Genomic DNA, 473,310 nt, shown 5'->3' on the forward strand with positions numbered 1-473,310 from the left:
TTTGAGCGCCGTTCGGAATAAATTTAGTCAAAATCACACACAGAAACACACACACAACACACAAATACTAGTACTCAATACATATCGCGATTGACCAGTTATATAGCTGCTTGAACTACACACACAAGGACGTAATTATGTAAATACAGGTCACAGTTCGACTTGCGTAGCAAACGTTACAATGTGTCAAGTGATTTGAAGGCGTCTTTGTTCCAAAACAGAGAAGCAATAGGCGTTGTGTTTTGAATCGTCATTAAAACCTAAATTTATTACGAATAAAAACTTAAGTTTATACATACAATGTACGATCATTGTTACTCCAGCGTTCGGCTGGCAAGCGGACGATGTTTCTGAAGCCAGCCATAGCAGGAGTGAGCGAGCGAACAAAAGCGAGCGAGCGAGCGAACGAGCGAACAAAAGCGAGCGAACAAAAGCGAACGCGAGCGAGCGGAAAAAAAGCGGTCGGTTTCCGGTCGGAAAGCAGCGAGCGGTCGGAAATTAAGCGATAAGCGGTCGGAAAAAAAGCGATAAAAGCGGGAGGTTGGGCGGAATGAGTACTGTATGTACATACAACATACCATTTGCTCATTTTGGGTGTCCACTTGTTGTCGCATGAAAGTACACTGAGCCTCTCGAAGTGCTTTCTCATTCTCTAATTCAGTTATCTTTCTCTCTAGGATGGTTGTCTTTAAATCTCTTTCTTCATCCTTCAATGATTGGTTCTTCATCATCATCATTAAATGTAGTTGTAATGCTGTTGGATCAGCCTCATGCTGTTCCACTAGCCTTCTTACACCCTATAGTAAATCAAACACACAAGTGTCTATTTATATCTGAATAAAATAAGTTAAAAAGTGACAAAACATCCATGTTAGTATTCAAAACTAAAAGTTGGTTGATACATGTAAGTTCATGTTATGGCAATATAATATGAGGTTATCATCAGAATATATACCACAGGACTTTAATGTCAATGTCAAATAATTTATTACAAGAATACCACAAAAAAGGCACTCAGGTGGTATTGTTGCATTGATCTCTGCTAATCCAGGAAACCCTCAAATATTTTCCAGAATTTGAACATATATTCATAGCATTAATACATAAATCTTTGTTCAGAGACCAAATTAAAAATCAAAGAAAGCTTAGAAAGAACTCCCGTGTGCTGAGGGAATAGGGATCATGATGTAATATTCGGGAATATTTGAAAATGATAAACAAATTATGAATAATCTATTAAATAAGGAGCCACCAGTAGTCATCTACACACATAGACATTGTATACCTACGATAAGCCTAGTGAGTACTTAAAAATATGCATAAAAAGTCTACACAAAATTGAAACATTAAAAAGAAAACTGAAATAATTCATAAAACATTGGGGAAAATGAAATGCAACGAAAATAGTAAACAAATAAATGCCCAAAATAAACTTATAGGGCATTTAAAAATATTTTAGATATTTAGTTAACACGGAAAACGTAAAGTAGCAAGAACAACTATGTAAATTTCTGACAAACAATCACAATCTAAATATCTAAAATTCAAACCACTATCTTAATATCAATATGTGTGTCAATAAATATTATATTTATTTATTTTCAGTTACGTATATTAATAAGGAAGGCATCACAATCTTTTCGATTGGTTCGTATATCCCGAAAATTGACATGGTAAAATTACAACCATTGTACAGCTCAGTACCATAACAAATATTAATAATTTACGGCAGACGTATTTCTCGGTACATAAAATTCAAAGTAATCCCCAACGCGTCTTATTTGTTACTGCGTATAAATTGACACTATCTGGGGCACAACGCACGCGATGAGTACCAACCCAAAATACACACAGGACATTTTAAGTGGCTCAAAACAAAACCTATTCGCTAATTTTCGTTTCGAAAACATCTACAACGGCTTAAAACCCTGCAGCCCGTCCCGCATGTTTTTTTGTTACCAGGCAGGAGACGCCGGTCAGCGTGGCGTTGCCCCAGTGGTTTCCACTGTAGTCAGGTCAATATATGGAAAATACCCCCTCAACCCCCAAAAAATTGCTACAAAAGGTTTCTCAACTGATTCTGGTAGGTTTCAGTGTACTTTTTAACATACTAAAAGTTTACCAAAGTAGGATGGCGTCCAAGATGGCCGCCGAAACATCTGAAAGATCATAACTCTGTAACTATCAACTCAAATTTGATGATCTCAGTGTCTATATCTAGGTTTTTGGGGATATAGAACACATTAAGATCATACAAAATGATGTTGGCTGATTATGTACCGGTAACACACAAATCCAGTATAGCATCAAAAATGGCTGCCAACACCTCCAAATGACTGCAAGTTCATAACTATTGACACAAATGTGATAATCTTGATGTCCATCCCCAGGTTTTTTGGGGCAAGGAACACATTAAGAGAACTTTGGATATCACTGAGCTATTGAATCATTATGAAATTTAATTCATGACCTTCAGCTGTCCACTATCACCTATTGCACAAATACCTTTGTCCATGGAATAAGTTTCAGAGTTTTCAGTTTTGAGTATCATCCTCTTCCCCAGTATCAACGTCTTGAGTGTTGTTTGGGTTGTAACAGTTTTCAGTTTGGCAAGAGCCACACACAGCAGTGCAGGGGAGTCCATACCGTCTGCAGCTGCATCGAGAAGATTTGCATCCCACCAAACAGTTGCAATGGATAATTTTCAAGAGTTTGTCAGACGCAGCATTTTTTGGGGTCATAATTGGAATTAACTGATCATTTTCCTGTTTCCATCCCAATTGATCACAACATTATCACTATTGACGGCAAAGGGACATTTCATGGAATGGGTGTCATTGCTTCTATCACCCCTAGAAAAAGGACGAACCATATCATTCAACGAAGACAGATCTCAGGACTGAAAACTTAAAACAATCTTGGAGTACAGGTTTGCAAGGCATGCTTGTCATGAGGTAGTTTTCCAGGACCTGCCGAGATTTCTTGACTCTGACAAGAGGATCGATATTCTGTGGGAAGTTTTCCTCGGCTTCAAAGAGGCAACACCGAATTGGCTAGGGATGATGCATATCTTGCATCAGGGGAGCTAGCACCCTGGGCAGTTCTCAGTCAAATTCTTGCCTATGATCAATATGTACTCTGAAGACAAATCATGTATTGTGTCTACATTAGCCTTTGTTTGCAACCTTGCCATGAAGCACAACCTTCTCACCATTGTAACATTTGACCAGCCCTTGTTTTGGAAGGCTGCCAAAATCATCGTTGATGTGCCACAAAGTAGTCACCTGAATGGCATTGTACTGATGTTGGGGTGTTTCCATACACTTATGAACTTGCTGGGGGCCATAGGAACTCTCATGGAAGGAACTGGTCTCAAAAACATACACAAGACTGTCTTGGAGAAAATGCAGTTGTGCACATGATGACTGGGAAAGCTGTCCAGAGGGCTTTGTGGGGCCATCTTCTTTTTGACAAGTGCCTACATAACCAGCTTATAACGGAAATAGTCAAAGACGATCCCGAGATTCAGACATTGCTGGATCAAGCTGAGGAATTGTACTCCTCCCTTCTTAGCGGAGAGACAACGCTAGGAGATGCTGCTTGTTCTGAGGTTTTGATTCAACTCAAGACAGTAATGGAGAAGAAGAAATCTGAACTTCCTCAGACCTCAAAGTTCAGCCAGTTGTGACTAATTTATCAGCGCATGGTTGACATGGCAAGAATGTTGATCAAGGCAAATCGTACTGCCCTTCTGTTCCAGCGTTTCCTTGCGGTGTCAAGGTCAGGAGATCTTTCCCTTGAATAGTTTTGACATATGAACTAAGCCCCTAACCTCCAGCCCTCTTTGAGGCCAGGAACATTTTTCGAAGAGCAGACATTTTGCGACCATGCTGCGGACTTATCAAGTGAAGCTGTGATGAACTCTATTCCTGAAACAGATTGGTACGTGCTTGAGGTGGTTCTTTGCTCCACCGTTTACCTTGGAAGAAAGACGATACAATAGCCAAGTATTATGCAGACTTCACTGTGAGACATTACGGACTAGCGACAGTGGTGTTCGATGGCTATGGTGAAGGTCCTTCCATAAAAGACAATACACATCAAAGACAAGGAAAAAATCTGCACTCACTGCAGGCAAAAAGGAGGCAAAAACAAGGGAGACATGATTGCACTCATCAGCACAGCACTAACTGAAAGGGGATGCCATGTCATTTAGTCACCAGGAGATGCAGACGTTGATATCGTTAAGGCAACTGTTGAACAATCCCGTCATTGCACCACAACATTGGTCGGTGAGGATACAGATTCGCTGATCTTGCTCCTTCATTACTTCAGAACAGACAATAAGATCATCTTCTTCCGTTCTGATGCTAATAAGCAGTCAAAAGAACACAAAGTGTATAACATTAACCTGTTGAAAGAAACTTTAGGAGATGATGTGTGCAATGAGTTGCTCTTTGTACATGCCTACTCAGGCTGTGTTTGAACTTCAAGGATTTTCGGCATCGGAAAAAAAGTCAGCCTACCGGATATTTGTGAAATCTGATCCTGTCATGAAGTCCTGTGCTAGTGCATTCATCCTTCAAAACAAATCTCAGGAGGACATATCAGATCTTGGCAAAGACATGATGGTTAATCTCTTTGGTGGCAAGTATAATGATACGCTATCATCACTGCGCCATACCATTTTCACCAAGAAAGTGGCAACTGCTGAATCATTTGTCACTCTTGAACGGCTTCCCCCAACATTACCTGCAACAAGATTCCATAGCCATTGTGTGTACTTTCAAATTATGGTATGGATGGGGGATGGCAAATGAAATGAATCCAATCGAATGGGGATGGAAACAGGAAAATGATCAGTTAATTCCAATTATGACAAACTCTTGAAAATTATCCATTGCAACTGTTTGGTGGGATGCAAATCCTCTAGATGCAGCTGCAGACGCTATGGACTCCCCTGCACAGCTGTATGTGGCTCTTGCCAAACTGAAAACTGTGACAACCCAAACAACACTCAAGATGTTGGTACCGAGGAAGAGAATGACACACGAAACTGAAAACTCTGAAACTTATTCCATGGACAAAGGTGTTTGTGCAATAGGTGATAGTGGACAACTGAAGGTCATGAATTACATTTCATAATGATTCAATAGCTCAGTGATATCCAAAGTTCTCTTAATGTGTTCCTTGCCCCCAAAAACCTGGGGATAGACATCAAGATTATCACATTTGTGTCAATAGTTATGGACTTGCGGTCATTTGGAGGTGTTGGCAGCTATTTTTGATACCATACTGGATTTCTGTTACATTATAGGCCAACATCATTTTTTATGGTCTTAATGTGTTCTTTGCCCCCGAAAACCTAGATATAGACACCAAGATCATGAAATTTGAGTTGTTAGTTACAGAGTTATAATCATTAAGAAGTTTCGTCGGCCATCTTGGACGCCATCTTGAAAAAAACACATTTCCGGGGGTCCTACTTTGGTAAACTTTCAGTATGTTAAAAAGTACACTAACACGTACTAGAATCAGTTGAAAAACTTTTTGTAGCAATTGTTTGGGGGTTACACTTTATTTTAACCTAACTACTGTGCATTCAGTAGTTAATGCCGACATCACGATCTATACATTCCACAGGAAGCATGGTATTCAGCTTAACCATATTTTCTTTTTTGCTCCATGGCTTAATAGGAACAGTAACTCGAGCAATAAATGTGCCTTCCGATTTGAGGGATATCGTGCCGTGTAATATTCAATGAAAAAAATAGTGAAACACGAGGCCCACGCTGGGGGCCCACATAAGTTGTTGCAATAGTGTAAATATAACAAAGCCAGACACCGATTGTTTCCTTTGCTAGGTAAAATCAATGTACAGAATAACCGGATGAAACAACTAAAGTAAACTAGGATATATTAGAGCCAATGAATTCGTAATTTCCGACGAAAAGGGCCGGAGAAAAAATACCCCTCATAACAAATCATCGTCATAACAAATCACCGTGTTGAGGGGGCGGTGAACAATGAGACACCGATTGTCAAATTGTTTTGGTAATCATCGCATGTCGATTCATGTCATTTGTACAGGGTACTCTGACACAGAAATAAGGTAAACCAGCTTACTTAGTGCTAATGATTTTGTGATTTCCCACACGAAGAACGTTCTCAGAAATAATCCGACATGCTGATCAGCCCACCAACAATCGGCACCAAAATTAATCACTGCTGTCACGGTAAATTCGGTATGTTTTACAAGTTTTTTTTCTCCAAATCCCAACATATATTTACACATGTAGGCAAATTTTGTCAGCTCTGTGTGATATTTTTACTGGGAATGTGCCCCATTTTACGTACAAGAAGCCCTTACACAACGCAGTAGTCATCAACACACATAGACATCCTATACCTACTAATCGACTTGATAGCTTCCTAATTTGGGGAAGGTGGGGGTGAAAGTGCACCATGCAAGTTTCCAAATGTGTAAAGAAAAATAAAGGAAAGAAGTACAGTACAATGTTGGTAAGCAATACAAAGGAAATATCTCCTTACGGCAGCGACTTGATACAACTACATTGATGATGGAGGTCACCATATTTGTTCTCGCGTTCAGTAATACGGTGATAAATCAGGATTCACAAGTACAACGAATTTACACAATATTTTACCATGAAATCAAACCTACCAACCATTTTCATATCTTCAACACTGCCATGGTTTTGGCGATGATGAATCTCACATTCATTATTTTCTTGACTGGACTCACACAGGGTTCAATGTTCCGTGGCTTGAATGTAATTGTACACCACACGTGAATGTAAGCTAGTTTGTACAGTAATTCGTTTCACAGTCATTGAGGTTATACATTTGTTCAATTACTTATTTATTTATTTACTTATACGATAATAAAAAATCATACATGTAATTTCTTAGACCTTTTCATAATGTAAACTGATACATTTCATCTCCCGAGCGCTTGCTTTGATTTTGTACAACACACTGGAAATAACAAAATGGCTGACACCATCATACATTGCTGGTCATAAAAAATAGAATACGCATGCGCATCATTATGCAAATTAGTCCACTCACCGATTCCTATTAGTTGTATTCATGCAATTGGGCATAAAAAAAATAATAAAAAAATACATAAAAAATGCTAAATTTTAATTAAAATGTAAAATACAACAATCATCATTAGTAACATTCTTACCAAGTTACATAAAAATCGTTTTAATGCTTCTTGAGATATAACTGTAATAGCTTAAAATTCACACATTATTATGCAGATGAGCTCATTAATATGCATGGATGTCAACCAAAAACTAATCAAATCTGCACATTGCCCCAGACAAGCTACATACCAAGTTTTATTGAAATCAGAACATTGGTTCTTGAGATATCGATGGAACAGACACACACACACACACACACACACACACACACAGACACACCCACACACACACACACGCACACACACAGACAGACACACTAACTGCAAAGACTCCCTTGTTGTGCTTCGCACATGGGATTCAATTAGCACCCTGCATTTCTTTCTATAAAACAATTTAATATTCTCAAGTCAAATTTATTTGATTTCATTATTATATATGTCAACCGTATGAGTTGGTGATGCATAAAAAACAAGCCGGTAGGCTGGCTTGCAATTCACTAAAAAAAAAAACATGTTTTCATCTGTTTCCATGGTAGGACATGAATGTGAAGCTAAAGTTGGTTTATAACTAAGACTGGTAATAGAAATTTGCAGACAGCATTCAGTCTTCAGAAGTTCATTCACTTTATTACTTGCTGTTATAATTTCTGACCGTAAGTTGCTATTGTATTTTCTAGATTCTTTAATTGAAAGCAGCGTTTACAGTTCATTCAAAGTTCAAAGTTGCGTTGGGACTTATGTTGATACAGTGTAACAATGTTGGCTATTACAAGACTGGTAGGAGGTAATACATTTGTTTGAAAGTATTCAAAAATCAGTTTTTTGGCTGTTGCCATGGCAATGATGGATCAGGAATTTTTTTGCCTATATTACCACCTAACCAGAGTGTTGGTATGACCTGTCTGCCAAGTATGAACAAAATTGTCCCAGCCAAAAAAAAATCACAGCGGAGTTAAAATTGCAGTTATCGGTGAAAAGTTACCCCAACTTTGAGGTCAAATTGCTTGGTTATGAAAAAAGATATCAAAAATAGTAACTATGTGATGTGCCCACATTCAAGCTGAGTAAAATGAGCTACCGGTATGTCCAACATTTTTAGTCCTAGATTTGTAGAAGGAGATACATATGGCACGAGGCTATTCTAAAATCAGTTTTTTGGTATTTTTCAGATTTTACCACCTAAGAGTTAAGGTGTGAGGTGCCTGCCAAGTTTGAGTGAAATCACAGAAGAATTAATACGTGAAGACACAGAAAGTCACATACACACACAGACACACACACAAAAGTGATTTTAATAGCAATAATAACGCCAATAATCTAACCTCCATAAAAAGACCAACTGTCTATAAAGACCACCTTCCCTTGGTGAAGTTACTGTACAAAGGTTGTGGTGGTGTACTCATATGATTTTCTTACCTTGTAAGTACATCCAATTTCAGAAAACTGACAATGACATGGTGCAAGTGGACAGTGTGCAATATGATCATCAAGCTGCAATAAAAACCAATATGAATTGCATGAATGTTTACAACGTCTGAAGGACATTCAAGTAAATTACCTCCCAATAGATTTCTTTGTACAATTGGGAATCAAAGAAAGCTTAGAAAGAACTCCTGTGTGCTGAGAGTATTGGAGACACATTAAAAATTAATTAAAAATTACTTGAACTTGAGATGTTGATGGAAACGCAGAAAACTAATTATGCAAATAAGGTAACTAATATGAACAGATTTAAGTGTAAAACTAATAAGGTCTGCACAATGTACCAAGTTTCATTGAAATGTGATTAGAACCAAAAAAATATTAATTTTAACCCAAAATTAATCAGGCTGTCTATTGTCCTAGAGCATTTATTCAAATGTGATGATCAATACTTGAGTTATCAGTATTAATTATGTTAATTAGGTGATTAAGAAGCATAAATATTTACCAAAAACTAATATGGTGTATAGTCCGAGGTTCATTGAAATGTGATGGGTACTCTTTAAAAGTTTCATTAAAATCCAATGAGTGGTTTTTAGACATCAGTGTAACAGCCATAGAACAGCAAAAAATTAACTAATTATGCAAATTAGGTAATTAACAGGCACAATTATTCATCCCAAAATTAATCAGGTCTCTGTATAGTCCTAGAATATCTATGTCGCAAGTCTCATTGAAATGTGATGATTAGTACTTGAGATATCAGGTGAAAAGCTGAAAATTAACTAATTATGCTAATAAGGTGATTAATATGCACAAATATTTACCCAAAAACTAATTAGGTCTCTGCACAGTCCTCAAGTAACTATGTACCAAGTTTCATTGAAACGTAATCATTACTACTCGAAATATCAAAAGCTGAAAATTAGGTAATTAATATGTACTGATATTACCCTAAAAACTATCAGGTCTGTGCAGTCTCATATGACATCTATGTACAAAGTTTTATTGAAATGTTATGATTAGTACTTGAGATATCAGTGGAAAAGCCGAAAATTGATTAATCATTACCGGTATGTAAATTAGGTAATTAATAATATTAACAGATTTTTACCCAAAACTAATCAAATCTGCGCATTAGTTCAGAGAATCCATGTGCCAAGTTTCATTGAAATCCAATGAGTGGTTCTTCAAAAATCAGTGGAAGTCATAGAACAGCTTAAAATCAGTTGATTATCATGCAAATTAGGTAATTAATATTCATAGATTTTTACCCAAAACTAATCAAATCTGCGTATTGGTTCAGAGCATCCATGTGCTAAGTTTCATCAAAATCCAATGAGTGGTTCTTCAAATACATGTATCAGTGGAACAGTCATGAAACAGCTAAAAATCAGTTAATTATCATTCAAATTAGGTAATTAATATTTATAGATTTTTACCCAAAACTACTCAAATCTGTGCACTAGTTCAGAGCATCCATGTGCCAAGTTTCATCAAAATCCAATGAGTGGTTCTTCAGATATCAGTGGAACAGTCTTGGAACAGCTAAAAATCAGCTAATTATCATGCAAATTAGGTAATTAATATTCATAGATTTTTACCAAAACCTAATCAACTCTGCGCATTATCCCAGAGCATCTATGTACCAAGTTTCACCAAAATTTGATTAGTGGTTCTTGAGATAACGGTGGAACAAAAAAGTGCCATACATACATACATACATACAGACATACATACAGACATACAGACAGACAGACAGACAGACAGACAGACAGACAGACAGACAGACAGACAGACAGACAGACAGACAGACAGACAGACAGACAGACAGACAGACAGACAGACAGACAGACAGACAGACATACAGACATACAGACAGACAGGGTAACTGCAAAGACTCCCTTTTGTGCTTCGCACACGGGAGTCAAAAATGTGAACTGCGACAATTCAAGTTGAATATGTTTTAATGATTTTTGTATATGGATTGTGAATATGTTTTAAGACTGGTATTACACAGTGGAAATAAACGTCATAGACTTCACATGAACGGGAACATAATTATCTCTTGATATTTTCACTCAGCTCGAGTACAGTATCAATCTGAGTCCATGCGTATATGTATTAAATGATATACATGTACAGTTTGGATGTGATTGGTCAAGACATGTCATATGGCTCAGAAACTGCATTTGCTAAAACAAAATGGCCACCAGTCAGCTTTTTATAATCAAATCAAGAAAAGAAATGACATTCATCGAGGAACAGACATATTCAATGGACATACCAAGTTTGAATTAACAAGTCATGACAGGAGAGTCCTTATTGTTTCTAATGAAATAGTATATTTGAGTGCACATGTACATCTTTGTACACTGTACATTTTATGATACATTCATGTATATCTCCCAAAATATGCAGTACATTAAAGGGAACCTCAATCCAAACAACATAATGACCCCTAAAGAAAAAGCTCCACAAATGTAGGAGAATGCAATTTACACTTTTTTTTTATCAGTTTTCATTCTCTAGATATTCAACTTTTCATCGTTATTATGTAGTCAGCCATCTTGATTCTCAAGCAAAGGATTATGGGTAATAGAATCTGTTGTCAGAAATTGAGAAAATTATTTCATCTATAACATGAGAAATACTGATGCGAATTAGTTCAAATTTTCGTTGTGCATATTACTCATGTATATAATTATAGTAATGGAAATTGGAATTTTACAAATACACATAAAGTGAAGATATTGTTAAAAACGTTAAAAAAACAAAAATCAATATTTTAGTTGTGAAATATAGAATGTCACTTTTTTGTCCCCTTTTTGTGCTCAACATGTGATATATCACCTATATAACCTACTCACGTTGGTAAATTGTATACAATATAGGGAAATTTTAGCATTTGGTAGAAAAACATAAAAATAAATATTTTCAGTTCTGTTTCCATGACAACTATTTTATAAGCATGGATGGCACCAGTACATGTATGTTACCAATTTCTAAACTTTCAGCCAATTTAAAGTTCAACTTGTGAAGTTATAGATGAAATCATTTTCTCAATTTTTGACAACAGATTCTATGATGTCATACTTTACCCATAATCCTTTGCTTGAAAATCAAGATGGCTGACTACGTAATACTGATGAAAAGTGGAATATCTAGAGAATGAAAAGTGATACAACAAAACTGTAAATTGCATTCTCCTACATTTGTGGAGCTTTTTCTTTAAGAGTCATTATGTCGTTTGGATTGAGGTTCCCTTTAAGATAAATCTATCATTACTAAGAACATCAACACAAAATACCTGGTAACCAGGGAGAAACGGAAGCTGAATAACATGATACTGCACAATTACTATCATAAATTGAGTTATTTCAATAAAAAATATCTATGATGTCATATGTATATACCTAGTAATTAATTTTCCCATGTCTGTTAACAGGGGCATAACCTGAGCCCTACCTTGTTCAACCTATTTCGTAATGACCTGTCTGATATATTTAATTTGAACACATGTGATCCTCCTTGCTAAGCTTTCTTCTCTATGCAGATGACATTGTTATACAGAAACAAAGACTGATCTTCGAAAATGCTTACCTAATCTGTCATCTTAAACAAGAAAATGGAAGTTTTCTGTAAACACAGAAAAAACTAAAATCATGGTGTTTAATAAATCAAATACTGTGAACTATTGGATAATGATATTTTCTTTTTTTGAAGGTAGTGAAATACGTGCAGTAAAAACATTTAATTATCTGGATGTTGAAATTAGTGCTAATGGGAAATTAAAAGAATGAAAAACCTAAAAATAAAAGCACTTAGAGCACTTTTCTCATTAAAACAAAAGGTTGAATATAACCATGAATCTGATATTGATTTATCACTATCATTGTTTGACAAACTGATCAGACCAATTCTTGTGTATGGAAGTGATGTGTGGGGTGATGAGAGCTCTTCCAAGTCACCAATAGAAGACGTTCACATCAACTATTGCATGTTTCTTCTCGGCGTATCAAAACACACTCCATTAATGGGTATCTATAGTGAACTTGGAAGATATCTTATAGATATATTTGTTAAGAAATTCGTCCAAAACATTGCTCAAGGAAGCATTTATGATTGATGAAAAATTAAACTGTTATAATTGTATGTGCATCATGCTTATTTTATCTTTGTAGTTTATAGTTTTCGTTATTTTTTTTTTCATTGTTGTTATTATCAATAGTTTATGTAGTTTTCAGTTATTTTACCTTTGTAACCATTTCCACCCCCTCTAAGAAGTGTGTAAGTGTTAATAAATTTATAATACAATGTAAAGAGAGAAAAGAAGAGGTTGTTATGTTTTTAGGTATGACAGCTATCTTGGATATTTGTATTCACAGTACATATATGATTTGTTTACACCAATGGTAACTGCCTACCTGGTTTCTAGGAACAACATTATCAGTAATAGCACAGTTATATGGACAGGCAGTGGGTATACTTTGACAGCTATATAACATATGATCCTACACACAACCAGAAATTAGTTTTAAATTGTAACAGTGCAACAGTTTATGCTATTTAGTGATCAGAAGCAAAGGAGATAAGATTGGCAAGATTGCAGTTCATGCATTTGTGTATAAGTGTCAATTCACAGCCACCACAGCTAAAATTAACAAGCCATGCATGGCACAGTCCCCGTTAGTTATCAAATTTAAGATATATAGTTTTGTTTATAGTAATATAGCTGGAAATATAACCATGTTAGGAATATGATTTTTCAACATTAAAATGATCGTCATTAAAATGATTGTATCTGATCGTCAAACAAGTACTTGTTCATATTGAGAGATATTGTTCTGGAACAGCATTCAAAATCATCCATTTTGAATACATGTATATATATAACATGATGTATTACGAATATATAAAATTTAAATATAATAAGTCAAAGCATTTAAGAGATATGGCTCTAGAAGCCCAATCATTAAAACAAAATGGCCGCCAGTCAGCCATTTTTAATCAAATCTGAAAAATAAAATGACAAGCATCAGGAACCCGTAATGTCTAATATATGTACCAAGTTTGAACGAAATCCACCCATAAATGATTGATATTTGATGATTTTTTAGCACAAAAATGACCACCATTCGGCCATTTTGAATAGGATAGTCAAACCAATATATCTGTTTATCTATGACATGATGTATAATGAATATTTCAAATTTGAAAATATTATCAGTCAAAACAAGTCCGAGATATGGGTCTAGAAGCCCATTCATTAAAACAAAATGGCCGCCAGACAGCCATTTTGAATCTGATCTGAAAAATAAATGATGTGCATCAGACCTGTAATGTCTAATATATGTACCTAGTTTGAACGAAATCCATCCATAAATGCCAGAAATGCTTGATATTTGATGATTGTTTAGCACAAAAATGGATACCATTTGGCCATTTTGAATAGGATGGTCAAACCAATATATCTGTCTATCTATGACATGATGTATAATGAATATTTAAAAATTAATAATCAGTAAAAGCAAGTCAGAGATATGGCACGAGAACCACATTCAGAATACAAAATAGCCGCCAGTCGGCCATTTTGAACTTATCTGAAAAACAAAATTATTTGCATCAAGGACCTATAATGTCTAATGTATATACCAAGTTTGAACAAAACTCATCTGTAAACAGCCGAGAAATGCTTGATTTTGATGATTTTTAGCACAAAAATGGCTGCCATTCGGCCATCTTGAATCAGATCGTGAAACAAATTGAGGGGCATATGTATAATATCATGTATGATGTATGTGTGAAGTTTGATTGTGATTGGTCCAGGCATTTCTAAGATACGGACGGACATAGACGCACGCACGGACACACGAAGGTCAAAACATAAGTCCCCATTTTCGGACTGCGTCCGAACGGGGACTAAAAACAATCAAAAATGCTTAGAATGCCATAAAACACTAGGGCATTCGAATCTGGACTATACAGCCACATGTAACATGACATATGATTATAATAATGTATGCTAGATCTTTAAAATCAGACTTTTTTTGACCATGTTACATTTTTTAAATATTAAAGTTTTATAATGTAATTATCGGTAATAACAATGTTTGGAAAAAATTTTATTGAAATAATCCAGCAGCTCACCTGTAAATTATTGAAAGTGAACATATCACCACAGTGTTGACAGCTCATTTTTCTCATGGAACAGTTTTCTTGTAAATGTTTTTCTAAATCTTTCCTTTGTAGACACGTGTTACATCCAACGTTTGTACAGGCCACTTCACTCTGAATACAGGAGTCTCTCCAGTGGTTATCAAGGTCTTTTAACAAACCTTCCCATGTGCATCGACATACTACAACTTGTTGTTGTAATTCCCTTGTCACAAACATGTCACAAAATATTTTGTCTCTTATCAATACGTATCCACAATCAGGAAGGGGACATTGGAAGTTGTCCACATCACTGAAAAAACAAGCAAAAGTAAAAATATTCAGTGAATTGAACCCAAATACATGTATATCTACTGGAATAGATGACTGGATGAGTTGGACTGGCAGGCATGGCAGATTCCTGTCTTTATCTGTTTAATGCCAAAGTTTGATACAGTTTAGTAAATGATTGTAAATCTGTTTTCCTTTTGCATTGCAAGCTAGTTAATGGCGGTGAAGTTTTACTCTTAGCATGTCCAGTAAAACACCGTTGATATTTTTACATATGATAAGAGGACACCTAAGTTCACCTCTACTGCAATATATTTACATTTACATAACATATTCAGATTTTATAAATTTCAAATGACAGCTTGAAAACAACTTGACCAATCACAACCTGTTAACAGATGCATGGCAGTAAATTGATTGAACCTGCAAATGTCCATGGGAAGTAGACTTTACCAAATGGATTATATTGCCAATTGAATTTAAATTAAAAGGAAAGATCTTAATTCCAGCACAAATCTTTCATAAATATCCATAAAATACAATACTGATAATGAAAGATAAATTACACAACTTCATAACTGTGTTCCTGATTTGTGTGATTTGTTGGCAACAACACTTACCAGTAGTTTAAATATGTATAAAACAATATGTAGAGAATTACATGTAGAGAGATAACAGTGAAATACATAAAGATTTCTCTTTTAGCACTGTTGGAGAACAGTTACCATGACAACAGAGACATGTTTAGCATCAAATACAACTCTTACAAACTACAATATCAACTTCAGATTTGACCTTTGACCACCCAATTTAATATTTATATACTAAAAAAACAGTAAAAAAGGTCAGATATCACAGACATCATCAGACCACAAAAATAGGACTATGAAAACATGCTAATAGTTTATAGTCATGTGATAACAATGTGAAAGCTAGTTTACCAGCATGTTAATAGTTGGTACAATGGTATTGACTGGTCAGTTGTTATGCTTGGCTGATTGTTTGTATTTTCATGTGTATTGCCTTTGTAATCATTGCCATTATTATTAATTATATGACACATCTACCAACCTTAGTTTGCTTTCAATACAGGTGTGACAAAATCGATGTCCACATATTGACTGTCTTGGTTCTCGTAATGCCAAATCACAAATAACACACAGGAAATCTTCTCTTAAAGGTTCTTTAAAAGTGATGTCATATCCCATACTTTTGGAATCTTATAAAACACACCAAATCTTGTTCAATCTGAGATATAAGTGACAAGGTGATTAGTTCATAAAAATGTTAAATGTTAACTTTCTGAAATTCTAATCTAGAGAATTGTTTTGAGATGATCAAATCAGTCACCTGTTTACTTTAATAGCTGCGGTTTCGTAGCTCTTTAGTGCGACCTACAATCAAATCTTGCCCTAACAGTTTCATTTGGATGTGTTCATTTGGAAATGAGTGGAATTGAAAATTTTAATTCCGATCATGTTCTTACTTTTATTTATTTATTTGTTGCTACCCTTTTACATCAGGAAAAAAGAAACAGACATTTAAAACCTGAAGGAGATACAAAAAATAAAACTTTTAAAACTTAAAAAAAATGAATCTACATAATCTTTTCTATAATCCATGGCATCAATAAGAAATCTTTTCACAACTCTACCAATTTCTTAACATATCTCATAACTGTAATGTTGGGTGCTATTACCTAAAAGGAAATATAATAATTTTAGGAGAAGACGAAGTTCATTTTATTACAGACTGTAGCTATTACACCGATGAATTTACCAAGGAAATCCCCACCTTCCAGTCTGAAAACAATATGAACAAGTTTATTATCCTTATTAATACTAACCATCCTAAACTAATTAGACATGTGACACAGTATCTGAAAGTGTGTTTTGAAAAACACAAACTACATGAATTTTCTACTATTTAATCTTATGTTATTTTAACGTTCTGTTTTTTACTTACCTTTTTACTTTACCTTTTATTACTTTCAGCCAAAATTGAATTTGTAATTTCATTACAGTGTAATAAAACTGATTATTAATAATGCTTTACCCTTTTGTAATATCTTCGTAAAGATTTGTTTCACCATTTTTACATAGGATATACTAATATTTTTCATCATATTATCCCTATGTACTTTGTAGGTTTCACACTCTAAGTGTTCTAGAGTTTCATCACCTTTCTTGCAGCATGAACATGAACAATCACTATTGACATTTGCTCACTTTCTTTTCTCATACGCAAGATCTAGAGTGTATGACCTTGCTTTGAATTTAAGCTGGGCACCTTTATAATTTTCAACTGATTTTAAATATTTTTCACAATGCTTGATCTCAGTTTTAAATTTCATGTAGTGGATCAGACTTGATTTGTTTGCCATGATCAGACTGTCACTTGGCAATTGATCGCTAATTTTATTATGAATATTTTTCATCCTTAAAACAATCACTGAAAAAATCAATGCGTGATGACAATACGTCGGTCATTTACAGAGTAAAATTTAGTGGAGCTTGTGTTGCCTGTCCTCTTCCCTTGGGTTGGGTTTTTCTGTCTCAAAATGATGCCCCTGGTGTGTGAATGGTAGGGCTTGTTCTGGAGATATTTGCACTGTGCCCCACCCCGACTACGGTAGGCGGGGTCGGGGTTTCGACTACCGGAAGTGCATTGCAGCAAGTGACTAGATAAAATGGTTATCTGCCCCATCAACAAAATTGAAGAATTCGAATTCACAAAATGGATAATAATTTGTCAAATATTGTTTAACGCAATCATAACAATAGCTGTGGAATCATAGTCCTATGTTGCCGACCGCATTATTTACGTGACTGACTCTGGCCGGCCCATAAACATACAACAAAATTAAAAAGAAGACGTCCAAATGAAATTGTTATGGCGAAATTCGATTGTAGGTCGCATCAAAGAGCTACGGAACCCCCTGGGACGGAACCGCAGCGATCATAACAAGAGATTGTAAACATCCTGAATAGGTTAATCATTAATCTACGACTCACCTTACATCAATCTTCGCTTAAACTAACCCCACAACGTTGCAACCTCATAAACTGTACGATTTATAACTGATACAGACACCCGGTACAAACAATTCGTTGTGAAATTTTCTCACTTAATTTCTTCGTACGTATGTAGCTAAAATATCACGCCGGTCATACGTGATAGATTAACAACGTTTCGGGAGTTTCCCAGATTTTCACCAGAGGGGAATCCCAAAACACATTTTTTTGCATTTTCTGAAGCCTGTTTACAACAAGCGCCACCAACAATATGCAATTACACAACTTTTGTTTTTATCTAATCTGTTAATAGGATGTATTTCGTATTTTTTGGCAAGTCGGTATACATGTTTTACATACTAACAACGCAACAAACCCACTCCTTTCAATTTTCGGCGATCCGCTGCTAGGATTGCCCTTATAATCACTTTTGTCGTTTTGTTGGCGATCCGCTCCGCTAGGATTGCCCTTATAATCACTTTTTGTCGTTTTGTGTGTGTGTGTGTCTGTGTGTGTACATTTCCAGTGTTCACTATTATTTCTTCTGTGATTTTTTTGGCTTGGCCGATTTCGTTCAAACTTGGCAGGTAGGTCACACCTTAACCCTAGTTATAAGGAAAAATCTGAAAATTTTTTTTGGCCCACCGTTGCCATAGCAACAGCCAAAAAACTGATTTTTGGATAGCTTCGCGCCAAATGTATCTCCTCCTACAAATTTGGGATAAAACACTTCAGACATAGCTCATTCTACTCAGCTTGAGTGTGGGCACAAAGTTACCATTTGAATTTTTGATATCTGTTTTCATTACCGAGAAATTTGACCCTAAAGTTGGGGTAACTTTTCACCAGCAACGGCTTTTAACTCCTCTCTGATTGTTTCGGCTCGGCCGGTTTTGTTCATACTTCACAGGTAGGTCGTGCCGTCACTAATTGGAAAACAATCCTGGCCCACCATTGCCATTGCAACATCCAAAAACTGATTTTTGAATACTTTCGCCCCAAATGTATTACCTCCTACCAGTTTTATCGGTGTCGCTGGGTGTATATGATAAAGGGAAGTTGTGCAACCAAATTTGCCGAGTTCGCAGTTTTTCGCCAATAAAAAAATAACTAAGGCAACAACTCACGGTTTTTCAGCATTTTTGTAATAAAGACAATATTCTCCATCAATAATCCGCCCAAAACAGGAACATTTCTACTAATTCTTGTGTTTTTTCGACGTTTTTCGAAAAACCTGCGATTAGGCTGTGAAAGTAGAACATTCCGGAGGGGGCGAAATGGAAGAGCCATATTTAATGTGTAAAAATAGAACGCGTATTTTGACCTCTATTCGGTTGTCTCCAAAGAGCCCAGCATCCATTGCCTGGCAATGCTCTTCCATTTCACCAGTTGCGTTTTTTTGGCTAAAATTTGGGCAGTACTGTCAGTCACGAAAATTGATGAATAAATTAATACACATAAAATATGAATCACGGGCTAATTCAATGGTCACCGAACACTCCCCTGTGGCAAGATAGTAGCATACTGTATATTTGACCCAGATTTGACAAGCATGGTACAGTTTTTTGTGCATGTCCGTAATAACGCGCACAAAGGATTGTGGGACAGAGTCCTTTATTTGCTGGCATTCTTGACTTTTGACTGCAGTTCTTTTTTATATTTTAGAGTAAATGCTTTTGATATGCTCTTAGGTTTCTTAATATCCGTCTGAAATTCTGGACTGTGGTCATATTTTTCGATTAGGAGTCGTATATTTAAATAACTCACCGTGACTAATGTTTTGCATTATGAAGTATATTTTTATGAAGGTCAACACACTGTACTTTAGGTAAATATTTACCATCTCGTTATTTCATTATTTCGCTTTCCAGCATTTACAGGAAACGCTTCATTCTAGAAAATGCTATCGCAAAACGGTTGGAAATAATAAATGTAACAGCAGAATACGTCCTAGCACAGTCACTGGACTAGGAGAGTGATTGTTGTCCTAGTAATAAACTAAGTGACTTCCAAAAACTGAATGGTGTTTGCGAACTTCGTATTAGTTATAAACCGACGTTAGCTTCACGTTTATGTCACACCATGGAAACAGCCAAAAACATGGTGCTTGTTTTTGAGCGGAGCGGATCGCCAACCAGCCTACCGGCTTGTGTGTGTGTGTGTCTGTGTTGTGTACATTTCCAGTGTTCCAGTGTTCACGTATTATTTCTTCTGTGATTTTTTTGGCTTGGCCGATTTCGTTCAAACTTGGCAGGTAGGTCACACCTTAACCCTAGTTATAAGGAAAAATCTGGAAATTTTTTTTGGCCCACCGTTGCCATAGCAACAGCCAAAAAACTGATTTTTGGATAGCTTCGCGCCAAATGTATCTCCTCCTACAAATTTGGGATAAAACACTTCAAACATAGCTCATTCTACTCAGCTTGAGTGTGGGCACAAAGTTACCATTTGAATTTTTGATATCTGTTTTCATTACCGAGAAATTTGACCCCAAAGTTGGGGTAACTTTTCACCAGCAACGGCTGGGCTGGTTTTGTTCATACTTCACAGGTAGGTCGTGCCGTCACTAATTGGAAAAAAATCCTGGCCCACCACTGCCATTGCAACATCCAATCAAAGAAAGCTTAGAAAGAACTCCCATGTGCTGAGAGTATTGGAGACACATTAAATATAATTCGAAATTATTTAGCTGAAAACTAATTATGCAAATCAGAAAATTAATATGACCAGATTTGAGTGTAAAACTAATGAGTTCTGCGCAATGTAACAGAAAATCTATGTCTCCAAGTTTAATTGAAATGTGATTAGAACCAAAAAATTATGAATTATTATGCTTATTAGGGAATTAATATGAACAGATTTTTACCCAAAACTAATTAGGTTTGTACATTGTCCTAGAGCATCTTTATACTAAGTTTCATTGAAATGGAATAATTAGTACCGTGAAAACTCCAAAATTTCGACCCCTCTAAAAATTCGATCGCCTATTTATTTGCCGGTTTCTGTGTTTTATTTACCTACAAATTTTCGACTCCACTAAAAATTGCCGACTCATTCTTATTCGAAAATTGTGACCAGTTTTAGTTTTCCCCCAAACGAAAAAAAAAACGATGTGAGCGTTCAAACGGGACCTTCCTCGAAGGCATGAATCCGGGTTTCTGATTGACTGAGAGATTTTTATTTTATTGGTAACGAAAATATATTCTAAATAAACGAAGTTTCAAATAAAAACGAACACAAAAATCTCGGCATGCTGCGTTTCTGAATTGTTGATTATTACTGTACTCAGTAGTGATTATAATAATGTACACAAAATAAATTTGTTGAATGGTTATGAAATACAAATAAAAGTCAACTTAGTTTCATCGTAAGCGAATGATTCCGGTCTCGTATAAACGTTTGATGCTGTAGGATATCCGCCATGTTCTCTTAGGTCAAATAGGTCAAATCGCTAATTAACCAATCAAAAAGCTGGATGATGCCAACGTGTTCAAATTACCATAGCTTATTTAAATATGTTAATGTTATTGAACGCAATGCGGAAGAAATTGGTGTTGTAGTACGATATTTTGGCTTGGATTTTGATGCGAAAACGGCATGATTTTTTTTAAATAAAAAAATTAGTTGTTTTTAAAAAATGACGCCAAAATACACCTTAAAAGTCCCATTTTATTTTCTTAAATCCCATTTTATTTTTTAATCCAAGGGCGAATTTACGGCAGAATTTGGTCCCTCAAATAAGGGACACGTGAGCTTTGATTCTAACCGGATACATTGCACTGGGTCGGGGAGATAGTTTGCTAAACTTCCATGCATCTTTTGTCCAATGGGTACCTGTACTTCGAACATTCGCAAGTTTTTCTAGGTAGTGCGAGACAGCTTTGTCTTTTGACCTATTAGTTTTGTGCTGACCTCTTCTCCGCGTCTTGATGTTTTGTTTTGCTTGTCATAATACTCACTGATTGATGACTTTGTTTAGATTTTGAGTTACAACTCGGCCACGACCTTTGCTTTTACCGTGAAACATGAGGAAGTTTACGTCAATTGACGGACATTGCATTTTTTAAAAACTAATGAAGCACACTGTCTATCATCCCCATTTTTTCATTTGCTGATTTCTATTCTGAAAAATTCGACCGTCCGAAAATGCACCTTAATTTTGACTATAAAAACACGTCACATATCGAACACCAATTATTTAAAACCGGTCGAAATTTTGGAGTTTTTACGGTACTTTAGATATCAGTGTGAAAGCTTAAAATTGGTTAATTATGCAAATTAGGTAATTAATATGTACAGATTTTAACCCACAATTATTCAGGTCTGTCTATTGTCCTACAGCATCCATGTACATTCATTGATATGTGATGTATAGTACCTGAGATATGTTGGCCCACCATTGCCATAGCAACAGCCCAAAAAACTTTTTGGTAGCTTAGCGCCAAATGTATCTCACCCTACAATTCTAGGATAAAAGAGCACGGACGTAGCTCATTCTACTCAGCTTGAGTGTGAGCAAAAATTTACCTCAAAGTTGGGGTAACTTTTCATCAGCAACGGCTTTTAACTCCTCTGTGATCCGTTTGGCTTGGCTGATTTTGTTCATACTTGACAGGTAGGTCGTACTGTCACTAATTGGAAAAAAATCCTGGCCCGACACTGCTATTACCTCCTACCAGTCTTGCAATAGCAGTGTTCAAATGACCATGCTTTTTATTTTGGCTACGTTGCGCACTAACAAGAGAACACCGCCGACATTGTCACACTGTATCAACGTAATCCCAACGCAACTTTGAATGAACTATAAATACTGCCTTGAATCTAGAAAATACTAACGCAAAACGTTTGGAAATAATAAATGTAACAGCAGAATACGTCCTAGTAATAAAGTAAAGTGACTTCTACCGGCCTGCTTTACGTACTAACAATGCAACAAACCAATTCCCTTCAATTTTATTAACCGTTATCAATTTCATAATCTAATTTAAAACAACATGTTTCTACATGCATTGGTCGACAGAATGTTTTCAAGTGATGCTATTGTGTCATACACACTTATAAAAAAAGAAGAGTTTGTTGCCGGGGGTGTAGCAACTTAAGTACCCCTGGTGAAGCAAAGGCATCATCTTTATAAATTGCATGCCCTTTTCTGAAGACGATAACCTTTTTACAAGCGCCACCAACAATAAACAATTATACAACTTTTTGTCCCACTCTGCACCAGTACTAAAGATGTTAGTTATGCATATTGAAGTCACATGACAATATGTAGTCATCTAAACCATAAGTCATAGCACATTGATCTCAACCAAAAAACTTTAAAATCTTTTGAATGGTACTTGAGAAACAAATGAAAATGTTTAAATTAATATAAACAATTTGCTAATTAATATTCAAATTAGGACATTAATATGCATGGTTTTTAAAAAAACATTCAGGTCTGTGCAATATCTTTCAGCACCTTTGTATCAAGATTCATTGAAATCCGTTAAATGGTTGTTAAGAAAAAGTCTTGTAAAATCTGTTGAATAGTAAGACTAGGTTTCTAACCACTAACGTAATTCACGCAAGTAGAACGTGTTTGGAATAGCCAGACAATCAGAATCTACCACGTTTGCATAATATGCAGATGACATTTGATAGAAAGAGAACCATCATCCACTTTGTTATATTTTTTGCTCACACTATTATTATTCAACTTTCGGCAATGTCATGGATGTCTTAGAAAGATTAGACTGCACAGGACTCTGTAGTGACTATTTTCAACATGCTTGCTGCCCAGACGGTTCACTGGATTCACAGAAATGGCGCATAGAGTAAGATTATACATGCAAGCACTGTGTTTCAGCTACCTGGTCTGCAAATTATACATGCAATCACTGTGTTTCAGCTACCTGATCTGCAAAAGTCAAGCTCATTAATACAACATGAATAACAACTCAAACTTTGCAAGGTCTACAAGTTATTGGCAATCACGCTCCATTTTTGCAAACACTGCACTCTTTTTGTTATGTAAGCTATTTTTCATTTTCGAAAAAAAAACATTGAGACTTTTAAGCAAGTCTAGGATGCATCCAATAATGGTTACCAAAATTTGCATACTCCTTGTGAAAACACTGGTTTCTTAGTAGTATTTTAGTAATAAACTACCGCGCGTGCGTGCGTGTACGTAAGTGTGTGATGACCAAGGTTCAGTCCCCCTATCCTGGTACATATTTGGTTCTCCAAGGAGGCGTGTCATTACCAATACACATCGCCTGCTTTGTTACATACCGATTACGATGAAGTCGTCAATTCATGTTACACGAATTGGTAAGATTGAAGATCTGGCATCACGAACTGATGTTCTGCAGTGCTTCAAAACACGGGTCAAGTTCAGAAATATCAAATGAATTTAGATACCATCTACTTACCCACACACTTGATGAATTTGAAGCACTTTTCTGCATCAACAACGCTGTCGTTACGGTTAATGGTCAGTCTTTGCAGTTCCCGGATTATTTGATATGAACAACCGATCGACACTGACTCCGTATCTTTTTCTGGAACATTTTATTAGTCCCCGTTCGGACGAAGTACGAAAACGGGGACTTATAATTCGGTCTCCGTCCGTGTGTCCGTCCGGAGTCATAACTCAGAATCCCTTGGACCGATTCCGTTCATTCTTTGCATGTGCCTAGTACTTTATGTGGGACATATGCACATGCAGTGGTTTAGCGATTCGATTCAAAATGGCCGACTGGCAGCCATCTTGTTTTTTTGAAAATGTTGTATTTTGGACATGCTTTGTCAGTTGTCATTCAAACTTGGTACATAGATTATACATGTTAGGATACATGTCCATGACGATTTATTTCGCAATTGGATCAAAGATGGTCGATTGGCAGGCATCTTTTTTTTTTTTTATGTGGTATCTTGGACGTGCTCTGTGAGTTTTCATTCAAATTTGGCACATGTACTTTTTCCGTGTTAGAATGCATGTCCATGACAATTTGTTTCAAAATACCATATTCATTCGTATTTGGCACATACATCATACATATCAGTGTGTTTCATAATCAGATCAAAGATGGCCGAATAACGGCCGTTTTTATTTTTGGCCATATTACTACTACATGGAACACGTTTTTTTGATGTAAATAAACAATCTGTTGTATACGCCACTTGGAACTAAAGTTTCAAGGACATGCTCGCGACAACCCCTCTGCTTTAATATGACGAGCACAAAGAGAACTTTCAAAAATTTAACGGGGACTGTGTCATTTTCAATGACTTGTATTATGATTAATAATGTACTGTTATTTCATGACTTTGTTTTTATATCGTCTATTTTTATATTGTATAATGCTTCAGAGTTTTAAATCGATCATTTGACATTGTAGAATATTGTAGTTTTATTGACTTCGAAAATCGCTGTTGCAAGTTTTCGTTGCTTGTTGGATTGTATACTGTGAACCAATTGTAAGTACGAGACTGTAATTTGGTTTTCTACTGAGAAATAAAATATAGAAACGTACGCGTGTGTGTGTACATACGTGCTTGCGTGTGTTTTACTTCTCATTGACCTCCCAAGTAACCTTTCCCTATTGCTGCAGTGCAGTGCCCCCACAGGCCGTACCTGGATTTACGGTAACACTGAATGATGAGACAGTAAAAAAATAAACACATCAATCACTTCTCAAAACTTTCCGTTTATTTTATCAGTTGCCAACAAGAATGTTGATACATTATAAGCCTCTTACTGAGTGATGTGAATGACAACCATCACAGATGATTCATTGTTGACATTGAGGTTTTTTTTAACTAATAATAAACTCATGTTTAAAGGTGCGCTGCGTCCTGTTCGATATGGGACTCATAGCGATGTATACAACGCGTGTAAAATACATTGTTTATTTAAATAAAATTTGAACATGCCCTGCGCGATGACCATTGTGCTTTAATTGACATAGGTACAAATGTATTCATTCGTTTTAAAAACCAAACAATGAATATCGGTTGAATATATACAGAAAGTAGATCATAATCAACAACTGGCATAGCATGTATAATACCAACAGTGCTATCGGTAATAAAAAAAACTAAAACCATTATATATACATGATACCAACATGTTTAGGGTTAAAACCTTTTTTTTTTTATTTTATACGTTTTTTGTTTTTTATATATTTATTTTTAACTCAAGTCAAAGAACATGAACTTGCACATGCAAATAACGATATAGTATATTGCATCTTTGGTGTTCTATGATGATTGTCTTTCACATATGTTCATCAATGAATGTCTAACTTTTTGCAAAAATTTATTGGAGAAACAATCGTAATACCTCTGTAAAATCAAAGAAAGCTTAGAAAGAACTCCCATGTGCTGAGAGTATTGGAGACACATTAAATATAATTTGAAATTACTTAGCTGAAAACTAATTATGCAAATCAGAAAATTAATATGACCAGATTTGAGTGTAAAACTAATGAGGTCTGCGCAATGTAACAGAAAATCTATGTCTCCAAGTTTAATTGAAATGTGATTAGAACCAAAAAACCAAAAATTTATGAATTATTATGCTTATTAGGGAATTAATATGAACATATTTTTACCCCAAACTAATTAGGTTTGTACATTGTCCTAGAGCATCTTTGTACTAAGTTTCATTGAAATGGAATAATTATTACCGTGAAAACTCCAAAATTTCGACCCCTCTAAAAATTCGAACGCCTATTTATTTGCCGGGTTTCGGTGTTTTATTTACCTCCAAATTTTCGACTCCACTAAAAATTGCCAACTCATTCTTATTCGAAAATTGCGACCAGTTTTAGTTTTCCCCCAAACGAAAAAAAAACGATGTGAGCGTTCAAACGGGACCTTCCTCGAAGGCATGAATCCGGGTTTCTGATTGACTGAGAGATTTTTATTTTATTGGTAACGAAAATATATTCTAAATAAACGAAGTTTCAAATAAAAACGAACACAAAAATCTCGGCATGCTGCGTTTCTGAATTGTTAATTGAATTATTAATGGCGTCGTACTGTCAACACGTGTGTGAGTGAGCTCTTCAAAATCAAATCGATACGGCGGTTGCAGGTTCATTACCTTTTTGAAATCAACGTAGATCAACCACTAAATATATAAAGAAAGCTTGGATTACGTTAATCATGACTAGAAGATCCGCACGGAACACCAGAACCAAAAGTTTTGCCTACGACTCCGACGAGTTGGATCAATTATGTGCCGACATAGAAATGGCCGATTCAAAACAAAGGAAATCAAAGAAAACACCGAAAGGAAAGAAAATGAAGTTCTATGCAGTGGTAATTGGACGGAAGACGGGGATCGTGACTACTTGGAAAGAATGTCATCGACTGACGAATGGTTATCCAGGCAACTGTTTTAAGGGCTACGATACATTAGAAGACGCAGAACAGTATATTCAAATGTACGGAACTGACACCGATGGCATAATTAATGGGAACAACAGCCCGGAAATCACGTCAAACGTAAGTTACGTAGAATCCGATAAAGACAATTCTATTACTATGATCAAGTCGCTATTGAATTCAAATAATAATAATGACTGTGGTTATGAAGACAACAAAAATCACACCAAAGACAACTACCAACAATCGACTACATGCGATAGATCAACAACAAGCCGCCATCTTGAAAAAACGGAAACAGTAAACAGGGCAACAAGTACTCCCATTTCTCATCGAAGAAATCTAGAAATGTCACAGTTTGAAATCATGATCGACAGTATTGAGGATAAACACATCACTTTATCAAATAGATTTGCCGAGTTGGAGCTTAATCTAAAGCAAAAATCAGCCGATTTTGAGAAATTCCAGAACGTTACAAAGGTTAAGGAAAACAAACTTGAGGCAGAGATAAGCACACTCAAGGTCAAAAACACAGCCATGGCGACAGAGATTAACGAACTTAAACAACAATTGCTTAATATTAGAGAAAAGTGGCGTGACGATTTGGTGAAAGCTCAAACTGGAATGGAAATAGAAGCAAAAAGTCGACAAGTTGCACTTTCTAAGGAATGGAAGCAGGAAATGGATAAGGTAAAATCAGATATTAAGAATATTCAACCATCAGATGTTAAGAATATTCAACCAGAGCCAATTGAAACTCAAAATCGGTATGCCTGCTTACAGGGTGCTAATGACGAAAACACTTCCTCTACTGACCTACAAGCTGAAATAAAACACTATGTCCCTACTACCTCAGAAGTAATTGTTATCAAGGACAAACAAAATGATGTGGCCAAGTTGAAACAACATACCCATCATAATTTAGAGGGTGTTGACATATTAATTATTGGAGATTCCATGACAAAACACATCAACCCTAATCAGATGTATAAATATAAAAAGGTGAAGAAAATTCGCACATCAACCATCTCTGAGGCATCCAGCTATATATCCAATGTCACAAACCAGGAGCAGATTAAAATGGTGATATTACATGTTGGAACTAATGATGTATCCGAGAAAACAAGTGCAGAGTCAGTTGGTCAACAAATGAACTGTTTAATTGACTGTGCCACTGGAAAGTTTAGTGGGCTGACAGCAGTGTCATGTATTCTACCACAGTTCAACGATAAAGCTAACATAAACACAGTGATAGATGATATAAACAGTACAACCAGACTTAAATGCAATAACACTATGAACTGTTTATTTGTGGAACATAGGAAGCTAAGCAGTGCTAAGGATATGTATTCCAGTGATGGAATCCATATTAACATTAAAGGCACCAGTCTACTAGTAGCTGACATCAAACGCACAGCTGCTCATGTCCAGAGAAATACTCACCCTCAATACCAGAAAACGAGAAATTCTGGTAGTCATGATCAACAACAGTATCACAAATATGACAAACACAAGTCTTATCAACCAAGATCAGATTGGAATAATAATTCCAGAAACCAAAACCATGATCAGTATCAGTATACCCAGGCTTACATACAACATCATGATGAACAATACAATCGTCCCATTCAGTACCATAGCAGACACAACAATCGTGAAAACTACTATGACCATAATAGCCATTACGACAGTGCATATTACTATGATCATTCCAAGAAACATCATTCACATCGACGATATGATAATGATCATCAAGATTCTCACTACAGTCCTGCAGCTACTGACCAATTTTACTATCACAGTGGAGGTTATGAAGATGACCATGTAAACAAGAGCTATCAACATACAGACAACAAATACATTCAACGATCAGAGAGGCAGACAAACAATAGAATTATAAACCATGACTACTACAACTACTAATATTTAACTTCAATATTCCAGCAGATCATCATCACAACATTAAGTAATTATCAATGTCATTATATTTTACTTTAAATTTTTTTATTACTTTTCATTTAAAAAACAAAAATTTGTGGCCTGCAACCCCGTATCGTGGAGAATAGAATAATGATGAAAACAACAACTGTCAACAGTATTAGGCAGACTAATCTTAATGTAGGTAGTTGGAACATTCACGGCCTTGGTGCTAAGTGTGTAGAATCTGATTTTACTTCTATTTTAAAGAAATTTGATATTTTGTGCTTACAAGAGACGTGGTTAGGTAGTCTAGGTAGTAATAGTAGTTCATTAGATGTATTAGATAGTTATAGTTATTTTAAAACAGACAGAAAATGCAAATCAGCTAGAAGTAGGAGGAACTCTGGGGGAGTGGCAATTTTGTTTAAATCAGGGTTGAGGGGAGGGCTGAGGGAAATAAAGTCTGAAATTAACGACTTCCTTTGGTGTAAATTGGACAAGGAATTTTTCTCATTAGAAAATGATATTTATTTGGGTTGTATATACATTCCACCCGAAAATTCGGTTTATCACTTAGATGTTGACTACTTTGGCATTTTAGAAAAAGAAATAACAGTTTTCTCCAATCAGGGCCAGGTAATTATAACAGGTGATTTCAATAGTCGCACTGGAAATCTAATTGATTACATTGCTTTTGGAGATAACATTCATGTACCCACTCCAAATAATTACACTTTAGAAAATTTTGAAAAAAGGCACACCCAAGATAAAACTAACAATAAGTTTGGCAAACAATTAGTCGATCTTTGTACTATAAATAATCTTTTAATAGCCAATGGTAGGAAGATAGGTGATTTAAATGGAAACTTTACCTGTCATAATCCGGTCGGTTCAAGTACAGTTGATTACTGCATTAGCACAAAGGATTTACACAGACATATTGATTATCTTAAAATTCATGATATTAATTACTTGTCAGATCATTGTCCTATTGGTTTCTCACTAACTGTAAATTACAATCACACCAAGAACACAAAGCTTGTGAATAAATTGAAACCGCACTGTAAAAAATTCATTTGGGACGTTGAGGCAAAGCAAAAGTACAAAATCATGTTACAAAATTCAAATTTTGAAACAATGTTCAAAAACTACCTTGCCAATGATTTCAAAGACAGTGATGTCAATGAACCAACAGATCAATTCAACAAAATATTAATTAATGCAGCAGATAATTGCCTTAAAAAAGTAACCAATAAAAGAACAATAAATAATAAAAACTATAAACAACCAAAACAACAACAATGGTTTGATAAGTCGTGTTCTACACTAAAAAGGGAATTAATTAGTACCTCTAAGTTGCTAACAAAACAACCAACCAACCCGTATATCAAACACCAATATTATACTCTTAAAAAGCATTATACAAAACTTATAAAATATAAAAAAAGAGAATATAAAAACATGTTGGTGTCCAAACTTGAACATATGGACAGTGCCAACCAAAATGAGTACTGGTCTGTGCTGAAAAGCCTACGTAATCAAAAGACCAAAAATCAAGACACAACAATATCCGGAAAAAATTGGATTGATCATTTTTCAAAACTCTATAATAAAACAAACATTAAAAATCATGAGTTACAAAATAATCTTATAGAAAAAGAAATGCGACAAATTCCCAACCAATATCTAAACTCAAATATCACATACAAAGAAATTCTTAGCGCTGTTAGCAAACTAAAAAACAATAAATCAGCTGCTGATGACAGCATTGCCAATGAAATGTTGAAAACCAAAAATAAGTTAATGATAAGATGTTTACAGAAACTTTTCAACTGTATTGTAGATAGTGGAAAATTTCCTGCAACCTGGAAATCTACGATTCTTGTTCCACTACACAAATCAGGCGACAAATTAAATCTTGGTAATTATAGAGCTATTGCATTAACAAGTTGTCTCTCAAAACTATTTACTGGCATAATGAATCAAAGATTGACCACATACTTGGAAGAAAATAATTTATTTACCGACATGCAGTTTGGCTTTAGGAAAGACAGGAGAACGACAGACGCAATTTTCCTGTTAAAAACAGCAGTTGAAAAAACAATTTATAATAAAAATAAAAGCAGCAGTTCTGGAAGACGGTTATACACATGTTTTGTTGACTTTAGAAAGGCTTTCGACAGCATCTGGAGGGATGCACTCTTTCTGAAGTTACAAAACAGTGGTATCACGGGGAACTTTTATGAAATAATAAAATCTATGTATAAGGATATTAAATATAAAATTAAATTGTCAGAGGGTATAACTGATGGATTTCAGTCTACCTGTGGAGTTAAGCAAGGCTGCAATTTATCACCAACTTTATTTAACATTTTTCTGAACGATCTGCCAGAATTATTTGGGGATCAAATTGATAAACCAGTTCTAATGGGCGAGAAACCTATAAATTGCATCCAATATGCAGATGACCTTGCACTTATTTCAGAAACGGAAGACGGCCTACAAAGCTGTCTGAACAAATTAAATGACTATTGTATAAATTGGAATTTAGAAGTAAACGTAAAGAAAACTAAAGTCATGGTATTTAATTGCAGCAACAGACTGATTAAAAACATGAATTTTAAAATCAACAACCAAGACATAACAGCTGTTAGCGAGTTTTGCTATTTAGGGGCAATATTTACTCCAAATGGGAAATTTAAAACAAACTTATCTATGTTAAAAAATAAATCATTGAAGGCTCTTTTCAGCATCAGACAAACAGTCTTAAACCACAAAATAATTTCACCAGCACTTAGTTTGAAAATTTTCGACCAATTAATTTCACCTATACTCATGTATGGTGCAGAAATCTGGGCCAATGAAATCACAACTGACAGTAACAGTTTAGAGCAAGTTTGCAGTCATTTTTACAGGTTTATCCTAGGAGTGAGTAAAATGACGCCAATTAGTGGTTTGAAAGCAGAACTTGGTAGGTTACCAGTAAAATTAAAAATTAATTTGGCTCAAATTAAATACTGCCATAGACTATATAGTCTGCCAGATAATCACATTTTAAAATTAGCCCTGGATGAAATGATAAAAATTAATTCAAACTGGGTAAGGACTATTAATGCTACACTGGGACATGATCTAATTAAAATAAAAAATGATCACAATATGGAAAATTGGAATCAAATACTAAAAAAAGTAAAACTCAGACTATCTGAGTTTTATATTCAAAGATGGAGAGAAAAACTAAATTTCAGTGAAACCAATGAAAATAGGGGAACAAAACTGAGAACATACAAACTATTCAAAGTAAGCTATAATATGGAAAATTATTTGCAAAACATTTCAAATTTCAGTCTCAGGAAAATGCTTTCAAAATTCCGTCTGAGTGACCACAACTTAGAAATAGAATTAGGTAGAAGAACAAAGCCCAAAATAGAATTAGAAAATAGACACTGTAATAAATGTAACACTAAAGCATTAGGAGATGAAAAACATTTCCTGCTATTTTGTACTGGCTATATAGAACAAAGAAAAAAACTGTTTGATGAGTGTTCAATAAATATTTACACAATGGATGTGAATTCCATATTTAAAAAGATTATGGAGAATAATATAGCTTTAGCAAAATACTTAAAGAGCACAATTTTTAAAACCACAGAAAGTAATTAATTTATTTTATTTTACTAACATTTTATTTTTTTATCTCTTATGTATTGTATGTATTTATGTTCCTTACCATACAAAAACCCTCTGAAGGTTTTTTAGTAGTGTAATAAAGTTATTATTATTATTACTGTACTCAGTAGTGATTATAATAATGTACACAAAATAAATTTGTTGAATGGTTATGAAATACAAATAAAAGTCAACTTAGTTTCATCGTAAGCGAATGATTCCGGTCTCGTATAAACGTTTGATGCTGTAGGATATCCGCCATGTTCTCTTAGGTCAAATAGGTCAAATCGCTAATTAACCAATCAAAAAGCTGGATGATGCCAACGTGTTCAAATTACCATAGCTTATTTAAATAGATTGATGTTGTAGTACGATATTTTGGCTTGGATTTTGATGCGAAAACGGCATGATTTTTTTTAAATAAAAAAATTAGTTGTTTTTAAAAAATAAACTGGTCATCTGAAGAATAATTTAACATTGTTCACAGTGATAACAGCTCATTCTCGAAAGGAAGCTTACCCGCTCACGCTAGTCACGATAAAAATCATACACGTGTACTCTTGAATAGACAAACGTCAATGACTACGGTAAAACTTAGACTCTATTTTAGCCGGCAGGATTGATTGAAATGTCCGAAAAATGACGCCAAAATACACCTTAAAAGTCCCATTTTATTTTCTTAAATCCCATTTTATTTTTTAATCCAAGGGCGAATTTACGGCAGAATTTGGTCCCTCAAATAACGGACACGTGAGCTTTGATTCTAACCGGATACATTGCACTGGGTCGGGGAGATAGTTTGCTAAACTTCCATGCATCTTTTGTCCAATGGGTACCTGTACTTCGAACATTCGCAAGTTTTTCTAGGTAGTGCGAGACAGCTTTGTCTTTTGACCTATTAGTTTTGTGCTGACCTCTTCTCCGCGTCTTGATGTTTTGTTTTGCTTGTCATAATACTCACTGATTGATGACTTTGTTTAGATTTTGAGTTACAACTCGGCCACGACCTTTGCTTTTACCGTGAAACATGAGGAAGTTTACGTCAATTGACGGACATTGCATTTTTTAAAAACTAATGAAGCACACTGTCTATCATCCCCATTTTTTCATTTGCTGATTTCTATTCTGAAAAATTCGACCGTCCGAAAATGCACCTTAATTTTGACTCTAAAAACACGTCACATATCTAACACCAATTATTTAAAACCGGTCGAAATTTTGGAGTTTTTACGGTACTTTAGATATCAGTGTGAAAGCTTAAAATTGGTTAATTATGCAAATTAGGTAATTAATATGTACAGATTTTAACCCACAATTATTCAGGTCTGTCTATTGTCCTACAGCATCCATGTACATTCATTGATATGTGATGTATAGTACCTGAGATATCAGTGTGAAAGTTGGTTAATTATGCAAATTAGGTGATTAATATGCACAAATATTTACCGGAAACTAATTGGGTCTGCATAATTCTAGATTCATTGAAATGTGATGATTAGTACTTTAGATATCAGTAGAAAAGCTGAAAATTAATTATGCAAATTAGGTAATTAATATGCACAATTATTTATCCTAAAACTAATCAGGTCTCTGCATAGTCCTAAAGGATCTATGTACCAAGTTTCATTGAAATGCGATGATTAGTACTTGAGATACCCGTGGAAAAGCTGAAAATTAACTAATTATGCAAATTAGGTGATTAATATGCACAAATATTTATCGAAAACAATCAATCTCTGCATAGTCCTTGAGTATGTAAGTACCAAGTTTCATTGAAATGTAATGCTAACTACTTATATCAAATGCTGAAAATTAATTAATTATGCAAATTAGGTAATTAATATGTACTGATATTACCATAAAAACTATCAGGTCTGTGCAGTGTCGTATGACATCTATGTACCAAGTTTCATTGAAATGTGATGATTAGTACTTGAGATATCAGTGGAAAAACCGAAAATTGACTAATCATTATGCAAATTAGGTAATTAGTATCCACGGATTATTACCAAAAACTAATCAAAACCTAGCATGAGTTCAGAGCATCTATGTACCAAGTTTCATCAAAATCCAATGAGTGGTTGTTTAGATATCAGTGGAACAGTCATGGAACCACTAAAAAATAGCTAATTATCATGCAAATTAGGTAATTAATATGCACGGATTTTTACCAAAAATTAATCAAATCTGCGCATATGTTCAGAGCATCTATGTACCAAGTTTCATCAAAATCCAATGAGTGGTTCTTTAGATATCAGTGGAACAGTCATAGAACAGCTAAAAATTAGCTAATTATCATGCAAATTAGGTAATTAACGAGCATGGATTTTTACCAAAACCTAATCAAATCTGCGCATTGGCCCAGAGCATCTATGCACCAAGTTTCATCAAAAACCGATGTATGGTTCTTGAGATAGCAGTGGAACAGTCGGACACACACACACACACATACACACACACATACACACACACACATACACACACACACACATACAGACACACTAACTGCAAAGACTCCCATTTTGTGCTTCGCACATGGGAGTCAAAAACCTTAAAGGATTGTCATGTGACATTGTCATGGATTTCAATACTCGACTAATGGTCTTGTAGAATACTCACAACATTCAAGTAATACGAGAGCATTCAATAACTGTTACTAAGGTGATAAATACAAATAATTCTAATAATGCTCGAGACAAATACATAGAACATTCCAAACTATTGGAATAATGCCCAATTTCTTTGATGTTTTAATGTGTTACTGACATATTTATATATTTTTGGTTAAAGTTGAACACATTATAAATCAGTAGGCATTACCTGACCAAATGTCCACCAGCTGACCACATCATGTAATATAGAAGTAAAATCAGAAGAGAAGATGTACATCGAGTAAAGATTTTCCTGACATGACTATGTAACATGCAAATCCTTAGCAATGTATATCACAAGGTTTGAAGTGGAATGATAAAACTAAAACCTTTCAGCAAATTATTTCCTTCAACAGGCCAAGATTAATCTGTAGATTGTGAACTTCTTGTTTTGTTTTCATTCAATAATTTGTCAAAAGTAAAATTTGTTTTCATTCAATAATTTGTCAAAAGTAAAATTTGTCTAACAGGAGATGATATTTAGGCAGCACAAAAACCCTGACTAGTAATAACTGTCAACATTTACAGAAATGTAGTATAAAATGTAGTCATTTTCTATTTAATGCAAGATGCATGTAATACATGAAAGGTGCACATCGAATTATTTGATTTTGAACCTGAATTTCTTTTTTTATAGTTTAATATCGAAATGCATATTCATTGAGGGAAATATGGATTTCAGACATCCTTACTTCATCAGAATTGACCATCATCAAATACCAAAAAAGTACTTTCACTTTTGTTGTACCCATGCAATGTTTTAACTGTGATACTGTGGTTCTTACATTTTTACATCTCGCAGTGATAGGAAAACGATGTATTTACAATGGTCAGAGTGAATGTACTGCTGGATCAAACATGTGATAAGTAAGTTTTACAGACAGAGGTATAGATACAAAACACAGGTTAGTAATAAGCATGATACAATATAAGGATCCTATAAAAACAGTTGTATTGGTGTTTAAATTTGTTTAAATGTTGAAAAAACTTATCATCAAGTGACAGTAAAATTGTGCATATGCATTTGCTTTGTAGCAATTTTTATGAAAGTTGCATTTAGATTGACATGTGATCGCTATATTGTATCATACTCATGGCTATACAAAACCCCATGCAATGTACCTTTGGTATAAAAAAAGATAGTAGTATATATCGAATAAAATATTCACAAAAGCTTACTGTACATACATTAGTAACCTGGCCTGGGAAATATACAATAATTACATTAAATGTCTTCAAGGAACAATATAAAATGCCAAAACAGTATGCAAGCATTGATTCAGTGCACTCAAATCAGTCTCTGACACAGTCTATTTGGATGTTTGATAAAACGTGCATATAGTTATTCAAATTATTTTGGCAGAATTGCTAATTTCCTTCACAAATTTCTCATACTGAATGTTCAATAGGGAGCACTAATATGGCATTTTTAATTTTTTTTTTTTAAATATTTTCTGTACCAGGCGAGTACTGACATATAGTGCATTTTGCATTTTGAGACTATATGACAAGGATGTGTGCAAATCTTCCTATCATAATCCTGCCATTAACTGGGCAGGTAGGGTTTGAACTCAGGTCTACCAGTCATGAGTCCCATGCAACAACTACTACCAGTGACTCGTCATTTGCTGAATTTTCACTTCATGTTTGTATATAAAAGATATTATAAATTCAATACTAAACTATGAACAATATAACCTATTTAAAAAAAATGTGTAATCCCTTGGATTGAGGTGTAAAATGTAACCTGTGACAAAAACTGATTCAGCACGCCACCAGTCATGGATTGGACAATGCTAAATAATAAACCTTTTGATTGACAGAATTGTCATGCCATGGCATCAAATATGCATACACAAATAACTATCACCATGTTCTCCAATATCAATTGGTTTTATTGGTTTGGGATATACAGTAAGCTTTTGTGAAAAATATATTGTGCAAAATTATACATTCATTGACGAACAATGGGAGGAGGGCACAGAAGATAGAACTCTGCGTTATGAATTGATTCAACATAGCGACAAAATATCTACCCTCCATGCCCCCCTCCCACACTCAGTAAGGTTATGGGCCATATAAATCGGATGTATCAACAACCACTTTGATGTATAATGTATCATTCTTGATGTAAGTTGGAGTTTCCAATACAGACTGAGAGACAAATAGTGGACAACCAGAAGCCACATTCATATCACCAGTGGGTTGCTTGAAGCTACTACTGGTTGGATCTGGTCTGAATGTATCTGAGAGATTACGACGACCTGTGGCTTGATCAAGAAGTACCAAGGTGACCTGAGTACATACAATTACAAACGGTTAATACAAAATATTTATTATTAAGTAATGTCCAAAGCTAAAATTAACAATAAATATAACACTGACACATAGATAGAGACAGTGATAAATGTAACACTGACACATGGATAGAGACAGTGATAAATGTAACACTGACAACCATTAATCATAACTTCATTGGATAAAACTTGAAGAAGGAATATTAGTTACCTGAGTGAAAAACAATACCGTTATTATTATTATTAATAATTTTGACTTTCTATACATAATGGCATTAATCAAACACAATGACATAATCAAAAATGCAACAAAGAAGCACAGATTCAACACAATGATGCCTTTGGTAATGCAGCTAAGTAGTATTGATTCAACACAATGATGCCATTGGTAATGCAGCGAAGTGGCATTGATTCAACACAATGATGTCATTGGTAATGCAGCAAAGTGGCATTGATTCAACACAATGATGCCATTGGTAATGCAGCGAAGTGGCATTGATTTAACACAATGATGTCATTGGTAATGCAGCGAAGTGGTATTCATTCAACACAATGATGTCATTGGTAATGCAGCTTAGTGGTATTGATTCAACATAATGATGTCATTGGTAATGCAGCAAAGTGGTATTGATTCAACACAATGATGTCATTCGTAATGCAGCAAAGTGGCACTGATTCAACACAATGATGCCATTGGTAATGCAGCAAAGTGGTATTGATTCAACAATGATGTCATTGGTAATGCAGCTTAGTGGTATTGATTCAACACAATGATGCCATTGGTAATGCAGCAAAGTGGCATTTATTCAACACAATGATGCCATTGGTAATGCAGCAAAGTGGTATTGATTCAACACAATGATGTCATTGGTAATGCAGAAAAGTGGCATTGATTCAACACAATGCCATTGGTAATGCAGCAAAGTGGTATTGATTCAACACAATGATGCCATTGGTAATGCAGCAAAGTGGTATTGATTCAACACAATGATGCCATTGGTAATGCAGCAAAGTGGTATTGATTCAACAATGATGTCATTGGTAATGCAGCTTAGTGGTATTGATTCAACACAATGATGCCATTGGTAATGCAGCAAAGTGGCATTTATTCAACACAATGATGCCATTGGTAATGCAGCAAAGTGGTATTGATTCAACACAATGATGTCATTGGTAATGCAGCAAAGTGGCATTGATTCAACACAATGATGCCATTGGTAATGCAGCAAAGTGGCATTGATTTAATACAATGATGCCATTGGTAATGCAGCAAAGTGGCATTGATTCAACACAATGATGCCATTGGTAATGCAGCAAAGTGGCATTGATTCAACACAATGATGCCATTGGTAATGCAGCAAAGTGGCGTTGATTCAACACAATGATGCCATTGGTATTACGTAATGCAGCAAAGTGGCATTGATTCAACACAATGATGCCATTGGTAATGCAGCAAAGTGGCGTTGATTCAACACAATGATGCCATTGGTAATGCAGCAAAGTGGTATTGATTCAACACAATGATGCCATTGGTAATGCAGCAAAGTGGTATTGATTCAACACAATGATGCCATTGGTAATGCAGCAAAGTGGTATTGATTCAACACAATGATGCCATTGGTAATGCAGCAAAGTGGCATTGATTTAATACAATGATGCCATTGGTAATGCAGCAAAGTGGCATTTATTCAACACAATGATGCCATTGGTAATGCAGCAAAGTGGTATTGATTCAACACAATGATGCCATTGGTAATGCAGCAAAGTGGCATTGATTTAATACAATGATGCCATTGGTAATGTAGCAAAGTGGCATTGATTCAACACAATGATGCCATTGGTAATGCAGCAAAGTGGCATTGATTTAATACAATGATGCCATTGGTAATGCAGCAAAGTGGCATTGATTCAACACAATGATGCCATTGGTAATGCAGCAAAGTGGCGTTGATTAAACACAATGATGCCATTGGTAATGCAGCAAAGTGGTATTGATTCAACACAATGATGCCATTGGTAATGCAGCAAAGTGGTATTGATTCAACACAATGATGCCATTGGTAATGCAGCAAAGTGGTATTGATTCAACACAATGATGCCATTGGTAATGCAGCAAAGTGGCATTGATTTAATACAATGATGCCATTGGTAATGTAGCAAAGTGGCATTGATTCAACACAATGATGCCATTGGTAATGCAGCAAAGTGGCATTGATTTAATACAATGATGCCATTGGTAATGCAGCAAAGTGGCATTGATTCGACACAATGATGCCATTGGTAATGCAGCAAAGTGGCATTGTTTCAACACAATGATGCCATTGGTAATGCAGCAAAGTGGTATTGATTCAACACAATGATGCCATTGGTAATGCAGCAAAGTGGTATTGATTCAACACAATGATGCCATTGGTAATGCAGCAAAGTGGCGTTGATTCAACACAATGATGCCATTGGTAATGCAGCAAAGTGGCATTGATTCAACACAATGATGCCATTGGTAATGCAGCAAAGTGGCGTTGATTCAACACAATGATGCCATTGGTAATGCAGCAAAGTGGTATTGATTCAACACAATGATGCCATTGGTAATGCAGCAAAGTGGTATTGATTCAACACAATGATGCCATTGGTAATGCAGCAAAGTGGTATTTATTCAACACAATGATGCCATTGGTAATGCAGCAAAGTGGCATTGATTTAATACAATGATGCCATTGGTAATGTAGCAAAGTGGCATTGATTCAACACAATGATGCCATTGGTAATGCAGCAAAGTGGCATTGATTTAATACAATGATGCCATTGGTAATGCAGCAAAGTGGCATTGATTCGACACAATGATGCCATTGGTAATGCAGCAAAGTGGCGTTGATTCAACACAATGATGCCATTGGTAATGCAGCAAAGTGGCATTGATTCAACACAATGATGCCATTGGTAATGCAGCAAAGTGGTATTGATTCAACACAATGATGCCATTGGTAATGCAGCAAAGTGGTATTGATTCAACACAATGCCATTGGTAATGCAGCAAAGTGGCATTGATTTAATACAATGATGCCATTGGTAATGCAGCAAAGTGGTATTGATTCAACACAATGATGCCATTGGTAATGCAGCAAAGTGGCGTTGATTCAACACAATGATGCCATTGGTAATGCAGCAAAGTGGTATTGATTCAACACAATGATGCCATTGGTAATGCAGCAAAGTGGCGTTGATTCAACACAATGATGCCATTGGTAATGCAGCAAAGTGGCATTGATTCAACACAATGATGCCATTGGTAATGCAGCAAAGTGGTGTTGATTCAACACAATGATGCCATTGGTAATGCAGCAAAGTGGTATTGATTCAACACAATGATGCCATTGGTAATGCAGCAAAGTGGTATTGATTCAACACAATGATGCCATTGGTAATGCAGCAAAGTGGTATTGATTCAACACAATGATGCCATTGGTAATGCAGCAAAGTGGCATTGATTTAATACAATGATGCCATTGGTAATGTAGCAAAGTGGCATTGATTCAACACAATGATGCCATTGGTAATGCAGCAAAGTGGCATTGATTTAATACAATGATGCCATTGGTAATGCAGCAAAGTGGCATTGATTCAACACAATGATGCCATTGGTAATGCAGCAAAGTGACATTGTTTCAACACAATGATGCCATTGGTAATGCAGCAAAGTGGTATTGATTCAACACAATGATGCCATTGGTAATGCAGCAAAGTGGTATTGATTCAACACAATGATGCCATTGGTAATGCAGCAAAGTGGCGTTGATTCAACACAATGATGCCATTGGTAATGCAGCAAAGTGGCATTGATTCAACACAATGATGCCATTGGTAATGCAGCAAAGTGGCGTTGATTCAACACAATGATGCCATTGGTAATGCAGCAAAGTGGTATTGATTCAACACAATGATGCCATTGGTAATGCAGCAAAGTGGTATTGATTCAACACAATGATGCCATTGGTAATGCAGCAAAGTGGTATTGATTCAACACAATGATGCCATTGGTAATGCAGCAAAGTGGCATTGATTTAATACAATGATGCCATTGGTAATGTAGCAAAGTGGCATTGATTCAACACAATGATGCCATTGGTAATGCAGCAAAGTGGCATTGATTTAATACAATGATGCCATTGGTAATGCAGCAAAGTGGCATTGATTCGACACAATGATGCCATTGGTAATGCAGCAAAGTGGCGTTGATTCAACACAATGATGCCATTGGTAATGCAGCAAAGTGGCATTGATTCAACACAATGATGCCATTGGTAATGCAGCAAAGTGGTATTGATTCAACACAATGATGCCATTGGTAATGTAGCAAAGTGGTATTGATTCAACACAATGATGCCATTGGTAATGCAGCAAAGTGGTATTGATTCAACACAATGATGCCATTGGTAATGCAGCAAAGTGGTATTTATTCAACACAATGATGCCATTGGTAATGCAGCAAAGTGGCATTGATTTAATACAATGATGCCATTGGTAATGTAGCAAAGTGGCATTGATTCAACACAATGATGCCATTGGTAATGCAGCAAAGTGGCATTGATTTAATACAATGATGCCATTGGTAATGCAGCAAAGTGGCATTGATTCGACACAATGATGCCATTGGTAATGCAGCAAAGTGGCGTTGATTCAACACAATGATGCCATTGGTAATGCAGCAAAGTGGCATTGATTCAACACAATGATGCCATTGGTAATGCAGCAAAGTGGTATTGATTCAACACAATGATGCCATTGGTAATGCAGCAAAGTGGTATTGATTCAACACAATGCCATTGGTAATGCAGCAAAGTGGCATTGATTTAATACAATGATGCCATTGGTAATGCAGCAAAGTGGTATTGATTCAACACAATGATGCCATTGGTAATGCAGCAAAGTGGCGTTGATTCAACACAATGATGCCATTGGTAATGTGCAGCAAAGTGGTATTGATTCAACACAATGATGCCATTGGTAATGCAGCAAAGTGGCGTTGATTCAACACAATGATGCCATTGGTAATGCAGCAAAGTGGCATTGATTCAACACAATGATGCCATTGGTAATGCAGCAAAGTGGCGTTGATTCAACACAATGATGCCATTGGTAATGCAGCAAAGTGGTATTGATTCAACACAATGATGCCATTGGTAATGCAGCAAAGTGGTATTGATTCAACACAATGATGCCATTGGTAATGCAGCAAAGTGGTATTGATTCAACACAATGATGCCATTGGTAATGCAGCAAAGTGGCATTGATTTAATACAATGATGCCATTGGTAATGTAGCAAAGTGGCATTGATTCAACACAATGATGCCATTGGTAATGCAGCAAAGTGGCATTGATTTAATACAATGATGCCATTGGTAATGCAGCAAAGTGGCATTGATTCAACACAATGATGCCATTGGTAATGCAGCAAAGTGGCATTGTTTCAACACAATGATGCCATTGGTAATGCAGCAAAGTGGTATTGATTCAACACAATGATGCCATTGGTAATGCAGCAAAGTGGTATTGATTCAACACAATGATGCCATTGGTAATGCAGCAAAGTGGCGTTGATTCAACACAATGATGCCATTGGTAATGCAGCAAAGTGGCATTGATTCAACACAATGATGCCATTGGTAATGCAGCAAAGTGGCGTTGATTCAACACAATGATGCCATTGGTAATGCAGCAAAGTGGTATTGATTCAACACAATGATGCCATTGGTAATGCAGCAAAGTGGTATTGATTCAACACAATGATGCCATTGGTAATGCAGCAAAGTGGTATTGATTCAACACAATGATGCCATTGGTAATGCAGCAAAGTGGCATTGATTTAATACAATGATGCCATTGGTAATGTAGCAAAGTGGCATTGATTCAACACAATGATGCCATTGGTAATGCAGCAAAGTGGCATTGATTTAATACAATGATGCCATTGGTAATGCAGCAAAGTGGCATTGATTCGACACAATGATGCCATTGGTAATGCAGCAAAGTGGCGTTGATTCAACACAATGATGCCATTGGTAATGCAGCAAAGTGGCATTGATTCAACACAATGATGCCATTGGTAATGCAGCAAAGTGGTATTGATTCAACACAATGATGCCATTGGTAATGCAGCAAAGTGGTATTGATTCAACACAATGCCATTGGTAATGCAGCAAAGTGGCATTGATTTAATACAATGATGCCATTGGTGATGCAGCAAAGTGGTATTGATTCAACATAATGATGCCATTGGTAATGCAGCAAAGTGGCATTGATTCAATACAATGATGCCATTGGTAATGCAGCAAAGTGGTATTGATTCAACACAATGATGCCATTGGTAATGCAGCAAAGTGGTATTGATTCAACACAATGATGCCATTGGTAATGCAGCAAAGTGGTATTGATTCAACACAATGATGCCATTGGTAATGCAGCAAAGTGGCATTGATTTAATACAATGATGCCATTGGTAATGTAGCAAAGTGGCGTTGATTCAACACAATGACACCGTCCGTAATGTATTTATATTAATTTAAATATGTCCATAATATCACCATTGCTGGAAATCCAAGTCAATCAGCAAATATCAAATTTCTGGGTACAATAAACTTACATAAACACATTGCCACATGTAATTTTAACTTGAGCTTGTCTTAAATATTTACTATGGATTGAAATAATGATCCTTGACTTGGCTTTGCATTGTACACAGAATTCGGAACTTATCTATCCAATAATATTACTAACTATGTACTAACCTTTTGTCTGAATGGCCACTGTAACAGGGAATCATAATCACCTTTCATGACAACAAAGAATAATGACATATGAGTACCTTTACCCATACCATCACCATTTAAATACACCCTGGCACACATCTTATAACCATATTTACTGGTATAGAATGGTTGACTGTAAAGTGATAACGTCATTCCAGACAATGCTTCACGTTTACGTCTTGCGAAGTCTTTGATCTTCCATATCAGAATCCCATCATAAGAAGCTGTCTCTAACACTTGGAAACGTAGATCCTGTTCTGCAAGTCTTACATCATGCATACCAAGCTGTGTACCTACTTGTACAAGCTGTTTACGTAACTCATCTGTAGATAAATAAATGACACTTAAAACAAATCTATGCCTGTTTTGTTATCTGTCTCAATTTACATTAGATGCAATTCCAACCAACGTCAAGTACTAGTATAATATTAAGATATTTATTAATTCAACGACCAATATAGACAAGCAGATTGTGTATAATGCAATTATTCTAAGAAATGAGTCATGCTTGAAATGTACTAAATGTAAAATGACCACAGTACATACCACTTATTTATTACTGTCTATAACTACTGCAGTCTTTGTTCCCATTTTTAAGAGAATATACTGTAAACCATTCAAATTTTCTCATTATACAGTTTGATAATTTTATGCCATTCATCAAAATTCAATTTTACGAGTCTGTCATTATTATTTTTACTGATACAATATTTGCCAATTGTTTTTATTTTCAATGCATGCCAATCCATACATTGCCACTCATGCACACAACATGCTATTAGGAGTACTGGTAACGTATGTTTCACCATAAATACAACACAAATAATTGTTACTAATTTTCTTTTAACCGTGAGTCTTACCGACGTCCTTAGAGTTTGCACCACCAGAAGATCTAACCATTGGTCTCCTTTCAATCTGGTCCATCCGGGTTGTTAACTCTGCACAACTCTCCTGAACAGCATGTACAAGTGTTCTGTTTTTCTCTACATCTGTCTTCAAAGCTTTCTCTTTCAAATCATGTTCCAGTTTTATTATCTTGTCATTCTGCATTGCAAGGGTTTTCTGAAATTACAATTAATTTGAAAGATGTGTCAACACGATGACTTTGTATAACAGTAATCTATTCAAAACATTGATCATGTTTAATTGTTTACGTCACAATTCACAGTAATTACACTGGCACATGTGTCAACAAGGTACGTATATGTGTGCTACCTATATAAGCTTTGTTATTTGGTTAGTGCCCAACATTTTATAAGTGATATTATAATGTTACCTTAAATTTACTAAAATGAAAGCACTATATGTGATGGAATTATTAACAAAGCTAAGAATGATTTACTGTATTTCAATCAAACCCTTTCAGGAATTTTTTTAATTGTTTTTTTTTTAATAGTTACTAAAGAGCACTAAAGAGCACAAAACAGCAGTTAAAACAGGGTGTCGTAGAAATATCAGGAAATATCAGAAAGTAGTTGCTGTCACTCAACATGTCAAAAGAAATGAAATGAAATGAAAAGAAATGCAGCAATTGAACAATTCTCACAAGCAGTCAGTCGTGTGTAAAAGCCAGCTCTGGACTTGCGCAGAACACTTGAAAATGTTGGAACACCATTTACAGTCTGCATTTCAGAAATACTCAAATTGTTACTGACATAAAATATAACACGAAATTGTTGTTATAGGCAACCCGCATTCAGATTAGCTTTGGAAAATAAAGCCCATAAATGCGAACAATACATCGTTGTACAAAGAGTTTTAAATAGAGGCAGCTTAACCGGAACAGAGCACGTAATCACGGACCAAATAGTTGGCTCTTGCATAAAAAAACTTTATTTGACGCTTTATGTAACAACTATCATTACTTAATGTGCTCACAATAACTCCTAGGAATAAACATGGAAGGCACTATTGGTACCTTTCCATGGTATAAATAATCCAACTTAGAACCATTTATATGCACATGAGGAATAAGTGTAATACTATTATGAGGAGTCAGTATATACATACACTTCATTTCATTTCATCAGTATCAGTAATAATATGTTTGATATATGAATACCATGTGCTCACCAATAACATCAGCAATATTCATATATCACTTTTTATTGGACTGTATTCACCTTGTAATTGAACAACCAATGAATTTAGCTGCCCTCCAAGGATGATACAACTGTGGTCAAGGAAAGGCAGAAAGATCCCAGCTGATGAACTCCTTCATGAACAAGAGTTTATCCATAACTAATTGTGTGTGGTTAAATTATATACTGCAAATCTCTTTAATTGCCTATTAATGATGACAAAAATCAGTACTATGGTAATACTTCCTACATGCAAGTCTTTGACTCTCTCGTCAAGTTTTATATTCTTCTTTTTGATTTCTTGTAACTCTTCCGATTGTTGTTTGAATTTGTTCTCGACAATACTTTTCTGGTTGTATAGTTCTGAATATTTCCTGTCAAGTTCTGCATGCTTCAACTCCAATACTTCATGAGACTTTAGAATCATTTGCATATGTTCTGAGGATGCTGTATTTAGATGATGTTGGATATCAGTCACATGTCCCTGTAATGCAGACAAATGGTAAAATATTTATTTACGGACACATGTATTCTGTAAAATCAAGCTTTTTTATTTATATATTAGGCCACACCGACTTAATTTTATGGATGGCTTGTCGTAAAACTCGTTTTGGACTACCTCAAAACATGCCAATTTTGTCGTAAATGATTTCAACATGGCGACCACGCCACCAAAATACGTGAGCATAAAAGTTCAGAGGAAAAACGGAGGGATTGTTGTAGACTGGTACGCAATTGATGTCGGCCAGGGAGATGTGACGTTTACACAGCTATACGAGGGATTGGTAGCAGAAAGCGAGTTTCGCCCAGACAACTTTAAGGACATATTGTCCAGAGTGGCTATCCAGCGTTTCTTCTGCAACGATGAGAAAAATGGGAGAGGAGTGGAGGCGTATGTTGGCCTAAAAGTTGGTCAGGCGACAAGTCAGTTCGGTTATTTTGTTAGCATTGAAGTCGACAAAACTGCAAAGAGAGCAGAGGAAGTTCCTCGGCCGAAGTACGCTTTTGAGGCGAAGACAATTTTCTTCTTATTTTTTTTTTCATTTTCTGATTCGAATAATTTGCTTAAGTAGTGATATGTACATGTGTACATTCTGCCTTGACTTGTACTGAAGATGGTGTTCATGCTGTACCTTGAATGCAGTGTTTCTGACTGAAGGTAATTCATCATGACTACATGTACTAGAGCTTGTCTGAAATGGTTATACCTGTGACGGTATTACAGTACGAGAGGTGTACATCAACATGTGCCTCCTACAAATAAAGACTTTTTTACACTCTGTTCTTTGGTTCAATTCGTAATACCAGCTCCGTAGTCCTGTGGTTTTAGCAGCATTGTTTTTATTTTGGCAGGATTTTTTTTTTATGCCCTCTCGCATTAGTTTTCGGGTCTCCAGAGGATGTCATCCATAAAATTAAATCAGTGTGGCCTTATTACCATAATGTATTCTTTAGTTCAAATGACTTTCTGTCATTTGTTTATTTTTAATTTTATCTGAAAACTTTAGGGATAAAGAACAGCTGTTCATGACAATGTCCATATCAAAACATGGCAGCCTTCTATGTAAAGATGTATTGTTGTTTCCAATAATTTGTTGTCACTCAGAAATCTAGCTTAACCAAGATTTCTAAGCCATGCATACAGGCATTCTTCATTTTGAAAACAATCCAAAAAACTAAAATAACGTGTATCAAGGTCCTATTGTGTTAAGTTTAAACTAAATCTGTTCACATATGACTGAGGTCTGGTTCCAGAATAGACATAATGTGTGAATTTGATGCATTTTTGGCATTAAAATGGCTGCCATTCAGTCATCTTGAATCAGATCATGTGCATATGTCAGATATAATGTCTGATGTATGTTCAAAGTTTGAACTTGAAGATGCATGGTGAATATACAAATGGATGCTTTTTCAGGTACATGTGTACTATAAATGTACTATTTCTTATATGACAATAATAATACAAGAAAGCCATCAAAGATTGCAGCTCCACACTACACAAAATGACAGGTGGTCAGCCATATTGCATAGATTCTCAACAAAAATCTGCAATGGGCATTTTAGTAAATGTACATCAAGCTGCAATAAAAAGACAACCTACCTTATAGCTGCAGCCATATTCATGGAAACTACATTCATTTTGCTGCAATGGGCATTCTGGTAAATGTACATCAAGCTGCAATAACAAGACAACCTACCTTATAGCTGCAGCCATATTCATGGCAACTACATTCACCTTGCTGCGACTGGCATTCTGGTAAACGTACATCAAGCTGCAATAACAAGACAACCTACCTTATAGCTACAGCCATATTCATGGAAACTACATTCACCTTGCTGCAACGGGCATTCTGGTAAATGTACATCAAGCTGCAACAACACGACAACCTACCTTATAGCTGCAGCCATATTCATGGAAACTACATTCACCTTGCTGCAACGGGCATTCTGGTAAATGTACATCAAGCTGCAATAACAAGACAACCTACCTTATAGCTACAGCCATATTCATGGAAACTACATTCACCTTGCTGCAATGGACATCTTGGTAAATGTACATCAAGCTGCAATAACAAGACAACCTACCTTATAGCTACAGCCATATTCATGGAAACTACATTCACCTTGCTGCAATGGGCATTCTGGTAAACGTACATCAAGCTGCAATAACAAGACAACCTACCTTATAGCTACAGCCATATTCATGGAAACTACATTCACCTTGCTGCAACGGGCATTCTGGTAAATGTACATCAAGCTGCAACAACACGACAACCTACCTTATAGCTGCAGCCATATTCATGGGAACTACATTCACCTTGCTGCAACGGGCATTCTGGTAAATGTACATCAAGCTGCAATAACAAGACAACCTACCTTATAGCTACAGCCATATTCATAGAAACTACATTCACCTTGCTGCAATGGACATCCTGGTAAATGTACATCAAGCTGCAATAACAAGACAACCTACCTTATAGCTGCAGCCATATTCATGGAAACTACATTCACCTTGCTGCAATGGACATTCTGGTAAATGTACATCAAGCTGCAATAACAAGACAACCTACCTTATAGCTGCAGCCATATTCATGGAAACTACATTCACCTTGCTGCAATGGACATTCTGGTAAATGTACATCAAGCTGCAATAACAAGACAACCTACCTTATAGCTGCAGCCATATTCATGGAAACTACATTCACCTTGCTGCAATGGGCGTTCTGGTAAATGTACATCAAGCTGCAATAACAAGACAACCTACCTTATAGCTGCAGCCATATTCATGGAAACTACATTCACCTTGCTGCAATGGGCGTTCTGGTATATGTACATCAAGCTGCAATAACAAGACAACCTACCTTATAGCTACAGCCATATTCATGGAAACTACATTCACCTTGCTGCAGCGGACATTCTGGTAAATGTACATCAAGCTGCAATAACAAGACAACTTACCTTATAGCTGCAGCCATATTCATGGAAACTACATTCACCTTGCTGCAATGGACATTCTGGTAAATGTACATCAAGCTGAAATAATAAGTTGAGATTTAGGGTATAAAGGGTGATGTACTGCTCGTTATTATTTCAGGGTGTCGTAATGTTGTGATATGGCACAAGGTATCTGCATTCTACAATATTAGAAAATGTGCATTTCAAATGTAAAATAAGTATACTGTATTTCCATAATTTAGTTCTAATAATCAAGTTATTATGAAGATACAGCAAAATATGCATTCAGAATGTACACGGTGCAACAACCTGTGCTAGGTATACAGCAATACCGCTGTACTGTCTTCGTGCATACTTTGCGGTATTCTCGTAATAACCTTATATTATTGTGTGTTAACAGGGCAACAAAGGGAATGTATAATAATAGGCAAGACAGTCAATTTTCAATGAAATTGACCATAACCATGATTTCTTGACATGAAAGAATCAAGATTCATACAAATGAGGGATAACAGTTACACATAATCTTGTATGTCTGTTTGTGAATTGTTTTATTGCATAACTGGGCTCTAAGTGATACCACAGCAGTTTTAATAATCTGCAATATATGGCGATGTACTGCGTATTATTGAGTGTGCAAATAATGTGAGTGAAATGGCTTTTTGGTAAAGCCCTATTATCTTACAATAACAGGCAATGTTCAAAATGTCAAAAATATTAGTATACATGTACATGGAACTGTATGATTGGGAGAACCATTCACAAACAACTAATTAAAAATGCAATCATAGGAAATTTCAAGATGAAAACAACATGAAGTAAAAGACAATAATCTGTTCAATCATTGGATGTTCTATGTATTTTGTCTGTTCAGACATTGACCTCGAACACTGCAATTTCAATAATTGGCAGCACAGTACATATGGTATTAGAAAAAGAAAATCTGAAACTCAATATTTTTGCAGAATTTCCATTTGGAATAAAATGTTTTGTTGTGAATGGTTATCAGAATATCAAATTATCAAAAATTAAAGTATGCACCTCTTAACAAAAATTAGAAAACTGCAAATATTTTTGCAAATTGAACGAGTTTATGAAATTATTTCGAAGGTTATGTTTATTAAAAGATGGCACAGACAAACAATAAATTATACCATGGGTGGTGGAGCTGATAAGTTTGTCATCAATGCTAGGCAACAGTAACACAATGAAATGAAACATACGGTATACATTGACTACAGAGATATAGTATATAAATCATGAAGATTATTGTTAGTTTACCTTCATTCTTGGGATATCTTTGACTCCACATCCATTGGGACAAGACACTGGAGCCTGTGGACATCTTCTAACGTGTTCCTATGTAGAACAACAATAAATAAATACAACAATTTAACTTAGGGTAGCCTGCTCCATTATAAGTGATTCTAACAGTATAAAAAACAAGCAGCCTGTCAGCTGAGATAGCTCCGCTATTAGCAATGCACATTTCAATTAAAGAACAGAAGATACCTGGTATCATTAAATCAAAGAAAGCTTAGAAAGAACTCCCATGTGCTGAGAGTATTGGAGACACATTAAATATAATTCGAAATTACTTAGCTGAAAACTAATTATGCAAATCAGAAAATTAATATGACCAGATTTGAGTGTAAAACTAATGAGGTCTGCGCAATGTAACAGAAAATCTATGTCTCCAAGTTTAATTGAAATGTTTAATTGATTTTTACCCCAAACTAATTAGGTTTGTACATTGTCCTAGAGCATCTTTGTACTAAGTTTCATTGAAATGGAATAATTAGTACCGTGAAAACTCCAAAATTTCGACCCCTCTAAAAATTCGATTGGCTATTTATTTGCCGGGTTTCGGTGTTTTATTTACCTCCAAATTTTCGACTCCACTAAAAATTGCCGACTCATTCTTATTCGAAAATTGCGACCAGTTTTAGTTTTCCCCCAAACGAAAAAAAAAACCGATGTGAGCGTTCAAACGGGACCTTCCTCGAAGGCATGAATCCGGGTTTCTGATTGACTGAGAGATTTTTATTTTATTTGTAACGAAAATCTATTCTAAATAAACGAAGTTTCAAATAAATACGAACACAAAAATCTCGGCATGCTGCGTTTCTGAATTGTTGATTATTACTGTACTCAGTAGTGATTATAATAATGTACACAAAATAAATTTGTTGAATGGTTATGAAATACAAATAAAAGTCAACTAAGTTTCATCGTAAGCGAATGATTCCGGTCTCGTATAAACGTTTGATGCTGTAGGATATCCGCCATGTTCTCTTAGGTCAAATAGGTCAAATCGCTAATTAACCAATCAAAAAGCTGGATGATGCCAACGTGTTCAAATTACCATAGCTTATTTAAATATGTTAATGTTATTGAACGCAATGCGAAGAGATTGATGTTGTAGTACGATATTTTGGCTTGGATTTTGATGCGAAAACGGCATGATTTTTTTTTAAATAAAATAATTAGTTGTTTTTAAAAAATAAACTGGTCATCTGAAGAATAATTTAACATTGTTCACAGTGATAACAGCTCATTCTCGAAAGGAAGCTTACCCGCTCACGCTAGTCACGATAAAAATCATACACGTGTACTCTTGAATAGACAGACGTCAATGACTACGGTAAAACTTAGACTCTATTTTAGCCGGCAGGATTGATTGAAATGTCCGAAAAATGACGCCAAAATACACCTTAAAAGTCCCATTTTATTTTCTTAAATTCCATTTTATTTTTTAATCCAAGGGCGAATTTACGGCAGAATTTGGTCCCTCAAATAAGGGACACGTGAGCTTTGATTCTAACCGGATACATTGCACTGGGTCGGGGAGATAGTTTGCTAAACTTCCATGTATCTTTTGTCCAATGGGTACCTGTACTTCGAACATTCGCAAGTTTTCCTAGGTAGTGCGAGACAGCTTTGTCTTTTGACCTATTAGTTTTGTGCTGACCTCTTCTGCGCGTCTTGATGTTTTGTTTTGCTTGTCATAATACTCACTGATTGATGACTTTGTTTAGATTTTGAGTTACAACTCGGCCACGACTCTAAAAACATGTCACATTTCTAACGCCAATTATTTAAAACCGGTCGAAATTTTGGAGTTTTTACGGTACTTTAGATATCAGTGTGAAAGCTTAAAATTGGTTAATTAATAACCCACAATTATTCAGGTCTGTCTATTGTCCTACAGCATCCATGTACATTCATTGATATGTGATGTATAGTACCTGAGATATCAGTGTGAAAGTTGGTTAATTATGCAAATTAGGTGATTAATATGCAAAAATATTTACCGGAAACTAATTGGGTCTGCATAATTCTAGATTCATTGAAATGTAAATGATTAGTACTTTAGATATCAGTAGAAAAGCTGAAAATTAATTATGCAAATTAGGTAATTAATATGCACAATTATTTACCCTAAAACTAATCAGGTCTCTGCATAGTCCTAAAGGATCTATGTACCAAGTTTCATTGAAATGCGATGATTAGTACTTGAGATACCCATGGAAAAGCTGAAAATTAACTAATTAAGCAAATTAGGTGATTAATATGCACAAATATTTATCGAAAACAATCAATCTCTGCATAGTCCTTGAGTATGTAAGTACCAAGTTTCATTGAAATGTAATGCTAACTACTTATATCAAATGCTGAAAATTAATTAATTATGCAAATTAGGTAATTAATATGTACTGATATTACCATAAAAACTATCAGGTCTGTGCAGTGTCGTATGACATCTATGTACCAAGTTTCATTTGAAATGTGATGATTAGTACTTGAGATATCAGTGGAAAAACCGAAAATTGACTAATCATTATGCAAATTAGGTAATTAGTATCCACGGATTATTACCAAAAACTAATCAAAACCTAGCATTAGTTCAGAGCATCTATGTACCAAGTTTCATCAAAATCCAATGAGTGGTTGTTTAGATATCAGTGGAACAGTCATGGAACCACTAAAAAATAGCTAATTATCATGTAAATTAGGTAATTAATATGCACGGATTTTTACCAAAAATTAATCAAATCTGCGCATATGTTCAGAGCATCTATGTACCAAGTTTCATCAAAATCCAATGAGTGGTTCTTTAGATATCAGTGGAACAGTCATAGAACAGCTAAAAATTAGCTAATTATCATGCAAATTAGGTAATTAACGAGCATGGATTTTTACCAAAACCTAATCAAATCTGCGCATTGGCCCAGAGCATCTATGCACCAAGTTTCATCAAAAACCGATGTATGGTTCTTGAGATAGCAGTGGAACAGTCGGACACACATACACACATACACACACACATACACACATACACACATACACACATACACACATACAGACACACTAACTGCAAAGACTCCCATTTTGTGCTTCGCACATGGGAGTCAAAAATGAACAATATGCATAGTATCAAAGCAATGGGACTATTTTCAACAAGAAGTCAAAAATATCATTTTACCAAAAATGACAAAAATATTCACCAAAATTAGAGAATTAAAGATATCATTACAAAATGAACAAATCTGAGATAGGTCCACATGTAGTACCTATATATGTAATATCAAAGCAATGGGACTTGCTGTTTTTAACAAGAAGTCGAAAATGTAACTTTTTACCAAAAATGACAAAAATATTCACCAAAATTAGAGAATTAAAGATATCATTACAAAATGAACAAATCTGAGAGAGGTCCACATGTAGTACTTATATATGTAATATCAAAGCAATTGGACTCGCGGTTTTTAACAAGAAGTCAAAAATATCACTTTTTACCAAAAATTACAAAAATATTCATCAAAATTAGCGAATTAAAGACATCATCATGAAATGAACAAATCTGAGAGAGGTCCACATATATTACCTATATATGTAACATCAAAGCAATTGGACTTGCGGTTTTTAACAAGAAGTCGAAAATATCACTTTTTACCAAAAATGACAAAAATATTCACCAAAATTAGAGAATTGAAGATATCAACATGAAATGAACAAACCTAAGAGAGGTCTACTCAAGGTACATATACACCAAGTATCAAAGCATTCAGGCAAGTAGTTTTCAAGAAGAAGTCGAAAAAGTAAAACATTGACACTCATGGATAACCACTGTCACAATTTCCTCGTATATAAATTAGTGGAATTTTTCTACAACAGCACAATAAAGTTCTGAGTGTTGATAATTCTAACCATCATGTCCCTGTACATTGAAACTCGGATTGAGATTAAGTACTAGTGGCATTCAAAGTTATGAAAATGTGTGTTTCAGGATCAAACCCATCACTGAACAAACGCAACTTTAGAAAGTTTTGCGACTCGAACAAGATCTTTGCTTGTCTGTTTTTGGTTGTGCTTTAAACTCTTAACCATTGTAATTTGACTAACTTTTATTTATTTTCTTTTGCAACTTTTAACCTCCTCAGATATTCATATTAATTGATTTGAAAAGTGAATTGATTAAGTATTATGCTTACTTCTAAATCTTCTCTTGAAAGTGATTGATTACAATATTCACATGTTACTGGGCTATAGAGACAGTCCGAGGCCAGATGGTCTGCCAAATGTCTTCTTTCTACTTTAGCATGACAACCTCTTTGTTTATGTATACAATCAATTTCTGCATAGCCACACTCTTGTATGTGTGAACTTAAGTCTCTCAGTTTAATGATTTTATTGCAACCGTTATCTCTATATTCACAGTAAATGTCTAAAGCCAGTATGTCTTTCCTCACTGCATGGTCTGGTACTATTTCATTCACATCAACTGTTTCTTGACAATCAACAACAGGACAAACTGGTTCTTCTGATTTCCTGTAAACATAAACAAATGACTCAGTAATGAATCAACTGAGTAATGACTCAGTAATCAATCAACTTAGTTAATGAGTCAGTAATCAATCGAGTAATGACTCAGTAATCAATCGATTGAGTAATGACTCAGTAATCAATCGACTGAGTAACGACTCAGTAATCAATCGACTGAGTTAATGACTCACTAATCAATCGACTAAGTAATGACTCAGTATTCAATTGACTGTGTTAAGGACTCAGTAATCAATCGACTGAGTTAACGACTCAGTAATCAATCGACTGAGTTAACGACTCAGTAATCAATCGACTGAGTTAATGACTCACTAATCAATCGACAAAGTAATGACTCAGTATTCAATTGACTGTGTTAAGGACTCAGTAATCAATCGACTGAGTTAATGAGTCAGTAATCAATCGAGTAATGACTCAGTAATCAATCGATCGAGTAATGACTCAGTAATCAATCGACTGAGTTATGACTCAGTAATCAATCGACTGAGTTATGACTCAGTAATCAATCGACTGAGTAATGACTCAGTAATCAATCGACTGAGTTATGACTCAGTAATCAATCGACTGAGTTATGACTCAGTAATCAATCAACTGTGTAATGACTCAGTAATCAGTTGACTGAGTAATGACTCAGTAATCAATCAACTGAGTTAATGACTCAGTAATCAATCGACTGAGTTAATCAGTCAGTAATCAATCGACTGAGTTATGACTCAGTAATCAATCGACTGAGTAATGACTCAGTAATCAATCGACTGAGTAATGACTCAGTAATCAATCGACTGAGTAATGACTCAGTAATCAATCGACTGAGTAATGACTCAGTAATCAATCGACTGAGTAATGACTCAGTAATCAATCGACTGAGTTATGACTCAGTAATCAATCGACTGAGTTATGACTCAGTAATCAATCAACTGAGTTAATGAGTCAGTAATCAATCAACTGAGTTATGACTCAGTAATCAATCAACTGAGTAATGACTCAGTAATCAATCGACTGAGTAATGACTCAGTAATCAATCGACTGAGTAATGACTCAGTAATCAATCGACTGAGTAATGACTCAGTAATCAATCGACTGAGTAATGACTCAGTAATCAATCGACTGAGCAATGACTCAGTAATCAATCAACTGAATTAATGAGTCAGTAATCAATCGAGTAATGACTCAGTAATCAATCGACTGAGTAATGACTCAGTAATCATTCGACTGAGTAATGACTCAGTAATCTATCGACTGAGTAATGACTCAGTAATCAATCGACTGAGTTAATGACTCAGTAATCAATCGACTGAGTTATGACTCAGTAATCAATCGACTGAGTAATGACTCAGTAATCAATCGACTGAGTAATGACTCAGTAATCAATCGACTGAGTAATGACTCAGTAATCAATCGACTGAGTAATGACTCAGTAATCAATCGACTGAGTAATGACTCAGTAATCAATCGATTGAGTAATGACTCAGTAATCAATCGACTGAGTAATGACTCAGTAATCAATTGACTGAGTAATGACTCAGTAATCAATCGACTGAGTAATGACTTAGTAATCAATCGACTGAGTAATGACTCAGTAATCAATCAACTGAGTTAATGACTCAGCTGATGAGCAGCAATATCCATCAAAATCTGACAAATTCCATAACTTTTGAATCTGGTTTAAATTTTAACAAAATATATAGAATACCTGGTAATTTCATTTGACTTACTGTAATATTTTCTCAACACAGTTTTTACAGAACCTGTCTCCACATTGTAGCTGTCTAGGTGATCTCAATACTTTATCACACACAGGACATATGTAATGTGTGGGTTTCTTGACAAATATACTGAGTTCATAACCATCATGCCCATTACACGATTCAGGCGGCAGTGATGATGTTGACTTTAATGAATTTGGCAAACCTTCCACAACAAAAGGAACAGCCATGAGAATTATAATGTAGTTACATATTTTGAGTTTCAATACCTGAAAAAAAAAAGAATATTGTTTTGTTTTTCTTTTCTATTTCTTTTACACAGTCATACATATTCTGTGTCAGTTTACAAAAATCTTTATTTAATTTTCAGCAAAATCATTGTCTTTCTCTCAAGGTACAAGTTAGTAATTGATCTAGGATTCAGATATTCTGTAAATATTATAAAGTATGCCAATATAACATCTTATATATCATCTGAAAGCTTAGATATAGGTAAATACGATAGTTCATATGCCACACCAATGTTTGTTTAAGGGATTACCTGACATTAAATTTTGCTATAGTGGCTAGGCTAGACGGTCATGTCTTGTTTTTTTTCTTGATCTTACTTTGTTTTTTAGCTATGAACAAAAAGCTACAAAGAAATATCTGCAGTCTATTCAAGAAATGACAATGAATGGATGGATGAATGAATGCACTTAAGGATCCAAAACATAAATCCGAACTTCGTCTACTGGGGACTAAAACAATACTAAGCTTAGAGTAAATATAAGGTATAGAAGACATAAAATAGAGAATATTTAAAATTTTCTAAAAATTTTAGATAATCATTTTAGATAAGCCAGCTGTTGGCTAATATAGCTCTGCTCTTAAAATGTACAATGTGAAAGCAATCTGTTAGTTACACAGTATACCGTACTAGAAATATCAAAACAAAAGAACGTCTTTTATTTTATTTGAATTCGATCTATACCACTATGCAAACAAAAGGTTTATTTTAGCTTGATTTTAACCCATAGTGATTAAAAAAGAGTTCAAAGTTTGAAGATGATCAGATAAAAAAATGTTGAGTCATTGTAAGCACACAAAAAAACGTTAAGTGACACTGTGCATATTAATTAGCTAATTCGCGTAATTAGTAAACTTTCAGCTTTACTACCAGTATCTAAAGTTCTAACCACCTCATTTCAATGAAACTTGGTATATAGATGCTTTAGGACAATGTACAAACCTGATTAGTTTTTTGATAAAATCTGTTCATACTGATTACCTGATTTGCTTAATAATTAAAAAAATTTTTACTTTTCGAACGATATCCCAGGTACTAATCATCACAATTTAATGAAACTTGGTACATAAATTCTTTAAGAAAATGCGACAAACTAAATAGTTTTGGGTTTAAATACATTAATAATGATTTGCATAATTTAATTTTTTTTATTAATTTTTCAATTAATCTTCACATTATAATAGGTGCCCAGCACAATGCAACGTTTTTAATTGAATTAACCAAATGTACATCTAAAATAACAATTAAGTACATATTTAACAATTTAAACTTTCTATGCCACTGCAAGAAATAGTGTTTGTAATAATAAAATATCTGTGAATGATTAATTTTAAGTGTTTTTGAATGAATTTGATGGGACCTATGTTCCACTAAAGACACTAGAATGAGCAGATGTATTGATTCTTGAATTTAAATAACTTATACCATTTTTAGACACGTACAACAAAGATCAATGTTTTACCAACTGTAATTTCACAAATAAACATAGAGGGTGTGGGGGGCATTGTTGGATTTTGTACCGGTAATTAGTTTTTGCATTATTATTATTAGAAATATTCAATTTTACCATTAATATTATTGTGTGGATTGAGCTGCCTTCTTGAACAATTCCAAAATTATTAGTTTGCCAACACGGAAACATTGAATTGTACTTCCTTGTACATTAAACTTATTTTGTTATTAAACAAGATATTTATTTCTACTTGTAGTCCATTAGATACTTGTCTCCATTCTGTGTGTATTTTTTGAGAGTAGACATGTTGTATCAATCTTTTTTATAGTTAAGTAACATAGCTTTAACATTCAGTGGGGATTACTTGTCCCAGGTATACACGATTCTAAAACATCTGTGGATTGTGTATGAATTTAAACATATTACAATCTGCTCTGTGGTAAATCATATACTATAAAATGTAAGCATTTGAATTTGTTGTGGTTAGTATTTTAACATTGATGTGATATGTAAAAATATATCATTATTGTGTATATTGATGGAATAACATATATTGTGTCCTACTGAAATCAGCAATAATCATATACATTAATGTTGACATGGAATAGAACTTCTTTACACATTTCCATAATATTAATTTTATATTAATATGCAATTTATATAATTGTATCTATTCATTTTTCTTAACTCTTACTGGTGGACATTCATTCATTCATACATAAAATTCAGCCTTATTTCATTGATGCACCGATTTGGCAACAGCCATTGTTGCCACGAAGCATAGCGATACAATCAGCATAGCCATTATTCACCTTGTCTTGTGTAAAACCAACATTAACAACAACCGACTCCAGTATCATGTAGAGCTTCGTTGTGGACGACGAAATCAATGTTGACATCGCATAATTATAACAATATTAGAATACTTATAAAGATGTTCATCATAGAGTGTTAAATGTCCAACTTCAAATAGAAAGAGTGGCCATAGATTTTATTAGCACCAAACTTTCACAATGTCGCAATTTTTTTCCCCATAAACAGCGAAAATTTAGGTAAATTTATAAATGAAAGATTGTATTGACCTCCAATCTCAGAAGTTTCAACTATTTATGTATTGGTTGGCTATTACGTGAATGATCACTGCTTATCATAGGTGTGAATTATCTGTGTACCCATATGTGGATATAGAAACAAAAGATAGTCTGATGTTGCCAGACAGGTAATAGAGAGACTGTTGATGTGATCTCAACCAACTGGTACATGGCCTCTTTCAATCTTCCAGGCAGAGTTCTATTTCTATGAATATATCTCTGCACCCACGTGATCTTATGCTCATTGTTTATTGGTCAATGGGTCACAGTGGCACTACTTTCAAAGAGGCCCAACAAAACATTGCCATGCAGGTGTTAAATTTTCAAACCCAACGAAACTGTATGCGTTGTTTGTAGATTCTGGCCGTTTTCAAAGTGAGAAACTAATTATTTTACTTTCCGTAGCACAAACGGTGTGGCAGTAGGATGATTTAGCTGTCAATATTAGGAAGTGCTTTCCTTTGTTTAAATTTATTCTCCTGACAATCAGCAGGACGGTCTGTTTGATGAATCGAGAACACCTTAGTAACCGTTATTCCACGATGAAATTATTTTCTTTTGTAAATTATAACCACTTTCCCTTTGACAATGCATTTACAGAATAATCACTATCAGCTACCGATAAAATATTAAAACTTGTTTACCAGTAGAAATAAATCAACACGAGAACCCTCTAAATAACAAAAATACACAAATAAATACGCGTAGTAAAAGTCTTGTGGTGTTTCACCACAAAATGATGGAATGTGGTGGCAGAGATACATTCGGTGTTCTAGCTGCAAGGATCTCCGGGAAGGAGAATGGGCCTCCTAATTATAGCGAGCACAGCAAGATCGAATCTTAATCTGAATCAGTTGCTAGAATATGAATATGCTGTTCAACATGAATCTGAATCTAACTTCCCCTTCGTATTTAAGGGAAATTCCCAAATTTATGGAGTTATGGCGCCACGAATACGATACAGTTTGAGCGCAAGAGGTTGGAAAATCACGTTCATTGAACCATGTTCGTTACATAAATTAAATTTTCGAGTTTTAAAATAGCGCATCACACGTAGACTGTGAGCTAAACTCAACGTAACCCGGACCACGTACTAACACCTAACAGAGCACAAACCTTGATCACAAATACTTACCTTGCGCCTTTTCAAATTACAGCTTGTATCCATACGCATCTCAAATATAATCCTTTGATTTTTTAAATATCTCCTTGCAAAATATGCCATTCATTCACTCTGGATATTTTATTAAATATTATACCAAAATTATCAAGTCTTGTATTTGTGTAGGAGCTTAAGAACAAACTAACAAGTTTGGAATAGCGGATGAATACATAAGAAAGCATGTAATGTGTTCTCTGCCATGGGGAAATCCCCATTCGTCTTCCCAGAGTTCCTTGCGGTTAGATTACCGAAAGTACTATATATAACTGAAATGTTGAAGGAAATAAATTTAATACATTGCAACAACACAAATACCAATAAATTGATTACAATGCTAACAAGCAATAACAGCCAAAAAATAACAAAACTAGCAAGGTACATCTATAACTGTTTAAGTGCCAGAGAAAATCATTTCAAAAAAACTACTAGCTGCCCCTAGATAAAAAAAAAAAAAATATTATTGTTTCTAGCCCTACGGGTCGAAACCCTATTGTAATTGCTTTGCTTATTATTATTTTTCCGCCGTTTTTTGTAACCACTGTGTGTTGCAAAATAATGCTGCGATTGATTTGCTATTTTGCATGCTGATAAAGGGCCATGAGTTGTGGTGCATATCCCAAAACCAGCTATGTAGGTCACATGACCTGGCCGCCATCTTCGGTAGAACACAAACCGGAAGTGCTCAATTGCACCACTTTCTGAGGGTCTAGGAACTTCCGTTTTTTTTGTGTGGCATCATTGGCTCATGTCTAGCAAATATCAGCAATAAAATCTTTAGCGGTCATGTGACATTGGCCGTCATATTGGATTTTGTGAAAATTGACAAAAAACTTTTAAAATCTTCTTCTTAAAAATGGCTCATTCATTCACCTATGGCCATAGCTTTCCAAAGTTACTGAAGCAGATTTTTGAAAAATAGCTTCCTTTGGCAGCCATCTTGGATTTAGTGAAAAGTGAAAGTACGCTATAACTCATGAACAATTTGCCAGATTGACACCAAAGTTGGCATACAACATCCCTTCGATAAGATGATTATGTGTACATGGAAATATTTCCCATAATTCAAGTGGTTTTGGCGGCCATCTTGAATTTATCAAAAAAAATGCAAAAAACCTCAAAAAATTATCTTCTTAAAAACTGCTTGCTTGTTTGACAATCAATTTAGCATATAGTATCTCTGTTGATAGCTCTACAAAGTTACTGAAGCAAATTCTTGAAAAATGGCTTCCTTTGGCAGCCATCTTGGATTTAGTAAAAAGTTAAATTACGCTATAACTTATGAACAATTTGCCAGATTTAAACAAAACTTGGCATACAACATCCGCTCAATAAGATGATTATGTGTTCATGAAAATATTTCCTATGATTCAAGTGGTTTTGGCGGCCATGTTGAATTTATCACAAAAATGCAAAAAACCTCAAAAAATTATCTTCTTAAAAATTGCTTGCTTGTTTGAGAAGCGGTTTAGAATATGGCACCTATGTTGATAGCTCTACAAAGTTTTTGAAACAGATTTTTGAAAAATGGCTTCTTTTAGCAGCCATATTGGATTTAGTAAAAAGTGAAAATACACTATAACTCATAAACAATTTGCCAGACATTAGACAGATGACTATAAATGGTTATGTCTGTTGATTCCAGTGTGGTTCATAATAGCAAAATGTTTGTTTATTTTAATATTGTATTCCTCTAGTTGTGTTAGTTTAGCTTCCAGTTGTCTGACTTTCTCTGGTGGAGTTGCAGTGGTGGTGCTGATATTTTGGAAATGTTCAAACTATTTAGGATATGGCATTTCTTTTGTTTTATTGCATTCTTTGGTTCTAATGTGAGCATTTATTTTTTTGCGATATACTTGTACATCTTTTTGTCAGCCTCTTCTATCCTGATTTTTTCTTTCTGTATCATATTTTGCCAGTGTTTGTAGTTCTCTAATCCGTGACACCTGGCGGCCATTCATTTTGCCTTGTGTGTATCAAATAGACAAGATGGAATTATGGCAAAACATGTTTCATTTTTGATATTTACACGTAGACTATGAAATATCCAAACCTGCTGAAAACTGAAAAAGTCTAATTGGTTAAACGATTGATTTGGAGTCATCTACATTGGGTGAACAGGTAGTAGAATGCCATTTAAGCCACACCACTAATATTACGGCGTTTTCTATTGGCTGGAAGTTGATATATGTCGACATGACTTGCACTGACACAGAACGAAACAGCACTTAGAACAGTAGGAAGCTCGCCCGTAATAGTCCCTGCCCTAACCATTGATTGAATGTAGTTGCTATCCAACTTCAGGGCGGAATCTAACGCCATGATTAGGGAATGCCGCGGCAAGTTAGCACGGAATACAGTGATACGCGCTGTACTCGTTACACTGGTTTTATAGATTGTCTTTTGTTGCTAATAAAATGAATACAATGTCACAACATTACGAATAAAACATTCTCGCGGTTACTAATTTAGTCTGCATAGGGATTGAACAATCTATTGAAGGTCGTATCAATATCCAACTAAAAAGAAAAATTATGTAAACACAGTACCGCTGTATTCAGGAGAATTATTCCGCATTACGTCCACGAAATAAATTTGTAGGTGAAGCATTTACTAGCAATAAACTGAAAAGGTCACACGCCTTCTACCCCAATACCCATTTTGAAATGTTGTTGCCCCACAATATTTTTTACTGCCACCGGATATGTCGGCCCATTTGCGTATACGTCGAAACTAGATCGGGTCCTACCAATACACATTGAATATTGAAATTTTGATTTCAATATATCAATTTTCAATTTAGATTTGTGCGCTATACACTCGACAATGTTGAATTCATCACATATTGTGATATGTTCATGGAGACATTTGTAAATAAATAATAAATGGTCGTATTATGTACCGCAGCTAATGTAATTTTTTATAACGTATTTTGTATTTTAATTCGACAAATGGGCATTTGAAAATATGGGTAAAATTCAATTTCCGTTGTCGTTGTCAATATTGAGAAATGATTTTTTGGCATAATCATATTAACTTTATGTGCCATGTATTTTATAAAATGAATGGCTGCCAGGTGTCACGGATTTTCATATGTAGGGGTAATTTAAAATGGAATAAAACATGGAGAAGTTGCGAAACCCCACTCAAAATGATCACTTCCCTTTACAGAAAATGTAAACCAAAAACTAGTTTTTTTCAAATATGAATAAAAAAAATCAACGGCTTCGACATCTAAAACATGATCAATGAGCGTGCACTTCGTGATTCATGACTTCAAAATTGATTTTGTGGTATATTTGAGATCGCATTGTGTGAACTTTCATGATAACTTGATAATGATAATTTAGGTCAATTTAAATAAATAATTTTCGAAATGGTTTTTAGTCAAATTTGTTTTTAAAAATATTTGTTATGTGTATATGTGTTTAAAATGAAAGGAATCATAAAATATATGATATATTGATAACATAGAATAACTAGGTTGACCATCGATCTCTATTTGTTTTGACAAATATGGGTCGAATAATCAATTGTTTTCAAACAATTAATGGTTATTTTCAACCATAATCAATATTATGGTAAACAAATATATTTATGCTTGACGGGCACTGACTCACCTAATATGTATGATGCATCAAAATGTGTATTAAAGAAGTGACACATCATGGTGATTTCGGACAAAATGGGTCTTTTGTGCCTAAAAGTAATTGTTTGGCCAATAAATATTTGCCCACATGTGGGAATTCTTATATATGTATATGTATATGTAACACTTAATGATTCTAATAACTAATTATTATGGCAAATGGAGTACAGGACATAACTAATAAATACACAATATTCTGTATTTCTAATATATTTATTAATGAAGACACTTGCGCCAAGCTTTAGCAAAAATAATTGTCCAAGATCAGTATACAATTTTAACCAACATATCATGCATAAATATTACCTAATACTTTGCATTTTCTTGTTAAATATAGATTCAAAATAAAACAACAAAACATGATTTATGATATATGTACACAGTTATATAACTGTATATCATGTCTATCTAAGTGGAGTTGACATCTTATATCAACAGCTCTGAAGACATTGTTCAACTATATCATCTTCAAGCTGAAAGAAACAACGAAAACAAAATTATTTGCTACTACCATTATAACCAGCAGCAGTGATTTGCGATATATCACCATCACTGTCACCATCACTTTCGGTTGCAGCAATACTGTTGTCATCTTCATTGTCATCCTGATCTTTATCTGGGATATCGTCTGGTTCAATGATCTGGGAAAGCATCTGATTGCAAGTAAACCAGAGAGGTAGAAAAAACGCCATTTACATCTTTCCATCCATGATCTGTGAGTTTGATGTTCTCCAGTGGATTCTGTAGATGTGCATGCTTCCAAAGATATAATTACACAGTGGCAATTTCCTAACCAGAACATCTTTGCAGTGTGGAAGCATACCAGCATCTATTTCCTTTATCTTCTCGAAAGAACTTTCTTGATTGTTTGGCCCCTTGACCATAGAATGAACATACATACTGCTCTATAAGAGTGATGTTTTCTCCAAGTATGCTTAGTCCTTGAAGATGAACATGATTCTTCACAGCTTTTTTCAATGGAGTAACTTTTCCCTTTCTGTCAGAGCATGGTAACCGGGCAATGATTTGCAAACTACTGGACCAATGTGGTTTGCCAGGGTTATAATATTTACATATCTTCTAGTATTATAACTTGAATGTCCAAGATCCATCCACATATTGGCATTCACTTGTCTGGCATGATATAGCAGGTTTACCATGATATCAGTGTCTGTAGCACAGACAACAACATTCTGTCTTGGTATTGCTCTGGACAGCATGCAGAGATGGAACACCAAGCGGGTATCAGCTACCACATGTGAGAATATGTATTCAGGTACTTCAATTTGATCAACACTTCTCAATGGGATGATTTACATTAAAGGCACTGCTCCTCATGTGCAACAACATAGGTACATATTTGTCGTCCTTGAAACACCTGATGAGAGCCGTTATAATCTGTTTAATGCATATCTGAAGACTTTGGGGCATAACTGATCTGCACCAGTGATGTTAAATGATCCTTCATTCTTTATGATTTTGACATAACTGTCGACGGTGTATCCTTTTTGTTGGGAAATGACTTAGCTGGGCCGAAAGTGGTAGCGGATCCTAGGGTTGTACGTCAGCCAGTTTCTGTGGTGAGTACTGAAACAGTTGCCGAATGTATTCCTGGTATTTTTCCTGCTTGTGCAGTCATTAGGGCTATGTCTCAGAAAACTGCTGGGCAAAGGAGTGTTGATAAAGATAAGTTAACAGAAAAATCTTGGTAAAGTATTAAATAATGCGCCAGACGAGGAGTATTTGGATTATAGTGAACGTATAGGTAAGGATAGCACTAATAAAGTTGAAGGGAATAAGCCAGATGTACCTCTTTCTAGGTCAAGATTGATCAGAGAACAATAGAATGACCCAGACACTTTAACTGTCAAGTGAAATTGACAGTGTCCCTACTGGATATTTTAAACAAAATGGTGTTCTTATGAGGAAGTGGCGGTCGCCAGTAGTGCCATCTTCAGAGGAATGGTCAGTAATAAATCAAATTGTAGTGCCGAAGGCATATAGATCTGAAATATTGAAGATAGCTCATGAGATTCCTATGGGTGGACATTTAGGTGTTACAAAAACTTTAAACAAGATTATTGGTCAGGTATTAAGCGTAGTGTCTCAGAGTTCTGTAGAAATTGTCATGATTGTCAGATAGTAGGTAAACCTAATCAGAAAGTTCCTGTAGCTCCATTAAAACCTATACCTGCTATTGGTGAGGCATTTAGTAAGGTCATAGTTGATTGACCAAAAACAAAGAGGGGAAATAAGTATCTGTTGACAGTTATGTGTACAGCAACGCGATTCCCGGAAGCTATCCCACTGCGTAATATAACTGCCTCAAGTGTGGCTAAAGCTCTTATTAATTTCTTCACTTTTGTGGGTTTGCCCAAAGAAATTCAGTCGGACCAAGGTTCAAATTTTACATCGGGATTGTTCCAGCAGGTGGTGTACGAGTTAGGGGCTCAGCAGATTATATCTAGTGTTTATCATCCCGAGTCCCAAGGGGTGTTAGAGAGGTTTCATGCAACTCTGAAGAGTATGATGAGAGTGTATTGTCTGGAGAATGAAAGAGATTGGGATGAAGGTGTAAATTTGTTATTATTTGCAGTTTAGAGACTCGGTTCAGGAGTCGTTAGGATTCAGTCCATTTGAATTGGTCTTTGGTCATGTGGTTAGGGGTCCGTTGAAGTTGTTAAAAGAAAAGTGGTTAGAAGAGGGGTCTAGATGGATGAATGTGCTTGATTATGTGGCTAAGTTTAGAAAGAGATTGAGTGAGGCGTGTGATGTGGCTCGTAAAAATCTAAAATCTGCTCAAGGCAAAATGAAATTATTGTATGATAGGAAGGCAATAGAGCGTTCATAAAATCCTGGTGATCAAGTGTTAGTATTATTACCAGTTATGGGTAGTACTTTGAGGGCTAGGTATCATGGTTCATATATAGTTCTTAAAAAGGTAAATGATGTCGATTATGTAGTACAAACTCCTAATCGGAGAAAATCAACCCAAGTATGTCACATTAATATGTTGAAGCGTTATTATAATAGAGATAAAGTTAAAGAATGTATTGCAGTAGAGTGTGAGATTGTTGGTGAAACTGAGGATGTAGAAATTGAGTGTAAAACGTTAGTTGATAAATTAGGGATTAAATTAAATAATTCAGAGATTTTAATGAATTTTGAGATGGAAATTAGTCACTTACCTTTTGAACAAAGAAATGATATTACTAAATTAATCACGCAATACAAATGCCTATTTTCAGATGTTCCTAGTAAAACCCATGTAATTATTCATGATGTTGATGTGGGAACTGCCTCTCCTGTCAAACAGCACCCATATCCCGTCAATCCCATGAAATTAGAAATCATTCGTAAAGAAATTAAATATATGCTTGAGAACAACATCATTGAGCCAAGCGATAGCTGTTGGTCCTCTCCTTGTGTGTTAGTTCCAAAACCCGATGGCTCAAGGAGGTTTTGTACAGATTTTAGAAAGGTGAACTCTCTTACCAAAACTGATTCGTATCACATACCCAGAGTGCATGACTGCATTGACAGGATTGGTAATGCCAGATATATTACAAAATGTGATCTGTTGAAGGGTTATTGGGGTGTCCCTTTAACTGACAGAGCAAAACAAATCTCTGCATTTGTAACTCCTGATAATTTGTACCAGTATAGAGTCTTGCCATATGGTATGAAGAATAGTGCGGCCACGTTCCAAAGAATGATGGACATTTGTTTGAGGGATTTGGAAAATGTGGAAACGTATATTGATGATATTGTAGTATTTAATGACTCGTGGCCGGCACACTTGGCGGGTCTTACCAAAATATTTGATCAGCTTCACAAGGCTAACTTAACTATTAATTTGTCATAAAGTGAGTTTGGGCTGGCCACTGTGACCTATCTTGGTCATGTTGTAGGTCAGGGCCAGGTTAAGCCTGTTGTTGCAAAAGTGCGTAGTATTGTTGAATACCCCATTCCCGGAAATAAACGGAGTCTAAGACGATTCTTAGGAATGGCGTGCTTTTATAGAAAGTTTTGTAAGAATTTTTCAGATGTTGCAGCTCCACTTATTGATTTACTTAAGAAAGACGTGGAATATAAATGGTCCGATGCATGTCAGCGATCTTTTGAGAAAGTGAAATCTCTGTTGTGTAGCGAACCAGTGCTAATGGCTCCCGACTTTGGAAGACCATTCAGTTTGTCGACCGACACCAGTGACATAGGTGCTGGTGTTGTCCTGATTCAAAATGACGACGAGGATATCCAACGTCCAATAGGATACTTTTCTAAGAAATTCAATAAACATCAACGAAATTATTCTACTGTGGGAAAAGAGACGTTAGCATTGGTTATGGCTGTACAACACGTTGATGTTTATATCTCTGCCTCTGTGAAACCTGTAATAGTTTTCACCGACCATAGTCCTTTAGTCTTTCTAAATAGAATGAAAAATAAAAATAGAAGATTACTTAATTGGAGTTTACAGCTACAAGAATATGATCTTGATGTAAGACACATCCGTGGCAAAGACAATGTATGTGCCGATGCGTTATCTAGAGCTTTGTAAATAATTAATAAAAAATAAAAAAATAATAAAAAATAAAAAAAATAGTATAAAATAAAAATTGTATATATATTTAAAAAAATTGATATAGATTGGACAAGTCTTTTGTGTACTAACTTCTGTAGGAAGGAGGTGTTACGTACCTGTAATTTTATGAGACTTGTAGAGATTGATTTCATAGTGTTTGTATTCAATTAATATGGCTTGTGGACAAAAGATTGAATGCTCGCTAGATGAGGGCATAGTGATTTCCAATTTTTGTGTTTTACCGATTGAGTATAGAAATATTTAAGTTAGAATATATTGTAATTTGGTTGAGCATATATATTGTGCAGGTTTTGAATAGCTGCTAAGTTAAGAGTTGGGAACTGCGTTACTATGACATATAAATTACCTCCAAGCTAGGGAGTAGATACGTCATGCAAGGGTCTGAACCATGATCGACGTGAGGGGTCCGATTTGACTACGTAAAATAGAGAATTGCAGAGCTTGAAAGGAGTTGCAGAGCACGAGACGAGCTGCAGTGTTATGAAAGGAGTCCTCGCACGTGGTTGCTGCCCTTGCTGTATGCCGGATCCGTTTTGCTGTTGAGATAACGTGGTTGTGCTCTTCTTTGTGGAGTCTTATGACTGGCTAACGAGTGAATTCAAGAATTCGGAATATACTTATTATTTGCTAATCAAAACTTCGTTTCTCGTCGAACTGTGAGTACAATACACCTCGTCAAGACCGCAGACTCTCGCCGAATTGTTAACTCAACGAACTGGCACTGATTTAGATACATGCTCATAGTTGAATATATTTTTGTAGTGATTATTAATGAAAACGTCCACCTGTCGTATTAAACTACTAGGTATTATTTGTAATGTTAATATTTATCAACCCTGGTATATGCTCACTGTTATTACTGTCACTACTGATTGGACTAGTACAATAAATCTAATTTTGTAGCATTTTATTGTGTCATTCTTCCATTACCGGAAGTGGGGGCTCGTACCATACGTTAGTTTCAGGGGCTTGGTTCTGTTTGACAACTAGACCTTGTCACATACAAAGTTAATTACACTTGCTTGTACACTACATAATATCTTCAGTACCAGCTCTGCTACCTTTCCAAGACTGAGAGACAGATCAGATGACAGTGACTGGACACAGCATCATAGAGAACTATGTCAACTGTTATTGGTTGTGCATGTACAATCATATGTTCGAGATGTTTGGAAAGTTTATACTTTGTTATTGTTACCTTCTTCAAGCCCAATCTTTCTGGTATAAGCAAGATAGACTGATCTGCCCAGCAAATCTCTTGTTGTCTTCAGCTCAATGACATTTTCATCTTTACATTGTATTTTGCTCTTTGTGGCAGAACTAGCAAGGTTTCTCACTTTTCTTCTTTGCAGTGGTCTTTCAAAATAAACATACTTAGCATGTCAGCTTTTACCTCATCTGGCATTTATTTATTTATTTATTTATCATCTGCCAAACAATAAAAATTGATGTTATCAGTCAAAGAGCTGGCAAACAGATTCATAGTTGTCTTAACCACGTTTCAAAATCTTTTTGAAATTTAATAACTTCCTTGTTTCATGACTGGGATTAACATGTTTCTTTATTGCTTGCTTTTTTCAAAGAGATGCTATAGTACTTCTTGTTGATCTAGTAATCGTCCAGCGTCTAGTTGCTCCTTGACTTTGATGAAAAACAGTGATCCCAGTTTGTTTGATGCTGCATCGGCATTGATTGTGCTCTCTAGTGCAGTGGACCACTGGTTGTCTTGCAAATGCATTAGTTGATAGCCTCTTTCAAGTTGTTGTATAATACCAGAATGGGCTATATGCATGTTCAAAAGTTTCAGATAGTATACAAACACATGTAATGTGCATAATTATGGCGCAGCAAAGAAATGTAAATAATTTTCCCTTCAGCTTTATGCTGAACAGATGCACTTCATTTTTTCGTACAACCCTACTTAACAACATGTAGACGTTAACCATAAACTATAATTTCTCCAAAACACCATGTTTACCAGCTCTGGTATCATCACAGAATCTTGCATAGATCATCATGAATCTTTTGTACTCATCTGTGTCCTCCATATCTTAGATATTTTCAGATGTTGATGATTATTGGAACGTCTTTAGAGCTTCAACCAACTGCCCGTAATTATCGTTTGCTTTAGCCAGAAGAACAAATCTAGATGTTTGCTCTGCATAGCAGTTACGAGGAGCACATGCACTCTTCTTGTCTGATTATGTTTTCCACATTGAAATGCATTCAGAAAACCCTTTGTGAAGGCACCACTTTCCATTAATATGTGGGCTGCACCCGACCCACCAATGATGTATCCTATTACTGACAAATGCAGAAACATAATATGGAATGCACCAAATCAGATAAATATATTGTCAAACTTAGGTCTCATAGTGTCCTGCAATTAGCAAGCTGGCTTGATTATTGCTAGATCATAGGTTGTTGCAATGTAATCTTTTTCACACCCTTTAATATAACATTCCTTTTCATAGTCTCATTCACAACATCATGCCTTGTAGGAGGGGCTCCGATGTTTGCAAATAACCCATTTTCTGAACAGGAAGATCATCATTGTGGAGTTCCAGCCAGACCACATTGGTACTCGTTTGTTTTACAAGATATTGTCCATGCAACATCTCTGGCAACACACGCATTGTAATTTACAGGCTTGTCCAATGTTTGTATACCAAAATTGAAATGTGATATCTTAATTTTTTTTAACTGGTTCAAGTTTCGAGACTTGTTTTGTATCTTCATAGCAGTAGGAGGAATGTCTGATGGTACTGGTGATGATGCTGCTGCTGCTAATGATGATGAGTTTATGAAGGAGGCTGTCATGGTTGCCACTGTTGTAGCTGGTGATGGTGGCAATACAACTGGAACTTCGTTCTGGATACAGATACCCTGTGTGTCATGATACATTGATTCATCATAGTTGTCCCATGCTGATATTGTACTTATTCCTTTACACGCTTTTAGGCCATCAGGAAGAATACGATTTGTCTCAATAATTTGAGCTGCAATATCGGTTGTGTATTCTTCTGCATTATGATATACTATACAGTGGCCAAAGCTATTAACAATTTCTTGTACCTTTCTAGAACCTGTGATACTTTTTGAACCCATGCCAAGTAGTATGTGTTTAGCTGGCTTGACTGTTTCACTAGTTGCTTGGAAAATATCTTCATCTCATGATGATTAACATCGTTCCATTCTCTGACTGGCTTTGTCTGTTGAGCCAGTGTACATAATCCCATAAAACTCCAGTAGTATAGATTTGTACACTGACAGCATATATTGCTTCTACTGTAATTGGACTTGGGAGTGAAAAGTGATATTTTAGACTTCTTGTTGAAAAACGCAAGTCTGATTGCTTTGATATTATATAGAGGCACTACAGGTGGATTTCTCTCAGATTTGTTCATTCCATGATATCTTCAAATCCGATTCAGTAATACTCTCCATATCATGGTCATAAAATCCACGTTGACCAAAACGGGAAAATGATCCATTTTGGTGTGACCCACATAGTGTTTTCCGACGGATTCAGCGGAATATATTGGGTACCATGACAATGCCTATTAAAACCCAATAAAGATGTATTATCTTTACCGCAGTACAGTACTGCAACATTTTTTGTGGGACATGTTACGTTCGGTGGTTGACTAACGAGAGGAAATCAACATTGTGATCCATATATGCAGACACCTTCAATGGACAATCGTATGGCAGAAAGAATATAAATTATCCAATGAAAAATGAGTTGATAGATCTGCAGATGACAGACCAGTGGCACCAGCATGCTTCCGTAGGCAGTATCTGTTGTGTCGTGTGAGATTTCGGATGTGGGAATAAAGGGATTTGTTGATGCTTGGCATGTACATTTGCGTGAATAACATGTTAAATAAAATTTTAATATCATAAAGATTGTATGACCATGATACATACATCGAACCCTCACAACTATTTACGGATCCCTGCGTTTAAGAATAGTTGCTATAGTAATATCATCAGCTGAAATTGAATTTGTTTCACGGGGACTAAAATGTGACGTTTTATGTAATAAAGAGTAGGTTATATAATTATCACAACTGTTTAGCATATATAATTGCACCAGTTTATTGATTTTAAATGTAACTATTCAATGTTATTTAAATATGAATAACTTTTTGCATTTTGACTAATGAAAATGATATTGTTCACGTCCATATCAAAAGTGCAAAGTACGCATTTGTTTTATGTACTTTGATTTTCTAGTACACGTAAATATGTTCATTGAAAATACTAGTATTGTTATTACCGTTTAATTGTTATACCACATGTGTTTAATTGATAAAAATAACCAAAGCTATTTGTATTTCCTCAGAGCTGTCTACATTTTTAATCATGGTCTGGATTTCTGTATTTTGTGTTTGCTTTCATCTACAATTATATAAATGACATGTAAATGCCTTTTCTCGTGGTGTAATACCACAAAGCGAGTACTAGAAAAGAAATATTTCAATTCCGACACTATTACTACTACATTCCGAAAACAAGAGTAAAAATACAGGGCATACTTTCCTCTCTCCTAGGTAGCTGTGATAACCTAGTCAAAACACCAAATTCTTTGTTGGTGTTCAGGATTATTAACACTGTTCAGGAGGCACTAACACTGGAAGTGTGGCTGAACGCTAATCTTGTATTGGTGATTACATCTGTGTGTGTGGTGAGCAAAATCCCCTCAACATTTAAAACAAGAAATGGAGAGCAGAATGTTTCTCATCATTTAGTTTCAGAGATCTTTTTTGAAATGGTACGCCAAATTTTGATTATTAAATGTGTATATATGTGGAGAAAAGCTGTCATTCTTGCATTTCTTTGTTTCAAATTGTGCTGACCACATATTTGTAAGGTTTTCTTGTAAATGTTGTCATGGTGGTTTCGAATGATCCGATTCAGGTACTAAAAGCGCCACCACCGGTGAAGTGCAAAGCGTTGTAACGGCTATCGGGAAAAGGCGGAGGCAACTGCGGAGGGGTACGTGATGTGACCTTTTTGTGGGTATGCGAAAAAAGTTGAGCATAAAGACGAGTAAAGCTGAAAATATAGGCAATAGAATGATCAGTTATAAATAGTGCCCGGTATCTAACAAGTGGAACAAGTATACCCCAATTTTAAATCGCCCCAGACGTATCACGTTTTTCTGTCGCCATGCCCATGAATAAAACTGCTATTTTACTTTTGGTTGTTTCTCATGACCCAGCCCGAGCCCCTAGGCGAGTGGGGGCCGTGTGACACAGCCAACAATGAACACAATAGAACAAGGTTGATTTTACAAACAATTTGGGTGAATAATTACCACCCAATAGATCGTTGATATAAATGCACCTTTTGATTTTATAAATAATAAAAACACAAACACATACTTTGTATGAACTACTCATTACACATAACTTTCAGATACATGAATATAATGCATAAACAAAAATGTTTATTCAGTCATGATTATTACTGAAAATCGTCGTCGCCGTCGTCAAACTACAAAGCTGGTGGTAGGGGTGGTGGGAAATGTGAATCGATGTTTTCAATGGCATCGGTTTCCTTCTGAGACACTGCTGTTGTGATTTCCTCATCTGCAATGGCTTTCAACCCGAGAAGTAGCTTAACATTTTTTGAAATCTGTACTCTTAATTTAGACACAACGCATTTTAAACATCCGATGACTTTGTTACAAAAGAATATGTTCTAGAATAAACAAAATGCCTGAAAATTCTCGGCTTAGAACTAGACAACTCTGGCATCTATAACCTGGTCTCTAATTTCAAACTTATACTTAAAGTTCTAGATATAGACCATTTGTTGCTTGAGGAAAAATTGCAAAACGCGAACAATGTAGTTAAAGATAAAATAATATCAGAAAAACTAAAAATAAAATATGAAATTTTTTTAAACAGATTCTAGACAATGATAACAAAGGGAAAAATCTCAAAATAAATTGCGCACTTACAGAGAACTGAAAACAGACTTTGGCTTTGAAAACTACTCACACGTAGCCAAAAATACTCATCACAGGTCATCAATGACAACATTTGGGATTAGTGCTCACAGACTACTAATAGAGACTGGGAGATATAACAACACAAGTATATGTGCAAGAAAATGTCTATTTTGTGAAAAGAACGCCATAGAGGACGAAGAAAATTGTCTGTAAACACGTGATTTTTACGCGGGAGAAAATAACAATTTCAGCTGTTATCACCCCCACATTTAGCAAAAAATAAAGAAAAACTAAAATATGTTTTAAATAATAAAGATGAAAAAATAATAATACAAATAGCAAAAATACACAACTGTTTCGAACAAAACAAGTAACACCTAGTTCCTATCGCACCCCGGGAGCAATACCAACTAGGTGTTATTGTCAACCCAGGTTTTATTGCCCACCCCCTTAAAATTTTAAATGCCATGAACATTCCGCCTGGGGGATTTCTATTATACTTGATTACTTTATATTAATTAATAGCTGCAAAAATGTTCATAGAAACGGGACATTCTAAAGAATGACAGCTAATATCTAAATTGTGATTGAAATTAGGTCAAAAATCAATCAGATTCCAGGAAATATTAGAAATACACTCGACCGCCATTAGCCACGGACCGTATAGGCTACATATTTGTCATTGTTATTTTTGTTTATTAATATTAAAGACTATTTGGTTTTGCTTGACGTTCTTTAGTTTTGATATCGTGTCTCTGTGTTAAACTATTTCATTTTATGACAACTTAATATTATTGACCACTAATTAAAATACTTGTAAACTATTCTATAGACTGAAATAATGTTTTAATATTTCAAAATCGAATATATATTGCTTATGGAGGGTTCTTGAAAATGGAGGCTGCGACTTTTTTTCGGCAGAAGCTACATGGAGGACTCTTTGAAAAATAATTAAATACCGTATCCAAAGTTTAAGGAAGACATAATTCCCTCACATATTCCTATCACTATATTCAACTATTTCATATATGCCTTCTCTTGTAATTTATACGGATTTGGAATGTCATATTTGAAAACATATGACAAATGTCGAAGTGTGAATCCGTTGTTCCTTCATAACTATAATCACACACAATTTCCCAATTCTTTATTTTAGACGTTACTTCCATTAAGTTATCACGATTGCTGTATTACCCGTTTGCCCAGTCTCTTCTACTGCAGAAACAGTATCTGCTCTTTCACGTTGTTCTACGCGTGTTGTCTTAAACACTGTAATAATAAATACATTATTAAAATTAAATATTTCAGACAGTGAAATTGATGACGTGTAAAAGTAATGACATCAACATTTAGGCTAGACTGACAATGTCCGGATTCCTGTTTCCATCAAGTTAATGATGAAACATAAATGAAAATACAAGACAACAAACAGGAGTCGCTACCTTCAAAGCTACCATTTTATTATTTTGTTCTGCTAAATACAGAATGAATACTGTCCATATTGGCAATTTATATAGACCACATGAATCATTATAGTGCAATATTTGTTTATAGTTTGTACTTAATACTGACTTGAACTCACCTTTGATGCAACATTTCCATTTTTTATATAGTACAACAGCAATAATGACAATAATTACAGCAATAATGCTGAGAGTAACCGGTAAAAAATGTTCTGACTCTAAAATAAATAAATAAATAAATAAATAAATAAATAAATAAATAAATAAATAAATAAATAAATAAATAAATAAATAAATAAATAAACGTCCCAACATAAATCGGAACGCAAAACCATAATTTAATGTCTAACCTGTTATTGTGGGATTATCTGTTGTCATCAAAACTGTCGTAATATCTGTTGTAGTAAACACTGAAAAGTAACATTAATAGTCAGTAACATTAAATAAAATAGGTGACGTGTGATAATGAGTTCAACCTAGTACACTGGAACGAGTATTTGAACTCACCACAATTGGAACATGCTGATGGTGGTTTTGTCAGTGTTAAACATTCAGAACAGGGTGAACAACTAAATCCATTGAAATAGAACCCTGGCTTGCAGTCTTCCATCTTCGTCAAACCAGTAATGTTTCCGGTTTTATTGTTCCCTCTTTTGAATTTTTTGGAGTTTCATCAATAATTTAACCAAATTCTGCAAAATGAATTAAATACAGCACATAATTTACATTTTGTCTCATGGAAAGTTAGATGGGATACAAGGATATAGGTAATTGTACTGGACAGAAGGGTGTTGTGAAGGGAATAACGCGAACCAAAAAACATCCACCCGACAAGACAAAATAACATTCATAGTGCGAATCGCACAACTATCTTTGCTAGGCTACATTCACATAATTATTTAAGTTATCCATACGTGATTTACAAAAAATGACCACATTTTGACGTGACTGGATCCAAAAACCGATATGTCATATCAATCATTGGCGTAGAATACCTGATGGGTCACATGGCGGTCTCTAAAACTATCAAGATAGTTATGACTAAAGGCTTCGTGAATGGGCAATATTCAGATATTGCACTGCCTCAGCGCTATGTATAATCTGTATGCAAACAATCGATTTCAAATACTGTCCCACAAGCCAGGGAGGGGTACTTAAATTAGAACTTGGCACGAATGCTTTAACACAAAAACGCGTATTAAACAGATGGTCACGTCTTGGCAGGTACTATGTAGTAACCGCTTCGTTTTTATATTCTGCCTTCAACAGCGTTAGTTGTTATATCACGTATGGAAGTCCGAGTATTGCAATATTCATTAAAAAATATTTATGTGCGAGAATTTAGATTTATACTAACAAATGACATATTTATATTCGTAAAATCTTCATTTGAAATCGTAAAATCTCCATTTGTATTTGTAAAATCACCATTTGCATTCTTGGAATTTACATCTCTATAAAAAACGTAAATTCGTAGACATGGGCAAGTAAAATGTATTCAGCTATTTTATTCGTCCGTAATTTGTAAGCGTATAAAGCATTTTCTACATTAAATGCCGTAATATCGTGTGCAATTTCAAATTTTTATTCGTAAACACAAATTATCAAGTATATTATAAAAATGTAAAATGTAATTACGAATTTGTTTTATTTGTAAAGTGTAAAAACCTATTTTTTACTGTAAATGGAACTTTCCATTTTATTTCCTGTAAAAACGTTTTTGATTTTCTGTAACCTGTACCAGCCATCCCCCTTCCTCCCTTCTTACTAGCCTAAACGCGTTATAATAATGCCAAATGGCGACTGTCCACAAAAATACAACCATCATTTTCTCGAAAATTAGACCGGTGACCTCCAACCCTTTTTAAAAAATCAATATCCTAATATTGCCCGGAAGTACAATATATTGCAAAATAAATAAATTCTGGGTATTTGCATTCATTCAACACACGCATCAATATGTTCGTACGTCCAGTAATTCTTGATCATTTCTTAACTGAGTCACCGTAATATAGATAGAGGGTCTGTGCCGTAAGTTTACAGCACACCCGGATCACGCGAACGCCTTCGTCAAGAGTAACGATCAATTTATAGGTTTGCATGATGACTGCAGGTTAGGTTCCGGTCTATATACGCTGAAGACTAAGACTTATTCGGATCCAAAATGACGCGAAACCACGGCTAAAACCTGGAAATTGGGAAACCAGGATGGAACAATTTCTCCGTAGGGATTATATTTTAAAACGAGTATTCTGAACATCAGCGATTCGGGGTTATATTTCAACTGGTGATAAATCTACATCGCATTACGTACCTGAATTAACAACGTCACGTTACAGTATTCAAAGGGTTGCAGTGTTGATGTCGATGATAGTGATATGTTCAGTATTAGTGACAAAGTTGTGGTCCATTCTCCCTCACTCTCTCTATATATATGAGCTACATAGTAGGGGATTACCCGCTATGACATTTTTTTTTAGATTTTTTTAGATCGTCATTGGGTATTCCCAATTCAGATAACCAACCCGTGATCAGCCTTTATTTGATAATCCACCAACCACAACCAAGGCACAGGCACGGTTGTTTACCACGTCCTCATATGCCCTACTAGGCTAGAATCAATCAATTGAATTACCATATGAATCTGTGACAATCGCGATCATCGCATAATGATCGAGAATAATCCCGTAACACACCCTTTACCTCCTCGTGGTTCACACCCGTACATGACTCATTGTGCTCAACACTCGGCTTTCAATTGACAAAGTGTGTAACATTTTATTTGTTGTGAGTAAACACATATATGTATGTATATTACCAGTTACAAGAAGCACTGTTCGACTACTATAACTATGGTATTCTTATCGAAGACCCAGTAAATTACTCTTGTTATCAGATATGGAATATTTAATGCTTGTATTGATCACCACACTGATTGTGAAGAACTCAAAATACGGATCGTAGTGATAGAGATACTTTTTATAGTGGTTTCAGATTAGATCCATATCCATCTTGTCCGAGCTACCAGCGACCACCGATTAGACTTTATAAGGAAGCACTGACACCGTGGAATATTTGGCTTAGAATCGTCGTTTCTAAAAGATTTTCGCTGTGTAAAAAAAACACGATAATACATCACATATTCTCACAGTTTTCACTGAATCTAATTGATACAGCATAGAACTTATGACACATTTTAAGCTACAAGGTTTAAGATATTCAATATTTATGCCAGCGTATTGGTGTTTATTTTTAAAACCGTACTGCTTTAACAGAAATGGACTATGTCACAATATTGGGATTTCTAGCAGCGCCAGTCCTGCTTACCAAGAGTGGCCAACGGTACCGGAGCGATGAAGTGATAAACAGGTAAACATCTGACACATGCATGTGTAATAACTCCACTAGCACAATACAATTACCGATCCATAGCTTGGCCGATCGATATAATACATCGGAACGTATCGATGTCCATGTTTATAATCAGTATTTTTTTTAAATTTATATTTGTTTTGTTTACTACTAAGCCTGATAATAATTTCGAATTGTGTATTCCAGTGTATATATAAATAGCAGGAACACGAAACATGGGATTCCAACTCACAATCAGGGTGAAGACATTACCTTGTCTTTTGCGAAAAGTGTTCATTTCTTGTTGGACACTTTTAGCCTTATTTGTCTGGAAGAGTGTAGTAATCCCGTTGGATTGCTACATACTTTTAAAGGATTTCGGCCAAAATAGCAGGTATTGTCTTGATATGATCAAATTTGACAGATGATATCCCATCCGAACAGCATACATAAACACAATTGAAATTTCAGTTTTCAAGAAGAAAATTTGTATTCTTGCTTCAAAAAAGAATTTTTTGTCATAAAATCTAACAAATATATAATGCTACCAATCATAGAACCACAATTTACTTTCATATTATATTATTGCACCAAAGCACATATGTGTATATAATGTATGATTATATTAATAGCCATATTTCAATAACAAATAGTTAAATTTAAATGTTTGCAGGACACAGTTCTACATAAAAGCTGCTTTATTATGATACGTAACACTATGCGGTTGTGTAGTGTGAATAAATGGAATGAAATAAAATTGGGACTAAAACAATGATATGTCAAAAATAAGTCATTCGTAAAATTATACTAATGTGACCTTAACACTGTAAATATATTGTTTTGCCAATCAGCAAAATTGTTTAGCCGTGGCCATAAAATATTGGTAAACTATATTACAAGAATAGCGTTCTAATATGCAAATGAATACAGAACGCACAAACAATATTTTGATTCCGATTCATTCATGACAACAAAAAGCTGCGAAACGGATAAATATGATACCCTATTCGTGCACGTGTGACATTGGATGCAATAATTCTCGTATAACCTGAATGTATATTGAAATTATTACACTCATGGGAGGTCCTCTATTTATTTCACATTTATATTTCACATTAAAATGCTTTGCATTTAATATATCACATGATGTTATTGAGCGGCTTGAAGAATTTATACGAAAATTACCAACAATTAAGAGAATTCCGTGTTTTTGTTTACCTAAATATGAAGATCAGGTAATTTTGGCGGTAATCAAACAAGTGGAAATAAGTTTAGTGATCACAATTATGCAATAACATAAGATATCTTTCTTGCAAAAATCGTAAGGAAATAGAAAGGCCTCCTATTATTGCCTCAAGGTACCTTACAAATACCATTGTTGAATATGCTGTAGACATACTGCACCCAATCCTAGATATTTGAAAATGAGATTCATATTGGCCAATGGAATAACATTTAAGAATTGTCAAATTGCGCACTTTGACTTTGTCACAGAAACTGGTTCTTTCATCAAAGTTGAGAATTAATCTTGCCATTAACAGCTGGTGTTAATCTGTGAATACCATCTTAAGAGCTGTTAATTTGTCCTTATGATTGCTCTGACAGGAGTTCATAAATAAGATATTGATATTGCCCCCTAGTTTCTTACTTCGACCAAGACAAATTTGAACATTTATAGAATAGGCTTTGCATCACGAATTCTCGTCATATTGCTTAGTGACCGTGACATATTATTAGTAATGATTTTATTGGTGTTGCAGAAGTATATTGAATATTTTTTATTGAAATTAATAATCCGTGGAACAATTTACAATACACTGCTACTTTCAATGCATAGCTTCAGCATGCAAATATATTCCAAGGTTTGTGTCTGAACCAAATCAGTGGGAGGTGTACTGCATATAATACAAAGTAGAGATACGATTTTACTATTCAGGTCATCAACAGGAAATTTTGAGCCTGTATTTCGAATAGTACTTAATATTTATGTTTACTACCTTATACTAAAATATGTTTGGATATTTAGAGTACTAACAAATGTTCAAATGATACAGGTATTGCTAAATCGCCAGCTGTGAACTTTATCAGGATTCCCATATGAAGTTACACATCATTCTAGCAAAGAATATAAGGATTACTTGTGTGCAGGTTATATAATAAAATAATTAATATTCCATTATTGTTAGTGTATTTTTAATTTTATTTATCAAAATATGTACACATTATATCTAATTGGGGTGGGAATTGCCAAGCCAGTTTATAAAATTATACACAAATATTTTCGTAAATAACACTGGCCGTGAAATACGCCCTTGAGAAGTGTTACTGACCGAATATTTTATATTGCAATTTCTTTCAATTTTAATTAGTTGTATTGCAATGCATTAGCAATAATGTAAATATTAGACCGTCGTGAGACAGGTTAGTTTTACTCTACTGATAAGTAATATATATATATATACATTTATTTATAATATATAACTATAATTTATATATACTGGAAACGGTTTATGGGGATTATTAATTTTAATAAACAATATGCAACTATCTTTTGTAACACCAATAAGATCATAATGACAATGTTTCTTAGTCTTTGACACTATGGGCATTATCAGAGCATGGGTTTTATTTTGGAACTCCTGGAATCATAAGGGCAAATTAATAGCTTCTAAGGATAGTATTTCCAGAATAGCGCAAGTTGTTGAAGAAATGTCATGAATTTGTTTTTGCATATCTGTTAACCGACTTAATTAGTTGATTATTAGCGAATTGCTGTGTTATGTCTGTCATCGTTTAGGCCTATTTGAAGTTTTGGACGGAACTCGACTCAGTGATTTGGAACTAATTACGAGATAACCGTCGCTATTCTGACTATTAATTCTGACAGTTAGTATTCGTAGTTATTAATGTAGTGAACGATTAATCAAAAGATATGACGTATTCAGTACTTAGTGTGATTGGTTTTATGATTGAAGGTTACGCCTTATAGTCTTTTAACTGTATTGTAATTGGTTAGTGTTTTGAAAATGAATAAAGTTGTTTTAGTTGGTCTTGGGGAGTACAGCAGAACAGACGAAGTCCTAGAGAGTCTTGGGCGAGTCTTGGGTCAGCCTTGCGATAGTCTTGGGGATTTTTCCCCAGGGCGCTGTGTCTTATAGAGTGCTCGATTGACCGACTAAGACGAGAGCTGAAATGTATTTCGTTGTGTGTGTCTTATTTTACTGTAAAGTATAAGTGACTTCCCCGATCCCGCACCTCAAGGGGACGAGATATAGAGATGAGACGAGTTTCCCCCCTGACAAGTGTGGAGAACCCCGTGGAGAAGAATTTTCCCCCTGATAGAAACATAAAACTTTAATTCTCAACAACTATGTAAGAACCAGTTACTGCGACAAAGCCCTACCCGCAAGACCCATCCAATACGAAACCCACTTACCTCGAAGCTACTAGTCAATGTGATAAATTAATTCCCCTAAAGAGAATTGTATGCGCTTCAGTGATTCAGAAGATCGTTGTGTTTATCGACTTATCAGGCCCATGTTTTCATCTTTTTCTTGCCAAGTAGTTGTTGTTGGCATCTAACCAAGTCTGTATGCCGTAGTAGGCTAGAAATCACACCATACTTATTTTAAATGTACACTACATTGCAAAGTCCTTCAAAGATGTTGACGTGCAGTGACCTCCTGTGTATGACGTGTTGTCCCATAATACTAGCGTGGTATTTTTAAACGCACCTAAACCAAAATTTGCCATGTCATGTCGGGCATATTCATGTTTCGTTGTTAAGTAATCATTGTTCGTATTTTAATCTGTATGCCGTAGCAGGTTAGGAATTAGACTGCTTTCCCTGGTACTGATGATATCGTTTCAAATACTGCACAGACATTTCTGTATTGTTGTATATATTTTTATACTTCAACAAACACATTCGCTGATGCTGGTCAGGATGTCTTAGACTAGCCGATTTTTGTTTTGGATTAGCAAAAACAAAAACTATATAAATTTTTGTTGATTTCGATATAAATTATTATTATATTCAACAGTATTTAAAATATAATATATATACTACAGAAAGTAGTTATATGACCCAAAACAAAAATAATACAAATGCTATGTTTGTTCTTTTCGCACGTTTTAGTGAACTTGTCCATGAAAAACCGATTGCATCTACATAAAGCAACAAACGAGGTCTCTAGGCACTAGGCCTCGTCAGCGAGATCAGAATGGGAAGAAGTACCCCACTGACTACACCTATCACAATCGGGGCATGTATATGCATTGTCATAAAACACAGAGGTAACAAACAACAGGTGAGATTAACGTAGGCACGTACGTTACGTACATTTACTAGGTATTAATCCTTACATGAGTTTGAAAACCGCTTTCCTGCCCCATAATTCGTTATATTTTATTTGTGATAAAACGTTAGTAACAAACTTTGTAAATCGGTATCAATCTATATTGATAAAATCTCAATGTCAACTATTGTAAAAAATAGTTAAAAAGACATATAAAAAGATAAGCTTTGTAATATAAATAAATAAAGAGACGCACTTAATAAATTTATCATCTTGCATTCATTGTCTTGTTTTCCAACTGACGACATTAAATCGAACATACTGCCCAGTTTGGATGTTGTCGAATTTCTTTATAAATCCGATGTATCAACAACTACCTTGATGAAAAATTATACATTAATTGAAGAACACTGGGAGGAGGGCACAGAAAATAGAACTCTGCGTTATAAATTGATTTAACATAGCGACAAAATATCTACTCTCCGCGCCCCCCTCCCACTCATAGTTATGGGCCATATAAATCCGATGTATCAACAGCCACCTTGATGTATAATGTATCATTCTTGATGTAAGTTGGAGTTTCCAATACAGACTGAGAGACAAATAGTGGACAACCAGAAGCTACATTCATATCATCAGTGGGTTGCTTGAAGCTACTACTGGTTGGATCTGGTCTGAATGTATCTGAGAGATTACGTCGACCTGTGGCTTGATCAAGGAGTACCAAGGTGACCTACAAAAAACAACCAATATGTTTAGGAATTTAATGAGAGAAAATAATGTGAGTAAATGTGTTAATTCTTAAGCTAACATAAGGTTTTTCGATGTTGTGTTTAGACAGAGATAAGACGTAACTGGACCCACTCGGTTCGAGCCGAAGTTCTCAGTTGAAGACATTTCCATAATTATTAAATGTCAAAAACGGATATTTATCAAAACTGAACGATGAAATAGAAGCGAATTTATAACATAGCACGAAACAGCCATCAATTTATCTTCACATGACATTAATTAAGTTAATTAAGTGAGGTGTTCACGTTGTTGCAATGGACATTCCAATATATGCTCCTCAATCAGCACAACAGAAGATACAAATAATGATACATCAATCTAGAATCTTACGGAATTTGTCTAATTATAGTCTTGCTACGTGTTGCGGGTATTGTGCTCTTCATATTCATTAAAACACACAGTGGCTCATAATGGCCAGTTCTCTAGTTTAACAGTGATCATTGTCTCGTAGACCAGGCAACGACAGTGGCGGCGGCACCCGGAAGGGCACCCCCAATCAAACTGAAACCCTTTGTGTCACCGAAATGTGTTCCTCACAACGCAGGAAATAGCGTTTCAGAGAATCTAGATTTAAGATGTCGCCCCCGCATGCAAATTTTTACTGCCGTTACGTTCTCAGTTGACGACATTTCTATAATTATTAAATGTTATTATTGAATTATTAAATGTCAAAAACGGATATTTATCAAAACTGAACGATGAAATAGAAACGAATTTATAACATAGCACTAAATAGCGATCAATTTATATTCACATGACATTAATTAAGTTAATTAAGTGAAGTTTTAAAATTTGTGTTTGGCGGTATTCTCCAATTCTTAACTAATGCACCTCTAAGTGCATATACACATACTATATACACATACTATGCGTGTTCATTTCCCGCAATATACATACATGTATATTTACAATGCATAAATTAAAATTTCAGTGAGTATTTATATTGCTTCAGTTACTGCTGTAACTTTCATGAAGGGACAAATTGTACTAACCTTTTGTCTGAATGGCCACTGTAACAGGGAATCATAATCACCTTTCATCACAACAAAGAATAATGACATATGAGTACCTTTACCCATACCATCACCATTTAAATACACCCTGGCACACATCTTATAGCCGTATTTACTGGTATAGAATGGTTGACTGTAAAGTGATAACGTCCTTCCAGACAATGCTTCACGTTTACGTCTTGCGAAGTCTTTGATCTTCCATATCAGAATCCCATCATAACAAGCTGTTTCTAACACTTGGAAATGTAGATTCTGTTCTGCAAGTCTTACATCATGCAGACCAAGCTGTGTACCTACTTGTGCAAGCTGTTTACGTAACTCATCTGTAAGTAGAAGGATAATTAACTTGGTGCGTCATTCAAAATACGACAAAAAATAGTTTTCTGTCTAATATATTTTTGTAATTTTTCCCTCATTTTGAATGTCATATCTTACCGACATCCTTGGAGTTTGCACCATTAGAAGATCTAACCATTGGTCGCCTTTCAATCTGGTCCATTCGGGTTTTTAACTCTGCACAACTCTCCTGAACAGCATATACAAGTGTTCTGTTTTTCTCTACATCTGTCTTCAAAGCTTTCTCTTTCAAATCATGTTCCAGTTTTATTATCTTGTCATTCTGTGTTGCTAGGGTTTTCTGTAAACCAAAACAATTACGAAAAGCATATTTTTTTAAATAATATTAAACTTACTATTTATCTCCATGGAATACATTGCTCTTTGCTCTATTTCCTATTATTTCGTAGGGATCATATATGGAATGCATTAGTATATTGGGCATTCCTAAAATTTGTTTTCGAATTCTACTACTCTCCAGACAGTTTATTTTGTTATTAACAGCCAAACAACATTATGTCATTTGTTTTTTCAAATAATACAAAGATTTTATTAGCTTCCGTTATGCTTATACCTACATGTAAATCTTTGATTCTTTCTTCAAGTTTCATATTTTTCTGTCTGATTTCTTGTAACTCTTCCAATTGTTGTTTGAATTTGTTATCGACAATACTTTTCTGGTTGTATAGTTCTGAATATTTTCTGTCAAGTTCTGCGTGCTTCAACCCCAATTTCTCATGAGACTTCAGAATCATTTGCATATGTTCTGAGGATGCTGTATTTAGATGATGTTGGATATCAGTCACATGTCCCTGTAGTACGAATGTATCACATATTGTCAATCTTTCCAAGACCCAATAATACATATTATTGTATGTATTATATTATTATATGTATTATTATTTACCAGCGCAGTCATAAACAAATGTTTCCAATATCATTCACATACCTTATAAGTACATCCATACCCACGAAAGCTACATTCACGTTGTTGCAATGGACATTCCAATATATGCTCCTCAAGCTGCACAACAGAAGATACAAATAATGATACAACAATCTAGAATCTTAAGGAATTTGTCTAATTATAGTCTTGCCACGTGTTGCGGGTATTGGGCTCCGCATATTTAAAGCACACTGTTTGTCACATATAACAATTTTGATCGAAATATTTCACAGCAAATATACAGACAAGTCATATAACTGATTGTACATTAGATCTTGACTACATTTATTACAATAAGAGACCATCATGATGGGTGCGACAAGTGAGCAAGGTATGTTTATTGTTCTGGACACCTGGCACGACCTATGAGACATCAGTGGCTCATAATGACGAGTCTCCCTTGTTTAAAAGTGATCTTTGTCTCGTAGACTAAGCAACGACAGTGGAGGAGGCACCCCCCCAATCAAACTGAAATCCATAATATAATATAATATAATATAATATAATATAATATAATATAATATAATATAATATAATTATTGTTTTTACCTTAATTCTTGGGATATCTTTGACTCCACATCCATTGGGACAAGATTCTGGTGCTTGTGGACATCTTCTAATGTGTTCCTGTGTATAATTACAAACTATAAATGACATAGGACATAAACACAAAATGACTGACACCTGTATCACATAGACAACGCATTACAATGCAATAGATCTTCCCACGTGACATAAAACAACCTCTCATGTCTGGTTATCATAAATACGAATGGCATTGGTACAACTCACACAATCAGTTCACAAAAGCTACAACATAGTGACGTCTAGGTGATTAATAGGAATCAGTAGCAGTAACCGGTGATTGAATTGAATTGAATTGTAGAAGTTTACCCTCATCTTGGAGTGTCAATAAACTAATATAATGTGTGTTTTTTCTGAGAATAACAGTATATAGTACCATAGTGATATAACACATTTATAATGTTGTGTTGGTAACCTTCCGTTGTTTTAATAAATGTGATAATACTTACATCTAACTCGTCTTTTGAGAACTGTTCTTCACAATGTTTACATTTTACCGTACTATAGAGGCACTGTGATGCTAAATGTTCCACTAAAAACCTTCTTTCAACTTGAAAAGTACATCCCATCTTTTTATGAATACAGTCAATAACAGTAAAGTCGCATTCTTGAAGATGATTTTGTAAACTGTTGAGTTTTACTTTAGTATTGCAACCTTTGTTTCGAAATTCGCAAAAAACTGGTAATAACATAATATCCCGTCTTGCTGCATGATCTCTGACTATTTCTTTACGATCTATAGGTTCCTTACAGTCCTCAACTTGACAAACAGGAGTGTCTGATTGGCTGTGAATGAAATGAGACCAATAATTATCAACATTCCATGTACCAACAATTATCTTTAATTATATATAAGTTATAATATATTCATAAAATGAATTTGTAATTTTGGTCTTAAATCCGTACTACAGACTTGAAAATTGTTGTTGTTCATACTCACCTAAGTAATTTTTCACAGCAGTTATTACAATATCGGTGACCACACTCTAGTTGCCTGGGTGATCGTAACACTTTCTGACATTCATGACATATATAATTTGTAGGGCTCGTGACAAATATGTTCGGATCATATCCCTCCTCATCACCTATGGACCCAGGCGGAGTAATTTGTACAGACTGCAGTGAGGCTCCCTGTGATAAACTGGTGAAAGCCATGTATCCACGATCTTTCTTTTGGACTTATTTTCAAACAACTACAATATATTAATACAAATACTGGCATGAACACAACCTGTCTAGAAAAAAAAGATAAAAACATTTTTAAAAATCGTTGTTTCATTCATTTTTGTCATTGCAAAGGTAAAACAATAAAAGTAGCACATTGTTCAAGTAAATGACATGCACGATTAAGCTTAACCAGCCACCGTATTGTCAATGAATGAATTTCGTTAAAAAGTGTACCATGTAAATTATTCCATTATCGTCGTACATCGCGCCCTCTCGTGGCGACAATCACTTACTTATCTCGGTTTTAGACAGACAATATTGACTCATCAGGCGTATGTCAACACTTTATCGGTTACGATCAATGATAAATCAAAGTTCAAGTATATGTGACTAGATGTAATAATGTAACTGAACTATGCCATGAAATAAATAAATTGAACTTTATGATATTTCACAAATATTTGAATTATTTCTGTAATACATTTGTATTGCCATTCAAAACTACAATCTCTTTAACATTGAGGGCTTTCCAATACCAGATTCTTCATAGATACATTAATTTTGAATGCAATCAAGTTTTAAGATTTAAACAGGAATGGAAAAGCTGTCTACAAAAAAACATTGGTGTCTAATTTGAACTGATGAAATAGTAAACATATTTCTCCAGTCAAAATTATGTCCACACTATCAAATACTGTCACACTCATCACTGATTCTATACAATTTACCACGTGGAGCTTTGATACAAGCATAGTAATGAGATGGTATTCATTGATGAGCTATGACTACTTAGAGTAGTATAATTATTAAATATTGTTTATAAGTTTACCACTCACATATTTTGACATATTTAAAGTTCATTGGGAAAATAACTGATGTTTCAATTTTGAAAGAAAAATTTGTGGCAATGTTTGAATTGTTTCTTTCTTTGCAATATCATGAATAAGATCACATGCATAATTATGTATTATTTCACAGAAATAATCATCTAGAAGTGTGTTGTCTTTGAAGTGCGTTTTGAAATAGTATTATATAAGATCTATAATTGTGTTCTAATAGCTGAGACAAATTCCTGTTAATTTTGATTTTCAAAGTTATTTGTTTTGACAAAGAAATGTTTTGTTATTTCAATGTCGCATGAACTGTGTGTCAAATACTGCATACATATACATATAAGTACATTTTTTCTTACAAAATGTGGATACAACATTTTCCCTGTTATGTATTTTTTGATAACATTGGACTAAAGAGACATAATTGATACGGACAAAGTAAAACGGAGAAAAAATATGAGATGAGCTATGACCTTATGCATTAGTAGCTAGTGCGCATGTCTGTGTTGTCAAGTCAACATTGACAGTCAAATAAACATATGATAGATGTCATAGAGATTCGGACCTAGCGTTATACATGAGAACACTAGCACAGTATACAATATATATACTGTAAAACATGTCTTTTTCGCGAATTTAGCGAGAGAGCTGATTCGCTAATTCAAGATGTCGCTAATGACTTTATTATAAATTCAAAATGGCCAAACAAAGAAATCAGCAATGGCAATGTTTTACAGTATTATAAGGCTACACCGATTTAATTTTATGGATGACATCCGCGCGCGCATTAGTTTTCGCCTGTTCTCAAAAAAAAAAAAAAAAAAAAAATCTCCGACGACGAGTCTCCACAAATCGGTTTTCTGTCCGGAACTTGCCGACTCATATTGTTGCAAAGTGCCGACTTGTCGTAAAACTCGTTTTGGACTACCTCAAAACCAAACTCCGCACAGTTAGATGCGCGTTACGTAAAGCGCAAAGACCTATGGGAAAGAGATTGCCTCAAAACATGCAAATTTTGCCATAAATGATCCAACATGGCGACCACACCACCAAAATACGTGAGCATATAAAAGTTCAGAGGTGAAACGGAGGGATTGTTGTAGACTGGTACGCAATTGACGTTGGCCAGGGAGACGTTTACACAGCTATACGAGAGGTCGGTAGCGGCAAGCGAGTTTCGCCCAGACAACTTTGAGAACATATTGTCCAGAGTGGCTGTCCCGCGTTTCTTCTGCAATGATGAGAGAAATGGGAGAGGAGTGGAGGTGTATGGTGGCCTAAAAGTCGGTCAGGCGACAAATCAGTTCGGTTGCTTTGTCCGCATTGAAGTCGACAAAACTGCAACGAAAGCAGCAGAAGCTCCTTGGCCGAAGTCCCCTTACGGGGTGAAGAAAAGTTTCTTATTTTTTTTTTCATTTTCTGATTCGGATAATTTGCTTGCACAACACGTTCAGTAATATTTTGATCATATGACGCATTTTCATCAAGATACATGTACATAATTTTCTGCATCCAATTTTTTGTTGACTCTCTGTTGGTGTTTTTTTTTTCAATATCGAGCCTCTTTTAATTTGTTACATAGTTGAAGTAGTTCTAGAGCATTTGTGTCTACACTTAGTCTATCTGAAGTGTAGTTTGAATGTCAAAGAAGTTAATTTCCAGGTTGCTGTTGACAAACTTATTGTTCATTTTTAATTATTTTTTTTCAATACAACATAGTAAGTTTTTCTTTATTATCATGATTTATATTTCAGTCAGTTTGACAGTGGTTGCCATGACATATACTGATAAAGGTTAATGACAAGACCAGATGGCGAGCTGGTCGAAATCAACCAAAAACATCTTATGACTCTGCAGTTTTTAAGATACAATACAGTACCTGTAATCCTAAACCAATTTTGTTTGCGATTCTAACTAAGGCGGTATCTTTGTGGAATGTTAGTGCAAGACTATTACCCCATAAATATTAGTTAGTGTTGACAATATATAGTAGTGTTTTTTCTAGATAGTTTGACGAGTAATTAATTGATTATGATGTGTAAAACTTTCATGTGATTGGTTGTTTGTTTGAAGGCAAGGCCTTGGAGTCTCTTATACTGATTGTAATTGGTTAAGGAGTGACAAGAAATAAAGAGTGATTTAATGCTGTCTCGGGTGAAAACCAGGGACTTGGCAGAGAATCGTTTGGGAACATGAACGAAGCTTGTGTGTGTTTTTGTCAGCCTAGCGTGGAAACGACCGAATCCCGGTTACCTAAGTGAAAGGTTTTTAACCATCAAATATGCCTATCACATTATTATTGAGTTGATGTGTATGCCTTTGGCAAAGCTAACATCTGCCTTATCCTCTTGCCTTTTCAATATCAAAAGTGATGATACCTGTGACAGTAATACAGTACGAAATGTGTACATCAGCATGTGCCTCCTACAAATTAAGACTTGTTGTTTTTTTGATACACTGTGGTTAAATTCGCAATAATAGCTCCGTAGTCCTGTGGTTTTAGCAGCATTTTTTTTTTTTTTTTTTTTTGGCCGATTTTTTTTTTTCGCCCTCTCGCATTAGTTTTAGGGTCTTCGGGGGATGTCATCCATAAAATTAAATCAGTGTGGCCTAATTCTCTGTTTAATAATGACAGTGAATAGTACTGTATGAAAGCACTGAAAAGTTGCAAAATATCTAGGTGTATAAGCTATGATTGAACTTCAGGTATGATGCTGATTGATAGAATTTATTTCAAATTGATATAACATACACACACTGGGATATGATATTATATAATGTAATTCAAATCAAATTGACTTGTATACGTAGTAGCTCTATGCACCAGCACATGGACTGCGTGGAAACCAGTGTGACTGTGTGTTCGCTCGTATTTGTCTTATCTCCCTTTATTTAACTCACTCACTCATGGTATGTTTCCACAGCCTAAACTATCTGGTAATAACGAATAGTTACTAAGGACTATAAATACTTACTAACATTTTTTTATGTTTCATCTACTAATTATTACTTCCATGGTTGTCATGTCAGTGGCGAGCAAAGCATTGGCTATACCACAGGGAGCCCAGGAACTATAATCAACTGTAATACGCAGTCTCTATGAGAGGGGGGGGATCGGCTAGTATCTAGTGTAAGAAATAGACAAGGGATTAAGGCTCCAGCCAGCTCACATTTTTTAAACTCGAAAAAACAGACGAAAAATATAAAAAATAAAATCTAAAAAAATTACCAGGTTGAAGAATATTAGTTGCTCCTTCGAATTTCGCCTAAGCCTTACCTACATTTTACCGATATCTGCAGAATAAATCAAGAAAACTACACAAATTGACTCCATTTAGGAATTCCTAACGGTTAGTCCGAACGCAGTTGAGCAAAGCTAACCGAGTCGTGACCTCGATGTGGTTCGTAACCAGTCTTGTGATTGGTTGTTGACAAATGCTGAACAGGCCACGCCTCCAACTGTGCCATGCGTTCGGGCAAACCGTTAGGAATTCGTAAATGGAGTAAATTTGTGTAGTTTTTGACTCCCATGTGCGAAGCACAAAATGGGAGTCTTTGCAGTTAGTGTGTCTGTGTGTTTGTATGTGTGTATGTTTGCTGCAGTTTATGCAGCTCTCTTGGTCGTGGTATACGTTGCGGGGCGACCAGAGAGCTGCAGTTCCCTTCCCTAAAGAAATGCACAGATTTTTAAATATGCCAGTTATGTATCATTAAAATTGTGATTGTAATAAAATTACCTCGACTTGCAGGAAAAAATAGACAAATATGTTCTCACAAATATATCTGTTACTGATTACAGCAAGCTTTAAGCAAATTTGCCCGTGTAAATGAGACTATTTCACGTTAAAACTGTGCCGAAGTGAAACCTCCGATTGAACGCCGCCATTTTGAAGCCGACCTCTATCACGTGACTTGGCTCTTTTAGTGACGAGTGTAATCACGTGACTACAGCAGACGGCCATCGGCGCCTGTCTGGGACAGCGCTTCATGTGACGAAACAACGGCAGACGGCTTTTTATAATTTTAATTTCATTTCACCATTAAGTGACTCATCTTTTTTTGAAAAAATCAAATAAAGTACATGTATTATTAAAAATATTTTTTTCAAGCAGTTTTATTTATATATTGTGAAAAATCTAAAAATAATCTTGTAACTTGCCAAAGAGTGTTACAAGTGACAGGAGCAGACAGCAGACAGCATGGAATCTTTTGACCAGAATCTGAAAGATATTTTTAAATTTGACCTAAAAGCTCAACAAATAGAAGGTACTACTTGTATTTTAAATAATATACACACATCGGCCATATTACCAACAGGGTATGGCAAAAGTATGATGTATATTTTACCACCAATGCTCCTCAATATTATGCGGAAAGAGACAACAAGCCAACGGGGTAATGGGTTTCAGCTTTAGAACATTCACTAATGCATTGTCAACAGTTTCTGAGGTTTTAAGTCTAGATGCAATGGATTGCCTGCGATACCCTTTAACTTTCTTCTGGAACTCATCTCCACAATGAATGCAAGAACCTGCCATTCTCAATTTTCAGTTAAAATGTCAACTGCGCATGTTTCGTCATTGTCATGTGATCAGGTCGCATGACAGAGGTCATCTTGAAATCCATCGTTCAATCGATTAAATTACGTTCGGTCTAATTATACACAGAAATATATACTTTTCAAGAAGAAATAGTCCTTCATTTTCGGTCAGTAGATACCTAAGATGTTTGTGTTTGCAAGGATAACTTTTATTCGTTTTAAATTTCATTGAAATCGTTCGATAACATCAAAAATAGCGTGCGCCCCGGGATCCCGGGGCGGCGAACTGTGCGGTTCTCAATGGACGCGATCTGCAGCTCTATGGCCGCAACCATATGCCGCAACGTAATATCAAAATAGCTTAAGCGGCCAATAAGAGCTGCTAAACTGCAGCAAGTGTGTATGTGTGTATGTGTGTCCGACTGTTCCACTGCTATCTCAAGAACCATACATCGGTTTTTGATGAAACTTGGTGCATAGATGCTCTGGGCCAATGCGCAGATTTGATTAGGTTTTGGTAAAAATCCATGCTCGTTAATTACCTAATTTGCATGATAATTAGCTAATTTTTAGCTGTTCTATGACTATTCCACTGATATCTAAAGAACCACTCATTGGATTTTGATGAAACTTGGTACATAGATGCTCTGAACATATGCGCAGATTTGATTAGTTTTTGGTAAAAATTCGTGCATATTAATTACCTAATTTGCATGATAATTAGCTGATTTTTAGCTGTTCCATGATTGTTCCACTGATATCTAAACAACCACTCATTGGATTTTGATGAAACTTTGTACATACATGCTCTGAACTAATGCTAGGTTTTGATTAGTTTTTGGTAATAATCCGTGGATACTAATTACCTAATTTGCATAATGATTATAGTCAATTTTCGTTTTTCCCACTGATATCTCAAGTACTAATTATAACATTTCAATGAAACTTGGTACATAGGTGTCATATGACACTGCACAGACCTGATAGTTTTTATGGTAATATCAGTTCATATTAATTACCTAATTTGCATAATTAATTTTCAGCATTTGATATAAGTACTAATCATCACATTTCAATGAAACTTGGTACATAGATGTCATATGACACTGCACAGATTTGATAGTTTTTATGGTAATATCAGTACATATTAATTACCTAATTTGCATAATTAATTAATTTTCAGCATTTGATATAAGTAGTTAGCATTACATTTCAATGAAACTTGGTACTTACATACTCAAGGACTATGCAGAGATTGATTGTTTTCGATAAATATTTGTGCATATTAATCACCTAATTTGCATAATTAGTTAATTTTCAGCTTTCCCACGGGTATCTCTAGTACTAATCATCGCATTTCAATGAAACTTGGTACATAGATCCTTTAGGACTATGCAGAGACCTGATTAGTTTTAGGGTAAATAATTGTGCATATTAATTACCTAATTTGCATAATTAATTTTCAGCTTTTCTACTGATATCTAAAGTACTAATCATCACATTTCAATGAATCTAGAATTATGCAGACCCAATTAGTTTCCGGTAAATATTTGTGCATATTAATCACCTAATTTGCATAATTAACCAACTTTCACACTGATATCTCAGGTACTATACATCACATATCAATGAATGTACATGGATGCTGTAGGACAATAGACAGACCTGAATAATTGTGGGTTAAAATCTGTACATATTAATTACCTAATTTGCATAATTAACCAATTTTAAGCTTTCACACTGATATCTAAAGTACCGTAAAAACTCCAAAATTTCGACCGGTTTTAAATAATTGGGATTGGAAATGTGACGTGTTTTTAGAGTCAAAATTAAGGTGCATTTTCGGACGGTCGAATTTTTCAGAATAGAAATCAGCAAATGAAAAAATGGGGATGATAGACAGTGTGCTTCATTAGTTTTTAAAAAATGCAATGTCCGTCAATTGACGTAAACTTCCCCATGTTTCACGGTAAAAGCAAAGGTCGTGACCGAGTTGTAACTCAAAATCTAAACAAAGTCATCAATCAGTGAGTATTATGACAAGCAAAACAAAACATCAAGACGCGGAGAAGAGGTCAGCACAAAACTAATAGGTCAAAAGACAAAGCTGTCTAGCACTACCTAGGAAAACTTGCGAATCTTCGAAGTACAGGTACCCATTGGACAAAAGATACATGGAAGTTTAGCAAACGATCTCCCCGACCTAGTGCAATGTATCCGGTTAGAAATTAGAATCAAAGCTCACGTGTCCCTTATTTGAGGGACCAGATTCTGCCGTAAATTCGCCCTTGGATTAAAAAATAAAATGGGATTTAAGAAAATAAAATGGGACTTTTAAGGTGTATTTTGGCGTCATTTTTCGGACATTTCAACCAATCCTGCCGGCTAAAATAGAGTCTAAGTTTTACCGTAGTCATTGACGTCTGTCTATTCAAGAGTACACGTGTATGAATTTTATCGTGACTAGCGTGAGCGGGTAAGCTTCCTTTCGAGAATGAGCTGTTATCACTGTGAACAATGTTAAATTATTCTTCGGATGACCAGTTTATTTTTTAAAAACAACTAATTTTTTTATTTAAAAAAAATCATGCCGTTTTCGCATCAAAATCCAAGCCAAAATATCGTACTACAACATCTCTTCCGCATTGCGTTCAATAACATTAACATATTTAAATAAGCTATGGTAATTTGAACACGTTGGCATCATCCAGTTTTTTGATTGGTTAATTAGCGATTTGACCTATTTGACCTAAGAGAACATGGCGGATATCCTACAGCATCAAACGTTTATATGAGACCGGAATCATTCGCTTACGATGAAACTAAGTTGACTTTTATTTGTATTTCATAACCATTCAACAAATTTATTTTGTTTACATTATTATAATCACTACTGAGTACGGTAATAATCAACAATTCAGAAACGCAGCATGCCGAGATTTTTGTGTTCGTTTTGATTCGTTTTGATGCCCAAAATATCACACACTGCGAATGGATATATTCTCAAATATACAGTTTCCTGATGAAACAAAAACTGACCAACAGAAATTTACATACTTAATGAAAAATTCTAACACAAATGTAATCAAACTTGTTGGAGAATTTATACACAGCTCGTTCTTAATGAGAAACGAGAAAGATACTTAACAAAAACACTAAAATCTATCATTTATTATTTGCTATAGTTATTTTGTTATTTTGTTTTTTAATATCTTACTTTTGTTGCTATAAACTGATGGAAACACTGTATTTCTAAGGATGCAATAAATTATCTTTATTTATTATTTATTTATTTGAAACTTCGTTTATTTAGAATATATTTTCGTTACCAATAAAATAAAAATCTCTCAGTCAATCAGAAACCCGGATTCATGCCTTCGAGGAAGGTCCCGTTTGAACGCTCACATCGGTTTTTTTTTTTCGTTTGGGGGAAAACTAAAACTGGTCGAAATTTTCGAATAAGAATGAGTCGGCAATTTTTAGTGGAGTCGAAAATTTGGAGGTAAATAAAACACCGGAACCCGCCAAATAACTAGGTGGTCGAATTTTTAGAGGGGTCGAAATTTTGGAGTTTTTACGGTACTAATTATTCCATTTCAATGAAACTTAGTACAAAGATGCTCTAGGACAATGTACAAACCTAATTAGTTTGGGGTAAAAATCTGTTCATATTAATTCCCTAATAAGCATAATAATTCATATTTTTTTTATTCTAATCACATTTCAATTAAACTTGGAGACATAGATTTTCTGTTACATTGCGCAGACCTCATTAGTTTTACACTCAAATCTGGTCATATTAATTTTCTGATTTGCATAATTAGTTTTCAGCTAAGTAATTTCGAATTATATTTAATGTGTCTCCAATACTCTCAGCATATGGGAGTTCTTTTTAAGCTTTCTTTGATCTTGATTTATTCTGCAGATATCGGTAAAATGTAGGTAGGGCTTTGGCGAAATTTGAAGAAGCAACTAATATTCTTCAACCTGGTATTTTTTTATATTTTATTTTTCATTCTTTTCGTCTGGTTTTTCGAGTTTAAAAAATGTGAGCTGGCTGGAGCCTTCATCCCTTGTCTGTTTCTTACACTAGATACCAGCCGATAGCCCCCCCCCCCCGCTCATAGAGGCTGCGTATTACAGTTGATTATAGTTCCTGGGCTCCCTGTGGTTTTGCTGGACTATCTGTGAAATCTCTTGTATGCTTTTTAGGGTCGAGTCGAACAAATGAAGCGCGCCAAGCGAGTACACGCCCCTACTTGCACGAATCGCATGTTTTACGTGGTGGGAACGTACTGCCTATATCAACACTGTCTGCGTACATTTCACAGTGACCAACGTTCAAATAATCTATACAGCCAAACAGTGATAATTAGAATAAAGAATCACCTGTCAGGGTATGCGAAATAAAAAGCTAGCTGCTATATTGGTCATTTTAGTCATTTCTGATTTATTTGGTGTTTATTAAATTTGTTATTTTCAGACATTTTCGGGATTTGTATGGACAGCCAAACGTGCGACGCAAATGGCATCGCAAATAAAAGTCGATAAAAGCAGAATATTTTCAGACAAAATACCATCACAAAGACTGAAGACCGACGCAAGAAGAGCTACGAACCCCCAGCTAGCTATTTGGATGATTATGTGTTGATTATTCGTCCTGAACATTATTCTCGATTGGAGGAGTACATTTTAACTTATATGGTTAATCTACATCGCATTACGTACCTGAATTAAGAACGTCACGTTACAGTATTCATAGTGCTGTAGTGTTGGTGTCGATAGCAGTGATGTGTTCAGTGTTAGTGAAGTTGTGATGCGTTCTATATATATGCGCTACATAGGGGATTCCCCGCTAGGACGTCATTGGGTATTTCCAATTACAATCGTTTTCACTAAACATTGGACGATCAGATTGTGGTAAATGTTGATACATCAGAGCAAGTACCTAATGAAATTGCCACTGATTTTATCCCTACTAATCAAAACATTATAACTGTAGCCGAAACATTTTTGATACAATGTATACCTGACTGAGTCTCCGAGGCGCCATTCTGTCTTTTATTGTTTGCGCAAGACATTTCCGAGTCGTTTTTTTAGAGTGAACAGTGTGAATCCTGACCAGCATTGCTGATTTATTACAACGCTCTTTGGACAATGGCTTACTTATTACACGGAGGACAGAATTATTCCCATCTATGTTAAAGAAGACGAGTTTATGTGCATGTCATATCAAAATTTTGTTGACTATCTATGTGAACAGATTGTTTTTTTTAAGGCGAATGCAGGCTATTCGTCTGCAAATCATGGACGAAGATGGACAGCGAGTTGATTTACCACCAACCGAACGATACCGTGATGTGATAGTGGACACTATTCGCTTAAAAGGTGGTACAATGTGCACAATAATCTCCAGGACTTTGAGGCGTATGACAGTTGGGTTGATGTTGAACTTTATGTTCTGTGTTCTGAGTTGCAATCTTAACTTCGTTTGTAGTTATATAAAACGACACACAACTTCAACCAATTCAATAACATTTACGGGAAAAAATATTTACGTCGGGGGAGGGGTCATCCTACATAAAAATAACACCATTTTTTAACGTGAGAAGTTTAATGACAATCCATGATAATATTATAACGTTATCTTATATAAAAACCCACTTTTAGCCTTGCACGTTTTCTTGACTCCACGTTCGACATCCGCAGATATCTTTCTCCAACATTTATATATTATCAGTATAACCATAGTGACAAGTATGAGAATACCAATGCCGAATCAGACAATCCACACGGAAATTAAAAATATTGAATATAAAAAACAGTTTTTAACTTTTTAATAATAACCTTCCGGTCCAGAAAACGTAAATGTCTCAGACAATATTTACAATTGCAGATATAACTTGCATACCCGAGGAACTAGATTCCGGCTCTGATATAGTCAGCGATGGCGGAGTGAAATCGACAAGCTGAAGGTGAATCAGAATGTTACATTCATTCAATTAGTCTAAGACGTTATATATCTTCATGGATATCACAAATGTATAGCACTAAAACTCTCTGTGATTTCACTCCTAGTTTGTAGTGTTTTAAGTAAAACATTTGCAAAGTGATTGGAATAGTGATACCAATTAGCTAATCATATCGCTTTCCTGCACGTGACGAACGGATATTTGAACAAATAATCGCAGTGAACATTGAGACATATAATATACCCCCTCCTAGTACTAAAACTTACACCACAGTTAAATACGAAATGTACAGAAAGCATTTTTCATATATTTATGGGCATTTGCATTATAATCTTGAATAAAAGTTGGATTGAAAAAAATATCCTGACAAAATGAAAACATCTATCCGGAGGTCCACACAAGATGGAAATAAAATAGCAAAGCAACAGAACTCGCTTTTTGCATATTCGATGGTAATCGTCACAACATGAATAAATCTAATAGAGAACTGGTACATCTACCAACATATAAAATATTGAAGTTGTAAATTATAGTACGAATCCTATTTGCACTCGCTTTCAGCCGTACACAACATTAATAAGACCTTTCACGAAGAAGTTGCAAGTTACCCGTGAATCTTGTTTGCGCCCACAATAACTACTCCGGTATTCAGTACTAGTATAATCTCGAGAAAAGTCAGATGTGTGTGTATTAACGATTGAAGGAAGCACTGTATAATGTCAGGTGACTATTGTACGGTATATTGTCATGAAATACGAGCGGTATATTTTAGAACACACCTAAAGCGGAGTTTATGTGATGTTGCCAAATACATGTGTCGTAGCAGGCAAGAGATTGGACTTTGAACTCTGATTACCGACGATCATCTAGTCAATATGCCGTACCAGGCCAGGAATTAGTTTTAGTACCTTACCGAACTGTATCTGAAATAAAATTCACTCAACCTAACAGATAAGTATGATAAGTATTCCAGTCATATTATTACGCAGATGGCGTGATCATCATTCTCACAGAAACTGCACTATATATATATTTCGTGGAAAAAGTAATAATTGTTGGGAGGGGTTTCCGATCATATTGTTATTTTTGTAATGATTTTTATTTTCGAGCTATTAAATTCATTTATGTGATGTTGCCAAATACATGTGCCGCAGTAGCCAAGAGTTGGACTTTGTACTCTGATTACCGACGATCATCAAGTTGTGCAATGTAGAGAAGCCAAATAAAATTTGTTAATGAGTGGAGAAAATCTACCCTATATTGGTTGCTATATTTGTAGATGTGAGAACCCTAGAGAACCCATTTTCAATTTGTTTTTGAAATAGGGGGGAAATATTCCAAAAATTGATTACGACAATGCAGACAGAAATGATAAACAATTCGGTAATTATTTGCAAGACCTAGACTTGTGCAAATAAATGAAAGCTGGGTATATCTATAGTGAACTTTCCAGAAACGAAATAGTACACATGTATTTGGGTATTAACATCTAAAATAATTTAACATTGAACAATTACCAAAAGACACTTCTGATTACCCTTGTTTAGGGACTAATTATTCATTATAACCATTTTAAAAACACATTTGAATGTTATGATGCAGCCTTTTTCACATTCTCAAAAGAAACCATGATTCCAAGTTTCACTATAGTATCAACAATTACTATACGAGCTGTCCATTTGACAAAAAGATCAAGTAATATATATAACTTAAAGGTGTTTACAAACTATTCTTCAGAAATGTACATACAACACATGCCAAAGTCGAACTTGACCCTAACTGGCTAATACAATATCCAAGTTTGAAAAAGATTGGAGCAAAAATGTTCGACTAAGAAAACGCTTTACAGGGACAATAACAATGACAGATATTTCTCCCTCATTCTCTTCACTTCATTTCAAGCAAGGTAAAAATGCTTTTTTTATTCTTGATCAGATAAACACTTCATTAATGACATTGCCTCAATAACGACACCTCATTAATGATATCACTTCAATGACAATGCCTCAATAATGACAATTTATTAATGACATCGCACCAATAACGACACATAATAAAAAATCATAATTACATCAACTCAACATAACCTCAATAATGACATTATCTGAATAATAACCCAATAATGACATCATCTCAATAATGACATTACCTCAATAACCCAATAATGACATTACCTCTATAACACAATAATGACATTACCTCTATAATGATATTACCTCAATAATAACCCAATAATGACATCACCTCTATAATGACATTATCTCAATAACCCAAAAATGACATTACCTCAATAATGACATTACCCGAATAATAACACAACAAGTCATTAAGTCAGTAAGGCCAAAAAGTCAGATGGCTGTAATCGGCCATCCTTGACCAGATTTTGAAACAAATTGTCATGGACATGCATCCTAACATGTATAAAGTACATGTATGTGCCAAATTTGAATAAAAACTGACAGAGCACATCCAAGATACTGCATAAAAAAACAAAAACAAGATGCCTGCCAGTCGACCATCTTTGATCCAATTGCGAAATAAATCGTCATAGACATGTATCCTAACATGTATAATCTATGTACCAAGTTTGAATGACAACTGACAAAATACAACATTTTCAAAAAACAAGATGGCCATTTTGAATCGAATCGCTAAACCACCGCATGTGCATATGTCCCATATAAGGTACTAGGCACATGCAAAGAATGAACGGAATCAGTCCACAGGATTCTGAAATATGACGTTGGATAGACTGACGCACGGACAAACGGACACATGGACGGTCGGACGGACAGACTCAGGAACTCACGGACGGTCGGGGACATGTATCCTAACATGTATGATCTATGTACTAAATTTGAATGAAAACTGACAAAGCATGTCCAAAATACAACATTTTCAAAAAACAAGATGGCTGCCAGTCGGCCATCTTTGATCCAATTGTGAAATAAATCATCATGGACATGTATCCTAACATGTATAATCTATGTACATTTTGTACCAAGTTTGAATGAAAACTGACAAAGCCTGTCCAAAATACAACATTTTCAAAAAACAAGATGGCTGCCAGTCGGCTATTTTGAATCGAATCGCTAAACCACTGCATGTGCATATGTCCCACATAAAGTACTAGGCACATGCAAAGAATGAACGGAATCGGTCCAAGGGATTCTGAGATACGACTCCGGACGGACGCACAGATGCACGGACGGACGGAGACCGAATTATAAGTCCCCGTTTTCGGACTTTGTCCGAATGGGGACTAATAATGACATCATCTCAATAATGACATCACCTCTATAATGACATCATCTCAATAATGACTGACACACAAAAATGTACAATTATGTATCACACTGTATGGATTTATTTAACTCTTTTCTCATTAATTTTAAGAATTTAAAACACTAACTTTAAACATAATTAAACAGCAAACTTTACAATGATTCCATAATTTTACCAATAATAATACTGTAAATGATGAAATGTACATTCAACAAAAAGTGACAAAATATTAAAATAATAAATGAAAAAATAGATTTGGTAACCAGTGTTTCCCTCATAGAAATTAAAGACAAACAAAAGATTAATTGACAATATGTATTCTATAACAGCGTTATTTGTAGACTTCCTTGATGTAAATACAGCCATGTAACAATTTTACTATGGATGATGAAAGGATTCTGTAGATGGTTACTGAGTGGATGAGATCAAAGTTGGACCAAAACCAGCTAACCAATAAAAACACAAACTGTGATCCCCATCCACTGATATACAGTCGAGCTGATTCGTGACCTGGGTTATTATTCACTGCAATAGTTGAATGCCTAGTTAGACTTAAAACAGAACCACTTACTGTAAATACTTGCATAATGCCGAAATAGACTTTCAATCTTGGAAAAAGGTGATATACATGATCTGATATAATTTGATTTAATATTAGATTTATTAAACTAGTATAATTACAAATATTCATTTTAGAACTTTGTTTTCTGAACTATGATTACTTAACAATGAATGTCAAACCAAATGTAAGGATTCATGAATGACATTGAATATATCACATGGTTGTATTTCAAGGAAGTACTGATAGATACTAAAACACAATAGTCATAGAAAGTATAATGCATTAAAATTACAGTAGAACATGATTTAAAACATGAAAAAATGTTAAAAGAGTGAAAATACATTTAAATTCAACAACAATAAAAAAACACATATAGATAAAGCTGAATTATTGATTTTTGAGGCACTTTTGATAATTAGAAAAAATCTGAAAATTTACAAATAATGTATATGGCATATTAAAGCAACAAATTCACATCTCTGGTTTAGCCAAACGAAAATATTCATTAGATAACGAGGTAATATACATAAAAATCTAAAACAAACAAAAGCTAAGAAAATATTTTTTTGATAAAAATGCTATAATACATATTTAAATTGAGGCAGTGCTTTAATGTACTGAACTAAAAAGTTTCTAAAATAGTAACAGTTATTTTACATTTTCTTATATCTCCTGAAAACATACCATCAGTTGTTTTTATAATTCTTGCATGACAATGACTTGATATTGCGAATAAGCCAATTTAATCAGAATACATTGTTTTTATGATAACTGAAGCATTTACATATTTTTATGCACATAATTCCATAAGTACTGTAGGAAAATAAACATTACTTTAACTACTGAGATATTGTAGCTAAGATTGAATGTCTTTAGTTCAGATACATGAAGATATACGGCAGTCAGCTTGGTTAATTACATAACTTCCATTGCATAATACTCATATCCTTTCCTCCAGTTGATAGTAGACGACTGTCATCTTTCAGGAATCTTACACAAGTCACATGACTACTGTGCCCACTGTATGAATGACAATGACTCTGAAAAAAAACAATGCATTTAGCATATAGCATGATTTGAAAAGCAATGACTCAACAATACTTAGAATTCAATTCCATCCCCATCTAAATAATGATGTACATTTTAAAAGAGTTTTTGTAATTTGTTATTGTCAATGTGAATTTTAGAAACAGAATTTTGCTTACACACTTTTTTCAAAGTTTTGAGCATAATTTCAATCAAAGAAAGCTTAGAAAAAACTCCCATGTGCTGAGAGTATTGGAGACACATTAAAAATAATTCGAAATTACTTGTACTTGAGATATTGAAAACTGAAAACCAATTATGCAAATCAGAAAATTAACATGAACAGATTTGAGTGTAAAACTAATGAGGTCTGTGCAAAGTAACAGACCATCTATGTACCAAGTTTTATTGAAATGTGATTAGAACCAAGAAATTATGCTAATTAGGAATTAATATGAAGAGATTTTAATCCCAAACTAATCAGGTTTGTACATTGTCCTAGAGCATCTTTGTACTAAGTTTCATTGAAATGGAATAATTAGTACTTTAGATATCAGTGTGATAGCTTAGAATTGGTTAATTATGCAAATTAGTATGTACAGATTTAACCCACAATTAATCAGGTTTGTCTATTGTCATATAGCATCCATGTACAAAGTTTCATTGAAATGTGATGATTAGTACTTGAGATATCAGTGTGAAAGTTGAAAATCGATTAATTATGCAAATTAGGTAATATGCACATTTATTTAACCTGAAACTAATCAGGTCTCTGCATAGTCCCTTGGTATTTATGTACCAAGTTTTATTGAAATGTAATGCTTACTACTTGAAATATCAAAAGCTTAAAATTAATTATGCAAATTAGGTAATTAATATGTACTGATATTACCCTAAAAACTATCAGATCTGTGCAGTGCCCTATGATATCTATGTACGAAATTTCATTGAAATCTGATGATTAGTACTTGAGGTATCAGTGGAAAATCAAAGAAAGCTTAGAAAGAACTCCTGTGTGCTGAGAGTTCTGGAGACACATTAAAAATTAATTCAAAATTACTTGAACTTGAGATGTTGATGGAAACGCAGAAAATTAATTATGCAAATAAGGTAACAAACAGATTTAAGTGTAAAACTAAGGTCTGCACAATGTACCAAGTTTCATTGAAATGTGATTAGAACCAAAAAAATATTAATTATTATGCTAATTAGAGAATTAATATGAACAGATTTTAACCCAAAAATAATCAGGCTGTCTATTGTCCTAGACCATTTATGTACCAAGTTTTATTCAAATGTGATGATCAATACTTGAGATATACACTATTAATTAATTATGTTAATTAGGTGATTAAGAAGCATAAATATTTACCAAAAACTAATATGGTGTATAGTTCTAGGTTCATTGAAATGTGACAGGTACTCTTGAAAAGTTTCGTTGAAATTCAATGAGTGGTTTTTAGACATCAGTGCAACAGCCATAGAACAGCAAAAAATTAACTAATTATGCAAATTAGGTAATTAATAGGCACAATTATTTATCCCAAAATTAATCCGGTCTCTGCATAGTCCTAGAATATCTATGTCGCAAATCTCATTGAAATGTGATGATTAGTACTTGAGATATCAGGTGAAAAGCTGAAAATTAACTAATTATGCTAATAAGGTGATTAATATGCACAAATATTTATCCAAAACTAATTAAGTCTCTACACAGTCCTCAAGTAACTATTTACCAAGTTTCATTGAAACGTGATCATTATTACTCGAAATATCAAAACCTGAAAATTTATTAATTATGCAAATTAGGTAATTAATATGTACTGATATTACCCTAAAAACTATCAGGTCTGTGCAGTGTCATATGACATCTATGTACCAAGTTTTTTTGAAATGTTATGATTAGTACTTGAGATATTAGGTGAAAAGCTGAAAATTGATTAATCATTATGTAAATTAGGTAATTAATAGTATTAACTAATTAAACTAATCAAATCTGCGCATTAGTTCAGAGCATTCATGTGCCAAGTTTCATTGAAATCCAATGAGTGGTTCTTCAAAAATCAGTGGAACAGTCATAGAACAGCTTAAAATCAGTTAATTATCATGCAAATTAGGTAATTAATATTCATAGATTTTTACCCAAAACTAATCAAACCTGTGCATTAGTTCAGAGCATCCATGTGCCAAGTTTCATCAAAATCCAATGAGTGGTTCTTCAGATATCAGTGGAACAGTCTTGGAACAGCTAAAAATCAGCTAATTATCATGCAAATTAGGTAATTAATATTCATAGATTTTTACCAAAACCTAATCAGCTCTGTGCATTATCCCAGAGCATCTATGTACCAAGTTTCACCAAAATTTGATTAGTGGTTCTTGAGATAACGGTGGAACAAAAAAAGTGACATACATACATACATACAGACATACAGACAGGGTAACTGCAAAGATTCCCTTTTGTGCTTCGCACATGGGAGTCAAAAACGAAAATTAACTAATTGTTATGCAAATTAGGTAATTAATGTCCACGAATTTTTACCCAAAACTAATCAAACCTGTGCATTAGTTCAGAGCATCCATGTGCCAAGTTTCATCAAAATCCAATGAGTGGTTCTTCAGATATCAGTGGAACAGTCATGGAACAGCCAAAAATTAGCTAATTATCATGCAAATTTGTTAATTAATATGCATAGATACACACACACAGACAAACTAACTGCAAAGACTCACATTGTGTGCTTTGCACATGGGAGTTAAAAACTTGTATTTTCTGCTTCAAGCTATTCACTTCATATTCAGACCTACCTTTGGTTGGGAGCATGGGTATTTAAACAGATTAACTTTACCAAAATCATCTCCAGTGGCACATACATTCCTTTCTTGAGATCTACAGACTGTATTAACATCTGTACCATCAGCTCCTTCTTGCCATATCCCTATAATGACATCAAAACAAAGATTGCATTTTAGGAATGTGGAGATACACATAGTGATCATCATAAAAACGTATCCGATGGGGTAGGTGAGTGTTTGTTTGTGTGTGTTTGGGATGTCGACTTTATGAAGACTTTCATTTTACTTTACACCTACTACAGACCTACATGTACAATATTTATTAATATTTAATAAAATTTAAGTCAAGTTTGCGTAACTTACGGCTATTAAAGGGGGAAGGTATGGTACAATTTATATTAATATAATTGTACCATACCTTCCTTTTTATTAAACTTGAGACTCGCAAACATTTCTATGTTAAGTTAATCAGATGACCAATGTTAATGAGTAACATGGTTGACAACTGAGATATGACCAGAGTGCTCACATGACTATATGATTGATAAGATAAGGTGGTGACTTACAAACTAATGGTATTTTATCATGATACTACAACAATACAATATTAAGCAAAAAAAGAGAATAGGGAGAATCCCAGAGATAGAAATTGAAATTTAAACAAGCAGCCTCTAGGCTGAGATAGCTCCGCTGTTAGCAATGCACATTTCAATTAAGAACTGAAGATATCATCAGAAAATGAACAATATGTATAAGTATCAAAGCAATCGGACTAGCTGTTTTTAACAAGAAGTCGAAAATACCACTTTTCACTAAAAATAACAAAAATATTCATCAAAATTAGAAAATTGAAGATATCACCACAAAATGAACAAATCTGAGAGGTCCACATGTAGTACCTATATATGTAATATCAAAGCAATCGAACTTGTGGTTTTTAACAAGAAGTCAAAAATATCACTTTTTACCGAAAATTACAAAAATATTCATCAAAATTGGAGAATTAAAGATATCTTTACCAAATGAACAAATCTGAGAGAGGTCCACATGTAGTACCTATATATGTAATATCAAAGCAATCGGACTTGTGGTTTTTAACAAGAAGTCAAAAATATCACTTTTTACCAAAAATGACAAAAATATTCACCAAAAAAAGAGAATTTCAGATTTTGAGATGAAATGAACAAATCTGAGAAAGAACCATCCAAGGTACTTGCATATCAAATTTGAAAACATTCTGACTTGTGGTTTCAAAGAAGAAGTTGAAATTGTAAAGTTGACGACGATGGACGCCAACAACGAACAATCAGTATAATGAACAGCTCCGCTGTGTCGACTTTGTCAACAGCTAAAATAGCTGTATGTGAAATGCATGGGTTTTTGTTATTAATACAAGTACAGTCTTACCTCAATTATCTGTGGCTGAATACTGTTTATTTGAATAATTTAATTGAATAATAATCACACAATATATAGATGAAATATGAAAACTAAATTTCCAATAAATCTGAAATGTGGAGATCAATATTGGGATAATTGAGATTTGACTGTACACAGTTGAACTGATCATTGTGGTTTCATAGAAAAACTTAAGCTTGCTTTAATTATGTGATTTATTCCTTACCACAGACTGGGAAACCCAGAGTACAGTAGAAAGTTGCCCAATCTACATCTCGCATACTGGATGGTGACGTGACTTGTCTGCAGGTGGAAGAATTCCCTGTAGAATTTAACAATAAATGTACATCAAAGAAAGCTTAGAAAGAACTCCCGTGCGTTGAGAGTATTGAAGACACATTACTTGTACATGAGATATTGATGGAATAGCTAAAAAACTAATTATGTAAATCAGGTAACTGATATGAACAGATTTGAGTGTAAAACTAATAAGGCCTGCGTAATGTATTATCTATGTACCAAGTTTCATTGAAATGTGATTAGAACAAAAAAACTATTAATTATTATTAGAAAATTAATATGAACAAATTTCAACCCAAAATTAAACGGGCCTGTCTATTGTTCTAGAGCATTTATGTACCAAATTTTATTCAAATGTGATGATCAGTAATTGAGATATCAGTGTTAATTAATTATTTTAATTAGGTGATTAATAAGCATAAATATTCACCAAAAACTAATTGGGTCTCTGCATAGTCCTAGGTTCATTGAAATGTGATGATGAATACTCTATAAAAGTAAAATGCAATTAGTGGTTCTTTATATATCAGTGGAACATTCATGGAAAAAATAAACTAATTATGCGAATTAAGTAATTAATATCCACAATTATTTACCCTATAACTAATCAGGTCTCTGCATAGTCCTAGAGAATATTCGTAGCAAGTCTCATTGAAATATGATGATCAGTACTTGAGTTATCAAGGGAAAAGCTGAAAATTACCTCCCTTTTTGTGCTTCGCACACGGAAGTCAAAAATGAAATGTAACTACTGACTACTGAATGTAAATTATATTTCACCTAAGACACATATATTACCGGTAGTATTGAATTACACATTTTATTTACCAGTGACTTGCAACAGCAACATGCTACTTGTCAAAATTGTTGCTGAAGCCAAGTTACTGAACAGAATACTTTTCAAATGACGTGTATGTAAAAAGGTGAATACCCTTGATTCAATAGACCTTGACATATCTTTATAGGAAAGTCCCATTGATGTGACACACCTTTAAATATACCTGATACTGACATCCTATTGTTATAAGTCTTAATGAAAGACAATTGTGATAACATTATGATATTCTTTATCATTAGGAATGTTTTACTAACTGCTTTCAGAGGCAAATACAACACAACATGTACACATAAACAGTGCAAAAGTGTATATTTGCTTTGCGGGTGGTTATTTTACCACGAACAAAATAAAGTATTTTAAATATAGAAAAAAATCACCTTTGTATTACATTAGAAAGTACCATAATTTATATTCTGTTTGTGACTTTCAGGTTTGGAATTTTTTCTTAGCGAAAATAAAAATCAACATTATATTAGTGTGGCAAAGTTGTTGATAATGGTGCTTATACAAATACATAGTGCAGACAGGATGATTAATTGGCAGGACTTGAAAAAAGTAAAAAATGAGACATGAATGTCTGAATAACATAGTGAATAACATAGGAAAAATCTATAACCATTTGTAAACTCTTTGCTCATCTCGGCTTTTGATGAACCCATAAAAAACAGGTGATGTTTACAAAAATAATAATTATTCCTGTTTTACATAAAAATATCAAACTGTGTTAATGTAGTGAACAAATATAAGTTCATTATAAAATTATAATTTTAGAATTATGCACTGTGATAACTTACAGAACAGTATTTCATAATCTCCAGAATTACTCTGAATATACTGCGAGTCGGTAGACCAGTCCAAATGTGTAATAAAACTGGAATGACCCTGAAACAAAACAAACGACATTATTCAATATTTATTGATTATTGATTTATTGAGAAAACAGTGCAATAAATGATGCATGTCCTTGATCTGAGATTTCCATCTGGTCAACATGGTTATAACTGCGAAATTACCTCAAGTGAAAAGAACAAAGACGTAATGTTTTTAAAAATTATGGAAAATAACAATGTTCTGTGTCTATATCTTAAAAATACCATATACAAAGCATCGCCTGTGTAAACCCCTGGGTAGGGAGAGCCTTTACTTTGATTTACTTACTGTATTTTTATTACTTTCTGATTTTTTGTAGTTATTAGAACTTTTAAATTTAAGAACTTTTAAGTTATTTTTAGTTGCTTTATTTTACACTACTTTTGTAGTTATTTTTATTTGTTTTACACTATTTTTACCTTACTGTATCCACAGCAGATTACAGTTGCATAATAAACTATTATTATTATAACAATGGGTATTACGATAGTAGTTTTGCAACAATGACTTAGAATTGTGTCAGGAAATGGACAAACTAACACAATAGTGTTTTATAATTGACTGTTTGTTCAACCATTTCTTTATATAATTTTTCTCAGAAAAAAAAGGAATTCTCAAAGTAAGTACAGTAGTTTTTAATTTTAATTTTTTTTAAATCAGTCAGCCCTTGTTGTAAAAGCCACAGCAAATAAATAAATACAAGTCAAATAACTTTTCATTCATGATTCTGACTGAATATTGATTCCATGTCATGACACCACTGCCCAGACAGTAGCTCTTAGGGTTACTGACCTTACTGAGTCAGCACTAATGATATTTAATGAAGTGAAAACAATTGTAACAATACCGGACATGATGCATTTATTTAGAGCAAGAATAACGTCATTGGTGTCCTTTGTACCATTCTGATCATTCACTGACTGGGTGAGAGGATTCCCCTAGGCATTGTTATGCAAATAACTGTTACTACTTGACAATATACACAGGTCAATGACAGACTCACACTATTAATGTACTTTTAACAAATATTCACAATAATAAAAACAATAAAAGAAGTTGCACAATGACAATATTACCAAGGAAGAGTTCAGTATTCTTGTGTCACCTATAGCATGACAAGGATTGGAGTGTCACACTACTTGCTAACATGCAATGATGTAAAACACTTCAAAACTATGCCGTAACATGAAAAGAATCACACCATGGAGTACAGCTTTGGGCTGGTTAGGGGATTCCCTGTCATTTCCCTAAAGCATAACAGAATACTTGTAGTACTTGTTGATTTTTATAAATTTTTATAAAGGTATAATGAACAAATAACTGAAGACTAAAGTATGTAGCATTTGATATCCCCAGTCAAAGTGAAAACAATTACTGAAGAATTCAACAAAGTAAAAGGAACAAGTATCTGATGATAAATTAATTATTGGAAAAAGTGAGTCACACAATAGCTTTACGAGGTGAAAAAGGAAATACATACCAGAATTTATTACTCATGGTTAACAAGAATTGAATAAACAAAACATTTAGCATTGCATTTCAGTCACACCTTTGTATACTTTGTGTAACAAGATCACATTGTATAATGTGGGGTGCAGTCACTAAGTGTCATGAGGAATGGCATGAGTTTTATTTAAATATGTTTCAATTGTGAATTGGGATAGGGTTAGTAGAATTGTATATTTTGAAAATAATTTTTTTTTCTGTAATGCACATGACAGTTACGTTGACAATATATTTGTCATATGAACATTAGAGCAAGCCATCAAGTTACCATTGTAACTGGAACAAGCATGTGTCAGACTCTGGCATGATATAGCAGGAGATGGAAGTCAAACTATGTATGTGACTGAAAGTGATTTTTTTCTTACCGTGCATCTTCCAACTTTGTTGTATTTGTAACCATTCTCACTGACAGCATAAACATATATATAGTTGTCATGGGAACCAATTGCTAGGTAACTACCATCTAAAATAATTACAAGAAAAATAAAGGTGAACTAACTGAATATTCCACACAATCACGTTGTTCATATCCTTACCTGGTGAATATTCCACACAATCATGTTGTTCATATCCTTACCTGGTGAATATTCCACACAATCATGTTGTTCATATCCTTACCTGGTGAATATTCCACACAATCATGTTGTTCATATCCTTACCTGGTGAATATTCCACACAATCATGTTGTTCATATCCTTACCTGGTGAATATTCCACACAATCATGTTGTTCATATCCTTACCTGGTGAATATTCCACACAATCATGTTGTTCATATCCTTACCTGGTGAATATTCCACACAATCATGTTGTTCATATCCTTACCTGGTGAATATTCCACACAATCATGTTGTTCATATCCATCTGTATGTACAGTTACTAAATCTCTACTTGCTGCATCTATTGCTACCCATCGTCCTGTCAAAGTTCCAATTGTAATCACAGTTCCTGATGGATGAAATGCTGCTGACTGACATCCATCCTGTTACAAATACAATACAAGTATCAATAACAATCTTCTCATCTTGAGTAATGACAACTTATGTGTATTTTGGATTCATACTGGATGAATGAGCACATGCTAGTACCTATCACAGGTTTAGCAATTCACAGCATTCGGTTCAACTAAACATCATAGATAGAAACCTCACAGATTACAATCTATCTTGACCCATCACATCCATATATCTATACTATAAAGTGATTTTATTTTTCACTATACATTTATTCATACATCATATTACATCATATTTGACCTCCATTATTGTATCATCAACTTTCTGAACACCACGATATTTTCCACTAAAACTTGGTGCCACATATTGACTTTTTTGGTAAATTTTTTGCTATCCTTTTGAACCAAATAGACAAAATTTCTTATTGGCTGCAGGCCTTGGTCAAAATTTTGGAAAATGTTGTGAGTTTTGATTTGAGAATAATGACAAAAGTAGACTTTGCATTGAAAGGCTTAATAGGAGCCAAGTCTTCCACAACAAACTGTGATTCACTGTTCACTACAATATATAATATTCACAGAAAACATTGAGTGCTAAGATACATTGAATAAAATATACATACAGGATCACAATTTAAAGATATCTGATTAAATTGATTTTTGCATTAACAAAATAAATAATACTCACATCCAAAACTTTGGTCCAAATTTGTGAATGAGATGAACTATCCCATAATATTACATGTTTATCATAAGCACAGGTGAGGAATTGTTTTGATGATGGATGAATGGCTAATCCCCATAATTCATCTGTATGTGTTTGCATAATAGTATAGAAATCACCAGAAACACTGCCTTGTAATATTGCATTCTTTGTTGTGCCAACCAGGATCTGATCATCTTTGCCTTGACTAATTGTTCTAATAGGACCTGTCAATTCAGGAAGTTCTTTTTCCACATTTGTTTGAATATATCGTCTATCCCATGCTAGTATTTTCCTGTCTTTCCCACCACCGGAGAGCAGTGTTCCGTCTTTCATCACACATAAACCAAATACTGGACCTTCGTGTGCTCCAGGTACTGCATAATATATCCTATTGTTACCTGCAACATCAACACATTTTCATTACATCATATACATTCACTCAGTTTTTGAAATCCATTTCATAGGGGAAAACATTTCAGTCAAATGTATGGAATAGTGCCTTAGGTAACTAAATTTTGTACATAGGGATATTTATCTTGACAGATGTAAAAGAACTTTTACATGAACAATTGAAGTAAACAAGGAAGGCATAATAAATCATTGCTATAAATACATTTATACTTCCTCCTGTCCTTAGTGGCCTTCACTAATACCGCCCCCCATGTGGTAAACCCTGGTATGCCAATTGTTTTTATAGTATGCTTTATTACTACAAAATCTCAACTTTTACACAGACATTTTTTTTTATTCTTTGGAGCAGATTAGTTCTAGTATTATGAAATTATAAATACGCATAGTAACAATAGATTCTGACCGGTCACTGGTAGCATAGTGGTTGTCGCATCAGACTCATTGTCAGTAGACCCAAGTTCAAATCCTACTTCAGGCTGAACATCAAAAGGGTCAACCCCTACCCTGGGTGAGTATGCCACAGACTAAATGGGAAGGCCAACTCCACTGGCTGAGATTCATTCACTAATGAATGTGACTTTGGGGGAACCTTGGTTAAGGTCCGCAGGTGCTTGTGTTTCGACCGAGCCTGGTTGACTCCAGGATAGCGCATTAAAATTGTCATGTAGTCCCAAACATGAATATGACTTCTGTGGCAAAATGCACTACATGTCAGCACTAGCACTTGCAATTGGCACTTATATAAAAAAAGTCAGGAGTGACACTCAATGGTCAGAACTGTCGCCTGGCACAAAAACAAAAAAAAACAATAGATTCTGAAGAGAATCTTACTATTATCTTTACTAGTTGTTTAGATAAATAAAATTAAAACATGTAAGCATCCATGGGATAGAAGATATCTTTTATTTGATAGAATGCTCACCTCTGCCCCAGACGAATATGTTGCCATTAGAGTCGCCTGAGATGATGTCACCATTGTCAGCAAAGGCAATACATAACACAAACTTGGGTTTTTCATATTTCTAACAAAGAAATAACAACATGTATTACTGGTAATGACACTCTATAAGTCCCTGTTTATGGACTGCATCTGATCTGGAACAACCAAACTCGGTCAAAACTTTTCAACAGAGACGCATCAATACATAATTCATTTCGTACACAATAAAACTGTGACAATAGCAAAGGACTGACCTCAAAGACACCAGATTTTTTCGACAGTCTTCCATCTTCCAATGTCCAGAATGCGATATGTGATTTACCACATGTTACCATCTGTTTACTGTCCATGGGATGGAACTCAGCTCCTAAAACTGTGTCATTAGAACTCTATGAAAAATGAAAATAATTATAAATGTAATTTATATTCAACTTGGTATTACAAACTTCATGAAATAACATTAATTCTCATTACAGTACAGATGTGTCACACATCCAGTAACTTAACTTCATTCTAGAGTTTGTATTATTAGTTAATTACCTTGGTTTCTGATAGTTTACTTCCTTTTTCTCCTTTATTCCATTCCCAGACTGATAAGACATGGTCATTGGCGTCATCTACAGCCAAAATATGAGACCCTCCATCCTGTGTAGTGAAAATACCAATAATCAGCGACAGGCTTCTACTGGTTGTCCATCTTCATTAAATACACATACTTAACTGTATTACACAGGATTATATTTCTTAGAGACTTACTGATTTAGAGAATGACACACAACATACTGCTCTATCAAAGTCATTAATACCAATTATGCGAAGTGTTGTCAAGGATACTGAATCCCAGATTCGAACATGGGGCTAGAAATAAAAAAAAAATGCAGTGTCAAGCTTGAGGGCGCTATTTTTTAACCATTAAACTCATGAGGGCACTATTTATGCTGGACTCTACTATGATATGTATTGATAGCATTTCAGGCAAACTAACAATTAAAATTATCATTTACAGAAGTGAGCTGAAAATAGAAATTTATATCATACTACATTGTACAATGATCAATGAGTAAAAGAAAAAACTATTTTAACATCATCAAATAGTGATACCCTATCAGCACCATGGATTATTGACATGTCAATACCTTATCTGCACCATGGATTATTGACATGTCAATACCCTATCATCACCATGGATTATTGACATGTCAATACCTATCATCACCATGGATTATTGACATGTCAATACCTTATCTGCACCATGGATTATTGACATGTCAATACCTTATCTGCACCATGGATTATTGACATGTCAATACCTTATCAGCATCATGGATTATGGACATGTCAATACCTTATCATCACCATGGATTATTGACATGTCAATACCTATCATCACCATGGATTATTGACATGTCAATACCTTATCTGCACCATGGATTATTGACATGTCAATACCTTATCTGCACCATGGATTATTGACATGTCAAAACCTTATCTGCATCATGGATTATTGACATGTCAATACCTTATCAGCATCGTGAATTATTGACATGTCAATACCTTATCAGCATCGTGGATTATTGACATGTCAATACCTTATCAGCATCGTGGATTATTGACATGTCAATACCTTATCTGCACCATGGATTATTGACATGTCAATACCTTATCTGCACCATGGATTATTGACATGTCAAAACCTTATCTGCATCATGGATTATTGACATGTCAATACCTTATCAGCATCATGGATTATTGACATGTCAATACCTTATCAGCATCGTGGATTATTGACATGTCAATACCTTATCTGCAGCATGGATTATTGACATGTCAATACCTTATCAGCATCATGGATTATGGACATGTCAATACCTTATCTGCATCATGGATTATGGACATGTCAATACCTTATCAGCATCATGGATTATTGACATGTCAATATTGCATGTCAGGATGGGATATGACAGACTGCATGTCAGGTTGGGATATGACAGACTGCATGTCAGGTTGGGATATGACAGACTGCATGTCTGGTTGGAATATGGCAGAGTGCATGTCAGGATGGGATATGGCAGACTGCATGTCAGGTTGGGATATGGCAGAGTGTGTGTCTTGATGGGATATGGCTATAAATAATTTATAAAGTGCACCTCCACCTTCCAAGTTTACTTTTACTTCGAAAAAAAGACTGATATAAATCATCAACATGAACATTAACTGCCCATTGTTTTTTAAATGTAAAATGAAACATGAGCTGGAAAAAAGAAATAGCAATTGATAAGCAAGCTACATATGGTAAAATTCATACATAAAAACAACAAATAATATCATGCAAATCTCTTTTACAAAATCAATAAACCATGCAAATTGTGGTTCAAATTGTACATACCGCATAGACTTTTATCTCAGATGAATCAGTGTCATCGGTAGTGGTACTATCAGAGTTGGTACTGGCTGAGTTGGTGCATGGGGATTTCTACAAAAATCGCACAAGAATGGAGGAGTACACAAAAGTAGTGCCACCGAATAAAGCATACATGTAACAAGCACAGTACATACAGACACATAGTTGAATGACACCATATAGAAAAGATAAATATGCACTCACCATGGCAACCCACCACCATTAATCATCATGGAAACGTTAAAGACCAGAAGAATGTTCAAGAGAACCATCAACAAAACTCAAGAACTGAATGTCTTTATAATTTGGATTCAAGTAGGAATTTAATGAAGAAATATTTTTATTAAAAAATGCATACTGATGAATCATTATTGATATAATTATTTTATTTTACATTTATAAAAATAAATATCATTTGGGGATGTCAAGATGTGTAGTAGCACTCATCAATCTAGCTAGTGAGATAATTTACAAAGTTTGTCAGTGATCTTGTTGGAGAAATTATGAGAGAAAAAATGATGGCATGGGAAATGAATTGTATTTTAACTCTATTAACCTAAACATTTATAAAGTAATGTTGACAGTTCTCAGAAGTAAACACCAAGGCAATACAGTCACAAAAATGCAAGGGCTTGAGTCAAGCAGGATACACAGCTATGAAAGCAACACCAATGTCAATGAAATGATACCCACTTTTACTCAAAGTCATCATAATTCAGGAAAAAGATCCTTATAACCATGGCAACCAAAAAAGCAAAAGCACCTTAAGTAAACTTTGATGTACTCATTAACATATACATGAAGAAGAGAAACACAATGAGTTAAAATCGTTGAGAATAGATATGAATTCGATTACATGAATGTCCCATATTAAGTTTATTAGTAAGAAAACAAGAATGAAAGAAGTTTTCACCTAACTGCGTTTTGAGGGACCCCAATATTCTAACACTTTTTTTCCAATTTACCAAATTTTCATTCATAACTATTTTCTCTTCCTTCAACCCTATTTTGTTACCTTAGCATCTGTTTTTCTTTCATGTCCAGCTACCTGTCCAGTTGCTATGGTAACTTTATCAGGATGTACTGCTATGCTGTGAAAAACAACAATATTAAAATCAACAAAAGTTGTACAAGTTTGTTTGGCATAATAGTAATTATTATTTAACATCATTCATGTATACTGAATTATGTAAAAGTTTTTCAATAATTCAAAATAAATGCATACTATTTTACCACTTGTTTAACTTTTCAATGACAAGATTAATTTCTCCCAAAGACAAACCGCAACACGGGTCAACATTGGCTAGGGAGAAGAAATTCTTACCACTTGACATCGTCTGTATGTCCAAGGTAAAATCTTTGCATTTCCTCTTCAATGTTGTACAATACGACTACGGCCGCTATAAAATAAACTATTTCACCAGTTGGCAGCAAATGTAAGTTATTTCTACAGTCTCGTCCACGGTAGCCATAGCTAGTAGTTTATAGTTAAGAAACAATATTTACTCTATATAACCCATTAGAAGTGCACGCAAAATAAACCAAGATGAACAAGGCAGTTTTGTTTCAAAGTTATATTGGAACTGCACGTCTGATAATGGATGAAATGTAGCAGATGGCTTTGTCAGGTGACATATGATGAACACATTGTACTCTATACATTTACATTACATTGAGTAAAACCATATATTAAATTCACGTAATTGAGTGCTGAATAACAGCAACAACTAGACATACAAAGGATACACCCAATCCAATTTAAGTTTTTCAGGTGGCGCCAATCCTCCTTTAACAACAGAATAATCTTTCAAATCTGATGGTCCATACATAGTTATAGAGCGCCCTCGCAGGTAGATTTTAACAAAACCTTCATCTGCCAAAGACGAAAAAAATTTGACATACATTTTACAAGACAAGTTATACAATGTATATACTTAATACTATAATTTCCAGAGAAAGGACCATTTGCGAGTTTGTGTCACATGGTAAAATGTTGAAATTATCCGCAATTTTGTTTGTAGTTGTTGATACAAAACAGCTAAGAAAATCCTCTTAATATTCATTTAACATAATAGGAAGTATTTGCAGGTGAACTTTTGACCGCAATTGTGCAGTAGCTTTGTGAAAATTTGAATAAATATGATCTGTTGATGGTGCACATCATGCACAAAAGAAGCCTGCAATATTACTGGCATAATTGAACAAATCGCAAATTTGAAACACACAAATTTTCTATTCACTATAGGTTCATTGAACCAATGTACCCAGATTACAAGCAATAAGTGGATCACCATTGTGTCAAACCTAATTTCTAAAGATACTTTCCAGAATGAATCATCCATCTGAATTTTGTATTCAGCTTTGAATTCAGTATATGGATGGTTTAAACAAGGAACAAACTTGGTGTAAATATATAGATATTGGAGATTAATTTAAACAAATCCTACGTGATTTAACTTTACATAAAAAAAGGAAGATAGAAACTGGGAATAGGACGTTATAGAGTTTAGCAGAAAAAAAGCTCCAATCACCATTAGATTTATAATTAAAAGTGTCACCAAGGATTAACATATCTAGTTTTTACTATTTCTAAATATAAATATTATCAAAGATTTACAGAATAAAGGTACATGTATGCAACTTTGATATCCAAGTATGATGACATCCAAATCAAAATTAATTTTATTTTTAACCAATACCATCACAATTTGAATTTGATTGAGTTCCGATAAACAGGAATTACTGCCGTAATGAAAAACGCATTACGGTAAGACATAATATAGATTCTTTGAATACGCAAGGACACTAGCAAATACCCAAATATAAACATTGAGCAGTTCTTCTAACAGACTCATTCATTTGCACTGGTATTTCTATAAAACGTTTGTAATGTGATTTTGTGATGATCTTGGAATTCGTGTGTCACTGTTTCAATTCTCATGAGATTTCCATTGCATATCACTTGTATAACCGTATTTTATAAATCCTTGATGTTATACTATGTGGTCTTATATTCTTTTCATTCATTGTTTCTCTGTTAATATTTTATTTATTTAAATTAAGTTTTTCAATGACGACATGATTGCGATAAAGTTCAATCTTCTGTAAATACTCGGCTACAATAATCAAATTTTATTATGACTCAAAGACAACAAATCACAGCTACTTTCATAACTTTTGTCATGACGGATCCCAATAAATCATCAAATCACGAAAATTGAATAGTACACAGTATATCAACATAGTACCGGGTTATATATACAATCACCACCATAACAATATCCCATCACCATGGAAACAACATGCCAGGGGATGCAGCATTTTGTTTGTTATTACACTTACCCATATATGAATGTTAGAATATGGGGTGGGTTAGATATGTAAAAAATAACAATACAATATGTCAACACATGTTTTTCAATTTGTTTGTTAATGTTGCATTGTTAGAAGATATTAATTGGTCTTTAATTTCATTGATTAGGAAGAAAACATTACACCACATTGCAATGACGTTTCTTCACTTTATTTGTCCATCAATTGCCACACCAATGGCAGACATCAGTATCAAGCACAAATAACCTGATGAACTCAGTCAGTATCCTACCTTTATTGTACATTGCGTCTTTGGAAACTCTACAAATAAACATAGAAAAGAACATCAATGAACGATTTCCAATTATAAAAAGTTTTCAAGCAAGAATTGCAGAAAACATCTTTCGTTGACTAGTGTAGTCTATTCTTAATGTTATATAATGAAATGCTGATGTAGAAAGCAACCGTATCTCAGAGTCTTATCACAACATTACAAATACTTACGGAGGCCCTTGGTTTTTCTGTTTTGGACTAGCCAGGTTTGTTAATGATCCACTTTTTTTGTTCCTACAGCATACAAAGAGAATAATAATTAATGATTTTTCACAATTATAATTATAAATGTTCATCATTCTGTAGTTATGGTAACCTTTAATCTGACACCACTTCATGTTGACCTTGAGATATAGATATCATTCATTTTTCTGATCTATGTACAGTGATTTACTTGTCAGTTGTCTTGTTCTTGTTGATTGTAGTTTATTATAATGATTGTGTTATACTTATAAATCTAGTCATTTGTTTTGTGTTCTAAGACTTACAATTGATAACAATATTGATAATTTGTTTTGTGTTCTAAGACTTGCAATTGATAACAATATTGATAATTTGTTTTGTGTTCTAAGACTTGCAATTGATAACAATATTGATAATTTGTTTTGTGTTCTAAGACTTGCAATTGATAACAATATTGATAATTTGTTTTGTGTTCTAAGACTTACAATTGATAACAATATTGATAATTTGTTTTGTGTTCTAAGACTTGCAATTGATAACAATATTGATAATTTGTTTTGTGTTCTAAGACTTGCAATTGATAACAATATTGATAATTTGTTTTGTGTTCTAAGACTTACAATTGATAACAATATTGATAATTTGTTTTGTGTTCTAAGACTTGCAATTAATAACAATATTGATAATTTGTTTTGTGTTCTAAGACTTACAATTGATAACAATATTGATAATTTGTTTTGTGTTCTAAGACTTGCAATTGATAACAATATTGATAATTTGTTTTGTGTTCTAAGACTTACAATTGATAACAATATTGATAATTTGTTTTGTGTTCTAAGACTTGCAATTGATAACAATATTGATAATTTGTTTTGTGTTCTAAGACTTACAATTGATAACAATATTGATAATTTGTTTTGTGTTCTAAGACTTACAATTGATAACAATATTGATAATTTGTTTTGTGTTCTAAGACTTGCAATTGATAACAATATTGATAATTTGTTTTGTGTTCTAAGACTTACAATTGATAACAATATTGATAATTTGTTTTGTGTTCTAAGACTTGCAATTGATAACAATATTGATAATTTGTTTTGTGTTCTAAGACTTGCAATTGATAACAATATTGATAATTTGTTTTGTGTTCTAAAACTTACAATTGATAACAATATTGATAATTTGTTTTGTGTTCTAAGATTTGCAATTGATAACAATATTGATAATATTCTGAAAATTTTTAATCTTTCCACACATTTAAGCAAATGTACAAAAAGCATTTGTTAGAACAATATCATGAAATGTGATTTTTCTTTTAAGATGTTGTTAAATTAAGCATGTTATTTCACGTTATTTGTAATTAATATTTTGAATCGCCCATTAAGGCAATTGCCAATTTAGTGAGTGTAAACAGGGAACATCATCAATAAGCAGTGCTTCGTGATGTCCCCTTTTTCTTGTAACAATATTTATTTATTTATTTTTTTATTTTGTGCATAATGTATTAACTGCAGATGGATACAAGGAAATAAAATTTTTGTCATTGTCATTGTCAATTCCTTTTGACAAGGATTTTAAATGTTGCTGAGTATAATGTATTTCTACCCTCACCAAATACTACACAACGGTATATATGAACTTACTGTGTAGGAAAGCTATTACCATCGGCCGATGACCATCGTCTTAACTCGTTAGAACTACCAAAGTTTTTCCTGGGGGTATCAGGCGTTCCTGGTCTCCGTTGTATGGGGTAGTTATGTATAGGTCTTCTTGGAGTTCCATTGGACATACTTGGCTTAGACGGCAATACCATATGATTTGGTCTGTTGGGTGTGACTAAAATAAGGAGTAGAAACTGACGTTATATATCACAGACATATCAAAATTGGACGAGTCAAACCAAATACCATGCTTATAGATTTTCATACAGGACTCATCACTTGAGATGACTTCATCTCAGGAGCAATTAGAGATTGGAACAGTATATGATGGAGTCTTGACATATATATACATTTAAGTAGTGATCTATTTAGTATATATCCTTGTTCAAATCACAAAGTAACCATCTCCAATGCCAAAGGTTCATAAATTCAATCATGTTTTGACTTTGCAAGAAGTTTGATTAAAGTTGGTTATGAAAGTATAATGAATATTCGCAAAACTAAGATTGTAGTATATTTACATACATGTGCTGTATTTTTGTAATGAGTTTGGAAGATTGTGAGATATTTGAATACATGTGTTGTGTTGTACCACGACTAGAAGACATTTGCATATATGCAGATTCGAACAGTCATCATCATTTGATCATGACAGAATAAAATTGTCATTCATTAAGACATTGACAGTCATAGCACCAATAGCATACCCAAAACACATAGGGTCGGGAGTTGATAATGTACTGCTTGTATTGTATTTGTTATGTCTGACCAGGTTTAACCTTATAACCCTGTAGCTGTGCTGTGCTGTGCATTGACAACCATGCAGCAACCACAGACCCAAAACACATATCCTGTAGATGTTGAAAGTTGATGTTGTTTACATTTGTTTAAGATAGCAACAGGAGAAAATCAAGTTGAAAATTGATCAGTGATTCAAGCATTCTCTGAAAATTACTTAACATGTTACTATGACAACTTATAATTATCTGAAACCTTATAGAGATAGTAATGCATATGCTGTAACAATGTTTATCTGAGGGAGCCAATTTTGCTTTTATTTTACTATTCCGACTAATGAAAACACTGTTTTTTATTTATATAATTTCAATCATTCGAACAGCATTGTACAGAACATTCCAAATGGTATAGGCTAGACGATCATATCTTGTTTATTATCTGCTTTTGTTTTCTACCACAGACATGCTACAAATAAACCAAAAAGGTGTTTTCAATAGTGGGAATAGTAAAAAAGCACAATAGTGGAACTGGCCATCAGTCATTTAGAAAAACATTGTTACTGCATATACACTACAATATTAGGCTATATTTAAGCTTTCAGATGATATATAGGTTTTAAGAGTAGCATGTTTAGTAACTTTTAGAGAATGTATGAATCACAGATACATTATCACCTCTTTTTCCTCGCTGTTGCTAACAGCAAATAAAAATATTAAAAAAAGCTGTGTGGAGATTGGAATAGCAATAAATCTTATCCATGTGTTGTTTATACACAGTATATAGAAAACACAATATGTTGCCACACAACAGATGCGAATACAGGTCATAATGACATAATATGGCTGTAATAAAAAATAATTTCTATTTTCTTGTTGTCTGACGAGGCACCCAAAATTGTGTAATTAATTCGGTTATAGAAAGGCAGTAATGATTGATTTTGAAATTTTAGCACAAAAATGGCCACCATTCAGCCATCTTGAATTTGATCATGAAACAAATGCAATTTCATATGTATGATGAGATATGTGTGAAGTTTAAATGAATGTTTAAGGAAATAAATAACTGTTTCAACTAAGCTAAGTCAACAAATGAGTAAAAGTCTTAGACTCAAAATTTTGAATAATTGGTAAAATAAACAATGTTTAGTAGTAAACCTAAGCTATTATTATATAAAATACTGTTATTACATTATGTACAAATTTTATTTGTTAATCACAAAATCATAGATGTATTGTTCTGTCAATTATACTCGACTATTACAGTTTATTGAAGATGGTAATCCGATTGCAGTAAGGTACAATGTTTGCAGAGATAAAGCAGTATGTAGATTCAAATGTTATGTGGTGATAGAAAATCATGCATATACACAGTGTTACCTGATTTTTGTGCATCTTTCAACAAAGTCAACGGTGGTGCTATATAGTTAGCATACAAGAAAGTAATAAATGGAAACAAATTTAAATACCAATGATCACAAATAAAACAATATTGGTGAAATTAAAATAAGGAATTGTAATAGTTTTTTTAAACACAAATCATACCTTTTGAGTTTGGTATTCAGATTTGTGAAATTCCAAATTTATGATGATTATGGTGTGTATTAAAAAAATATTAAAATATTAATTCCTTTAATCCAGTTTTATCATTTGTCCTAGCAAATAATTGTCAATAGAGTATCTCCTGGCAATAATGGATGAACCATGCAATGAACTTACGTTTAGTAGCCGTTCTCCGGCCTTCAAACGCTGACATTCTTCTAACAACGTCAGCTAACGCCGTCTTAAGACAGACGATCTCATCATCTTGTTGTGAAACTCTCTTCTCTAAGAGTGAGAGCCTCTCTGCCATATCACCATCAATCATATCCTCTGAAATAAATAAAAAAACAAAACAATTTTTATGTCAGTTTTGATTTGATGAGAGGCTGAACGTCATTCGTACCATACCACTTCATATACATTTACATATAATAAAAGTACATAAAGCAAAAACTTGTATTTATTGTAAAACAGATTAAAATAAGACTTATTTTTACCATACTTACATCTTTTTGTAAGTTCAGTATAATGTATATTTATTCAAATAAAGTAAAATTTCAAGATTGTGTCAACGTAGAATGAGTCAAAATAAAAATATTGTGAATACTCTGGATCAAATCTCCACATTATCAACACTAAATCTAGGAAAATGAGTTTAACTTTCCAAGTAGAGTTGAGGTTAGGACAAGACCACTCAATACCAACCAACCAACCAGCCAGCCAACCACTAACAAACTTGCCCTTTCAGTACTATTAGATAAATATTGACTCTTGGTTGGAGGTAATGTGATCAGTGAAAAGAACAAGATTTGTGAATAATAACGATAGTGTTCCAAACAACCCCTTGTCACCTTGCAAAATGTGATCAGTAAGATCATTATTTGTACATAATTGCAATACATCACATTTTAATCATAGAAATTGTCCATACCTACTGAACATTGAGGTTACACAACTACAAACGTCCAGTCACATACGTACACATGAGTGAATTTGTTTCAGATAAAAATGTACACAGACACTGTATCTATAGATATAACTCCCAAGTAACTTGTGAAAAGCAAACGATTCATGTTTGAAATTTATACTTCAGATCAAAATAATTATAAGTTATAAAATACTTTTAATAGCATTGTACTCAAGAAACTATTTTGAATGTCCAAATGAATAAATGAAATAGGATAGACACATATGCTAACAATGAAGTATTGTCAGGTGACACAAATGCTGGCATACCTGTTATTATTGTGATAATTACTGTGGACACACACACACATACACTCCACAAGGAGGTAAACACACACAGATGATATACACAGACTTCAAATTAAGTTCAACAGTTGTATGTTTTGCTTGGTAAATTCAATTAAAAAACAAATTATATTTGTAGCAACTTGGAAATAAAATCCTTTAAATTTTTTAATTGTGGAATTATGAAAATATTATGTGTATTCATATTTATATATGTAAGAATAGTGAGGCCAATATAAATACCAACCTTTGCTAGGTTTTTACAACATACTATTTAGAGACATGTGATATCACACATATAAATCATTCTATCAAATTATAAACCATGCTGGATAAATCAAGAATTATATAAACACACTCCACGAACAATAGATGGTCTGCAAAATATTTATGAATATAAATTTGGGCCCTCAAAACAAAGACCTTTATGACTATACAGAATCCTATGGTAGTTGGCAATAGACAACAAGGAACTCCTGTGGTAGTGAGCAATAAACAACCATAGACTTCTATGGTAGTAGGCAATAGACAACCATAGACTCCTGTGGTAGTGGGCAATAGACACCTATAGACTTCTATGGTAGTGGGTAATAGACAACCATAGACTCCTATGGTAGTGAGAAATAGACAACCATAGACTCCTATGGTAGTGAGCAAGACAACCATAGACTCCTATGGTAGTGAGCAATAGACAACAATACACTCCTATGATAGTGAGCAATAGACAACCATAGACTCCTATGGTAATGAGAAATAGACAACCATAGACTCCTTATGGTAGTGAGCAATAGACAACCATAGACTCCTATGGTAGTGAGCAATAAACAACCATATATGGCCTATGGTAGTGAGCAACAGACAACCGTATATGGCCTATGATAGTGAGCAACAGACAACCAGAGACTCGATTTTAAAATTCTGCTCAGTGTCTGTTTCTCTACACAATATCAGCCTGAATAGGAATCACTTACACACCTTCCCATGATGAGTCATTTGAAAGGTGTCAGCCCCTTTTGTTGAGATGAATAGAGTGTTTACAACAATGACATCTTGAATTGGCTACATTTGTTCTTGTAATAAACTGTTGTCATGTAATGCCGACACATGGCATTGGCCAGCTGAACATGATAAGGTTAAAGGTCAATGTAACAGAAGAATTTTGATGGCATCTGTCTAATGTGTAGCATGTGCAGAGAATCACTAAGAATAACACTATGAACAATACCTAATATTAATGTACAATTTATCAATATAATTTTGTGAAAATTCATAATTGTAGCTACTATACGAAATTCAGATAATTTTCAAACAAATAAATAAAATAAAATAAAAAGATGGTATTGGAATTACCGGTAGATATATAATGTACGCCTATTAAAGGCAAATGAGACTAAATCCAGTAAATTCTTGTCAAGTATTAGTAGATTTTAAAAGAAAAAGAATATCATATGATCGTATCACAATAGTCAAATCACATTTAATTGTATTGGGAAAATAAGTTTATTGATATGACTTGATAATTAGAATTATGATTAATTATTTCACATTAATCTTATTCTCAAATGACATGATTATTATATTTCAATTTCACCAAATTTCTATGAATGCTGGTTGAAAAGAACATTTCCTGACTGTCAATAGTAATGAATTATCTATCAACTAAAAATGTATAATTTAGGTTGAGAATTTGAAGAAATACTGAAGTGAAATTTACATGACAGACAAATATGAATGAGGATGATGTTTAATGCAACTTTGTATAAAACATGTCAATAATAAATCTAATTTATTAGACAAATTTATATCATGTATATACTCATAATTAACACCTTATAGCAATAGATTTTGACAAAACACATTACCCCAGTCATTTTCTTCATCTATAGTATCCAGCTCTACTATACCATTGACGTTGATATGTTCAGGTTGCTGCACAGTTGTTATAAGATTCCCTGATTGTGGTTGCTGCAATGTCTCGGCCATGATCACAGTTATAAGATATTTCCAAGGGTAATTGTATATCTAGTGTTATCGTCTAGACTGGGATAGTTCATATCCTCAGTGTCAAAACGCAAATACACTTGCACGTACTATCATTTCAACTCAGACACCACGTTAAAAAATCTTCTATTCATTCAGAATCTTATTAGTTTGTCTTTTATTAGCATGCCAAACTTATTCGTGAGAAACAGCATGTGGATCAACCCACTCTGATATGGGGGTGAAAGCTACTCAGTAGCTGTACTTACAGTCGGGCTATAGATAACCCTACAGTGGGAATTTGATCCATCGCATTTCAATTAAGTTGTGTTAGCATTGGTATTTATAATGCTATTTTTGTCCTGTTCCTTTAATAAAGAGTACATCTGGTATTACTGATGACATTGTAATACTATTACAACAAGTGTGGCGTAACTGATGCTGTAGTCTAGAAAGAACATCCTCAATAAATGGCAACCGACCGTCAGCACACCTGCTTTACATGTAATGCATCATCCATACACAACACAGATGTTTACGAATGAGGTCGTCACCTGCTAAATCCACAATGACTGTTTTCTCTCTGTGTAAATCTTATACCAACACTGTCTGAACATTTACACTGCTTTTTTCCCATTCTCTCTATTCAATAAGCAGTCTTAGTCTAGACGCATGCACTGGAAAAACCATTCTACAGAGCCAATCACAGAGTAGACACTGTATTAGATTCAACATTGCCAATTAAAGTGTCTTGATAATGCATCGCTTAACACTGCACTGCACTATAGAAATCGATAATGTATGATGTAACATCAGTACAGGTTTAAATCAATCAGACATGTTTAGATATATGCTCTTGGTGGTTTTTAATTTAATTTCAAACAACTAACATTGTACATAATTAATACAATTTTAACTAAAAAAAGGTAATTTAAATTTTGTCATGTATCCTTGATGCTGAATGATTGGATTAATTCCCACCCATACATTGTATATCCTTCAAGATCAGAAATATATTTTGAATTATTATAAGACAAACATGTTGATGCACCTATCCCCAGAATATTGCTAGTACTTGCATTCATCACTGACGTGTTTACAGTGTAATACATGTGCAGCAGATAATTCATATAACTAGTGAAGGTCACAAGGTCAGACAGTTCATTTAAAAAACATATCCACTTAAGAAAGATAGAGGGCAGTACAAATAAGTTCTTTTTGTTTTTCTGTATGTTTTGAATTTAATTTTGATTCAGTTTAAATAAACATATGCTGCTTGACACAAAAAAAATCACTTTTTAGTTTTACTGCCAAACTTTTAGACATTTGACATTTGTTTTTTTTCTGTGAAAATTCACATTCTTGTCTTTTGTCTTTGAAAGTCCAAGTGCAACTTTGTTTCTATTTTAAAAGACATTAAAGCAACACAATAAAACCAGTAGAGTACTCATAGAGTCAGTACACTTCATTATGATGGTACTAATAAAAAATAATATCGTAACATAACAAAATATTGACAATGAAAAGAACAATAAGGTAGGACAATTTCAGGGTTCACCAATCTTTATTATTCTACACCTGGTGTATACAGGATTGGTTAAAAACACTAAAAAACATAACATTTTTATAGGCAACTGAATACACATGACAGTACAGGGTAAAAGTAATATTAGTATATAGTTTGGAACAAACCATTCAATTTGTGGGAGGGGAGGATATAGCATGTAACATCAACTGCATTATTACAGGGTGGAAGTCTGAAGTGGCACTTGTTTCCTGGTTTACAGGATGGCAGTCTGAAGCCATGCTTGTTGCCTGGTATACAGGGTGGCAGACTGAAGCCATGCTTGTTGCCTGGTTTACAGGATGGCAGTCTGAAGCCATGCTTGTTGCCTGGTATACAGGGTGGCAGACTGAAGCCATGCTTGTTGCCTGGTATACAGGGTGGCAGTCTGAAGCCATGCTTGTTGCCTGGTATACAGGGTGGCAGTCTGAAGCCAAAACCATGCTTATTGCATGGTATACAGGGTGGCAGTCTGAACCCATGCTTGTTGCCTGGTATACAGGGTGGTAGTCTGAAGCCAAAACCATGCTTATTGCATGGTATACAGGGTGGCAGTCTGAAGCCAAAACCATGCTTATTGCATGGTATACAGGGTGGTAGTCTGAAGCCAAAACCATGCTTATTGCATGGTATACAGGGTGGCAGTCTGAAGCCAAAACCATGCTTATTGCATGGTTTACAGGGTGGCAGTCTGAAGCCATGCTTGTTGCCTGGTATACAGGGTGGCAGTCTGAAGCCATGCTTGTTGCCTGGTATACAGGGTGGCAGTCTGAAGCCATGCTTATTGCATGGTATACAGGGTGGCAGTCTGAAGCCATGCTTGTTGCCTGGTATACAGGGTGGTAGCCTGAAGCCAAAACCATGCTTATTGCATGGTATACAGGGTGGCAGTCAGAAGCCATGCTTGTTGCCTGGTATACAGGATGTCAGACCATGGATGTACTAGAGATGGACGCTGCACGGTGTTTACTCGCTTTGATGTATCTGCGGTGCCGCCACCAGATTACTGTTAATCCAGATCATGTCTGCATAATTTCCTGTCCACGGGGAACGATCACGAACACGCACGATTATAGCTCGGTTCATCTTCGTTTTGTCCCGAACGCCCCCGACGATCTGTTTACGATCGTCAAGAGAAAACAAAATGACAACGAACAGGCAACAGAAAGTTTGGTTTCGGTTCAGATTTTGTTGATCCCGACATTTTAGAACTAGACAATAATGATTTTGATATTGAAGACACTGAAACTGTCGACTCAGCCGTCCCTGAAGAGGACAAACAGCAGTATTGTTTCTCGCGAGAGCCCACCATGAACGTGTAAGCTAATGTTAAAGAAGTCCATGTTTAACATTGAATTACGGCGGCCGAACTTTTCCGAACATTTTAAGCTTTGTGCCATCTGGAAATTTCACTTGAATTGAACATTGGATAAAAAAATCGTCATCCGCTCACACCGGGTTTATTGGCAATATTAAATTAAAATTGTTAACAAATGCAGAAGAGCGGTACAGACATGCTCGTAAACTTGCCTAGAACATACGGATCTGCGTTAAACCCTTGATTTACAATTTAACATTGCACCAGCTCACGGGCAAGGTCTGAATTTTTTTTTTTTTCGCCAATATAATATAAAATTTAATATTCGAATCTTGTCGTGAAAAATCAAAACTAAGATCGGGCGGCAACTCAGCCAAGATGAAAGTACGTCTGCCTATTCATAATTTTAAGATGAGTACAATAGAAAGACAATGCGTCTTATCAGGTATGAATCACCCTGCAGCGTCCATCTCTAGTATGTCCATGGTCAGACTGAAGCCATGCTTGTTGCCTGGTATACAGGGTGGCAGTCTGAAGCCATGCTTGTTGCCTGGTATACAGGGTGGTAGTCTGAAGCCATGCTTGTTGCCTGGTATACAGGGTGGCATTCTGAAGCCATGCTTGTTTCCTGGTATACAGGGTGGCAGTCTGAAACCATGATTGTTTCCTGGTATACAGGGTGGCAGTCTGAAACCATGCTTGTTTCCTGGTATACAGGGTGGCAGTCTGAAGCCATGCTTGTTGCATGGTATACAGGGTGGCAGTCTGAAGCCATGCTTGTTGCCTGGTTTACAGGGTGGCATTCTGAAGCCATGCTTGTTGCCTGGTATACAGGGTGGCATTCTGAAGCCATGCTTGTTGCCTGGTATACAGGGTGTCAGACTGAAGCCATGCTTGTTGCCTGGTATACAGGGTGGCAGTCTGAAGCCATGCTTGTTGCCTGGTATACAGGGTAGCAGTCTGAAGCCATGCTTGTTGCCTGGTATACAGGATGTCAGACTGAAGCCATGCTTGTTGCCTGGTATACAGGGTGGCAGTCTGAAGCCATGCTTGTTTCCTGGTATACAGGGTGGTAGTCTGAAGCCATGCTTGTTGCCTGGTATACAGGGTAGCAGTCTGAAGCCATGCTTGTTGCCTGGTTTACAGGGTGGCATTCTGAAGCCATGCTTGTTGCCTGGTATACAGGGTGTCAGACTGAAGCCATGCTTGTTGCCTGGTATACAGGGTGGCAGTCTGAAGCCATGCTTGTTGCCTGGTATACAGGGTGGCAGTCTGAAGCCATGCTTGTTGCCTGGTATACAGGGTGTCAGACTGAAGCCATGCTTGTTGCCTGGTATACAGGGTGGCAGTCTGAAGCCATGCTTGTTGCCTGGTATACAGGGTGGCATTCTGAAGCCATGCTTGTTGCATGGTATACAGGGTGGCAGTCTGAAACCATGCTTGTTGCCTGGTATACAGGGTGGCATTCTGAAGCCATGCTTGTTGCATGGTATACAGGGTGGCAGTCTGAAACCATGCTTGTTTCCTGGTATACAGGGTGGTATTCTGAAGCCATGCTTGTTGCCTGGTATACAGGGTGGCATTCTGAAGCCATGCTTGTTGCCTGGTATACAGGGTGGTAGTCTGAAGCCATGCTTGTTGCCTGGTATACAGGGTGGCAGTCTGAAGCCATGCTTGTTTCCTGGTATACAGGGTGGCAGTCTGAAACCATGATTGTTTCCTGGTATACAGGGTGGCAGTCTGAAACCATGCTTGTTTCCTGGTATACAGGGTGGCAGTCTGAAGCCATGCTTGTTGCATGGTATACAGGGTGGCAGTCTGAAGCCATGCTTGTTGCCTGGTTTACAGGGTGGCATTCTGAAGCCATGCTTGTTGCCTGGTATACAGGGTGGCATTCTGAAGCCATGCTTGTTGCCTGGTATACAGGGTGTCAGACTGAAGCCATGCTTGTTGCCTGGTATACAGGGTGGCAGTCTGAAGCCATGCTTGTTGCCTGGTATACAGGGTGTCAGACTGAAGCCATGCTTGTTGCCTGGTTTACAGGGTAGCAGTCTGAAGCCATGCTTGTTGCCTGGTATACAGGATGTCAGACTGAAGCCATGCTTGTTGCCTGGTATACAGGGTGGCAGTCTGAAGCCATGCTTGTTGCCTGGTATACAGGGTGTCAGACTGAAGCCATGCTTGTTGCCTGGTATACAGGGTAGCAGTCTGAAGCCATGCTTGTTGCCTGGTTTACAGGGTGGCATTCTGAAGCCATGCTTGTTGCCTGGTATACAGGGTGTCAGACTGAAGCCATGCTTGTTGCCTGGTATACAGGGTGGCAGTCTGAAGCCATGCTTGTTGCCTGGTATACAGGGTGGCAGTCTGAAGCCATGCTTGTTGCCTGGTTTACAGGGTGGCATTCTGAAGCCATGCTTGTTGCATGGTATACAGGGTGGCATTCTGAAGCCATGCTTGTTGCCTGGTATACAGGGTGTCAGACTGAAGCCATGCTTGTTGCCTGGTATACAGGGTGGCAGTCTGAAGCCATGCTTGTTGCCTGGTATACAGGGTGGCATTCTGAAGCCATGCTTGTTGCATGGTATACAGGGTGGCAGTCTGAAACCATGCTTGTTGCCTGGTATACAGGGTGGCATTCTGAAGCCATGCTTGTTGCATGGTATACAGGGTGGCAGTCTGAAACCATGCTTGTTTCCTGGTATACAGGGTGGTATTCTGAAGCCATGCTTGTTGCCTGGTATACAGGGTGGCATTCTGAAGCCATGCTTGTTGCCTGGTATACAGGGTGGCAGTCTGAAGCCATGCTTGTTGCCTGGTATACAGGGTGGCATTCTGAAGCCATGCTTGTTGCCTGGTATACAGGGTGGTAGTCTGAAGCCATGCTTGTTGCCTGGTATACAGGGTGGTAGTCTGAAGCCATGCTTGTTGCCTGGTATACAGGGTGGTAGTCTGAAGCCATGCTTGTTGCCTGGTATACAGGGTGGCAGTCTGAAGCCATGCTTGTTTCCTGGTTTACAGGGTGGCAAGTCTGAAGCCAAAACCATGCTTGTTTCCTGGTTTACAGGGTGGCAGTCTGAAGCCATGCTTGTTTCCTGGTTTACAGGGTGGCAGTCTGAAGCCATGTTTGTTGCCTGGTATACAGGGTGTCAGACTGAAAGTACGTCTGCCTATTCATAATTTTAAGATGAGTACAATAGAAAGACAATGCGTCTTATCAGGTATGAATCACCCTGCAGCGTCCATCTCTAGTATGTCCATGGTCAGTCTGAAACCATGCTTGTTTCCTGGTTTACAGGGTGGCAGTCTGAAGCCATGCTTGTTGCGTGGTTTACAGGGTGGCAGTCTGAAACCATGATTGTTTCCTGGTATACAGGGTGGCAGTCTGAAACCATGCTTGTTTCCTGGTATACAGGGTAGCAGTCTGAAGCCATGCTTGTTGCCTGGTATACAGGGTGGCAGTCTGAAACCATGCTTGTTTCCTGGTTTACAGGGTGGCAGTCTGAAGCCATGCTTGTTGCCTGGTATACAGGGTGGCTGTCTGAAACCATGCTTGTTGCCTGGTTTACAGGGTGGCAGTCTGAAACCATGCTTGTTGCCTGGTATACAGGGTGGCAGTCTGAAGCCATGCTTGTTTCCTGGTTTACAGGGTGGCAGTCTGAAGCCATGCTTGTTGCCTGGTATACAGGGTGGCAATCTGAAGCCCAGCTTGTTGCCTGGTATACAGGGTGTCAGACTGAAGCCATGCTTGTTGCCTGGTATACAGGGTGGCAGTCTGAACCCATGCTTGTTGCCTGGTATACAGGGTGTCAGACTGAAGCCATGCTTGTTGCCTGGTATACAGGGTGGCAGTCTGAACCCATGCTTGTTGCCTGGTATACAGGGTGGCATTCTGAAGCCATGCTTGTTGCCTGGTTTACAGGGTGTCAGACTGAAGCCATGCTTGTTGCCTGGTTTACAGGGTGGCAGTCTGAAGCCATGCTTGTTGCCTGGTATACAGGGTGGCAGTCTGAACCCATGCTTGTTGCCTGGTATACAGGGTGGCAATCTGAAGCCCAGCTTGTTGCCTGGTATTACCTCTTCAGTCATGTCCAACAGTAATTTGATAACATGATGATTCTGAATATTTCCAGAACTTGTTAGAGCGCCCTCTATCACTCAATTAGTAACAAAAGTACAGTAATCGTCAAATAATTTAAACTGACAATATACATTAATGATATGAACTGGTGAAACTAATCAAGAACTGATGTTTGGAATGTTGCTGTGTAGCATCAGCCTAAAGCGGTGATTTAGTAACTGTAAATAGTATTCTGGCTTTAAGCCAATAATGTTACCTTGAACCCATATGCTGGTGAAAGCATTTCATTTCCATCACGTTTGCCCAAAAGAATTGTATAAAAATTGTTATATTTTTCAGTCATGCTGTTTCATAAAATAAAAGTACTTTGTGAAAACTAAATTATAGAAATTTTTTTATCTAACCCTACCTAATTATAGTAATTAATAGTCCCTGTGTTCGAAATATTACTAACAAATGAAATAATTTATATTGAGCAAAGAAAATCTTTATTTATAAGCAATAGAACAGATTTCTGAGTATTTTAATATTTGTTTTATATTCATGAAAAATTAGTATTCAATGTGGAATATATTTTAAAACATAATTCCAACTGAGCAGAAAAGAGAGTGCATGTAATAGTAGATTGGGGACATCATGCTATCAGTATGATAGAAAGATCACACAGCCACATCTTGTAGTGCCAGACATGTCATACTATTTTTTTGACAATATATATTTTATGTCAGGACTTGCAATTAGCACATACAAAAGTCAGGAGATTACAGTGACACTCAATATCCAGACCTGTTGCCTTAGAGAAACATTTCTTTAAAAACATAGAATAAACCATTATGATAACAAGTCATGAATGACACTGCCTTCGCTAGTTGTCATTCTAAAGTTGCATGGACATAAATTGGCAAACATGATTTCTATGGCATTTTCAAGTTTATAGCACTCTCCATCCAGGTCAGCATTATTCTCAGCAAGGAAACCAGATAGCACCAAACCAGTACAACAGGTAAAATGACAAGGAAGTATACAAATCAGATCTGCAAATATGTAGAGTCAGTGTTGTGTCTGTTTGGATAAACTAGTTTGTGGCCCTGGATCAGTTTCAATATCTCTAATAAGGACAAGATTACTTCTCATACGACAATGATACAAATAAAGTACAAAAATCCAGAAGAATATTATCAAGTTTTTATTATCATACATTAATATTAACAAATCGTGTGAAATTTTATGTGCAGAGAAAACACATATTTATGCTTTGGTTGACAGAACTTCTCAAAGTAAAAAAAAAAGAGGACCTGCGAAACGTTATACAATTGTCAGACACGCAGTGAATAGCACCGGTATGTTTTTGTAATACATGTAGTTCCAGTGCCTTTGCTTTCTGAGAAAAAAATCTGGCTCTGCACCTGAAAAAAAAACAAAACAAAACATTTAGTCCAAAGTAAGCAGAGGTTGTAGCATATGTGCTCCCATTGGCTGTAAGATTTAATTAAATCAAAGAAAGCTTAGAAAGAACTCCCATGTGCTGAGAGTATTGGAAACACATTAAATATAATTCGAAATTACTTAGCTGAAAACTAATTATGCAAATCAGAAAATTAATATGACCAGATTTGAGTGTAAAACTAATGAGGTCTGCGCAATGTAACAGAAAATCTATGTCTCCAAGTTTAATTGAAATGTGATTAGAACCAAAAAATTATGAATTATTATGCTTATTAGGGAATTAATATGAACAGATTTTTACCCCAAACTAATTAGGTTTGTACATTGTCCTAGAGCATCTTTGTACTAAGTTTCATTGAAATGGAATAATTAGTACCGTGAAAACTCCAAAATTTCGACCCCTCTAAAAATTCGATCGCCTATTTATTTGCCGGGTTTCGGTGTTTTATTTACCTCCAAATTTTCGACTCCACTAAAAATTGCCGACTCATTCTTATTCGAAAATTGCGACCAGTTTTAGTTTTCCCCCAAACGAAAAAAACCCCGATGTGAGCGTTCAAACGGGACCTTCCTCGAAGGCATGAATCCGGGTTTCTGATTGACTGAGAGATTTTTATTTTATTGGTAACGAAAATATATTCTAAATCAACGAAGTTTCAAATAAAAACGAACACAAAAATCTCGGCATGCTGCGTTTCTGAATTGTTGATTATTACTGTACTCAGTAGTGATTATAATAATGTACACAAAATAAATTTGTTGAATGGTTATGAAATACAAATAAAAGTCAACTTAGTTTCATCGTAAGCGAATGATTCCGGTCTCGTATAAACGTTTGATGCTGTAGGATATCCGCCATGTTCTCTTAGGTCAAATAGGTCAAATCGCTAATTAACCAATCAAAAAGCTGGATGATGCCAACGTGTTCAAATTACCATAGCTTATTTAAATATGTTAATGTTATTGAACGCAATGCGGAAAAGATTGATGTTGTAGTACGATATTTTGGCTTGGATTTTGATGCGAAAACGGCATGATTTTTTTTAAATAAAAAAATTAGTTGTTTTTAAAAAATAAACTGGTCATCTGAAGAATAATTTAACATTGTTCACAGTGATAACAGCTCATTCTCGAAAGGAAGCTTACCCGCTCACGCTAGTCACGATAAAAATCATACACGTGTACTCTTGAATAGACAGACGTCAATGACTACGGTAAAACTTACTCTATTTTAGCCGGCAGGATTGATTGAAATGTCCGAAAAATGACGCCAAAATACACCTTAAAAGTCCCATTTTATTTTCTTAAATCCCATTTTATTTTTTAATCCAAGGGCGAATTTACGGCAGAATTTGGTCCCTCAAGTAAGGGACACGTGAGCTTTGATTCTAACCGGATACATTGCACTGGGTCGGGGAGATAGTTTGCTAAACTTCCATGTATCTTTTGTCCAATGGGTACCTGTACTTCGAACATTCGCAAGTTTTCCTAGGTAGTGCGAGACAGCTTTGTCTTTTGACCTATTAGTTTTGTGCTGACCTCTTCTCCGCGTCTTGATGTTTTGTTTTGCTTGTCATAATACTCACTGATTGATGACTTTGTTTAGATTTTGAGTTACAACTCGGCCACGACCTTTGCTTTTACCGTGAAACATGAGGAAGTTTACGTCAATTGACGGACATTGCATTTTTTAAAAACTAATGAAGCACACTGTCTATCATCCCCATTTTTTCATTTGCTGATTTCTATTCTGAAAAATTCGACCGTCCGAAAATGCACCTTAATTTTGACTCTAAAAACACGTCACATTTCTAACACCAATTATTTAAAACCGGTCGAAATTTTGGAGTTTTTACGGTACTTTAGATATCAGTGTGAAAGCTTAAAATTGGTTAATTATGCAAATTAGGTAATTAATATGTACAGATTTTAACCCACAATTATTCAGGTCTGTCTATTGTCCTACAGCATCCATGTACATTCATTGATATGTGATGTATAATACCTGAGATATCAGTGTGAAAGTAGGTTAATTATGCAAATTAGGTGATTAATATGCACAAATATTTACCGGAAACTAATTGGGTCTGCATAATTCTAGATTCATTGAAATGTGATGATTAGTACTTTAGATATCAGTAGAAAAGCTGAAAATTAATTATGCAAATTAGGTAATTAATATGCACAATTATTTACCCTAAAACTAATCAGGTCTCTGCATAGTCCTAAAGGATCTATGTACCAAGTTTCATTGAAATGCGATGATTAGTACTTGAGATACCCGTGGAAAAGCTGAAAATTAACTAATTATGCAAATTAGGTGATTAATATGCACAAATATTTATCGAAAACAATCAATCTCTGCATAGTCCTTGAGTATGTAAGTACCAAGTTTCATTGAAATGTAATGCTAACTACTTATATCAAATGCTGAAAATTAATTATGCAAATTAGGTAATTAATATGTACTGATATTACCATAAAAACTATCAGGTCTGTGCAATGTCGTATGACATCTATGTACCAAGTTTCATTGAAATGTGATGATTAGTACTTGAGATATCAGTGGAAAAACCGAAAATTGACTAATCATTATGCAAATTAGGTAATTAGTATCCACGGATTATTACCAAAAACTAATCAAAACCTAGCATTAGTTCAGAGCATCTATGTACCAAGTTTCATCAAAATCCAATGAGTGGTTGTTTAGATATCAGTGGAACAGTCATGGAACCATTAAAAAATAGCTAATTATCATGCAAATTAGGTAATTAATATGCACGGATTTTTACCAAAAATTAATCAAATCTGCGCATATGTTCAGAGCATCTATGTACCAAGTTTCATCAAAATCCAATGAGTGGTTCTTTAGATATCAGTGGAACAGTCATAGAACAGCTAAAAATTAGCTAATTATCATGCAAATTAGGTAATTAACGAGCATGGATTTTTACCAAAACCTAATCAAATCTGCGCATTGGCCCAGAGCATCTATGCACCAAGTTTCATCAAAAACCGATGTATGGTTCTTGAGATAGCAGTGGAACAGTCGGACACACATACACACATACACACACATACACACATACACACATACAGACACACTAACTGCAAAGACTCCCATTTTGTGCTTCGCACATGGGAGTCAAAAAGATATTTGAGTCTTTTTAGTACGAAACAATATTACTTAATAAATTTATACCAGCCAGAAAGAAATTGCAGTTCACACTGTACTATTTTAAACATGTTCTACCAAAGTCTGGGATGAACTAATTCAATAGTTTCCACTCTACAAAGTTGTCAAATTAATATTCACAGGATTCTGCAAAAATAAAATATTAAGAATGTGCAAAAAGCCAGAGTACTTGTGCCGAAAATTTCACTTGAGCTGAACCAAATGGATGCCAAGCTATCAAAAGTAATAAAAAAAAACTATTGAGAAAAATACAAAAAAATACATTTAATATAAAAGCAGATAGAAGTGCATAAAAAACTAATCAGCAGAGGTAGTGATCATGTAACCTAAGTGTATGTCAAATTTCTTTTGAACTGGATTGCATTGTCTCAGATTGGCTGCTAATTTGCATATTAATTTGCATACTAATTAACATATTGTAGTTGTATTAAAATATTATATAAAATAATATCCGAAGTTTTGAAAAAAAAAAAAATTTAATATTAAGTCAACATCATTAAAATTGAGGATTACGTGAATTTGACCCCCTCCCTAATATTATTTCACATATCCCTTAAAAACATGGCCGCCGTTAAATCCATCTCAATCGAGGTCCGTAATTTATTTTCCTGCTCATAATGGAGATAAATTATGGTAGCTAAACATTGAAATTGCCACCCTGACTTCTGTACCGAAATAAATAGCTGATTGGGAAAATGTGTCTCTGTTGACAGAGGTTCGATTTACCGATAAACTTCCAACACCGCATGGAGCATGGAAGTCCCGGTCACAAATGCAATAACGCACTCGGGTATCATATTTACTTCAAAGGTAATTTAAAAGTGATGATAGATATTGAATTAAAGTACTTTTCAATTTCATCATTGCTTTCAAGCAGTCACGGTTGGCCGAACTTGACTTGTGTTTTCTCGATAATTCTAGTCTAATGTGTCGTCACGAAACCAAGTTTCAATCTGCTACAGTTGCCAATGAACAACGGAAATAGCAATCGTACATAACAGAATTACGATCAGCGTGTTCTAAACTTTTATGTTTTTATTATTCCAGTATTTTATATGCCAAACGTTATTCCCAAGCCTCCTAAATGACGAGATAGACTTTCGATTTACACGTTTCATAACCAGTTCTTGAACTAATAGCAGGACTGTTTTTCTGGCAAAATGTGACACTGTGCGATCGCTAGTTTCTCACTAAAGTCAGGACACAAAAGGAGAAATCAAAGTTCATAATAAATACCATTGGCACAGTTTCTTACCTTTGAGATAGAATTTAATCTATGTAAGCCTTGTGCAAAGAAAGATACAGTCCGGAATAAAATATCCTCAGACGAAATCGCCGACGATTACCTCAGTGGTTGGACTGGCGCATGCGTAATACGGTATGCCAGTTCTGTTGCGAGATGTCGTTAAAACTCGGACTTTTCCGGCAAATTTCGGCATTTGTACTAGTAAAATGTTGAAAATCACAGAAAAACACAATGAAACTTTGGCGAATCAAAAAAATACTTGGCGTGCATATGTATGGCATTGAGATATACATTTGCACCAATTTGGAAAAAAATTGGACAGAGCATATCAAAGTTATAGGAGGCAAAAGACGGACGAACGGACGGAAGGACGGACGGACGGACGGACAGAACCCAATCTATAAGCCTTCGGCAGACTTCGTCTGCGAAGGCTAAAAACATTATGCACTATAATGTTGTGTGATCAAAATCATAGTTTTAATTGTGATGTTTGAAGATATAAGTATTTGTTTTTATTCTGTGTTGATTTCAGGGAAACTGAATTGCATGGCACATGGCTCTAAATCAATTAGTTTGACACACTGTATCATTTGTGAACACAGCTTGAAATGTGATCCCTTGTTAAGTGCTTTGGATACTTACATGTATACTGTGTTCCTATTAAGAATTAAATGAATTATTTTACATGATGGGTTGTGACTCTGAAGAGAGTAAGAGAACCAAGCAGTTTGTAGGAAAAATTAGTTTCAACAGTTATTGTTATTATTATTATTTAATTAATTCCATGCAACAAGGTTTGGTTTAACAAATTTCAAAAAACATTTTTTTCAATAATAATAATTGAGATAACTCTGTAAGAGACGTTAATAAGAACGATGTTCACTCTGTCTCATAAAAAAATACCCTGGTATTTTATTTTTTTGGGAAGGTGCAGCAATATTCGCCCCACTACTTATTTTTAAGTTAAATTGAACATTAACCAACAGGACTGCAATGCATATTTGTTCCCACTTTTTCTAAAATTATACAATGAATAAAAATTGACATTCAAGGTAAGTAGATGATGAAAGGAGAAAACATTGTCAGATGTACAATAAGTGGTGCCCCCCCCCCTGAATGACATACCAATGTATTTGTGAAGGTCAACCAAGAAATGGACTTAACAAGAGGATCTAGGTCAAAGGTTAAGGAGATCATCATTGGTGACCTGATCATGACTATTACCTGTAAACAAATGACTTGTTGAAATCAGTTTATAAATGGTGGAAGTAATTTCCTTTATTATTAAATATTAGTGAATTCATGCATAAATCGTTTCATTATGATCCTAGCCAAAACACACGATAGCAGCCAAGTAAAAGTTGTTCACATGAATTCAACACATACCAATCTGATTAAATTGAGATCCTAGTTTAGGCTGTTTTTAGTTTAATTTTTAATTTTTTTTTAAATATGTATTCAATTATAATTTTTTTTGTATTTTTAATTAAATTTTAATTTATTATTTATTCATTGGAAGTTTTTTAAAGTTTTGGTAAATATGAAAGACACACAAAATAGGATGTATGGTATAAAAACAATAAGAAATGGAAAAGCTAGATTTTGAGAAATCGGATAGTGAAATGAAAAGACTTGCATATGTATCCCAAGATGTATGATGTATGTTTGAATGATTGCCACTCAAAATAAAATCAAATTACTGAAGTGAACATTAAACTTTTTGTCTTTCTTGTCTAAGTACCAAATTCAAACAAAATGGACAATAGCTGTCTATGTGTAACGAAGATCTGGGTTCGTCATAGCAGAAATGAATGATTATGATGCATTTTTAACATTAAAATGGCCACCATTTGGCCAACTTCAATCAGACGGACAAAATCAGATCAGCTCTGTTCATTCATGAAAAATGATTTTAGACATTTACAGACAAAATACCAGTCAATTCAACAAATGGCCGCAGACAGAATTCTCAGAATTTAGCAATTATGAGGACTGAAATGACCGTCAGTCAGCCATACTTAAAAATTCATATGCATATTGAGTTTCATACATGGTCTGTGCTAAGTTTGAATGTGATCAGTCAAAGCATATCTTAGAAATGACTCTGGAAGAAGGGACAGATGGACGAACAGGATCCAAATTAATAGTCCCAGATTTCAATGCAATAGTATATTTGTTTTTTACATTTTGTACAATTACTAACTAATGACATCTACCATATCAGAAATCTAACACATGAAGAAACCGTATTTCCTAAATACACTATGAAAGATTCAATTATTCGAAAGAGAATTAATTTAAGGGAGGGATGGTGCATAAATCTCAACAAATGTTCCATCAAAGGCATATGTCTTTACAGTAATTGTTTAAGTTTTATAAACTCTGTTCACAAAATATTAGGTTGAGATGCATGTGGTTCACATGACTATATGTTATGACTTATTATTTTAAAAACAACACATGCAGAACGTTTTAGCATTTAAATGCTCAAATGGTTACTATCCACAGCTATAAATATTCATTGTCTAGTCAAAAAGAAGGTTTACATTCTGGGGATGTGGTACCTGTATATTCATTGTCTAATATGAGTTATGTATGAAAAAGTACCAAGTTGGAGAAACCAAACATGCGTGTTTGATGTTCAATGTTGACCTCAAGGATATTTATAAGTACATTCAACCATTACCATGGTTGGTGGAGGCATTGTTGCCATGGTTGGTGGAGGCTCTCCATTGTCATGCTTCATGGTGGCACTCCTGTGACATAGTTGGTAGAGGCACTCTGTTGCCATGGTTGGTGGAGGCATTGTTGCCATGGTTGGTAGAGGCACTCTGTTGCCATGGTTGGTAGAGGCACTCTGTTGCCATGGTTGGTCATGGAAGGTGATCAAGATGAAAGTATAATAATTCAAGTAAAAAATTTGAAGTAACCAAATGCAGAAACACATCAGTAATCGGGCATGCTTTCAGAGTGTGTCATGTGAGCTTAGCCCTATCATGAATGTAATACACCACATGCTCATTAGAACATACATTACACAGTACATATTAAACTCCAACTGGTGTATATCATCAACGTGAATTATCATATAGGTATTTGATACATAGACTTATATTAAAAAAAGATGGGAACAAACTAATTCCAACAATGCGTCTATAACATAACAGGTACTTACATGTACTGATACAAAACACACATGTATCCTATGCAACAGATGTAACTTATACTATTTCAAGTTCCATATATATAAATACTATTGTAAAATATTTCTACAATTTACAATGGATATGAGATACTCATGATATTTGATCTCTGAAATCAAAGGCATGGAAATATAAACACATGGATTTAACTAACATTAGAATACCCACTATACATACATTGTAGAAAAGTGAATACCACATTAGGTACGCCAAGCAAGAAGTCAGTCGGTAATCGTCGAATTTGTGAGTACCACCATGTGGAGGTCAAATACAGGAAGCTATTGAAATGAAGTTGAATGAGATATCAAGAGTCCAGAAAAACGGAAAAAGCTAAGGAAAGAACTTGAGCTTAAGAAATATGCAATGGGTAGACAATAGCTGACACATGCATTGAAAGATGAATAGACACCATACCTTGACTAGAAAGCCCACACTTACAGTATGGAACTTTTATAACAGAAGAAGCTGCAAAAAATAATCAAAAGTTTGTTTTTAAGATTAACATTAATTTGTCATTTCTAAAGAATTCAGGATAATGTGGTAAGGTGATCATGCAGGCATTAACAATGGTGGCGAGTCAAGTGTCAAATATTGACAATTATGATAACCTTATGATCCCATGCACAATCAAGGGCATGTAATGAACAATACTACATGTTAGTTATGGTACAAAAGATGAGTACTGATTCTGAACAAATAAGCCACAAATGCAAAGAAACAGGTTAAGATAAATATCAAAGCAATATTTTTTTGTTTTTCAGTAATTAAAGTTGTATTAGCAGTAGACAGTTCCTATTAAAATTATTTGCAAAACTATCTACTATTGAATATATCAGATGTATAAGCGGGAATAAAGACAACTTCTGTATAATTAAAAAGATGGATTTATAGCATTTTATTATCTAAATCATAGGGCATCCCCTTAAGCAAATTGATCCTCTGTACTTTACATGTACAAAAACAAATTCTGTATTATCCGACAATTGACCTCTGCTACTAACAACTTGGGTAAAACCACACTAGTATATACATTGCGGCTTGAATTCCAATGACAAACTACAAATGAAAACTTGTGATAGGATAATTTGCATGTCAAATTAGGTTTTATTTCTATTACACAAGGTTGTCAACAGCACGGTCGTATACAATCACAGCTAAGAAAACACTGAACCATGAACTACGATTGCTGATAAATGTGTGAATACATTGCTAAGGAGTTAGGACAGATTCAAAGAAGTCAAGTGATATTTGAAGCCTGCGCTTCGGTTGGTTTACCTTACGGCCTGTTTTACGTTTGTAATACACAGGTCACTATAGAATTGTATACACTCTTAACTAAAGAAACATAAGAGTTATAAAGACCATTGACAGAGTAAGTGACCCAAACACTCAGCAAAACACAAATCAAGTATTGAGAAAACGTACTGCTTTCATACTATAACTAAGGTTCTATTAAAAGTACGACAAAACTCATCAAAATTTTGATCTCTTTTTGAGGAACATGTGAGGAGTGTCTCTTAAAACCACCTAATTATGCAGTTGGTTACCAGTGTGTGAAACCAGTCATATGGAACGTCACATGGAACGGAACACAACTGTCGTGGCAAATGTGTTCAATGACATACTGTCATTCAAGTGATAAACAATGATGGTAAATGTCTTGTACCAGGGTGTTTAGCATTCAATTACGCAAAGGTAGAAGAACTTGACTCAATAAAAAAGTAACTACAACACAGCTGTTTTTTTAAAAAGAAAGTGGAAATTCCTTCCACCCCATGTTAATTGTATCCAGTATAGTACGAGAAAGTTTAGAAGAAAGGTTAGAGAAAGTCAAGAAGTTAACTAAGGACTTCCAAGCACATCTACATTTAATCAGGGTGAATGTTTTTATTGGTGTTCGTGAAGTTTTGTCTTTACCATGGTTTGTCAGATTCAATAATGAAATGACATTTAAATTTCACATGTGGATAATTGTTGGCTACATCACCATTAAAAGGATTCATGTGTTTTCATACATACATTGATTTTCCTTGAGTAATTATAGACTACAGAATGGTGAATGTACTCATGCTGAACATAACAGTATGCAGCATTTAGTCTACCCAAACATCTGCATCTAAGTCAAAAACGTGTACATCTAATTCACTTTTAAGAGCAACGCAACATACCCCGGTAATACAATGTACAATGCAGACATTGTGAATGGAAGACCCATCAAAACACAGAGATGGATGAGCCAACTATTGAACCCAAAACTAAACATAGAAAAAAACTTAGAAACTAAAAAATACATTTCTATTCACTTGATTGAATCCTAATATCCAATTGCATTGCTTAGCATTTGTATTAGGATTTGATGACATCTGATAAACTGAAATTTACATGTGAAGTAAAGTACATAAAAACATGTGTGTATAGTTTGGTGCCTGTAGCCAGTAAAGTAAAACTACAAATACCATGTAATTCTTCTAGGGATAAAAGAACCTTTTCTACCTGCACTTATTTATCAGAGTAAGACTTAACAAAACCTCTCGTAAATTATAACACTCCTTAACAAAGCCAATACCGTATTTTCTCTATTAGTAGCATGTGTTTACAGAAGTATAAGCATCGATATAATAAAAGCAATTTCTGGTTCATATGAGCTTTTATTAGAGATGCACAACTAAGAGTGCAAACACATTACAGTGCTTTGTAAAATTCACAACCATACATTACCGGTATATTGAGATAAAATAAAAATCTCCCAAATCAATTCTGATCATGCACCCTGTTACTGCCTGATGATCTCACACAAATAAATAGAAAATATGTAGTGGTTGTATGTTATCTGTCATTTTAGAGATTGTAATAGTTTGACAATTTTTAAAACCGCTGTGACACTGTGCAGCCAAGAACATGTGTACGTAGCATAGCTCACAAATTACAGTTACTCTGTCTTTTCGGCCATTAGAGTTGGTCACGTGACACGAATGGCATGTAACCTACATTACATAATAAACAAGTAATCTTAGGTGATAACATCACAGTGTGCAGACTGTCAGGAGTGTCAGGACTTCAAGAGTGATAAAGTAGAATCTCTTGTAATATGCATTTATGTCAGACATTAATTATAGCTATGAATTTAACGACAGACTATAAAAGTTGTTTAATTAAAGGTCATATCTTTTTGGTCACTCATTCAAATACGTGCATTTTCCTCATTCTTCATAAGTCATGAAAGCAATATTAAATTATTATAAAACACAATACATAAAAGAAAATATAATTTATATATATAATTGCACATAAGTAGCGCCCACAGAGTAAATAGGAATGTAAATTGCACTGTGATGAACTGACTGTATTATTGGTGTCATGTCATGACCTCTTCGAATAAAATACATACAGTTAAAGTTTGTTTTAATATAAAATGAAACAAATATCCATTATATAAATGACAAATATCTTAATAGTATCATAGAAACATGTCTGGTTGATGCGCGTAACCAGGTGACAACTGTGGAATTTGAATAGAAATTCTCTCCATGAGTTTTACAGCAGACAGTAGAGAATTTCTAACAGTATACATGTAACAAACAACCCATATACCACATGGTGAGTTACAAGTACAGTAACAGGTGGCAACAATGGATTACATCGGCCTACTCGGATAATATAATTGCTCTCATTATCATAAATATATTTTAATTGATTTCAGTATATCTATTAATTATTATATTATCTACTGCATTTTAACCATACAACAGTATCATCAAAGTTATCCATTCTATTATGGTACTCTAATTAGTTTATAATTTTACTAAATAAACTAAAATTTTATTTTCAAAGCTATATGCATATATTGATTTGAGCTATTAAAAACTGCTTTGTTAATGTTATACAGGCACAGTATTGGTCTGACAGCTGGTACCACTCCCTGGTGTGCAGCAGTGAGTTGGCAGTAATTCACAGAAGTACTCTAGTCAAAGTAGACCTCAAAATGTTTACACTTTAGATTTAGAAAAATATCAATAACATATACGAGTTAAGGAATGAGGGAGGTGAAGGAAAGGGGTCATTTTTTAAAAAGGCATGTATAAAAAATAATAAAATGTAAAAATGAGAAAACAGTGTTTGGACAGGAAATTGGGTATGTTGATAAGAGAACTACTCTCGCAGGATAAAAGCAGTCTTTAGTATCAATTACATAAAACATTGCTAAAAAAGCCATGCCCTTGTAATTTTGTGAAATAGTTGTATTTAGTGTCTATGTATTGTATTTATGTAATTTATCACATTGCACCATTCTACAATGTCCACCTCTCATGGGACATGTAAATAAATACAAGCTGTGTGAACCAAGTCACACCCTACTATGACTGATTTAACTCATCAGTCAGATAAAATATGACACTGAATGAGAACACTCAAAATACTTTAATTTAGCCATTATTTAGTTAATTATTGAAATAAATAAATGACAAATTATTAAATGGTCTTTATTACATATGCCAGATTTTAATCTGAAATGTTTTTATAAAGCAACCTAGATCTGTCTTGCAGTAAACGTCATACAGTTAAATGCACTGAGATGATATAAATTTTAATGTTGACCATTCACACTAAACAAAGTCATTTTTTCTACATTTTTTTTGTCATTTATTTTACATTTCATTTTTATATATACTGAAAATATATCACATGCAAGTCACTACCCACATCAATTACTTTTTTACAGACTTTCATACTGTCTTTTTACTTTTAGCTAATTTTTTTTCTCAACTAAGATCAAATGAAACAAATATCCCGGTAACGTTCTAAAAAAATACTGTAGTGTTGACAGAAATTAATTTTAATTTTCCTAATGACGTTTAAATTAGTTTTCAGAATGTATTTCCTTAATATGCTGTGCTAGAAATTCACTACATAGAAGGAAGAACATGAAATTAAAAAAACACACCAGTGTAATGACCATAGCTAATTTGCATAGAAATAAATAAATTTGAGATCATTTACATAACATTTTGTTTTTTTCCAAAAAATGGGTTGGTTTGGAACAGAGATCACAATATATACTCAGCCCTTTGAATTGAATTGTATTTATTACAATAAATTTTATTTTGTTATATTTTATTATGGTATAATGACAAATAATATTATTAGATGGTGACATAGGTTTTTCGTTGGCTTCATAACACATATGAATGTAATAGATTTAGTGCTATTATGATTTAGTGGGGTTGTTCACTTTTGCTTCAGTTAAACCAAGTGCATTCTTAATACTAACTAATCTAAAAATATGCAGTATGCCATGCAACCTGTCGCACTGACACTCAAGCAAAAAAAGAAATATTCAAGAGCAGTGCAGATTACATGATCACAACCATAACATGTCCCTGACCGACATCAGATACCAGCAAAGTCAAGAAAACTATGAACAGAAATGTAATCAGCGGTGGACTTTCAGGCCATGCTTGCAGAGTCCCGCCAATAATATGTTTCTCACATGCACGCGAATGGTGATTACGTTGATCGCAGAGTATGAAATGTTGGAGGTAAAGGGGGGTGATATCGAATAATACCAGAGTTCATTGAACGGTACACAGGAATTCAAAAGTCATTCATCGATATGTCAAAGAAAGTCTTTTCGACCAAAGGAGACAGGAACGCATCTGACAATTAAGGCATGACCCCAGCAGCATCAGACACGAGATCGCTTTCATACTTCGTCACACAGAGTCGAAAGAGGAGAGAGCCAACACTTACCTAAGCCGTCCTCCATGTTGTTGCTCTGCAATAAAGCATTGTGGGTAAATGATACGGATACCCGGTATATCGCTTTAATCCATTGAGTGAGAAATATGTCGGACTTGGAGAAGTAAAATTAATAATTACACAATGCGAATGCATTTTTAAAATATATAATGAGAATGTGTGTATTTCAAATGAAACCACAGCGACGAGTACATGCCATATGTTCATTAGATGAGCTTTATTAATGTTATCCCCCCTGCTTCGAAATGTAGTCTTCCGTAAACTTTGGTTTTCCCCAAGTACTGTGTAAACTTTTAATTTCACTATATTGCATTTTTGAGCAATTTCACAGGGTTTTAAGTTCATGAACTGTCAAGGAAACAATGAGTTCTATTGTTATTCTCCATGTTCACATGTATTTAATTTAGCCAATTTCACTGATGAATGAAAATAGTGAAATTAAAAATCAGTTCATAAATATTGCATTTCCAGTACTAAGAGTTTTCCTACATTTCAATTGGTCCAAATCAAAAAAATTATCAAATATATTTTAAATCTTTCAATAATTGATGAAAGCCAGAATCAATATTTGCATATTTTTGTCTAAAATTATTTTAAATTAAATGTATCTAATATTCTAACTTTTAAGGATATTAAATATCATTCTTACAGTTTCATAAGGCATGAATATTTTTTATATAGAAATGTTTTATAAATTCCAAATAATGATTGAAAACATCTCTGACCAACTTGACCAATCACAGCACTTAGTGAATGAATGCCTTCCATACCGAATATTTTTAGCATGCATGGCAGTAAATCGGCTTATGATTGAAAAAAAAACTTTGAAGACTTGTAGGTACATGTAATAGGTTTTACCAAATTGGCATCTTTAGCCAATGGATTCATCTTCTTTGAATTTGTTAGAAGAAAGGTTTTCCTTGATAAATGTTTAATAAATATTTTCTAAATTCCATAAAAAATAATCACGCCTTCATAAAACGGTGCCATTATTAATAAACTCAAACAAGTTATATATTGTCTGAGCTTGTGCGGCAGGCCAATTCACTTTTATCATGTTACAGCCAAAGCCAAATAAGACTCGGAAAGCAATTAATCAGCAATGTCAAATGCATGATAAAAGCGAATTTGCTCACTATCGGTATTCACCCTAGCATTGGAACTTGCAATTCGTTTTTCAACATGGTTTGGAGTTGGAGAAATAATTAACACCATTTTAAGAATCATACTCGTATGGTGCTGTATATCAAACTCAGTTTCCCAGTACTATACCAATGCCTATTTTGAAACGAGAGGCAGGAACATTGACAGGAAACGGGAGTAGAACTCTCTCTTGAAAACATAAAATAAATCTCACCTTATCCACAAGCTGTCCCATGATATACATGTAGTCTTACAGAAAAACACAAGGCAAACTGCCAAAAATGTAGGTAACATGTTGACAGAATCATTGAAGAAAAAAAAAAACTAAAAAAAACTGCACAAACAAGACGGAATAAAAAGAGATCAAATTATTTTATTCAAATCAACTGTTATCCCATATGTACAAACATGATCAGACAAATACCAAAGACCATATGTTAATCACATACCAGTAATACAAAATGAAATATCAGAAATGGGGTCATGGGAATTGTCAAATACCCACACTATTAACAGGCCAAAGGTTCTATTATTGAGTAATGATTTCTGTTCCTATGGGTATTCTGTAAGACAACTTGAAACTTTTACTAAAGTAATACTAAGGTTTGTATTTAGCATGCCTGTAAGTATGCCGTACACTAGCATTTATGAGCTCCCGAAAATTAGTTGCTATAGAAACTAGCCAAGTTGGATGGGACCCGCCCCATAGACATGTGCAGAAAATACTGTCCTGAAAATATACCAAAAAATACCATATTTGCTCTATTAGTAGAACATGTACTTGAATGAATGACAACAGTGTGTCAAAAGTAAGTCATATAATGACACATCGTGCAATAAATGCAATTTTTTTGGTTTATGTTCACTTCTATTAGAGTAAATATGGTTATCACAATCCAATAAATTAGAGCACATATTTAAGATAACTGTGATATTTTAAATATTGCTATGTAATGTATAAAAATAAAAGCTTGATTAAAACATCATTTTAATGTGATTTACATTTGATTTTTTTCCTTCACTGCATCTCTTTATACAGGCAATTTAAATGGTCATCCTTCAAATTTAGCTGTGGCTTCCCTAAATGATACAGGTGCTAGATTAGTGAACCATGTCACAATAAGCATGTCTGTACTAGGTTATACTTGAATGATTCAATTGTTGAGTTAAAAGTGAAACCACATTACAGACGTAGATATCATGGGGTGGAGGGCGGGGCAATATTCCCTTTTCCATTTGATCAGTTTTAACTGACACTTAACACCATACGGACATGGATATCATTATGCAGATTGCACGTTGTATGGGGGTGGAGGGCGGGGCAATACTCCCTTTCCATTTGATCAGTTTTAACTGACACTATAATAGCATACAGACATAGATATAATTAAAACCATGTAGACTTCACCCCATATAGAGGTGAAGGATGAGGGGACCCCCCCCCCCCCCCATTTGATCAGTCTTAACTGACACTAACACCTAGACTGGCCCAGCTGTAGTGATTTTTTTAGTTAAATTATAATAATAACAAACTTGGGAAAAAAAATAGTTTTGCAAAATTCAGGGTGAAAGCCTCCTCCATTTTGTGATATTTTTATTTAAACCTTAAAACAAAATAAATCGTCCAGACAGTGCCAGTCTAACTAACATAATACAGAAACAGATATCAGTATCACCAGACTACCCACCCTATGGGGGTGGGGTGGGGTGGGAAAATATCCTCTCCAGTGTGCCCTCTAAGTGACAGGGCAATATTCCCTCCCAATTTGAGCAGCTTTAACTAATACTGTTCATGTGGAGAAATTACTTTCAATCTCATGTGGTGCTAATATCTCAATCTATTCAGCTTCATTGTTAAAGATGAATGCCGAGCCACTATTAACCCATCACCTGATGAAATCCCCTACAAGACAGCAAATTTAATTGGTATAATGGTATCAGCAGGCATCGTGTTAACACGTGTACAATGCTAAACACAATCAATCATATAAGTAAACTCTGTAAAATCTGTATTAGAAGCCGCATCCCTAACAGAAGTCCTACCCATTTATTTTGAGTAATTCAGAACCAAACATTCATAGTTTGTCATATGTGTAGATGTTCTAATAAAAGCCGCATCCCCTCTGTTGCATTGTAACATTTTAAGTCACAGCTTCTAATACAGATTTTACAGTACATGTATATACTGGTACTATCTTGGCATTATTAGTTTTCTTTTCAGATCCCTCAGCTAAAATTACATTCAGTTAAAGAAACAATGAGCTTGTTGAGTTCATGAGTCAGTCAGTTAGAGTATTAAAAAAAGTAGACACAAAGAATGTTTCTTTGAATGAGTAACCACCACTGAGACTACCGGATTACCGGTACTAAAAATAAAAATTCATTTTAAAAATAATTACAATTACTGAAATAAATTTATAATTCTCAAAATAATGTAAAACTGTAAATTTGCTTAATCACATTTTTAAAATGTAATTTAATTTTAGATTAAGATTTAATTTTATTTATTTTTCACAAATCTGCAAAGCAGACAAAATTGAAGTATATTCTCTGCCACTTGAGGGTGCTTCACTATTTCTCAGTTTTATACAAGTCCAAAATGAATCACTTTGAGTGTCTTGGTATTTCCCAGACCATCTATGTCATCATCTTGTTGTTCTTGGTTACCATCACCACTCCCTGTAACATAGTTATATAAATAGATAAACGATGATAGTTTTGTTTGATGATGAAATACATTAGGATATGATTGATGGTGAAATAAAAATGTTTTAGCTGCAAAGAAAGCAGTATTCATTTGATATTGAAAAGACATTAACTGTAGGTATAGGTAAATCCACATGCCAATTATCTCAAATTGTTGCACAAGAGTGTGGTATATAAAGTGAGAGGGTCGTCACCTGCTCACGCGCAGGAATTGAGTCACAAGCGACAATAACAACACACGCTAAAAACGCAAAGGCTCATGGATAGATGCTTGTAAACAATGACATGCTATGGCCATCTGACGTATGCATAGGTGATGACTCCCTCGCTATAAGTACATACCTCTAGCTGCCAATGTGAGTGGATCTTCTCTGAGTACAGCAGCATATACATCACCAGGTACAGGTACACTCACATCACCAGCTTCATCTAAATAAATATCATTCATATCAGCACTAAAATAAATAACATAAATAACATCTGATTTACTATACACATTTCAGTAATATTTAAAATCACAATGCCATATTTGCTATAATACAATACATGCACTTACATGTAGGTAAAAACTAGACATATTTAATGTTATAATTTTACACTATATGTAAAATAGTCAAGTTTTCACACTGTTGTTCCAGAGAAGTTTAATTGTAGTATGAGACCTGTTGAAATAGATTAGATTGGAGAACATCGGCAAAAAAAATGTTCAGCTCAGTACCAGGAGTTACGTTTCCAATAGTGCAAACACATAAATGGTAACAGGAATGGTAATTGGTGAGAATATGATAAAACAGATGAAAATAAAGAATACAACATCATCGTTTATTCCAATCTATAGAATTTATAAATACCTCCATGCGTCAAAAACAAACAGAATTTTTTTATTATAAAATTTATTAATAAATATAATATTTAGGCAGGAAAGCATGCTGACTGGTGACTACTTGACACAAAACCATTACATGCTGTGTTGGGTATGCTTATCAGGGGAGGAATGGAAGATACACATCTGCTGTCCATCCTACCTGCGCCTATACCCAGTCACTGCCTGTCTTCTTGATTGTGACAGTGAACTATGTGTTAGCTGGTTAGTTGCAATCCTATAATAAATTAGTATCTTTAAAACATAGCCATCCACCATATATTTAATATATTAGTTACAACAAAAAAAGGCATCGAGATGGCATATCCCCAGGAGTTGGTAGAGGCCATTGTTTTGATTGGAGGACTGGTGCACCTTCAACTGTAACTGGAAATACCTAACAGGAGCACTTATCTCAACTGGGAGTAGGCAGGGTTAGGGGTCAGCAATTTAAGCATGCAATTTGCTCATGTTTACTTCACCAGAACAGCATAACCATCACACACCTAGTTTCAAAATGGTGAATGTCCAATTTCTGTAGTTATGACTATATCCTCTTCCAGCACTACATGCCAGTTTTCATTAACACCATCAGACCCTTGTGTTGTAAAAGACACCCTATTCTAGACTGTTGTGCCAAACTGCAAGTTTGATGACTACACACCTGTCTTTATGATCTTCATCATCGGAGTCATTACTAAAATCACCATCGTCTAAAGAAACTTGATCATCAAATTCATCCACAGAAGAATCCATTGTGTCTGGAAAAAATATAACACTACAATATGTATAGCCACCAGCATTATTATAGATCAGTATGTTGTCATACACTACACTATGTATAAACATCAGTATTATGTAAATCAGTATGTTGTCATACACTACACTATGTATAGCCAACAGCATTATGTAAATCAGTATGTTGTCATACACTACACTATGTATAAACATCAGTATTATGTAGATCAGTATGTTGTCATACACTACACTATGTATAGCCATCAGTATTATGTAAATCAGTGTTGTCATACACTACACTATGTATAAACATCAGTATTATGTAAATCAGAATGTTGTCATACACTACACTATGTATAAACATCAGTATTATGTAAATCAGTATGTTGTCATACACTACACTATGTATAGCCAACAGCATTATGTAAAGCAGTATGTTGTCATACACTACACTATGTATAAACATCAGTATTATGTAGATCAGTATGTTGTCATACACTACACTATGTATAGCCATCAGTATTATGTAAATCAGTGTTGTCATACACTACACTATGTATAAACATCAGTATTATGTAAATCAGTATGTTGTCATACACTACACTATGTATAACAACCAGCATTATGTAAATTAGTATGTTATCATACACTACACTATGTATAAACATTCGTATTATGTAAATCAGTATGTTGTCGTACACTACACTATGTATCGCCACCAGCATTATGTAAATCAGTATATTGTCATACATTACACTATGTATAGCCAACATGTAAATCAGTATGTTCTCGTACACTGCACTATGTATAGCCACCAGCATTATGTAAATCAGTATGTTGTCATACACTACACTATGTATAGTCATCAGCATTATGTAAATCAGTATGTTGTCATACACTATACTATGTATAAACATCAGTATTATGTAAATCAGTATGTTGTCATACACTACACTATGTATAGTCATCAGCATTATGTAAATCAGTATGTTGTCATACACTATACTATGTATAAACATCAGTATTATGTAAATCAGTATGTTGTCATACACTACACTATGTATAAACATCAAAATTATGTAAATTAGTATGTTGTCATACACTACACTATGTATATACATCAGTATTATGTAAATCAGTATGTTGTCATACACTACACTATGTCACTTTATACTGGGAATATAAAACCTTGTTTATGCCACACACCTGTACTAGATGATGCTGGTTCATTTTCAATATCTTCAGCTTTTTTCTTTGCAGCAGCAGCCAAAGCAGGTTCACCATTATCCAAGGCAAGATAGTGAATATCCTATGAAAAGTATAAGTGTTATTTATCAGATCAAGGTGTATATGTAGGTGGATTAAAAGATATGATTATACCATAATAAGTACTGTTTCTGTCAATAATTTGCCATTAGATCATGGAACTAGAAATTTTCAAAACTGATGGACAGACAGATATATAAGACAATGAAATCATCATAATATGTCAGGCACTCACCATAAAAAGATCTCTGGAATGCAAGTCTACTGCTAATAGAAATGCTTTCTCAAATCTACGATACCTGTCCAAGATGAAGCAAAAGTTCTAATATCAATAATAATTATGAAAACATGTTGAATTACAAGGTAATTGAAATTCTCAGCCATCAAATGTGAGTAAGAATCTACTAGACAACCTACCCAAGTGTGTTCCACTGATGCCAATCTTATCCATGAGATAACAGTAGAATCTACTAGACAATCTACCCAGGTGTGTTCCACTGATGCCGATCTTATCCATGAGATAACAGTAGAATCTACTAGACAACCTACCCAAGTGTGTTCCACTGATGCCGATCTTATCCATGAGATAACAGTAGAATCTACTAGACAACTCACCCAGGTGTGTTCCACTGATGCCGATCTTATCCATGAGATAACAGTAGAAACTACTAGACAACCTACCCAGGTGTGTTCCACTGATGCCGATCTTATCCATGAGATAACAGTAGAATCTACTAGACAACTCACCCAGCTGATGCTGGTACTACTTAAGAAAATGATGAAATAATTTCCAGGCCAACCTACCCATCTGTGTTCCACTGATGTGGTCTTACCTGAGAAGATGCTGGAAGAATCTCGTGGCCAACCCATGCAGCTGCATTCCCTGATACTGATCCTACCTGAGAAGATGATGGAAGAATCTCCTGGCCAACCCATGCAGCTGCATTCCCTGATACTGATCCTACCTGAGAAAATGATGGAAGAATCTCCTGGCCAACCCATGCAGCTGCATTCTACTGATACTGATCTTACCTGAGAAGACGCTGAAAGAATCTCCTGGCCAACCCATGCAGCTGCATTCCCTGATACTGATCCTACCTGAGAAGATGATGGAAGAATCTCCTGGCCAACCCATGCAGCTGCATTCTACTGATACTGATCTTACCTGAGAAGATGATGGAAGAATCTCCTGGCCAACCCATGCAGCTGCATTCCCTGATACTGATCCTACCTGAGAAGATGATGGAAGAATCTCCTGGCCAACCCATGCAGCTGCATTCTACTGATACTGATCTTACCTGAGAAGACGCTGAAAGAATCTCCTGGCCAACCCATGCAGCTGCATTCCCTGATACTGATCCTACCTGAGAAGATGATGGAAGAATCTCCTGGCCAACCCATGCAGCTGCATTCCCTGATACTGATCCTACCTGAGAAGACGCTGAAAGAATCTCCTGGCCAACCCATGCAGCTGCATTCCCTGATACTGATCCTACCTGAGAAGATGATGGAAGAATCTCCTGGCCAACCCATGCAGCTGGATTCCCTGATACTGATCCTACCTGAGAAGATGATGGAAGAATCTCCTGGCCAACCCATGCAGCTGCATTCCCTGATACTGATCCTACCTGAGAAGATGATGGAAGAATCTCCTGGCCAACCCATGCAGCTGCATTCTACTGATACTGATCTTACCTGAGAAGATGATGGAAGAATCGCCTGGCCAATCTACTGATAGCATCTCTGTATTCTATTACTGTTACTTCTGATAATGATCTTGGGGGAGCATAAAAACTACCAAGAGCTGATTCCAATGCAGCTGCAATATCAAAAGCAGTGTTTATATTATATTCAGTGATTTCAATAGTGAGACAGTAAGGGACAACATCAAAAGTTCAATGTAGAATAAAAAACTTAATTCCTTTAGTCCCCCCCCCACTGAAACTTAATTGATAAATATTGATCATAGCGTCAGACTACATTCACTATTAAATACAAATCGATAATCGGACAGTAGTATGGCATAGCACTTAGTTGTAATAATGAAGGGGAATATATGCATGCGCAGAATACTTTTCTGGGATCTGCGCTTGCTCTAGGTCCAAGCCCTGAAATTGACTTCTTTTGACGTACATATTTACACTCGTCCAAACCATTTTCTCGTCTTGGATGTTTTGTTTATTTCAAGTTCTATTAGTTTTGTCTATGATTGGATAGAAAAAAAATGACTACAAATACTCCAAGATTTGTTTGACTTCATTAAAAAATAAAATCGTTTCTGTAGGATAGAAACTTTTTGAAGTCAAACTCCCACCCCCACCCCCAAACTAAAGCAAATAAGTTTTTTTATTCGACATCGATCTTTTGACGTCATCCCTAATAATGTTTATAAAGAGCTATTACTAAGCTATTACAAAGCAATCACTGTTGCCCTTTATAGTAATCTGAATCTCATAATCAGCATTTGTCCATGAATTTAAAAAAATGTTGTTTCCTCTATACAATAGTAAGATTTGTATCTTTCATATAACTTTTATGTATCTATCACATTCATGGAACCTCTTTACACATATTTTCGCACTTAGTCAAAGACAAGCAGCACAAGAATCAATAAGAATTATGTTTTAACCAGATTTACATCTTGTACATGTATTAATACACACCTTCTCTGTCTTCATTTAAAGGTGATCTCAACAGGTGATCCATGATAGATGATAAACATATAAAACAACTTGTACCTTCTGTGTTCCAATTCATCGCGGTTAACAAATTGACAGCCTTTAGGTAAAACAAATCAAAAGATATTAACAGTAATATCTGGTAGCAGAACTACATGGTTATGTTGCATCGACCTATTAGCCTCCCTCACTAGACCATGTGTGATAGCATAAGATTTGTGGATTTGTGAGAAGAGATCTGATCGAAGCCACCTCTGTGAGAGGAGACTGATTAGTATTTACATTTCTAAATTTAACTTCTCCATTTTTCTATTCCCTGTGGTCTTTTCCCGCACACAAATAAAAGGTATCACGAAGACAAGTTATAAAAACCATTGTAACAGCATGAAAAAAGGTGGGGAAAATGTGTTATGGCAAAATAAGTTGACAAACTCACTTCATCAGTTTGACCATGGTGTAAAAACTGCCGAACGAGATGTTCCGGACCTAATTTACCTCTGCTCATCACACCAAGATGAATTTGTAGCATAGCCAACGGCCCCCTGAAATAAAACAATGCACAGCACTCAATAACCAACAAAATCTGTAATTAGGGGTCTTCAAGGGAGGTGAAAGTGATGGTAATAAACAGTGATGCTGTATCAGCACTTTTCACAAGTGCAGTGTTTACTTGGTTGGTGCTGGAGGAATGTTGTTTGTCCCACTCTATCATGGGTGGCCCTCTAGTGGTGAGTGGTGGTTATCTTTTTTTCATATAACTAGCGTTTGATTCATATAATATACATCAAATAATGTGCACATAAAATTAAACATTCCCCCACTGTAATATAATCTTCTAGAATGAGCAATAATGAGATGATTAATAATTTATTAATTGTATAATGTTTGAATACTCTAGTACAATTATTAAGTTCCTCTAAAAGCCAAATCATTAACTTGTTAGTTCTATTTATTTATAAGTGTTCTTTAATCAAAGATTAAATGAGAATAACCTAATAAGCTTGTATGTATATAAATATTAATATCCCCATCACATTATATAATGCTTATATTATCTATTGACACCCTCTTCATCTGTATTTTAATACATATTTTGTAATATAAATGAGCAATAATATTGCTATCTGAAGTTTAATCATAGATCTTAGAAAACATTTTTATAGATTTTAGTGGATTAGCTTTCAGAAGAAATACCACACTGGTACCGTGTTCTCACTAGGAAAAGTACAAGTACAGTGTATGTTTGCTTAGCAAATAAACACTATGCATGACCTAACGAGGAAGCTATTAAGTGTCAAATTGATAAGTTTTCCATTGTTTTATCAACAGTCAATAAACAGTAACATACTTGATAGCAATCTGGCAAAGTTTACTGCAACAGTTATAACTATTTGGCAATATTTTATTGTATTATTACTTGTACCAGGTTTCCCTTGTTTGTCAAATTGATCATACACCCCAAATCACTATGAACAGTGCTCACAGTTAAGTAATCTTGATTTAGTTAGATATTTTATCCAGTTTATTCAGTTTCAGGGCAGAATCAGTCTAGTTCAGACAAAAGTTGTATCTTTGTGAGTACATACCTTTCAAATATAAGTAATTGTGAATCAATGGCATCTGGAATATATTCTAGAAGTGTTGAATTTCTATCTGGTTGACACCAATGTAACTGACTTAAATTAGTTGGTGACCTGGTGACAAAATAATCAGAGTGTACTATAATTACCCATACTCCAAGGAACAATCTTTTGTAATGCTTAAATATTTTTATTTATTTTATTAATTCCACTATAAAGGGGTGTGTATGTATGAATAAATAAATAAATAAATACAAATCAACTTCATGTCTCAATTTAAGATACAAAACATTAAGATTCAGACGTCTAATACACACAATTTGAAAACAAACATATCGGTAAATGATTCAGATTCTGTAGCAGTGATAATTATCAGCAAGTGTTCTCAATAGGCAGGTTGCGGTGACCATTCATAAAAATTTAAATTCGTGATTGCAAATGCTATAAAACGAATCATAAAAATGAATGTAACGTTATGACCATACCTGAAATAATTTCCAAGGTGTAATGTTGGGTGTGCTTTAGGATTTTCTGATAGCATCATAAAATTGAGAGGATTTAATGCCATATCAAAACACTGTAATATACAACAACATAGAATTATGTCATTGATACTGTATTTGTGGGAAAAAGTAGTAGTGCTGGTGAACTGATGAATATGCATAGGATTGAACTAGTTTGAAAGTTCATTCGCAAAAATTGAATTTAACTACTTGAGAAAGGAACTAAGCATCATGCTGACAGCAGGAAGACATGAGAGTAACAGAAAAGTATATAAGCACTAAAGTCTATACAACATATGTTTGTACCTGAATTTCTCCTCTGTTGCTGGCTACAAATACCACACAACCACCAGGGTGCCAACCAACAACACTTGGCTCCTGTTAACAAAAAAACAGCAAATAATTATGCTTTTAATAATTTATGTATTTTCTATTATCTGAATGATCAGTGAGGGACAAGATACGATAATACCTACCAAGTCAGCTTGTGTGAATTGGGTAAGTCTTTTGTGTTCATCATATAGTACCTGTAAAACAACAACATTACTCGTATTAATTCCTGGAGTACAATTAGTTTGATAAAATATACATAAGCTAAGATGAAAACAAATGAAATGACATCACAACGTTAAATTTCTATAAACGACTCACCACTTTGCCATCATCACAGGCAAGTACAAGTTTATCTTCAGATTTATTTCTACCATATGCTGTGATCCCGGCTTGAAAAAAATAAAACATATGAATATTGATGTTAAGCAGTGACTGATGTATAGACAGAATGCGAGACATAGTAAACTAAATTTACAAAATACGATATATGTTGCAATTTTAGTGATTTGAAAAGAACAGTTTATCCATCATAAGTGTTTTAACTATCAATTATGCAAACTACTTTTCATTATGTCAATTTTTAATACCAGTGATATGATTCTCAGGACTTTGGACGATGGTTCAAATATATACACACTAAAAAATTACGATGTTCACTAAGGTTGACAGATACCTTTTGTTGGAATTGTTGTAACAGTTGCCCTCTGAATCTAGGAACAAAAAAAATCAAAGATAGCTTAGAAAGAACTCCCGTGTGCTGAGAGTATTGAAGACACATTAAAAATTAATTCAAACTTACTAGTACATGAGATATTGATGGAAAAGCTGAAAACTAATTATGTAAATCAGGTAACTAATATGAACAGAACAGAACAAAAAAATTATGAATTATTATGCTAATTAGAGAATTAATATGAACAAATTTTAACCCAAAATTAATTAGGCCTGTCTATTGTTCTAGAGCATTTATGTACCAAATTTTATTCAAATGTGATGATCAGTAATTGAGATATCAGTGTTAATTAATTATGTTAATTAGGTGATTAATAAGCATAAATATTTACCAAAAACTAATTGGGTTTCTGCATAGTTCTCTTTAAAAGTTTCATTAAAATCCAATTTGTGGTTTTTTATATATCAGTGGAACATTATGCAAATTAGGTAATTAATATCCAATTAAAACTAATCAGGTGTCTGCATAATCCTAGAAGATCTATGTTGCAAGTCTCATTGAAATATGATGATTACTACTTGATATACCAAAAGCTGAAAATTAATTAATTATGCAAATTAGGTAATTAATATGTACTCATATTACCCTAAAAACTATCAGGTCTGTGCAGTGTCCTATGACATCTATGTACCAAGTGTCATTGAAATGTGATGATTACTACTTGAAATATCAAAAGCTGAAAATTAATTAATTATGCAAATTAGCTAATTAATATATACTGATATTACCCTAAAAACTATCAGGTCTGTGCAGTGTCCTATGACATCTATGTACCAAGTGTCATTGAAATGTGATGATTACTACTTGAAATATCAAAAGCTGAAAATGAATTAATTATGCAAATTAGATAATTAATATGTACTCATATTACCCTAAAAACTATCAGGTCTGTGCAGTGTCCTATGACATCTTTGTACCAAGTGTCATTGAAATGTGATGATTAATACTTGAAATATCAAAAGCTGAAAATTAATTAATTATGCAAATTAGCTAATTAATATACACTGATATTACCCTAAAAACTGTCAGGTTTGTGCAGTGTCCTATGACATCTATGTACCAAGTTTTATTGAAATGTGATGATTAGTACTTGAGATATCAGTGGAAAAGCCGAAAATTGATTAATCATTATGCAAATTAAAGTAGAGATGCAGTTTATTTGGCTTGCTTTTTAATTGAGTAATTAGACAATGAAGATCGTATTATATATCCAACATGTTATATATTTTCTGAAAGCTTATTATACAAACTTTGTAAAACTTGTCTTTATTTTAAATATCCAGAATGTGTTTTTGATTTTGGGTCAAAAATATGCTTTTTTGGACAAAAGTGGTTTAAAAAAAATTAGCTTGAAAACTTCAAGTCCGTTTGTGGGTAAAATTACATCACTGGATACCTTGGTATACTACTAATTCAAATGCGTCCACTCATCTCTCTAACGGCTTTCAAAGTCGCACAGCATGACCTCAAAGTTCACTCTTTTCTATTTTTGCATAATTTATATATCCCTGTTAATTGCGGACTTGTTATTTTTGTTCCTCTCGCCGTAATAAACTGTCCGGACGCATTTTGAAGGGGGAACACCTTGTCAATAATGTGTGAAAATTTCGAGGCAAATGGCCAAAGCGTCTATCAGCTATTTTAATTTAAAACCCAAGAATTCACCAAAAATAGAAGACGAGAAAAAGGCTAATTTGCATAATTGCGCGTTAAACCGGGAATTACTGCTTTGTCATACTTTCTAGACTATTGAAAATGAAAGTTAACGTATAGACATAGACATTTTATGTAAAATCGTTGGACCAGAACAACTACTCTTGAATATATAAATCAGAAACACGTCATTCATACCAGTGTTTTGATGGGGTCGGTAAAAACACGTGGCAATGCCCAGTAAATATGGCGTCATCTCATGAATTATTAAACAGGGGGAGGTCCTAGGAAGGTGACCTTTTATCACGATCAAAACATCATGGCTTCTCTTCGATGTATTTTCAATAAAAAGTCTACGAGTATTTCAGAGCCTATGGTTTACCGTGAAGAGTACAAAGTGGGATATTAAATTATTTATCCTTGATGATTTTTATGTAGTATTGAGAACCAACTCCAGGAAGCGAACGCACAATAATGAATAATCGCGTAATCCTAGAATCGAAACTCGAGGCACAGAAGTTTTGTTCATCGTTTCCAATCCCATTTTTCCCACTGCAACATATTTGTTAAAAGAAATATTTGAATTCTGTTCGTTTTTTAAGAAGGCATTTATATATTTTTTTTCGATTTTGGCAACGCCTTATTCAGGGATTTTCTAAGACAGTCAGCGCACGGATGTACGTACAAAACATGCTGTTGTACTACCGGCGACGGTCGCCTGCAAGAAGAGAGCTCCAGCTCCTAACGTAAAAGTTTTAAAATTTCGACCGGTTTTAAATAATTAGTGTTGGAAATCTGACATGTTTTAAGAGTGCAAAATTAAGGTGCATTTTCGAGCGGTCGAATTTTCCTGAATAGAAATCGGCAAATGAAAAAAATAGGAGTGCTAAACAGTGTGCTTCGTTAGTACCTTCCATGGTTAGTTTAAAAAAAATGGAATGTCCGTCAAATTGATGTAAACTTCCCCATTTTTCACGGAAAAAGCAAAGGTCGTGGCCGAGTTGCAGGCTAAAAAACTCAAAAATCAAAACAAAATCATCAATCAGTAAGTATTATGACAAGGAAAACAAAACATCAGACGCGGAAAAGCGGTCAGCGCGTCAAAAGAGTTGTTACCGAAATGTATCAAGTTACCTCTCTCTGTGATTTATTTTTCATTGAAATTATTTGGTTGTTTTCAATTAATTTTAGCGTACCTCTGCAATTTATTTTAGCATTGTCAGTTGTTTGCTTCATTGAATTAAACGGAGTTCGTCCGGTTGCAAACAAAGCTGTCTCGCACCACCTAGCAAAACTTGCGAATGATCGAAGTACAGGTACCCATTGGACAAAAGATACACAAAAGTTTGTATCGCCCCGACCCAGTGCAATATATCCGGTTAGAATCAAAGCTCACGTGCCCCTTATTTGAGGGACCAGATTCTGCCGTAAATTCGGGATGGGATTAAAAAAAAATGGGACTTTTAAGGTGTATTTCGACGTCATTTTCTAAGTTTTACCGTAGTCATTGACGCCTATTCAAGAGTATGATGTTTATTGTGACTAGCGTGAACGGGTAAGCTTCGTTTCGACAATGAGCAGTTATCACTGTAAACGATGTTAAATTATTCTTCACATGCTCAGTTTATTTTTTGAGAACAATTATTTACAAATAAAATCTCTCAGTCAATCAGAAACTCGGATTCATGCCTTCAAGGAAAGTCATGTTTGGACGCTCACATCGATTTTGTTTTTCGTTCGGTGGGTTGATTCCTTCAGTGTAGCTTTTGCCTCTTCCGACATAGAAATCATCTGAATCTTCTTTCTACCTCTCTTTCTTTTCACACCACGCATAATGTAATGATAAAAGTTAGGAAAAAACGCTGAGGAAATATAATGTTTGGTTTGCTAGCGAGCGAGAACTGATTTGAGATTAATTGCACATGCGCGTAATTGAATGAACTATGACCCGTACAATCTCGATTTGCATATTGTCAATCAAAGGTCCTGTTATTTGCTTACTCATGCAAATTAGGCAATTGGACATAAACATTGCCACGTGTGAGTGTTTTATTATTTTTAACCAGAAAATAAACAGCAATTTTAATGGTGTTCCAATAAGAATTCATTGGTCAAATTTTCACAGAATGTTCTTTAGATAAAAATCTATATAAAAAACGAAAAAAACTATTTTTGATTGAAATTCACAAATAAACTGCATCTCTACCTTAAGTAATTAATATTGCACAGATTTTTACCCAAAACTAATCAAATCTGCGCATCAGTTTGGAGCATCTGTGTGCCAAGTTTCATCAAAATTCAATGAGTGGTTCTTTAGATATCAGTGGAACAGCTAAAAATCAGCTAATTATCATGCAAATTAGGTAATTAATATGCATGGATTTTTACCAAAACCTAATCAAATCTGCGCATTGGCCCAGAGCATCTATGCACCAAGTTTCATCAAAAACTGATGTATGGTTCTTGAGATATCAGTGGAACAGACGGACACACACACACACATACAGACACACACACACACATACAGACACACTAACTGCAAAGACTCCCTTTTTGTGCTTCGCACACAGGAGTCAAAAATTGAGATCAACACAACTATTTATATTTTTTTTATTTTTAGCCAAATCAATTTATTACTGAGTCTGTGTTCCCTAAATATTGAGGATATCACATGGGCGCCTAAATTAACTGATCATTAAAACTGACATTTTCCTATAACTTTTTCTTGGAAAATCGCAGTATCCTTCGGAACATTCATAGCAGTGTTTGCTATAATTTGGCAATCAACGACTGGTATTGGCAATTTGTATATCAAAAGTCACACTTCATTTGATGCGAGTGTTCAAATTTTAAATTGAATTAAATGTTTGTCACTATGATCAAATGATCATTTGCATAAAAAAAAAATCACAATTTCATTATTTCACGCAATTATTTCAATCCAATAATGATTGAAAGCGGTTTAACAGAGAATCACTACCAGCAAAATCAACCAACCACAGAGCTCCATTTGCAACATGATTCAGAAATTTTGGGGAACAGGACCTGTCTACAGTTGTTATATGGACGACATCATTTAAAGATATACATACAGCTATATTTACAGCAAAGAATTGAATGTTCAACCTCAACATAACACATGGGTAAGAAGAAAATGGTTGTGTACAGGGGTCATTAGCTGTTGAATTGAAAATGGCAAAGTCAAAACAAACACTGCTAAAAATGTTAAAAAGGATATTGTATTATTTTGGTGATTGCTGTAAACATATTAAAAAACACAATAATGCAAGTTTTGGATTTATTTTGGTTATATATTTATGATGGTATTGATCCCTGCACACATCCTGACATATTAGTCTATACAAGTATATAAGAGAATGCAAGTAAGAGAGACATGATACAAGACGGTGATAACAACAAGACTAACCTTAGTTTTAGAACATTCATATATACAGCTGTCAACTACAACTTCTCCAGCTGCTGATGTGCCTACTTCTAATGTGTATACATGCCGTGATTGTGTTGAACTACAAATAACAAGTTGGGTTCAGGGTTAGGATTAGACTGGCCCAGTTGTGACAATTTTATTGTTTTATATTTATAATTCCTTTTAAGAATGAATTTGCATTCATCTCTCGTATTGATGCAAATTTTCCACGACTGGTCTGTTTTGCCACACCCTCTATAGCTGTCACCATGTTTTTAAAGTGCTAAATATGCTGATAGCTTGAATTGTAAACTGCCAACCCATCAGAAGGCAGCTTCTGATCTGAACTGTTCTACACAACTATAACACATGCAAATTTTAAAAATTACACGGCTGGGCCAGTCTAGGTCAGAATGTGTGACCACAAAGAGTATGTATTGTTGTAGTTACCAGGTTTACTATGGAATAACTTAAAGAGATGGTACCATAATTCAAATAAAATGTTTCCACTATTAGAAGCCTATGTGCTCTATAAAATCAATTTACCTAACTGACTATATAGATTATGTTGATAGAGTGGGATAAGCTTCTAAATGGAATACAACAACTGCCATGGTATGCAAGCACATCATACACAACGAATATTTACAACATAATGACACAACTGTCTATCTGTGATTATTTTCCACTAATTTGGTGAATACAATCATTGTCAGTGTGTATTACCTAAATGCAACATGAATTGGATCATACTCAGATCTTGTGAAACATAATTCTTCAAGTTTGCCCCTATAATAAAAAAATTAAAGAATTCATTACATGGTGAATTAATTATTCAGAAATGTACATGACAAAGCATGCAATGTTGAACTGTTAAGACAGAATGTACTTATACCAAGAATTATGGTAGAATTACTACGACAGACCCTGACAATTATGGAAGAAGCTAAGACAGATTGTACTTACACTGAGACACCAAGAATTATGACAGAACTACTAAGGCAGAATGTACTTACGCCGAGACACCAAGAATTATCACAAAACTGCTAGGACAGAGTATACTCACGCCGAGACACCAAGAATTACAATATTGGCTCTATCTCTATCACTTGACATAGGAGACCAAGGCCAGGCTTCTTCACCTGCTATAGGCCACCACACAACCACCTGTAATGAAAAATAGTACGGTTAGCAAAATATATGACTAAGTATTGACTGATCCATCATTTACTGACTAACAATGATTGCCAACAAATCTGAGAAAATGAAACTTTTCAGAACTATACTTATGAGTCATAAGCTAATTTCTACTAATCTGACAGGATGTCTAAATTCGGTAGTGGAAACACACTGGCAGTCATGACCAATGATAGTCTTTCTCGATTGTCACAATGATAACCTTTCATTTTGTACATGTTCAAAGTTAATTTTCAATCAATATGAAAGCGGTAACATTGCACAATTTATGTTTTCTAAATACTGTTCAAATACATAGATTTATTATACGATATCAGCTCTGATATTTTACACAAAATGTCACAACTGTGAATGATATACACTATTTTCATGTGACAATAAAAATAACATAAAATGAGATTAGGTAGGATTTCAAATTTCCGGGCCTAAATGAAGAATTACAAGTCATTGAAAATGACACAGTCCCCGTTAAGTTCTCTTTGTGCTCGTCATATTAAAGCGGAGGGGTTGTCGCGAGCATGTCCTTGAAACTTGAGTTCCAAGTGGCGTATACAACAGATTGCTTATTTACAACAAAAACACATGTTTCGTGTCATAGTAATATGGCCAAAATAAAAACAGTCGTTATTCAGCCATCTTTGATCTGATTATGAAACACACTGATATGTATGATGTGTGTGCCAAATACAAATGAAAATGGTACATAAATTGTGAAAATATAGTAGTAAGGCCAAAAAGTCAGATGGCTGTCAATCGGCCATCCTTGACCAGATTTTGAAACGAATTGTCATGGACATGCATCCTAACATGTATAAAGTACATGTATGTGCCAAATTTGAATGAAAACTGACAGAGCACGTCCAAGATACTGCATAAAAAAACAAAAACAAGATGCCTGCCAGTCGACCATCTTTGATCCAATTGCAAAATAAATCGTCATGGACATGTATCCTAACATGTATAATCTATGTACCAAGTTTGATTGAAAACTGACAAAGCATGTCCAAAATACAACATTTTCAAAAAACAAGATGGCTGCCAGTCGGCCATTTTGAATTGAATCGCTAAACCACTGCATGTGCATATGTCCCACATAAGGTACTAGGCACATGCAAAGAATGAACGGAATCGGTCCACAGGATTCTGAAATATGACGTTGGATAGACTGACACATGGACAGACGGACACACAGACGGTCGGACAGACAAACTCAGGAACTCACGGACGGTCGGGGACATGTATCCTAACATGTATGATCTATGTACTAAATTTGAATGAAAACTGACAAAGCATGTCCAAAATATGACATTTTCAAAAAATAAGATGGCTGCCAGTCGGCCATCTTTGATCCAATTGTGAAATAAATCATCATGGACATGTATCCTAACATGTATAATCTATGTACCAAGTTTGAATGAAAACTGACAAAGCATGTCCAAAATACAACATTTTCAAAAAACAAGATGGCTGCCAGTCGGCCATTTTGAATCGAATCGCTAAACCACTGCATGTGCATATGTCCCACATAAAGTACTAGGCACATGCAAAGAATAAACAGAATCGGTCCAAGGGATTCTGAGATATGACTCCGGACGGACGCACGGACGCACAGACACACGGACGCATGGACACACGGACGGACGGAGACCGAATTATAAGTTCCCGTTTTCGGACTTCGTAGGAATGGGGACTAAAAACTTGTGTAGAAACTTGTTGAAAGCAATGTATGTGTGAATAGAATATACTGGCATAACATCTCAAGTGTACCTTACCCATTCTTGATGAGTATTTATTGATAACTTTCTCTCTAGTCTCTTTCCTTTTGGTCCTGGTAAGTCAAGATGTGAAAACTGAAAACAAATATACATGAAATAGGGATAAAATAAAAAATGAGTAATAAAGTATGTAATAGGAACTCAAGCATGCCAAGATGTGATGTGAACTTGAGTAAAATTAATATTTCTGTATCATGCATGCCAACTATAAACATGATGTGATGTATAATATCACCAGGCTGGTGACACATTTCAAGAGGGGTAGAATAACTTACATTATTTGGTGCCAAAAACGAAATGTATTTTAAAGTACTAGAATGTGTAGGCAAGTTTGGTACACTAGGTAGCTATTTAAAAAATGATAGAACTAATAGACCCACCACTTACCTTTGGATCGTATGTTGATAGTTTTTCTATTTTCTTGGATGCAGTTTCACCAACAGAAGGTTTCTTATTAAAATAAACTAAAGTGGCTTTAGGTTTCTCAGGATATGTAAACATCAAAAAACTGTCGGTGATGATTGCTGAAAAAAAATGTTTACATTTATGTATATCAGTAATAATTATAGCAATGTATCACATCATTGGTGATAAGTTACTAACAGACACTTAGTAAGACAATGGGATTATAAAGTCCCAGCTGCTATGATAGTGTGTATGCCTTTCTCAACCACACCACCACATCAAATCAGTCAGTATGTGTTTTTGTTTCAGTAACTGCATCTTTCAACACAAATGTTACAAGTCATTTGGTACACATAATATTATTTTGGGTGCAATGTCAATCAGTGCAAAAAGCAAATTGTGTAACAGTGTGCAAACTGAGCAAACAGGAGTAAAAAGTCCCTAGTGAAATGTGTGGTTATACAGATGTATGGTCATGAAATGTATTCAGACAGTTACTGTGAGCAGCATCCATTGGTAATGTGATGGGATGGTGTGTCTAGTACAAAAATGAAATGAATCAGCTTTATGTGGAAGGCTATATGTAATTTGTGTTTAGTCTTGTAATAGAAATCACAATGACAAGTTATACAACCATATTTGTCCCATGTCTACTACGTACCATGCATACTTACCATCATTGACAGGGTCAGCTGCTAGTTTGCCTTGCAGAGATTTATCAATTGTTAACTTTTCAATATCCCCTGAATGAACTGATATTTGAATTGTAACTAAAACACCATTACTTAATAAAATCTGAAAGACAACAGTTATTGGCATTAGATAGGAAAGTTAATTATATATAAATCACATGAAGAATTATATGTATATAAATTATATTTCAAATGCAATGAAAGTATACTGGTACATATATGTATATACAGTGTACTAAACAATATTTGTATTCATCTAGCTCACCTGAAACAACTTTCTTCCCTTCCATCTGATATGTACACAATTATGGGACAACATCAGCTCCTGTTAACAAAACATGTAAATAGTAGTCAAACAAAAGACACACTCTCTGCTAGCTGAGCTACATACCATGTACTGTAAAAGGGTTAATTATTCAATGGGTTTTAATTTTGCTTATTTCGCTGACTGAAAAATGCGCTAAATTAAAACCCAGTAAATATGTAAAATTTAGTATAGAACACATTATCTAAATGTTAAAACCATGAATTTAAAGCCTACTGAATATGGCTGAAATGGTAAATCAGCGAAATTTAAACCCAGTGAAAACAAGTCATTGTCAATGACACGTCCCCGTTCCGTTCATATTTGAGTGACATATACATTCAAAGCAGATCATGACCGAAATGCACCTGCATATGTACAACACATTGTGCTAAATCTGAACAAAATCCATCCATGCATGACTGAGATCCGGTTCTGGAATTGTGAAAATACGTGATTTTGATGCATTTTCGGCCTTAAAATGGCCATCATTCCGCTATTGTTAAGCAGATCATGAAACAAATGCACATATCTATTTGTGACATGATGTACCATGTGTGTGTGAAGTTTGAACTTGATCAATCCAGACATGTCTTGGATACGTATCCAGAACTGAATTCTTTAACAAAATGGCCGCCAGTCGGCCATTTCGAACTTGATCCGAAAAAAAAGACGTGCATCAAGGTCCTATTATGTTTAATGTATGTACCAAATTTGAACAAAATCCATCCATGCATAACTGAGATACGGGTCCGGAATGGTGAAAATGTGCGATTTCAATGCATTTTCGGCCTTAAAGCGGCCCCCATTTGGCTATCGTTAATGAGATCATGAAACAAATGCACATACATATTTGTGACGTGATGTACCTTGTGTGTGTGAAGTTTGAACTTGATCAATCCAGACATGTCTCGGATACGGATCCAGAACTGAATTCTTTAAAACAAAATGGCCGCCAGTCGGCTATTTCGAACTTGATCCGAAAAAAAAAATGATGTGCATCAAGGTCCTATTATGTTTAATGTATGTACCAAATTTGAATGAAATCCGTCCATGCATAACTGAGATCTGGGTCCGGAATGATGAAAATGTGCGATTTCAATGCATTTTCGGCCTTAAAGCGGCCCCCATTTGGCTATCGTTAATGAGATCATGAAACAAATGCACATACATATTTGTGACATGATGTACCTTGTGTGTGTGAAGTTTGAACTTGATCAATCCAGACATGTCTCAGATACGGATCCAGAACTGAATTCTTTAAAACAAAATGGCCGCCAGTCGGCTATTTCGAACTTGATCCGAAAAAAAAAATGACGTGCATCAAGGTCCTATTATGTTTAATGTATGTACCAAATTTGAATGAAATCCGTCCATGCATAACTGAGATCCGGGTCCGGAATGGTGAAAATGTGCGATTTCAATGCATTTTCGGCCTTAAAGTGGCCGCCATTTGGCTATCGTTAATGAGATCATGAAACAAATGCACATACATATTTGTGACATGATGTACCTTGTGTGTGTGAAGTTTGAACTCGATCAATCCAAGCATGTCTCAGATACGGATGCAGAACTGAATTCTTTAAAACAAAATGGCCGCCAGTCGGCCATTTCGAACCCGATCCAAAAAAAAAAATGACGTGCATCAAGGTCCTATTATGTTTAATGTATGTACCAAATTTGAACAAAATCCGTCCATGCATAACTGAGATCCGGAATGGTGAAAATGTGCGATTTTGATGCATTTTCGGCCTTAAAATGGCCGCTATTCGGCTATCGTTAATCGGATCATGAAAAAAATGCATGTGCATATGTCCCATATAATGTGTGATGTATGAGTGAAGTTTGAACTTAATCGGTCCATGCATGTTCGAGATACAGGTGATCACGGACGCACGGACGCACGGACGGACGGACGGACGCACACAGGGCAAAACATAAGTCCCCGTTTTCGGACTGCGTCCGAACGGGGACTAATTAGTCATTTTACAGTATCACACATTCTAGCTTCCATACTTGTTTCCCTTCAAAGATGTTCTGTCATGTCAATAACAATGTCTTACTCACCTCTAGCTCTTTTAAAGTGTCTCTCAGTTTATCAGGTCTTCTATTCTTTGGAATCCAAGTAACATCTCTACCTGACATATCAAAGATTAATCTGATTAGAAAACTGAGTCAGAGTAGGTGTGATTGAGCATTAAGACTATTATTAAAGTTGTATTGTCACCTATATTTTATGAAAGCTTTTTACAAAAGTAATGTGTTATATACCAGGGGTACTAATTGAACAGTTACAATATTGGCAAGATATTCTAGTCAGAATCTTCCTGCCAATAGCCAAAAATTACCAAGCATTTCCATGGTTTTTCTTCCTAATATTTTGCTTGTTAACCATGGATCTATCAGGACATCAGCATATTCATATTAGCGGCGTGCAAATAATGTTGTGGTCATACACTGGCCACACAAGCAAAATGGAGGCAGCGTTTCCAGGAGAGGGCGAATGAGCCCCAAAATAATAGAAAGATAATAACCAGGCTAGAGAAAACATTGAACATATAAATTTCCTCGGTTAGTTGTTTTTAGCATGCACTCAAAACAGAATTCAATGCAACAATGAATGACAAGATTTATTGTAGTGAAGACAATAATAACTTAGTCAATAAATGTTGACATATTTCAGGTCTGGACCAGCACAGCTAGCAAATGCTCTCAATTTCCATTTACTCAAAAAACTTAGGGCTTTCATCAATACTACGGTACTCACTTTAAAGCTTCACCCATACATCGATGCTAACATATATGGTACATATCAAGTTTTGTTTTTATCAAATGTACATATTGCATCACGATTACTGAGAAGACGGTAGGAAATACAATATGTTACATGACTACAAACAGCAATACATAAAATAATAGTTGCTTACTCTCAGTGTATTGTTGTTTGTCTTCTAAATAGTGATGTGCTACAGCTGAAACACAATATAAAGACATATTAATTTCTTATTTCTATATCACAAAATTCTAGCAATTATCCAGGATAAGAAAAATTATTTGATCATATTAAGATGTGTTTAAGTATTTTTGTATATTATACCAGTATTAGTATAAATGGATCAGCGTGTATGTGCTTGCGAAACATTTATTGGTATTGAACAGAAGATAGAGCAACAGTACATGTAGTTCTTTTTAAAAACAAAACACACACAGTATTATGTTTTCAAAAAATCTTTCATTTGTCAATCTCAATGTGAAACACAGAACTGAAATGTGATAACTGTAGTAAGAGTAAATAAGAAAACAAAATGAACAAAGTGACATACATCAAGATCTCATTATGTTTGGTTCTGGAATGACTCGATTTTGATGAATTGAAAACTTATAATTAAAACCTAAGCTAAGTTGATATATAAGTATATATCCAGTATTCAGTGCCCTCCAAGTACACTTGTATTTCATGTTTCCGCTCAGGGACAGAAATCTGGAAAGGATATTGTCACAATTATAAACTGCTCCTGTTTAATCCATAGAATAACATTTTCACCAATATCTCCAAAAATACATGAGCCAGCTACACCAATTGAACTGCAGTATGACTAACAGTATGATAATATTAGAGTTTGAGAAAGCTTTGAAAAGAATTACAAATTACCAATATGGTAAACCCTCGCTACTTCATTTTCATTCTGGGCATGATAAAAACTAAATATTTTGTACAAATTATGGTCAACTGTTGGATATCAAGACAATAGGAGAATGACATGGACAATGCGAATTCCTGCCAAGACAAGATGACAATGTATTTGCTAGATGATAGGAGTGGATCTTCAATAGAGCGCACAACGCACAGAAATAAAAACTTATTAAAATATTCCTCATTTTGAACAAACACCTCCGTAATTTACATACCGGTAAATGCATACATAAATAGAGCAAATTTAGTATTTATGTGATATGTGCAATTATACTTACTTTGTTCTCCTTTATCATGGTAAGTATAACATCCTATATCACCATCTGTTGGTATAATAATAATGAATGATTGTAATATGAAGAGACTAAAATATATATATCTGTCAGTGAATTGCCATAAATAACAGCATGCTATAATTTTGAGGTATTGCACAGGACATCTACATTGCACCTTATCATGAAATCAGTATTCTAATTATGAAGCGATAAACAAGATATTTCTGAGATGGTGAGCGTTCAATTTCCCCAAAACTAAAGTACCGTACATATCATAAGTTCATTTATAATCAGATTGTATTTGATACTTTACATTTGGGAGTGAGTAATTTAGTCTTGTCTACAGTGATTTGGTTGTTATTTATAAACTTGTATGCAAAATTAGTATTTCATTTCAATCGGAAATTTCATTTTCAAAGTCATTCATGTGTGTTGATACTGTTGGCAGCACCGTATTGCTGACAGGGTAGAAATCGAAAGCTTTACCAATGTAAGATGTAAATTGTATTCTAGTTGGCGAAGAAATGACAGTATGCAATCAGCATCATACACAACTGCACGAGGCATGTTTAGAATATATCTCCCTATTAATACCACAAAAAAGTGTTAGAAATTAGAATATATGTTTTTTTGTAATTTGTCTCTCTATATTAGGACTACTAGTAGTTGTCACCTTAAAACTGCAGGTCCATGGCATGATTTTTGTGTCGACCAAAACTAATTAATTTACGTCACTGACCCCATGGGATGGAGGGAGGTACATATGTACTTGCAATGCCAATCTAATCATCTTGTAAATTTGTAAAAGTTGGTTTTGTAAGTTATAAGTATATTATTAAAAATAAATATGCTTTTGCTACATTCTTAGAATATAATTTCAATTCAACAGAGATATTAGCAGAAACTTTAATGCTGGAAATTGCAATATACCGGTACATGTACAGACGATAGAAAATATGCGAATTATGCGAATAAAAGTATACAGAAAAATAGAATAACTAGCATAATTACATAAACCTTACATTAGAGTCTATGACTCCATGGGTTATGTATTTATACATATACTGTATACACCTTGCAATATCTACCTACATTACTGGTACTATTTAGAATGTTATTGTACACAGGTTACACATACCAGCTATAGCAATAGGATTCTTCAGTGACCAAACATGCAACTCAACCAATAAACTTGCCATGATGTATTTGACTACTTAGTGCTATCTGAAAATAATATGCAATTATAGTTTGTCAAATGATAACTGTATTTAATATTCACAACATGAATATATGTAAACTGCTATAAGGCACTATGTACCATACTTTATTGTGGCCTTTGCTCCATGGTCAGTGTTAATAATAATGTTAGTGGTAGGATGGGACAAAGTGGCAACGAAGAATTATGGAGAGAACTCAGTTTCTCTGAATTTGTAAAATTTATATTGTTATATTTCTGATTTATAAGTTACTCTATGCATATGTCAATATTGGAGGGTTGTGGCAGTGCTCATAATGACACTAAGATTAGAATTTGTTGATTTTCAGTGAAAATAATCAAAAAACGGAAAACTACTTCGAAGCATTATTAGTAGGTGTTGAACAAACCTTGGAGGTACATTGTACCTCCATGAACAAACGTACCTCTGCTTTAGCGTCAAGTCACTGTCAAGTTGTGACTTTTTAGTTCAGATCGCGGAGACAATTTAATAGCTTTCTTCAACTTCATGAGCATTACAATCCCATCATCGGACCATTGTGTCTTCATCAATTACGAGAAGGGGTTTGTGATTGTGTCAAAACTACATCGCCCTAAAAAAAACAAGCCTATCCCTAGCCGAGTTCAGAATGTTTACGGTTTTAAGGCAAGCCTTGACAATTAGTAACGTATTGCTTGATTGGTCAAAATGTCCGATTAAAGCACCAGAAAAATAAGACAGTTGTTCTGATTGGTAGTCACGGTTCTAAACATGGCGGCTTTCTCGGGCAGTCGTAAGTACGAAAATGGGCGCAATCAGTAACATTTTTCGCAAGCTTAGGACTAAGATACACCTGTCAATTTCACAATCACGTCATTGCAAGACTGGGTATATTTCTTGCCATGTAAATCGATGGTAGTCTCAAATGCAAAGTAAAATAGTCATTCCCATTCAAGTTTCCGTCAAAGCGGTTAGGATTTGACCATTTGAAATCGGAGGGGGGGGGGGTCCATAGAGGATAAAAACTTCACTGCCAACAATTGCTTGTCATCGGGTTATGTCACATAGCGATATTGTCGCCCCCATTTTACATTCACATATACACAATATCACGATGTGTGATGTTTATCTGTATGTTTACAAGCGACTGTCTAAGAGTAATTTCTCAGTGATTTTTAACAGTTTAGGATCAGTTATGGCTATATGAGATAAAATTCTTGGATATCAGTGGTGGTCCTTATGTTTACATGCATGTAGGTACAACAGAAATTTACCATTCAGTGTGTTGTTTTTCAACGAAAATCTTGTGTTGAAAAATTATCCATGTTATTTAGCATCAACTTGCAGGACACTATTTCACGAAATTACCTACAGGAGCTCCCATAGCTCAGGATAGCAATTGACAAGAAACGTCAGTAGGAACAAAATAAAGGTAGTCAAAATCAGGTGCTACAGAACCGCAGCTACTTCTCACTGTTGCCTCAAACCAAAGACACGAGTGTCCTTGCTCAAACATAACCACTGTACAGAATAAATAAACTATGGCAACAAATTATCCATATTGTTAAAGTGATGGGACACGTTTGTTCTTACTTTAACTATAAAGGACAAGAACAAGTCAATGGTGGAAATAAGACATTTCAATGATTTTGCATGAAATAAACACAATTTTTGTTTTATGTGTATTGAAGATGTGCTTCTAAGTATAGTAAACACAGTATTCCTTATGTGTACCCTATGCCTCCAATATCTTCTGCACACAGGAGTTCTTTCTAAGCTTTTATTGATTCCTTCAGTGTTGACTCTGTGTCAACCTTTAAAAGAAGTGGCAAAAACAAATGTTTCCAGTTAATTTTATTTTTTCAAAATCGATGCATGCGGAATGTTTTTTTTATATTGATTCCGATTGTATTGTTTGTAAACATTGTGGTTTCTTATATTTGGGGAGGTGTGTATGAGGCTCCCTCCCTCCCCATCTGGAGGTGAAGTGTGCTGTTACGAGCAGCAACTGAGACTTCCAAAATATAAAAAAATACAAGTGATCCTTCCATGAATTACCATTTCCATTTTCAGGTAAAATGGTGTTTTTGAGTAAATAAATAAGCAGGGATTGGTGTAATTGCAGCATCAGTCATTCCCTCCATTGCTGCACGTTTTTTAAAGAAGGGCTGTGTTACAACCAAAAACACAACAGAGAAAATGCCACACTTGCATGGCCATTTCTTGTCACGTTTGTTGGCACCTAATGATATGCTGATGACATTCACATAACTGATGTGAGCTACATCTTCTTTGTCAGCTCGTCAATAAAAATATGCACACATGCAATCACTGCGTCACATGTTTTTAATATACTCAGAAACAATGATAGTGACATATTTTTTAAACATGCAACGTGTGAATTGAATCAATCTATTGCGATAGGTGAGCTATGACATTTTGTCTTGCACTCCAGTTTTTGTATCATTGAAAACGTTTAAATCTTATCAATCACAATAGAATATCAACCAAGTTGGTGTGACTAGTATAGTAAATGTACATGAAAATTTGGCTAAAATAAATAAAAACATTTGCACTGCTAATTTTGAGAACCAGATGTTAGTAATATCCTCCCTAAAATCTGTTACATGTACTTAGATATTGCAATAACTGGATGTGTTGTTTTCATAATGTACTGTAAAATCTGTATTAGAAACTGCGGCTTCTATTAAAATGGTACTATGCAACAGAGGGGATGCGGCTTCTATTAGAGCATCTACACATATGAGAAATTGGGTGCGACTTCTATTAGGGATACGGCTTCTAATACAGATTTTATGGTAGTATAAATAATTTTTACCACCAAGTTAGCTCGTATTTCTCCCACAAATTTTTTTCTTAAATATATTGATGTACTATTTGTTATGTTATTCTGTAAAGGATCATGATACATGTACATGTAATATTAAATGTACAAAATGTTATTACACATATTCCAGCATTTATTAGCCTTAACTGGACACAGTCTGGGGGCTTATGAATTTGGTTCTGTCTATCTGTCCATCCAACCGTTCATCACATATTGCATATTGTATTATTCTAAGGGGCCTTGGGATTAATATAGTACATGTATTATTAATTAAGGAACATGACTATTGGTTAATTATTTTATGTAATTGCAATTATTCTTGCTCATTTTTGGTCAGAAATTCAACTAGCTTTCACACTAGTACTGTATGATGCAATAAGATTTTTGGTTAGAATTGTTCCTACCTAAAATATAATCTGGAGTATATTCCCCATTTTGTTTAAATATGTTATTGTACTGTTTCAAAACTTTTATTCTCTCACTTTTCCACAAGGAAAATATCGTACTTGACAGTGAGTGCATTGTTAGTTTGTATCCACCCTGAATTCATTGTAATTCCAATTTTTTTTCACGAGACTGGCCCACCTGTGGTGATTTTTTTCAGTTAAATTATAATAATAAAAAACCTAGTTTTGTGAAATTTGGGGTGTTTTTGCAGTTACAGGGGATTTTGCATTAACACCTTCATTTTGCCATATTTTTATTTAATTCAAACCTAAAAAAGAAAGAAATCGCCCAGACTGTGCCAGTCTAAAGAGGGACACAACTTGCTTACCATAAAACAACAAGGTATCATGTGGTGTATAATAAAGTAAACAAAAGTTTCAATATAGCATCAATGCATTTATTTATACTTGCTTGTATTGTTGACTGTAGGTGACTTCGCAGCCCAAAATTAACAGCTCAAGGCAACTATACCAACTCTAGTCATTTTCTTGAGAAGAGAATAATGATAAATTATACATTTGACAAGTTGACAATTATGTTTTTTTTTGTATTCAGGTGATCAAAGCGTGACAGAATCTGGTGAAACCTTTGTACTGTGGGGGGAAATAGCTGATACATCAAATAAAATAAACCATCTGCAGATACTAGATACTGAACCCACCAAGGCAGCAACTAAGATTGAAAAGAATGTCGACACAGTGGGAATGCATGGGCTGAGTCAAAAAGAAAATATGATAAAAAGGATAGCTAACAGCGATGCTAGAATAAAAAATCAACAAAGAGATGAACCAGATTTAACAGAAGAACAGAAAATGGATATTGTGGGGGAAATATTGAAAAAGAAACCAGCAATATTCCTTGAAAGGTTTGGCACGTTCTTGTTAGAAGAAGATTTAGAACTGTTTAAAAGTTTTGAAAATGATTATGTAATCAACTTTTACTTGGAAGATATAAAGAAACGACTCAATACTAAAAAGAACGCAACTAAAGTGAGAAATAGGAGATATGAAGCCATGAAAGAGCTGACAAATAAAGGCAGTTACTTTAGTGAAGATGCGATGCAAGAAAGAGATCCACTGATGTATGAACATTATATTGGACAATATTTGACAAAACAAGAAAAAGAGGAGAGAATGAAGAAGATTGATCAGTCAGATTTGAGGTTTTCTACCATATTGATGGATTTTATGGATAGAAAGGATATTGAAGAAAATCTTGAGAAACAAAAAGAAGCAGAGGATGATATGCTGGAAGAGGAAGATACTGATACTGAAGGTTAGTTGTCAACAAAGTCAAGTTAGTGATTTTTTGTCATCAACTTTACATTTTTGACTTCTTTCTAAACATTGTCAGCTGTATGGGTTTCATAGCCACTACAAATATACCTTTAATACATAGTTCATTTTGTGACTATATCTTCACTTCTCTAATTTTAGTGAATAATTTTGTCATTTTGGTAGAATTTTCATTTTCGACTTGAAAAAGGCTTATCCAATTAGTTTAATATTTGATATGTAGGTACTTTAGATGGACAATTTAAGATGTGTTGATTTCATGACAATAACTTAGTTCTCTAATTTTAATGAATTTTTTGGCATTTAAAAAAAAAAAAAAAAGCTATTTCTGTCTTTTTGAAAAACACCAGCCCAATTGTTCTTATATTTTATATGTGGTACCTTTGATAGACCACTATCAGATTGATTTGATTTATTCCTCTATCAGATTAATTCATTTAGTTTTGTTAACTTCAATTTTCTCATTTTAGTGAATATTCTTAAAAATGGCTAGACTGATTGATTTGATATTGCTTTCTCATTATGCATCTGAATTTATCCATTTAGACGCATAAAATGCCTTCATATATGTAGCAGTAAACATACTTTACACTTGAAATATTAAAAAAATATTCATTTGGTTGATAACAATTTGATATCACCTCAAACAGAATCAGTATGCTTAGAAAACAAGTGATTGTTAGCTTCCTTACATGTAAGCACATTTTTGAAGGCTTTGACTTAACAATAGATGTCTCAGGTGTCACTCAGCAGATTTCAACTGAACTGATATACTAATATAATGAAAATTGTGCTACACTGAAATCAAACCCAAATAAGGCCACACTGACTTAATTTTATGAATGACATCCGCGCGCGCATTAGTTTTCGCCTGTTCTCAAAAAAAAACGACGAGTCTCCACAGGTCAGTTTTCTCTCCGGAACTTGTCAACTCATATTACCGCAAAGCGCCGACTTGTCGTAAAACTCGTTTTGGGCTACCTCAAAGCTAAACTCTGCACAGTTAGATGCACGTTATGTAAAGCGCAAAGACCTATGGGAAGGAGATTGTCTCAAAACATGCCAATTTTGTCATAAATGATCCATCATGGCGACCACATCACAAAAATGCGTGAGCATAAAAGTTCAGAGGTAAAACGGAGGGATTGTTGTACACTGGTACGCAATTGACGTTGGCCAGGGAGATGTGACATTTACACAGCTATACGAGAGAACGGTAGCGGCAAGCGAGTTTCGCCCAGACAACTTTCAAGACATAATGTCCAGAGTGGCTGTCCCGCGTTTCTTCTGCAACGATGAGAGAAATGGGAGAGGGAGTGGAGGTGCATGGTGGCCTAAAAGTCGGTCAGGCGACAAGTCAGTTCAGTTGCTTTTTCCGCATTGAAGTCAACAAAACTGCAACGAAAGCAGCGGAAGCTCCTCAGCCGAAGTCCCCTTTCGGGGTGAAGAAAAGTTTATTATTATTTTTTTTTCATTTTCTGATTCGGATAATTTGCTTGCACACACAGTCAGTAATATTTTGATCATATGATAAATTTTCATCAAGATACATGTACATAATTTTCTGCATCCAAATTTTTGTTGACTCTCTGTTGGTGTTTTTTTTTCAATATCGAGCCTCTTATAATTTGTTACATAGTTGAAGTAGTTCTAGAGCATTTGTGTCTACACTTAGTCTATCTGAAGTGTCACTTTAAAAGCTGTAGTTTGAATGTCAAAGAAGTTAATTTCCAGGTTGCTGTTGACAAACTTATTGTTCATTTTTAATTTTTTTTTTTTCTATACAACACAGTAAGTTTTTCTTTATTATTGAGTTGATGTATATGCCTTTGGCAAAGCTAACATCTGCCTTATCCTCTTGCTTTTTCAAAATCAAAGGTGATGATACCTGTGACAGTAATACAGTACGAAATGTGTACATCAACATGTGCCTCCTACAAATAAAGACTTGTTGTTTTTTGATACACTGTGGTTCAATTTGTAATAACAGCTCCGTAGTCCTGTGGATTTTTTTTGGCAGGATTTTTTTTTTTTTGCCCTCTCGCATTAGTTTTGGGGTCTTCAGAGGATGTCATCCATAAGATTAAATCAGTGTGGCCTAAATGTAAGATATGAAGATGAATAAATACTGTACTGCACCACCTACATAATGTATTAATTACTGTAGTATAGATAAAATTTGAATTATTTTTGCTTTCATGGCTTTGTGAAATTGATTTTTCAGATGAAGAAGATGAAAAAATGGTGTTTGCCTCCAGAGAGGATGATGAAAGTGATGACTCAGATTCTGCACTCAAAGATACTGACATTGCAATTACTGCAGAAGAGAAAAACATGCTGAGACTTGAATATTTAAAAACTATGCAGATACGATTTATTAGTGGTAATGACAAGGATTTTGATTATTCGGCTGTAGATAACAATGTTGATTATGATTCTTTGGATTTGAGACAACAGGATGAACAGGAAAAGTACTTTGATGATGATGTGCCCTCTATAGTTGGGATTGATGTTAGCAGTGATGATGAAGGTCCTCAAATGAAACAATTAATGTCAGGAAAAAAAGATGAAGATTATGATGAGATGGAAATTGAAGATGCTGATAAACTGCAAATAGAGGGAAACAGTCTAAAGTGCAGATGAAATCAAATGATAGCTAGCTTGGAGCAGGTGTTACAAACTTATATCAATTAATGTAGCTTATAGTAGAGCTTTTCTGACATGTTTGTGACTATAACCACCCACGACTCGTACAATTCTCTTATATAAAACATGGTTACTAGAAGAATTCTATTAACCGTGTATAAAAGTATATGATTAATCATGAAGCTAATCAAGTTTGGTCAGTCGGTTAAATATTTAAGCAAGGGTGTCAAGGTTCTCTCACTTTAATATGTTTGTAGAGGACATTTAAAGGCTGCAAAATGATATAGTTTATAGATTTCATAAGTCTTGTGCTGTCAAAATGAGAAGTTACTATTTTTTTTATACAGTGTTGTGTCTAATGCCTTAAAGACTTTCCAGTCAGTCTGAAGTATGAAATGGTGAAAGGAAAATTAAGTGTATTCAATTGATTTGGGATCCATGCTTTGTATTACCAGTGAAATATAAAATAGGGCAAGAGATCAAGAAACAGGTTATTTCAAGATTATGTCTGTCTGGCCTCTCTATCTTGCATGAAAATGATGGTAATGTAATGTGAAGATTAAGCCATGCAAGACTGAATTGAGTTACATGTACGTATAAAGCTAATCATAACATGACATGCCATGACTCATATAGGCAGGGATTAAACATGGCACAGAAGGTAAAGGTGACTCATGTCAGCTGTGTTGATAGTGAAATAAACAAGAAAAACAACTTGAGTTTATATCTCTTTATTTTAACCATTACTAATCAAACTCATTTTGAGATGGCAGAATATCATTGGCAAGGGGGAAATAAAATATAACATTCCACTGGTTTTAAAAAGATGCTCTATTCACATGCACCAAAGAGCAGAGTTTTTTTTAACCCTGAACACAAATCAATGTTCACGTTTTAATTTAAACAGACTATCCTTAATTCAAATAGACTCCTGGCAAGCATATATCATTAATAAATATTTCATACCTTTGAAAAATAAAAACTGAACAATTTAATGTTTGAACTACTTGGAAAAATATTGACATAAAGCAGTACAATATACATGATGTTTAAAAAATTAAACATGCGCCTGGAAGACACTTTTAAAAATTCATTTGATTTCACTGATTTTGATTAAGATGTCTGTTTAGTGAATAATTCATTGGTATACTCCTGAAATTATTACATTATTATCATTTTCATTAGAATTACACAAATATATGATCAATTGTTTTAAAAAGTTCATGTCTGAAATCTGGGTGTAGTGTTGAAATAAGTGTACTCTACAGCAGTTTTATCCAATATAAAACCCACACATTTTGGTTTGGCATTTTTTTATATATTAAAAGCAATAATACAAATGTATAAAGCGATTCATGTCATGACACAGTCTCTGTTCAACAGTAAACAAAACTGAAATAAATCCACCATTTTGATTTGAAACTAGAAACAAATGCCTGTCAATATGTGATAACTCCAGGGATGTCAGAAATTTTATTGAAATAAAATGGCCACCAGTTGGCCACTATGAATCTATTCAGAAAAACAAAATGATGTTCAAGGTCCCATACTGTATGTATGACAAAAATAGTTTTTGATGGATTTTTAGCACAAAAAGATACACGTATGTGTAAATTTTGAATGTGATTGGTCAAGGCTTGTCCAAGATGCAGGCAGGGATGCAAGGACTCGCACAGTCCAATCCATAAATCCTGGTTTTTGAAATAAATCCAAATACTGTGAAATACTTTATTTTAGCTGGAATTAATTTTCGCTGAAAGGGCATTTTGGATGTTTGTATGGAATTTATTTTCACTGATTTTTGATGAGTTGAATGTGAAATATACATTTGTAGGGAAAAAAACGTATATTCGCTGGATTTTATTTTCACAGAATCATCCCTTCAGCAAAAATAGCGAAAATAAAGTATTCTACAGTAGGGACAGTTGATGCTGTACAATATCTGAATAATAAATAAGAACCAATATAATAGATTTGGCTGTACCCTCCTCCCTCGGATTATTCATACTCCAGAACTTTCTTTATACATTTGACCTCTATTGCTAAACTAACTTCCAATTCATACACATATGAATAGACACTCAATTCATTAATAAATTCAGCCAATTAAATAGCCCTGTTCATTTTATGAATATAGGGCTTTCATAAAAGTATTGCTACATATAACAAAGGTTCTTGGGTAGATAGACTACTTGCACAATACAAGAAGTCTCGTTATGGATGAAGTACCGGGGGGTACTAGCTGTTATATAGTTTCCAGCAACAATTTCCAAAAGTGTCATCCTGTAAAGAATGGAAATGCAAGAAAATTCGTCTCATTTTATTACTGAACTTCTGCCTTAGATATACTATATTTGCTCTATTAAAAGCATGAATAAACTAAATAAAAATAATATTATAATATACAGAATCCTTTAAAAATATGATTTATTTTGACTACACCTTTGTCAATTACGTAAGCGCACATGCCACCAATAGAGCAAATAATATTTCTAGAAACAAAAGAAATGAAAACAAATATACATATAACGATATATAAAAAATGATTAACATGTAAAAGAGATAACAGATATTTTCCATAATAATTGGTTTCCAGTTGCCAGCATTAAAACACGTTTTTTTTTTATACACAATGGAATTATTCACAAATATTAAATATATTTTTTAACTTCATTATTCTATTTCAGCTTTTGAGTGATATATTTGTGAAGCCCGAGGATGTTTACTTACAACAGTATTAAAGTATGTCTGTTGCTTACTGTAAGTGCATTATTTATTCACTGGATTTCATTTTCGCTGACAACTGAAATCCATTAGTAAAAATCACAGTAAAAATGTATAATTACAATAGAACTCATTTACACAGAACATTTGTCAATTTTAAAACCCAGTGAACATACTCAAAATAATGAAATTAAATACTAGTGACAATGCTTTTACAGTATTTGTCTGATTGAAAAAAATTCTGAATAATTAATCACTTGTCATTACAGTGGTATTGATATAAATATATATTCATACCAGCTTAGGGATTTACAATTTAAAATCATGGGGGGAGGGGGGGGGGCAATACCAGGTGTTGCAGAGAAAAATATTGGCACAGCCAAGAAAAATACAAATGTTCAGACAAGAACTGTGAAAAAAATGCACTGATCACACTTTTCCATTCACATACGCCCTCCCCAATAACTTCAAATGTTTGATCCCTTAGATGAATTCCACATTAAATATTTGACAAATTTACTAAATAGAATATATTTTAACTGCATCAAAATAAATAATTTTCATTTTTATAAATAAAACAGACAGATACATGCCTCCATGGATAGCCAAAACAGCATCACTGGGCGATGTGTTAACACATACCTGTCTGTGCAGAGATTAACAGTCTATCTGGCAGTATTTTTATCATATAATCTGTAAATAACTGCAACATGATTTCAAATTCTATGTAATCTGGATCACAGCAAAGAATATTTTAAATTTATGTTGTTGAAACTGAAATTAATAGCCAGGTTTTGTCAGATAAGGAACTTTTTTTACCAATGAGTACAATCAAAACACAGAATTCAGTAATTACAAACAATAATATTATTAGTGATCTAATTATTATCGAATAACCTGGCATTCGTGTCATTTAGCCGCCATAATGGCTATTACCATACTAACTTTACTGATGAGAATGGAGGCAGTCCTATAGACCAAAAAATAGAGGGGGGGGGGTACCATCACATTTTCCACTGTAAATTTTAGATATATATTGAATGAGTGATATGAAAGTTCAGTAGAAATTATGAACTCATACCAATACAAAATCACAGACAAGAAACATATTTTGCCAGGAAATACACACTGCTCTATAGCCAACAATTTTCTACATTCGTTTTGTCATGCATTGCTTAGAAGTGTCACACTGAGATTATTACATGGTTTGCACAATACAGCATTACTTTGTGCCAAGATGCATGTGCCAAGATGCACCTACTGTAAAATATATTATTTTCGCTGAAGGGATGATTCAGTAAAAACAAAATCCATTTTTTCTTAGATTTTACATTCAACTTGTCAAAAATCAGTGAAAATAAATTTTATACAAAACATCCAAAAACGTTTTTCAGCGAAAGTATTTTACAGTATGTCAGACTTTTATATAAATTACCAGTTATTTTGAGGTGTTTTAGAATAGCTGCAAATGAACCACTAAATCCAACTGAAGACTGGAAAGCAAATTTATCTTCACTGATTTGTTTTCTGGCTAAACAGAATAATATAAAAACTGAATTCACATTCATAACTGAATTGTGGTCAATGCAAATGGTCAAATGATTGCAATTTACAACTTCATAGCAAGACTACCGGTAATATTGAGAATTGATAGTGTTTGTGATCACCTGAGTGTACATAATAAAGCAGTACTATAAATATACATTGTACTTCTGAGTCCTTCTTGGCTGATATTGTAAAATATTTGATTTGTTCAAGATCTGAACAGAATTGGAAGTGGTAACAAGTTTAAAATATTTATTTTGACAAATTTTGAGTAGTCATTCAATAAAGGTCACAAGAAAAAATTGAGACGATGGGTTAAAACCAATCAATTCACAGATTCATACAAATACAATATCTAATTTATTTACATTCACTATCTATCAGTTTATACTTGAACGTGGATCATATCGTCGCCTTTCTCTCGTGCTTCCTAGATTGGTGGATCTATCTGGTTCTGGTTCTTTGATGATACATTGCTGTAAGGCCACAGGGGTTAACCATTCCTGCGGTAGGCATCGTTCTACAAAAGGCACACACGAACTGACATAGGCAAGTCTGTTCACCCACGGTGGAATATCGTTACCAACCAATATCTGTGAAAGATCACAACAGTTACTGGCAATAAACAATAATAAAGACGTGTATGGAAACAAATTTTCATAAATCCTTTGATCTAACAGAGACTATGACATAAGTGTACAAGTTATTGGTGTTTGTAAGAGTCATTCCACAGAATTTTCAATTACAGTAGACATGTCAGTGCAATAATACAATTCTGGGAGTGAAATTAGGGTTGAGGCAGATTAGAAATTTGTAAAATGCAATAGTTAAGTTGTTTTGGCTTGATTTGCAGATTGAGACAAAATATTTATTCTCCACCAATGTCATACCATATTTGCTCTATTAGAAACACATCTCCAAAAGAAGTGTACAGAAACCAAAAATCACATTTATTGTACACTAAAACATTAAAATAAACATGCGCTACTAAAAGAGCAAATACACTATTGAAAATGGCCACATATATTAAACTCTACACCCTTGATTTACAACCAATGCCAAAACTATAGCAGTAAAGTCATGCCAATCAAGAACAGCTTTATCATAAGTCTGTTTCCAATAACTATTAATAAAATAAAATTTATTTTTAAGTTTTTTAAAACAAATAACATTTGAATGATATTACTAGATAAAATGATGATATATACATGACCCCAAGACAACAGGTGACAGTTTTGCCATGCACACTGGAAAAAATATGTCTGGTTAACACAGTATTATGGTCTAAATGATGGATCATCTGTATCCATGACAACTGCTGAATCTCTTAGATCATCATAATTAATGCTGATGTGATGAACACATCAACTTGCAATATAATAATAATATCATTTACTGTATTCACAATAAATAATCCAGTGAATTTCAGTTGACACATGTGACGATAAAATCTGTATTTAAAATTTCATTTTGAGATAATCCTAAAGCATTAGTAAGGTCTTTGAAATGTGAAAATATTTGATGGTGTAAATTTGTACCAATTGCAGGAAATTGCACAAAACATTCAATTTTCAATGATTTCTGGCACGTCCAAATGTCAGCCATTACTTTAGCTTTTTCAAATATCTCATATTCATGTATTCAATATTTTACATAATAATCCCAATAATTTTATTTTATTTATCATAAATTAACATTTTTTGTAAATTTGGAGAATATATTTTCCAGGTATAGCACCATATTATAAAAACAACCAGCATCACTCACCTTGGCAACAGCTGATGTAAAGTGGTTACAGTTTTTATGCATCAGGTGATATCGATCTCCTTTAAATTTTTTTCCAAGTTCGTCTACAATTAATTTCACTTCGCTTGGTGTAAAATCTGTTCTTCCTAAAAGAACGGTTTCTCTGAAAAGTAAAAATACAGTTTAATCAGGATAAATTTTCATTCTGTTATCAGGAAAAAACTATAAATAGTATAAATATAATCCTGCAATGTATTTAAAAAAAATGAAATAAGTTGGGCCACCTCAAGAAAAAACATTAAAATATCTAAATAATTAATCATATTGTATAAATGTCAAGACAAGATAAATAAATAAGAGAAACATTTTGACTAAATTTTGAAAAACACGTATGTGACACATACAAAAATTGTACTTGATATTATTAAAAAGGCTTCAAGTAAAAAAATCATAAAAGGATGGTCATTTTACTTCAGATACACTTTCCTCTTTGATAAAGGATTTATTTATCATAGAAACGAAAATATAATGTAATCATCTAAATGAACAATATTTAGTCCCCGTTCGGACGGAGTCCGAAAACGGGGACTTATGTTTTGCCCTGTGTGCGTCCGTCCGTGCGTCCGTGCGTCCGTGATCACCTGTATCTCGAACATGCATGGACCGATTATGTTCAAACTTCACTCATACATCACACATTATATGGGACATATGCACATGCATTTTTTTCATGATCCGATTAACGATAGCCGAATAGCGGCCATTTTAAGGCCGAAAATGCATCAAAATGGCACATTTTCACCATTCCGGACCCGGATCTCAGTTATGCATGGACGGATTTCGTTCAAATTTGGTACATACATTAAACATAATAGGACCTTGATGCACGTCATTTTTTTTTCCGGATCAAGTTCGAAATGGCCGACTGGCGGCCATTTTGTTTTAAAGAATTCAGTTCTGGATCCGTATCAGAGACATGTCTGGATTGATCAAGTTCAAACTTCACACACACAAGGTACATCATGTCACAAATATGTATGTGCATTTGTTTCATGATCCCATTAACGATAGCCAAATGGCGGCCGCTTTAAGGCCGAAAATGCATTGAAATCGCACATTTTCACCATTCCGGACCCAGATCTCAGTTATGCATGGACGGATTTCATTCAAATTTGGTTTCATTCAAACATTAAACATAATAGGACCTTGATGCACGTCATTTTTTTTTTCAGATCAAGTTCGAAATGGCCGACTGGCGGCCATTTTGTTTTAAAGAATTCAGTTCTGGATCCGTATCCGAGACATGTCTGGATTGATCAAGTTCAAACTTCACACACACAAGGTACATCATGTCACAAATATGTATGTGCATTTGTTTCATGATCCCATTAACGATAGCCAAATGGCGGCCGCTTTAAGGCCGAAAATGCATTGAAATCGCACATTTTCACCATTCCGGACCCAGATCTCAGTTATGCATGGACGGATTTCATTCAAATTTGGTACATACATTAAACATAATAGGACCTTGATGCACGTCATTTTTTTTTTCAGATCAAGTTCGAAATGGCCGACTGGCGGCCATTTTGTTTTAAAGAATTCAGTTCTGGATCCGTATCCGAGACATGTCTGGATTGATCAAGTTCAAACTTCACACACACAAGGTACATCATGTCACAAATATGTATGTGCATTTGTTTCATGATCCCATTAACGATAGCCAAATGGCGGCCGCTTTAAGGCCGAAAATGCATTGAAATCGCACATTTTCACCATTCCGAACCCGGATCTCAGTTATGCATGGACGGATTTTGTTCAAATTCGGTACTTACATTAAACATAATAGGACCTTGATGCACGTCATTTTTTTTTTCGGATCAAGTTCGAAATGGCCGACTAGCGGCCATTTTCTTAAAGAATTCAGTTCTGGATCCGTATCCAAGACATGTCTGGATTGATCAAGTTCAAACTTCACACACACATGGTGCATCATGTCACAAATAGATATGTGCATTTGTTTCATGATCCGCTTAGCAATAGCTGAATGATGGCCATTTTAAGGCCGAAAATGCATTAAAATCACGTATTTTCACAATTCCAGAACCGGATCTCAGTCATGCATGCATGGATTTTGTTCAGATTTAGTACAATGTGTTGTACATATGCAGGTGCATTTCGGTCATGATCTGCTTTGAATGTATATGTCACTCAAATATGAACGGAACGGGGACGTGTCATTGACAATGACTTGTTGTTTTTTAAATCAACAAGGGACAGGGACTGTGCATTCTCAGTTTAGACAATTAACTTGCAATATAGTTGGCTTCAAGAAAAAAATCATGAAAGGATGGTAATTTTACTTCAGATACACTTTTCTCTTTGATAAAGGATTTATTTATCATAGAAACAAAAATATAATGTAATCATCTAAATGAACAATATTTGTTTTTTAAATCAACAAGGGATAGGGACTGTGCATTCTCAGTTTAGACAATTAACTTGCAATATAGTTGGGAAACGAAGAGTGGTTTATAATATGACTTGGTCTGAGATTATCTGAAGCATAAGAATTTGTTTTTAGTATTAAGTGACAATACCACTTAGGTGTAGTAGATCCTCAATGGTAGTATACAATACAAATGTATCTTTATTTTCAATTACTGAACAAAACATGTATTGCTTGTACATGACTCATCATCTGAAGTTGTATACCTTCACATCAAGGACATACTAGTCTATGATAAAAAGACCTTGAATCTATAAAAACTATATCATTAAAGGATTCAAGTCTGTTATTATCATTCATTGCTTTGATAGAGATGGGGATTACATGAACTCATTAACTGAAGGGCTTTAGAATATACGAAAACAGTATGCTATTCAAGGAATCAATTCTTTTTATTTACAACTTAAAATGAAAATGTTTGATGAAAACTGCAATTTTACGAAAATATATTTATATTATTATTTACATTTCAATCAATCTAGAAATATATATATACTGTATACAGAACAGATTCTTTTTATTGCATACTGATTCTGGTTAAAGACATAACTTTTTTTTAGCAATGTTGAGATAAGAGGGGCTTCTGTAAGTCTAAAATCAATGAAGATATTATCATTGTTTATTTTAGGGCGTATCAAAATAGATAATTAAGTGAGAAAAACAAAACTGGAATTTGAATATTCTAGAGTGGAAGTGTTAACTGTTTAGTGCTTTAACAGATTCTGCAATTTTATCTTGAAAAAAAACTCTTCCTACCCTCATGCCAAAGATGTCTCCTCCTACAAATCATGGAGTAAAAATCATGGACATATCTCATTCTACTCTGCTTTCAACTTTTTTTTTGGCTGACCGATTTTGCTCAAATTTGCCAAGCAGGGCACACAATTGAAAAAAATCATGCCCCACTGTTGCCATGACAATGCCAAATAACCTGAATTTGTGTCCATAGCTTTCCGCAAAAAACATCTTTTGGGTACAGATTTTAGACTCTTTTTTAATCTGTGTGTCGAAAGTTACTATTTTTTCAGTCAAAGCTAGAGCTTCTACTGAGTCAGCACTATGCATTGCACCATAACCAGTGATACCCATTAACTACCAGTGATACCCATTAACTACCAGTGATATCCATTAACTACCAGTCACATCCATTAACTACCAGTGACATTCATTAACTACCAGTGATATCTTTGTACATGTAAATTGTAGTGTTTTTAGTATCGTTGACTATGTTATAACACATAGCTCTACTCATTTTTATAGTTTGATTTTACCAGTTTCTACAAAGAAGTAAGTTTCACCCTAATGCTATTTTTCATGAGAGAACAACTTCTGTCAGAAAATTCTTGATTGACCAGTAAATGTGGACACTTTGCAACAAAGCAGATGTCCTATTTTCCGGTAAATTACTAGTAAATTGGACCGCTTTGAACAAGCAAAGTAAAGTAATCTGATAGTTTGCAATCAAAGAAACTGACCAATTCTGGAGAAAAGTGTCAGTTACAGAAAATAAAGAGAATACTTAAAATAGCACATGGCAAAGAGTGGTATAACTTATTTAACAACCCAGTAACTTAAACACATCATCAGTCAGTAACTTATTTAATCCTTTATCGATCAGTAACTTAAAAATATCATCAGTCATTAACTTACTTAAATCCTTGATCAATCAGTAACTTAAATACATCATAAGTCAGTAACTCGTTTAAATCCCTTTTCAAACCAGTAACTTGAATATGTGTAATGCCTTTAAATACTATATCAATCAGTAATTTACTCAAATCAGTCTGTTTCTTACTTAAACAAAATTATTATCAATTGGTAACTTACTTAAATCTAAATTGTTCTCCTAGTTCTTCAGCTTGTTTTGGTAGAATTTCAAAGACACCACTTATAGGAAAAGGATGACCTCCATATGCATATTCTGAAAGATAATATGTTGTAGGTATGAATGGAACTGGTTTTGGTTGTAGTAATTGGTTTGGGTTGCAGGATTGGTTTTGGCTGCAAGAATTGGTTTGTGCTACAGGAATTGGTTTCGGGATGCACAAAATGGTTAGGTTGCAGGATTGGTTTGGACTACAAAACTGGTATGGGCTACGTGGAATGGTTTGGGCTGCAGGATTTTTTTTAGACTGCAGGATTGGTTTGGACTAGGATTGGTTTGGGCTGCAGGAATTGGTTTGAACTCCAGGAATTGGTTTGGACTAGGACTAGTTTGGGCTGCAAGAATTGGTTTGAACTCCAGGAATTGGTTTGGACTAGGATTGGTTTGGGCTGCAGGAATTGGTTTGGACTAGGATTGGTTTGGGCTGCAAGAATTGGTTTGAACTCCAGGAATTGGTTTGGACTAGGATTGGTTTGGGCTGTAGGAATTGGTTTGAACTCCAGGAATTGGTTTGGACTAGGATTGGTTTGGGCTGCAGGAATTAGTTTGGACTTTCATAAATAGTTTGGGTTGCAGGAATTGGTTGTAGGAATTGTTTTTGGGTTCGGTTGCAGAATTGGTTTAAGTAGCAGGAATTGGTTTTGGGTTCGGTTGCAGGATTGGTTTGGGTAGCAGGAATTGGTTTTGGGTTCGGTTGCAGAATTGGTTTGGGTAGCAGGAATTGGTTTTGGGTTCGGTTGCAGAATTGGTTTGGGTAGCAGGAATTGGTTTTGGGTTCAATTGCAGAATTGGTTTGGGTAGCAGGAATTGGTTTTGGGTTCGGTTGCAGAATTGGTTTGGGTAGCATGAATTGGTTTTGGGTTCGGTTGCAAAATTGGTTTGGGTAGCAGGAATTGGTTTTGGGTTCGATTGCAGAATTTGTTTGGGTAGCAGGAATTGGTTTTGGGTTCGATTGCAGAATTAGTTTGGGTAGCAGGAATTGGTTTTGGGTTCGATTGCAGAATTGGTTTGGGTAGCTGGAAATGGTTTTGGGTTCGGTTGCAGGATTGGTTTGGGTAGCAGGAATTGGTTTTGGGTTCGGTTGCAGAATTGGTTTGGGTAGCAGGAATTGGTTTTGGGTTCGGTTGCAGAATTGGTTTGGGTTCGATTGCAGAATTGGTTTTGGGTTCGGTTGCAGAATTGGTTTGGGTAGCAGGAATTGGTTTTGGGTTCGATTGCAGAATTGGTTTGGGTAGCAGGAATTGGTTTTGGGTTCGATTGCAGAATTGGTTTGGGTAGCAGGAATTGGTTTTGGGTTCGGTTGCAGGATTGGTTTGGACTGCATGAATTGTTTTAGGCTGCATGGATTGGTTTGGGCTGCAAAAAATTATGTGGGCTGCAGGAAATACTTCTGGCTGCGGGAATTGGTTTGGGTGGCAGGAATTGGATTGGGCTTCAAGCTACATGATTTAGTTGCAGGATTGGTTTGAGTTGGAAGAAATGGTTTGGGCTTTAGGAATTGGCTTGAAATGAAATGCTTGGTTTGGACTCCGGCAATTGGTTTGGACTGCAGGATTGGTTTGGACTCCAGTAATTGGTTTGGGCCACAGAAATTGGTTTGGATTGCAGGATTGGTTTGGACTCCAGTAATCGGTTTGGGCTGCAGAAATTGGTTTGGACTGCAGGATTGGTTTGGACTGCTAGATTGGCTTGGGCATGACAGCATTACACTGCATAAGGATGTACAGTCTGTATCACAATATGTGATAACTAAACTACCGGTACTAGTATGATCACACTTAGAAGTCTAGAAACTTCTGGAACAAATTGCTGTAAATTTTCTCTTTACTGCATGCCTGGAAACAGTTATGATAAAACTTTGTTATTAAGCCAAGGCCAGGAGTAAACAGCAACCTACCTTTACTTTACCATGACTCACTTTAGTGAAACTGAAAATGTAGTTAATCCATGTTTAATACATGTATTCACTTACCTTTGCCATAAACTTCAACACCAGAATGAAATACACCTATACCCAGTGATGATGTGTACTCATTTGTCCAGTACTAAAATAAAAAACATAAAATCAGTGGTGGAGTATTATTACCGGTAGCCACAATACTGTCACTGGAGAAATCAGCAGTATGGTCAAGGGTAACATAATAATAAATTTAGCTTTTTGAGTAATTAAGTTGTTTTTGTTCATTATCAAAATAAATGTTGTTGCTTCATTTTGAATCATAAATTTGGATATGAATTTGGTGTTTATGAATGGGACAAGATATAAGTGAAATTCATCTTCTATTTTCTCCCTTTATCACAAATAATGTTTCTAGTTAGAGTTTTTGTTTTTGAGTGTCTACCCGTAAACATATCACATTAGATTCTGTAAGAGAGTTCTGGGTGTGTACAGGAAAGCATTTAATGACCAATGTAGAGGTGAATTAGGGTCAATATCCACTTATATTGAATATTTGTGTTTCAGTTATAAAATATTATCAAAGACTAGTATTTAAAAAAAAAAAAAAAAATTCTATCATTGATGCAGCCTATGAAGAATTCGAAACTGTTGTGCATGACCCGTGGCTTAACTTTATCCAAACAATACTAGTGATAACAGATCTGATTAATTCAGACCCACATCAGAATAATTTATGTGATATTTTTAAAAATAAGCATAAGCCCTGTACATCTATGCTCCAAAGTTGGAAGATTTTAGCATGGATGAATTATTTCTTATTATTGTTTCAAGTAATAATTCTTTCATTTTGAGAATTTTTGCAAAATTTATTTTCTATATTTTTGATATGTTTTAGTTCTATAAGTTTTGTTGTCCTAAATGTTGTTTTGTATTGTTGTTGTTGTTGTTATTGGACATTACTCAAAGTTTTTTTGGTATGTTTCAAATAAGATTATGTCTTATCTTATCTTTACCACATGTGTGATTGAAACAATAGAGGATATATAATGTTCTTATAATCAGGCAAAAACAAATTTAATAAATTTCAGTTTCATAAACATATTTTCAAGCAAGTTAACAAACATTATTCACAAGTTAGTCATTAGTTTAGATATTTATAAGTTGTTTTCCTAAATAGTAATAGTAATAATTGTTACACTGTATATAAATAAAAACAATGTTACGGGGTGGTGGTTTTAAATTCATAATTAAAAATGCTACTCTTACCATGTCATATACATTCAAACGTACTGCTTCGTTTGCCATATTATATTATTCAGTTTTCAAGATGGGTGAATACGTAAACAAACTGTCTCGGTATCTTCTAACAAACAATCTCGCGGGAGTAGACGATCTCTTCCGGTACCGGCGGTCGAACGTCCTTGGTTTCACGATTCGGTGACGATTTCCAACCACCAACACTTCCGGGTATTTCCTTTCAGTTCAAGTCGGCTCTTAAAAATCCACCCCTTTGTTCAAGAAAATGTGTACACAATTTGTTTCAGATAATAGACATAGTGTAGTAATAAATCCTAAAACTGTACAGTGAAAATTCACTAGACTCAGTTTTCTGTTCTCCGACAAGGCAAAACGGTTGACGTTTTTACGTTTATGTCTATGATTCATCACGCATATCAGCTGCGCACAATGACGTCGTTTTCAACTCGGCGACCTCGCTCGAAAAGTCTGTTCGACTAAACATAAAAAGGAGTAATAGACGTAAACCAATAGATTCTGTAGGGAAAAAATATTAAAATATATGATATAATTTTTGGTGTCACAAAGAATAAGAGCTATAACTAAGTCTATCTTGCTTATTTTCTTTCGTGTTTTCGAACGAGGTTGACTCATCTCTGCTCGAAGATGGCGCAAGATTCGAACTGCTGTTTGCAGATTTGTTAGTACAAAACAGGTTTGGTGATTCAGTACTTGTACCTCGCATGTCTCAGTTTATATCTTAAATCTATAAGAAATCCTATTTTAGCATCTATAAGTGTTGTTTGCTGCCCGGGGAGACTGTTTAGGTGTTGTTTATTTCTGCACATGACTTCCATGAATATATTTGTGCACCCATGCTTTTGTCAATGGAGTACGTTGTCTGACTTTGTTCCTTTCCGTTCTCAGTGGAGTACGTTGTCTGACTTTGTTGTTTCCGTTCTCAAGGTCAATTTTATAGAACAAGTTCTAGCCCGAGGGCTCCATACATTGTCGCACCTAAAACAAAAGCCGTTGCCAAACCGGTGATAGAGGGACTTAGAAAAGGACATGGATTTGGCTTGTAATGCCCTATTCAGGGCTCATACCACTAATTGAATTTCCATAGACGACAATGTTAACATATGACGAGATTGCTATATGAAAATGACGAAGAAAGTTGAAAATATGGCTCAAAAATGGGAAATCAACATGCCAGTAATCAACCATATGAAAAAAACTAACATGTTGGCCAGCTCAAACTCTTGCAAATCTCAGGTAAACAAGACACATCTACTGTATTTGGATTGCACCAAGAGAAATCACTGGAAAAACACCAAGATTAGAACATCCATTAACACACAGAATAAACCCACAGGTACACAGCCGCTAAGTAGTAAACAAAAGACCACATGTTGGTCTCACCTCTGACCCAGGTGATTACGCCCTCAAACAGGGAGCACATGTAGTTCTAACGTCTACGGTTACTAATGGAGTTACTTCTCGCCTAGACCCTGTACAAATACCATTCCTTAAAGCGAACCTAAATGCGGCCTTAATTTATAGTTGTGTATATTCTAAACTGTATTCGAAATAATATTGCAGTGGTTTAATTTTGTTTTAATTATAACTGTAGCTTGGATAGGCATTTGAAGTGCTTGCAATTAAACACCATGGAGGCCATTCATGGAGGGGAATAAATAACGAACGAACATATTTAACATCCGGGTACTTTTCAAAGCTATGACGTTTTAGTATCTGATCGCATTCGTATACGCTATTGTACATAGCCGTTCATGCTGCCAAGCGCTGTGTACTACTAGTATCAACTCAACTTTTATATGCACAATGTGCTTTTTAAAACTTGGGTTAGAGTCTTATGCGTTTGAACCACAGTATTCTGAGAGTGAAAGCCCAATTACGTTGAAGTACCGTACTTCCCCGATCGTAAGCCCCTCCCGAGTATGAAGCCCATCCCTATATTTTTACTTGGTATTTATCGAGTTGAGAGCATTCACGATTATAAGAGTGTTTTTACTGGGCGTTGACGATATTCTTTAAAATATGTGTGTAAAAGGTGTGTTTCATTTCATAATAATCGTGATTGGCATGGTAGTTTGGTTCATGCTTTTAGTTTTATGAGAAAACTCGCATTAAATTCAGAGTGTATGGCGAACGTGCACAACGTGGTTCGCATCCTTTCTATTCTGTCATTTGATGACCCCCGATGTTGCAATTCTGGAGTAATCCATATTTCTGTGAGAGTAGCTTTCGAAAAGACAAAAATGTGATCGTTAAGTCGTGTACCTGGTTATTGGGCATGGTTTACTTTGAGACTACCATGAAAGGCCTAGGGTTTGAACGATGAGACATGTTGGCGACCGAGAAAGGTGTTTAAATTCTTCCTCCACACTCAGTTTACCCACGGTTACTATTAACCGTCGTTTATATTTCGGAAATTGCGAATCGCCAGTTTTTATGGAAAAAATCATCGTTTTTTTGTTGCAATCAGTGCTACAGATCGCATTTTAACATTCCGGTAATTCACTTCGCATTGCGTTAAAATATCATTGTCAATAATCGGAAAATTTCATCATTACGACACATCATTTTGATTGGTTAATGAAAGACATGACCTGTTATGTCAAAGGAAGTTGTTCCAGGTCAAATCGTGCTAAAAAACCTCATGGTGGAAAATTGCTTTACGTCGAGAGTTTGGGTACGATCGAAAACATACCAAAACGAAGATAATGATAAATGCCTTCGTCCACTGTTTTCTCACAGACCCTACTCATTATTTCACCGTAAATTCAGACGGTATGTAAATCGTATTGTAATAAAATGTGTGTGTTTTTTATGAACATGTTTGTTTCTTCATTGTAAGTGTCGTTCAAATCAATGACGCATTTTTTTTTTCAAAAATAAGTATTATTTTCCTGAGCCCGGCGTGGTGAACGAATAATTTTTTTGGATAATATTTCGTTGTTTGCAAGATGGTTACAGTGTTTAACCCCAAAACAAAATCATCATTTTTTCTGAGTTGGTCCTCGAGTACAAGCTCACCCCTTACTTTTCCCTTACGCGTTCATGCCTCCGGGCTTATGATCAGGGAAGTAAGGTATACTGTAAAAATTCAGATCAGTCCAGTGTGAGTGATGAGAGTATAGCGTCGACGATGCCCCTTGTTCGGATGATAGTTTTATTTCAAATTACACGGAAGTCTGTGAACAATCTGCTTGTGTTCCTGTGACAATTGTCCCATGATTTGCCAGTGCAGCCCCGTGAATACATGGACGAAAATGTTTCCACCACCACCTACAAACTCAAGATGCATACTCCAGCATCCATACTTTGAATAATTTGCACGTCGCACAGTGCAGTACTGGAAACAGCATTTATTAGACAGTTAGACAAAAAACAAAACAAAATGCCTGTCTCGATCAATCGCACATCTATAATGTTTGTATGTTGATACGCTTGTAAATAACATTAACGTAAAAGTCGAAACAACCTAGACTATAAGTCAATTCACCTGTCCAGCCAACTATGGCTCCCTAAGTTGCTTATATTTAATCAGATACTATTTCGTCATCATGCTTTGTTACCTTACCTGTTTAGACCTCATGAGGGCGTTTTTATTATGGCAAGATGGCGCAAACGGAAGTCCTTCGCAGGTTTATGGTTTCTCATATTTAAATCATCATAACTCTGAAGATAATCATTTTTTTTATATTTTTTTTTTCAAATTTATAATCAATATACATAACTTGATAAATACAAACACCAAAATAGGCTCTATTTAGTTCCCCTTTAAAGTATTTTTAATTATTTTTTTTTATATATCATGCAACTACTGTTTTTATTTCCATGGTTATATGTTTACGATGAGAAAATATAGTTGTGGGGCCATAGCTCTTCTTGTGTCAGTCTTTTGTCTTTGTAATGCCAGCGAGCTGTAATGACACAGCACCCTGGTAATACACATTTGTTGTCTTTATAGTTGTTATTATTGGATATTGAAATTATGTGTACACAGAAAAGCCATGGTTCCTTCCATTGCCAAATGACCCCCACAAGTGAAAGTTGATGAAAGTACACCATTTCCGGGAATTAGGCTGCTAAACTGTACATGGTAACTCCAGTGCCATGCATTTCTTCAGGTCGAACGAGGACAAAATTACTTGGCTAAATGATGCCACTGTAGTAGAACATCCCCTTGGAAGTGGAACAACTAAATCGCCGAGAAATTGTTGTCTGCAGTGCTTCTTACCTTTATTAGTAGTTTGCTATGGACCTCTTGGTATTTCTGTTGTCTATTTTCCCTACATCCTACATGCATTAAAATACATTTATTTGCACATTTCTCAAAAAAAGCTGTGGGCAGTATGCACATGCATCTGAAGCAGATAACCATTTCGCTTTAACCAGTGACGTCATATTGTCCTCGTTCGACCTGAAGAAAATGGCTGCCACTGGACTTGTGTGTGGCCCAAAGCACTAAATCCTTGGAAAAGAACATCAATCTAATCTCTTTGTCAGGGTTTCGCTTTGGTGAGAGTTTAATAAACCTAATATCGATTGGCGATACCGGTAGTTTTGATAGTGTGATGCGACAAAATAGTCTGCTTATGTTTACTTTGTGTTACGCAAGTCTATTGGAGGAACCATAGCTTTTCTGTAAAATGATAAAATGCTAATATCTAAAAAAAAATGTATCAGAAATGACTATAAATACCATCACAAAATTAAAGACCAACACAAGAATAGTTATGGACAAACAGCTAATTAAAAATATTGAATTCAGTTCAGTGGAGGGGGACTGTTTGAAAGTGAAATATGATTTCATTTGTGCACATTGACTACACTGCATTTATATTTATTGATTCAAATCCAACAATTTTTCTTTCAGAAATCCAGTCCATATAATAATGCATCTTCGTCAATTTAAAATTCCATGTCCAGATACAAGGCTTATAAAACATGGTAACACAGTGTACAAGTTTAAATTGCAGTATGACTGTGGACATACTTGGTATATAAATATTTATTTTATCATAGTGATTGTAGTTTAAATTAAGCATACTGTACGTCATCAATAAAGGATCTGCAGGAATATTCTAAGTAATTCTTCAAAACAACCACGTTCCCAAAATTAATATCATAATGAGGATTTACATCTACAAATGTATAAGATTAAATTGTGTAACTTTCGTAAGCATGGACATGAATGTGATGAAGCTCTCAGGAAAAGCAAACTCTTGTGCTTTGTGCCTGTTAGTTAAGCGATCCTATTTTGTGCACATCAATCAATCAAACCAATCATACATTGTACATGCAACTTTGTTTTAGTTTTTGTTTTGAAGTTTAATGAAATTATTTGCTTGCAATCTACACAGTCGAACTGATCTGCCATGTAATGGAAATGTCATACAGGAGGAAATGGAGGTAAACTTTTATAAAGTTAGATTTATTTTGTGAGCACAATTCATTATTGATAATTAGAGAATTAAATATTGTCTTGAGAATGCAGCTACATATATATGCTGTTGTAAACACAAGATTCCTTCACTAAATTACTTACTGTGAAATATAGGAAAACAGGTATATTCACTGGATTTTATTTTCACTGAATCGTCCCTTCAGCGAAAATAAATTACAAGTGAAAACTAAGTATTTTACAGTATTGTACACACACTTTGGTAGTAAACCTCATACTGTATTGATAAATACAGAAATATTTTTTGTTTTTTCTTACAGAAGGTTATAAAAATAGTTTTGAAAAATCAACAAGATCTGCAACCAATGAAGACTGATCATTTTGTGGTTTATCCTTGTATCCTTTGATGTGTGGAATGTGTTATTCTATAGTATTGTCAACAAAAACAATTCTCTGTACCTCAAATACAAATGTCTTCAACGTGGAACGTTTTCACCTAGTTTCGGACATTGCATCACAGGAGAAGGTCAACATAGGCGACATTTGCATAACACGATCAAAGAACCTATTGACGTTCTGATAGATGTGTTTTAATAGGTATCAACTTGTTAGAGGTTGTTCAAAATATGATCGTGTGGATGTTAAGTAGAGTTCCACTCAGTTTAGTCACTAGAAAATGTGAAACAAAAATAGGCTCACCATAGTAGTAAGACATAATAAAAGTATTAAGTTAAATGATTTGAAAATGAATAGAAAAATGATTGAGCATGATCTGCACTTGGTCTCATATCTAAACTGACACATTATAAAACAGGATGCTGAAAAAAAAAAAAAAAAACATTTTCCACGTATAATAACAGTTTATGTGAATAAATAGTTCCCATTTCAGATTCTCAGTCGAACAAGGTTTTTCTAACGTTACTGGTATGTTTTTGAGTTTCATATATTGGTCAACCAATATTCCAGACATTTTGATGAGTTGGCGTGTTCCAGTAATGTGTAGACAATGTAAGTTCGGTAGAGATGACAAATTTAACTACAAAAAGACAGAATGGCAGACATGACTCTACTCCTATGATGGCTGAACTGATAGTTCATTGCATTTTTTTGTTGCCATTCTCTGTTTCGAAGTCACATAGTTACTGCGGAATCGAACAGACGAGCAGCTCGAAGCTGTATTCAAGATACTGAGAATTGAAAAGTTCCTTAATCAGTTTTAATTACTAGGTAAAAAGCAATGGAATGCTGCAAGACAGTTAAAGTTTCTTGAAAATGGCAAGAAATTGGAAGTTTCTTCAAACATGTTTCTCATTTATTTGGAAGACAATGATGATAGACTTGTGCAAGGTAAATCAAATGGTATAACTAGAACAGCCTTGTGTTTGTATCAAATGGTATACTGTAAAATACTTTATTTTCGCTTGGAATTAATTTTCGCTTAAGGAATGATTCAGTGAAAATAAAATCCAATTTTTCCTATATACTTTACATTCAACAATGAATTCCATACAAAACACCCGAAAAGTCTTTTCAGTGAAAATTAATTCCAGCTAAAATAAAGCATTTTACAGTAACTAGAACAGCCATGTGTTGAATCAAATGGTACCGGTATATCCATGTATGATAGTTAATGGCGATGGTTAAACTTATCTTACAGGTACAAGTAATGATAACATTACTGATGAGGTTACCAGAGATTCAAAGGTAAAGTGCACTTTCTTGACTTCAATTGTGACAAGAGTGAAAGCCTTTCATAGTATCCAGTGAAGTTCACTGTCAATATAAATATACAAACTTTCTAGATAAATGAGAACAATTTTGGTTGTCTTGTATTGCATAATTTCAGTGAGATTTTCTAGTCATTCATGGTTATGAAAGTTGTGTACCATAATCTATTACCGGTATATACTTTTGTTCTAACAATAGAGAAAAAAACCTGTGGCATTAGAAAAGTCCTCCAGGAAACATAGTTCATCAGTCTCACATGAAGAACACAAAGCAAATGTTATACAGGCAGAAATCAAAACACCTGATGGGTAAGTTGTGTACAGTGATATTAAACGGTTATCAGACCAAAAAATGGCTTGATTATTACTCCATTTATAGAGGATATTCTTAACAATCATTACAGTAGAACTTTTTAGAACTTTTTATATTTTCGTTTATATACTTTTAAAGCATTTTATTCAGATCTGTTTAGTGTCACTGAAATAGACATCTTGTACCAACACATGTTATTACATGCACAGTGAAATTTCTTTAATATTTTACCTGCCAACTCCAGACACAGTAAGCAAGGGTGGCAATTTTGTTTGAAGTGCTACTGTAACAACTGAAAATGGGAGGCAACTGACAACTCTGGGAAGGTTAATTATTATGCGAGTATGTGAAGTGCTCCCCTTACACTTAAATAACACTTTTAAATGTATATACCGGTAGTGGAAAACAGTCAAGCAGTGGCAAATATTTCTTACGAAAGAGACCTGTGCAGCAATCAAATGAAGAACCCAGTTCTAAAAGACCAGTTAGACGTTTAATTGATCTTTCACAGGTATTGTTGACATTTGATTGTAAATACATTGTCACTTCATTTTATTATTTACTTATTTAGAATACATTGGTCATCTGTCTATTAAACATTGGTATATAGTGAAATTACTAGCCATACATACTACTGTGTTTTCTTGTGTTTATTAAATTACATCACTATAAAGAGCATACTGTAAATAGGTTAATTATTCACTGGGTTTTAATTTTGCTTATTTCACTGACTGGAAAATGCACTAAATTAAAACCCAGTGAATATGTAAAATTTAGCATAGAACACATTAGCTAAATTGTAAAACCATGAATTTAAAATCCACTGAATATGCCTGAAATGGTAAATCAGCAAAATTTAAACCCAGTGAAAATTAGTCATTTTACAGTACTTGAGGTGCTTGGCACAGGCATTTGATATTTGGCCTAAATTGAAAGATATTTTACACTTTATTTATATTGTTTAATTCTGTTCACAGATGTATAACATGAATACTGTACACAGTGTATTTATTGTCTATTTCTGCATTTAGGATGTTAAGACTAGATCCTCATCACATTCTCCTTATGAAGGCACAACAGCAGAAGCTGATGGTATTCCTGAAGACCCAGAAGGTGAGATTCCACTATGCCTTAGGATGGGGTATCATGTCCAGAGGTTGTATTAGGTTGAGGTTGATGGGTCAGCATTGACTTCAAATCATTCATATCATGCTGATTTGTTAGAAGAGATAAAAAAGATGTACAGTACTACAAACAAAATGGGAGGTGGTATATCTTGCTACATTTCATTCAAAATAATTCTGTATTCTCCTTATATACACATTTCTTTTTTCGCCTGCATTTGCTTGGCATTTTCGTAATTTTTGCATTATGTGTCAGGAATTACACCAACAGCACTATATTTTACATATTATTACACTCAGGTGATATAGTGCCATTACATACTGATGTTTGAAAGTACTGGGGGCAATATCACATTCATAGCTAAGTGCATTCCAAACTAAGGTAGTTCCATACTGATCTGTATAATCATTTTAAGATTAGAATGGTAACAAAAAGTTAAGTCAAAATTTCTTACAGGCACGATAGTGTTAGTAAATAGAAGACCAGGAAGAGATGTTATTCAACAAAATCAGTTACAGGAATTGATGAGATTACAGAACTTAGCCAGACCTTCACAACAATATGCTAATAGAAATACTAGATCTCAACAACATAAAGGAACACTACAAACCATATGGGAGTAAGTATTAGGATAGTCAGAATAAATAGAACAAACTACATGTATACGAGAGCAAGTATAAAATTATGGAGAATAGACAAATATAGGAATATCAGAATTGACTATACAAACTATGGGATTAGGTATCAGAATAGTCGGATTAGATGCCATAAACTATAGAAGAAACAATAAAAGGGGCTATGGTATATGGGAAGAACTATCAGGATAGACAATTGCGACTACAAACTTGGGAGTAAGTATCAGCATATATAGTATACAAACTATGCGGGAGTAGCTATCAAAATAGACAGAATAAAAATTGCAAACTATGGTATGCCAGTGTATACCTTATGAAGTGTCTGGATATACAATAGCCACTACCAGTACAAACTATGGGAGTAAGTTATCAGGATACACAAACTATATGAGTAAATATCAGGTGGGAATAGACAGACATAGATACTACAAATTATATGAGTTAATACCAGGATAGACACTATACTATGAAGTAAGTATCAGAACGGACACAATAGATACTACAAACTAGGTGGAGTGTAGGTATGATGGACAGAATATACACTACAAATTATATGAATGGGACAAACAGATCAAAATATATGGGAGTAGATATCATACAACAAACCAGAATACAAACTATATTGGAGTAAGTATCCCCATAAACAGAATAAACTATATGGGAGTAGATACCAGGACAAACAGAACATACAACAAACCAGAATACAAACTATATTGGAGTAGGTATCCCCATAAACAGAATAAACTATATGGGAGGGTAGGTATCAGCATAGAATGAACACAACACACCTTCTTTGCCTGACAATCTGCTGCAATTGTAATAACACTTATCTTTCTTCTATATCACAGTACTTTCATGACGCCTGCCAAAATGCTACTCAGAAAAAAGTAGGACGCAGTTGAGTTCAAAGTTTCATTTCCATAGAAAAAAACAAACAATCGTGAATAGGCACTTTTATAAGGATTATTTCACAAGTACTACTTCGTTTTGTAAATTCAATTTTCCTGATTTATCATTGTCTTGTTACCTTGTATTTCATTGAAACATATTATGTAAAGTAACTGTACAATTTGTCATCAGTTATCACAATATTGTGATAGCTTTTCCACAATGTGTATGTGGTTATTTTGAAGATAATTATCAATGATTTTGGTAGTGTCTTAATTTTTACCAATTTAAATAAGCATCTTCATAATGCAATATTCCACATTTATGTAGTATTTTCATTAACATTGTAGTTGGCACTAAAGTATTTAAAGTTGCATTTCATAATTTGTTAGAAATTAAGAGAATACAAGCACTTACTATTTTTTTTTTATTTGTATATAAATATATTGTTAAGTTAAAACTGTCTCAGTTTTATTTTGTTTTCACAACTGTCATGGAATTTGGCAAGTAGAGAGCAGTTTTATCACTGACCAACTGTATGCCCTGATACAAGGCGGAATGCTAATTTTTCATTTTAAATGTGATGGTTTATTAAAATGTTAAGTTTCCCTAACTGAACACAATCAGTCCAAGAAATAGGTCAATCTAAAAGTTTGTTGGCAACTGCATCAGTTGCATTTGAACTTGTTTTGAGTGGCAGCCATTTTAGTGCTAAATATTAATTTCTTTTGCTTCAGAACCAGATCTCTGCCATGTATTTCTTGTGGGACCTTGTATGCATGCCTTTTTGTTTACAGAGTGAAACAAAGCAGGTTTAAATCGAATGTACTGTAGAATGGCTAATTTTCACTGGGTTTAAATTTCACTGATTTACCATTTCAGGCATATTCAGTGGGTTTTAAATTCACGGTTTCGTCATTTAGATAATGTGTTCTATGCTAAATTTTACATATTCACTGGGTTTTAATTTAGCGCATTTTCTAGTCAGCGAAATAAGCTAAATTAAAACCCAGTGAATAATTACCCCCTTTACAGTATGCTGTTGAAGATCACACAGATGCATTCCAATTTCAGGTTCTAACTCAAAATGGCTGACTGGTTTGGTTTCAGTTTGTTCAATTACAATTTGCTGATAAGGACTGATTGTTAATGACGTGTTTGCCTCTTATTTTTTGCTCTCTAAAAATAAAGGATTTAATGATTCACAAATGAAATATATAGAGTAATTATATTTTATTGCACAAGATATGAGAATTCATTTAATAAGAAAATAGATTTGAGTTAATCATCCATCAAAGCTGTTACAATTATTATACAAATGTCTTTGTAATCAGAATTTATAGCATGCTGTCATTCTGGGAAAAATTACTGTACTAATATATTAAATCCCAGCTACATCCAAATTAAGATAGATAATGCATAGATATGTTTTAAAAGTATCTTGATACGCCATACTAAATACATGTATTACAAAACAAACAGATCAGAACATTCTCTACAGCTACTTCCGGGCATATAGATATGGGTGCAAGTGTCTTCAATCCATAGCACACTTCCTAACATTGGTATGTGTGCAACTGTTAACAATTCAGAATGTGGCTTCAATTCATAGCACACTTTCTGACATTGTTTACAGTTCAAAATGTGGCTTCAAACATTGGTAAGTGTTTACAATTCAGAATGTGGCTTTAATCTACAGCACACTTCCTAACATGGGTATGTGTGCAAGTGTTTACAATTCACAATGTGGCTTTAATCTGCAGCACACTTCCTAACATGGGTATGTGTTTAAGTGTTTACAGTTCAGAATGTGGCTTCACTCCACCATCAAATTTCATATATCCCACAACTGGATATTTTTTCTGGTATGTTTCTGTGTATACTCTTTGGAGATCGTCCATTTCTCTGTCTGTTAATCCTGTCTGAAAAACCAGATTAAAAATTTATTGTCAGTGTAATGACTATTTTATTGATAAGGAATATGGAAATCTCCAAGTTTTCAAAGTACATGCCTTAATACCTAATATTTCATTCATCAACTTGTATACAGCTCAGTTGGCACTTGGATGGTCAAAAGATAGGCATAAACATTCTGAATTTTTAAAAGTTTGACTTAATACAAATTGCTGGTGAATTTGCGAGCGGTAAATATTCTGCAGACCAGACATCTATGAGATGCTGAATTGTTAGTTACAGGCAATATAGTTTTCTAGCTCCGTTGTCGACTTTGTCGAGCGGAGCTTATCATATGAGTGATCGTCCGTCCAAATCCAATTGCTTTGATATATTATACATATAGGTACTACATGTGGACCTCTCTCAGATTTGTTCATATTCTAATGATATCTTCTGTTCTTTAATTGCCATGTGCATTGCTAACAGCGGAGCTATCTCAGCTTGACACAGGAACCCAAAGGTTGGCGTTTCAGAAAAAGGAAATTTTTAATTTGAAAAGGACATTTTTTGTATGTTCTACATAAACATACATGTGCCACCCCCAGTTTATAGATTCAACCTAATGCTGTAGAATTACATACTGTAAAACGTGTTGAAAAAGCGAATTGAGGTAAAAATTTGTATGTCGCATGCCAAAACAAATGCGCAGTTATCACCTCCATAAAAACAAAGAAAAACGGTTAAGTGTAATTAGGAAGCGCCCCAGATTTTTATGTTACAGATTACTGTATACAAATCCCCAAAGCCTTGGCCATTTTGAATTTATAATGAAGTCATTAGCGATTCAGTTCTCTTGCTAAACTCGCTAAAAATGCTCACGAAAAAGACATGTTTTACAGTAATATGATATTTTCATAATAAGTCTTGTTGAAAACTTACTAACATGGACGAACTGGAATGTAATTATATTTGTCTCGCCTAATTATAGATGTGGATCTATAATATTTCACATTGTAAACTTGTTATTTCTTGAAAATTCCATGGATCAAACTGATCAGCAAAAATGTATGGTGACAAAATATTAGTGTAACCAATTTAAAAGAATACAAACCACGTCATAGGTCAGGTCTTCAGGTGCTAGAGACATCTTTGCCACAGCTCTGGTAGAGTCTTTACCAACTAATGCATTATAAGGGGCATCTTTACCATAGAAATCTGAAATCACAAGAAATTATCATTATAATTGACCTCGTGTCCACAGGATGGATTAAAATCTAGACTGGTGAAGGTTGTCTGGAACATAAATGTTTCTATATGGTCCAACAACAAAATGTGATAAGTATCATCTGTAGTGGCAAGCTTATGCGTTTATTTTCTTAATTATTCTATCATAAAAAATCTACTTAAAAATTCCCCAAAATGTTCATTACGCTACAGTTAAAACCACAGTGATTTTGTCATTGAACAGTCATTAGAATAACTGATTACTGACTTTGTTTCAAAATATTGTCAGGTGTGGGGGAGATTTGTCTACAAACTATTACTTCTACATGTAAATATTTTGAAGCAAAGTTGGTAATCAATTTTTTTTACAACAATCTTTTGGTGGTTTTCACTGTTACAAGATAGATACCTTTTCCTGAAGTCACATCGAATACCGTTCCTTTTACAGCAAGATATATTGGTAAATCAGGCTGCAATGATAAATATGTATAATTATATATTAGTCATTACCATAACTTTGAATGATTCATAACATCCAGTACCACTTAAGGAGGTTCATGTCATTTAAATTTCTCTCATGCTCAAGAAAAACATCTTTTCAATTCTTGCATAAATGTTCTGAAGAAAATTAGTCAATGTAAACACAGGCCATCAAAATTTAATATTATGCCATCATTACTGAACAATAGGCATGCTCCATAATAGACATTATTATTATGCAAATTATGTAATTAGTTTGCCTAGTCTCATTGAAATGCAATTGATGTTTTTTGAGATATAGGTGGGATACCCAAAACTAATATCATTGTCTCATTTGAATTTGAAATCTTGCAATATCCGTGGAGCAGACATGCATACAGACAGACAGGGTAACTGCAAAGACTCGCACTGTGCGAGTCAAAAATAGTATTTGTCGATTTATTATTCCTCAGCTCCTGAGAGCGAGGTTATTTGTAGATATGCTGGCAATCGCCTCTGTGTCTGCGGAAGTACTATGGGAGATTGCATGATGGGAGTGAAAATTCTTTTGATCAATAAAATAATTTTATAAAAGTGAAAACTAGAGTGACTGTGAAATAAAGGTCATGGAATCTGGATGAAATAATAAGATGAAACTGAACTGGTATGAAAGGGAGGTAAATGTAGCTAGAATGCAAGGTTAAATTCCGGAGGTCAAAATACGTCACAATGCATTCATCATTGCGGCTGCAAAGTAACAACTATGGATGCAGTAAAAGACTTTATTTGCAGTTTGCGTGAATGGCCGGGAAAAAAACATGCAAATTATGTGCTTCAGTAACAGTATCTGCTGCTTTTTTGTTCAAAATTAACACAAGAAATGCTGCCAAAAGACATTTCCTTCTAGTAAACAAAACGTTTATCTTGTAAATGTTATGGTTCTGTTACAGCAAATCTCAGAAGTATTGGGGCATCCAATTTGCAAACTCGCTAGCGAATTGGCTAACTGCTTGGCTTTCGAATCTCGCTGGCGCCGATTTGTGGTCGCGTCTACTCGGGGCGAGTCCATATTGTTTAGGTGATATGAAATGCTTTTACGCGGTTTGAATAAAGAGACAAGTTGAGAAACAGTTTCCTACAAAGAAGGAGAAAATAAATTTTCACATCCAACCGCTAATAATATTCGACCTCATTCGTCGTTTTGGAGGTAGCCATCAGGACATCGATTACGAACAGCGAGTTACGAAAACATTGAGTTACAGAAATGACGCCCATGTTTTTCAAACCACGCCCACTTTTGTGAAACCACGTCCAAATTGTAACTCGATGTTCAAGGGTGACAGTCGTGTTGCGTCCTGTTCGATATGGAACTCATGGCGACGTACACAACGCGTGTAAAATACGACCACCACGCTTTCAATTAACAGTTAACAGAACTTCGAGTTACGGGCACCATACACTTCGAACTTTAAATAACAGTTAATCAAACTTCGAGTAACGGGCAACATATATTTTTTGTTTTGTTTAACTTTCTAATTATTTAACTCGAATTGTAATTAACAGTAAGCAACGTAGATTGTAGTTATTGTTCATCCAAATACTGTCTTTCATTTTTTACCACGCAATGAGATTGCTTGTTTCAACTTTTGGGCTTAGTCCCTGTACATCTTCACAACTTTACAGAGGCCAGAGTCGTGATACTTCCTCATCGGCGTCATTCCATATTTTCATCATCTTAGACTCTCTCTCTCTTTTATTATGTAACGATTCATTGTAAATTAAAAAACTCACGAATGTCTTCCGTGTCACTAGTTCAACGTGTGAAATCATATTTTCAAATCTTCACATTACTCGATTTTGGCGCGTTTTGTTGCAATAATAACAGTAACATTGTTGCAACATTACAGACACGCACATGAGTTACCAACTCGAATTTGAATAACTGCTAATTAAAGTTACAAAATATGAAAGTTACTGAATGTGGACGTGCAACACAACCCAAAATTTGCCGTTTATCATCCATATTTCGATACCAATGTGTTGATTGCGTGCCTGGTAATTCTAACTAACTACTTTTTTTGCAAAATTTGCCCAGCCTTGCTTCTACCATTCATTTAAGTGAACTCCACATTGTCCTTAACAGTAAAGGGTAATGCAGATATATTGTAAATTACACAGAGGTAACACTACAATACATTTCCCTTTACATCCATTATATTACATAACAGTCTTTGAGCTGAGGCAGTTATGGTTCTACAACCATCACCAGTTCTCTTGTATATATTTATATTTTCAGCCATCAAGTGACTGCATTACTCACATTGGTTCCGTCATACATAGCAATTTCTTCATCTGTAAATGCCCTTAAAGATTCTTGACTTTTCTCTAATTTCCGTTCTTGTTGTGTCCCTGTTGTAGTTTCGTCCTTGCTTTCATCTTCAGCTGAAACTAAATTAGAAGACAGCAAAACAAAAAGCAAAAGCGTCTGAAGCAACATCAACGCCATGGTTCAATATTTCGCCGGGAGTTCCCTTACAGTCAATTTAATTCGTAGAAGGTATGCGGAAGTGATTGAAATAACCAATCGAAATCAGGCTTTCATGGAGACCTTAGAGTTCTGATAATTCTGTCAGTGCATCTTTTATAGTCACAGTTTCAACCAAAAGCATTTATATTCAATAATATATTGTGAATATCGTACTGAATAAAATATAGAGATGTTTAAAATTCTAACGCGATTATTTTTTTATAAATTATACCAGTATGCAGTTTTTTCGAGTTATTATTTCAATCGAATCATAACTACAAATAGTCCACTACTCTATAGACTTTCAGTGGGGAAGGGCGGATCTTGATGATAGTTGAAGCCGGTGAACGTCTGTGTTGGGCTTTACCATCCGCCTTCATCTGCCATGGATAGTCAGGGCAGGAAAGTTCTTGTTTGTGATAATGGAACAGGAGTAAGTATTCTTTTCATCTATAAACGTCTTGGTAGTACGATGGAGTGTTTTAGGCATCAATGACTGAACGGAGAGGAACGACACCGCGACCTTATATAATTAATAAGGAAGTGTTTCTACAATAACGCAAAGTTTATTTTGCTGTGCATGTTTTAATGCAGATTTTTAGAAACGCGATGTATCTACGTCGTATTGCTACAGGTTCATATGAAACTCGTGGTATTAATTATCTTCAAATGCATTTATTTTAGCTGTGTTTACCAACTTTTCACCTCACTATACAGGAAGTGAATAAAATTAACATCCAAATCGTCCACACCCACCTTGTTGACGCTGACCTTTTATGATTTTTTTATATTTACTAGTTCGTGAAATGTGGTTATGCTGGGTCAAATTTCCCAGCTCATATATTTCCATCGTTAGTTGGACGACCGATGATTAGATCATCTCAAAAAGTTGGGGACATTGAAGTGAAGGTGAGTGTTTTGATTTCCAGTGGGTCACTTCCTGTTTTCATGTTTTACTCGTGACTTCCGCCAAGAGATGCTAACACATAGTCCCTCTATCTGATAGAGGAATTGTGGTTCACCCTAGTTTGTGTTTCACTAAAATTTCACGTGTTACACAACAATGATAAAATATTATCTGCCATTCAGGCCCCATTGACATTGCAGATGTATTCTAAATCAGTTTAATATGTACATAGAAATTTCAGTCATTGACTTTTGGATTTGTTTTCTTACCTATATCTGCTGATTATTATACTTTATATATCAGTAAATAGTTTGTTTTGATTTCCCTGGGTTACAACAATACCAAATGATTTAGAATGTTTTATGACAACCAGAAAGTATTGCAGCTAGTCTAAGAGTCATTTCTTTTTGATCTAATAATAATAATAATGTTTATTTGCCATAGATTACATAAAAAAATAACAATACAGCAATAAATAATAACTAATAAATATTGATAAATAATAATAATATTAATCTATGGCAGAAATTAGCTCATGCAGAGCTAGTCTAGTCTATTTCCCATCAAAATATATTTTTAAATAGCTATTTATTAAAAAGGGCAATCAAGTAGACAGAAAAAACTTATTTACAATGGTTTGCTTACACACCGATACATGTTTGTATGCCTCTATATACATATTGGAATATAACTATGGATGATTACAGTGGATTAAATAGTCTTTGACTACCGGTACTGTAAAATACTTTTTTTTTGCGATAAAACATCTTCCTGCAACTGCATTTCAAAGCTGATCTATACTTAGCACTATGATCACTTTAAAATTATGAGCTGACATCATTGTGATGCAATGGGCATTTGCCACTGCTGGTCAGTGATGCGACCAGCAATGGCCAACTAATTAATGTCAAGGTACATAAATGTTCAATCCATATTACCGGTAATTAAGATATCCCAGAAATTGCATCAAAATAATTAAATTGGTAATGAGATTTTTTAAATTTTAAACATCACAGAAAAATAATGCCCTTTGTGCTGCCATCTTGGTTACTAGTACCTTGATTGCAGTTCCCTTTGTTATCCAGCATGCATTGGCCTTCTCTTTTGCAGTTGAATAAAACCTTACAGTAGTTTTCTTTCCAATGCAACTTCATTTTGAATTAGTTTTCTGTATTTGATTATTTGTGTTACTGGAGATTAAGTTGTGAAAACTCCAAATAGCTGCAGCAAATCAGAATAGATCTTCATTGTGCATGTTCCATTTGATGTCCCACTATTACCACTAATTTGAAAAGTAAATCTTGTGGATTTAGAGACACCGCACCTCTGACAGTCTTAGATATTTGCATAAAACTTAATTTTGCTCAAAATTGGCTTCCACAAAAATAGCAAATATAAAATCCTTGTGATAATAATGTATTTCACAGTATCACAGTACATATTCTGCATACCGAGATGTACAGATTAATTGCATGATATAGCATGTGTGTACAGACAAATTCTGTGGTTAACACTATAATGTGCTTCATTTGTAAGTGATGAAAGCAGATTACCTTGACCCTCTGTCCAATTCCAAAAGCAATTTCTGCATGTGACACCATCTGGGACTGGAGCATTTACTCTAAGTAGGGTGTTATGGTATTCCTCAATCACAGATAAAATTAATGTTTGGCTAGTCTGATAATTTTACTGATTCTGTTTGTTTCTGTTTTGTTACATGCATTAAGATGATTTCAATGTACATTTTTTATTGTATATGTACAACTACTAGAATCAAAGTTGCATTGCCACTTTGTATAATCTATTATATACTTTCATTAACTAGGATCTTATGATTGGTGATGAAGCCAGCAAATTACGATCGATGTTGGAAGTTGTGTATCCTATGGAAAATGGAATTGTTCGTAATTGGGATGACATGGCCCATATATGGGATTATACTTTTGGACAGAGTAAATTAAATGTGAATACCAGAGAATGTAAAGTATTACTAACTGAGCCTCCAATGAATCCAACTAAAAACAGAGAGAGGATGATAGAGGTGAGCTACTAATCTAAGCAAATCTGGTGTCCAGAATCCGGCTTTTTTCGTTTTTAAAAATGTAAAGTACTTTATATACCATACTTTCTCTATCAAATGCATTTGCTCAAATACTACTGTAGAATACTTTATTTTCGCTTGGAATTTATTTTCGCTATTTTCGCTGAAGGGATGATTCCGTGAAAATAAACTCCAGTGAAAATATTTTTTTTCCTATATTTCACATTAAACTCATTAAAAATCAGTGAAAATAAATTCCAAGCAAAATGCCCAAAAAGCCGTTTCAGCGAAAATTAATTCCAGCGAAAATAAAGTATTCCACAGTATTACATGTACAGGATTTTTGCATTAATAACGGATAGATGTGTAGATTCATTTCAAGTATCTTATTGTATTTCTGATTAAGTCATTTGATTTTACTAGTATACTTTACTTTTTTTGATATTTTGATTATATTAACTATATTTTTTTAAGAATTTGCAGAAAAAATAACAATTAGTTCTGTGAATTCACATGTTTACACTGATTTGATTAGCAAATTTTTCTTGACCAGATTAAAAGCGAAAATAGCGAAAGTCCAATGAATAATTAATAATTTGTTGTTACATTATGAAAATATCTATCTTATTGAGTTGGAGGAAACCTATGGACTAGTAATCAATTCAGGGGGGCAGGTGTGGATGTAAAAAAAAAAAATTCAAATTAACAATTTGTTGGTCAAATATTAAAGACCTAATGTATTAGTATAGCATGAAATTCTTAAAGGGAAATTTGTTTTGGTATACATACATGTATTGGTTTATAAAGCACCTGCATTGTATGTTCACCTTTTGAATTTAACTTAATAATTTGTTCTCCCTTAGATGATGTTTGAAAAATATCAAGTAGCTGGATGCTACATTGCTGTTCAAGCTGTACTTACACTTTATGCACAAGGTAATGAAATCAACATATCTCAGTACTGAAAGTTACCCACAAATCAATTTATTGATTTGATTATTTTCCCATTGATGTTTGTGTACTTTATTTTAGCTGGAATTAATTTTTGCTGAAAAGGCTTTTTGGGTGTTTTGTATGGAATTTATTTTCATTGATTTTTGATGAGTTGAATGTGAAATACAGGACAAAAAGTCTATTCGCTGAATTTATTTTCACTGAAGGGATGCTTCAGTGAAAAAAAAATTCCAAGCAAAAATAAAGTATTCTACAGTACTTTATGAATTGTGCAACATACATATGATATGTGTATGATCTGTAAGACAAAATAGTATTCATAATGCATGTAAATTTATAGATTTGCCAAAATCACAATACCTTTTTTCAAGCCTGCCTGGGATGATTTCATTCAAACATTACTGATTATTACAGATACATGTTTGTGTTGTGAATTGATAAGACTTCTCTGACTCGGCCATTTTGTTAATATTTATCAATTTTTGTTGCCATATCTTATTTAAAGATTATGCATGTGTTTTTGACTCCCATGTGCGAAGCACAAAATGGGAGTCTTTGCAGTTAGTGTGTCTGTGTCTGTGTGTGTGTGTGTGTCCGACTGTTCCACTGCTATCTCAAGAACCATACATCGGTTTTTGATGAAACTTGGTGCATAGATGCTCTGGGCCAATGCGCAGATTTGATTAGGTTTTGGTAAAAATCCATGCTCGTTAATTACCTAATTTGCATGATAATTAGCTAATTTTTAGCTGTTCTATGACTGTTCCACCGATATCTAAAGAACCACTCATTGGATTTTGATGAAACTTGGTACATAGATGCTCTGAACATGTGCGCAGATTTGATTAGTTTTTGGTAAAAATCCGTGCATATTAATTACCTAATTTGCATGATAATTGGCTATTTGTTAGTGGTTCCATGACTGTTCCACTGATATCTAAACAACCACTCATTGGATTTTGATGAAACTTGGTACATAGATGCTCTGAATATATGCGCAGATTTGATTAGTTTTTGGTAATAATCCGTGGATACTAATTACCTAATTTGCATAATGATTAGTCAATTTTCGGTTTTTTCACTGATATCTCAAGTACTAATCATCACATTTCAATGAAACTTGGTACATAGATGTCATATGACACTGCACAGACCTGATAGTTTTTATGGTAATATCAGTACATATAATTACCTAATTTGCATAATTAATTTTCAGCTTTTGATATAAGTAGTGAGCATTACATTTCAATGAAACTCGGTACTTACATACTCAAGGACTATGCAGAGATTGTTTCAGATAAATATTTGTGCATATTAATCACCTAATTTGCATAATTAGTTAATTTTCAGCTTTTCCATGGGTATCTCAAGTACTAATCATCGCATTTCAATGAAACTTGGTACATAGATCCTTTAGGACTATGCAGAGACCTGATAAGTTTCAGGGTAAATAATTGTGCATATTAATTACCTAATTTGCATAATTAATTTTCAGCTTTTCTACTGATATCTAAAGTACTAATCATCACATTTCAATGAATCTAGAATTATGCAGAGACCCAATTAGTTTTTGGTAAATATTTGTGCATATTAATCACCTAATTTGCATAATTAACCAATTTCAAACTTTCACACTGATATCTCAGGTACTAATTATCACATATCAATGAATGTTTATACATGGATGCTGTAGGACAATAGACAGACCTGGATAATTGTGGGTTAAAATCTGTACATATTAATTACCCAATTTGCATAATTAACCAATTTTAAGCTTTCACACTGATATCTAAAGTACTAATTTCCATTTTAATGAAACTTAGTACAAAGATGCTCTAGGACAATGTACAAACCTAATTAGTTTGGGGTAAAACTCTGTTCATATTATTTCCCTAATTAGCATAATAATTCATAATTTTTTGGTTCTAATCACATTTAAATTAAACTTGGTACATAGAGTTTTTGTTACATTTCGCAGACCTCATTAGTTTTACAATCAAATCTGTTCATGTTAATTTTCTGATTTGCATAATTAGTTTTCAGCTAAGTAATTTCAAATTATATTTAATGTGTCTCCAATACTCTCAGCACATGGGAGTTTTTTCTAAGCTTTCTTTGATTTTTATATATAGTTGATAACAATTTGATGTTAATTCATTTTCAGCTGAATAACAACAATTTGTAAATAATGAATTGCATGCTTTACTTTATAGGACTTCTTACCGGTGTTGTGGTAGACTCAGGAGATGGCGTTACTCATATCTGTCCAGTTTATGAAGGCTTCTCTCTTCCACATCTTACAAGACGTCTAGACATTGCGGGTAGAGACATCACAAGATACCTTATAAAAGTAAGTGCACTCATCCTAGTAGGGGGTGATTAGTTGGGAAATACCTAGGGATTTATTAGAAATTGCATGTACATGTAAAAAACCTACCAGTAACTGCAGTCACATAATTTTTCAGTTGCTCTTGTCTGTAAGTAATGCTGATGCTGATTGATTCCTCTAAGAAGTACTGAATCAAAATGATGTAGAACTAGTGTCATATATATATCCAAATTCCATCCCAAATGTTAATAATTTTGTAAATGTTTTATTATCAACAAAGAATCAATCTTCTTTACGGCAAATGGCCAGTATTGTATAGATTTATTAAAGTTACAAGGGGCAGACATGGTGTTGCTGTATCTGTGTAGGTGTACATATAATTGAGTTCAGTTTATCCGAGATGTAAACTTGTTACAATAAACGCCTTTTTAATAAATGTCCTGATATAATGAGCATTACTTTTACTAATAACAAACCCAATGTATAACTATGTGGTTCGTAAACTATCAAACAATTGGTATTCCTCCTAATGAGTTTGTTGTAACAAGGTTACTGTATATAATAATTGACTATTTAGCAAAAATTAGTGAGCCATTTATCTGAATTTTCGGCATGTATCTTTATGGTGTTGTGGATGAGATTTTGTTCATGGGAAATATCATCCCAAAATTATGCAAATCATAACTAAAACTGTCAATTGTTTTTCGAAATGGCTTACTCTTTTTTAACCAATTTCCTTTATTTGTGATACGTACCATGGTTTATTTTATCTTAACTTTATTTCATGGTGTGTTTATTTTATAGTTGCTGCTTTTACGTGGCTATGCTTTTAATCATTCTGCTGATTTTGAAACCGTACGAATGCTCAAAGAAGATCTCTGTTTTGTTGCGTAAGTAAACATATTTTTCTACTAGACTATTTAGAATAAGGTCATGTATAATATTGTGTTCACATATAGAAAAGGATTACCAATTACCAATAAGTGTTTTTATATTCTCAATAATTATTCTGTACATGCATAATTAATAATATCTGAGAGATGGATTGTTCCAATATTTTTGTTTGTTCGATTTTACAAACAGTTTTATCAGGAAATGCATGAAAATGCCTCTGTTTGAGTTCACAAATTTCTGACTTGTATCCTGCAGATATAATGTTGAACAAGAACAAAAACTTGCCTTAGAAACAACAGTTTTGGTTGAATCATACACAGTAAGTAGTCTTTTAGTGATCTACGAATTTCAGAATAATGTTAACGCAAGCAACTGTTTCATCATGTTAGCATAATCATGACTTGTTACCGCCAATAATGTACAGTGGCCTTGTAATAAAGGTTTTTGTCTTTGGTCATGATTCAAGAAGTACATGCAAGCTACATGACCTCAGGTTTCTACTAGATTTCAAATCTTGAGATGCCCAACTATGGATTGGTCCTCTGTCGTGATTGACAGGCATTTTTTCCCGTGTTTGTCCAACACATATCTAAAACTTTGTCCATGGGTGAGGTGTCGGTGAAATTACTTTAGTACCAAGAGTGTCTGTAATGATGAAACTGTCATCTGATATATAGATGAAGAGAATACTGCAATCCTCTAAGAAGTGCTGAACAGACAATTTTATACCATATTTGCTATAGTGATGACACTGTTAATATTCTATTACTTAACTGTGGTTTGTGCTACAATAAAATTGTCAACTGGTTAAATTGAATCAAAGAAGTGTTGTAGTCCTTAATTAAAATGATTTAGCTTCTGATGGAGCAAATATGCACTTCTATTGGAGATGCACTTCTGATGGAGCAAATATGCACTTCTATTGGAGATGCGCTTCTGATGGAGCAAATATGCACTTCTATTGGAGATGCACTTCTATTGGAGCAAATATGCACTTCTATTGGAGATGCACTTCTGATGGAGCAAATATGCACTTCTATTGGAGATGCACTTCTGATGGAGCAAATATGCACTTCTATTGGAGATGCACTTCTGATGGAGCAAATATACACTTCTATTGGAGATGCACTTCTGATGGAGCAAATATGCACTTCTATTGGAGATGCACTTCTGATGGAGCAAATATGCACTTCTATTGGAGATGCACTTCTGATGGAGCAAATATGCACTTCTATTGGAGATGTGCTTCTGATGGAGCAAATATGCACTTCTATTGGAGATGCGCTTCTGATGGAGCAAATATGCACTTCTATTGGAGATGCACTTCTGATGGAGCAAATATGCACTTCTATTGGAGATGCACTTCTGATGGAGCAAATATACACTTCTGATGGAGCAAATATGCACTTCTATTGGAGATGCACTTCTGATGGAGCAAATATGCACTTCTATTGGAGATGCACTTCTGATGGAGCAAATATGCACTTCTATTGGAGATGCACTTCTATTGGAGCAAATATGCACTTCTATTGGAGATGCACTTCTGATGGAGCAAATATGCACTTCTATTGGAGATGCGCTTCTGATGGAGCAAATATGCACTTCTATTGGAGATGCGCTTCTGATGGAGCAAATATGCACTTCTATTGGAGATGCGCTTCTGATGGAGCAAATATGCACTTCTATTGGAGATGCACTTCTATTGGAGATGCACTTCTGATGGAGCAAATATGCACTTCTATTGGAGATGCACTTCTGATGGAGCAAATATGCACTTCTATTGGAGATGCACTTCTGATGGAGCAAATATGCACTTCTATTGGAGATGTGCTTCTGATGGAGCAAATATGCACTTCTATTGGAGATGCACTTCTGATGGAGCAAATATGCACTTCTATTGGAGATGCACTTCTGATGGAGCAAATATGCACTTCTATTGGAGATGCGCTTCTGATGGAGCAAATATGCACTTCTATTGGAGATGCGCTTCTGATGGAGCAAATATGCACTTCTATTGGAGATGCACTTCTGATGGAGCAAATATGCACTTCTATTGGAGATGCACTTCTATTGGAGCAAATATGCACTTCTATTGGAGATGCACTTCTGATGGAGCAAATATGCACTTCTATTGGAGATGCGCTTCTGATGGAGCAAATATGCACTTCTATTGGAGATGCACTTCTGATGGAGCAAATATGCACTTCTATTGGAGATGCACTTCTGATGGAGCAAATATGCACTTCTATTGGAGATGCACTTCTGATGGAGCAAATATGCACTTCTATTGGAGATGCATTTCTGATGGAGCAAATATGCACTTCTATTGGAGATGCGCTTCTGATGGAGCAAATATGCACTTCTATTGGAGATGCACTTCTGATGGAGCAAATATGCACTTCTATTGGAGATGCACTTCTGATGGAGCAAATATGCACTTCTATTGGAGATGCACTTCTGATGGAGCAAATATGCACTTCTATTGGAGATGCACTTCTGATGGAGCAAATATGCACTTCTATTGGAGATGCATTTCTGATGGAGCAAATATGCACTTCTATTGGAGATGCGCTTCTGATGGAGCAAATATGCACTTCTATTGGAGATGCACTTCTGATGGAGCAAATATGCACTTCTATTGGAGATGCACTTCTGATGGAGCAAATATGCACTTCTATTGGAGATGCACTTCTGATGGAGCAAATATGCACTTCTATTGGAGATGCACTTCTGATGGAGCAAATATGCACTTCTATTGGAGATGCACTTCTGATGGAGCAAATATACACTTCTATTGGAGATGCGCTTCTGATGGAGCAAATATGCGCTTCTATTGGAGATGTGCTTCTGATGGAGCAAATATGCACTTCTATTGGAGATGCGCTTCTGATGGAGCAAATATGCACTTCTATTGGAGATGCACTTCTGATGGAGCAAATATGCACTTCTATTGGAGATGCGCTTCTGATGGAGCAAATATGCACTTCTATTGGAGATGCGCTTCTGATGGAGCAAATATGCACTTCTATTGGAGATGCACTTCTGATGGAGCAAATATGCACTTCTATTGGAGATGCGCTTCTGATGGAGCAAATATGCACTTCTATTGGAGATGCGCTTCTGATGGAGCAAATATGCACTTCTATTGGAGATGTGCTTCTGATGGAGCAAATATGCATTTCTATTGGAGATGCACTTCTGATGGAGCAAATATGCACTTCTATTGGAGATGCGCTTCTGATGGAGCAAATATGCACTTCTATTGGTGATGCGCTTCTGATGGAGCAAATATGCACTTCTGATGGAGCAAATATGCACTTCTGATGGAGCAAATATGCACTTCTATTGGAGATGCGCTTCTGATGGAGCAAATATGAACTTCTATTGGAGATGCACTTCTGATGGAGCAAATATGCACTTCTATTGGAGATGCGCTTCTGATGGAGCAAATATGCACTTCTATTGGAGATGCACTTCTGATGGAGCAAATATGCACTTCTATTGGAGATGCGCTTCTGATGGAGCAAATATGCACTTCTGATGGAGCAAATATGCACTTCTGATGGAGCAAATATGCACTTCTGATGGAGCAAATATGCACTTCTATTGGAGATGCGCTTCTGATGAAGCAAATATGCACTTCTATTGGAGATGCACTTCTGATGGAGCAAATATGCACTTCTATTGGAGATGCGCTTCTGATGGAGCAAATATGAACTTCTATTGGAGATGCGCTTCTGATGGAGCAAATATGCACTTCTATTGGAGATGTGCTTCTATCGGAGGTGTGCTTCTGATAAAGCAAAGATGGTGTTTGATTTATATATGCTTCAACTGGAGATGTGCTTTTATGATGTATAATTAATTGATGTACAATTTTCAGCTTCCAGATGGAAGAGTTGTTAAAGTTGGTGGCGAAAGGTTTGAAGCCCCAGAAGCATTATTTCAACCTCATTTGATTAACGTTGATGGTGTTGGTGTTGCCGAGTTACTCTTCAATACTATACAGGCAGCTGATATAGATACCCGAGCAGACCTTTACAAACACATAGTACTGTCAGGAGGTTCTACTATGTATCCAGGATTACCATCAAGGCTTGAAAGGGAGGTAAAACAACTTTATTTAGAAAGAGTTCTCAAAGGAGTTACAGACAAACTATCGGTAAGTAAAGCTAAATTTTAAATTAAAGTGTGGTAAATACAATGCATGGATTGTCATAATAAGATTATTTATTTATCATGGTTCATAGAATTTAAATAGTGCTTTCCAAAATATCCCAAATTTCTAAAAAACACATTAGATCGATGCTTAATGTGAAAATGGAATTATAGCCATTGCAAGGTTTGTCAACTGTCTGAAGATTGTTTATGTGGCTTGTACTTGTACATTTAGATGGAAGACATTCGCATAGCTATACTGACCATCCGAGATATTCTTAGCTCCGCTGTCGATTTTGTAAGGTAGAGCTTATCATACAAGTAATTGTCCTTCATCTACATCAACTTTTTCAACTTTTTTGAAAACTACAAGACTGATTGCTCTTGATACTTGGTATACATGTACCTTGGGTAGACCTCTCTTTGATTTGTTCATTTCGTCATACCTTCAATTCTCTAATTTTGATGAATGTTTGTAAAAAGTGATATTTTTTACTTCTTTGATACTATACATATAGGTACCTGAGGTAGACCTCTCTCAGATTTGTTCATATTCTAATGATATCTTCAGTTCTCTAATTGAAATGTGCATTGCTAACAGTGGAGCTATCTAACCCGAGAGGTTGCTTGTTAAAATTACTCAACAAACTACAAATTCACTACGTTCAATTACCCACCATAGACTCCGGTCAGTCAAAATGACTATTTTGAACTGTAGGCATTAATCAGCGATTCTGCCGGTGACGGAGAGATAGAATCCAGGTCAGGGGAAGCCCCATGACCTCAAGATTCTTTTACCCCTTACGTCATGAACCCACGTGACCGAGGCCACCTGGCAGCGCCACAGGTAGCCGTCCTTCACTCTTAATTTCTCTCCGCCTCGAGTGGAGATGAAATCTAGCGAGCTCTGCTGGATCGCCTGCTTTTTTTCCTGTCCGGATTTATAGCTTAGGTTGTTGCTGCTGCTCGGCATCCGACATGGTAGCTGGTAGGATAAGTTTTCCTCGTCTTTTTTTACCCTCGTCTCGTTTTCCCCTTTGTGTGTAGTATTTTTCACAGCAAAGAAATCCGGCGCCACTACGTAATCACATGTTGATTTCATGGCGGCACCTTTTACAACTGTAATTCGTCTCCCTCATGCATGTCGTCTTCTATTTTTAATGAATTTAGCAATATATCGATGTAATGACAGCTCCAAGGCTCGCTGCCTTTTTCTTCCGGCCTCCTCGTCTTTCGAGCCGACCGTACAGTGGTTTATTCAGAATCTACCAGCATAGAACCCGCATCCGAGATGCTTTGTCGTGGCTACGTGTGGGTTCCGGGTTTTTTTTGCGTGAAAGTGTTTTTTTCACTGGAGTTCTGAGGCCTGAGATTTTCTTTCAGAGCCATCAAAATCGCTGACACTGACCGCGTCACAGCAAGGTCGCGTGTCCAGTAAACAACTCGGTTAAAGTGAGTTGCGTGTTTTGCATGAGTGGAAAGTCCTCACGCTCGGCTACCGGTACTTCATGTACCGGGACGTCGAGTAAGAGGCCTGACGGCGGAGGTACCGATATTTTCTCTGTCTCCCCCGCTGATCAGAGGGCATCCTCACAGTCTGTTTTTTCAGGCGGTGTTTTTTACCCGATTTTACCGGCTGCAGCGAGGCTCTGCCCCTGGAGGCTTTCCTCCTATGGGGCCCGTTGCGGGTCTCTTCGTGGACCCTTCCTCGCACGGCGCCGAGTTTGCCTCCGAGTTGAGGACTTGCAGGCCGGGTAGATCAGACTCAGTCGGAGCGAGCTGTCTCCACTGTGTCCCCTTGGTCGGCAAGCAGGAAGAGACACGAAAGCATGTTTGTATTCAAACACGTCTCTTCCGGGGAACCCCCGTTCCCAGTCACGGCTCTCCCACTATTTTGGGGGGTGGCCGAGGCTCAGGCTCAGGCTAATTGCACCGGTCCTTCTCTGGATCCGCGGGCACTAAATGCCAACGGGGTGCTGGCAGCCAAGTCTCCGATCTCGGGGCAGGGCTTTCAGGGCAGGGCACTCGTTGACACCCCCCCCCCCCCACTTTCAGCCAGCTAGGGTTCGTCTCGCGGTAACGGTACAACGGTAACGAATTTATCCTTGTGTCCGGTCCCCGCTGTGGGTTTTGACTACTTTCTTACCGACCCACGGGCGTCCCCAGAGGGAACCGACCCTGTCATGAGATGCACAGTCGAACACGCTCCCTCTCACATATTTTAAGTTAAAGGAGACGCAGTTCGCTCGCGTTGGATACAGCCGGTACTCCGGGCGGTCCCTCAGAGTCTTCCATCTGTATGACTCGGTGAGCCACGCTTTTGGGGTGAGGCGGAGTATCATCGATCCCAGTGATACGATGTATATACCCCCACCCTTGATCCTAAAGTGACCACCTAAGGTGGCTTCAACACTTATGGGATCACAGGCGTCGGGATCCAAAGCAACCCCGTCGGCACATCTCTCCCCTGTCCGTCTGAGTGCGGAGTGAGGCGCAGAGCACGCAAACGGTGTTGATGGGCGGCGTTGGTCAGCCGCGGAGGATGTAATGCTTAAGGCCCCCGGGTGGGGATAACGTTGGGCAACACTTCCCACTGGACCAAACGCTACCCGGTCGGTGTGTCTCGGGATAAGACCCCATAGCGTGGGATGAGACCAAAACGCCCCCAACCGGATTCCAAGGCTCCTTCCCCAGACCCCGGTACCACAAATTTGGCAAACCGGGCAAAGGGGGATAGCCGCGTTCCATGGGTGTCTTTGCCAATTGAGGACGACCCATCTAGCCCTGAGGGCAGAGTTGCTTGAGCGCATTATTATGCGTGCCCAGCACTCTGGTGACCTTGGAGGCAGAACGCACCAGCCTCCTAGACCAGGCGACATTTTTACTGGTGGGCCACCGCACATCTACGTGCGACACCCCCTAGTGTTGCCTGGCTCGCTTGGCCAGGGCCACTACTGTGCTACGAGACGCGGCCTTAGACGCACATGTTTTCGCCGACAAGCTGAGCTGGGGTACGTCCCCCACCTCAGTGACGCAGACTGGACACCCTCCACCCTCTTTGTTCAGGGAATGGTGGGTACAATCTCGAAGCTTCGGAGTGCAATGAATCAGAGGGTTCAGATCGAATCCGCTAGCCAGTTGGTCCTGCCATGGGCAAGCGGAGGGCACCCAAGCACAGAAAACAAAACGCCCTAGGGCGTTGTCCGCTAGCCAGAGTCAGCCAGGAGGCAAGCGCTTATACCCTTCCATGGGAGGGAAGGGTAGTGGCGTGCCCCCAGGGAGGTAAGAGCCAGATGGTGGCTCCTCACCCTCTCTGGGCGGACGTCTACCCGGCAGCAGGGGAAGCATGTTTGACGCTCACCTCTGCAACCGGGGGTGACAGGCACGTGTTCGGTGAGTGGCCAGATCACAACTTAGTGACTACTTCAGGCCTTGGGGAACTCGCCTCATGGGGGAAGGGAGCACACCCCCCCCCCCCTTGCAACTGCCGAACACATGGCCACACATCCCTGTCGTACACAGATTGCGCGGGTGTAGTCCGGTTTGGAGACGGCGGGTGACAGATACCTGAACCTTTCCAGGTGGTGACATCCGTTTACGGCATACCGCTGAAATCTCCATTTCTCCCCGTCAGTGTCTCCCCTGTTGGGCACTGCCAGGGGACTCCCGCAAGGCGGAAGCAATCAGACAGGAAGTAGCAGTTTGCTGGGGAAAGACGCCATACACAGGGTACATCAGCCGAAACTAAGTCCAGGCTTCTACCCAAATGTGTTCGTAGTACCAAATCTACAAGTGGCAGGCGTCCAGTTTTGGACCTAGACAGACTGAATCAGTACGTGCCCCTCGATCGGTTCCACATGGAGACACCATTCAGGGTTCTTCTCTCCATCCACCGTTTTGACTGGCTAGCCCCGCTAGACTTAAGCGGGGGGCCTACCTGCACGTACCGATGCACCTAGCGAGTTGCCATCTTCTTCGAATCGCCCAGCTGGGCCAAGTATTCGAACTTCGGTGCCAAGTGAAGGAAGCCCTGCCCTGGTGGTCGTCACTGACCAACCTCGGGCAGAGGGGCCCCCTTGGACCCGCTCGCCGCAGGTATGACTCTGGTAACAGATGCCTCCCCCCAGGGTTGGGGAGCGCATCTATTGGACGAACAAGCCCAAGGATATAGCTCCCGCATAGTTTTGGGACCACCATATCAACCGGCTCGAACTGTGAGCAGTGTACTTAGCACTACCACGCTTTCTACCCGTAGTTCGAGACCACAGAGTCCTGCTCCGCACAGACAACGCAGCGGTGGTCTCCTTCAAGAAGGAGGGGGGACGCATTCCCCATCGTTGTCGGTCCTAGCGGAGCAAAATCCTCTTTTGGTGCCTGGAATACAATGTGGAGCTAACCGCACACCACCTTCCAGGGGTGAGGAACAGTCTGGCGACGCCCTTTCAGGGCGACTCCGTCTCCAGAACACTGAGTGGCTGATACCCCGGTGGGTAGCCTCCAGGCTGTTTCGGCTGTGGACGGTCCAAGGTTAGACCGTTTGCCGCACCCCGGAACACCAAGCTCCCGACGTACGTAACACTCCTGCTGACTCCAGGAGCCTGGGCCAGGGTCGCTTTGCTACCCCGCGGATCCACTTAGTTGTGTACGCTTTTCCTCCCTTCCCGCTAGCCCACCGGGCACCGGAGAAAAGCTTCAACAGGTGCACACCTGCATATTATCATTGGTTGCACCCAATTGGCCGAACAGGGCCTAGTTTCCACTTCTGTCGGAAACGATAGTCGAAACACCAGCAGTGCTTCCGGACTTACCGGACATGCCGTCCCAACCAGACGGCGCACTACCACAAGCCCAGCGGGTATCATACCCGCATAGAGGCTCTCATTAGACCCGCACATACAAAAGCTTTATCTGAGCGGGCTGCCAACGTCCTGGCCAGGGCGAACTGGGATTCCACCAATGCAGCCTACATTTCTAGGCTGCGAGCATACACTGGTTAGTGTAGCGGAAGGGAGATTGATCGATACCATCCCTCTATTGGCCAGGTAGCAAGCTCCTTCGTCCACCTGTTTGACGAAGTGGGTTTGTCCTACGCAGCGATCGTTGGCTACAGGTCGGCCTTGTGCCCCACCATTCAAACGTACGGGAACAAGACTAACCGATTGTCCTACTATTAGGGGACTATTTACTGCTTTCCAGACGCTGAGACCCCATGCAAGGGAACTGCCCAACTGGGACTTGTCAGCTGTGTTGTCCGCTCTAAGCAGACCGCCTTTTGAGCCTCTCCAATCAGCACCACTCAATTTTTTGATGTGGAAAATAGTCTTCCTACTGGCCCTCGCCTCAGGTAGGCGCCGGTCAAAGCTAGGCGCGCACTATCCTTTGCGAACGGTTGTGCCGCTTTTATGGGCGATCAAGTTGTACTAAGACACGAATCGGGTTCTCGCCAAGAACCAAATCCCAGGACACGATCCTCAACCGATCGTCATCCCCCGGCTGGCAAATATTGTCAGTCCGGAAGATCAGGTGAAATTGCTTCTCTGCCCGGTCCGAGCGCTGAGTTGCTACGAGAACCATACCAGGTTTTCTAGACGGGGAACCAAACACATGTTTTTGTGTTACGGCCCTGACAAGCGTGATAAGCCGGTTTCCCCGACTTCCATCCCCAGGTGGATTACTGCGAGTGTACTGGAGGTCTATAATACACTATCCTCCTCAACACAGACCTTGCAGAGACACCAAGTACAAGAACATGAGGTCCGTGTGATTGCTAACTCACTAGTGCTAGCGTCAGGTGCCCCCCTCAAACACATTCTGAGGGCAGGCTTCTGGAGAACGCAGAACGTCTTCATCAACTACTACCTAGGAGACACCCAATCTATTGAGCAGGGTCTCTTCAGGTTAGGCCCCGTCGTAGCGGGTCAGGCTTTGTTTGCTGACCCAGCCCGAACGACTGCAGGGGCCTCTGCGCATAGGCGATAAGTCAGTCTCTGCATTTTTGCGGGCAGATTGTCTGTTCCACTAGCACTTCCTGGAAGCTCCCAGGTTTCGCTTCTGTCGACCTACGCCCTCATGCGAACTGTTTCGCTCCTACTTCAAGCTTATCACCCCCAAGTTCGGCTTGGGTCTAGCTTTCTCGGGCACACCGAACCCTGTCACCACAGCAGCATTGGCTTCTTGCTTCGGGGACAGCACAGGCAAGGTAAGACACCACCCTTCTTGGGTCTTAACTTAGGTTTTTGGGTGTGTTTTCATCCCGGACTGGGGAAAAGTCTTTCATCATTCTTCTTTTTTTCTGTTTGCTCGGAAAAACCCGCCACCTATCGGTGTCTGACTCTGCCTACAGTTCAAAATAGTCATTTTGACTGACCGGAGTCTATGGTGGGTAATTGAACGTAGTGAATTTAGGCGAGGGTTCTCCGAACCCGCCTATTCACATAGTTCATACCCACCATAGACTCCGGGTCCCCCCCAACCTCCCCACTCTTTCCGTCGCGTTGGTCTAAGTCCTCGAGGCGGAGAGAAAGGAACCAGAGTGAAGGACGGCTACCTGTGGCGCTGCCAGGTGGCCTCGGTCACGTGGGTTCATGACGTAAGGGGTAAAAGAATCTTGAGGTCATGGGGCTTCCCCTGACCTGGATTCTATCTTTCCGTCACCGGCAGAATCGCTGATTAATGCCTACAGTTCAAAATAGTCATTTTGACTGACCGGAGTCTATGGTGGGTATGAACTATGTGAATAGGCGGGTTCGGAGAACCCTGCCTAAGTTTAGTTATTAGGGTACTCATTATGTCATCACGTTAGATCTACCGTTAAAATACTATTATAAACCGCATACCTAATAGTAACCGCACACCCGATTTCGGCTTCAGTGTTAAAGAGTTCTCAACAAAAATTGAAAACATGAAAAGTACCTATTACTAACCGCACCCCAATTCAACAAGACCGTGACTGACTTTGTTTCAACCAGCTGGTAAATTGTTCCTAATCCTATTCATTTGTTTCGACAACGTGCCTAAAAGATCTCACTACATTATCGGTAAATCACTTCCGGGTTTCTTTCACCTGTCATTAACATATTTAACCCTTTTCCGGTCAGGGGAGTTTCACGCTATCAGGTTAAGTCGTTGAAAAACGGTCATGATTCAATGCACTCCAGTAGCCAGCATCTGTGCATGCTATCCTGCCAGACATTTTTGCAAAAATAGGCCATAGTTAACAGACTGTATCGACCACAGTTTTCACATTTTTTGCAATCTGTTTGCATACACACTTCATTACCACCATGGACAACAATTTCTCGTATAAAAAAAATCACCGTTTTATTTCAATACACATTTTTTACTGTCGTTAAGTAACGATGTTTTGCCCTTTGTACAGTCTCAATAAACACGTGTTAAACATTGAAATAAATATTGCTTAATTGAAAACACATTACAAGCAAGTACAAGGTCACTACATGAATGCAAGTTCGAAGTAAGAAGAAAAAAAACGCGTGAGTATGGGGATATTTGGGACATGTACGGGGGAAAACGTGTTTGACGTACTCGACCCGTTAGCGTACATTTCAAATTGCAACGTATATTCAACGACTTGAACTACATGTGTAACATATTACAACGTACTTTCCGTGACTTAACTGATGTTATATTCAAGCTCTAACGTATATTAACCGACTTGACCGTATGAGTAAGTCCACACTTACAACGTATATTTAACGACTCAAACTGAGACTGAAACGAACGAGAACGTAACTGCAACGACTTGATCGGGGTTACCTTCACACGGCAACGTATATTCACCGACATGACCACATTAACCAACTAAATATTTCAACGTATATTTAACGACTTGAAATAAAACGAACTAGCGAGAACGTAACTGCAGGGACTTGGCGTGTATATATACTCACGCAGAAACGTATTTCCACCGACTAGACCCGATGAACTATCCTGACATTAAAACGTATAAATACCGACTGAGCATGAAACTAAATTAACGATAACGTATTTTCACCAACTCAAACTATTGTACAGTTCGTGACGCTGTAATAAGTCCCAAATTTATTTGTTGTACGCCTTTCTTAGTCGTCCACCCCGGCGGGCTGCTCCCATGCGTCTGCCTGATGTAGAGGGCTGCTCTTCTGTACTTCGTGTTTGTGTTCCCACGGTACGTTTTCCCCTCAGTGCCATGTTGTGATGAAAAGCAGCGAAACATTCGCCCGCGTGAAGGTGAACTTTACAAATTGGGCATCCTTTTGATGTTTCTGATAATCGGCCACTCGCAGTTTTTCTCCCGTCCTTGCTGCACTGCTTACACGATTTTTGACGCCCGGATAGTCTGCATATTTCGTGCGAATCCATGTTTTCACTACGAATAAATGACGTGTTACTTGGAAGAGAGCCAACTTCTCTTATGGATTTTTGAATTCTACTCGAGTGTCCACCAATCAGTTGTTTACCTGTGCGGATATTGAAGAATTTGTGCGTTACTTTAGTCGTGCGATTCAATGCCTTGAAACATTCATAAGCATTGACCAATGCAACATCTATGAGGTAACAGGCCATGTAGATCCACCAACGATTGTTTTTTCTGCCCGTGTGATAGTATTTTCGCCTTTGGTTAGAACGATCCACGCCACCCATGTGATGTCTGTAACATTGTAACGATACAGGCACGTGTCTCTCGTCATCTACTGCTTCTGCCGACGTAGCCAGTGGGGGATAGACTGTATTTAAAATCAATATTTGCGCGCTGTCATCCTGGTATGCAGTAATATTGATAGTGTCGTCCGGTCTAGTTGCTGCTTTCATTTCACCAATTTTCAATTTCAGCTTCTTGCTTTTCCCTTCAGGAATTAATTGCGGCGGCATGGTTTTCCGATTTCGTCTGCTAAAACTACCGACCATGTACACTTTCTTGTCTTGTAATTCAAGGGCTGTGTTAACTGACGTAAAAAGCGAATCACAGAAAAGAATATGGTTTTTTTCTGTGAAGGGCTGTAGCAACCGGTGTGTTGTCTTCTTGATTGTCCCAGTTTCTTTCTTTCTCCCCTCAATTGTAGTTTTATATTTCACCCCCAAATATGGTTCAAAGTTTGCAATGTAAGACGTTGTCGAGTCGCACACCTGCCATATTTTGAAGCCATCACGGTCGGGTTTGTGGGGCAATCTCTGCTTAAACTTGGACCGTCCCTTGAATCTAATCATACCCTCATCAATCGAAATTTCCTGTCCCATCTGGTAGTATCGCCGACAATTTTTGAGTACGGGTTTCAGCCACGGGTTGATTTTATACAACGGGTCGGCCTCTGATCGTTGACGGCGACGTTCAATGTCAGGATCCCGCCGTGGGTCATTTACTGGATCAGCTAAATGAAAATAACGCATTAGCATTTGAAATCTGGCCCGAGTCATTACTGATGCAATTCCCATGTTCTGCAGAAAGGGGTCACTCGACCAATAATCGTCGATTGCTGATTTGTGATCAACACCCATACATATCATCACACCAAAGAATGCTTGCATTTCAATGAAATTTGTATTACGCCAGCGGGCATTTAATTTTTTTGCAATGCATTTTTGATGATATTTGGCGTATTTATTAGTCTCGGTAGAAGCCAGTTCTATCAGTTCTGGTGGGATAAATTTGTAGAAATATTCCACCTCACGAGCATATGAAGGCAGTTCGAAAGTTGGTCCAGGTTCGGGTTCAAAAACTGGAATAGTAAATATATCGCCGTCTTCCTCCGTGGCCATTCTCCATTCACCAGTGCCGGAGGCAACATAATCGAATGTAGCACCAATTTCTGTGTCGGATTCAATTTCAATGTCGCTATCGAGTACAGGTGGGTAACGTTGCTCTAAAAAATCGTCATTCTCAGCACGATCTTCATCGATTTCTGAATCTGTATCGTCGTCAGTTGCAACTATGAAATCATCTGGTATTTTGTGTCGTAGCTCACCCGTTTTTTCGTCCAATACAAGTTCATCATCACGCGTGTCCATTGGCGATGCGTGTGCATACACAACACGTTTTTTAATAGTTTGTTTTTCGGGGAAACTCGCAAGTGTTGATTGTTCTGTACCGCATACATTTTCTTGTACCATTTCTTTGGTGACATCGACGTTTTGTTGCATACTCGCTGGGTCGATATGTTCAGGCCCCTGCTTTTCTGCGTTGGCAGTTGTGGCGGATGTCGACGGTTCCGAATCGCAAACATTGTCTTGCAAAAATTGTATCACATCTTCGACGGCACGTTGTATTTCAGCGTGACCAACTTCCTTTTCTTCGGCATCTGCTTTGTCGGCAGCTGGCGATTCAACCACTTTACGGTTCGTCTTCGATTTACGTTTGCCTCCTGGTTTGCCCCTGCAGTCCTTCAAACGGTTTTCTTCTGTAATCGCATGTTCATTGACAGAGGAGACAGTCTCCGACTTGCGTTTGTTCTTATTCTTTTTACGCCTTTTCTTGAGTGGACTATTATCACTGGTGTCCGTGGTACGCTCGGCTGGTAACTCACCGACGTCAAATGTTTCCTTTGCTTTGGATTTCTTTCTTTTTCCACGCTTTGCTGGTGAAAAATCTGTCGTGTCAATGTCAAACTTATCACTCCCCGTGCCACTGCACGATTGACGCGTTTTCTTCAGTTTCCTTCTTGCCTTCATAAAACACTTTCTATCTGTATAGGACGGCATATTAACGTATGTGTCGGAAAGGAGGCACACAGCGAGTCTGGGCTTTATCTCACTTTCTTCGGCCATATTTATACTGAACGACCAGATGTCCACAAGACTGCATATCCCCACAATTTGAATATTTATTGTTATGTAAATAAATATGTTATTTTTTCGAACACAGATTGGTTACAATTTGCATACACATAAAATTGCATATGCTAGCTCAGACGGTGAAATCACGTGGACTTTAATATTTCCCACCAGCTGTCCCGGTCATTTTACGTTGGTGATTGCCGACATTCCAAGCTCAGCCGTTGGAATCCGTTATGCTATTCATTCTAAGTGCCGGGACTATTTGCCAAGCTGGTCAAAATACGTTACTACCGTTATAACCGTGAATCGTGTCGTTCAAATACGGTTGTAATGCTGCAGTTTGCAATGTGGTCAAGGCGGTTTTTTTACGTCGTCGCAAACGTCGCGTTGTGACGGTAAAATAGTGAAATGAGCAGACAAGAGTATAGAATTACATTCTTTATTACTTGGTTAATTTATTTGACTTGGCGTAATCGAAAACAAATTCTCTCCCTCCATAATTTCGCAAGTGTAAAATATCAGGTTCCGTACAACGTATTATAAACGCTTGACCGTCTGAGCAACCTAAATAACAGGCCGTTTTTCAACGACTTAACCAGTTAGCTAGCTGGAGTGGGAAATTCTAGCATACCCATATTGACGGCGGTTTTTCACCGACTTGACCGGAAAAGGGTTAAATGAACTAAGGTAATTTGAACACGTGGGCACCATCTAGCATTTTGATTGGTTAATTAGCGACTTGACCTTCCCGGTAAAGTAATGTCTCGTGTGCATTCAAACTACATAGTGGAAGTCGTATCGCTTCGATCGTTTACATGTGACTGAAATAATTCGCTTACGGTGAAACTAAGTTGAATTTTACTTGCATTTGATAACAATTCAACGTATTTATTTTTCGTGCGTTGTTATAATCACTACTGATCAACAATTTCAACAGTTCGAAAACAAGTAAGGTATTCACTTGTGAGCCGAAGCATGGCCGGATTACCATGCCCATTTAGTGATTGCAATATGTACGTAATAGAAACCGCACCCCGAACTTGAGCTGTTTTTATTTGATACATTGTAATATAAACCCCGGTTTATAATAGGATTTTAACGGTAATACAGTTTTATTAAAATGATAGAAAACATTTTTCTCTGGAAAAAAGAAACAATGATTTTTTATTTTATTTTATAACTATATACACCTTTGGTCTTGAAAAGTGCCAGAGAGTTCATTATTCTATTTGATGTTACCTAGGAATGTTGGCCTTAATTAATGATTCTGTTTTTGTTTTCTTTGACAGAAATTCAAAATAAGGATAGAAGACCCTCCACGGCGTAAACACATGGTGTTTTTAGGTGGTGCTGTCTTAGCTGATATTATGAAAGATAAAGACTCATTCTGGATGTCAAGACAAGAATATGAAGAAAAAGGACTAAAATGTTTAGAAAAACTTGGGGTGAAGACATAAGTTAACATGTTTACAGAGGGATTGGGGGGGGGGGTGGAGTTTTTGTAAATGCCAAAATATTTTACTAGAATGAATTAGAATTGATTTAATAGCATTGATTGCTAAGCTTTATTTACAGAAGATAGATGAGTGGGAATGGGAGGAAGGGAGGTCTTTTGCCACCAGAAAATATCACATCTCTACTTTCATTATAATCTCATCTTAATTTATGTTTTATTCTCTGGTAGCAGTGACTTTCCCAAACTACCTAGAGGGGCTTTTTTTCTTGTGCAGAAAATGACTTTACCATATTATGGAAATATTATAAAATTTTGAATCTAGATTTGATTATCTGATAGTATAGAGCAAACAAGATTGTTGAAAATTGCATGTATTGATTTTATGTGCATAATTTACGTATTACTGTATTGGCTCCCCTAGTTTGGCATCTAGAATCAACTCAATTTAATACATGTAGTGAATAGAGAATTCCTACAATATGGAGATTATCAATTTATTTTACTAGAGCAGTGTACAGATTCTTTATACATTTTGGTTTTAAGGAAATTCAGTTAGGGTTTTGGTTGAATAGTTATATTTCTGAAGTGGTCAAATTTACCATTGATATGATGTATTTCTTAACTCCTCTCATGCTATTACTTAAAGGGCGGTGGTCGTCGCGTCGCGCTGCGATGTGTCGCGTGTTGTTCGATTTTTGACTCATAGCTATGTACACAACATGTGTAAAATACATTGTTAACATAAAATTCGAACACGCGCTGCGCGACGACCACCGCCCTTTAAACATAGAATTTATGTTCATTTTATAACGTATTTCATTTTGTTGTTTACCGGGGGGTATATTGGTTTTTCAGAACCCCATGTAGAGAAATTACTCTTTCACTTTATAAATCAAACATCTTGTGTTCATTTCATCTACTGCTAGATTTTTTTGTAATAACTTTCATACTTACAGTTTCCTCTCGGATTTTTTATGGGGGGGATTCCTAAATTATATACTCAAGTGATGGAAATGTAGAACAAATTAACAATTCATTGAAACAAACATTGCGGCATATATATATTTACTCTGCATTCAGTGCAGTTATTACACCATTAGATATTGCATTTCATTTCAATTAATAATTTGTTACTCTATACGGACAACAAATTCATCTTTTGCAAACACATTGGTGCTGTCATATTCGAAATGGTCAACTGTATCTAGCTATCTTGATTGTATACTGTAATCTGACTGGTGTAAAATTGACATGCAAAAACAATAAATATATTAACATATCTTGGATTTTGATTTTGTCTATTTATTTGGTACTCAATGGTGAATGTTGGTCACTTTAAGGATACTATCACCAAATGCTGAATTTGTTGTGCTGTTTTCATTAGTGTATCTGTACCTAGGATGGATCTTCATTGTTGTAAATAAAACAGCCCCAACCTCCATTTATGTGTACTGGATGCTGCACAACCCTATGAAACAAAAGCCAAGACTTGCAATTAACTTTGGTCAACGTTCAAAATAATTACCGTACATATTTTTTTTATAACTGGTAAATCTGTTTTTTTAAACTTGACACTCAAAGCAAATGCAACAATTAAAGCTTCTCATTTTAACAGAAATGAATGAAAATTTATAGATTTCCCTTTGGTAACTTGCATTTACAATTAGTGAGTTTTCATTTAGAATTCGTTCTAAATTTTATTGACATTTTAAATGTTTCAACTTTATTTCAACTTTAATTTTAAAATTCACTTCAACTACAATTATAAGTTATTTTCATTCTAAATTTTACTGCATTTATGTCAAAACTAATTATTTAAATGAATGTTACAAAAAAGATCTATAAATTTCTATAGTGGTTATACAATAGCTTACGTTTTTCAACTAATGTGATAAAAAAATCATTTTATGGTTGCACAATATATTTTTATGCATTAAATGTGGGATTGTATCTTTACTATAAAAACAATGAATATCTATAGAAACACTGCAAGCGACAGCAAGAGCTATATCTAATACAAGTGCCAAATTAATTGAAATAAGTGGGATAACCTCTGCCTCAGGATTTTTAGAATCTTTTTTGATATTTCCCTCGGCAATTCTAACACAAAAACACCTTGGAGTTGGAAGCTATTTACAAAGTTTACAGTAAACACTATATTCCTGTACAAATCCTGATGTATTGTGCAGGTAGTTTTTTTAGCTCCACTGCCATTTAAGATGATAGTCTGAGATGTTGGTATAGGTTCATCGTTCTCGGGTACCAGAAAGAAGAGTGAAATAATTCTTCTTCACAACAGAGGGCGCTATTTACACAACTTCGGGATTTGGATTCAGCAAACGGCTATGACAACGAAATGGCGGTGAATACAAATCTTGTGATACACATTTATATTGAATTGTCTGGATTGTTTTCAGTAAAAGGTGAGGTTTGTGTGTGTAAGTGGGATGGAAGCTTTCTATCCTCACCTGAAGCTTGACAGTTAACAAATCTGTGGAAAAAGTGGTGTACCGTGTGAATTTCTCTACTCAGACTTCTCTTATGTGCCACCAGCTACACAACCTGAGGGTCGCGTCATCAGATAATACTATTGTTATTGAAAAACACTCGAAAAAAAAACAGTTTTTGGTAAAGAAATGGCGTAATTCCTGGAAATTGTCCAAATTTTGCTAAAAAAAAAAACTTTTTTTTTTTTTTAGCTTTCAAAAGAAATGTTACCCTGTTTAGAGGTTTGTTTCCAGTAAAAGTTGAGCCACATTTAGAAAATTGCCGAGGAAAAGTCACCTATCTAGTCAGAACACAACGAACTTCTATCCTGTGTGAGTGAACCCTCCTCTACTTACATATAAACATTAAAAACAAAAAATATTGGTTGTTTTTGGTAACCGATACAGGCAAGATTTTTAATTTTATTGTCCTTCCAAAATTAAAGTGTAAGTATAGACTAACAGCATGATATTTCCAGATGAAAGAGCCTAACATATGCAGAAGAATGCAATTAACAGTTTTTCTTTATCACTTTTCATTCTCTCGACATTTTTTTTATCAGTATAGATGTACTTATGTTTCTACTGCAAAGGATTATGGGTAAAGTATAACACCATATACATTGTTGTGAGAAGTTGAGAAAATGATCTCATCTATAACTTACCAGCCTACTTGTGCTAACCATACATCATTGTCATAGCAACAGGACTGAAAATATTCATTTGTATATTTTTCTACCTAATGCTAATTTTTTTTAGAGTACCTTATACAGGTCACTTGTTGACTGAAAAAGGGAACAAAAAAAGTGTCATTCTATTTTGGTTTGCAAACATTTTAATTTCCACTATAATAATTATTTACATGAGTAATATGCATACTGAAAATTTGAACTAATTCATAACTGTATTTCTCAAGATAAGGATGAAATCATTTTTTGTTTCGGCAACAGATGTTGTGCTGCTTTATTTTACCATAACTCCTTGCTGGAAAATGAAATTGGTAGACAACATATATACTAATAAAGTTGAATATTTATAGAATGAGAAATGATATAGAAAAGATGTAAATTACATTCCTATGCATTTGTGGAGCTCTTTCATCTTGAAGTATCATGCTGTTAGTCAGGACTTCCCTTTTAAAAATATGTGGTCACTGTGGAAAAAGTGTAAATACAGAGCAAAATAGTGTGTTTTGTCTGTTTTAGAACATTTCATTGTTTCCTATATGCAAGAGTATATCTGAATATCTCAAAATTATGGTTGATGAGTGACATATGGTAAAAGAAAGATTTATATTGTACTTATTGATGTCTAGAAGTACTAAAAGAAAGAGAATATTTTTAGTGGCTTATAAGGAAATATATACGTGTTCTTTTTATGTACATTATTTTATTGTTTGTTTTTGATTTGAAAGATTGACAGTGAACCAAAAAAGGTCACTCACTGTTGACAGATTCGAATATGAAATATTGTCACTGTTATATGTGCTAAAATATGCACATGTAAAAAACTCATGAGTGAGTAGCATTCTACTTGAACCACAGATTTGAAAAATTACATCTGCCGTTAAGTTAGTTTTCAGGATAATATTTTCTTTATAAAACTAGTCATTCACTACAAATACCGGTAGGTCACATAAGACAGATAATCTTTATATGTAGATGGCCATTTATAGAGGTGGTTACTAACGAAGGTTTGACTGCAATAGTTTTATGGGACGCTAGATTCTGGTACAACAATATGTGTGGGAGTATCTAGCTGATAAAGTAACATTTTAGGGAATATTTTAATTGAAAATAAAACAGATGATTAATTGTCTGGATATATTTATAGTGTTAAGAAGGGACTCTGAAATCAAATTACAATTGTAATCAATAGCATCCACTCTTATTTGCCCTATAAAAAGTGCATTTCCAATAGAAATGCATATAAACTCTGAATCATATTTGTTGTATACTGAATCATTAATATATTACTTATTCTGACCTTAGAAATGTAATTTACATATCAAGCACATGTGTTACTGGTAAAGCAAATACAGTATTTTAGAAAATTATTTGCACTTAGAAAGGTAAATAATATCAATTGTGTAGGCCAATAGTACCCATTCTCACTGATACATAAAGTTAAATGCAGATTGTCCCACTCACTACTGCAATTTTTTGGGCTAAAACAATAAATGTTCAGCACTAATGAAAATTAAATGGATACTATTAGCTTATATCAAGAATATAAGAGGGTAAGTGGGACATGTGAGTTTGTTGACTCAATTTAAGACCATTTATTTTATAATTTTGGTCAGAGCATACAGTGTTTGGAATTGCTTTCCAGTTGTATACCCGCGAAAAGTAATTTTTTAGTTGGGCTGCTAAAAATCAAAACTTACATGCCTGGTTGCTGTTTTTTTCATGGTCAGCTTCAATACAAATTTTTAAAAATGCAATTTTACTGAATACATTGAATAAAGTTGAATGTCATTCTCCTCTGATGGCTCATTGTGAAACAAAGAACGCAACAATTGACAATTGGATATTTTTGATGGTGCTTCCTTGGAATGAGATAGAAGTATTTTTAAATAATCTGCAGGACTGGTAACATTTGACAGTTACACTGGCACACACTTTATTTGACTATAGCCCTTAACTGTGTTGCTCACATGTGTAACATTTATGTTGTAAAAAGAATAGTCTGAAGGAGTTCACAGATACAAGTCTAAGGTGAAGTGTGAAAACTAGTGACACATTGAGTTCACTTATCGGAAAGATTAGTGAAATCACAAAAACTCGCAGTAAGTGAGCCAACCATAAATATGCGCAGTACATACTGAAGTTTTCTCTGTTTAATTATAGTCTATAATATGAAATATTCATGCTGGTACCTAGAAGTAAACCAAGACCCTAATCCAAACAATAACAAGTGTACCCAAGATGAATAACTTGTTGACTTTCTCTCAAATTTTGTTTATTTTCCTCACCTGGGGTATAGTGAACAGCCTGAGAGGGTTATTGAACTTTCAATACTTTAGTGTTCCTTGCTTGTCAATCAGACTTGCCAGACATTCGTATTGTTGACAAACACAGGGGTTAATTGAATTTTGTTCCTATCAGCTGTCACAATAATACCACTCATTTTTAACCCTAGACCTAAGAAAATACTGAGTGACACTTTAAAAGTGTGTCTGCAGGGCTTTTACTTAATCCTGTTATCTAAATTTGAGTTGTACACAATATGTGATGGATATCTTTCACTCAATCCAAAAAGAACACTGGTCTAATCTCATGTATCTGTCATTACTTCTTTGTAAGCTTTCACTGATAAGATTTACAGAGAGAGAAAGGACAAAAACTTTAGTATTTTACATGTCATATAGGCTGTGAATGACATTCTTGGCTCTTGAGTGCATACTTCACATTGTATCAGCTTTATTCATTACAGTGCAAGTAATGACAATTGCAAAAGTTTCTGATTGCACCTGTGATTACAATGTACATGCTTGACCAATTTGAATTTTATTTTAGTGAAAAGACTGTTTACAAATTGTTGCTTCTTGTACCCCCAAGCTTGAATTGTTGTTACCTTAGATTTATATCGTATTTCAAGTTAGTTGTGACCAAAATACTAAAACTACTCTCCTACTGTGTTCAATTTATTCATGTCTGAAGCTTGCAATTCTCACTTCTGAATAATTCATACTGTGTTGCATTTTCTACCATGTTTTACCTGTAGATTTCTGGCAAAGGTTTCTTCTGTCATATTTTCTATTAGCCTTAACCAGAAATGTACCTTGTCAAAGGAAACATCAACTCAAATGTTCTAATTGTAAGTGCTGACATATAGTGCATTTCGCCACAGAAACTATATTCCTATTTGGGACTACTTGACAGGGCTGTGTGGCCATCTCTATCAAATGGCAATTTACTGCACTATCTTTAGTCAAATAGGCCCAGTCAAACACAAGCACCTGTGATCCTTAAACAGTTCCCCCCAAAGACACATCCATCAGTGAGTAAATCGCGGTCAGTGTTTTTAGCCTTTGCATTGTGTCTGTAGCACACTCACTTAAGGTAGGGTTTGATCCATTTTGGTGTTCAACCACAGGCAGGATTTAACCCTTATCTGGTCAAGTCAATCTAAAAATACATAGGGCTGGCAGAATAATTTAAAGTTCTAGTTACATACTTGTATCCTGCAATGAAACACATGAATAATATCTGTTATGTTTTTTGTTCATTTGCTTGCAAAAAAAAGACAAATGTAATCTTAATGTAATGTTTCAAGCTATCAAATAGTAGTTTTTAGTGAATATACCATCGTTTATTTACAAATTTGTATTTTTTGTCAATACTGTAAATATCTCCAGTAATTGGTTTGGTTCACTCAGATTTGGTATTTATGGTATTCAATTTCTGAGTTATGTTTGTTTTAGGTCTAAACCTGTATTATTAACATTTCTTGATTTCATGTTTACTTATAAGGAAAGTACCTGGCGTGATTGTTCATTTTATGATTTCTAGATGTCTTCAAAACCAGGCATATCACACTAGCAGCAATATTATATTTGTTAACATTATTTCTCTGAAACAAGACTGCTTTTGTATTTAGCATAAAATTATGAATTTTGTAAATTGTTATCATAGTTATCATATTATTATTTTTTTGTCCAGTTTGTATGTTTTCTCTTTAGTAGACTGTTCTGGTCATGAGACAGCTTGTATTAATACCTAACCTTTTGTGTGTTAACACTGCTGGGTATTGTACAGTTATTCTCAAACAGGGAGTGTTGACAATTCTTTAAAGAGCTGTAATTATCATAATTTACCCCTCCTATCAGACTTCTGATAAGAGATGCTGTCAGATATATTAAACTTATTGATTATTGTGTAATCTAGATTGTCATATAGTGCCAGCTATACAAATATCACATGACAGTGATATCATTGGATGTTTTCTGTATATAAGCAAGCTGTGATTGAATTACAGATTGTGTATGTGAAGTGAGATAGAGGGACTGTGGTATGATACACATGCATCTACATGCAGGTGCTTATAATTGAGTTCATTGTTATAACTGAACCCTACAGAAAAGTGGCATATCCTGATTAATATAATAACTAAAATGATCTTTTGAGAATTTGACCTGGAGATTTTTATTTTCAAACCTTCCAATGCTATTTGAGAATCATACTGTATTTTCCCTATTAATAGCGCATATGTTCATCTAAATAACATGTCTCTATTTTAAAATTTGTTTTGTGTATGTGTGCTTCTATTTGAGATATGTTTCTAATAGTGTAAATGTCAGGTTTTTTTCAGGTAGTTTGATGAATATATGGTTATTTTGAACACGCATTGGATCAATAGAGTGATTAATTATACTTTAGTTAGTGATATTGGAATTTGACTTCTTTAGATATGTACCTATGCGAGATAGGATATCAAAATAAATTTATCAGTTAAAGGGAGGAGTCTGTTTAAGTTTGACAAACATACTGTATATTATGTTTTTGTTGTTTTCTATTGTATAAAATGCCCTGGTCAAGTACCTGCATGATGTGAAGTCCACTTTGCACAGTGCATTTTGAGATAAAGAATAATTAAAAAACAAACAACTTTACAGTATATTTAACAATAAATTATCTTTCAACATTAATGCATATACCAGGTATTCAAGATCATTACATAACATTTTATTAAAAACAAATTTATGTGAAAAGAATAATAAGATATATCAGTAAATAAAAACAATTTAATAACAAATAAAGTATTATAGAAATGCAATTCAAAAATAAATGGATCATGAACAAAGTGATTTGCACATATGTAGGTCATGTTCTTTGTTCAAGAATGAACAGAATAATCCATGTGTGTGTCTGGGATGGGAAATGGATAAACAAATTCTATTTTCAAACATGCATGTATACATTTCCTTCAAACCACTGCACCCAAATGAATAACAGAGATCATACACTTCAAGTTCTTTTTTGTGCAAATTCATGTTATTTTCCCATTTTTACCAATTTCCAGATTTTTCTCGGCCATTTCGTTCTAACTGAGCACAAACATAAGGCATACCTAGTTACAGATGTACATGTGATTTCAATCCATGCTTATTATGTCTGGCTGCATAGGAAAATAATTTGGTAGCTTTGCAAATTGAAGTTTAAATATAGAAATAATACACTTGTTAAATATGGACCAAATCTCGCCAGTCTTAGGTTAATTTTTAGTAACCAATGAAAAATGGCCATCACGGTAAAAGTAAATTTGTTTGAAATTAATTCAAATCAAAGTTAGTTCTGCTGTCCCCACTTCAGGTAATCTAGGTACAGCCAATAGCAGACTGTATGCAAAGGTCATTTGAGCCAACTTAGTTTCTAGTACAAGTGGTGGAGAAAATCAACTTTCTTATGCAGTGTGTGCATACATATTGACCTGCATAGTTTCTTTCAATTTAGTGTCAAACTCAAAACTAGGGGGTTCACTTTACATCAACCTTTGGATACAGTTAGATGTTATCATGACACAGGTTAAACCTGGTCGCAGTATGTACATGTACACAGTTGAAGGTAATACACAGCTTCAGAGTAACAAACATTTTTTTTTTCTAAAGATAATTTGTTATATATTTGTTATATACTTGGCTTTCTTAAAGTTGCAATAGCTGTAACTGTAGATCTTTTTTCTCCGATTTTTATTTCAATAAAACATATCCTGTGTCATTAGTGCCATTTTATAATGGCCATCGCTGAAATGTGAAAACTGAAAGAATATCATATACGCTATAGACAGACATTGTACATAAAATCACTTGCAAGTGAAAAAAGATGGACACAGGGTTGCGACCAGATTTCTAGAGGGCGCTATCTATTGACCATTTCCAGTAGCTCCCCTACAGAAATTCTTGATTCAGTACATAGGATTAGAGGCTCACTCACCGTATTTGTAGACAATATCTGAATAATCCAAATATGTGGTAGTAATTATTCAACACTAACAGCCACATAATTCAAGTCAGCATCAAGTATGATTCTGAAAATTTTTGGCAATTACAATTGATAAATCAAATTTGCATTAAACTAGTTATTGTGAATTTCATTCAAACTTGGGACAAACATTTTCCATTCATTCCATGAATACAAGTAGATAACATGGAACAAAAAGAATACTCTCTGGTTTACCCAGTACACATCTATTTTGTGTCTATTCAGCCAAATTAATGGCCAGGATTGTTACAAAAATAATAATTTTAGTCATGAATCAATATACTATTGAGTATTGTGTAAATGGCAACAACATAAAGTTGTCAAACTTATGAGCAAATATTCAAATTACCCTAATTATCTGGGAATAAAAAAAGTGAAGTATGTCATTCATATAGACTGCATGACCTCATTCAAAACTTGTCACACTACTGGTAAAAAATAAATACACAGTACTATGTTTTTAAGTAAAATTTGACATGTACATTTTATTGTGCTGCATTTTTATTAGGTACATTATAGCAATTCAATCTAGCATCATACATTTGCAGTAGTTTTGTCAAACCTAGTAAATATCAACATTCTTTGTTAGTTTTTATAACAAATACCACAAGTGCACTTTCATAGACCACATGCTTCAATTATGAAAACTAATAACCATCACCTATTTTAAGTAGAGCTTAATACCCCCCCCCCCACCTCAACTGAACTCAAATAACAATCTTTATTTTCTAGTTCAATGGCAGTTTCTTATGATACAAATATTTACTACATCGCGCAAATGCTCACTTAGTCTTTACCGATCCAGCCATACTCAGTGTTACTATTAGATTGGTGAAACTCTTGGAAGCGAGTGTTGAACAAAATTTCACATATATAAAAAAAAAATGTAAAATCTGCCAGCAGCACGATAATCCTGTATATTTTTACAAAGAGGGTCTTCAGCAACAGTATGCAGTTACATGAATGTTGGGAATGAACTAAAAATTACAATGTAGTTGATCAATCTTTTTTTTTCATTTTTACAAAATGATATAAAATACATAATATAAAAATATAGGTAAATCATATACTGGGAGTTATAGTATAAGAAGTGAAATGAGCTTGCACAGTATGAGGTGATGACACCTGTATTTGACAGTATAAGAAATCTACTTCTGGAGTTAAATGAACAATGGATGCATGTTACCACATTAACTGTAGGTAGCCCTGGTACCCTGTTAAACACCAGCTGCTATTTATGCTGTGGACTAATTTCAATTGGGCAACTAAACACCAAGTTGCCCAATATTGTCAACATCTTTTCAATTAACCATGCTACATAAATGTCCAATATATAATCGATAACATAAACATGTACACAGGTGAAAATGCTACTTCTGTAACTTGACGGAATTGAACATTATAAAAAAATCACTTCATCAATACAAACTATACAGACTAATCATAGACAAGCTTTCATCAGTGGTCACAGTTCCTCAGACATTGTGCAAAAAGAGAATTTCTTGTTAGTGTTAAACTTTGACCTTATACATGCAGCACATAGAACATCTCTTTCATCAACTTATTTTAAAAAATATATATATCACCATATGCTTTCGAAAACAGCATTGCATATTCTATTTTAATCTATTTAAAACACTTTTTTCCATAATATCTTTATAAAACATGGAGTAAAACAATGACAACTTAAAAAATGATCTTACAAAAGCATGTCTACAATATATACAAATCTACTTATGATGCAGTTGTCCTATGGCATATAACATCACAACAATAAATTAAATAGACCTCTACAATAAATTATATTATATGCATGTTTGTGTGTTTGTACTTTAATTTGTAAAGAATATCTATTTTCTCTGTCATAATTGTATCTGTATTAGACTTTGCGCTCATCTATCGTTTGTGGTGTAATTTTTTACAACTTGCACCCATGCCAAGCAAAATATACTACCATAGATACAAGTATATGAAAAAAACGTAATATGATTACAATATAGATATTGTAATATTGAAAGAGGCTGTTGCTTTCTCTTCCAAGCTTAAGTTTAATTCTGTGTTCAAACAATGCTCTGTTGTCAAATACAGAGTTCTTTTTCAATCCATCTAGAGTTAAATACTTTGGACAATCTGTATTAAAAATTTCTTTCCAGTATTGTAATTTTATTAAATATTTGGACAAAACATGGATGACTATGCAAATATAAGAAGGTAAAATGACATGCCTATTGTGCTTGATGTCATCTCAACAAGCTATATATTAATATTTAGGTAAATAAAAGATATGTCAGTTACTATATTTGCTTTATTCCAAGCATATCTTCAATTTCTATTTATTGTGTATTTAAAAACAGGAACATGATATTTTTGCAGAGAAATTCACCACCCTGTAGAAAAAAAGTCCAAATCTGTTTTCAATTGCTATGATTCTCTGAACTGTTTATCCTTTTCACTTGGTGAGTTGCCAAGATCTGACAAAATGTTTGACTTTTGATACTTGAATTATGTGATTCGTGACTACAAAGCTGGTGCTTGATATGAAACCTTAAAAGCTGGAATTAGAAACAGGTTCTATGCATGTGTATTTGTTTCATAAAATGTTTAGAATATTAAGTTAAGTATTATTTTTACTTTACTAGTCATGTAATTTAACTACCCTAGTATCCTACATCATCATTAACTCTCAAGTCATCATTATAATCAATTAAGCTGCAGCTAATTTGGCTAATTTGCAGCTAATTGTTTAGCTCAATTAAGCAGCAGCTGATCTAGTATTCAAGTCTTTTAGTTCAATTGAGCTACAGCTCATTTGGTATTCTGGTCATTATTTAGCTCAATTGAGCTACAGATCATTTGGTATTCAGGTCATCATTTAGCTCAATTGAGCTACAGCTTATTTGGTATTCAGGTCATCATTTAGCTCAATTGAGCTACAGCTCATTTGGCATTCAAGGCATTATTTAGCTCAATTGAGCTACAGCTGATTTGGCATTCAAGTCATCATTTAGCTCAATTGAGCTACAGCTCATTTGGCATTCAAATCATCATTTAGTTCAATTGAGCTACAGCTCATTTGGCATTCAAATCATTATTTAGTTCAATTGAGCTACAGCTCATTTGGTATTCAAGTCATCATTTAGCTCAATTGAGCTACAGCTCATTTGGTATTCAAGTCATCATTTAGCTCAATTGAGCTACAGCTCATTTGGCATTCAAAGCATCATTTAGCTCAATTGAGCTACAGCTCATTTGGCATTCAAATCATTATTTAGTTCAATTGAGCTACAGCTCATTTGGTATTCAAGTCATCATTTAGCTCAATTGAGCTACAGCTCATTTGGTATTCAAGTCATCATTTAGCTCAATTGAGCTACAGCTCATTTGGCATTCAAGTCATCATTTAGCTCAATTGAGCTACAGCTCATTTGGCATTCAAAGCATCATTTAGCTCAATTGAGCTACAGCTCACTTGGCATTCAAAGCATCATTTAGCTCAATGGAGCTACAGCTCATTTGGTATTCAGGTCATCATTTAGCTCAATTGAGCTACAGCTCATTTGGCATTCAAATCATCATTTAGCTCAATTGAGCTACAGCTAAATTTAACATGTTTTCAGTATGTAAATACACAAGTGTTCAACCAAATATAATCAGCTTTTAAAACACATTACTTTTTAGCAGGATGCTATTCAAAAGTACAATCAAAGAAACATAACAGCATCAACAGATTGAATGGACTTTTACTGAAAATTACTAGTAAAAAAATTTGTGAAAGATGGCCCTTTAACAAGAAAAAATATGAAAAAGAAAGAAAATAGAGCCCTTCATCATCACAAGTCTTGAAGTTTAAGTTTTAGTTGGCACCAATTGGCAATCATATTCTTGTCATGTCAGTATATCCAGAATATACAAATACAAACTTTTTTGGATATGAAAATATTTTCTCTTTAAATATCCTTACTACGAAAAACAGACATATGTACATTTTAGCAAAAAAAGGTGTTTTTTTATGGAGCCTAAGGGGGAAAACAATAACATAGATTGACTGTTCTGCTTCATATTCACTAGAATCATAGCATACACTTCATCTCCTGTTAAATAAATAGAATAACCCAACAGCAAAACAGTTTGATCATACCATTTAAATTATAGGGATAGTAATATTGATTAAATTCATTTAGCAGTTGTAGGTCATCAGATCTATTGCATTGTTTAATGAATACACTGCCACATAATATATATATATATATTATATATATATGAAAAAAAAATTATATAAGCCACAGCTTCTGTCATATATACTAGGATATTTTACAATAACATAAAGATCCACAATGGATCGTTTTAATTTGTAAGTTCATGACCGATGATTTACCACATTGTATTGTAGTAATACTGTTTATGTAGTCTGTAATATGTATATATAATATACACTAAGAAAGCAGAATTCCTACACATTTTGAGTGTTTTTGGAATTTTTCATGCTGAACATGCCACTGTCACGGGTTGATTCACTGTGAAAGTTGAGTTTACTTGGATCCACATAATCATTGCCTGCCTTTCTAGTAGCACCATTGTAAAATGCATTACTGTTCTTAATTTCAAGATGTTTGGTGGACTTGTGCCAATTTGATGATTTCTTCTGTCGATATCTTCTGTACATCACTACAAATATAAGCAGCACTGCTACGAAGACTATGAGAACTATCACTATTGGCAGTACTACTTGTAATATTGGTACACTATGTGTAATACTGGCATGCTCATTATCTTCCACTTCAGTTGTTTGGATGAGATCTGAAAATTATCAACAAATGAAAAGTGTTTTTTATTATTACTTTTTTTGGAATTTCAGACAAACCATATTAAATTTTTAAAATAGACAAAATTAAATACACTAAATTCAGCATAGGAGTGTCAGCCAAATGCATAACAAAAATTGGGCATAAGAATAAGTTCTACCATTACAATATCTACCATTATAGAAAAATTTCAAGTGCTGAAACACTTGTGAAAATTAAAATGGTGTTACAGCCAAACCTGAACTGAACTTCAGAAAGTAAATTTGTTTGTATAACTGTTAGCACAACATTGAATGTGATGGTCATATATATATCAAAATATAAAAACTCTGATGATCACAAAAATATACATATACATGACATGACATTGATTTATTCTGTGTAAACTGGTAACTGAAACAAACAATCCCGTTATCACGCCATACAAATTACAATAAATCTTACCTGTTGATGTGGGATACTGGTGGCCATTTGTCCTGGGTTGGCTGGGATGAATTTTGAATATGGATCTAGTCATGCTTGTACTGATAATGTGATCTGTAGTAGATGTCCTCTCTCCTGTGGAATCAAGCAGAAAGTGGGTGTGTTTTTTTTCATACAAATCACTCAATTAATCTTCAGTCTTCAGTGAGCTTCCATATCATAGACATAACAGTGTTAACCCACAGCAGCTCATGTTTCTTGTAAAACGTGTTATAATGTCTCGACTGTAACTACTTTTGTCATACAATTAAATAAATGCACCTTTGTGTTACTTATTCTTACCTATTGGTATGCTCGATGTTGGTGGCACATATGTTGAATATGTGTTCTTTTCTGCAAGAAAGACAACAAAGTAGTCAGCAAAGTGGAAAGCATATAATGCCTCAAGGACAGGTGCGCTGCACATGGTCTGTTATACTTGTGAAACTTGAGGAATAGTTGCACATGGTACCCAGTGTATTTAAAAGTATCTGTTTCTATGGTGTGAGTGACACTAGTGTTTACTGTAAGACCCCTAATTGTAACTGAGACAGTTTGAAAAAAATATAGGAAGTTTATAAACTTATCAACAAAGACACAACCCATAAATAGTTAAGGTTAGCAACTGTTCTGCATTGAAACAAGCCATAAATCGGGTACTGGGTATTTTGATCATTATATCAAACATATAGACCACCTGTAGTGGTGTTCAGAAAACTGTATTGTTTAGTGATATATAACCAAGCTTCAAAGAACAACCATATACTGTGACCTAGTTACATGTAGGCTACCGGTATAATACTTTTTCTAGTTTTCCAATGATGATGATGTTATGATGGGTGGTTTCTATTAAAATCAAATTCCATATCTCATAATAACAAGTTTTGAAATGATTTTATAGTGGTATACTATAATTTGTATGCATTATTTCAACTTACCAGCACACCTAAGACAACACTGGCCTACTGGGAAATATGCATCTTCACATGTCAACTCAGGACATTCTGGGATTGTACATACACCTATAGCATCTTGGCAGTAACAATGTATACAACTATCAATATCCCATCGTTCTCCTTCTGTATAGATTTGATTCTCAAATTCACAGTATTTTTGAGTTGGTGGATCTGATGTGGATGATAATTGAATTGAAATTATAATCCATGGTTATTCAATAAATATTATTTCCACTCTAAATTATTTACTAATTTCATACTTACTATTTATAACAAAAATACTTAAGACAACTGGTAATAGAATATTTAAAAAACAAAACATGAGAGGCAGGGTGTCATTACATGCACGCAATGAGTTGGCTTTATCAAAAATTGGTAAAGTGAATTAGAATTATGAAAAGCTCAAACGGGAAATGAAGGAAAGTGATGATATGATGTTAAGTTGTCTTAATAGTAAAGAGTAGAAAGGGAGTCAATTCCAGAATGTTATCAATCCCCAACTATACTTGTCATTTACACAATCACATTCAACTTACCAAGACAAGAAGGACAACATTGTCCCTTTTTCAGTATCGGTGTTTTACATTCCAGAATTGGGCATACATGTGAATAACATGTGATTTCACCATGTCTACATGTGCAACTTGTACAGTCATCTTCTTTCCATGAGTCACCATCTAAGTATTCAATACTTGTGATAGTAGTACAACTAAGTGGTGGAATGGTGTCTTCAGTTGTCATGTCAGATTCTGAAAAATAGTTCAAAATGACAATTGGATGATAAATTTTCAATATAGCAAATTGATCAGTACTAATAAGATGAACCAATTTCTAACATCTTTTCAATTTCATTAACCTATCATACGTATTACCAAAAATACAGCCTACTGACTGTATGATACAAGTTTTTATGGGACAGTCATTGTGATGCATTTTTGTGTACTATCAATATCATTGGTCAGTATTGCACTGCCACTATAGTAGTGAAATTTGGCATCTTCAAATTTGAAGTGTTATGTTACCATGATAACCAGCTATTTACAATAATACTGGTTGTCTTGACTGCTTTCTTGCCTTGAATTTTAACCCAAAACAGTCAGTCTTAGAGCAGAAAGAGAAAGACACACACATACACACGTGGGAGTCAAAAATATACTACCACTATGACAATTTTGCATGAAAATCATGAACATCAAATTTACATATTTTTAACTATTTTCTAACCCTACATGTCAATAATATTAAGAATTATTTACCTTGGCAGTATGGACAACATGTGTCTTGTTTCATTATAGGGGTATCACATGGAACAGGAGGGCAGGAAAGTGGTGAACATAGTACATGACCATCATGACAGACACATTGTGTACAACTATCAAGATACCACGTTTCACCTTCCACATAATATTGTCCATCTGACGAATGACATACTTTAAGACTAAACATTGGTTGGCCACTGGATTCGTGATCTGAAAACACAAAGTGTTACAGTTAAGTGATACACATCATATCAAGTAATTCACTAGTACGTTTCTATGATTAGCTGCCATAACAGGCATTACTATTGGATGGTTAACTAGATCTTGCAGATAAGTTCTTTGATTTGCAAGGCAGTCTTTTATAATATTTTGAAAATTGATTTGGTTTGACAAGATAGTCGGCAAGACTATCTTCAATAATGTAACTATGTCTTGAGTTGCACCTGTATATTTTCTTTAAGACTTTACTAACACATTGCCGACTATTCTCCTTTAGCATAACGTTTTTGATTGTTTCAATTACAAATGTACACGATCCTTACCTGTATATACCAGTACATACTAGTATTATTTTTTCTCAGCATCTGGTGTAAGCCAAAAATAACATTGGAATGGCACAATGCTTCACAATGTCGTCTTAGCTAAATTTATGTACTTATATTTTTTGTGCCAGAATTAATTGCAATATAATTCTTACCAGGACATGTTGGACAGCATTCAGATTTTAAGACCGGATTTTGACATTCTGGTATCGGACATGATATAAGGGAGCACATTTCTTGACCATTATGGCAATAACAACTTCTACATCCATCATGCCAACTCTCACCATTATCATGGGAGTCACCAAACACAGTCAAACAAGATCCCGATGGAATCACTGCTGCTGGGGGAGTTGTTGGAGCAACTGTAAAAAGGGGGACAAAGTTTTAATACAATGTGCCGTATTATTGCAATCATCACCAACAGTTGTATAGTAACATGACCATTTTGTAGTAGTAATTGTTGCTTGATCAAATAAATTCAAAATTAACTTTGCCTATTATAAAGGTGACACACAAATTGTAATACAAGCATGAGAACACTCATTTGAACTGCATAATTTTTGGCTCTTGAGTGCAGAGCACAAAGGGAGCCAATGTCATACCAGTATCTGTCTATGGGTGTGTGGATAGATGGATGTGTAAAATCTTGGTTCCACCAATATCTCAAGAACCACCGGGTGGATTGAGATGCAGTTTATTACACATATACCTGGACCTTATTAGATTTTGGTACAAAATCAAGCTTATCATTTAAGTAATTAGAATAAAAATTAACGACTTTCCACATGTTTTGTTAATATTCAGCAACTGGTCTGCATTGAAACAAGCCATAAATCGGGTACTGGGTATTTTGATCATTATATCAAACATATAGACCACCTGTAGTGGTGTTCAGAAAACTGTATTGTTTAGTGATATATAACCAAGCTTCAAAGAACAACCATATACTGTGACCTAGTTACATGTAGGCTACCGGTATAATACTTTTTCTAGTTTTCCAATGATGATGATGTTATGATGGGTGGTTTCTATTAAAATCAAATTCCATATCTCATAATAACAAGTTTTGAAATGATTTTATAGTGGTATACTATAATTTGTATGCATTATTTAACAACTGTTCGCTCAGACGGGTTAAAATTTGGTACTTGCATACTTTTTTTCAGTTGAATGTCACACTGCTCTAGTGTGAGAATTGTCTTCAATTTCTGCAGTAGGTTTTAATAGTGGAAATTAACACTTTCATAAACAAATCTATTATGAAATCGCTAAAATCTACACGACTGGTAGTATTAATAAAATTGATGAAGAATATTCTTACCTTTGCACTTGCAAAGTTTGCAGCCATTATCATTGGTAACAAATCCAAATGTACAGAGCTTATCACATTCAAATTGTGGACATTTTTCACATTTGCACTTGTTGCATCCATGTTTATTTTTTTGAAAACCATAAGTACAATGCTTGTTACCACAGTCAACTGGTGCACACTCCTTGATGTGTTTACATCGACAAACTGGACATCCATTTCTTCCAGTCTTAAAACCGCCAGGACAATGTTTATCACATTCTCTCATATCTCGACATTTAAATTCTATAGAGCAAGTAAATTAACAATTATTTAATATGTATAACAAGTATTTAATGTACATATTTAGTTAGGTATGAAAACATTCACTAAACATTTTTGTTGTCACTGCAAGTTCATTAATTCCTATGTTTGTATGTATAGAAAATATGAGGACCATGGTCAGATTGTACAGTTTATGCTGCTGTAAACTTCCTATAATGTTTATGCTGGCAACCAGCATTAAATTTACCTGACTTAATGTAAACACCATTACTTAAGTTGTAAGATGGCCTCCTACCAAATTGAGTTTTTCTATCAAATTAACTTTGGATTAAATATTCCAATCATCGATAAGATTGGTCATTAAAAATGAATTTGATGTATAGGGTCCTATCATTAATTGTTACTGCTCTTGTGGAAATGTATTCCAATGTGCAAATTGGTTGTGTTTTAACAGATATTAAGTTAATGGATTATATAAGCTACATTTTTTCTCTCTTCCATTTTTTTTTTACTAAATGTAGGTAGCAAAAAAAAATGTTGGTAACAAATAACTGTTGCTTTGTAGAAATGAATGTGAACTACCTTGACAACTGCACAAACTGCATCCCTTATCATCCACTTTATACCCATGCTCACAGTTTATAGTGCATGTAAATGGTGGACATGGATTAGGTGGAGTGATGAAAGTGGGTTCTGTAAGGTAAAAAATAAAGCTACATGTTGGGATTTGTCATTCACCATTAACACATGCAATTGCTATTGAAACAAATATCTGGTTTTCTCCCTTTGAACACCATAATTTAATGTTTTTATTACTTTTGAACCGAAAGCACTTGGTCTTGATCAGAATTTTTGAAAAATGTGGAAAAATCTATTTTATTTTTTTTTATTTTGTGAAACTTTGGTACTCAAAGGATTTAATTAATGCAAAAATGTAAATATGGGAATCCACATCTTCACATGCCAAGGGCCTAATGTGGTCAAATGAGATTTGTGATTCTATAAACAATTTGCTGCTATATTTGGTAGCATCTTAGACTTCCTGGTAGTAATGATGAATATCTACAATCGATGCACCTTAACCTGTTAAACTTTCATGCAGCAGTTTATCCAGTACAGTCAATTCTGTGTTACTGAGATATACTAGTAGAAGAATGAATATACCTCACCTTCGCAATATGGGCAGCATTGCCCAGGTATCTTGACAGGATTTAGACAGCTCACAGAACAACTAGTAGCAGTGCATTGAACCTCTCCATGATTACATCTACAACTAGTACAATCATTTCTATTCCATGTCTCCGAATGTAAATAAAATGCCTGATCAAAACACAGAGGATCAGAGGCTGGTGTAGGTTCTGTTTTGTCACTGTGACAGTCTTTTTGTAATTGACAGTGTGACACTCCTCCCCTACACTGACAGTAATGACAGTCAGACAACCAATTAGCACCATCTTCATAAATCTGGTCTTCATACAAACACCTTACTCTTGTGGTTTCTGTTACAAGAGGAAATACAGAAATTAAAAAAAAAAACCCTGGTGTTAGGTATACCAATTAAATGAGTCTAAAAAGCTTGTGGTTAAACTCCTACTATACTATTACCAGTATATATCTTATGGGAATTAATACTTCCTGTTGTGTGTGATATCTCTGCTTGTTAGTACATGATGCATGTGGTTTATGGTGTGAAGGAATGTAGATCAGATACCAGTAATGATTAGTTGAAAAAGAACATTCATCATAGTATTATCTCATTTCTGCTGCCCCTATTGAGTAAAGCGTTTAACTTACTGTTAACACATTCATAGACGTCACAACAAGAGCCTGGCATGCCTGTGCCTCCGACTATCTGCCGAGGTTCAAATCCGGTCTCGCACACTGGACGTTCACATTTTGTATTCACGCATTCACATCTGCATTCAAATTAATAAAACATGGATGAACAAACCTGTGAATACAATGGTTTTATCAACATTCATCAATTTTAGTTTTCAGAACGTATTCTGTTTTTATTCACTGCGTGTCAATTATAAACTGGTAATGTGCTTAAATTAATTGAGCATGCACTCATTGATGAAATTGAATCAATAAAATTACAGTAAATTTGCTTGAAACATCAAAATAATGAAATATAAGTCAAGTGTACAGTTGCATATTGTAATCGTATAGCCGTATATTGAAAGACAGATGTCTAGACTGATCACCATCAATATTTGTTTTGTATTTTGTAGCACCTCTTTAAAATTCCACCTTCCAATAAAATTCAGAGGTGTGACAGTTTACAGAATTGCAGCATCTCAATGTCATTTAGCATTCTCCTCTTTATACATATTCTGAGATTAATTGGGAATTTCAACTTGTACTTGCTCACCTCTCAGGTAGTAGACAACATCCATCACCAGATATACCACCGGTTACTAGAGACGAATCAACAGGACACAGAATTGACGTCAGTTCAGGACAAATAACACTGCTACAATCCACCATTGGCTCTGTTAAATAAAAATTTATTTTAACCAATCATGAATAGAGTAAATTTAGATTTTCAAACTCACATGGTAACTTCACATCAAATCAGTCAGTCATTAAAGAAAAATTAATAAATTAGGCTAATTGTAGCAGTATTAGTTATTTCATCTTCAACATGCAACTGACCAATATGTCACATGTTTCACCTAAAGTTTTGGAGAAGCAGCAAATCAAATCTGATGACATCACATCTAGCACTATGTCAAATATTAAAAGCAATCTAGTAATATTTAAGAAGAATTTGAATACTATTTTCACTAAAAAATAAAAATTGTAGGTATTGTCAAAAACAAAAATAAACAATTGATTGCAGAACTCATTGATGAAACCCTGAAGAATAAGATTGATCAGGATAGTAAAATGTAGAATTACAGCTATTGTAAGTTTATTAAACCAGTGAATTAAACCTGTTTGTCGGCATAAGAAAAGTTTTAAACAAATTTTCTCTAACCCAATTCAATCAATAGCAATTTAAAATACTATTAAAGATAGATTTTTGAAGAGATAATATAGTAGACCACCTGTGTAGAAAGAAGGGCAGCCTTGCAGATAATGAGTTGTATGGCCCTGGCAGGGGAAAGATTACCTGCAAAGTTACTAGTAGTTCTAATTCAATTATTCAGCTCTCAGTATAGCAAGTTACAAGTAACCATGAGCCTGACCATCATACATGCATCAACAGAAAGAAAGTTACATCAAAAGCTCATGAATATCATTTTAACTAGTCCTTCACAGAATCAATGCTAACAAAATACATTGTTTAGTAGGAAATCGTTGGATAAACGCTCCAATTGTAGTATAAATGTGAACTTTTTCAAAGTAGATTCAAGGTTAATTGTCCCTGTAAAAGTCAGTTTAACAAACACTTTGGGTCTTCCCTCCCTTCTGAATTCACTCTTCTCTTAATTCAAGGTTTGTCAATTCCACAAAGTACTCATGAATATTAAATAAGAGTAAAGGTGAAATTACATGAGTGACTGTAGTTGGCCGACAGATTTAAAAAGTTGACTGACTGAATACCTTAAAGAGTGTACATGGAATTAGGATAGGGTAAAATGGTGCATCATCATCATTATCATTATCATCATCATCATTCCATATATTACGGTGAAATACTTTATTAATTTTTGCTGAAAAGCCTTTTTGAGAGTTTTGTATGGAATTTATTTTTACTGATTTTTGATGAGTTTAATGTGAAATATAGGAAAAAAAGTATATTCACTGGATTTTATTTTCACGGAATCATCTCTTAAGTGAAAACAAATTCCAAGCGAAAAAAAAGTATTCTACAGTTATTGTTTTTCTTTACTCATCCAAAATAAAAAAAAGAAAAGCAGTGTATAAGAACACAGTCCCCTCCCCCCAAAATTCATACATCCTAGTAACACTACAATATATATCATGATTTGGATGGAATCAAAGACAATAGATTAAAAATTGTTGTTATCTTTGTTGGAATGTATCTTTTGGTTATCCCTTAAACTTTTTTTATAATGCTTTGGGCCAATTGACTTTGCCTCGCACCTATTCTGTTAATACTTTAATCTGATACTTTCATCATGTACACTATATCACAAACAATCAGCTAGAACTGATGCTGTTTGTGATCAGTGGCTTTTAATAGCTCAGTGGGAGCTAAGTTTATGTTATTCTGTTAACAAGAGAATGACCTACCTTGGGCAAAAGGCCAATTTGTGAGGTAAATATTTGAGTGTCTAACACACCATTTTAGGTACTCAAAATGGGAAGGAATTTGATGTTGCCATCCAACTTTCCCTATCAGTTATTCAAAACTTGACTATAACACACACTCCATCACAACATTTAAAGTCATTCTGGCATTCAGCAAACTTATTAAAGAACCATTAAAATCGTGACAAGGTTAGTATAATCATTGTCATTGTTAAAAAAGAATTGGTAGAGCCATTTTTCATGTTTCTGGACAGTATCTGTTGGTAATGTCTACCATATTGAACAAAACTGCCACTCCACTATTAGGTCTAACAGTGTGATGAAAGAGGTTGAATTGACAGCCCATTCATCTCTGTCACTATACCTGTCACTCTCCACTCCTGACAGCATGTCTATCATCTAGATTAATTAGACTTCAGTAAATCTCGGACAAGACTCCCCTAGCAGTATACTATTATATCACATGGTAAAATTTGTCCTCCCAAAATATAGTTTTGATTTTATAGAGATCAAGTGTTTTTAATGTTCATGGAAGAAAATCAACCTTTCACTTCTTTTTAACCATTTTTGGTGGTTTATCTACTCACCAATTTGTCTACACTCAACCACATCACAGCAACTTCCTGGTTCACCTGTGCTTTCTTTTACCAATACCCTTTCATAGTTATCAGCACACATAATTTCAGTGCATGTGGTAGGATCACACACACATTCTGGTGGCTCTGGACAGCACTCTCCAGGCGGTGAAAAGCCTACAAGTAATGTGCTGTCTTCTGGACAAGGAGGCATCAACACTGGCTCACATTTTGCTTTGGAACAGTCTGGAAAATTATGCTCTGAAAAAAATAATGAAACAAGACCTCAATAAGTGACATTCAAACAAAATGTTTAACTGCATAAAATGTTCTTTTCTAAATGGATGCAATGAGTTCCATAAGGTAGATCCATTATACAATGTCTGAAAATGACACGTATATGTATTTGTGAGTATATCACCAGGTATAGCCAATTGTTTAAAGTCCAATTCTGGCATTGTGTATTGAAAATGTACCATGAAGCTGAAACAGGTTACACCTGAACAAACTGTTACAGTAAATTTGTTGAATGTCAAGTTTTAACATGTACTTTCATTGCAATCCTTATTTTTAAAAGGCAAGAGAAACGCATGCCGTTCTGGTGTATTTTCCATTACACCTGCTACCTGGAATGGCTTTTACATTCCGAAAAACATAGCTCATGCTCAAAATACCCTAAAATAGTCATTCCAGACTAGTGTTAAAATGCATCTACCATGATGAACATATACGCCATCTCAATCTAACACTTGGCTAGTAGACTTGACAAGCACTACTTGTGCTAATTTCTACTTTCCTGTCATATTACGTTTTACATTTCTTCCACTTGAATTGAGTAAAGTGTATTTATTTTCATTGTATTTTAATGTACTTTGGCAAATAAAGAAAGGTAACGTAAAAAAGTTAACATAAACAGATGAATACTGTTATGGTATCAATATCGTATATTTTATATATATATATATTTGTTTATATGAATAATCATTAAAATGACATTCACTTAATCCAGGCATTTCAATAAAACTTTATCAATATAAACATTTCCATAAAAAAAGATGAGGAGTTACACTATTATCTCAATCCACTTTTATCTCCTTAAAGATAATATTGATATTATAATTTCAATCCAATATTTAGTTCCAGTCTTTAAAATCTGATGCTATGGATTTTAATTTGTCCCATTAACACCTATTTAAAGCCTCTAGAAATAGCCAAAATGAATGGGAAAAATCACCAGGTTAATGTGTTAACAAATCTGAACTCCAAATTCATGTGACACAGTTTTAAAATTCCTTTACCAACGTTTAGTTCCATGAACAAAACAGAATTTTAGTTCATATGTTATTGGCATAATTTGATAATATTGTAGTCATTGACAAAAACTATACATTCTCTTGGCAACACTAAGTGTAGAACTGAGAACTATTCAACCCTCTAGGGTTGGATTCCTTGTAATAAAGAGGTGCTCTAACAACCATGCGACAAAAAGGTGGCTAACAATCTTAACTAAACATTCATATTATATTACAATAACCAATGAAGTCAAATATGTGGCCAGACACAGCACTGCAGCAGCTGGATTTATTTCTCCTCATATAGCTTTAATTGTAATTGACAGTTACGCTACATGCCACCAAATATAATGCCCTTTTATACAAATATTTTCATATCAGTAGGGGAGGCTGTATCCTATTAAAAGTATTAATGCGGTTGACCCTTCCCCTTAATTATCAAATATTATACCACCAGATCAGATAATGGTGTTTTTTTCTGTACAACACTGACTCACAAACAAATTCATAGTGCTATTACATTGCCACATACTGAAAGACATGCTCACATACTTTCAGTACTGATAGATATATTAATATAATGAACATTTTGTACATGTTTTAGTCTACAAGCATTCATGTTAAGTTTCAACTTTAAAGCTTAAAGAGTGACCAGAGTTCTCCTAGAGGTCAAATTCTGACGTTGTGAATTAACACATTACAACAGGTCTACTGTACTCCTCATATTTGGAATGTTTACAAAAATAAAATTAAAAAAAACACAATATTTTTATGAAAGTGTTTTTTTACACTATTAGCTAAAGCTAGAAATAGGGCAGCTTTTATTGACACATGTTTTTTTCAACACTTGGCAGGAAATACACAATTGACCCCTCTTTATTTTTATTATTGTCTTGTGGTTCACCTGTCCAGTGATGAAGAACAAGCACTTGCACATTGTGTACGTCCAGGTGAAATGAAATGGTGCAATAGTCACCGCAAAATGTACTCAACTAATCCATACTTATCCTCATTGTTGTTTTCTAACACATAAAGATATATATAGCCAAACCAGATCATGTATAATGCACTCATCACCCTTTGGTATTCTTGCCTGTTACATAGACCTATAAATCTCAGACTTCAGCCCTGACCCACATATTTACCCTTCCTTTCACAGTAGGAAAGCAAGAAGAAATGAAATTGAACTGCATCTACTAGTATTTATCAGTGGGTGGTTTATAGCTCTCATTTTTGTCCGTATTGGGTTTATAACTTGATTTGCAGCTGGCTTTTATAGAAATTCTATAAATAGCGGTTGACTTGGGGAGTACACAACCCCACAATCCATCACGTGCATACTTCCCACCCACAACCCCATGTCAATGACCACAATCTAATACTTAAAATAAAATGCTCTACTTCTGTGGCTTTGGCATTTGATTATTCAATATTGGAAGAATGTTATTTGCTACTTGGTTGCCCCCCTCCCCCAAGTAAGAATGAATTAAAGAACTACCAGTGGTTATGACTTATCAGTTGCTTTTGTGAGATGTATTTAATCACAACTGTGTATTGGAAACAAGACAATGTTGATCTTCCAATTGTAAGCTATGTTGTAAAACATCTAGATAATGATTGGTATATTCAGTTTATATGGTACAAGATGAATCTCTTCTTTTCAGTGATGTACAAATATATATTTAGACAAATGTAAAAGCATCTTCTGTGGCTGTGGCTATGGGTGATTTGACTGTGACTTGTGTGACTTTCTGTTTTATGTTTTCAAGAATGTGTAGTTTAAAAGTGCACTCAGAAGATCAATATCCTTGAAGCCAAACATGTGTCAGTTTCATATTACAGCTGTAGCTTGACATTCTTCCAGTATGAGACTCCAGGCACATGTAGAAAATAACAGAAGCAAAACTCAGCTTCTGGAATGTGGAAATTTGAGGGTGTTTTGGGTGTGTCACAATAAGCAGTGTTAAAGTAAATAACTTTCCAAGATTGTTTTAAACTATGCATACGCTGTTATACATCTGCTGGGAGATGAGTGTAACCCCATTCACTGAAACTTCCTGCACGATTCCTACATAAACATACTCTTAAATTATCCCACATAGCTGGAAGGTAAGCTACGCAAGTCAACTAAATCTTACACCTGTTTGACACTAGCTACTGGCAAACTAACAGTTATATTTTAATATCTAGTTTAAAGTACTGTAAACCTCTTTAACTTTTGTGAATTTAAACCATCTAAAAAAAAGTTTGGCAAAAATTTACAATATTCAGTTTTGTCATACATATGATATTTGATTGTGTAAGTTGATTTTTCTTCATTGTTTGATCTCCCAAATCTCTTAAATGTATTTATTATATGCACACTGACTATGGGACTATAATTGATAATCAACCATACAAAAACAATAGTGAAGCAAACAAGAAAGTATAGTGGAATACTTTCATCGTCAAACTTTCTTGCAAGCCCCAAGTCTGTAAAGTATTTTTCATCACCTATGTAATGTTCAGTTCCAATTTAAACATTTTTATTGTATATTTTAAGTAGACTAGGGGTAGATTTTGTAGATTTAATGTTATAATTGGATTAATGTGTTATCCAAACACATTATAGGACAGTTTTATTTGTATAGCTTGTTCCCCTGAGAACTTTCCTAAATCAAAGGACATGGCCTCTTCAAATAGCTTCACTGGGATTTACTTTAGAATCACTTGTTTATCACATAATTGTGATGCTTGTTGAGCAAGGATTATTTTTCTTAATTTGCTGCAGTCACAAGGTGGGCTTCTCAAAATAAGCCTTTTAGACAGAGATTTGACATGATAATCCTAACACAAATGCCCACTGTTTATTTGCTTCAGACAGACATCAAATATTTTCCTATGGATTATTTTAGAAAAGGGTCTCAGTTAATGCTTTTCTCTTTCAGTTGAGTGTCTAAAACTGTTTTGGAGAAAACTTGAGAATGAAAAACAGGAGAAAACTAACAGCTATTAAACTTAACTGCAGTTGTAATTGGCATTTCTAGTGGTATGCCAAGAGTCAAATATTTGGATTCCACAATGAAAGCTGTATACACTTGAATTTTTAAAGTATTTATTTAGTCATGAAACCAAGATGACAACATCTGTGAAGGAATTTAACCACTTTTAACATCATGCATTTTCCCCCATTCTTTTAATTAGAGCCATGATGCTTCATGGTAGGGGATGCTGCCAATAATTGTAATAGCTGTATTAACAATTGAGCATCTTATGCTCCGCCCACTTGCCTTCCAGTACTATGTACTGTCTATATATATCTGTCTGCTTTGTAATATTGGTCACACTCGTAATACTACTTAATTCATTTTGCAACAAATCTTAATATTTTTTAAATCACCAAAAATAAGTTTAATTTGTGATGGCTGCCAATAATTGTGTTTGTTGACAGACATTTGTCTCATTCTAGACAGTTGAGTTTGAAATAAAACGTTTTCTAATTACAGGATAAAAACACCAGGGTTTATAATCACATTGTAACTCATTGTGTATTGACCACAATGTAGGAAGACAAACAAACCAGCCAGCCAAACTGCTGTTATCAGTCACAAGCATTGATTTCATTATCAGTTTCTGATAAGCTTAATCTGGTGGTGGAGTGTCTAGGTGAAATTTGGCACACTTGTCAAAGTCCTTAAGAGTCTACTATCATGGTCAAGCAAATAAAGATTTAAATTAGCTCATTTATAAACACATTGTAGTTGGAGTCCACAGTACCATAATGGTTGTCTAATCAGTTACAGATAATGGCTATGTCTTTCAATAAACAATGAATTATTTTCAACAGTGAAATAAAATCAGTCATAAGCTACACCCCAATATCTATCTGCTACAGACTGGTAATTATGTTCAATGCAAATCTTCAAAATAGTCTAAGAAAATGAATGTAAGGAGTCTTAATTAACTAACTTCTTTTAGCTAAGTAAAATGTAAATAAGGAGATTACCCCAGTTCTAAACTCAAAATCATTGTCAAGATTATACAGTAAAAGATCGTCAGGTTTACGTCATAATAAAGTAATAAAATTAGCTGTACATGATATAAACCAATAATTATAGTGTGATATACAGTCAGTAGTAGATTAGCTATTCATGATATGAACTGATAATCAAAGTGTGGTATACAGTCAGTAGATTAGCTATACATGATATGAACTGATAATTCTAGTGTGGTGTAAAGTCAGTAGTAGATTAGCTATACATGATATGAACTGATAATTATAGTGTGGTGTACAGTCAGTAGTAGATTAGCTATATACAAGATATGAACTGATAATTCTAGTGTGGTGTAAAGTCAGTAGTAGATTAGCTATTCATGATATGAACTGATAATTCTAGTGTGGTGTAAAGTCAGTAGTAGATTAGCTATACATGATATGAACTGATAATTCTAGTGTGGTGTAAAGTCAGTAGTAGATTAGCTATACATGATATGAACTGATAATTATAGTGTGGTGTACAGTCAGTAGTAGATTAGCTATTCATGATATGAACTGATAATTATAGTGTGATATACAGTCAGTAGTAGATTAGCTATTCATGATATGAACTGATAATTCTAGTGTGGTATACAGTCAGTAGTAGATTAGCTATACATGATATGAACTGATAATTCTAGTGTGGTGTAAAGTCAGTAGTAGATTAGCTATTCATGATATGAACTGATAATTCTAGTGTGGTGTAAAGTCAGTAGTAGATTAGCTATACATGATATGAACTGATAATTCTAGTGTGGTGTAAAGTCAGTAGTAGATTAGCTATACATGATATGAACTGATAATTATAGTGTGGTGTAAAGTCAGTAGTAGATTAGCTATACATGATATGAACTGATAATTATAGTGTGGTGTACAGTCAGTAGTAGATTAGCTATTCATGATATGAACTGATAATTATAGTGTGGTGTACAGTCAGTAGTAGATTAGCTATTCATGATATGAACTGATAATTCTAGTGTGGTGTAAAGTCAGTAGTAGATTAGCTATACATGATATGAACTGATAATTCTAGTGTGGTATACAGTCAGTAGTAGATTAGCTATACATGATATGAACTGATAATTCTAGTGTGGTGTAAAGTCAGTAGTAGATTAGCTATTCATGATATGAACTGATAATTCTAGTGTGGTGTAAAGTCAGTAGTAGATTAGCTATACATGATATGAACTGATAATTCTAGTGTGGTGTAAAGTCAGTAGTAGATTAGCTATACATGATATGAACTGATAATTCTAGTGTGGTGTAAAGTCAGTAGTAGATTAGCTATACATGATATGAACTGATAATTCTAGTGTGGTGTAAAGTCAGTAGTAGATTAGCTATACATGATATGAACTGATAATTATAGTGTGGTGTAAAGTCAGTAGTAGATTAGCTATACATGATATGAACTGATAATTATAGTGTGGTGTACAGTCAGTAGTAGATTAGCTATTCATGATATGAACTGATAATTATAGTGTGGTGTACAGTCAGTAGTAGATTAGCTATTCATGATATGAACTGATAATTCTAGTGTGGTGTAAAGTCAGTAGTAGATTAGCTATACATGATATGAACTGATAATTCTAGTGTGGTATACAGTCAGTAGTAGATTAGCTATACATGATATGAACTGATAATTCTAGTGTGGTGTAAAGTCAGTAGTAGATTAGCTATTCATGATATGAACTGATAATTCTAGTGTGGTGTAAAGTCAGTAGTAGATTAGCTATACATGATATGAACTGATAATTCTAGTGTGGTGTAAAGTCAGTAGTAGATTAGCTATACATGATATGAACTGATAATTATAGTGTGGTGTACAGTCAGTAGTAGATTAGCTATTCATGATATGAACTGATAATTATAGTGTGATATACAGTCAGTAGTAGATTAGCTATTCATGATATGAACTGACAATTATAGTGTGGTGTAAAGTCAGTAGTAGATTAGCTATACATGATATGAACTGATAATTATAGTGTGGTGTACAGTCAGTAGATTAGCTATATACATGATATGAACTGATAATTATAGTGTGGTGTACAGTCAGTAGTAGATTAGCTATTCATGATATGAACTGATAATTATAGTGTGATATACAGTCAGTAGTAGATTAGCTATACATGATATGAACTGATAATTATAGTGTGGTCTACCATCAGTAGATTAGTTATACATGATATAAACTGATAATTATAGTGTGGTGTACAGTCAGTAGTAGATTAGCTATTCATGATATGAACTGATAATTATAGTGTGATATACAGTCAGTAGTAGATTAGCTATTCATGATATGAACTGATAATTATAGTGTGGTGTACAGTCAGTAGTAGATTAGCTATTCATGATATGAACTGATAATTATAGTGTGATATACAGTCAGTAGTAGATTAGCTATTCATGATATGAACTGATAATTATAGTGTGATATACAGTCAGTAGTAGATTAGCTATACATGATATGAACTGATAATTATAGTGTGGTGTACAGTCAGTAGTAGATTAGCTATTCATGATATGAACTGATAATTATAGTGTGGTGTACAGTCAGTAGTAGATTAGCTATTCATGATATGAACTGATAATTATAGTGTGGTGTAAAGTCAGTAGATTAGCTATACATGATATGAACTGATAATTATAGTGTGGTGTAAAGTCAGTAGTAGATTAGCTATACATGATATGAACTGATAATTATAGTGTGGTGTACAGTCAGTAGTAGATTAGCTATTCATGATATGAACTGATAATTATAGTGTGGTGTACAGTCAGTAGTAGATTAGCTATTCATGATATGAACTGATAATTATAGTGTGGTGTAAAGTCAGTAGATTAGCTATACATGATATGAACTGATAATTATAGTGTGGTGTAAAGTCAGTAGTAGATTAGCTATACATGATATGAACTGATAATTATAGTGTGGTGTACAGTCAGTAGTAGATTAGCTATTCATGATATGAACTGATAATTATAGTGTGGTGTACAGTCAGTAGTAGATTAGCTATTCATGATATGAACTGATAATTATAGTGTGATATACAGTCAGTAGTAGATTAGCTATTCATGATATGAACTGATAATTATAGTGTGATATACAGTCAGTAGTAGATTAGCTATACATGATATGAACTGATAATTATAGTGTGGTGTACAGTCAGTAGTAGATTAGCTATTCATGATATGAACTGATAATTATAGTGTGGTGTACAGTCAGTAGTAGATTAGCTATTCATGATATGAACTGATAATTATAGTGTGATATACAGTCAGTAGTAGATTAGCTATATACAAGATATGAACTGATAATTATAGTGTGGTGTACAGTCAGTAGATTAGCCATACACATCAACTGATGATTATATTTTTTTGCAGTTTTTTGAAAAACATTATATTCACTCTATTTTCGGGAGGAGTGGACGAAAAACTTGCACTTGCAAATTCAGATATTAAATTTAGAAAATGTTATGTCTTACTGATTACTATGTACATTTCTTTTGTACACTATTGTAAATCAAGTATTTGTGCTAGAAAAGATATACTGGTACATACAGACATACAAGTATCCCCACCCCCACCCACCCCACCCCACACACACATTTAATAAAGCCAATCAGCATTTGCATATCATTGATGGTATGGACAAATGCAATATGACCTTACATCACTATTACATTAATGTAAAAAAGCCTCCCTGAAGATGCTGTGATGGGAGTTAGAATCAACATCCCTTGTTTATCCACCATTTGTTTGGGTCTTCCACTTTGATTTCACTACTTTAGAAGAATAACATGGAAATAATACCATTAAAAAGGGTCTAATTGAATTGTCTGTTCCAACGATAATTGGTTAATTTTAGGTTTCTTGTTTCTCACAAAGAATGATCATCTACATGCTTGTTTAATGGAAGATGGTAAGCATTTTGCTTCTGTAGTGTTTGAAATTAAATCTTTGACAGCTATGTTGATTGATGACTATAGATATGCATTTTGGTGTATGTAGGAGCATGAGCTGATGGACTCAACAATTTTTGTTTACTGTTCCAACAAATTGTTCTTTCCATTTTAAAATTGCATAATTTGTTAATCATTCATTCACAGCTGTCACTGCCAAGCCAGTGCTATTTCTCAAATGCTGACACAAACACAATAACAAACTCTGTAAACATCCTGAGGGTCATTGTAGGAGGTATACAAGTATTGTTAAAAGTTTGGACATTCAAGTTTGACAATGATTAATAGCAACTCAATTTGACCACTGTGCTAATGATGATTGATTAAAAATGGATGTCATTTCTATCTTGTTTTAGACAGTTTGTCAGGGACAAAATTCAACATAATTCATGATTGATGATTAATATATATAGATTGTCATCCCTGGCCATCTTCAAGCATCTTCCTGGTTTTAGACTATATCACAAGCTAGTGCCTGAAAGCAAGCTAAACTCTACCAAACATAATGATGTGGCCACACACGTGCAAATGAAAACTGTCCATGTCTAAATAAACCTGATACTAGGTCTGAATATAGTTTCTAAAAAAAAAACTGCTGAAAGGTATGTAAACAAAGTTGGAGAAGATATCAGACCTTCTACTTAGTCACAGTATTAACCCAGGAGGTGTGGTCACTTCTACCATTATGGTCTTCTTCATGCAAAACATTTATTTATTTAGTCTGCTTCTGAGGTGTTATAACACACAACACATGCAAGAGCTTAATGTCAAACCTCTACAGATCTAGTGGCATAGTTTTTACCAGTGAAAATAGCCAGTTAGTTTTTGAAGATTTTCTCAGGCACAAATACTCTTAAATTACACAAATTCAGCAAAACAAACCCCCTTGGGCACTGTACTTCAAAAACAACCTTGTTGGAGCATGCACAATGTAGCATTATACTAGTTCTTGTTTTGGGGCTAACATCTTGAATTCATGAGCAGTTATTGACCGGCTGACTACAGTGATGACATGTATGAACAACTTTAAATAACACAGACAGAAGGATTCTTTTTTCTTTTTATCACATTAGAGTTGTGTAATAGTATTACATGTACATGTTAAAGCATCTATAACTGAGAAGTCTAACAACGTGGGTGGCATTGATATTCTAGTATTTGTCTTCTTTACACCTTCAGTTAATACCAATTCATCTTTGTCAATTTCAAGTTCAGCTTGGTCAGCTTCTGGATGCAAGTGACTGAAGGTGTTGTAAAGTTTAGTATGTCGAATTGGAATGTGGAGCCTTAAGATTTTATGCAGACAAGAATTAAAGGTACAAGTACACATGTAAAAGGACAGCCACTTGTTGTCATACTGTTTGTTTGCATACTGTCACTTCTATGAAGTCAGTACAATTTGTCAAATTCAATAGAATTATACACAGGCCAAATAGCTTAGAAAAAACGTTTTACAACAGTGCTACTTAACCTCTGGGTGTTCCCCAATACAATAAAATTGACTTTGCATGTTTGCCTGACTGCTCATACCCATAAATCTTGCACAATAATTCTTTACTGAATGAATCAATGAATGAATGAACTAGGCTTGAAAATAACACCATTTCATTTTATTACTGTGTAGTGTATATTAGATGTAATTCAAGTTGCACTGTACATAGTCTTGTCACATGTCACCAAGCTCCCATACTACACTTTTATGCATGGGAACTGTGGCAAAACAAGCACTGAATTGTGGGTATTTTTAAGCTTTAACATCACTAACTGTAATTCAGCTAGAATTCCAGTAATTTAACCATGTTGATTAATATTATACTATCATGTATTAAAGTCAGTGCTTGGGTCCTTCATTAAATTTAGCAAATCATTTCTTCCCTTTTTTATCAGTTCATAATAACTGTTTTACCAAGATTTCCTGATCTACTCTGTGAACATTTATTTCACTGTTTGGTAATAGTAACATCTGTGGTTCAAAATGTACATGTACATGTGATATAATAAACTTGTATACAAGAACAAGCCGACAATGTGGAAGGCCAATGACATTCAAACCATTAATCTGTCAAATTATAGACTTGAATGTGACCATCATCTCAAAACAAGTTTATGCTACACAACAAACAAATACTTTGGAAGATATTAGAGTAACAAATTTTAAATGAACGCAAATTTTATTACTGACAAACATGGATATCAACAAATAAACAGACATGTGTAAATCTAGAATCAGAATCAACCTGTACTATGCTTAATTATTAAAAGTGGAACTATTCAACTATTCTCCTTCAAGTATTGCTGATACAAGGATCATCAAAATGTAGGACATACTCTGTTTGGTTATCCGTTTGGTACAGCAAAGCCAAACAAACATTTTTCTGTTGCAGTAATATGTTACCTATCAACAGTCTTGAAGTTTACTTACTTCACATCATTGCTATCTCTTGTTTACAGGTTAAGCCAATGTCACTTCCTTCTATTTCTATTTTATCTCTCCCTCATTTTTCACCAGAGGCAATCTTCCCTCATAACAGGCAACCATTTAATAACATTGTGAACATGTTTGCCTTCTAGCTATCAAGGACTTTCAAAATATTTTGCTAGTACTAATGCTACCCACTCAGATATGCATCAACATGGGTTCATCCAGGCATGTGGGATACAATAGTGTCTTTACTGCAGGCGATAGATTTTCAATGAACCATGTATCAATAACATACTTTTCTATCTTATATACGTCACATCACCCAACAAATGAACAAGATTTCATCTCAGAATCAGGAATTAAATAATTTGCCCTTTAGGATCGGTGGGAAATTACATGAAATGAGGTTCCGCTTGATGAGTTGAGAAATGATAAGAACCTTGGAAAATTACACTAAATAAGAAGAGAAATGAGGTCTGACTAAGCCTACCCATGGGTTAATCCATCCACATCCAACTATTTAGTCAAGTATTTTAAACAAATGCATAAAGTAACATAAAGCTTGGACAGACAGACTACATGTGCTATACCAAGGGAATTACCAAAAATAAATAATTACGAGACATAAAACAAGTTCAGTAGAACCTCAATTAAAAAGAAAATTGTTTCTGTTCAATGAGAAACTCATTTCTGTTCAATGAGAAACTCACTTCTGTTCAATGAGAAACTCACTTCTGTTCAATGAGAAACTCACTTCTGTTCAATGAGAAACTCACTTCTGTTCAATAAGAAACTCATTTTGTTCAATCAGATACTGTGATATAATTCTCAGTATCTCAAATAAAAACATGTTCATGCATTGCATCATATGTAAGTGGACCAAGAAGGCACACTGCCACCGTGGATATCTGAATTTATGAAAAAGTTAATTAATTTGCACAGATTTGTGTAGCATTTTTTCCCACATTATCTGAATACTGAACTCGATCATAGGTTCTCAAATAAATATAACAAAGTAATAATCTATGCTCCTCTCACTTTATGATATGCACAACATCAGCTAAAAATAATAGAATTATTGAGAAATTTCTGGTCATCTTTAAAAAGTGCAAGACAGAATTATTGACCTGACTTAACCCCTTTTAGTTGTTTATGTGAAACTGGTTCACACAGGGATTTTATTCTATTATTAGAACTGAACTGTAAATATGGTCAGTCAAGAAACAGCATCTTTTATAGATTAAACACCATCTTTTTATCATTTCGTTTCTATTTTTTAACATTTTATCTATCATGGGTCAGTCAATAATTGTCCAGTTCTGTTTTTATTTCAACTTGAATTTTGAAATCAATGGCATTTTTCAATATTTTAAATTTCATTGTCAGGTCTGGTTTCTTAGTATGTAACTTGTGGTGTTCTGTGAAACCATTTTGAAGTGTTAATATGAACTGATGACAAAACCCTTGAAAAACACATATCACAGATATGAAGAGAACCATATTGCTTGTGTAAACTCATTGGTATACATTGTTGTCACCATTTGTGCTAAGTACTATTTCCTGAGTTGCAATTGATACCATATTCTAATTACAGAACACTGACCACTTCCTTCTTATCTTTATACTCTTACCAACCCAATCTTTAATTCTTGAAAACATTTGGTCCCAGAAGCTAGATGAGAGGGCAGTTTGTATATCTGAGAAGCACACCTCTGACATTCCAAATCTTTTTCAACAGTAGTATGTTTATATGGACTTTGGTTTTCATGGCTTCCAGAGTTCTTGACGCTAACCGGGTGGTTTCCACAGATAGTTTAGCACTTTACTGATATTTAAAATCAGAGTCTCGAATGTAATGTTGTTTAAAGGGTGGTAAAAAGAAGTAACATGTGCTACCAAACAGCCATCTTGTTCCAACAGCATTGAATTACAATTCATCATAGCTTGTGAGTGCACACATACCACTTACTTTTTAAAGTATACACGCTTGTAATGGAATGTTTTTCACTTTTCACCAGTTTAGTTATCTGTTATTCAATCTATGATTTCCAGAAATAGACTCAGTTTGGCAAACATATGCACTCAGGCACGACTATCAGTTATACTTTTCCACTGACCTATTAATTTTAAGAAAATCGTGACCTCAATGTCTGAATGTACACCTAACCCCAATATGTTTTCTATTTTCAGTTATGTGTTCTATTTTGGTACTTGCAGTGACAGACCGGATGTATCGTGTTATTTTGATTTTACATTTCAGTGATGTTTTCAAGTAGTCATAGTGCTTTATGTCTATTGGTGACAAACACACTATGCAAACTGACTTTACATACATAGGAAATTAATAGTTTACCACATGTGTTGATTGAAATGTTTAGAATGTTTTCAACTGTCAGATTTACTGCTATGACTAACCTCTCTTAAACAAAACAAAATCATGCAAGCATTCGAACAAATATATAACTGAAATGGTATCTGCTATAATTTCATCTAAATTTAGTTCATAGCAGCAGTTATTTTTGTAGATATTCCAAGCTGCTTGGGAACAGTATAGAATCTTTTCACTAGTTTTGTTGAACAATTAAAACATTTCAAGAAATCTAATATAGTTGGGACACCTGCAACAAAGGTATCAGGTTGCAGGCACAGTGGGAAGATCTGTCTCAATGCGGTCACTCACCTCACTTTGAGTGTATTGTTTAGTAAGACATAAAACTACCTCTGTCTTTGACTGCAAACCATATGTCTAAACCTACTGCACTAAGTGTTTTCATTATAAAACTTTAACAATGGAAATAATTATGAATCTCCTTTGCTACTGGCCGCTGATCCCATTTCCCTCACTTTAGTAAACATCTGCTGAAACTTCAAGCCCAAAAGATCCGACAAGCATTTGTTGAAATAAGGCTAATGCCGCCTGCTCACATCAACAGCGGCTTCCTTGATAGAGTGAGTAATACTACTAATTTAGTTTTATTAGGATTTCATAGAGAATGTATCTTCAACAGGTGCACCTAAGATGTACAAACATCAATGAGTTCCATTCATGCACTCACTCACTCACTCCCTTCTACTGTGGGAATATACATGTTGCAGAATAAAAATACAAGAAGTTAAAAAGTACCGCAATATCACTCACTACTGATAGGGAATGAAATGCACCACCCTCAACCCACTCTATCTTACTTTATTGTTCTGATATAATTGTTAATTTGTTGCATGATTGAACATTAATTGAGGTTTAGACCTTATTATAGATTGTAATCAAACTTCTCCTTCCTTCAAACATAACATGTCTTCCTATATCAATGATACCAAGTAGCTTAACTTAATTAGTTAGTTAGTTCTGTTAAGACTTTAATTTATACATTCCCATACAAAGCTTTAATAACGATTAAAATCACTATCAATTCATTTACATACCATGTTGCTGATATATGTAGTTTATGGAAATAAAAACAGTATTGATTGGTATAATGCAGATTATTGATGCATCCACCAGGTACCCCAGCAAATTGGAAAGGTGTAGTTTTCAGCAGATTGATTTAAAAGTTTGTATAACCACTTCACCAACCAATCATGAATTTGCAGTTGTCTCTTGTCTGACCAATCAGCAATTCATAGTTTCTTCTTTACCAGCCAATCAGGAATTTATAGTTACCACTCTGCTAGCCAATCAGAAAATTGCAGCTGCCCGCTCCACCATCCATCAGAAATTTTAGTTGCCACTCCACCAGCCAATCAGAAATTTGTGTGTGATCTTGGGCAATCTGAAGTTGCTGCTCTGCTAGCCAATCAGCAATTAGTATGAGCTCCACCAGCCAATCAGGAAGTTGGTCTCTACTGTGTTCATTAACATGACATTTTTTCACCAAAGCATTCAACAAATTTGTTGATATTGAGGAATGGCTGGAATGGGTACAGTACTCAACATTATTAAACAAAGATGCAAAACACCTGTTAGCGTAAGAGACATTTATTTAATATCAAAAGTCACATTTCGTCCTTGGCCTTTTATATGTGCCTGTCAATTAAAATAGAGACAAGTTGAAGTATACAAAAGGGACATTCATATCGCAACAGGCACCAGGCAGGCTCAGTTGGATTTAAAAACCAACATGTTACCCATGTACAATTATCAAAAGATCAATATAAATAGATATGCCAATGTAATGCACATTACTTGGTCATTAGATCCTCTGTGCAATCTCAGAGATTTGAATAAATGGCATTCCATGTAATGAGACCTTTGCTTATAATTGAGACATCTGTAAATAGCATGATTGTCTCTCCAAAACTTATCACTGAAGTAGCTACATGACAACTTCAAAGGCAGACTATATATCATCCACAGAATCAGTAAATCATAGATCCAAACTTGATCAAAATGTTTAATGCCAAGGGCTGTACTCAGAGTTCACATTCAGGAATGACTAATTTAATGCCAGGGGCAGCACTTGGGTACTGTCGGAAGTGACTAGTTTAATGCCAGGGGGTTGCACTTGGGTGTACAGTCTGGAGTAACCGTATGTGATTTTTGAATTCCAAATGCCCTATGGTTCAATCTTTGTCCTCTAATTTGATTAGAAACAGGAAGGGAGTTAATAGACCAGCTTGGTTGTTATTGTGAACAAAATCATCATTTGGGATTTCTTTATTTTACTAAAGCACAAAATAAATAAACTTTGCCATCTATGTTGGATTTATCATCTTGCTGGTGATGTGACCTTGGCTATAGGTTACATGGAATAAACAGTACCTATAGTAACCAGTATTGAACTCTTAACTGAAACTAGGAACACCACTGACATCTTATATTTCAATCCTAAAGGGGTTCAAACAAATTGTTTAACTTATGTATACATAAGAATGTTTGTCATTAATATTAATGAGGCACGTTATTTCGGCTACTTCAAGCATATCAAAATGGTGTATGGAGATTTCTATTCCTAGTGTGTCATATTAAATTATTATTGGACAACTGTTTGGCAGGAGTTCACTATCAATGTAATCTTATTTTTATTTAATTGTCATTATTGACAGCTAATGAGCTTAGACACAGAGTACACAGTGTAACTAAATAAAACAGGATATTATGCTGTTCCTGGCAACACTGGTGTATACAGTCAGTACAAATACACAAGTCTGTCTAATAGCTTGCAAGTTCCCTGGGATGCATGTTGCCAGTCATTATTTACATGCACAAAAATGCATTAGCATTAGTATGTTAATTGTCTAGTGCTCCTTTTTCACTTTTAAAGTGTCACTTCTGGAATTCATGACAAGCTATGCCAAGTTTTTACATTGTATGCCTATCACAACTGTGAATATATACTCACAGCACAATCCTGAATATAAACTTCTTCAAAATTTATAAATATGATATATTTATATGATTATTCAAAATGTACAAAATAGTGGGGGGAGAAGGGAGGGGGACGGGGTTCATAGTTGAAGTGACATTTTTTCACTAAGTGCTTAGAAGTATACATACCATACATGTATGTAATCTAGCTGGTAACACGCACGTTTAGAAGCAAACTTGGTAATTCAGTGATCAAAACACGTACTCAAGTTATGCAGTGGGAGATATAACTTGCAAGTAAATACACCTTTTGCTTTGAAGGAGTTGTTGTGATGAAAAGTAACCACTAATGCTATTTCATGCAGTCAGCTTTCTGGCATGTTCAGTTTGGAGTGTTTTTCTTTTCTTTTCATCAACACATACCTTCACATAGTCGAAGGGGATTACACAGCAACATTACATATTTTCATTGTGAGTTCTATTAGTAAAGCCCTGCAGGCTACCTAATACATGAAAGAAGGTAATTGAAGGGGATGGACTCTGTTGTGAAATAAAATATCCCTAAGTAAAATACTCAATGTGCTGAGCAAAATTTACTTTTATACACAGCATTAAATGATCTCATAAGTTGAGCACTGCCGCAGTTTTTACTAAATGTTAAATGATTTCTAGTGCAACTTGTGACAATTTAAAGATTGTCTGTTTATTTACTGTTGCCAAGATTAAACTGGTGCAATTACCCCATTATCACTGTTTCTGTCTAAATAAGTGACCCAATAAAGTTTAAGAGCAAAATGTATTGTCCAATTTCTTTAGTAATGTGGCCTGTGGGCCTGTTTTATACCTCCCTGGACAGCCATAACTTAAATCTATTGAGTTCAAATAATGTTGTTCCAAAGACCAGTCAAACACTTTTATTTATACACTTAAACATCATTCTACCAATTACTGATCAAAAAATTATAATTTGTCATACCCGGTAGTCTTATAATGTATGTAACAGAGAAAGGGAAGTGGGGGAGTGTGAGCACTTAGTTATCATTCCAGTAAAGGTCCTAAGGCAGCTTTATCAGACACAATAATATGTAAACCATGACATCACTCATCACTGGAATTTATTTTTATGAGAGATACTGTGTATTTTTGATCATTAATATCAAGGAGTAATTATCAAGATAAAGCTTAACAGAAGCAGAACTTTGGTTGACATTGCTTCACGTAATGCTGACTATGAAGATTTGCAATGGAAATATCGATATATAACGATAGTCATGTGACTAATCAGCATAGTGATTACGTAGCATATGACATCTAATTATTAAAAGTTATACAACAAATGCCAAGAAAACTATTTTATGACATAGCGAGAGACACTACCAATGTTATTCGATGATTGAATTACCTGTAGTACATGTGTAATTCTTTGTAGTTATATGAATTACATTTCACACCATTTGTTTAGGAAGTAGTACATGTCATTTGGGTGAAATCTTTGGTTAATATATTCATAAAAAGTGGTGTATATCTGATGATGTAACCATGATGATCTGCACTCTGTATGGGGTATCGTCACCCTGCCTTATTAGGAAGTGGAATTTCCATATCAGGAATGTATGCAGTATGAACATTTTGTTCGCATGCATACATGCATACAAATTTACCAACTGCTGACCACCACAACAAAATGTGGTTTCCACAGATCATTAGTTCATAACCATGGAATCCTAACTGAAAAGATGGTATAATAATATGGCACTCAGACAGTGGGTGCACTATTTTTAACTTAACAGTCGCAATAACATCACATTATTAATGCATTAATGAGAGACCTCCCAATGAGATGTGTGTGGTCAATTAGGTCTGCAACAGTTGAATAATCACCTATTATCAACCTGTTGAATAGTCCAGCAACTGAGATATCATAAAAGAGCAATTGAGTATGAATGGATTCTATTGATAGTGTTTTAAATCATAAACCAGCATAATAAAATCCAAACTAATTAGAAATTCACCAGAGTGTTTCACATATTGTTTGTCAAACAATATGGTGCATAGTATTAACGGTTTTGATCATATCAGTTGATAGCTCTATTTCATACCATTCGTAATGCCCACCCAAACTTGGAGACCCCATTCATCTGAAGGGAGTGGTTTAGTATTTTGACTTTTTCAATATAGCACCAGTTTGATGGGGGTGATTTATGACTCGTTTGCACAGTGAAGTGTGGAAGCAGTATCATTACCTAATGAGTTGAGTTTTAGCTTTCTACATAATTATGATACTATTCAGGGTGATCTGTCATAGGTATTGTATGCACTGTTTAAATGCTGTCAACAACCGAACCAAATACAAGTGGAGGGAATTTGATAAAGTCACAGCTAAATACCTTCTTCTCACTCATATTGTGCCTTTATAACTTTTGTTGGTATTTCAAGTGATTAATTATCCAATAATGTTCCACAGAAACATTAATCTTTTCCAGGCCACAGATTTCAGGACAGGTGATAAGTGGTTGACATCTTAAATCACTTATACTATATGGCCTAGCAATTAAAGGGTAGTTCTCTAAATATTTGCAACAATTAAATAACCTAAAACTAAAACTTGTGAAGCACATCACATTTAAACCATTAAAATATGCCATCAATGTTTTCAGTTTTAGATAGACAAGCACAAAAAAAAGTAATTTCATTTCACACTGTAAAATCTTTATTCACAGCCACAATAGGGAAATTTTATCGTCCACATAAAAAAAGAAAACATTTTGTAACCAGTTGAGTAAAGTAGGTAGAAACAGAAAACTTTCTGATTTAATATAAATTCATATATTCTGATATAAATGAGTATATTTACAACCATTTTTTGTATATAAATCTGACAGTAGCCATATTAAATGGATTCATACATACTGCAAGGTTAGGCAATCCTATTTCTAGTTTCCACCCACCTGCCAAAAAAACATGTCTCATACATTTTTTATTTAAAAATAAAAATGTCTACCTTGATCATCACCAGCTAATAAAATATCTCATTTAAATCCAAATTTCAATGTTCATCTTTTGTTAGTTGCATCCACCATCTTTCTCAAGCCATGTAAAAAAAACAAGCATCATTCGATTCACAAGGTTTCGCCAAAGCCGACCATTCATGGCCGTTTCTACAAGGTGACGGATGAATTAATGAACCTTGGCTGGCGAAGATGAAAAAACAAGCAAACAAAAAAATCATTTTCATTTCCAGTGATCTATGAGAAACAGATTTTTGTTTTCAAGGCCTTATTCAGTATCACATTCAGTATCATTGAAGTGACCTCACACCATCCGTCATTGTCTTGCTTTATAGCTGTTCAGCAATGGCCATTTCATATAGTTTTATACTTGTTGGTCTATAGCTAATTATGGTTTGTGGGCATTCCATGTCTTAAAATAAAAAAATAAAAAATTATTGCTTTTTTTTATTTCAAATGATGGTCCAAAAATTGTCCAAAAAATCGATATCAAAATTTTTCATGCAAAAAGTAGTGACCATTATCTGGATTTTGTGAGCAACAGCATAAAATAAAAATATATGGTAAAAGTCTAGGAATCTTGCGATTAAGTTTTAATGGTAGCCAAATACCTTAAGGGACAGATCATTTGATATTGAGGGGATTCTGCAATTTACCTAGACAGACAGACAGACAGACAGACAGACATGCATGACTATCTCTACACAAAGCAGTGCATTACTGAAGATGTTTATACAAATACAGTAGTCTGGCATAAGCCAATACATTCAGACACAAACAAAAATGCAATTACTGTAGAACTACCACTCATTGTGGGATGTTTTTCCATTTTACCTTATGACTTCCTAGTATTATGCAAATTTGCATTTGATTTATTTACAGAAACAACTTTATTTGTGTGTGTGGGTTATTGCGATGGTGATTTTGCTTTATATAAATTCTAAAAACATAGCTTGACAGTGACATGATGATTTGAAGTGTGCCTTAGTTGTTGGAATCTAATATAGCATGATGTATGCTGGAATCCCTGCATGGAAATTTGTTGATCTTAAAGGTCATCTTGATAGTGGTAAACCATTAACAGCATGTGTCTTGTGGGAAATTCAAGTATTTACAATTGTCTTTGAAACACACAGCAAATGCCATCGGTTGAAGAATGACAATGAATCACGTCTTATTAACAGGTAGTCAAACATCTTCAAGTCCTTCAGTCCAGTCTGCTTGTGACTGGATCAGTCTCATGGCTGTAATTTATAGGACACATTCCTGTCTTCTTCCAAAGTCAAGGACATGGAATTCAAATCAATTTTAGTAGAGAGGTCACTCTTACTTATCAAATTCCCTAGTCAAGTAGTCACCAGTGTTTTCATTTTGTGTCTTCAGATAATTTATCTGCGCTGTCTCTGTCTGATACAGTCATCTTTGTCGTAAAAAAATAAATCTATTTGACATGTACCAATCTGTGATACTCCTCAACATGTCAACAATTGAGTCTCCTATTTATCACACTCATTGAAGCACTTCTTTGTTGCTATGCAATGCCTGTAGTATAAATTTATCACATTCATGTATTTCATTAATACCTTCAATTACAATTACATACACAGTAGCCTGTATATGAAAAATGCTGTGAAATATTGGTATCTGAGACTCTTAAGTTGGACAGGCTGGTAGTATACGAGGTGTGGAAACATGGAATGCACACTGCTTTCACAAACAGGAAATTTACAATCATTCAAGGATATCAAATTTGCTCAATCAAGAATATCATGTTCTCTTGGGAAGAATTGGGGTTCAAGTCGTCTACATTTTCCACCACAATAGATTAACCCAGTATATAGGTTGTTTTCAAGTGGTGCTGAAAATAATAGATACTCTCCCTTCACCCACCCCAAAATATTACAAGAAATTGTGCAAGTACAATCAAAAATGTTAATTAAATCATCATTTATTTTGGGAGGTCTGACATGTTTGTCAAAGTTTCACTAACATTTCTATTTTTGCTCTTCTTGTATTTCCTGTTTAATACTCCATACATTCAATATTTTGAAATCCTGACATATCAGTAATGTTATAATTGGTTTGTGGAATGCAGTAGAATGGCCGGAAATGCAGCCACAATGTTTAGAGAGCTTAGCTGATATATACAGCTATGCTACTGTAAAATTACTTTACTCATGTCAGGGTAGCCACTAACATTAATATAGAGATGTTTATTTTGGCAATGGTGCTGCTATTTAGTCAGAGAGAGCTACCCATCAAACAACATGAGTAAAATACCCAGGGATTGTAATGATTGGCAGTACAGTAAGCTGTCTCTCAAAACAAGTGTCATGACCTCACCAGCAATCTTCACAACTCACTCTACTATGTTTTTATCTAGAAAGGAGTGGTGTCATTGTAAAGGTATAGACTTATTTAAATACTTTATCATTCAGACCATCAGCTACCTTTTATTCTGTATCACCAAAATACAGGCTGAATTAATGAAACCTTGGGTTCAGCTAATCCTGGCGTGAATTTACCATTTACCTTGAGAGATACAACAATGCACAACTTTAATAGTTTGAATCTGATCAGACATCTGTTGGGAAATCCTCAACTTCCAAGTGATTGATACAAGTATTCATCATTAAATACCATATGGCAAACTATATGAATTTTACTGCATACGAAAGAAAGAATGCAGCTGAGGCAGACAGACAACACATCATTGAAACTAAGCACACGCATCAGAATTCTTCAGAGCATGAAAAATATTTATGTTGCATGCTGGACTGTGACTAATGTATCATTGTCAGTAATGTAGTGGAACACAGTATAATGCAACAGGTCTGATGAATTCAAATGGATAGTGTTTCCATGTGCCTGTTTTACCAACAATGTGAAAGTATCGGAAACAGCAACACATACTTTTTTTTACTCCAAGTGTTCATACCAACTATCTCTGAGTATTCAGAGGTATGCATTAGCAATCCCCAGGTAATTCAGAACATCTAATGATTTTGTCATTCAAGAATTAAATCAGTACAAGTCACTTGTCTCCTGTCCTTTTACCTATTGTGTAACATAGGCCAATATCATACAAAGAGTCCTTTTATATGTGTACACAAGTAGTCGCCTCCCACCTATAAAATAGCCCACTTTTCTTATCAGTCCTTTATTTCAAAGACTTGCAATGATTGCTGTCTATCAGATTTATTACAGGAACGCATCTCAACAGACAATGAATGCTTTATCCTTTTTGTTATTGCATTCATACATTGCCTCATCGCATAACAGGTGTAGAGAGAAAGCAGAATGTGGGAAAAACCACATGTCAAGAGATCCAATGGAACTCACAAAGAGTGCTGGGCAAAAAGAATCTATAGTACAGCTTTGATTCAAGATTGGAATCCAAAGTAGCACTATTATTTTACTCTTTTGAGGAGTCACAAGCTGACACTGAGTGCATATCAAATATGTTTTTTTTCATATCACTTTGGACCAGGCAAACCACTTTTCTACATAGAGCTAAACTTAAGTGTTTTTGCTGCAATTCAGCTTGTATATAAAAATGCAGCCTGTTCCAAAAAACCACCAGTGTAAACCCCACCTCCAAGGACACTATCAAGAACAAGGACACTAATGAGATCATTAATAATGATCATTGTATTTTCACACAGTATTAAGAGAATAAATTACCAGCTTTCACACCTGTATGACAAGACAGTGTGCACTCAATTTGTTGACTTAATTAATAAGTGTCTCAAATTTAGGGAGATTATACTTGAACGAAAGTCCGTGCTGAGACATTTGCAGTATATACATTCATAATCTAACATCACATGTTCCCTCTTGTCTTCAGTACTAGTAGTAAATTATGTTTGTGTGTATATGAAAATGCTCGCTATTTCTTGCATTCCTTTCTCAATTAGGAACTTCACTAATTGTTCAAAAATCCAGAGCTCAGGCATATAATTATACCTATATCCAAGCTAGGCTTTTTGGTTTAACAAACATCATATTCAAATCAGCAATGTGCCATATTTATCATCATGCATACAAATCAATGTTTAGCTTGATTGCACCTATTAATTGTATCCCAGTATGAGTTACTAGCAGATGAATGCGAAAATAACATTGACAGTGCCTTGTATATAGTCACTGTGCAATACATCAGACAGAAGTATCAGTAAATCAGTACAGACTAGTTACTAAATAAAGCATTAATATCTATATCTCCGTATGTCAATAGTTTCTCACTTTTCATTTACTACATAGAATACTTATTACCATTTTTAAGAAAATAAACATACTGATCTGTGATTTTACAATTATCTATTTAGTAGTTTCTGTCTTCACTGTAAAGACCTCATAAAGTTTAATTACTTTAGAATTCACAACACAACTACATACATTCTTGTTGAGGGCAAGTATTCCAAATACTTGTGGGTATTTATATTGATGACCTGTTTAGAGTCCAGTTACATTTCATTCCATTCTATGCAATCATTAGATTATGTACTGTAGTTGGGTCATGTAATACTCAATGCAATATATTTGATACGCACAGATCACAAGTCACTCAACTTCACTTTCCATGTCTTATAGATAATGAACTGAACACACAACTGAACTATTATTTACATACACATATACAATTCTGTTGGTCGATACACACATTGAATTTAAGCTTATATTAAACAACTTTCCTTCAAAAGTCTCAATAATTCAATTATTTTGAAAAACCCAAATGAGTTAACTTGAGCGAATAACTTGGTTAAATTCTTTTTTTTATAATATGTGCTTTACAGCTTAACAGCTGGTACTTGTGAAAGTTTACTCATGACTTGAATCTGATAAGAGTCTGGTTGACTTCATCCCTTTTAAATCTGAAAACTTGAATTGATTTTAGGATCAAATTACTCTTGAAGGAGAGAAAAAACTTTACAGATGATTAGGAAGGTCTGAGATTGTGAGAGCTAGCTACTTGAGATTCACTAAATGAGAGCACAGAGGACTAGTCATATAACAATGAATGTATTTATCGCAATCCTCACAATAATTGTATTATTTTACAGATATAGAGCAACAAGTCTGGTTAAGAGCCATCTACTACAACAACAGTTGGGTCAGCTGCTCACCAAGCATATCTTATCCATCCATTCACCTGTACGTGAATCTTAGATGTGATTTGGGTTGTTTCTTTTTATTGACATATAGGTTACAACATGTTCGTACTAAATAAATATCTTATTTTGTATACAGCAGACCTGGGAATTGAAGCTACAGTGTATGGTATCAATACTATTTTTAATCAACAAGATTATTTAAAATAACAAAGTATCAGCTACTGATATGAATGTATTTTTGATCATTGATATAAAATAGTATAACTGGCCAAGATACTAATTGACAATTATGGTTCGCATTACTGCTTCTGCACTGCTGTTATATGTATGTAAATCAACTTTTTGGATATACGAGTAGGCAGTTTATGTATGGAAATGGCCATATTAACATTATTTGTCTTATTTTAAAAGTAGGACCTGTCATTTCACTGGCACTTGTGCTGAACATTATATTTCATGACTGTTTTGCCTGATTATATTTATTAATGCAAGTGACTACATAAATGATGGTTTTATTTTTACATTATGCAGTACTTTGCCTGAAATTTAGGGCCATGGGATATAATGTTGAGTATGTGGTATGTACATGTTTATGCATTTTTATTGAAGGTGTATAGTAACATCATCCTGACCACAATGAAGCCAAATGTGATCTTTTTACGAAGTCCCTTAATTTACTGCTCAATTTTAACACCTGATTATGTTGAAAACGCATGCAACATTTGTTATTATCTGTCCAAATATAAATGTTTTCTTTATATATATATATAAAAGTTGTAATGCAGGGCAAACTCTAAAGGTGGTGAATTTTCGTCTAATTCATCATAAGTCTAGTTAAAGAAGACTGATTAAACATTGCCAGTGAGTTTAACAAAGCTCTATTCATTAGACCTTTTGGCAGAAAGCCACAGTATAGTTGCCTACCTTGATATTAACACCAGTAAAGCTCACAAACACTAGATGAAAGCCTCCTTTATGTCTTAAGCTTCTCATACAATATGCTGTCTTTTTAGTTTGCATTAATCTAACAAGTGCAGTTAAGGTTTCAACTCTGACAGCTCCACTCTGTTTATGACTAGTTTCTACACTTTTTGACAGTATGAATAGTAGATTAAATAACAAAACTATCAAATTCTATGATCTTAAGACACTAACATTTGTTACCCAAATCACTAAATTTATTTTAAATTTACCCATGTCTGTTTACCAATCACTGACTGTGTACTTTCACCCCTTTATGTTAACCAATCACAGAATGCGTACTTACATGCATGCCTGTTAACCAATCATTGACTGTGTACTTTCACCCCTATAGATTGATCAATGTACATTTGTATGTTAATCAATGGGGTGTATGTCCTTAGCAATTATTATGACAGTGCTAACAGTTTTGTAATCTTGATTCAGTTAGAATTATGCTAATTCGCTAAGTTTTAGAGTAGAGACATTCTAAAATGGTTTTCATGAAGACATGAATATTTTTTCAAATTAAATATTTATAAATTTCAAATAACGACCAAAAACAACTTGACCAATCCTAAGGCGTTAATGGAGTAAATAAGCCAATCCTTGGAGAAAACTGGCAGACACTCATGGGTAAAGGGAATTATCAAATGGCTTCTATAGCCAATGAAAGCGTTTTTTTGGGGGGGGATTTAAATGAAGTGTGTGGGTAAATGTTTTATAAATTTCCATAAAAAATATTCATGTCCTTATTCGTCACAAAAATACATTCTTGCTTAAACCAATAAGATGAATAGATTCAGACTACATATAGTTTCTCCTAAAATTCTCTTAGTTGTCCTTGTAAATAATGTTTGAGTATTAATCCTTGAACCATATGGTTTTGAATTGACAATAGAATGCCTTCCATAGGTTTAGTACTTGGTAACAACTGATAACAAAACATACAGATTTAAACATATCTAAATATAACACCTTGTTAACACTTCCTGTCTTAACTGCCCCCAACAGGTAATCCAATTACAAACATATCTGTATACATAAGTAAATCCTATTATTAATTAACAGTACACTGTTATGTGTATTGTAGATTGAAATCTAAACATAAATGGTTTTGTTAAACTTCTTGTATCCTAGGATACATTCAACAATCTACTATTAAAACAATTAACACATTTATTAAATAGGGTAATCAGGTCTGTGATCATAGCAGCTAATCATGCATTATTTCACCATTGGTCCATATGGCACCAAAGTATGGATACAACTATATTAACATCACTTCAAGACATCTTTTGTAAAAGTGTAGTCAAGTATGAAATTTGAATGTCACGAATTACACCCAAAACAACTTTTGTGGTAAGTAATGCAATGAATTATTCTCAGGTTCAATAAACCAAATCACAGCAATATCTGGCTCACAAATGTCTTCATTAATACTGTGTTTCACGGCATCACTTGAACAGTCAATTGTAACCCCCAAATAGATATGATAGTGCGTTTTTACCTTGCATTCGAGCTAAAGTTCTCCGACATTGCTTCTTGTCTGTGTAACTGAATGGATTACTGCATGCCTTGACGTTATTGCCACATCTACATTCAGAGTTTTCTATATTACAACCAGTGTAAAAGTTCTCGCACGAAACCAAGTGATCAGATTTGTCTGTAATATTGAACAACATCGTAATATTAAACAACACTTGTCAATGCGGGGTAGTTCGCTACAGGGTGCATACTTGGTCGAATCCGTTTTAACCATTGCAGTATTATATTACATTTACCAACTGACTTGTAAGCATTTGTCCAAGGGACTTGTACTCTCAAACAATGATAAAAACAATTCGTCGGAGTCTTGTTAAGGGCGCTGCTTTATGAATTGCTACTTAGAACCAAGGCTATATGATGTGTGTTATTTGAGGTAGCTACACGTTGTTCATATGTTAATGTGCCAATTTCTTCTTCACAGAGTCTTTTTAAAAATATGTGCTTCTTTTCATTAAACTGAAAGAAATCACGCGACTTGTTCTTCTCAGTGGAGCTACTTTCCATGCACAGCATGTAGTGTTTACGTATTTAGAAATGTCGCTGTGTCCGTTAAAACCAGTATAAAACGAAACGTATGCATCCTTTTAATCAAAATACGAACTCTGATTAGTCTACGGTATGGTGATATCCCATCCTAAACATTGTCTGCACATACAGCGGGGCAGCGAGCAGACGATCGCACCGATATACGGCTGTTTACAATTTGACTGTGTATAACGGCGTGCCACACGTTAAAACCTTAATGGGCTATACTTACACTGACATGTGCCAAATCCCGTTATATAATCCCCGTGAGCAGGCCCGGAACAGTAGAGACCTTCGTCACAATAGTCGTCACCAAGGCCACCACATCGTTCGTCCACCTGCTTCGCACAAATTTTGCAACAACCACAGCTATCGTCTACCATACCCCCTTTACAGTTCGTGGGTGGACACGACTCAACATCACATGGAAATGTACACGAGTACGAATAGCCAAGCACTGCGCTAAATCCAAGAGTTACCACCAATGAAAAACATAACGTAACTTTACAAATAGTAAACATCGTCCTGCAGTGACTTTTCGGCAAAAGTAGATAAACTGAATTATTTCAGTATACAGTGAATGCACAAGTCATGTACGTAGTTGCCGGTCTATTTAAGACAGTTTCGCAGAGAACACGGAAGTGATCCCACAGTGTCTGTCAACCTTGCTGTTGGACCTATGGACTATGAACGGCGTGCGATACACTGTACTCCGGTATAGACTTGCTCGGCACACTTCCTCCCACTCTAGCTGATCGCTGATGTATGAAAAGTGAGGGAGAAAATTCGGAGTATTTAGTCACCCCAACACCTTTGGGGGCTGGGTCAGCAACAATGCTGATTGGCCACCACGGCGCCAAAGACTGTGACCGGACACCTACTGTTGGTTGCACAATGTACATAGTAGCTAGCCGTTATTAGTTATTCATTGCCACTGTCAATCAACCTCTTCGAGTGTGCCCGGCTGTTACATGAATCACGATGCCGCCCTCTTCTACAAGCAGTGTAAACCGAATAGTATTAAACTAAAATGACAAGCACTGCGTAATGGAAAATATGGACAAAATAAGTCATGACGTTTACCAGGTGTATGAGTTTCGCAAAGACTCGATAAAGCCCCGATGTATAACTTTAGAAAATAAGACTATGTCCAATATAATAATACTACCATGCTATGCCATGCAGTATCTCAAATTGTTGACTACATTGTTGTGCGTTTTCGCCCACGGGAAACCGCATTCCATTGTATACTGGCTGGATTTCTTCCTCTCTTAGGCGTGTCTTTATGTGGTACGATATGCGACATTTGCCCCTAAATAACCAACCCATACAATGATGTAATGATATCTAAGTTTTTCATCAGATATGGCAATTCAATATTTCATAAATCAAAAACTTTAAATTAGTATTCTTTGATGAAATTTGTTTACATAAGGCCAGTATATATTAATAATAATAAAGTATAATACTTGTATCATTTTTGGGATTTTGATTACCGGTGAATTACAATAAAGTGAAATAAACGTACGACGTAGTTCATTTGTTTTTACCTGTTTTAGTTTCATATATGCTCCATGTTAATTTTGTTTAAACAATTTTCAGCAACTTAATTTTTTACTGTCATCCAAATTTCAACATAGTTTGTATGGTCTTCAGCAAGTAATATATTTTTTTTAATTCTGTTCTAAGTTTCGCCCAGTTTTTGAGCATTTGATGGACAATTGTGACCAATAGGGGATATTTGCCAAGTTTGTGGATTGGGGCGTACCGAAGGAATGTTTTCTAAAATTTGTAGTGCAGATTCACTCATTGATAACACGAGGCAATATATAATGCACGTAAAGTGTTTTAAAAAACTGGCATTGTTAAAAATATAGTCTTACATAAACCTATGCCTGCTAATAAGGCCTCATTAAAAAATTGGAATTGTAATTACAAGAGTAAAGTTATGTTGATCTATGATCATAGGATTGTTTACAAGTGTTTTATCGTGACTGATAAATCAGAGCATTAGTTTGAATAAAGTGACGTGTTAATGATTTGCTTTTGACTATTGTGTAATCGACAGTACAATGTATTTCCTTCATTTACTATTTTCTCTGGTGACAGGTTAATTTATTGGTGGAATCTTCAATACACTTATCGTATCTGTGCCAATATACATGGTTTTGCAGTTGGATGCCGTATTGTTTAACTGCCAGATCATATGATGCGTTCACCCCGATTAAAAAAACACATATAAAAGTTTCGGTGAGGATGCCATTTCTCCAGGTGAAAATGCTGGATGATTGTAAGTTCAAGTAGAGTGTGCGTTAAATGAATGTACATCTTATTATAGATAAAAGATATATTTATTAATATGTAACCGCCGCGATGATCATCTATCAATGAAGCAGGGTTACCGACTATACAAGGCACGTCGGTGGTGATGTCGTAAATGGGTACAACCATAAATTCTGACATTTTCTATGATATATAGTCTATAAGAAAAGCCGGTCGGATCGAGGAAATACCATTAAATAATATTTCAATTCACCAGTTCTCTTTCTGTGATAATTTATTTCAAGTTAATAATCACATTATTATTATTATTATTGAATATAGGCTTTGTTGAATCAATACTTGTATCATATTGGAAACTACTAACTACCTTATGACCGCATTTTGTTTGCGTGTAATTTCCAAATGTTCATACATCTACTGCCGTTATAGATAAACCCATGGGAAAACAAAAAAACTGGAGCAAAACCACCATGACAGTAATTTTTAACTCGAAATACTTGAACATAGTTTCGAAATGAAGACTGGGGCTCGTTTTGACAATTTCCGCTGATTCCAGAAATAGACACAATTGTGGTTTGTGCTATTCAGCATACAGTGTCTTTTATATTCACATCACCCTTTTGAGGGTAGCATTTTTCTCTTAATTTAAAGACGAACTAATTGTGTAAAACTACAATTGGGAATACACGTTAGTGGACGATTGTCCTTGGTTGCATTGTACATGTCCATTAAAATCTTACTCCACCAATTTGAGAATTCGTGCTGTTGTCTTGGTGTACTATTTCAATGATACTGTGAGTGAAACCAGAAAAGCGTATAACACGATTATTATTATTAAGTTGCAATTAAAGTAATCACCAATCTATTTTCTCCTTTTAAATGTCCTAGCTACAAGAGCTGAGAAAAGATACAGACTGTCAGTTTGTCAAGTACACCTCTCGCTCACTAGGCCTGTTGTAGGAATAATCAGTGTTTATTTTCTCGCACCCTGGTGGGCGAACCTGTATGACTTTGGTAGTTTCTTTTATTTTGAAGGAATCCCAGGTATTTCAACAATTTGCCTTCTTTCTACTCCCGAGGATATGAATGATTTATAATCTGATTTCGATAACAACAAGGCGTTAAAAGAGCCCCGCCTTGCTGTTTTTGTCATCTTTATAAACCAGCATCCCCGTGGTCCTCGCGCACTATATTTGCATGGATTATATGTCCCTTTCCAGACGAAGCAAACAAAGATGTCTCGTTTAAAGTGTGATAAACACTCAACTTTACGGTAAAGTTGAAAAAAGCCCATATTTATTAACTACTGTACAATAATTATTACACATTCCTCCGGGCCGTTTAATGAGTATGCTTTAATACTAGTCAAAGAAAACTGTACTTTGTGAAATAATTTTCATTTAAAAAAATAAAACACCATTCTTGAATGTTTGTGTATCAATCGTCCCATTAGAATGAAGCCGGGTTTTATATATTATATTTCCTGTCTAATAAAAACAGCTTCCGGATAGAAGAGATCACTCTGCCCTACGGCGTTATGTTGTTTTATTGCGTGCAACATTAAATACTACGAGAAAACTGACGCTGCACTCATAAATAGCTCTCTGTATTTAATGGTTCCGACATTTTATATTTCGTCCGGTTTCACTCGCTGAACTTGGCCTTCTAGTGGCCTATTTGCACGTACGTATATTTTGTATATTTTGTTTTTACCAGTTGTGAACCTATTACTATATATCTGGACATTCTATGGTTGATATTTAAATAGCCTGTGTAAAGTGCCAGTATTATTACCAGTATTATACTGTGACCTGATTATCGTCTAGATGCAGGTAACCTATGTATGCTTCATAATCCAATGAACGCAGCATGATATAGCGTATGTACACACCGAGAAACTCCAGATGAGGGCAAGGTTGAGATTAACGGTTTTGACAGACGACTCTCTCGGAAGAACTATACTATGTTACCTCAGTAGTAGATGTAATTTCTATGTTACATCCGGTTTTACTGAACCAAATTCATTTTCAGTATCACTTCTACGAAACTTGAAATAAATGACCGTAAAACGAAATGGTGTATGTAAACATAACTTTTCGATCGGTTCTTTGTAAGTTACTAATTTAGGAAACTGATCATTTAGTACGTGTGCCCCCATGTGTGGTATCATTGCGTACTATCATCAATAGTAGATAACCTACCACATAGCCGGATGTTGGTGCGTCAGATGGTTATACCTCGCGGCCCACGCTACAAGACGATGCCTGAGCGTAAACATACCTTCTCTATATACAATCACACTATGTCATGTATAGGCCATATACCAGTATACTATGCGACGAAACACTGGTTGCCACGGTGCTGTGTTTTGCAAACACTGGCTTGGTGACAGAATTACGACTACTGTGATCTCGTGTCTGTAGTTTATATATGATTTAATCACAATGCTGCCGTGTTTGAACATACGAGTCTAGCTTGACTTATATATTAGACTGCATTATATGATTTATATTTATTAATATTATATCGTGTCACCTATTTTACTATTTTCAGAACTTATATTAAAAATGTTTTAGAAAATTATTACACGCATCAGATACACACATCATAAAAAATAATACCCTGAAATTGGCTGATGTCCGTGATCACTACTATGTAATTTGCTATGCGGGGCACTTGAACGCTAACATGTTTACCTGTGGGTTTACAATGTTTGTCATTACACTTTATTCAGGCATATATAATATACCGGTATGTATAAAAACTCACTATACTTGCCGGTTGTTCTTGTGAAAATCGATCTACTTCAAGGCTTGTTTCTCGAATAATCCCCATTCTTCACCCACACCGTTGTGTTTATCATTGCCACCTGTCCTTGTGTTTTTGAGTGTGAATTATAAATAAAATGACCATTCCCTAAGATAGCCTTGTAGTGCCAATTTTTAAAATCGATTAGCCCAATTGACTTGACTTACAAATTAAGCTATGTTAAGCTCTATTAATTTCACTACTGATTTGCAATATTTTATGACTATCTTCTTGTTTGTTTATGGGTATAAGCGAAATTACCAAATCAGGCGTTTTGTTGGGCGCGAAAAAAAAAGTGAAGCTAAACACGTGCGATATCTCATAAAATTAGTATTATCATGTTCCGGTTTTAGTACGTCTTGAGTGGTATGGTTCAGTAAGTTTAAGTTTAAACAAAACGTAGACCACAGGCATGTGTTTTGACGCGGTGTGGGTAGATATCGCTATTCGTGACACATTGCCTCAACCCAGTGTACCCATAGCAATATGAGTCGTGACATTACGTTATTTCAATGCCTTACATGGCCATGCTGCATGCTACTAAACGCTGTGATACACAGAGCCGCTATGAAGACCATGCTGCATGCTACTAAACGCTGTGATACACAGAGCCGCTATGAAGACCAATCTGCATGCTACTAAACGCTGTGATACACAGAGCCGCTATGAAGACCAATCTGCGTTCTAGGAAACGTTGAGCTACGACGTTCGAGCCGCTATAAAGACCGAACTAGTTGCATGCTACGATCTGCCCCGTCTTTAATGTCCCGTTAACACTCTTGTGATGTTGTCTTACGGCAATGTTGCTGTTTGTAAACATTGAAAATAGGTAGCTAACGTCTTAGACCAAAAATATGATATATGCGTGATAATTGGTAATCACACTCCTCATTTGAGCATTCGAAATAACAAGACGTTTCTGGCAATCTGCATATAGTATTTGTTCAAAGTTGTGAGAACATATGACCTTTCACTATACCGTTGTGCCCATGACAAGTGTTGAGACCTCTGAATAGTGACATCGGTCTGGCATTGTAAACGTATTGTTTATTAACTATATAGAAAAGAGCTGTATTATAGAATACAAAATTTGCAGTTTACATTTACAGAGGAGACCATACGTATCATAATATACGCAGCGAGAAAGAGGGCCTCCTCGCCCAAGTGTGCCAGAGTCGCCGCGTATACGCATGTGAGTGGCGTATCACGTTACCCGTGAATGTAGCCTAATTCATCGTTTCGGTTTAGTATCTAGAAGGTTTTCAAAGTGTCACGGAGATGACATTGACGATTCGTATTATTGTTTACTTGGTGATGTGTTCAAGGCGTCAGGTCATAGTGCTCTAGTTAGTATATATGGATGAATGTCAAGTATGCCAATAACATAAACCAGTAATGAACTCGAAGTAAACTGCGCTTCATATATCAACCTGGGCACTAGCCTCGTTGTCTACGAAAACACGCTCAGGAAACTTGGATTACATATTTTGAATTTGAATTTTACGCTTGAATACTCAATTAGTAAAATAAACTGAATCTAAATAAATCTAATAACCGATTTTACCCGCGTCTCGTATTCTATAAAGACTACAATCCATATATATTTATATATATAATGTGGCGATTCGCTTCGTACCTGGACATACGGTAAATGCGTAAACCGCAATTAATTCCATTAAAGTGGGAAACAACACAGTTCTGTAAACGTCGATGATTATCTGCCTATTACAAACTAAAGTCCATTAGAGTTGTTTTATATGTTGTATGAATGCAGTAAAAGCATGTGATCCTAAACAGTGATGTGAGGTAAGGCGCCTACAAACACCACAACAACAGTTTCCAGGTATTTTAGCAATTGTTCGAAGTTAACGTATGTCTGGCGTGAATGCACATTGGTAGCCATCCTGCCTAATTGCTAACAATTTCTCATGCATGTTGAGTTGACTGAGTGCCTTCAACATAGTTTCCTCTCTCACTCGCCCTTTATTTACCACATTTTCTGATTGTATTCGGGTTTTCAAAGTTATCGTCAACATCTGCCGTGTGTTGCCAAGGTGTCGGGGAGCCGTCTGTGAAACTACGTAACGGCATGCACATAGTGGAATTCACTTGACATACACGTCGTGTAACTCGTTAATATAATTTGGCATATTGTCAATGGCGGAATGGATCGTATTGTTCATAATTAGTACAATTATCTCAGCTTTCATTTGACTTCAAGCTTAAAAACATGTCACTTATATGTTGACACGCCACAGTATTCAATGCGAAACATGTTCAATGTTTGACATCCGTGAATTTCCCACATGTCATGCATGTCCATGTTTGCGTCGTTACGCATATATACCTTGATATCCGGCATGACCTCCTTTGGGGACAGTCAAACGCACACTTGCTCCCATTTCACCGCCACGTTTCAAAAACGTGAAGACAGATGCGAACATGTTGCCACCAGTGTTTACAAAACCGCCATATACATTGTATATTAAACCTGGGTTGTCTCCGATCGATATTCATTAAACACAGGTGTCTAACCTACTCGTATTTGCCCTATAGCCCCGTTACCAGTCAGGATCTATGGTACTTCAACCATTGAAAATAACATCATCTCTTATAATAATCTATACGATACTCGTTACCTGTCATTAGAAATCACAAATAACCATCATATAACTTTTATTGATACTAAGCGACACATCAGAATCAACAAATGTTAACTTTATTACCATCACGTGGAGGGTATTAAACTACTCGACATCACCGCAAACCTCATCCCCAATTGTCATTTGGTTCCAAGACCAGGGACCAAAACTACTCTACATTATCGCAAACCTCATCCCGAATTGTAATTTGGTTTCAGACCAGGGACCAAAACTACGTGGAGGACATTAAACTACTCGTCATCGCAAACCTCATCCCGAATTGCCATTTGGTTCCAAGACCAGGGAACACAACGACGTGGAGGACATTAAACTACCCGACATCGCAACCCTCATCCCGAATTGTCATTCGGTTTTAAACCAGAGACCAAAACTACGTGGAGAGCATTAAACTACTCGACATCGACGCAAACCTCATCTCGAATTGTCATTGAGATTTCGCTGTAAAGACCACGAACCAAAACTAATAGGTTCCTCCTGACCACATTTAGTGAAAATAAATGTCAGCATGCATGACCTCTGAACTAGTCTTATTGCCGGGGAAGACGAGCCGGATATAACATGGGTATATACTAGTATCCGGTATATGTTAACTTTATGTTTATTTTCTGTCCTTCTTGATATTAAGTTGCACCTTGATGAGAGATTCTTCTGGTTTTCAACTTTTGAAATACCATTTGTATGTTATTAATAAATATTACGACATTCAGGAACACACAGTGAATTTTTATTCATTTTTTGCCCAATTGTGATTAGTCAGTTTGTATACAATTTGACTCTGTGATCTGTGATTTAACATGATTTTATATATGTCTATTTTTCATTCGTGTTCTCTTTTTCAATACAGCAATTATTCTAACAATCCCGTAACTAATTTTATATGGTGCTCAGACCAAGCATGTTCATGTGAAGAGAGAACCGTAGTTTGTTTTGACGCATAACACATCGATAAATGTACCTAAAAAATAACTCTCCAAGCAGCTGGATGTCACGGTGAATTATGTCTCAGTACAAGCGGCTGTCTGGTGCATGGAATACGTAGTGTGATGTAATCATATTAGAATTGAAAGTTCAACCCTGGCTTTATGAGTTATTTCCGTTGTGGTCTGAATTCCATTAAAGTTATATATGTCGCTAAATATAGCAGTATTTATTCCAGGAAACACAAGTATATCATGCTATAACTGATAAAAAGAAATGTACGATGGAAACGCTCAATGTAAAGTAGATATTTTACTATATACAGTTCGACAAGGGAAGGAACTGTGATTGATGTGGTTGTCGTAGTCTGTCATGCATTATAGTCGACTTCCGAACATCAGTTACCGACAACGGACACGTAACCAGTCTACTCGATGGTGATTTACTACCATGTTGCATGTTGTCTGCATGTTTCTAACAAGCCTTTGTTGTTTGGCTGAATACAACCTGTCGGTAAACTTCAAGAAACCTTTTCCCCCGTTTCATGGTGTCTGGAATAACGATGGATCCAATGTTATGTGGTCGATTGTGGTTGAGTGGCTATTTTCCGAATAAACAAAACCAACTCAGATGTTTAATCTTGCCAACTCAAAAACATTCAATAAATCATTATTTCACCCCCGGTTTCTAAATGTTGCTGAAGATTACTAGACTATCATAAAATGCCAATGAATACTTACAGTCTAGACATTTCACTCACTTGTGTCCCAGTCACCGTTAGGATTGGATTATATATTTTCTTCATAATATTCTATATTATAATGCCATGGCATTGGGAAATCGATGAAATATAGGGGCAATTCTTTTACTGATGGTCTCGTGATGAGGGCATTTATCATAGTCTGACAATTTACCATGTTGTTGGCATATACCACTTAGTTGGTACCACTTAGAAAACTCCACCTGTCACTCACTGAAATTGAGGCATATATTGTTCTCACGCAGCATCAGCGGACTGATCTATATCAAATCTGTTTTCTCTCCTTCTATTTTCTCCAGTAGGTCATATGAACAAATATAGTACGGCGTTATAACAATGACAAAATTCTGATCATTTTATTTTTAAAACTGACGATTTTTATTTGCAGGTAATGACTAAAATAAAATAACCTACAATAAATCTAACATCTGAATCCACATAAAATTATAGACGAACAACAGTCACAGTTGCAATATACGCCACAGAGGGCGTGTTTTAATTTGAAGTTAAAATGCCAATAAAAACAAGTGATGTGATAACCTAGGAACACATCCTCTTGCGACTCACTCACAAATGCAAAATTGACGTTTCATATGCGTCAAAGGATCATTCATATTGTGACTAACACTCCATCACGAGAACAGGATGCAGTTGATGTCTGGAAGAACATATTTGGTCGTTGGGTAATTTGCCAATTTGTATTTATTTTATAGAATGTTTGGACTATGGAAATAGTTCTATGTTGTCTAAAGATCTGCAACACATTTTTGGGAGAATTTATGTGTGTTTAGGGACAAAAGTTGACTTCGGCGCTAAAACATCGTTCATTCACACGGTTTCATATTCATAAGGTGAAATATTATATTTAAAAAAATCAAGATTAGCTCAATGTAAAGTCGCGAATGTGTTGTTTCGGCCAAAATCGCCATGGGGCGCTATGCGCGTTACATGTTTAGGACCAAGAAAACAATTCTCAAAAAAAGAGGTATGGTAATTAATTCACCCTTAACGTCTACATCAAGCTGGTTTTACCTATTATGCGTCACTGTCCCACACTCGAACCTGACGGCGCGTATGAAACAAACTCTGAATATATGAATATATATATATATATATACATGTATATATATATATATATATATATATATATATATATATATATATATATATATATATATATATATATATATATATATATATATATATATATATAATGAGCACTTTGATGATTTGATGTAGTGAAGAACAGGATACTATCCGTGCTCATGTTATCGTTTAAAGGGTAGTAGTCATCGCGCTACGCATGCGCGAGATATATGGGTCTCATATTACAAAAATATGGCGACTTTGACTGTTGCGCAGATACACCAGTACACACTGAGACGTTACCAATCTTTAACTAGGTATTTTTAGGTGATTAGTGCAGGTCGCGCCCAGGTTAAACCCCATACCTGTGCTTTCCATTAGAAGAGCACATTGGATTGTAAAGAATAATCAATGTTTATCAACACAAATGTCGCACATGCGCAGCGCGGCGACCACCGCCCTTTAAATTTACGCTTGAACTGGGTAAACAGCTGATGTCCGGTCTTGGGAAGCTCATGTATTAGTACCACCAGTTTCCTGAACTCAGTATAGTACGTCGAAGGTGGCGCTCTTCATGCTAGTGCTCGTTAACCATATTGGACTTGAAACAAAGTGGATAAATTTAAACAATACTACTACGTCATTTTCTCAAAATCAGGATCACGCACTTTGTATTGATCGAACCATGGAAGGTAGTACTGTCATTTCATGACAACTCTACAAATGTATTTAGTACTACCTTTCATGACCGAATGCGGTGTGTCCAGGAGATTTAGGATGGCCAAACACCAACTACATAATAAATCGTAAATATAGTATTTGGACAGATTATAAAAAATGATCAATACAAGGTAATCCCAAATAGTTTTCTCAAAATTACACTTAGAATATTATATCAACAGGCTAAACTTAGTACTTGGGACTGGTCAACATATATCAGCAATATACTGATTTATGATGGTATGGATCACCAAAGAATGTTTGTCGGATTGAAAGTTTCTGTATAATTAGTGAATAAAATGAAATAAAGCGTTTTGATTAAACTATTCAAGACATGAAATCGCCAAAACACTATGGCAACAAATTCAACAATGACAATCGTCATAGCATCTCACTCTTCCTGACAGTGAGGTCAAACGCAATAGACTTGGAAGGGAATAAAGTAAGATAGAAATGGTATAAGGGTGACGGTGTATGTAAGCTTTGTAATGATGGAAAGCAAGTTCTTTAACACTTTTTATTTCTTTGAAAATCAACTAATCACTTGAGAATTAAATTCTAATTTGCGTTGACCAATGCTTACTTACTTACTTACTTACTTACTTGGGCCCTTTGTTCCAGTCTGAGCATAGGCCACCGATGATCATCCTCCACTGCACTCGTCTCCGGGCCTTCCTTCTCAGGTCGTGCCAGTTGCTACTAATGCTCCTCATCTCTGTCTCAGTGTCCCTTCTCCATCTGTTCTTAAGCCTTCCCATCTTTCGCTTGCCTCATGGGTTCCAGGTTAGGGCCTACTGTGTGAGAGTGTGTCCTATCCAGAACCATTTTCTCTGGAGGATCTGTCAATGCAATTAGTGGAAAACCTTGAGAAACTATTGTACTCGGAGAATTTTCACTGGTGGGATTAATTTCAAATTTAATATTCTCTTCAGTGATGGGTAATAATGCATTAAAGAAATCCGAAACTTCTTTACCTGCCGATGGAGATTCAGAAATAAGAAACTGAACGATTTACAGGTATAAGTTCTTTTATAGTTTTTTCAGTTGACTTGTATGAGGATCGGCAAGGGGTATTTTCGTAAGCTGTAATGTATTGTTTTTGTTTTCGTAATAATGTAATGTAAATAAATAAAAAAAAACGTAAATTCGTAGACATGGGCAAGTTCGTCCGAACGGGGAACTAATAATTCGGTCTCCGTCCGTCCGTGCGTCCGTCCGGATTCAAGTCTCAGAATCCCATGACCAATTCGGTTCATTCTTTGCATGTGCCTAGTACTTTATGTGGGACATATGCACATGCAGTGGTTTAGCGATTCGATTCAAAATGGCCGACTGGCAGCCATCTTGTTTTTTGTAAATGTTGTATTTTAGACATGCTTTGTCAGTTGTCATTCAAACTTGGTACATATATTATACATGTTAGGATACATGTCCATGACGATTTATTTCGCAATTGGATCACAGATGGTCGACTGGCAGGCATCTTGTTTTTTTTTATATACGGTATCTTGGACGTGCTCTGTCAGTTTTCATTTTTGGCACATACATGTACTTTGCAAATTAGGAAGCATGTTAGAAAGTATGTCCATGACAATTTGTTTCAAAATCTGGTCAAGGATGGCCGATTGACAGCCATCTGACTTTTTGGCCTTACTACTGTATTTCCACAATTTATGTAACATTTTCATTCGTATTTGGCACATACATCATACATATCAGTGTGTTTCATAATCAGATCAAAGATGGCCGAATAACGGCTGTTTTTTTTTTGGCCATATTACTACTACACGGAATACGTGTTTTGATGTAAATAAACAATATGTTGTATACACCACTTGGGACTCAAGTTTCAAGGACATGCTCGCGACACCCCCTCCACTTTAATATGACGAGCACAAAGAGAACTTTTAAAAAAATTAACGGGGACTGTCATTTTCAATGACTTGTTTCGTCCGTAATTTGTACAAAGATATTATTTTATCTGTAAAGTGTAAAAATAGGTTTGTATGTTTCTTATAAGCCGTTATGTGTCTCAGGTTCTGTGTGTTTCAGATGAAAGCACGTTGAAACTATAAAAAGTGAAATAAACTTTATTAAATAAATATTAAAATATTCTTCACTTTGATTACATTTTCAGGCCCGTAGCCAGCACTTTTGAATAGGGGGTTCGAAAACAACAATAAATTATATACTTGATGTGAAACGTGTGAATTTTATAATATTTAAAAAGTGTGTTTGAGCTCTGTTACATACATTTTTATATTCTCGGTTTTAAATTCAATTGGTTTACTTTGTGTTACGTTGGTAAGTTATTCTACATAACATTTTTGAACTATTTTACCATTTTAGAGAAGGGGTCCTAGGCCATTCCCCACCCACAGACAAACACACCCACACCCTTGATCCAAAATGTTGTACACAAAAAAGACAAGACTGTACGTATCTTAGCATTATTGTCTAAGCATTTTAAGGTAGTATCAAGGGGAAATTCTTCTTCTCCATCATTAACTTGAAGAATACAAAACTAATGAACCAAACTAGGAAAGTACAGTGTCGTGTTGCCGTCTCAATCCCGTTCGAACCCCACATTTTACTAACTGAGCGAACACTAGCACAAGACAAACGGACCTATTCAGGACCACCACATCCTTCAGATAGTGACTACCATTACAATCTTGTTTCAATGTTGCTTTAATATTTAACATCAGCTGCTTGAACGCGATCTTCATTACACCATCGCGGAATCACCGAATAAAAGCTTGCCTATTTATAACAACCTGTTTTGATTGGCTGCTGTTGAGCTGAGACGGCGTAACTTCACGATTGACATTTAAAGCTCGTTTCCACCTAAATGCTCATTACTATGCAATTTCGACCGAGTCTGATAGTTACCTCACTGAGTGAAGTGATTTAAACAATGATAATTATTTGAAAAAAATACTGTTTGTTTTATTATGTTCTAATCTACGATCACATATCTATTCACTTCCAAAATTTAGGGGGTTCGACCGAACCCCCCGAACCCCCCCAAACTACGGGCATGATTTTGCAATCTTCAGAGGTCCATACAATCCCCGACCCTGTTCTTATCAGTCTTATTTCAGTGAACATATGTTTTAATGACACCAATTAGCTCAAAATCGTATAAAAATGTGTTTTATTTGTATCTATTTTGAAATTAATGCATGGTAAAAAAAATGTTTAAATGTAGCTTTTTTGCTAATTATTAACTCGAAATCAGGCCTTGGAATGAACGAGTTTTATAGCGCGCAAGGAGCTGTGGGACAGAAAAATGATATGACCTTAAATGAACTAAGTTCAAAGGTTAGACATATGGCTACCTTTGTTAATCGGGGTATCAAACACACGATATCTGAAATTGTTGTTGCTCATTTAGCTTGTATGAACTGATCTTGTGGTATGTAAGTTAAGCTTGCATTGGTTCAGATTTTATTTTGCAACGTTACGACTGCAGTGCGCAACAGATTTCCTTTTGTTTATGCTATAGGCCGCTGCACTGGCTGACAGATAACATGGCGAACGTGATGGCCTGTCTTCGTCTTGTCACTGTGGAGCCTGTTATGTTTTTATATATGCTCGGATCATTTCTACAGTACACGAGCGTACAGCAACTCATCTACGCTAAAACTTGTATCCAGGAATACAACAGCTCTGATATATGTAAAAACTTAACCAGCTCTCAAGAAGAATATGTACAAACACAGACTTCACACTGGTTGATATATCTAAACCTTGTTCAGATGGTGCCATCCGTTATAGCTGCACTCTTTCTTGGCTCCTGGTCGGACACAGTTGGGCGTAAATTTTCTATGATTTTGCCGTGCCTTGCAAGTTGTATATATGCCGCAATTCTGATTGTGTCAGCTGTGTACATATACAGCCCGATTCCATTCATATTTATTGGGACATTTCTTCTTGGTTGTTCTGGTGCTTACATCACTATCACCTTTGCTGTATTTAGTTACATCGCTGATATCACAGGTATTAAAACACGAACAAAACGTGTTGGTATTCTCGAATCAATGACATTTATTGGTAGTACTGTAGGTTTACTCTGCAGTGGTGTTATGCTGGAGCATGAAGGGTTTATTGCTGTGTTCGCATTCTATCTTTCACTCAATTTTGCCTCCGCCTTGTACATCTTAGTTTGGTTGGATGAATCTGTGCACTCAAGAGAGGTCTTAGATTCACTATCCCATGGTGAAACCATACAAGTACCGCAGGTAGATACAGGCAAAGGAACAATTCATACCCTGTGTTCTGAACTATGTAAATTGGAAAATATCAAAAAGACATTGTGTGTATGTTTTAAAAAGAGAGAAAATTTTGATAGAATGCACCTGATACTTCTAGCTATGACTTTACTGTTATTTCAGCTTGTAGGAATTGGTGAGTAAGCATTCATTATTATCCAGGGATTATTTTAAACAAGGGAACAGGGGCACAGCGTCCTCATGCCATGGACATGCGCCCCCTTACCTTGGGGAACAGATCTTCAGGCAACCACAAAATTCTTATTGACCAGGGATCACATGTGGCTGCAGTCTTCAACTGTGACCTGTCTGATAGTAATTTTGGCCCCAAGGAAGCCATAGGATGCTCCATTTTAACTTAGAATTATCAAAAACTCCGCACCCTGGTAGGGAGAACCCTATCTCCCCCACTTGGTGGCGCTGCTGAATTGCAGTGCTCCTTCTTGCAGTTTTTTCCTAGAAAAAACCCTGATTATGTGTTATAAATCACCACTATCAGAATTATCAGGTTTTTATGACGTCATTGCTTAAGAGTATTACATTATTCTTTTAAAAAAATAGACCCCAATTTTAAATAAATGTGTTTAATTCTGATGGTGGTGATTTATAATAACAATAATGAATCTCCCACAATGTCATATTGGATTCAGAGGATTTAGATGTGATAATGTATTCAGCTTGCCTCACATATTAACTGTGGTGCTGTGGGGATTCATTATTTAATTCTCTTATGACCAGGGGGTAAGACTCTTTCTAGCCCAGTTGTGATTTAATGTGAATGGGATTTGGCTGGCCGGTTTTTGAGCCTTGTAGACCGACACACTAAATCACAACCGGGCATTGTACATGGTTCACATTTATTCACAACTGGGCAGGCAAACTCACAATTATTCACAATCGGACAGACACTGAATCACAGTAAATTTTGAATGGTCAGGCATCAGGCACAGTAAATCACAATAGGCAGTCATTGTATCACACTTGCCTATGTTGCTTCACAGTAAATCTCAAACGGACGGTCACTCATTCACAGTAAATCTCAAACGGACGGTCACTCATTCACAGTAAATCTCAATCGGAGAGGCATTGAATCACAGTAAATCACGATAGGCAGTCACTGTATTCCACTTACCTATGTTGCTTCACAGTAAATCTCAAATGGACTGTCACTCATTCACAGTAAATCTCAATCGGACGGTCACTCATTCACAGTAAATCTCAATCGGACAGACACCCATTCACAGTAAATTTCAATTGGAGAGGCAATGAATCACAGTAAATCACAATAGGCAGACACTTTATTACATTTGACTTTTTGGCTTCACAGTGAGTCACAACTGGTCAGGTAAATTTTCACAGTGAAACCCAATTGGACATACATCGAGTCACAATAAATCTTGAGTGGCCAGTCACTCATTCACAGTAAATCTCAATCGGAGGCATTGAATCACAGTAAATGACAATTGGACAGGCACTAAATCATGGTGAATCACAATTGGTTAGTCAAAAGTTATCACTAGATACGTTAATAGATGGTTAGTCAAATTTGAACACTAAATCACACAAAATTATAAATTTTTACTGAATAAATAATGTTTGCTTTGCCACAAATAAATGCTATTACCTAGTATCTACAGGCTAAATTTCAACTATGGCAGATGTATCTTTTTCGTTTCTTCAAATCCTGCAAAATATAAGTGCACATGGTCAGGATTATCTAATACTGACCAAGTCCCTGCTCCAAAACCCAACTTTCTTGGTAATTTTTTTTCATATGCCCCCAACACTAACCCCATCCCCCACCTCCTTGTTCCTACTCCATGTTTCTGTTCATGTCCCCCCCACCCCAATGAGCCCATCCTGGTTTATGTTTTTTTTCCTCTTCCTCGCTGTCTTTGTCCCCTTTTGCCTGCATCTCTCAGTGTTGGTCTTCCTCTCACTGTGGGGTTTCTTCCTCTGCCTGTCGTGAGTCTTCTATCTGCCCATAGTTGTTGTGCCTGCGCTTGGTCTGCTTCATCATACTGTGTCTCACAGGTTATGGTACTTTTTCCTGTGGATACGTGGTGATATGGCAAAAAACAATCTTTGCACAGATTGATGCCGCACTCCCTGCATAGGTACTTAGTAATGTGGTATCCTCCAGCCCTTGTCTTGCGCCCCATTTTTATACAAAATCTGCAGCTGTGGCCACGTCCTGCTAATTTCACCAATACATGGTTTTTGTATGTTGTAATGGTTTGTTCAGCATTTCGGACCAGTCGTTTTCGAGATGTATAACCACCTACCAGAGAAATACCCACTTCAGCTTGGTATTGCTTGTGTGCCATTTTGCTCTTTGTCACCTCCTTGTATATTACAAAACTATTGACCAGAGCAATATCCAAGAAAAAGTAGAAAACATACTTCCACCATTTCTGAGCCTGGCGCTGTGCAGAAAAGTATGATCTCAGCTGGTTTGCCCTGTCAACTCCACCCATATATTCATTGTAGTTTTCTATCATATCAGGTGCAGGCAGAGTAAATGCAACACGTCTTCTAGTCGTCTTATCCTTCACATATCTAACTACCCGACTATCTCCATGGCGAAATCCATCATGGCATGTTGTTAGGGCACTGAATAGTTTGGAGTCTTTCCAAACCACTGCAACCAATTCTCCTTTTTGTCTGGCTTCAAACTGACCCCGCTCTAAATGCTCTATTTTAGCCATGTTTGGGTTTTTTTTTTCCCCTCTGAGGCAAGTAGGAAATCCTATCCTTGATTGGCGAGTGCTACCAATGGTGAGTACAGCATGTTCATTCAACATGGTCATTGCAAGCTCTGGGCTTGAGTAATAACTATCGGTGTACAAGATGTGGTTACGTCCACCGATATGTCTAATCAAGTCAACACATAAATTGAGTGTTACTTTGTCAGCTCTAGTGTGGTCAGCTGCAGTTGTGGTCATGAACTCAATTGCACCTACATAGCTGGATACTGCATCAGCCATTACATACACTTTGAACCCCTTGGCCCGAGGTTTACCATGGATGAATACAGTGGGAATACCAGATTTGCTCCCTTTATAGCCCACTATGGCTTCATCGATTGCAATTTGTCTGTGGAGGTTGTATGATGAACATGACTTTTCCATAATTTCATCCATCACTGGTGCTACCTTGTACAATGGCTGTGCCCGTCTACCAGCATCACGTAATAAAGGCATGGATATATTGGCTGGATCCTTGTCAGCATCATTGCAGTGAAAATACTGCATTATTTTTTTAAATCTGTTACGGGACATGGTTTTGGCTACAAATTCATTTCTTAGGCTTTCTGTGGTAGACCAATAATCATTAAGTGCCATTTTCGGATCAACACCCATGGTTATGACTATTCCCAAAAATGCTTGCATCTCCTCATCAGTAACAGGATACCATGATACATCTTTTTTGCGTTTTTTATTTTGCTTCCATTCAGCATACTTGTTAGTTTCTTTGCGAAGTCTTTTCATTAAGCGATGAGTGAAAATTGTATGAAATGCATCAAGGGGAGTGCTATTCTCAGCAATGTGTATGTTTGGCCCAGGCTCAGGGCCAGTGAATGGTTTTTCTGAATGGCGATGCAAATGTGATGACCACCCCTCATCATCTGCATCATCATCACTGCTATCATTAGGATATTCCTGTGGCTCATCATACCTATATTTATGTGTCCATGTGTCTTCTATTCTTCTAACAGCAATATTTTTGCCTATACGTTGCCTGGATCTATTGCTTAGTCCAATATAGGGATTAACTGTATCCATATCAGACCCTTCTGATTCCCCTGAGTCACTGGGGAAAACAAGACTGCCAGCATCAGTATCGTACTCTATTTCTGTGGTCTCTGCTGCTTCTGTTTGTGTATTTACTTCCCCTTCACTATGTTCAGCCTCCCCATTATCTGGTTGTTCAATTGCTTCCCCATCACAAAGCTCAGGCTCTTTATGGTTTGGTTTTTCACCTGCTTTCCCATCACCATGTTCAGTCTCTCCATGTTGCACTATTTTAGTTTGGTTAAATTCTTCATTACCCGACTCATCAATGTCCATTGACTCTCCCCCTGTCTGGTGCTTGTCATAGTCTCCTTCTGAGACAATTTCCCCATCTTCCCTGTCATAAATTTGCCCTTCACTACCCTCTACCCAATCTGATTAAAATCTGATGTAGTGTACGGGCTTTAATTATTTTGGCTATAAACTTATTTTAATTTTATTTTTTATTACTTTTGTTATTAATGCCCTTTTATTTTATTATTTTACTTTGATTTTGTGATTTTTTTAAATTCCGCCCTACCTACATCTGAACCGATGCCTATGTAACGAGATTTCAACGAGACCCACTATCGACGATTTTAGTCAACGAATCACAGACCTCCTTCTATAGCGCACATGATGGCGTCACCGGGCAGAGTCTGATGGCAAACACACTCAAATAAAATGGCGGATTATACCGACCGAGAAAAACACGGCTTTTCGGTAAGTTTATCATTGTCAAATGCAACGAAAGTCATTTTTATGTTAATATTGTGGCTCGAATGGTTCGACTTTAGATCGTTATTTTGCATAGTTATTCTGGGAGTGACGATTTTGTTTCTACCGGTTCGACCGAACACCAGTGTCTTTTTCCAGTCGCCTGCCCTGGAGACGGGTGATGTTTTGTTGACGATCGGGCCAAAATCTTCTACGATATTGAAGCCGTAGCTGTAAATATTCATCAAATTGTATCAACATTTTGTACATTATACAGTAACACTTTATTAAAGTAAATGAGCTGATTTGGACTGGAATAAAATATTTTTTATTTGGAACACATCGCAATTGATCAGGAAATATTTTTTGCTCCAATTTTCTGCGTCGATGCCGTGGGCCGGTGACCGCTATACAATTTAAAATCAGTTTGCATTGTTTACTATAGCTGTTTACAGTGTTCTAATCATTACGGTTTACTCTTTTTTGCTTCCATTCTAGATAATTATGTTCAGTGATGTAAAATTGAAGCGATGACTGAATGAACGAACCTTGGCTGGCGAAGATGTATCTGGAAGTGTACACATTTGTTGGAAGTGAAAAAAATATTCAATGAAATGACAAAAATTGTAAAATGCTGTGGAATTTTTTTTGCAAATAAAAATGTACTAGCAATTTTCTATTAATGGTTTATTCAAGTGGGCAAAATATAAATGTACAGAAAGATTGCCCGTATACACTGAAAAGTAAGCAACCGACAGCCTGTTTAAAAGGGGGACTGTGATTGGCTGTTACTTACGCGAGATTTGAACGGGACTTACATAGGCGTCGGATCAGATGTAGGTAGGGCGGAATTAAAAAAAATCAAAATCAAAGTAAAATAATAAAATAAAAGGGCGTTAATAACAAAAGTAATACAAAATAAAATTAAAACAAGTTTATAGCCAAAATAATTACAGCCCGTACACTACATCAGATTTTAATCAGATTGCCCTCTACCCTGTCTGGCTCAGGGACACTACTGCATTCATTTTTTGTTGTTTTTCTACTTTTTTTCTTCTTACGATGTTTTTTTCTCCTATGCTCACTCTCCTCTCTTTCTGACTGTGAGGTGGTACTCGCCATACGTTTTTCTTTTTTCTTCTCACGCCTTCTTTTTCTACTTTTTCTCTTATTATCTGACTGTGTGTTGGCAGTACTGACTGAGGCACTATAATTACCACTGCTTGAGGGGCCATGAGAGGCATCATCAGTTGCATCATCAGTTGCATCAGCAGTTGCATCAGCTTTATGCATATATAACCTTGATACCTCACCTGATCTGGTCCTTTTCCCCTCCATCAGCAGAGTATTTTCGGCTTGAGTAAGGTTTAGGGCTGCTAAATCTCTCAGAGTCATGTTTTCACCCAAAGTGGCAATATGCTTTTTCTTTCTCCTGGAAGGCACTGAAAATTTAAGTAAAAAAAATAATTGAAAAACAAGCTTGTTAACATGATTTATTTTGTATGTCTATCCATTTGTCATTTACTGTGAAATTGCTTCTGTCCATTTATTATTCTGTGTGATCAGTTGCCGTCCATATGGTATTTACTGTGAACTCAAGGACTGTCCGCATAGGCATTACTGTGACTCAATCAGTGCCCACACTACATACACTGTGATTGTAAACTTGTCCGATTGCAACTTACTGTGATTAGAATACAAGCCATTTGGTACTTACTGTCAATGGATGATTGTCCGACTGTGACTGAAAATGATATTTTAAATCCAATATTTTTCTCCACTGGATTGGGAAAATGCTTCTTTTTGCCACTTTTGCACACAGGGAAATTGACTGCACTCCTGTCAAACAACAACTAGCTCACACTAAACATTCCTGCTCAAGGACAGTGAAATTCAATCTGATATCATAAAAGCAGTGTCATATTCCCCACTCCCACATATGTTCACACTTAATCACTATAGGTCTAATGTTCACTTTTGGCTCAATCACACTAAATCAAGAGTGGTTTCAAATGAGTTGAAACATCTTGAATTTTCTGGTGATCACAATAAACACCAAATGGTCATAAGAGGATTAAATAGTCTTCATTCTCAACAAAGACACACGTTGAAGGTCACTTGGGTCAGAGGTTAAGGGGACACTGGACATACAGTGATGAATGTCAGTGTTTGAAGTCATACCTCTTGATCTCTGACACAGTTTCCACTAATACAAACATTGACAACCAATTAGTATAGATTGTTGCAGTATTTGAGCCAATCTTTTTACAATGATTTACAATCAGATTTAATTTTTTGGGTGAAAATCCAGTAACAATTAATTAGGAATATTTGCATATGAATGGATGTTACAAGATCTGATGCTCAGATTCACATGAAAATTAAGTCATTTAATGTGGAAAAATTGCAAAACTGTTGTAAGTTTTAAAGAGTATCAAAAAATAATATTTTTTCCAGAGCAAGTTCTGAAACTCTTAATTTAGCTTGGTTTCTTGTTTTCTTTCTTTTGGGGATTTTGGGAAAATGTTCCATGCTTCAGTTTTTCTAGTATTCCCAGCCTACTTTGCACATCTGTTTTCGCGATAAATCACTTACTTGAAATATGTTTTCGTCAGAGCTGGAAGGCACTCCTAGCTCATGGCAGTGGGATACGTTCTCATGATATAACGATGCCGAAAAGACCTTGAAAATCATTTTTTATGTTTAAATCAGCCAGTAGTGAATTGATCCAGACATAATTTGCTTAACTCTTAGATTCATTTTGATTCCTTCTTCCACTTATCTACATCTTTTACCCACAATGGGATCACTTCAAGAATATCTAGTTGTCATTTAATTATTTTATGTCTATCGTGTCTATCCTTAATCTTGTTACATGAACAAAACAAGCAATTACTCACTGATGTCACATTCCTTGTAGGGGAGACTGATGTAACTGTTCTGTATACAAAGAGAAATCCACTACATTGGTCTCCAGAATTACTTGGTTACTACCTTGCATTAAACAGTTTTATGAAAGGTCTATGTCTTTTAACTGTGATGCCTTTACTGACGAGTAAGACAAGCTTACATGATACCACAATAGCTATGATTGGTACAGTGTTTCGTATGGCTGGATATGTACTCATAGCATTCTCTACGACAACATGGATGATGTTTATTGGTAAGTGATATTACAATAGCTATGATTGGTACAGTGTTTCGTATGGCTGGATATGTACTCATAACCCATACCCCATTCTTCAACAGAATATTAATTAATATTGTTTTATCTTGATTTTTAGTACCAATATTAATGTGTATGGCTGGTATCCCTGCAGCAGCTGTCAGATCTCTTATATCTAAAATAGTCAATGCAGATGAGCAAGGTATTATTGTTATTTATCATTCCACAAATCAAATGCCTTTTTTAGAAGTGATAAATTACATTAAATGGATCTTCATTTAGACATGAATTGAAGTACTGGTCAAGATTAAGGTCACATGGACAGACTTTTCATCACAAGACGAACCTCAATGCAGTGGACATATAATGTATAGGGCTCATCGTTAATTATTTTGCTGATAGGTAAATGTGTTAAATTAAAACCCAGGAAATAAGCATAGTTAACAATATAATTTTCTGTTTCCTGCAAAAACTAGTGAACATCAAATCCACTAAAAATCTCCCTTCCTGCAGTACTTGTTACAAGCAATGAATCTAATGAAATCAATATCACAAAGCCATTCATATTATCTTCAAAATAAATTGTACAAAGTGTATGTATAGCATACTGATTATAAGACTATTTGATTAGTGTACAATTGGAGCAGTTCTATTTATCAGTACGTATTTTTGTTTTAACTCATAGGTACTTTATTTTCCTTCATGGCGGCTTGTGAAAGTATTGTAGGTTTTCTTGCATCATTCATATTCAACTCAGTCTACCCTGCAACATCACACATACTGACTGGTGGATTTGTCTATTTATTAATGGTCGTTATACTAGTCATAGCATTGGTCTTGTTATTGTAAGTATTCTCTCAATGATGCAGATTTATTTTATTCACTAAAACTAATTCCATTCAAATTAAGTTATCAGAATTTTAATAGGCTTGAATGAGCTAACAATAGTTACTGTTTTGTTTTCAGCTGGGTTGGTGACAGCAAGAGAAAACTAAATGCCTACAGTGCATTGGTTGAACCAGCGAATTTTGACACCGGTGCCAGTGAAGATTGTCGTGATGTTTGACTGTAAAATAACCTGCCACCGAATTATTCAATTAATTGCAGTGTAGTTTGAAGTTACAATAATTACTCAAAAACATGTTCTCTTACCCACAGCTACAAAATCTACAGTGATCAAGCTGTAGTCATAAACAAAATAATTGAAGCTGTACATGTAAGGTAGATATATAAAGTTGTGTTTGAGAGTGTGCAAATTAAAAAAAGAATTGCAGCATTGCGACATTTCATTGTTCTACTAGAAATATGTGGATGTGCAGATTTCAGGGTAGTAATTTTCACAAATTACTACACATTTAATAAATCCGATATTGTAGGGTCACTCTGGAGATTTTCTCTCATATCGCATCTTTTATTTTACGCATGCCTTTGATTTGCAGCCACATGAAGTCACACTTGCAAAATATCATCAGACCTTGGAATCAAATCAATACTTTATTTACAAAACAAAACAAAAACGTATACTGCAATGAAAGATGTTTATGACTAGATTGAATACATTCCACATGTGTGAACATTGTTTACATAATTTGTATTTAGTGTCAGAAGTACTGTATTATTGTGTTAATCTAGTCCAGAATGTAAGTTTCAAATGAGGCCTAGAAATCATTTATATTTACTTCATTGTATGGCAAACATTTTCATATTTATTGACTATCTAGATATTTTGTTACCTATTTCAAAAAGTCAATGGAATTTTCCGTTAAATGAAATAAACAAAAAATATTACCGGTATTTTTGGACGTGAGCTCAGACTAATCTAATGCAAGTACTCTGATAAAATTTTGAGGACGAAAAAAATAAATATGTTTGCATCTACAATATGTTGCCAAATGAAAATACACTGTCCCTATTGTGAACTATAATTGTATTGTGACAGTAGTCTCATAGTGCACTCATTATTTATATCCCATTTAAATGAGATGATAGTTTAGTTGCAATTAATTTATGTTTCTTTACTAACTTTTTTTTCATCAATATTGAAAATGACCAATGAAATCAATACAACAAAATGTGTACAATGTGCTTCTGGGAACAACTGCTGCCAAGACTACTGTCATCAGTGAGGTCCCACTTTCCAGGATTCTTCCAACTGGCTGACATAAAATGAAGCCATTTCGGATTGAATGATTCTCAAATTTAATTTGTATCGTGAATGAAAGCATGGAACAGATGGTGCGGTCATACCTATATCAACAGCATTAACTACATATCGACAAACTGGGGAAGAAGCTTGATTTCATTAGATACCACTATCCAATGAACTGAAGTGTTGGGAAATTAAGATAGCTATGATTGGTTAGAATGTCTATTAAATACAGGTATTCTATTCAACTGCTGTGACATAATAGCATCAGCTTTAAGTGGGCCAGTGTGTCTATGCATATGATATAAGAGTCTTTCTTCTAAGAATTCAACAGCGTCCAGTGTGAGCACCAATGTTTCGTGTTTTAACATGCTATACACATTCAAACCTGCAAATGTAATCAAAACAAGACATTACAAATCCTTAGTGAATAATAGCTAGTACCGTAAGAAAGAAGAAGAAATAAAATCATACACTAGACTGAAAGATGTTGCCATGTTCAATATTAACAAGAAATTTACCCTAAATATTTGAAGTACACTTACAAGATCCCCCCCCCCTCCCCCCCCACAAATAACTCAAGTTCTTACCTTCAGTTGGCATAACATTATAGGTCCTAATTCTGTTGACGGCTTCAACAAAGTTGAGTGGCATATCTTCCAAAGGTTTACTGTAGAGGATTCAAGCAAGAAGTTAAATCAACAAGCAGCCTCTCAGCTGAGATAGCTCCACTGTTACCAATGCACATTTCAATTAAAGAACAGAAGATATCATTAGAAAATGAACAATATGTAGACTTGCTGTTTTTAAGAATTCAAAAATAATCATCGAAATTAGATAATTGAAGATATCACCACGAAATTAACAAATCTGACATGTAGTACCTATATATGTACCGGTAATATAAAAGCAATCAGACTTGTGGTTTTTAACAAGAAGTCAAAAGTATCACTTTTTAACAAAAATTACAAAAATATTCACTTAAATTAGAGAATTGAAGATATCATCACGAAATGAACACATCTGAGAGAGGTCCACATGTAGTACCTATATCTGTAATATCAAAGCAATTGGACTGGCGGTTTTCAACAAGTAGTCGAGAATATCACTTTTTACCAAAAAATTACAAAAATATTTATCAAAATTAGAGAATTGAAGATATCATCATGAAATGAACAAATCTGAGAGAGGACCACGTGTAGTATCAAAGCAATTAAACTTGCGGTTTTTAACAAGAAGTCGAATATATCACTTTTTACCAAAAATATTTACCAAAATTAGCGAAATAAAGATAACATTACAAAATGAACAAATCTGAGAGAGGTCCACATGTAGTACATATATATGTAATATCAAAGCAATTGCACTTGCGGTTTTTAACAAGAAGTCGAAAATATCACTTTTTACCAAAAATGACAAAAATATTCATCAAAATTAGAGAATTAAAGATATCATTACAAAATGAACAAATCTAAGAGAGGTCTGCCCAAGGTACATATACACCAAGTATCAAAGCATTCAGGCTAGTAGTTTTCAAGAAGAAGTCGAAAAAGTAAAACATTGACACGGACGACAATCACTCATATGATAAGCTCTGCTCGACGGAGCTAAAAATATGTATCAAGTTTGACAATAAGTATCCACATACAGTGTGAATTTATAAAATACAGATTTCTAACACAGATGCATAAAGCAAATTGTATCAGACCAATTTATATGATAATGATTCAAAATGCTACTTACTGATCAACAAAAAGTACAGATGATCCCCAGTATCTTTTACCAGCTACATCATCTAGGTACTGTTAACAAAACAATTATGGTTGAATGCAACAAATTAAATAATGCCTAATATAGGATATCAAATGTTTCAGTTTCCCTTTTTTTGTTAATTAAGATTTGACCAATTTTGTTCAAAGTCAATTTGAAAGATAAATTAACTGCTCAGCTTTCTTATTGTTAAATGTATTTAATGATTTTTGAATTCTTGATATACTAGACTATTTGCAAAGAAAATATGCTTAAATTGACATTACTTTTAATTAAAGTTTAGAACTGAAAGAAATTACACTAATACCTCTGGATTTGATGTTGGTATTTCCAATGAATCTACAATATGCAAATTATCTTGGACATATTTGGTTGTCAGGGCAACTCGTAAAGCTCTTTCCCGAACTCTAGTTGGCAAGACATACCAATAGCTTATAGGTCCCCTTGGACCTTTGGCAGAACCACCTAGATAATAATAAATTACAGTTCATGTTAGATTTCTAGATATACAACTTACAAAATTAATCTGATATTTTGGATAACCATTACTTTGAAAACCCACCTCCTTTCCATATTGGCGATCTTATACTACCATGTCTTGCTCTACCAGTGCCTTTCTGACGCCATGGTTTTCGGCCACCCCCTCTCATTTCAGCTCGGGTTTTTCTTACCTCTAGGTTCTGAAATTGCAAAAATATATTGATTTAACTTTAATTTGTGCTGATAAGTGTACTGGATTGATCGTAGTGACCAACTAGCAGTGGGTAATAAACAATAACTGTCTTTTAAAATGTAGACAAATGAGCAGCGAACAAACTCTTATTTTAATATGACATCAACATTTTTTAAACCTACACTCAAACAATATTTATGTACTTGTATAAACATTGCAATTGATGGTGTCATTAAATATTAAATTGTTTGGGAAAAAAATATTTAATGGGATAAATTTCAGCCCAAATGTATGTACAGAAAGATGAATCAAAGAAAGCTTAGAAAGAACTCCCATGTGCTGAGAGTATTGGAGACACATTAAATATAATTCGAAATTACTTAGCTGAAAACTAATTATGCAAATCAGAAAATTAATATGAACAGATTTGAGTGTAAAACTAATGAGGTCTGCGCAATGTAACAGAAAATCTATGTTTCCAAGTTTAATTGAAATGTGATTAGAACCAACAAATTATGAATTATGCTTATTAGGGAATTAATATGAACAGATTTTTATCCCAAACTAATTAGGTTTGTACATTGTCCTAGAGCATCTTTGTACTAAGTTTCATTGAAATGGAATAATTAGTACTTTAGATATCAGTGTGAAAGCTTAAAATTGGTTAATTATGCAAATTAGGTAATTAATATGTACAGATTTTAACCTACAATTATCCAGGTCTGTCTATTGTCCTACAGCATCCATGTACATTCATTGATATGTGATGTTTAGTACCTGAGATATCAGTGTGAAAGTTGATTAATTATGCAAATTAGGTGATTAATATGTACAAATATTTACCGGAAACTAATTGGGTCCGCATAATTCTAGATTCATTGAAATGTGATGATTAGTACTTTAGATATCAGTAGAAAAGCTGAAAATTAATTATGCAAATTAAGTAATTAATATGCACAATTATTTACCCTAAAACTAATCAGGTCTCTGCATAGTCCTAAAGGATCTATGTACCAAGTTTCATTGAAATGCGATGATTAGTATGTGAGATACCTGTGGAAAAGCTGAAAATTAACTAATTATGCAAATTAGGTGATTAATATGCACAAATATTTATCAGAAACAATCAATCTCTGCATAGTCCTCGAGTATGTAAGTACCAAGTTTCATTGAAATGTAATGCTAACTACTTATATCAAATAGTATCCAGGGATTATTACCAAAAACTAATCAAAACCTAGCATTAGTTCAGAGCATCTATGTACCAAGTTTCATCAAAATCCAATGAGTGGTTGTTTAGATATCAGTAGAACAGTCATAAAACAGCTAAAAATTAGCTAATTATCATGCAAATTAGGTAATTAATATGCATGGGATTTTTACCAAAAACTAATCAAATCTGCGCATATGTTCAGAGCATCTATGTACCAAGTTTCATCAAAATCCAATGAGTGGTTCTTTAGATATCAGTGGAACAGTCATAGAACAGCTAAAAATTAGCTAATTATCATGCAAATTAGGTAATTAACGAGCATGGATTTTTACCAAAACCTAATTAAATCTGTGCATTGGCCCAGAGCATCTATGCACCAAGTTTCATCAAAAACCAATGTATGGTTCTTGAGATAACAGTGGAACAGTCGGACACACATACACACACACTAACTGCAAAGACTCCCATTATGTGCCTCGCACATGGGAGTCAAAAACAAATACATTTGTAGTAATCACATTACACTCCACAATACATCAAAAAAGAATACAATACTTACAAACGTTTTGTATTTTCTCTGCCACACTACACATCGATGAAGTAAATCTAATCTGCAAATAAAAAATATAATTTATGTACATGCAATTTTGCCCACACAAAATCTCATATGATATGACAATCCTGATAACTTCATACAGAGATAAATTAGTGGTTTAGCAATCTTAACAGTCTTGGGAATTAAACTAAATAATCATTGGCCGAGATGTACATGTGATCAAGAAGGGGATATGCATACAAATGTTGTACATGTGCAATATGCTTATTCTGCATGAATTCAAGAAAGTAATATTATTCAAATACCTTGGAAATGTTGCAAATACATCAGGATGTAGGCCTATCAGTCCTAATTTAATATCTTCTATACTACTAAGTGTTTCTAACCAGGCTTGTCTTGGTTTTTCAAATAATGGTAATTGTTTTAGTTCTCTTGATACAATAACTGGCAGAGTTTGTTTTCTTTGTGATGAAATATAATCTGTAAAAACAAAAAATATTACATGCAACACAAGTTATTATAAGAAAATTAGTTTAAAATACCAAAAGAAACATTCCACCCAATTAAGGGAATTTCATTGCATGCATGTGACTTAAGAGATACATAGGAAACAACTCAAAGAGTCAGGTTTTTATCTCAAGCTTATCTTAAAAACATTCACATTGAATACTAAATTTAGTATAGTTTTTAGTATTTTTAATGATTGAATAGAAACAGAGTGCATTTCAGTAATTTATAGTAACACCCTACAAAAAGCTGAAAAATTGTCAATGTCAATGTTTGGCTATATCCTAAATATATCGAAGCTTTTGCATATATTACAGCACACATATTACTTAACATAATATTTTTTATATAAAGGGTATATAATCAAATGCTTCAAAGAAAATTTTGCCAAAAATAAAATTATAGATGCACAAACTTTCTCAAGACTAATTCATTGAAACCAAACTCCAAAAATTGATGATACACAAATTTAACAGATAGTTATACAAGATATGTTTTAAAAAAAAAAAAAAAAAGCAGACCCACCCGTTCCCCCACCACAAAGTTTGACATACTCCCGGTATGTTTTTATTGTAAAATATGATTACATACATATCCCATAATATTTACAAGTCAAATTTGAATATCCATAAGATATGGCTCTGAAACAGCATGTTTGAAAAAAATAATTGTCAACTGTTGGACTGAATATTGGGTATTGATATCACAGAAATAATGTTTGTCAAGTAAAATAGCTGACAATCACCCTGTGCTTATTTCTGCCATTGGTAATACCCGGTACTAGGTAGGTGTGACAACAGAAGATGACTGAAACTTTTGGGTTAACCTTGGAATTAGGATATCAAGTCGAAGGCCAAAATGAAAAACAAAATGTTGGTCAATTTGATTTTGATGCACATAGGTGGCTTTTTTTTGTTTATTTGAAATTGTCATTAAGGGGTTAGCATACGTTCGCTGGTTCAATTTTTTGGCCTCAATTTACAGACTGAAACATACATTTTACCCATACATGTTATATACCATAATAAAGATCTTGTTTCAAACTTTGGAAATATGGCAATTTTTTTAAATTATGCAAATACCAAGTCACGTGGTGTGGTGACAAGTAACATGAATATTTGTTTGGATATAATGCAGCTTCCATGTGACAGTGACAATTGTGGGAAAATAAAACCAGACAGTATATTCTCTCACCTTTTTGTAATTTTTCTGCTGCTTGACCCAGCTCCATGTCTTTCATATGTACATTTGGAGAGGTATCATCTTTCTTATCAGCTGACCAAATTCTTGAAAAAGATGATGCTCCCTAATGAAAAATAAATACACATTGTGTGGGTAATCACTTCGTGATGAATGTTGTCTTTCTAATAGACCTGGCCCTGCAGTTGTTGCCGCATTACTTCATGTAAAGGTGTAAACAAGATAAAATATGTATTGAATATTTATTATATTAATGTGTAGATTTTATGGCTGTGGCATAAGTTTAGTCATTTGCATATTGATATTAATACATTGTATGGAACATCTGGTGAGGAGTTTGGTTCAGTTCATGGCCTAGCAGTTGAATAATAAACAACTGAATTACAAGTGCTCCTATCCATTGGATATTCTCCCATATTTTGATGACCAATAGAGAGATAAGCTCTCAATGCATAATTCTATTACACATCTAGCACTGAAAACAATGGAATTTACCATTAAAGATAAAGCTATATCATTTTTTTCTCCAAAAAAGTACCTACACATGCTTATTGAACACTTTTTTTGTTTACATCACCCCCAGGAACATGTGATGGAAACAGAACCCATCACTGAACACAGACATTTCGCACAACGCAAAACATTTTTGTTGTAATTTACAGTACAGTTCTCGCAGAAGCTTTGGCTTTTGTGGCATCATTGTCTCCTACGCATGGCTTCATTGTCGCCTCAGCATCGCATCATTGTGGCATCAGCTTTGTGTCATTGAAAATTGAAGCAGTGTTCGCCTTGCTTATTTTGTGGCATCATCGTGGCCTCAGCTTCGCAGTCTCATGGCATCAACATGGCATCAGCTTTAAAGTATTGTGACATGAGTATGACCTCATTATTTTCACATGGAAAGGCAGTAGAGAAAAACACATGTACAGAAGTTTGATATGTAATCGATTTGAAATTCAAAGCGGTAAGGGGAATAAAATAATATGACCAAGAGTAAAATGACATTTTAAACAGATATCTTGTTTAATTATTTAATGTTGCGAGTATTGGGTACCAAAAACTATGTGAAGTACATTGCAATCTGCAAGGTGACGAGTGTCATATTGACTGCAAGGAAAATCGTGATAAATTTAAATCACACTATGCAATCGTCGTTCGAATACAACACAATTTGCTATACGAAATGAAACTGTTCTTGTTATAAAATTACCTTATTTTCGTTCATTTTATTTTCTGGTAAGAGAACAGATTCAGATTCCTCATTTTGATGGTATTTTTCTGTGTTTCGTTTAGTTTTAGCCGAGTCCGATCCCATACCCGGACTACTAATACATGCAAAACACGCATACGCCGCCTGGTGCATCAGCGTTGTCGCCTGCCATCTTGATACAAAGTTCCAAACAAGTGCGTACATTTCCAACTATGAGCTCGATCTATACGTACTTTAAAAGTATTCTCACAAAAAAATATTTTTGAATAAAAACGAGCCACAGGCCTTGTAAAAAATCGAATATCACTTGACATGCAGAAATAATTTATTGGGCTTCAGAAAAAAAGTGTTCATTTAGTTGTAGCCGTAAATATTTGGAGACCAGTCGATGAACAATTTGAAACTCATTATACACACGGAAGTCCTTCGATACTGAATATCATCGACCCCAATCTGGTTTACCTTATTTCCCAACTTGCAAAACTGATTTGTATCTCAGCCCAGTTTTTCTTTTTTCGAACTGAGGTCAAATCCCAGCAGTTTGTCAAAATATACCGATGTTTTTCAGTAAATGATTGTGAAGCCTGTCACAGCACAGTGAATCGACGCCAGAGATTGGATGGTACGACGACCCTTAAATTAGGGTCAAATATGCTTTGTTACAACATCATTGATTGGCTGAAAGTCACCTGATCGGAGCACGACTTGGGTCACAGAACCATATTTGTACGTATTATCAACGGGACTTTGCGAGAGAACCACACCCACATTTTCAACCATTTTCAGCGCGGAAGTTGCCAACAAATGTCGAAAAACTCGTGAATTTTATGGATTTGAATAAAATAAAGCGATTGGTAAGACTGGTTAATAATATATCCCCGAATTTTATTTCAAGGCGAGAAATGGATAATTGAAGTTCCATCGATTTCAGGCGACTGTTTCACCGCGACAACTCTACGCTGTGTTGTAGTTTCGCGAGGTAAAAAAATATATAATAAATAGTACTTGTTTAATTATTTGGTTTTACAGCCCGCAAGTTACGGGACATGATCCCCATGAATTACGATAAATAAATGCTGATTGTGTTGAATGATGGACGTCCGGACCGTTTGGAGAAACCAACGTAATCGATATTCCAAACAAACAAACACGGTCGGTAGACATTTAAAACAAATGAAATTATTAACAAAAGACAAGATTTTTCCAGATATTTACGAACATACTGTCATACCAAATATATGCAAAATTGACAAATACACAAAGAAATTTTAGGTTTTATTTTAACCTTAGAAATATTTTCTTTCACTCAGTCCATGCGTGGGACTTCTATTTAGCTTCATGGTCCTTCGGCTTGTGTTCTCCTTGGGGGAAATAACAATAATTATACAAATCGTAAACTCAACATAGTCAGGAAAAGAAACCCAGACAACCATATTGTACTTCTGTTGAAATACATTTTGTAGTGGTGCGTCACGTCAGAATATTGTTTAAATTAAAATAGTCAATCCCAGCCAAATCTAGGTCAAAAGGTCAGATTGCGTGCATATAATTATAGATAGTTAAAACAAAAAGTATTTGAACTTTTGACGGTTGTTCAACATCTATGCACGATTACTAAACTAGTAACCGTGATCTATGAAAACCTATAAAAACCAGAAAATTGTTAGTAGTCCGAATTTTCGCACAGTCGAAAATAAAGCGGAAATTCAACAAGCGGTCGCAAAAGCGAGCGATTGAAAAGCGGAAGCGGGTGAGAGGCTTGAGGTTGGGCGAAATGAGTTCTGTACTTCTTTGTTTGACGAAGCGATGCTGATGCCACATTGTCGCCATAATGAGGCCCCAATGAAGCGAAGCGATAAGCGCCTAACTTTTTAATGTCGCGACATTGATGCGATGCTGAAGCCATAACAATGCCAAAATGATGCGATGCTGAAGCGAAGGTGAAGCTGAAGTGAAGCCAAAGCTTCCGCGAGAACTGTACTGTATTACTACAGAAAAACATGTATAATAATAAGATTATCATGTGAATACTGCAAAAGTGTGTGCTCAGGCAGTATGAGGCTGTTAAGCGCCACTTGATATATTTGCTATACTATATTTTCGAGGAAAAATAATAATATAACATGACCACAGGGCTCATTTGCACAGCTCTGACATTTAGTGTGAATATCACTATGATAGCTGATATGATACAGTAAATTTGACATTATTTACATTGCATTTTACATGTATGTGTGTTTGAACAGCAAACACAAATGGTACATCAATACTCACTTTATCAGAGTAATATATGCCTAATTAGTTAAAATTAGCATAATAATACTTGTTAACTTATATCTCCTAGAGAAAACAAAAATGGTACAACAAAACTAAAACAGCAAACAAAATGGCAAACACAAATAAACAAAAACAACAAAAAAAACAAAAAAAAGATGTGTTACTCTGTTGAGATATGAGTACATTTACATGTCTGCTGCTCATAATGAAAATAGGATTCGTATATGTAGTTTTGTAAAATTACTACATTGTATTTCTCTGACACCCTGAGCTGGTCATGGATAATATAATAGTATCCTATGATACATGTAGCTATTACATAAAGTGATGTTTATTGCATCCATTAGATTTCCGTAATATGGTTTAAAGTGGGGGAGTTGTCACCTGAGGCCTAGCGTTTTAGCGCGTGTTGTTATCGTCGCTTGGGATTCAACTCCCACGCATGTGCAGGTGACGACCTCGACTGGCAAAATCGGGACTTCTTTTTTGTTTTACAAAAAGAAATAATTGTTCTTTTAGTTTAGCGTGATTGAGAAAACTAACCTGACCGCTAAAGAAATCCTGACTGGATGCATCTGCAGGAATTTGACTGATATTAATTATTCATGATGTCATTGATTATTCATGAGTGGGTGTGTGAAAGTAAACGTGACCTTTTAAAGGTTGATTCAATTCGATCGCAGAGATGGATACTTTAACTCTCTAAGTGCAAAGGCAATATTTTCATTCATGTTTATTGAAAACAAGTCGATTTAAATCAATGTATATAAGTAGTTTTTCAAAATCGCCGGGACCTCACAAGTGAAAGGTCACGAACATTAACATAGACGTATACAGCTGCTCTTTGATTTGTTGTCATCAATGCTAGTCAACATCTTTTAATTAGCATAATCATCAGAGTGATTCCGCTCCGGTTTTCACACCAACGCAGGAGGTCGCCTGCAGATGCGTTCAGTCGGATATTTTTTTTTGTAAAATGTCTCGACTTTGCCAGTCTAGTGACGATCCTCCTGCTTTAAATAAATGTTATAAATACTGAAATTGAAATGAGAAAATGACTGGCTTTGTCAGAAATTTAAGTTTTGGGGGTATACACATGAATCAAGTTAACACTTGAACCATGATCAGTGTTCCCTACATCACATAAAACATCATACATGTCTAACAACATTTTAAGGGGTAAATGTGGAAGATTAAATATGAAAAGTGATTTCTTTTTTCGAATGTACTTTAATTTTATGTTATATTTGTTTTCGTCGTTTGCAACGATTGACTATATAAACACGTTATTATTTCTAGAATTACTTCAACTGTTGTTTCTTAGAATCTTCCGCACCACCCCCTCCCCGCCAGGATTTTCAATGGTCTGACCTTCAATAAATTAATTTACTGGTGAGTACTAATAATAATTGCATACCTGTGCATGTTGTTGACAGCTAGCTATACACCGAGAAACACCAAAACCCGTCAAATTGAAAAACTTTAGAGCCTTTGAATGTATCATTGTAGTTTGATTAAAAACCATGTCAAACATGTGTCCGACATGCAAGAGGTCACATACCCACAATCCACTTCTAGTTCCGGTTTGACATTTTCAGTTTTAAAGAATATGCTGAAGTGTTTTGTGAATTATTTGGGTTTCAGCATTTTCTAAACCAGCTATATATTCTTTGTATGCATTGGTATGCTCTATATATGTTTGAGTAACTTATGGAAATCCAATAGAATATTGACCTAAAAATGCAAATTAGCTCCCGCCATTTTGAAGTTCATCCTTAGAAGTACTTCCGTACAAGCAGCAGCCCTTTGCACAAGCGAGAAACAAATAATGTTTTATCACGTAAGTAATGATGAGATTTTCTTATTTTGTTTGTGTTCACCTATTTATTATGTATTTAATCATATATTCGACGATAATTTGTTTCGTTTTTGAGGAATCAGCGCAAGATGTGTTGTTGATACAGTCCAATAATACAACAATGTTATTGTTGCGCTCGTTTTTATGTTTCGTTTTTGAGAGTAGTCGCACCATAATGGTCGGACCTGTTAAACCCACGGGCATGCGAATTGTGTAGGGGTTAGGTTATAAAGAAAGGATATGCAACTGGTAAACTGATTTCTCTGTACATGAAATAAATAATGACTCTGGTAAAATGGGACGAAATAAACTTAGAACCTAACGAACATTCAAAAGTAATTTAGTTATCTCCCTACTGTACAATAACAAATGTAGATTTTGGAGAAAGCCTTAGTAAGTTTTATCTGTTGGAAGACAACAATACAGAAACCCTCTGAAGAAGAAACGATATGTGATTCATATGTAAAGAAAATCAAGTAGAAAATGAAAGTCTAGTCTGTAGTCGTCGTGCCAAGTATGCGCGAGATATACGAGTCGCATATAAACAGAGATTTCTAGACGATCCGGCCCTGGTTTGTTGCGGCCCTGGTAAAAAAAAGACGTTCCTACCCTGGTTTGGACGTTCCGGCCCCAAAACAGTTTGGTCGATCCGGCCCTGGTATAAATTATATTTGATACGTGTTCATATCTAATGTTAATATAATAAATGCACAACGAATGCTTGACTATCTTGTTATATTTTTCGTCTTTTGCAGGGAATTTTCACGATTTCACACCGTGTTTGACAGATGTATGTTCATTTATTCGCCACCTATGCACGTGAACGGCAGACAATAAATTACACATTTAATACAATCTGTTTTAGTCAGGGTTCGAATGCACATTCGTGGTTTGTCGCGTAATGAACGTCAATATATTAAATGTGTGACTATCTTATCCACAATTTTTTTTTTACCATCTTTTGTAGGACTTATCAGAGTTCATGGAAAGATTGCAGCCAATTTTAACACTTACGTTTTAGCACATTGCAAGGGTCGTACACACCTTCCGGTCGGGCGGTACAATGTCAAAGTACACACAATCATTGTAATGGAAATGAGGAGTGTAGCAAACACGCTCCAGAGACAATGTGTCAAAGTACCCACGAATATTTAAAGTGTAGGGAACCAATTTTCTAATCAACAAAATTAGTTTTCTGCAAACGTAATGTAGCATTAAATCTGTCGATTTCAATATATTTCATTTGAAACATTTGCTAGACATCATATAGAAAATCACTCTGGCACGAGGTCCCTCATTACCAGTACATGCGGTGTAGTGTGGTATCATCAGGCGCCACCTGACTCATTGTTGCCTAGTTTGAGTTTTTTTATAATCAGTGGGAGTGATATAATGCGACCGTGACATGGGACGACTTATTTATTATCAGTGGGACTGATCGAATGCGACGTACCGTAACATGGGACGATTTATTTATTATCAGTGGGAATGATATAATGCGACGTACCGTAACATGGTACGATTTATTTATTATCAGTGGGAATGATATAATGCGATGTACCATAACATGGTACGATTTATTTATTATCAGTGGGACTGATATAATGCGACGTACCGTAACATGGTACGATTTATTTATTATCAGTTGGATTGATATAATTCCACGTACCATAACATGGGACGATTTATTTATTATCAGTGGGACTGATATAATGCGACGTACTGTAACATGGGACAATTTATTTATTATCAGTGGGACTGATATTATGCGACGTACCGTAACATGGTACGATTTATTTATTATCAGTGGGACTGATATAATGCGACGTACCGTAACATGGTACGATTTATTTATTATCAGTGGGACTGATATAATGCGATGTACCGTAACATGGTACGATTTATTTATTATCAGTGGGACTGATATAATGCGATGTACCGTAACATGGTACGATTTATTTATTATCAGTGGGACTGATATAATGCGACGTACCGTAACATGGTACGATTTATTTATTATCAGTGGGACTGATATAATGCGATGTACCGTAACATGGGACGATTTATTTATTATCAGTGGGACTGATATAATGCGATGTACCGTAACATGGTACGATTTATTTATTATCAGTGGGACTGATATAATGCGACGTACCGTAACATGGTACGATTTATTTATTATCAGTGGGACTGATATAATGCGATGTACCGTAACATTGGACGATTTATTTATTATCAGTGGGACTGGTATAATGCGACGTACCGTAACATGGTACGATTTATTTATTATCAGTGGGAATGAAAAAATGCGACGTACCGTAACATGGGACGATTTATTTATTATCAGTGGGACTCACTGATATAATGCGACGTACCGTAACATGGGACGATTTATTTATTATCAGTGGGACTGATATAATGCGACGTACCGTAACATGGTACGATTTATTTATTATCAGTGGGACTGATATAATGCGGCGTACCGTAACATGGTACGATTTATTTATTATCAGTGGGACTGATATAATGCGACGTACCGTAACATGGTACGATTTATTTATTATCAGTGGGACTGATATAATGCGACGTACCGTAACATGGTACGATTTATTTATTATCAGTGGGACTGATATAATGCGGCGTACCGTAACATGGTACGATTTATTTATTATCAGTGGGACTGATATAATGCGACGTACCGTAACATGGTACGATTTATTTATTATCAGTGGGACTGATATAATGCGATGTACCGTAACTTGGGACGATTTATTTATTATCAGTGGGACTGATATAATGCGACGTACCGTAACATGGTACGATTTATTTATTATCAGTGGGACTGATATAATGCGGCGTACCGTAACATGGTACGATTTATTTATTATCAGTGGGACTGGTATAATGCGACGTACCGTAACATGGGACGATTTATTTATTATCAGTGGGAATGATATAATGCGATGTACCGTAACTTGGGACGATTTATTTATTATCAGTGGGACTGATATAATGCGACGTACCGTAACATGGTACGATTTATTTATTATCAGTGGGACTGATATAATGCGACGTACCGTAACATGGGACGATTTATTTATTATCAGTGGGACTGATATAATGCGACGTACCGTAACATGGTACGATTTATTTATTATCAGTGGGACTGATATAATGCGATGTACCGTAACTTGGGACGATTTATTTATTATCAGTGGGACTGATATAATGCGACGTACCGTAACATGGGACGATTTATTTATTATCAGTGGGACTGATATAATGCGACGTACCGTAACATGGGACGATTTATTTATTATCAGTGGGACTGATATAATGCGACGTACCGTAACATGGTACGATTTATTTATTATCAGTGGGACTGATATAATGCGATGTACCGTAACTTGGGACGATTTATTTATTATCAGTGGGACTGATATAATGCGACGTACCGTAACATGGTACGATTTATTTATTATCAGTGGGACTGATATAATGCGATGTACCGTAACTTGGGACGATTTATTTATTATCAGTGGGACTGATATAATGCGACGTACCGTAACATGGTACGATTTATTTATTATCAGTGGGACTGATATGAGACGATGCGATACAGATTATCAGTGGGACTGATAGAGCAGTTAACTGATAGCTAGACTGAATCAGAATGACTGAACTGTGCTTTGCTCTCTAGTCTTATACACCGAGTGTGTGAACGACATTTCATTGTTCATAATATTGACCACTTACGTACGTGCGCGGTATCATCAGTCACGTACTCACTTCTATTCAAGTTGTTAACACCTTCTTTTAGCCGTGAATTTTTTTCTTTCAACAATGATCTGCCGCCAACCGACAGATCATTGTTTGTAATCTAGCATATAATCACGATTACTTTTAGTACATGGCGACAAAGTGAGGCATCTTGCTACATTGTTACATTCCGACTTCCGCTCTTAATTTATTCGCGCAATTCCCCATGGAAACACATGCAAACGAACCAAACAAACGCGGACCCTGTGCGGAACTAAAATGTATTGCTCAACAACCAGAAGCACAACGTACAAAGAAACAGTTTATTTGTTTATTTACTGAAAGACCAATAAAACCATTTTGTCTGCTTTCTACATTCTTTTCCTCTGTTGATTAACGTTCTTAATTCAATAGTGACAAACCACAAATGTTTATTCGAACCCTGACTAAAACGGATTTTATTAGATATGTATTCAAGTTATCTGTCTGCGGGCCACACATGTCCACGTGCACAGTGTCAATCACTCGGGCCATATGGTGCTTAGCACAAAGGTGGCGGCGAGTAAATGAAAAAAAACATCTGTTGCATTGTGTAAAATATGGTGTGAAATCGTGAAAATGCCCTGCAAAAGACGAAAAATAATTGTTAAACAAGATAGTCAAGCATTCGTTATGCATTTAATATATTAACATTAGATATGAACACATATCGAATATAATTTATACTAGGGCCGGATCAACCAAATTGTTTTGGGGCCGGAACGTCTTTTTTTTACCAGGGCCGCAACAAACCAGGGCCGGATCATCCTGATACCTAAACAGAGATGATGACTTTGACTGTTGCACAGATTAACGAGTACAAACTGAGATGTTACAAAGCTTTAATTAGGTATTTTTTAGGTGATTGGAAGTTATCAAAAAAATCACGCCCAGATCAAACGTCATACTTGTGATTTCCATGAGAAGAGCGCATTAGATTGTGAGAGAATCAAATGTTGCACATGCATGGCGTGACGACCACTACCACTGGTTTATTTATTTTACTGGCTGAATTCATTAAAAATAATGTTATTGAGACAGCAACACATTGAAATTTGAGTTCCCCTCAATATTTCTTTTTCAAGGAATTAAATTTATTCAATTGATTTTTTTTTTATTATTGTGTTATTTTTGTTACTAGATATGATTGCCTATTATGATTGTATTATAGTCATTGTTATTCTTGCCATATAAGGTTAAGTTTTTTTATTAGCCATTGTCTTTATGTAGTTTGTTTTATATTAGTTTTCTTGTCTTGGATTTTCATTGTCCTTGTTTTGTATAAACAATTTAATTCCTTCCAAGGAATTTTATGTGTACATTATGATTTGTGTATATTATGATTTGGTCAACTGAATATGAGGTTAACCAGTTAAGTTTTGAAAAACCTGACGATTGTTGATGCAATTGCTTCAATGGGAGAGTACTAGACGAATGAAGCTTTCTCAGGCAGTTGTCTCTCCTTCGCTGTGTCACCAGATAGTGTTGAAAAAAAAAGCACATTTTGTCAAATTTCAGTTTGAATACTCCAAATTCAAAATAAATTGACAGTATACCAAGGAATCAGTTTACCACAGTTGCCTACCCTTTTGTTATTTCTATAGGATAGCGGATCTGGTATGCCCTAACCCCACAACCCTAAACCTATCACAAATCCTGATTTAAGTGCCTGTAGTTAAACCTGACACTCTATAATGACAGACTAATGGTCATAGAAAAGAATACTGATGGCCATTTTCTTCTATCCATTTGCATGTATGTAAAGGGGTCTAAAAACTAACTTGTTAGTAAATACTTGCAATATATTATTTAACAGCATAGTGGGTCAGATCATTTTAGAAATATGTAACACAGATTGTGTTATTGACAATGTTTGGTTTCATATTAAAATTTACTTTTCACTGTACTATGTATTTTGGGGGGATGTAGTTATTGTTCAACTAAAAACATCAGGGCAGTGGAGCAGGTCACTGTATTATATGTTTATTAATATTCATGTATAATATTTGCATTACAGATATCTTTAGAACATGAGATATTACTTCATCCCAGATATTTTGGACCTAATCTACTTAACACAGTGAAACAGAAGTTATTTACTGAAGTGGAAGGAACATGTACAGGAAAGTAAGTCTAATTACCAATGTGTCAGAGATTACACTGTACTACTGTGATAATAAATGTAACAAGCAGTACAACTAACTTTCTGTAATATTTATGAGGGACAATATTTCAATGTATTTTGTAGATATGGATTTGTTATAGCAGTAACTACGATAGATAATATAGGAGCTGGTAGGATTCAACCAAGTCGAGGATTCGTGCTGTATCCAGTCAAATATAAAGCTATTGTATTCAGACCATTTAAAGGAGAGGTTGTTGATGCTGTAGTTACACAAGTCAACAAGGTAGGACTTTATTATATGAATTAAGTACACTGACTTTTTACTGTAGTATGGGATGTAGATGTCTTTATATAGATGTGGTATTACCGGTATTTATTTTTGTATTGCCAACTAATTTGACATATTTGTGCAGACAATTGTGAATGAGATAAACATTTGAGTTGAACAAAATCAAAATCAGCCAAGTATGCAGAATTCTAATTAGTGCTTTGGACTACAGTTTTTGCAAAGCACACAATGGGAGTCCTTGAGGCTAGTGGGTCTGTATGTGTGTATGTATCTATATCTCAAGAACCAATCATAAGATTTTAATGAAATTAAGTAGATGCTTTGAGATAATGCTCATACCTGTTCTGTGCATAATAATTACCTAATTTGCATATCAATTAACCAATTAATAATTTCAGGCTTTTCACTTTTTCTCATGTACATGTACTATTCAAAAGATTTAAAGAGGCACTTCCAGTTAAGCCTAATCTCACAACAAATTTACTTTCTGGATTAAAATTACAATGATAACAAAAGATAGATTAACTTTGTAAACAACATAAACAATAGTGTCTCATGATTCTTTGGTGCAGTCCATGGGATTGAGCGGTTTCCCTTTAAATGAAACTTTCTATATGGATGCTGGGGGATAATGCACAGACCTGATTAGTTTTTGGTTAAAATCCGCACATATTAATTACCTGTACCTGACATGCATGTTAATTAACCAATTAATATTTTGAGGCTTTTCACTTATTTCTCATGGTACATGTATGCTGTGGGATAATGTGCAGACCTGATTAATGACTTAATTTTCCTATTAATTAACCAATTATAAACATTTTCACTTGTTTCTCACATACTATTAAACAGATTTCAATGAAACTTGATACTTAGATAATGCTCAGTCCTGATTAGTTTTTGGTTAAAATTCCCTTGCATATAAATTCCCTAATTTGCATATTGCTTAGCTAATTTTAGGCATTTTCACTTGACAGATTTTAATCAAACATAGTACATGTAGATGCTCTTAGATAATGCACAGACCTGATTAGTTTATGGTTGAAATCCATAAACTTAAAGACTTAATTTGCATATTAACTAGCCAATTTGCATATAGCCAATATTTAACTTTTCCATCAATAACTGTACCACTCATCAGATTAAATGAAACTTGGTACAAAGATGCTCAGGGATAAGCTGTATACATGTTCAGTTTATTTTTGTGCTTACTAGTTACCTAAAAATTAACTAATTTATAGGTGCTCCAGAGATATCTCGAATACCACTCATCAAATTTTAACCGAACTAGTAATTATAGCATTCCTTATTTGTGCTTCATGCCTCCTATAGCTTCAGCACACAGGAGTTCTTTCTTAAGGTTTTCTTGATCTTATTTTATGTCTTGGGACTACCTGAAAGTGGTCACTATAGGCAGGTGATCTTTATATAGAAGTGGTCACTATAGGCAGGTGATCTTTATATAGAAGTGGTCACTATAGGCAGGTGATCTTTATATAGAAGTGGTCACTATAGGCAGGTGATCTTTATATAGAAGTGGTCACTATAGGCAGGTGATCTTTATATAGAAGTGGTCACTATAGGCAGGTGATCTTTATATAGAAGTGGTCACTATAGGCAGGTGATCTTTAAATAGAAGTGGTCACTATAGGCAGGTGATCTTTATATAGAAGTGGTTACTAACACAGGTTTTCTGAACTGTCTTATTTGCTCTATTAGAAGTATATCTCTAAAAGTAGCGCATGTAATTCGAAAATATATCAGTATGCGTTTATTTTATAGACAGCGATATTTATTTGTGTTGCAGAGTTTTAGTTATAAGGCCAAATAAAATCAATAGTGTGTTTCTGGTAACATTGAAAATAGAAGTAGGTTGGTAGGAATAACTTTTTATTTGAAGAAAATTCATGCTTGGCCTATGCTGTTATACAGGAGTAATTGTCAATAATACACCATATCTTGCATGTACAGGTTGACATTTTGGTTCAAAAATGAAAGGTGTACCTACAAGTGTCCAGTTTGGCTATAAAAGGGTCAAATCTGCGTTTACCAGAAATGAATTATTTCTTTTTATTCAACCCAAAATGCAAACATTTTAGAGTTATTTCATCCCGTGTGAATACATATTTGTTAATCTATTTTGAATATGACTATTGGTGTATTAAGTAGCATTACTTTGGCTAAAATTAAAGGATACATATCCAATCTAAAATTACACACCTTTAATAAATACATACAGTGTATATGATGTTAGCGCCATGTAGAAATTGTATCTCTTCCAATATAAATGTATATAGTACAGAACACTGTGAAATTATGAATCAGAAAACACTGCCACTTTATTTCAAATAATATATTGGTAGTAATGTGTCTTGTGTTTTGACTAGCTGAAGACATCAAAAAGTCATTGGTAGCTTTTGCAAGCATTCTGTTAGTAACCTAGAAGTAGAAGTTGAACTCTGCACAGGATTATTTTCATGATGCTTTGTAGTCTATTTAAAAACAATGTTATAGAAATCCTTATGGCATAAAGTTGCACAGCTATCCTGCCTGTGTGGTTGTAATATCAATACATTTAAGTAGTCCAGATCTCAGATAAGCATATATGTAGCATAATATAACTACTTGTATTGTATTATTATTGTTAATAACTATTGAATGTCTTCCACCTTGAAATCTAACTCCCTATCAGACCTACTTAGCACCAGAGTTATGGATGACTGACTCTAAAATAAATAGCATGGGTGATTGATAATAAACACCTCAAATAGTAACATGATTTATTTTGTATATCTCCTTTGACACCAACTCTTATTGTTTTTCATGTAGGTTGGTCTTTTCACTGAGATTGGACCACTTTCCTGTTTTGTATCCAGACATGTGAGTCCTTTTTATGTTTATAAACAAGAACGTATTGTATCTTTCCATGATTTTTTAAAACAAGGGTGTGACAGTAGTTTCTGGCACAGCGGATGTGTATCCAAAACCAAGTTAGGCATTTCAAGTGCCTCTTTGTATTTCTACTAATTGATACTCTAGTTTAGTTATTCAGTAAGCTGCCACCCCCTGCCTGTTCCACTCAATGTTTATAACTTAGCTGTAAAATGTGTGCCATTCTGAAACAGAAGTTTGCTGCTGTATGGTGGCAAGTGTTAACTTCTGTAAACACAAGCCTTTGACTGTGTTTAGACATCAACAAAGCATTAATATTGTAGTAATTGTAAACCAGTATTCTCGCGTTTTAAACATCAAGATCATTATCTCATTATATAGTCACTAGCAAGTTACTATAAACTATGAAAATGAGTATGTTGATATTTTGGTTAATATATGTAGCTTATTTCCCATCATGCTCTTGTGGTCTAGTGTCAAAGTTCAGATATTTAAATTTTTCATGATTTATCTAATATTCAAGTTTAAGAAAAACATATAATAGTTTATTTTCTTCTGCTTGCAGTCCATTCCATCAGATATGGAGTTTGATCCCAATTCCAATCCCCCATGTTACAAGACACAAGATGAGGTAAGTAGTTATAATTCATGGACATTAATATATGTCAAATTTTCAATCCCATATTGTACTTGAACCCGGACTGGATTAATTATGGATTATTTCTGAGTTCCGCGTTGTAGTCTGAACAGACTGTGAATCATCAATATTGAACATTGAAAACCTTTCAACACATTAATTGCTAAACTCCTCCAACTGATAGTTTATTAGTCCCCGTTCGGACGCAGTCCGAAAACGGGGACTTATGTTTTGCCCTGTGTGCGTCCGTGCGTCCGTGCGTCCGTGATCACCTGTATCTCGAACATGCATGGACCGATTAAGTTCAAACTTCACTCATACATCACACCTTATATGGGACATATGCACATGCATTTTTTTCATGATCCGATTAACGATAGCCGAATAGCGGCCATTTTAAGGCCGAAAATGCATCAAAATCGCACATTTTCACCATTCCGGACCCGGATCTCAGTTATGCATGGATGGATTTTCTTCAAATTTGGTACATACATTAAACATAATAGGACCTTGATGCACGTCATTTTTTTTTTTGGATCAGGTTCGAAATGGCCGACTGGCGGCCATTTTGTTTTAAAGAATTCAGTTCTGGATCCGTATCTGAGACATGCTTGGATTGATCGAGTTCAAACTTCACACACACAAGGTACATCATGTCACAAATATGTATGTGCGTTTGTTTCATGATCTCATTAACGATAGCCAAATGGCGGCCGCTTTAAGGCCGAAAATGCATTGAAATCGCACATTTTCACCATTCCGGACCCGGATCTCAGTTATGCATGGACGGATTTCATTCAAATTTGGAACATACATTAAACATAATAGGACCTTGATGCACGTCATTTTTTTTTTCGGATCAAGTTCGAAATAGCCGACTGGCGGCCATTTTGTTTTAAAGAATTCAGTTCTGGATCTGTATCCGAGACATGTCTGGATTGATCAAGTTCAAACTTCACACACACAAGGTACATCATGTCACAAATATGTATGTGCATTTGTTTCATGATCTCATTAACGATAGCCGAATAGCGGCCATTTTAAGGCCGAAAATGCATCAAAATCGCACATTTTCACCATTCCGGACCCGGATCTCAGTTATGCATGGACGGATTTTGTTCAAATTTGGTACATACATTAAACATAATAGGACCTTGATGCACGTCATTTTTTTTTTTGGGATTGGGTTCGAAATGGCCGACTGGCGGCCATTTTGTTTTAAAGAATTCAGTTCTGGATCCGTATCTGAGACATGCTTGGATTGATCGAGTTCAAACTTCACACACACAAGGTACATCATGTCACAAATATGTATGTGCATTTGTTTCATGATCTTATTAACGATAGCCAAATGGCGGCCGCTTTAAGGCCGAAAATGCATTGAAATCGCACATTTTCACCATTCCGGACCCGGATCTCAGTTATGCATGGACGGATTTCATTCAAATTTGGTACATACATTAAACATAATAGGACCTTGATGCACGTCATTTTTTTTTCGGATCAAGTTCGAAATAGCCGACTGGCGGCCATTTTGTTTTAAAGAATTCAGTTCTTGATCCGTATCCGAGACATGTCTGGATTGATCAAGTTCAAACTTCACACACACAAGGTACATCATGTCACAAATATGTATGTGCATTTGTTTCATGATCTCATTAACGATAGCCAAATGGGGGCCGCTTTAAGGCCGAAAATGCATTGAAATGGCACATTTTCACCATTCCGGACCCGTATCTCAGTTATGCATGGATGGATTTTGTTCAAATTTGGTACATACATTAAACATAATAGGACCTTGATGCACGTCATTTTTTTTTCGGATCAAAATCGAAATAGCCGACTGGCGGCCATTTTGTTAAAGAATTCAGTTCTGGATCCGTATCCAAGACATGTCTGGATTGATCAAGTTCAAACTTCACACACACATGGTACATCATGTCACAAATAGATATGTGCATTTGTTTCATGATCTGCTTAACAATAGCGGAATGATGGCCATTTTAAGGCCGAAAATGCATCAAAATCACATATTTTCACAATTCCAGAACCGGATCTCAGTCATGCATGGATGGATTTTGTTCAGATTTAGCACAATGTGTTGTACATATGCAGGTGCATTTCGGTCATGATCTGCTTTGAATGTATATGTCACTCAAATATGAACGGAACGGGGACGTGTCATTGACAATGACTTGTATGAATGGTATATAATGATGTCAGAAGATGATGTGATAAGTGAACCTGAAGTAACCTTGGTAACCATCATGTTATTGTTTTATAGGATGTAGTCATACAACAAGATGATGAAATTAGGTTAAAGATAGTAGGAACAAGAGTAGATGCTTCAGATATCGTAAGTGATAATTTTTCAATATCTCATCCTTATATATTTAGCAACAACAAGTTGACCGTACTACTGTATGTATTCTAATTTTGGTGTCACTCTAATTTAGGCATCACTCGAAAGTGAAAGGCATTTAAAACAGTTAACATCTTAGAGTAAAAAAAAACTATTTTAATGTACATGTAATATGGTAATTTTGTTGGTAATGAAAAGTGTTGTAATATACATTGGTTTTACTGGTAATTTTGTTGGTAATGCAAAGTGTTGTAATATACATTGGTTTTACTGGTAATTTTGTTGGTAATGAAAAGTGTTGTAATATACATTGGTTTTACCAGTAATTTTGTTGGTAATGAAAAGTGTAGTCAAACTACCTACACTATGTTTGCTTTATTAGAAGCAACACATATACCAAAAATTGCATTTATTGTATGCTGTATCACTATTTATTTTGACCATAGACATATCTGCCTTTTTACATACCGGCACCTGTGCAAACACGGTACTCACTTCTTTCAGTAGACTGCAGATTTAAAGTGGAGTGCATTCAACATAATTCTCCAGGTAGTCTAAAGGAATTCCAGATTGGTAGACAGTTTTACCTGTGGCCTGCTGTATGCATTGTTGTATATTCAGGGGTCTGATAAAACCATGTCCAGTTACTTGACATAAACCCTGAAATCAATATGTTCTGCAGATGCTGTACTAATCACATCATAATCTATAAAATGATTGCTTTTTTTTCTTTTTACAGTTTGCGATAGGATCACTTATGGACGATTACTTGGGTGAGTATTCACTTTGTATTTTGTATTCACATTAAGTATTCAATTTTAACTATAGAGGGAGCTCTAACATTCCTGATATGTACATGTGAGCAACTAAACATAATTGAGTGTATAATGCAATAATGTCTTGGGAAGAATGATAAGGGATGCATACGAACAAACAATTTTTCCAAAATCTAGTAAGGTGTTAATCTAGCATTCCAAGTACTGTGAAATACTTTATTTTCGCTGGAATTAATTTTCGCTGAAAAAGCTTTTTGGGCGTTTTTCTATGGAATTTATTTTCACCGATTTTTGATGAGTTTAATGTGAAATATAGGAAAAAAAGTATATTCGCTGGATTTTATTTTCACGGAATCACCCCTTCAGCGAAAATAGCGAAAATAAAGTATTCTACAGTAACAAGTGAATTTGATTTAAAATATTCTATGAGAACTTGAGAAATATTACCAGAAAGAATTTCAGACTTTGAGAGGAAAACTTGTGATGTTGTTGAGTGGCCATTAATCTTAAACATAAACACAACAGGTTGTTTTATGATCTCATTCTGGAAGCAGTTTAAACATTAGACAAAAAATACCAGGGTTCTTGAGATTGTGCCAAAAGCCCAACGAAGTACAAGGAATTGAAAACTCAGCCAAAACAAAAACTTGTTTTTGATACAACTGATTGACTTTTTATTCTTATTTCCAGGTCTTGTTAGCTGAATTCTCTTTTATACTCCACCTGCCTTATTGGACAACTTTATGTATATTTCAACAATTTTAAAACTGTTTTTGTGTAGATGTAGATATTTGTAGCTATAGTCAAAAAAATAAAAACATTTTTTTTTTTTTATATAATATTGGTTGTTCTAGCTTTTAAACATTTTATAATTGTTATATTGTATGCAAATATGGTTATATGATATACAAGTAACTTTCTTGTGGTGTAATTATTGGAATAGTAGTAGTGGTACTCCATTAGCTCATTGGGAAGGCAGTGAAGCTGAAATTATGAAGAAATGCAATTTTATGCATGTTTTACAGCACTGATATAATAACAAATACAAACAACAATACAAAAACAACATGCACGAAAAATTCCCTTTCATACTAGACGATTGTTGGATTCCATTGTCCATTTGAAAACATATTTTTCTGCAGTGGATTGCATATTTGAGTGTACAATGAAGAAGATCAAATTAGTTTCAAAACGCATCAGTGGAAAATTGAAAAGTAGGATCAAGAATGACCTAGTAGTACTTTTGATGTACCTATGTTAGCACTATACGGTGATGCTTACTAGAGGTTTCATTATCAGACTTAAATGAAGAGACGTTTAATTCATTGAGCTGTACTTTTTAGTCCCCATCGGTCAAAGTCTGAAACAATTCTGTCTGTCTGCCCTCTGTCTATCATTGTATCTCCAACATTTTGTTCAAAGTTGATTTGAAGTAAACAATGGGAGTCTTTGCAGTTATCCTGTCTGTGTATATGCATAATAATCAGTAAAAATTTTTTTACAAATATCTGGACTACTAATCATCACATTTCAATGAAACTCGGTAGATAGATGCTCTAGTACAACGCAAAGACCTGATTTGTTTTAGGTTGAAATTAGTGCATATTAACTATCGACCTATTCAGAATAGGTGCTCTGTAAAAAAAAATCAGACTGCAAACCGCTGATGTACAATTTATTGTAAAGTATACTTCAATACTGTGAGTCCCATTGTTTTAACATGCAACTCGAATAGCAGACAAATAGTTGCCAGCTTTCTCTGTGAAAGGCTAATATTCAATTTTGAATTAATTTTAAATATTCCCTATTTTTACTTCATATGCCTCCAATACTCTCAGCACAGTTCTAAATATTCTTTGATTTCTTTTGGTTGCCCTTTAGGAATTTTTGGCATGAACAGTCTCAGGCATGTCTTGGCCAGTTTTATTCAAACTTGGCATGAACGTAATACATGATGGGTTACTGATGCACACAAGTTTTTGTAATTTGATTCAAACTTGTTAACAAGCAGCCATATTTATTTTATTTTCAGACATGTTTCAATTTGACAACACGTTTTGTTATTACATTCAAAATGTCAAACTGATTTATGTGTGGATTGTACTTTGGAATTCAAAACCCGGATACCGCTTGTTTGATTGTGATCATCTCCCTAAAACACAGTACTTTGGTTATCATGCAGTGCATGTTAAAATTTGGTGTGAATGATGTATTCTAAACCTGTTTATATATCACATGGGACCCATATCCAAAGTGACATTGAGCCACAAACACTGCTTGCCCTTTAATCTTGTACAAGAGAAACACTAAGTACACTCTCTCAGTTAACTTGTTACACTTTTATTCAAGTTAGCAATCCTCAGCAACTCAAAAGTTGGACATTTTTGAGGGTTTGTTACAGTAATCATGATCTGTGCATGGAGATATATCTGTTTATACTTCCATGATCTGTGTATCAAGATTGCCACAATAGGCGCAGATTAAGACTTTCTTTAATACAAAAGGCAGGATGAGATAACTGCAGACAGAATACATGAAATGTGTACAAACATACTATACTCTGGATTACAGTGATTGCTTGAACCATGAAGGTACTCTGGTTTACCTCCATGCTTGAACCAACTACATGTGCTAAATCTGCATAGAATTGTGACACTATAATCTGAGTACCAAAGGTTAAACAAATGGTAATCCAAGTGCTTTGTAAAGAAACCCAAACTCCAGTGCAGTCTGTAAAAGTACAAAAACAAAAAAAATGTAAATAAAACTGAACACATCTTGGAGATCTTGGTTGTATAATGCGTTTGCGGAACAAAAAATTGATTAAAATTATTTCATAAAAATTGTGGCACTCAAAATGTTGAGTCATGGTAGTCATCACCCTAATTATGTTGTATAAAATAATCTGTTTACAATTATGCCTTATCTGACTGGTACATACCGGTAAGCACAAATTACCTACACTAAATTATATTAATTTCATTATAGCAGATCAAGTCCAACTTGTTTAGCAATTCTTGTTTCAAAATCCTTGATGAAGTCTACAAATAATTCACTCATCAGTGTAACACATGTCTTGTTGAGCTTTATTTGAAAAATATCAGTAACATTTACATACCTGTTCATACAAGTCATCATCATCAAAATGTCCATTCCCAGTAACCTGTAGAAGTAACGTGTCTTGTTTATTTGAGTTAGTTTGGTTAAGATAATGTCGTCTTTTGGCAGTGTATTTCAATGGCATCCAATAGGGTACCCTGGTATCATTCATACTTGCAGTTAACAGCATTGAAGGGTATTCCTTTAGAAAAACAAAGAAAAAAGTTTAAAACATAGTAAAATTATTGTGACCTTGCCTCAATGTTTAAAAATACTAGAATGAACGTATTGGTACACTCTATAACAAATTTGCTGTAAAAAACTGAACATGTCTACAAGCAATCTTCCAATGTGTATTTAATATAAACGTATTTAATACCTGATCCGTAATATTTTGATATGGACAATAACTGTCAATATAATCAAGTATATTTCTATCATCCAGTGGATTACCAAATTCTTCATATTCTTGGGAGGTCAAAGGTTGCATAGGATCCAACATCGTGTTAAGAACATCAACAAATGGTACCTAGAAAATAAAATCATGATCATGATACAGTACATCATTTAGACCGCCTAATTTCATAATAGTGAGGCCAATAGTTGACACAAATAGAAGGCTAATATTACATACTTTTAATACAGCAGCTTTGATTAGATGTGGTGATCTATTACATACTGTTGCCATTAGTAACCCACCAGCACTTGTACCACATACAGCTGTTTTACCTGCACAGGAATATCCAGCATCATGTAGATGTTTAAGACAAGCTTCAACATCCTAAAATAAAGAAGAATAAAATCTCTATCTTAATTCAAATCTGTGTCAAAATTTATCGGCTCTATGCAATTTCATACCTAAATAATAAGATATCAGGGAAACAGGAATATTTATTTAATATGTAAATTATATAACATTTTATGCACAAATCTGTGCCCATAATTCTTCTGAAAGCAAAGGCTGAACTGAAAAGCAATCATGAAACGGATTACCTCAAAACTTTTATGTTTCTTGTTCAGTCTACCTTCACGATACCACTGTCTTCCCATTTCACCACCACCCCTGAGAAAATGAATATAAAAATGAAGACTTCAAATTGTGGAATAAATAATGTAATTATTAATTACATGTACAAGTTTTTAGCTCCGCTGTCGTCTTTGTCGAGTGGAGCTTATCATATGAGTGATTGTCCGTCGTCGTCGTCCGTGTCAATGTTTTACTTTTTCGACGACTTCTTGAAAACTACAAGCCTGAATGCTTTGATACTTGGTGTATATGTACCTTGGGTAGACCTCTCTTAGGTTTGTTCATTTCATGTTGATATCTTCAATTCTCTAATTTTGGTGAATATTTTTGTCATTTTTGGTAAAAAGTGATATTTTCGACTTCTTGTTAAAAACCGCAAGTGCAATTGCTTTGATATTACATATATAGGTACTACATGTGGACCTCTCTCAGATTTGTTCATTTTGTAATGATATCTTTAATTCTCTAATTTTGGTGAATATTTTTGTCATTTTTGGTAAAAAGTGATATTTTCGACTTCTTGTTAAAAACCGCAAGTGCAATTGCTTTGATATTACATATATAGGTACTACATGTGGACCTCTCTCAGATTTGTTCATTTTGTAATGATATCTTTAATTTTCTAATTTTGGTGAATATTTTTGTCATTTTTGGTAAAAAGTGATATTTTCGACTTCTTGTTAAAAACCGCAAGTGCAATTGCTTGGATATTACATATATAGGTACTACATGTGGACTTCTCTCAGATTTGTATATTTTGTAATGATATCTTTAATTCTCTAATTTTGGTGAATATTTTTATCATTTTTGGTAAAAAGTGATATTTTCGACTTCTTGTTAAAAACCGCAAGTCCAATTGCTTTGATACTACATATATAGGTACTACATGTGGACCTCTCTCAGATTTGTTCATTTTGTGATGATATCTTCAATTCTCTAATTTTGGTGAATATTTTTGTAATTTTTGGTAAAAAGTGATATTTTCGACTTCTTGTTAAAAACCACAAGTCCGATTGCTTTGATATTACATATATAGGTACTACATGTGGACCTCTCTCAGATTTGTTCATTTTGTGATGATGTCTTCAATTCTCTAATTTTCGTGAATATTTTTGTAATTTTTGGTAAAAAGTGATATTTTCGACTTCTTGTTAAAAACCAAAAGTTCAATTGCTTTGATATTACATATATAGATACTACATGTAGACCTTTCTCAGATTTGTTCATTTCGTGATGATATCTTCAATTCTCTAATTTTGGTGAATATTTTGGTCATTTTTGGTAGAAAGTGATATTTTCGACTTCTTGTTAAAAACTGTAAGTTTGATTGCTTTGATACTATACATATTGTTCATTTTCTGATGATGTCTTCAGTTCTTTAATTGAAATGTGCGTTTCTAACAGCGGAGCTATCTCAGCCGATAGGCTGCTTGTTTGATTACTTTAGATTATAGTTATTATCCGGGTACTATAATGGATACAAATAATACCACTACTGGTATTTTAATTCCCACCTCAAGATAAATTTAGATTAGCATAATTTTACTTGCCAGTTATTTGACAAAACAGAACACCGAATTACCAGTAAACTGAGTTGTAATCTGCTAAGACTCACACCATGCAATACAGAAAATAGACCTGGTAAGGATATGGCTTGGAATATTATCTGTTCCTACCTGACATGTGTAAACACTATAATCCAACCTCTATTAAGTAATATCATTTGTTGAGGTTTATAATTCAAATTCATATCTTCACCATAAGCACCATAACCATACACTAACATAGGATTGTTGCCATCTAGTGGTAGGTTGGATTGATAGAAAACAGTCATCCCAATCTCACAACCATCCTAAATAACAGAAAACCAAAACAGAAAATTAATATACCATATAATTTTGTAACATCTTAATATGATGGGAGTATTCTACAATACAATCGACACCACGATTGATGTCAAGTTCCAATGAAATTGGTCTACACATGTGGTTGATAATATGTTCAGTTGTTTATTCAAGGGACTGAAATGACCATGAGTTGGCCAACGGTCAATAAAACGAAAAACTAATCAACGTACGTATGTATCCCATTATGATTTACTATGATAAAATCAGTCCAGGCATGTCCAAGAAATGATGTTGCATGAACACATGCACACACACACAGAACCTAAAATTTAAATCCACATTTCAACTTTGTCTTGCAGGGACTAAAATTAGCTAGATACGAGAATACTAGTTTACTGTATAATGATTTACCTTGCTTATTGCATCTATTCTTTGACAAGTATAATGTTCATCTTTATCAAGCCAAAATTCTGACTCGCCATCTGTGTTGTTTATTACGTTAGATTTCATATCAACTTTATATTTAACAGCTGGCAATATCGGTGATGCCAACGTGAAGTCATACATTGTAGAATAGAAATCAGGGTTGTCATTTGGAAGTAGTACACAGCTAGTAACGGGAAGCTGCAATAAAAATAGTTTGATGAGTTGATACATGATTACTGATGACGAATTAGTATGTCATTGCAGAGCACAAAGCTATTCAATGATGGAAAGTGGGATGATGTTAAGACCAGTCATTGGTAAGATTATTTGCTATGGTTTTGTTTTATTTCTACGGTTGTTGCATTTCAAAAATCTGTCCCATTACTTACCTGTATTGACTTGTGTTCTGATGGACACTGTAGTGGTATAACTGTAACACCAGGTATACCCTTATGTTTCATTAAGAGCACGCAGTGATTGTCAAATACATCCATATCAATAATCTTTGTATGTTCGCCTGCCACGTAAACATCTTGCCATTGTTCTTTTGTTAAATCACCATTGCTGTCAACTTTCATTAACTAGAGTATAAAATCAACAAAATAAATTTGTTATTTATGAATGAGTATGACATAAATAAATATGCAAAATGAAACTTTCCTGAATATAAAATTTTTACCACATTGACTCCAAAATATAACATCATTAAAGTGAAACTAATACTCAAGCTAATCTTAAATATACGTACTACAAAATTGAATCTAAGAAAGCTTAGAAAGAACTTCCATGTGCTGAGAGTATTGGAGACACATTAAATATAATTCAAAATTACTTGTACTTGATTGAGATAGTGATGGAAAAGCTGAAAACTAATAATGCAAACTAGAAAATTAATATGAACAGATTTGAGTGTAAAACTAATGAGGTCTGCGCAATGTAACAGACCATCTATGTACCAAGTTTTATTGAAATGTGATTGGAACCAAAAAAAATTATGAATTATTATGCTAATTAGGGAATTAATATAAACAGATTTTAACCTCAAACTAATCAGGTTTGTACATTGTCCTAGAGCATCTTTGTACCAAGTTTCATTGAAATGGAATAATTAGTACTTTAGATATCAGTGTGATAGCTTAAAAGTGGTTAATTAGGCAAATTAGTAATTAATATGTATTTTAACCCACAATTATCCAGTCTATTGTCCTACAGCACCCATGTACAAAGTTTCATTGAAATGTGATGATTAGTACTTGAGAAATCAGTGTGAAAGCTGAAAATTAATTAATTATGCAAATTAGGTGATTAATATGCTCAATTATTTACCCTAAAAAAATTAATCTCTGCATAGTCCTTGAGTATCTATGTACCAAGTTTCATTGAAATGTAATGCTTACTACTTGAAACATCAAAAACTGGAAATTAATTAATTATGCAAATTAGGTAATTATGCATGGGATTTCACCAAAACCTAATCAAATCTGCGCATTGGCCCCGAAACATCTATGCACCAAGTTTTATCAAAAACTGATGTATGGTTCTTGAGATATCAGTGGAACAGATGGACACACATACACACACACACATACATACAAACAAACTAACTGCAAAGACTCCCATTTTGTGCTTCGCACATGGGAGTAAAAAATAATTCAATTGTGTATCAGATGATGATGTACCTTGTAATCTTGTGCAGCATCCATGTTAGTAAGAATATAAAATATGCCATTACTGTGTTCAACAAAATACTCTAGTCCATCTTGTTTTGGTTGCACTAAAATTGGCGGATCAGTAGGTTTACTGGCATCAATAAGATGTACTTCACTTGAAGACTTGGATGTACTGTAGATTGGCAAGTATTTCTTGTCTTTGGTATGACTTATATCAACAAAAAATCTGAACAAAAGAAATGATAATTCATAATGAATTTTTTCTATCATAATTAGTTTCTAATAGTAAAATCAGTTTAATGTTGCATTCTCACTTTTTATCTAAACTTTCAGATGATGTGTAGTTTATTTTCATAGCACTTTTTACCCCTGCTGCTACCTTAGATTTATATTCACATTTTATGTGATCTGTTGAAAAACTCCCTGTAAACATCATAGTGACTTTGGGTTTTGTACACTTCATGAATTATCTTATCTAACAATATCCTAGAATTGAACTCAGAGCATGTCCTAAAATAAAGTTGCACACACATGCATATAGCTTTGAGTGATAAAAATAAAAATTATGATTGATTTCGTGATTAGACCCTGCTAACTAAAAGCTTGTTTTTACTACTTGAGTACAGTGCTCTAATATTTTAGATTTTTTTACCACTATTCACAATAATCAGTGGGAGTGTTTTGAATATATTACAAAGTGAGAATTTATCTTTAAATTGATATAGTGTTATAACAGCAAAATATTACCTCTCATCTGATTCTTCAAATATCAATACATCCTGTGATTTCTTGTTTCCCACTTCATGTCTCCATACTTCACTAGCTCTGTACTCATGTGATGACGTATAAAATAAAACATCACCTTCACCCCATTCTGAAAAACAAAATATTATTTTCTGTAGCTACTCAAGTGCTCAATTTATGCAAACTGGAACTGTCTACAAATCAAAATCAAATCAGTAAGTCATTCAAATCAATGTAAAATATATTATGCATACAAGCGCAAAAAAAAAAAAAAATAGTTTCGGGCAGAAAAAAGTGAGCTCACCGATATTGAAAACATTATGTATAACATCTAACTGTTCATTGATATTTCCTTTCATCTTATCACCATGATGAGTATGAGTTGTGGAGTCCTCATTTCCATCACCATGGTGACCACTCCCATGATGAGAACAGCCTGCTCCATGTTCATGGCTTTGTTCTAGTATCTTAATGTGAGAGGGTTTCCCAATCCTCCATACCTGAGCGTTATAAACATCACTGTTAGAGGTTTCTATGACAACTGCTACTAGTTGTTGTGATGGTGATATTTTCATTGAAGTCACATTAATTGCTGATTGGCCATAAGCTGCTGCTAATAGGTTTAAATCAATAACAACCTCCTCCTCATCTACATTGCTACCTAGAACAGAGAATACAAAAACAAATTACATGTTTATTTTTCATATAACCTACACACAATAAAAAAAAACATTAAATTTATATTTGACACACTGTGTTCGGAACTAGTATTGTACCAAACTGAATTCTGAACAAGAATGGTACCATAAAGTTTACTGAACCAGTATTGTTTCCTACTGAATTTTGAACCATATTGTTCCAAACTGTATTCTAAACCAGTATTGTACCAAACTGAATTCTGGACTATATTGTTCCAAACTGAATTCTGGACCAGAATGGGTACCATACTGAATTCTGGACCATATTGTTGCAAACTAAATTCTGGACCAAAATGGTACCATACTGTATTCTGGAACAGGAAGGTACCATACTGTATTCTAAACCAGTATTGAACCAAACTGAATTCTGGACCAGAATGGTACCATGCAGTATTCTGAATCAGTATTTTACCAAACTGAATTCTGGACCATATTGTTGCAAACTAAATTCTGGACCAGAATGGTACCATACTGTAATGTGGACCAGTATTGTACTAAATTGAATTCTGGATCATATTGTTCCAAACTGAATTCTGGACCAGAATGGTAGCACACTGTATTCTGGACCAGCAAGGTACCATACTGTATTCTAAACCAGTATTGTACCATACTGTATTTTGAACAAGTATTGTATCATACTGAATTCTGGACCAGTATTATACAATAATCAATTCATGACAGTATTGTACCATACAAAAGTCTGGACCATTATTATGCAATACTGAATTCTAGACCAGAATGGTACCATACTGCATTCTGCCAGTCAATTGCACCAGCAATAATCAATTCCAGGACAGTATTGTACCATACGAAAATCTGGACCATTAATATGCAATACTGAATTCTGGACAAGAATGGTACCATACTGCATTCTGCCAGTACAATTGCACCAGCACTGTACCATACTGAATTCTTGAACAGTATTGTACCATACTGAATTCTGGACGAGCATTGCACCATACCCACTTCTGGACCAGTATTGTGCCATTCTCAATTCTGGGGCAGTGGCATTGCACCATACTCATATTCATAGTATTCTACCATTTTCATTTCTTGAACAGTATTGTACTATACTGAATTCTGGACCAGTATTGTACGATTCTCATTTCTTGAACAGTATTGTATCCTACCCAATTGGACCAGTAATTTACCATACCGAATTCTAGTCTAGTATTATACCATAATCAATTATGGAACAGTAGTATATAATTGTACAATACTGAATCTTGGACCAGCACTATACCATACTCAATTCTGGACAAGTATAGCAGCATCCTCAATTATGTATCAGTATTGTACAATACTGAATTTTCGACCAGTAATTTACAACATTGTATTGGTGGATCTTGAACTACCACTAGATCATATAGAATCAGTGTTAACACATACAATAAGCCAGTAGGCATCAGTTGGCAGTAATATTATGTAATCTCTTTGATTGTGGATAACTGCTATATAGTATTAAACAATTGATACCTTGTTTGCATCTGCAGTGTACTGGCATATCACCAACTATTTTATCATAATATACATAACCATCAATTTCCTGGGAACAAAGAGTTCATACAATGTTGTCAGGTTATCCATGACTATGATTTTAATAATACAATGGTGTCTGGTTATCATGGCAATGATTTCAATACAATAGTGTCTGGTTATCATGGCGATGATTTCAAGACAATGGTGTCAGGTTACCCATGACTATGATTTTCATTTTTACATGTAAAAATAACTAAAAAAAATTTGGTAATTATCAACAATTTACTTGTGGTGATTGCTTTGTGGGTGTTGCATCATATCCCATGGTCTCTATTATGAAATCTTCTTGAAGTTCCTTTGTATCAGACAGTACACTGCTACTATATCTGAAATACAAGACATATGTGTCACAGTCCACATTGATTAAAAAAAAAAATATGTATGTTTGATTATATTGTATATCCACATCAATGAAAAAGAAATATAAATGTATGTTTGATTATATTGTATCTCTGGGAAAATAAGCTTTATACAAAGGTACTTGTCTACCGGTAGTTCATAAGTAGGACTTGTCGCAAATATTAGACGAGAAAACTACATAGACACTGAATCTGATCACAAGAAATATTCACAACATTATGTCTTTCCTAATAAAGCATCAATTTTGAACTGTGAAAATAAATGACATGTATCAGTAACACACCATAAGTAAAGATATGAAATCAACCAAGGCTGTGAAATGGTTGATGGTTTGTGAAAATAAATGACATGTATCAGTAACACACCATAAGTAAAGATATGAAATCAACCAAGGCTGTGAAATGGTTGATGGTTTGTTAAAATTTTGCAATGAAACAGAAAACAATTTAATATGCATAAACAATTATCTGTGTACCAACTTTGAACCAAATCAGTCCTTACGTGTCTGAAAATGATGTTGAACAAAATATTAATGGTTTTGAAAATGTAATTGTATTTTTCAACATCTTAATAATGATTCTCCGGCCTTAAATAATGACTACTGTTTATTTTAATTTTATTATAGAAATTGATTGCTGTCTTACTGTCTACCACATAGACACTGGAAAGAATCACTTTCATAATCTCACCTGTCTTCATCTGCTAAGTACTGTAACACTTCCTGGAAATAACATTTTAAAAAAAGTATAATAAAAATGGTGTAACGAATATATTATTAAAACTTGAAAATATAAAAAAAAGATACTGCATAGAATACTTATATATAGTGAATGGCCACAAAACAAGAGCAACCTTTACAGCAAGTCTCAGAAGTATTGGGGCAGCCAATTTGCAAACTCGCTAACGAATTGGCTAACTGCTTTGGTTTTGACTGAACGGTTGACTTTCAAATCTTGCTGGCACCGTGCTGTGGTCATGCCACTTACGGCGAATCTATATAACAGTAGGGGGATGGTCATCATACTTTAGTTGGATGGCGATTTCGCTTTCAAATATACCAGGGTTTTCGGATACAAGGTGTTCGGATACAAGGGATCCACGCAAAAACGATGAAGTCGAATTTTATTAGCAGTTGTTATCCCAACGAATCGTTTGGATGTGAAAATGTATTTTCTCCCTGATTTGAAGGAAACTGTTTCTCAACTTGTCTCTTTATTAGTTTCAATCATTGTTCAAGATGGCTACCTCCATATGGTAAATATCGGTGTACAGAGTAATCACATTTATCATATTATCACTTGTACGCCAGCTGACTGTGGCCATTATCACGTCTCGCAAAGCAAATCATTCAGGGGAATCCGGACATGTACCAGGCTACGTAAAAGCATATTATGTTTCCTAATGCAATATACACTCGCCCAGAGTGGACGTGAACACAAGTCGGCACCAGCGAGATTCAAAAGCCAACTGTTTAGTCAAAACCCAAGCAGTTAGCCAATTCGCTAGCGAGTTCGCAAATTGGCTGCCCCGATACTTCTGAGACTTGCTGTAAAAAGATTATGGATTATGGTAAAGAGTTAGGTAGGCAGTGTTCAAGATTCACAGTCAATTTGTTCCAATTCACATTCGTCCCACAAGTCGATTGGTCCAAATTCACATTAGTCCCATTTTTTTTTAGTGATGTCAATTTCTATTTTTGTGTACAAAGAGTTGAAATCGATGTACGAGGTATGCTATGTCTTGTCGGTTTCTGTTGCGAGTTCGACCAACTGTATATAGTTACTGACACACTTATTTATTTATGTATGGCGTATTTATATTTATTAACTACTGGTAATAACTGTATGTTGTGTGTACGGCGTATTTGTATATATTAATTAATGACTATAATAAGCTCAGCCAATTACATGTGAACTGTTGAAAAAAAATTTCATAAGAACAATTACAAAATAATAAAATATATCGCGTTATTTTTATTTATTTTTATTTACAGAACATTAACCAACTACACTATAATCTTGAAATATGAATATATCCTGGGATCAACGGTTTAACGTACTACAAATGTGATACAATAAATCACCGGGATTTTGTGCGTACTAGGCGAGTTAGTAGTGGGCTAACCTTAAATCTGACAAATCGACTGTGGCAAGAATAAACTTGTGTGACGAATCGACTTGGAACGAATGTGACTTGGGAAGAATCAATCGCTCCCCCCATTAGTCAGATATCTGTTAGCTTATGCCAACGTGACAGGAATCTATTTTTTGGAATAAAAATTGGCCAAATCTTGAACGTCAAATCTTCAAATCTGTTTTTTTTTTTTTTTTTAGAATTGACCAAAGCATTATTATTTCACAGATATAAAGCTGAATGTTATAACACAGAAGACCAAAGTGATCGATCACGGATGGCAATGACTGACCTTGTTTTTTATCTCTTTCAACCAAGCATAATGGTCAATAATTTCTTTTCCATGTACTGTTTTCAAATGTTTATGTCTTCTGACAATTGGCGCATCCAGTTTTGTCGAAAAATGTCGCATTTCGTAGTTTGCCATGATAGTTGTGTAAATTGTAGTCTGCTGCTTGACTAAGATTGTTGAAGCTTGGTGATTGTTGAACTTCCACGAAAACTGAATCGATTGTATCAGAAACCGCCTGGTTACATTTGCCATAATCGAAGTTATACGGTCATGTTTTGTTTAAGATGTTTTAAACGTCAAGTTCGTCCGAGAATTGAGGTCAAAACCTTGACTGGGTGATCGCACGTTTTCAGCTGTAAACCCGGAACTAAAACATATTTGTAAAAAAAAGTAACTATAGAGGGAGACATTCTCAAAAACTATTACTCGTACCTTGTCCTGTTACTCATTGAGGCTTGAGCATGAAACCGGGACACGCATGCGTGACATTATACAGAACTATTCGATATAATTCAGCATAATATAAATTACAAGCTAGAAATAGTGATAAAATTTTTTACAATTACATTACTGAGATAATGTAACTGGGCCCCCTACAATAATCATTGTAAAATGATAACGATGTACATTGTTTATATCTAGTCAGAGCAGGTATGAACTTTAAATGCTTTTTTTCAATGGGAATCAAGATATCAGTAACTACTTATCATAAAGTTCTTGTCCCTCAAATATTACATAAACTTTGTTCTTCATTTAGTACAACACAATCTGTATAAACTTCCTAAATGCTAAAAATATATGTAAGCGAAATTTGGCCTTAAATAATTTAATACTGACCAAAATTTAATTTAATTTAATAAAACACAATAAAGCGAACTATCTATATTTAAAAAAAAAATAAAAAATACGTTCGAACAAGTCATGTTAGTCCTCTGGTCTTCTCCTATAGTAAACAAAACTGAAATGTGTCGGCCATTATGAATCAGAATGTTAATATTTGTAACATGATGTAGTTGTGAAGATTGAAATCAGTCAAGGCATGTCAGAGACATGGCTCTACAACAGTATTCATCGATACTAAATTTCTATTATTCGGCCATTTTGAATCTGATCTACCGGTAATCAAGATCCCATTATGTTCAATGTACTGTGAAACATGTTGAAAAAGCGGCATGCAATTTTAGCGAATTGTGGTAAAATGACGTAATAGCGAAATGTTTATTTAGCGAATCTCTCTTGTCATTGTTGATTTCTTTGTTTGGCAGCAGTTTTGAATTTATAATAAAGTCATTAGCGACATCTTGAATTAGCGAATCAGTTCTCTTGCTAAATTCGCGAAAGGGACATACTCGCTCGCGAAAAAGACATGTTTTACAGTATGTAAGCAAGTTTGAACAATAGTTGTCGATGCATGGCCAAGATAGTGAAAGTGGATAAATCATCTCATAATGACATACTTCGCTTATCAAGTACAGTGTATGTTAAGTTAAAGCAAATTTCAAAGACATATTTTGACCAACTTTATCTCAAAAAATGTAGGTACTAAACACACCAACATTGAACTGCACTGACATGTTGATACAATACCACATTTGCAAATGAAATGTCTTGGGGCTTCCGCTGTACCACTTAACTTGCCCATACCCACACATACATCCAGGTGCATAATACAAACATAGGATTTTCTCTAAAACAAGGTCAGTAACTCCTGATGTGTATTACGGGTAATAAATTACAGAATAGAATAATCTCCCAGTGTTATCAAAAATGGTTTTGTGAAACTGTATTCAACATCCTTGATACTGCCAGTGAAGAAACAAAGCAACGAACACAATCACAATACCATACTACATTTCAAGCATAAAATGTACAGTTATTTTATTAAAAGCACTAGAACCTGAATAGGTACATGTACATACTGCATAGCCATTAAATGTACTTTTGTATTAACTAGACAATAGTTCATATAAAGTTTTTGCAAAGGCTAATATTTATAACTGGAGTTATAAAATATAATATCTGTACAAATAATAAAAAAAGTTGTAATATAAATACATTATTAGTATAAACATGATTGTTAAAGAATTGTTTTTGGACTGATAAATAAATATAATGTATGTGAAAACATACTATTCAAAGTGGTCATCTATTTCATCCCTGAATTATTTCTTTGGCAATGAATATTACAGGACACACAAAGACTATTACAGATAGGGATGAATTCTAAAGTTGTGGGTCCATCAAGTAAATAGGGTTGTTTTTCAAGACACCAACCCACAGTATGTTACTGTCATTTTTGTTAGTAAATAGTCTATTGCTTTATCAAAACAGGTTCAATCCAAGACACAGAATAAGATAGTTCAGTTTTAAAATAACTGAATAATATCATACTTATTGTACACAATGAATATTGCCAAAGGAGAGCATCAGTTACTAGTATCTTGATTATTGGTAGGATTTAATTCACAGGTTGGGTTATGTGTGCAATCTTGTCTACCTTCTTTCTACACATTAAATTATAATGTTATACTTTCAATATTTTTACATATAGATTTTATTAGTTCTATGATGGCAATTTGTTCTTGACCTTAAATTTGCATTGTCTGCAAAACTTAGCTGAAAGCCTATTTAATTTTAACATATTGGCCAAAAAATAAAATCTGGAAGTTACAGCGTACTGTGACATATATCAAGTGAAATAATCATCCTATACATTCAAAAGGGAAAGACCTAATGACTATACAGGAAACAAGTCAAAAGTCTAAATATATAGAAAATGGTAGTACGTAATCATAGTCCTTAGTAATATAACCAGATGTTTCGAGTATTCTTTCTTAATTCTGGATCTGAATAGACCATTTTCCGTTCACTGCGAGAATCACGCGTTATGCGTGAAATCGAACGTAAAAACAGGACAAACAAAGGTCATAGCGTCTTAGTGGCGTCAAACATCGCGTGGGATTCGACAAACGCGAAAGTATTTTGGGGGACATTTCCATGCTTAATAATGTGCTGTCCACATTTGATGATAGGCAACTTCGATTAAATAAGGGTATTTGGAAGCAATATTCCTCTGTCGAGATCGGCCGGTCGATGTGAGTTACGAAATAAAGAAATTCTAGTTCAAAATCAAATCGTTCAATTTTTGCGGCAGACGTTCGACGCGCGTCTTTCATGCATCTCGCGAGATCTCGCAATTGTACGGAAAATCACCTGTTGAGAGAGCAATTGTAGAAAATAGAACAGCAAAACGTTAAAGTCTAGAATAGTAGAATAAATTATACATGGTTTTCATAGGGAATGATATAAACTGTTTATTCATTCCAAAACGTGTAGTTATTTTGAATAATTAAAAAGGACCATGATTACTTACTACCATTTTCTATATATTATATTTATCAGTCCTAGCAGCTTTCTCTTAAGAGTCTAGTGTGTTTCCTAGATAATTAAGAAAAATAATTCACAGTACTAGTATATTGATTTTGAAATAAAATCCATCTATTGTTGAACCGAGAATCCTGGTGATTTGGTGAAACCCTAAAATACTGAAAAATGAATCGCAATCGAATCCATGAAACTGCTCGATGATGTTTGGCTATTGGCAATAAACTTCTGATGCGAATACGAATTGCTAATCAAACAACAATACAATGTTAACATAGAGGTTATACCTAGAAGTACATGTAAGCTGTACAGTTGTGAGTATATATTCTTGTGAATTATAGCCTACCAAACCTGGGAGGACTACAACTGAATCGTCATACAAAATTAGATAAAGGGCTGACATTATCAAAACAAACTCATGTTACATTATAAAAAAATATCCCTTTTTCAGTAAAAAAAATTGCACTTAAGAGTTGCATTCACACTTTGCAAATCAGTGAGGTGCATCCACTGACCAATACATACACCATCAAATGTTGAGATTGTGAATAGGTAATGCAGATATTAACTGCACAATATGAATTAAGTAAGCTAGATTTGTAAACAACAGACATTCACAGAGCTAGGTAGATATATTTGTCCTTGAAGTCCAGTTACATTATACATGTAGGTATGTTTTCTAAGGGATGAGACACTCCAGTACTTCCAAAATGAAATGAGCAGAAAGTAAGGCCAGGATATCTACTTTTAAAATATCATCTTTTTTTTATAGCTAAAATAGAGTCATATTTTTTATGTGATGTTTCACATATTTGCAAAGTAGAAGCAAAAATTATCAGTGGCACAATTGATATTATAAAAAAGACCTCTAAGAAAAGTGAGCTCAACAACAACAAAATTAAGATAAAATGTTATGCTTGTGCAGCTTCTTAAGTTAAAATATTTGACCACCCAATCTCTGGCAACTGAGAAGATGGATAAATATGTGCAATTCACACAAGTAATAAAAATCAGTTACTGTTAAGCCCTAAACAAGACAGCCAATGTAGAAGGACAGCACTCAGGACAAACATACAAAATATGGTCAGCTAGAAAACATAAGATTCAGCAATACATACAAATAAAAAAGTTTGTTAGAAAATGAATTAAGAATAGAGAAAAAAGGTTCAAGAATAACAATATATAATTTATAATATATATTTATAAATAAAACACACTTCTGTTTACACTAGACATAGTAAGAAATTTCAATAGATGATAATGCCATAGATGAAGTACAAAGTATTGTGATAAGTGTATTTGGTAACTCAATTATAGTTCACCTACATCAAACAAAAGATTGATGAGCACACCATCAAATCAAAAGTAAGGACAGTAATGTTAGCAGAATAAACAATTAACAAATACACATAAAGTTGTAAGTAAAGATTTTTAACATCCAGGACTGACAACCAATGGCTGCGGTGATAAATTTGGTGCAGAGAAAGAAGTCACATCATCTCTATAAATGTCTTCTGGATCAGCACCAGATGGTATGACATGTCCTCCTCCTGCATTCATCTTTGCTGGCAGTGTTTGACACTTCATTATGCCATCAGCTAATGATATATCCACCTGTAGATTTTTATCATAATCATGTCTTGATGTTCCTGATAAGGCAGGTAAAGTGTGATGTTTATTTAGACCATGATAATTGTCAATTGTCTTGCAGTGATCTGATTCTACTGAACTATTACTGTCCACAATAATTGTATTCAAAGATGCATTTCTAGAGTTTCTTTCTTTTAAAGTAGAACTTGTACTACTTGTATGACTCTCTGTTTCAGGTAGATTCCTTGGCAGTGTTCCATCTGGCTCACAAGTGTCCTGTTTTTCAGCTAAAGCCAATAGTGTTTTATCATTGCATAAGGCTTTTAATAAAGGCACATCAGATTGCTTTTCTTTTGTAAGTTTCTTTAATTCTTCCTGTACCTGTTCTTGTTTTATCTTCATTGTTTCATTTGTATTGCCGTTTGTAATAAGTAGTGCTGATGATGATGACGCAGCATCATTTGTCTCAACAGCACTAGTAATAATTGCAGCAGGAATAGGTACTGATTCCAATTTATCTTCCGCAGAAGTTGGAAACTCAGTCATGGTTTCAACCTATGAAAATAAAAATATATTAGTAAGTTATCTTTTATTACAAAAAAGAATCAATTCAATTGGTGATAATAATATGAGGTTATTACGAGGATACCTCAAAGTATGCATGAAGACAGTACAGCAAGAGTATCGACCGACGTACATCGAAGGTTGATGCAATGGTGTACTGTCTGAGTGCATACTTTGAGGTATCCTCGTAATAACCTTATTATTATACATCTTTTCCTTCCAAGGATACATCATGGGAATGCCAAAATCCAAAAAATTGGGAACAGAATCAGCGAACTGGTGGCAGCCATGTTTGCTTTTATTAAAAGAAACTTATGCGCGAAAGCATTTCATATTTGGAATTTGCATTTCCTTATATGGTAGGATGAAAATACCCCACAAAATTACGACACTCTGTAACTTATGGCGTTACGGTGACAGATGTATAATAATGCATATAATGCCCATATTATTATAGCACCCAAATCTTTGACAACGTCATGCTCAAGAGCCCTGCACATTATTGCCCTGCTCAGTTCACTGAGTCAAACCTATCTGCCATCTCAACTCTCCAATGCACACGTGTGTTAGGTGCCTAACATTTCATAAGTGGTTCCTATTTCTTCATGGGTAGAGAGAGGCAGTAGGAGTAAAGTATCTTGTCCAAGGATACAACACCATGGTATAGTCAAGACTAGAACTCACAACCCTGTGAATGCCAGTCTAGAGTGATAACCATTACGCCATGGCGCCTCGTTGTCATATAATATTTATTTTATAAGGTTGTTATTATAATAAAGTATTATACATCTGTCACCGCACCAGCGTGCCGTAATTTTGCGGTATTTTACAGGGTATTTTCATCCTACATGTACCATATAAGGAAAATGCGAATTCCAATATGGAATGATTCCGTGAGAAAGTGTTTTTGATTTCGGCATTCGCATGATGTATCCTTGGAAGGAAAAGATGTATAATAATAAGGTTTCTATGAGGATACCTCAAACTATGCACTTAGTCAGTACGCCACGCATCAACCTACGCTGTGCGTCGGTCGATACACTTGCTGTACTGTCTTTGTGTATACTTTGAGGTATCCTTGTAATAACCTCATAGTATACAAACAATATAATACTTTTAATGCATTCATGAGATATCCACACACTGTTATGTAAATTATGCACATAATAATGAAATCATGCTCTGCTCTGCCAAGTAAGTTAGTTTATTCGTCAATGACTGGCCAATAGATAGAATTGTGATTAGAGCCCTGCACATTATTGCCCTGCTCAGTTCACTGAGTCAAACCTATCTGCCATCTCAACTCTCCAATGCACACGTGTGTTAGGTGCCTAACATTTCATAAGTGGTTCCTATTTCTTCATGGGTAGAGAGAGGCAGTAGGAGTAAAGTATCTTGTCCAAGGATACAACACCATGGTATAGTCAAGACTAGAACTCACAACCCTGTGAATGCCAGTCTAGAGTGATAACCATTACGCCATGGCGCCTCGTTGTCATATAATATTTATTTTATAAGGTTGTTATTATAATAAAGTATTATACATCTGTCACCGCACCAGCGTGCCGTAATTTTGCGGTATTTTACAGGGTATTTTCATCCTACATGTACCATATAAGGAAAATGCGAATTCCAATATGGAATGATTCCGTGAGAAAGTGTTTTTGATTTCGGCATTCGCATGATGTATCCTTGGAAGGAAAAGATGTATAATAATAAGGTTTCTATGAGGATACCTCAAACTATGCACTTAGTCAGTACGCCACGCATCAACCTACGCTGTGCGTCGGTCGATACACTTGCTGTACTGTCTTTGTGTATACTTTGAGGTATCCTTGTAATAACCTCATAGTATACAAACAATATAATACTTTTAATGCATTCATGAGATATCCACACACTGTTATGTAAATTATGCACATAATAATGAAATCATGCTCTGCTCTGCCAAGTAAGTTAGTTTATTCGTCAATGACTGGCCAATAGATAGAATTGTGATTAGGGTACCAATACATGCATAATAATATGTAATTAAATATTCTTTCTAATCTCACCTCTTCTTCTGTACTCCATTCTGAGTCTGTGTTTTCACTCTGTCCAGTAATACTGAAATATCCTTGAGAGTGTCTGTTTTTTTGCTCCATGCTTTGTTTTATCTTTACTGAATCAGATGTATCGTCGGCAAGAATAGAACTTTCCACTGTTGACAGTGCATATCTTTCATCATACTCACATTTATCAAGTGGGTTCACTGTCAAATGGAAATCATGGAAATAAAATCGATAAGAAACTGAAATTAATTCTTCTATAATTGTCAACAAGTCATTGTTAATGACACAGTCCCTGCCCAAAATGTTGTGATCTGACATATGAATTTGATGCTGATGAAGTCATTGAGATTAGATTGAAACCATTAATAGGAGATGGATTTGTAAAAAATTATGATTTAGTGCTTTTACACAAGAATTGGACATTGGGCAGTCATATTGAATCAAATTACAAAAATAATGTTCATGTTGATGAATCTATTGGTATACTGTCTTTGTACAAAATTTAAACCAAAATGTTTATTGCATTCAAGAGAAAGTAGCATGGGCACCATGAAAAACAAAATGGCCACCAGTCAGTCATATTAGATAAAAATATGACATGCAACTATAACCCAATATGTATGATCATCATACCAAGTTTGATTCAAATAGGCTTAGATTCAAATAGGCTCAGTCATCTCTGAGAAACAGCTCCGAACGTGTAAAAATGACGATTTAGCACTTTTACATGAAAATTGGCCAGCCATATTGAATTGAATCACAAAAATCATGTTGGTGCAGATGTATCTCTTGGTATACTATATTTGTACAAAATTTAAACAGAAACGTTCATTGCATTCAAGATAAAGTAGCATGGGTACCATGAAAAACAAGATGGTCGTACATACGTACGTGAAGACGGACGGAACGAACCAAATTAATAGGACTAAAAAGGACAGATAGGTATTTGTAGTGTCATGCTCAAAGATAAACATGATGGTCACAGCCTGAATGCCTAATTATATTCTTGCAGTTTGGGACAGTTTATTTAGATGGTGTATTTAGATCTATTTGCAGAATAAAAAAAAGTTATAAATTTTCTGGAGAGGCTGATCATTTTACAAAGATCAATCAAATATATTTTGAAGAGATCTTGATCTTAATGTTCATTGGTTAGTAAAATTATATAATTGAATTACATATGAATAATTAAATTTTTGATATTGACATTATCAAGACATGCATGGGATAGCTTTTCTGGTATGACATTTTAATCACTGATCACTGTAGGTCATAACATGTGGAAAGAAGGAAAATAATTAAGAGTGCAATAGAAGAGAGGTAAATATACTCACCAGCTAGTCCAACATCCGAACCTGCAAAACATTCACTTAATCTTGATGCCTGTTCATAATCATAAGCTTGTATTAACTGATGTGATATTTCAACATCCACTCCCCCAGGATCTACAAAGGGTGGACCTGTTATCATGTATTCTATCTCTTCATCTTCTGTTGAAATTTATACAAACATATTTATGGTCATAAAGTAACATAAAATTATGGAGTACACATGGTTTGTCAGTTCAAATGACAAATTGATTTGATCACACGTGTCAAAAGCATATTTTAAAATACATCTATAAGACTGTAGTTAGAAAGTAATGTCCGAAACAACATACTATGATCTGAAAACAGTACTGTAACAGAAACAAAATGTAAAATAATATAAAAATGCGGACCCGACCCACCTTCAGTTAAACTTTTAACAAAGATTGGTTTATCATCACTGACAATGCCCGATGTAGTGTTTGAACTTCCAGTACTTATAACTGAATTCCTCTGTCGTTCATTTTCTGTCCGTTGATTGGCTAATAACATTTGATCTAATTCCCATTCCAAATCACCACTGATATAAGACTCTCTGTATTTCTTTTTATCATTGGCTTCATCAATCTTCTTAAGTCTGTCAACAAGTACTTGTGTATGTACTTGGAAGGTATGAGTCAGTCTGCTCAGGTGCAATAGACTCTTTGCTCTACAAATATAGAATGGAATGATGAAATCTGCCACATCATCAATATATAATACATGGTAATATTATCAATACCTGATATTGACATGTTCCACTGTCAAAAAACCCAAATACAATACAAATTTGTTTGGAAATGATAATTATTAACTTCATGATTACCTAGAGTCATTACTGCAATGAAATACAAGTTTTCGGGACTCAGGAACCCCTTCAGCTTGGATTTCAAACTTCTTTTTCTGCAAATAAACATTCAGAATATTGTAATTGGTATTATAATTACTTTTTCTGCAAATAAACATTCAGAATATTGTAATTGGTATTATAATTACTTTTTCTGCAAATAAACATTCAGAATATTGTAATTGGTATTATAATTACTTTTTCTGCAAATAAACATTCAGAATATTGTAATTGGTATTATAATTACTTTTTTTTTTAAATTGTACCTCACAATTGCATATGTTGAATAATAAATACTCAAATGAAATTACTATAAGTTGTCCTTACCACAAAGTGTAATTTTCTTATGGAGTTCCAATGATATTCATATTTCAGGTATTTGGTACCACCTACATCCTGGTGAGAATCAAAACATAGAGAACAGGTTATGACATGACATGACGATGTAAGAATATATATATTGTAGTGCATGTTGGTATACAGGTAATAGTGGCGCAGAGAGAGTTACAATCCAGATTTAAATCTTTTGTTTCAAGCTTTATCATTATTGTCATTGTCGCCATGCGATTAAAACAAGTTGGGTCAAACCAACTTCAATAGGAGATGTCGTAATAGTGACGGACTGAGACACATCCAAATATAAATAGAAGATCGCGATGCGAGTAGTTTTCAATATATTTTATTCGATCGTATACATTTCTTTATAATAAATGGCAAAGTTATGTATTTACACAGTGAAATGTCTGTCCACAGGCGATGATGTGTCTGGTGCATGTCATTTTAGTTGAACGACGCACCCTTGTAAGTGGTTTGAAGTAACCAGTTCTAATCATGTATCAATCTTGAGACACGCATAACAAACCAGTCAGCAACTTAGTTGGCAATGTAGATGTTTTGGTGTTCAGAACAATATGGCGGTAACAGTAAGAAATATGGTTATTTTGAGTCAACACTATATTTACGGTCTGGGGGTGCGTTGATAACATAATTACTAACATGGCCATTTCACAATCTGTGACGAATTCACACTAGACTTTGTTGAGAAGTTGAGGTTTGGAGAATTTTAAATGAGGTCTTATATATAACTATATATATAACTTCTGAACTGATAAAAAAATAAAATAAAACTCAACCTTTGACCTAAGCAGTCCTGCTCAACGTAGCTCATTACTTTATTGTCATTTTACAATAAACAACTGTAGTTTTGTGAATCTAGTTGGTTTTCTTAAAAGGCAGTGGTAATTTAGCATATACAGTATAAAGATATTATTTTGATTTTCACTAATAGATTTATTTAATTACCTACCTCATAATATATTTGTAGTCCTTTTGTACAAACACCTATAAGAACGTATGGCATACTGTCAGACTTGTTCTGTAAAAAAGCAAATTTTAGTTACATAATTGCCAGAAATAAATCCTGGTACATGTAGTTTAGATATTCAATTAGGAGTACACAAAGAGACAAATAACATGTCACCCAGAATATCTCTGATGTCATGTCTGTTGATTTACAAAATTCAGAATTTAATAGTGCTATCAGCAATCAGACTCTGGTAGTTTTCAGGAAGGATTCGATAATAAAAAATAAAAATTTAAAGAAATGAAGTTAGCATCACTAAATAAACAAATCCAATAAAGGTCCACCAAAGATACCTACAAGTCAAGAATCAAGCAATTATGACAATCAGTTATACCATGATCTTGTTCCACAATCATGAATAGCAAAGCTAACAGAATTGGTCAATGTGTGGCAGAGAAATCAGAGCATAAAACAAGCAGCCTCTCGGCTGAGATAGCTCCGCTGTTATCATTAGAAAATGAACAATATGTAGACTTGCTGTTTTTAACAAGAATTCAAAAATATCACTTTTCACCAAAAATGACAAAAATAATCATTAAAATTAGATAATTGAAGATATCACCACGAAATTAACAATCTGAAAGAGGTCCACATGTAGTACCTATATATGTAATACAAGCAGCCTGTCGGCTGAGATAGCTCTGCTGTTAGCAATGCACATGGCAATTAAAGAACAGAAGATATCATTAGAAAATGAACAAATCTTAGAGAGGACCACATTTAGTGCCTATATATGTAATATCAAAGCAATTGGACTTGCGGTTTTTAACAAGAAGTCGAAAATATCACTTTTTACCAAAAATGACAAAAATATTCACCAAAATTAGAGAATTAAAGATATCATCATGAAATGAACAAATCTGAGAGAGGTTCACATGTAGTATACATATATGTAATATCAAAGCAATTGGAATTGCGGTTTTTAACAAGAAGTTGAAAATATCACTTTTTACCAAAAATGACAAAAATATTCACCAAAATTAGAGAATTGAATATATCATTATGAAATGAACAAATCTGAGTGAGGTCCACATGTAGTACCTATATATGTAATATCAAAGCAATTGGACTTGCGGTTTTCAACAAGAAGTCGAAAATATCACTTTTTACCAAAAATGACAAAAATATTCACAAAAATTAGAGAATTAAAGATATCATTACAAAATGAACAAATCTGAGAGAGGACCACATATAGTACCTATATATGTAATATCAAAGCAATTGGACTTGCGGTTTTTAACAAGAAGTTGAAAATATCACTTTTTACCAAAAATGACAAAAATATTCACCAAAATTAGAGAATTAAAGATATCATTACAAAATGAACAAATCTGAGAGAGGTTCACATGTAGTACCTATACAGGTAATATCAAAGCAATTGAACTTGCGGTTTTTAACAAGAAGTTGAAAATATCACTTTTTACCAAAAATGACAAAAATATTCACCAAAATTAAAGAATTGAATATATCATAATGAAATGAACAAATCTGAGAGAGGTCCACATGTAGTACCTATATATGTAATATCAAAGCAATTGGACTTGCGGTTTTCAACAAGAAGTCGAAAATATCACTTTTTACCAAAATGACAAAAATATTCACCAAAATTAGAGAATTAAAGATATCATTACAAAATGAACAAATCTGAGAGAGGTCCACATGTAGTATACATATATGTATTATCAAAGCAATTGGAATTGCGGTTTTTAACAAGAAGTCGAAAATATCACTTTTTACCAAAAATGACAAAAATATTCATCAAAATTAGAGAATTGAAGATATCATCATGAAATGAACAAATCTAAGAGAGGTCTACCCAAGGTACATATACACCAAGTATCAAAGCATTCAGGCTTATAGTTTTCAAGAAGAAGTCAAACAAGTAAACATTGACACGGACGATGAACGGCGAACGACAGACGACGGACAATCACTCATATGATAAGCTCCGCTCGACAAAGTCGACAGCGGAGCTAAATATCATGTTCATATAGAGTTTGAATAAATTCAGCCCAAGAAGTTTTTTTTCGTTTTGGTTGATACTGAATTATATAAAATTATACCTTTTTAACACTGTAGAAATGCATAACATGCTCTAAACAGCTGGTAGCTTGTTTAATAAACTCTACTTGTGCCTCAGTTTTACTCAATCCTCTTTGGTCCTTGTGCATTTCTGGTACATTATTCAAAATGTAATCTTCTCCCCTCCTTTCTAGCACCTAGTAAACAGAGAAATACAGAATTTTATATTTAGGCAAATTTGACATTATATTGAAAACTTTTCAGATCATAAAAGTTTTCGCTTCACAAATCAGCATATTCAAGTAAATTATGAGGAGAAATCAAGTCTTACACTCGGTAGCTTCAGCAAGTGGGGACACTCCAGATTCAAGATTATTAACATCAATAATTTAACACACTCATCAAAATAACAACTTGGTTGAATAATTTTAATTAAAGTTTGCCAAAACAATGAATAACATTTGTTTGTTTTACTTAAGATGTGATTTATAATGATATTTTTGGAAAAAAAACAACATAAACCTACATTACTTGACAAAATTACTTACCCACTTAGGAAAATATTTTTCTGGTTCAAAATATTTCTTTGTATGAATAGAATTTATATAATTTCCATGATCAGCTTGTAATGCATAGGCAGCTAATAAAAAGTAATTTTCTTCACTACATGGCAGCGGACATTCCAATACATTATCTCTTAAAAGTAAGTAATATTGGTATCTGGTAACATCATCACTGCAAGCAAGAAATTATTATTATTATTATTAAATAATATAATAAAAACAGTATTATAATAAAAATATTACATATATTTCTATTTATGAATTTTCTACACTGACGAATTTTTAACGCTTATTTACATAATATTGAATATTATGAAGCACATTTACGGGTAATTGTATGTAGCCTTCATGTGTATTTCAAAAAAATAAATATTTGGACAACTCTGTACCTCTGTAAAAATATTTGTTGTGCCAGGCGACAGTTCCGGACATTCAGTGTCACTGTTGTCTCTTCTGACTTTTTTTTGTGTATGTGCAAATTGCAAATGCTAGTGACGACACCTAGTGCATTTTGCCACAGAAGTCATATTCATGTTTGGGACTACATGACAGGGCTGTGTGGCCATCTCTCTGTCAAATGGCAATTTGTAATGCGCTATCCTGGCGTCAACCAGGCCTGGTCGAACACAAACACCTGCGGACCTTAACCAAGGTTTCTCCAAAGTCGCATTCGTTAGTGAATGAATCTCGGCCAGTGGAATTGGCCTTCCCATTGAGTCTGCAGTACACTCACCCAGGGTAGGGGTCGACCCTTTTGATGTTCAGCCTAAGGTAGGATTTGAACTTGGGTCTACCGATCATGAGTCTGATGCGACAACCACTATGCTACCAGTGACAATTCTGTACCTGCAACACAACATACCCTGTATATTTTGTGTGTGCATAATGCTTTGTATTTCATCCAAGCATTTGTCACATGGTCATGGTCATAGTAAACAAGCAGCCTGTCGGCAACGGACAATCACTCATATGATAAGCTCCGCTCGACAAAGTCGACAGCGGAACTAAAAATTGAGGAAATCCTATGGGTGACCACGTAATATTGTATTTTTTAATCGGGTGTAGAAATTTTCAAATGTTTCAAGCTTTTGTATGCATTACCAGCTATTTCACTAGCAGAAACTAACTAATTAAAATGTTTTTTTGTGTGTGCTCATTCTAAGCGTCTTAGCACAATGCTATTTTTGGAACTTGTGTTGCAGCAGGTAGTTTTAATAATAAAATGATAATTAATTTTTGATACTATCAATGTATTTAAGGTTATAGAGAAGCAATGGCAATATTTTAACTGAATTATGGGCTAGCAGCGGTTTTCAGACATCATAACAGTAAATCGGCAAGCAGTAGTGGCAGCTCTGTGGAGAAAACAAATTCTGTGTGTTGCCACTGTACGGTTGTGAGAATTAGAACAGCAAAATCCTCAAATGCGATTGGAAACGAAAAACTATCGGTACATATTTGAAAACAATCAGATTGAAAATAAATTGTATAGTCATTGAACAAACTAGGTTTTGGCATTCTCGGAGGTGACTGATTGGTGATGTCACAATTTCAAATGTGTGCAAGGACCACTCAGATTTTCTGCTTGGGTTGTAATATGGATGATAATGATAAAAGTGATAAAATTTGCTATGGTACCAAAATAAAGGCATAGAACATTAATTTTGTAAATTGTAGTCACGGTCATTTCCACCACCCACCCCCCAAAAAAGTAGGGCGCCCTCAACATAAAATAAATGAGAGCAACAAAACACATAGAGGTCAGATAATGCACATCATTAAAAAATGAGTTTTAATATTCCAAAAATACTTTTTAGAATCATTGGTAGTGGGATGTGAAGTATTTTACTTATTTTGATATGTCTCGTCACTGATTAGATTTATTCTATTTCAAGATGAAATACTATAACATCTCTATGTGAAGAATTCTCTCTTTGAAACATGCAATCCATCCTAAGCAATACATCGTAAAAAATCACACAAAAACACATTACATTTTGGGGGGAAATCTGCCCAGAACATTTGAACAAAATTTAGAACAAGTTGTTTTATTATAAAAAAAAATTGTGATCCAGGGCATATAAAAAAAAGAAAAAAAGAAATTGGATTTGAACTTGATCTTGATCAACTAGCTTAGGTTATATTATACTATGAGTGAAGTGACACTAAACAATAATCAAAGTTTCATCAAACAAAAGTTTTAGGTCTTAAATAAAAAATTCCCAGAAGGGTTGATATACTACAAAGAATTCTAATCCCAATACATCCATTTTATAGGAGAGTATATAAAACATTGAAAGAGTAGAGTCATACCATGAAATCTGCACATACCATACCATCAATTAGAGCAGCTGTATATACTGACAAAACATGTTTGTCTTTTTTATAAGTACAGTAACCTTATGTCCTAGATATTCAAATCTCTTGATGCTATGTGTACAATTGGAACAAGGGCAATATTGGCAGCTAAGTTTATGTTTAATTATGTCATCATAACAAAATTTGGCTGCCCCGTGGCATCAATAGTCGTGGCATCAATAGTCGTGGCATCAATAGTCGTAGCAAGTTAGGTGCCATTATTTCACAGGAGTCATTACATATTCTATGGGTGACGACAAGTGCTATATATATACTATGATACCCACATAACGTAAATTACACAAGAAATCTCAAATTACAACAACTTATCTTCCTATTTTCACTGGTTATGTGAGTAACTGTGATTTCCTTCATTGATGGATGGCTTATGACTCAAAAGGAGGGACAAATGAGAAAGATATGGATGTTACTTACACAATTAAGTTTGGGTGTTCTACATAGAATTGCACTTTAAAATACACTGTAAAAACTGATTTGCTTGATTTATCAGCACCCTGGAAATCAAGATAAAATATGAGATCAGTACAAATTAATCAGGATAATTGTTTCTATTACACACAGTATGTTAAAATAGTTCACATGTGAGAAAATATTTATTTGTAAATATTTCACACAATATCTTAAATTGAAGATAGTACTTAGATTAGTAGAGAGAGGAACTAAAATCATCAGAAAAATTAGTTGACCAGCCAAAATAGAGGAAACAGGAAATATAGAAGGCAGAGGCCTTGGAAGAGGTGGATGACTGAGAATTTAGGAAGCTGAGAGGCACAAGAATAAGTCTTGAAGTACAATTAAATAAATGGGCAATGTTGGAATCCTTGTCTGATATTTGTTGATATATGTTATACTAGTGACGACATTATCTCAAGATACCACCTCACATTGTTAGAATATGAGCATTTAAAGTCCAGCATCTGTTGAAATCATCATTAGTTTGTAAAGTATCAATATCAAGAATTCAACCTACCAACTAAACAAGAATTCCATAACAATATCAAACTCTCCTTATATTAATCATAATTTACAATGCATCAGAGAAATATATGCAACTATTTGCTCCATTAGTAATGTATGCGCTTACATGACAAAGGTGTTTCTATGCTCAGTATACAACACATGCAACTGTTGGTTCACATGCTCTATTATAAATACGCGTATTCAAAAATCAATGATAAAGATTGAAGCAAGAATAAGTGTGACGCCATTTTTTTACATTTTTGAAACTAACATACAAATGTGTAATAACAAATGCCACCTGCTGATCGATCAACACAGGCTTACGAACTGCTACAATAACACTGGCCATAAGTTGTTTCATTAACAGTGACACATATATGTATATTTTATATAACAGCAGCAGCGATAAACACCGTTATTTTACCTTTGAGTGCGAATGACTGGTTCTTACCTACCGTACCAGTTACTGAGCACATGCACACATGCAGAATGTAAACAAATGCAACAGTCTATAGGCCTGTTAGCAATCTTCATAATTTATGGGGTCAAAAGATGTATACTTACATATCCACCAGAATCATTTTTCCATCCCTTTGGAGCATATTTGGATAACTTAGTTTTCAAATCCAAGAACTCAAATTCACCATCTACAAGAGAAAATATTTTTTTTGATTTGAATAGATATGTGCTAAAGTATATGTACAATAAACTACTGTAAAATAACTAATTTTCACTGGGTTTAAATTTCACTGATTTATCATTTCAGGCATATTCAGTGGGTTTTAAATTCACGGTTTCGTCATTTAGATAATGTGTTCTATGCTAAATTTTACATATTCACTTGGTTTTAATTTAGCGCATTTTCCAGTCAGCGAAATAAGCTAAATTAAAACCCAGTGAATAATTACCCCCTTTACAGTACATATTGTAATTGTATTACCTACATAGCCCCAAAGTGTTATTGCAAGAAGTCATTGTATGTCTGTTTGTCTAAAAGACATACATTTTTACTGGTGTAATCTCTAATAGAACAGCTTCAAGGCATGGCTCAGTTAGTATGGAAGCTATAAAAGAACTGCTTGACAAGATTTTACTGCAGTTGAAACCACAACCTCAATCATCTTTAATGGAAGATTATTTGTTGTGCTGATATAAGATAGTATTCAGACTGACTGGGGACCTGACTCTTGAGGATGTTTTTATAATACATGAACAGCTAGAAATATATCTACATTTATTACTGAGTATAAAGATATGCACCATTCATACATCAGTATTAGAAAAGCAAACGTATTTTAGCTGACTTCATAGGAATGGAAATAAAACAATTTTGGTTTATTAGCATATTAGGGAATATTCACTAAAAATAGAAAATCTGGTCTAAACTGAGGGTCTAACTTTAAGGAGTGGACGATGAATATTCTCATATACAAACATCTCCGCTCTGTCATCTTCAACAGAAATACTATAATTTGAAGAGATTGCTACGGGGTAGTCATGGCTTCCAGGAACAAGCCCACCCAACATCCCTCCATTTTGTTCCCCAAAAAATCATGAAAAATAGAAAATATAATCACAAAAATAAAAACTGTGCCATGGAAACTAACAATGTAAGATGTTCTTACCATGTTTACGGTAATTAAAATCAGTCTGTTCATAGCTGAGAAATTAGAAATACAATAACTCTGGGACACCACCAGAGAACACCACTCATTCCACTAGTCCCCCAGTTTCAGACTGTGCCTTACGATGGATATTCAATACTTTATAATTCATATTAAAGAAGATGATAGTCTGACTTACCTTGTTGAATTGCTAATCCAAAATACTGGCTTTCTTGGGTTCCCAGTAATGATACAACCTGGTCAAAAACATCCCCACACTTGCCTTTTACCTGGCAGAAAAATAGGCAGGAAAATGTTTAGAGAGATAAAAAAATTCTATGTGTCAATTCTTCATGTTCATCCTGCTTGAAAAATCTTCAGTTTAATATCAATTTACCGTAAATTTGTATCAGAAGAATAGCTGAAGTCTTTTACAACACAAATATTGACAAAATACATCTAGCAAGGGAAAATAAAATACACAATAATCATAACACTATTTGCTAAATGTTTTCAAGTAAAATAATTAAAGAAATGAGCATGAAATTAATATATGCTATAAAGATTAACTTTTATTATTGGTTCATTTACCAAGCAATTATTATTTTACATGTTATTTCACAACTTTAATAACTATGGGAGGGTAAATCTTTCAATTTCACCAGACAAAGTGACTCAATACCTGAACATAGTACATTCTTATTTACACACCATAATGCAACTGACACATAAACCATTCATTTTTGTCCTCATCTCAGCTCAGTGTCTGATATACCAACAAGCATGCATTCCAAAAATTACTATTAACCTAGGGAGTCAAATAAAGAATTTGACAGAAAAACATGACCAGAGTTTCATTCACTCATTCTGAGTGCTATATCTCTATGGTATAGGCAATTTACCATAGATTAATGCATAAAATGTTGCCCTCTACCATTAAAGTACATCCATAACATTTTCTGGATAATTTATTTGTCCCATCATTGCACACTGTACATTCCTGCAACTTAAAAATGTGCAATGAATTTCCTATGTACAAGGTTATCAGCAAAAATACTGATAAATTGACATGATTTTTAATTATTTTGGGAAATACTAAACATATAATTAAAGTATTGCCATTGCACTATAAACAACCCATAAACAAAAAGTTTGAATAGTAGACTTTATTTTAATGAAATACATCTGAGTTATATACCCGGTACTATTATGCAACTTTAATAATAACTGTTACTATAGAAACAAGTGCATGATTCCACTTCATAATTTTTTGAATTTTGAATTTTTTAGGACAGTCAGCATGAATTTTTAAAAGGTGATCCTTTGTTGCATTTAACCCTCATTAATATTGTGTGATTCACTACATAATTTATATGCCTACTCGTGATGGATGTGGGACTGGGTTGGGAATGGGAAATGGGATAGCTAATAATTGAGTCATGAGAAACTGTATCACAGTACAACTTCAATGTGACAACTTATTAAACTGTGTTTCTCTATCTTGACCAATTAGTGGTTTTATGCATGTACAGTATGGGTGCCATTCCAATGTATCATCCTCCCTTTGAAATTGATTCTGTACCCAAGTCAATCAATATACTATGGGGTCATTATAAAATATTTGCAAAGAATGCACTTTATTATTATATCTCCTTGTTTAAAATGTCAATGATATTTATTGAAGAATGGATTGCTGAGTGAAAGGTTCCATTAAATAGATGAAAAAAAAAGATAATAAGCAAAGAGCATTGAAAGAACTCCTGTGAGCTGAGAGTATTGGAGGCGTATTAAAACTAATTCAAAATTTAAGATTAGCCTTTCAAACAAGAAAACTAATATTTGTTTACGATTTGAGATGCACAATATGAAATCTACAGAAATGAAATTTGATTTAATTTATTCCAGAGCACCTTTACCACATGTTTAATTTAAATCTGATTTTTTGAGATATCATAAAAATATTATAAAATATTATAAAATATTTGCAAAGAATGCACTTTATTATTATATCTCCTTGTTTAAAATGTCAATGATATTTATTGAAGAATGAATTGCTGAGTGAAAGGTTCCATTAAATAGATGAACAAGCAGCCTGTCGGCTGTTAGCAATGCACATTGCAATTAAAGAACAGAAGATATCATTAGAAAATGAACAAATCTGAGAGAGGTCCACATGTAGTACCTATATGTATAATATATCAAAGCAATTGGACTTGCGGTTTTCAACAAGAAGTCGAAAATATCACTTTTTACCAAAAATTACAAAAATATTCATCAAAATTAGAGAATTAAAGATATCATTATGAAATGAACAAATCTGAGAGAGGTCCACATGTAGTACCTATATATGTAATATCAAAGCAATTGGACTTGCGGTTTTCAACAAGAAGTCGAAAATATCACTTTTTACCAAAAATTACAAAAATATTCACCGAAATTAGAGAATTAAAGATATCATTACAAAATGAACAAATCTGAGAGAGGTCCACATGTAGTACCTATATATGTAATATCAAAGCAATTGGACTTGCGGTTTTCAACAAGAAGTCGAAAATATCACTTTTTACCAAAAATTAAAAAAATATTCACCAAAATTAGAGAATTAAAGATATCATTACAAAATGAACAAATCTGAGAGAGGTCCACATGTAGTACCTATATATGTAATATCAAAGCAATTGCACTTGCGGTTTTCAACAAGAAGTCGAAAATATCACTTTTTACCAAAAATTACAAAAATATTCACCAAAATTAGAGAATTGAAGATATCATTACAAAATGAACAAATCTGAGAGAGGTCGACATGTAGTACCTATATATGTAATATCAAAGCAATTGGACTTGCAGTTTTCAACAAGAAGTCGAAAATATCACTTTTTACCAAAAATGACAAAAATATTCACCAAAATTAAAGAATTGAATATATCATAATGAAATGAACAAATCTGAGAGAGGTCCACATGTAGTACCTATATATGTAATATCAAAGCAATTGGACTTGCGGTTTTCAACAAGAAGTCGAAAATATCACTTTTTACCAAAATGACAAAAATATTCACCAAAATTAGAGAATTAAAGATATCATTACAAAATGAACAAATCTGAGAGAGGTCCACATGTAGTACCTATATATGTAATATCAAAGCAATTGCACTTGCGGTTTTCAACAAGAAGTCGAAAATATCACTTTTTACTAAAAATGACAAAAATATTCACCAAAATTAGAGAATTGAAGATATCAACATGAAATGAACAAACCTAAGAGAGGTCTACCCAAGGTACATATACACCAAGTATCAAAGCATTCAGGCTTGTAGTTTTCAAGAAGAAGTCGAAAAAGTAAAACATTGACACGGACGACGGAGACGACGACGGACAATCACTCATATGATAAGCTCCGCTCGACAAAGTCGACAGCGGAGCTAAAAAAAAAGATAATAAGCAAAGAAAGCATTGAAAGAACTCCTGTGAGCTGAGAGTATTGGAGGCATATTAAAAACTAATTCAAAATTTAAGATTAGCCTTTCAAACAAGAAAACTAATATTTGTTTACGATTTGAGATGCACAATATGAAATCTACAGAAATGAAATTTGATTTAATTTATTCCAGAGCACCTTTACCACATGTTTAATTTAAATCTGATTTTTTGAGATATCAGAAGTTGGCTAATAATAACTAGATAATCAATATACATGTACTTGGTTTTCAACATTACACTAATCATGTTTGGTGATTACCCCAGAGCATTTATGTAGCAAATTTAAGTGAAATGTGATGATTATGCAAATAACTGACTTCAAGTTGGTGATTTTCTCATAGTCTGAAGCTCTAATTAGAGGGACCATTTGAAATTGGTCAAAAAACATACAACTGAGGATAGCAATTCATAAACTAGTGTGGCTTATCTCAAAGTATTTTCTGCAGACTTTCAACAGTCAGTTATAAGAAATAACTTGGCAACATTTCAGGAAATTACTGTGTCAAAAGACTGTTAACTGTGTCCATCCCTGGGGTCACTCTCAGGCATTCCACCTAATAAATAGTGGCAAAATTTATTTCACAATTGTTAGTTTTAACTTTTTGAGTTTTTGCGACCACACTGCATACTGGCCTAGTCATGATGACTAACCAGCAACTGTGAAGTTTAGTACAGTGATCATTTAGTATAGTTGTTACTGACAATTACATCTTTTATCAGTCTTAAAGCACATCATCAGCTCCACGTAGACATCTACATGTATGCTGGACTAACCTCACAGTGACACACTTATTTTAAGTTAGCTGGCTACCATTAAAACTTATCGCCGGATATCTTTTTACCATACTGCTTTACTCACAAAATCCAGATAAAAAAAGTTTGGTCATCGAACTACTGAATTCCAATGAAAATAGTCAAAAAAAGACCCATGTTTCATATTTTCTGTCAGTTTTTCTCCAAAAAGTATTTTGTACTCAGTGCAAAAAAAGCCCAAAATTTATGTAATGTTTTACTCTTATTTAATAGATCAAATGCCTGCAAACAACCTTAATTCACAACACATAGTGTTCATCAGATATGGCACTTCTCAAGCACATGGCATCTAACTTAAAATATGAATGTGATACCAAAAAATGTATTATATATCATGTCTCATTTCATTCAGTACCGGTAGTTTTTAATTTATATGCTGTTAGAACATATTCTACTAGTATACCGGTATGTACAAAAACAGATATGTGCAGAAATAAGTTTCTTCTCATTTCACCTGATTTCAAAATTCAAGGATGGTACGAGGCAGCTATTTAGCACTATGAAAAACTGATATAAATCATTATCACTGACTGATATTCATTCATTAACTTTCATTCTTCAAGGACTGCCAGTAGTCTGTCCACCATCTTTACTCATTACACTCATGGTCTGGAGTGTGATTGTTATGATTACCAATCACTATCATGATTGAGGAGAATCATGGACAAACACATCACAGCCTAAATGTGACCAGTCTTGTACCGTAAGCACAGAAAAGTATTATTGAATATGCAAGATAAATTCACATATACAATATTTGTTATAAGCAGCTGCTGTAGAGCAGTTTAGACATAAATAGTGTAATAAGTATAAACAAGGACAAAAATATAGACACCATGTTTGAAGGAAAAATCATCCTGTTAGTAGTTTACTGCATTGTTTATTTAACATATCAACAATGAAAAAAATGTATTGGGAATGTGTAGCTGATTTCAAGGATAAATTATTCAAGTATGTCAGCTAAATGGTTTATACCAGTCATGTATTAGTCCAGTAGAAAACAATAAATACATCACAGCAATGTTTGATTGAAAATGAGGTTCTGATTAAAATTGCAATGTTTTGTTCAGTGTCCAATGAGGTATAAATGTAGAGCCCAGTTGTTTCCTTGGTAAAGATGATCAAATTATGATAGGTCAAGACTGTAGGGCATCAACTAGCATCTTTCCAGCCTTGCAAAATATACTGGTTACACTAAAGAACCAAATCTGGATATAAACTTGGACCCAGTCTGAGCATGATTAACACTCACATTGTAAACATGATAATTGTAGGTATGAGTGAAGGAACCATACCGATAAGAACCATATGGAGCGACTGATAAGACAACACTTCAAGAAACCAAACATTAGCTAGGATCATTGTTTAGGGAAGGTATCTAATATCCCATTCAGAAGTTAAACCGGATATTAAATACTTATGATGACTGTTGATAATCAGCCCAACTTTACTGATACTTTTCAGCTTATTTATAAAATAATCAACTTAAAATTCAAACTAGTTTAGGTTACTATGGTTCAATTGAATTCAAATAAACTTTATAATAAATTATGTGATTTATTTTATCCTGTGATTGTGCTATAAATTTACTGTCCATAGGTCAGATAAAACATTTGACAAAAATATTTATATCTCAAATGATTCACATAATGTTTCACAATATTGATCTTTTACATGCCAACTAGACATCTCTTCCAAATCAGACACATTCCATCTGAAGTGATTTTATTCATCATCATTATAAAGAAAGAATAGAGAAAGTATGAATAATTATAGCTTGTTAGAGAATTTCTCAGGAACCGCAACCTATCTTTCAGAATTTATTGAAACGCAAATGAGTGAATATAAATTTCTGAATTTTGTGAAGAAAACACCTACATCGAAAGAATACAATTATTTAGTGGTAAATTTATCGATCACTTGATGTTCAAGCAGACAGTATGTATAATACTGTATAATCTTATTATTTGCAAACTTAGATTGTTTAAATTTTGGTATCTGAAAGACATTAAAACACTTTCCTGTGTTATTTGGGAAATCATTGCCTTCAAAGGTCAATGTGAAACTCTATACCCATACAAAGCTTCAAGTTGGTAGATAAGGTGGTACCAGTGTAGTTTCAGCAATATCTTATTGTATAATATCATCAATAGTCATAATAAATCATCTATTACTTCACAGTTGTCTCATTATCACAAGTCCAAAATTGCAACTATTGTATCTTTACGACTTAAAATATAACTTAATTTGACTATGGACACACTTCTGTGTACTACCAGCATTAGACCAAACAAGATATTTTACAGGTATTACCCACAATCCCTGGAGGAACCTGGTGGGTGATACCATTATTTTTAATTCCCTGGGACAACTGACTGGCAGTTATGAGACCCAATTTGTCTAACTTTAATAGACAAATAGTATAAGTAATTGGAGTGACTAATAAACAAGGGGGCTTTTGGTGGTGTACAAGCACACAATTGTCTGTGATTGAGGTTTGGACCTTAATTGGATCCTTGATGTTCTAGAACACAATTGTTTGTGAAGCAAGTTTGGACATAGTCGAACAGTGTGAATTTTAATTGTATTCTCAAATTATAAGCAGAAATGAAAAAGAAGGTCACCAGTCAGCCAGTTATCAAGCTCCTGACACTGGTTTTACCATATCAGATTATGGGTAAGGTATCAAGCTTCTGACATGGTTTATAAGAATTCAAGTTAAAGTTGAGGAAGTTTAGCTATGAATTTTGCTCAGCAGGGAGGTGGAAGTTTGATATTTCACTTGAAAAGCTGAGAATGTCAACAAGAACCCTCACATAACTCTTTTCATAAGGATCAATGATTTGAAATAAAATAATAAATCAAAAGGTTTATCTTAATTATGGATGTAATTTAGTGAGAAATAGAAAATTAATCTGAAATAATAAAAATAACTTAAAATTCCTGAGTAAACTAAGCTCAGTCAAAAATAAATTTAAAGTATGGGAATAATAATGTCCCACAACAAGAACACAGAAACAATTTGGGAGATTATAAAATCATCATCATACGTTTTCGGACAAAGTCGCATAATTTGTGTAGTTAAAACATATAACAGCATTAATAACATTAAGAAAATTGTCTTTCCCAGTTGAAAGACATGCTGTAGTTTAATGGTATGACTCAAAATTAGGAAAGCAAGAAGAAAATGAAATTCAATCTTAAATTCAGTTTATAAATCGTTAACAAGAAAAACAATGATCTGATCTGAATACTGATATCCCCCCAACTAATAATTCAAATTTGGAGTGGGTGTCAGAGATGACTAGGGATAGAGATCAATGGATAAGATTAATTGTACTTTTAGCATTTGATTCGTATGACAAAATAACTACAATATTTAAAATTCAAAAACTTATTATAACAAATAGTATCAACAATGATAGATACATGTAGCCTAAAGAAATGCTTTGCACAAAGTAAAGGTTTTGTGAGATGTGATGGGTCATTCCACAACTATGAACTTCCTGTAACTGAAGCTATAATGTAGGGTAGATGCCTGTAAAAGTAAATTACCCTGAATTACACAGAAAATGATATAGATGATGAGTCATACATAAAAATCCATAGCTACTGTCATTAATAAAACACACTCCTATGGTCATACATCATGTAAATGACACCTTGGGTAAGTGACCAGCAGATAGGCATCATTACATAGAAACATGGAGATAAAAGACAGTCTTTTACCTCCATGATAGAAACTAGCATTATTTTTTAGTTCTTTAACTGAAAATTTTCAAAATATTTTGTAAAACTAATATCTTCAAATATGCTGTGTGTTTCATTAACATTGGTAGAGAATTCACTGAAGAAATTATTTTAACGTATTTTAATAGTTAGTCTGGGCTTGATTTAGTGATAGATTTTTAAACAAACAGTCATTGTAATTTTCATACATAAACGAGAGGTCTGGAGATGGTTTTCAAACATGTATAGTCATTTCATTCCATCCTGGTAATGATTATGATCACATCCTACAGCCAGTTGCAGGTAGAGTTTGTTTATAATGTCCACATATTTGTGAGATGAAAACTGGACACGTGGCAGGGTAGACTAGTCATAGATCTAGTCCACACTTAGTATCAGAAGTTTTAACTATTTTCAGAGTAAAAGTTCATGAAAACCAATAAACAAAATAGACAGACAAATATTTAAGGAATCTTGTTGATGTTTATATTTCAATGTTTATATTTCATTTTTAGATATCTGATAGCCAATCATTTTCAACTTTTGACCTTCTCCTTGTTGGCAATTACAGCCCATAGGATTCCAATCAAGTAGACCATTACAAGGAATTTAAAATGGTTTTCTTCAAAGACAGCCAAAGTAAGGATAGATATCACATATGGCAAAATTAAGTAACTGTGATGTGTCATTCATATTATTTGGGCAAAACAGAGTGTAAAATTATAGGTGTTTTCCAAAACACTGGCTCAGAAAAAGTACTAAAATAAATCACTTCACTGCATCAAGAGTGTATCAAGTATCCACTAATGTCTGTATTTCTAAGTACATAATGGTATGCATGTACATGCTACAGGACTATTTCAAATAGGCAGTCCATACTCTGCATTATTTGGTTTTGAATGTAAAATAATTCTAATTTAGCCTAGGTGATAAACCCAAATGTTTGAATACATTGCCATAATAAATTAGAAAGATCTAGTATAATTATGAATTTGATAGTAAGTTTGCATATGCCTCGCATAATATCTCACAAAATCAAATATGGCACAGCCAGGAATTCATTATTTTTACATATAAATTTACTCAATTAGAAGCCCACCTACACAAAAAAATGCATTTTATTGTATGCTCGATTTTATTGTATGTTTGACTTATTTTGATCATAGACACACTTCTGTCAATTAGGTAAGCATATGTGCTTTGACTGAGCAAATACAGTAATATTGTGATTGCATCTCTCACTATCACTTTCTGGTATATGGGAAACTTTACAATAGCATGTCAGTGTCTGTACTCTTCCAAGTTCAAAAGTTCAATGTTTCCCATCAGTACATTGCATGGTGATTTATGTGACATTAAATGGTTTCAGAATTCTTTTTAACTGACATGGTCAAGTTGAACTGAGGAATGAGTGCTTTATTTAAATACCAACTGGAAGTAATAAATCACTGTCCTCCTAGCTTCCACAAACTAGATTCCTATTATAGTTACAGTGATACCATGTTTGTTCTATTAGAAGCTGACTCAACAGTATCTCAGATAATAATTTCAAGACTAGCGCTATATGAAAAATTGTAGAAGTACTTGCATTTCCAAAATAAAAATAGTTTTAGTTAGACAATGACCTAACATTTCTCCTGATAACATACACACACTGTAAAACAAGCAGCCTATCGGCTGAGATAGCTCCGCTGTTAGCAATGCACATTTCAATTAAAGAACTGAAGACATCATTAGAAAATGAACAATATGTATAGTATCAAAGCAATCAGACTTACAGTTTTTAACAAGAAGTCAAAAATATCACTTTCTACCAAAAATGACAAAAATATTCACTAAAATTAGAGAATTGAAGATATCATCACGAAAAGAACAAATCTGAGAAGGGTCTACATGTAGTATCTATATATGTAATATCAAAGTAATTGAACTTTTGGTTTTTAACAAGAAGTCGAAAATATCACTTTTTACCAAAAATTACAAAAATATTCACCAAAATTAGAGATTTGAAGATATCATCCCAAAATGAACAAATCTGAGAGAGGTCCACATGTAGTATATATATATATGTAATATCAAAGCAATCGGACTTGCTGTTTTTAACAAGAAGTCGAAAATATCACTTTTTACCAAAAATGACAAAAATATTCACTAAAATTAGAGAATTGAAGATATCATCACGAAATGAACAAATCTGAGAATGGTCGACATGTAGTATCTATATATGTAATATTAAAGCAATTGAACTATTGGTTTTTAACAAGAAGTCGAAAATATCACTTTTTACCAAAAATGACAAAAATATTCACCAAAATTAGAGAATTGAAGATATTATCACAAAATGAACAAATCTGAGAGAGATCCACATGTAGTGCCTATATATGTAATATCAAAGCAATCGGACTTGCGGTTTTTAACAAGAAGTTGAAAATATCACTTTTTACCAAAAATGACAAAAATATTCACCAAAATTAGAGAATTGAAGATATCATCACGAAATAAACAAACCTGAGAGAGGTCCACATGTATTACCTATATAAGTAGTATCAAAGCAATTGCACTTGCGGTTTTTAACAAGAAGTCAAAAATATCACTTTTTAGCAAAAATGACAAAAATATTCACCAAAATTAGAGAATTGAAGATATCACCATGAAATTAACAAATCTAAGAGAGGTCTACCCAAGGTACATATACACCAAGTATCAAATCATTCAGGCTTGTAGTTTTCAAGAAGAAGTCGAAAAAGTAAAACATTGACACGGACGACGAACAATCACTCATATGATAGATAAGCTTTGCTCGACAAAGTCGACAGCGAAGCTAAAAAGTTGATCATGCTGGTATATGTGCTACTGTATGCTGGAAATAAAACATTATTACTCTGTGATAGCTTGGTCTACAAATGTTCATTCACTATTTAAACCCACTAATGTCTATGGTCTCATTGTTATTGGAGAACCAATTTAACAATGTCATAATAACAAGTGAACCACTAAATGCAGTTGTCACACCAACTCAAGTGTTGTAATACACTGACTTAATCAATACTGTAAAATACTTTATTTTAGCTGGAATTACACTGAATTTCACTGAAAAGACATTTTGGCTGTTTTGTATAAAGTTTATTTTTAATAATTTTTAATGAGTTGAATGTAAAATATAGGAAAATTTTCACTGGATTTTCTTTTTACTGATTCATTTCTTAAAATAAATATATTCCAAGTTAAAATAAAGTAGTTTACAGACACAAAATTTAAAACATAGCATAAAACTTGCCCATTAAGATATTAACAAGCAGCCTGTCGGCTGAGATAGCTCCGCTGTTAGCAATGCACATGGCAATTAAAGAACAGAAGATATCATTAGAAAATGAACAAATCTGAGAGAGGTCCACATGTAGTACCTATATGTATAATATATCAAAGTAATTGGACTTGCGGTTTTCAACAAGAAGTCCAAAATATCACTTTTTACCAAAAATTACAAAAATATTCATCAAAATTAAAGAATTAAAGATATCATCATGAAATGAACAAATCTGAGAGAGGTCCACATGTAGTACCTATATATGTAATATCAAAGCAATTGGACTTGAGGTTTTTAACAAGAAGTCGAAAATATCACTTTTTACCAAAAATGACAAAAATATTTACCAAAATTAGAAAATTGAAGCTATCATTACAAAATGAACAAATCTGAGAGAGGTCCACTCGTAGTACCTATATATGTAATATCAAAGTAATTGAACTTGCGGTTTTCAACAAGAAGTCAAAAATATCACTTTTTACCAAAAATGACAAAAATATTCACCAAAATTAGAGAATTAAAGATATCATTACAAAATGAACAAATCTGAGAGCGATCCACATGTAGTACCTATATATGTAATATCAAAGCAATTGGACTTGCGGTTTTTAACAAGAAGTTGAAAATATCACTTTTTACCAAAAATGACAAAAATATTCACCAAAATTAGAGAATTGAAGATATCATCATGAAATGAACAAATCTGAGAGAGGTCTACCCAAGGTACATATACACCAAGTATCAAAGCATTCAGGCTTGTAGTTTTCAAGAAGAAGTCGAAAAAGTAAAACATTGACACGGACGACGACGGACGACGACGGACAATCACTCATATGATAAGCTCCGCTCGACAAAGTCGACAGCGGAGCTAATAACAAATAAGAATTCAATTCTGCCTGGTATGATCTTTTCTTTAAAAAGTAAATTAAAAGTTCTCAAACAAGACATGGATTGCATGAAAACCACTGGCTAAAATCTAGTTGGGAACTATTCTAACTGAAATGAGGTCATCATAATAATGTAAAAACTTAATATTCATGTTTCTTGATTAACAGTAAAAAATTTCGGCCATGTTTTTTCCATGCACTAGTTGACCTGGATCATGTCCTTTGACCTGATAGATCAAGCTGGTTATTTAACCAATCAGAGAGCTAGCCAAACATGTTTGTGACTTTTTGGATATCACAGATGGAAGTAAATTTTTCAACGTAGCATACAATCTTTTGGTATTGTTTCTGTTTTTAAAATGGAAACTAGTACTATTTTTTTAAAGATTAAGGAAGTACTTAACACTTTTTACAGTGATAACTGCTCATTGTTGAAACAAAGTTTACCGGCCTTTTACCGGCCCATTAACACTAGACACAATAAAACATAGTATTTTTGAATAGGCTTTAGTGACTACAAAATACCTAAATTGTAATCTTATTTAGGCATCAGTTTCCAAAGTGATGCCTAAATTAAAATACTTGTAGTAAAGTATACATGTCTTCATTCTATGCACTTATTTCAATGTCTAACAAATGAGTTATTTTAGCCAAATTAAAATGTTAAACACACCAAAATTGAAATTGGTGGACATTCTATCACGATGAATAAGATTTCCAAGTTTAAAGATGATCCAATAAAAATTATTTGATTTATTGTAACCACAAGAAAAACAAATTTAGGTGAACTTTCACCAATATCTTAAAAAAAAATTTACTTGCACATGCCAAAGTTGAACTTGGGCCAAAACTAGTTAACAAAGGTATCAATGTTGAAAAAAGATTGAATAAAACAATAACAACAATGGCATTTTCTTCTTATATACCTTTAACAAGAAGTTGTGCATACAGGTGCAGTGCCAGTACAGTAGAAGCACATGCTCTTACAAAAATGACAGAGGTACATGTATTATATGTGTATGTCTTTTTCATTGTTGATACAAAATCAATATGATGGGTCCCATTGCTGACTTTTCAATTGACAACCCATATTTACAATTATTAATTATATTCAGATAATCTGGATTGATACATAGATGAAATAATTTTTTTTTTAAATTGCATTTTAGTAATAAACCGCAAGTTGTTCATATATATGAACTTTGACGCATTGTGTAATAAATTGAACAAGAAATTTGAGGGAGATTCATACTGACATAAATAACTTTATTCTTTGCTTCTTTATATCTTGTGGGCAGTCAATCAGGAAGTGAAATTCATCCTCAACTTTATCATTATCACTCTCTTCTTCAAGCTCTCTTCAACTTTTATTTTTGACCTTGTATACCAGGATTTCCATTGGATTGGGATGAGTTTACATATATATTTTCTATAATTTGGATCTTTAATTTTTGTTGAATATTGCTCTATTCTGAATTTACTGTACATCATTAATTTAATATATGCTACAGTTATTGACGTCCAGACAAACTAGCTGTACCAACATGTAAACACAATATTAATATTACTTAATTAATGTAGTCAAAACATAGTCCATGTACTTTTAACTGCCTACCTCAACTGCTACTTGAGTTTCTTCTTGAGTGGGTAATACAACATTGACAAATCTTCTGATGCCAGTTAAAGTCCTTGAATAGGATCCCATAGTGCTGTCACCATCCCCAACTGTGGAGATCGATGAGATTGATGGGGCTGCAGACAATCTGCGTGCAAGAAATCTCTAAAAATCAAAGATACAGCATTAATTAGATTATTTTAAGGAGGCATAACAGAACAATGTGTAACAGCATTCTATACTTTATAATTGGAGAAAGCTGCTAGGGCCAATAAATATAATATATATATATAGTAGTAACATAATAGTAGGTAATAATAGTCCTTGGTTATTATTCGATATAATCTGAGATTTCAGACAAAAGTATCCTTTCTCAATGATAAATAGCATTTAATTTTTACTAGAAATACATACAAGAAAGCTAGTAATTCATAATTTATACTGTCATCTTGTTTGCTAGTTATGGGTTAATCTGAAAGTTCTAAAAATTGTTTTATTTAGTATCTTGCTCACAATAATATTTCAGTATAATTACAACTCATTCATCAAGTGCATTCCTTATTATTAACATATAATGACAACGTGTTCCCAAACTGTCAAAAGGAAAATTGACACATGACAGTTCACTGCATGGATAGTGGGGTGAAGGTCAAATATCTCCCGCCAAAACTGGTATTTCTGCAAAGAATTCTGGGCATTATACTGACTGCTTGGTAAAGTGCAGGAACATCTCAGCTTGAAAATTTAGTAAGAAAACATCACCCCACTTCAGATGAGAAGAGTAGCACCAACTAAACAATAGCTACTAGTAGACAGGGTATACCCCCTTCTTCCTCTACATGTAAACAGTACATGGTAAAACTTGTGAGTTTGTTAGTGTAAAACTACATGGTGCTTCCTACATACAACATCCGGCTCTTTTTTCTTTTGCCATCAGCAACACCGCTGAGAGAGAAGGAACAATTTGAGCAGCAAATTATGACACTTAAGATTCATCTTAAAAGAGTTCAGTGAACCAGAAAGACCGCCCATGTGTTTTAGAAAGATCCAAAATGAAACCTGCTGTTTGCTATAATCTACCTTATACATATCTTGTCACTGGATGGCTCTCTTCTCAGTCTTTGGTTTCCAACACAATCAAGATGAAACTTTTGAAACTCAAAAAAAATGCTCTAAATATAGAAGTACACCAGCTACAAATGTTTGAAGTAGTTATGTCTGGGCAAGAGTTCAAACGCTCAGTAACGGTTTAACACATCCTTTCTGGTTGAAATTCTAGAAAGTTTAGATAAACTAGATATGTTGACTCCATCATAGTCTGAGTCATTATCACTGTAGGAGAACAGCTCATTGACTGACATATCAGCAATGTTCATGGTACACGATCAAACACATCAAATATACTTTAAAGCAACCTTTACAACCAGATTAACAAATCAAAGTTATACAGTTCCATATTTAAAGATATTATTTTGATGACCCATCCATTATACTGATCAAAACACCCCTGTTGGTTGAAAGTTGAAGAGTCCTTGGCTGGAAGCTGCTATACATATTTACTAACACAAACTGACAAATCCTATCTTCTCCTGGGGTTTAATGGAATGTTAGCTGCTATCTCTGACAGGATAGATTTCACTAATTTATTCTCTGACGTCAACTACAAGCCATTCAAATTCCACCAATAGACATGAACATCAAATAGATGAAAACAAATTTTGAAAGTGGTCCAAGTGAATGGTTGGTAAAAAATGTCTCTAATGTATAGTTTTAAATAAATTTTACAGAAAGTGAAATGTACAAAATGAAAATAGTGAAGTAAGCCCAGCATCAGAGTATGATTTTGTAATTGTAATTCAAGACAACTAAAAAAAAAATAACTAGATCTTCCTCTACTCTCATCATCAGAAAATGACTCGCGAATATTAATTTGAAAAACCAGCAAAACACAAAAACAAAACAATAACGACCAAATTCCACCTCAAATTTACACACAACAATACATTAAAATATAAATAAATTACACACATGTAACTATAAAAACAACTGCTTTTACTACTCCACACAATTTTCACGGTGTCTAAACATAATGCTGTTACCAGTAACCAGCCATCACTCGCCTAATGTTGATTAATTGCCTACAACAACCATACAGCATATTGTTTCCTACACAATTACACTGTCTAAAACAAGCAGAAGCTAATAAATGAACATCAGCAAATTAATAAAAACAAATATAAATTTGTCTTTGAATTATACAAAAGCTAGTGATCCCTCTAATAACCACTTTAAAGAAATCTAATCAGCACAATTTCAGAGTGAGTATTGTTTTAATGTAATACATGCTAGTCTAGAACACAAATTTTATATCTAGACAAAACAGGCAATTAAAAAGGAGGTGACAACTTATTGAAAAATAAATATAAATAGGCATAACAATAGTGTAGACCATTGTAAAAAAATAAATATGTATAGTACTTGTATTTATTCAATATAGTGAATATCAATATATTACTAATGGGTACATGTTTAACATCACATTGTAGTTCAGGATTGATATTACTATAAACAGAATGCACTAGAATCAAAAGTGGCCATTGCATGAAATTCCATAGTAGAAGCTCAATACAAAGTACCAGCACTAACAGTCAAAAAGACACTTCACCATACGCTGGTTACAATGCAGTTATTCTAGAATAGCTCAAGAGACAAAAAGATGCTTTTTACAGTAGGTTAGAGAAAGTTAATTAGGTAGAAGCTGGTGTCAAGTGACTTTGGATAACTTGTTACTTACTGCATACCTAAGATCAGGTACTGCATGAAGTGAAACAAACCGGTTATGCCAATTTATTTATTTATTTATTTGTTGATGTATGTTCTAATTTAATTTAATTTAATTTAATTTAATTTAATTTAATTTAATTTAATTTAATTTAATTGCGGATACAATGCACAAAACACAAACAAGAAGGCATGGCTTAATAAGAATATTGTATTGTTTAATCAAGTAGAATTAAGTAAGAAATCACAATGATTCATAACCGAACATACAGATAATGCTGATTCATCACTCTTGTACAAACTGTTCTACCAGCTGAATAACAACTGAGTACTAACATTAACTAAACACACATGCAAGTATGTTGGATTTGAAGTCAAAATGTAACTTCAGTTATTATTCTGTTGCAAATTTGATTATTTTCATATTAGAGGCTTTTGTGAGAAATATTTCAAATTCAAGTATTAACAGTACTATAAAACACTTTATTTTAGCTGGAATTAATTTTCACTGAAACAACTTTTTGGGTGTTTTTGCATGGAATTTATTTTCAGATTCTTGACGAGTTGAATGTAAAATATAGAAACAAGGTATATTCGCTGGATTTTATTTTCACTGAATCATTCCTTCAATCTCTTTGTGAATTTATATAGGTACCTGTATGTGTGCTGTCTACTGGTATAACTGTTACAGATACAAGTATTATTTACCACACACAGATTCAATGAAGAAAGTATGGAATCTTGTTTGTTCAGATGCGCAATAAAAGCTTCAGATATTTCCCTTTCTTTCATTTTCAAAGTTTGTACTATCTATAGTATGAAATGCACATCCACTGTGCAATTCTATTGTAAAATTTTCAAAAGGATGAATAGATAATAGCAAGCAAAATGGTAAACAAATTTATAAAACTGTTACACTGGAAACTTTTAAACATCTAACAAAAGAAAGATATCCAGTGTATAAGAGTTAATTTCAGTAAAATTATGAAGACTTAAAATGAAATATAATCTAACCGTTAGAGCAGTTGAGACCTGTTATGCCGAGGTTTAGTAGCCAGCTGCTACCAGTACCAGTGACCGGTAAACAAAGGGACCCTCATCTCATCATTTGAAGTTGCCGCAATGGCCCAGAGGAATGTTTGCTGCTTTCTAAATTCTACATACCTTCAGTACACACCTTGAATTTCTGTACTCCTTGCAAGCTTAAACCAAATGTCTCATTGAATAATAATTCACTGCCTTACAATAACATTAAAAACATCCATATAGTTGAAATGTATTAGAACAAGAGTCACGTCGGTGTCTGTCCACTCCTCGGCCTATACAGAATACAAGCTGACATACATCATTTAGGTGTACTGAGCTCCAAAATATACAAGTATCCCAACTAAATAAAACAACTGGATACACAGTTGCTGTACTCTGAAACTGTTTCACTAAGATTGCAAAAAGAAAGCTGTCTTAGTCAATACATTTTCAGTGGGTAAGTGAATCGCACAAAACCACAATAGAGTGACAAATAACACTTCCAACAAAACCAAGTTATATAGATCAACAGGGTGAGAAAGGCTGACTGGTAAACTGGGTGTAACGTCAACAAATCATACGCAAGTTATACTAACTACATTATTAGCACCAGTTGAAATTAAGTTATGTAAAAATGGAAGATAGGTCAAAGAACTGTTAATAAAAACTCATCAAAAGTTGTACAAATATTTTATTTTTGTGTATATATTAGTGTCCCTCCGAAAGAATTAATGTCAACCCCCTAATATAATAGTGACAACTTCTTTGGTTTGTTTTGTCATGCTAATACTAGCCACATTGAACTATGTGGTCTAAGTGCGCCACAATAGTCTCTATAGCATACCAATGCCCACATCTCATTACATACTCTATGAACACTAAGAAGAGACTTTCTGACAAGAAATCAGCTGAGGTTACTTGGTTGATGACCTATGCAATTTTTAGTATCTTTGCATGTAATTAGGGTCTGTATACCCATACCACCGGTTTATACACAACATGGTACATCCTATACCATAGACATGTCAGTACGTCCATGCCTATCTTCACCCAAACAGTAATACACAGTTATTTAATTAGTTATTTAGTTAAGTAATAATTATCTGTTCATAAGTATTATATTGTTGTTAATCAATTTTCGTTTTTTTCACTGTTTTGTAGTTTTTAGTGACCTTACGGCTAGTAACTGTGCCTTACTGAACTTTCCAAAGTCAATTTGTATCAATAAATAAGTTTAACTATAATTTAAGTTTAAAGGCACTATTTTACTCAACCATATATAACTATAAAAACTTTAAAGAAATAGAGTATTAATTTTCGTACATATTTTTTGGAAAATATATATTTTTACTTGTCAACAATTTGAATGATATGTTCGTATTGATGATCTGACATTCTTTACACAAACGACATTCTTCAAATAAAGCGGTGCCACACACAGCATTATCGAAGTAATTATGGGATTAGCAGCGACTTCACAAACAATGATGTAGATGCACCGTGTAGGAACATGGTAAGAAGGAGTGAAGGAATTCTAACTTCATGCCTCGTGTAAATATATTAGGCGCCACCGATATTTGGTGCACGTTCACTAGTGGGCAATAGCATGTGTGCTTCGTTATGCTCGGTTGCCTGACCATCCGTGTATATACGAGTCAATGTCTGGCCGTCAACAATTAACTGAAATGACCAGATGATGCATTAAAAGTGAACAGTGAGAGAAGTAAAATCGGTTGTCGGATGTTACACACGCTAAGCGGACGAGATAGTTAAGCCACACACGTAAATGTTTATAGTCACGTTTTTTGTTCCCACTTTCATTCAATGTACCTCGTCCGTTGACGAACCGTAAAATAAACAGGGTTCGAGAAATTATAAGAAAGTAAACACAGCGTATTTGAATTTGAAAGATTTACGAACTAGTTCAAGAATGTTATCGGATAGTCACGAATAACCAGTGTATTTATATAGTGTGGAATGTTGTGTATATAGTCTATAATGTGAGTGTGCTGTGAAGAGGCCGAACGTTAACCGAGATACACCACAATAAATATATTGTCAAGTGCACTGAATCTGATTGTCAACACAGAAAAACTGGCACGCGACTGCATTTCGCCATCAACAATACCTTAAAACTCGAACCAGGTTTTGGTGATACATCATGACAGCCGTCAGCAGACATCATAAGTCCTTGTAAGCTGCATAAATTGTCCAGGGGCAAGCGGACTGTGGATAACCGACTAAAGTTGTAGTCGACGTAAGACTACTTCACACAAGTTGGCCGTTCCTTGTCGACGGCTGGCAAGTTTACAAACTTCAGAAAATCGTCGTTGGTGGCGCCGTTGTTGATCCTCGTCGTCTTGGCCTGTGTCTTGGCTCCACCGTGACTGGATTTACTAGTTTATATTGACCACCACGAACCTTCTTTTCACATGTAATTGTGCAGGTCCGATCCATATAGCAATATCATGGTGAGACGAATTTTTAGTATTTAGCAATAGAATGAATATTTAATTATTTATTATTGCTTTAATGAATTTTGCAGGAAGTGAAATTCAGATTCCACCCTATGCTTTTCACAAAAAAGGCAAGTACATGTACAAAAATATAATAACAAAAAAAAAGATTCTGTTCAATTAAATGAATTCCATTTGTTTGAAACCATGATGAATATTATATTTCACTAATTTTTCAGGCTGTCAGGGAGAGTACCATGTGTATTCAGAATTAATACTAGTAGTTGTAAATTATATTTTGTGTCAGTCAATCCTAGACGAACATAATAACGCTTCCAGACGAAATAACCCCACACATGCAGGAGAATGCAGTTTACCATTATTATTTACTTTACCTGTTTACAGCATTCTAATTTGCATTATTATAATTATAGACACGAGTAATAATGACACTGAAAATTTAAACGAATTCGCATTAGTATTTCTCAAGTTATGGATGAAATCATTTTTTTTTTTGCATATTTTACTCGCAATTCCTTAGTTACTGGAAAAGCAAAATAGTAGACAACGTATATTAATTGACAAGTTTAATATTTTAATAGAACGAAAAGTAACATAGAAAAGTACGCAAATAACTCTGAATAAACGGCAAGGTAAATACTACGTCAAGTTATAGTAAAGTACAGTGGCTTGTTAGGGCCATTCACTGTTTTTCGATTTTCTCACATTTTCAGCTGTATTTTTCGGCTTCATTTCGAATTTCCGACAGTTTCACTTTAATTTACACCTCGGTGGAAATATTTAAACAGCGGTGAGAATAATTTTCTCCGCGGTGATAATATTTGCACCACGGTGAGAATATTTAAACCGCGATGAGAATAATTTCCGACATTTTCACTTACACCTCCGTGGAAATAAATCATAATGCACATGATGCCTCGTTTCACTGGAATTCACTGCAATCATGTTTTAATGATTTGAAAGCATGTCCAGTAGCAGAATATATTGATTGTTGAAAAATTGGTTTTATTCTTTTTTTTAGAGAGAGAGACGACACACTTTTTTCAAGTGTTGTTATTTGGGCCACCCTGTTTTGGTCTTTTGGGAGTCATTAGAATTTGGCTGTTGAGTAAAAAAAATAACCGCCCCTTGGCATATTATTTCCTAATACTATTGCCCGCTCGAGCGGTTTCGTATCCTTCCAAACCCAACGAACACGATATTATGTGAAAGTAGTAAGCTGGTACATTATATCTTGAATTTAAGATGGTTATATATATAAGTTATTTAAAAATAGTATATTACAACTTAAGGACTGGCCATTTTCTTCTGTTGGGGGTGTCACGCCCTTACACCAAAAACATTAAAAGTTAATTGTTTCGCCACTGTTGGCTTCAAAACAGAGCTTTTTTCACAGTTTTTCAGATGAATTGGTTGTTTTATCACATGACTTCTTCACTCCCGGTCGAATTCAAGTTGTCATCTTAAAAATGACTATTACATACTAGTAATCCATAAAAGTTGATTAAGTAATTTTTAACATTATTGTTTTATACTGAATGCTGATTAATACATTGGACTTTGAGTTACCATGAACTGAAAATGTTTTTCTTATAGTACACATTTGAGCATTCGTTCCATGAAAAAATGACATTTTCTAATACGCATGCGCAATGTACATGCGTATTTGGTGTGTTTTTTTATTTGTCATCAAACTAACAAATATCAAACAACAATATTAGTGTTATATGTTTTCGTTCATATTGCGTATTTAATACCACCGCAGATACAGAACATAATGCAGTTAGTAATTAATTAACAATTAGTAATTACAGATTATTTAATACTGACAGAACAATTTTTAACACGTTTTGCCCTATGGCTACCTCAATCACACAACACTGATAGTAATAGAATGTACGTCTTCTGAGGCAAAATAAATAATAAATCTAGTAGTTATCTTACATCTTGTAATACTAATCAGTGGGAGTCATTTTATTTGAAAGTGCCATTAGGTATAAAATTGCAAAACTTCTGGCAAAGAACTTTTTCAAACATTCTTTCTAACAACTTAGTCATTCAAGCAAGATGGATTTTTTTGAGCGCCCTCTCAGGCGACCCTGGAAAGTGGGATCAAAGATGGCGGACAGAGAGTCGGTGCTGGATATGTAGTACAATACAAGTTAATTCAAGATTACAAACTGCCGTAGTTTGATCTTCTGCACAAGCACAGGGCTGTATTCTTGTGTGATTATTTCTTCTATGTTTGGTAAGTATCTCTCAATGTAAATGAGCAGCAACAAACTACTGTAATGTGAATTTATGTTGAGTCTAGGGTGAGTTATAAACAATAGGGTTAGGGTTTCGTTACGTTGTTTCAAATCCGAGTACAATAATAATATTTCCCAACACACGTATTTGCGTAATTGTAATAGTTTTAATATTCAGCGATCAACGGTAGATTAGATACAGTTGAAATTCATTCAGAGCTTCGACTGCCACAGCCGAACACACTGTGGGTTGACCAGCGAAGCGAGGGAGGGGTGAGCATTTTAATTCGTAACATCACAGCCAGAGGTACTGTGACAACATGGAGATTTCCATGGCCCAACTGAATGAGTTAATAGTAAATCCCATTCTATCTGCATAATATCATTTAATTTCAAATTAAAATTGTATTTTATTGCAACCCTTGACCCTCGGTTTATGATATTTTCACATTTGGAGTAGTTTCAGAAAGAGTTCCTTAAAGCTGCTTCACCCTTAACCTGAACCCTAGCCCCAACACTCCAGTCCCCAATTGTAATTCAATATGCGCCTCCAAATAATTATAAGTGACCAAAACAGGGGTATATGGAATTGAAATGGAGGGGTATTTGAGAGGCAGGGTTAGGATTAGAGTAATGGATGTGGGTCCCCAAGTAACTCTTTACCAACATTTCTTTCCATTCTTGAATTGTTGAAGATTACCAAACATTTCTGCTGATTATTTAACTTCAGTATCTTAGTGGATCATCAAGTCTCAGAATATCATACAGGATTGTCTAATTGACAATTTGAGATTACCATGTCATAAAATCAAAATTCAGTGTTAAGCATTTTAAATTGGATTACTCTCGACCCTTTTTCCGCAGTCATTGCACTTTATGTTCCTACCTTCAGAATTTCTAAGATTTACTCTTTTACTTGTGTTGTCATTGTGTATGAGTGAACACCAAACATTACATACTTTCTAAGTATAAAAGGTCGCATATAAAAGGTCGCCTTATTTGGGTCACCAGTCTGTCCTTGTGTCTGGTGTTCATTTAGAGCTGAAATCAATGTTGAATTGTTGGCCCAAAATAAAAATACTAACACTACTGCAATCAATCAAAATTTTGCCAACAGAATTGATTCACTTGTTTATCACCTGGAACTGAAAAACATTTTTCCTGCTTATCATACAGTCTTCTCCATCAAAAAAAGGTCAAATATTGTGATTAATTTGCTGCATAATAATTATAATAGGCTTACTAATTACTGTAAAATACCTTATTTTAGCTGGAATTAATTTTCGCTGAAAAAACTTTTTGGTTGTTTTGTATGGAATTTATTTTCACCGATTTTTGATGAGTTGAATGTAAAATATAGGACAAAAAAGGTATATTCACAGGATTTTATTTTCACTGAATCATTCCTTCAGTGAAAATAGCGAAAATTAATTCCAAGCGAAAATAAAGTATTTTACAGTACCATAATGTACAACTTTCATACCCCAGAAGTTACATTTTTTGATAGAAATTTTACAGAGACACTTATTAATAAGGAATTAAAAATAAAATAGTTATTAATATTATTAATTTGTTCTTTGATAATACCAGCACTATTTTGAAATTGCAGGTTGAAACTGGGTCGTTTTTTGTAAACCAGTTATCAAAACCATTGGGAAAAAAACACTCAGATCCTTGCTTACAATGTGTTGGTATATTGTAATGATTTGTAGCAAGCTTTTATAGAAGATAATTGCATATTCCAATGTTGATGAAAACATGATTGGTGAGGCATCCATGATACATCCTGAGTTGTGTACTGGAAGTCCATTTCAATGCTTCTACATGGTGAACATTATGGTATAGTGTGGGAAGCCATGTTTTGTTTGGTAATGGCCAATGTCGATCAAATACATATTTATTGGTGAAGGTGCAGAAATATTCTTACTAATATTTGAAATAAATGAAAAGAAAAATTCAGGGTTAGCATGTGCCAAAATCTGTTAATTCTGTTGAAAACAAATATTGATTTCATGACAATTAATGCAATAATGTCTTATTTGAAGCAGTCTCTGTGTATTTACTTATTTGAGTTCATTTTTTTAATAGGAGGAAACTATCTTTATGATAGCTACCGTCACTCACGATTGCTGTGGATATTACAGATAATTGCAACACAAAACATAAGTCGAAACTTTGGATGGTCACGTTATCATTACCTTGATAAACCTCATTGTGATTAATGTCTTTTATATTGCAGGTTGCATCTGTAGGAAATCACCATGCCAAAGTTAACAAAGATGAACTGTGATCAGTGTGGATACACATCTTTTAATCCCAGTAGTATGTGGTATCATCGTAAAACTCACAATGGAATTAAACCTTTTAAATGTAATTACTGTAATTATTCTGCATTGGTGCAGAGCACACTGACGATGCATATGAAACGTCGCCATGGTTTCTTCCCACTGAGTTCTCGCCCAGGACGAAAGCCTAATTTCCTAAAGGGGAATATTTCAAGTATTAGGTCTGAACCAACTAAAATAATGAACAGTGATAAGAAGAAAAGAACAAGTGTGATTTCTGTTGATAACATGTATGTTGCGAGTACGAGTAGTAACAATATGCTGCCGATTATTTCTAGTGTGTATACTTTACCAGATGACAAGAAGTATCAAGAACCCACACCAGTTGAACTGATACAATGTAGTGATAACTGTAAAGAGATGGTCAACCATGTTGCAAGCTCTTCTCACATAGAACATCATCCACAGCAACCTGTGGCTGTGTCAGGGCGTCCGTCTCCAAGCACTGAAGCACCTGTACTTGTTGGACTTCTCAATACAATAACGACAGACATGAATAAACTGGTGCCAGCACAGGAAAATAATGTAACCAATGATATGTCTCAATCAGTTTTCTCTCCAAATCAAACCCTCTCTTCACAGTTCTCTTGTATAACATCTACCTTAAAAAATCGTGAGAAAAATCCTGAATGTATTGAGGTAGATCTGCGACAAGAGCATCCAATGGAACATGGAAACTATAACAACCAAGCCTCCAAGTCCAGTGCAACAGTATCACATTATGCAGATCATAATAGGAGCCCACAACCATCTGGTCACATCAAAACACTGTCGCCAGCATCCAGATCAAACTCCATGGACAATAAGAGTCCAGCAAATCATGAAGTTGTTGAAGTGTCTTCAGTTACCAGAAGCACCGTGTCCCCACGGGGAGGACAATCAAGATATCCATACCGATGTAACCATTGTGCATTAGGCTTTGAGGAAGTAATGATGTATATTATTCATATGGGGTGTCATGGATCCCCTAATCCATTCCAGTGCAATGCATGTGGTCATGTTTGTAGTGATAAATTTGTCTTTGCCTCTCATTTAATTGTGGCTGAACATGGTGAATGAGAATAGTTATGAACCTTTGTTACCAGTAATGCATGTTTATGTCATTCCCTTTAAAACTTTTTAAAATAGCTGCACGTTCTGATGATTTTGCAAATTTAGCATCATCTTTACTAATGTTCTTTAATTGAGGCCTGCAGTCATCGTGCCATTTTTTTGCACCAGAAAAAGCTGATTATCTATAGCAAGTTGTTTCTTATTCTACAGTCACAGATTCCATCTTTGCCAGCATCATCATCTTGGTCGCTAGGGTCATTATCTTTGTTGCCATGGTCATCAACTTTGTTGCACTGTGTGGTTCACGTCCTATACCTATTGAACTAAACATCCATTCACAATCATTGTAACAAACATTTCTTTCGCTAAATTATTTATCATATTGGCAAATGTGCATAACAATATAATATGTTAATTGTGCTACAATGTATTATATTCATTATTATGCTAAATTGGTTCTATTGTTTATCCAAAATTTAACAGTTAACCCCTACTCTCTCATGCCTTGGGAAGACCCCAGATGTAATATGATATTATTCAGTCTGCTGGAATATCCAAACCAAATGTTGTAAATGACTGCCATATTAAATATAACTTTAATTTTATTCTTCACTGTACAGGCTTCAAATTCTATAGTTATACATTGGTGAGATTTCTTGCATGCCTGTTATACATTCAGAAAACTGTACACTATTCAGATTTATCTTTACGAGACATGTTTATTTCTATTTTGTATCTCATATACACACTACCACATTTGTATATTCACAGAAACACATAAGAATGTAGTCAGTATACTGTGAGAAATGCTGTATTCTCTATTAAAATGCACATCAATCCCACCAGAACGTTAACATATGAATCTAATTTTGGCCGCTAAGCTTTAGTGATTCCCACTCTATGGTACAAATACCGGTACTGTCAAAAGTCGTATTTTAATTACTCTGTATATAAATGCAATTTTTGGTTTATGTGCATCTATTAGAACAAATACGATTATTCACATATGAGCTGCAAAACTAAAGAACACCAATTATGAAATCATGTGTCATTCAAATAGAGGACACATATTGTTTGCATTTTTAGTACTAGAAATATTATTGTATAAACAAGTTTTTGATTTTGTCCATACATCTGACTTTTTTAGATTTTTAAAATCTTATGTTTTTATATCATATTTTTTTTATAAAAACCTATTAGTTATGCAACCTATTTATATGATTCCAGAATCATGTATTCATAATCAGATTAAATTCTGTGTAAAAACAAATCTTTTTCAGGCATTAACTTTTCATTTTAATTAATGGTAAAATCTTTGTCAGATGTTTTTATTCTGTAAATTAAAATAAAATCATCCGTTGTTCATATTGTCTTGTTTACTATATCGGGGAAAACATTTTATTAACATATTATTATCAAATGTGAAAGCATTGAGTCACCTGACCTCCCTTGATGCCTAAGGTATTGAGTCACCTGACCTCCCTTGATGCCTAAGGCATTGAGTCACCTGACCTCCCTTGATGCCTAAGGTATTGAGTCACCTGACCTCCCTTGATGCCTAAGGTATTGAGTCACCTGACCTCCCTTGATGCCTAAGGCATTGAGTCACCTGACCTCCCTTGATGCCTAAGGTATTGAGTCACCTGACCTCCCTTGATGCCTAAGGTATTGAGTCACCTGACCTCCCTTGATGCCTAAGGTATTGAGTCATCTGACCACCTTTGATGCCAGAAACAATGAGTCACCTGACCACTCTAGCCTGACATGTAGGCGTGAGTGCTGCCCTCGCTGGCTGAACGGCATCAGACCTCACTGTTGGGTTTAGAGCACCACAGAGGGTGCAACTCGCATGACCTTGTCATGCTACTTATCACCCTTGATGCCAAATAATATTCTGATGGATTGAATTTATTAAGATATATGTGTGGTATTCGGTTTGTTATAATACAAGTACAACTAAATCATTGTACATCAATATTTGTATTGATGTGTATTCAGACATATTGTAAGTCCCTTTGTTTGGGAAAAATGAAATGATCGTGTTCAGTTTCACTAATCTGTGTCATCGTTTTTAATCGGAACTTATAACCACAGGAGGTTTTGACCATGACATTCTTTTTTAAATGGCACATAATATTGGCAGATGACCCACCTCTCCAAGACTCCTACCCTCTTTCTGGAGAACCAAGAAGAAATGTAAACCCTTTTTTCTTTTTAACATAAGTAAATAAATATGTGAGCCATTGTTTGGGCAAAACCATTTTTATGTCATTTTTATAAAAAAAAAATGTTATTCCATTTTTATAAAAACATATTTTTAATGTCAGTACAAAATGCTGAAATTGTAGGCTCTATCTAGATATTTTTGCTCACGAAAGAAGCCCATCCCAGACACTCGAAGAAGTGACCCCATCTGACGGCCCATACCTACGTAACTTTCCAGCGGAAGTAAGATAAGATGTAGAATGCTGTGTTATGTGTTTATATATGCTATAAATTTGCAATTCCTAAATATTATTGGATAAAATGGAACGTTGTTCTCTGATGACACATTTAAAGATTGTGAAACAGGGCTATGCAACAATTAGAACAGGGACATTTTGTCAGACTGCTTAGATTTTCTTAGAAAGTGAAACTCTAATTATTCAGACTGTTGTAATCAATGTCTATTTCTGCTAAATATAGTTACAATGTGTGCTTACTTGGAATGAGAATTAAAGTATGTGTATTTAAAAAAAAACACCTTAAATGTAGGACTGGTAGTATTTTGGCAGTTCTGGTGAAATTTGATGAATCCTAACACAAGATACAGCATACAATAAATGCAATTTTTAGTACATGTGTGCTTTCATTAAAGACGTGCTTCTAATAGAGCAAATATTAAACATATTTTATTAATTTAACATTATTAACAACTTTATTCCACATCTTAATTATAATGTGTTCTTCATATGGGACGTCTTGTGACCTTTGGAAACTCTTACAGTATTTATTAGAAAAATCTGCTATATCTATGCCAGTGGTTTATATAAAAAAGCAAACATATTATATATAGGAAGCAAAAAACGTTCTGGAATAATTAATCTAGCTCAAAGCTAAGGTAAGAGAAAGTACAATCTTCTACCCCAAAGTTCGTGTTGATGAACATGGATCTTCGTGACATTGTGAGTGCGCCCTCTACGATCATAATCGTATTTAAAGATGGCGATTTACTAACGAAGTCATGCTTTGCAGATAAGTAAGATTGGCTGAGTTGTAAAATATGGACTCCAAAGTTTGTTCGGATGCCTATCCTTGCCAAGAGTCGCATAGATCACACTTTAATGCAATACAGATTGAGCTGGTTAACTTCGCGAGGTATGTCTAATCATTGTCCTACATAAGGGTCGTGTCTGATCACAGTCCTAGTATTAGTATCTTTTATTTACTTATTGACTCTTACACAATCCCCGGAGGGAAAGAAAATGGTCACAAAGTACAAGGAGAAATATATATATAAAAAAACAAAAACAAAAACACAATATACTAAATAACAAATAACAAATACAATCACTAAATTACTAAATAATACAAAATCTCTAAAATACAATCTAATATAAAATTACAAAATTGACAGCAGGCATTAAGATGTCAAGTAAGACCCTACTTCCTGACTTCAAAGCTTTTACTTATGAACTGTGCTACTGGTATAATAATGTTTTCATTCTGTAACAATTCCATGAATTTTTTCTCTGCAGGTTTATTTTCAAATGCTGGGATCATATCCTTAGCTTTATTGAACAGTTTGGCACGCAACTCATTATATTTGTTGCATTCCAGCAGAAAATGCATTTCATCCTCAATTAGACCTTTGTTACACATGTCACAAACCCTGTTGTTTAGTGGGATTTTTTTATGACGACCCATTTCAATTTTGAGACTATGGTCACTGAGACGAAATTTGGTAAGCACACTACGCAGTTCAAAGTTTTTTAGCTTGACTAAATATGGCTCAAGTTTTAAATCTGATTTGATTAGCCGATATGTTCTTAGTTTGTTTTTCTCATTTGCTTTGGTGCGGTTATCACTATGGACCTCACCTTTCCATTTTGTTAGAAATAAATCCTTGATGCCCAAATCAATTTGTTTCATTTGTGCCGAGGTTAATTTATTACAGTTGTTAACTGAATGATATAGTTGGATATTGTTTAATAATGATGTCACTTCTAGATACCATTTACTTTTAATGCTTTGGTTAACCACAAAAGCTTCCTTGAGTAACGCATTATTAGAATTCATGGCCCGACTGTAATATTTAATTATTTGTTTTTTTATAAATACGTCTAGGGGGTATCTGCCTAACTCGCTATACATGGCCATAATTGGTGTGTGTTGTGACACCCCCAGTAGATACCGACAATAACTTAATTGAACGTCTTCAATAGGTGATTTAGTGGAGAACTCATCACCCCAAACATCACAACCATAAATGAGGATAGGTCTGATGAGTTTGTTAAAAAGGGAAATTGAAACAGTATCAGCAGTAGTAACGAGGATTTGTAAACATGGAGACAGGAGAGAGATACAAATTTTATGTCGTCTATCTCTCCAGAGTCCACCTAAGCACATTTCAGTTCAAGTCTCCGTTGCTTAGTTCTATTTTGTGTGTATCAACACTAATGACAGTAACTTTGTTAAGAGTCTGGTGGTTGTCATGACAAAGCTTTAGTTTAACTTACTTTTAATTGATATTAATGATAACGTAATGATAACGTATATCAACACTCTGGAGGATTGAAAAGGGTTACGAATGAGAAAAATACAAACAAAAAAAATAGATTAAATTTCTAGATTTCAATAGAATGAAAAAATATAGTTATTTTCATCTTTTGCTAAGAAATTGATTGCATGTGTCTCGTCTTCAATTTATGATTCATTTATTTGTTGGTGGAATTCTCAAAAAATGTTTTTTATCATCAATTTGTTTTAAATCACAAGTATCACAAATTCAAATTTTTACGGTGATGGAATATATTGCCATCACATATCTAATGGAATATATCGCCATCACATATCTAATACAATATATCACCATCACATATCTAATGGAATATTAAGGCCATCACATATCTAATGGAATATATCGCCATCACATATCTAATGGAATATATCCATTGCATATCTAATGGAATATATCGTCATCACATATCTAATGGAATATATCGCCATCACATATCTAATGGAATATATCGCCATCACATATCTAATGGAATATATCGCCATCACATATCTAATGGAATATATCGCCATCACATATCTAATGGAATATATCCATTGCATATCTAATGGAATATCTCCATCACATATCTAATGGAATATATTCATTGCGTATCTATGGAATATCTCCATCACATATCTGAATTACCAGCAAAGACAGTGGAATGGAATGGGATCTAAGTTGCATATGATACCCTTATATTGTAAATCCCTTTCATCGTACAAGTATATGTCGGTTACATAAAGTATAGCTATATCTATGTTTCACATGAATGTATCCCTAAATGACACAATGCATTCTGGGTAATAACATTGATCAATTTATTGATGTATGTTTACATTTCAGATTAGATGACCTACAATTACAATTAGTGTCTCTTGATAAAATATTAAAATCATTAAATGTAGTGAAAGCACTCAATTGGCACGCTAGTAATGAAGATGACAAGAGACAATTATGTGGTATCTTGGATACTATATGTAAATTATATGTAAATACAGTTTATGTCACAAAAATATCTAAAGCTATTTTGAAGGTGAGTATGTCATAAAAAATTGTCACTTATTCCCATAATCCACACTGATTTCATCACATGTTCCATAATCCACACTGACTTCAGCACATATTCCCATAATCCACACTGATTTCATCACATATTCCCATAATCCACACTGATTTCATCACATATTCCCATAATCTACACTGATTTCATCACATGTTCCATAATCCACACTGACTTCAGCACATATTCCCATAATCCACACTGATTTCATCACATATTCCCATAATCCACACTGATTTCATCACATATTCCCATAATCCACACTGATTTCATCACATGTTCCATAATCCACACTGATTTCATCACATATTCCCATAATCCACACTGATTTCATCACATATTCCCATAATCCACACTGATTTCATTACATGTTCCCACAATCCACACTGATTTCATCACATATTCCCATAATCCACACTGATTTCATTACATGTTCCCACAATCCACACTGATTTCATCACATGTTCCATAATCCACACTGATTTCATCACATATTTCCATAATCCACACTGATTTCATCACATATTCCCATAATCCACACTGATTTCATCACATGTTCCATAATCCACACTGACTTCAGCACATATTCCCATAATCCACACTGATTTCATCACATATTCCCATAATCCACACTGATTTCATCACATATTCCATAATCCACACTGATTTCATCACATATTCCCATAATCTACACTGATTTCATCACATATTCCCATAATCTACACTGATTTCATCACATGTTCCATAATCCACACTGACTTCAGCACATATTCCCATAATCCACACTGATTTCATTACATATTCCCATAATCCACACTGATTTCATCACATATTCCCATAATCCACACTGATTTCATCACATATTCCATAATCCACACTGATTTCATCACATATTCCCATAATCTACACTGATTTCATCACATGTTCCATAATCCACACTGACTTCAGCACATATTCCCATAATCCACACTGATTTCATCACATATTCCCATAATCCACACTGATTTCATCACATATTCCATAATCCACACTGATTTCATCACATATTCCCATAATCCACACTGATTTCATCACATATTCCATAATCCACACTGACTTCATCACATGTTCCATAATCCACATTGACTTCAGCACATATTCCCATAATCCACACTGATTTCATCACATATTGCGTAATCCACATTGACTTCAGCACATATTCCCATAATCCACATTGACTTCAGCACATATTCCCATAATCCACACTGATTTCATCACATATTCCATAATCCACACTGATTTCATCACATATTCCCATAATCCACACTGATTTCATTACATATTCCCATAATCCACACTGATTTCATCACATGTTCCATAATCCACACTGATTTCATCACATATTCCCATAATCCACACTGATTTCATTACATATTCCCATAATCCACATTGACTTCAGCACATATTCCCATAATCCACATTGACTTCAGCACATATTCCCATAATCCACATTGACTTCAGCACATATTCCAATAATCCACACTGACTTCATCACATATTCCCAGAATTCGCACTGATTTCATCACATATTCCATAATCTGCACTGAATTCATCACATATTCCATAATCCACACTGATTTCATCACATATTCCCATAATCTACACTGATTTCACCTTTTGTTTTATTAATCCACACTGATTCCACAACATATTCTCTTAATCCATGATGGGTATGGTTGCCTAGTGCCTTGCTTGCTCTGAAATGGAACATGCTGTTCTTATATGTTTTCATTATATAATTTACAGATTATCAGAGTATTGTATCTGCTTTACCCATCTGACTTACAAAGCACCTTTGATAAAGAAGTCTCACTAATGTGGTTTAAACAGCATCCAATAGTTTCACATAAAGAACTACAAAGAGGTATGGGTTAGGGTTAGGGTCTATTGTGTATTATTTCATTATATACATATAAGTGTATTAGGTTTTTTCTTTGGAAATATCATATATTATTTACTTTTTCCCCACATTCCCTATAATTGACCAAATATATAAAGCATGCATTCAACAGTTGTAGCGATGGTTTAAGAGGGTAATACATTTTGAGTAAATCTGAGATACAGTGTGTTTTATGTTTTTTGTGATTATTCACGCTTAAGAAAACATTGATATTTGGGGTTAGTCTAAAAATTTGATCTCTACTCCCAGCTGTCCCACGACGGTGATTTTTAGCATAGGTATTCTCTGATAGCTGCTAATGAAATCTGGCAAAGATAGTTTGTCTAACTAACACTTTAATTTTAGAAAATACGACACAACTCTCACCTTTGTGAACTCTGACACAGGTTATTATATTTCAAAACAACATTGACGATGTTTTTAGAAAGTGTTATGTTTTATTCAATGTTTGAACCAACTGTTTAAAAATGTCATGAACTGTTTCTCAGACATGGCTGGGCTGATTTCATTCAAACTTGGTATTGGAATAACTCATGGTGAGTTACTGATGCATGCCATGCCATTTTGTTTTATGTTTTTATCCAAAATGACTGACTGAAGGCCTTTTGTTTTTTGCCCTCTTTTGAGATTTTTTTATAGAACAAATGCACTAATCACGTTTTTTGTTTCATTGACATTTGATCACTGGTGTCCATTTTAGTGCCAAAACATTTCAACATGTGTTCAACTATTTCCCAGGTGTGTCTGGTTTGGCTTCATTCAAATTTAGTCTTGTCTTCTCATGGCAGATTATTGAAGTATGTCATTAATAATTCTTTCTTCATCTCACTCATTTTTGAGATGCACTTACACTGATTTTGTGTAAATATAGCTTGACATAATAGTGTAAATATTATCTTCAGTTGACTGGCAGCTATTTTGGTTCAAAAACAAAACTCAACACACCAAATTTAAACATGACATCAATAATTTTTTTGGCCAATTTTATTCAAATACAGCCAAACACAAACTGGGACTTGTTTTACTTTTATGCAGTTTGTTAATTATTTCTTTAATAATTTCTTTATTTCATTCAAACATTGTACAACTAGTTATTAAAAGTTGTTCAGTTTCATTTCTATGAATGGTAATCATACAAGCACAATTATATGTTTTGGTATCTAAGCATCGTGATATTTGAATGCAATTTTTTATATTTCAGTGTCTGCAATGCTTGATGAATGTCCAATGATGAAAGTCTTTATTAAGAAGAATTTTCCAGAATTTATCTTTTCTCTTTCAAAAATAATGAAGTATTACATCTGTGATGATGAAAACGCAGGCTTTACCATATCGACATGTCAGATTGTGACCAAGGTAAGATCACCTTATAGCAGTGTCACTAAGACATGTCAGATTGTGACCAAGGTAAGATCACCTCACAACAGTGTCACCAAGACATGTCAGATTGTGACCAAGGTAAGATCACCTTATAGCAATGTCACCAAGACATGTCAGATTGTGACCAAAGTAAGATCACCTCATAGCAGTGTCATCAAGAAATGTAAGATTGTGACTAAGGTAAGATCACCTCATAGCAGTGTCATCAAGACATGTCAGATTGTGACCAAGGTAAGATCACCTCATAGCAGTGTCATCAAGACATGTCAGATTGTGACCAAGGTAAGATCACCTCATAGCAGTGTCATCAAGACATGTCAGATTGTGACCAAGGTAAGATCACCTCATAGCAGTGTCATCAAGACATGTCAGATTGTGACCAAGGTAAGATCACCTCATAGCAGTGTCATCAAGACATGTCAGATTGTGACCAAGGTAAGATCACCTCATAGCAGTGTCATCAAGACATGTCAGATTGTGACCAAGGTAAGATCACCTCATAGCAGTGTCACCAAGACATGTCAGATTGTGACCAAGGTAAGATCACCTCACAGCAGTGTCACCAAGACATGTCAGATTGTGACCAAGGTAAGATCTCCTCACAGCAGTGTCACCAAGACATGTCAGATTGTGACCAAGGTAAGATCATCTCACAGCAGTGTCACCAAGACATGTCAGATTGTGACCAAGGTAAGATCACCTCATAGCAGTGTCACCAAGACATGTCAGATTGTGACCAAGGTAAGGTCACATCATAGCAGTGTCATCAAGACATGTCAGATTGTGACCAAGGTAAGATCACCTCATAGCAGTGTCATCAAAACATGTCAGATTGTGACCAAGGTAAGATCACCTCATAGCAGTGTCATCAAGACATGTCAGATTGTGACCAAGGTAAGATCACCTCATAGCAGTGTCATCAAGACATGTCAGATTGTGACCAAGGTAAGATCTCCTCACAGCAGTGTCACCAAGACATGTCAGATTGTGACCAAGGTAAGATCACCTCACAGCAGTGTCACCAAGACATGTCAGATTGTGACCAAGGTAAGATCACCTCATAGCAGTGTCACCAAGACATGTCAGATTGTGACCAAGGTAAGGTCACATCATAGCAGTGTCACCAAGACATGTCAGATTGTGACCAAGGTAAGATCACCTCATAGCAGTGTCATCAAGACATGTCAGATTGTGACCAAGGTAAGATCACCTTATAGCAGTGTCATCAAGACATGTCAGATTGTGACCAAGGTAAGATCTCCTCACAGCAGTGTCACCAAGACATGTCAGATTGTGACCAAGGTAAGATCACCTCACAGCAGTGTCACCAAGACATGTCAGATTGTGACCAAGGTAAGATCACCTCATAGCAGTGTCACCAAGACATGTCAGATTGTGACCAAGGTAAGATCACCTCATAGCAGTGTCATCAAGACATGTCAGATTGTGACCAAGGTAAGATCACCTCATAGCAGTGTCATCAAGACATGTCAGATTGTGACCAAGGTAAGATCACCTCATAGCAGTGTAATCAAGACATGTCAGATTGCGACCAGGGTAAGGTCACCTCATAGCAGTGTCACCAAGACATGTCAGATTGTGACCAAGTTAAGGTCACCTCATAGCAGTGTCACCAAGACATGTCAGATTGTGACCAAGGTAAGATCACCTCATAGCAGTGTCATCAAGATATGTCAGATTGTGACAAAGGTAAGATCACCTCATAGCAGTGTAATCAAGACATGTCAGATTGTGACAAAGGTAAGATCACCTCATAGCAGTGTCATCAAGACACCTTGGCAGTGAATGAACTAACATTAATATTGTTAATGTAATCAAGCAATTGGAGCCAACAAAATTATTATAACTAAAATTATTTATAACTTATGATAATCATTTTTCCTGTAGGTTTCTCTGCAAGTTATCCAGCACTTTATAGATGAAATCCAGCCTTTAATTTGGCAAAGGTCTGATAGTCCTCTACAGTTGCATATTTCAAATATAGTGCAATATTTATTGTATCAAATATTTAATCAGGTAATTATGATTTAACGACACACATACTAAAAGGATTAGTTTCCTAATATATAGTACTGATAGCAAAAAAAAAAATTAGTACCAGTTCTGCACAATACATATTATTGTGGTGACTAATATGGATTTTATAGCCTGGAATTTCTACATCCTTGAGAACTGTGTCAGTTCTGGGAAGATATACTATGCTCACTGGGTTCCAGCTGTTCAAATTTAACTCCAGAAACAATGTGTTCTTCACCTTTCAATTATGTGACTGAAAATTACAATATGTTAATAGGTACAAAATGTTTTTAATAAAAAACTGCAAATAAATGTTTCATTAGACTGAATATAGAATTGATGATGAGACAGTCGCAATCCACAAAGAGTATGAGTATATAATTGTCTTAATGAAGTCTATAAGTAATTTATTTCAGAGATCACAAACATATTTGTACCATATATGCTGTATCTTAACTCAATACTGATACAGCTCAGATGTCACTCATATCTGAACAAAATAATGTGTAATTATTGTCTATACTATTGTGGTAAACATATTATCCCCTCATAGTATAGCATAGGGGATTGTACCGGTGATAATTTCCCATTTTACCTACAGAAATATTCCCAAGAATGTGGGTTATTGTCTGGCTGTATTGTTGGATTATTGATCAATACAGTAAATAATAAAGAACAATGTATAAGAACTGCTATAGGATTATTAGACAACTGTAAAGCTGTACAAGGTATGTAATAAGTGAGTTAACTCTGTAATGTAGTAATGAGTGAGTTAACTCTGTAATGTAGTAATGAGTGAGTTAACTCTGTAATGTAGTAATGAGTGAGTTAACTCTGTAATGTAGTAATGAGTGAGTTAACTCTGTAATGTAGTAATGAGTGAGTTAATTCTGTAATGTAGTAATGAGTGAGTTAACTCTGTAATGTAGTAATGAGTGAGTTAACTCTGTAATGTAGTAATGAGTGAGTTAACTCTGTAATGTAGTAATGAGTGAGTTAACTCTGTAATGTAGTAATGAGTGAGTTAACTCTGTAATGTAGTAATGAGTGAGTTAACTCTGTAATGTAGTAATGAGTGAGTTAACTCTGTAATGTAGTAATGAGTGAGTTAACTCTGCAATGTAGTAATGAGTGAGTTAACTCTGCAATGTAGTAATGAGTGAGTTAACTCTGCAATGTAGTAATGAGTGAGTTAACTCTGCAATGTAGTAATGAGTGAGTTAACTCTGCAATGTAGTAATGAGTGAGTTAACTCTGCAATGTAGTAATGAGTGAGTTAACTCTGCAATGTAGTAATGAGTGAGTTAACTCTGCAATGTAGTAATGAGTGAGTTAACTCTGCAATGTAGTAATGAGTGAGTTAACTCTGCAATGTAGTAATGAGTGAGTTAACTCTGCAATGTAGTAATGAGTGAGTTAACTCTGCAATGTAGTAATGAGTGAGTTAACTCTGCAATGTAGTAATGAGTGAGTTAACTCTGCAATGTAGTAATGAGTGAGTTAACTCTGCAATGTAGTAATGAGTGAGTTAACTCTGCAATGTAGTAATGAGTGAGTTAACTCTGCAATGTAGTAATGAGTGAGTTAACTCTGCAATGTAGTAATGAGTGAGTTAACTCTGCAATGTAGTAATGAGTGAGTTAACTCTGCAATGTAGTAATGAGTGAGTTAACTCTGCAATGTAGTAATGAGTGAGTTAACTCTGCAATGTAGTAATGAGTGAGTTAACTCTGCAATGTAGTAATGAGTGAGTTAACTCTGTAATGTAGTAATGAGTGAGTTAACTCTGTAATGTAGTAATGAGTGAGTTAACTCTGTAATGTAGTAATGAGTGAGTTAACTCTGTAATGTAGTAATGAGTGAGTTAACTCTGTAATGTAGTAACGAGTGAGTTAACTCTGTAATGTAGTAACGAGTGAGTTAACTCTGTAATGTAGTAACGAGTGAGTTAACTCTGTAATGTAGTAACGAGTGAGTTAACTCTGTAATGTAGTAACGAGAGAGTTACTGTATTGTAATAACAAGTGAGTTGACTGTAGTGTAATAACATGTGAGTTGACTGTATTGTAATAACGAGTGAGTTGACTGTATTGTAGTAACGAGTGAGTTGACTCTAGTGTAATAACGAGTGAGTTGACTGTAGTAACAAGTGAGTTGACTGTATTGTAATAACAAGTGAGTTGACTATTGTAATAACTAGTGAGTTGACTGTATTGAAGTAACGAGTGAGGTAACTGTATTGTAATAACATTGCGTTGATTCTAGCGTAGCTGAATAGTAATGTTACTATGTAACAATCATGGCTAGACAATATTCATAATTCAGCCACTAGTAAGTGTCATAGTACTAATGCTGTTTCTATATTGCCTTTGTAGAACACTCATGTATAGATGTAAACTTTGGAAAGTTTGCCTTCCCCCTCGATGTCAATACAGATAATTACTTTCCCACAGTGGTCTTAATAAAAGCTATGTTATCATGCTTAGATAAAGAAATATTAGTACATCCCATCTATAATGCGACACAAGAAAAGAAGGTATTAAACACATCAAAATAAATACAAATTAACCCACAATGCACCATGATTATTATCAAAGTAAATTTCATTATTCAAAATTGAGTTCTATAATTAAAATCAATCAATTTGAAGGCACCTTCGAAAGTTCGAAACAAGGACATGTTTTGGGGCTTCGTGTGTGCATCCATCCATCTATCTGCCTGACATCTTTTCTTGGAAATCACTGGGCTAATTTTGATGTTTGTTTTGACCGAAGTTGGTACAAAAATAGTTATAATTGAAGATAGACTGGGAACCAAAACATCAAAAATCAACATTTGAGCATCAACTTATCAGACATACCTAGGACAGTTTCTTTCAAACTTGGTATGAACATCACTCATGTTTTGATTTATTACAGATAACACTGTTGTATGATATTTTATTCTGTGAAGTATGTAAATGTTGTAAAGCCATTACTGAGGTCCATTACCATGCATTTCAAGGTATTGTCATTTGATCATTACAATGTAATTTCTGAAACAATTATTAGTCGCAGTTTCAGGTGCAGCCTGAAAAGGGGAGTATATTTTCTTGTTTCCGCTTTTTGTTCATGAAGTTTCCTTTACATCTTTAACATTTTCTCAGAAATTCTGTAGCAGATATTGATGAAACTTGGCAGGTTGATGAACAAGTCTCTGTTGAATATGCACATGATTTTCTTTTTCACAATTTTCATCATAAATTACCTCTCCCAACAACTGAGCATGCTCAGAATAAATAATTAGGTTAGATTGTAATGCTAGGGTTTTCAGTGACGTCATGACATTGATCTGAATCTGTGACACAAATGGACCACAGTCTAATTTTTGTTTGGTTTTATAAAAACAAAATCTTGAAAAAAAGTGGTCAGAAATGATGTTGTATAGTATATCTTTAAACTGTAAAAATGTCATTCCATTATAAAAAGCCATCACTGAAATACCGGGTCACGAAGTTGAAAATCAGTGAAAACACTTTGCAGTTAGTGTTTATAAATCTTGGCCAGGCACATTGACACATGTGTTCTAAATATAGCTTCAGTTGTTAGGGCTGGTGAATAAATGGGTCATACCATTACCAATGTCAGTGGAAACGGTAGAAGGGGCCCCCCAGGCTACATTTTGATGGGAATTATAGTGGTGATACTGAAACAAACACAGGTCCTGGTAATATACAAAAAACTGAATTAATAAAGAAGTCAGGTTGTTATTAAAGATAATCAAGGTTTACTCAGATTTATGAATGCAGTTTCTTGAGCATGTATGAGACATAGTTTGATTGCACTTGGATTCACCTGTTTGCAGATGTTCCATGTATTATTTTAACCTGAGTATTTTATAATTAAATAACGGGGACTTTGTCATTCATGTCTTTTTCATCTTTAATTCCACCAGTGACATATAATGTCACTATCTCATGCATACCTAAATTTATATACAACATGACGATTGATGTCTCTTAAATATGGAAGTACTTGAAATTAATTTTGTTGCTATTGTAAATTGAAATTCATTATCTTAGTGATTCTGTATATGCTCAATTAGAAACGTATCTCTAAAAGAAGTTCACATAAAAAATTGCTTTGGGAATTGTACTGAAGAATTAAGTATGACAAATTTTGGCTATAAATCTACGTCTGTCATTATGTGTTTCTAACAAATGCAATATATTAAATCTTCATCTAAAGCATAAAATATGGTGGATATGTCTATAATGTACTTATGATGTACAACAGTGATGAATTTAAAAAAAAAATACTTGCTTTTTTCAGTATTAACATTATGGTTACAGTGTGTGCGGGATACTTTGTATCTGGTCTGCAGAGATTTCAAGAAAAGAATGTTTTATGAGGAGTCTGAATATACCAAGATAGTACTACAACTTGTATTTGAAAATTGGGAAAATCCAGTAAGTCATAGTAGTAGAAAATTTGACATTGACTTCTAAAGATGAAGCTAATCATTTTACCATTAAAAATCCAGCCATTTCTCTGATTCCAATTATCATCAGTCCATCTGTCCATAGCCATTTCTCTGATCCCATTCATGATCAGTCCATCTGTCCATAGCCATTTCTCTGATCCCATTCATCATCAGTCCATCTGTCCGTAGCCATTTCTCTGATCCCATTTATCATCAGTCCATCTGTCCGTAGCCATTTTTCTGATCCCACTCATCATCAGTCCATCTGTCCATAGCCATTTCTCTGATCCCATTCATCATCAGTCCATCTGTCCGTAGCCATTTCTCTGATCCCATTCATCATCAGTCCATCTGTCCATAGCCATTTCTCTGATCCCATTCATGATCAGTCCATCTGTCCGTAGTCATTTCTCTGATCCCATTCATCATCAGTTCATCTGTCCATAGCATTTCTCTGATCCCATTCATGATCAGTCCATCTGTCCGTAGCCATTTCTCTGATCCCATTCATTATCAGTACATCTGTCCATAGCCATTTCTCTGATCCCATTCATGATCAGTCCATCTGTCCGTAGCCATTTCTCTGATCCCATTCATCATCAGTCCATCTGTCCATAGCCATTTCTCTGATCCCATTCATGATCAGTCCATCTGTCCATAGCCATTTCTCTGATCCCATTCATGATCAGTCCATCTGTCCGTAGTCATTTCTCTGATCCCATTCATCATCAGTCCATCTGTCCATAGCCATTTCTCTGATCCCATTCATCATCAGTTCATCTGTCCGTAGCCATTTCTCTGATCCCATTCATGATCAGTCCATCTGTCCATATCCATTTCTCTGATCCCATTCATGAGTCCATCTGTCCATATCCATTTCTCTGATCCTATTCATCAGTCCATCTGTCCATATCCATTTCTCTGATCCCATTCATCAGTCCATCTGTCCATAGCCATTTCTCTGATCCCATTCATCATCAGTCCATCTGTCCGTAGCCATTTCTCTGATCCCATTCATCATCAGTCCATCTGTCCGTAGCCATTTCTCTGATCCCATTCATCATCAGTCCATCTGTCCATAGCCATTTCTCTGATCCCATTCATCATCAGTTCATCTGTCCGTAGCCATTTCTCTGATCCCATTCATGATCAGTCCATCTGTCCATATCCATTTCTCTGATCCCATTCATGAGTCCATCTGTCCATATCCATTTCTCTGATCCTATTCATCAGTCCATCTGTCCATATCCATTTCTCTGATCCCATTCATCAGTCCATCTGTCCATAGCCATTTCTCTGATCCCATTCATCATCAGTTCATCTGTCCGTAGCCATTTCTCTGATCCCATTCATGATCAGTCCATCTGTCCATATCCATTTCTCTGATCCCATTCATGAGTCCATCTGTCCATATCCATTTCTCTGATCCTATTCATCAGTCCATCTGTCCATATCCATTTCTCTGATCCCATTCATCAGTCCATCTGTCCATAGCCATTTCTCTGATCCCATTCATCATCAGTCCATCTGTCCGTAGCCATTTCTCTGATCCCATTCATCATCAGTCCATCTGTCCGTAGCCATTTCTCTGATCCCATTCATCATCAGTCCATCTGTCCATAGCCATTTCTCTGATCCCATTCATCATCAGTTCATCTGTCCGTAGCCATTTCTCTGATCCCATTCATGATCAGTCCATCTGTCCATATCCATTTCTCTGATCCCATTCATGAGTCCATCTGTCCATATCCATTTCTCTGATCCTATTCATCAGTCCATCTGTCCATATCCATTTCTCTGATCCCATTCATCAGTCCATCTGTCCATAGCCATTTCTCTGATCCCATTCATCATCAGTCCATCTGTCCGTAGCCATTTCTCTGATCCCATTTATCATCAGTCCATCTGTCCATAGCCATTTCTCTGATCCCATTCATCATCAGTTCATCTGTCCGTAGCCATTTCTCTGATCCCATTCATCATCAGTCCATCTGTCCGTAGCCATTTCTCTGATCCTATTCATCAGTCCATCTGTCCGTAGCCATTTCTCTGATCCCATTTATCATCAGTCCATCTGTCCGTAGCCATTTCTCTGATCCCATTCATGATCAGTCCATCTGTCCATATCCATTTCTCTGATCCCATTCATGAGTCCATCTGTCCATATCCATTTCTCTGATCCTATTCATCAGTCCATCTGTCCATATCCATTTCTCTGATCCCATTCATCAGTCCATCTGTCCATAGCCATTTCTCTGATCCCATTCATCATCAGTCCATCTGTCCGTAGCCATTTCTCTGATCCCATTCATCATCAGTCCATCTGTCCGTAGCCATTTCTCTGATCCCATTCATCATCAGTCCATCTGTCCATAGCCATTTCTCTGATCCCATTCATCATCAGTTCATCTGTCCGTAGCCATTTCTCTGATCCCATTCATGATCAGTCCATCTGTCCATATCCATTTCTCTGATCCCATTCATGAGTCCATCTGTCCATATCCATTTCTCTGATCCTATTCATCAGTCCATCTGTCCATATCCATTTCTCTGATCCCATTCATCAGTCCATCTGTCCATAGCCATTTCTCTGATCCCATTCATCATCAGTTCATCTGTCCGTAGCCATTTCTCTGATCCCATTCATGATCAGTCCATCTGTCCATATCCATTTCTCTGATCCCATTCATGAGTCCATCTGTCCATATCCATTTCTCTGATCCTATTCATCAGTCCATCTGTCCATATCCATTTCTCTGATCCCATTCATCAGTCCATCTGTCCATAGCCATTTCTCTGATCCCATTCATCATCAGTCCATCTGTCCGTAGCCATTTCTCTGATCCCATTCATCATCAGTCCATCTGTCCGTAGCCATTTCTCTGATCCCATTCATCATCAGTCCATCTGTCCATAGCCATTTCTCTGATCCCATTCATCATCAGTTCATCTGTCCGTAGCCATTTCTCTGATCCCATTCATGATCAGTCCATCTGTCCATATCCATTTCTCTGATCCCATTCATGAGTCCATCTGTCCATATCCATTTCTCTGATCCTATTCATCAGTCCATCTGTCCATATCCATTTCTCTGATCCCATTCATCAGTCCATCTGTCCATAGCCATTTCTCTGATCCCATTCATCATCAGTCCATCTGTCCGTAGCCATTTCTCTGATCCCATTTATCATCAGTCCATCTGTCCATAGCCATTTCTCTGATCCCATTCATCATCAGTTCATCTGTCCGTAGCCATTTCTCTGATCCCATTCATCATCAGTCCATCTGTCCGTAGCCATTTCTCTGATCCTATTCATCAGTCCATCTGTCCGTAGCCATTTCTCTGATCCCATTTATCATCAGTCCATCTGTCCGTAGCCATTTCTCTGATCCCATTCATCATCAGTCCATCTGTCCGTAGCCGTTTCTCTGATCTCATTCATCATCAGTTCATCTGTCCGTAGCCATTTCTCTGATCCCATTCATCATCAGTCCATCTGTCCATAGCCAGTCCATTCTATAGTATTCAACCAATTTTATTGTATTAAATGTTGTCATATTTGATGTACTCTGAAATATTTTAGATTGTTGGTGTTGCTGAACATATAAAAACAAGTTTCACTTTGCTGTTAGAGATTTATGAAGAGGAAAATAAATTGCACTTGGTCAATGATAGTCAAGTAAGTTTGTACTGCCATTATTAGTCCCCTTTCGGACGCAGTCCGAAAACAGGGACTTACGTTTTGACCTCCGTGTATCCGTGCGTGTGTATGCATGCGTGCGTCCGGACCTGTACCTTAGAAATGACTGGACCAATCGCAATCAAACTTCACACATACATCATACATGATATTATACATATGCACGTCAATTTGTTTCACGATCTGATTCAAGATGGCCGAATGGCGGCCATTTTTGTGCTAAAAATCATCAAAATCAAGCATTTCTCGGCTGTTTACAGATGGATTTTGTTCAAACTTAGTATATACATTAGACATTATAGGACCTTGATGCACATCATTTTGTTTCACGATCTGATTCAAGATGGCCGAATGGCGGCCATTTTTGTCCTAAAAAATCTTAAAAATCAACAATTTCTCGGCTGTTTACAGATGGATTTTGTTCAAACTTGGTATATACATTAGACATTATGGGACCTTGATGAAAATAATTTTGTTTTTCAGATAATATTCAAAATGGCCGACTGGCGGTCATTTTGTATTAATGAATGTGGTTCTCGTGCCATATGTCTGACTTGCTTTCACTGATTATATTCAAATTTTAAATATTCATTGTACATCATGTCATAGATAGATAGATATATTGGTTTGACATTCCTATTCAAAATGGCCAAATGGTGTTCATTTTTGTGCTAAACAATCATCAAATATCAAGCATTTCTGGCATTTATGGATGGATTTCGTTCAAACTTTATTTTTCAAAACAATATATCTTAAATTTGATAACTAACGGGGACTGTGCCATGCATGGCTTGTTTTTAGTAGATTGCATGATATATTTTGCATGTGTTTGCATGTTGTGTCTATATCTTAAATTAAATCATGTAGAACTTCTTTCTGTTTGAATTCCAGCAGCATTCTTCTCAGTGTTTCTTTGACCAAAAATAATATTTATTTATCATAAAAATAAACACCTATTTTCTCATTTTGTGTAAATATTCTAAAACTACAAATACTCTTTAAAGACTTACACACATGTAGTTACACAATGTTTTAAGCTAATTTGCATAAATAATTGTAAATTCTAACTAAGAAAGTAGAATACACCCATTTGTAAGTCTGTGGTCAATAATCTAATTTGATGAGTTTTTGAGGGTTTTATCTGTAAATGCAATCACACTGAGTCTGGTGTCAAGTTATATTTATTTTCTTTAGTTTTTTGAAGAACTTTGCATGAAGTTATCAACCACATCATGGCATATGAAAGGCAAATATGCTCCCTTATGTGCATTGATACCATACATTGGTGCAATAAAAGTGAGTATAGCATCTTTATATAAAAAATAATATAATTACTGAATTACTGTTCTTCTTGCTGACTGTCATGAACAACTAATTCATGTGTTTTGGTTGCTATGTAGTGATGTGATGTCTTCTATGTCAATCATTATGTTAACAGTTTTTGACAGATCATCCGGATGTGACTGGTAACTTAGTGAGTTGCCTAGCAACTAATTACTTGGCTTCATCTGCTTGTGAGGTTTATAAGACATTTCTCTATAACTTGAGGTGAGACATCATTGTATTTATTTATTTATTTAATATTTTCTTATTTGTTTGTTTATTTATTTCCTGACTCGTGCAGTTATTTTGTATGTGTATTATTATTGTATATCCATATCCATTTTTAAATTATTATGAAAAATGATTGTATCTTAGGAAAGAATGTTGTGAATCAACAGAAGATGGTTTAGCATCATGCTGGAGTCAGTATTGGATGAAATCTATTATAGAGGCATTATGTCACAAAACTCAGTAAGTATTCATCTTATTGATTTTAACAGTAGACTGAATTGCCCTAACTATTTAAAACATTTGTGAATAACAACTAGTTCACTCTTCAATCAAATGAAATCACTTTTACTTGACTGTTCATATGTGTCATTTTGTGCACAGATGTTTAATAGTTAAGAAGCTAATCACAATGTAGTAATGAGGTGCTAGCAGCCAATCACAATGCCGTAATGAGGTGCTAGCAGCCAATCACAATGCCGTAATGAGGTGCTAGCAGCCAATCACAATGCAGTAATGAGGTGCTAGTAGCCAATCACAATGCCGTAATGAGGTGCTAGCAGCCGATCACAATGCAGTAATGAGATGATAGCAACCAATCACAATGCCGTAATAAGGTGCTAGCAGCCAATCACAATGCAGTAATGAGGTGCTAGCAGCCAATCACAATGCAGTAATGAGGTGCTAGCAGCCAATCACAATGCCGTAATGAAGTGCTAGCAGCCAATCACAATGCAGTAATGAGGTGCTAGCAGCCAATCACAATGCAGTAATGAGATGATAGGAGCCAATCACAATGCAGTAATGAGGTGCTAGCAGCCAATCACAATGCCGTAATGAGGTGCTAGCAGCCAATCACAATGCAGTAATGAGGTGCTAGCAGCCAATCACAATGCAGTAATGAGGTGCTAGCAGCCAATCACAATGCAGTAATGAGGTGCTAGCAGCCAATCACAATGCAGTAATGAGGTGCTAGCAGCCATTTTCAAGCTGAGACCAAATTTCCTTGGCCAATCAACAATCAAATAATTTTAGAAAAGATTTATTGGCCGTCACATAAAAGCACCTATTTATTATTTGAGTGGTACATGTAGTAATATAAACCATGTCCAAACTTTTAGAGTAACTCCCAAATTTGAAAATATAAAAATTTGTCATTCCAACACAAGATTTCAGTCTTGAATAATCATGGTATTTCTCCACAGGTTACTTAGACACAATGCATCTCATTACTGGTTGCCATGGACACTAAAGATATTTCCATGCACATATTCACTGATAATTGATGAACTTGGAAGTCACAAGACTGATATACAACCATCAAGATGTTTACACACTCAGATATCCGTTCTTAGCGCAGCTAGAACCCTCAACATAATGAACGTGACACAAATGGTAAGATGTTCATTGTTCAAGAATCAGTCTAATTCTTTTCAAATATATTTAAATTGAATGAATATTCATGGATAAAATGTGTCACTGATAAAGGTATGAAAATATGGACCTTCTACTAACAGTGAACATAGTAGGCCTTCAGCATGAGAATCTTCTACATGTAATACCTATGGGGAATCTTAAGCTTGGCCTTCACAATGGCAGTCATATCTAAGCAAGTAAGTTCACAATGAAATAGTTCTGTATGTACCGGTAATGAAATGGAATACTAATTTTTTGTTTTCTCCAGAATTGTAGATTGACTTCGAACATTTCTGGATTAGGACTTGCTTATATAGTAATACAATAAAAAAAATGATCAATTCTTTGTTTCTGAAGATTTTTAATTTGAAAAGGAATGACAGAAAAGTACATTAGGGACTGAAGTACAGAATCAGTAAATTCAGTTATTTGATTGCTTGGATGGAAGATTCAAATCAGCAACATACAATTGTTATGCAACACGGCAAGTTAAGTTCAATTCTACAATGAAATTCAGTGATATCTGGTGTACTGTTATCTATTCTAGGATGTTGAACTGATCAAAGAAGCTTTATTTCATTTAGAAGATGACATCCGATCTGATGCTGTCGGGTTATTATGTACAGTTCAAAGGAAATCAGGTCGGTTAGAGATTCATTTTCAACTTACTAACTAACTTGTTTTTGTAATGAATTGAGTATTAATGTTTAACAGAGATAAGTCTAACACTACAAAGAGTGATAAATAAGAGTTGATCTCACGGATTATTCACTGAATGCGAGAAGGGCGTACATGTCCTGTCTTACATTACTATGAACTGCAGAAACAAATTGACTGGTACTGCTAGAGGTCAACCAAACATCAAACAAACAAATCTTGTGTGGGTAAACTCCTACCATTTTTTTTATCTTTCAGAGGAATTCATGATGCATGATATTTACATGTACATTGTGAACGTTAGAACTAAAATAAATACTAGTTTTACATCGATTATTACCAAGATTATTTTTATTACATGTATCTCAAATTTCCAAAACATTTTTTGGCATCTTCCAGTAACAAAATTCCTTAGAAATTTGACAACATCACTATATTCAACGGTAGCAACAACACACAAATGACTATCATCAGTGAAGTATTTAAAACATTGTGTTGATTTTGCATTCAAGTTAAGACGTGTAACATTTTTTGATTTTTTTTTGACAGAGTTAGTATCTGAGTTGGAGTTGGGACTATTGAAGGAATTTTTACCTTTTAATATGAACTCTGATTCATCATCATTCAGACAACATTTGTATGCTTACATCAAGCGATTGCTGGTCAGAATCAGAGATAGTTGTATAGCCATGCTAAAGCAGCATGATAAAGTAATCAAAGCTAAAAGGAAATCAGATAGTATATGTGTATTACCAAATGAATTTAAAGCATCTATAGGTAAGTGTTAATTATTTCACTTTCTTTCTTCAGTCTACAATATTTGAAGTTGTATACTGAAAAGTCATTAAGAAAATTATTGAGGCAACTGTGCTAGACTTATTTTTGTATATAAATACATTACCATATTTTTAAAATTGTGAATGCTCTATTTCAGCCAAGTGAGCCCATATAGTTGTGTGCATTCTATTAGCAGTGTAATGAGTGACATTTTTTGTGGGAATCATCAGAGAAAGACATTTTAAACTTCACTTCTCAGAAAATCTTCCATAGCTGTTTCTAGCATCAAAATTGCCATTGTGTGTCCATTCTGAACAAAATTGCATTCACATTTTAAAAAATGAAATACTGTTGTCAGCGAAATCTTACAATAAGTTTATTTTTTACTCAGATTTTGTGGATTTTTTGTTCAAGCTGTGTATTACATCTTTATTTCCTGGGTCTTGTTATCAAAGGAAAAAGACTTTACTTGATTTGTTGTTAGCTACATTTGAAACCATGGCAACAGAGGAAAGTGCTAGTACAAAGCATGGTCAGACTACTGGTAAGTGATGAATTATATTCTTCTAGATAAGTATCTTGAATAAAATGAAATTGGTTATTTAGATGTTTATTAGCATCCATGAAATCAGACATATCTGGGTGGATATCATTCATACTATAGTGTGCATGGTACATAGTTTCATTCAACTTTAAAATGGTTTCTTGACAGCCATTTTAATTACTGGGCTTAAATGGGCTATTTTTACTCTAATTTGCAGGAGAGGTTTTTTTCAGAGGCGCAATGTAGTCAAGATAGCATGAAACTGGCACGAAGACAGAGCATAATAGTATTCATTTTCACATGTCTGGTCCTCAGTACATTCCAAGACAGTTTAGAATAGAATAGATGCACATTATTTTGTGTATTGAATTAAAATTTACCAATTGGTGACTTTAGTTTTGTCATGAACCTAACAATAACCACAGGAATGATTGCATACCATCTAAGGGTTGCCAGAAACATAGTAGGATTTCACTGTCTTTCATAGGTTATGATAATAACTTATATAACCTACTTTCCCGCTAAGTGAATTATACCCCACCCTAAACGCCTAAATTGAAACCTTGAAGACTGGAAAACAAATACATTTCAAAATGCTTGTGTGAGGGCGCTCTATTCGATGAACAACATTTTCTTTAAGATGCACATAAAATTAAACAGATCATTGTGAACAAAATTATATCATTTAATGTTTAACTGTAAATTTTCTTGACATGTTTTTCTGTTATTTAGATTCCATAAAAATGCTGTTAGCTTGGGCAAATGATAATAACAAGTGGAATTTCTTCTCATCTGAGTGAGTATCAAGGCCATGTAATGCAATTGTGCAGGACAATTTTTTCAAACTGAAATGTCCAAAATGTTACTTTATTCTGAAGAAAAGAAAAGTATCAAATGAAATAAATAAGTGATTAAAGAATAAATAATTATATTTTGTGTGTTATGCAAAAATCAATAACCATACATTTCAAACAATATCTTGTTTTGATACACTGTAGCAACCTGTTCTCTTGTAGGCATGGTAATATAATTCTACATTGCATAGAAGATGGAACAAATGAAATCAGAGAGTTATCATACAAGATATTAACTTCGTATTACCCATGGCAATTAACAATTTCTGCAACACAGATAATTCACCATGCATATGAATTGGTATCTAGTCCTAAAGCCATGCAATGTGAGAGTGGAGCTTTGATGTGGAAGATGATATTTGAAAAGTGAGTTCACAATAAATCTTTAGTTTGTTGGTAGTCTCTGACAAACTAAAAGCTGTTCATAAAGTGAATAAAGCTCAGCTCCCACAATTCTCTCAACAAATAACAGTTGGACTGTGAATCAACAAACAATTCATATTAACATTGTATGGTGAAAAATAGCTACAATGTCAACTATAATAAAAATCAGGTGCATTTAATAATCCCATCAGAAATAGCCTCTCAAAAATGAATACTATGTTTGTTTTATATCTTTCAGATTTGTATGCAACCTTGGCTGGTGTTTCAGTATTGTTCCCACATCACCTGGTATTTTGGAGGTTGCTATGGTTACAAACACAGATGAAATCAAGTGTTGTAAAGTGCTGTTTATGACACAGTTAGTTGATTTATTGAAACATCAGTATGATACATCACAGAGCAATCTGTTAAAGTCTGCAACTATAACACCTATGCATGGTATGTGACATAAAATTCTCTTAGCCATAACAAGTAGAAGTCTGTGATAATGTTATATTCAGTTCCTGTTCGAGGCCTGTTCGGATGAAATCCAAAAATAGGATGGCTATCCATCCATGCACCTGTCAGTCCATCTGTCTGTCCAGACCTACATCTCAGACACACCTTGGCCAATCACGTTTAAACTTAGCATGCACATTATATATTTTGGGATACACTTGCACGTTAATTCGTTTCATGACATGATTCAAGATGGTGAATGGTGGCCATTTTAATCAAGCATTTCTGCCATTCCACCAGATCTTGTCCGTGTATAGATGGATTTTGTGCAAACTTGGTACATACTTTAACCCTTTTACTGTCATCAACTTTGACCCTTTCACTGCCATCAACTTTGACCCTTTCACTGCCATCAACTTTGACCCTTTCACTGCCATCAACTTTGACCCTTTCACTGCCATCAACTTTGACCCTTTCACTGCCATCAACTTTGACCCTTTCACTGCCATCAACTTTGACCCTTTCACTGCCAGAGGTATGTACGACCTAGAAAAAGTGCCATATGCGAGTACCAAGTTGCGAGTCGCAAGTAGCAAAATATGCCATATGCTAGTGGTAAAAACGGCATATGCGAGTGGTAAAATGTATCATTTGCTAGTAGCAAAAAAGCCCTATGCGAGGGGTAATACAAAGGCCAGGAAAACTGGTGTATGTGAGGGGTGGAGTAATTTGCCAGTTTGCTCAACGGCTGGATTAGTTTGCTTATAATATAATAATGTACGTTCAAATGTGTTTTATCACAGTAAAATCAAATATTTACCATGGTTATGAAATGATGTGTACATGGTTGGTTAAGATTGGCATGATGCTGTTGAGGCTTCTACTTTAGGGGTGATTCATATAGAACAATAATGGTAGCAAATAGGTGTCAACGCGATCTAGCCTAGGTGTCAACCGGCGACGCCGCCCGGTACTCAACGTTACAGTCGACTAGTGTACGCGGATTACATCACGAAGGTCACAAATAAAAGCAGCTTTAACTACTATTTCCAGTGCTTTTTGTTTATTATTCATTTAAGTGTTTATATCATAAAGTTCGTTCAGTCGTTTGCATAGAATCGATGTTTGCTCTTCACACACTGCACAGGAAACGTGACCGCACAATAATTTAATAAACGGCCATGATCAGCCAGCACACTCCACATAACATGTGAAAATTGTTATTTCTTTCGGTAAAATTAGTATGAACCCGTGGTCAGCGATTAAAGAATCATAGAATTATAATTGTAGTTAGTAAAAACGGGTGTTCACAGCAGGGTCACAGAATTCTTGTGTCACGCGCCGCCGGTTAAATGAAGACAATGGCAGGTTTCAAAAGTAGTCACACCTCGGAGAGGTGTTAAATTTGCCACAACCCAAGTGTTAACTAGCACACAATTCAATACTATTACATCGACACGAATTGATAGTATACGTAAAGAAATAAAGTGCATGTTGAGTGATAAGTCCGCATGTTTACGAGACGTCCCTCACACGTGGAATGTATTTACACGCAACCCGGATCAAATTTGAATTGAAACAAATTGAAACAAAGAAGCGTCTGCCGTTGCTTGATCGGATGACACATTCCATGTGTGAGGTTTGGTTTATTGAAACACTTAAACTTCTCAGAAGGAATTAAAATGGTTACACCAACTGCTAAAACACATATATAAAACATACAAATTTTACAAGAATTACTTTCTAAAGCACGACAATGAGAAACGTCTCGTAAACATGCGGACATATCACTCAACATGCACTTTATTTCTTTACGTATACTATCAATTCGTGTCGATGTATTAGTATGGAATTGTGTGCGAGTTAACACTTGGGTTGTGGCAAATTTAACACCTCTCCGAGGTGTGACTACTTTTGAAACCTGCCATTGTCTTCATTTAACCGGCAGCGCGTGACACAAGAATTCTGTGACCCTGCTGTGAACACCCGTTTTTACTAACTACAATTGTAATTCTTTAATCGCAGACCAATTTTCACATGTTATGTGGAGTGTGCTGGCTGGTCATGGCCGTTTATTAAATTATTGTGCTGTCACGTTTCCTGTGCAGTGTGTGAAGAGCAAACATCGATTCTATGCAAACGACTGAACGAACTTTTTGATATAAGCACTTAAATGAATAATAAACAAAAAGCACTGGAAATAGTAGTTAAAGCTGCTTTTATTTGTGACCTTCGTGATGTAATCCGCGTACACTAGTCGACTGTAATGTTGAGTACCGGGCGGCGTGCGCCGGTTGACCCCTAGGCTAGATCGCGTTGACACCTATTTGCTACCATTATTTTATATATGAATCACCCCTAAAGTAAAAGCCTCAACAGCATCATGCCAATCTTAACCAACCATGTACACATCATTTCATAACCATGGTAAATATTTGATTTTACTGTGATAAAACACATTTGAACGTACGTTATTATATTATAAGCAAACTAATCCAGCCGTTGAGCAAACTGGCAAATGACTCCACCCCTCACATACACCAGTTTTCCTGGCCTTTGTATTACCCCTCGCATAGGGCTTTTTTGATACTAGCAAATGATACATTTTACCACTCGCATATGCCGTTTTTACCACTAGCATATGACATATTTTGCTACTTGCGACTCGCAACTTGGTACTCGCATATGGCACTTTTTCTAGGTCGTACATACCTGACTGCCATCAACTTTGACTCTTTTACTGCCATCAACTTTAACCCTTTCACTGCCATCAACTTTGACCCTTTCACTGCCATCAACTTTGACTCTTTCACTGTCATCAACTTTGAACCTTTCACTGCCATCAACTTTGACCCTTTCACTGCCATCAACTTTGACCCTTTCACTGCCATCAACTTTGACCTTTTCACTGCCATCAACTTTGACTCTTTCACTGCCATCAACTTTGACCCTTTCACTGTCATCAAATTTGACCCTTTCACTGCCATCAACTTTGACCCTTTCACTGCCATCAACTTTAACCCTTTCACTGCCATCAACTTTAACCCTTTCACTGCCATCAAATTTGACCCCTTCACTGTCATCACATTTGACCATTTCACTGCCATCAACTTTGATCCATTTGCCAGCATTATTAACTGACTTTTTCACTCGATTGTCAACTTAGACTTTGCCATTCTAAGCTACAAACCATCAAAAATATGTTACAATTTCCTATGTATTTATTAATAGGCATAGTCCTGGCAATTAGACGATGTCTGACAGAGACCTCCTATGTGATTTCCAACATTGATGAATGGAAGAATGTCATCCATCAAATTATAACTGTCACAGAAACTATCATTAATTTCATGCTTCAAATATTATTTGGGAAGAAGTCTAATCCTGATACAGGTAATTACTGATTTATTTTACATGTACAGATTCACCATAAAGTAATTATGTGTCACCATACGTGCATTTACTATATACCGATAATATGATATCATTCAATAAAATTAATCTAATGATGTTTTTAAAAAAATGTGTTTACGTATAAAATAAATAGAGGTGTTTTAACACAATAAACTGAAAAAAAAAATTGTAATGGTCATGCATGATAGAACAAAAACAGCAATCTAACAAAACATTGAAAAAAAAATGTTCAAATTCACTATGCAAACACAAGCTAGTGAATTTTCATGAGATAATGGAACGAGATGATTGTCAATTATGCATATGTCCATCCCTATGCTGGATGATTTATTGGAGTTCTTCTATTGTCATGGTAACCATAATATGTAATCTTAGATACTTCCCCTGACTTTGCTGAGATGGGTATGGCTATTGACGAGGCCATAGTAGAGTCAAAGGATGGTGGAAATGATCATGAAGAATCCGCTGTGATCTCTGTGGAACATCAGCTCATCCTGGCATACAGCTGGTTAAATATTAAGGTAAAATGATGTCATGACATTTTTGCGTAATATATACAAGTATTTTGAAGCATGTCTTTGAATTGTTATCTTGTCACTATTTCTATATTTTTGCAAATATTCAGATCAATAATTTAGCTAATAAAAAATCATGTCCATATGTTCCAAAAATTATACAAAATGTTGCACATGATTACTCATGAAGTAGTCTGTGAATGAACTGGTCATATCATCTCAGACTGTTTTTGATTTTAATAATCTTGGTATATATGTATGTAAGCGCTTGATATTTTGTTTGAAGTAGTCTGTGAAGTAGTCTGTGAATGAACTGGTCATATCATCTCAGACTGTTTTTGATTTTAATAATCTTGGTATATATGTATGTAAGCGCTTGATATTTTGTTTTTTTCAAATGTCAACAAAATATGTATAATTTCATGATGAATGTTTTGTTCACAGGAATGTAGTTTGCTGCTAGGAGCCATTGCTGAAAAGTTACCATTATGTGATGAATTCTCTGGAGTTCTATCAACTGAACAAATTCAAAAGATGGCAGACATGTTTGTAAAAGTTCTCACCAAATGCCGTCATAGGGTAAGGTGTTAATTGTTAGCCCCTATTGAAGCTAGCTACATGTGCATGAAGTGTTGTGTCTCATAATTCTTATATCTAGAGGTCAATGGATATCTAACTATAAACTGTCCCTGTTACTGTTCAACTTCTATGTCCATTGAAACTAAAACAAAAACAGACACAAACCTAAGAATAAAACTTAAGTTATTAGGGTTCAAGAAGACCTTAAAGCAAGAGCTATGAAGTCATGCTATTCTCAGAAACACTGATTCCAATCCAAACATACTTAAAAAATATTTGATGCAATGGTAAAACCAATCATGCTTTTATCTTAGTGCAGTGATTTAAACCTGTCTACACCATACATTTCTCTAGATTAAGATACAACAGGTTGTCAATTTTACAATGAAATACTCTGTGTAAGGTTTGAAAGTTTTACTTTATTTCATTTATTTTACAGGGTGCTATAGAGGGATGTAATCTAGGATTTATGAAATTGTGTTCCAGATTGTTATCATCTTCCAGCCAAGAACTCTCAAGTATTCCAAAGACTTTACTTGACCAGGTCTGTTTATGTATAGTATATACTCGTATATGTAGTAGATTTGTCTCATGATTAATAAAATAATTTATCTGACATTATCACTACAGTGTGACATCTTGCCAAACTTTGTTTTCATTGTACATTCTGCCTGTGGAGCTTCCAAGTTTATATACAATCTGAAAACTATGGATTGTGGTAACAATGAATCATTTTAGCAAGCTCATGTGTGTATCTTCGGAATTATTATTCAGTTCTTTCAAAAATCATTTGAAATTTAAAAAAAAAAACTCTTAGCAAGTTGGAGCAAATATCACAAAGGGAGCAGAATCTCCATAGATCATACACAAGGCGTTCACATGAAATAGAACACTTGGGATCAAGAGAATTAGAAACCAAAGTATACACAATGATAGATTTGTATTTGGTGTTTTTTCCCACATTAATTTACCTGTCAACACTTTGCTGTTTAACTATTTCAGACTGCAGAAATATGTATGTGATGAATCTGTAATCTCACGATATTTTCTCTTACTGCTTATGCTTATGTTTTCATAAACATACACTTGTGATTACTGCCAGAGTATCACCTCAGTGTGGCTCAGATTGTTTCAAAACTCGGGCAGTAAACACGTGTGTTTACATCAACCTAAGGGAAAATATTGTGAGATTATAAATAAATATTATTTTTTCTCCTTCAAAATTTCATAGAAATTCGAATAAACTTTGCATGATATGATATATTAATAAACTTTGCATTAATAACGCCCACAATTAAGAATTGTTTGATAGTTCTTATTTAAACTCGTTATATACCTGTGGTACATACACAATTTGGCCCTCTGATTGTTAAATAGCTTAATGAGTTCTTAATACATTTGTGATTAATTATTATAATGATCAGCTAATCAGTTATTGGGATAATTTAATTTAATTTAAGTAAAACTGCTTGGTAGTAGGTTATCTTATGGTTTTTGGCAACAAACAGCTGATTACTTACCGGTATATATACCGGTATATATTAATTACTAGTTTATCTTGGTCAAAGCTAACAATGTACATCTGGTTGTTATTTTACACTCAGTATTAGTGTTGCTGATAATCTCCCTGGAAAGAGAGCTTCTCTGCTTTATAGCGTTAGTACATTAATTTTGAAATTGTAGCTATAATTAATTATAATATTTGCAACTGATTTGTTTTGTAGGTGTTCTGTTTATTAGATTCCTCTTTATCAGGCACCTCTATCACCAGAAGAAGTGCTGGATTACCATTGATGGTAGAAACTATTACTGCATGTGAACCTAAAGGAAGAGAGGTCAGTGTTATGTTAAGAGCTCGGCCATGCACTTCTAACATTACCATTGATGGTAGAAACTATCACTGCATGTGAACCTAAAGGAAGAGAGGTCAGTGTTATGTTAAGAGCTCGGCCATGCACTTCTAACATTACAATGGATTACCATTGATGGTAGAAACTATCACTGCATGTGAACCTAAAGGAAGAGAGGTCAGTGTTATGTTAAGAGCTCGGCCATGCACTTCTAACATTACCATTGATGGTAGAAACTATTACTGCATGTGAACCTAAAGGAAGAGAGGTCAGTGTTATGTTAAGAACTCGGCCATGCACTTCTAACATTACAAATTGAGTTGTAGTATTTCCTATTACGTAAATTTGTGTAATGTACAAATAAGTTTGCACCATGGATGTAATTATTGTCTTTATCAAATAAGTAACCATACTTGTCATTTCCTAATAATATAAATACAATTGAACACTCAGTGTTTGAACCAGGTCAAATCCAGTAATGTAATCAGATCAGAATGATCACACATATCATCACAGCCAAATCAGTTTATTTGTGCATCACCCTCTCTGTATCTTGGAAATCCTGAGAGGATCACGTTCAAATCACACATACATTTTAGGAGACATATCCATGTTCATCGTTTCACAATCCCATTTGAAATGGATGAAGAGTGACTATTATTTTTATGCGTAAAATTTAACTATTTTGGAACTGGAACTTGGCCATATATGCATAGATTTTGTTTAAACATGGTGCGCAGCATTTTGTTTTGCAAATCAAATTTATTAAAATGGCTCATTGGCAGCCATTTTGTTTTAACAAATGCTGTTTGGGATCCCTATCTCATATATATGACATACTTTGACCAATCACATTCAAACTTTATATATACTTCATACAACAGATCGCATATATATATATATTTTAATGTTCAAATTAAGTTCATCAAAATCAAGCATTTCCGCTATTCTAAAACTACGTCTCTGACATTGACTAGTTCCAATCAAACTTTATACATACTTTGTACATCCTGTTACAATACGCATTTCTTTCAAGTTCTGATTCAAAATGGCTGACTCATTTCAGTGTTGGTTATGCTCATTTGTGTCTTTGAATATTTGTATCATGACTGTCATCATTAATTAGTAACTATTTTCTTCCCCAGAGATCACTGCTCAAACTATCCATGACTAGGCTACTTCAAACTGTCAACCATCCAATACCAACCGATACTACACAAACTATAGATTTGCCTCAGGTTCATGCATTAAACATTATGAAGTCACTATTCAGGAATTCTGTCCTTGGCAACACTATGTTGCAGTATGCATCTGATGTTGTCATGGTAACTATAGAAGGGTTTTCATCCTCATCATGGGCCATCAGAAATTCTGCTACACTGTTGTATGGTAAGTTTAATTATGTTTTTCATAAGACAAATCTCTGCTGATTTTTACCAGTGTTGAACATTTTGTTTGGGGCCAATAGTTTTGAAAGCCAACAGCTTGTTTTGCCTGACACAAAAACCGATGTGCAAATTTGAGTTTCTCATACTTTTTTCTGTGGTGGTGGATATATTCTAAACAGACCATAAACGGAACTATATATTGTGAATTTGTGATGAAAAGAGGGAACTGGTGGTGAAAAGATTAAGTGACTGATGTTTTAATTGATTTAACACATTTGACATGTTGCCACATGTAGTATGGGACCCATGCACGGTCTCAATGACCACCAGTCTTTAAGATAATAGACAGCAGTACATTCAGTATTAGCTAAATATATTTCACTGAAAAAATTTAAGTTGATACCAATGTAATATTTTCAATCCTATAGGTACATTAGTAGCTCGTATGTTGGGTCAAAAACGAGTTCAAGACGAACATTCTGATTTAAACACTATCACAGCACAAGAATTCTTTTATCGCTATCCCAAGCTGCAGTCATATCTGTTGTCAGAAGTCATCAAAGCATCAACATCTAATAATAGACTTAACCTTCACCCTGGACTTCATCCAGTCTTAACGTTGTTGTCAAAACTCGCTGTTGGAATTCAACAATACAGCTCTGAATGGTAAGCTGTGCTATATCAGCACCCACAAAACAGTAACAATGAGCTTTCATGTTTTTCTGAAATCTGTTTTCAATATATTGTAAGAGACATACTCATTTTGTCAGCCTTATCAAAATGAACACTTACACTATGTATATGTCCCTCTCAGTGCACTGTCAAGCTTTATCCAACCTGTGATGGAACTGTCATCAAGTCCTATTTATGCTGTGAGAGTATTATCAGCATCAGCACTTGTACCATTGGTTACCATGGAGGAACAACCAAACATACTGTCAGCCATATTGGATGATTTACCTGCTAGTTTTGATGCAGTCAAATATCATAATAAATTGCATGGAATGTTATTACAAATAGAGAAACTATTACAATCATTGACATCTCATGAACGGTGAGTATTTGTTCCTGTCGGAAAAAGACCATATATTCATTTCTAATTGTGTCCAAAAAATGTAACTGTATAAAACTGATATGCTATGCGATAAAGATCCCAATATGAATTCACACAAATTGTGAGATGATGACAAAACATGAATTTTTATGAAATGTCTGTGAATGAACTAGTCATTTCTTCTCAGGCTGTTTTTGCTAGCTTATTTGCAAAGTGTGTATATTACTGCTATGTGTTTTTGCCTTTTAAAATACCCATTCAACGAAGTACATTTGATTGAGGCATACAACCTCATCGCATATCATTACCACTACACATGGATATCTAAGTTGCATACTCTTACAATATCTTATAAATCCTTGATATGTCACATATATCGCCTTACATGGATATCTAGTTTTGTATACACTCATCCCATAAATCCGTTTTATATAGCAATTAAATAGCAACTTTCACACAGAATTTATGGACCATGTGGTTATCGGGGTAGTAGCAATTAACTCTAGCACACTGTCTCAATGAATTGACAATGATATTTTGGACAAACTCAAAATGGACTGACCCAAATCATAACATAACCTGATCATGTGTGTATCATGTGTACATTTTAAATTTTCCATAAAATTATAATAATCTGATCTATATTCCACAGGTGGTGGCAAGAGTAGACACACAGACATATGCAGACAATGCCATATTCACTTTCAGTCTCAATTCACTGAAGCATAGCTGTACCAATGATGATTAAGAATGAAACCTGACAATGACAGAAGTTGTATTATTCATTGTTCAGTATTACAATATGATAGTATGTTGATTCTCTACTCTTACAGATTTATGAGTTCCTACTCCTCTGTTATTGGTAAACTTCAAGCCAAGTTATGGTTAGCAAAGTCTGACAATCCATGCCCTCTCACTAGGGCATTATATGTGAATATTTTGCTGAAATGTCTAACAAACATGGAAGATGAATCGGAGAAATATCAGCAGTTGAAACTCCATGTATTCAAAATTGTTACAGATTTCCGGAACGAGAACGTGGAGAATTTGGTAATGATTGATTATATATAGAAGTCTGTTTTGTCTACTTGGTGACTCCAAGTCGAAGATCATCATTGTTGCAAAACTGACAAAATCAGACAATTGTCACCATTTTGTGATAATTTAAATATAGATTACTGGTAGGAGAGTTGAGGGGCAATTATGTAATGTTGGGAAGAGAAATCTTACAAGTGATTGGCATCTAATAAGTGCCTTTGATGATATTCACATGTATAAGTAGTGTTCGTTCTCCTGCTCCGATCATTAGCAGATTTTGTATCTTGACTATAATTATGCTGATAGTGGATTTTCTTTGCAGGTTTGTGGTTCTATACTTTCAAAAGCCATGGTAGAAGCTTCCTGGGTATTCCAGCAGGAAGAAAACATTAGTCAATTCCTTCATCAATGCCTCTTATCGAGTGATACAGAAATACAACTGTCATCATTACATCATATCAATCATGTGATCAATTCCCAACCAATCATCACTGGTTCCGGAAGTGATACATTACTGACGCTCATTATAAAAGACCTTAAACATGAATCTAGCCAATCATGTTTACTGGTAAAATTACAAATCTTCATCCTCTTGATGCAGCATGACAATCTGTCCATATCAGATGATTTCCATCATTTATGGCAGATTTTATTACCCCTTGCCCGGGGTGTCAAAGGCTCCACTATGGCTGCTACTGCTGTACCTGCACTTGCTGTCATTCTGAAAAGAAATCTGGACTGCGAAAAGTCAAGGTAAACTTTCTAATGTTGATATAAAGTTGCATCATACAATCCCCGACCTGTAGATCTGATTTGCATCAACAGTTTAATTGCAGAGTTGTCACCGTGCACACTGTATAAATTGAGTCCTAAGTGACAATAACAATGAATGCTAAAATGCAATGGCTTATGGGTAAATGCTTATTTGTTAAACATCAATGCGCTATCACCATCTGCTGTACACACAAGTGATGACTCCCCTGCTTTAACCTATTACATGAGTGATTCCATCTGTTTTTGATGTCTTGCCATTATAGGCATTATATTAGTGATTGGTGCAGTCTAATACAAGAATACAGTAGTGCTACCAATGTGGAAGATCTGAGGTTGGCCGTTACCAAATCTCTTCAGATTGTTGGTTGTGATGTACTACAAGCCATAGCAAACAGTCAAGATGAACAACTAGTGCAGTATGCTATCAAGTAAGAGTATTTTTAATTAGTATTGACATATTTTTATATCTTGTCAAGTATGCTTTCATTTGGTGCTTGGGTAATGCTTATATGGTCATGTAGCTAGGATATCTCTTCAGACTTTATGGCCTGGTAGCATCATGTATGGTCCTATTTTTAGCTTGGCTGTTGACTTTGTCAAGCAAAGCTTATCAATGACTGATTGTCTGTTTCCGTCGTCCATCGTCATTTTTACTTTTTTGACTTCTTGAAAACTACAAGACCGATTGCTTTGATACTTGGTGTATATGTACTTTGGGTAGACTTTACTATTTTTGGTGAATATTTTTTTGATAAAAAGTGATATTTTCAACTTCTTCTTGAAAACCAGTAGTCCAATTGCTTTGATATTATACATATTTTTGATGAATATTTTTGGTAAAAAGTGATATTTTGACTATTTGTTAAAACCCGCAAGTCTGATTGATTTGATATTATACAGGTGGACCTGTAGCTGAGAGGTCACTTGTCTTATTCCAACATACTCTAGTTTTTTCCCTACCTGAGACTGATGCTACTATATTCTGTAATTTACAATTAATTATAAAATTTTACAAATTGCCTGATGTAGTCATAATTTAATTCAGGATGGAGATATCTATATTTCAAAAAATATTGTTATTAAATATTTGTTTCCAACCATAGTATATTTCAGTGTAGTATGTGTCTCCTACAAGATGAAGTATATGAAATTAGAATGGAAGGTGCTCAGTTTACGTCTTTGTTGCCACGTACAGCAAGTTGTATCCAGTATTCTAGTCTCCATAGCAATGTAGGCTTACAGGTAATTACATTTTTCAAATGATATATAGAGTTATTACATGCGCAAGTGGATTCACATTTGTCAACATCTTGTTTTATTTTATCTATTCTGTAGCTACTGTTTGTTTACATGTTTCACACTTATCAATGGTCTTGTGTTTTTGTGATGTACATCTTGGATTATATGCAAGGCAAGGTGTCAGTTGTGGATGTTATTGAGAAGCATATCAAGGCTAGGTAAGATTACGGGTATTTTGTATTTTGTTGTGCTCTAAGTATTTTCATATAAAGCATATTCCTATCAATTCATTCCTAAATTCATGAAATTGCATGAAATGTATTGGGACTCTTGTTTGAATCTAACTTAATATTTTCTTGTGCCATGGTGGCTTCTACTGTACTGCAGTGAATCTGCTGTTGTGCCATGTTGTCTTCCACTGTACTGCAGTGAATCTGCTCTTGTGCTATGGTGACTTCCACTGTACTGCAGTGAATCTGCTCTTGTGCTATGGTGACTTCCACTGTACTGCAGTGAATCTGCTCTTGTGCTATGGTGACTTCCACTGTACTGCAGTGAATCTGCTCTTGTGTCATGGTGACTTCTACTGTACTGCAGTGAATCTGCTGTTGCGCTATGGTGACTTCCACTGTACTGCAGTGAATCTGCTGTTGCGCTATGGTGACTTCCACTGTACTGCAGTGAATCTGCTCTTGTGCTATGGTGACTTCCACTGTACTGCAGTGAATCTGCTCTTGTGCTCTGGTGACTTCCACTGTACTGCAGTGAATCTGCTCTTTTGCCATGGTGACTTCCACTGTACTGCAGTGAATCTGCTCTTGTGTCGTGGTGACTTCCACTGTACTGCAGTGAATCTGCTCTTGTGCCATGGTGACTTCCACTGTACTGCAGTGAATCTGCTCTTTTGCCATGGTGACTTCCACTGTACTGCAGTGAATCTGCTCTTGTGTCGTGGTGACTTCCACTGTACTGCAGTGAATCTGCTGTTGCGCTATGGTGACTTCCACTGTACTGCAGTGAATCTGCTCTTGTGCCATGGTGACTTCCACTGTACTGCAGTGAATCTGCTCTTGTGTCGTGGTGACTTCCACTGTACTGCAGTGAATCTGCTCTTGTGCCATGGTGACTTCCACTGTACTGCAGTGAATCTGCTCTTGTGCTATGGTGACTTCCACTGTACTGCAGTGAATCTGCTCTTGTGTCATGGTGACTTCCACTGTACTGCAGTGAATCTGCTCTTGTGTCGTGGTGACTTCCACTGTACTGCAGTGAATCTGCTCTTGTGCTATGGTGACTTCCACTGTACTGCAGTGAATCTGCTCTTGTGTCGTGGTGACTTCCACTGTACTGCAGTGAATCTGCTCTTGTGCTATGGTGACTTCCACTGTACTGCAGTGAATCTGCTCTTGTGTCATGGTGACTTCCACTGTACTGCAGTGAATCTGCTCTTGTGTCGTGGTGACTTCCACTGTACTGCAGTGAATCTGCTCTTGTGCTATGGTGACTTCCACTGTACTGCAGTGAATCTGCTCTTGTGCCATGGTGACTTCCACTGTACTGCAGTGAATCTGCTCTTGTGTCATGGTGACTTCCACTGTACTGCAGTGAATCTGCTCTTGTGTCGTGGTGACTTCCACTGTACTGCAGTGAATCTGCTCTTGTGCTCTGGTGACTTCCACTGTACTGTAGTGAATCTGCTCTTGTGCTATGGTGACTTCCACTGTACTGCAGTGAATCTGCTCTTGTGCTATGGTGACTTCCACTGTACTGCAGTGAATCTGCTCTTGTGTCGTGGTGACTTCCACTGTACTGCAGTGAATCTGCTCTTGTGCTATGGTGACTTCCACTGTACTGCAGTGAATCTGCTCTTGTGTCATGGTGACTTTCACTGTACTGCAGTGAATCTGCTCTTGTGCTATGGTGACTTCCACTGTACTGCAGTGAATCTGCTCTTGTGCCATGGTGACTTCCACTGTACTGCAGTGAATCTGCTCTCGTGTCATGGTGACTTTCACTGTACTGCAGTGAATCTGCTGTTGTGCTATGGTGACTTCCACTGTACTGCAGTGAATCTGCTCTTGTGCCATGGTGACTTCCACTGTACTGCAGTGAATCTGCTCTTGTGTCATGGTGACTTCCACTGTACTGCAGTGAATCTGCTATTGTGCCATGCTGACTTCCACTGTACTGCAGTGAATCTGCTCTTGTGCCATGGTGACTTCCACTGTACTGCAGTGAATCTGCTCTTGTGTCATGGTGACTTCCACTGTACTGCAGTGAATCTGCTCTTGTGCCATGGTGACTTCCACTGTACTGCAGTGAATCTGCTCTTGTGTCATGGTGACTTCCACTGTACTGCAGTGAATCTGCTCTTGTGTCATGGTGACTTCCACTGTACTGCAGTGAATCTGCTCTTTTGCCATGGTGACTTCCACTGTACTGCAGTGAATCTGCTCTTTTGCCATGGTGACTTCCACTGTACTGCAGTGAATCTGCTCTTTTGCCATGGTGACTTCCACTGTACTGCAGTGAATCTGCTCTTTTGCCATGGTGACTTCCACTGTACTGCAGTGAATCTGCTCTTTTGCCATGGTGACTTCCACTGTACTGCAGTGAATCTGCTCTTTTGCCATGGTGACTTCCACTGTACTGCAGTGAATCTGCTCTTGTGCCATGGTGACTTCCACTGTACTGCAGTGAATCTGCTCTTTTGCCATGGTGACTTCCACTGTACTGCAGTGAATCTGCTCTTTTGCCATGGTGACTTCCACTGTACTGCAGTGAATCTGCTCTTTTGCCATGGTGACTTCCACTGTACTGCAGTGAATCTGCTATTGTGCCATGGTGACTTCCACTGTACTGCAGTGAATCTGCTCTTTTGCCATGGTGACTTCCACTGTACTGCAGTGAATCTGCTCTTTTGCCATGGTGACTTCCACTGTACTGCAGTGAATCTGCTCTTGTGCCATAGTGACTTCCACTGTACTGCAGTGAATCTGCTCTTGTGCCATGGTGACTTCCACTGTACTGCAGTGAATCTGCTCTTTTGCCATGGTGACTTCCACTGTACTGCAGTGAATCTGCTCTTTTGCCATGGTGGCTTCCACTGTACTGCAGTGAATCTGCTCTTTTGCCATGGTGACTTCCACTGTACTGCAGTGAATCTGCTCTTTTGCCATGGTGACTTCCACTGTACTGCAGTGAATCTGCTCTTTTGCCATGGTGGCTTCCACTGTACTGCAGTGAATCTGCTCTTTTGCCATGGTGACTTCCACTGTACTGCAGTGTGAATCTGCTCTTTTGTCATGGTGACTTCCACTGTACTGCAGTAAATCTGCTCTTTTGCCATGGTGGCTTCCACTGTACTGCAGTGAATCTGCTCTTTTGCCATGGTGACTTCCACTGTACTGCAGTGAATCTGCTCTTTTGCCATGGTGGCTTCCACTGTACTGCAGTGAATCTGCTCTTTTGCCATGGTGACTTCCACTGTACTGCAGTGAATCTGCTCTTTTGTCATGGTGACTTCCACTGCACTGCAGTGAATCTGCTCTTGTGCCATGGTGACTTCCACTGTACTGCAGTGAATCTGCTCTTGTGTCATGGTGACTTCCACTGTACTGCAGTGAATCTGCTCTTGTGCCATGGTGACTGTACTGAATCTGCTCTTGTGCCATGGTGACTTCCACTGTACTGCAGTGAATCTGCTCTTGTGCCATGGTGACTTCCACTGTACTGCAGTGAATCTGCTGTTGTGCCATAGTGACTTCCACTGTACTGCAGTGAATCTGCTCTTGTGCCATGGTGACTTCCACTGTACTGCAGTGAATCTGCTCTTTTGCCATGGTGACTTCCACTGTAATGCAGTGAATCTGCTCTTTTGCCATGGTGACTTCCACTGTACTGCAGTGAATCTGCTCTTGTGCTATGGCGACTTCCACTGTACTGCAGTGAATCTGCTCTTGTGCCATGGTGACTTCCACTGTACTGCAGTGAATCCGCTCTTGTGCCATGGTGACTGTACTGAATCTGCTCTTGTGCCATGGTGACTTCCACTGTACTGCAGTGAATCTGCTCTTGTGCCATGGTGACTTCCACTGTACTGCAGTGAATCTGCTCTTGTGCCATGGTGACTTCCACTGTACTGCAGTGAATCTGCTCTTGTGCCATGGTGACTTCCACTGTACTGCAGTGAATCTGCTCTTTTGCCATGGTGACTTCCACTGTACTGCAGTGAATCTGCTCTTTTGCCATGGTGACTTCCACTGTACTGCAGTGAATCTGCTTTTGTGTCATGGTGACTTCCACTGTACTGCAGTGAATCTGCTCTTGTGCCATGCTGACTTCCACTGTACTGCAGTGAATCTGCTCTTTTGCCATGGTGACTTCCACTGTACTGCAGTGAATCTGCTCTTGTGCCATGCTGACTTCCACTGTACTGCAGTGAATCTGCTCTTTTGCCATGGTGACTTCCACTGTACTGCAGTGAATCTGCTCTTGTGTCATGGTGACTTCCACTGTACTGCAGTGAATCTGCTCTTGTGCCATGGTGACTTCCACTGTACTGCAGTGAATCTGCTCTTGTGCCATGGTGACTTCCACTGTACTGCAGTGAATCTGCTCTTTTGTCATGGTGACTTCCACTGCACTGCAGTGAATCTGCTCTTTTGCCATGGTGACTTCCACTGTACTGCAGTGAATCTGCTCTTGTGCCATGGTGACTTCCACTGTACTGCAGTGAATCTGCTCTTGTGTCATGGTGACTTCCACTGTACTGCAGTGAATCTGCTCTTGTGCCATGGTGACTGTACTGAATCTGCTCTTGTGCCATGGTGACTTCCACTGTACTGCAGTGAATCTGCTGTTGTGCCATGGTGACTTCCACTGTACTGCAGTGAATCTGCTGTTGTGCCATGGTGACTTCCACTGTACTGCAGTGAATCTGCTCTTGTGCCATGGTGACTTCCACTGTACTGCAGTGAATCTGCTCTTTTGCCATGGTGACTTCCACTGTACTGCAGTGAATCTGCTCTTTTGCCATGGTGACTTCCACTGTACTGCAGTGAATCTGCTCTTGTGCCATGGTGACTTCCACTGTACTGCAGTGAATCTGCTCTTTTGCCATGGTGACTTCCACTGTACTGCAGTGAATCTGCTCTTTTGCCATGGTGACTTCCACTGTACTGCAGTGAATCTGCTCTTGTGCCATGGTGACTTCCACTGTACTGCAGTGAATCTGCTCTTGTGCCATGGCGACTTCCACTGTACTGCAGTGAATCTGCTCTTGTGCCATGGTGACTTCCACTGTACTGCAGTGAATCTGCTCTTGTGCCATGGTGACTGTACTGAATCTGCTCTTGTGCCATGGTGACTTCCACTGTACTGCAGTGAATCTGCTCTTGTGCCATGGTGACTTCCACTGTACTGCAGTGAATCTGCTCTTGTGCCATGGTGACTTCCACTGTACTGCAGTGAATCTGCTCTTGTGCCATGGTGACTTCCACTGTACTGCAGTGAATCTGCTGTTGTGCCATGGTGACTTCCACTGTACTGCAGTGAATCTGCTCTTGTGCCATGGTGACTTCCACTGTACTGCAGTGAATCTGCTCTTTTGCCATGGTGACTTCCACTGTACTGCAGTGAATCTGCTCTTTTGTCATGGTGACTTCCACTGTACTGCAGTGAATCTGCTCTTGTGCCATGGTGACTTCCACTGTACTGCAGTGAATCTGCTCTTGTGCCATGGTGACTTCCACTGTACTGCAGTGAATCTGCTCTTTTGCCATGGTGACTTCCACTGTACTGCAGTGAATCTGCTCTTGTGCCATGGTGACTTCCACTGTACTGCAGTGAATCTGCTCTTGTGCCATGGTGACTTCCACTGTACTGCAGTGAATCTGCTCTTTTGCCATGGTGACTTCCACTGTACTGCACTGAATCTGCTGTTGTGCCATGGTGACTTCCACTGTACTGCACTGAATCTGCTCTTGAGATAACAGATCATTGTACTCATCTCCCTCTCATGAAACTAACCAGGGTTTTTGTTTCTGTACTTTTAGTTCAATTCATTTATTTGAACAAGAGGATGCTAATATTTATGCAGAACATCTCATTATGACTAAAATGATGTATAATCATACAAAGGTAAGCTGCATTAGGTACATAGTCCCAAAATATTTACTGTGTGCAAAACACACAATGTTTTATTTAGTTTTAGGTTTGAAGTCCATGCACGTTAAATAACTAATTTCCATAAACTAGCCAATTTTATTGCTGTTTCACAATATTTAAGAACCCCTCAACAGATGTCAGTGAAACATAAACATATTAATTGACTGGCAGGCAGGTATCAAACAATATTTTGCCAAGAATACCTAGTTTGCATAATAAGTTGTTCCATGCACTGATATCTCAAAAACCACTCTACTGTACCCTGAAGTTATTCACAGACTTGATGAATTTGGGAGTTGTATTCTCTGCATATCAATTAACTAATTTGCATAATTTCCACTTATATTTCTATAGTGTTGATCAGATTTATTTCATGGTGTTCATCTTAAAGCACTGGCAAATGAAAGGCTTCTTGTTTTAATAGTCTTTATTTGACGCCTACCAGTATATCTATTTCATACATTCAGTCATTTTTTCCAATGCCATCAGCATACAGTAGAATGTTTGACATTCTTTATAGAATTAAGTTTCTTATCAATAATTATTATTTTTCTGTAATGAAATTTAAATTTGAAAACTATTATATTTCAACTATAATCTTCTTTAAGTTATTATAAATATTGACAGGGGTATTATCATTTGATTCTAAAACCTAAAGCACGATGATTTAGTCATTTTGATAGCCACTTTTTGAAGTATGATACTTTCATGTCTCTACTGTGAATTTGAATATGCAGCTAAAATGCTTGTATATTTGATTAAAATACTATCCTGAGTGTGTGATTCTTGAGAGACCCTACATTATCAGATTTATCACACTAAATGAAAATTACTACACAAGTTTAATAAATCTGTAGGGTCATAAATTTGACAAGCCGGTAGGCTGGTTGGCGATCCGCTCCGCTCAAAAACAAGCACCATGTTTTTGGCTGTTTCCATGGTGTGACATAAACGTGAAGCTAACGTCGGTTTATAACTAATACGAAGTTTGCAAACACCATTCAGTTTTTGGAAGTCACTTAGTTTATTACTAGGACCACAATCACTCTCCTAGTCGAGTGACTGTGCTAGGACGTATTCTGCTGTGACATTTATTATTTCCAACAGTTTTGCGATAGCATTTTCTAGAATGAAGCGTTTCCTGTAAATGCTGGAAAGCGAAATAATGAAATAACGAGATGGTAAATATTTACCTAAAGTACAGTGTGTTGACCTTCATAAAAATATACTTCATAATGCAAAACATTAGTCACGGTGAGTTATTTAAATATACGACTCCTAATCGAAAAATATGACCACAGTCCAGAATTTCAGACGGATATTAAGAAACCTAAGAGCATATCAAAAGCATTTACTCTAAACACCGTCCCTCAACGAGGGACGGTGCTCTAAAATATAAAAAAGAACTGCAGTCAAAAGTCAAGAATGCCAGCAAATAAAGGACTATGTCCCACAATCCTTTGTGCGCGTTATTACGGACACGCACAAAAAACTGTACCACGCTTGTCAAATCTGGGTCAAATATACAGTACGCTACTATCTTGCCACAGTGGAGTGTTCGGTGACCATTGAATTAGCCCGTGATTCATATTTTATGTGTATTAATTTATTCATCAATTTTCGTGACTTACAGTACTGCCCAAATTTTAGCCAAAAAAACGCAACTGGTGAAACGGAAGAGCATTGCCAGGCGATGGACGCGGGGCTCTTTGGCGACAACCGCATAGAGGTCAAAATACGCGTTCTATTTTTACGCGTTAAATATGGCTCTTCCATTTCGCCCCCTCCGGAATGTTCTACTTTCACAGCCTAATCGCAGGTTTTTCGAAAAACGTCGAAAAAACACAAGAATTAGTAGAAATGTTCCTGTTTTGGGCGGATTATTGATGGAGAATAATGTCTTTATTACAAAAATGCTGAAAAACCGTGAGTTGTTGCCTTAGTTATTTTTTTATTGGCGAAAAACTGCGAACTCGGCAAATTTGGTTGCACAACTTCCCTTTATCATATACACCCAGCGACACCGATAAAACTGGTAGGAGGTAATACATTTGGGGCGAAAGTATTCAAAAATCAGTTTTTGGATGTTGCAATGGCAATGGTGGGCCAGGATTGTTTTCCAATTAGTGACGGCACGACCTACCTGTGAAGTATGAACAAAACCGGCCAGCCGAAACAATCACAGAGGAGTTAAAAGCCGTTGCTGGTGAAAAGTTACCCCAACTTTAGGGTCAAATTTCTCGGTAATGAAAACAGATATCAAAAATTCAAATGGTAACTTTGTGCCCACACTCAAGCTGAGTAGAATGAGCTATGTCTGAAGTGTTTTATCCCAAATATACAGTACGCTACTATCTTGCCACAGTGGAGTGTTTGGTGACCATTGAATTAGCCCGTGATTCATATTTTATGTGTATTAATTTATTCATCAATTTTCGTGACTGACAGTACTGCCCAAATTTTAGCCAAAAAAACGCAACTGGTGAAACGGAAGAGCATTGCCAGGCGATGGACGCGGGGCTCTTTGGCGACGACCGCATAGAGGTCAAAATACGCGTTCTATTTTTACGCGTTAAATATGGCTCTTCCATTTCGCCCCCTCCGGAATGTTCTACTTTCACAGCCTAATCGCAGGTTTTTCGAAAAACGTCGAAAAAACACAAGAATTAGTAGAAATGTTCCTGTTTTGGGCGGATTATTGATGGAGAATAATGTCTTTATTACAAAAATGCTGAAAAACCGTGAGTTGTTGCCTTAGTTATTTTTTTATTGGCGAAAAACTGCGAACTCGGCAAATTTGGTTGCACAACTTCCCTTTATCATATACACCCAGCGACACCGATAAAACTGGTAGGAGGTAATACATTTGGGGCGAAAGTATTCAAAAATCAGTTTTTGGATGTTGCAATGGCAATGGTGGGCCAGGATTGTTTTCCAATTAGTGACGGCACGACCTACCTGTGAAGTATGAACAAAACCGGCCAGCCGAAACAATCACAGAGGAGTTAAAAGCCGTTGCTGGTGAAAAGTTACCCCAACTTTAGGGTCAAATTTCTCGGTAATGAAAACAGATATCAAAAATTCAAATGGTAACTTTGTGCCCACACTCAAGCTGAGTAGAATGAGCTATGTCTGAAGTGTTTTATCCCAAATTTGTAGGAGGAGATACATTTGGCGTGAAGCTATCCAAAAATCAGTTTTTTTGCTGTTGCTATGGCAACGGTGGGCCAAAAAAAGTTTTCAGATTTTTCCTTATAACTAGGGTTAAGGTGTGACCTACCTGCCAAGTTTGAACGAAATTGGCCAAGCCAAAAAAATCACAGAAGAAATAATAGTGAACACTGGAAATGTACACACACAGACACACACAAAACGACAAAAGTGATTATAAGGGCAATCCTAGCGGAGCGGATCGCCAATATTCTGTTTACCTATGTAGTAATTTCACAGCTCCTATTCAGTATTACATCTTGCTGGTTTGCATAATCGTCATTCACGAGCACCAGTGACTGTTCACCCTATTGCGATTAGGAGATGGTTATTTTTTAAACCATCACTATTAATTTTTGTTTTAGGGTTGTATTGGTAACATAATTACTAATGTTGGTGTCTATTCCAACTGTTACTGTTTCACAATCTGTGAAAAATCACCACTGGACATTGGGGAAACAAACTTGTGATTCTAAATCACACACACACTTTCATCAACATCTGAAACATCAAAACTATTACAATTAATGTAAATCTTAATAATATATTGTGTATAACCACCAATAATTGCATATTTTGTGATACTCAAACCATGGTGTCAAAAGGTCAATCTGCTTGCATGGACCAATCAGATTGCAGGAATCCTTTATTACACAGTATGGAGATTTAGATAATCACTATTCTGCTTTCTTACACTGAACTGTCATGGCATATATGGGATTAAAAAAGAATATGTATGCAAATGTGTTCAGTATCTGAGATTATGGCATGCTACAAATAAATACATGGATATTTAAGGTATATATGTGTACATACTGATATATGTTGAATAAAACAATATTATGGTATGTTTTTGAGTCTCATGAAAACAATGTACACAATGTCACTTTATTCATCCTAATCATATATGTCACTGCATTAAAAAGTGTATCCTCAATGACATACTAAGTAACTCAGATATGTAATTTCATTTTTACACTAATTAATTAATTAATTAATTTAATTTATTTTGTCTTTTCACAGGATGTAATTAACAAAGGCAGAGTTATGGAATGTTTGGAAGACTCTCTTGTCATATCTAGACTGTCATCTTGTTGTGAAATGCTCACAAAGACTGAAGATTTGTTACCCAAGCAATCTGAAATCGGTTTGTAGTTCTCACAATACTTTTGTTTCCATATCCATACAATTTATGTACACTTTGATAATTTAATCATCATTTTTTTTAACAGGTCATGGTTTTTATGGCATACTTGGAAGCAATAAACCCTTTTTAGCAGTTTATCGGTTATTACTCTACACAAATCTCTTGATACACCTTGCAGACAATCTGGGAATAGCAAGTGAAGATTTTTCTGAACAATTACAGATGACTATATACATATTTAATAAGGTAAAAATTTTAATATGGGGATATAACATATAGGCAGTTGTAATTTCAACTTTAACAAGTGTCTTCCTTTTGACATATACATATATGCATCATTATGCATATGATTAGAAAGTAATGCTGACATTACAATACAAAATTTCATTTAAAATTTGGGTCAAATTCTCCAGGTCATAAAGATGGCATCCTACCTCGAGTATAATAAATGGCAATCTGCATCGTTATCATGTCATGTTGAAAAGAGAGATGATCCCAAGATGCATTGCCACAGATTTTTTTTGTTTCCTGGTTTGAATTTATTGTTACTGCATTTAGATCATTAAATGACTTTGATATTTTTTCTTGTGTGGAAATTTCAATTGATTTTGAACTATTTTTTAAAAAGCAACATTGTAACACAAATGATGGTTTTTAATGGGATTTTAATAATAAGATTTGTAAAACCACTATTATTACTGTGAATTGTTGACACAAGAACAGTATAGAACCATCTATCAATGTTTGACCAGTTTGTTTTCACTAAAAATTCACTCACTATTCTAAGGCTTGTATATTCTGGTATATCATATTAAATAAAACAGTTTAAAAATGCATGTCATCATGTCATCCTTGAGGTGGACTAGAGTGAATTCCCGCTTACCTTGACTTTGCCTTGATCCAAATTCACAATGTGGTGTGAAACTTTTAGGATTAGTCTTGGAAAGAGCCTCTTAGTCTAGACAGGTTTAGCAAGTCATCATGAGTTTAAAAAGTACAATATTAGAGGCAGAAAGTAGTAACAAAATAAACCATATTGTTTTTTTATTATTTTCAGATTTCAAGTCTTAATCCATTGCTACCAAATCTATACATGGAGAGATCATGAAACAATGTCATGTGCTATAGGATGAATCATAACAATACTTTGCAGTCACACATTGTATGTTTGTCTGTCTCTACATTTTGGATGGTATTAGTAACATCTCTATGTACACCAACCCAATAATTAGTATGTATATGATGAAGTAACTGAATGAGTATCTTTGTTGGAACCACAGAAAATTGAAATAAATTCGTGATAATATAACACCCTAGCATGCAGTTATCCATTAAATAAGGCATTTACTATGGACTATGCTACTTTTAATATCAAAATCCGTTTTTACACTTTTTCTGAGATCTTAGTCATATAACATATGAATGATGTAATAATATGCATATGTGCATTAATATATTTTTTTACTCAATGATTGTTCACATTACATAAAAACTCAGTTACACATGTATGCTGAACAAGTTTCTTAAACTCACATGAACTGTGTAATGAAATTAGTGATCTGATTAAATGTTATGAATTACTGGCAATTTTTTACTTCCATGTGCTATTTTTGTGTCAATATGTTTGTCTCTATTCCTCTGATATCTTTAAGACCACTCATCATGTTTCATTGTAACTTGATACATATGTGATCTAGCATAATGCACAGACTTTATTAGTTTTGTGTGGAAATCTGTGAATATTAATTACCTAATTTGCATAATAGTTAGTACATTTTTAGATGTGATATCTCAAAAACCATTCCACAGATGAAACTTCATACACAAGTGTTCTTGGATTATCTACAGACCTGATCAGATCTTAGATGAATTTTGTAAATATTAAATATCTAATTTGCATAAAAATTAGCTTATTTTATGCTTTTTTTTACTGATATCTCAAGAAGAACTCAAACTTACTACAACACTGGTTTCATCTACAGCTCACAGGACCAATTATGAGAATTCAACATTGTGGTGCCAAATACTGAACATTATGCTTCCTTATTATTTATTATGTTTTAATATATGATCATTGTATTTCAATCATGTCTACTGAGTTATACACTGTTCATCACTGGTAAATACACTTCACTATTTTTCTTCATCCTATGTCCATATAAATTTACTAGATTCAAAGCAGGAACAGTGACATTAATGTAATGAAATATAAATATCATTTTTAAAAAAGATCTAATAGATGTTTTATCCTGTTTCTCTGTACGTTGTATTTGTCTTTTAATGTGCAAAAATAAATTTACTTTTTCACAATTCTTGTGTTTGATCTTAATAGTTTGTCTACATCGCAATCTTATTTATTTTATGTGTTGATCACACTCTGTTTAAATACAAGTTCTTTTTTGTCCAGTAAAAAAAAAATGAGCAGGTGAAATTATGTTCCCCCTGCATGTCAAATGGGTGAGAATTTAAGTTTTACTAGCTGCTTTTTTCTCTAGTTTATAACATATATTATTACGAATGTTGACATAATGGAGCAATGGGTGGACCCCGTAAAGAATTCAAGCTTTAAACCCTGCAGGATAAATATACCGATTCACTGATTCAATGCAGCAATGCCTGGCTTCTGGCCTGACAATCATATCCTGAAAATAAAATTTGATATGTTATAAATCAGCAGTAAACTAAATTTGTTCCTGGTCGAAAAAGTTGAGTCCAGTTGAGCCAAATAATTGTTATTTTTGACCAGCAGGCTGCAATTGTTGTGAACGCTTATAAGTCACTCTTGAACAACAATATTAAACCAAGACCTTGAAAAAGGTGCAACTCTTAGGTGGTGTATCAGCCTGTATTATACCTTATTTGGTTGGTGTTGGTGGCTCCTTTGTTGTTCTTCTTCTGTCTTGAATTAATATCAGGAAAATTAGTACTACTCATGGTTATATTATCCATTACCTGGTGCTAGTAAACTACTTATGCTAAATTATTCATTATCTGGTACTAGTAAATTACTTATGCTAAATGATCTTAATGATAGTAAACTACTTATGCTAAATTATTCATTACCTGGTACTATTAAATTACTTATGCTGAATTATCCATTATCTGGGGCTAGTAAATTATTTATGCTAAATTATTCATTACCTGGCACTAGTAAATTACTTATGCTAAATTATTCATTACCTGGTACTAGTAAACTACAAAGTTAAATTATTCATTACTTTTGCTAGTAAACTACTTATGCTAAATTATTCATTACCTTGTACTCGTAAATTACTTGTGCTAAATTATTCATTACCTGGCATTAGTTAAATACCTATGCTAAATTATTTATTACCTGGTACTAGTTAAATACTTATACTAAATTATTCATTACCTGGCACTAGTTGAATACTTATACTAAATTATTCATTACCTTGTACTAGTAAATTACTTGTGCTAAATTATTTATTACCTGGTTCTAGTAAACTACAAAGTTAAATTATTCATTCCCGTTTACTATTAAATTACTTATGCTAAATTATTCATTACCTGGTACTAGTAAACTACAAAGTTAAATTATTCATTCCCGTTTACTATTAAATTACTTTTGCTAAATTATTCATTACCTTTTGCTATTAAATTGCTTGTGCTAAATTATTTATTACCAGGTACTAGTAAACTACTTATGCTAAATTATTTATTACCTGGTACTAGTAAACTACTTATGCTAAATTATTTATTACCTGGTACTAGTAAATTACTTATGCTAAATTATTCATTACCTGGCATTAGTTAAATACCTATGCTAAATTATTTATTACCTGGTACTGGTAAACTGCTTATGCTAAATTATTCATTACCTAATGCTAGTAAACTACTTATGCTAAATTATTTATTACCTGGTACTAGTAAATTACTTATGCTAAATTATTCATTACCTGGCATTAGTTAAATACCTATGCTAAATTATTGATTACCTGGTACTGGTAAACTGCTTATGCTAAATTATTCATTACCTAATGCTAGTAAACTACCTATGCTAAATTATCCAATACCTTGTACTACCGGGTATTAAATTACTTGTGCTAAATTATTCATCACCTGGTACTAGTAAACTACTTATGCTAAATTATTCATAACCTAGTACTAGTTAAATACTTATACTAAATTATTCATTACCTGGCACTAATTAAATACTTATACTAAATTATTCATTACCTTGTACTAGTAAATTACTTGTGCTAAATTATTTATTACCTGATACGAGTAAACTACTTATGCTAAATTATTCATTACCTTGTACTAGTAAATTACTTGTGCTAAATTATTTATTACCTGGTACTAGTAAACTACAAAGTTAAACTATTCATTACCTTTTACTATTAAATTACTTTTGCTAAATTATTCATTACCTTTTGCTATTAAATTGCTTGTGCTAAATTATTTATTACCTGGTACTAGTAAACTACTTACGGTATGCTAAATTATTCATTACCAGGTACTAGTAAACTACTTATGCTAAATTATTCATCACCTGGTACTAGTAAACTACTTATGCTAAATTATTCATTACCAGGTACTAGTAAATTACTTATGCTAAATTATTCATTACCTGGTGCTCGTAAACTACTTATGCTAAATTATTCATTACCTGGTACTAGTAAATTACTTATGCTAAATGATCTTAATGATAGTAAATTACTTATGTTAAATTATTCATTACCTGGTACTATTAAATTACTTATGCTGAATTATCCATTATCTGGGGCTAGTAAATTATTTATGCTAAATTATTCATTACCAGGTACTAGTAAATTACTTATGCTAAATGATCTTAATGCTAGTAAACTACTTATGCTAAATTATTCATTACCTGGTGCTCGTAAACTACTTATGCTAAATTATTCATTACCTGGTACTAGTAAATTACTTATGCTAAATGATCTTAATGCTAGTAAACTACTTATGCTAAATTATTCATTACCTGGTGCTCGTAAACTACTTATGCTAAATTATTCATTACCTGGTACTAGTAAATTACTTATGCTAAATGATCTTAATGATAGTAAATTACTTATGTTAAATTATTCATTACCTGGCACTATTAAATTACTTATGCTAAATTATTCATTACCTGGTACTAGTAAACTACAAAGTTAAATTATTCATTACCTTTTACTATTAAATTACTCTTGCTAAATTATTCATTACCTTTTGCTATTAAATTGCTTGTGCTAAATTATTTATTACCAGGTACTAGTAAACTACTTATGCTAAATTATTTATTACCTTGTACTAGTAAACTACTTATGCTAAATTATTCATTACCTGGCATTAGTTAAATACCTATGCTAAATTATTTATTACCTTGTACTAGTAAACTACTTATGCTAAATTATTCATTACCTGGCATTAGTTAAATACCTATGCTAAATTATTTATTACCTGGTACTAGTAAACTACTTATGCTAAATTATTTATTACCTTGTACTAGTAAATTACTTATGCTAAATTATTCATTACCTGGCATTAGTTAAATACCTATGCTAAATTATTTATTACCTGGTACTAGTAAACTACTTATGTTAAATTATTCATTACCTGGTACTAGTAAACTACTTATGCTAAATTATTTATTACCTGGTACTAGTAAATTACTTATGCTAAATTATTCATTACCTGGCATTAGTTAAATACCTATGCTAAATTATTTATTACCTGGTACTAGTAAACTACTTATGTTAAATTATTCATTACCTGGTACTAGTAAACTACTTATGCTAAATTATTTATTACCTGGTACTAGTAAATTACTTATGCTAAATTATTCATTACCTGGCATTAGTTAAATACCTATGCTAAATTATTGATTACCTGGTACTGGTAAACTGCTTATGCTAAATTATTCATTACCTAATGCTAGTAAACTACCTATGCTAAATTATCCAATACCTTGTACTACCGGGTATTAAATTACTTGTGCTAAATTATTCATCACCTGGTACTAGTAAACTACTTATGCTAAATTATTCATAACCTAGTACTAGTTAAATACTTATCCTAAATTATTCATTACCTGGCACTAATTAAATACTTATACTAAATTATTCATTACCTTGTACTAGTAAATTACTTGTGCTAAATTATTTATTACCTGATACGAGTAAACTACTTATGCTAAATTATTCATTACCTTGTACTAGTAAATTACTTGTGCTAAATTATTTATTACCTGGTACTAGTAAACTACAAAGTTAAACTATTCATTACCTTTTACTATTAAATTACTTTTGCTAAATTATACATTACCTTTTGCTATTAAATTGCTTGTGCTAAATTATTTATTACCTGGTACTAGTAAACTACTTACGGTATGCTAAATTATTCATTACCAGGTACTAGTAAACTACTTATGCTAAATTATTCATCACCTGGTACTAGTAAACTACTTATGCTAAATTATTCATTACCAGGTACTAGTAAATTACTTATGCTAAATGATCTTAATGCTAGTAAACTACTTATGCTAAATTATTCATTACCTGGTGCTCGTAAACTACTTATGCTAAATTATTCATTACCTGGTACTAGTAAATTACTTATGCTAAATGATCTTAATGATAGTAAATTACTTATGTTAAATTATTCATTACCTGGTACTATTAAATTACTTATGCTGAATTATCCATTATCTGGGGCTAGTAAATTATTTATGCTAAATTATTCATTACCAGGTACTAGTAAATTACTTATGCTAAATGATCTTAATGCTAGTAAACTACTTATGCTAAATTATTCATTACCTGGTGCTCGTAAACTACTTATGCTAAATTATTCATTACCTGGTATTAGTAAATTACTTATGCTAAATGATCTTAATGCTAGTAAACTACTTATGCTAAATTATTCATTACCTGGTGCTCGTAAACTACTTATGCTAAATTATTCATTACCTGGTACTAGTAAATTACTTATGCTAAATGATCTTAATGATAGTAAATTACTTATGTTAAATTATTCATTACCTGGCACTATTAAATTACTTATGCTAAATTATTCATTACCTGGTACTAGTAAACTACAAAGTTAAATTATTCATTACCTTTTACTATTAAATTACTCTTGCTAAATTATTCATTACCTTTTGCTATTAAATTGCTTGTGCTAAATTATTTATTACCTGGTACTAGTAAACTACTTATGCTAAATTATTCATTACCTTGTACTAGTAAACTACCTATGCTAAATTATCCAATACCTTGTACTATTAAATTACTTATGCTAAATTATTCATTACCTTGTACTATTAAATTACTTATATTAAATTATCCAATACCTTGTACTATTAAACTACTTATGCTAAATTATTCATTACCTGGTACTAGTAAACTACCTATGCTAAATTATCCAATACCTTGTACTATTAAATTACTTATGCTAAATTATTCATTACCTTGTACTATTAAATTACTTATACTAAATTATCCAATACCTTGTACTATTAAATTGCTTGTGCTAAATTATTCATTACCTGGTACTATTAAATTACTTATGCTAAATTATTCATTACCTTGTACTATTAAATTACTTATGCTAAATTATTCATTACCTGGTACTAGTAAATTACTTATGCTAAATTATTTATTACCTGGTTCTAGTAAACTACTTATGCTAAATTATTCATCATCCACTTACCTATTCTCGTGAAATAAATGTTAAAAGTATTACGTACTCCAGACCGTATCGATGGACTGACTGAGAAATATAAGACATTATAAAAAATAAATATTTGAGGCGTAAAGGAATTGCGGATAATTATAGCAAACTTAGAAAATACACGAAATTGAAATAAGCTATTGTGAATTTCATTCATATATATTAGTCAAAGGCTGATTTACTGTCAAGAATCATTAAACGCGTTGTAATTGGTTTAGTTGTTCTCAACCGTCCTTTAATTTATGTAAATCAAATGCCTGCTTTCTTGAACTTCACAGTATTGTGTAAAAACTAGAGCATTGTCTGACTAATGGGCAATAACAACATTTATAAATACCTATTCAGTCATAGAAAGAAGACACACTATACCTACCTAAGACACTGTTAAAATAGTATATGTAAAGCAAAAAACGAGAAGCGCGCGGGGGGTGAACTCGCCCCCAAAGTCTGGACCGCGTTCACTGTACAAAAACAAAACAAAAACGCGACTATGACGGAGAGAGGGAGCACATACCCACATACTGTTTATCTCATACCAAACATGCCCGGTCCCGTGCCTGGCTGACATAAGGCGGCATTTTCAAAATATAAATGCGAATATTTGCACTAAAAATCACGCAGTGCTTATCAGGGGAACAACCATTGCTGACTACGTCGAATAGTCGTTTCGTTCCGCTCAGGTGTTACTGGTGACAAATAATAGTTTAAGAATTTTGAAAAATAGATGCATTTATCATAAATAACTGTTACCTAGAAAACCTTAATTTATCGGGGTGTGTTGTATCACTCATCCAGGAATAAAACCAAATGTCACCTCTGTTTTCACTGATCCTATAATAGAGCTTACCAAAAGGTGTGCGAGGCACTCGGGGTTATAATATCTTGTTTACACCGTAATGAATAATGAAAGTTCATCTTTAGTTGAAATAATAAAGTATAGAAAAGTAGAATACAAGACAATAAAGACAACAAATCTATAAAAAAAGTACTATGTTTACTAAATGAAGTTTTTAATTAATGAACTACCTGCCTGACCATGTCTTGAGTGTTCATTATTGTAATAAGCTTGTTTGTCTTAGAAAGGAATTGAAAATCCAGAATTTGTTTCTAGAAATAGCTATACATTTTTGCACGTTATTTGTTGTAATTGTCACAGGTTGTAATAAAATGAATTTCATCTTCTACAACATTGCACGTATGTCTTAACAATGATATGTCTATTTTACCACGAGAACTAGTGTGTATGTGCTTGTGTTCAGTTTACTATCATTTATGTATTCACTACCTGATTTTATACCAAATAAAATTCAACGCTGGTTGTTTATATAAACAGAAACATTGTTACACCATTATAAACAACGCGCACACTGAATCGGAGAAACAATTATAATAGTATTGCTTTGCACTCACTGTAAACATTGTGATTTCGCTCCGCCGGTGTTGCCGGTAGTATTTATTTTATTTAGAATGTACATAAACAAAAGTAAGATCATGTCCAAGAAAAGCGTTAGACATCACCAAAACAGATCTATATGTATATTTATTTTATTTTAAATATATATTTTAAATATTAACTTTGTTAACTAAGTATGTGGTGTATATTATTACTGTATTTTGTTAAGAATACCACTAATTATTTTCACGGGACGTAAATTCAATTATACAAGTAGATATTTCGGATGAAATAGAAACGCGATAATCTTAAAGCGCGGTGGTCGTCGCGCAGCGCGTGTTCGAATTTCATGTAAATAAACAATGTATTTTATACGCGTTGTATACGTCGCTATGAGTCCCAAATCGAACAGGACGCGGCACGACGACTGCCGCCCTTTAATATTGCGTTATGAACTTGCGAATGACTCAAAATCGACCGTGATGAGGGCGCTGTGCAAGGTCAAAGGCCAAAATGCCGGCCGGCGAAAACACGTGTATAAGTACATATTTTTCTTTCATGTCTATAATAACGATATTTATATTCAATATGGGTTCAGTAGGTAAAAACCTCGAGTGTGAATTCGTATGGTTTTAGAAAAATGCTCTTTCGAAGTATTCTATTTCAATCTCAAGGCCAGGGGTCGTGTCAATCACATTACCACACTATTAAATGGCTGTGGGTACGCCAAAACGTCACAAATATATCCGATAACAAGTCAATTGACAAGACTTTTGTTATGGCTTCACGTCATTATAAAATAAGTGTCGATAAGTTGGCATGAATCACTTCGCTCTACTGTTGTGTTCTGCGTTGACAACAAACATGGCTGTCAATACTGCGTAACGACTGTATTATTCTTGTAACACACGTCAAGTGTTCGATGTAACGTTTACTACCTGATATTTAATTATTCATTTTTAGACAACTTGTAATATTCAATTTAAAGTATTTGCTCAATATACTCAGAATTGGAGTGTTATACAAAGCTTACATTTGCTGTAAGGTAGCGTGGCCGAGCGGTCTAAGGCGCTGGTTTTAGGCACCAGTCATTTCGATGGCGTGGGTTCGAATCCCACCGCTGCCAGTATTTTTTTTGGATTTCTCCACGTTTATTGATGTCATTAGACGATTAATGTTAACGTTGATATAAAAACAGCATAGACTAAAGTCTTTTAATCTTTAAAAAATATTTGACAAAAGTCCTTGACAAAAGTATATACATGAATTATATATTGTAGTCATTCCATACATTTCGAAGAGTCTGCTATACTATGTAGACAATAATATTTCCGTCTCTGCTTCTAAATTTTAATTCTATAATTATTGCTTTATGTTAATTTGAGTATTCTGTCTTTACGGGACTCTAATAGAATAACTTTAAATGCGGTAAACTGAATTAGTTGCCAACAAATTAACTTAAGATGGGGGTGTTATGAAATTTTTGTAAGAATTGTGAGTCTGTTATTTCATTCTAAACCAATATATATAGAGGAACACATCGAACAGTCATGTGGTAAAATTAATCGCTGATCATTATCTATAAGACTAATCCCCGTGGTTTCCAGTATTTCTGACTGGATTTCACGGGAGATACTAGGTGAAACTAAGTCCATGTAAATGTGTTCCGACTATATAAACGTTTTTTAAATATTTACAGAGAAGTATTTCCAGTTTACTAATGGTTAACATCTTCTTCTCTGACAAAGCATTGAACTTCAAAACTCAGACACCTTCACATATGGCTGTCTCGGTGATCGTGTTCTTGTACTCCAGTACATTTGAACCATGTGACAGTGACGTAGTAAACAGGGTTGCGGAGATAATTACATTCATTATTCAAATGTAGCTGCTACTAGACATACTGTTTGTTCAATTGTTACAACAAACTGTCTGTAAATGGTACAATTTATTGATCATCGCTACTGTAGAACATAGCTTTAGCCTTAATTTCTCCAATTCTCTTTAAGTAAGATGAACATGTGGGCAATGTAAGTATATTGAAATTGTGATACAAACGTGCTATATTAGAAAAAACATAATCTGTTGAATAATTTACACTTACACTAAAGGTTAACTCAATTGTCTGGATTATTCAAATTACAGCCTTGTACCTAATTAAATATGGTAACCACTTGTTGACTTTAGATTTCAAAAGTTTATTGTATTTTTTATTTATTTATTTAATCACTTCACATCCATTTATAAGATGAACATTCATATATATATGAGATGAATAATGATATGTCTACTGGTCATGACAACATTGATAGTAGCATTAATGTTACATTCATATATATGAGATGAATAATGTTATGTGTTCTGGTCGTGAAAACATTGATAGTAGCATTAATGTTACATTCATAGATATGAGATGAATAGTGATATGTGTACTGGTCGTAAAAACATTGATAGTAGCATTAATGTTACATTCATATATATGAGATGAATAATGATGTGTTCTGGTCGTGACAACATTGATAGTAGCATTAATGTTACAGTCATATATATGAGATGAATAATGTTATGTGTTTTGGTCGTGAAAACATTGATAGTAGCATTAATGTTACATTCATATATATGAGATGAATAATGATATGTGTACTGATCGTGACAACATTGATAGTAGCATTAATGTTACAGTCATATATATGAGATGAATAATGTTATGTGTTTTGGTCGTGAAAACATTGATAGTAGCATTAATGTTACATTCATATATGAGATGAATAATGATATGTGTTCTGGTCGTGACAACATTGATAGTAGCATTAATGTTACATTCATATATATGAGATGAATAATGATATGTGTACTGGTCGTGACAACATTGATAGTAGCATTAATGTTACATTCATATATATGAGATGAATAATGATATGTGTACTGGTCGTGACAACATTGATAGTAGCATTAATGTTACATTCATATATATGAGATGAATAATGATATGTGTTCTGGTCGTGAAAACATTGATAGTAGCATTAATGTTACAGTCATATATATGAGATGAATAATGATGTGTTCTGGTCGTGAAAACATTGATAGTAGCATTAATGTTACATTCATATATATGAGATGAATAATGATATGTGTACTGGTCGTGACAACATTGATAGTAGCATTAATGTTACATTCATATATATATGAGATGAATAATGATATGTGTTCTGGTCGTGAAAACATTGATAGTAGCATTAATGTTACATTCATATATATGAGATGAATAGTGATATGTGTACTGGTCGTGACAACATTGATAGTAGCATTAATGTTACAGTCATATATATGAGATGAATAATGATATGTGTACTGGTCGTGACAACATTGATAGTAGCATTAATGTTACATTCATATATATGAGATGAATAGTGATATGTGTACTGGTCGTGAAAACATTGATAGTAGCATTAATGTTACATTCATATATATGAGATGAATAGTGATATGTGTACTGGTCGTGAAAACATTGATAGTAGCATTAATGTTACATTCATATATATATGAGATGAATAATGATATGTGTACTGGTCGTGAAAACATTGATAGTAGCATTAATGTTACATTCATATATGAGATGAATATTGAAGAGAACGAGACGTAACCAAAACTGAAGACTATTAATTGTTCGTCTTCGGTTTAGCTATTGTACACTTATTTGTACAAGTTGCCTTGAATCATTGGTGTATGTTATGCTAGTGAGTTGTCTCCCAGCGTTCCATTGTGAAGTCAACTTACACACCATCCATGCACACTTGATTTTAGAGTCCACGTCACATGCGCGGAGGAGATTTCTAGATTCAGTAAAACAAGACAGAAAGATTGATATCGAACGTTTCCAATGTGGAATAGTTTTGCTAAAGTGAAGGCAATTCAAAAATTGTCGTCGCTTTGAAAAGGTCTCCAAGAAAAATGTAATTTCAGCAACTATTTGTCAGTGTTAATGGAAAGCTATAGCTGTGTTGAAGGTGCGAAAACAACACTAATTATTATTAATTGGCATATCTATATCTAATATAAAGCCAGGATAAGGGTTAAACTTTAAATGTAGTAAAACCCATTGACCTTAGAAATAAATATATACCTGTATTTCAGAGTTCTATGGAAAACCTATGTATTCTGTATTTTTAACTTTTGTGATTTTGATGTGAGCAATATTTATTTCATTTTTAGTAATCAGCCAATCATGGTTTAGTATATGTTCGAATTTGTGGAAAATAAATTCGTATTAGTAACTGTAAGGGAGTCGTGATTAACGAATTCACGCACTATTTCCTCCCATCCAATCTGACAATGATAGTGATAGTGGGCGTGGTATAGGTAGGATATGAGGAGGCCCAATCACATCAGATCTGTGCTCCTACTGTCGCAAAGTGGAATATATACTGTTCATTTCACTATATTACAATCGTGAGGAAATATGAGCGTACCTAGCATAAGTGATAACGAAACGCAGTCATCAGGTAGGTAGACTTTTTCAACGAAATCTGGCGTTGATATTGTCATATATACAATTAATAAGCGATCATTATGTGTTTTCTCAATTGTGTCTGTAGAATACAATAAGGAAGAGTCGTGTTACGGTAACAATGATTCGATGGTCACCCAACGTCGTCATCGTACTACCTTTGACAACATGCAGTTGAAAGAACTAGAGAAAACATTTGAGATGACGCACTATCCAGATGTGTTTATCAGAGAGGAACTGGCGACAAAAACCAATCTACCAGAGACCCGAATACAGGTATAATTATATATTTATCGTACATTATAAATGCCGTTCAGAAATTTTAAAGAAACCGTTTAAATTCAATGTTTCCGGTGATGAAACCCTTCTATCCTTGGAATTTAAATATTGACTAACATATCAAGTTTCCTCCAAACAAACGATTGATAAATAATACATATGACTACTTATATGATTGTAGTGGAAGCGAGTGCCAATAACCATATAAACTTATACACTACTATACATTTTTTAACGAAAAGTAAAATATCGTATGTTAACATACACATGTGTTTGCACGCTATGTATTTGTTAACACGACCCATTCATGAATGTTAATTCATTGGGAAATTATGTTCAATTGATTCAGAATTTTTGAAAAATATATACAAACGTTGCCCAAGATCTTTTTCCAAATTATTGCATTCTTATGGTTAATGCCTTGAAATATTTCTGTCAATGTGTAGGTGTGGTTCCAAAACAGACGAGCAAAGTGGCGTCGACATGAAAGAGTCCACAGCCGTACACGATTCAGACCATGGCCACTGGAGGCGCATAGTATATCTCAAACCAATAGCAGAACGAGTACACAGAGCTTGGTATCCTCAAGCATGACGGCGTTACGTGTCAGTGATATTGATAGTCCTTTCGACTGGTCACTACGACATTCATTATGTACATCTGGTAATGGTCAGTCAGAAAATCATGTTTTACCAAGTGATGAAGATGTTAACGGTATATACAAATGCTTGTATTCAAAATAACATATTGGCATAATAAACTTCTAATTTCTTTTTAGAAAGAAAAATACAAATTGAATCTTATTCTTATTTAAATTGAAACTTATTCACTCAACGAATCATACATTGACCCCCACCCAATGGTGAAGAATCCTTCAAAAATTGCTTGGTTTTTTTCTGAAGAACAGCCCCTCTTTTAAAAAAAATGAGAAAATTAGTTTTTATGTTTGTACGTTATCTGGCAATGAATTGTCACTGAAACCAATGGCAATAAGATCCAGATCTTTTATCAGGGGGATAAATCTCTCTCTCTCGGGTTCTCCACACTTGTCAGGGGGGAATCTCGTCTCGTCTCTCTATCTCGTCCCCTTGAGGTACGGGATCGGGAATGTCACTTTAACTTTACAGTCAAATAAGACACACACAACGAAATACGTTTCAGCTCTCGTCTTAGTCGGTCAATCGAGCACTCTATAAGACACAGCGCCCTGGGGAAATAGTCCCCAAGACTGGACTGCCTCAAGGCTCGCCCCTGGACTGGACTCTCGACTGCCCAGGACTGCACTCTCTCTCTACTGCGTCTATCGTGCTGTGCTCCCCAAGACCAACTCAAATTCTCTTTATTCATTTTCACAACTCTAACCAATTACAAAACAGTAAAAAGACTCTAGGGCGTAACCTTCAATCATAAAGCCAATCACACTAAGTACTGAATACGTCATATCTTTTGATTAATCGTTCACTACATTAATAACTATGGAATACCAACTGTCAGAATCGCGACGGTTATCTGGTAATTAGTTCCAAATCACTGAGCCAAGTTCCGTCCAAAACTTCAAATAGGCCTGAACGATGACAGACATAACACGCAATTCGGCTAATAATCAACTAATTAAGTCGGTCAACAGATACGCGAAAACAAAATCATGACACTTTACCAACGTCTACATAATTGGCACTTGTTTCCAAAATGACATGATAATCCGTCCGTATCCTTTACGAATCTTTTCAAACATTTCTGTATCTATGGCAATCAGGCCTTCATAATATAATGTATATAAAATATAATCGTCTGACCTTGTATCAAAGACAACTCCCCTGATATCTTCAATAAAAATACTTTCATAACGATTTGAGTTATATATAACAAAAGTAAAAAAGTAGTGGCCAAGTGTTAATATTATTTTTCAGATTTGAAGTTTCAACTTGAATCTTTGTTTGGGAAGTCTGGGTTTATTTATCTGCACTTTGTTCATTGAATTTCTTTAATCAATGTGGAATTTAAATTCAATAAATTTTATCTGCTACTTTGGAGTTTTGTATAATAACCTGTTCATAATGCAAGCCTGTTCGAAAATGATCTATTGCATTGGTGTATTGTATGTTATTAAGTGTAATATAATGTTCTATTTGTATTATTTGTTTTGTGAGTAATGTAGGTACGATATTTTGCATTTCTCTCGTATTGTCATTATTCGAAACAATTTTATTCGTTTATTGATTGTTGTTGATAATCTTTTTCACAATGCATATTAAATGTAGTTATAATCTGTTCCAGTCTTGCTATTTTTCCGTGTCTGTTATTGCAAAGTGTGTTGAGTTATATTGTATTTAATGCTGTTATTCTGCATAGTCCCCCAGACTGCTTTGCTTTATTTTATCTTCAGGTTAAGGGGATTTTTGTCGAAGTAATATATGAACCTGTCTCTGTTTTATTTCATGAAATATTTTTTTTATTTCAGCAAAGTATTCACACAGTGCTCGAATTGTGCGTGGTAATTCGTATAAAAACTGGTGAGTTGTTTTCTATTTTTGCTGGCCTGTTATACTAATGTTATAATAACTGATTGTCAGCTTACAGTTATATTTCCTAACATTGTACAATGGAGTAATGATTGCTTCATGCATTAACTATACAGAATTGTCACATTTACCTTCTCTGTGTCGTATAGTGTACTCGTCAATTGTTTTGTGCTTGTGAATTATTTTGTCAATTCTTGTGTGTCATTTGTTTTATTTGTGTTCTTGAACTCGTAAATTTTTTTATTCCAATTTTGTGAAACGGTTTGACATTTCAAACAACAACTTAGACCCGTAAAAACAACATATATATCAATTTCAGATCCACTTAGATTAAAACCTATTAGATTTATTATATTGATGAAATCATTATCAATGAATTGCTACACAAGTTTATACCAAATAATGACATTGTATCATTCTTAGCTCAAATCCAGGACAGGTTATTGAATACAAGGTCGTTTTATGATTCTCGGCAGAACTACTGGGCAGGTCATTCACAGTATTCAGAGCAAGACTCTAATCTTCATATTTTGGTGATGAATTGAATAATTATATGGCTTTGTTTCAATTCAGATACCTTGTATTTCTATGTTATCATTATGATCACTGCAATGTTGTAGTGATTCTCGTCGCTTTCATCAATATTTGACAAATTACCTCAGTTTGTAAATATCTTTAGAATGTTACGTTTCAATAAATGTTGTACGAGGGCATTTAAATTGAAAACAGGTGTTACGTAATTAATATTTCAACTCTGATGTACCTAGACGTTGTGAACAATTTATTGTCAACCTATTTCTGAAATTGTACAAAAAAAGTGTGCAACGCCATTTCTCATGTTTGATTGCATTGACTGCCAATATTAATGTTGTGTGTGCATTGCATATAATCATGTTGAAGACATGTTATAATGATAACAATACTGACAATAACTCATACCCAAACGTGTGTTCAGGGTGGTCTTACACAAGCAAGAACAAAAATGATTAGTGACAATACACACTATATTTTCTAATTCCGCAGTACAGTACAGAAAGTGATGAATAATATGACACACCCATACACTAGAAACAGTTATCAAGTCGTATCAGTGACCTATCTTTTAGACAGATAGAAATAAATCATGACAATAAAAATGTTCATAAATAGCATATAATATTTTGTGTCATTGTATGAAACCGGTTTTTACTATTCCAGGCACTGATTTGACGCTGAAGTAGTGCTAGATGTTGATAACTTACTACAATAGGTTACACACTTTGTTTTCAAATTTACAGAAGTTGTTGCATAATGCATGTCTGCAATTTGAAGTGCGCCGGAAGAAAGCTCCGCCCATAAAAGTGTCGGTACATTAGTTTTGAATTTCTCCTCCAATAAACGACCGAGGCTCTCAACTTAGTTTCGTACTTCAATTTGCATCACATGTTATTTCAGTGAGAGGGGCGCATAAAGTGGTGAAAATAACGCATATATACGCACTGAAAATAACGTTAGTTAGTTATTTTACAGAACCAGCTGACCGACTGATCATGACAGAATTATTGATCAAAGCGCCTGCAACAAATGTCCTATGAAGACTTCATCCAGTATATCAATAACGGGGGGGGGGGGGGTTAGCTGGTACAGTTTTACGGAAAATAAAAAGGGCTTTTTACAATTTACAAGGAAAAAAAGACGTTTTTACAGTTTACAGTAATAATTTTGGAGTGAATTGTGTCATCTAGTCGTTTTACAGTTTCGAAAATGTAATTTCCCTGGATTACTCTTTACGACTTTTTTATTTAGATGTAAATTCTTGTACGTACCGAGAAAAATTACACATTTTTACGGTGTACGAAAAAACCTATTGTAGTAAGTTATCAACATCTAGCACTACTTCAGTGTCAAATCAGTGCCTGGAATTGCTGTAAGTGTGGGTGCGCGTCACGTCTTGTCACGCTGTGCTATGTCATCTTATATGACAGTCCTCTCTTTACTGAACACGTATGACATAGAAGTAATGAACATGCTCATTCACGAAAGTGTAATGTAGGCTCTGGCTAAGGGTTTGCTAATTCCTTTTAGGAACATAATGTACATGCATTGAGGAATGTTAGCGTATAAACAGTAATGTACATAACATACATTCTCTATGCTCTCTGGGGCGTGACCCCCCCACTCCCTATATTTAGGGGGGTCTATGCTTGTTCCCTCATTTTTTTGACCCCCCCCCCTATCTAGGGAAAAGAAGAAAATTTAACCCCCCCCTTTCACGGGCTTTTCCGATGAATTTCACCCCCTATCTAGGGAACTTTTCAGTCTAGAACTCCTTTTAAACTCCCCTTTTTTTGTATATCTCGGGAAGTGTTTTGAAATACACCCCCTATTTTGAGAATCTCGGGAAAACAAGCAAAAAATACCCCCTTTTCTACGATTTTCTCGGGAAAATGTTCCCGAGACAGATCGTCAAAAAGTACCCTCTTTCCCGAGAAAATGGGAACGCGCATGCGGCCCCCTATGGATCCTGAGTGGGGGGGAGGGGGGGGCCGTCAACACGGACTCTGAATATGCGTATATTACGTTGGTGTTCCAATCTGTTCATTCTTTTCGACTGGCTGGACGCTCCTCAAGAATAGGTGTAGAATTTTCGTCTTATTTAAGCTTGTAACAAATAAACCATACCTCAATATTAAATCACTAACATGCAAAAAATAAATAAAAATTGCTTAGGGCAGAATAAATAAACTAATAAACACAAATAAATAATGAGTCAGTCAAAAATGTTAAAAAATACAATCAAAAGTTGTAAAATCGGAAATTTTAAACGGTCGTTCGACAAATGGTCACAATCGCTGGTCTTAAATACAATATTACTTTACTAAAATGTGAGTTATATATTCAAATGTATTTTGTACCAACTTACTAGACTGTGCGATTACTGACATATATAAATCAACACGTGCATGAATGACAGTTTAAATTAAGTAATTGTAACATATCACACAAAATTGCTTCGCCCCTCAAACTAGCGTCATTCAGAACGGTTTTATAAAATAAAATGGCTTCACTTGGTTGCTTTCATTAAATACCAGGCGACATGGAACTCATAGTAAGACTAAAACAATTTAATTTTCTTATTTTGTCCCCACTTCGCTATCACGGTAGTATACATTTTTTCAACCACAAATACAACTTATGTCTGGCAATATATTTTGCAGATTTGTTATTGTTGAACATTACATGTCCACGGTACATTTCACAACAAACATTACACACCCAATCAAATCACCTTAAATAAAGTTAGTTTCTGGGGCAATTGTTTATATTTGATACATTTCGGATAACCAAATTGGAAAATTAGTTATATTTATAGAGCATATTATATAAGCAGTCCATTTAAGTGAATGGGTCAATTCTTGTGATAATAACATTTCTATAATTGTCACAAGGTCACGGGTTCAGGTCAAATGTTAACCCAAAACACTTAATAACATTTTTACAACCTCTCGTGCAGGTTCTTAACCAATTAATTTATGAAACACAGAGTTAATTTAGATTTATGAGAACAATATAGTTCAAGACAAGTATATGCATATATAATTAGAAACAAGAATTCACGCCGATCAATCTTACACATACTATGCCATGGTAAGCATGAAACCATATTTTATTAGGTAAAACGTATTTTATTTAAGGAAGACAGTATTGGTCTTTGTGTCAGGGGTCAATGGCCAGAACCTTTTAGTGAGATCTAGTATTTACTATCAGTCAATTATGAAAACAATTCCTCTGGGTTAGATGCCTTAGCATCAAAGATTGTGATTCTTGGTGTAATTCCTCGAGCTAGGTTAGCTTCCCATTTGCACTTTTGACGTACAGTGATTAAACTCCACCGATAGGGGAAAATGTCTACCACTCTACCTGGCTGATGGTTCTAGTGGATTTCCATACTTTCTGTTTTTTGTTGTTGCTCAATTTATTTCTCTTCCAAATTTTGTACCAACCTCCTAGTCTCTGACTCCGTTTCCATGGATACTTTAACTCCTTGATTAATAGTTCTGGGATCTGAATATTACGTTCAATATTTCTCTTTCTGGTATAGCATTTTGGGATTGCCATCTAGTCAGTAATTTCCATTATTACCTTACAAACTTACCTGTCCTATTTCAATGCATCATTGCATTTCTATTGGCATGACTTGTACTAGCACCAAGCGACTTTATCATTCAAATCCCACAGCTGCCATAAGTGTTGTATTTTAGTAATGCTGAAGTAGCTGTGGTCAGTCTTATATCCACATTTTGAGACCTATCTTTTCAGTGTGCTGATCTATAACTTTCATTTCTTCCTCACGATTACTGTGTTCAAGGCCAGATTGACAAATGTATGCTATCTTGTGGGTGGGTCTCATAGTTGCACACAGGCGAAAATGGGGAAGGGGTCAATAATTCACTTCCATATATGTTATAAATGTCCAGCTGCTTATTGAATGTCTCAGTCAAATAGGATCATGACAGATGATTTCTTGGGTCTACTAATAGTAGTTCAACTCAATGTAGCTCAATATGCTACGGGCTGGCTGGAATATGTCTTGAGAGTTCAAAGGTATCAGGGGGTTATTTGGTCAGTGTAAGAGAGCCCTCTCTGTCCAATCATCGGACCAGTGGGTTGTTAATGCACCAGCCTCCCTTTTTGTGGTTCTCACAACATGTGTACCTGGTCCAAAATAACAGCGGCACCCTTCTCTCCCTAAGTCAAGATGTTAATAAATATACAATCACCTGCATTAAAACCATCATCAACAGCTTAGAAGAAATAGTGTCAAAAAAGGCTTTATTCAGGTTGTATTACAATTCATAAATGCAAAACCAAGATAATGTACCATCGCCATATTTTGGTTTTGACATGCGAAGTGTTGGAGATCTCCAAACTATATTTCAAGCAATGCAAATTTTGTAACGTGTTTATCATTAGTTCGTATGATGAAGACATCGCATCTTGAATGACATCAATTATTTTATTTAAGGCATGTAAATTAGTTGATAATGTTTTATTTATAACAAATGACACAGTGAGAAAAATGAGAAAAACAATTATCACTATCGCGTAAACCTCCTGCATACGCAATTTAATAATTATGTATGATCTCTGTAATAATTGGACTTCCCTCATACAAACATACATTGACAAATATTTTTTGTTCATTTCTAAAATCCATACAGAAATGAAAAATATATTTAATAAATATTATTTGTTTATTATGAGTAGATCTACACAATAGGTCCAATTTAACCATTTGTAAGTGTATGTGGTGTTTGGGTCAGAATACAATATTTCACCCTAGTTTGTAGTTGGTTATCAAACAACTGAGATACTCTTTCAAGTATTTATTGTTATGCGTAAGGTTCCCATAGGTGACTGTTTAATTTATAGAAAATGCCACACGCACATAAAACTTGCAAATCATCTAAAACAACGTATTAGGGGAAGTGGTAATAAACAATTCTTTGAATGAGATAAACGATGAGTAGACAGTTTTCTGTCCACAATAAACTTATGTTATTTTTCAATCTTTGTGCAGATCAACAAGTAGAATGCAATTATTGGTTCGATAACTTCGTCTCGATCTTCATCTTAAACAAGAAGAAAGAAGCAAGTCATTCTGCAGATATCTATCTGTTCACTGGATATTGTGTATTTGTTATATTCTTTGATTTGTGGTCATTCATTCTTAACATATACTGCTTATGAACATGCTCGATATTTGGTCTGCTTAGCTGCATTATATTATGATATATGTGTTGTGTATGTATTATTACAATTCTATTGGTACTTAAAATATAAGTGAATATATTATGATAAATAAGGGCAAAATAAGTTTGTACACCCTGTTTTAATTGTATTTTTGTCGGAGTTTCTTTACAGCTGTGTTTGTGCGAGTAAGCATAATATTTGAATTCTGTACCACTATTTTAATTAAAGTAAACATATTGAATTCTGTATTAATATTTTATGAGAGTGAATATTGTATTTTAATTCTGTATTATTATTTTCATGAGCGGAAACATTATATATACTTTCGAGCACATTATACGCTAGATCTTATCAACATATGTCATGACCATATATGGGCATGTGACATCATTAAAATAATTATATCTGGAGCACCAGTGCACATAGAGACGTTCAACCAGTAATTTATTGAAGACATTGGGCGCAAGATCAGATGAACATATTTTATATCATATATGTGACCTCATTAAAAATGCATGGATGTCACATCTGGAGCACTATTGCGTTCGATGCCCCCCGTAAATGAGAGACTGACACTGGAAGATCAGTATTAGTGTGTCGATTTCAATTTTTTCCGGTGAGCTGATCTCGCCCCCCCCCCATGCAACATTTCGTACCGCTGCCTATGTGTGATATCTGCATTTATTTCGTTGTTCTTTGTTTATACTTTTTCTGTTAATTGTCTCTGTTTAGTTCTTATAATTGTAATATCTGTATCTATTAATTGCAATTCATTAATCCTATATAGTTGGGAATTTGTTACGAAATACCATGCTATTTAGTTGTACCTATACAGCTCTGATCTTCAATAAATTTACAGTTTACCGCTACGAAGTTCAGGACCTTACTTCAAGATGTTGATTAGTAGTAAACACACACTTTATGGTAAGAATCTTGCAAACTTTGTATCTACTTGACACATGATGAGAGTCATTTCTAGCGGCTCTGGTTCGTCAGGTTGTAATGATATACACATAGAATGTCACGAAAATGTATCATATTGATGTGGTTACACTTGAGTGTCAATATTCTCAGCATATATATTTGGTTGAGACATTAATTTACACCAGCTAATTACGTAACCAAACCGACCCGCATCTAACACTTATATTAATCACATGTGAGTAAGTAATTCTGGAAATGTTTGCAAAAATAGAAAAAATGACATATCCATCCATTAAGCGAAATTCAATAGTCGTTTAGGGGTCTATGCAATTGTAACTTTCACTGAAAGGCAAAAAAAAAGCTTGACTGTACGACTTATCACCTTCTCCGATTTATATACACACTCTGTACCTCTCTTTCAGAAGCTTGGCATCCTTGACATTAACAAACTCTGCAAACTTCACACTTGTTTGTTCATATTTGACCTTAAGAATAATCACTTTGCCCATGATATCAGTCATTATATTGATCAGCATTCCCATCGTTACCCAACAACAGTCATTTCCAGTGGAAACTTGTCAGTCATGAAAATGAATTTATGACTTTCCCAACATAACTTCACAAATTCAGCGGTCAAATATTGGAATTCCCTTACTGTCCAAGTAAAAGGTTTACGCAATAGAAACCAATTTAAAACAGCACTGAAAAAATTGCTCTTATCACAGTGAGCATCTTGTCGTTCAAATGATGCATACCACTTACTGCTACATGTATTTTGTTTTAACTTAGACATTTAATTTACTCACGTATTTTTCTGATTAAGTACTTACTCATTAATTTTATGTTACCATACCACTTTCTTTTCATACTAGTTAATTTATTTTGAGTGATAGGGCCATAAACTAGACTACTTTGTATATTAATTTTCCCCTTTATATATCTCAATTATTGTATACATAATTTTCTGGTGAAATAAATCAGATTGGTTGGGTTATTAAATTCGCGATGCTATTAATGTTGAGGAATATCAATCCAGGTGAAACACAGACAATCGACTACAGCAAATTATAGGACTGCAGTTAAGTATGAAAGGTATCGGGCGTACGCCAGTGCAACGTGAAAACTTTACAATAATGAATTGCTTCTGTCTTATCAACTGACATATATATTTATTGACACAACTGTTACACTGACTCGAACATAGACATGAACATCAGTTTACTTTGAAAAGAAAAATACTTGTTAATTCAGACTCATTGTGCCAGCCTGGGGGTAGCTTGTTTACAATTGAGCATGTTTCTACTTGGCAAACATAAGATATTTGTACTCATAATTGCGATAATTAGATTGTTCGTCATAATGGTGACATTTTTTGCTCCGCTGTCGACTTTGTCGAGCGGAGCTTATCATATTAGTGATTGTCCGTCGGCGTCCGTCGTCCGTACTTTTTCGACTTCGTCTTGGAAACTACAAGTCTGAATGCTTTGATACTTGGTGTATATGTACCTTGGATAGACCTCTCTTAGATTTGTTCATTTCATTATGATATCTTCATTTCTCTAATTTTAATGATTATTTTTGTCATTTTCGGTAAAAAGTAATATTTTTGAATTCTTGTTGAAAACAGAAAGTCCGATTGCTTTGATAATATACATATTGTTCATTTTCTAATGATATCTTCAGTTCTTTAATTGAAATGTGTATTACTAACAGCGGAGCTATCTCAGCCGACAGGCTGCTTGTTTATGCTTTGTTGAAAAGTAATTCACTTTGCTGTTCATATTTTAGCGGAACTTTATGAAATAAACCTTATCTTCAATTTACTTTATGGTGCATTACTTACAAATTCTTTTTTCAATATAGCTTTGGGTTTTGTGGGTCTTCCACTTTAAATTCAGAGACAGTAATTCCTGAGTCTAAATTTACTAAACTGCTTCTTTAGCTCAATGCTTTCGATATCAATTAGGTATTGTTCTAGGTTGAATATTCTTTGGAAACCTCTGTTTCGTTACTCAAACCCGAGAAAATACATGAATGGCGCCCCCATCGACGCCAGCAACTAAGTTTGGTACTTGGTCGCCATAAAGCATGATACCAGTGATTGCGTGTGATCCACTCCTAGTAGTGGAATTTTAACTAAAATGTCCAAGAAGGAATTAAAAGACTTGTCATTTAGCATACTTATTTTAATAAAAGTTGTTCCTATTGTATGGAGACAATGATAGATTGATTTAGGTCGTATCTAGCAGGCCGTCAGCAATTTATGAATCACTTTGTTGAAATGAGCCAACTACTTTTTCTATTTTGATCAGCGACATACCAATTGCCGTGCTCTATTAAA

The 473,310-nt window shown here is 34.8% G+C and overlaps 21 protein-coding genes, 2 long non-coding RNA genes and 1 other non-coding gene across 35 annotated transcripts in view; 11 read left to right on the top strand and 13 right to left on the bottom strand.

The window, feature by feature from the left end:
- Positions 1-18,210, bottom strand: part of LOC102802434 (uncharacterized) — a 30,677-nt gene extending 12,467 nt beyond the window's left edge. Inside the window, exons 1-5 of one of the 3 annotated variants that reach the window (XM_078011967.2) lie at positions 18,058-18,210; positions 16,115-16,291; positions 14,747-15,065; positions 8,591-8,665; positions 579-797 (exon numbers count right to left, since the gene is read on the bottom strand). In XM_078011967.2, the coding sequence (XP_077868093.1) occupies positions 579-797; positions 8,591-8,665; positions 14,747-15,065; positions 16,115-16,251 (750 nt within the window). In that variant the 5' untranslated portion in view covers positions 16,252-16,291; positions 18,058-18,210. Of the gene's footprint in view, positions 1-578; positions 798-8,590; positions 8,666-13,023; positions 13,284-14,746; positions 15,066-16,114; positions 16,292-18,057 lie in introns of those variants that run through there. The other 2 variants (XM_085490807.1, XM_085490810.1) reach the window with 2 other exon arrangements.
- Positions 18,211-37,739: 19,529 nt separating this feature from the next.
- Positions 37,740-61,873, bottom strand: LOC102802670 (TNF receptor-associated factor 3-like). Its single transcript, XM_085504607.1, has 9 exons — positions 61,835-61,873; positions 57,876-58,135; positions 55,812-56,148; positions 51,598-51,675; positions 49,350-49,424; positions 47,108-47,341; positions 45,637-45,838; positions 44,756-45,099; positions 37,740-37,967 (listed from the first exon to the last, which is right to left on the bottom strand). Exons 1-9 carry the CDS (start codon positions 61,871-61,873, stop codon positions 37,740-37,742), a joined length of 1,797 nt encoding a protein of 598 aa, XP_085360733.1.
- Positions 61,874-75,548: 13,675 nt separating this feature from the next.
- Positions 75,549-80,283, bottom strand: LOC146748096 (uncharacterized). 2 transcript variants are annotated; one of them, XM_085490813.1, is made up of 5 exons: positions 79,853-80,278; positions 78,046-78,230; positions 77,889-77,948; positions 77,658-77,756; positions 75,549-77,344 (listed from the first exon to the last, which is right to left on the bottom strand). In XM_085490813.1, the coding sequence occupies exons 2-5, from the start codon at positions 78,146-78,148 to the stop codon at positions 77,244-77,246; spliced, it is 363 nt and encodes a 120-aa protein (XP_085346939.1). In that variant the 5' UTR covers positions 78,149-78,230; positions 79,853-80,278; the 3' UTR covers positions 75,549-77,243. The 2 variants fall into 2 exon arrangements, with proteins under 2 accessions (XP_085346939.1, XP_085346940.1); XM_085490814.1 differs by lacking the exon at positions 77,889-77,948 and having other exon boundaries at positions 79,853-80,283.
- Positions 80,284-85,516: 5,233 nt separating this feature from the next.
- On the bottom strand, positions 85,517-90,014 carry LOC102807706 (TNF receptor-associated factor 3-like). Its single transcript, XM_085504634.1, has 8 exons — positions 89,800-90,014; positions 89,309-89,645; positions 88,824-88,901; positions 88,278-88,352; positions 87,907-88,140; positions 87,428-87,629; positions 86,972-87,315; positions 85,517-85,920 (listed from the first exon to the last, which is right to left on the bottom strand). The coding sequence occupies exons 1-8, from the start codon at positions 90,012-90,014 to the stop codon at positions 85,693-85,695; spliced, it is 1,713 nt and encodes a 570-aa protein (XP_085360760.1). The 3' UTR covers positions 85,517-85,692.
- A 12-nt stretch (positions 90,015-90,026) lies between these two features.
- Positions 90,027-100,203, bottom strand: LOC146748097 (uncharacterized). The gene is made up of 2 exons (XR_014926601.1): positions 100,128-100,203; positions 90,027-90,094 (listed from the first exon to the last, which is right to left on the bottom strand). It is a non-coding gene; the product is annotated as an uncharacterized LOC146748097 (long non-coding RNA).
- A 4,512-nt stretch (positions 100,204-104,715) lies between these two features.
- LOC100370393 (77 kDa echinoderm microtubule-associated protein-like) lies at positions 104,716-152,287 on the bottom strand. Of its 6 annotated transcripts, XM_085490818.1 has the most exons (22): positions 152,159-152,179; positions 146,825-146,875; positions 127,306-127,458; positions 126,967-127,005; positions 124,835-125,027; positions 123,180-123,242; positions 122,968-122,996; positions 121,110-121,236; positions 120,688-120,837; positions 120,379-120,454; positions 119,349-119,435; positions 117,719-117,820; positions 117,503-117,607; positions 117,217-117,351; positions 116,945-117,044; positions 115,594-116,009; positions 114,776-114,932; positions 114,318-114,415; positions 112,371-112,458; positions 110,665-110,760; positions 109,053-109,183; positions 104,716-106,258 (listed from the first exon to the last, which is right to left on the bottom strand). In XM_085490818.1, the coding sequence occupies exons 1-22, from the start codon at positions 152,172-152,174 to the stop codon at positions 106,130-106,132; spliced, it is 2,541 nt and encodes an 846-aa protein (XP_085346944.1). In that variant the 5' UTR covers positions 152,175-152,179; the 3' UTR covers positions 104,716-106,129. The 6 variants fall into 6 exon arrangements, with proteins under 6 accessions (XP_085346944.1, XP_085346946.1, XP_085346942.1 ...); XM_085490820.1 differs by lacking the exon at positions 146,825-146,875 and having other exon boundaries at positions 152,159-152,287; XM_085490816.1 differs by lacking the exons at positions 146,825-146,875; positions 152,159-152,179 and adding an exon at positions 130,242-130,507 and having other exon boundaries at positions 121,110-121,230.
- A 1,376-nt stretch (positions 152,288-153,663) lies between these two features.
- Positions 153,664-179,984, bottom strand: LOC102807921 (WD repeat-containing and planar cell polarity effector protein fritz homolog). 2 transcript variants are annotated; one of them, XM_085490821.1, is made up of 27 exons: positions 179,773-179,984; positions 179,270-179,355; positions 178,135-178,179; positions 177,090-177,134; positions 176,230-176,300; positions 174,124-174,183; positions 173,841-173,961; positions 173,149-173,285; positions 172,759-172,836; positions 170,856-170,956; positions 170,516-170,578; positions 169,790-169,889; positions 168,082-168,174; positions 164,650-164,686; positions 164,295-164,365; positions 164,120-164,170; positions 163,950-164,021; positions 163,626-163,717; positions 163,147-163,254; positions 161,997-162,102; positions 161,546-161,660; positions 160,578-160,701; positions 159,118-159,181; positions 158,823-158,925; positions 157,543-157,639; positions 156,359-156,471; positions 153,664-155,989 (listed from the first exon to the last, which is right to left on the bottom strand). In XM_085490821.1, the coding sequence occupies exons 2-27, from the start codon at positions 179,328-179,330 to the stop codon at positions 155,895-155,897; spliced, it is 2,223 nt and encodes a 740-aa protein (XP_085346947.1). In that variant the 5' UTR covers positions 179,331-179,355; positions 179,773-179,984; the 3' UTR covers positions 153,664-155,894. The 2 variants fall into 2 exon arrangements, with proteins under 2 accessions (XP_085346947.1, XP_085346948.1); XM_085490822.1 differs by lacking the exon at positions 168,082-168,174.
- A 47-nt stretch (positions 179,985-180,031) lies between these two features.
- LOC100370539 (coiled-coil domain-containing protein 97-like) lies at positions 180,032-187,282 on the top strand. 2 transcript variants are annotated; one of them, XM_006812146.3, is made up of 3 exons: positions 180,032-180,120; positions 183,178-183,897; positions 186,142-187,282. In XM_006812146.3, the coding sequence occupies exons 1-3, from the start codon at positions 180,099-180,101 to the stop codon at positions 186,558-186,560; spliced, it is 1,161 nt and encodes a 386-aa protein (XP_006812209.1). In that variant the 5' UTR covers positions 180,032-180,098; the 3' UTR covers positions 186,561-187,282. The 2 variants fall into 2 exon arrangements, with proteins under 2 accessions (XP_006812209.1, XP_085346949.1); XM_085490823.1 differs by having other exon boundaries at positions 180,053-180,124.
- Positions 187,279-200,565, bottom strand: LOC100370691 (deubiquitinase DESI2-like). Its single transcript, XM_085490824.1, has 5 exons — positions 200,136-200,565; positions 198,942-199,014; positions 196,912-197,005; positions 192,600-192,741; positions 187,279-191,425 (listed from the first exon to the last, which is right to left on the bottom strand). Exons 1-5 carry the CDS (start codon positions 200,172-200,174, stop codon positions 191,213-191,215), a joined length of 561 nt encoding a protein of 186 aa, XP_085346950.1. The 5' UTR covers positions 200,175-200,565; the 3' UTR covers positions 187,279-191,212.
- Positions 200,566-200,751: 186 nt separating this feature from the next.
- On the top strand, positions 200,752-210,966 carry LOC102805210 (uncharacterized). Its single transcript, XM_006812129.3, has 11 exons — positions 200,752-200,820; positions 205,012-205,134; positions 205,499-205,547; positions 205,860-205,935; positions 206,767-206,886; positions 207,197-207,243; positions 207,466-207,575; positions 207,979-208,090; positions 208,611-208,692; positions 209,161-209,323; positions 210,188-210,966. Exons 2-11 carry the CDS (start codon positions 205,031-205,033, stop codon positions 210,228-210,230), a joined length of 906 nt encoding a protein of 301 aa, XP_006812192.2. The 5' UTR covers positions 200,752-200,820; positions 205,012-205,030; the 3' UTR covers positions 210,231-210,966.
- Positions 210,967-211,445: 479 nt separating this feature from the next.
- On the bottom strand, positions 211,446-216,395 carry LOC102808285 (uncharacterized). The gene is made up of 4 exons (XM_085490825.1): positions 216,127-216,395; positions 213,757-213,817; positions 213,235-213,338; positions 211,446-212,149 (listed from the first exon to the last, which is right to left on the bottom strand). The coding sequence occupies exons 1-4, from the start codon at positions 216,310-216,312 to the stop codon at positions 212,024-212,026; spliced, it is 477 nt and encodes a 158-aa protein (XP_085346951.1). The 5' UTR covers positions 216,313-216,395; the 3' UTR covers positions 211,446-212,023.
- A 237-nt stretch (positions 216,396-216,632) lies between these two features.
- Positions 216,633-241,126, top strand: LOC100370835 (actin-related protein 2-B). The gene is made up of 9 exons (XM_002731262.4): positions 216,633-216,766; positions 217,132-217,242; positions 219,066-219,281; positions 220,145-220,217; positions 222,449-222,585; positions 223,369-223,454; positions 223,714-223,777; positions 227,342-227,620; positions 239,676-241,126. Exons 1-9 carry the CDS (start codon positions 216,719-216,721, stop codon positions 239,841-239,843), a joined length of 1,182 nt encoding a protein of 393 aa, XP_002731308.3. The 5' UTR covers positions 216,633-216,718; the 3' UTR covers positions 239,844-241,126.
- An 830-nt stretch (positions 241,127-241,956) lies between these two features.
- LOC146748098 (uncharacterized) lies at positions 241,957-288,960 on the top strand. The gene is made up of 3 exons (XM_085490827.1): positions 241,957-242,265; positions 242,542-242,661; positions 288,772-288,960. The coding sequence occupies exons 1-3, from the start codon at positions 242,199-242,201 to the stop codon at positions 288,936-288,938; spliced, it is 354 nt and encodes a 117-aa protein (XP_085346953.1). The 5' UTR covers positions 241,957-242,198; the 3' UTR covers positions 288,939-288,960.
- On the bottom strand, positions 249,769-292,727 carry LOC102808398 (cysteine-rich motor neuron 1 protein-like). Its single transcript, XM_085490826.1, has 15 exons — positions 292,088-292,727; positions 291,293-291,448; positions 263,720-263,968; positions 261,283-261,403; positions 260,703-260,824; positions 260,078-260,407; positions 259,491-259,601; positions 258,657-258,929; positions 257,488-257,697; positions 256,788-257,000; positions 256,068-256,280; positions 255,514-255,702; positions 254,879-254,929; positions 254,558-254,671; positions 249,769-254,108 (listed from the first exon to the last, which is right to left on the bottom strand). The coding sequence occupies exons 1-15, from the start codon at positions 292,374-292,376 to the stop codon at positions 253,762-253,764; spliced, it is 2,988 nt and encodes a 995-aa protein (XP_085346952.1). The 5' UTR covers positions 292,377-292,727; the 3' UTR covers positions 249,769-253,761.
- A 13,702-nt stretch (positions 292,728-306,429) lies between these two features.
- On the top strand, positions 306,430-317,655 carry LOC100369356 (proton-coupled folate transporter-like). The gene is made up of 5 exons (XM_006812896.3): positions 306,430-307,503; positions 314,778-315,020; positions 315,142-315,225; positions 315,709-315,868; positions 315,990-317,655. The coding sequence occupies exons 1-5, from the start codon at positions 306,627-306,629 to the stop codon at positions 316,087-316,089; spliced, it is 1,464 nt and encodes a 487-aa protein (XP_006812959.2). The 5' UTR covers positions 306,430-306,626; the 3' UTR covers positions 316,090-317,655.
- LOC146748099 (uncharacterized) lies at positions 311,538-312,529 on the top strand. The gene is made up of 2 exons (XR_014926603.1): positions 311,538-311,863; positions 312,356-312,529. It is a non-coding gene; the product is annotated as an uncharacterized LOC146748099 (long non-coding RNA).
- On the bottom strand, positions 317,199-328,142 carry LOC102800495 (large ribosomal subunit protein uL4m-like). The gene is made up of 9 exons (XM_085490835.1): positions 327,993-328,142; positions 323,083-323,194; positions 321,687-321,861; positions 321,385-321,436; positions 319,502-319,619; positions 319,247-319,404; positions 318,913-318,971; positions 317,760-317,839; positions 317,199-317,557 (listed from the first exon to the last, which is right to left on the bottom strand). The coding sequence occupies exons 1-9, from the start codon at positions 328,107-328,109 to the stop codon at positions 317,373-317,375; spliced, it is 1,056 nt and encodes a 351-aa protein (XP_085346961.1). The 5' UTR covers positions 328,110-328,142; the 3' UTR covers positions 317,199-317,372.
- A 192-nt stretch (positions 328,143-328,334) lies between these two features.
- Positions 328,335-343,398, top strand: LOC100370989 (DNA-directed RNA polymerase II subunit RPB7). The gene is made up of 8 exons (XM_002731263.4): positions 328,335-328,415; positions 334,249-334,358; positions 334,480-334,639; positions 337,475-337,525; positions 338,103-338,168; positions 340,459-340,530; positions 341,276-341,309; positions 342,003-343,398. Exons 1-8 carry the CDS (start codon positions 328,404-328,406, stop codon positions 342,014-342,016), a joined length of 519 nt encoding a protein of 172 aa, XP_002731309.1. The 5' UTR covers positions 328,335-328,403; the 3' UTR covers positions 342,017-343,398.
- Positions 343,399-343,630: 232 nt separating this feature from the next.
- LOC102808509 (prolyl endopeptidase-like) lies at positions 343,631-355,514 on the bottom strand. The gene is made up of 15 exons (XM_085490841.1): positions 355,148-355,514; positions 353,412-353,443; positions 352,589-352,688; positions 352,300-352,369; positions 350,430-350,786; positions 350,129-350,255; positions 349,391-349,607; positions 348,101-348,292; positions 347,697-347,909; positions 347,115-347,290; positions 345,405-345,474; positions 345,046-345,192; positions 344,791-344,940; positions 344,431-344,613; positions 343,631-344,042 (listed from the first exon to the last, which is right to left on the bottom strand). The coding sequence occupies exons 1-15, from the start codon at positions 355,397-355,399 to the stop codon at positions 343,989-343,991; spliced, it is 2,340 nt and encodes a 779-aa protein (XP_085346967.1). The 5' UTR covers positions 355,400-355,514; the 3' UTR covers positions 343,631-343,988.
- A 1,485-nt stretch (positions 355,515-356,999) lies between these two features.
- LOC100371139 (protein expanded-like) lies at positions 357,000-393,761 on the bottom strand. 2 transcript variants are annotated; one of them, XM_085490845.1, is made up of 14 exons: positions 393,587-393,761; positions 387,652-387,816; positions 374,020-374,110; positions 372,781-372,863; positions 371,671-371,750; positions 368,863-369,049; positions 368,356-368,511; positions 366,236-366,304; positions 365,257-365,325; positions 364,909-364,985; positions 364,466-364,752; positions 364,071-364,226; positions 362,740-362,936; positions 357,000-360,676 (listed from the first exon to the last, which is right to left on the bottom strand). In XM_085490845.1, the coding sequence occupies exons 1-14, from the start codon at positions 393,641-393,643 to the stop codon at positions 359,963-359,965; spliced, it is 2,388 nt and encodes a 795-aa protein (XP_085346971.1). In that variant the 5' UTR covers positions 393,644-393,761; the 3' UTR covers positions 357,000-359,962. The 2 variants fall into 2 exon arrangements, with proteins under 2 accessions (XP_085346971.1, XP_085346974.1); XM_085490848.1 differs by lacking the exon at positions 393,587-393,761 and adding an exon at positions 391,597-391,896.
- Positions 393,762-396,040: 2,279 nt separating this feature from the next.
- Positions 396,041-399,602, top strand: LOC100371293 (uncharacterized). The gene is made up of 2 exons (XM_002731265.3): positions 396,041-396,183; positions 398,424-399,602. The coding sequence occupies exon 2, from the start codon at positions 398,446-398,448 to the stop codon at positions 399,586-399,588; it is 1,143 nt and encodes a 380-aa protein (XP_002731311.1). The 5' UTR covers positions 396,041-396,183; positions 398,424-398,445; the 3' UTR covers positions 399,589-399,602.
- Positions 399,603-402,844: 3,242 nt separating this feature from the next.
- LOC102808734 (uncharacterized) lies at positions 402,845-431,958 on the top strand. The gene is made up of 25 exons (XM_085504641.1): positions 402,845-402,939; positions 405,185-405,374; positions 407,187-407,304; positions 408,542-410,481; positions 410,629-410,757; positions 411,311-411,485; positions 413,133-413,293; positions 413,676-413,760; positions 415,068-415,204; positions 418,803-418,898; positions 420,114-420,215; positions 420,358-420,467; positions 420,618-420,713; positions 421,676-421,865; positions 422,434-422,527; positions 423,093-423,320; positions 423,712-423,864; positions 424,597-424,660; positions 424,881-425,084; positions 425,341-425,540; positions 428,772-428,933; positions 429,330-429,475; positions 429,914-430,048; positions 430,488-430,592; positions 431,773-431,958. Exons 1-25 carry the CDS (start codon positions 402,845-402,847, stop codon positions 431,956-431,958), a joined length of 5,301 nt encoding a protein of 1,766 aa, XP_085360767.1.
- Positions 431,959-433,113: 1,155 nt separating this feature from the next.
- On the top strand, positions 433,114-450,226 carry LOC102805820 (tRNA (32-2'-O)-methyltransferase regulator THADA-like). Its single transcript, XM_085506146.1, has 12 exons — positions 433,114-433,287; positions 433,715-433,952; positions 434,101-434,340; positions 435,174-435,390; positions 435,701-436,131; positions 436,416-436,580; positions 437,256-437,394; positions 437,488-437,609; positions 443,448-443,532; positions 447,793-447,916; positions 448,002-448,162; positions 448,974-450,226. The coding sequence occupies exons 1-12, from the start codon at positions 433,155-433,157 to the stop codon at positions 449,022-449,024; spliced, it is 2,106 nt and encodes a 701-aa protein (XP_085362272.1). The 5' UTR covers positions 433,114-433,154; the 3' UTR covers positions 449,025-450,226.
- Positions 450,227-458,048: 7,822 nt separating this feature from the next.
- Positions 458,049-458,130, top strand: TRNAL-UAG (transfer RNA leucine (anticodon UAG)). Its single transcript has one exon. It is a non-coding gene; the product is annotated as a tRNA-Leu (tRNA).
- The last annotated feature ends 15,180 nt before the right edge of the window (positions 458,131-473,310 follow it).

Source organism: Saccoglossus kowalevskii, chromosome 2 (assembly GCF_978046115.1).
Source record: "Saccoglossus kowalevskii chromosome 2, keSacKowa6.1, whole genome shotgun sequence".
NCBI classification, from domain to species: Eukaryota; Metazoa; Hemichordata; class Enteropneusta; family Harrimaniidae; genus Saccoglossus; species Saccoglossus kowalevskii.

Excerpts from the sequence above, each read along its gene's own strand:
- LOC102802670 (XM_085504607.1), bottom strand. The coding sequence starts at position 61,873 with ATGCGTATGGATACAAGCTGTAATTTGAAAAGGCGCAAG. Across the intron at positions 49,425-51,597 it reads AAGATATCCCAAGAATGAAG|CTTGATGTACATTTACCAAG; the intron begins GTAAACTAACAA and ends TTGTTATTGCAG. Across the intron at positions 45,839-47,107 it reads AGAGAGTCAAAGACTTGCAT|AAAACCCTTGCAATGCAGAA; the intron begins GTAGGAAGTATT and ends TTGTAATTTCAG.
- LOC146748096 (XM_085490813.1), bottom strand. The coding sequence starts at position 78,148 with ATGGAAGACTGCAAGCCAGGGTTCTATTTCAATGGATTTAGTTGTTCA. Across the intron at positions 77,757-77,888 it reads AGATAATCCCACAATAACAG|AGTCAGAACATTTTTTACCG; the intron begins GTTAGACATTAA and ends TATTTATTTTAG. Across the intron at positions 77,345-77,657 it reads ATGGAAATGTTGCATCAAAG|TGTTTAAGACAACACGCGTA; the intron begins GTGAGTTCAAGT and ends TTATTATTACAG.
- LOC102807706 (XM_085504634.1), bottom strand. The coding sequence starts at position 90,014 with ATGGCTTTCACCAGTTTATCACAGGGAGCCTCACTGCAGTCTGTACAA. Across the intron at positions 87,316-87,427 it reads TGCAAACTCCAAGGATGTCG|ATGAGTTACGTAAACAGCTT; the intron begins GTAAGATATGAC and ends TTCTACTTACAG. Across the intron at positions 85,921-86,971 it reads AGTGGCCATTCAGACAAAAG|GTCACCTTGGTACTCCTTGA; the intron begins GTTAGTACAATT and ends TGTTTTTTGTAG.
- LOC100370393 (XM_085490815.1), bottom strand. The coding sequence starts at position 130,362 with ATGGCCGAGACATTGCAGCAACCACAATCAGGGAATCTTATAACAACT. Across the intron at positions 119,436-120,378 it reads AAAGAAAAACAGATGCTAAG|AAATCCCCATGCACCAACTC; the intron begins GTAACAAAATAG and ends CGATTTTTGTAG. Across the intron at positions 110,761-112,370 it reads AGATTATGAAATACTGTTCT|GGAATTCTTCCACCTGCAGA; the intron begins GTAAGTTATCAC and ends TAAATTCTACAG.
- LOC102807921 (XM_085490821.1), bottom strand. The coding sequence starts at position 179,330 with ATGGCAAGTTTATTGGTTGAGTTGCATGTTTGGTCACTGAAGAATCCT. Across the intron at positions 161,661-161,996 it reads ACCATGGTCAAACTGATGAA|GCTGTCAATTTGTTAACCGC; the intron begins GTGAGTTTGTCA and ends TTTTACCTAAAG. Across the intron at positions 158,926-159,117 it reads ATTCCAGAGATCTTTTTATG|GATATTCACTATCTTGCCTT; the intron begins GTGAGTGCCTGA and ends TACTTTTCATAG.
- LOC100370539 (XM_006812146.3), top strand. The coding sequence starts at position 180,099 with ATGGCGGCTTTCTCGGGCAGTC. Across the intron at positions 180,121-183,177 it reads GGCGGCTTTCTCGGGCAGTC|GTGATCAAAGCGTGACAGAA; the intron begins GTAAGTACGAAA and ends TTTTGTATTCAG. Across the intron at positions 183,898-186,141 it reads GGAAGATACTGATACTGAAG|ATGAAGAAGATGAAAAAATG; the intron begins GTTAGTTGTCAA and ends TTGATTTTTCAG.
- LOC100370691 (XM_085490824.1), bottom strand. The coding sequence starts at position 200,174 with ATGGCAAACGAAGCAGTACGTTTGAATGTATATGACATG. Across the intron at positions 199,015-200,135 it reads GTTTGAATGTATATGACATG|TACTGGACAAATGAGTACAC; the intron begins GTAAGAGTAGCA and ends TTTTTATTTTAG. Across the intron at positions 197,006-198,941 it reads TGTTGAAGTTTATGGCAAAG|AATATGCATATGGAGGTCAT; the intron begins GTAAGTGAATAC and ends ATTATCTTTCAG.
- LOC102805210 (XM_006812129.3), top strand. The coding sequence starts at position 205,031 with ATGCATCTTCGTCAATTTAAAATTCCATGTCCAGATACAAGGCTTATA. Across the intron at positions 205,135-205,498 it reads TATGACTGTGGACATACTTG|TCGAACTGATCTGCCATGTA; the intron begins GTATATAAATAT and ends CAATCTACACAG. Across the intron at positions 205,936-206,766 it reads TCATTTTGTGGTTTATCCTT|GTAAAAAGCAATGGAATGCT; the intron begins GTATCCTTTGAT and ends TTTAATTACTAG.
- LOC102808285 (XM_085490825.1), bottom strand. The coding sequence starts at position 216,312 with ATGGCGTTGATGTTGCTTCAGACGCTTTTGCTTTTTGTTTTGCTGTCT. Across the intron at positions 213,339-213,756 it reads CGATGTGACTTCAGGAAAAG|ATTTCTATGGTAAAGATGCC; the intron begins GTATCTATCTTG and ends TTGTGATTTCAG. Across the intron at positions 212,150-213,234 it reads AAGACCTGACCTATGACGTG|ACAGGATTAACAGACAGAGA; the intron begins GTTTGTATTCTT and ends CTGGTTTTTCAG.
- LOC100370835 (XM_002731262.4), top strand. The coding sequence starts at position 216,719 with ATGGATAGTCAGGGCAGGAAAGTTCTTGTTTGTGATAATGGAACAGGA. Across the intron at positions 220,218-222,448 it reads ACTTACACTTTATGCACAAG|GACTTCTTACCGGTGTTGTG; the intron begins GTAATGAAATCA and ends TTTACTTTATAG. Across the intron at positions 223,778-227,341 it reads TTTTGGTTGAATCATACACA|CTTCCAGATGGAAGAGTTGT; the intron begins GTAAGTAGTCTT and ends TACAATTTTCAG.
- LOC146748098 (XM_085490827.1), top strand. The coding sequence starts at position 242,199 with ATGGCGGTGAATACAAATCTTGTGATACACATTTATATTGAATTGTCT. Across the intron at positions 242,266-242,541 it reads TGGATTGTTTTCAGTAAAAG|CTTTCAAAAGAAATGTTACC; the intron begins GTGAGGTTTGTG and ends TTTTTTTTTTAG. Across the intron at positions 242,662-288,771 it reads ACAACGAACTTCTATCCTGT|ATATAGAGCAACAAGTCTGG; the intron begins GTGAGTGAACCC and ends ATTATTTTACAG.
- LOC102808398 (XM_085490826.1), bottom strand. The coding sequence starts at position 292,376 with ATGTTTACTATTTGTAAAGTTACGTTATGTTTTTCATTGGTGGTAACT. Across the intron at positions 263,969-291,292 it reads AACTTTAGCTCGAATGCAAG|AGCATAATTTTCCAGACTGT; the intron begins GTAAAAACGCAC and ends TATTTTTTTCAG. Across the intron at positions 260,408-260,702 it reads CGTCTATGAATGTGTTAACA|AAACCACAAGAGTAAGGTGT; the intron begins GTAAGTTAAACG and ends CTCTTGTAACAG.
- LOC100369356 (XM_006812896.3), top strand. The coding sequence starts at position 306,627 with ATGGCGAACGTGATGGCCTGTCTTCGTCTTGTCACTGTGGAGCCTGTT. Across the intron at positions 315,021-315,141 it reads AACATGGATGATGTTTATTG|TACCAATATTAATGTGTATG; the intron begins GTAAGTGATATT and ends CTTGATTTTTAG. Across the intron at positions 315,226-315,708 it reads AGTCAATGCAGATGAGCAAG|GTACTTTATTTTCCTTCATG; the intron begins GTATTATTGTTA and ends TTTAACTCATAG.
- LOC102800495 (XM_085490835.1), bottom strand. The coding sequence starts at position 328,109 with ATGTTTGACATGGTTTTTAATCAAACTACAATGATACATTCAAAGGCT. Across the intron at positions 321,862-323,082 it reads AGCAGAAAAATTACAAAAAG|ATTATATTTCATCACAAAGA; the intron begins GTGAGAGAATAT and ends TTGTTTTTACAG. Across the intron at positions 319,405-319,501 it reads ATCGCCAATATGGAAAGGAG|GTGGTTCTGCCAAAGGTCCA; the intron begins GTGGGTTTTCAA and ends ATTATTATCTAG.
- LOC100370989 (XM_002731263.4), top strand. Across the intron at positions 337,526-338,102 it reads CCTGTTTTGTATCCAGACAT|TCCATTCCATCAGATATGGA; the intron begins GTGAGTCCTTTT and ends TTCTGCTTGCAG. Across the intron at positions 338,169-340,458 it reads GTTACAAGACACAAGATGAG|GATGTAGTCATACAACAAGA; the intron begins GTAAGTAGTTAT and ends ATTGTTTTATAG.
- LOC102808509 (XM_085490841.1), bottom strand. The coding sequence starts at position 355,399 with ATGGCAAATGTAACCAGGCGGTTTCTGATACAATCGATTCAGTTTTCG. Across the intron at positions 344,614-344,790 it reads ATCAAAATATTACGGATCAG|GAATACCCTTCAATGCTGTT; the intron begins GTATTAAATACG and ends GTTTTTCTAAAG. Across the intron at positions 344,043-344,430 it reads ATGATGACTTGTATGAACAG|ACTGCACTGGAGTTTGGGTT; the intron begins GTATGTAAATGT and ends GTACTTTTACAG.
- LOC100371139 (XM_085490845.1), bottom strand. The coding sequence starts at position 393,643 with ATGATGTCTGCTGACGGCTGTCATGATGTATCACCAAAACCTGGTTCG. Across the intron at positions 364,986-365,256 it reads TAAGAAAATTACACTTTGTG|AAAAAGAAGTTTGAAATCCA; the intron begins GTAAGGACAACT and ends GTTTATTTGCAG. Across the intron at positions 362,937-364,070 it reads TTCGGATGTTGGACTAGCTG|TGAACCCACTTGATAAATGT; the intron begins GTGAGTATATTT and ends TCCATTTGACAG.
- LOC100371293 (XM_002731265.3), top strand. The coding sequence starts at position 398,446 with ATGCCAAAGTTAACAAAGATGAACTGTGATCAGTGTGGATACACATCT.
- LOC102808734 (XM_085504641.1), top strand. The coding sequence starts at position 402,845 with ATGGACTCCAAAGTTTGTTCGGATGCCTATCCTTGCCAAGAGTCGCAT. Across the intron at positions 413,761-415,067 it reads CCATTACCATGCATTTCAAG|TATTAACATTATGGTTACAG; the intron begins GTATTGTCATTT and ends TGCTTTTTTCAG. Across the intron at positions 421,866-422,433 it reads TAATGAACGTGACACAAATG|GATGTTGAACTGATCAAAGA; the intron begins GTAAGATGTTCA and ends TATCTATTCTAG.
- LOC102805820 (XM_085506146.1), top strand. The coding sequence starts at position 433,155 with ATGAAGTCACTATTCAGGAATTCTGTCCTTGGCAACACTATGTTGCAG. Across the intron at positions 433,288-433,714 it reads TTCTGCTACACTGTTGTATG|GTACATTAGTAGCTCGTATG; the intron begins GTAAGTTTAATT and ends TCAATCCTATAG. Across the intron at positions 436,132-436,415 it reads CTGGACTGCGAAAAGTCAAG|GCATTATATTAGTGATTGGT; the intron begins GTAAACTTTCTA and ends TTGCCATTATAG.